Source organism: Cricetulus griseus, chromosome X (assembly GCF_003668045.3).
Source record: "Cricetulus griseus strain 17A/GY chromosome X, alternate assembly CriGri-PICRH-1.0, whole genome shotgun sequence".
In the NCBI taxonomy this organism is placed as follows: Eukaryota; Metazoa; Chordata; class Mammalia; order Rodentia; family Cricetidae; genus Cricetulus; species Cricetulus griseus.
The window spans coordinates 36,800,197-37,376,912 of NC_048604.1; the positions used below are offsets into that span (position 1 = coordinate 36,800,197).

Consider the following 576,716-nt stretch of genomic DNA (forward strand, 5'->3'; position numbering starts at 1 on the left):
CAGAGTTGCTTAAGAAACAGCTTACTCTTGAGCCAAATTAGGTGACAATATTTAGATGCCTAATTCTCCTGGGCTCTGGCATTTTGTATTGCCCCTAATTCTAGATTAATTTCCATCTTGCATAAAAAGACACAGGGAAAAATGTTAAAGGGGATGTCTTGGATATTTAGTTATAGAAATGTTCAGATCTGTTTCATGAAAAAATATTGGTGTGGAGCCAGCGAGTAGGGAAACCATACTCCCTCTCCCTCTCTCGTTTGCTCCACCATATCCCTCCCTCAACCGCTCTTCTGTTCATTTCTTAGATCCTTAACTAACCACAATAAGGATTGGCACAGGGGTGGAGACAGACTGTATCAATTTTTGGTTAAATGGCAAACAGCACACTGGGCATGAGACCTGTTGAATGAGATGATGGTAGTGTTCAAATTTTGCGAACATGAAATCAACAACAAAAATTTTAAAAATCATATCCCTCAAACTGTGTCTCAATGAAAATCTCAGGAAAGGGGAATCAGGGCCTCGAGTTGGATTCAGCATACTTATTTTACAGGGAGCTGAGCATGCCACTAACACTTCTTGGTTGGCCTTTCACAGCAAACAGTTATTTGCTCTGCTTTTCACCCGACACTGCTTGGCAGAATGTCGACACTGCACTGTTGCTAGAAATCAGGCTTCTAGCAGCTGCCATGGAATCAAACTCCGTTCACCTCCCTTCTCTCTGCTCTTGGCCAAATGTTCCTTGCTCGGTCACAAAGTGACCATTATGTCCCAGCATCCTATTAGGTGCCCTTTCATTCCTACTTGATGCCTAAGTCCTCATCGCTATCATAGAAGTGCCTATTAGGAATATGTCTGCAGCGTAGCTCACTACAACTTTGCCAACATTTGAACATTTTCGTTCTCCATGTCCTCTCTCCAGTAATGTCCATGTCAGTGGTGCCCCCGCCCCAACCCCGGGACAGAGGAGTTAGAAACCTATCAGACCCATTTCCTGAAAGTTCTATTTCTCCTTGAAACAGAAAGGCCTTTCAAATGTGGCTTTCTGGGTTTTCCAATTTGCTGGTGGGTGGATCTGGAGTGGGCATCCCATCTGCACATCTGGCAGGGACGCCTTCCAGATTTTCCTCGTGACTCAGGATCAGTTTCTGAGTGCTGGGCGGGGCAAAAGCTCCTGAAGTTGCTGTGAGGGACCTCCCCCATGTGAGCAGAGCTTGGTACAGCCCAAATAGTTTTCAGGTTAAGAAAGCCAGAATCTTTGTTCAGCTGCACTGGCTGAACAGACTTAGCGGGGTTACCTGGCTAAGAGCAGCAGCAGCAGCAGCAGCAGCAGCAGCAGCAGCAGCAGCAGCAGCAGCAGCACAGCACCAGAGCTCCTGAGACAACTCAGGTGAGTAGAGTGAGTGTCCACAAATTTAGTTTGAAATTTTATTTTCTGAAATGTAGCATCTAAGAGACTCAAAGGAACTTCAGATTTATAGTTAATCAAACTTTGCCTCTGTTCATGTCAGGGTTTGTCTGGACTGAATGTGTGCACTTATGTGCGTGTGTGTACATTAATAGCAGTTTTGAAACTTCTAAAAAGAAATGAAATTTTAGAGGGCGGGATGCAGTGATTCTGGTGGTGTAGCAGTAGGACGTTTCTGGGAGCTAGCTGATCAATTTTTCTGTGTCTGTGCTGTCTGTAAACACTTGGTAAACAAGGACAAACCTGTGAGAAGAGTGCAAAGAGAGAAGCTGGATGGCTAGCAGTTTCCACTGACCCAGAATTATAGGTGAAGCATTGAAACTCAGGCACAGTCTTAGAGCCTCACTGTGTCCACAGTCTGTAATCTTTTGAAATGGAGTGCACAGACCACGGGCTGCTACACAATGAAGGAGTGGGAGCCGAAGCTATCTTAACTCCCTGTCTGCACAGTCGGGAGACCTTCCTGCCCTGGTGACAGGTTGATCTTGGCTATTCTATTATCAGCCCCTGGGCCTGGTTTGGTTTCCCTGATTCTATCTTTGGTTTGAATTTTGAATCGCAGTCAAGTTTCCATCCCCCACGAGACCCCACTACACTGTTGTTGGGGCTTAACTGGGCTACTTGACCAGGGCTGGTTTTAGGCATGGGCAGGAAAAGGGAGCTGCCACACATTGCAATGGAAACAGTGGGTGTCAGGGTTTAGGATTTGAAGTTTGGTGTAAAGCACATCGGCCAATTCGGCCAATTCTACTGTTCTGCCTGTCACAGCAAAATGCGTCCTGGTTTGTATTACTGTTTTTTTGTTTTTTTGTTTTTTTGTTTTCAAATTCAGCAAATGCTTCATTTGTTAATCTTTGTTGTGAAATTATGGGCTCTTTATGGTCTTAATGAATAAACAAAAATTTGGGGGTTGTTAGTTAACTCTCTCTTTCCCTGGGTATTTCTCTGTGCGTGTGTGAGGATTCACGTGTGTCCTCATGCGTGCTCGTGCCTGAGTGCACGAACACATGCACATACACTCATGTTCATGCATATGAACTCGTGCGCATGGGTGTGCACAAATGTGTGTGAAGACTTTGAATTTGAACAGCATTCTTTATCCATCGTTAGAGTTTCCAGTGGTCCAGGGAACAGTTTAAATATTTACATGGCCAGGAATAGGTTAAAAAGCAGGCTTTCTATATCCTTGCAAGTTTTCAGTCCCTAAATTAAAAGCAGAAAACAACCCCTTTGTGACCCCAAAATAGTTACTTTGATTAGCCTTGATTTGAAATCATATTACCTTCTGACAGCTTGCAATTTAAAAACAAGACTCCTACATGCATTCTTGTAAAAAGAGGACAATGAGAATGTTCAAAAGAAATGTCTTGCTTGTAGCTTTGTGCCTGCATGCTGCCTTCCTATCACAGTTCTTTCTTGTTTCAAAATAGAATCTTGGTGAAAGAGTCAGTGGGTTCTAGTTTTAGTGCCAGCTCTGTTACCATGTAACCCTGGTAAAGTCGCTTCACTTTACAGTGAAAAAAGAAGTTGTGCTAACTGGTTTCTGAGAGTCCTTCCAGAAAAACATTCTATAAAAATCAGAATTAGATTCTCAAAGGACTGTAAAATTAGACTTTTAGGATAAGCTTAGTCAGCCAAGAGAGCAAGTCAGTCAAAACTGGGAGGAGGAATAGGCAGTCAAGGATGGCAGAGGGGCCATTTTATATAGGTCTTTTAAATGTCAATGTGTGTCTTATTTTAAGCATATGATCATATTTCCTGTTTCTAAGAAATGAGATTTAATTTGCTAAAATTAAACATTCCCCAATACAACTGCTATATGTTAACTTATTTTTAACAATCTAAAAGTACACTCACATACTTTATTTCATTAGCTCTTCTCAGTAACCCCCTGAGGTGTGCAGGGCAGCCATCATATTCTTGTTGTGCCTAAGGTGAAACTGAGGGCGAAAGACCTTGTCTACAATAAGTGGGGGGCATTGGGGATTTGATTGTGAATCTCCTGACTATGAACAATTTTTTTATGATTTGGATTTTCTTTTTTTGAACACAGTCTTCTATCTGGACAGAGTAAATACATCCTATGGAAAGCAGTAGAATTGATCAGGAGAGCTTTAAGGCTACTTTCAGATCCGGGCATGTCTGGCCAGAACGTCGAATCTCAACAGCCACATCTAAGTTGCCTGGCAGACATGTGAGCACAGACGTAAGATAAGCTTCTACTTATGCAGACGATGAAAACACTGTTCTCTGTGTAGCATGTGGATGCTGGATTTTTATTCTTCCCACCAAAGCCCAGTGAATGTCCCCCATCACCTTCAGTAGTGGGGATAAGATTATGTATAGAGTAGGGCAGAGTTAGGTCTCCTCTACTCAGTTGCACCCCTATTTTGCTTTCCCTATAATTTTTGCAGACTAAAGGGGTAAAGGTAGTCAGAAACAGTATCATGAAAGCCATACTTTCTTGACCTATGCCCCTTTAGTGTGCTGTCTATCTCACCTACTCACTGGAATGGAAAGTAATTTGTGATCACAGATCTGAATCCCTTCTATCGATTTTGTTTTAGAAATAATACGGTGTGTGTTCTAGGTCCGGTCCATGGTTTAAAAAGCAAATGAATTTACATTAATAATTTGCCTGCCTTCTCAATGCTTCAAGTCCAATGAGAAGCAAAAGCTCTCTCTCCTAGCTGCAGCCATGAGTTCCACGTGGCAGGCTCCCTCCATTTTCCCCTGGCAATTTCCAACTTCCCACATACCCAGTCTGCCCCTATCCATTGTCTTGATAGACACAGTGTCCCTCATGTTCTTTCTTATACAGAAGGTCCAAATTCTAATAATTCTGCCTAAAACGGCAACCTCAATGATAAGCCTGTCGTTTGATCTCCCTAGCCACTTGTCCTCAGGCCACACAGTCGCTCTTCAGAATTGTTCATACTCCGGAGGGTATCTTGAGATTTGGGGGTTATATTAAAATCCCTAGCTTTTATCTTTGTCTATCACCTTTCCTTAGTATGTGATCTTTAATTTAACGACCATCTCCTGCATACCAACACCCGGTGCAGAGTAAGAGTAAGAAAGAGACATTCCTGTCGCCACACACCTCTGCTCTGACAGAGAAAATTGTTCATAATTATACCAGCCAATACATTTCTGGGTTTTCACATTTTCTGAGAGCTAGCTAATGAGCCCTTGGATGTAAAGGGTTTGGATACTCACATGTTCATTAAACCATGAAAATAAAGAACCTTTTCAATATCCACTATGGCAATAAATTCTAGGCAGAATGCCTCAAAGTTGGGCATCATGTTTGCTTTGGAGGATTTCCTCATTTGAGCTAAACGATCTTTTCTCTGAAAAAAAAATGCAGTGACCAAAAGGCGAAGTGTGGTATAATGGAAAACCATACAACAGCTCTGGCATTTCACAGACTGGCGTTTGAATCTGTCTTGCCGGATTCTAGCTGCTGTTTCTCTGAGTTCCCATTTCTGAGAGTACAAAATGAAGGGCACAGGCCATCTCTTACAAATCATGGCCGCTGCAAAGTAAGAGCATGCTAGCTAAATCAGACAATGCATATTTCAAGTAATTTGTCACACAAATATTGTTTTTCTACTTAAGACTGTTATCCATTCGACAAATATTGCCTGTATAATGCTGAGTTGCTGAATGAGGTCCCCAGCAACAAGAGGATTTTAATGTATATTACACAACCACGGGGCACTTCCTCATTCAAAATTGGTTAACACTAATAGTCTCAGTAGTTACAGCTATAGATTAAGAGAGAAGGATACATGTCTCTAGTTTCATGATAGAAATATTGACTCACAAAGAGATCAAGGTCATAGAGCAAATGAACACAGTTGTCTTGTTTAGTCAGGAATGAGGGTCAATTCTACTGTGTAAGTCCAGCAGGATTTAGGACTACCAATGTTTCGTAATGAGTGTTCAAATAAATAATTCTCCATGAGTCTCTGAAATGCAAGCATCTCCATGAAAAACGCATTCATTCTCCCAAGGTTTGACCCACCAATGCCAGCTCTACCTTCCACACTATGATACATCACCTTCATCATAGTGTGGTTTATTGTTGGGTTGGTTTCAGTTTAGGTGTGTGTGTGTGTGTGTGTGTGTGTGTGTGTGTGTGTGTGTGTGTGTGTAAGAGAGAGGGGGGAGTAAAAACATTTTTTTGGAGCCAGTTCTCTCCTTCTATGGTGTAGTTCTTGGGGATTGAACTCAGGTCACCAGGCTTGGCAGCAAGTACCCTTCCCTGATGAGCTGTCTTGCCAGCCATATTTTGTTGTCTTTAAATCAAACCTAATTTTGTTGAAGTGATGCTGCTTCTGTGTTTAGAAAGGCTTTCTTTGTAACAAATTCCTCTTGCAAGCCTTTGTGAACCTTACTATTTGACCGATTAGCAAAGGAGACTTTGTGAGAGCACGTGGCTTTCCTGGGCAGGAAATACCCATTTATCCAGAATGTTCAGACACTAGGAGGTTCTGGCAAACTAAATGTCCTAATTGCCTCAGACTGTCCCACATTTACAGCCCCCAGCTTCTGGCAATCCACCAAACCTTCTAGGGAAAGCAAAAGGCTCAGGGATAGTTGCTGTAACTTTGAACACACATGAAAATCACAGCTCGTTTGTAATAGGCTCTGAAAAGGAGCCCGGGCAAACACTCAGGTTGGCTCTGATGCTTAACTGAGAATTATTACTGATGCCACCCATGCTTTCAAATACAAGGAAACACACTAATATCTGAAACAAGAGAACAGGCTTCAATCTGATTAGCAGAAAGCATGCTGGTGTTTTGTAACATTTCCACAATCCTTAATTCGAAAAACAAAGCACAATAAATAAGGCTACAGAATAATTGTGGTTATGTTCAGAACCTTAATATTTGGATTAAGAAAAAGGGCACATTCCTTACACATATCTTGCAAATAGCGTTGCCATAAAGTAACATTGAGAAGTTAGATTTACAGATTTTTGGTTTTCAATTGGGGGAAATCATTAGGCAGGATACTACAATACTAAAGGGTGTGCAAAGAACTGAAAGAAAGGTATTGTTGATATTATTACTCTTAGAAAATAATAAATGTCACAGTGAAGCATGGAAGATGGCTTAGTGAGAACTGTGCTCACCCTGAAAGCACGGGGAGTGTCATTTGAATCCCCTGGGCACACAAAAAGTTGACTGCAGAGTATACATGTGGAATCCCAGTGTGCTAATGCAACCAATAGGGGGGTTGCTTTTAGTTTTTGTTTTTGAAATTTTCACCCCTTTCTTTTAGAACTCTGAACCATAGGTTTTTGTTTTAATTGTCCTGGGCTCATAAAATCATTGGAATAAAGATTTAAAGCAGCTGACAAAAATTTCACAACATTTTTTTCATTTACTACTAAATGTCAGAGGAAAATTGTTCTGCTCATTACAAATCTATCCTTGAGAATCAAATAACAACATGGAAAGATCTATTATTACTACAAAGCTATTTAAAATTAAATTTGCCTTTTAAATTATCTTCATACTATTGTTAAGGATATTTCAGTGCAGTCTGTCAGACTTTGTGTAAAAACCACTATATTAATTTTTAGTTAGGTGGAGTTTTCTTTTACTATTTGTTTTCAAAGAAAAGCACCAATAGTGTATTATATTGCTGTGGGATAAAACCTATGGTCTGTCAAATTAGTGTAATTGAATTTCAGAGTTTGCCTTTTGATTTTGGAGTCTGCAAATGATTGTATACTTTGAAGGGAAGAAAAGACCATATAATCTTTCTATCTTTTTATGTGTGTTTGGAGGCCATCTGCTGAGCTGTTTCTTACATTAGCCTTCTTGGCCAATAGCAAAAGAGACAAGCTCTTTAAATGATAAAATGAAAGTAGTTGTGTAAAAGGAGTTGTTAGGATTCAAAGAGCCTGTTTCTCCCCTCTGCACTGGCTTTATCGTCAAATTAGAACCGAACTTTTCTGAGCTGTTCCATGTCAGTATAAATGGAAAATTACCTTTTACATTATAATGATTTATGCTTAGTTGGCAATCTTGACATCTGTTACTTATTTTCCCAGTGAGACTGTTACAGTACATGTTGTCCTATTTGGCAGATAAACAAACTGAGGTCTTCAAATGTTTAGGTGCTTGCCCAGGGTCCAATATTTATCTGAACTTTAACTCTTCTTTTCTTGAACATAGTGCCTTTGCTTCAGTCTGAAGGCTCTGGGAGGAAGTCACTGCAACCACTGCCATTTGTGAAATTTCAGGTAATCCCTGAAAGACCTGAGAAGTTCCTCCAAAGTAATTTTTTTGTCATTCTACATGTAGTTGGATAACATGGGTCCTCCTATGAAGATCTTCAAAAACCAGAAATACCAAGAACTGAAGCAGGAATGTATCAAAGATGGCCGGCTTTTCTGTGACCCCACCTTCCTGCCAGAGAATGATTCTCTGTTTTTCAACCGGCTGCTTCCCGGAAAGGTTGTGTGGAAACGTCCCCAGGTAACTCATTTTTCTGTCTCCTTGCTCTCCTTCTATTCAAAACTCCACCTAACCCACTATTTCATTTACATTGGCCTACTGTTTTTTTTTTATCTAATCTTCTTTCTGCCTGTCTTTCACCATTGTGCTCTCTTTCTCTCTGTTGAGTTATGATTAACAATATATATATGCAACTATATATATATATATATATATATATATATATATATATGATGTTTTCATATGCCTACACGATTTAAAACAACTAACATATATGAATTGACATATCCATTACCTCACACAAAGACAGCTTTAAAGTAGGCTTTAGCTTGAAGAGACTAAAAATTTAGTTGATTAGTCATCTAAAAAATGCAACAACAGAAAGGAAAAATACACTAGGCTTATATCTTTTGAGTAAACATTACAATACAGGAAGAAACCATACTCTTGTCTCTTCAGTTAGCTGACTGTCATACCACCTTAAGTATAATCTCATATAAATGATGCCAATATCTTCTTAGACAGTGAGCACAAATTAAATAGTTTCTATGTAGAGAAGACAGACCTTGGATTTCGGGAGGGAGCCTTTTGAACTGTTTATTAGATCTTATCTACTGTCTCATTCCAGTATTAGACAATGGAATTTACATATAACTGCAGCCTTTCAACACCCATTAATATTAACTACTAATAGTTATTATGGTTCTCAACAGAACATCTATATGCTGTGTCTCACAGGAGGGTTCAACAACTCTTCATGAGCTGTATATGAACTAGAGTTCAATGTATGCTAAAATACAGTGATGGAGTCTGGAAAGTAATTAGGAACTTTGCTTTATCAAGAGGCCATAACTGGACAGAAGGACAATCTATTGGAGATCCTTTGGAATGATCAGGTGTATGGGCCATAGAGAGATCTCATAAAGTACAAATTCTTGGACATGAGGACTCCTTTTGTAAAGAGATGTCTTTTTATGTATGGTTCTGAAGCACCCGAGTTACCAATTTAACATTTGTTCTCTTTAAGGAATCAACAGTCATTTTGTTGTTGTTGTAATTTCTACCAAATTAAACTCGTAAAAGGAATTCTAAGAGTTACTTTAGTTCATATACATTGCCACCAGGTGGTGCCAAGATACATTGGTTTCTATAAGTCTTTCTCTTTCTGTTATACTTGAAGAAAGGGACAGGCTAGCTGAAGCCTTGAAGTCCCTTCTTTAATATTATGCTGTTATGAAGAATCAAAGGCTTTAAACCCAGATGTCCTCGTGTGTTGACTCATAAAGAATGATACCTATTACAAGTATAAGACTGGAGCTTGGAAATTTAACTCAGCAATAAAGCCGAGTTCAATACCTTGTATTAAAATTAAAAATAAAAGAAATTATAAGGCCTGGAGAAATCTACATTTCTAAGCCACTAAGTTGTTGGCATCTTTGCAGATAACCTTGCTTGCCTGCAATAAAAATCTGAGAAATAAGATTAGAATGCATTAGAGGGTATTTATTAGAAATCCAAAGATGTAAGATTTCTTACTCCTTAAAAATGTTTGGAGAGACAGACAGACAGACAGACAGACAGACAGACAGACAGACAGACGCACGCACGCACGCACGCACGCACGCACGCACACACACACACACACACAGAGAGAGAGAGAGAGACAGAGACAGAGACAGAGACAGAGACACAGAGAGAGACAGAGAAAGAGAGACAGAGAGACAGAGAGACAGAGGGGGGGTCTTGTCAGGCAACCAAACATATGAATGGATGGTGATAACAAGTGGCAAAAGTAGCTGAAAAGGAAGCAGGGAATAGAGAGAAGTATATTGGGTGGATTGTAGTCAGTAAAGTATAATTTGAAGATGCAGGAGAGACATTATTGATGGGGGTAAAGTCTTAGAGGAGATGGAAAGAGATCTTGTGGGTGGCAAAATTGGAAGCCAGCACGAAGCCATTTCCCAGATGTGAATCAAGTAGACAGCATTTCCTGTGTTGGCATGTCTTTAGATGTATTTTCTCCCCTCAGTCTTGGCTCAGTTCTTTGTAATTTGTCTTCTTTGCCCAATTTCTGTAGACCTAATCCTAGATGAATTTGCTGGAAAGAGGGAAAAAACTTAATAATTATGGCAACTTCTATTTTTTCTCTAAGGCAAACAATACTTTTTTCTAGAGAAAGTTTCAATGGTAATGGAATGTGTGTGTGTGTGTGTGTGTGTGTGTGTGTGTGTGTGTAGGTAAGTAGGTAGGTGGAATGAACACAAGAAAAGGGGCAAAAGGAATTTGCATTCATGACATACCTAGTATGAACTGGATTCTATGTTGGAGCACTCTATACATTATTTCCCTTCATCCCTGTTGACCATGGTGTAGCAAGGTAGGTATGCTACAATTTCTTTTATGTAATTAACTTCCCTTGTTTAAAAAAAATAAAAAAGGGAGCTGGACATTGTGGCACTTGACTTTAACTCCAACATTCATAAGGCAGAGGCAGGTAGATCTCTGAGTTTGGGGCCAGCCTGGTCTACAGATCAATTTCTAGGACAGCCAGAACTACACAGAGAAACCCTGTCTTGAAAACTAAAAGCAAATAAATAAAATAACAGGGGTCAGCAACCTGTCTCATTGGGTAAAAATACTCAATGTCAAGCTTGTAGACCTGAGTTTGATCCCTGGAGCCTACATGGTGGAAGGAGAGAACCAACTCCCACAAGTAGTCAACTGACCTCCAGAAGCATGACATACATGTGCCCACACTACATACACACACCAAAAGTAAATAAATGTAGGGGGATGGAGATATGGCTTAGTGGTCAAAAACACTGCCTGTTCTTCTGAAGGACCTGGGTTCAACTCCAAGCACCCACGTCGCAGCTCACAGCTGTCTGTTACTCCAGTTCCAGGGGACCAGAAAAACACCCATGGCAAAACACCAATGTACATAAAATAAAAATAATAAATAAATGTAAAAGCAAAACAAGACTGAAAACCATAGATATTTTGCCTTTCATATTAATGAAGAAACTACGTCTCTAACAAGACCTAAGGACCCAACCATTGGCAAGCTAAGATTTGATTCAGGAGTTGACTTCAAAGCCCACATAAATTCTCTTTCCTATCATAATACTGTTTGGGCCTCTTTTGACAAACACACACTTAGGCAGCTTCTTTTCTTACAGTGCTCACATTCATCCTCTTGCGTCGATGCTGGTTGTCCACAAATGGATTCATGTTCTCTGAACGTGATGTGAGAACATTGTAAATAAATCCAAAAGCAGAGACAGTTCAGAGCCTTCCCCAGCACCTGCTCAATCCCTTGTGCAGCACACCACCATGGCCTGGGACAAGGCATCCACATGGTGGTTAAGACAGTAGACATTGAGCTACTAAAGACTTAACTAGTATCATGATGCTGGAAACATGATAAGTTATTTTATAGTATATAATTAAGAAGCTACATAGAGTTGTTGAAGAAGGGTAGATCCAGTCTTACAATGATCCAGTGTCCCCAGCTTTTCTCCTAGCTTTCTGGGTACACAGTATTTTCCATGTGCTCTTTAACTTTCTTTTTCTCCCGAGAACACAACTTATAGTCCTAACAATTTATGACCACTAAGTTTCCGTGCAGGTAGAAATTTTAATCTCAATTTGCTTGCCAAATTCTCACAGAAATCTTTTCTCCAGTTCTCTCCAGCCACTCTGGCTTTTTTCCTGACTGACTCATACCCACCTACAATAGTGTCCAGGGTCAGACACATCTAATCCCTGACTTCAATGGAGCAAAGCCTCATGGGAATTTGTACAGCCAACAGGGCAAGAAGAAAGGGCTCCTGCACAAGATCTTCTGTCAACTCTCATGGTCAATTTCTAAGTTCTGCCTCTACTTCCAATGACTTTTGTTCAGTATTCCTTTATGGAGTACTCTAACCAGTGGCCATTTTGTTACATTGTTTGGATGAAATAGGAAAGTGAAGAAGTTCCAGGTTAAAATTATGGTGAGAAGAATGGCAGGGGAAAACTTACAAAGGAAAACACACCAAGAAGAATATAAAGGCTTGGGTAAAATATAGCAAGTGAGGGAATAACAATGAAAGCAATACTTTTCTGTTCTAATGGAATTCCCATACACTGGTGGACTGTGACACTTTGGTACAGTAATTTGGACTTAGATGGCTCATGATTTTCTCTGGTCCCCAAAGATCATGTATTTCTACAGAGTGATTTTTTTTTTTTTGCGACAGGGTTTCTCTGTGAAACAGTCCTGGTTACCCTGTAACTCACTCTGTAGACCATGCTCACCTTGAACTCCCAGGGATCCGCCTGCCCCTGCCTCCCAAGTGCTGTGATTAAAGGCGTGCACCACCAACACCTGGCTCAGAAAGCGATTTTAAAGTGTTTTCTATTGTTCACATAATCGGATAAAGTTAAATAGACTTATGTTCTTTCACCAAATGCTATGTTAATTTTAAATTCTCAATTTCAAATAGTTTTCATTTTTATTGAAAGTACAATTTATGCCACGTGGAATTTCCATGCTTGAAGTGCACAATGTGACCATTTTTGGTAGATTTAGAGAGTTGTGCAAATGTTACCACAACCCAGTGGTACAACAGCTGTATCAATAGATTAAGATCCCTATGTTCTACTAAACTGAACAGGGGAAATCCCATGAGGCCTTGACCCTACACAAATGATTAAAGGCAACTGGGGAAAACTGGGAATGGGAGAACTAGCTTTCCCCCAGAGAGCCCTGAAAGCATACATAGAAGTAACATTATACAGACTGAACAGGTTATTTTGGCATGCAATAACAATTAACAATAAAAACTGACGCCAGACATTTGAAAGAGAGTGGGGACAGGTAGATGGGAAGGTTTGAAGGGAGCAAAGGGAAGGGATAGATGATACAGTTGCATTATAATCTGAAAAATGAGAAAAATAAAAATAAAAGATCTCCACATTCATTCCCAGTGAGTTACCCCTTGCTCACCAGCTACCACTATTCTATATTCATTTTATCCAAATTTGCCTCTTGTAGACTTACCCACAAAAATGTAGTCTCAATGATATATAGATACTTTTACTTAGCATCTTTACAAATGTTATCCATGTTGTAACATGTATCTCATTGGTTCTTATTGCCTAATAATAGTCCATTAAACAGATATAAATCTTCCAAATAAAGAAGTTTTGTGTCTGTAGCTAGAGTCTTATATCAGAGTCTGAAGGCTCAAATATAGTATCATTGTGTAATGTTTTGGTTGTTTAGGCTGGATATTGAAGTTGAGCTAGGTTCCATACTGAGTTCTCCTTGGAAGGAAGAGAATGCTGTACTCATGATAAAATTTTTGTACGGAAATAAACATTTCCAGCAAGTGAAGCTAGATCATTGAGAGAGCATGCAACATTGGTCTGTGGGCCCAGGTCTACCTATAAACTCCCCATCTGGAGATGGTTCAAATTTCTTAGGATAAGATAATGGTTACTCAGGATAGCTCACACAGCCCCCAAGTCCTGAGTGGATATTTTATGCCAGTTACACTCTAACCCTTCTGGGAATGGTTAATCATGAAGTACCTATTGTACGGCTAGCCACAACCCTATCTGCTCTCCCCGCTAAACTGCATGCAGTGCTTTTGAAATTGCTTCCACTCTTCCTGGATGCTGGTTATATAGTGAATATTTTATTTCACTGTGTTTCCTTGTGTTTTACTTTGAATCTCAATGCTTGCTGCCATCAAATGTTACTTGCATAAATAATTGCTAAAGGTCTGCACGTAATTGTTCCAAATAGAGTGATCTATGCAGGTCTACATATCTCACAATTGTAATTCCCATCCCTCCAGAGGTTTCTGGGAATACAGATGAGGCGAGAAAAATTGAGACATCCATCAATGCTCGGCCAAGAGAATATATTTCCTAGAAGAGATGAACTTCTTCACAGAATATTTATCTTGGGGTGATAGCATTTGGGAAATACTCCAGCTTTTCTTATGTTCAATTTCATGGTATTATTTATTCTCTACCTAAGAAATTATTTTGCTTTGCCAAACAGCTCAGTTCAAGAATCATTTCAAGTGTGCCAGCACATCTGGAGCCATTAGGAACACAGAATCCCCTGCATTTCCTCAATATTCTCTAGCCACTCAGATATTATGGATATCTGAGCTGTGATCTCTCCCTGAACCACTCCCTACTTTTGCCACGCCAACATAGCTCACGCTGAAATGTCCTATCTATGCTCTGCATCTCAACTTGAAGTTACAGAAAATTATCTACAACCTACCTTCTTTAACCTCAACAGGAAGACATCCAGTGTTTCCCAAACTAAAGTAAAAATCACTTAAGAGCCACTTCATTATTTTTCAGTTATTGATGAAAAGTTCTTAAAGCTGTTAGATTTGGCTCATTCTTCTTATCCGTTCTAACTCCTTGGCTGTATTCTAGTCTTGTAATGTTTCACATAAGAGGTACAAGATACAACTTTAGAAAGACTTGTTTCCTGTCTTCCACATCATGGTACTTGCATGTAGTACAAGACTGATTCATACTTTGTCACTTAAATTCTAGAAATCAATGCCTATTGGCAACATATTTTTTCTAGAACCAGGAGCTGAGCCAATCTTGGAGAAAAAAATGGAGTGTTGAGCAGAGAGTATACATGGATATCTATGGGGGAGCTGCACAACACAATATTATTCCATTACACAGAATCGTCGATGAGCTTAAAGATAAAGGGATGGGTCAGCCGAAGTCTTGAGGTCCCTTTGCTAATATTATGCTTTTATGAAGACTCAAAAGCTTTAAACCTAGATGTCCTTGTGACTAGTTAGATAACTTTAGAGCTGCCCTTATCTGATAACCCTGTTTCTTTATCTGTAATATAAGAAGTTGACTAGATAGATCCTAATATTCCTCATGTTTTTTTAATATTTCATGACTGTTAATGTGTTTTAAAACCCACTGTTAGGTATTCTATATTAAAATCTGAAGTAAAATAAGGTTGCAACACATGCTATTAATAATAACTACATGCAATTTATACAAAGAGGATACTAATCACCCAGTTCCTCATTTTGAATCTGTTTATACGTCTTTTTGCTCCCTTATGTGAGTAGAAGTTTACACATTAAAATTATTGACTTTGGTGTAGGCTCCTGCTTATCTAAATTGAACAGATTGCAAAATAACTCCAACCCCCAGTAACATTACACAAAACCAGCAACTAATTTGCCTTAAGATATATAAAACACATTTTCCACCTATCAATACTCACTTGGTTACTTTCTATTCCAGGAAACAATCCTATGTTTCATTTGTATTCAAGAAATTATTGCATAACTTCACATCTTGCTCCAAATAAAGTGCCAATGTCTGACTGGTGGAGAAACAATGGGGCTTCTTAATTTCATCTTAGAAAAGCAGAGAAAACAAAGAGAAGAAGACTCTCATGGGGCCTACCTCCTCCAACATACCTGATCTGTGTTCAGTAAATGAAATTTTTAAAAAAGCAGCTGAAATTCATAAACTATTTAGTACGACAGAAGTAGTTTCCTAAGATAAAATGTGGTGATAAGACACCAGACATGCATTTTAAACAAAAGAAGGCCGGAAAACGCAAAGCTGATAATCCACCTAACCCTTTGCTTTTGGCAGGTTGAAGCCCAATTAATCTTCCCTGACCAGAATGTCTGTTTCTTTCCAGAACTATTTGGGATTTTAATAGATATTTAGAATGCTTCATTCTGTAGACCAGACTCTTCATCAAAGAGAATTATATCCACTAAAAATTAGGCATTATACACCAGAAAAAAATAGTTATTTCTATTTAATAATTGTAAAGGGTGTGGGTCAAGATTTTCCTTCCATTTGCAACGGGGATTTATTTCAGTATGGTATGCAGAATGTCAAGTTATCATCCAACAGCCCTGTCCATGAAACTGTTTCCATTTCTCAAGAGTTAATTGGGATTTGATGTCTTCAAACTCTGAAAGTACTGATGCTCTGAGCCACACCATGCCTACAATTATATGATGTCATGTACAGTGCTATGACTTTGCTCATGCCCATCACTCTATCTAATGTGCATCAATGTTTCTCCTTTGTCCCTTGACCTATCAGTATTCAGCTAAAGTATTCAATCACTTACTACTGTGTCTATTCTATCACTAGATGAACTTTGGGGAATCTTTCTTTCTAGGCACTGATTATACTTTGAAAGTAGCTCCACTGTGTTTTTGTCACGTTTTGTTGTAGTTGCATTATTTGGCTTTCATTTTTCCTACCATAGTGGAAATGATCCAGCTAATGATATACTGAAGTAAAAACATATGTGTATTCCCCTAGCAAATACTGCCCCCAATCTCTGGCCAGATACTTTTGCAATATACACCATGGGGACAGTGTCTGTTGAAGTGGTCCTGTGAATGACTTAACACCTGCTGTTAATGCTGCTATCATTTATATTTATACAAAGGTAGGGGCTGGGAAAGCTGGTTGTCATGGAAACTGCTATTGGCTTTGCTTTGTTTTAGAAAAGGGCTTCCTATATGGTCTCCTAACTCATTTTTCCTAGAGAGGGAAATGCATTAATGTTCACCTCTGTCAACCTTGTCTCTTAAAGGTAATTGCCTTTCCAAGCATGGATACTTCAGATAAAATAGCATCCTGACAAAATGAGATCAGAATGCAATGTGCTAATTCTCAGTTCTAGTCTTCCAGTGTTCGTTGCTGTGATAAAAATGCCTCCAAAGCCCAATGACAAAGACCTTTCAGAAGCACGGGCCATCCTATCTCATTCCATTCTCTCCTTCCATTTCTTCAGTTATTCACCATATGGTCGTTTTCTGTGTACAGGCTATCCACTGCTTTGTGTTTTACCACAAATCTCTCTAACCATCTCTTTATCCCATCTATAAAAATCCTAGCACTTAACCTTATCTCTTCTATAGACTCTTCTGCTTAAGTCAGCTTCAAGTGATCCTTAAAAACCTCCTCCCCAAATCCTGCATAACGAATTACTGTATCCCCAGGACATTTCTGATGACCCCCATTTGATTGTGGGCAACATCAGTAACCACCAGCTGATCCAGGGGAGACTGGGGAACAAGTCAATGATCCCTGCATTTTCCTGTTTGGCTGTTCAGGAGTCACACTGGACAAAGGTATTATCTGTTCTTTGAGCTCTTAGATTATTTTCACTTATTGAATAATGTGGCAGAAAGCCAGAAGTATTAGGGTCGCTTATTTTTGTTAATAAGAATTTTCACAAATACAGACAAGCTGAATTTTACAGTGAAAAATCTATATACACTAGATTCTAACATTGACATTTTGCTGGACTTACTTTGCTGCATATACTATTCGCTCTTTTGTCGTCATTTGTAGTGTTTTGTCATTGTAGTGTTTTCACATTGCATTCTTCATACCTATTTTTCTGAAGTGAGTAGGAGCCAGGAGGTCATTAGCACATATATGCATAACAGAAAAAGTGAGAAAGACAGAAAAGGACCCTTGAAAGGTTTCTAATAAATTATTAATAGTAAAAAATTCCTTTAATAGTCAGATAAAATTCGAAACAACAAAGAATATTTGATTTTGGACAATAAGCATTTTCCTAATAAAAACATTTGAAATATTTATGTATAATTGTTATAATAGAATTCCAAAAACGTGATTTTATTATTGACATGACTAAAATCTATGTTATGTAGAGTAAGTCTACATGAAGCTCTAGAAATGGCAAATGAGAGTAAGTACTCTGTTTTTTATTGCTTTTAATTTTTAAGATATTTAAAATTTTATTGCTCATTTGCCTGTGTGAGTATATATGTGCATGTATGTGTGTGGAAGGGAAAAGTCCCGTGTGGACTGACAGAGGCTAGAAGAGGGCATTTAGTATCTTCCTCTTGCAATCTCAACCTATTTACTTTGAGGCAGGGACTATCCCTGAAGCCAGAACTCATGTTTTCTCAACTAATCTAGAAACTATAATGTCCCCCAAATCCTCCTGGCTCTCCCCTCTGAGGAGCTGGAATCACACACATTTGCAGGGATAGCTGAATTGTTACTTGGGTGTGGGGATCCAAACTCCAGGAGTAGTGATTGTGGCGTAAATGTTCTCAATCTGTGAACCATCTCTCTGATCCTGATATTATTTTTAAATGCCTTATTCATGTTTTTAAACATTTGATCATGAATCTATGTGGACACTCTATCACGTAGTTTATTGATTATCTATGGGGACATTTCCAACTGTCTCTCCTGTATCCTATGTATTCAGAGCAAGAATGGGAGGTATGGTAATATCACACACAATAACACTGATGTGTAGAAACAAAAGTTGTAGACAAAATGCCATACCCTAGGCTTTGGAAAGCTTCCATTTATTACATGATTTTCCTAGGACTTCGTTACAACCTCTATATATGGATACAGCCTTGTGAATAATACTTGACTAAATGTTCTAAACCTTTCCAGACAATCCCTAGCCATAAGGATCAGGAATGGGATCCTCAAAAGCCAGAAAAATATGCTGGAATATTTCGCTTCCGTTTCTGGCATTTTGGAGAATGGACCGAGGTGGTGATTGATGACTTGCTGCCCACCATCAATGGAGATCTGGTCTTTTCATTCTCCACCTCCATGAATGAGTTTTGGAATGCTCTACTGGAAAAAGCTTATGCAAAGTAAGAAAGGGTTTGATTAGTCTGTGGTGATGATGCTACATGGAGAAAGAAAGATCATATTTGTCTTTGGGAATGCATTCTCTCCCACTCAATCCTAGAGTTAAAATTGGGCTGCATCTGACTAAGATTTCAGATATTTCTTCAGCCCTGCCTCTCAGAACTCATGGAGAGCAGATGAATCAACTGCTCTTGTTTCTGTTAAATCCTAGGTCTCCATTCAGGTTGTTAATCTGAAGTTCACAAGGAATTCTCATCTTCTTTTAACCTTTCCTGTCATCTGCCTGTAGGAAGAAGTTTCTACATAGATTAGCATTTATCAACATAGCCTAAGCCAGTAAAGTTTTAATTGTAATCTCAAAGTATTTCACATTTCATATTCAGAGAAAATCCAGCTGGTAAAGGCTGAGCAGTGATTGTTTTAATTTTTAGGAACATGATGCCCTTGACTTGAATAAATAATTTTGCCATGATAACTCTGTATACTTGCTTCCAGGCTGCTAGGCTGTTATGAGGCCTTGGATGGTTTGACCGTCACTGATATCATCATGGACTTCACGGGCACATTGGCTGAAATTGTAGACATGCAGAAAGGAAGATACACTGATCTTGTTGAGGAGAAGTACAAGCTGTTCGGAGAACTGTACAAAACATTCACCAAAGGAGGTCTGATTTGCTGCTCCATTGAGGTTTGTGTTCCCCCCAAACAACCACTTTATGCTCACTCCTGGCAATAAAGATAAAATTTCGCAGGGCATATTATACTTAACCCAGAGATTCACAAAAAGAACCATTAGTGGAACTCAGAAAGCTAACATAGGTATGAAGTACTGACTTGGAGAGCAAGCTACATTAAATTTTTTATACCTTTGAAAGCCAGTCATTCCACTGAGGGCCAAGGCCAAGTTGATGCAAATAGCTTCTGGTAAATTATTATTCTTCTCTTGGCTCCTGGATGTTGAAGTTATAGCTGTTCCTTCAAAGAATGAATCTGTTCTACCGTATTTTTAATCAGAGTTCATATCAATGCAGGAAAGCGATTATTTGGAATTTGAACTTTTAAAGTAAATTGTTATGTTACATTATTTTCTTTCTTTCAATTACTTTTGTAATAGATTAGATATCAGGGTCAGATTTCCGTCTGATTAGGGAGAACTTTATTCAGTCATGCTGAGATGAACCAACCAAGGGAGAAGGGGATCCAGGATTTGGGTCTCCCAATTCCTATGCCCTTATGTGTCTTTCTTTGCTACTAGTCTCCCAGCCAGGAGGAACAAGAAGTTGAAACAGACTGGGGTCTACTGAAGGGTCATACCTACACCATGACTGATATTCGCAAGCTCCGCCTTGGAGAAAGACTTGTGGAAGTCTTCAGTGCTGAGAAGCTGTATATGGTTCGCCTGAGGAACCCATTGGGAAGACAAGAATGGAGTGGGCCCTGGAGTGAAATGTGAGTGACTTTTCATTTTAATCACTACACCTCCAAATATCTGAGGTCTCCCAAACCTATCTCTTTAGATTGTTAGTAGGCTGTAAAATAAGAGAGGCATCTCTGAGATCTAGTCATGTATGTGGTCTGCAATCTAGCCAGAGATAAAAATAAAGCAGGCCTAATCCTCATGTACTATCTTATTTCGACAACCTGGCAAGCATAATGACTTCTCCATTTATTCTTTATTTGATTTTAGTTCTGAAGAGTGGCAGCAACTGACTGTAACAGATCGAAAGAACCTGGGGCTTGTCATGTCTGATGATGGAGAGTTTTGGTGAGAAGTCTACCTGCAACAAAGGGTCTCTTACTAGAATCTGGGTCTCTTACTAGAAATACATACTAAGTTCAATCTTATTTCTTTCTCCGTTCCTTCCATTTAGGATGAGTCTGGAAGATTTTTGCCACAACTTTCACAAACTGAATGTCTGCCGCAATGTGAACAACCCTGTTTTTGGCCGCAAGGAGCTAGAATCAGTGGTGGGATGTTGGACTGTGGATGATGATCCTCTGATGAACCGATCAGGAGGTTGCTACAACAACCGTGATACTTTCCTGCAGAATCCTCAGGTTAGAGTCAGTTATTGTCCATTACCTCCAAGCTATCCAGCCAATAAGAATTCAGATCTCTCTTTGGTCCTCTCTGGAGTATTCATTTAGCATTCACCTCTTCAAATCTCTTGTGTAATATTCATCAACCACAACCCCCAGGGATTGACTCAGATTCTCATAAGACCCAGAAGACAAGGTCTCTTTGCAAAGACTTACCTTGACAACATTTTCAAATCTGAGTCAGTTTCTCCATCTGCCTCCACCTGTTCTGAGTATTACAGTTTATAACTTGTGCTTTCTGGTGATGGTCTCACACAGCAGAGAGAAAATCTGCTTCCAGATGCTATCTCAGTTCTTCTTCCTTTGTCTTTACTGTCCAATTGTTACACACACACACACACACACACACACACACACACACACACACACCATTATAACTTGTTTTTTGACTTTTGAGAATGAGGTAGTTTTTCCCTCAGGATTGAAATTACTGCCCTGTCAGTTTCTCCTTCTATCTATCTACCACCACAACCCTATTGTCAGTGACATTATAGGTGGTCAGGCTAGGTACATCCTAAGAAAACAACAGCAAAACTCCCACAAGCATCCCGAGCCTGAATTTATAATGGTCCATATGAAGATGTGCTAAAGCATAGCAGACATAACTCTAGCTATGCTGCTGCTTCACTGCCCATGGACATATGCCTCTTCTTCCTACAGATCTTATTACCTGGGCATTTTGGAGAACACTGAGACTGAGAAAACTGGTTAACTTAACTCATATTCTTTGCCATTTCCATCTTAATAGCCCCTACAGAACTTCATGATTGTAACCCATCCCCAACATCACTCCCACTTAGAACCCTAGAGAAGTTTCAGGTATTAGGTAACTGTACCAAATTGGGGGAATGGCTTATCTGTATGTATGTACACAAGATTGACCTTTGGGGCCCTTGTCTGGGTTGCTCACATGTCTGGATTGGCTTTAAATTTAACTGCTAAAGTCATGACTAGCTTATTGACTACACATGCCACCAAGGCCTAGACAGCCCACCAAGTATTCTTCTGATAGACAATAGAAGAGCTAGGTGCAATTCACTAATTAAGGAAATCTGTTGCACATTATTTCTTATATACCTTCTTTCTGGTACAACTTAACTAAAGTACTCTTCAAAACCCTCACCTAACATGGGAGTAGTTCCCTGGAGAAGTATGAATATGAATACCTTCTGTCTTTACAAACTCTAGAATGTTTCTTATGTAGCTTTAAACACAGGGGTATAATAATGGGAAGAAATTAATAACTTATCAGGAATATATATATGTGTGTGTGTGTGTGTGTGTGTGTGTGTGTGTGTGTGTGTGTGTATTAAAACTTACTCTCTTTGGCACCAAAAACCTTAAAATGGAGTTGCCTCTCAGTACATCTCCTAGATGCCACAGAGAGAAGCAAGTGTAATGACTTTTACTTAGTAGTGAATTAATTTTCCATGATATCATTGTCTGGTCAATTGTAAAGCCCAGAAATGAACTCGAGACTCTGCTTCCCATTATAGATTTTTATTCCCTAAAATTTAGGTTAGTTTATCTTAAATTGGAGTGCTAATTTATCTCTTTGATGGCCCCCTTTCCTCAGTACATCTTCACCGTGCCTGAGGATGGCCATAAGGTCATAATGTCGCTGCAGCAGAAGGACCTACGCACTTACCGCCGAATGGGAAGACCTGACAATTACATCATCGGTTTTGAGCTCTTCAAGGTAAGAACAGCATTTAGAGCAGAAAGAATGAGAGCACTCAGAGTATACATTAGGAAGGTTTAGAGTTCAAAAAATTAGGTAGGGAAGAAGACAGCAGAAACAGGACATTCTAATATAAAAGCTCTGATGTTAACAGAATGGAAAACTTCAACTTCTTTGCTTCTAGGTGGAGATGAACCGCAGGTTCCGCCTTCACCACCTGTATATCCAAGAGCGTGCCGGGACTTCCACCTATATTGACACCCGTACTGTGTTTCTGAGCAAGTATCTGAAGAAGGGCAACTATGTGCTTGTTCCAACCATGTTCCAGCACGGCCGCACCAGTGAATTTCTACTGAGAGTCTTCTCTGAAGTGCCTGTCCAGCTCAGGTTCAGTTTTATTGTGATGCTCTTCAAACCCTTGTTCTCTTTTCTTCTGAGCCTAACCATTTCACCCATTTTCCTCCATGCATACAGTCTATGAGACAATATTCTCAAGTCTGACCTCACTAACTGAAATGAAAGTGATCAAAATATTTCCCAGAGTAGAGTTATGGAAATTCTCCAATGCAGTTATGAGATTTAGAGTTCTGATCTGGCATTTAACGAGAAGGGATCTGTCACTTAAGATCTGCCTCTTGCAATTTATCTTCAGCTCTCTGATTGGTTCTTTTTTTTTTTTTTGAGTCACTGGGCTCCTCTCTTTCTTGTTCTCAGTGTTGGGTAGCTTAAGCTACACTTTACTCCAGCTGAACCCACTTACATCTTTAAGTGCCAGTCATACAAACCAGAGAAAAGAAAACCATCCTCATAAAAATAAAGCCATGCCTGGGGAGAAATGCAACATGTCACCCAGCTTCTTACGTGAACAACAATGAAATCTATTTAGGCAGGTCCATTCATCATGAGGTGACACATTTTTGTTTGTGTTCTAGGGAGCTGACATTGGACATGCCCAAGATGTCTTGCTGGAACCTGGCACGTGGCTACCCAAAGGTTGTTACCCAGATCACTGTTCACAGTGCTGAGGGACTGGAGAAGAAGTACGCCAATGAAAGTAAGAACTGCAAGGGTGTCCAGGAAAGCAAACTGCTATTTCAGTTACTGCATATATGATTAGAAAACAATATGAGCAATTGTTATCTCCATTGGTATTTTCAGTCCAGAGATTTCAACCATGGTTGAGAATGGAATGTAAACATTATTGGGAAATGTCTACCTAGCAGTTACTTTTCTATTCCTATATGATATGGGAAAGGAAAGGGAAGAGAGAACACACACTGTGAGTTCTACATCATTATGGCGCTCCTGTTATGTGGAAATTTCCAGATTTGACATTGTGAAATCATAGCTTCTTGCCCCTCCAGGAAGAAAACTTTAATCACTGTGTTAAAAAAAATGCCACTCTGTTACAGCTGTAAATCCATATCTGATCATCAAGTGCGGAAAGGAAGAAGTCCGTTCCCCTGTCCAGAAGAATACTGTGCATGCCATTTTTGACACCCAGGCCATTTTCTACAGAAGGACCACTGACATTCCTATTATCATCCAGGTAAGACTGAACAAGAGATCTTGGAGAGTTGATTCCCTACCATATATTATATTCTTCTAAGTATCTCATACTTTCATGATGCAGAGCAAAGTCTCTCTGTTATGTACTCAGGAACACTTCTCATTAAACAAAACAACTATATTGATTGGGACATTATCTTCTCAATCAATGAGCTATCAGGAATAGATAAGAATGTCTCTTGATATACATGCTAGATAGATGTCACTAGATACATCAGTCTCATGGTTGGTTGTTGATCCTCACTGCCTTGATTTCTTTCTTCAGGTCTGGAACAGCAGAAAATTCTGTGATCAGTTCCTGGGGCAGGTTACTCTGGATGCTGACCCCAGCGACTGCCGTGATCTGAAATCTCTGTACCTGCGCAAGAAGGGTGGTCCCACTGCCAAAGTCAAGCAAGGCCACATCAGCTTCAAAGTTATCTCGAGCGATGATCTCACTGAGCTCTAAATACCCAATATCAGAGAATCCTGACACCTTTCCATCTTCTTATGTCAGGCACCAGGTCTTAGATAAGATTCACAATTACTGAAACTCCACATTTATTAACATTTCCTCTTTTCTGATGTTTCCCATACCTCCTGATCCAAGTAGCATCAGTAGCTACAGAACCTATATACCTCCAGCAGCTGGACAGGGGGAAGTGACAGTTCCATCTGGAGATCACATGTTTGCTGAGAAAAGATCCTTAGGGCTTCCCGGGGTGAGATTTAAATGGGACATTAACAAGAATCTAGATATCCTACATATGTCTTTGCTGTTTCCACTTGCCCAAAGTATCTTCCCTGTAGGGCATGTTGAGGAAGGAGGAGAGGCGACCAAGGCCAAGCTGGTCTAGCCTGACATCCCCTCTCCCGACTGACACCACAGATTTACCAGCAACACTTTACTAATAGCAAGAGCAGAGTTTGAGGGTCCCAACCATTACCACCACTACCACCGGAAAGAGTATTCCTGCCCTAACTCAAGTCACTCCCCCATAGTGTTTTACCTTCATGTTGAGGAAGCTTCTTAGGTGCTTAATCAAGTGCTGGAGTTCAATGAGGCTGAGAAAATGAGAAGGGCTTGAGCTTCAGCAAGGTGGAAGCCAGCTGTGTGCCACAAGTGGGGAAAGCGGAAGAAGCTGCAGTGGGAGACAAAGCCTCGGTCCCCCATCCATCCACACACACCTACACTCACACATGCGCATGTAGGTGCGCACAAACTACCATTCAGTCAGTCAGAGGGCAAAAGTAAGAACTAGTGAAATATCATGAATACCAAAAAAGATGAATGAATCCATTCAGTACTAGGACAGCCAGTTTGGGGTCCCTGACTACAATGTGAAACCTCTTGCTGCTGCTAGATTTACAAACAAGCCCATTGCCCTGTGCTTCCTAATATCATTGGTACTGAACAATCTATATGGGAACTTGAGACCCTCTCAGGCTTTTGCCTTTGTTGGGAAACTCCACGCTCCAGGGATTTGTTTTCAGTATGTCTAAAAAATTTCCTTGTGAATCAGTCATTCATTATATGTGCTTCCCTTCATTCTCATCTATCAGTATTCTGCCCTTACTCAAGGCCCAGCCTAAATTCCACCTCCTCCATGAAGTCCTTTCAAATTCTACTCCCAAACCCCACCTCCAACAATATTTCAGTGCTTCTGCAATGACGAAAAATAAACATAGTTGTAGTACTTAGTCTAGTTCAGCATGCATTCATTTAAAATACATTTTGTAGCTCTTTTTTTTAGCTTACTCATTTTCTATCACATTTTGCAGTCTTTGTAACTTCTACGGTGCCTTTGCCACATAGCCTTACACAAACAAAATCACAATAAAGTTCATATTCAAAAAATTGACTAGTCTTGCCTAATTAATGATACCAGAGGGATGGCAAGGGTGGTGGTCTAGGGAGACATGTTTCAGAGGTATTGGAAGCACAAATGGTAGGTGTTTGGGGAAGCTGTAGCCTAGGGGTAAGTCTGATGATTCAGTTCTAACCCAAATAACCCCTGCATGATGAGGAAAATTCCTAAATCTTAATTACGGCCCAGAGTTCAGTGAGGCAGTACTGTAAGAGCCTGAGATTAGCTGCACTTTCATGGCGCAGTTGTTTCAGTGGGTGCTTGGTAGAATTGTGAAGGGTCTTCTATTTTTCGGGTAGTAATTGGGGCTACAAACTATTGAAACCTCCCCAGAGCTAGACTCAAGACCAAAGCTGTCTAAGCTAGATCTTCCAAAGGAGGCTCTCCTAACAAGGAAAAATGTCAACCTTCTTCCTAAATCATTTTCAGAGTCCAATGGATGTGGAGCCTTTAACTTATTTGCTTGTACACTCAATCTGCCATCCACTCATCCTAGACCAGGCTAGAGAGGAAGTTCCTCTCATTTCCTTTAAGCTAAGCCTCTTGATTAGAAAGGATGTCTCACCAGGGGATGGATCTCTCTCAGCAGAACAACTCAGAAACACAGCCTTCCCTTTCACTCCTTACAGTGTTATCCCAGAACACATTACAGGTTTAAATATTGCATAATTTTATTAGAAATGGAGATAATGTAATCATTCTATATGGTCACCAGATGGCACTCTGATATTACAATTAAGCTCAAAGACACTACATTAAAAATTTATATTTTTTATTTTAGAAACAATCTCATTTTACATATTAATCCCCCATTCCCTCGCCCTCCCATCCTTCCAGGCTTCCCGAAGACACTCCCAACCCACCCCGTACCTACTCCCCAAGGATGGTGAGGCCCTCTACAGGGGGCCATCAAAGTCAATCACATCATTGGTGGGGGGGGTAGACCCTCTTTCAGACACCACACTTTTTAAGTATGAAAAATTTCCTCAAATTAAAAAGAGAGAAAACAATCCCTGTTGAGTATCTATTGTGTGTTTCATCCCATGATCAACTCTTTATACGTGAAATTTTATTTGAATGTTCATATAAAGCACCAGCATTCTTCCTTCTTTATGATAAAGATGGTAAAGAAAAGAGACATGAAAGAACATGCCCACAGTTGCTCAGCTAGAAAGCAACAGGTTAAGGAAAATAGCCCTTCATCCCTCTAACCTTGTTCCTTTGTTGTGCCAAATTCTGAACCCCAAAATTACCAAGAGACCCATTTCGATGCAAAAGCAATGGGTCTTTCTTGCTGTTGTTTAAAGAGGTAACCCCATTATCTTGGGCCTTTCATTCATTCACCACAGCATGTGGCTGGAGTAAGACCCCGAGAAACCAGGAGGCAGGGATCTTATAGGGCAGCATAAGGGGAGTGTCTAAGGGTTCTCAGGATTTGTGTGCCTCCAGGCTTGGATGGCCTGCCCTGTGTTGATTGGTCAATTGGTTGTTATGGCCTATAGGCCCTCCCAGGGTGGTTGCTATGCTCTGCACATCACTGTTATGCATTTGTCTGTAAAGCACACCCAGAGTCATAAAGCACAGCTCCGCCAGCTAACTTCTGATTTATTCCTTGCCATGAAGAGGGCCTCTGACCTCCTAGTGACCAGGACAGGAGGGGCAAGGTCAGGCAAACACATGTTATCCTGTCATGGTTGCTAAAAGAGGGGGCTGGTCCCTTCACCTTCTTAACTTAAAATAGGTTGCATGTCAGAAAATGATGATATAACACATTGCTACCAATGTATCATCAACTCTTCACCAAGAATGATACAAAAGACAGGTTAAATATTTTTCCCCAGAACCTTCATCCCAAATTGATACTTCAGGCATATTTATAAGGAGTAAGGGACTTGCAAATATGTTGTATAAAAGACATATTGGGATGAATTTATGCATCGCAGAATAATTATGCTGAGTGAAAGAAGCTGGACTGCTTGATTTCATTTATTCAGAATCTAGGAAAAGCAAGCTACTATGATGATAGATTAGCACATTATTAGTTTCATGGAAGCAAAGGAAGGGAAGAAAAAAGTATAGGCAGGCAGGCAGCCTGAGCAAACAAATTAAAGGCAGCTTGCTATAGAAATACTTTCCTGTGTTTATTGCAGCACTATTCACAATAGCATATCAAGTTATGCAATTAGCATCTTGATTGCTCTGCTGATTTCATGAGTATATGTAATTTTCTGGGTTCAACTGAATTTTATTGAAAATAGATGTTAATATAGTAAAGCTTCACAACCATTTCACACTTACTCAATAATCTTTTGACGTTCAGACGTGTATATTTAAGTACATTACAAACTCAAATGGGGCTGGAGAGATGGCTCAGCCAAGAAGAGTGCTTCCTGCTGTTCCAGAGGACCCTTGTTTGTATCCCAGAACCACACTGGATAGCTAACAACCACCTCTAAGTCTCTTGTTCTATAAGATCTAGTGCCCTTTTCTGGATTCTACTAGAATTACATACATATGGTGCACTTACACACATGCAGGTGAAATACACATACACATAAAATAGCAACGAATTTAAAAATAATTGCAATCTCAGCACTGGAGAGATGTCTCTGTGTGGGTGTGTTTCTTGTTTTATGTCGTTTTAAATTTTTTTTGTTTGTTTTTCAGAGAAAAAGGAATATATGGAGTTGGGTGGAGAAAGAGGTGGGGATTATCTGGGAGGAGTTAGGTGAGGGGAAACCATGATCAAAATATATTGCATAAACATTTTTTTCAATAAAAATCTTGAGCACTTCCTTCTCTTCCAGAGAACACAATAGGCTTTCCAGAACCAATTCAAGAGGGTCACAACTATCTGGAACTACAGTTCCACTAAATATGATGCTCTTTTCTGGCTTCCACAGACACCAATCCAACAGACATGAGAAAGACACACCCTGTGGTGGTTTGAATGAGAATGTTCCCTATAAGCTCATATATTTGAATGTTTGTGGTTGGTAGAACTCTTTGGGAAATATTAGGAGGTGTGACCTTCTTGGAAAACATGTGTCACTTGAGGTGGGCTTTGAGGTTTCAAAGGTATTAAAATTGGTCATTGGAACTATGCTGAGCTAAGATGGCCCTGCCACCTGCCCCCATTCCCCCATATTGTAGCAGGCGAGTTGGTCCTACCCCTCAGGGGAGAGCTTGTCCAGCACCTGGGAAAGACGGTTCCACCACTCACCGCAGGTGTAGCCTTCACTCACTACAGGTGTGCAGTTCACCTGGGCAGCATCCTGGAACTGACCCTGAAGTCAAAGATGCAAGTTAGTCAACCCCGAGGGCTTGAGAGCAGGAGAGCTGATCATACCCTCCTTGTCTGCAATGTGGTGATTGTGGGTGAGGGAAAACCCCCCCCCTCTGCCCCTTGCTACCTGTGTCAGGAAAAAGAGCTGGACACAGGGTCATAAGAACGAGAGAACTAGCCCTGCCCTACACTGGTTACAGCACACAGAAGAGCAGGCCCTGCACCTCACCTGGGCAGCACACTATAGCTGACCCTGTTGTCTGGTCTCAATGAGCCAGCCCTAAGGGAATGAGAGCAGGAGAGTTGACCCCTTCCCTTGTATGCCTCCTCCAATCAGGAGAGCAGGCCCTGCATCTTGCCTGGGCAGCACACTAGAGCTGGTGCTGTCTATCACTGAGAAAGACTGGGATCTGAGGACCTGAGATCAGGAGAATACCCCTCACCTCCTTGTTGTAGACTGCATTGGGTGAGCTAGCCAAGGCAGTGCTGGATAGGGACGATGAAGAAAAGCTAGTGAGCTGCTGAACCCAGCTACCACCCAGGCCCAGAACCTGGATAATGAATGAATAATAATGAATCTATAAAGTGTTAGAGCATGTGAAGGGGACAAACCTACAGATGTGAAACAGCAGGATCCCCATGACAAAGGACACCAAGATAATCAAGAGGAGCCCTAGTGAGAGCCTATTATCAGTGGTGCAGCAGAAACCAGAGGCCTCCAGCCAGCCAGACCAATGACTCTTGGCAATGAACACTTGCAAGTAAAGATGAGCAGACTGAAGGATAAACTGTGTGACTCAATGGGCCACACTACAGCTTCCCTGACAAGATTCTTCCTTTGCCTCTTTGTTTGTTTGTTCTTTTTTTTGTTTTTTTTTCTTTTAATTTTTTTGTAGGGGAGGTGGACAAGGGCAGAGGGCAGATTCAAGTGGACAGGGAGATAAGTGGGATCAGAATGCATGATGTGAAATCCACGAAGAGTCAATAAAAGCAAAACACTGTAGGAATACTATTCTACAGTAGTTCTTACTCTCTATCTGAAGCTAGAGGAGTACCTTTATTTTATTTGAGTGATTTAAAATATCTTAATCCCATCAGTTACAAACATTGAAATTGGAAAGAAGCTTTAAGTCCATTTACTAATATTTGTCCAAGAGAATTTAGAGAGGAAAACCTTACTTGTGCCTACTGTAGAATTTAGTTGTTAAAAGATATATTCTACAGAGTAATATTATTAGAACATGACTTTGTCTTCTCTCTTTTCAAAAAAAGGAATTCAGTTTTATAGGCTGTAGAACTAAAAGCTGTTTCTTGTTGTAAGTTTTATACATGTGTGTCACTGTAGTCCATGCTCACATGGAAGAACTCAAGGTATTTGAATGCTGTGTCTACTCAAGGAGACCCCAGAAGCACAGAAAGACAAAGTGGGAAATCTTAACCTGAAAAAGTTGGTTATGGTGACATGTAGGAATTAATGAGGAAGTCTCTGACAGCAAGGTGACCAGAAGCAGTAGATCTGGGGCTGAGGATGGGTATAATAGCCAGCCTGTGTCTGGTTATCATGACCTCTGAAATGTCAAAATGGAGGTACCATGTAGTTTATTGCTTTTATGGGTACACATCCTGTTGAGATGACTGTAGATCTTCATGTAATTGTAAGACTGAAAGGTCTCTCTCTCTCTTTCTCTCTCTTATTTCTCTTTAATGCTAATGTAGTCTTGCTTCTTATTTTCTGGGGGAATGCATATTTCTAAAAATTAAGATGTGGTGGTTTGAGTAAGAATGATCCCCACAGGCTCATGCTTGGCTACATATGAGCCTATGAATACATATGCTGGAATTGTTTGGGAAAAATTAGGAGGGTGGCATTTTTTAGAAGAGGTGTGTCACTGGAAGCAGGCTTTTAGCTTTCCAAGGCCCATACCATTCCCAGTTAGTTCTCTGCCTCATGCTTTTAGATCAAGATGCAAGCTCTTAGCTGCTGTTCCTGCACCATGCCTGCCTGCCTGTTGCCATGCTCCCCATCATGATGGTCATGTATTCCAATCCTCTGAAACTCTAAGTCAAACAATCCTTCATAAGTTGTCTTGGTTATGGTTGTTGTAATTTAAGAAAAGCAGCATGCTAGAGAAAGATGTATGTCACAGGGTTCAAGAAGTGGGATTTTTTATTAGGGAAAGTGATCATGGAAAGGGGAAATGGGAGAGTGGCCTCCAGATACAGAAGCAGCAGGAGAGAGGAAAGAGGGGCAGAGACAGATAGAGGGAGAGAAAGAAAGAGAGAAGGATGGGAGGTGGGCAGGGCCCTTTTAAAAGGGAACATAGTGAATATGCACAGGTGGTGCTCTTAGTAGCTGCAGATGAGGACATATCCTGTCAAAATGCCAAGGACAGGCCAGCACAGATGCCTGAATACTAACAATAGTGTCTTATCATAGCAATAGAAAAGTAACCAAGGACAGAAGTTTGTACTTTGAGTTGAGTATCACTGTGACAGTTCTGATCATGTGGGGGGTTTTATAGGAATATGGAAGACTTTGGACTAGAAAATTAGTTGAATACTATAAGCAGAGCTTAATGAGCCATCATAGTAGAAGTTTCAAAGACAGTAATCCCTAGAGCCATGTGAACTGTGGAGAATTCAAGAGGCCTTGGAGGGAAGCAAAAACTTTAATATCAACTAGAATAAAAGACATTTCTATGATATTTTGACAAAAAATCTGGCTGCTTCTGCCCTTGGTCTAAGAATATGCATGAGGCTAAGTTGAAAAGTAATGAATTGATTTCTTTGGTGGAGAATATTTCAACACAGCCCCAATATTGGCTCTGTGGCATGGTTAGTAATAATCACTCTTATGCAGGTCTATGGTAAGAAAAATGGGGTAAAAAATACAAAATGTACAGTTTGAAGAGAAAAAGAACACTAGAAAATTCAGTATTTGTGTCAAAGCTTTGCTGAAAGAGAAAGAGATTATTAACACAAGGTCTGATGCAAAATGGAATAAAGAGAAGAGTGTCCTCAAGCAAGACCCCACCCAGCTAACCTTCCAATTTGTGAAAGAGAAAAAGGCTTAAGGAATTTTCTTCTTCTAAAAAAACAACAATAAAGCAAAGCTGCTGAAAATACGATTAAAGGAGGCCAGAATCCACCCCAAGTGGGCAGTCAAAATTGGTAGTGTCCTACACGTTGTTCATGAAAGATACATAAGTAAAGGGATACTGAAATCTTCCTCCATGGTTAAGGAGAGTCACTGAGGTCAGGCAATGTGTGGAACAGGATAGGTACTACATGAAGTGCCTGAGATGGCAAGAGGCCCTGAGAGGCCATTGGGTGAAGCTGTGAAGACTTCAAGATGTTGGACATGCCAGATCCATGGGATATCTTCCAAGAAGAACTACAATATGGAGTGGAACCAGCTCAAATGATAAAATTGTGTTGTAATAAGCAAGGCTGGAAGGGCAGAGTCATCAAAGCCCTCTGACATCAGATATGGAATGATAAGATTTGGAGTTTTCCCTGCTGGATATTAGTCTTTTTTTTTTTTTTTGGTCTGGTATTTCCTCACTGTGCCACCATTGCTCCCCTTTTGGAATAGTAATTCATATTCTGTACCATCATTGTTGGAAATATGTAACTGGATGCAAGGAACAGAGAAATCAACCCCAAACTTACCAAGATATTCTCTCCAAGTTGGCTAGCTTGCACAGTGTCAGAAAGTCTGATTTCTGTGTGTAGGCTGCTGAGACAGAAGAGGACCAGTAGTTTTACTCAGTGCTGGACACTGCATGCCATAATACTGATCTGCTAGCAAAGTGGCCCGGCTGATGCTGTAGTCCTATAAAGGTCATGGGGGTGATGGGCTGCTTTCAGATTGGGTATGAGGTCTTTCCACTGAAGGGATTTCATGCCTTCAACTGTAATTCTGGTCAAAAGGAAATCATACACTATGTTATTGTTTTGCTAAATGGTCATGCTGTCGGTCTGCAATTCTAACCATTTATGTGTATAGCTATACAAGGCCAATTGAACTTCATGGAAGCAGAGGCTGAAAGAATGTAGGAACTGGAAGATACAGAATAAAGCTGTGAAATGCCGATTTCTCTATGATATGGTTATTGCCCATAAACTCACAGAATATGTGGTTCCCTGCACAAGACCTGAATAAAATCAAGCCAGTCAAAATTCCATCCTCGATCAGGAAGCTCCCCCGCAAGGTCCCCCCTATATTGGAAGAGCTACTGGCAGTTGATGGCTGCTAAGAAAGGGAGAGTCACTCTCCTTTGCTCACGCCTCAGTAGATAGCCACACACCCACGTGTTTATGGGTCAGCACTAATTGGATGGGAGGGGGTTAACAATGAAAACAAAAACTAAAAAAAGATGTTGATATAAAATATGAGAAGGAGCTGAAGAGGTGGCTCAGCAGTTAATGGTGCTTTCTGTTCTTGCAGAGGACTAGAGTCCAGTTCCCAGCACCTACACCAGGAGTCTCACAGCTGCCTGGAACTCTGTTTCCAGGAGATCCTATGCCCTTACCTGGCCCTCACAGGCACCGACACACATCTACACATAATGTAGACACATATACACATGAATAAAGTAAATCTTTGAAAAAGATAAATAAGAGAAATCAGAACATCATGAACGTGGCATTATATGTTCAAAAATTTCCAAACAGAAAGATGATCAAAATCCAAGTGTTTGTTACATGTAAATTCTTGTGGTGATTTTCCTTCATCTACCTTTGGGATCTAGCAGGTTTTTGCCCTGTATTGAACATACACATTTACTTCTCTGAACTAGTCCATGTAAAAGCCAGATAGAGAATCTGAGTCACTGGAAGATTCTGTGGGGCATCATCTCCTGTATTGGTAAAACCCTGGCCATTTTATCACCTCTCTACCTGTAAAGGAGTGATACCCTCCAAAATGTGAAAAAGGCAAAGTGACCAATGAAATCAGGGTGGGATGGCAGAGTGACAGAAGAAAGAAACAACATACCATTGATGTTTGTCATTTTATTTGCAATACTTTAGGTCCAAGTTTCAAACTGCAATATTTTTACACTCAAGACACAGTCATGCACAATCCATATTTCAAATTTCTATTGCTTCAACCACAATTTAAAATAAAAATATCAGAAATTAAAATCCTCAAAAAGATCAGCTGCTGAGGGCAGAGGGATGGTGTCATGCCATCAGCAAGTCTACAAAAGAAATAACTTACTGAAAACCCAAACAAACATAAGACCATAAATACCATTAATCCAAAATTACAGAAGAATTTCACTACACAATGGGTTTACAAATAACACATTTTGACAAAAGTAATGCACAGCCAAATGAGATGCAACTCTGATAAATGGTGAAAATGAAGATCCTCCTCAATTTATTTTATTTGGATGTTATGAGTTCAATCCCAGTAGACATCAGTATCCATGTGATCTTGTTCCTACTGTCAGATGCACTGAGATTTTTAAACTCAACCTATTAATGGTGAAAGATTTTACCATCACTAATGAATATAGTATATGCGGGTCCAAAAAGCACACCACACACAAAGCACACACATTGAACTTGAATTTCACACTTAGGGCTGGTTGGCACTCTGCTGTAGGCAGACAGTAGGGACCATCCACCAAACTAACTTCTAGCTTACCTTCTTTTCAATAGCATGCTCATATAACTAGCCAATTGCTGTGGGAGTTTCCACGAGAAATGTTTTATTTAATCCCAATAGCTAAAAGCATGCAATTGCTTTTCTGTTGCTCTTTTTGCAACTTGTAAGTACATAGGTCCACTCTATGGTCTTAGCCATTAAAATGCTTGGGTTCTGCCATCCGGTGCCATTTCTATTTTCATGCTCTAAGGCCTATAACTGCTTCCTAGGAAGAGAGGCCCAAGTACAGTTTCATTCTATGAAACGTGACAGTGAATTTCTGTTCTAGTAGCAAATGCTAGCCACAGCTTAATGGAAACCAGACTTTACATACAGTGTATAGAAAATGAAAAACTGGGAACATTCAGTGGAAAAAAAGACACTGAAATAAAACAAAACCATTGTGAAGAAGTTGGAAGGTTTCCATGAGTTTGATCAACATTCTGTGGTGCTGTTAACTTCATTTACTTGAGTTTTTCCATCTTACATACTTCTATGTAACTGCAACATAAAAGATCCAGGCTTAAGTTTGTGATATTTGCCATCGCTTTGGCAGGTTAAATGTGCAAGGCAAACTGTTACCTCACACAATGTTAGAGCTTTTGGAAAGACCCTGAAGGACATTTAATTCAATACCCTTATTTTATAGATGAATAAATAGAAAGGTTAAGTAACTTGCTCAAGGTCACACAGCAAGTTGGGCAAATAGCCGGTGTTAACATCTATGTCTCTTTCCTGGGCAGGGTTACTTCTACTACTTCTGAATCATTCTCTAACATTGTTGTCAGTTTTTTTCCTAGGTTGTGAATCAGGTGAACACAGTGTTTGCCTTACTGTTGGTATTACAGGACTGCATTCACCTGATGGCAGCTTCAGTGGAGATTCTGATGGCACTCATTAGATTTTGTAAGTTCACCTTTCAAGTTCAATGATTAAGTGGCAATAAATGCTACAAGTTGATAGTGTATTTATAGTCAGAGGTGTGCACATGATGATTTCTTGATTCCCACATTTGCAGATTCAGTTAGATACTGTTTAATGATACAGACATTCCCATGCATGAGAAGTTGGGTTGGATAGATTTGGTCACTAAAGGAGTGTGAAGCAGAAAAGGAGTGATAAAACTGAAAGCTAAACAAACCAAAATTATAATAGAAATATGTCTCTTATGAAAAAGTCTTTCATAAGAGAAACATTTCCCTTATTCCCAAGGCCCTATTTATTCTCTTTCCAATCCACATGCAAATATATGTTCAGTATTGTGTGTTAAGGTTATTCCAAATCCCAGGCCCATTAGACTGTCGGTTTACAAATGCTGAATTTCAGGTTTCTTCTTCCAAGACTGGGAGATGTTTATACCACACGCCATTCATTTGTTCAAGTTAATATTAACTGCAATAAGCTCAGAAAATGACAAGATCCAATCAGGATGGCAAGGTTAAGACTTCCATATGTACCGTGAATAGCTAAGTAAAAGTCAGTGAGAATTCTGGGGGTAGGGTCTGCTTTTGATTGACACTCTATAACATACATTATTGAAGTTCTCACCTAAAATTTCTTCAGTGAGTTAAAAGGAGTTTCTTCTCTTTTGGTAGTTGGTCTCTTTTTCTCTTAAAAAACCACAATCGCTGACTACAAGCTATAATTGTGCAGCCCAAAAGTACAAGGAGACCATCCCAAGCCAAAACTAATAGGACTGGAACTGAATGCTGACAGGCAATCCTAAATATTTCTCTGAAGAATTTCAAAGTTAGGTTTAATCGTCTATGGTAATTTCTATGGAAATCAATGGGATTTGCCTATGACCATTTAAAGAAGAATTTTTCCAGAATGATAGATCTTGTTGTGCAAGGAAATGGTGGGGACCAGCTATTTTGTCTTTCTGCTCTTCCAAATTTGACATTGGAAACCTTTTAAGACAATCCAGAAGGGTGGCACCTCAAACAAATATGTTCAAAGGGGCTAATCAAGTTGTCAGCTCTCCAATTTAAGGCAAACAAAATAGAGAATGGATGCCATACCAAAGCTGAGGGCAGCTTGTTTGATAGCAGAAGAATACATTTGGAGTTCTAGCAGTGACATCTCCTTAGCTTTGACTTAGATAATAGTCTCATAAGAAAGCATGTGCCATACCTGAGCATGTGCCAACCTCAGTACCTAGGCAAGTATAAAGCCTACAGAATAATTGTAACTAGGAAATATCTGTGCCCTGCATGCTCTGGGCTCTGGCCAGAAAGCATCTGCTCCTGGCATCTCTTCTATGTTTCTATAGTTCTCTTTCTGTTGTTTATTTATTTAAATTAATAATATAATACTACCAAAAAAGAAAATTTCTGAAAGAAAAACAATTTTACATAATCCCACCACCCTAACACAACCAATTTCAACTATCTGTGTTCCCAGGCTTTATCCAGATGCACACTTCTTTTTACATAGATGTTGTCCCTGTTTGTGTTATTTAAAAGTGACTTCATAGACTCTCTGAGAACTTGCAGCCTCATTAGAAATAAATGACCCATTGAGGAAATGAATATAATTATTTACATGATCTTTGAGGTGAGAAATATCCATTATAGACAAACATCTCAAACTATCAAAAACAGTTATACAGAAAACAGGAAGCAATTTATATTTTTTTTAAAGCAATGGAATGTGCTTCACAGGAGAGATAGATGTGGACTAGGTGATTAAACTCAAACACTGTAGGTGCAATTCACAAGCCTGAAAGAAACCTGAATAACACAATTAAAGAATAAATACTTGAGTTAAATCTTTTCATGTGACTTGGCCATCCAGTAGCCAAAATGGAGCATGGACGCACAAATATTTACAATGATACATAGACAAGATCATCAAGTACGAAGTCATTTCCCAACATGGTGACTGATTAAGAGGGATTGTGTAATCCCCAAATCCTCATAGGATTATGACAACGAACTGGATCATTGCTACAATAGTAATGTTCTATTCTTTCTTAAATAAATAATCTTTACTGTGCTTCTCACCCTTCCCTGACTTTCCCACTGCCCTATTCCTTTCTCAGGCTTTTGAATCAACATTCAAACAAGTGCCCAAAAATGTCTCAGGGCACACTAGCAACATTAAAGATCTGGATAGACTCACCTGTATTGAGATGAGCTCAAAAGAAAATCAAGGAAAGGTAATAAACTATTAACCATCTGGAGGACAAGTTGTTCAAGTATCCCACATATGGATCCTTCATCATCATTTTGGCATGAGAAACAGTTCCTTTCTAATACTTATTAGAAATATATGTAACTCTTCAACACAGGAAAAGACTTTAGAAGCTCCTCTAATTTGAGCATGTACATAGATATAATTTTGTACAAGTAATGCCTACTGGAACAGATTATTAAAACTTACTACAAAGTGATGGTAAATAGATATCTGGCCCCTCACTGTTAATATGCTGAATGGAGAGCATAAAGAGCAGCCATTTCTCTGCCAACAGTGATCTGAAGGATCACTGCTCCAGGGTCTTCTAAATAACAACAACAACAGCAACAACAACAACAACAACAACAACAATAAACAGCAACAATAATAACAACAAAGGCCTTTACAACATGCAAAGGATGTTAATTGATGTCTTGGACTTCCCAACCAGGGCTTGGGCTCTCTCAATTAACAGAGCATAGCTATCAATTGAATTCTATTTTCATCCCAGGTATTTTGTGATATTCCCTGGCACTACAAGTGGGAAAAATCCTTAATTTTAAAATAAGGTAATGTAAAAATTAAGGTTCTTCCTCTCTCACTAGAGAGGCATGGCATTTAAAATTTTAGGCCCAGATACCTCTTTGCAAAATAAACATGAAATTAATATAATCATTTGATTTTCTTTTCACATTTGTCTTTTATTCCATGGTGGATATTTTCTGGGAAGGGCCAAACCCCACCCTAATTTTATAATGTAGGAAAATAGGAAATCCACCAGTGGTATCTTCTCAACATAAACATATGTACTATATGATCAGCAGAATCTCTAGAGAAAGTGCTTTCATTTGAAGGAATGGGTAGATGGATAAATGGACAGATGTACCTCACGGAGGAGAAAGGCATATGCCATTGATCTCTTTCCCCTCTTGCTGAATGTAGGTAAACTCTATTCAGATTATCTATCTCTACAAATTAAGAAATGTTATATAGCATAGGTTGCTGGCTTTTCAAAGGCTTCGAGAAGCATCTTTCTAGAATTCATAAAACTGTCTATACGCTCAGAGGAGAAGCATATCCGTTTCTATGCAGACACCTTCTAGATGTTTTTCTACACTCAGAAGATTAAAAAATATCAACTAATGAATTTTAATAAATATATATATATATAATTAAACAATAGTAGAATTTTGGAATTTTCCTTGAGCCACAAAAGGAATTCCATTGGACTGATAGTTCTTGGGATATATGAATACAGATTAAAATTATTTTCTCAGTTAGCTTTCAACATCTTTATGAACAAGCTTTAAAAGGACAAAAGCCCAAGTAACTAAATAAGAACACACCATATCCTGAAAAAGAGATTGGAGATATGCAGGGAATACATATCAAGTATTTAGAGCCATGTTGACTGGGATGCTGCTTTCACTGACTTCCCGTATCTTACAGAGTCCAATACTTCACTACATCTCTCATCTCTTCATCTTTAAAACATTCCTAAGTGTTACAAATTGTCAAAATGAATAATTTTTATCATGAAGAATGTCAGCTAATGGATCTATTTCCTCATAATGTGCCTATTGTACAATGCTTATGTTACAGGAACACAAGAGAGGATTAAATTCACTAATATCTTTGCTTATTTATTGTCCAACAAGGAGTCCTGCATTTTCCTTTTGGCTCTCAGAGAAAGTCCCATCTTTGTGTAAGTAAGGTTTCTCCTATCAGGATATCCTGGTTTTAGGGCCTGGACTCACCCAGAAGTGCTGCCACAATTTCAGTGTGTGTCCTTTTTCTGTTAACACAGAGGCCAACAAGCTGCTTTGCATGACAATTCAGCTACTACATAAGCACTCTCATGAAATGTGACAGGGTCTCACAATTAGAGCTCTGTTTAGACAACTTTGAAAAGCCCATCCTGAACACTCATATTCCTCTCTGCTTTTGGAAAATGTCTTAAAGGAAACCTTTCCAATACAAATGCAGAAAAATAGGTACACAAACCAAGCCACCACTACAGAAGAATAAAAAATTGCGACTCTATTAGGGCATGGACGTCCACAGCTTCACACAGCACTTGTTCTATTTTTTTTTCATTTTTGTTTGTTTTTGTTTTGTTTTTTTTCTTTGCTTTTTTTCTTTCTTTTTAAAAAACCATTTTGACATCTTTTATTTTTTTCTGGACATCTAATGACAATGCAAGTGAAAAAACATCACATTGGGTAAGGAGTTTTGAAAGAGGTTCGAATGCAAGAGGGACTACTTTCTAACTTAAAAACAAACACAACACTATGAAGAGGGAGTGTGCATCTTTGAGAAATCTTTTTCTTCAAAGTAAATGCACAAAATGAGGGGATTCACTACTGGCTCTTTCGCTTCACGGTGGAAGTGACCACTTTACGGCCACTTCAACATTGCTGCCCTGGGTGGGCTGCGGTTCAGGCTTACAAATAAATTACATAGTCTGAGGGAGTAGGAAAAAAGGCTTATAAGAAGTTTCTATTCACTTTAAAGGTAAAGAACCCCCACCCCATTTGACTGTCTTTTCTTCCATGTTTCCTGAAGCAGAGTTTTATTTCAGTCTTACTCATCAGGGATACGGTGAGGGGTAAGGCTCGCAGTTCTAACGGCTACTGTTCTTAATTGCTTCTTTTGCAGCGATAATCAGAGGAGTGAGGCTGGAGAGAGGCTTGGCTAATTTTAAAAATGGATGCTGAAAAAGGAAGGAAGAAAAGAGGAATTATTAGAATTCTCCCTTCCAGCTAGGGCAGCAGTTCTCATTCTTCCTAATTCTGCAGCCCTTTAATACATGTCATGGTGACCCCAATCATAAAACTACTTCGCTGCTACTTCAAAACTTTAATTTTGCTCCTGTTATGAACCATAATGTAAATATCATATATGTGACCCCAAAGGGGTCATGACCCACAGGTTGAAAAGCACTGCATAGGTGTAACTTTACATTTTCAAACCACCCTTTTACATTTAAACCTGTTTTTAACACTCATTGAGACACTATTTAATTTTTTAAAAATCCCTGCCAGCTTTTGTCCAGAATTTTTCTTTTTTGGTCTTTTGATGCTGTGAAATCCTATGGAAACACTTGGCACAGCTAGAAACTCTTCATTATGAAGCTTGGAAATTTTCACTCAGTAATGGCCAGACTCTCTACATTTCTTAAACTGATGAATGGTGTTGGAGCTGCTCTCAGACTTGAAACCTTACCTTCAACTGAACATCAAAATCAATTTTACTCTGAAACCCTTGGCTCCCTAGCTGCCAAACCCAATAGCTGTGCCTCCACCACTTCTTTTGGCTCATCTGCAAGAGTCGATGCAAGCAAATCTCCTTTCTTTCTTTCAAACATTTGTTTCTTTGCAAACCTGTGACATTCTACTACCTCGGGCCTTTCCCAGGCACATGCCTTTCCCTGGGGTACTTTCTGACTCTCCTCTTTCTATCCTTACTTCCCCTTCCTACCTCTTACTCACTGTAACTAGCTCTCATTAGCTTCTTTTGCTACTTAATTTCTTTCTTTTTTTTTTGTTTTTGTTTTTCGAGAAAGGGTTTCTCTGTGTAGCTTTGGAGCCTATCCTGGCACTCACTCTGGAGACCAGGCTGGCCTCGAACTCACAGAGTTCTCTGCCTGTCTCTGCCTCACGAGTGTTGGGATTAAAGGCTTGCGCCACCAACACCCGGCCAACTACTTAATTTCTTATAGATCTCATTTTCATCACAATTTCAACCCATCATCAGTTTTATAAAAGAATTCCTATATAATTTTCCCTGATGGTTTCCCTGCCCTTATTTCCTCTAGGGAAGTGGTCCCCAGCCTTCCTTTTAATAGACTTCTTGATGTTGTGGTGACCCCCAACCATAGAATTATTTTTGATGCTATTTCATAATTGAAATTTTGCTTCTGTTATGAATCATAGCATAGATATCTGATATGCAGGATATCTGATGTGCTACCCAAAGGCGTCACAACCCACATGTTGAGAACCACTGCTCTAGAATGTTTGTTGGTCATTTTTAATTCAACATTTTGAAAGGTATAAGAAAATCTCCACAACAGAATCCTTTTGTATGACATAATCTACAGGAGCTTTGGAGTCAAAACAATGAAAGATAACCGATTCTATGCTCTATTTATCTGTGCAGTTACATGAAGAATCCTATATCTTGGGCATCCTCAGAAAACGGTGTGAGAGATGTCAGCACAGGCTATGTGCTAACAGGCTTGGAAAGAAGTGGAAGATTTACAAGCTCATGTTGTGTACCTGTGATTTGAGGATTAATGAGAAGATTAGCAAAATGTCATTATGGCTTTGATATTTTACAATACTATGATGATCTGGAAAATGCTCACAGTTAGCAGAAAAGGGATGATGCAATGGTGCCACCTTTCCAGTTCCTATAAATAAGGTAAGCAGCAGGGCTCAAGAACATTTCCCCCCAGACATGAGTCCTTGTCTCTAGAAGAATATTAGAAGCAATTGGAACAGAATTTTTCATGCAAGGAAGTAGGCAAGAATACGGTGAGTCTATGGTTAGCATTCTTCATACCAATATTGCACCTTTTGTTTGATGGTCTTATAGATTCAACGTCACTGAGAGAACAAGCATTTGTTGTTCTTAGATGCCACACGTCTTGAAGGAATGGTCCCTTTCACGGAACCTGTTTGTGTAATCCTGGGCATGTGCTGCTTTGTGAAATAAATATATCTTTTAAAAGTTTACATTAGTTTTCACTTTGTGTATGGTGGAAAATTGGGCAATCCTAGGCTCAAATTAGAGCTCTTTTGCCATTTAAGATTTGTGTGAGCCTCTATTCCCACATTTGCAAAATAGGCCAACAACTACCACACATAGTTATAAGAACTGAATGAGAATATATATATATATATATATTATATATATATATATATATATATATATATAGAGAGAGAGAGAGAGAGAGAGAGAGAGAGAGAGAGAGAGAGCGAGCTTGGGAGATGACAGGGCCCAACAATTATCCTATAAATTGATCCTGAGAGCCATTAAAAGGACAAATGTTTATAAAGGCACTCTCCACTGGATGGTATGCACTCAGTGAAGCTGGCATGTACCATTTGGCATCATAAGCAAAAGGGCTTTGACCAGTAAAGCATTAGAGTGGCAAATGTCATGGAAATAATTGCATAGTTATGTAGAAAATTACCTCTGGCCAAGAGAACATGTTTAGAAGAAATTCAGCAATACCAGAAAGTCACATTTTTTTTCCTTGCACAATAAGATTTCAGGAAGAACAAAAGAAAATTATGGATTAAAATACAAATTCTTCTGAAAAAATGCAAAGCAATATGATCAAGCAACCATATAGTAAACACATACATTTACTGATGTGCCCATGGTCTAAAATTGAATGACAATATGCTAACTCTCACTTCATGTCTTTCAACAGAGATCTCTTACTGTCTCACATTGACATGGAAAAGATCAACATAGTAACTCTTCCTTTGAAATTGCCCTATTTTATTTTCACCTGCAGAAGCTCCTTGGCAGATCCTCGTCTATCCACATCCATCTCAAGACAGCGATTTAAGAAGTCACGGAATACAGCTGACAGTCTCTCGGGATTCTGGAGTTCTGGTGTTCCATTAGTGGCTATCAGATATAAGGCCTATAAAGAAAAAAATATTCGAATCTATTCAGCATGTACATAGTAAAATCATGGGTACAAGTAAACTTCCTTCTTATTTATACTATAGGTCTTTAAAGGTCCTTTTTAGAGAATAACATGGGCATGGTTTCTGTTGGAAGGTAAGACTGAGCATAGGTTGTATTGATTTATAGCTTAAGAGCTTACTATGAACCTGGTTGGTTATTGATCTGATTCTCCTTCACAAACAGTACTAGTTGTTATTGTTGTAGTAGAAGTTCATCACGCTGATGCACCTTAAGAACTATTGCTAGACTATGAAAGAAGACATAAGAGATAAAAATAATGTCCTTTCTAGAAAATTTATGAAACTGAAGGAGATAAAATAAGCCAGACCCAGAGGGACAACTATCATATTTTCTTTCATAAATGAAAACTAGATTTCCTATGACATGAAAATAGAAGAGGAACTATTGAGGAAAAGGAAGTGGATGAGTAATGAGGGTCAGGCTAGATGAATGGGGGTCAGAATTATCCAAGGACACGCTAGCACATGAATCAAAATGCTTTTCTGAAAGCTATCACTCTGTATAATGAACATGCCCTATAAAATTGCAAAGATTAAGAAAAAAGTGAAGACAAACCAACTTGTTAAAAGTAGCTCTCTCTGGCATTCTAATTACTGACAACTTGATTTCAAAAATGTATTAGAGTATATTTTTCAACTTTCAAACTTTTCTACAATGGACACAATACTGATTATTATTATTATTACTATTATTATTATTATTGTTATTAACCCCCTACCCAGAAACATTACTTATAATGTATTTAAAAGATGTGACATCCAATCCTCATCTAGTGTACTTTGGCCTCTTAGGATTAAATGTGCTTTTCATCAAACACTGCCCTTGGAGGAAAACAAAAACCTCATACTATTTCTTTTTCAATTATCGTTTTTCATTTTATTTGCAATAGTATTATTTCTACCTAATTTCCACTGCAAAATACCACACATTCAGTTATGTTATGGACTAAACTGGCCAGGGAACCTAACCACTATGTATAAGGCTGTTTCTATGGGAAAATGCATTTGAGGTTCCAAACAATTAACTTAAAAATGAACTTTTGGAACACATCCCGTGTGTAAGCTGGGGGCTGTCTTCAAAGAAGAAAAAAAGAAAATTGCTACCCACTGCCTTGTTAATGAGATACAAATACAGTTGTAGCCAACACAACAATGACAACAAAGATTTTACCAGGAAAACCAAGTCTTAGATGAAGAAGACTGGGGAAAATAAATCTTGGCATGAGTGATCATATGCCACTTTTAGACAGTAACTGGATATTCAAGGAAAATGAGCTGACTATTAGAAACCAGACTAGAGACTTTGTGGCTAATTAGTTGCTTCTAGTGTAAGCAAGAAAGCACAGGGTCATTCCTGGGTTCTTCTGCCTCACACCACCAACCTCACAACTTTCAACGGTGCTTCTATTAGGTTCTACCAATGCAACATTTAGCTATGGCTTTCACAGTCATCCACTTCCTTCTATCACCATCATCTTTGCCTAAGATCAGGACTTCTCTCAGACAGCTTTAGTACTGTCCTCATGTTCCTTATTCAGACCTTTTTGTTCTTAAGCCCACCCCCTTCAACAATTATATCTCCTCACATGTTTCAACTTGTTACTCATTCATCTGCTTAAATCTTTTAGTGGCCACCTATTGTCCAAAGATATGGGTTTCGAATAGTGTTGCCCCAGATTCCTTCCCAAGAGAATTTGAGAGAGAAAGGAGAAGGTGGAGAGAATAGAAATTTTAGGATCCTATGTTTACATGTATGATGATTCAGCCAAATGTGTTTTGCTTTTCTTCCTATTTATCATTCCAAACAACTCTTCATTGGAAACAGAGGATCAATATACTTGTTTCCAAACCACTGCTCGGCAAGGAACAGTAAGTATAGGCATGGCATAAGGTATGACTTGCTTTCTTCTTCCTTTGTCAGCTTCCCTCTGTTCTATTCTCACACTGGAGACTTTCTCTTTCCTCTCCCACCCATACACGCTAGCCAAAGCTCATGTGTTAGTCACAAACATTTGTTGTTTAATCCTGAATAGAAAATAACTCTCAGTATCCTTGCCTGCTTTCTTCATCTCCTTCTAGTATATGGGTATATGGGTACTAACACAAATGTTATCTCCTCTTCAGTCTTTAGCACTCTCTCAGGTAGAAGCAGTATCCAACCACTCCAGTTTTCAGAAAATTGCTTTGTGTTTTAGCATCGCAAATCTTGGGTCCTTCAATCTGAAGTAATCAGGATAGTTGCCCTTCTCCTCTTTTGAGCTTCCAGAGTCCATAAGTCTATTTTTACAATGAATTTGGTTGTACTTTTTATTAACAGACAGATCTGTCATTCCTCCTGGACTATGAGCCCAAGGAAAACAGAAACTATATACACCATCCATGTTCATCTCTGAATTTTATAGTCATTTTTGATGAAAATAGATATTTTAAAGGATGTACTGTTATATAATAAAAGCCAAAGTTTTTTTTTAATTTATTTGCTCTGGGAATATAACAAATTGAGACAAAATATTAAAGTTAAGAACATAAAGTACTTTGTTAAATTATAAGAAGATAAGCAAAGAATGAAAAACACAATTTTTGACTTGACAAAGCCTGACATGTGATCATGTTGACTATCACTACTCCCTAGGGGAGAAATAAGAAAGTTCTATGAGTAATGCATACAAGGACATACTATCAAAGGGATGGATATCTGGATTAGGCTAAGCATAATGCTTTTGATTTAGACAAACGCAGAGATGAAAGGGAGATAAAAAGTATTCCCAGGAACTTGAAAAAATTGTGTCGAGAAACTTCACAGTTTCAAAAAATTGTCTTCCCTTCCTGGCACTGAACAGGGAAATTCCTCATACTAGAGCATATTAGATCTTTAAATAGGCTATATTTTTCCTAAGGTGAGGCAAACTAGGGACATGAATTATATACTGCATTTATATTAGAAATATAATTGGTAAAATTAAAATGGTAGCTTTTTCACTGTATAAACATAACTAAAATTTTGTAGTATTGTGGACATACCTATGATAATTATATCTTTATAGTTCAATAACATACAACCATTGAAGTTTTCACTACCCCTAGTGTGCAACTGAATTTACCCAAGTACTAAGAGAAAACCAGTGTATCTAATTGGAGGAATAATTGAATTTACCTTATTGGCAATTTCCTCAGTTGAGATAGATCAAAGCCCTCACTGTGGACGTTACCACATTTCTCCAAAGAAGTCTCAAGACAATCCATATGTAACCCATAAATTTCCATTAAGTCAATGCTGAAATAGGACTATTTAATTAAAAAGCTTTAGTTTGTGACTTCAATTCATTACAGCAGTTTATAAAGTTTACATTGCCATTGAAAAACAAACCAGGAGACTTTCATGGAAATATGCTTACAAGTATAAGAAATCTCAGCACCAATATAATGAAACATTTTACAAAGAGGATAGGGTGTGGTTGAGAAACCTTTTGGAAGATGAGCATTTGGGATTCATTGTCCATTTTCCCATGGAAATTATGTTATACATATTGAGTGGGTTCCCAAACAAGTCTATAAAAAATCTACTGAATGTACAATATCATTGAACAATAAGAGTGAGAAGATTAATTCATCTATATGTCAATTTCAGTATACATATGATCATAGCAAGCATGAATACATAAAATTGATTACTATTAGCTCATAGATCCTCAACTGACAGGCAAAGAAATTGTCCTGTGGGGTTAAAAATAACAACTTGCCCAGTGTCACACTACTAATAATGGAGAAATCAATATTTGAATTCAGGGAATATATATTTAACTGCTCTTAACTGCTGCCATGACACCTTCTCTCGCCTTTTTCAGTCTCTGAGAAGAGACAGACAAGGGAAATCAAGAAATGAGGCATACTTCACTCTGTTTTTCCCCGTACACAGGAAATTGGTCCTTCTGTGGTCAATCACTATCTTCTAGTTTGGAAATGCAGAACAAACGATAAGTACATAGCTGGAAGAAGAGTGAGGTGTGTGTGTGTGTGTGTGTGTGTGTGTGTGTGTGTGTGTGTGTGTGTGTGTGTGTCTGTGTGTCTGTGTGTCTGTGTGTGTGTGTGTGTGTTTGTTTGTTTGTGTGTGTGTGTGTGTGTGTGTAATGGGATTTGTATAGTCAGCTTGTATTCTTATTCTGGCTGGTGCCTGCAACCTCCTGCTGTCCCGATTCCTTTCTCATTTTAGAATTTTCTATTCAGTGCTTTATGAGCAAGATTTGGAAATGGGTAAGTTGGGTAAGTTGCCATGCTATGATTTAGTTTACTCATGACCTGGGATTTAAGAGGTTAAATGCCAGAGCATATTGCCACTTTGGTGTATTTATGGATTTTGTGAGAGACTCTGACATTCCTTGTTTTTCCAAAAGGGTTAGTAGAATCCAGCCTGCAAAAAGAAACCACTATATATACACACTACTGTATGTCATACTTTGTTTCATCTTCACACTACAGTGTGATACAGCATTGTAGTCTAATTTACATCTATATTGTCTTACATACAAATTCTCACCTGTCCCCCAATTATGAGGGGCTGTTGTTTTGCTGCTTAATCCTTAAGGAGCCATTTAAAATGAATTTAGGGATCTAGCCCCTTACAGGTTGATAATAAAAGATAATTAGGTAGTATTGACTGATTAGGTGCCAGACTAGCTTTGGAATACTTTTTTTTTTTCCAAGCAGAAAGCATTGGTCAATGCCATAAAATAAATACCAGATGACTTTGACAGCCCATGTGCTCATTTGAATCTCTTGTTAAGAAACACATTGCAGGCAACTTGCACTCATGAGGCGACACTACATGACCTTAGCAATACTCAAGTTTTGGAACTACAGGGCATTTGAAAGCGGGAGTTAGGATAGCAATACAGATTTTAAAAGAAGAGGAGGAAAGGAGAATGGCTCAGGAAGTTAAGGAGTGTGAGAAGCTGTGAGAACTAGAGGGAACAGAAGAAAGAAAGGCAAGGGCAGGTTCCGAGGGACAATAGGAGGGAAGGTAGTTGGTAGAATGATGAGAGGGAAATAAAGATAAAGGCCAGAAAATAGATGATGTCAAAGAAACCTGTATCCTAGGCTTCATTCTGCTATTGCTCCATTTCTCTGGTCCTGAAATACTAGGGAGATGGAAATGCTGATTACTTTTATTTGATCAGTGCATGGAAATACCCCACTCTACCCCATTATTATGTACAATTATTGCTTGTTAACCAAGAAATTTAAAAGTTGAAATGAAACTAAAATGAGAAATAAATATCACTGACTACAGTTAATACTCAACACCACATCTCTCATTTCATTAGCTCATGCCCAATTTCTGGATCAAGATATATTTAAATTTATATATTTATTTGTGTATAATTTTATCCCTGTAAGAGCTGTATCATGGCAGTGTTCTTTCTTATTAATGTCAGTGTGAAGTTACCAAGTCTCACATACAGCATGCTTCACACCATTATCTGACTTTTTTTTCTTGGTAATATGGTATGGGAGTGGAATGGTCTTTACATTCTAGAGGGCAAATTTGGTCTGGAGGTGATGAGATAGGAGTGTCTGGGATGCTTTCTGAAGATCACTTCTCTGAAAGCACACTTAAAGGCAACACTACAGTCTTCCTGGAAGGGCCAGGCAAAGCTGTAGCTCCCCTAAACCCAAAGCACACAGAATCCAAAACACAGAACCATAAAGTGTGTCTTTGTTTAAGTGAATCTCATTTGATACAGAAATCGAATTAAAGAGGTAATAGTTCAGTGGAAACAAGAGCCCCATTAGGTGTCTTATCTGTCTTGTTCGATTCAAAAGCCTGAGGAACTCCATTCGATTCTAGGCCTTTGTAGTTCACACTGGGAAGGCAACAGTTTGCTCAAATTATAATCATCTACAGCAAGAAGGAAATAGAGGCCCAGCAAGAAGTAACCTATACAAGGTAATGGATTCCTGATTGATAGGCCTTGGAACAGAATTCACTCTTTGACTCATATAATCAATAAAGTTGGTAGAGACACTGGAAAGCTCTTTTGTTAGTTGTTTCTGATTCATCAGCATCTCCTTGATCAGGAGTGCTAGTGAATTTTGCCATTTGAGGGTGAAGTAATTCCTTCTTTCCGTCATCAAAAGGAAAGAAAAGACATGGAAGAAATGTAAGAGGCATGGTGAGGTCCGCTTAGTTCTTAGAATAAGATTTAAACCAGAGGTTCTCAACCTGGGGGTCAAGACCCCTTTGGGGATCACATAGCAGATATCCTGTGTATCAGATGAATTGTAACAGCAGCAAAATTGCAGTTATGAAGTAGCAACAAAATAATTTTAGTTGGGGTTCACCACAACATGAGCAACTGTATGAAAAGGTCGAAGCATTAGGAAGGTTGACAACCACTGATTTAAACTCTGGCTTTGTCTGGTATAGACTGCCTTGATGAAAATAACATGGTATGCAGAGAGGCTCAGCTAAGAGTTTCCAAGTATCTTTTTATCAGAATGGAAATAGTTTTCTAAAATGATATTGTGACCAAGTTAGAAAGGCCATAAATCAAAACAAAAGCAAAAGTCAGAAGTAATCTTCAATTTCAGGAAAACCCTGATTTTCTTGGTGAATTCATATTTCAAAAGCTGTAAGATAAATCATATGAGTGGATATTTCAGTGGGCAAATGTACAACCACAACCCAAGATTTGTTTTCTTACAATGATCTTTGATTTTGACGGACTTGATTCCTTAGCCAATGGCATGGTTCTTATTAGAGGAATAGGCATATGTGTCCCTGGTCTATACCCAAACCATCTTTGCCTGTAAGTATTCTGAGGAATGATAAGAAAAATCACAGGATATGGGAATCTTTTTGGGCCAACAATGGTTTCTTGATCACCACATTTTAAAACATTCCCTTTTACTTGCCTGGTTAGTTTCTTGGATTTTAGTTTGCTATGGAATCAGTTTCTCCCTTGGCTTTCTTCTGGGTCATAATTCACCAGTTTGAACTGTCTGCTTCTATATAATCTAAATGAAACTTGCAGCTTTTATATGGCCAAGTCCCACTTTCCTTTGCCGAATTCTCGACAAGCAATGATTCTTAAGGGCTTTCTATCTTTTGACAGGCAATATTTTTTCTTATTAAAAAGAAATGCTGTTACTATTTTATAATTATTTTACTTGTAGTTATCCCAACTCTCCCCTCCTTTTAGGCATAGGTTAAGCCTTCAAAGGAAAAGGAGTGTCAACAACCCATCAATAAAGTTAGCTGTTCCACAGTGGCTTATGGAAAAAGAAGGGAATGCTCCCAGCTCTCCCTGAAATACATTCAAAACAATATTGACTGAGTGCTAGCAAAGTCTGCTTGCTTCTCTGGTGTTCAGGAAGTTTATGTCTGACTTTAATTCCAAATGAGCACGCACCATCAAACCCAGACATTCCAATCCACAGCACAGGTTCCAGTGGTTGGAGGGAAGAAGATGCAGTTTGGCCCTTAACTGCTGTTGTTCAGTAGCTAGGGCTTCTCTCTTCTTGCATAATAACCTTGAGACATACACTCTCTGATTGTAAGAGAGAGGTAAGAAATCTGACATTTATGTTGTACTTTAAGTGCCAGTAAAGAGGATGGCAGTAAGCCTCTTAACGTGCCTGCAGGCCTTTATTTGGATTGCTACCCTCACAGCCATAGAGGTAATGCACTCAATCACATGTACTCACACTCATGGATATATTATGCTCCAGTATATGCCAGACCCTCAGCTGATAGCTAATTTTAAAGATAAACTCCATTATTGGAAGAAAAATGGATTAAAAAGTCATATCATGGAGATGCATACTTAGTTAACATTGGTCCTTTTTGATAATGATTGTGTTAATTTGGTATAACCCAGAATCACCTGGGAAGAACATCTCAATGAGGGTTTGTCTAGATTTGGTTGACCTAAGTGCATGTCTGTGGGCATATTCTTTATTCCATTAATTTATCCGTGAAGACCTGCCCACTGTATTATAGAAGAAAGCTAGCTGAGAACTAGCATATAGTTAGTAATTCACTATTCTTTTCTCTTGACTGTAGATATATTGTAACTGGATGCTTCAAATTTCCACTATCTGTTGACTTCCCCATAATGGTAGACTGTAACCTGAAATTAGGGACTTAAACATTTTCTCCCTTAAAGTGTTTTTGTCAGGGTATTTTTATCACAGCAACCGAAAGGAAATTAAGACATATAGTATTACAGGACTGCTAAGTCTGAAAGTGAGGAAAAGAGAACAAAATTTCAACTAGGCTTTGATGCTCTTGGTTATGATTTCTTAAAGGAAATGGATAAGGATGTGCAGAATAAGTATGTGTTTCCCTGGTTAAACAACTACTCAAACAGGGATGAAGAACTTGTCATTGTAAACAGTGCTCTATTAAGGTCTTGCCATATTGCTTTGCTTTTGGCCTAGTCCTAGTTTCCACCTTTTCCTAGGGTATGGAATCCAGTGTCATTGGCTCTTAAACTCCACAGAGGACTCCATTGTAAAACAAGGAGCAGAACAAGTAGGATGTGTGGTTCACATCTACCATGGACTGCTTTTAGCCCTGGTAGCAATAAGTGCAGTCCAGTGGTTCAAAGTTTGATAGAGCCCCACTGATGCTTAAAATAAAGGCATAAAGCAAACACTTTAAAGGGGGTGGAAAATTACACATAAAACAGGATTATTAAAGGTTCTGTATGGACTTCAAGAGGGCATCACTGAGGCAGTTCATAAGTACCAAAATCCATCACAGCTTGATAAGAACTAACCTACTATGTGTAAGTGTAAATGTGATTTTTTTTTTAAAGAAAGGTACTTTGTGCTCATAAGGAAAAAAGTCAAGATTTGGTTTGGCAGAAATACTATCTTCTTATAATCAGGTCTTTATGGTCACAAGTCTTAACAAAACATATCATCCATTAGCAGAAAAGGCGGTGGTATCAACAAAAGATAAATATTTGATTTGCATATTCACAGAGAAAGTCAGACTTGTTTTAAGCCCCAGTTACTTTGGCAAACAGAAGGAATGAGGGACTTAATTATTGGTGGCTGCATAAAATTGCCTATGGGTCACAAAACACCATGTCCAAGGCCAATTACATCAAGTGTAGACTTAAGGCACTGGGCATATGGGGGTGGGCAATAAGAAGGCTGCCTCCTCTCTGCCTCTAGAAGATTTACCACCACCATAACATCAGTACACCTAATAACACTCTGAGCTTTTAAAAGCATTTTATGAGCAAATTGGGTCAATTCATTTACATTTAAAAAATCTCAATCCTTTTACTACTGGTCAAAAGAAGTAGTAATTTTTTGTATCAAATATATATCAGCAATCAATATTTACAGTTTGTTCAGTTGAATCAAGCACAACAAAAACACAAGCCACAGTGAAATTCAAGCAACTTTGTAATGCACAGCCAGAGCCTTCACTTTCGCCTTGTTCTGCTCAATGTTACCTATTTATGGTAATTACATTGAATTGTGCAGAAGCCTCCACTCCATGAGAGTCAGGCAAAAGGATACAAGTTCTCTAGGGAATAGTGAATCCATTAAATGAATGAGTAAAAAGAGCTTTGAGTATCTCTTCTCCCTTTCCTTTCTTTTCTGTTCATCTTCATGAATTTCCACATACATTTTCTACAATGAGCTAAACATGGGGCTAGATAATTTACATACATTATTCAGCTAGTTTTCATGTAGACTCAGCAAGATGGATATTATCCCTATTCACAGAAAGGAAACAGGTTTAGAAAGTGATTTTTCAAAATGTCCCAGAGCTTTTAGGTTACATCGTCAGGACATATTTAGGTCCACCGGACTATTTAATTGGTTTTTTTTCTGTCCACACAGTGCATGCCTCTCTTTATGGTACCATGTTATCTTCTTTTTACTCCGTTTACTTCCACCTGTTTCAAAGCCTACAAATGGTGAACTGGTGGTAGACTGGGATAATTTTCAAGGAAGAATTGAGTGCTTTTTCATACATCTCCTAAAGTTGCATGATTTTCTAATTCCCAACACTGTGTCTGGTCACTAGAATCCAAGAAAAAGTGGACTCCCTATAGTGTCACACTGTGTCTTTCTGCCTGCAATCTTCTCATGGGTTCAGTGAATATACTTTTCCAGTCCCAAATAAGGCCAACTAGGCCACGAAAACACAGGGATAGAACAGTAAAACGCAAAGCTTAAAAGTATTTCTGGTGTCTAGAAGAAAAGAGCTTCAGATTCAGGCTAACTCAGTATGGACTGGCTGATTAGTTAGCCAGAGGCCAATCACATAAAAAGGATAAGGCACAAAGTTAGAGTCAATCTTCATCAGTGGAATTCAACAAGGTGGTCTTTCTGATGGGTCTTTTTTGTCATAGTCTTAATGTAGGCTTCCTGAACTTTTTGGCTTATTATTCTTCAAGTACTTGCCTTGATAGAAGCTTATGGATTTTAAGAGACAAGCTATTAATTATGAGTTGTGTTCTCAGGCTAGAAGATGCCTATGGAGATTAAAACTTGTTTCCTTTTTTCTAGTAATTAGCAGTCTACCTAAAGAGAGATCAACTATGACTAGGGAACAGAAGAGAACAATAAATGCATTACTGAGACCACTGCCTTACAGAGCCATTTATTTAATCCTTAAGTTCTGCAGGTTGTAAATTACTCAGCAGAAGGCAGAAAGCAAAATAGCTGTAATCCGTTTAGTACCTCTAAACTTCGAAGACTTAGAGGAAGAAATCCATAGAAACAACAGACCCAATGTGTTCTTTCACTGCTGTTTCTTAATGGGCAAAGGTAGTTAAAGAATAAGGAAAAGCCTTTGTAATTATCCTGATGCGCTGTTCCACAGGTCAGGGGTGGACTTGATTAAACACATGAAGGGCTGACCTACAAATGGTGGGAAAATGCCCCTTCTTTTCCACTCAGCCCTGTAAGCAGCTAATCAATGCATACATCTCACTTCCAGATTGTTTTGTGAGACGAGTGTAACAGCCTGTGGCATTCATTAGGGCATTCACTCATATCTGTTGTTTCCTAATTAGTGTAAGGCGAGTACCAGCGCCTAAGTACCAGGGTGGAATCAAAAGAAGGGAGAATTAGAGAAGGCCTCTTTCTCTATATTTGAAGCATGACTCCCAATTACCAAAGTTTCAACTGCAAAAACAATCAGACATTTGCTTTACAGATTTCTTTGCATGTATAGAAAGCCACGTGCATTAGGCTTGAATATAGATTTTGCCAACATAATGAGAATACACTTAACTGATGACTAAGGGCAATGGGTTTTGTATACCAATGACAAAACATATTAGAGTATTCATTAGAATGACACAGACCAATGACACAATGACATTGGAACTGGTGCTATGCCTGAGTTTTAAGAGTTGATTTAAATTTGTGTCTACTTCTGTTTAGCAATAACCTCATGTTCTTTATGCATATGGAATATGGCTTCTGGTTTCCTGTGAAGTTATATATAACCCAATGGCTTCTGATTCAGTTCCACACTAAGTGCTTCATTTTTATTTCTCTCACTTACCCTCCCGATTACTACATATCTCTGAATAAAGCTAGTGGGGCTAGGATATGAGATGGAAGTTTATTATTATTATTATTATTATTATTATTATTATTTTCAGAGGAAACTGGGCCATTTGATGATTAAACCTCCAATTATGTAGTAGAAAACTGAGTTCTCTAACCCAAATGACTTTCATTCATTTTCTATTTGACAGTCTTCTAATTTAGTTTGTGATTTCATGAGGCTGGTGCTATGTCTATTTCTGTTTCATTCAATGCCAACCAAGCTGTTCTTGCCCAATGAATCATTACTGATAATAAAGAAAAAAATCCAACTTTAAAATGATAACTTCTGGAAATGCATTCTTTTACTTTTTTAAAGTAATTGTGAAACAAGGGTTTCCTAGGAAGATCATTTTACCACAGCAAATGATAAAAATGTGTTTTCTTCCCACATCCTTTTTTCATCCATTCTACAATTTTATAGTAGGAAGCTGTATATTAAATAATATTAAAGGTTCTTGTTAGAGGAACTGAGAACTAGTCACTTCAAGCTCAGAGCAATTTATACACCATAACTCAGTTTCTCTGTGTTACTTGTTCCAAGAAAGTTCGAGTTCTGAACAGTTTTTGGGGGAATCATTAAATGGTATTTTCTCTCTCTCCTGACCCCTTTTGGAGGGAATAGGAAGTACCTGAATTTTCCTGACTTACCCTGAGTGGATTTTCATTAAGGTACGGGGGTTCACCTTCCACCATTTCAATGGCCATGATTCCCAGAGACCAGATATCAACTTTTGGACCATAAGCTTTTCGAGTTACCACCTCAGGTGCCATCCAATAGGGAGTTCCCACCATAGTGCTTCGTTTACTTTGCTCAGGAGTGATTTGAGCACAGAACCCAAAATCAGCTGTAGAGAAGAAAAGTCTATTAAAATGAACCCAAAGAATTTTCCTGCAATAGCTTATTTTCCCATGTGGTTGAACCTTCCTTTAATGTTAAAATGAGTGCTTGCAATTGCCTTGCTCACATCCTCATCATTGCATGATCTCTCAGCTAATACTGATTTTAAAGGTGTCTATAACAATTGACAAATGTTATGCCATTTTTAGTAGACTTCCATTATCATTCCTTCCTAATACTTTCTCATATACTTACAGAATTTTTCCATTTATCAATTAGTTATTTGCCATCCATCCATTCTGGATGCTACTAGACATTCTGAAATATTAATGCCAAAAAATCTGCTCACACTCTATAGGAACAAACTATCTGACAGGTTCTTTAATTCAAATTAAGCTCTAGCTACTTTCAAATAAATCATGTTCAGTAGTCATTATCTTCTCAAGATAGACAGTAGGGCAGTGTTAATTCTCTCATACTTTCTTAAATATCTGAATCAAAATACCTACTCAATTTAACAGAACCATCCATCCCGAGGAGAATATTGTCACTCTTTATGTCTCTATGGATCACTTGGTTTGAGTGCAAGAAATCCAAAGCTTGGAGGCACTATTGAATCAGAAAAAAAGGTTCTAATTATATCACAAATAATTTTTTTAAAATTCTATATCTCATTTCCAGGCAAAATTTTAAAGGTTGTGATTTGATATTGTTAAATGAAACAGATTACGGAATGCTTTAATACCATTTTCAAACCAAATTACTATTTATATCAGTGATGATATTTAACCTTATGTATTTAGGGCTCCCATGCCACACTATGGACTAAATGAAGAAAATAATGCAACAATCAGTTGTTATTGCAGTCCACTTGACCAGTTAGCATAATCATGCTTGGTCTAGGTTTCTAGGTGATATGGATTCACTTTGGTCTTTTACAGATGTTGTAAACCTCAGTGTGCACGGCGAAGTTTGACTCAGTAGATCTAACATGGGAAACAAGAATAATTTCCTTGTGCTATTTCTGATGGACAGGTTTGAAGACAGCTCCCAGTTATAAAGTAACTAAAGGTACTTGTTTGGAAATACCTTTGTCTGGTAATACTAAAAGATACAAAACAGGCTCAGGTGGAATATCCTACTAAGTGAAAGATTAGCTGATACCATTTAGCTTGGTTGCACTATCACTGGTTTTCAAGATTCCATTTCACTTTGTAGAAAATTTCATAATGAGACCCCATTGGAGAGTATATGTTATAAAAACAATATTGATAAATATAACAGAATAAAACATCACCAAATTGACTAGAAACTAAAGGCAGTAATTCTTATCTCTCTTTATAAATGACAGATCCACAGGCTCACTAGAGGGCTATAAGGAATATTCATGGAATACTGTGGGGTAAGGGAAGACTGTATTGAAATTCATTTTAGAGCCTGTGAGATGTGTCAACGGGCCATAAGACTTACTGCTAAGCTTTACAACCTGAGTTCAATTCCCAGGACACACTTGATGGAAGTGGAGAACTGATTCCCAAAATTTGTCTTCTAATATCCATATGCACACAAAGTACACACACACACACACACACACACACACACACTACCACCACCACCACCACCACCACCACCACAGCCACCACCACCACCACCACCACACCACACAGAACCCAAATAAATAAATATTTTAAAAATAAAAAAATAGCTTTCTAGAAAATAATGGGCATATAATGTAGTCTGTTATCTTATGGGACTCATATTGAACATGCAGAACACAATATTTATCTTGTAAAATTCCCACAAATCAGAAAGGAATTCCATATGAACACAACAATTGGCCATGTTCCCTGACACTACTGTGTGAGAGCTTAAATGCAACAACTCCTGTATGGCATACTAGAGCTTAAAAGAGCCACCAGAAAGCAACTAATGTAAATAAGGGTCTGACACAGGCAATTCAAGGACATGACATTGAGTTATAGTTTAATCACATTTTCCATTCTTATAGTAGAGGGAATATGCTATTGTTATTTTAATGCTCAAAATATTATGAATAATTGGAAAGAAAGCATTGACAAATTCTATGTTTCTCACAAGCAAGAAATATTTTCTATTCTTACCTCTCTACAGACAGCTGCTATCTGTCCTTCATCCATACAGGTCTCTGTGACCACATCAGTCAAAGAGCCACCAGCCAAGTATTCCATGACTACCCACAGCTCATCACCCACTAAGTAGCTATAATAAGAAAAGAAAAATACTTTGATTTTGAACTAAGGAGGTGGAGACTTTAATATTCTGATGCCTTATTTGTGATGAAAGTCGATAGTGTTGCACCCATTATCTTTGGGTGATTATAGAGGAGAAATTTCCAGTGCTCAAATATAGGAACTAAGGCCACTGGATAGCCTCTCAATTCAGGAAAAGAGCAGGATATTATGCAAATCAATTAGCAGTATCTTCTTATAGGGAAAGGTAACCCCTGTGACTCCCTCCTGCCTTAATACCCATGCCACTAAGCCTGGTATGGTGGCACACATCTGTAATTCCACTTATTTGGGAAGATAAAGTATGCTGACTAGGCATTCAAGGTTGGCCTTAGATATGTGTAAGTTCTATCCTGAGCTTCAGAGATATTAAGAAAAAAAACTACCTTACTATGAAGCAAGACTTTCTATTCTGTGCTGCTTAAACTAAAGTACTTTTGGGATCAATTTGGGACATTTCTTAAAATTCAAATTTCACATCTTCTATTTTCATTAGTTATGGACAAAAGCCTAGAAACAAGCCCCTTTAACAGTATGAATGCAAGTTTTACAAACTTACTAATGTACAAATCAAATTCATGTCATACTGTTGCATAATTGACATATGGGACACTGTGAGAAATACTGATTAAAACTTGAAAATTCAGTGGTCCTCACAGCTCTCATTTCCCTACCATATCAATGTCTATTGGCCTAACATGGACAGCAAGCCCTTAAGCTCATGAACATTGAGATCTAGCTTTATTTCCTTTGCATCACATCAGAGAACTCAGCACAGTGATGCTAAGCAAACAAGTACTGAAACTGGAAGAGACAGATGTTATCCACAAGAGGAGACTTAGCACGGTCTTTAAGTGCCCATTTGTAACACTCTTAATACCACTGATGAAAGAGACATTAATTACCTGCTTTAGGAAAAAGGTTTAAGATTAAAGTCTCAATTCCCTCGACCTTACAGTCAGTTAATCATAAAGCACCCATTAAAACAGGGCTATTGTTGTCTGCTTTCTTTACTCAGCCTCCTAGGGACCATACTGGCTCCAAACAGACACTTGATGAAATGCTTAAAACACCACTGATTTCTCCTATATGTAGTAGGCCAGTTCCTGCCAACACAGAGCATCCATCCTCAAAAGGAAATCACACAAACTAGTTATGTTTAGAACCAAGTCCATAAAAATGTATTTTCAAGGGTTTGATGGGTAGACAAAGATTTACTCTATTACTTTGTACCATTTCAGAAATATTTGCATATGATTATCAAAGTAATAAATGCCAATAAATAATCTGACAAGAAAATAACATCTTAGAAAGAAAACACATAATGAATAAGAGAAAATACTTACCTATCTAAATAGTTTACAATATTGGGGTTCTTATTTTCCCTCATGACAAGAATTTCATTAATAATTAATTCCTTTTTGGGTTGTTGTTGAAGGTTCATTTGCTTTATGGCCACCTGAATCATGATTAAAATATAAGAACAATTTATTATTATTAAAATATACATGAGTGTAACTACTTAAATTCATTATCTATTTTTTTTCTGTTCTATAAATATGCACCCTTTCTTTGGTCAGTCACTACTACCCATTTTAGATGTTTTGCACACAAACAAATTTAAACTCCCATTGTAACCTGGAGCTATGCACTAGACATACATGCCATCAGCAAGAAACTTTTTAAACACAAAGGAAAAATAATGAAGACCAAATGGTAGCACCTACCTCTTGTCCTGTTGCAATGTCTAGTGCTGTGTAAACAGTACCTGACGCCCTGGAAAAGTGAAAATTACTCAATGAATAAGCAATCAAGGTGTTACCCCTATACTTTCCTGTGTGAAAATGTGATTAATTTTCAGGAGAGTTAAGTTAGCAAGATCTTGATTCAGTGATGAAGCAACACAGGTGCAGCTTCTTAACAATTACTGTGGTAAAAACACTTAATTTTAGTTCTACTGTCTCAGCAAATTTATAAGGTCACATTATCAAAACAAGTGCCTTATATAGTAATTATATCTGAAACAATCACAATGAATCCTTTGTGGTGGACTAGAACCTCCCATTAGACTTTCTGGCACCAGTTATTGGGCTCTGCACTACACATTTATGAATTTACCTACCATACAGGCCTTGCTTTTCTCCGGGAAGTCCTGCAATAATGGCAATATTCCTTATATGTTAAAACTACCAACATTTCAGGACTCTGATCAACCTGAAGTAGAATAGATCATCTTTTGCTTAGGCAACTGTAACTCAACCATTATTTTTAGCATATGGGCAGAGTAGCTATTTTATGTATCTCTAAGCCTTCATTTAATGCATCAGTCACTTTCAGTTTTCTGTCAGTGCTGTGCCTACACAAAGGAATAAAACTGTGGCTCTATCTTTATTTTCCTTTTGCTCAATACTCAGCAATTTCTGTGACTTTTCACTTCTGTGAAATACCTTTTTTTGAAAAAAAAAAAAAGCATCATTCCGCCTGGTGGTGGCGGCGGTTGCACACACCTTTAATCCCCCCGCACTCAGGAGGCAGAGGCAGGAAGATTTCTGTGAGTTCAAGACCAGCCTGGTCCACAAGAGCAAGTTCCAGGACAGCCTCAAAATCGACAGGGAAACCCTGTCTCGAAAAACCAACCAAACAAAAAGCATCATTCCTTGAGTCTTTGTAATATTTATGCTTCTCTTTTAACTTTAAAAATGTATTGTCTGGTTGAATTTCCAGTATCTTTCTGTGATCACACCTGTTTCCTCATGGTCTTCCTACCATCATCTCCAGACGAGGAAGTATCTACTTAATTTGGGGCAAGTTAAACAGCTAGGATAGAAATCTGTTCAATGATTCATTTATTAGGCAATATAATGCTTTAAGGTTTAGGTTTTGAATTTAGGGATTCTCTCTCTCTCTCTCTCTCTCTCTCTCTCTCTCTCTCTCTCTCTGTGTGTGTGTGTGTGTGTGTGTGTGTGTGTGTGTGTGTGTGTGTGTGTGTGTGTGTGTGTCTGTTTAGTGGTCTGTCTTTCTTGTCCCTATGCAACCCAGGATGGCCTTGCTGTGATCTTTTTACCTCAGCCTCCCAAATGCTTGAGTTACAGTCATGAGCCATAACTCCAGGATCAGGAATTGGTTTCTTATGTCAGGCATTTTTTTATGACTCTTCTCCCCGGATGAGCCAAAATATTTCTCAAAAGCCTAGGATGCTTATATTACCTGTGCCCAGAAAAGGAAATGGATGGTGTAGGGGAAGAAATATTTGACTAGTTGCAGAAATTTAAGATCTCCTCACCATCCCAAGCTGTTCGACATTGGGCTAGAAATTTCCCAGTGATCCCAGACTCAGTAAGCATGTATTGAATATACTCTGTGTATCAGACACAGTGCTGAGAACTTTATATACTTGATTTTATGTGATCCTTCCCATTTTATCTATACCACTCTCTTGTCATAAGTCAGAAGCCTGAGAGTCAAAAAGGTTGAGGAACCTTCCCAGGCTATCCAATTATCCAATTTATAAATCACATTCTGGTTAGCTTTAAAATTAGTTTTTGGAATTAGGCTAAATAATACACTTAATCTCTAGGTGTTACCTGAAAAAGCACTTGGAAATTCTCAAAATGATTTATGCATATATATATATATATATATATATATGTATTAGATCCTACATTCAGAGCTTATAGTTGATGCCCCATAAATTTTTGTTGAATGAACATATTAATAAAATTCTTAAGCAAATATTCAATTACAACAAGATCTTTCCTTTCAATAAAGAAAGTATTTCTCCCAATTGAATCTTCATGAGACACTTCCTTCTCAGAATAAGTGATCAGACATTCCTGAGTTTGGGGCCAGTGTGTGATTTATCCTCTTGAACTCAGAGTTAGGTTGAGTTCAGAGGAATTGATTGTCTCAACCTGATACATATTTCCACAGCAATAAGCCCCAAGGAGATCTTTAAATCTAATTCCAAACTATGTTTCTTAAAATCTTTAATTGGTTTATCTTCAGATGTTTAAAATACTTGCATACCTTCAGATGCAGAAGAATGACAGTATCTGTAAAAATGAGACAATAGCAAATGGCAAAACCTAAGAAAACATTTAGCCCTGAGTCCAGATCAGTGTTGAAGATTAGTATGGTCACTACTGCTATTAGTTCTTATTGCTTCTGTAGCTATTCCACTTTACAGCAAAGAAATAACTCATATACTGATCATTGGTTGCCCTCTCTTAATGTGCCATCCCTAAGAAATTTACTAGCATATATTTACTTTTCAATAGCATGGTTTTAAGGGTGTTCTGTTTGAACAATTGGTAGAGAAGTTTTAACCCTCTATCTCCCTCGAAAAATGGTTTTGTAGCTTTCTTTTTTTCTCCTTAAGGCTAGAACACATTAAATGAAAATCATATGTAGGAACTTACAATACATAAAACAAGGAAGATGGGAGCTGGTCTACTAGAAGCTAAGGTGACAAAAGCCTAGCCCACATGGGGACTTTCCTTTTATTCTCCATGTGTATTCCTCCAACCATTGAAACCCATTTCTACTGATCTAGGGAATAAAACTCTGATTGACTGCAAGAGCAAGAGGGATTAGTGTTTACTGTCTTTTGAGATTTACCTTTAAGTCCTTTGTTTTCTTTCTTTTCTGCTTTGTTCCTACATTTCCTTCAGCATTTTATTGTCTTAAACTTGCTAGAGCCCTAATCCTAAAACCCCCAAATCCTAGGATTTACAACAAACATTGGCATAGGCTCACAATAAATTTAAATAAATTTAATTTACACAAATTTAAATAAAGACCCTGAAATTCTAGAGCATGGGTTAGTACCTAAAAATGAATCTTTCCCCTTCGTTTGCCCTTCTCTCACTTTCCTGGATATATCCAATTGTTTGGTGGGGAGACATTTTTTCCCTTCCTCCTTACTTTTGTTGTCTTAAAATGGGTTCATGCCAACACCCCCTCACCAAACATAGTATTAGGTAGATAACCTTACTGCACTGAGCAGTAAGGCACTGCTTTGACCAACTTCTCTCCGGAAACTTCAACTAAAAATGCACAAATTCAGATATTGATGATGCACTCCATGTCAGCATACCTAACATTTGACTGAACCCCAAGTCTGCTGTATTTTTACACTTCAAGAATTGAAGGTTGATTTCTGACTCAATTACATGGGAGCTTTTTGTTTGTTTGTTGTTTTGTTTTCTCCAAGAGATCTCAATATCTCCAAGATTCACTGATTAAATCCCATTCGTTTTCCATTGCTGGGGTGAGAATAGCATTCCTCAAGCTTATTATCCAAATCTCTGCTGGTTCACATATTACCACTTTCTAGTTATGTGACTCTCTGTAATTTACCTTTGAAGGTGGATTAAATGTATGCTAGGCTTAAAAGGCATACACCCCTGGTACATAGTAACTGTCAAGTAGCTATTAATAATTATTATTTTGCTGATTGTTCTCTAATATAGCAGCTAACTTCTCAACTGCAGTCTACAGATGACTAGGAAACTCTTTACACATCTGGGAGTTTTCAAGATATCTAACGTTTCAAAATTAATAGAAATTCAATTTTTACCCAAGATAGAGGTGATTGAAATATCATATTTATTTTCTTTCTTGGTCAGCTTATCATAATGTGACTTGAATATCTTTGACTGATTTAATTTCCTAAATACGTGAAATGTATAATTATTTTTACCTAATAAAGTATACGAATCACCATTAATAAGTACAGTTCATGGTCAAGATTACATAGCCTAGTTCATAGAAACAAATAACTAAGTTATTTATTTGTAGGTGATTTATGTTGTAAAGCTCAACAGTCCTCTTCTTGTAATATTTGAAGCCCACAGGAAACTAGGAAACAATCTTTATGCTAATCACATGGCACAGAGATTCCAAAAAGATGAGCCTTGCAAATTGCTTGAGTATATTAAAATGTCTCAGTACATACGCTTACACAATACAATTTTATTTCATCTTAATTTTAAAACTCTATCATCTATTGGCATTTTAGGATGTAATGATGACAGGAACTCAACCGATAAATATGGGGCACAAAATTCCTTATTCTCTGACATACGTTTGGCATGCTTAAGTGAACCACATTGCCAATTTGATTTTTTGCCAACAACTTAAATTGATTCTATTATCCCTCTATTCTCATTTTATTGAAGATATAATGTTGTAAGGAGAATACTTATTGTGAGAATTTTATTCATTAAAATTTTCAGTTCCTCAGATGGTACAAGAAAATTATATATTAGTAGAACTGAATGGAAGACCAGATCATCCAGTTTAATCTCCTCATTACAGATGAGAACGCTGAAGCCCCAAGAGTGGGAAGGATATGCCGAATAGGAAACAACTAAGTAACAAAGTTCTCCTAACTGTTAAGTAAAGCTCTTTTAATCCTCCAGTATGGTTAAAAAAAAAAAAACCATTAAAATAGCCGGGCGTTGGTAGTGCATGCCTTTAATCCCAGCACTTGGGAGGCAGAGGCAGGTGTATCTCTGTGAGTTGGAGGCCAGCCTTATCTCCAGAGCGAGTGACAGAATAGGCTCCAAAGCTACACAGAGAAACCCTGTCTCAAAAAACAAAACAAAACCATTAAACTAACAGATTGCTCAGCCATGGGGCTTCATCAGCTACACTGTGATGAAAACTACTGCTGGCTGTCAGCTTTGCACCAGACACTTTATGCATAGGCTCTCCTTGATGTGGCCAAGTGCACTGTCCTCAAATGGAAACACCAGCATCTAGCTGGAAGGGTCTAAAAAAAATAACCCAAAACTCACAATTTCTCCCTTTTCCTCACAAGTCAGTTTAATTATCACCATTCTCCACCAGATTTTGATGTTTCCTACTAAGAGCCAATTACTAAGAGCCAATGTCCACCAATGCTGTAAATGGTTGCCAGGGCAACAACATGGTAAAATTAATAGTTGAGATAAATCACTTTGATGTCAGCATAGACATAGATTAGGGATAGGAGGGCAAGAAAGTAAGGCTAGGAGAAACTTTGCAGACTGCATAAAGAGAAAAGGGCAATAGGAAGCAATGAGGTGCATGGTGAGCCTGGTGGGAATGAGTGATGAGGCCTGAGGGATAGGTGCTACTCCTTTTTAATGTTTTACAGGGTTAAGTATGGTGCTAATGAAGTCGCACTCAGGATCATAATCCTCATTTATGATGATTATTTTTTATATCTCCTCTTACTTTTCCTGCTACTGTTTGTAGAAATCTCTTTATCATTTATTGATACATTCTCTCTGCCCCCTCGCTGGAAACAAATGATCTCTTTTAGTGCCCACTCTGGGCAACTCTATTTGCCTCATTTTAGAAATGAGTAAACTGGAACCGGGCAATGGTTAATAGTTTGCCATGGTATACAACTAATAGCTGAGTTTTAAAATACATCGGTTTGTTTGATGCTATCACTCAGTTTTTCAACTACATCTTTTGTGTGTGTCATTTATTTATGAAGATGGCATAATGAAACTCATTAATGTGCATGCTAACATGGCTGAGATCAAAATGGAACTTTTTTGAATATTTAAGAGAGTTACTATTTAATAGAGCCCTATATAGAAATTGTTTTACTATAGAAGTGCACTTGACATAAAGTCACTCAAATGTTTGTTTGACACTGTCACACATGCCCTTGTTGTGTTGAAATATGAGAGTACATGTAAAACATAATCATCTTGAATGGGTATAAAATTGCTGACTGGGACTTCAATATCAATTAGGAATGGTGAAGAATACTGTATGCAATATGTTAAGAGGTTTGCCTTAGTGTTTTCTATCACAAATTTATTTCTCAACTATGGGTATCTACGGTAAAAAATAAAATAGTGTAAATTATGTAAGTCATCACCTGATGACCTAAATACATAGAATGCAGTTAGAGCCAGGTGGTACAAGGTTTAATTGGTAAGATTATAAAATTCAACAGGGAATTTTCTATTGTTTAGCTAGGACATAGCTTTCCTCCTTCTGTTTTTAAAGAGAGCTGTAACACACTGTGGGTGTGAGGCCAGAAATCTCAGTGGGTTATAGTTCAGTGATAATGAGGCCACAGTTACAAAGCTTAATCCCTGGGAATGCCAGATAACTCTCAGTTACTCCCTTCAACATTAAGTCAAAGCAGCTGTGTCACAGAGTTTTCCATTAGTTTCAAGAGAGCCTGGACAGGAAAAGGGGGCAGGTGGTTTAATTCATGCTCATTACTATGGAAAAAGAAAACAAGTTAATGTGTAAACTCTGCTAATGGTGCTTGATTGAGTGGCATCATCTTTCTGTACCTGGGACAGCGTAGAACACAGGGCATTTAAGAGCATTAAGTAAAACAAAGGGCATCTTCCATTGGTCTATAAACATTATTCTTTACAAATGCTAATGTATGTCCAATTGTCTACACCACAAAACCCATTATAGAGCTTAGACTATCTATTCAGTGCTTCATAGCAGTCTTCTAACTTGTGTGCTCCAAAATAGACCCTAGGAGGAAGCAAATACTTTTTGGGTGGTTGATCTAATCCAAAGAATAACACACTAGACAGCACTTCTGCTCCTACTCTGATGAGGACAACAACAAAAAACAAGGCAGAGGGTTTATTCTCGGCACTTATCCCTGATTTCTAAGCAGTATACTGTTTTTTTGGTTATCTAAACCAAGCAGCAATTCATAGTACCCTTTGAGAAATAAGGGCAGCATGGAGGGGGCAAATTAGAATAAAGTTAACCTAAAAATTAAATGAATTCTTCCTCAGAAATAAGCTAGAACTATTTGTCTTCAATATGGGAGCTTTACCCAAGAGTATATTTCACCTTGTTGAATAGTAGGGGAAAATCTGAAAAATACATAATGTAACATATTTACTTTTAGAAGTTTATGACAAATTTAGAAGGGCCAGTATTAGGTGCTTGATTACACACAAACTGGTAATAGAGCATTTTTGTAATACTTAATTAGTTATATTGTCATTCAGTTTGGTTATATCATTGACAAATATCCAGAAGTTGCATAAAATTCCTTTGGCCATATGTATATCTTTATGAATAGGAGTAAAATTATCTATAAAAGCTGTTCTCACTGCCACTTTCCATCAAACCTGGATGCATAGCTGAGCTCATTCATGGAGAGATACGGCAGTATATAGATATTTGACATTGGCAAACAAATTCTTCAGCATAGACTAATTCTGTCCCACACTATCATTTTAAATTTATATAATATCTATAAATATTATATATTTCGTATGTATTTTTAAAATCACTATGGAGATGAGTTTTGTCAGTTGTACTATACTGCTAAATGAAGGAATACATGCAAATAGGCACACTTAGGAACTACTGTTGGACTCTGAAATGGAACTATCTTCATAGAGGGTAAGTTATCCCAATATGCTTGCATAAAGGTGAAATGATTTATTCACAAAGATAATTACTGATAATTATATAGACCATGCTGTTCTCAGAGATCCTCCTGTTTCTGCATCCTGACTGCTGAGATTAAAGTTGTTTGCCACTGTGCCCAACGCAGAACCTGCTTCTTAATTATAGCTCTACATTAAACATAGTGAATGCTCAACCCTACTTCACTAAATTTAAGTATTTGCTAAACTGGATCTAAAACCGGTTTAGATCTGTGATGCTTCTTTACAAAACAAGCCAATCTATTACTAATATTGAGCAAAGACACTATTTGAATTGAAAGAAAAGGTGATCAGTTTTCCAGTGCACTCCCATTTGAGGAGAATCCTTGAAGTTAATTTGGACATATTTGTGAGACATCAGTGAAGCAGCTGCCAGCATTACTAAGTTCCAGCCTTCGTCATACTACTACAGACCTCCAGCGATGGCTGTTGACTGAAGAGAAATATGTGATTCAGTTGTCTTACTGGACTCCTTATCCCATCAATGTCCTTTTATATATCTACCATAGAGTGAAAGTACCTTGACACTGTTCACAAGTTAATGACAATTTCAGGAATATCTAGCTCTCTTTCTTCCTTCCTTCCTCCTCCTCTCGTTCTATTTTCCTCTCCCTTTCTCTACATATCTGATCAAAATGTCTAGATTTGGTGGCCAACTATAGAAGATTTTTTTCACAGAAAAGTTTGTGAAATCCTGTCATTTTTAAAGCTTAGGCTCACAGTTATGGCTCCAATAATCAGACATGAAATTCTGAGTTTGATTTATGGTAAATGGAACCTAATTCTATGGCCCTAAGCCTGAATGTTGGGATGGCAGACTCCCATACTGGAAAAATGTAGTTTTCCAAGTCAACGATGGTGATTAATGAAGAGGTTTTTCTCAAATTCAGCTCTGAAGAGTGAGTTCTTGTGCTCCCTGAAGCCAAAAATCAAACACGGGGGTTGATTGTTTCTAGCACTATATGATTAGTGACAGGATTTTGAAAGTCACCATAACAATAGGTAAAGCAAAACAATAAAAACAAAGACTTAATGAAAAGAAACTAAAACCACTCTGTCTTGGAAGTAGAGACTAGATTGCTTAGCTCAAGGCAATAATTTATGGAAAAATCAGTTGTGAGTCATTACAGTAAAAACAAAGTTAATATAAGTGGGTTTTTATCTAGAGAAAGTATTTTGTTCATGCACGCAAAATCTCAACAGTGGGCAATAACCCATTAAAAACAAAAGAATAACTAAATTTAAATAAATATAATAAAATAAATTATAAAATCCCAATAAATAAACTTAAGCCCTTACATTATATCCTAAAAGCTATTGTTAAAGCAAGCTTTGATTTTAGTTTTTAAAACCCCTTTTATATTATGATTATTTGTGTTGTGTGTGTATGTGTGAAAATTGTCAGTGAAAAGTAAAGCCAACATGCATGAAAAAGATAGATGTGCAGCACACACCAGAGGAGCAACAGAGCAAGGCATTATGAAAAATAAAGAGATGAAGATGCACTGAGAAAATGAGTGATAAAAAAACAAAAAGGCATGAATATAAAGGAGAGCTAGATAGACACTTTCTTTTCTCTTCTTCATTTCTTTCTTTCCTTCTTTCTTTCTTTCTTTTCTTGTTTTTCGAGACAGGGTTTCTCTGTGGCTTTGGAGGCTGTCCTGAAACTAGAACTTGTAGACCAAGCTGGCCTCGAACTCACAGAGATCCACCTGCCTCGGCCTCCTGAGTGCTGGGATTAAAGGCGTACACCACCACTGCCTAGCTGACAACATTTTCATCAGTCCAACAGATATTTACTGATGCAAAAAGAGTCCCAGAGAGATGGGACCAGCAGACATGTAATCTTTAAGCTTTGCTGTTATTCATAACTGTACAAAAAAATCTGAGGACCCACTAAGTACAGAGTATGTGTCACCATGCCATGCTTAGCAGCATGCTGGACTCTGAAGAAGACAAAGGAAGAAAGAAAATGAACTTCCTAATCTCTAAGAACTTACTATGGTTGAACTCTCAGTTGGCACCATCATTTTTAAGAATCATGCACTCTTTGGGAATTGAAAACAGATGTTTCTGCTGCAGCAAATAAGACTTATGTATGATTTTTTTGGTTTTCTTTTCATCCCCCTCTTCTTCATCTTTTTCTTTTGTGACAGGGTCTCATGTAGCCCAGGCTAGTGTCAAGCTTGCTATGTAGCTGAAGGTGACTTTGAACACCTGTCTTACCTTTACCTCCTGAGTGCTAAATTAGAGGTGTGCCTCTGTGTCTGGACTTTCCCCCCTTTAATTTTAGAGAACACATACTTTATAAAGGTATTTATCTATCGCTTTCCTTTTTTACATTTAGAAGTCCAGGTATGATTAGCAGTCACAAGAGGAAATCTATTTAGTGAGGGTTTTTAATATTAGCTAGGATATTTGAAAGCATTTCATAAGCGTTTTTGTGTGTTTTGCTTTTGTTTATTTCATTTTTAGATTCAATGTTATTTTCGTTCAGCTGTATCTTAGTGTGATCAAACAATCAAAATCAAACTGTACCTTCCATCCTCACCGCTCAGAACACAGTTATGCAACAAAGTGCTTTATTAAAATTATAATTTAAAAAGTGTTTTCCATTAGAAATACACTGTGAATTGTTAACAAAAATCAAAACTGGAAAAAATGAGATTCCATAAAACCAAACGCAAAACTGCAAAAACTAAATACAGTGAAGTGAAAACTTAAGAATGCACAGAATGGAAGAAAGTACATGAGATATATCAATCTTAGAAGGATCTAGAATATATAAGGAACTGTAGAACATCAATAGCAAGAAAGAAAAAAGAATGGAAGGAAGGAAGGAAGGAAGGAAGGAAGGAAGGAAGGAAGGAAGGAAGGAAGGAAGGAAGAGAGTCCCAAATCCCACTTACAAATAGCAAATAGCTCTAAACAGAAAAATTTCAAAAACTGACATATGCCCAAAGGGACATGAAAAATGCTAATATCATAAATTATCAGGGAAATTAAAATCAAAACCACAATGAAATATCGTCTCATCAGAAGAATGGCTAATACCAAGAGACAAAAGGTAACAAACGCAGGTTACAGTGTGGAGAAAGGGGAACTGTGGTACAATGTTAGTGAGAATTTAAACTGATATACACATTGTACATTTTGATCCTGGAATTTCACTGCTGGGTACATATTCATAGGAAATCAAATCAGAATGTCTAAATGACATGATTACTGCAGTGTAGTACACAATAGCCAAGAAGTGGAATCAAAGGGAGTCTGTCTATCAGCTCATGAACTGCTAAAGAGATATTGGTACATATACTATATTGGTTCCTGTTCATGTCTTGTTGACATAGGCTAGAGTCATTTGGGAAGACCTCAATTGAGAAAATGCCCCCACCCAATGGGCATTTAGGCAAACCTGTGGACATTTTCTTCATTAGTGATTGATGTGGGAGGACCCAGCCCATTGTGGGTAGAGCCACCGCTGCAAATGTAGTTTTGGGGTGTATAAGAAAGCAGGCTGAGCAAGCCAGGCTAAGCACACCAGTATACAGCACCCCTCCATGGCCTCTGCCTCAGTTCCTGCCTCCAGGTTCTTATCTTGGGACTCTGCACTAACTCCCCTCAGTGATAGACTCTTACCTGGAAGTGTTAAGATTAAACAAACCTTTTCCTTCCTACATTGATTTTGGTCATGGTGTTTTATCACAATAATATAAGCCTAAGACATATACATGATGAAATACTACTCAAGGAACACAATAGATGACATATTGTCATTTGGGACAATGTGGATATAACTGGATTTCATTATGTTGAGTGAAATATGCCAAGTACAAAAAAACAAGCACCATGTAATTGCATCTTTATGTAAAAGATAAAAAAAAAAGTGGTCTAATTGAAGTTGAGAGCCAAATGCTGGATACCCAAGGCTGGGTATAGTAGGGGAGAAGGAAGAGTGAAAGAAGATAGGTCAACAGATAAGGGTTCACTACGAAGTTTCTGTGTGTTATTAAAAAGTAGACTAGGAGCAGGGCAGTGGTGGTGCACACCTTTAATCTCAGCACATGGAAAGCAAAGACAGGCAGATCGCTGTGAGTTCAAGGCCAGCTTAGTCTACAGAGCAAGTTCCAGGACAGGCTTCAAAGCTTCACAGAGTAACCCTGTCTTGAAAACCAAAAAACAAAAATTGCTAATGTAATGTACATTTTTAAAGTTAAAAAGTTCATTTGAATGTTTTTACCATAAAGAAGAAATATATACATGAGATCATTATGTTTACTCTGACTTGAACATCATGCAACAAATTTTAAAATTCTATGTTACTATAATATGTGCATGATGTGTGTGTGCACATGCATGCTTGCATGTGTCATGGTGCATGTTTTGAGATCCAATGACAACTTTTTGGAGTAAGTTCCACCCTTCCACTGTGGATTCCGGCAATCAAGCTTAGGTGGTCATGGCAAGGGCTTTTACCTACTGAGCCAGGTAGCCTGAGATACCACAGAGGTGTACCATAAATACTTGAATGAAAGCATCATATCACTGTCCACATGTACAATTATTATGTGTCAATTAAACAATCAACTTTTAGAAACGTAAAAGGATATAATATAAGCCATATTTTAAATATCTGGAATTACATTAAAAGTTCCAGAAAACAGAAGTCTGTTTTACAAATATATTTCATTTAGACCAGTGGCTCTCCACCTTCCGAATGCTGTGACCCTTCAATACAGTGTCTCATGTTGTGGTGACCCCAACCATAAAATTATTTGTGATGTTATTTCATAGCTGTAACTTTGCTACTGTTATGACTTGTAATATAAATATCTGATATGCAGGACATCTGACATGTGGCACCTGTTAAAGCGCCATTGAACCCCCAAGGAGTCATGACTCACAGGTTGAGAACAACTGATTTAGATGAATGCATGCTAAGTATTATCCCAATAGGCAATCAATAGACAACTTGTCTATGAGATATTTTATAGTATTTTTGATAAGAAGGACTTAACTTTATGTGTGTATTTTATACTTGCAGCATATTCCAATTTGGAGTACCAACACTGCAAGTGCTCATCAGCCAAGCAAGCTAAGCCAAATGTAGCTACCATGAGGAAGAATGAATATCTGTGGTGCTGTTGTCCACAACAGTGCATATCCCATCCAGCAAAAATAATTAAATTATGTATGGGTGTGTACATTTGTGCACATGAGTGCAGGTACCCATGGAGGTCAGAAAAGTCTTTGGATCCCCTCAGGCTGCAACTACTGGTGGTTGTGAGACACCTGACATAGACACTGAGAACTGAACTCGGTCCTTTGTGTACACACTCTACCACAGCTGCATCTCTGCAGAGCTCACCCTCCCCCATTTTTAACTAAATCCATCAGAATAAAATCTAAAAGCCAGCTTTTCTGTGTTCCTATAGTATAGAATATTGTCATTTTGCACTTGTCTTGTGTTTTTTCTTCTTGGACAGGAAGAAAGTTAGTTGAAGTTTATATATGGACATGAGAAAGTACATCTCTCATTAGACATCATTGCATCCCCAGGACCTCTGATTTAGTTGCACACTGAGGAGCCCTAGTGAATGATTCAAAATTGTTTCCTCATTCTTTGCTGATATTAGGATCATCTAAGGAATTTTTGTAAGATTATCATTCCTGGAGCCTGAATCATGTAATGGTGAGTTGGGCCTAGAAATTTACATCTTTAACAAGCACATTAGGGGAAAATGATGAACTTGCTCTCATTTCAGGACTATTGATTTATTTTTGTCAATACTCTGACAATCATCCCTGTCCAACCCGGGACCACTTAGTAAGGACTTTCTCATACTCATTCTGCTACTGTTCAGTTTGATTAAAAAGCAGAATGGAATCCACACATGCGTTTGGATGTAAGGTGACAATATGAGCGCTTTCACACAACCTAGATCTTCCTCTAACTAACTCTACTGCTTTTCTAGATAAATCAGCGGGATTGTGCACATGACACAGCTACCAAAATATCCTTGTAAAGCTATTAGTTCCATGGTAATGAAGAGTCCAGTAGCATGTGTTCCTGTGTTAGTCACCAAGCAATCTACCAGCAGGAAAATCTAATATTGAGAATACAAAACACAAGTACAATACAGAAAACAGGGGGTATGAATTGGTGTGACTTCTGAGATGTTAGTGAATGTTAATGTACATTGTTGGAGTTCATCTTGGTATTTCAAATAAAAATCACTTACCCTTGACCAATTTTTTCAAATCTTGTGTACTTTTTCTTTGGGTCCCCAACACTCACAATGCTTCCTGAGGGGGATGGGGAGAGAGAAAGAAAGATTGAAACTGATTGACTTGCTTTAAACAGTAAACGTGATATCATCAAAAGTCAATAACGTTCACGATTAATGTGGAAAATGTGCTTAATTTGTTTTAAAATCACTGAAATATATTAAACTGGTGATAATATTTCATATTGCATATATTAAAAACTTTTCATATCTGGGAAGCAAAAAATGGACTGGAAACAACCCAGCATTTACAAAATTTTCTCATAAAATAAATATTGTAGATTAGGAGATTAAAATACCTAAAAATCATACCTATAATTTAGCAAAGCAATTTTCTGAATTAGAATAAAGAGAAGAATTCCACTACATTCAGTTCTGTAAGATGAGTACCTATATCAAGTAAATAGTGTTCCTTGGTTCCATGATAATGGGATGGTATATAGGTATGGGTCTAATGCTCCAAACATTTGACCAGGATTACTGACATATGATTTAAACATCATAAAACTCACTCATTTAAGCTGGGCATTGGTAGCGCATGCCTTTAATCCCAGCACTCGGGAGGCAGAGGCAGGTGGGTCTCTGTGAGTTCGAGGCCAGCCCGGTCTCCGGAGCGAGTGCCAGGAGAGGATCCAAAGCTACACAGAGAAACCCTGTCTCGAAAAACAAAAAACAAAAACCTCACCCACTTAAAGTATGTAGTTCAATTGCTTTGTGTGTGTGTAGTCTATGCATGTGTATATACTCATGTCATGTTCATGGACATGTGTGTGCTTGTATAGAGGCCACAAGTTCACATCAGGTGTCTTCCTTTATGGTCCTCCACCTGGTTTTCTGACATAGAGTTTCTCTCTGAGCCCAGGGCACACTGTTTTGGCAAGACTAGCAGGCCACTTTCCGTTTCTGCCTCCTGAGCACTGGGGTTACATGCATGCACTGCACACCCATAGTGTTAGGTGTGTGCTGGAGATTTGAACTCAGGGGCAGCAACGACTTCTGTGAGTGAGCCGTAACTCTCACCACTCAATGTTTTTCAAAAATGTATTTCAAATTTGTACAAATCTCACCATAATATCGTTTTCTGAATTAATCATTCTTGGCGGTAGAGTGTTGACTCTGTATTTATAGCACTTACAAGCATGAGGACCAGAGTCATATCCCCAAGAACACGCATAATTTGTCAGTTGGACACCCATAAATCCACTGCTTAGAAGACAGAGATGGGATCCTGAAGGAAGCAGCTAGCCAGAATACCCGTACCAGGAAGCTCTGGGTTTAATTGAGAGACCATGCCTTGGTGACTAAGGTGAAAAGTGACCAATTAAATTCCCAGTGTCAACCTAGAGCTTCCACATGCACCCGCACGCCTGTGCACCTGCACAGACATATGTGTTCATACTCGTGTGAACACACACGTACAGACACAGCACATAGACATCAGCAGATAACAACAATTAAGCAGTCCAGAAAGAAAGATTGGACATATTACTTCTTTGTTGTTTGAAAGCAGAGTTGGGATGTAGTGTGGGTATTTTAATACAGGCTAACAAATGGAGGTTCATAACAAAAGAGGGGTGCTGCTCAGAAACAAATGTCAGCTTCTCTAAAAGAGGGACATACTTCTTTGTCTTTATGATAACTGTGTGCAAGGTTTGATTGGGATTTGGAAGCTTAAGATCTTCCGTGGGTTCCTAAGAAGGCTAAATGATAGGCACTTGATATGACCAAACTCTAGATGGCAGGGCTGCAGGAAGGGAGGAGATCTTCACTGTATGAGCACGCTTATCTATCCCTAACTAATCTTGCCAAAGTTACTCCTCACTACAGGACCAAGCCCAGATTCCTTAGTGAACACAGTAGGCCATTCATCATCCAGCTGCAGCTGGTTTTTACCTAACCAGGTTAAGTAGCAATTAGTCTTCTCCTGCCTTTTCCCTTGCTGCTTTAAATCTTAGGAGTAGTCTCACCATCTGGGGAATAATGCTTTGCATATTCCTGGCTAGTCTCCTTTCTATCTAAGTCACAATTTCCTAATTATCACCTACATGTAACCTCACATCATTCTCTCCAAAGTCTTCTAGGATCACTGTAATGAAGCTGACATAGTTTTTCTTTGTTTTTCCAGGCTAGGTCTCTCAGTGTAGCCTTGGCTGTTCTGGAACTTCCTGTGTAGACCAGGTTCGTCTTGAACTTAGAGAGATCCATCTGCCTCTGCCTCTTGAGTGCTGGGATTAAAGGCATGTGCCACCACTGAGAAACAGACATATTTTTATTTTCATTTTTTATGAGTATGAATGCATGTGTGTGTGTCTGTGAGTGTGCATGAGTGCATGATAGAGAGAGAGAGAGAGAGAGAGAGAGAGAGAGAGAGAGAGAGAGAGAGAGAATGGTACTATATGTGCAAGGAAGGTACTCCAGGAAGCCAGAGGAGGGCATTGGATCTCCTGCACTGGGAGTTTCAGGTGTTTTAAGCCACTTGATATGCATGCTGGGAATAAAACTCTGGACCTCTGGAAGAATCATAGATTTATTTTTTAACTGAAGAGCGATCCGTCTTAACTCAGCTTCTTTATTCTAATTGCAGGTTCTAGGTGTGTACCTTCAAGTCTTTACATGCATTGTTTCATGGCATTGGGCTAAGATCACGTAAAGCCTTTGCATGCTATACTCCACCTGCAGCATTCTTCCCATGTTTTTCCCATAGCAAGCTCTCTGCTTTAAAGGTTATCACAGATTTCACTTCTTCTAGAAAGCCTTCCATGATCCCTTTGAATAAAGTTAGTAACTTCCCTTTTCTCTCTTTAGTACTCCCTTTCACTCTCCTTAATGTGTCACTTCGGCATCACCTTTTAGGCTGTTTGAATGACAGGAGCCTAGTCCTATTCTCCTGTATATCTCACATGTCTCCTTATACCGTACAAGCTATAAAAAAATATCCAGTACTCAGTAAATGCTTGTGGAATTTAACACAAGTAAAATTAGGCATTTCCTTTTGAAAAAATCCAGAGTTCAAGAAAGGTTGACGAATATATTTTATTTTATTCAAGTTACATCTCTAGAATGCCACCAACTTAGTGATATTCAAGTTGCTATTTTACTTTTCAAATTGTCTAATGGATTTCCACATCACTAAATCCTCCTTTTTCCAAGTCAGTTATTAATGTAATGGCTAAGTGCCTTGGATCTGTTTTCCTCTTTTGATGAAATTATGATTTTAAAGTCACTTGAAACCAGAGTCTTATGAAATGGTTTAACTTTTCTAAGAAAGTTTTGCTGTGAAGTTGCTGAGCAAACTGTTTTCCATAGGCTGATCAAAAAGCAAATAAGCTTCAGCTAAAACCACTTTCTGAATTGCAACCAATTCCAACTGGCAGGGTTCAGTTAATGAGGCTTTATGGTAGTAAATTATTCAACCATTATTTCCATGGTATGTGATGTTTAAAAAAAAAAAACTGGAAATGAATTTTTTCCTAAGGATCACTAGGAGACAACCATTTTGATGAGACTGTGCTTCAGAATTTAACTGCTGGCCAATTAAAATGGCGTCCCCACACCCTCTGCCCGTCACTAGACAGTGTGTGCTGCCATCTACTGACGGTAGGCAAGCGTGCATTCAAGAGGCTTTCTGTTACAATTCCAGTCACAAAACAAGCTTTTCAAGTGTAGGTCCATTACAATTTGTTTTTATGGATCACAACAAGGAAAAAGAAAACTATGGGGGCACAGTTGAGCAAAGAATAGATTAGTAAATAAAATCAAGTGGAGAAGAACATGATAGAAATATCAGAGCCACTTCATACCAATTAAGAAGCAAACCACTAATTTTAAAGTGGAACATTAAAAAGAAAACCCACTATATTCTAGTATTTGAAGATGGGGTTCATGTTGTGGTTTCAAAAGAAAACACTGGCCAATCAATACATTTTCTGTCATATTAAGCTAAGCTGCATTCCTGTCATTAAGAGGTTATCCCTTGAGCATGAAGGAGGGTTGTGTGTGTGTGTGTGTGTGTGTGTGTGTGTGTGTGTGTGTGTGTGTGTGTGTTTGTGTGTCTGTGTGTCTCTCTGTGTGTGTGTTTATTCTTGAGGAAGAGCTTAATAATTCTCTAAATTAATTATGATAGTCTCAGATAATGAGCTAGGAAAAAGAACTTGGAGCATACAATGCTAGGGAAGGGAGGGCAGTGGTTGTGGGGCTTAAAATAGGGAGGTTAAAGAGAAATGTCCTGAACTGCACAATTGTGCTGACTGTCTGTGCCTTCTGAAAACTTCACTCGCATGCAGGGGTTTCTTTATTTTCCACAAGACCCAGACAGACCACAACGAGCAAGCCAGACCTAAGTATCTGTCTGGGTAAAAGTGAAAGATGATCTGTCTATTTCAGCTCTTAATGATTCCTTGGTCTGGCCTCTAGCATCAGTATCTGAATGGAAGATGAATTGACTGGTAGTTCTGTGGTTTGGCTTGCACAGTTCCTAGCAATCACATTCTTGAGGTTGACGATGAGGATGATTAAGTAGAAGCTGTCATTTCTCCCTCATTCTTGAAGGGTTCACTCTGGTGTAGGTGGCAGGTCTTGCCTACACTCCTCTGCCTCCTTTCTCCCTTTATTTTGTCTCTCAGCACAGTCTCCTCTATTCCTTCCTCAAGATTCATTTACACCTTTTATTCTAAGAACTCCCATGGCTTCTGTACACTTAAGAGACTGTCCTGAGTTATAATCATCTTATCTTAGTGGAAGACCGTTTCCATTCTCCAATGATTGCGCAATAGTACTAAAATAAGTTAAAAGTAATTATTGTGATGCATATAATACGCAATCAAATGTATTTATAAGCCCTCAAAAATGCTCTCATTCTATTGGGACCATGATGGGAAGTTCAGAGAAGGTACGAGACTTCCCAAGGGATATAGGATATAGGTTTGTGTATATGGTTCTGACTTTGTTACAATCATTTCAAAGCTTGTACTTTTGTATGACCACATTAAAGGTTTGTACTCTTAATAAAACAATGAGCATTTGTTGACTTCCCCACTGAGAGCCAGATACATTTGCTGAGGTTTTCATTGGCATAATGCTATGAAGCTGGTATTACTATTATTATCCCAACGTTTTGGATGAAGAAATAGAGGACCAGCAAAATTAAATAACTGGCTGAAATAGAAATAGCTGGCATCAGCAGGTCTGTGATTGAATCAAGGCCTGTCTGACCCCAACACCTGTCCTCTTATAATGCATCCTACAGAGAAACTTTAAAAATGCACTTTGAGTCTTATGCCCATTTCATAGGTAAGAGACTGAGACCAGGCATGGTTAAATGACTTGTTTCTTGTTGCAAGTGTGTAAACCCACTGAGGGGGCACAGAGAAGATGAAGCAGGGGCGGTGCGTTCTGAATTTGAGGTATCTGCTTCCTAAGAAGGCTTTTTCCATTTCTCTGTCAGTTTTCCTTGGCAAGATTCTTAAGCATAAAGGAAAGGCAGCAGACAGACATAGCAGGCATGCTTGCTAGAGGGAAAATGATTGTCTCTGGGCCCCCATAAAAAAGTATGAAGTCCAACAGAGAAAAACATTCACTTAATTTTTTTTTACATTTTTTTGCCTTAAAACTTAATTCTCATTAACATAGTTAAGTCCATTCTTTCCCCTGTTTGTCCTGTTGTTCCTCAATGCAGAAGAAAATAAATAAGCTAGAAAGGCCCCAGCCTGAGCACTGTCATAATCTGTAAGCAAAACTGTAGCTCAGAAAGGTAGTGTCTATTTCTCAGCTGACTTAAGAAATGTATAAATCCATGTTCGTGACAATGAATGTGCTGAGGTTTGAAAGAGACACCAGAGAACAGTCATTTTTACTAATGCCCAATGTCAGATTTTGAAAGTCAAATACAAGCTCTTTCACAGTTCGTGTTATATATACAAAACAAAGGAAGAAAGTATAGTGATTATCTGAGTCCTGGAACTTCATTTTCCTGGTGGTTCTTTTTCGCTCCCCTTTCCATTTTATGCACGAGTGGTTGGGTTGTGCAAAACCAAAGTGGCTAATGGCAAAAGTGCATACAGATGTGAGGTCAGACTCTGACTGTACCACTCATTATTCTGGTGACTTGGTCACTTAAGCTTTTGAAAGCTTTTATTCAATATTCTGTAAAATGAAGACATCAAAGTCTACCATAAATGACTGTAGAGAAAATTAACCTCAATAATGTATGGAAAGTGGCCACTCACAAAGTGTTCCTCATGCAAGAATTATTATAGCTGTTATTATAGCAAATAGTGGGCACTGGCACTAGAAGCATGTTTAATCAAGTATAGCAAAGTCAGTTTGCTATATGGTAGCAATTCTAGTTCTGAGTGATTACTGATAGCTTCACCTGCAACCTTAACCTTCCCAAACATCCCTACTTCAAATGACAGTGGTGCTGCATATGAAATATTTTGAATGCAATAGGCACAAAATAATTATTCAGTCCCAATGACAACTTTGCTGTGAAGGGGAAGAGAGAGAATGTCATAAACATTGTACAATTTTTACAAGCATTCCTAGCTGTTATTATTATTATCATCTAGATGACAGTAGTTCTATCTAAATTGGGAAACTAAAAACTTAAGGTATCTCCTAGGTGGCAAATTCTTCTATTGCCACATCTACAGTGCCTCCCTGTGGCCAAGAAATGCATTTTTTCTCTTTGTTCAGTGACAAAAGTGTGAAAAGTGATAGCCCTTTTATTCTTAATGCATCATGTTATTAAGGTGTATCATACAAAGGAAAATGAATAAGGCACCAGTAAGGGTCACACTGGGAGCTCTGATTATTAATATCTAGCCATTCTGTGTGAATTTAATATATACAATTCATAGAGCCTTGACATTTTTGGGGGTGGGGGTTAGAGACAGGGTTTCTCGGTGTAGCTTTGGAACCTATCCTGGCACTCACTAGAACCTTGACATTTTTTAAGGGAGAACCTATCTCATAATCTTGAATCTTGAGTGTTTCATAAATGTATGAGAAAATGCCTGTGTGCACCAGTGACACCTTGGAAGTGACTGCTACCATCGGGTGGTTCCACCTCCCTCCCCACATAAAAGAGAATGCTAATTTATCTGCAAGTATTCATGTAGTCTCTTAGACTTGAAGGTTGATTTTTTAAAATAATTGTCCTTCAGATGGGAACCATCTGGTACGGTCCTAAAATATATTAATCAGAGTACCTGAATTCCTTTGGGGAACGCAAAATAAAACTTACTAGCTTAATATAGTTTGTGAAGTTTACATCTTCGTTGTGCATTCTAAGTGAAAATGCTTAGTTTTTCTCTTGGACTAGGAGTATGGGGGACAGACTAACCTGACTGATATGCATAGTAAGTCCTCAACATTTTATTTCATGACTTAAGGGATTCTGGAGTCTGACAAGCAGATTCAGACATCTAAAGGATCAATTCTCCTTCTAGTCACTGTATAAGAAGTACTTTCTGAAGGAAAAATACTCACTTAGCTTCTCTAGGATCTCCTCATCTGTCATCTTGGATTTTTTCCTTTGCCGATCTGTGTTCCTGTACAAAGTACTGGAATTGGCATTCTCAGCAGAAGGTGGAGTGACTTCTTTGTTTGGTGCTGCTGGTGATGCAATAGATTCAACCACAGAACGAGTGTAGATCTGAAAGGCAAACACCCCCGCCCCCCAATTCCACAATTAATAAAGTAGGTAAGGAAAGGCATGGCAGAAAGGCACTGTCACTTCACTGTTGTTAAACAATGTTAAGGACCGTCACATACTCTAAAAGCTCCCAAGTCCCTATCCATGATCTTGCTGCCTCTCCCCTAGTAATTCTTCCAGTCTGGTTCATATGGATTTCTTTCCTTATTTCCACCTCTGCAGGTTTATGAATTTGCAGCTGTGTGGTTTTTTTTTATTAGCAAGTCATTGATGTGACAATCTTATAACTTCAAATTGTGACCCTACAAACTGGGCACTTTTATTAGTGTTGCTTTTGGATTGTGCAATATACACATATATAACAACAATGATTATAGGAGAAGAGGTTGTGTGTTTGAGAGGGAGTGAGGGTTCGTAGGAGGAGTTGGAGGTGCAAGAGGGGAGTATAGAAATGACGTAAATATAGTACTTATATACAAGTGCTTATGAGTTGCCCAACATAGCTGCTGAGAACTCGGGTTCTCTGGGAGGTCAGTAAGCACTGGTGCCTGCTGAGTCATTGCTCTAACCCTCAGGCTCATATCATATACTTTAGCTGTGGGAACACAAGAGACGCACAAGAGGTGCTGATGAACAACATTCTAAGAATTATAACTGAAATCTTCATGTGTATGTATATATGTACATGCTTGTTTGTGTACATGCACACACACATGCATGCATGCACACGTGTAGCATTTGCATGTGAATGCCAGTTGATGTCGCTCAATTGCTGTCTGACTCATTTTCAGAGACAGGGTGTCTTGATAAACCTGAAGATGGCTAGACAGACTTGCAACCAATTCCCGGGGATCACCTTGCCTCTGTCTTCCCAATATTGGGATTTTAAGCACATGCTGCGGAGACTGAAGGCTGGAACTCATGTCCTCAAGCTTGTGCAGCGAGCACTTGACCAACTCAGGTGTCTTCTCAGCCACAAAAATGGCATCTTGTTTTTAATTCTTTGACTTGTTCTGAGTGAGCCGCAGTCTTCCTACATAGCACAGGCTGGTCTAGAACTTTGGATCCTATTCCCCTCAGCCTCTTAAATAATGGGATTAAAGACAGGTGCTACAAAGCCTGTTCCAAAAGGCATCTTTTTGAGTCATTGAAAAATAGTCAGTGATGTTTTCTTGCTTAAGTAGGAGTGTCACTAATAACGCTAAATAGATCTAATATTCACATGTTCTGCCCATGTTGTAACCTTATAGGTTTGTTTATCTGTATGCTCAAACCTCATTTAAAAACTCATTGTATGTATTCATTGTCCATGGCACCACACTCTCTAAGGGAATTTTCAGCGTATGTCCTCCCACACCTACCCTTCCCTTTTGCAATTCTCCTCCCTCCCATCACTCCACTTTGTTCTCCTAGATCAGTGATTCTCAACCTTCCTAATGCTGGGATGCTTGATTACAGTTCTTCATGTTGTGGTGACCCCCAACCATAACATTATTTTCATTCCTACTTCATAACTGCGATTTTGCTACTGTTAGGAATTGTAATGTTATGCAGGATATCTGATATGCAACCTCTCACACAGGGGGCCGTGATCCATGTGTTGAGAAGCAATCACTGCCCTAAATAGTTTGACTTTTCCATTCAGGACATATGCAAGTGTGGATCTATTATTTTATGAATCTATATAAAACCAGGAAACCATGATAAGTGAGAGGAAACATACCATATTTGCCTCTCTGACTTACTGATTTTGTATGCTCTGGTCTTGGTGCAATGACAGGTGGGGGCTCGTTGTCATCTTCTTCCTCTTCCTCTTCTTCGTCTTCTTCTTCAGATACAGGGGGAGCCAAAGGAGGCTCAGAAGCTGTTTTTGTATTCTTAGAACAGAAAAAGTTTAAAGGCAAGGAATTAATTTTTCCTTATTTTTCTTTAGAAACATGAAAACAGAGATGAGAGGCTTAACCCTGTACCTATAGGATGGAACGAAAACTTTGACAAGTGAGTACAATGATCTCACATTAGTAGCCAATGCCAGTACACACCAGAGATGTTAATGTCATGGTAGAATGGACCAGGAAGTCTATATTATTACTTCTATTTTTCATGATTCATTTAGTATTTTAAAGTTTACTGCTCTTAAAATCAATGACTACATTCAATAACTGACATTAATAGTTTGTATATGTACTGACTAGATTCCCAGAATGACAGTTTGTCACATTTTAGAAGGCTACATTCTGATAGCATACCGAACATGACCATGAGGATAAATATAGCTCTGCAAATAGTAAGAGCAAAGAAGCCAAGAAATATTTTTCTTTGTTAAGCATCACCCAGTAATAGACACTAACATCTGTGTACCTTGTACTCATATCAATAATTGTTCAAAATCAAGCAACAAAACAGGATACTGGTGATTTGCAATGACGTACAAAATATTTTGATCATTCATGTTAACACCATGGGAAAATGGTTGCAAACTTGAACTTTGAAAGAAGTAAGGTCATGGTTTTCAAAGTGTAATTACTACCTCTTCAGTAGCAGCACATCTAGAGGTTTGCTAAAAATGCAAATTCTCAGAAATTTCCACCCAAATCTATCAATCAGAATCTTGGGCACTTGAAATATATATTACAACAAGACTTACAGGTAATCTTGACACAGGTTCACATAAACCATGGTATAGGTTTGGTATATGACAGATACCAGACACATGGGTACTGAATACACAAAACATAGCCAGTCTGAATTGGTATATATTGTAACAGTATAGTACATCCCAGATTCTATATACTTGATATGAAAAATGTAAATTATTTTGCTGATGCCTTAATGATTTTACACTAATGTGTTAAATGACAGCATTTAAAATTTTTGTTTGCTTAGAATGCATAGTGTGTGTGTGTGTGTGTGTGTGTGTGTGTGTGTGTGTGTGTGTGTGTGTGTGTAGGCCAGAGGTCCAAGTCATCTGTCTTCCTCAATATCCTTTGAGATAAACCTCCATCTTGAGAAGTCTTGTTAAGACGAGATGTTCTAATGGGAGTTACATTCTTTCCTACTGGAAAACTCCTTAAACTCAGGAAATAAACAAAGGTTTCAGGGAATTTCTGAAGCCAAACACGTACATTAGTCTCTTTCCTCAAGCATATATAAACAGTAAGGACTGCTGAGAGACATTCTCAGACAAGCTGTGCTGCCTAGAAGAGGCTCAGATCAGCTGAGCCACCTGGAAGAAGCAGAGAGCAGCCAAACTGTCTAGAAACAACAAAACTAGCCAAGCTGCCTGAATAGGCTCAGACCAACTTTACCATCTGTTGAGCTGCCTGCAGGCTGTGCAGTGTGCTCCAGGTTTCCACCCTTTCACGAGCTGTCACCCATGTCAGGGTAGGCTTCAGTGATGCCTCTGTTTCTGAGTGATTTCTGCTCCTATAAGTAATCCCTCACTTACATCCCTGTAAGTAACCCCAACAAAACTCATTGGTTCATCAAGGTAGACGTTGTTGTACCCCTTCTTTGGTCTCTCATTGCTTCCCTATCCGGGGTGAGCAAATATTTTTCCCCTCAGGAATTAATACACAACACATTCTCTAGCTTATTGTTGGAACAGAGTCTCTTAACTGAACCTAAACAGAGCTTGTGAGCTAGGCTAGAATGACTGACCAGCAAGACAACAGAACCTGCCTGACTCTTACAGGTCTTTTGTATATATATATTATGGTTTCCATTTTGTGTTTTTAAGGAACTTCTCTTTGTGTGAAGGTGTATGTCTCTGTGTCAATTTGTTTCTAGTGCTTTTTCTTTAGCTTCTTTTCTCTTCTGTTTTTTTTTTTGCCCTATTCTTGTTTGGTTGTTTTCCTTTTATCTTATGATAGCTTATTTTACTGTTACTCTTAGATGCCTGTTTGTTTTCTAATGAAAGAGAGAAAGAAGGTGTTTGAATTTGGATGGGAAAGGAAGTGGTGAGGACCTGGGGGGGAGGGAAACCATAATCAGAATATATTGCATGAAAACAATCTATTTTCAATAAAAGAAAAACAAGGTTAACAATGTTGCAGATTTTAGAATTTTATTCTAGACTCCTATTGGAAGTACAGCCCCTGAAGCTGCATGTTATCAGAATTCCTAGGCAACTCTGATGTACACTCAAGCCAAAGAGTCACTGATCTAGATGATCAAAAGGAACCAACCAGTATTACAAATCCAAACTGAGAAATCTTTCAAGTATACACCCAGGTTCTTGAGGCACTAATTGTGGCCTGTTGTGAGTATTGCTTTTGCCTTCTATTTGGAATAGAAGCTCAGGATTATAAATATATCATTTCATTAGAACAGTGTTATCAAAACAAACTATGAGAGCCAAAAATTGGCTGCAAATTAAAGGTGAGGTTCCTGAAAAATATTTGAAATACTTCTATGTAAAACATTGATATTTGGCTTTAGCGAGTGACTTCTTTGGTAAAGTGTGTGCTATGAAAGCACGGGAATCTGAGATTAGGTCCCCACCACCCATGTAAAAAGGAAGGCATGGCAGCTCAAGCCTGTAATCACAGCATTGGGGAGTCAGAAATAGGTAGATATCTGAAACTCACTGGCCAGCCAGTATAGCTGAAACAAGCATCTATAGATTCAATGAGAGACTGTCTCAAAAAGTAAGGTGGGCCTTGTGTCATTATATTTGCCTGGCATGGACCTCTTGCCTCTACACACATGTGTACACGTATATATTAATATGTTTACAACCATACACCACAGACACTCATACAAAAAAAGGTGCACAACAAAGTACATGAGACTATAGGAAATGTCACTGGATTCAATACCCAATGCATACTAATCAGTTCAAAATCTAGAGAAGACAATGGTGCTTATATTTTATTTTCTACCCAGGCTATTAAAGGATGCCAAAACCTTGTGACCAACTGAGCCTGTATGTACAGTATTCGGCTCCAGTTCAATTATTCAGATCCCATTTCATAATCAAGTATATACACAATGCACACTGTGAAGTGTACACTTTCTCTAGAGCCATAATAAAAGCACAAAGTACAATTTTTCATTCCTAAGTGAAAATGTACTGTTGGAGTTGAACTTCATTGAATTTAAGGGTATAATTCAGTTCATTCATTAACAGGAATTTTATCCTAAGCATGCAGCTTACTTAATCAATTACTACTATTAGACTTATCAGCCTTTCAAAGTCAAATTGTCCAATAGGAAACTCAAGACCTTTCAAAAAGAGATCTGCTTCTTTCTCAAAATAATAGCCTAGTCTGTTTATCTACACATATATTATTTTAAACATATAGTCAATCTTAAGATTTATATTAGCATATACAAGATAAGGTTTCATTTTAACATTTTCACACATGCGTGTCATGCACACCCAATATTTGATTGTTCTTACCTTCTCCTCCCTCTAGCCTTTCCCCTCCTAAACAGTCTTCTATGTACATTCATACCTTTTTAAATCCAGATTTTACATATGAGAAGAGCACGTGATATTTGTATTTTGTTCCTCATCCTTTCCTTCCATGTTCAAATAATAGAATTAAAAGTTAGTGCTCATTCCTATTGGCACTAACTCACTTTGAGCCCTCATTATTGCTGGTCTGGAAGCACACATTTTTTCTATAACTATTTACCCTTCATCTATAGACTCTTACTTTCTGTTCTTAATTAATGTTGGACATTTGCTATTAAATTACTCTTCATTAAAGCATAAGCTTTAATCACCTAACTGAACTGCTTCAAAACACTTGAAGGACTTCCCGTCGCATACTGAAAAAGCTAGAGTACTTAAATTCCATGTAAGGACCTCTGTGGTTTGGCCCCAATGTATCGTTCAAGGATAAGCTCTGTGATTCATTTTCTTGGATAATCATGATTCAGAACCACATCCATTGCTCTGTTCATCAACATGATCTTTCTCCTGCTTTTCTTTTTGTTTAAAATGCCCACCACCATCTTCATAGACCCAACCCGTATAACCCATATATGCTCTTCAAGATCTCATTAAAAGGCCACTTTTTTTTTCTTTTGGTTTTTCAAGACATGGTTTCTCTGTATAGCTTTGGAGCCTATCCTGGCATTTGCTCTGGAGGCCAGGCTGGCCTCGAACTCACAGAGATCCACCTGCCTCTGCCTCCCGAGTGCTGGGATAAAAGGCGCGTGCCACCAACGCCTGGCTCAAAATGCCACTTTTTATATGATATATTTTCTAAGTCAACATGCATCAAATCTTCATCAAATTAGAGTCAATTAATGGGTTATTAAACTTCAAAAAGAAGGGGACATGAAATTAAGGATGTATGAAAGTGGGAGTGAATCTTGGAAGAGTTAAATAGAGGACATGGATGTATGATCAAAATAATTGTATGAAATTCTCAAAGAATTATTAACAATATTTTAAGAGATCCATGTCTTTACCACAAATATAAGACTAAATCAATTGAGGTGAAGAAGGTGTTGAATGTAGGCTGGTTCCATTATTTCCTATTTTCCAGTTTCTTTTCTGTTTTTGCCATTTTCATTGTGACCCAGGAAGCTATCATGCCAAAGAAGGAAATGACTGATCGGATGTAAGAGACACATTTTGTTCTGACTGACAGAGTATGAGCAAGACACAAATACACACATGCAAGTTTCTTATGTAGAGAGAATGAATTTTTTACTGGTGTTACCATCTACAAACAATAATAATAATAGTAGTAGCTTATATTTAATACAGAGCATATGCTGCATAGTATAGTATAATATATTCATTATCATATGTAATAGTCACACAAGTACTTGGAGGCAAATACTGTTATCATTCCCATTTAATGCTGAGTAAAGAGAAGCTCAGAGGAAAGAAAGGCCCTGAAAGCTAAATTATTTTCACAAATACACACAGCTGATAAGTAGAGGAATAAGATTAAACACTATGCTCAAATCCTCACCTCTTTTCCATTTCCTTCTTTTTGTTCTGTTTTTTGTTTGTTTGGTGTTTGGTGAGTGTGTGTGTGTGTGTGTGTGTGTGTGTGTGTGTGTGTGTGTGAAGATTGAACCAAGGACTTACATATTTTAAACACATATACAACCACTAGTAACATGCCTACCCCCTCCTCATTTTATTTTTAAGTGTCCATGAAGTATCTAGAACATAAAATTACCATTTCAAGCAATTTAGTGTACATATTTAGATAGCGTTAAGAACAGTCACATTATTGCATACTCAATCAACAACTTTTCATCTCCAAAAATTAAAACTTTGTGCACATTAGAAAATTCTGCATTCTCTTTGGCCCCGGATCTTGGCAATCATCTTACTTTTGTCCAGTGCAAATGTAACTTCTCTGTATAATTCCTATGATTTTTTGGAATCATGCAATATTTGTCTCCTTGTTACTGTTAATTTAGGTCCACATTGTATCACGTTCAATTTTTTTCTATCATATTGCTGAATAATAATCAAATGTCTGTTTTAAATACATGCTTTTTACTTGACCTGTCTGGATATTTGTGTGAGTTTCCCCTTTTGTCTATCATGGACACAGCTGCTATGAGCACAGGCAAACAAAGAGTCTCTTCAAGGCCTTGCTTTCTACTCTAAATATATACATAGGAGGAGAATAGCTTAATTATATGGCACTTTTATTTTTAATCTTTGAGAAATTGTCATGCTATTTCAAAGCTTTGCCCTTTGCCATTAATTATCTGTTGTTGTCATACTGGCTGCCTAAGGGGACATCAAACAGGCCAGCATTTACTCTCTATAAAAAACAAAATAAGCTTGGTTATCTACAACTGAGTAAATGGTTAGATTAAGTGAATATTGCAAGTAGGTTTTTAAGTGTTTGATAAAGAGAAATTGTCATTAATATGATTATTTTTCAAGACTCTCAATGTGAGATATCAAAAAATACCTTCCCACATAAAGACAACTATACATGAATTTGTTCATTTTATGTTTTATGTCTGTGGGCAATTTGCCTGTGTGTATATCTGCGTACTGTGTATGGGGAGTGGATGAAATCCTCAAAGAATGTATATTGTTGACATAAGCATGCCCATGCTAAGAACCCCAATGCCTCAGATCTATGAGAATAGCAAGGCTGTCTCCTAGAGCAAGTATGGTTGTTGACAGCATGTGCAGAAAGTTATTTGCAATAGCTTCCTCCCTGTGGATGACTGCAGCCTGAGACCGGTCCCCTACAGAGACCTCCTACCCATGTTAGCTAACCTGCCGCCTTGTTCAGCCGTATATAATAAACTTGACTCACATTCAACTGTATATAATAAACAGAGTGGGCTACTGATGCATCTCTATCAAAGCACACAGTCCCCTGGACCCCGCTTTTTTGAACATATTTTTCTTTTCTTCATCCCTCATTGTCCCAATTAGGTTAATCACAAAGCCATGCAGATCGGGGCACATGTGTGTGCCTGGTACCTGCAGAGGTCAGAGGAAGGTGTCAGATTCTGTAGCATTGGAGTTACAGATGGTTGAGAACCACAATGTGGGTGCTGGGACTCAAACCCAGGTCCTCTGGAAGAGCAGCCAATACTCTTAACCACCAAGCCATCTCATCATCCCTTACACATGAGTTTTAATAGGAACTTTATTTGTAATATGTAAGAACTGGACATAGTCTGGAAAGACTTGAGTGAATAGCTGGACAGGGACACCTCAGAATACTGCATCAATACAAGTTGTAAATTATTGATACAGACAAAAACATGGATGAATCTTAGAAGAAATATGAATGAAAAAACTAATTATAGAAGTTTACATCCTGTATAATTTCACTTGCATGAAATGTGTATAAAGATGAAACCTTTAAAAGCAAACACCATATTAGTGTCTGGTTGAGGCTACAGTATGAATTGCTTATGATGGAAAGCACTCTACAGGGCTACTAGATGTGTTAGACACCTTGATTTTCTAATGTCTGATCCAAGTTACCTTGGTTATGAGGTTTCATATCATTTCAATAACATTTACTATTTTTCCTCAATCTGAGTGAACCAGAAATAATGAGGACTAAACATAGGCATTTGTGACAACCCCATAAGGGATTGCTGAAAGACCTCCGATCCATATTTCCCTCTGAAAGAGGAAAGTGTAAACTAAGGGTTTGGCAAGGTCGCTATTAGTATGTGTACACACATGACTGCCTAGGATTGGAATAGAACTTAGAAGACTATATGCTTGATCTGACTTTTCCAAAACAGGTTGTGATACATAGTGAATATTTTGATTATGAGAATTATAGTTCCTTTGAAGTTTTAGCTGGAAGTACAATGATAGCGTAGTATTTCCACAAATATCACAATGTAGTCAAATATTTTCCTATAAAATAATTTTTGCAAAACCTGTGAGTTCTGTGCAACTTGTGATAACAAATGGTATATAGCTTTAGAATAGAAAACTGATTATAGTGGTAATATCAGCGGTGTATGAATTTACTAAAATCTGTGGTACCTTTTATACTAGATAAAATAGGTATGTGTAGACACATACTAGACACTAAAAGAGATAAAATAGGTATTCATGTTTCTAAGTCATGCCTTTAAAACTACTTTTAAAATTTATGTTTAATAGTTGGACATATAAAACCAAATAAAGCAATTATATTGTTAGGTCTTAAGTTACAATGATCATAAAAACCAATTTTTAATTTTTCTCTTACCGACTGATGTGCTGCTATATATCCATGGGCACTTTTATCTGAAAAGTCAGAAGAAAGAAGTCACCTTTGTTTCATAATTCCTACCTGAAAAACTGCTTGTCTTTGATGAGAAGGAAATTTCAGTATCAAATCTATGACAAATGTCCCGTTTCTCTCTTTAAAATGGCTCATTTAGGCCAAATCACATTTTCAGCAAGTCACTTACAAAAGATTTTAAATTGATTCAGCTTTTCTTAATCTTTATTTATTCTTTTCATTTTACAAACCAACCCCAGCCCCCCTCCCTCCCCTTCTCTGGAAGCCATCCCCACTGAACATCTCCACACACTCCTCAGAGGTGGTAAGGCATCCCTGGGGGAGTCAACAAAGTCTGGCATACTAAGTTGAGGCAGGACCAATCTTAATGAAGGCCTCATTTCATCTGTAGTAATGATATAGTATTTCATCTTTGCTCTAGATGCTAAATGATTTGCACGACAGAACCAACACAGATGACTTTTCTCCAAAATAAAGTGATAAATAAAAATAAAGATGATAAATGACAAATAAAATATTACATATAAAATGATAAGTGAAATGTGTACATAAAAGCTAATGAAATCATAATTTGGGATTAACATGGGTATGTATACACCAGCAAATGTAGTCACAATTTGGTATTAACAATGGTATTTCAGTCTCTACAAATAGTAATGGGGATGGTTTCTTTTTTCCCCCCAGTTGCGGGACCCAATGATAAATAATACCCTGACAAGCACAAAAGTTGTTCTGCATTGTCATGGAACAGATCAATTACTCTAAGGAATGGAATAAATTTCTAGATATCATTGTTAATCTGTATACTCTTACTTCATAATCATATTCAAGTCTAATCCTAAATGACTGTCTAGATTCACACTAGTGAAGAATTAGCACTGTGATTGTCTATTCAAGCTAACCATCACTGCTCCACTGAACAATGTTCTTATTTGTACTATAACAACATTCAACTAAAACAAAGCTTCTAGAGCGTCAAATTCCCACCCCATGTGATGGTGGACTTACACTGAAGCCATTAGCAGAAATTACTGAAGCTGATCTCAATATTCTATAGATAGGTTGGCCTCTTCATGAGGCTCTGAGAACTGGGATTTATTCTTTACACTTTGATTCCATAGAATTTCCCTTACCTCCTGATGTAAAGCTCATGTATTTCTGGTTGTTGACGGTTTCTTTGGAGTCATAGAATTTGAGAACATCGAGAACAGCTTGTGGGTTCTTCTTCTGTTCTAGTTTTGTTATATTGGAGGTTTGGAGTAATCGTGCCCATTGCTCGGGAATTCCCTGTGGACAAGCAAAGGAAAGAATGGTTGCTCAGAACATCCATCAGGAGCATCTGGATGTTCCAGTAAAGCTCTTCACCAAGAAGCCCATGCTACCTGTAGGGTTACACTTGGGAAACTGAAGTTACATTCTAGGTTTAACGTTAGTAACTTAATAATGCAATCATTCTCTTCTTTATTCAAAACACATAGGTAAAACCAGGATCCAACTTAAAAAGGGTGGGTGAGAGTATGATTGTGATAAAAAACAAAAAGCACATGGAAATCACCTCCATATTGACTCTGCTCATCCATGAAATGATGTTTACAGCTTAGCTTATTTTTTTTCTGGTGACTCAGGGCAGACATAGCAAGACTTCTCTAAATTTGTGCACATTATAGTATAGTGCAGATCAATGGTTTTTTGTTTTTGTTTTAAATGACTGCAGCTCTTTTGGGGTGTGTTTTAACCAGAATATCCTTTCAAATAAAAGGAAAGTCTTACCCTTGGTCAGTTTCTACTTTCTGTATACAAAATGTAATTTAGGGGTTCTAGGGATTTATTATAAGGTCAAATTGGGAGGAGAAAAACTAGAGTTGTGGAGGAGCAACGACCACTGAAACACTAAACAGTAACATTTACGCTGCTTTGGTTATTTTTCGTGCAGCTTTCTCCAGGGCACGCCTTCCTCCTCTCCTCCCCCTCTTTCTTCATCCCTACTTCATTCATTGGCCACATAGAAGCTGGGGACTGTAAAACCATACCAAAGTTTTGTGAGAATTTGTAATGGATATATGAAGCATTTAGAACACAGAGGGGGAATATTCAGAAATCTAACCAAGGAGAATTATTTAAAATTACAGAGAGGTTAACTTTACACCGAGCATTCAGTACTCTTTCCTGCATGTTCATCCCGCAGATGTCCCCATTTTATAATTATCCAACCTCCAAGAACAGCTTGGAGAAACGGATACACTATCGCTGAAGTGCATCCAGGCACAATTTATTATGACTTTGTCCCATGAAGTCTCGGCAAAACAATGTGTGACGTGGGCCTCCAGAGTTTGGGAATGACAACAAAAAAGTGAGATAAGCCAAGCAACAACTCTACTGCACACACATGAACCTGCTACTGCAGTGCTATGACATCTCAAAGAAGCACTTTGATGCAAGCTTCTTTTGGGCCTGTGACGCACCTCTGGGAGCTTCCCTGGGCACATCTGTGAGCCATAGAGATCTGGCTGTAATGGACGTAAATAAAGAAAGAAAAGAAAGTTAAAACAGAATGTGGGACAACTTAGAAGGTGGGAAGAGATGAAACCAATGGGTCGGAATGGGGGTTTCCCTTTTAAAGTGGGGCAGTTATGGAAATAGGGAGGCATTCACTAAACCAGGGACAGGAGAGGCTACAGGACAACGGATTTAAGAGAACAGAGAAAACAATAGTGTTCCAAAGTTTGGATATATAATTCCACTTTGGGCTAGATGCTTCCTCTATAAATAATAAGAATTACCATTAAATGATCAGGGAAATTACTATAAAGAAGCAACAAAGATTTGGTGGGACAAAGTATGACATTATGGAAGGCTTTAATAATCATTTGTAAGTTGCTTTTATAATTGGTCATCAAAGATAGCCAATGGTCATAGGATAGACTTCAAAATTTCAGTTCCCAATTCTGGTTAACGAAATTTCCATTTCACATGGGACATACCTATGTGGCTAAAATTCAAAGGATGGCTATATAACAATATTGAGCTTTTTAAATTGACATTACTCTTCTGTATTTTTTGGCTAAAGTCGTGGGTGACTCAGAGAAAAGGAGACTAAAGCCATCCCTACATAGCCACCGTGCTTAGGTTTAATACACACATATCAGGGAAAGGGAAAACATTTCATTTCAAATCTTGCATGAATAATTTTCACTTAATGATATAGTTCCCAAACCCCACTTCCCACAAATAAGATCAGATATAAATGAACAGATTTGTCTAATTTATGATATCTCAAATGCTGAAGAAACATGCTTTGACCCAACTGCTGTGATTTGGGATATATGTCTTTGATCCCTGACATTTATGGTTACTCCAAGCACAGTGAAACAACACTTTTACATGCATTCATCACGCAGTTTGATGCTAAAGCCTTAAGCCAAAAATTGGAACTCAGGAGCCCATGCATGATCCCAGTTCTGATTCTAAGTGCAATTAATAGCATTTGGTTAATACTGTAATGGCCAAAGGAGTTATTAAGTGTTACAAATCCAGGTATGCATTGCACATAACCACTAAAGCAGACTTCACTGGCATGATCATTACCATAATCATTAAGAGTATTTGTAGGTATTATATATTCCTATGGTACGTCTAAACTTTTTGTAATAAATAGTTGTGTGATCATCACTAGACAGCAGAAAAAATGCTGTCAATTGAAGAAGTTCCTCCAGATAACTCTACTTACCACATGACTACACTGCTGACATATTTTCTCTTTTCTAAGATGAGACAAACCAGTTCATCAATGAGACCTGATTACTGTAATTTGAGCATAAGCCACAATGGCACATAATCAGAGAGTCATCTCATTACTCCAAATTGAGGAACTAATCTTAAAAGTTCAACAACTAATGGAGACCTAAGAGTCTGAGCATCAGAAGCAGGAGCACATGTCGGTGCCTGCATATATAAAATAACAAGTAGTTGTACATCAAGCTGGGAGTGTCCAGTGTAGCCCAGGAGAATGGCAGCATGATATAACAGGCCAAGCATTTATCTTATCATAAGAAATGATAATTTATATCACTCATACCATTTTTCCCTCTGATTGACTTGAAGCGACCGTCACAGGTCTAGAGGTCTGGAAAGGGGAGTTCTGAAGTATTTGGGACAAAAATGGCAATATAATGGGTAAGGACTTGTAATAATTTAATAACCCAAATCTCACCTCCCATCCTAATTTTAGCTTTAGGGTCCAAGTACATGCCCAGGTATACAAAGTTATATGAGCCAATTAGCCATTAGGGTAATCACCAAGCAACATATCAAACTAGTGTTCAATTATTCAAAAGAGCAGGCACTTGTAAAACAACTGATCTACAGTTCAGCAAATTGCTCAAATTCAACATCTACAACCACAATAATCAAATTTCACAATCTGATTTCCCCCAACAGACAAATTGACTAATGGTACTGATGGCAATTAAGACCCAATTCTAAATCCTACCAATAGAAGTTTTAAAGACTTATTAACTTTGGTGGTTTAAAAGTTAAATGTACTAGCATATTAATTGTAAATCATAGGTTAAGATAATAAAGAAGGTAAAAATTTATGATCATTTAAAAATGTATGTACAAGTAGCTGCAAGATCATCAAGATGAAAACAAAGTACTTCAAATTACCAAATTTGCTATGTATCAGTCTACAAGGTCAATAAATTTCTATTAGTTGACTTAAACAGCTATTCCATTTCAAATGAATTTTATAAGCGGATGTTGTTTGGTTGGGTTGCATTAGGGCTAGAAAGGCTGTTTATCATATATTCCACCTCACTCCTCTTGGATTTGGTCCACTGGGTTCTAATTCAGACCACAACAGAAATGGCTGATGCTGCAGTCAGCAAGATGGTGGTGATTCAGTTTACCTTTATTTCCATTCAGAACCCAGAAAGACTAAAGAAAGGACTAAAGATGGGGAAACCATGGCAAAAGATGTCAAACAGGCAGAAAGAAATAAAAATGTGGAAGTGAACCAGAATGCTAAATGAGAAAATATTCAGAATAGAACCCAAAAAGAAGAACAAGAAAACATGGAATAAGAGGAACAAAACTCAGAGAAGTTTCAAAAGAAGAGAAGCATAGAGGGAGAGAAAAAATGAAGCACTTAAAATAAAAGAGAAAAATTATTAGACAAAACTATAAAGTTGAGGGTTTTTCCTGTTTCAAATATCAGAAAATTAGTTAGAGACTCTTTGGATGCTTTTAAACACTCAATGGTCGGATTATAAGAACAACTTTTATTCAAGTGACAAAGATGGCGGTGACAGTGTTGATAATTAGTTTTTAGTTTTGAAATGTAGCCAATGAAATAAAAGCTGGGCTCAAACTAAATGGCACTTAAGTACTGTCTTTGATTAAAATAACACAATGCATTAAATTGTATCTGTCTCAGTTTTAAAAAGTAACTATCTCAGTATCAGCAGTCATGTTAGTTCTGTGCATTTTTCTGCTTTCTACTGAGAACATAGAAATAATCAGGCTGCACCAATGTATGAAGTCAAGATATTTCCTCTGTTTCTATTTCATTCTTGCACTACTAATTCCAGAATTGAACAAATAAAGTAATTTGGCTGTCAATAAAGCAATATAGTTTAGTTCTCCAAATCAAATTGACTTGCTTCTTTCCCCCTCCTTAACCATATGACACAGACCATTCATTGACCATTATGCTATAAGTTGGGGAATTTGACTCTTCAATGTGTATATTTTTGTATTTAGCCAAACAAACATTATTACAATTTTATCGAAGTTTTAATTTTCTAAATTCATTTGAAGCTCTTTTATTGTTTCAGAATGCACATATTGATTGAGTTCCTTACTAGTGTAGAAAAATTAGCTGAAATATTGGGTCATATTTCTGGCAACATTTCTCTCCTCACCCATCTAATGAAGGGGTACCATATAATTTCTTTAGAGGAATGATTTGGCATATAACTGAGAGTTTGTTATACATGAGCATTGTAATTATCCAAAAAGGGAATACATCTAGACCTATGTCATATCCAGGTAATTCATGTGGAAATTTTTATAGATGATTCATACATAATGAATATGAAATAATATAACTAACTACTAGTGCATATGTGATATACAATTATTAATATTTCTTCCTGAAACATGGGGCTTGTGGTTTTGAATGTCTACAAAATATACCTATTAATAACCTTAAAAATAATCTATGTTCTTAAAGTAAAAGGTGTGAAGAGGCAAGTTTTACAGAGACTTTTGGTAGTGTAGTTAGCCGAACTGTGTAATTCAGGACCCACCATAAAGCCTGAATTATTCAGATGAACTGCCTTCATTGGCCAAGCTGCATAAATTATTATTTGATTAGCTATACATGATTAACGAACAGGCTCAGGCAGGGTCTCTTACTATAGCAACATTTCCTGTGTCTTGGCAAATATTTTCAAGTAAGTTGAAAATCACAGGGTGATCAGACACTTTTTAAAAGATGGACAGAATAATTTTGTCAATATTATTTCCCACTTTCTATGTATGATTATCCAGGAAAAGTCCATCTCCAGTCTAACATTTTGGAATACGGCAATTCTTACTTGAAACCTATTTTCGTAAAGGAAATAGGTTTTTCTCATGGCTTACAAAGCAAAATAAGGAGCTTACTTACAGTGAATTCCCCGGTGACTGCATCAAACCCCACATGAATCGTATGTTCAAAGTCTGAAGGAAGAGAGATCTCTGGGCGTTCTTTCTCTTTCTTCTTATTGGCTAAAGACAAAATGTTAACATGTATTTATTTGAGGTATAGTTTTGGCTTATATAAGTATAAGTAGGCTCATCAAAACAATCATAAAATAGAGACAGCTGACTGGTTTAAGATTCAGGGCAGGAGGGTGAAAAAATTAAGATTCAGTATTTTCAAGAACATACATGCTGTGTAACTTAACCTCAGTGAAGACGTCATTGCTTATAGTAATGATAATATCCTTGCTCAAAAGTGACTTGAGACCTCTCAGTTGTTAGTACAAATTACTCTGCAGGTTTGCATACCATAGTGGCTATTTATACTTGGTCAACTATGACTTTTACTTCTTCAGAGGAGCAAATGGGACAGTTTCCCCTTGCCCTTGTCTCACTGAAATAACTCCTGTGAACTTTTTCTTCATTTTCCTCTTTTCTGACTGACCATCATTCCTGGATATGGCTAACCATGTTCCTCTTCATTTCCTTGACAATGTTGTCTGATTTTCTTCTTCACACAATAACCATTATTTATTTGAGTATTGTTGTGTTTGTTGGTTTATCTTCCCTAGTGCAGTCTTTGCCCTTCTGCAGTTTTTCTTTATACAAAGTCTCTTCTCCTAGACCGACCTCACTCTTAGACACAAACCTATGTCAAGCAATTCCCTAATCTGGCAGACAGAGGTGGATGAAGCTTTTATATTATCAAATGCTTTACACACTTTGAAAAAAAGACTTTTATATATAAGCAAAAAAGAATAGAAAATTATAAATACACAAGTCATAGTTTATCAAGGCTCCTCAGTATTTTGGAAGTGTCCCACTTGGATGCAGAAGCCTGTTGAAGTAGCTTCATTTATGTCATAGAAACCAACTCTTGATATCCTCTATACCCTAAGTTCCACTTGAAAAATCTGAAGAAATTATAGAACATCTACCAATCAAAATGTAGTAAAGCTATATACACAATTTTGCATTTACTTGCAGAAGTTCATAATCTACCTAGATTCCAGTTTATGCTCCTATATTTTTATATCAACCTTCATCTATGGCTTCTTTGCCAGTAAATATTGTCCTCGCTTCTCTACTGGCTGCACATTTATGACATACTGTCTTAGATTTAAATCCAAAGAAGAAAATCTCTGTATAGACTTTACTCAAACTCTAGAAAGTTGCTTGATAGCCAGTCTTTTGCCTTCTTTTGAGGTGAAGTGCAAAAAGCAAGAAACACAAACTTGTTCCTCCCCTGATTTCCTATCTCAGGGAAGTAATACTGCTATCCACTAAGATTAAAGGAGGAGCATGGTCTTAGACACCTCTTTGGGGAGAAATGGAGCAAATAAGAGGTTATACTATCCATTACCAATAGATTATTGAAAGAAATTATTCTAAAATATACAAAATTAAGAAATACATCATATTATGATTTGTTTTATATTTATCTTAGCTTATTTTACTTTATTGTTATTCCTTACATAGCTGTTTGTTTTTTAAGAGAGACAGAAAATGGGCAGATCCAGGTTGGGGGAGCAGGAAAGAACTGAGAGGAGGAAGAGAAACCATAGTCATAATACATTGTATAAAAATGAATTTTCAATAAAAGAAAAATTAAAATAAAAAGAAACTGTATATTCAGATCATAATGTTCCCACTAAACTAATAAGTAATCTTACATGGCCCAGATAACAAAACCAACAATTTGGGAGTCATCTTAGATTTTAACTCTATTTCTACATGATTTGTCTAGCTTCTGAAATTTCTTGAATCTATTTTCTTTTATTTTCAGAAGTCACTATGTTTGTCCAAGGCATCAGTATTTCCCTCCTAGCCCATTGCTTCCAATTTTCTCTGCTCTGACTCCTTTGTATACCCGATCTTAGTATTCTGTATTCTTTCTGGAGCTAAAGCTCATATGATTAAAGGGGGAAAACCTCTTTTACTTTACACCTATTCATTAAATGCTCTAATCATTTCTTGCTACAGGTTCTTAAGTTTCTCTGTAAATCATTGTTATGAGGGATGCATATTAAAAATGAGGTGCTTTAGCCCTACCCTAGATGTATGGATTGCAAATTATCTGATGATGGTGTGTGCATCCTCAGATATCCTAGTGGAAGCTGTTTCTTCTTCTTTATCCCAGTTCTTTCTACCTGCCAGAATGAGGAAGTTATACTTTATTCCGATTTATTCCAAACAGTTTATTTCAAGTTGTTTATTTGAGGTCAGCTTTTCTGCACTTGCCTACAAGTTACTCTCCTTTAGAGGTGATTGCCACTTTCTCCTTCCTATTCATGCCTCTGGGTCCTTTGAAGACCTTGGCTTTCAGTCTTCCTTTCTAATTTCTACACTAGAATTATCCTGAAACAAAAAAAGTGGGTAACTTCTTCATGCCTTTTCCTTAGGGGGATCCTTAACCTTCCTCAGATCTGATCAGTGTTATTACCCTTTCATTTTTTCAATCCACTCCCTCCTTCATCTTTTAAAGGAATGGTTCTCAATCAGGCTTCACCAGAATACCATGGAAAATCATAAAATTTCAATGTCTGATGCCTACTTAGAACTGACTCTCAGGTTTTCTGGAGGTAATACCTGGACAAATGATTTTGCAAACCCCAGAGTCAATGTATAACTAGGATTGAGAACCCCAAGTACTTCAGGTGCTTTCATTATCCAGAATGAGCTTTTCTCTGAAATATTCAGTCCTGTTTTCTCATGCTCTAAATCCAGACTCCTATCCTTTTAACCTTCTAATTCTCACAAGTCCTTACTCCTATGTCATTTCTACACTGATATCAACAAAATCTCCATTAACTGGCTCATTCTATTTTAAAGCAATTTGAACATCTCCCTGGCCTACATTCTATGGTATGTCGTGTAAATAGCTCCTACTCTACAGTCCTAGGAACTCTCACTCCATGAATTCCTCTAGCAATTGTCAGACAACGCTCCACCTGACATAATGCAACCCCCAAATCCGTCTACTTCTATACTAATGTTGCTGAGTATTGCTAGCTGGAAGGATTACATGGCAATGTGGATTCTTTTATTATTAAGGTCACACACCTAGTTAGCACACTATCGATTCTTAAAAGATTCTTTTCCTTCTTCCTTTTTATTGTTTCACTCTCTACTGGAACTTTCATTTAGGCTTAAAAGACATGCTGAGATCTCTCTCTCCATTCAAGAAAAATGTGCTTCATTCTCCTCATATCCATGACTCACTGCTGTAATCACTCACCTCTTCCTTATGTGGGTTAAATTTCTACAAAAATCAATTTATACTTTATCTCTCACTTCCCCAACAACTGTAATATTTCCCTCAAGACATGCATTAATCTCTTTCTTCCCCAAGTGCCACTTTTCAGCCCTTAAACCACTCTCTGTCTTCTCAATAAGAGCCAACATCAGTGATCTAATACATCTTGAAACTCCTCTACGTAGTTCTTTCCTAGAATCCACTTCTGTATTTCTGGTCTTTCCTTTTGAGACTTACTAAGAGTTGTTTCCTGTTGGTTAATTAGGTCACCTCATCAACACACTCTCCCTTGAGTAATCTCTTCAACATGCATTCTTTATTTCAGCATCTAGACTATCCACACTCTATAGGTGCTTTCAGCTTTACCTGACCATAATCCCAACCCCAGTGTAGATAACTGGCTATTGGACATCTCAGGTTGCTTGCCTCCCTGGCTCCTTATGGCAAATATTTCTGAGCCAACATGAAACTATATTTCCTTGGTTTCCTACCTCACCATTCTCCAGCTCCTCTTCTTGTAACCTGAGTCGTTCTCCACTTCTCTTAGTTCTCCTTTCTAAATACTGCATCTGTATTTCTTAGCTTATTTCTAATGATACTGGTGCTAAGTTAGTCATTTCTTATCTGCATTGTTTCTCCATAGGTTTGTAACCCCATCCCTCCCTCTCTCATCCTTCATACTAGCTAGTCTGAACTTCTTGTAGTTATATGCATGAAAAGTCAAGAAGCAGTGCTTGGTGCCTACTAATTTTGTAACGCTGCTTTTGGTACTAGAAATGTCACTCACTCCATATGTGGCTAGCTATACTCTTCATATACTTTATATAATTTCCATCTTAAGCTTCACCTCAGTTTAGTGCTCATCTCATTAAGGAAGCCTTCCCTAAATGCTTTCCTCTTCAGTCTTTAACATATTTCCCTTTCTAGTACATGCTTCTGTTTCTACTCACCATAGTAAATTCTCATTGACTAACTTGCCTCTTATGGAGCCATGAGTTTCTTAGAGGCAGAGATTGGGATTTAGACCTTCTTTGCCCCCAGAAAACTACAAAAAATCAATGTTTTATAACAAATAAAATGAGTGAACAAATGAATGAATGGATAGATGGCCTTCATTACATGAAATGACCCTATTATGGAGTCAGGCCACGATTATTTGCTGTTTGTTTATGGGTGAGGAAACAATGTCCTAAGTCTACTAAGAAGGCCAGGGAAGTGAAGGTTACATTCTAGAGTTATTTTTGTTGTTGAATTTGTTGATGGTGTCAGTGATGTTTCCCCATTGGAGGAAATAACTCCATATTCATTCAGGCACACCTCTAGTCAGATGTCACTTTGGTGTCAAAGGCATACAGGGTCAACATAGTTGGGCAGAATTCATGGTACAGAGTAACAACTGGTCATCTTCAGGTGAAATCCCTCAATAATGCTGTTTACGTAGTGTAATTTGTTTTAGAAAATGTCACATGAGTCTTACTTCTTTTAGGAGGTCCACTTGTCATCTTCCCCTAAAATTCCAGAGAGTTATGTTTTTGCTTCTCATTAGCTGTCATAAGGTTACTTCCAGAATTACTTTTTAGAGTACTCTAACTCCTTGAAAATAGATCATGCAGGTAAATAAAAGGAATGGTAGACGGCAGACATAAAGAAAGTTTCTCTATATAAATTTATCCTAAAAGTACACATACAAAAATCATGTTAGAAACAATGGAAAATATGCAACCTGTTCCAGTATATGTAGCATAATTTGAAAGGCAACACTTAAAGCTGCATTAATGAAGAAAGACTAAAACATAATGTAAGCACAAAATACAGAAATAATTTTTCCAAGAACAGTAAACAAATAGATTGGATAGTTCTCTGAGGTAAGCATTTCATTATTCTGGTAATATGGAATAACTCTCAGGTTCTTTTCATTTTCTTTGAATCAGGTCAGTTAGGAAGTATGCATTAAATTAGGGATCAATGCAGGGATAGCTTGTGCTAGATGATTCATTAAGGATTAAGAAATACTCTAAACTTGCAAATTAACTGGGAGAATGATCTTAACAAAAAAAGGAACAATATTACCAGACTAGAGAATACTAGAAAGTACATTGGAATAATAGAGAATAAATGTTCTAGTATAAATGTACACCACAAGGAAAATATAGATATATGTGGTGGACAGTCTGTGTATACTAGAGGTAGGACCCAAGAAATGCTCCACATATACCAGATAGATAAACAGTCTATGAGGTACAGGAAGTAGGAAACTCAGCAGAAGCAAAAGGTAAGAATGTGTATAGCAAACAGATGTAAATGAGAAATCAACAGTAAACACAGAGGGAATGGTCTTGAAAATCAAGAATGACGGATGAATGTGGCGATAATGGTAAAGAATGTGTGAGAAAGGTCTGTGAGCATGTGGATGAGATAATGAAGTTTTTCTGAAGATAAGGTAGCTCTGTGCTGTTCAGATACCCTGGTAGCACCAGGCTTCACTCAGACTGAGAAGGAACAGTGGGTGTGCAGTAGAGAAATGAAAGGACCCACATATTTCTTCATCTTTGGTTCTAAGGTCTATTACTGGGCATTTCCCTCTCTCCCTCCGTTTCCTTTAAACTGTATATACATTCATACATGTATTAGTTTTGCAATTGGAAAAATTACCTGGGGATAAGGAGCACAACTATTTTCTGGGTGAAAGGCACAAGCAGTTCAAACCAGCTCTACATTCTCCCTATTTCTGAACTGACACAACAGATTACATTTGTTCTCAAAGTCAGAATACAACTCAGATCTGTGGATTGGCCTCATGCTCTGATTAAAATAACAGAGATCAAATAAAGCAATTTATTAGGCCACTTTAATTGGCATTCCTGTGGATTGGAACTTTGCTGGGAAATGACTTTATCCTACAATCCCTGGCTTGACAGTAGAATCCCTCCTTATCTCTTCTGGTGTGTATTAGTGAAGCCAAATAACTTGTTCATGAGGCAGAGCCACTTTCAGCATGGGAAGTGGGCATGACTCCGTCAGAGACCCACCATACAAAGAAGCCTATTTTATAATATCCCTACTTTTTTTTGCAATATCCCCACTTTTATTCTGGAAAAGCCATGATGGAGAGACATAATAATTATTCTTAAAGTGTTATACACATTCTATGGATGATAACATTTATTTTTCCTACCAGGCAACCCTTAGTGGGCTGCTCATTCTTGATCTACATGAGAGATGCTTTCTGTGATTTGTGGATTGTCTATAAAATACTGCCTTGTGGTTTATGAGGTTTCAAATACTTTAGTATTTAGTTAACTACCAGGGTTGTGAATTAAATATGGGATTATTGCTTTTTTATTCCATTTTACTAACATTTTGTCCCATTCTCGGATTCACAATCACACAGCACAGTGTGCACGGTGCTATCACTCTCAAGTAGACAGCTTTCTGAAGCCCTTTTGTACTTGATTAAGTGTGAGGATCCCAGAATAGTTATTCCTAGGGCAACAATAGCCCTACAGGTAGGTGGTGTCAAAAAAGCAGGCAATCTTTGTGAAAGCAATAGTCGCAGAGCGACTGATTTCTGCCAAGGGTCTATTCCCTAACACACCTGTTCTATATACAAATATTCTCTTTGGAGGGGACCCACAGGTATTTCTTACCTCCTAAATTTGTGACATGTAAACCTTTCCTAATTGTCTAGTTTTCTCATGTGGGAGCCTGGAATTTTATTTTTTTTAACCATTGAAAATATTTTAAATACTATGAGGCAATGGCAATGGAAAACCAGGCATAAAACACCACTTTACTTTTGTCTCAAATATTTGAAGAAACTGATAGTGAAGGGCAGGTTAAAAAAAAAGTTAAAAATTAAAATGTTTCCACAGAACCATTTCTTGCTTAGACCTAGAATCTTGGATAAGTTCCTCACTGATTTGAAGTATAAAAGCAAGGTTCTAATGTCTCTACAGGAGAAGGCCTCTTTGTGTGTCTCAAACCAAGATGTAAAATTGTAAAGCTCCTCTTCCAGGACCCAGGATACTTCTTATTTTGTTCTTCTAGTCCAAGTGTAGCCAGCACCTTACCTATCTGGTCTAGGATGGCTCATCCTTATATCCTCATTTCACCCTGCTAGAGGGAACTTCTCTTTTAATAAAATCATGTGGAAATTGTAAAAAAAAAAAGAAAAAAGAAAAAAAAAGCAAGGTTCTCATCAAGTGAGGAAGAGGGATAGCTTAGAATGAGTGTAAGAGAAGAAACAATGGGCATTCCTTCTGTTCTATTTTAATAAATTTAACTAATATTCTAATTTATGAGCATCAAACATTACTACTGTAATAAGAAATAGTTTTAAAGTCTTCAAAAGAACATAAAAATGATACTTTCAAACAAACAAAATCTAGATGCTTCTCGCTAGTAAGGTGGGCCAAGGGGAAGAAAAACTTACTAGCAAAGAAATGTCCAAGGTCATCATTGCTAATTCACCTAGGTTTCTCCTTTTATTTCTTTTTTTTTAAATCCACTTTTGCATATTCCACTGGGTAAAGCATATTTTCAAAACAAGTTTAATTACCTACATTTGTTTGGGCAAGTAATCATTAATCTAAGGCTTGTGGGTTTTGGTGCTAGGTCTGTCAAACTTTAAGTAGTGGGTCAACTTTGTGGGAGTCATTTAATGTTTCTGAAATGGCTTCTTATATAAAGTAGCTTCCAGAAAAGCCTCACTGCCATCACAGGAGGGTTGAGGAACATGACTTTAAACAGTATGTAGTTAGGAAGGTACAGTGTGAAATGTCCATTCTCCTGCCCTGTGGGAACTTGCTAAAGTAATTCATAGTATCTAATTAGCCTATTTGAATTTTCTTTATTTCCTTCTGCCTGGTCTTTGATGATTATAAAGACAGTATGTACAGATAAAACCACAAAGTTGTATCTGATTCTGCAAGGGTAGCTAGAAGCTTAAATCATGAGCTGGATGCTACATGGAGATGATCAGATGAAGACAAGGAAATGACAGTCCCATGTGAGGCATGTAGTCAGTCCCTTTGACACATGTAGACATTCATAACTTTCTCTGTTTTCATCTTCCAAAATACTCAAAAATATTTATCTTTATGGGAAATAATTAGGAAGTTGCCTTTCATCTCTTGCTAGGCAATGTGTACTTGTTCCATTCTCTTTTATATTCAGTTCAAAGATGCACCAGTTTCAATGGGTAATATTTGAAAAACATAAGGCAAAAATGAGGCAGTGAATTAGGGAGACACTCCTGTCCAAGTGGACAATTATGTAAGGTACAGGTCTGAAGGGGGAACACACCTCATTTGCTTTAAGAAAGAACCTTCATAACCCTTGACTAATAGCAACTTTTGTATCCTTCTATACTTCATTTTAGTGTTTGACACAACACTTTTCTATCTTTCCCTCTCTTCCTACCTATCCCACGTTCTTCCTTTTATCCTTTCCTCTCAAATATCACGTCTTCTTACTAAATTGTATACACCTCCCAATCCTGTATTTCATACCTATCTTCAATTTGACTGTCTGGTGGTTTTAGAGGGCAACCATATTTTTGTGAACTTTTCCTGTTTATTAGCCTTGAAGTGAGAACACAGGCTTCAGTAGATAAGGAGAGTGCATCCTTGTTCCACCTTCTTTCCATTTCAGGAAAGGACTTCCAGGCCAGGCGTTGGTGGCACACGCCTTTAATCCCAGCACTCAGGAGGCAGAGGCAGACAGATCTCTGTGAATTCGAGGCCAGCCTGGTCTCCAGAGCGAGTGCCAGGATAGGCTCCAAAGCTCCACAGAGAAACCCTGTCTCGAAAAACCAAAAAAAAAAAAAAAAAAAAGAAAGAAAGAAAAGAAAAGAAAAAAAGAAAGGACTTCCAGAGTTTAGGAGTAGATAAGAGACTCTCTTCATGGGACATAGCACTAATCTCAGAGGGCAAGAAAAAAACTACACCCTTCAGGTTTCTCAAAGGGCAGGCCAGTGATCTACGAACAGGACTCCCCATGGAACTATATGGCTATTTTTAGAGAATCAATAGGAATGCAAACACTATTCTGAGAGCATCAGTCTCTGCCACCTGGATTTCTGATAGCAAGCCGTACCTCTCCACTAATTGCCACTCCTACATATTATTGGTGAAATAAGTCCAAGGGCCTTTAGCTTTACCAAAGAAAGATCGCATACTGTTACCACACTAAGTATATTTTATTGGGTATTAGATGGATAGTAGTAATGTGAATTAACCAAAACATTTGATTAACAAGACTGTTAAGGATAGCTGAGCACTTTCTTGTTGCACCACAATGCTCCAGGCTGCGTAGGGTATAGAGAAGACAGCGTATTCCATGGATTAGAATAGCAACACATTTTCAATACAGTAACAAGTACTATGTAGCACTTGAATAACTCATTCACATACACTGATATATCAAGTCAAAGCCTCGCTTCTCTAAAGCAAGCCATTTGGAAGCCTGTGAAATACACATAGCAAATGATAACCTAACTCACAAAACACCCAAATCAGATGTTAGCACATCTCTAGTTGTCAGGAATATCATGGAACTATTATCTGCTGCATGGCAATTGAAAGCTAACTTTTCCTGAGATTCATAAACATTTTAAAGCACACTGAAACTTCTTAATAAAAATGAATGCCACCATGGACTTCTGAAGAGAACAGCACAGATTACAACTCAGTCTCTTTGTTCCATTGTAAGGAAGGTTAATGAAGTATAATAAGAACTGTTTTTGGCTTCCATTCTTTGCTATGTGGTCCTCAACAGTGTATTTAAATGCTTTAAGCTTATAGTGTTATAGTGTTATGGCAGCAAAAGGGGGCTAGAACAAGGAATGCATATGCATGGGCCTGAATCACAGACTGGCACCCGGTAAGCAGTCAGTAAATGAGTTATCATTTTCTATATGTCACTATTTTATTTCTACCCAACCATTTCCTCCAACCCCTCCAAGCAAAGGGGCTATCACATCAATCCCTAGATCACTAAGTCACAAATCTCTCCAGATTTCCACATGAACAAAATACATATGAACTGTGTTCTCTAAAGACACAACCCATCATACAGCACTACACATCCTCCAAAACATACCTAAGACTCAAGAGCAGTACAAGACATAAAACACAGCAGTACATGAGAAACAGATGGCACACAGAATAGGTAAACTCCAAGTGCAGCCTCACTTGCTTCTTTATGATATCTTCTTCCAGCTTTCACTCCTTAAAATGGATTTCTTTTGGGAGCACTATGTCATTGCTGCATATATTTGCTTTCTCCTTACAGGTTTATTTATAATTATGTATTCCTTAATGAATTTATTTATTCATCCATTTACTCATTCACTACCTTATTCCAAAATGAATGCCAGCTGACACACAAGAATACAGAAAATGCAAGATGAAACCACATACTCATAACAGATAAGGATGTAAAGGGGGGAAAACAAAAATAGAGTTAAGAGCATAAAATGAAGCCTGGAACACAGTGGATACAAAGTTCGTATTCATACCAAGACATCTCATTATACCTGCTATGCATGAACCACACATTTGGCTCCAAGCTTTCTAGGAGTCAACGAGAGAAAAACATAATCTGTTCCCCCACCCCCATGCATAGAAAATAAAACCAAACCACTTATCTACTATAACCTTTTCCTGGTCTACATCCTTCAAATTTGCTATAGTAGAATATCATACAATGGTGCCAAACTGTGCCTCCTACATCGTCTTAACACCAAGACCCAGTTCCTAGAACAGTTTCCAGCAACAACAGGTCCTCAACCTTGAAATAAAATCTACACCATAGTTTTCTTCTACACATCTCTTGTTCCATTTGGTCAATGAAATATAGCTATTAAAGAGACTGTTTAAAAAACAACCAACCAACAGATGTTCTCTATACAAACAGAAATTTTCAAATTTCAAATTTCCCAAGATGGCAACCAAATCAACTAATTTCAATTAAGTAGTGATGCAAATGTTATTTATAATGGAAAAAATTAAGGAATATCCCAGATATCCAAAAAGAAAAAAAAGGAGAAATGGTTAAATTAAGCATGATATCATCATGCATTGACATATTATATGCTATTAAAATTATATGTATAAAGACTTTTAAATGGAGGTGAATATTCTTTGGGAAAATGGTAAGTAAAAAAGCAGCATACAAAGCTTTATACAGTATTATATTAACTACAGAAAAATATAAACAAGTAATACACACACACACACACACACACACACACACACACACAAAGAATCTGGAAAGAAATCCACCAACATGTTAACATAATTTCTGGGATTTGTGATTATGAATGATTATTCATTTTCTAAATGCTTATTATTATTTTACAAGATGACATTGATGAATAATTTTATGATATGATGGGGAAAAGAGTGTCTATGAGGGAAAGTATTACCTCAGTTACCTTTTCAGTATACAAGAATAAGAAATTTTTCTTTTCTTTTAAAGTGTTCTGTATAGATTCTATATAGACTCCACTCATGGCAAAAGCTGCTTTAAAAAGGTATAAATTCAACAACCTAGTTTCTTAGTTGAGGAAATTGTTAAATGCCACAAACAGACTAATAGCTCACAATTTCCTGGCAGTAGTTAATTTATATTTGTAGCACTCGTGTAATTACAATTGACAGGTTATCACAAAGATTTGGTAAGGCATGGCAAATCCTACCATCCTCATTTAACAGATGGTAAAAATTCAGGCCCAAAGTCACAATCACTGTCGGAGCCCTACATGAATCCAAGCCTCCAGGACACATGATCAATGCTCTTTGTGTTAATTCAAAACTGACCGTGATGTTACTCAAAAGGCCATCAAGAAGCAGGGACAAAGAAACAATATTCTCTGCTCACCCATAAGGGTCAGTTTTTTAGCTGAGGAAATTTTGGTGATAGGAGAGAGAAAGACATGGACATTAGAAATGAGGTCACAAATGAACTTTTCAAATATCTCATAAATATTTTGGATGCAATAATAATAATAATAGACTAAATAAAAAGAATAACAGTTGCTTCCATCACTTAATATATAAAAAAATGAAAGTTCTACATAGTTTATTTAGATTCCTGAGATGATTTTCAGGGATGATAAGAACACTATGAGAGAGATAGTGAAGCAGAGATAGTGAAGCAATGCACAGTGGTGAGCTGTTTAGTTCAGATCACTGATGCAAGTGTTCTCAGTGTCCTTGAAATCCCATCTGGAAGCTCTATCAAAAGCATGAATATAAGAATCATTATTTAATGACTTTATCCCCCTGGGAAGATGACATTTGTCATATCTTTTGGAAAGAAACCCAACCAAATTAGATAATGAGTCTAATAAACTTAGTCCAGCTTTGCAGACAACTTATCAGCTACTCAATAAGGGTGTTTAATTAAGTACCACTACCTTGGTGATTTAGGACTTTTTCCACATTAATTTCTCATTACAGTATTAAAAAAGAACACTTGAAGCACTTCTTTGTAAGTGCAATGAAATAATCCAAACTTTCTCTGAAGGTAGCTTGTTAGATGTCTGGTAATTCTAGTAAATGTAACTGATGGCTTAAAAGTTTGACTTTCTGGTGATTCTTCACAATACCTCTTTATAGAACTCTTCGAAGTCATCTCAAGTTTTAAACAGGTAATTTTTGATATGTAAAGATTCCAATGTTCATTAGTTTCCTTGTAATGTCTTACTCTTGTTCTAAAAATAATGGTTCACCTTCCTTATAACTTTGTCTTCCAGTCTCAAAAACTCTTAATTATCTCATTGTCCCTTATGATAGTCACCTCTGGCATACAAGAACCTCCCTGAAGAGCATCCTATAAAATATCCTATCACATATTAGTCTGAACAAGTTCATATTCAAAGTTCGTTACATAAAAAGTTCATCATTCATAGGCTCTTCTTGATCCAAAATTTTACTGCCTTCAAGAGGAGGTGCTGAAAGATGTTTCACTACCTCTTGTCAAATCTTCTGGGTTGCACTATACCAGGCTTTGGCAAACTATCTAGTGCCTCTTTCATTAAGGATACTGCATTAGTAATGGTTTAAGAATCCCTCACTCTAGCATCTTCAGAACCTTTGTGAGACTTTCAACTGTTAAATGACATATAATTACTACATCTTCCTGAATGGTTTGACCATACATTAATAAACAAGGTGAAAGTCAAAATGTGGCCAATATTAAAGATTTAGCCTAGAACACATATATATTGGCAAATGGATGTTAAGCACCAAATGGATGCTAAAAATCAACAGGACTTTTGAACTAAAGTTTTCTTTCAAGCACTCTTAAATTTCTCTAAGAAAGCACTGTTCAAACAATTTCTGAATAAGAGCCGAAGTCATCCAGGCTCTTCTGTTTGCATGCCAGTTCAAGAAACATTTGGCTCAGATTCTTTTCCCCTGAGAAGATTTGGGCATACTTTTCTGGAGAACAGCAGTGGTTTCACTATGAGGTCATTTGAACTATTGACACGAAACAGAAATGTCAACCTCTCCGATTTTGCTGAACTCGTGCTCTTCAAAAGGACAAATAGGACTTTTCAAAGACATTAAAAGCATGCACATCCAAGCACCCAAGAATTGTGCAGAGCTGTCCTTTATTCACCCACTGTCTGCAAATATAGCAGATGTAGTATAAGGATTCTATCTTCGGCAATGCTATCACCAATGAATTGTTCTCTAGTTAGTGACACACTGTCAAGTCTCACACCACCCTTTACTTTCAGAAAATAGTTTTCAAGGTCCACTTAAGTACTGGCAAACATGCTTTTAGAATCCCCCCCTTGTAAGGTCACAGACCCCTTGTGAGAAAGGTGTTTCATTATTCTTTCACCTCTCTTCAATCTTTAGGTCATGAGGGGAAAACATCTTAGTCACTGAAAATAATTTCAGCTCTTGTGATACAACCTGTAAGTTCATTAACAGTATACAAACACCCCCAAACTACTTCTTTTAGTAGACACAGACTAATAATGACTTTTCTTTTTCAAAGACATTAACTTTCTTTCCCTTTTGGCGAATATCATTGATCTTATGCTTACTTTACTGACATCCTGTTCAATAGTTACATGGGCAGGAGCCATGTTTCAGCTTTACGACAAATAATACCTTATAAGCTACTTACTAAAGCATACAGAGAACCAAGTGTCACAAAGTGGTAGCATACACCATTTAAGCAACACACTGTATTATGAATGTCACATGGGTAAATGATAATATATTGTGACTTTCATGCACATGGAACTGATCGTGTAGGTGATAACTGGTAGAGAAATAGAGGGAACAAAGGACTTGTCCTTCCTACCTGTGACTCAGTCAGACAACATTGTGGTAACTTGGACTTATTCCTGTATAGTTAACTCAAAATCTTCAGTTACTGAAAAGATATACAGAAGTAAACATACCTATACACTCAAATATCAAAAATAGACATCTTAGAGTTAGGAAGGAATTGTTTTAAATCTACCCTAAATTTTCAGAAAGCAAGTTGTTGTTTTTACAGTCAGTATCATACTCTTGTTATAGTTTCCCTTCATTTAAATCTATAAATCTAGTTTATATGAGAAGCAAACACAGCATGTATATTTTCCGTTATCCCATAGGTAGTCCATCAAACATGATCCTCTGACAAATGGCAACCTCTGAAGTTGTAGATGTAAAGGTCAAGCAAGCCCTGAACAACCAATGCTCCAGAAGCAACTACCCAAGAAAGAAAGTGCAAAGGAAAGAATAAACTGGCCCCTTTTGAATGCCAGGGCACTGATACTTTACTTTTATCCCCTCCTCCTGGGAAGATAGAGCGAAGCCTGGCTTTCTTATTCTTCTCTTCAGGAGCCATGGGGAGTGGTTTGGAGCTGTGGTTGAGTGCTGAAGAATCACGGTTGTTACTGTTCATTCTCAGTGGGGGAGCTGGGGGTTTTTCTTCATTCTCCAAGCTGTCAGACATTTTCAGTTGCAGCTGATTTCACAGCTCCTAAAGGAAAGCAGTAGCAAAGAGGAGGTGAGGGAGGCAAGTGTGGTACACAAGGGGACTCGAGCATCCCGGAAATAGATAGCATTGCTCTCTCATTCATTCGCTCAGATTTCCTGTGCATTTTGAGAGGTTTCTCTTCTGGAGAGAAGAAATTTGCCTCTCCAAAGACTAACAAGACAATTTATCAAAGTTGAGGTAAATGTGGTTATTAGTGACTTTCAATATGCACACACAAATGTGCAAGCTTCCATGATTTTCCCACGGTGAAATTCTACTTTCGATTGTCCATACACAATCTCTAAATGAACAGTTTACAGTCTTTTTCTTTAAAAATGCTATGCTGATGATCATAATGGTCAAGTGGCATAAACTCTTTAGTCTTTTAAACTGACACAGAATTAGATATGGATTGTCAATTGACAACCATGATTTATTAGCTGCTTTAACACTGGCACGCCTTGGTGTCTGCTTCTTACTTCTGTGTATCTGATTTGCACAGTGATTTCTGCTGTTTTGATTATTTAAAAATAGACAATACTTTCTATAAATGACAGTTTTGGGAAAGTTGGTGTATACTCTCCTGGAAGACAATGCCCATCTTTTCCCAAACAAACAACTAAAAATGGCAGGCAGACTGTCATTATGACCAAAGGCAGAGCTCTAGCTCCACAAGGAGACATCATAATTTTATTCTCTGTCATATTTCATGTCCCAGGAAGGTACTTTGGTTGTAAAATCTAGTCTTGGTTTTAGAAATTTATTATTTACTATGAATTTCACTTACTTGGGTACTTATGCCAAAATCTGAGCATATTCATGCTTCATCCAACTCAGAGGATGAAGTGGAAAAAGTATGGCATCTCCAGGGAAATGTTTATGTCCAAGTGTACTCTTATTCTAATTCTAGTGCTCCACTTATAGGATTTAACCCTCACAGGCACAAGTTGGGTCCTAAAAGTGCCTTTGGAATGAATTTATGGTTTGAATATAAGAAAAAAAATCAAACACAGCTACAGTGTAATCACTATAAATTTATCTAGTATTATTTACCACTATTTTAGGAATGTATTAACTCTCCAAATACAACTTACCAGGTCACTCTATGAAAAGGACATTTGCTGTAAGTGAGCTTAAGTACAGAAATAACAAAGGGTATCCTCATTAACTGTTGCAATAAGAAATGGCCTGTCTCTAGGCAGAGGTGGCACACACCTTAACCTCCAGCACTCGGGAGGCAGAGGCAGAGGCAGAGGCAGAGGCAGAGGCAGAGGCAGAGGCAGAGGCAGAGGCAGAGGCAGAGGCAGGAGGCAGCAGAGGCAGAGGCAGAGCAGAGGCAGAGCAGAGAGAGGCAGAGCAGAGGCAGAGGCAGAGGCAGAGGCAGAGGCAGAGGCAGAGGCAGAATCTCTGAGATTGAGGCCAGCCTGGTCTTCAGAGTGAGTTCCAGGACAGCCAGAGTGGTTACACAGAGAAACCCTGTCTCAAAAAACAAGAAAAAAACAAAAACAAATAAATGATTTACCATCATTTCTTTCAGTTTTAGTGGTTACAGTATTTTTATTGTTTTTAACAAAGACTTCTGAATTATATCATATGAAGAGAATTTAAATTTTTACTGTTTTATGAAATCCTGTTCTTAGAAAAATGAATGCAATTGAAAAATAACAAAATAAATGAAATTAGCCAGACTACAAAAGAAGAGTATTATGTTTTCTCTCACATGCAAAATACAGAATAAATAAAATATAATAAAGTAGAAGAGAGATTTAGGACAAGGAAGAGGACCAGAAAGAGGGATGAAAGAAGACAAGAAAGGGGTAAATATGGTCAAAGTGCATTATGTACACGTATTAAATATCATAGTGAAATTATTTTGTATAGTAATATATGGCAATAAAATCTTAAATTAGTTTCCCTATGCTCTAAATTCAGTCAGTATATACAGTCCGTGAAGCCCCACTCTCTTCCTGAGGACTTTTGCCAATTACAGGATGTTGGGGGAAGGACTAGAATTTTCACCAGTGGTATAAACACTTCTAAGTTGTGCTTGCTCTTGTAAATAACTGGCCCCTCACACCCCAGAAAGAGACTTTAATTAAAACCAGTGAGCTACAGGCCAAAAGAAAACATGAAACTAGGCAGACTGGTTGAGAAGAAGCATTTCATCTGGAGCTGGAGAGGAAGGAGAAAGAAGGGATTAATGAGTGGAAAATAACTCAAATTTATTATGTGAATGTAAGAAATGATCAAACAACAGGAAAGGAATAGGTATTGAATAATATCTTTTTTTCCTGCTGGATGCCTGTCAGTTCCAAGTTATTGGTCTGATTATCATTTGCACAGATGTGTTTCATTTTGCTTTGCCAAGCCTTGCATTATCTTAATGAATTAAGACCAATTTTGTATATTTTCAGTAGTCATTATGGTGAAAGCGCCTGGTAATAAATGTCCTGTCATCACCACAAACAACCTAATAAGCCTCATATGTCCTGTATAAGTGAAACTATAGCATGAGGTACAATGAAAAAAATCTAATTATGATGTCAAGGTGAAATAGATGCACACAAGCTAATGGAACTAGTAATTATTGTAACACACGTGTGAAAACAGGGCTAATGAACTACATTCTCTTTTGCATTTAGACCTTTGGTCCTTCTAAATTTACTCTTCTCCAGAAAAGATTGACTTCACCAGTGGCATTATATTTTACTGGCCCACCTCACAGTTTCCTTATAGCCACTGGGAAGAATTTGATTTGAGACTATTCTGAGCTCCATACTAATGTCTAAATGTGAAGTTATCATTACAAAAATCTCAGATTTGCAACATCTAGCTTGATTTAAAAAAAAGCTAAATATGAAAGTTACTGGGCAGGACCTGAGTATTTAAATAGCAATACCAAGAGAAATTTCTGGAAAGTTGTGTCCCACATAGATAAAGAGCTACAATTTTCCAGATGGCACACATTTTCTGATGACATATTACTTAACTTGATATGACAGAAGCCAGAGACAAGCATGTCCTCTTTAGAACAAATCTGATCTTGCATAACAAGGCAAGAGTCTAGGACAACAAGGGTTCTAGGGCAACTACGTAATTTAAAATACTGTGCTCCTTTGTTCTTAAGAAATAGGTGTGGCTTCCACACCTATTTACACATTCCTAATTACACTATGTAAACAAGGAAGCATGCACTGTTTCTTTTTGGGCTACCTGATGACCCTGATGCTATCTGGCCAGGTCTTTTTTTGGGGGGGTTGAGTATTAAGGACTACTTGTGATACAGAACTCAAGCAAAACTCTTCTATGCTGTCTTAAAAACCTTCAGCTCAAATTTCAAAAACATTGACACAGTGTGATGTCCCAGGCACTCTGCAGACAACTGAGTTTCTGTGGACAACTTTCTATTCCTCAACAAACTGTAGTGGTTTTAGATTCATTAGCCTCATGGGGGTTCATCAGAAGGAGTGGAATAACCCTTTATGGAGATGAATGAACATGAGACTGAAAAATGGACATCCAGTTCCACACTGGGAATATAAAGCATGATCTAAATACTCTTCATTTGTGCAAACTTCACAGATTTTAATTTTCTTTGAATTATCTTGATACTACTTCAACTCTTTGTCAAGTTTTATAAAGTACAAACAAAAATTATCATCTTGATATGGTTAACCCACCTTCAAAGTAAGTGCTTCAATTTGCAAACAGTGGGAAGGGGAGGCATTCACAAGGAAGTCTTGCTGTTAATGTATTTTTCCCAAGTGAGAGCTGTCTTGTACTCTTCCATAAATGAAGAAAGAGGGAATCTTATTATGTTACGATTGTAAAGAATACCAATTTACTAAGTCAGGTCCTCTTCTGAGAGAGCTTTCTACAAAGGACACTATTAATGAATGGATCACTGCTTCAATCTGCCTATGATGTCATTATTTCCAAGATCTTAAAAGAGACTATTTTGTTTGGGATGGCTGTAGGCTCCATTTCAAGTATTATACAAAAGCACTATTATTCTCTAGGAGCCCAATAAAAACACTGTTTAGTCTTGAGTTAACTGTTGTTTTTCACTTCTACAACAGAAACTTCCAAGTAAGTGGCACTTTAGATCTAGCCACAGGCCATTCGTTTCACTTTTAGATACTGGTCCTTAGCATTGTGGAAAACTAGCTAACACTAGTTTACAAACAACCACAATTTATATCTGTTCATAACTTGATTACATAGCTACTACATTTTTCACAAAGTATTCAAATTTTCGTTTGGATGCTACGTATTTTTGAGCCAGCCCTTGGGAGTTAGTGCTGACATAGGCTCTGCAATTGCAATTGGAATGCATTTATTATAAAAATATTTTATTTTGCTATGACCAAGGATCTTTAACAGCCTATTTTAAAACTACTAGGATACAATTGTTTTTCCTGTCTTTTCCTCTCTCCTTTCAGTCTAATCCACAGTGTGAGGGTATGTGTACATGGGTGACTAAATGAATACGCATAGCTCCTTACTGACTTGCCTCTTGACAAAGAACCTTGCTGCAAAGCATTTTGGGAGGAAAAATGAAGCAGGGAAACTATAGATGTAACAATTAGAAATTTTCAACCACTCTCACTATTTTCTCATTTTTCCAACATGCATTCTCCTGATACGCAGTACCAGAATAAACTCTCAGGAGGCTAGAAAAGAAAGCCATCAACTTGCACAGATCTAAAAGTCAAGGTCAAAGAACAGTAATCAACTGTATACTAGAAAACATGATCAAAATTCATACTGTGACATGTATGCTGAACTGGATGCAGCCATTAATTAGAGGTGCTGTATAGCAAGTATATGGAGGAGGAAATGCCAGAAATTCTGGTCCTACAAATTACATGACATAAACAAATGAATTAAATATTTTAAACAGATATCATGAGAGACATATATAGAAATAAACAAATGTCTGTGTACTTTCAAAACTGATGGAATTATTTACTTGCATATTTTTGTCAACAAAACAAATATATTGTCTGCCTTTCAACCAAAAGCACAGCCTAGCAGATGCACAGCCACAATCAAATGAAAGCCCCCAAATCAGCAGCAACACAAGGCTATTATTAGACATTGATGATCACACAAACATTGTGTGAAATTCTATGTGTATGAAACTAGAGGATACACCACAAGACTGGGATGGAGCCTAGAGGAAATACCCAGGGTAAACCATAATGTTTCTGATATATATATCAGAATCATAATGTTTCATATATATATATATATATATATATATATATATATATATATATATATGAAAATAGAATAGAATAATGTTAACGAAACTGTGATGACAGAGTTATAATACTCATTTGACACAAGGACATATGAAAGAATATGGACTTTAGGATTGCAGAGACATAGTAGGCTTGCAGCAAAATCCTATTAAAACATGAGTTCTGGAAGCTCTTTGGTGGGGGAGGTTCCATGTAAAAAGAATTAGTGCTATAGATCGTGTATTAAAATTTTAATGACACCCTTTAGACTTCAAAGTATTGAATAAGTATAGATTTAAAGTCATCATATATCTCTTTAGATAACTGTATCAGTACAGAGCCATATTTTGTAAATGGGATTGCTGCCTTTATTGAAATGGTATATACACTACTTGTGCTTTTGTGATAGGAAAGGGGATTCAAGAATTAACACTTGTTGTCTTTTTTCTATTCTCCCTTGTACCTGAAACACACACTTTCAAGATGGCCATGCAAATGTTTAAAGCATATCCTGTAATGGGAAACAAAGCACATCTTGGTAACTAGCCTAGGCCAACATCAAAACCACACTATATGGCATGCATTATTAGCAAATGAACTTACCTAGTTCAAAAATCATGACTGACAATGTGAGAAAATATAGTAGATGATTTATAAGTTGTCTCCTTCTTCCCCACCACCAAAAGAAAACAAGAAAGAAAGAAAAAGAAGGAAAAGTCATGTAGCCTTTCATAAAGGTACAAAATCTTATGAAAAAAAGTATTATATATTACTTTGTATTTCTATAGCAACTTGTATCTGAATATTTCTAGATATGTTTCAGACATTAATCCCTATGTTATGTCAAACATATATTTTATAGTAAAGACAATGAGCCAAATCGAAGTCTCTAAGATAATCTGGGATCATACTGATACTCAGACTAAGTGAACAAGGTAGCGCTCATCCATTAACCATAGGCAACTACATAGGCCTAACAGGATTTTTATCATCTTTGTCTCAAGCTGCATGGGGCCATTATGCATGCCATTCTCTCTCAGTAGATCATAAGCTCCATGAGGGTAGGAGCCCCTCTCTCATAAATGCATGCTTTCATATTACCTAGTACCATGTATTGTTCCCAACAAGCATTGTATTTGAGATGACTAAGTGGAGCACTATACATTCTAGGCATTAGTTTCAGCTTTGAGTAGGTTTTCATAATGTTACATAAGTATGCATTGCTACTTATAGCAAGTCTGAACAAAGAAGCCTACTTGCAAATACTAGCACTGGTCTAACTGCAAAGCAGATGGGCATCATTCAAAAGGCAACTAGCATCTGGTTAACATCATCTCATTTTTAAAATATACAAGTTTGTAATTTCTAAAAAGCTTCCATGCTCTGCTCTGGTTTGGGTCTCACATCAACACAGTGAAGAAGGTATTACCATCCCCATGCCCTTCATGAAGAATGTACAGAGTGCAGGTTAAGTGACAAAATAAGTTAAAGTACCAAGTCTAGGATACCTTAAACTCCTAAACTCTTGGCAATTCCCTTTTAACAGCACACTACAACAGTATGATATATATCCAAGTAAGCAGAAAGATGCACACCCTTCTCTTATACACGCTTTATACCTCTTCATATAGCAAGAGAAAAAGTATAGCCTTTTCATAGCAACTCACTTCAGGCTGGTACTTACTGATTTCATTTGCTTCTCCCATCCAAAGGCCCAAAGCTATTCAGTTTATTGCTAGAACTCCAAAAGGTTTTGTTGACTGATTGTACCAGTTCTTAGATGGCCTTGTTTTGGAGCTTGTCTCTTCAGGGAGCACTCACCAAGAGAACTCTGCTATCAGAGACAGGGGTGTGCTGTTTCAGAGAGCCTCGCCAGGGAGATACCATTACAGTGGATAATGGAGGGAAGCCATTTGTAAGATCATTTGATCAGGAGGAGCTGAGCTACTTGTTAGGCAGGAGATTTGCAAAAGCAGCCGGACAAGCAAGGGAGGCACTAGCTCCTTTTACAGCCGTCTAGTTTCAATGTGAGATTATGCAAGAGATAGCTCACTGATGACATACATACAAGCACACTCACATAGAAAACATTCATGTTCTCTTTCATTCACACACGCAAATGAGTTCAGCTGTACAGTAGTCCTGTTCCCTGCTAACATTCTTATGACAGACTTCCATTGTTTTCATCAGGAACCTGGCATTGAGGCCAAGAAATCAGCAGATTATAGTTACAGATCTCAGTGTCAGGCTGTTAAAAAGGAAATCAGTAGGTATACCTCCAGCATCTGGACCTCATATCTGCATAGATTACAAGGGACAAAATGTTGTTTTTCAAATGACTTCTTAAGCCTCTAAATAAATGCAGCACCATTCTTTATTATTTATTATATATGCTGCATGAGCTAATGCCAAGAAAGCACTAATGATTGTCTGGTGTGTATTTATATTTACAGACTAATGCATCATTACACACTTCATCTTTTTATTGCCAGTGCCAACATACCTCAGATAAAGTAAGAAACATGAAGTACAAAGGCAGAGATATTTTTAAGCAAGAAAGAAGAGAAATAATTACACCAAAGGATACCTCAAAGGAATAGGTGGGGAAAATAAATGGAAAGCAAAATTCAGTAATAAAACATTTCCGGGTTCTCAAATAGAAAATGTAATATCCTTGGAAACATTCAGATGGAACAAATTAGATGCAGACTAATAGCCCTAGGGAGCAGGGTGTGGTGAGTCAATGTCTTGGGTCTCCAACTTTCTAGCTGCTCCCTTTTACTATGCATGGATTATAATTATCCACCACAGTGAAACATCAACACATTTTCTTAAATTTAAGCTCAGAATTTCAATTGCTTAATTTCCTAGGGCTTTTTTGCATAACATTGAAATGCCTGGGTGCTGCATATCAACCTGTGACTCACAGCTCATTATCTTAGCTCCTTCTTGTGCTCCTAGTTTCCCAGAATGGCTGGCTCTGTGTAAGGTAGATGTCCAAGCATGTCTGAAGAGAGCTATATTGCAGCAGTTGAGGTCTGCTATTATTTCTAAACCAAGAACTCAGATCAACTTAGCAAGCCTATATTTCAGCCAAGTGATTTCCTATCAAATTTGGGGGTAAATGAGTTTGAGCTATCTGTTGGAGCCCACTCCCTATGGTGGGATACTATGCTCAGCCTTAATGCATGGGAGAGGGGTCTGCTCCTGCCCTACCTATTGTGCCAGACTATGTTGACTCCTCATGGGAGCCCTTATCTGTGAAGAGGAGTGGATTGGGGCTGGGCCAGGGTGGGGAAGTGAGGGACAGGCAGGGGGGGAGAGGGAACTGTAGTTAGAATGTAAAATGAAATTTAAAAGAATAAATATGTTTTAACAAGACTTTGAGCTAGCACAAAATATAGCAAGTCTACCCCTTAGCTTTCTGTGTTTTAGTCAAATTTTAAATATCCATCCACAATTTTAAAAGGATAAGCATGTGTTCCAGAGTCTTATTTGAGAGATATTAGAAAATATGAAATAATATCTATTAAAAAAAGGTTCCCTCTGGAGAGATGGTTCAGTAGTTAAGCACACTTGCTGTTCTTGTAGAGGACTGGGGTTCAGTGTCCACTATTCATATGACAGTTGACAATCATCCATAACTCCAGTTCTAGGGAATTCATCAGACAAAACACAGATACAAATAAAATAAATCTAAAATGAAAACATTTTTTTAAAAAATTTCCCTAAAATACTGGAAGAAGAATGGGAGGTGACAAAACTTAATTTTCATTTATCTCACTTCAAAAATAGTCATACATAAACATCTACTTGGCCACCGCCCTGCTTAGAAATTCCTAATCTTTGCTGCCCTCTCTCAAACTATCACCACCAATGACAAGTGTCTTATTTTTTTTTCAAAAATTGGCCAAGCCTGGCATAGTGGTGCACTCATGCAATCCCAGCAACTGAGAATAATGGGTAACAAGAGTTCAAGACCAGCCAACACTACATAAGACCCTGTCTCAAAACTACAAAAACAACACAAACAAACAAAATAGGCCATGGGTTTCAGAAAGCATCATAAGCCATGCAAAATAATTATTTAGAAACAAAGATCCTAACCTGAATGGGAACTTTACAATTGATACTGTTGGGCTCTCTACAGCCTTCCCACAGCTAACATAGGCTCTTCAGTGGCAAATTGTGAGATCAAACAAGGTCCTTGGTCTCCTTGCTCTCCGTCTCTCTACTACTTAATTACAGAAGCCACTGTCCACTTATAGAAGATATGACTTGTGCTGGGTTCCTGTTAGAGCAGATCCTTCCTGCTGCACATAATCATCTTTCTTTCCCCAGTGTCCACACACATACCAAGAGGACACTGCTATGTACTTTTCTATGGCCCCAACAAGGCCAGGCCTGTCACTCATCTCAAAGGAAAAAGAAATGGCATTTGGTGGGGAAAATTGCAGATGAAAGAGAAACAGAGTTTAGAGTGAAGAACCAGAGTCAGTAGGCTGAGGAGAAACCATCGAGGAGTTTCCAAATTAGTCCTTTGGAAACATCAGCTATGGCTTGCAATATATAATGACAAGTGTATTGGGGATAAGGAGAAGGAATCTGGTGCTTCATAATAAATATACAAATCTCCATGAAATGATGTTCATCTTAGAATAGCCCAACTCCTTTGAAAGTGAACCTAGCAACTTCTCTATGGCATATCACTCAAAATGTTGCAAACAACCACTAGATAGATAGATAGATAGATAGGCTTATGTCCTTGAGCAGATCACCTAGGAATGCCCCATACCTTTGTCTGCACAGCTTAATAAGGATCTATAAGTTATGCTGATGCATACAGGGAAAGAGAGAATCTTAAACCATTGCCTTTAACAGTAAAACACACCAGTTAGTGCTTTATTTTTGTTACTCTGAGGTTGACTTTCATTTCAGGAAAACTTTGGACAAAAACAGACTTACTACCCTTTGAGGAGCTAAATATTATGACTTTGCTTTTAAGGACTGACCCCTAAGCAACCCATCTGTATAGACTCTAATCCATTTAACAAATCTTTATAAGTACTGTGTTCCAGGTATCATGCCAGGTGATAAGCATAAACATACAAATAAGTGGTCCAAAGTGAAGTTGGTAGTCTCAACAATGGCTGCATATTATCCTTAAACACATACAAGCTGTATAGATAGCAATATAACTACGAAGAAAATAATAGCATATAGATATTAGATATTGAATTTAAAAGCCACAGTCCCCACATATACCCCCATTCATGTCACCAACATTCACATGTCTATGGTATGGCATTGGATATAGGGAGAATATAGAGATGGATCAAGACCAGTCCTTGTCTTCAAGGAAAACAGACAGTAGGAACACAGTGTAATACAATCCAGGTAGGCATAAGATGCTTCAGAAGGATAAAAAAGGGAGCATGGTTAATATCCCCAAAGGAGTCAAGGGGATGGATAGTGTATGATGAGTGTGTAAGTGTTCACCAGAATTTGAAAAGTGGGAATCAACATGTACATGAGTACATTAGCTTATATTTTCTCTGCCTTGTGTCCTTGTTTCTACTGATTTGAAGGATGCTAGTGCTGCATGAGGAAAAAAAAAGAGATATTAAACTGTGTAGACGGCAGTATTTGTAAGTCTAAGAGTCAAGACTCTGGTTCCCGATCAGCTACAAAAGAAGAGGCCAATAAGGTCTGACACAAAACCTTTCAGTGCTGAATACATATATATGAGCAGGGCAGGCATCTGGGAAATGTTATTAACAATACTTAGAAAAATAAACTATTCCTTTGTGTTACTTTTAAAATTTAAGTTATGCTGTCTTGTGTGGCTTTCATTGTGAGGTTGCTTTTTAGTTAGTAGATCTTTTTATGAGCCTGAAAAAAATTATCTCTAAGGAGAGAAAACAGATTGATTGCATCTCTATTTCCGGATTATTCTACAATGCTTAGGAAATCATTAAATATTCACAAATCTATTCATTCATTCAGCATTTCCACCATGTCTGTTCTATGCCCAGACACACAGAGAATACTGAAGAAGAAGAAGAAAAGGAGAAAATGGTTAGCTAAAACTCCCTAGATGAGCAAGGAATAGCATTGGCCCTTGAAGAGACATAAAAGGGCAATTATGACAGTTTACTTCAAAGATGAAAACAGGCTGATATTGAAGGAGAAAGGGTGAGGTTGAAGAAAGAAGCTTTACAGAGGAAGTATATTTGAACTGAATTAGGGAGAGCAAGTAACCAGATCAAAGGAAAGACATGTTCCAGGCACAACAAACAGTATGTGTTAATGTCCAGGGGAGATCAGAGAAAGAAGAGGACACGTAATGTAGAGAGAAATTAAGAAAGGTCTCATATGTCTATTTGGTTTGACCTCTTTCTGCCTACACAAAGATGTTTCAAGTAGTGGAATAACACAATTAGCTTGCAGTTTAAAACCAATACACAGGTGACAATGTGGCAGATATCTAATTGAAGGCAGGACTTTTATTTCCAAGTAGTAAAAATGATAAGCCAGGGGATAAGAAACACAGGTAACACTGAAAAAGGAAGGGAAGAGATACGAGATTCCAGCAGAGAAGAGCACCGATTCTGAAAATTGACAGATGATAGTAGTGATGCCAGGCCTGGTGGGATATAAATATTAAAAATTGTTTAAAAAATAAGTCACAGACTTTTTTGTATCCCCATGCCACCAACATCCTGGTGCCCAAATGGAATCTGAACAGATATGTATTGCCATTCCAGGAGGTACACAAAAGAACATGGGAGGCCTCCTTGCTTTATAGCCATGAGGTTATGTTGATGAGTCCAACTAGAACTGTGTTGCAACTTTCAGATTTGTGAAATGAGAATAATAAACTAGCTTAGATGGTGGGAAATGAAATATTGAATTTGGTATGATGATAACACATGCAATTACACTAGTGTTTCTCTGCATGGCAGCCACTGGACTATCAGCAATAACTGTACTCTAAAGAATAACAAATTGTTCTCAAATTTTTTGGTCAGTAGGATATCAATCACTTTTAATGAGTTTTAAAGAAAATGCATGTAAATTTTTACATAGGCTCTTCCAAAAAATACAAAAATTCTAGAAAGACACAAACAGATCTCAAATACACAATGATAGGAGGACAAAAACAGTGACACATTGGAAATCTCAGTAAAAGTGAATCTAGAAATGTCTATGGAGAGCAAGACAAATGTTTAAGCGTCTTGCTCTTGAAATCACAAGTAAGAACAAGTTGAAGCAACTACAATTCAAGATAGAAAAAAAAGATATCTTTAGCTACATGTCTTCTTAGTAGAGATAACATTAAAACAATAACAATGGAAGCTTAGTTGTGACACACTGGTTTGGCTTGTGTAATTAAAGCAAGAGCAGCTGGACATATGGACTCAAAATTTTATCTTGGAGGACATTAATATGAAGATATGTTTAACTGCCCGGAAAGTGAATAGAGTAAAAGAAAAATGAAGACCTCTGGGAAACAACAATGTTGAGGATCTGGAAGAAGGAGAGGAGCCAGGGATCACAAAGAAAAGAAGTCACAAAGGTGAATTGTATGAGGCCATAGAAACTAAGATGAGAATGCTTGAAGTGGAATGTATTGATCATGATGCAAAGTTATAGACAGGCCGGAAATGTTCCTTCTGTCCCCGAGCTTTTCTATGTAGTCAACCTAACTTGCTCTCTTGTTATTTTCACATTAGAAGCAAAATGCCCAAGTACTATCACAGGTCTATGGATACACTTAGATATATTTTGAGAATTCTAACACTACAGTCTGTTGAAACTGGAACAACATGAAAGAAAGCTCATATTATACCTCAGGAAGTATTCTTCTTGGTGGTAGATATTACCAATGTAGCTATTAATACTCTGCCGGGTTCTGAAGCATACTCTAATGAAGTCACATTGATTGCAGTCTTGGCATTGTGCTGGGCATTGTGTAAGGTACACAGTAGGTTTCAGGTAACAGATAAACCATGGTTCACATTTAGATATTTTTTCCATATGAAGGAATAGCTTCTGTTCAAGTAGTTCCCATTTAGTTACTATAGCCCCATAATATTTTTCTACGTGAAAATGCAAATATTCATTCTGGCCTGGAGCCTGCTCAGCCTACACTGCTGGTGGTTATCTGTGTATCGATTGGCTCCTCTGCCAATCGATGGATTTATATGGAAAGGGGAACTACTTCATCAGAAGCGTGTGAAGACTTCATATTCTACATGTGGACTGTGCTTTTAAATAATCAAAGACATCCTACTAATAAACTGTTTACCATCACTGCTGCATAATTCCCAAGCTATAAATATAATTATCATTTCCTGAGATCTTATCATATCCTAGGTATTCTGCTAAAAGTTGCTCACATACAAGTTCACTTAACTTGTTTCTATGAGGCTTTAGCATTATTTCTATCTCAAAAATGAAGAAATTGACATTCAGAAACATTAACTCACTCGTCAAAGGTCCTAGATCTAGCAAACTAAGGACAGAGACTTTACAGCCTCCTGTGTGACTCTGAAGCCTATGTTCTGGTTTTTATTTTGTGTTCTCTTTTACATGCACTGGAGGTTCAACCCGGGGGTTCATGAATGCTAAGCAAGCACCCTACCATTGAGTTATGTCTCAATTCTGTATGTTCTTGTTTATACCTCTTAGCCACATAAAGTTTCAAATGGTTTGGTTATTCTCAGCTAACCACTCACTTTGCTTGGTCATGAATGTCCTTACAGTTTCAAATTAAGTAAACTGTGCTTCCACTGTGGTATTTGAGACCAAACCTTAGAAAAGAGCCAATCTGTTATGCATAAAGGAGATATTCAACATTAGAGTCAGGAGCAGAAGTGTGCTGACTGTCGTCCCTACCAGCATTAAGGGTTCTTCTACATTCCCTCGTCACTTTCGGTAACAGCTAATGAAGGCTCCATTATTGAGGGCTTGACAGATTGCTAGGAAGCATTTATATCACTATATCATATGCACATGAACAAGAAACACTGATGAAATGGCATGATAAACATGCCCTAGTGATACAGGAATTGAGGAAACTAAAGGGTAGTCATGTTTGTTCAATTGTCTCCTTGAGTAGGCATAACACTGACAGCTAGCTTTTCACTAAACTCACATAAAAGATTCAAACTGTGTCAAGTAAGCCCTGTGAACAGTCCGGCTGCAAAGGCTTTGGCTCCACACCATTTTCTACTGTCTGGGAGCTCTCTCCCTTTGATGGTGCCTCTCGCAGGCAGTGAAGAGATAATAATAGGATCCACCACCTGTATGTTTACTATTGGGCAGACATCAAACTGTTTCCTTAATATATCTCATTTCATCCGCATAAGAAATCCATTTTACAGATAAAGACACTGAGTCTTAGGAGGGGAGTTAGTACTCAAACTAGGTCACACAGCTAGAAATTGGCTAAACAAGGGTCCACATGCTTGTCTTACTCCTGAGTTGGTGCTCCTAATGCCTTTATCATATATATAGAAACTGATTTTGAGGTATAAACTATCCTGCACATCCTGCAGAGTCAATCTTCTTACTTAGTATTTTTCATTAGATTGATGTGAATCCAGGCTGGTGGATAGTTTTCTTCCTTAAAACTTCAGCTCATTCCATAAATTATATAAATTGCCTACGATGAGTTTCAGGTACCAACAATAAACTATCAAATATAAAATTGCCAGACTGTTTCTCAAAAGCTGTCTCCAATGGAGGCGGTGGCTTAATCTTGATTAAGTGCAATGTTCCCATTAAGGCTTGTAGCTCTTTCTCTAACTTAGGCTCAGTGACACAGTACTCTGTTACACAATCTTTGGGAAAGATGGCACAGCCCAGTGTTGAGCAAGATGTCTATGAGAAAGTTTACTTTGGCAAGTGGCTTCTTTGACTCCTTCCTTCAGTTCCCAACCATTTGTGGGCCTTTAAGTCCTTTGAACCTGAAGACCACTAGATGATACAATAAAAATACCTCTGATGTCAAGCTTCAAGACTGTTGTCTTTTTATGACTGTTCCATAGACTTTATCTTTTCCCACATAAAGAAAAAAATAACTCAAAGGCACAGTATGTGTCTTTCACCCATTTGAATTTCTCTCTGGGCCTGACACCATGGAGACCCAGAAGATCCTCTGATCTGGTATACATGCCATCAGAATTCTAAGATGAGGAAGATGGAGAGGCTAGATCTGTACTGACAACATGCTACTGCCTACCTTCTCCCTTTAGATCTTCAATTGGGTCACAAAAGTAGTTCCTCTAGGCCTAGCCTTCTGCCAGAGTAGGGATTTAAAAAAATACTATGATGGAGTTACTGCTATCAAAGCCATTGATAGCTTGAATAATGTTCCTGAATGAAGGTTTTTCTTTATGGTATGCTACAGAGATATTATTTCACACTCACTTGTGTTCTACATCATATCAAGTAGTGATACAGACGTTACTTCACACTCACTTGTGATCCAGAGAAACTCCAGTGGAGGAAGCCAGGCACCAGAAAGATTACTGCAGAGTGCTCATATGGTTTAAATCTCTAGATCCAAGTGCAGATTGCACTCACTCCACTCCTGGGCTTGTGCTTCTTTTGACTCTCTTGTAGGAAAAGCTGCAGTCTGTCTGGAGTGCAAGGGACTGCCATCAGCTTATCTTTACCTACGCCTACAGAGAAATCTCCTCTGGGGACTTGTTAGGAACAGCTGTTGAAATTTCTGTGGTGTCTACGTATGTGTGAGCACACTCTCAGTAGAAAATGTATTTTACCATCCAGCTAGCTCTTAACCTTTTCTTTCCTTCCTTCCTTTCTTACTTTCTTTCATAAAGCAGAGGTCAAGTTTATTTAAACTATTTTAAACATACATTTTAGGCATGGGGTTAACTGGAAGAACTACTCCCAAGTGTGGGTATGGGCTTCAAAACAGAAAATGACCTTCTTTCACTGTGTTGAATGTCAGGTTCTAGGTGAACAGAGTATCAATGTGTGTGTGTAGATTTGAGATGCCTACATGGGGAAGATCTGCCCACTCCACGTGTATAACCAACAAGCAATCTCATGTCATAAACGTGAAACCGTAGACATGCTATTATCCATGGCACAGCCTTAAGGAAATAGATTCTGCTCTTGCCCTCCCCTGGGGAGAGAAATAAGATAACTTAAAGCATGAACTTCTGGTAAATAATCACACCATATAAACCTCACCACAGTTACATGGGATTAGCTAATGTTCTCTTAGGGTATACATCCACGAGAAACTGCAACTACAAAAATGTCAGTTTGTGAACACATATAAGACTTTCAGAAAAAATTATATGGAGTTTTATGTGAGTGTGGGTCACTACCAGTATAATGTGAACCAGTCTATGTGGATAGATATGAGTCAATGTGCTTATCCTACAGAGGGAGTGAAGGTCAGTGCCAATATGAAGATGTACATTGTCAACGTACCAATGTAAGAAGCTAAAGGTATGGCGTAATTTACAGAAGAATATGTGACTTCTCAGGCATATGGGTAAATATGAGTAACTGTTCAATCAATGTAAGTGAGAATGAGGTAGGATGAATAAATGAATGAGTGTAAATGTCAGTAACTGTCATGGGTGGTGTTAGCAACCTCTTGTGTGAGTATATGTATGCATCTCTGTGAATCGACTACTGCAATATCAATTGTGGCAAATAGCAACAAAACGCATATTAGTGGCTAAAAACACAGTTCATGTTACTATATTACGCTGGCATAAATGTGTGTAATAATGTGAGTGAGGGTGTACCCATTTGAGACTAGTAGAGTGGGAATGTATACAAATATCAGTAATATGGTAAGTATGGCAGTGATGTGTTAACATGTGTGATGGTCTGAATTAGGATTGGTTTGTAAGAGGATAAATATGTAAGAATGTAAAGGAGGGTTATTATGTGTCCATAAGAATGAATGGGAATGTATAATTTGGTGGTTCTGAAAGTGAGTGTGAAGACTTGAAAATACAAGAGTATAAGTATGTGAACATGACTGCATTAAGTTTGGCTGTACTTATGAATTGTGTATGTGCATGTATTTGTCCATAAGTGATTGTGTAAAAGGAAAGGTGATGACACCAAGTGAAAATAGCTGTAAATGTGTATATAATTGTATTTCAGACCATGTGTCTGAAGGTATAGTATTGAGTTGGATGACTAGATGTCAGTGTAAAGAATGAGTGCAATAGTGTCAATGTGTGTCAAAATATCTGCCTCCGTGTATAAGTATGTTTCTCTATGAAATGATGAAGGAAGGAGGACAGTTTCAATTCTGTGCATGTAAATGAAAGTATAACTATTGAGAAATAAAAGGAGCTTGGGATAAAGATATCCTTTATTAGAAAAACACCAGCCAAACGCAAGTCAGAGTGTGTCAGGGGCAGCAAGGCAGGCAGGCCAGAGAGAAGGGGTTCCCGTGTGCCTTGCAGCCCCTTAAAACCCTATCACGCATCATCCTGACCTCACCTTGACCACGCCCTAATGGGTGTGGTCAGGCACACCTGTAGCCAGCTTCTAGCAAGCATGACTTACACTGTCCCCTACATGTAACTATCAGCATAATAGTGCAGGAGAGTGTAATAGCTCAAAAAATATACCAGGCTGGGCAGGTAAGATATTGTTCATAGTGCTGTCATCTATACGCATGAATAATATGAGTATGTGTGTACACCTGTGTGTCACTGAGTTGCATGTGACTGTGAGGAAACTGATGTGTTGTACATGTCCGTGACTATGCAAAGAAGTTTGAGTTGGGCAAAGGGAAAGTTAGGGTATGCCTGGAAAAGGAGTGTTTGATTATACAGGCATGTTGGTGAGTAAGGGTGACTATGTCCTCTATAATGTAAATAAACATAAAAGTGTGTGAAAATGTTAAGAAAGAGTACAAAAGCCTGAGTGGGTGAGGAGAGCATTCGAGTTGGGAATAAAGTGCATGTTGCACCACAATGAAAATACGAAATATGAGTATGGTGGTACAGCTGTGTGGAGGTTTATAATATGATTATATGTGAGAGTGAGGGCAAGCCTGGGGGAGAAATGAGACTGGGTGTATACTGCATAATGCTGGAGTCTATGAAACTCCTCAGGAAATGCTCCCCAAATGGCAATGGAGTTCTAGTTCTAGACACATTACTGAGCCCCTCTCAACCTCCATACTGGCATTGATAAAAATAACTAACTGGAACTGATGCCACTTGTAGATTCAGAAACAGAAGTATGAACTAGTTGACAAAACACCTACTTTGTGGTGTTAATATTGGAGCAAATGGTAACATCTATCTGAAGTGCCTAGCTCAGAGTTGGTACCAGTAGATAATAAATAAAATGTATTATTGTAGCTGTCACAGAAAACCCAAGAGAGATCCCCAGGCACACTTCTTATTTTCCTCAGTTCTAGTTACCTTCTGTCAGTCAAAGTCTATAGAGGATCTCGGACCAGACCATCTCCAGAAAGTTGAATGCATCAGTATCGGCAAGGCTGTAATTTCATACCTCCAATTCGACAGCCGAAACTCTGGTGCTTCCCTTTCACAGGAAGGCATCACACAAACACCTGCTGCAGAGATGCACTTTTGCCATCCTCCAGGCTCTAGGTATTCTCAGAGTGAAAGAGAATTGGGTTGCATATTCTTTGTCTTGTTGAAATTCTTTGGTGGGGGCAGGTGGTGGTGTTGACTTGGGCAATGTGAGAGATGCCTAAGCAATTGACAAAGAAGCAGACAGTGAACCAGACAGACAGAGAGACCCAGGGACAAGAAGTCATAAATAGGCAGCAAGGCTACAGCGTATAGTTTAGAGGGTAGATGGAAAAGGCAACAGAGAAAGCTACTCCGACTGTCTGAGAGGCAGACAGAGAGAAGGGCAGAGGACAGGCAGGCGCAAAGGAAGAGAGACAGACCCAATGTGCAAAGATGCTGGTCACTCATAAAGCACAGTAAAGACCTATAAGACTAAAGGCCTGCCCTTGATAGTCATCTAGTTTATCTGATCAAAGAAATACTTCCGGAAAATCTTCAAAAACGATTTATGATGAGAGAAAAGCAATGCTGCTACAGACTTATGCTGGAGAGCTGGGGGAGGGAGTACGCCTTTGCTGCCTTGTTAGGTGGGAAGGTAGAGAGAAGGTTCCACAAGATTTTCGCTGAGCCTGCCAGTCCCAGAAGCAAGGAAGAGTGGGTTGGGAATACATTTGAATATGAAGACAAAGTTAAGATTATGGGGCAGTGGAAACCACAGGAACTGATTGGAGGATTTGTGACATGTGGCTGAAATGCCTCTTAGATATCATGAAAGAAGAAAAAGGAATGACAGCTTGATGGGAAGCAGTTTCGGTGTTGCATTGATGCTCTTAGATGGTGCTTGACATTTGCAAAAGGACTTGGCAATGGCTGTTATGTTGTTTCTCCTCCCCACTTCAAAATGTAGGTCAAGGCTGTCATTTCAATATTAGAGATGGAGGAACCAAGAGACAATGGATAGCTATAACAGACTGAGCACCCCAGAAAGTAGAACTATTAGGCCCTGAGGCCTAACTGGTGGGGCCTGGGCTCGGGTGAGAAGGCAACATTTATCTTGATTTCAAATACCCCTGACTCCACGCCCTGAAATCCTGTACTCACACCATATAGCCACCACTGAAGGAGCTCAACACAGGTCAACACTCTCAACACAGCTCAACACTCTCATGAGCGTTGCTCATGAGAGGGGCTAGGCTGGCTTCAGCTCCAAGTGACTCAGTGCTGTGCACACCAGCTGCCACAAGACACAAGCTGCTCTTTTGGGGGAGCCTGCTGAGAAAAATATTGTGGGGGAGATGGAACCCTTTCTACACCTGCTACTACACCCTCATCCTCCCCCATATGTATTACACACACACACACACACACACACACACACACACACACACACACACTAGAGTGGGATATTTCAGAATATCGTTTAAGAAGCCTAGTATATCAATGAGGTAAAAACATATTTTTATGTAGGATTTTGGAAAGGGTATTGAACTGGGAGTCAGGAGATAGGGGTACCAATTAATAATCAATGCTTGCCAACTCATCACTCTGGAGCTACCCACTTGGTATCTGCTCACGTAGTAATTTTGGACAAGTATTACAAGGGCTAAGTCAAATAAGATGCATGTGAAGAATCTACACAACTTTCAGAATTATTCACGGGTCAATTTGAATACTAACCAGAGATGACACAGTCTGGTGTATAGTAGTCAATAGAGGTAATGGCCTCTAAGAATATCTGAGCTTCCTAGCAAACTATCACTATTATTCAGTACTTTCTTCTCTCAATTTCCAAGTCTCTACCTTTATTTCACCTCCTTTGACCACCAACCTCTTTCTTTGGGTAGGTATCTGGGGAAGAGAGTCTCTTAGGCAAGAACACTCTAGGCTTCCTTTTGCCTCACAGTTGTGGAGGTTCTAAAGCTCGGACCTTAACTGAACCTACCAGCTGGCCTTAGCCAAAGAAATGTTTTCCACAGCTTTGGCAAATTTACCAAGGTGGATACACACAATTTGTTATATTTTGATGACAATTTACCTTTTTTTGCCTCACAGAGGTTTCTATATCTAGTTGTGATGGAAACAGGTTCTCTCTCTTGACTTCTCCTTCTCATCTCATGATGGAGAAGGAATACATAACCATGGTGCCTTGCATGCTAGGCAGTCCCTCTCCCATCCAGATCTACCTTCTTCCGGAGACAAGGTCCCTTTAACCTCTTCACTTTCTGCATTTTCCCACATTCATTTGAGTCTCCCCAGGGAAAGGCTGATTTTCCCTTTGTAGAACTCCAAGCTCTACAACCTCTACCTACTTCTTCCCAACACCTCATCCCCACAACCATATTGACCCTGCAAGGAAAGCCATAACCATATGCTAATTCAAATAGAGCATGACCCAGGCTAGCACCCAGTTACTAGATGACAACTAAATACAAAGTTCTAACCCAAAGAAATAGACTGATGGATATTTGCACAAAAAGCAAAATTGAAGTCTTGGGAAGCCAAGAAAAAGTTCCATGAGCTCTAATTGCATCTCTTAAGCAAAAAGGATAATGTCACATCCTGGGTCTGCCTCTCCCTCTGGTACAGATTCTAGACCACAAGTGTCCCCTAACATGTGTAGCATCCATGTGGTTTTCCCCCAGGAATACCCCTAGTAGCTTTCCAAAGCCCTCCCACTGCATCACTGAGTGACACCGCCTCCTCTCTCTGAAAAAACTCACTTTGCAAGAAGGTGAAATGAGGTTGGGAGGTAAGAGCTGTCAGAACTCCAGAAGGGACAAAGTGTGAGGAGGGTCAGATGTGGCCTATTCCTAATGATGAGGATTTACTGCGGAAACAGCATCTCTCTCTCTCTCTCTCTCTCTCTCTCTCTCTCTCTCTCTCTCTCTCTCTCTCTCTCTGTGTGTGTGTGTGTGTGTGTGTGTGTGTGTGTGTGTGTGTGTGAATGCACCAACCTGTACTAACCAAAACTCCTCATGTTTCTAAGCTTTCCTTCAGTGTACTTCGCTTTCTCCACATTCCCTCATTTGGAACATCAAATAATAACTTCATGGTAGTTTGCCTTGAACCTACCAGTTGTGTAGCTTGAACCAGTGCAGAAGCAACTGGCAGGTCACCAGGGGGCAACACCCCTTGACCACTAGGGTCTATTTTGAGTATAGCACATTTTGTATATGAGCAAAATCTGGGCATGTATATCTGTGCTGTTCCATGCACTCTGTTATATATGCATATGTTGTGTTATATCTATACTATCCTGTATTTGTCCTGAACCTGCACTGTGTTATGTGTGCAGTGCTGTGCTTATATCATGTCATCTATGTTTATCCTGTCAGTATGTGATTACATATGCACTGTTTTTATGTAATGTGTTACATATTATAGCATCTCTACCATGCATGTTACATGCATGTACATATGCCACATGTCTAATTTGTAGTATGTAGCATGTGTATCTGTGCCACACATCTGTACTGAGTGGTGAGTGTTGCATAGCTGTATTATACTGTGAATTTATATATCCCTTGCCTTCTGCCTGTCCCCTTGCTGGAAGCTGGGAGGTATGGATGCATATATTTTAGACATACTTAACTTCTCTTCCCTTGCTTCATTTCAGTCCCCCCCACCATAGAATCTCTGTCTAAGCACTAACACTATCACCTTAGGATGGAGATCAAAGGAAGTTGTGAAAGTTGTACTCTCTTCCCCAGAAACATTCATGGCAAATGTCTTATGCAGCATTGCATATTTCTGGGGAAAGCTCGTAGGTCCTTCTTCAGGCTCAAAGAAGATACAGCACAAGGGAGAAGAGAGTGATGCTCCTCTCCCTAAACAAGCTCACACTGGAGAAAAATTCTATGAAGGAAGCTGCACCTCCCTGAGTTTCTCCTTCCGCCTTGATAGAATGAGTGTGCCTTCTTTGCGTGCCAGGCCTGTAAGAGCTGTTTCAGAGTACTGGCATCCAGGCAACGGGAAGCAGAGAAATGTGTCTCAAGTATAGTCGCTAGGGGGCGATATTGTGCTGTCAGACGCAGTGGTCTGTTTAGGGTGCAGAAATCCAAAGAATTCACAGGGCTCTCTCTCTCATAGAGATAAGGAAAAGAAGCTGCCGCCTGCCAAGCCACCCCTCCGTTTTTTATTTATCTTTATCTTCATCACAATCCCTTTCTTTTTGGGAACTGCATTAGGGAGTTAAAATAGTAGTGAGTCCCAGTGCCCCTCTCTATGATCTATCTATGCAAACTACCACACAAGAGTTTTTCTGGGGATTAGTAATAGGTAACCCAGAAAATACAGAATTGGACTTCTCCTTTTCCTCATGTTTCCCATTCACGTGAAATAAAAGTGAAGTCATGCTGCAAAAAGATGAAATGTGTGGCTGTCTCTTTTACATTGATTGGCTTTCCCTAAACTGGAGAGGTTACAAATTGGAAAGTGATATAGACAGGCTATTTTCTTTTGTTGCAGGAGGGCTGTACTTTAGTGGCTGGCTATCTTAACTACCAAGTATAAAAAGGGTCCAGTTCCTAGTGTTCCCAGCAGATTAGAGAACACCTAGTCGAACTCCATTATTTGAAGGTCAAGGAAACAGGCCCTGAGTACCACATGCAGTCAGCCAAGAACACCTGATTTCTGATTTCCAAGGTTCATGCTATCCCCGATTCCACCCTGCCCACCCCGCAAAACATTTTTCTCTGAATCCAACCCTCTTCTACCCCACAGAAAACCTTGTCTCCCCTTCAGCTCTGCGAGCTTCTGAACCAACCACCTCATGATCCAGCCTGTCTATGAAAATATGTTTGAGATGACTCTTTTCCCCACGAGTAAATTGTTAATTTCTTCTCAGCTTTCAAGGTCCACTTCCCCTCTTTTGCTTCCCACCCCGAGTCCCATCTGTAGCTGCACCATTTTACCCCCTGGTTGCATCCCCTGGGCGCAGCACAGATTGTCCCAACGTGCAGATAATTGACCGAATGTGCAAATCAGACACGGATCTATTGCATTGATTAACATTTCCAATTAAACTCCCGGTTAGGCTGTGGGTATTAGTGACTCAAGTAATCACAAGTAAATGCGTGTACCTTCCCACGCTGCAGAGCGCGGTAGGCAGCGCCACATTTCTGGGAAGAAATGGGAACACATTGACCTGGAGGTTCATTTAGTTGTCTGGCACTGCTAAATCAGATTGTAAATGTATGGCTGTTAGTTGATCCTAAGCTCTGGCTTCACACCTGAAATGGAGGACTTGGGTCTTCCACATCGCTACGGTTACTTTTCTGCCCCCTGCTGGCAAAGCTATTTAGTGAGAATTTGGCCTGGAAGTCTGCCCTGGCCCTGCAAAGGGAACTGCCTAGCTTCTGACAGGTATAGGTGTGCATGAGGGTGGGTGGGGGAGGCTCAGCTAAGACTTAAACTGTGCTCCAGAGGCCTGGAATGCCACACTTACCTTCCAGGGCAAAGTTTTTCTGTTGTCCTTGGTGGACACAAAGTCCCAGCAACATCGCCCCCCCACCCCCGAAAGGATTTTTTTTCTCAAACCTGGGCCTAATTCACCTATATAAAAGCAGTCAGACTCCAGTCTCAGATTATAGCTCCCCTGCTTTTCTTTCCAGCCTTCATCCCCTGTCCCTTTATCCAAAAGCAAAGAGCTTTTTCGAGACTGCTGCTCATCAAGTTTCTTCTCAGCCCTTTGGTTAAAGTTACTGGTTCCTAAAAATGGCTTATGCAGTTGGGAATGCTAGTGATTCCCTTAACTGCTAGAAGCCCCCTAGAATCCTTGATTGAGTCACTGCTGAGTTGATACCAAAACTTTTCTTTTGCCAGGTCACCAGAGTGACTGGGGCTCTTGAGCTCCTAGCAAGATCCTCATTTTTCTTCACCTTCTACAGTTCTCCCCTACCTACTCCCTGAGCTCCTGCCTGTTCAGTCTGATCTCTTATGTGTTAGTTATCCTCTTTGACCTGGTTCTTACTCTTGACTTCACCACAGCAGGATCTCTGCCAGCAACCCCCTTTCATTCTGCAGTCATTCCCCATTTCCTTAGTCTGTCAAACCTACTACCCAGTCTTTTCCAAACCCGGAGCAAACTTGTCTGCCCTGTGCATCACTGCCACCTTTGAACAGGGAAAAACAGAACACAACCAACCAACCAACATAAACCCCGCAACCTGTAAGAATGATCAGCTACAGGAATGTCCATGGGGTGTTGTCGCCCATTGCTTCTACTCTTATTCCAGTGTTCACCTGGCTGTTGGGAGGCTTCAAAACCATGCCTCTTCACATTCTGAGGTCTCTCTGGATCCTGGATTAGCAGCAGTCAGCTTTAACCCAGTATACCACCCAAACTTTTTTTCATGTTGTGCATTGCATGGACACAGAGGAGTATGAAATTTGTATCCCTAAAAGGAGGGCTACTTGGCTCTTTTCCCAGGTCCCAGACTATTAATCATCCATTGCCTCCATTACCACAGTGAACACCTTTACCCAAAGGTGCCCCTGATTGGAAGCTGAAGTGTCAAAATCACACATCCTGCCCAATTATAATTTTACAAATGGCCCAGTGAAGACCACACTGACCTTTTATACCTGGCTCATCCCAGAACAGGGCCACTGTGCTGTCACCAACAGGAATGGACCTCCTTCTGTTCCAACACCTCAGACAACCGTATAGTTGGCCTGGATTTGAGTCTGCAAAACCATGGGGTGGGGGGGGAGCAAAACTAACATGGCTAAGGGCTTCTCTTTTTTTTTTTCAAAAAAATAATATTGCAACCACCCCATCATGCTTCCCAAAACCAAACCACTCACCCTTTTCTCCTTTGCTTCTACAGCCCATACAGCCCAGAAACCTCAAGTCTATAATCTGGAATTGGATTCTGGAAGGTGGAACCAAAAAGCAAGCAAACAAACAAACAAAACCCAATGGAGACCCTGGTTCCCTCCTCGAGAGAACCATTTACAACCCCCAAACCCTCACCCTGCCCTTAATCACCACTTAAGGAAAGGAAAACCCTGCAGAGCCTGAATTTTGGAATGTTCTGTTCACTCAGAAGTATGCCAGTCATAGTGCCAGGTCACAAACTGAGGGCAGTGTCTCCTGGGAGCCAAAGAGCACTGGGAAGGGAGGAAGCAGTAAACCCAATGACCCTATTCCCCAGACAAAGACAGGGGCCAACAGGGGGACGCCAGGCTTTTCTAAGGACCTTATTGAATCCATTCAGTCCCCGCAGAAGAAGAAGAAGAAAAAAAAAAAAAGAGTCCTCTTGTCATTACCATCCTCCATGTGAAAAGGGGAGGGGGAATAAAGAAAATAATTAAAAGAAAGGAAGGCTTCTTTTTTAAGAAAATTGGTACTTTTCTGTTTCAGTTGGGTTGTTCTGATGCAGACTTGGCCAGACTGCGGCCACACCCCCTCCCCTTCTCTAGAGGGCTGCTGTCAACACTCTGGCTGGGGGTTGGGGGGAGATGGTAGGAGACTTACACTCTGACATAGCTTTCAGGGCGGATTTTGCCCCAGGCGGCCCAAGCCCCAATAAGCTAGTCATAGGCTTGGCCAAGGGAAGAAGCCCAGGTCCTTTAGGACCAGCCCGGACACACCCACTCATCTGCCTAGGCAAACCCCATCAAGCGCTGTGCGCTGTGTCCCAAGGCTTGGGCAAGGGAGCCACGTAGGAGAGTCAAAGCTGGGGCGTAGCAGGAGCAGGAAGGGGACACAGCAAGGAACATCTGCACAGCAGCATCCCCAACCCTGAGCTAGCCCGGTACAGTACAGAAGTCGCGGGATTTACCTGCCAAGGGTCCAGCCACCCTGCCAAGACCTTTCCAGTACCTCCAAGCACGCCAACACTTGGGCTGGGGAGCTGCAGCCCAGCGGCCACAGCCGCAGCCCCGGACCCAGCCGGCTCCCACCACGGCTCTTCTCTCGCCCAGTGCGCTCACTCCCAGAGGAGAAAAGCTGCAGGCCCCAGCGTAAGACCCCAGACTGTTTGTGGGCACAGCTGCCTGCCTGCTACAGAGCCCCTCCGCTCAGCAACCGCTCCCTAGCTCTTCTTTGCTATGACGTCACCTGGGCTCTGCACCGTACCTAGGCCAATCAGATGGTGAGCATAAAAGTAAAATCGCCCTGAGTGGGCTACTGGGGACCAATCTTTTGTTTCCAGGCAGGAAGCGCCCTAGGAGGGGGGAGAAAGTGGAGGGAGGAGAAAGGAGAGGGAAAGAAGATGGAAACTTCTACACTGTCGGGATTGTCAAAAGAGGAAGGTGGAGCCATGGAGAAAGAGGCACCAGGCAGGAGTGGGAGGGGACATTTCATGCATCTTTCTTGCTTGCCACCCTTAAGAACACTAGGCTTTGAGACATGTTTTCAGGCCAAGGAATTCATCTACAGGAGCAAGCTTTCTTGAGGAAATGGTTTGGATTTGGGACACCACCTGTCAGCCTAGCAGGTTACATGGAAAACTAAGAGCGGGAGATGTGGTGGTGGAATTAAGAAAGGTAGCAATTTAGAGGGAGAAAACAATCTTCGGCACATGAGACATGCATTTCAAAACAGGTAGCATTATACGAAAGAAATTACTTTACTTCCAGTTGAATGCATTGATTTCACACAGATCCCTCGTTCATCTTTTCCATAAAACCTTTAATGATTTCTCTCATCTTTACCAGAAGGTTCACATTTTGACAAGTGTCCTAAGCCATTTAAAGTCTACGTTCACAAACCATCACTTCCTACTCCCAAAGCCATCCTTCTTAGAATTTTGGCAGATTATATAAATTATGTCAAATCTCTGCAATGAGACAATAGGCTGCACAACACACTGAGTGTTTGAAATATAATGATGTAAAAATATGCCTCCCAACAAAAGGAAAGCAAAGGAAGCAAGGATAATATTTTAATGATTAGGCTAAAATAGTGGGGCTATAGGCGATTTTCTTCTCTACTTCTAAACTTTTAAAAATAAAGATAAATGTATCCTTGCAAAATGGATGACCAGAATGAATAATAACTATTTCCGCTGTCCCTACGATTTAATTTTCTCAACACAGCATAAGAAACAACACATATTTCCTTACAATGACAATACAATGCATTTTGACACTAAGACTGATTTCATGCTTTTCCAGATCCTCTGAGGAAGAGTCACACAAAAGATCGCTGGATTAACCAGAGATAACCCTTCAGATACCTGGAAAGGGGTGTGTGTGTGTGTGTGTGTGTGTGTGTGTGTGTGTGTGTGTGTGTGTGTGCCCGCTCGAGCGTGGGGGGGTGGGTGGTGGTTGGGGGGTATTGATTCATTTTGACTAACATCAAGCACTGAAAGAACAATGACAAACCTATGACAAAACAAGGAAGAGGATGACAGAGACTGAGTAAACTGCATAATCTAGACCATTCTTAGGGATGACTTTGCAACATTTTCCTTCAATAAAATGCATATTACTACATGTAGAAGTATTATGTGGAGGCTAGAGAAAGTAGTAGAGCAAGAATTTGGATCAACATCTGAGTACAAAGTCCGTGGGTTTTCTAATAGGCTGAAGTGCATGCTTAATAAAAATTAAACATGACATTCATGGCCATGAAAATATGCACTGGCTTTATAAAGAAAAACTACACAAGGTAAGTGTCGTTTAAAAATAAGGTATTTTAAAGTAGCCTTTAAAACACATCCTGGTGGTTGCTTTCTAATGCAACACGAACTCTCTTCCCTGTTCTTGATTAATAGGTTGAAATCAGGATGATTCTGCTTACAATGACTTTACAGATATCTTTTTAATTAACTTTGGGGTTAAAAAACTAACTACATCACATTGATTTTTTTTGTACATAATGGTGCAAGTAATCTAAAAAATACTAATCTAAATGTCATTTGCTTAATGGTAACATATCTTATTTGTAAATTACATCTATTTGAGTTATTTTAAACCCAAATACTTAAAAAACGGAAGCATAGCTGGATTTTCCTGGTAAGGATTCAACTATGGTTTCTGGGGTATTGATTTCAATTGTAATTAAAAGGCATTTGATTTCACTCTAATCCCCACATATACCTCCCTATAACTCAGAGCTATTTATACAGTCACTTCACATGGTTATTTAAATGTTTCATGTGTGTATTTCTTCTCTCCTCAATGATTACAGAGACTAAGGGTGTGTGTGTGTGTGTGTGTGTGTGTGTGTGTGTGTGTGTGTGTGTGTGTGTGTGCGCGCGCGCGCGCGCGCGCGCGTGCGTGCATGCGTGCGTGCGTGTGTGTTGGGAAGTGGAGGGCAAAATCCTATTAAGTACTTGACAAATTGAAGCATAGTAATGTGATTCAAATGAGACTCTAAACCCAGCACAAAAGACTTGGATCCCGGTGTGAAAAGGTGATAACTTGTGTTATTCTTGATAAAGATAGTCTTTATTACCAGTGTGATTTCTTCTCCAAGAATATAGAGCAAGGAAAGGACTCTAAACTGTACAAGCTTAGTATTTCATCTGTGTGTAATGTTTTCCACCCGAACTCCACTTCTCCTCCCTTCCTTAGAAGCACCCTCGTTTAAGGATATAACCTTAATAACCCCTTGGAATGTGTATCATATTTCTCAGATTACAAACCTCCTTTGTATCTCACCATTTAATCACCACAATAACCACAACAGTTAACCTCAGCAAACATTATGATCTGAATTTCATAGAATGGACAGTAAAATTCCAGGGCCTGCAAGCCACCAGTGCACTACATCATAGCAATGGCCATACAAACCTACTCTGACTTCTAGGTCCTTTATATCACACTGTAAGGCAATTTGAGAGTTGGAGATAGGGGCATGGAGTGTTTCCTTTATATGCGAATGGAAATGGTCTCCATATTTTATGGGAACACCTAACATTTTTTGGACATGGTGGTACCAAAAGTGATGTGTAATCAGCAAAGATCAATGTCCCTCAAATTTTAAGTTTGTAATTTGTGGTTGTCTGTTGGGTCCTACCAACCAAAGGAGGTCAATGATTCACGTGACAAGAGAGATATCTGAAATGGGGCGATCAAAGACATGGTGAACTGAACCTGTCCTGAACACAGACTGGGTGCAAGAAAACAACAATTTGTAGTCTATAAGGAAGATACAGCCAGCATGCTTTCCACTCCTGCCTTAAGTACCGCAGCCAGAAATTGTTCCTAGCAGTGGACGCTGAGCCTTTGCAGCTCTTGGTGTTCACATTCTTTTCAGGAGCAAGTGCACTTTTCAAACTTTTATTGTTTTATATGTGTATGGGTGTTTTGACTGCATGTGTGGTTATGCATCCCTTGCATGCCTGATGCCAATAGAAGCCAGAAGAGGACATCGAATATCCTGGGACTGGAGTTGCAGACAGTTGTGAGCTTCCATGTGGGTGCTGGGAATCAAGCCCAGGTCCTCTGAAAAGGCACTCAATGCTCTTAATCTCTGGCCCCTAGATGTACTTCTGTTTCTTTTGTATTGGGGTAGGGGGGTTAAGATAGGGTTTTTCTGTGTGGTCGTGGCTGCCATGGAACTCCCTCTATAGACAAAGCTAGCCTTGAACTCACAGAGATCCACCTGAGTGCCTCCCCAGTGCTAGGATTAAGGGCATGTGCCACCAGTGCCAGGCTTTTTGGCTTTTCTTTCTTTCTTTCTTTCTTTCTTTCTTCCTTCCTTCCTTCCTTCCTTCCTTCCTTTCTTCTTCTTCTTCTTCTTCTTCTTCTTCTTCTTCTTCTTCTTCTTCTTCTTCTTCTTCCTCCTCCTCCTCCTCCTCCTCCTCCTCCTCCTTCTTTTTCTTCTTCTTCCTCTTCTTCTTCCCCATTCCTCCTCCTCCTCTTCTCCTTCTTCTTTAGGAAGGTTTAGATGCACTTCTATAAACTACCCTCCTACCTGAACTTGTTCAGCAACTTGTGCCCAGGCATTAGCTAGGATCAGTGCCCAGTCCACCTCCACTCAGTGTCTGGGTAGTACTATATGCTGTAGTCACTGAGACTAACCCTCCTCCTGCTTTCCTCCTGCTCCCATTATTAGCAGCTGAAGTTCTCCTGCAGCAGGGTGTTTTGTGGGTTGCATGCAAGGTAAATACAGGGAGTTCAGACATGTGTAGAAGTGTGTCTGGAAAACCAGAGAGTGTGTGCTAGAGAGATTCCTATGACTAAGAACTCACCATCTTCTTGAGACCAGAGTTGAAACACAGAACTCTGGAAAACCAAACAACCCCTTGAACAAGATTTTAATTTCCCCAGGTTTTGGTTTTCTCCTTTGTCAAACTCACTTTGCATATCTCTGAAGTGTTGTATGAATGCAAGTGGCTAATGACACCAAAGCAAACCTAATGGATTTCAGAAACACACACCTCCTTAATCAATTTGATGAGGCTGCACTTACATGTGAATCCTAAATATGCATTTGGGAACACAAGGTCTGTCCTAACCTTCGTTCTCTATAATTAGCCCACACTAGGGGCCTGCTTTGCAGAACCTGAGAGGATTCAGAAGTCCATTGCCTTGTCCTCCTGCCTTTGTGAGGGAAGTGGAGGAAAAGCAGACTATTAAATCCAGGTGGCCTGGAGTGAATTCATAAGAGAAGTAGGAAGTTGCTCTCCTTTGACTTGGTTTTAATTACCTCTGCCTCCACTATAGTCCTACATATCAAACCACATTAATTAATTGAGCCAATGCTCTGTTTGACTTTTCTCCCAAAAGAATCACATTGTACATTCCTTTCCCTCCCACTCCCAATCGCTGCACTTGGAGAACCTAAATCAAATTGCAGAGTGAAAATTGAATTTGAAAAACTTGGGTTGTGTTGTTGTTTGCTAGGGATTTGTGGTGTATGTATGTGGACTTGCTTGCATGCTCACCTGGGAGACAGCAGAGATAGAGGAAGGGAAAGTAGAGGAGGAAGTGGGAAGGAGGGGGAAAGTCAGAGGAAGGGGAGAGGGAGATAAAAGAGAGTGGGAGAAAGGAGAGAGAGAGAGAGAGAGAGAGAGAGAGAGAGAGAGAGAGAGAGAGAGAGAGAGAGAGAGGAAGGGGAGGAGGGAGGGAGAAGGAGAGAGAAAATAATCTAGAGGACAAAGAATCAATAAAAAATAGAAAACCAAAAAAAAAATTCTTTTTGGACCAGCCGGACTATGATGTCATGTTTTCTCAGCTTACCTGTGATTGGCTGCTCAGTTCAGCATCTGCTGAGAGCTAAAGGCTGATTATTTGCCAGAGATACAGACCTTTCAGGGAAGCTTTGAATCATTTCTGGTTGTCGTGACAACCTGGGCAGTGTCTGCTCCTGATAAACACATAATAAGGTTATCAGGAACAGAAGTGCCCCCATCCTCACACCCAATCATCTGAAATGATGAGCAGTGGAACATTTCTCTCCAGAGGTGAAGGAGAAAACTCATCAATAGGCAAATCGGTAACTACTCGCCCAGATAAAGTATGCCACCCAAATGCAGGAGGCAATGTACTCTTTAAGCAGTTCCTTGACTATCACTGCCAGTTCCCTCCAGAATCTACATTTGTTGTAAAACAGAGTCATGAGAAACAAGTGGTGAAGAAGGGAAGCATGTCTGCAAGTTTGCATTAAAGACAAACAGAGGGAAAAGTGAGCAGAATGCCAAATTCATTAGGGATAGGCACATTGTCTTCAAAGGGTGCCATCAATCATGGACATAGCACAGGGTCCTAGATGGAAGGACATTGCCAAAACTGGTCACCAAAACTGTATGCAAAAGGAGCTCAGTGTTGGTGGTGGTATGTATGTTACATTTAGGCTCCAGATAACCCTCTGTTACATTTAGGCTCCAGATAATTTAGAAAGAGAAAAATCAGTTGCACTTTTTGTGATTTATCACTCATTCCTGGGAGACATTTACTGAATACCTACTGAGCACAATAAGGCATATATATAGCTAGGTGCTACAAAGGTTATACAAATGAACTAAACTTGGGCCATCACATTAGGGGATTTGGAATCCAGTTTGAGAAAGAAGATACATATTTAAGTAGGAAATTGCTAACAATTTTACCTGAAAGGCAAACCTGCAGCTCCTGATTCCAGTGAGCAGAAATTCATATCTACACTGTCATATTCCAGGCCCAGCTCATCTTGCCTTATGCTCAAGTGGTGGCCTGACCAAGCTATTCTGTTCCCTCAGATTTTCTGACATTCATACCCCATGTCTTTCCTTCTACTCTTCCCTCCCCTCCTTGTCTGGTAATCTGTAATTCATATTGTGAGACTATGCTCAAGTGACAATGAACAAACTGCTCCCATATCTATAAGCCTTTAGAGATCTATTCCCTGCTTGCTAGTCATGGTACACTTACAACTCTACTGCTTGCAAGAGGTAAATCCAGGGACCTATGTAAAAGAACACTGGTATAACCAGTTTCAGACTATTTGTGGAAGCACAGGAAGCCAGACTACTTTGGAAAAATGCTTTTATTTACTTAGATAGGGTCTTGTGTGGCCCAGTCTGATCTCAAGCTCTGTATGCATCTGAGGATATCCTTAGATTTCGGATTCTCTTGCCTCCACCTCCCCAGTGGTGGGATTCTAGTTGTATGCAGTGCTGGGAATGGAATTCAGAGCACTGAGTTTAACAAACAAGCACTCTAGCAACTGAGCTGTACCCTGAGCTCCAAGAGGTGCCATTTAGATAACTGTCAGAACCATCCTAGGTTTTTATGGCTTGATTAAATATTTGAAATAGTGTAGGGATCACAGGAAATTACAGAAAAGTGCCAGAGCTCCCATGTATCCTTGACCACATGTTCTCTGACATTTTTTTTTGTTTATAGGATATTTAAAATGTAGAAATCGATGTTGGTCTAACACTAATAACTCAAACACTAACCTTACTCAGATTTCATCATTGTCTCCATTTCCTCCTATGTGTTTTTACCAAATCATTTTGATAATGTCAAGTATTTTGTCAACTCATCTGGCAATCAATAAATCAATTCATGGGTTATATGAATATCAATGTGTCTCTCAGGCCCAGCTTTGAACAGGGCAAAAACCTGAAATAGTATGAGTCTGTCTAGGATTGAAAAGATAAAAAAATTAGCATGGATTAAGAATATATAGTTCTGCCATTAATCACACAAAGCCAGCTGTAACTACATGGAAAACTCGATTTCTCCCAAGGCTACCTAGCACTTGTGAAATGTCACAGGGTTCCTCCTCCTCCCTTAGGTGACTACTACCTTCCTACTAGAGATCCCAGACTTGCTTTGTTATTGATATTTATGACTGAGGATGCTCAATGACTAAGTCATACAAGAAATCTGGTTTTTTTCCAGCTATAGTCTTGTCTTTGGTAGTTTAGGGCTAATAAAGCTTCAACAAAGCAAACTGAAATGGCAACCAAACTAGGGCAATTAGACTTACCAGAAGTTGGCTGTATTTCCTTGAATGTACCTAGAAGCACACAGTGTAACTAAAACTGTGTGGTTTATGTAGCAGACCCCCTAATAGATTCTCAGTGCACTGACATGGGCTTGTCCTCTTCCTGCTGGATATGGGGACAAAAGTCTGGAGAGCACTGTTGCATAAAATTTCAGCTTGCCGGTTCTGTAATTAAATTGCTACATTCAAATTCCAGTTTCATTGTGTTATAACTTTAAGACCCTGGACAACATATTTGGCGCCATTGAACTTTTCCTCATCTGTGAAATATAATCCTCCTTCTTAGGGTAATTGGAAAGATTAACATAAATGCTTATAAAGAAGAAAGGTGTTACCGGCACTGGTTCTCAACCTCATTGCGCAGGAGAAATTACCTTTATAAAATGCTGCTGCCTGGGCCCTATTACTAAACGTTCTCATTTAATTTGATGGCATATATCTGAGCATCTGGGCTTTTAAAAATCCCCTCAGGTTCTAATCTTCTCAGATTCTAATGTGCAGCAAAATTTGGGAACCATTACATTAGGGATTTCATTGCTTAAGGATGATTGATCTTTCCTCTAAGAGGTTCATGGGTAATCTCTCCCTATCTCCCTTTTGGTGTATCTGACTTTTACAGGGCCACGAAGTAGAATAGGGGAATTTTCTCAAGAGACAGGCATTTAAATTCCTCCCTCTCTGTGATTTCACTAGCTTTTTCTTTACTGTATCTATCGTATAGCTTGCTGAACTTTAAAGCTCATACCACATGTGATGGCAACACACATGAATAATGGGGTAAAATCAGAGTTGTAGTCATCTTTCATTTCCCTCTTCCTAAACATAACTCAGTCCCTCTTCAAATCAAGTGATCTCAAATGTGAATTTTAAAATAAAGTTAATAATACCCAGGCAGCATTGGCTGACCATCACAGATGTGTTTAATGGATGGCGACTTCAATGTGCTGGTGTTTTACATAATTAAGCACCTGTTGTACCTCATGTTCAATCCTTATTTTGCTACAAAGCAGGAACTTAGAGCCAAATGTCTTTCTCTGGTGTTCCCTTTATGGGATCGATTGTGGAGGAGGGGTATTCAAACCCTTTGCATCCCCCAGCTCTTTTGATCATTCAAATGCATACATTGTCTAGTCAGTAAACACTAAATGGTAAGCAACTGGTGACTTTTAAGAATTAGATAGGAATTTCAAAGATATACATGGTGACTTTTTTTCAAAGTAGCTCACCACATCCCTGAGATCTGTACATTCCTTGTACATTCCTGCTGCTAATATGGGAAATTTACCAGATTCTTACTTCCTAGGCTAAAGTTTACTGCCAAAAAGGGAATAAGGCCCGTTGCTAGGCAAATTAATATTATATACATAGAAAAGTGACAGCCTGCTAGGGGAGTATGCTAACATACGGTTTTTAAGCGCCACTCTAAGTGCACTTTGCATTCAAATGACCAATATGCTAATTACAGCCCTTATCTGTTTGTTCTGGGTCTTAAGAGTCTCAGCAGCTCAATGCACAGACTGCAGCCAGCAGTTTGACTGCAGCTTTTTAGAAATAATAACATGGCATTTCTCTCAGCATATTTTCAAATTCAAGCTTCTTACAAATCAAGATTGGCCTTTCCCCTTTTCAGGGAATTAGTGAGGCTTAACAGTGTTCACTCTGGTGCAGTGCCGCCCCCCCCCATACCCCTGTGAACAAAGGCTCTTCCTCTGACTGGAGCGCAGCCTGTTGGGGCAGATTTCCATGGTAATTTGCGGGTCTCTTTTGAAAGATGTGGGGCGTCTTTGTAAATGAGATTGGTGGATGGCAGGGGGTAGAAAGGGTGTACTTTCTCACTAATCTTAGGATTGTCTTTGACCCTTTTTAATTTTCACCACCCTTGTAGGCTAGAAAGCACTCCTAGCACAGCTTTGTCCAATTGAAAGCACACGCTCCCTAATTCAGTTCTTAGGAGAAAGGCACAGAAAGCATTCTCCCTACCCCCAGTTAAAATGATCAGAAGAAACTTAGTAAGAGTAGAGGCACTAAGTGTTTGTCACTCCTTGCTTGCTCTATTAAAATTTGCCTCAAGGGGTGGGGCACCTCTGAAAGTATACCATTCTACACTCCACATAGCTTTCAAATTCCTTCCGTTCTCAACAAGGATGACACTGAAGAACATGCTAATCTGAATGAGGAAAAGCCTACTAGGCCTCAATCTTACACAACTCTAGGGGCAACTGAGGAGAGCTAGGAGCAGGAGAGGTTGCCCTCCTCAGAAAAGAGCACCAATTGGTTTGTCTAGTGCCAAATGGTCAGCCCTGAAAACATGATACAAGTAATGTTATATGGACTCAACAGGTTATATTTGGGAATATATAAGGGTATATAAATACGTATATGCATGCAATGACAATTGATGAAAAGAAGAGACCACAAATTTGAAGCAGAGCTGGGAGGGGGTGTGGGGGAGATTTTGTAGGGAGGAAAGGGATGGGAGAAACTGTAAATAAATGACAATCTCAAAAATAAAACTTTTGTCCTTTCCCTTCTTTGATTATTTTTTAGTAAAATCTAAACTACCTAGACTTGTTTTTAAAAAACTACTTCAGTATATTCCACATTTTAGGAATCTATCTCCTTCCTCTCCCTCCTTGCCTGCACCCCGGCTAACAGCATCATTCTATTCTTTCTACTGCTTATAAAACTAACACAATACACTTATTCCCTTAAAAAATGAGACTGGTCTTACTAACCATATGTGATCTTTCCTTCCAATGTTCTATTTTTCCTTCCAGAGACATCTTTCAGATACCAAAAGCCCCAGTGAATCACCACCCACTCCTGGGTCTGGGAGGGAGACAACCTGATTGACATTGTTTTGGACACAGTCTTAGAGCTTCATTTCTTGCTTTCTTCTGATATCTCCTTGTTTGCAGAGGATCCTCCTGGAATGGGCAATGACGCTTGGATCCAAGAATGAGCTGTGTAGATTGAAAATGTAGGAGTGACTGCAGGCATTTGGGAAGAACATGGAAAAGATTGCTTGGTGAAGACAAGTGGCAAATGATGCGACTGAAGATCCTTGGCATTTGGGTATGAAGGCACACGCTTATAGACCCAGATAGGCAGAACAGAAAGATAGAAAACTACATTGGACATAGCAGTCCCTCACTCTAGAGTTGGTAAAGTCCCTCACCAGCTAAGAATCTAAAAATCAAGAATTCCTACCCAATTAGCATTTGCTGTAAGATTGCCAACAGATAAGAGTTACCGTTTGTGTGTGTGTGTGTGTGTGTGTGTGTGTGTGTGTGTGTGTGTGTGTGTGTGTGTGTGTGTATTTTATGATAAATAGTAATGAACTAGACTGGAGGCCTAAAGTGTGGCTTTACTCCTTTCCCAGATATTTTCTGGGAATCTCACATACGAGAATTAATTGCCATTATAATCAAGATAGCCCAACTCTACATCTCTATACTTTTACCTTATTATTAGTTGTAATTTTGTCAGGTACAGTCTAAGGACTATCTCTGATCTCATGTAAAGTCTTTAGTGACCCTTTTTATGTAAGTAATAACTTGAAAAACCGCCCAAATCCTATATGTGACTATTTTAAAGAGGATGAAATATGACTTCCCTTTGAGAAACCCATACACAGACTTTGGTATGACCTATTTTGCCTATGTACCTCTCTTAAACTTTCTGTGGAGAAGCCAAGGATCTAGTTCTGTCTGAGTCAAATTTCCTAAATGATTAAGGGAACTTCTTAGGCTGCTGGAGCAATAGAGTGGATCTGTACCTCCATCTCTACTGTTACTGACATCAACACTGAAGAGGTGGAGGCACAAAGATTGGAGGTTTGAGGCCAGCCTGGGGTACTTAGTGAACTCCAGTCTCAACAAAGAAAAACCCAACCAAACAAAAGAGTTCTGCCCTCTCCTGAAGGTTGGTTTCCAGGCACAACAGAGCCAGGGTCCTCAGTCACTTACAACACGTTTCAGGTTTCAAAGTCTGACTTCCTTGTTTAATCCATGTGTACAGAAGAATTTTCTTCAACTCCAACAAGCTTAAAACAAGCTAAGGCTTTTAATTAAACAGAAATATTAAGGTGCCTCACAGAGATGACGACCCTCAGTTTTTGGTTAATTGTAATTTTACCATATTAGTAGTCTGGGCCAGTCTTTGTTTCAGAGCATCTGTCTTTGCTGCCCTGAATTTTGATACCTTCCCATTTAGAAGGCTGGAGGAGACAGTGGGGACAGGGAACAATCTCATAGCAATTTTAGCTCAATCCTCAGATATCTGATTAAAACAGACTGGCTGAAATGAAAAACTGTTTTTCAGCCTGGGGACTTTGATAAGCTATGATATAGTGCTTTCTTTTTAAAACAGCATTGCTATTTTAAAATAATTATATTTTCATGGTTAGCATTAGTGCATATTAACTGGATAAATAGTAGATTTCATTACATTTTCATACATGTACATAAGGGCCTTTGATAATATCACCCTCTAATTATAAACAAACATTTGTCATTCTCCCCTTCCCACTGGTCCCTTTTCTACTTCCTTCAAGTCTGACTGTTTTGAAAATAACATCCAAGAATAATGCAGACAGATCAGATGCTACTGATACTAAATGTCAAATACATTTTCTTCTATGGAGACTCTTCTTGGAACATTTGGGTGAATGGTGTTTCTATATTGGCCAATTCAGAGAAATGAACTTGGCCAATTACTTTATAGGTCATTTGAAAAACTCACAAAGAAAGGGGAAATATTTTTTCAAATAATTCTTCGGACCAAAAGACATAAAGAAAGTACATAACAAAATGCAAGATACCTCATACTCTCTTGACTTCACAAAAGGATATAGTTCTAAAATTTCTGAATGAAAAGGACAAATTACAGAAAAGTATAGAGACTGGAGGACTCACTTGTCAACACAAGATAGTCTGAATGTAAGACATCCATAAGCTTGACACCGAGCTTATCAGTTGCTGTACTGAACTAGAAAACAATTGGATGTCATTTAAATTGGGGTTTCTATTGCTCTGATGAGACACCATGACTATGGTAACTCTTATGAAAGAAAATACTTAATTGAGGTGGTTGCTTACAGTTTCAGAAATTTAGTCCATTGTCACCATGATGGGGAGTATGGTGGCATGAAGGTAGACAAGGTGCTGAAGGAGCTGAGAGATGTACAACTTGATTCACATGCAACAGGAAGTGAACTCTCTACCACACTGGGTATACCTTGACCATATATGAGACCTCAAAGCCTGCCCCCACTGTAACACATTTCCTCCAATAAGGCCACACCTACTCCAGCGTGTCTACAGTTCCTAATAGTGCCACTCCCTATGGGAATCATTTTCTTTCAAACACCCACAGATGCCATCCATCCACATCACAAAGAGGAAGGCAGACCACAAGAAAGCAACCTGGGGGAGAAACAACATCACATGAATAATTTGAACTGGGGTACAACACAAAAATCAATAAGGGCAGAAGATGAAGAGGCTATATAGTGCATATCTGAAGTTGCCTCACAATTGGGAATGAACATTTACAGCCCATGCTTATTGTCATTTAATTTAACAGTTCATGACTTCCCTTTAAGAGTACATAGGTAAGAAAATTCATTAGCTCCAGTGACTCAATAATATTTCAAGTACATTAGGTTATATGTGATAGAGTGGCATGCCATTAAGCTGGCTTTCCTGAAACAGGCCCCGCTCTTAACCCTTCAGATGCTTATAAATACAGCTAATTCTGGAAACAGTGGAAATAGGCTTGCAAGAAATATAGGACAGACATTATACTGTATTATAGCCCACGCTGGACATTTCATGTGCATATTTGAATGCACTAACCAGCTATTCCACTGGCACGTTTTGAATTTGCTGAATATACTCTCAAAATGCAAGCTGAAAATGGTGGCACACATTCGAAATTCTAGCACTTAGCAGACAGTGGCAGGAGGACTGTCAGTTTGAGACTAGGATAGACTATATGTTGAGACCCTATCTCAACAAACAAATATTCATAAGCTAATTTAAAATATAATTTAAAAAGAGTTTAAATGGGGGGGGTGCCCTCCATGGGTAGATACCACTGCTTCCAGAACCCATAGGTTATTAATTGAAAATCTCAGTGCCGTAATGAGTTGCCATTCTATGAGTTGTTCATCATGGAGGCTCTAGAGGCCTCCAAAATAATACAAGCCATTGCCATTCTTCCTAGGTGCTCAGAAGCACTAGACAGTAAGACCCTACTACTGAAGTAATCGTACACTTGGGTTATAGGACATAGAGAAATCAAACAGGAACTCAACTAGAAGCTTCTATCCCATTGGTCAACTTTCATAGGGCTGGAAGGCGCTATTCAGTCTGCTGGGGCAGGGGAAGTCATCAATAGTTTGATTAGCTGTGAAATCTGAAAGCTGCAAAACCAACCTTTCAGGCGAGATGTGTCCACCACAGCAACAGTAGGATGACAACATGGGAATAACCAACTACTTTCTGACTGGATTTGAGGCAAAGGAGAGAATGTTTCATGGGAAAGAATTTGCTCCTGCTGGGCGGTGGTGGCGCACGCCTTTAATCCCAGCACTCAGGAGGCAGAGGCAGGCGGATCTCTGTTAGTTCCAGGACAGCCTCCAAAGCTACAGGGAAACCCTATCTCGAAAAAACAAAAACAAAAACAAAATAGAATTTGCTCCTGATACTATAAACCTAGTAAAAAAAAAAGTTCGTGGCTGAAGAGTCCATAAGACCTGGTGAGAAGTCCGCTATTGCTTTGCTTAATAGACAGGCTGTCAAAACTGTTTTCTAATATTTATCTTTCTACCCGCAAATTAGTGCTGATCTTAGCTGTGGTCAAAGAAGTTTCTGTGAACAATAAGCAATGGTCAAAAACAGAGATTCAGAACTGGTCAAAATGCTGAGAATAAGTGACCTTTGTGGGTACTGAATGGGACAACTAGGTGACCTGCTACAATACTCAAGGAATATTACAGAAGAAAGGGCAGAAGGAATGTAGAAGTTGGAGGATGGGAAGAAGTGCCGAAAAGGTGTCTTTTGGACATAGCAAGGCCATTATACTCATGAACTCATTGCAGCTGTCATTACCTGTAAAATATATACACAAAGTGGGGCATGTCAACATTCTAATGTACAAGGGGGGAGCTCATAAGTCCCCACTACTTCCTGAGGAGCTGAAAACATTGTATCATGGAAGAGGGAGCTTATGATGCCCACTACTCCCTGAGGAACTGTTGGCAGTAATGGTTGCTAATGGACGAGGGGTAATTTTCAGCAGTGGTGTAGCCACTGGCAAGTTGTCCATGCTCCATTGGGTAATTTGTTTACTTACTATTGAGTTGCTTGAGTTTCTTATAAATATATTGGAAGTTAAACCTTGATCAGATGTAAATTTGCAAATATTTTCTTCTTTTCTATATGTATTTTCTTCACTTTATTGTTGTCCAGAAGTTTTATTTTATTTTACTATTAGTTTGATATAATTTCATTTCCCTACTTTTGTTAATGTTGCTTAAAAAAACTCATTCCTCAGTCTATGTCATACAGCATTTTCCCTATGTTTGCTTCTGGTACTTTTACTGTTTTAAGTTTGATCTTTAAGACTTTAATCTACTTTATCTTGATTTTCATATAAGACAAAATATGACTATGTAATGCAATATTTTAGTCACTATTCTATTGCTGTGAAGAGATACCATGACCAGAGTAACTCTAATAAGAGAAAGCACTCAAATGGAAGTCTGTGTACAGTTTCAGAGGTTTAGCCCATTATCATTATGGCAGGGAGCATGGCAGCATGCAGGCATTGGGATTTTAAAACTTCAAAATGACTTACTTCTTCCAACAAGGCCACACCTCTTAATCCTTTCAAGCAGTTCCATTCCCTAGTGACTAAGCATTCAAATATATGAGCCTTGGGGTCATTCTTATACAAACAAACACATCTTTGCATGTAGATATCCTGTTTCCCCAGCATCATTTAAGAAGAGATGTCCTTTCCACATAGTATGTTATTGGAATCTATTGGCATTAGAAATTAATGGACCTTAAACATGTTTATTGATTTCTTGGCTTCATAGTGCTATGCTGTTTTAATTATGTAGCTTCATAGAATGTTTTAAAATCAGGTAACATGGTGTCTCTATCTCTGTTATTTCTAATCAAGAATTCTTTGATTGTTTCGTGTTTTGGTTACATCCAAATTTTAGAACCCCTCCCATTTTTTTTAAATAACTTTGGGAACTTGACAGGAGTGAAATGTCAAATTCCCAAAGTTATTTTTTTTTTAGTATTGATAATCTACTACCAGCAGACTAACCTCATTGAATATGTGAAATGCATTTGGTGTTGTGAACATTTAACTAGTACCTATCCTTCTAATCAATCAAAATGGAAAATTCTTGGTCAGAGATTTTATTTCTTTTTCAATCTTTTTAATCATTATTGCTTTGTTCATATTTCCCTCTTTGTGATTAGCATTGATAGGTTTTATATGCCTAGACATGTGTTCATTTCTTCTAGCTTACCCAATTTCCTGACATATAAGGGTACATCTTTTAAATTTTTTTCATTTTGCATACCAACCTCAGTCCCCCCTTCCTCCCCTTCTCTCATTCTGCCAACTCCCCCCATCCCATCCCCATCCACTCCTTAGAGGGTATAAGACCTCCCTTGGGAAGTCAAAAAAAGTCTTGCGTATCAAGTTGAGGCAGGACCAGGCCCCTCCCCCTGCATCAAGGCTGAGCAAGCTATCTCACCATAGGGAAGGTCTCTAAAAAGCCAATTCATGAACCAGGGATAGGTCCTGGTCATAAGGATACATCTTAAGATCCTTTGTATTTCTGTGATGCCAGTTTTAATTTCTATTCTTTAATTTCTGAGTTTTAGTTAATATCCTCTTTTTTTTCCCTAGTGTAACTAAAAGTTTGTTCATCTTCTTTACTATTTTGAATGTTTTGCTTCTTCTTTATGAGTTTTCTACATTATGATCATATTCATTACCCAACCCCTCCCAGATTCTTACCCCACCTACCCAATGGTACGTCATTTCTCAATCTAAAAACAAAACTCAGAAGAGATGTCTCATTGGGTTATAGTACTGCTATGCAAGTGTAGGACCTGAGTTTAGATCCTAGCAACCATGCTAAAAAATAAAAAGCTACCTGTGCCAATATGTGCACCAGTAGCACCAGCAAAGCAGAGGAAGACACCAGGGGATCAATGGTGCTCGCTGGTTGCCGACCTAGCTCAAGGATCAGTGACAGGCCTTCTTAAAGAGATGAGATAGGCAGTGATAGACCAGGACAACTAACATCATCCTATGGCCTCCACACATGATCCATGCACACAGACCCATGCTCACACACCACACATGTACAACACAGTCATGTAATAGGCACACACATATTTTATTAAGAAATAAAAATTAAAAGATCAATTTGTGTTATTATTCCCATTGTTTTTGTGTATTTCTGCTACTCTGTTATTTGATTTTTGTGCATTGTGCTTAGTTTGTTCTTTTTCTGTTTTACTGAGGTATGATGTTAGATTGTCTATCAGAGATCTTCTTTTATGATGTATGCATTATTGCTATAAGGTTCCCTCTCTGAACTTCTTTTGTATGTATGTAATAAATTTGGGCATGTTGTATGTTTACTTTCATTTGATGAAGCTCATATTTGCAATGAAAGTTTCCACTCCAGGACCAATCAAATCAGCACCTCTGCTTAAAGGAAAATGGAAGCTAGTTCTGGGTGTAAGAACTAAACGTTGCTTTCCCTACTGGTGGTTTTGGTAAAAGGCACTGATGGGTCCAACTCATAACACTGGGCATGCCCATTTCAATTTTTTGCCACACTTTGTCATCTGGGCACTGAAACTGAACCTGGAAAACATGTACAATAATGTTCTGCCTTAACACTTTTTCATCCCCACAGCTTTGTCTCTCTGACCTTGTCTTCCTTCTAATAGAGACTTTTGCCACCCAAATACCATCTCACAGAAGCAGATTTGCAGTGTGAGTAGTGGTGGTTCTTGCCATGGTAGTGGTGATCTTACAAATAAACTAGGGTAGTAACTTCTTACAATGTTGGAGTTTCAATTGACATTGGACATGAAATTTCCTACACATATGTGTATGTTCAGGTACACATATACATTCCATTGGCAATAATTACAAATTCCAGAAAGTTCTGTAAGTCAGTCTTTCATCCACTTCCTGTCAAACATCATGAAAAAGCCTGTCGTAGATGAACATAAGACACATAGTATAAGTCCTCATATATTTTGTTTTAGAAATATTGATGTGAGCCGGGCATTGGTGGCGCTCGCCTTTAATCCCAGCACTCGGGAGGCAGAGGCAGGCAGATCTCTGTGAGTTCGAGGCCAGCCTGGTCTCCAGAGCGAATGACAGGATAGGCTCCAAAGCTACACAGAGAAGCCCTGTCTCGAAAAACCAAAAAAAAAAAAAAAAAAAAAAAAAAAAAGAAAGAAATATTGATTGATTGATGGCTAAATACTGTTTCTAATCCCACAGAAATTATTATACAATCTGCCGCATTTGTAAAATTCTTTTATAAATCCAAATTATAAAACTTATTTAGACCTTAAGGCTTTTGGATAAGAGCCTAGGAAATGATTTTTTACTCCAATTTTATGGATAAGAAAAACTAACTTTTGGAGATATTCAGAGGCTTAGCCAAGGCCAGAGAGCTAGAAAGTGGTGCTATCTGGAGCAGAATAAAGGTCTTTTCAGATGAGATTGGGCACATTTGAGGTGGCATGGCTATAGACATAAAAGGCTTTCTGACTTCAAATTCCCTGAAGTTGGGATGGTTGATCTTGATTTTTCAAATTGACAGAATTTAGAAGGGTTTAAGAGATACACCTTTGGGCATGTCTGTGAGGGCATTTCCAGAGAGGATTTTGTGTCTTCGAATTGGCTGCCCAAAAGGAAAGAGATCTAAGGTAAAAGCAGTGTGTGCCTGTCTTTCTTCACCTCTTCCTAAAGAAGTCCATCTGTCATGGTTGCTCTCCTCCATTTTCTCTAGACTCCAGTTTTTTTGGGGGAGCTTCTAATATGCAGTCAGTGACTCTCAAGGGGACATCAGGCTTTTGGAATCATACTGAGAATGCTAAGCCATCCGGCTTCATGGACTTAGCAGCAACCAGGCTTCCTGCCTTCCTGGGCTATAGATATAGCCATTGTTGGACTACCCAACTACCCAGCTCTACTATGTAAATCAATCTAGAGATTCCCTTTTAATAACATGTATACATTCTGTTGATTCTGTTCCTCTAGATGATTCTAGCTAATACATAATTTCTAGTATATAAATTTGGCTGCATAAGTATACAGGAGGAGGGTTCAAAGGCAGGTGGTGGCATGAAAAGTTGAGACCACATAATCAGACCGTGTCTAGATATCCCCCCTTATTAATATATATCCATTTCTTATTTAGATGCCTTGCTGATACCACTTGTCACAATTCTCCATTTAGAAACAAATTTTTGGAGGGAGGGATCATGTTTTAGTCCTGCTTTTAGAAAACTAGCAAAGAGCTAATGGGAAAATTCAGAGATGAACTATTTTTCTAAGGGTTCATGGTATTTACACTCTACAGTATTTCTAGGACATGTGTACCTCAATCCGAAAATCTGAAGAGCATTAACCATCCCTGTATGTAAGACATCTTCAAAATCATCTTTAATATCCACCTAAATGATATAAACATACAATAGGCTGCATTATTAGATTGGACTACTTACAGATTCTAAAGTCTAATATGCAAGCACCATTACTAAGAAAGTCATCTGATGACTACATTTGTTCATGAAGTACTGTTTCAAAGAATATTTAATGCAGACATCAAAGAGTCAGGAAAATGACAGGCTGCATGTGAGAGAACCACATGCAGCTCCAAAGGCTTGTGAAAGTATCACTTCATTAAAAGGATACAACAATTCTCAACAGGCAAGCAGGAGTGAGTCAGATCCACCCTCAATTATGGGTGTTGCAGGTGAAAATTCTTCCCACCAGGGGCACAGCATGTAACAGTGTGGTTGTGCTCTTTTGAGAATACTCTGAGATCAAAGCAGTAGCCAAGACAGAATGCAAAAGAGTGGTGTAACTATGAACAGGCATAGAGTCAGGTGTGGTATTTTCACATTAAACTGGAAGAACAGCACTTTTATCTGTAAACCTCAATTGTTTCATCTATAAAATGGGGATATAAATAGCATTCCCAGTAAAAGGAATAGCTAACTACTATATAGCATCATGTTCTTTCATGTCTTAGATAAATGACTCATTTGAGATTTTTATTTTTAAAGACAGGTATCTGTATATATGCATTGTGTGGGTTTGTGCACATGACTGCTGCTGCCCACAAAGGCCAACAGACAATGTCCAACTCCCCTGGACCTTGACTCACAAGAAGTTGTAAGCCACTTATAGGTACTAGGGATCTTTGTAAGAGTAGTATATGCTCAAAACCACTGAGCCATCATTCCAGTCCTTTAGGACTCACTTGAAAGAGTTGCTTGAGAGCTATAGTGAACACTGTTAATTTTAAAAATATTTTTATAGTGAACATTGTAAGTATGCAAAGTCTGTAACATTAGATACTCTTCGGTTTTAAAAAAAATCTTTCCTTTTCATTCCTTCCCCAAATTCTACTGAATTGGAAATTTTTCCTGTTGCAAAGTTATTTCTGTAGCAAGTGCAACTCAGTTTCAGAAAGATTGGATGTCTCCATTTGAAGCATGCCGTAGTCTAGATACATGATCCCAACCATTGGAAGTTAGAAACAGTACAAGTGCACACACAATTCAGGATCAGCCTGCTTTGCCCATATACACGATCACAATGAGCTATGTGAAGATAGGGGCTTTCACAGCAGCTCTGGGTTATTGCAACCACCTTGGAATCTCAGCAGAGGGTCTGTTTCTTTGTTTGGGAATTCATCGGAAATGAAATCATATTGTAATGGCTCCCACAGGCAGAAAATTGACCATAAAAAGGAAAGGGCTAACTGATCATCAAATACACTGCATAGGAATATCTGGCAGAGATGTTAAAGGACCTCAGTATTAGGTGCCATTTTATTTGGCACTGTCATTAGTGACACAGAAAATGAGGAGAAGACAGTCATATTCAGTCTACAGGAGTCCAGTAAAAGGTTGTCAAGGAATCAGGACAATTAAACACAATGGATGCAAGCAAATGAAACATGGTTCTGCATCTCTAGTTAGGGGGTAGTAGCAGCCCTATTCATTTGTGAAACAAATTAAAAGCCACCATTATCAGGGTGTACAAGGCAGCGATGGAGGACTGGCAGAGAAGTTGGAAGAGGTAGATAATATAAAAGGAATAAGATGGCAGCTGCACTCCAAAGTTGAGTGAACAGGGCTCTGAGTTTTAAGGCAGTGACAGTGCATTCCTATATATGAGGTATAAAGGGAGATGAAACACTCATCTAAACTGCTGAGCTGGACATGTATGTATCTTGTCTCTTTTCTTATTTTGCTAAGAAATATGAGTAATGTATCAGATTATAAACTCTTTCGTTATGGAGACAGTGTGTTTGAAGAGGAGGAAGGTAAAAGCATTGCCTGTCAGATTAATTAATCAGAAATCCTAGCCTCTATGGACTAGATGGATGATATGACCCTTTCAGTGTGCACTGATTATTTGTTTTTAAATCTAGAAAATTACTGAAGATTCTCCTACCTCAATCACATATGACAAATGAACTATCACCATAAACAAACAGCTAGGTCTCTGAAAGCTAGCCAGATATTTTAAGACTAAATAGTGCCTATGATGCCTGGCAAACAGGGCTGAAAGAGCAAGTGTCCTCTTCCCACCCCAGGTGAAGGCTGTGTAAGGGAGGGCTGCTTTGCTGTAAGCAAGCCAGCTGACCTTTTCACACTGACATTTTGCTTCACTTCCCTCATTTTCAAGCGTCCACTTTTAGGTGGTACAGAATACAAAACTCCAGTCTCCTTCAATTCAATAAACAGGCTGACGTGCCCCCCCCCCCGCCACACACACACATGCAGGATGGACGCTTAGCATTTGTACTGACTGAGAATACAAACATGGAAATCAGCCATGCAGGACTCAAATACCATTTAGAAATCAGCAATGAAAAGATAGCCAACTGTGCCACTCCCCATTCACACAGGCCTATCCTGATAGACATTTATAAATTTAAAACATAAATACCCTTCTGAAGAACTCTTGAGCTGAAGACACATATATATTAATATGATAATGGGAGTTGTACATATCAAAATCTTTTAGATGCAGGCAAAGTCATAATCAGCAAAAAACCATATGGCTTTGAATTCATTTATTATGAAATAAAAGTAAATGCAAAATAAATTAACTAAGCTATCTATTCCAGAAGTTATAAATAGTGCAATAAATCAAACCCAGGTGAAGTGTAGGGCAAAGATTAATAATGATAAAAGCAGAAAATGGAGAAATAGAAAACAAATGAATTAGAGTTGATGCATAAAGCTAAAATTGTTTTAAAAAGTAAAAACTCAAGTAAGTGCTAATAAGAAGACAGAAGGTACAGTAAATATCTTCAGGAAGACAAACAGTTGTAACAATAGGTACCAATGTGATTTTAGAAATAAGAGAAGGGAGGACACTTGGCTTTGTGAGCAAAGCCCCTGCTACACAAGCCTGACAATCCAAGTTTGGTTCCCTAGATACATGATAGGAAAATAGCTCTTTCATACTAACAACAGAAACTTTTAAACCCTGTGAGACTGTGAGCAAATTGTTTAACCACTCAGCCTCATTTTTCCCCATAATTTAGACAGATGAGTTTAATAGTAATATAGTTTAATTTGTTGGAAGGACTAAATTATGCAATACACAATCTGTTTAGCAGTATTCTCTCTGAAATACTATGTAGCCAGCAAACAGCAATAATTAAACATTATTACCATTGTTTAAAAGTGGTCTGATTTTCCTTCTAACAGTTCTAATGAAAGAGCTATGACTCCCATGTCATCTTTTGTCTAAAATTAAGAAAATGTTCCTACATTGTGAGGAGATAGACTGGTCAAAGTAGGGTTACGTTAGAGACAAAATTATATGTAGCATGTAATGTTTCCTCATTAAGCAATCAAGGAACTGATGTTGAGAACAGGAAACAGATAAGCAGAGCTCTAGGCACATGGCTAGGAAATGTGGTAGTTAAGAGTACTGCCAAATTGTGCTCATTTTCTCCCAGGTAAAATCCAGGGAAGACAGACAAATTGCAGATGTGTTCAGGAATTCAAGAGGCATTCTTAGGATTCATCAGGTAATTTGTCATTCTCTATGTGCCTCAGTGTTGAGGGGTCTACAGCTTCTTTTTATGTGTTAGGAGTTACTACATTTACAAGAAGTACCTACACTTTCCTTCAAGAAGAGATGACAGAAAAAATATTAATAATTTAATAATAAAAAAAAGAAACAAAAAAAGAAGAGATGACAGGAACAGAAACTGAAGGCTACTGAAGGTCTTTCTGAGAAATCATGCTTCTCTTTAGTTAGATTCAAGTCATTTAGTGGGTGTATGCTTGCAAGTCACCTGAGACAAATATATACAAGATCGCAAAAAGTATCTCTACCCTCTCATTCTCTAAGGCTTCTGATATATATCAGATATTTTTTATGAACCCTTAACTTATCTGGACCTTTGGCTAAATGTTTTATGTATGTCTGTATTAATCATGACAATGAAGTTTGATATAATTAATGAATTTTATTTTTACTTTGTAGACAGAAAGTTGACACATAAATTAAATGATGCAGCTCAGCTTATGCATGAAGAAAGAGAGTGATACTATAATTTAACCTTGTGGGAACTGATGCTTTCTCAGTAACTGTAATGAAACTGAGGAACACATCATTCCATTCTTCCTCTTAATTATTCCCCAAAATGCAGCACCAGATCTATTTGAAGACCTTACCTGTTAAGTATTTGCTTTCCACTAAAAGTTTTTCCATGCTAGAGTAAGAAACAAGAACTTTCTTCAAGTAGCAAAGTGTATAACTGCCATATGGAACTATAAACAGCAAAGCACAGAAAGAGAAAATCCAATCGACCCTAGCCAGTGGCTCCCATGATGAGGATGGCAATCTCAATGGAATGAATTTTCTCTCCCAAAGTAGCAGGTAAAATAAGATAATTTTATGAACAATGGCAGTGAGTTGAAGGTGAAACAAATTACACTTGCTCTTCTTCTGTTCTCAAATCACATGTTAAACAAAGGCAGGGAACAAAGTCCATAGAAGGACTCTGCCCCTCTCTTATTCTTCTGTGTCAAGAAGCCCAGTCTTACTTCTGCAGGTGGGATTTGGGCATTATGCAAAGAGCTCTTGAGAAAATTGTTTGTTTCTAGATCTCATGGATGTCTGGCTTCGGTCATGGGGTTCCATCTTCTCACAATTCAATTCAACTGAAATTTCTAGCTCTGTGTTATTTCCAAATGAGTATGAAATCTGGTCCTCCGATTGGAGGCATAATCAGTACACCATATTTTGAAGACTTAACAAACATTGTTTTGGAGTTAGGAATGTCATCTCAATACACCTATCTATTAGAAACAGAGAACAAAATACTTTAATGTTGATTATTTCAAAACACATTCATCAAGATGAAATAGAAGAAAAAGGTGATTATTAATAGCTACTACATATGGGAAAAGGAGAGAAAGAAATTAGACTTAAAGAAAAACTATTCAAAACCCATAGTTCACCAAAAATTTCAAAAGTGACTGGATATAAATCTCATATATCAATGATAATAAATTTCTATACATTATCACAATCAATTCAAAAGTACAGTTGAAAAATATCACTTACAATACCAAGAAAAACCTCTGAAAATGGTAATAGCCTTTACTAAAAATGATAAAATTTTGTGACGAAAACTATAATTTACTGAACAGCATAAGAAAGAACCTGTTTATGGGCGGAAGACTCATTATAGTGAGGCTATAAATTCTCACAGAAGTAATCTTACAAGATGAACATAATGAGATTCTGAATCTCAAGAGATATTTCATGAGATTTGACAAGCTGATTCTAAAATTTTAGAGAAAAATGAATGTGTAAGCATAGCCAAGATCACTTAAAAAATAGATAACACATTTTCCTCACAGATATAAAAGCATATTGTACATATGAGTAATTAAGTGTATTTTTATAAGACTAGATTAAAATAAATCAATGGAGTGTTACAAAAAGTTTGAGCATGTGTATTTAAGAATTTAGTGTATAGTTGGCATCTCAAATCAATGAGAACCTTGATGTTTTAACATACTGTATGTAACAAATTGGTGATCCACTTAAATGTGTAAGTGAATATGATAGGGAAAGGGTGGTAATAGTTTTAGAATAATACAAACTAAAAAGATGCCATAAAATGCTATGTTGATCAAGCTGACTAAAGAACTAGAAAATATGAATAGACTTTCATAAAGAGATTGGATTAATAATTAAAACACCTCCTAAGAAAAAGGACAAGGATGCTTCAGTGATTTAGTCTGCAGGGTGTTTAAAGAATACACACTAACCATTAATTAACTACCAAACCTGAAGAGAGATCCTTTCTTTCTCTTCTTCCCCCACTCCGTTCCTTCTTTTTCTTTTCTTCTTTATTTTTTTAACCAGGTGGTTTTTTTTTTAAGCCAGCTTGAGCTTGAACTGGTTTACAGTTGAGAACAATCTTGAACTTGTGTTGCTCCAGCCTCTATCTTTCCAGTACTAAGTTACAGCCATTCACCCCCAACCCTGGTTTCTTCTAATTCTTTAAGGAAAATATTACAATGATACTAAAGCCAGATAAAGATACCACTGAAAGGAAACCTATTTACTAGGGCCCCTGATAAGTGCAAATATAAAAAATTGTCAAGAAATTTGAGAAGCTTATAAAATGGATTATTAAGTATGCACACATGCTATTAATATCAGGAATACAAGATTATTTAAACACACAAGGTTAAATCAATTTACCTTCTAGAATTTTATCATTGTTAGTAGAGTAAAAAGAAAAACCCCACATGATCATCTCAACAGATACAGAAAAGGATATCCAACAATATTCCCACATACATTTATGATTAGAAGGTGTTCAAAAACTAGAAATGGCAGGAAACTGTCCCACCTTTGAAAAACCCAAAGCTAACATAATGACGAGTGACAGAATGAATTCCCTTAAGTTCCAAAACAAAACCTGAGTGTCTGATCTCATCATTCATTTTTAGTTTAGTAGTGGAGGTTCTATCCAGGGCAATGGGGCAGAAGAACAAAGCACATCCATATTGAAAAGGAAGTAGTGCTACTTCGTCTATATTGATAGATGACACAATTTTACATATAGAGCACTCCCCAAAAGAACACTAAAAATTAGTGTGAAAAGAAAGCAAATTCAGAAAGATTGTAGGATACACGATTAATATAAAAACAACCATATTTCTGTAATTGGTAATAAATACTAAAATACTGAAATTTGAAAATAATTTCCATTTAAAATAGTATGAAAAGAATAAATTAGTTAAGAATGACTGAAGCCAAGAGGAATGAAAGCATTGCACACAGAAATGAGAACAGCAAAACATTGTTTAAAAGATTTTTAAAAGAATGAGTGAGGAAAGAAGTCCATTTTCATGAAGTAGATTTGATACTAAGATACATCACACTCTAAATTAATTAAACTATACATCTAATTTAGTCCCTCGCAAAATTATAAACAACTAAAAGAAAAGCAAACAAATGAGGTTTCACAAAACCTTTAAAATAAAAAACCTCTTCTGTGCCAGAGGATATTATAAAGAAAATTAAATCATAGCCCACAGAATAGAAGAAAATATTTGTAAATCATATACTAAGGAAGAATTTAGGTTAAAATAGCTAAGTAACACATAGAAGTCATTATAAAATGATAGCGTAGCCTAAAACTAGCAAAATACCTGAAAAATTTCAAGGGTGATGATATATACAAATACTCACATTGCTCATGAAAATGTTCATCATCATACTCCTGTGGGAAACTTTATCAGTAATTTTAATTCATTTAATAACTTTATTTAATTCATTAAATGTAATTTATTAAAGTCATTCTAATTTCATGTGAGAAAGTGGTAAATGGAACATTATAGTGCAGAACATTGTGGTGAACCAAGAGAGTACTTTGGAGGTTACCTACCATAATTTTGTGGGCCATTTCCCTCTCCCTGCCTCCAGAGATTCCTTAGCAGAACCTCAAACAGTTCAGACTTTGGAATCATAGAAGAGTAAAGTGAGCAACTTCTGATGGAGGATTTCAAACAATCTTGATGTATGTATGACAATGAGAGAGAAGTAGAGTGAACATCAAACATAAAAACACTCCCTTGGAAAATTTTTATAGGTCTAAATGTTTAATTGTTTGTTTGTTGTTTGTTCATTTCTTTGTTTGGCGTGTGTGTGTGTGTGTGTGTGTGTGTGTGTGTGTGTGTGTGTGTGTATGCGTTCCACAGCACATATGTGGAGGTCAGAGCAACTTTTGGGACTTGGTTCTCTCCTTCTACCAATAATGTTCTTGGGATCAAACTCAGGTTATCAGGCTTGGCACCAGGTGCCTTTGCTTCCCGGGACATCTTGGAGCCCTGGAAAAATAAGTTTTGAGCAGTGTTTGCAAAAGCTGTGATGCTAATTGAATGGTTCCTGATAATGTGAATGGTGCACCCACTACAGGAAATATCAGTTACACTCTTAGATATAAGCTCAAAGTAGTGAAAACGTATGTCCCCACAAAAACTTCACAGACATTACTTATAGAAACTAAAAAGTGGAAGCAACTAAAATGTTTATCAACAGACACTTAAATGACAAAATTTAGTATATCCATACAGGGTTCTTTCTAGTATCCATAAAATGAATAAAACAAAATACCAACTTATAACATAGGCAAAAATCTGAGAATGCTATAGCTAAGCAAAAGAAGGAATAAAGAACATACATATATGGTTTTTCACTTGATTCAGGTTGGAAGATCCATTTAGAAGACTGAAGAATAAGGATCATGAGTTTAGGCTAGCATGAGGTAAAATACACAGTAAAAATTTGTCTCAAACAAAATAAAACAAAATATATCACTGTACTGTTAAATTTTAAACTATGAATTCCTTTGATACTTCAATTACATCTTTATAAAATATTCAATTAGTTAAACTTGACTGAATCTTGGTTGTCAAAATAAAACATTAAAATGACATTTTGTGACATCTGGGGAAATTTTAAAGTGAAGTGGATATTAAATTGTATAAGAATAAGGAAATTACTGTTAATTTTATACATGTGATAAGATATTGTATGAAGATAAATTGTGTTTATATATTATAATGTCATTACTTTTAGGAGTGCTTGATAAAGTATTTAAGGGTCAAGATTCATGACATTAGCCTAGAGATATAGCTCATAGAATAATGTGTGTTTAACATGCATGAAGCATTGGGTTCCATCCCCAATACTACAAAATTGAGTCATAATAATTACAGTTTTTATGAAATGGTTCAGCAACTAAAATAGATGAATAGAAAATGGATGGATGAATGGATGGGCTGATATAGATATAGATAGACATATAAGAGGCAGATAGATCATGGGTAGATAGATTGATAGATAATACAAGCATGGAAAACAGTATTTTAGAGCTAGAGATGAATGATGTAGCTATTCATAAATTATTGTTTTAGGGTTTGAATATTTTCACAATTAAAGACTAAAACTAATTAGGAAGTTCTGTACATTTCTATACTTTAGTGGTCTTTGGATTTGGAAAACTACTTAGGAATGTGATTTTGCAATGTTTATTAAAATAAAAGAAGGGGAATTTTATTATGATCCAGCATTTCTTACTATTTGTATATATACTAGAAAATTCAATTACATAAACGAAGGTTTTCACAAACAGTATAAGAACAGAATTGTGGAAACAACCTTTATGTTTATTAAAATTAAGGGAATGGGCACATAAATTGAAATTATCCATAATGTATCATGGCATGCAGAAATTCCCATGCATGTAGGAGAAAATGCAGGCATGACCTGGTGGCCAGCCTACTTGGTACACTGCATTTCTAAATGGGAAGCAAGGCACACGATGCTCCTGAGAATTCCCAGAAGGCAGAACACTGAATTCTGAAGTAGTTGAGTAGTCGCCACATGGCTGGCTGATGAGTCCATACTCTCCATGTCTCATTTAACGGGCATCTTCTGCATAGAGACCCTGGTGGTGTGAGCGTTCACTGTCTGATCTAAGGTAATGTGCCAACCTGTCACCCTCCATAGTCTTCCAGTATATAAGTAGTAGCTCACATACAACAAAGCAGGTGCTGGACCCTGAAACCATCTCTTGGTTTATCTCTAGGCCTTTACTAACCCATTGGCATTGTAGTCTTGTAGAGGGATTCTCTGGTAATGACAGCAATGCATGAACTACATAAGAACTTAAAGAAAATGTCTACAGAAAAAGAAAATTGCAGAATATGTAGCATTTCAGCATAAATCTAAGAGAAAATACTAGTCTGTGTAGGCTTCTATACATATATGTAAATATAGAGGACAAATTATTAAAATAAACAATATAAGTTATAAAACATACCAAATGTATGACTGAAAACTTGACGGAGGAGAAGGAGGATTTATTGTGACTAGAGCATACAGGAACAGAAACCAATAGATGACACATAATGAAAGGAGAAACCGAGGAGTAGAAAAAGGTTCAAAAGACATAAACTACAATGAGTTATGTTTATTTAAATATCTGATTAAAGCTTGAAACCAAAGTTACATATTCAGAAATTTTTAAATCAGCATTTTTTCTAATATGATACCTCCATTGCTAACTAGAGAAAGGGGCTTTTGTTCTGCAATCCAATCTGGTTCCTCAGTCCGCTCTGGTTCTGGGAAAAAACTCCGCCTATAGCAAACAAAATTGCTGGCAGAGGTTAGGCAGTACTTTAGAAGTTGCCTAATTCTCAGCCGGGCGTTGGTGGCGCACGCCTTTAATCCCAGCACTCGGGAGGCAGAGGCAGGTGGATCTCTGTGAGTTCAAGGCCAGCCTGGTCTCCAGAGCGAGTGCCAGGATAGGCCCCAAAGCTACACAGAGAAACCCTGTCTGGAAAAAAACAAAACAAACAAACAAACAGAAGTTGCCTAATTCTCATCTGGCCTAAAGGTGACTAGGAAAACATCAAAGTTACAGTAATTAAACGGTACAGCAGTGAGTGAGCTAAGACAGAGTGGAAATAATGATGTGAAAAAATGGGAGAAAAGAGGAGGGAAATAAAGAAGACAGATACCGAATAAAGAAGTTACTGGGAAGGGATATAAGGAAAGGTAATGGGAGTGGGGGTGGAGATGAATGTGAGGAATGGTACAATACACCATTGATCCATTTTCAGGTTGTCTTATGAAATAGATGGTGCTTCAGGGGCTCTTGGTCATCTTATCATTTCCCTCAAGACTCTATTTAGAATTTTCAGTGTCTTGATTCCAGTACCCTGGGTCAGCTATGTTTGTTTCAGGGTGTGAGAAGTGGCTTTATGTAATTGTCAAGCAACTTTGATGGTTGATGTGAACTCTGGCCTAGTCGGGGATCAAGTCATGCTACATAAACAACAGGTGTGGTCCTTATTATCCCATGTGATCTCATGGGTCTGTCAATTCTAGAGATTTTTGTTGCTGTTGAGTGAGAGGGGTTTTTATATCTGATTCTTATTAGAAGGTTGCTTGAATTATTGTACATAGTATTAGGGAGTTTGCCCTTAAGTCTTGCCTAATGTTCTGGACTGGCACTACATCCCAGCTAGAACTGGATCTATTTATAGCTCCTCTCATCTGGGAAGAACTGGTATTGACTCTATGAATGCCATGACCTTGTAAGTTATTTCTTCGTGTTGGGGTAATATGTATTGATCAGATCATAGGATGTCAAGGATATTAGGCAGTGTTTGTAAATGCAGAGAAGGCATGCTGGTTAATTTCCAATGCCAAGTTGACTGGATTTAGAATCACCTGTGAGGCATAACTCAGATTGTTTCTTTGAGGGCATTTCCAGAGAGGTTTATTGGCAGAGGACAGGCTCACTCTAGAGGTAGTTCTACCCCTTGGGTTGGGGTACTTGTGTAAAAAAAAAAAAGGAAGAGAAAGCAAAAGGAATATCAGCATTCATGATTCACTATCTCTGCTTCTTGCCTGTGGACATAATGTGACCAATACCTCATGTTCCCATCACCATGCCTTCAACTGTGTGATAGACTATACCCAACTCTATCTTAGATGTAGCATCAGTCCCTAGTGTGAGACACCCCCCCCTGCAATTTCTGAACAGTCCACATTAGGACATTCTTTCTCCACCAAAATATCAAGAATTGACAGATCCTTGAAATCATCCAGAACAATAATAACTGGAGCAATACCATACTTGCTCTTCATGTGGTATGAGCTGATCCCTAACCAGAGTCTACATTAATCATCATATCTGACAAAGCAGGTACACAAAGCAAGCTCTTAAAGTCAGAAGCAAATACAAGCATATTTTTTTCATTAAGTTATTTCTTGTTGTGTAATATTTTGATTGTTTTCTGACAAATAAAGCTTGCTTGGAGTCAGAAGGCAGAGCTAACCATAGAGATTTGGAGGACTGTAGAGAGGAGACTGGAAGGAGTAACGCAGGGCAGAGAGAGGATCACAGCCTTTTTGGACAGAGAAACGGAAGAGACCGGAAACAATTGGCACCTGCTCTCTGTTCTCTAATCTTTCAGGTTCTTACCCCAATATTTGACTCCTAATTTTTATTGATAAATATTAGTTAGATCAATGCTTTAGTTTCTGTCGAGTGTTTTGGCACAGCATTGAGGAAAGCGGCCAATAGGAAGGCACAGTTGTAACCTGCCATATGCTATGCAGTGCTTGGTAAATACCAGTAGTAAAGTTGCCTCAAGACAAAGTCTATGTAAGTGCAGAGTGTGGTAGTGGACACAGGGGTATTTCACAATGTGTACCAAGTGATGGAGCTCATCCTGGCTTGATAGACATTTACCTAGTATCAGGCACATTTAGGCAATCATTCTTGGAAAGCTGTATGTTTGGTATAGTGGTTACAGAAGAGGATGATACATGAAATATTTAGCAAGTGATGTTGCGTGGGCACTTACCCATCAATGCAAACATTGGAACAAGATTCTGGAGCAGGCATTATTTCCTCAGTGTTCGATTATGAGGTGTTCCAGGGATTTGCCAAGGGTAGGGGATCAGATTTAAGGCTGAAGATTTATGGCAGATATTGGGAGGAGGATAGTGTTTTACTTTTCTGTATATTGCTGTGATAAAACACCATGATCAAAAGGAACTTGAGGAAGGGAGGGTTTATTTGGTTGACAGGTTAAAATCCCTTAATAAAGGAAGCCAAGGCAGGAACCTAGAGGCAGGAACTAAAGCAGAGGCCATGGCTTACTGGTTTGCTTCCCATGTTTTTCTCAGCCTGCTTTCTAATACCATCCAGAAAAATCTGCCCAGAGGTAGCACTGTCCTCACTGACCTAGGCCCTCCTACATCAATCATTAATCAAGAAAATATCCTACAGTCTTGTCTACAGGCCAATCTGGCAGAGGCAGTTTCTCAGCTGAGGTTTCACTCCCCAGATAGCTCTTGCTCATGTCAAGTTGACAAACAGCTACTCAGAACAGGTCACATGGGAGACGGGTCAGGATGCTGGCTCTTTCTCAACAGGCAGACACCTATTTAGGATTTTAACATTTGATCACACCAGTGACTAGATGAATATTCTTTGTTGTAGGATTACTATACTAAACAAGAGTTGACTAAAGGTGTGAAAAATCTTGGATAGCAGCAGATGACTGTCTTTGGCATGTGGAGAAACAAAGAGGGAAGGGCCAAAATAGGACCCTTACAAAGATTTTGATCTTCTCTCTCCTCTTTCTAATTCCAAATCATACAAACATTTTAAAGGTTAATTTTGTTCTTTGGCAATCACACACACACACACACACACACACACACACACACACACACACACACACACACACAAACACCCACACACAAATGCTTTTTTATTGTTCTTCCCTACATTCTCTCATCTCCCTCCCTCTCCTATCCACCACCCTTCCCCAATAATTTCTTTCCTACCTTTATGTCTTTTTGTTTTTTTCTTTTGTCCTAGACTTGACCAGAGCCATTTGTGTAGAAGCCAAAAATTTCCATGTGGTTATCTGATTGGGTTAAGATTTCATTAAACTAGGACTTAGAGAAAAGAACAAAAAGAAGAAATGTACTTATGACAGCACATTTGATTGAGGTTAGAAAATCATCACATCTCTATCATACTCAGCAGTGGTATGACCCAGGAAAACAGAATCACCAATCTGAACCTCAATTTTATTATGTATGAAGCACTGATAACCATAATTGAACCTTGCCGAGGGAATCATCCTGAGAATTAATGGAATTGTGAGATAATCGGCATACGATGTTTAAGACAGTGTGAAGGGCTCAGTAAATATTAGTTGTCATTATTAACACAGTGAGGTAGAGGGACTAAGAAAGAAAATTTGAGTATTATCCTATATTATCTAATAATATGGTACTTGGTTGCTTTGTGCTGTCTATCTGAGTACCTTGCATTTCAGTGTTTGCCCTAAGTGACTTACTCACCTGCATTCCATTATCCATATTTTGTTCATAACATTTTAGCATTTGGCCTGTTATTTTATTCTAAGAGCATTTTAATTTAATTTTCATTTCCCTTCCTCTGTAATTTTTGGAGATAATGGGAGAAGCTGAGAGAGGAGCTGCCATGCGTGAATACAGGCTGTGAATTAGGCTATTTAACAAGACAGGTTAAGGCAGAGACAGGAGTAGGTGGGTGCTGCTTTCAGAGTCCCCTTCCAAGGCAAGTGGAAACATCGTCACTAGCAACAGACCTGTTCATCTCCCAGCTTTCTCTTCTTTGTTTTTAGTGACCTAGGAGGTGCTGAGAATAAGTGAACTTGGTATCTGTGTGTTTTGTGGAAAGGCAACCACTGTCTTGAACTGGAGAGCTCAACTATAGTTCCAATTTAGTATTTGGTTACCAATAAGAGTATTTTCTGACTAGTGGTGGTAGTGACACTGGATGTAGGTAGAAGAATCAGGAGGTTAAGGCCAGTCTCAACTGTAGGGAGACACTGTAACCACGCCTCCTAAGGGCTGGCTACAGGTGTGCCCAACCACGCCCGGTAATACTCAGCTGTATAGCACGTTTTAAGACAGCCTGGTTTATATGAGACTGTGTCTCCAAAACAAACAAAACCACACAAGTGCTTGCATACACATGCGCACATGAGCACGCGCGCGCGCGTGAGTGCGTACACACACACACACACACACACACACACACACACACACACACACACTTCATAAAAGCCTACTGCTGTCACACTAAGCAGAGACCAGCCAGGAAATAGGAATCCAAGTTGTTTAGAGGCACAGATTGTGGCAAATCAGTGACCGAGAGTAGGAATGAATGATATTTTCTTATCATTTTTGGCTGAAGTGGAAAACAACTCAAAATTAGATGTAAAGTAAAAGAAAACAAAAAAGCAAATGAAACTGGTCACTGTGAAGCTTTAGAGTCTGCCTAGACTGTGTTACAAGTTAAATTCTTCCAGAAAATGCTAGAAAAAGCTTCCCCTAGTCTGCACATATTTATTGTACATATACTATTCTTAAGACTTTATTACAAACCCTAAGGATGCAGATGTGAACAAGTTTTAAATAAGTTACTGCTCCAATAGGATATTCACTTTCGCTTTTTGCAGCGGAAGTGGAATGTTCTCAAAATCCATTTTGAGATTGCATTTTCTAATTCAGATAGTGAAAGTTCCCCCCAAATACTCTGTTCTCTCTAGATCAAACCCAAGGCTCATAACTAAGCTCTAGTTGATCTCTTGGGGCACCTGAGATCAGTGAACCACTTGCCATTTTGTCCATAGTCTATTTCATAGCAACCCATTCCATCCTATCTCAGCCATCTGTTTTACCTTATGGTAGCCAGACATAGACATAGGACAAATGTACCCATGAACTGAAGCCAAGAAATGCCATGTCCTCATTAAGAACCCTATTGTATAGTCACCATACAAGCCCTGACACTGGTTGATTCCCATTTGCCAATAGAATATAAACAATCAGGCCTTGATGGGCTCCTGGCTCCCACCAGTCCAGGATGAAGGCCAGCATGGAGGACGAGGCCTTGCTTTCTGCCAAAGAGAGAGGATGGAGTAGCAGAATGCGGTAGCTGCCAAGGCTGCCTTCTGAGCAGAAGAGCTACATCTAGAGATCTGAGGGTCTCGCTCAGCTCTGCCACATACTCAGAGACGAGCTCTTTCCCTGGGAGAGTACTCACTGGCAGTGAGTACAAGTTGAAATGGCAGTATGTCAACTGACAACATTAAGGAATAAATCAGCTTTACAAACAGCTTTGGATGTCTGGGTGAAACTGTTGATGCAGTTGCTGCCGACTTCATTCAAGTTTCAGAATGTGCATTTGTGTTGGGAAAGTGAAGATGAAGGACCTTATCGATAGGCTTTCCTCATCTCCTCAAAGAAGGCAAAGCTGCTGAGAGGCATTCTAGTTGCCTATCTCGACACTGTCCCTGTGGGTAGTGAAAGGCATGTTTTCAGAGGTCAGTAGCAAGGAGAATCCAAATGCTTTCCCAGAGCCCAGGCTCAGGGCCATCTGAATGGGAAAAGATTCACATGGTTACTCAAGCGAGGGTGTGAACTGTGAGGGAGAGGCTGAGGAAATGGGAGATTATTGTAATCCCTTCTTTCTAGTATTTTCTGCGAGCTAACGGAGATAGTAAGTAAACTCCTTCACATAAGGATTATCTATTATTGCCTTCAAGTGGTTTGTAGTCCTCACAGAATCCTATTCCTGTTGCTTTGAACTCCCATCCTTGTGCTGATGATATCCCTAATCTCTAGCCCCTGTCCTTCCTGCAAACTTCTAGACCCAAACAAAAACTGCCAGATCAACATGCCAGGGAATGAACAAAATTCTGCACGTTCTATACCAAACCTGCCAATCGCCCTTCCCACCCACTACTGTTTCTTCTCAGAAACCTCTTTATTTTAATGGCAAGAAAATATAGAACCATTTGTCTCTTTCTTTCTTTCCAATAGGTTCTAGTTAGCAACTTGAACTAAAGTACTGTTTCTTTAGTTTGTTGCATTTTGATGAATGAAAAGATAATTACTTAGCACATTATTGATTTGTGTTGCCAGTTCTGATACTTTGTAATAGAAATGGTGACCTGGGAAGAGTCTTCCATTGTTTGCAGGATTAAGTACCTTTAGTTGAAATCTTGGTATGATTAGTCTAATATTGATTGTTTTCTCCTTCATTTTGCTTCTGACTGCCACCAATTTAATTAAATGCTTTAGTGCCTGTTGTCTGTATTTCTGCAGTAAATCACTCTGCTAACAATTAATTTGCTCAACATTCGTTCAATGCATATTTATTGTGTGCCTACCACATATAGGACACTGTTTCAGGCTCCGCAAACACAGTTGTCAATCCTGCTCTAATGAAGCTTACTTTCTAGTTGTATGTGTGTTGGAAAAGAAAGTGAATAGTTCAAGAACAAGATAATTTAATGGATATCAGTACTATGAATATAAAGTAAGTGAATATTTTAAAAAGAAAATGATAACAAGGAAAGAAGACTATTTTAGAAAAGCCCTTCCAGAAGAAGTGGCATCTATGCTAAGACCTATGACAAAAAGTCTGTCATGTGGAAAGATCTAGGACTAGAACTGATGAAGAGGCCCTAATTGACTTAGTACCAGAAGAGAGACAACAGAGAGGTTAGGCTATGGTGACTATGAATGGTGTGGTACATGACAAGCAGGAAGAGACACAAAGACCAGATCCTGTAGAACCATTGTAAACCATCAAAAGTAGTTTAGCTTTTATTTAAAATGCAACAGAAAGTTTTGTGTGAAATACATGAGTAGTAGTTTATGATTTATGGCTTAAAGTGTCATTCTGGAGACAATGTGAATTCGTTGCAAGTTTTTCAGTTAGTGATAGTCATGATAGTAATTAGTAATAATATATAAGGACAAAACGGGAGCAGGCAAACAACTTAAATGACTGTTGCCTACACGATTACCCACTTCCATTTTTGATCTTTTAGACTATTTTCAAGCCATGGAAGTGGTTGAAAGCACTAAGAGGCAGTCAGTCCTGATAAAGATCAGAGGACACAGGTGCTCCAATATTTAGAGATTAGCTATAGAATAGTCAGTCAAACTGAAATCCCAGGCACATGGAGTTCAGAAAATGAAAAGAGTATTTAAGGAGAAGAAGGGAGAAATAAAAATATTGTACAAGTCCATGGAGGTCACTAAAGATCTTGACAAGAATAGTTACTATACTATTCCTAGAGAAAGCTTTCTATTTCTACTTGAGAATAGGGTAAGCAAAGAAAGGAAAAATAATTGATTATAACCTGTTTTCCCTAAAGGGATTCTGGCAGGCAAAGAAGGTTTTTGTTTGTATATATTTATTTAAATGAACAAGCAACCATTGTCTATCTCAGGCAGGAAAAAAAAAAGACTTTTTTTTTTTGCAAGAATGGTGCCCTTCAGGTGTCCAGAGAAGACTGTGTTTCTTATGCCCTGTTGTCACAGCATCCTCCAAGAGGTTTGCTACTGCAATTTGTCTGTTCAAAAATTCCCCATGGTTCTTGCACTCCTTAGTAAATAATCTCAACTTTGTAGCTCAAGATTTTCGCCTAATTCTAATCAATCTTTCTAGCTCTGTTATGTCTCAGCAAGACCCTTTGTATACACAGAATGAAAGGCAGCGCATGGCACTCACCGTTTATCCTTGGTGCATGTCCTCAGCTCAGAGCCTAAACTGGTACCGTTTGCTCTAAATTGTCATGCTTAGATGCCTTCGATGATGCCGTCAGCAAGTAATAATTCCTCCATTTTCTATTTACTACAGCACTTTGCAATTTGCACAGCTTGTACAAAAACTGCCAGCATTGGCATGTAGCTAGGCCTCTCAGGTTATAAAGAATACATGGAGACTGTTATTAATCATCTTAAAATCAGTTTGCAAAGTATTATATTTCATAAACATTTTGTACCCTTCCACTCCTGGTAGCTTCTTTTTCTACTTTGTCACATGTATTCTATTACCGCTACTCTCTTCCTTAATTCCTTTCCCCCCTTTTCTAGTTGAATGACCCACACCCACACTCACACTCACACTCACACGTACACATCTGCAAACATCAAGAATTAGGATCTTCACAGGGTGAATATGTAGTATTTGTTTTTCTGAGTCTGTGTTTCTTCACTTAATGTAATAACTTTGATATTCACCCAGCCTATAACTCTATCTTTACAATATCAAAATGTAAGTTTTAGTGTGTACCTTATGTCTCCCACTAGATGGTCAAGACTCTAAGGTCAGGGACTGAATATTAGTCTTCTGTGTAACTCAAACATGACATAAAATTAGATCAATAAATACAGAGTAGTGTAATAACTCCACCTCTTCCTCTGTACACAAGTATGTCTCTTTTAATACAGGACTCATGCTTGTAAAAAGTTACCAAACATCAGAGCTCATCAGCTTTAACAAGGCCCCTCTCCTATCTACTAGAGAAAAAGGACTACTAAAATTCCAACCGCCTTTCTTGGATGGGGACCATGTGACATGCATGTTCTGGGGTCAAGATACATGTTATGCCCTAGGGTATACATGTATCCATGTACATGGACTTATAGTATTCACTATATCCTGATGCATTAAAAATTATTAGTGTGGAAAGAGTGATTATGAGAAGAGATGGGACCACTCAGCATCTAATGCATTATTGTGTTCCCATGCTTTTCTTAACATTTCTACATATTATATAATCTTTCTTTAGAAAAAGCTCAAGAACCATGACTTTCAATATCCTCATTGCACAGCTGTGGAAACTCATGCACACAGAGAATAAATGACTTGCCCAAGGTCATATACAAGCAGTAAGCTGCCAAGATGAGATATAAGATCCCACAGCCCATTTGCATGCTGATTCTTAAGCAACACTCTAATTGCCTTGCATGATAATGCATGAAATTTTATACTTTTATAAGCACATTAATCTTTATCATTTATATAACAGATACATGTGATAACCAAACAAATGCTATCTGGACATTTTACAAGGGAGTAAACTGAAGAAGAGTGACTTGTTTAAATTAATAAGCTTGTTTGATCACAAACTTCTTATTATTATGAAATAATCCAGGCCCATGTCATCTTTTTCCACTTAGATGAAAAACAAGTCAGCTTCCCACCTTTCAAAGCTGATTGCCTTCTTTGACTAAGAGCAAATGAATATAGACATGAAAAGTGCCCAGGAGTATACAGCCATTAGTAGACAATCAGCAGACAACCCATTTTGCCTCAGATCCTATGCAGCTCTCTCTCTCTGCACCCCATCCACCAAGGCTTCCCTCTGGCCCCCAAGTTGAGCAGGGCAGCCAGGGCAGCCCTTGTTAACAATAATAGATGAGGTTACAGAGTGAAATTTAGATTAGTAAGTGAGAAGGCTATATTGGAAAGACATAGCAGTGTGGAAGTGGCAAAGACAAAAGCTTAGAGACAGGGTCAAATAGAGGTGACTAATGTTGAGAAGCATACTCCTACTAAAGCTCTAGAGCAGCAATTTCAATGCAATTGAGAATTGCCTACTACCCTACTGTCTAGATGGGCCCTGGCCCATCTGTACAGTAGTCAGGGTAGAATGATAGCAGCCATGAACACTTCCTTAACATGCTGAAAGCAGAAAGTTCCTAGAAAAAGGTAAGTATTGCTCATTAAAACTCAGTACCTCTAGGACAGAATATTCAGGTAAGCATCAGTTGCTGGCAAAACATATGGATTTTACTTAACAGACTAGATCCAATTTCTGTTTAGTGACTCCAATTTTCTAACTCCATTCCTTCCTAGCCTTTCCTGTTACCTTCCCTTGCACCAACTGGGAAAAACAAACCTCAGGCAGTGGGTACAATTACTGAATATAGGGAGAAGGCAAGCTTAGTGGCCATCTTAAATGAAAAAGAAACACAAGTGAAATGAAACTAGCATGCTAAACTATCCACAATGCTTCCCAAGTATGGACAGAAGCACAATGCTCAAAATGGCAGAAAACAGAAGGGTTTTTTCATATAATCCTAGCAACCTGAAAGGACCTGACCATAACATAGTGGAAAGTGTTAGTGGGGTTCTGCCTTTCAGTGGTGTCAAACTACCTTAGTGCTTATTAGTGTAACACTGATGTTCAAGATAATTTTATGTACATTTTCCCACTTCTTTCCCCTGCTTGCATCTTTCCAGACACCTGTTCCTGGTTATACCTGTAGCATCTGTTAAGGATCCTTGGTAAGAAGCTAATAATATCTAATCTCTAAGACATAAGCCATGTTTATTGGGCAGGAAAGGGAAGATAGAAAAGTCTGGGGATATCTGTGGCTAGGTTATCTGTCCACTTCATGTCCCTCATAGACGCGGCACACACCACTGCAAAGTTTCATGCTGTATGATATAGCCAGACTATTCTACCGCCCATCTTTCTGAGTCTCCTAAGCCAGGCCCCTGTAAAAGTCTGAAATTCAGTCACAATGATCCAGGTTACATAGGTAACTACAAATCGGTTGGATTTTCCTTTTCTTTCTTTTTTTCTGAGGTTTTGTTCCACTAACCTGCTTATACACATTCAAAGATCAAATTATGGTAGTCACAGATGACAGCGCAGATGGGAAAATTAGCAATCATGTGGAAAAACACTCCAGGACTCTGGTATTTTCATTCTCCAACACTGTACCTGAGGGACAGCTACCACAGAGTGGAAGGCAGGAGTTGATAGCAGAGGAGAATCTGTTCTCAGGCAGTGACAGTCAGGCCACTGCAGTAGTCAAAAGGTACCTGTGTTTCCAGGACTACATGCAGGGATTGACCAGAGCACACAGACAGAAAGGAAAGAGGGTGGGGTGTCATGAAAGTGACATCACAGCTTTGAAAAATCTTCCCATTCTCTTTTCAAGGGTTTGTTGCACAAATGGTGGGGGGAAAGACGAACAAATGGAGGAGAACTTCTCTTTGGGACAATAAAGTGCAAAATGGTGACAGATGGGTTGGGGAGGTAGCTTAGTAATTAGAGCACTTGCCATGCAATCATAAGGACTGGGGTTTAGACCCTGAGAATCTACATAAGTGCTGCTCAGGCATGACAGTCCACGTATAATTCCAATGCTCAGAAGGGGAAAGCAGGAGATCCCCAGAGCTAGCTCATTAGATATACTCACCATATATGAAAGTTCCGGGTTCAGCAAGAGACCATGCCTTGATTATTCGGTGGACAGCAATCAAGGGAGATTCCACACAAAATCCTCAGGCCTATATACACACAAACATACACAAACTGTACAGATGTGCATGATGGGCACATAGTCAAGCATATACTCACACATGTGAACACACACATACACACACACACACACACACACACACACACACACACACACACACACACACCCCTATACATATTAGGAAAGAAGGTGAAAGAAAACCTAAAGGTGACCAAAGACCACCTTCAGCAGACATATATGGCAGCACAGTGAATGATCATGACACTCTGTTTTTTGCTTATGTTTGGTAATATGTGACACTTTGTAGAAGCCTAAGATATCTTTCAAGCTCTGAGACTAATTGACTGTATGGCTTTGTGCAAGTGAATTCAAGAACTTTGCTCATCAGCTAGGAGCCTTGAATTCCAACTTCCTATTTCAAAACAGGACGACAAAATTATATTGCTATACCTGGAGTTTATTAGAATAGTTGAGATTGTCTAAAATTGCAAAAGTGTACATAAAAATGTAAAATCAATATAGAACTTTCTAGAAATATAGGAAGCATCAGAGGTCAAAAATGAAGTGACAATAGGAACACTGAGAGTTGAACGCACACAGAGATAGCTGCCTTTGCACTAGGAATGTTTTCTAGTGCTAGCCCATTTGACCTCCATGGTGAAAGGCTTGTGGGTTAAGGGAACAGAAAAAACCTAGAAAGAATCAGTGGTGAGAAACCAGGTAGAACACATTCCCCACAGTATTCTAGGCTTCCGGTTGTATTTGAAGGATGAGTGAACCTCATCAACCACATAGACTTGTGTCCTGTGTTTAAACAGTTCAAGAAAATTCATCATAAGCATGTAAGGTGGTTCTGTTAACAGCAATACCATAGCAAAGTGATCAAAGAAAAGACATGTTTGTTCTTCCCCCACCCTCTGTGTGTGTGTGTGTGTGTGTGTGTGTGTGTGTGTGTGTGTGTGTGTGACCAGTCTCTCTGAATACCGGGAACTATGGTACAATCCAAGATACTCCTATTACACCTATAAGTAGTTTTTAAATACAGAATCCAGCAAACAAAGACACAAGATGAAAGAAATAAATCATTAGCTACATTATGAAAAGGAAAATAACAGAAACTGACCCTCAGAAACTTCTAGTATTGGAACTATCAGAGACCAATTACAAAATTATACTTGCTATATTCAGAAAGTGGAGTCATAATATCTAAACTTTCATATTTTCTATGGTGAGGGTAGAGAGCAGGATTGATTTTAAGACTGTCATAATCTGTTTTCATCCTTTGAAAAATTATCTGTATTTAATAACTACATAGCAATAGGGTACAGTGTGATGATTATATACATGTATAAAATGTGTACTTATCAAACAAGGGCAATGGTTATTTTTGTGTTTGAAACTCTCTTTTTCAGTTGTTTTGAGATATATAATAATAATAGATTTTAATTCTTGAAAATGCATTGATCACCAGTCTCATTTCCTTGTGAATGGAGTGTGGGCTGGTTGGTGTAGCTACTCATATTAGCCTCAAAAGTAATCATGATTGACATAAAAAGTCAGATAGACAACTAAAATGAAATAAAATAAGTGAAATATTTTCTCTGTGGTCCAATTTTCTAAGACCTGGGAAGTGAGAGGCCAAGAGCGCCAGCATAGGAATAATCAGAGGCATAATCAGAGCTTGGACAAGGACTAGAGCTGCCACAATAGCGGTGGCAGGCTGGATGTTATTGTACTTCACCATCCAGTGACTTTACTTTTGCAAAATTAGTACTAAATTATTCAGTGTATGTTTGCCACACATGGTCTTTCTCTATGTCTTGTTCCAGGGTTAGGAAACAGTACAAGAGAATAAGTATAGCCAGAAGAGCTGGCCAGCTTCCTGGCTATGCAATACCTGTGCAGTGGGTCAATGTCCTACATTCAGAATAACCCTCTGCTTGGTTTAATACTCTGCTCTCACTAATTTGAGAGTCCTCCATTTGTGTTATTTACTGATAAAAATGATGCAGCTCATCCAGATAGCTGGAGGGGTAAGCAGACAGCAGCAAAGGGTGAAAATAAGGTCAATAGCCACTCACTGAGTTTTGCCAAGCTAATGGCTCATGAAGATTCCAAGCCCAAGAATAAATGAAGATGCAGGGACATTATATGAGACTCATGAATAGAAGTGGTGACAGATGTTCCAGGGCATGAATCAAAACTAGTTGAGGATGATTGTAATAATGTCATACATCTATCTATTCACTACAACCCATATACCAGGCATTAGGGTAAGCTCTTTACATATATTGTCTAATTCCTTGAGAGCATGGCCTATATTGGGTGTGGTGGGAGCAGGAAAAAGTCATCTTTTGGGGAGAGGCCTACTCTCTAGATATGTAGAGCCATATAAGGACCAGTAATACAACTGGAAATGTGTTATGTGTTGCAGTGCCGTCTTCATGACCAATCTGAGCAATGCTTCAATTTGAGTTCATAGAAGAGGTTTCAGTTGAGTTGAGGTGGTCAAAGAAAGTTTCTTGAAGAAAGTGGCATGTAGTATGGGTTTTAAAAGTACAGTAAGTCCCCAAAGCATGGGTTAAGATTTTTGGATCTCAAGGAAAGAGAATGGTATGGAAATAGAAACACCTGTAAGATGAAAAGAGTCAGAAAGTTCTTACTGAAGTAACCAGTACACAGTGGGAGAAATGTGGGAGAAATGGCCAGAGCTTTGGGAAAGGAGAATGTGGAAGAGTCTCCAATGTCAGAAGGTAGATTGGTAGTGGGGGAAGTAGCGTTTAGGGCAGATGAATATGCTCTACGATAAAGAGGTATTTGAGGAAGCTAACCCTGGTTAACAAGACAGTGGGCACTGAATGAAGGGAGTGACTCTGACCTCTCCAAGGAATGCTAAAAGTATGTCTCTAGAGGCAAATGACCTAATTGTTCCCCATATGCTCTCTGAAGACTGCCTCTTAAGGCTAATATCCAAAAAGGCAATCCTGTGAAAGCAATCCTCTTTCCCCGAGTCCTCTTTTCTTCTCAGCCCTTCACAGCAATAGACTGTCTGGACCCTCGATCCTGCCTCAGTGCCTACACAAACACTAATAAGTGCCAAAAATGTTGTCATGGAAACCACTGCTTCATCTCTCTCTGAGTGCTCTGCAGCCCTGAGGCTTCTTGCTTTGGGAAGCTTTTAGCAAATATTTGAAGAAAGTGGCGAATTCGTCAGCCAGAAGTAGACATGTAGAACTGACTGGTAAGGTGGGGGATGGAAGACAGAGGACCAGCACAAGAGCTGCTGAAGAACACACTCAACTGGGGGAACAACTTGAAAAAAATGACTGTCTTTTAAAGCCATGGTGACTCTAGTTACTAGGGTGCCCTTTTCCCCATCTAATACCATTGGGTTAGATGCCTATAGCCTGAGAGTGTCAATTCCACAAGTCCCCATAACTTCCAACTACTGGAGACTACTTCGGTCATTGCAGACTCCTCTCTGATCCAGTTTAGAGGTATAAAGGCTAGCTGAATCACAATAGGGCTGAGTTACAGAGAGAAAAAACATCACAATAACTAGAAAAAATGTTTGTTTACTCTGTGTAGAGCACTCTTCCAGGCATGTCACCAGGGTTTCCTCATTGTTCTTGGACTATTCTGCATGATTGCTCCTCTGAGTCATAAGAAGCTAAGCAGGTTACCCAGATACCCAGGGAATAGGTGGGAGAATGAAACATGGTTTGTCATTTGTTCTGAAATACTCTTTCATATTGCTTTCCCTCTTTTCTCTTAATAATAATATAATTGTGAAATATAATGAGCATTGAAAAGTACAGAAATACATGTACATATTTTAAGTAGTTATATGTTTCTGTTTCTAGTAATTAATTTATAATGAAGATGGTAATTGTGATTAAGACTGTTAATATTTTCTGAGCACTTAGCTTTTGCCTGAGAATGTTAAGTACTTCACCTACATTCTATCTTATATAATTTCCCCAAACACCCTTAGAATCAGGGACACTTATTTTCATTCCCAATTCAGTTAGAAGAAAAAGCTTGGCATAGTTAAGTAATTTACCCATTAGCATATGACCACATAAACAGGAACTCAGCTCTCCAATTCCAAGGCCATACTTGCAGTTGCTCAGCCACATTCTTTCTAGTCCTAATTCAAGTCTTGTAGTGTGTGAAAACCTCTAGAAGATAGTATTTTGTTATTTCACTTTTCTTAGGGATGCCAAATGCCTCAGGTGGTACTTTGGTCCTAGGCCTTCTCTGACATATATGGACTGTCCCTGGATACTCAGGGTAAACAGGTGTACCCCTAAGATGGTGGGGGACAGCCCCGATAGTTGACAGGTTCCAGAGAGGATGCAAGGTGTAGGTGAGGGAATTCTGACTATTTCCCTATGTGCTTAGATTTGTCTTGCCTTCCTGGCTTGTAAAGCTCTGTTTAGGACTAGGAATAGTGACACCCCATCTCCAATCATCCAAGAAGCTACTTCTGCGTGGGCTCCAGTAGTCTAGCCTGGTTCCCTGAGCAAGAAATCATTTATGCCCTAGTTCTCTCACCGCCCTTTGTATGCATGGTCTATTAAAACATCAGCCTGGTCTGTTGAGCTTAAAGTAATGCCAGCACTTTCTCTCATAGACCATTGCTGAGCAACCTCACCTGGAGGCAGTTCTGGTCTTTATCAAAAGTGACAGGTGGTAGAGAATGGATGAATGGATGCTGTTTGCTGACTAAGAGGCTAAAGTTAAGTGGCAGATGCAGGTAAGGGTAGGTGAGATATAAATCTGACAAATGATAGCATCTGTTTTATGGCATAATTCCTTTTTATTTAATAACAACAGAAACCTCACATATGGTGACAATATGAATCAGTAAGTGACATCTAACACATTAATGAAACAGTTTCACCAAAAGCCATGTGTCAATCATGTCTGTCCAGTAGCTGATGAGTAAATCTGGCTTTCAAAGTAACAGCTGCTTTTGGAACAAGAAATATTTGACTTTTACAGCCCTGAATTTTGTAGATGGATGTAAAAATCCCATCAAAGATTCTAAGATGAAAGTGAGAATGGCACAGCAGATCCAATATAAAGTTCCACCTTAACCTAGGTTCTCCACAAAGTTGATCTGGCTACCACTTATTTGTGATCAGGAAGCAATGGCAAAGTCTATCATGTCTAAGCTTTTGTTGATTCTGGAATATATGAAATACCACCAACTTCTGATGATGTCCTAGGAATGAAAGAGAACTTACTACCCCTTAAAAGCAATATATATATATATATATATATATATATATATATATATATTGAGAAATTCTTACATTGTGATTTATATAAGTCTTGTAGTCATCATAGCAGATAACAGTCTATTCCATCTTCATAGTAACACCCTAATATTGCTAGTGTTATTACTTTCCAGTTACAAACAAGGAAGCTGAGGGCAAAAAAGGCTAAAATACTAGCCTCAGATTGCACAGCTAGTAAATGTAAAAGTCAGGATTCTTGCCTGGGCAATGTGGATGCCAACTACATGCACTTAGCCACTCCAATATGAAAGGTTCATTTACTGAGCTGAAACCAGCCTGTTTCCTTGCAGCTTGCACCTTACTTATCTTTGCTCTTCTTTTTCCTGGAGTCCCATTGGTGATGGTGTACTTAATCTCAGCAAGACCTCTTCTTTTCCCCATCCTTTTAAAGTTAGCACACAAAATAATGGACTTCTATTTTTAAATCTATATGACAGGTGTACGTGTGTTTATAGATGAGTGGTGTTCATGTCAGTGAAAGCTGGCGTGTATATAACCTTTGTGCCAATGTCTGGTACAAGTTTGAGTATATCTCCTCTGCTTCCACCTTATTAAGACAGAGTCTCTTCTTTGCCACAGATTATACCAGGCTAGAGTGCTTCTAGGGATTCCCCTGGCTCCCATCCCATGGTAGATCTGGGATTATAGACACGAGCTACCATGTCCATGTTCATGTGGGTTCTGGACTGCACAGTGGAATTCTCTAAGTCATTTTCCCAACCCAAACTAGTACATTTTATTATGGCACATTATACATATGTCTTTATATTTTGTTCATATTCATCTCTCTCTACTTGGTCTTCTCTAGAAAGATCCTCTCCTCCTCCTCACATAATTACTCTTTCTGTCAGTATTTTCTATGATTGATGCTTAATTTAAGGCAGTGTAGGATGCTGAGGTCCTTTCTTCTGTAACAATGGTGGGGCTATGATGGGGGAGATCCTTCTGTGTATATGTTTGTCTTATTGGTTGATAAATAAATTATTGTTGGCCAATAGGAAAACATGATAGATGGGACTAGGAGTAGAAGAGAATTCTGGGAAATGTAGTAAAGAGTCTTGGGATCCAAGAAGGAAGTGACATAGCAGGCAGACTCAGAAGATAAGCAGGAAATCTCTCTCTTGCTCTTCCTCTTCCTCCTGCTCTCTGCTCTGGAACCACCATATGATTCTGGGAAGAGGACGCCAGTGGAAGATATCTTTGATAAGTCTTGTAAAATATATAGATTTATGATAATTAAGACTGAGCTAGCATATAAGAAATCCTAGTCAATTGGCCAGCAACATTGTAAACTAATATAAGACTCTGTGTGTTATTCTGAACAACCACATGGCGGTGGGGCTCGGGCAGATGGAGTAAAGACTTATCATTGCAGGGCTAGTACTCCATCCCAGGTGAACAGAAGATGGTAGGGCAGTTATTATCATGATCAGACCCACAGAAGGAAAAGATTCTTTCTAAGTTACAGGGTAAGTCGATGATAAAAGATGAATTGCTATTTATGTGTTGGAACCTTACATGTAATGCATTCTATACTGTAGTTCCTGATGATCCCTCCTGACCTTGCTTCCTTCATTATCTATTATTACTACTCTTGATAATAACTATAGATAGCTTCCATGAGTGCTTGCTTGTTCTGTGGCTGATATTTGGAAACATTCTGTCACTTAATGAGCAAAAGCTATAAAGAATTTCTAAATGAGGAACTAAAAATGGCTATGAAATTTGTAAAAAAAATAATTTCACCTAATAATAAAATATGTAAAGCTGATACAATGGTTAGATACAAATATTGCCCAGCTGAAAATTAAGAGCATCGTTTGAAAATCATAACACCCAATGCTTTCAGGGCATTGAGGTAGGTTGTCTCATGTATATTTACTATAAATTTAATGAAGTTTTGATAAACAATTTTGGTGGCAAGCATAATGGGCCTAAAACATGTCTGCATCACTTAGCCTACAATGGCTGATTACCTTGACCTCATGTAAGAAAGAAACTTGGACTAGGTCATAAGACTAAGTAAATACAGTTATCCCTTGACTTTGGACAGTTGAAGACATCTTCACATATATCTGGGAGTCTCAAATGGACAGAACTCCATGTTCAACACTCTAACTTCTAGCAAACTCCTGGTACTATGCATGTACTCAAGAAGAAGCTCCCTAGAGATTGATAAACTATGAAATGTGGCCACACACAGGGAAACAAGCTCTATGGTTTGTATCTTACAGATCATTGTGCCACATGTGCTCCAATGACTGACTTTTTGGCTTTGTAGAAATTATTGACTCTCCTGACCTGTAAACATGGGCCAGTGTTATCACTTCTCAAAATGATCTTAGGATTGAACTAAAGGCTCTGCCATCTTCAAACTGTGTGGTCTTGGGAAAGCTATTTAAACTTTCTCTTCAAACCTTAATTTTCTCACCAATTTTATTCTTCTCTCCAGCGCTAAGGCAATGATGGAATGAGATGCTACATGGGAAGAATAGTAACATGGCCTTTAGCATAGACAAGTAATAGTAATTGAGAGGGACAAAAATATAATACCTTGTACTTTCACAGCATTTAAAATCTATTTTTAAAGCACTTTATTTCTATTCCTTTTCTCTTTCTAGGAAAGCCTGAAAACACCCAGCTAATAATGTCTCACAGCCGTGACCACAGCCTTTGCCTGCTGGCATACCACAACATTTATACTCACTCTCATTCCAGGCACCATTCAGTCCCCAGCATGGTGTCAGCTACCCATAGTAAAGAACAACAGGTGGTTCAGAAAAACCCAGCCAACTGATTATAACTCTCTGTGGGCATCACAGTGGCTATTAAGTGGTGAATCAACCAAAGCTTAAAAATTTGGGTGAGTCCCTATAGAGTGTAACAACTGAAATAAGAGGCAGAACCCTTGGCCCATATAGACCACAACTACTTTCATTAACATAACATCTATGCAGGTGTCAGGATGTGATCCAAACACAGAAGAACGTCTCCAAAAGGCTATGTAGTCAAGAGGGTGCAGATAGTTATATTTCTATTGAAAAGATTAGAAATTGAGGCCATGCTGGTTGGTTTTTGTCAATAAAACACAAACCTAGACATACCTGGAAAGTGGGAGTATTAATTTAGAAAATGTCTTCATAAGGCATGCCTATAGGCAAGTCTGGGGGGGGTATTGCCTTAATAAATGATTGATGTAGGAATGCCTATGTCATTGTATATGATACCACCCCTGGGTGGGTGATTCTGGGTGATATAAAAAAACAGGCTGTGGAAGCCATGGAGAGCAAGCCACTCAAGTTTTCTTCCATGGCTGCTTCTTCAGTTACTGATTCCAGGTTCCTGCCTTGAGCTTCTGGCTGAACTTCCCTCAACAAAAGGGTGACTTGGGATATGTAAGCCAAATAAGCCATTTTTTCCCAAGTTGCTTTTAGTCATGGTTTTTAATCACTCAATAGAAACCTAACTAGGATAGAGGTTTACAGGAGGAAAGGTTTGCCACAAATCCTATAGTTAGCAGCAGAGGGGAAATTAGGATCTAGGTCTCTTTTTATTAGTCAAGAGTTCTTCTCAATATAACTTAAGTCCAAGTATAGCTGTCAAGATCTTTTTCAGGTGGATGAAACATCTCAGATAGGATACAGAGATTTTCAATGAGACAAAACTACCTGACTCATGACAGCAACCTTGCCCTTTGAGCCCATTTTAGTCTACTTGCCTTTACTTAAGAAATGACCTGAGAAATAAAACAGCAACAACTATGAAGTAATAATGGAGCTGTCTAAAGAAACATCAGCCCAAGACGTTTATGTAAAAGCTAGATTTTATTCATTGTCAGAAAAGGAGTGGAGACATGATAACAATGTGTTCATTGAAGCAATCAGCTGCAGCTTCTTGGTTATGGAAGGTGATCTCTGTTTGTTCTCTGGATCATTTTAAAAAATTCTCTGGGCCTTTTTCCATTTTTAGTTTCTTTCTTTTCCTCCATTCCCCTTCTCTCTCCTTTCTCTTTGGGCATAGTTTAGCCCTCCAAGTATATAACTATGACCATCTCTGAGCATATAAATTATCCATCAATTTCCTTTTCTAGCTGCCATCCTCATGGAGAATGAAATAGAAAAATAAATGAAATATAATATGGTAAATTAAAAGTTTCTCATGTACAAAAACTTGTGTGCTTGTGTGTCAAGTAGTGGAAAGAAAAAATAAAAGTTAGAAAATTTAGGGGGGACCACACTGATGGCATAACAACACTAGAATGGTCTAAAATAGACTGGAATTTTTTCAACAGTGTACAAGATAATGTCCCTTCATATAGTAACAACAAAATTGACACATCATTGTGTGCTAGTCTGCTAAAGGTTTGATAGCATTAATTTATTCATTCCTCATTATTTTGTTAGGCATGTCTTATCATTATTATTTTACAAGTGTTCAAAGGGCTACTTGACATGATCTATACTAACTGTCTTAGGATCACAGCATTAATGAACCTACGCATCCAGATCCAGATCCTAAGCCTGAAATGTTAGTCTCCATTCTGAATGGATGCAAGGAAATGGAGAAAAGAAAAGAGATTTACTAGAAGTTCCTCGGATTGCCATTACATAGTCTCTTTTTGGTGCCTCCTTTTTAGTAGCTATCATAGTACTCATCTAGAATAAAAGAAAGAAAAAGTGGAGAAAATTGTTCAAGCTTCCACTACTAGATTTCTGATCCCCAGAAGATCTCTTTTTCTTTAAATTATTTAAGATTGACAGCCTCTGGTACAGTTTCTGGGAATCCCTCCTCTGATTTTTCATGGCTACAGATTTTGAGAGGAACCTGGGGGTTTGCTTCCATGGACTAGACTATGGCAAAAGAAATAGGAAGACAATTTGGTGATAGTTTTACAAAAAGCCTTAAATGCTTCTTGTTGGTATTCTTTTTAGCTTGAATACCAATTCTATGGACCCCTGACAGAAAACAAACTCAGTGGTATCATTGAAAGTTTCTTGTCTCATAATGTCATGTCAAGTCCTTTTATTTTATCTTACTTATTTATATGTTTTTTCTCTCTTTTTACCCAACAGATCCTTTGCATAAATATTATAGCTTCCAATTTGGAGTTTTTACGGGATTCCTGAGTGTTAAACAAGTAGGCCTCTGTATCTATATCTGTTTCTTGTATCTTTTTCCTGGGCTCTTTTCCTTCGGTCTGTCTTGTCCTATTCTGATGTGTTAGTTTTTGCTTTCTTATTTTATTTTATTATTGCCCCTTAGAAACCTGTTTTCTAGTGAGATACAGAAAGGGGGTAGATGCAGATTGGAGGGAGAAGTAGAGGGAGGGGAAACTGTAATCAGGAAATATTATGTGAGAAAAATCAATTTTCAATAAAATGAAAGAAAAAAAAAGTGGGCCTTTCCCCAGAACAGTCTGAAGTGAGTACTTCCTGACTCCTAGACTGGAGTCTTGTGAGAGTTGCACCAGTGGAAGGTTCTGTTGAGCTGAGCCAGGATTGTTGACTCACAGCAGCTGTGAGATCATACCTATACTCTTGTAAACCACTAACTTTGGGGGTGATTAGTTACTCGGCAATAGAAAGGAATGCAAGGGCCATATGACCCGTTGCTGCCAAGCCTTACAAGCTGAGTTTAATCCCTTGATCCACTTTGGGAAAGGACAGAACCCATTTCATTCTGGCAGATTGTGTTCAACTCTGGCACACCACCTCCCAAGAGAGAGAGAGAGAGAGAGAGAGAGAGAGAGAGAGAGAGAGAGAGAGAGAGAGAGAGAATACATAAATAGCATTTAAAATAAAAAGAAAGGGGTGCAGTATGATTCAAGCCTTTGCTGATCTGGTACATGGTACAGCTCTCGTGAGGACTGAAAGGATAGATTAGGTGAGTTTTTAAAATTCTAATGCAATCTGTGCATCTCAGCATCACTTCTTTTTCTTCTTTTTCTGCTTCAGTGTTTACTTTGCCCTACAGGTCTGGCAGCCATGGTCTAAGGTGCCCCAAGAATTTCTTGTGATCTCTTATCTGCATTTGCTCTTCAGTCCAGCATTGCTCAGTTCTCAGCTTGTGTCAGCTTTTCCTCACTATCTGCTTGAAGACCCCTTCAAATATTCCTTAGGAATTCTCGTGTAGCTCCAGCCACCACATAAGTAGTTCATCTACATACTAATGACTGGTCCAACTACAGTGCTTGCTATTCTGGAATTTCTGAGTAAGTGTGGGCTGAAGCAAGTGAGGGGTTTTGACAGGCTCCTTTAAAGCAATTAGCCAAGTAGGAATCACTCTCAACTTTCAAATGGCTAATTTGGTGTCAGGGAAACTTTTCTAAGAAGTGTGGGTGGCAGACACCCCAGAATCTTCTGGTTACTAGCTAAGGCAAAGGGGAGTTGCATTCCCACAGGCTGAGAAAAGGCTTACTAAGGGTGTCTACCAGAAGGCCTCCTCTGTCAGCCTGGCTGTCCCTACAAACCAAAAGTAAGTCAGGGGAAATGCTTACCTCTCCTGCTGGGAGAGTGCACTCTGTAGGACATTGCAGATCTATACACTGCCTATGAAGCAAGGGACCCTTGAACTTGCTCCTTAGGTCCCTTGGGATGTTTTCCTTGTTATTGCCTGCATATGTTATTCCGTTTTTGTTTGTTTGTTTTATTTTGAGTTTTTCTTCCTTTCTTTCATTCATTTTTTTAAAAAAATAGAGAGTCTCAATATGTAGCCCTGGTTGGCCTGGAAGAAACTATGTGGACCAAACTGGCCTTGAATTCACAGGTTTACCTTCATGCGCTACCTTCAGCATGCTGGAATTAAAGGCATGAGCCATCACTCCAGCCCTTGAATATGTTTTGCATTTGTAGGAATAGGGGGGCAGTCAAACATATTTAGGAATGTGTATCTATCCCACCCCCCACACACATGTCTCCAAGTAACATCTCTCCAATTTCAGTGAGAGGGTAGGAAAGATAGGTGTACATTTCTCCACACATCACAGATGCCTTTACAGTAAAAGGTGGGTGTGAAGTTTTGGCTCAACACAGATCTTTGTGGTACCAATGTATAAAGGCTACAGACAGGAAGAGTGGATGTATTTGGCCTCTGTGTATACAGAAGGAGGATATGAATCTTTTGAGTTCTACCACACTCTCACTATATAAAATTGGGAAGTTCTGAGACCAGCACATTGAGAAACCTGGTGATAATAAATCAAGTCACAGTGGGGCTTGTATGTATGTACAGCACGTCTCAAGTTCTCAGTATGAGTCATTTGATGACGTGTGTGCACTTGCACAAGTGTACTTTCATTCGGGTTAGTAATGAGGGCAAGAAGACAAGAGCATGGGCATGGGAGACAAACAGACAATGAGCCCATGAAGAGCCCTTTAAGAAGAGGACAAGGAGGATGATCTGGCTCATTAAGAACCCACCTCATTAGGGCCTGAGTTACTAGGGAGCTGAACCAAATTACTTCATTTCCTTGACAATCGAGCCAATTCCCCCCTTTTCCTTTCACTTCAGTAATCAGCAGAAAGGGAAATGGAGCGAAATTGCCCCTGTCAGATGAAATTTACATGTCTTCCATGCCTCTTTCTTTTCTAACAAGTGTCTGTAAGTGCCTGCTGAGTCTGCACTCAGCATCCAGTCTTCCCTTTGTTTTTCATTATCTTCATTTGCTATACACAAGTAATTGTTCACAGGGCCGTCCTGGGAAAAAGAATGGTTAAATGCAACACTATAGTTCTCCTAACCTCAATTTCTGGCCATGTCCACAAACAACAGGAGCAAGAGCTAAAGGAGGACTCTAAGTAGATTATCTTGCACCAAGAAGTCTGGTGCCCTAAAGAGCCAGGCTTGGCTAAAAATCCAGAGTTGTTCACATAATGTTCCTTTTTTTGCATGTAGTTACACAAATGCAAACCTAGACTTAATGGTCTTCAGAAGCACTGATCTAAATGTTTACAAGCCTGGGAATGTTTCTGAAAGAGAGTTGCCAACACAGCAACCAAACAGAAATGTTTTGGTTAGTTTCTAGGATGAGCAATTACATGAAAACAAATTTAGGGCAGGGTCTGTTAACCACTTTAATGGTACAGACCCCTAGTGAACTCTGTTGAAGCCCCTACGTGCCTCTCAAAACAATGTGTTTGTTTGTGTATTTGTAGTGTGTGCATACTTGTGCACATGTGTGATGTGGCAGCAGGGTGAGGCAGCAGGTCATGACCTATGTCTAAAAGTCAGAAGACACCTTTGTGGAACCAGCTTTCTCCTTCTGCCTTTACATGGCTTCTGAAGACTGAATTATCATCACTGTGTTTGTCTAGCAAGCAACTTCACCTCCTGAACCCCCTTGAGGGCTCCAAATTGTGTGTGTTTTTTTAAACAAATAAAATGATACATGTAAGGTTAAAAGAAAAGCAGCAATATTGAAATGTCTTAATCAAAACATTAATGATATAATAATATATGTGCTTTATTATCACATTAAGCAAGTAAGAACAGCAGATTTCATAACCGCCATAATTTTGAAATAGTAGTTACAAATACATATAGTTAAAGACACCAATGATTTCTATTAATGACGAAGCCAAAATTATTACTAACACTGCTGTAATCTGTTGGTTCATAATTGAAGAAGTTTTTTCAGTTAGAGGCTAAAATAAACATAAACATATGTGTTTGTTGCTCTATCCATCACAGATGGCCTGAATTCAATTCACGATCATTTTGCTGTTGTCTCCCTTTTGTGTTGTTGTTGAGTCAGGGTCCCAGTGTAGCCCAGGTTATCTCACAATCCTCCTGCCTCCACCTTTCAAGAGCCTGGGTCACAGTCATGTGACACCATACTTGACAATCTATATGTCTTTATCTGGGTAAATATTCTTGCATTTGCGAGAAAAGGATAGAGTAAAAGCTGAAATTGAGGTTGTAACCCTTGAATAAGAGAATATTCGAACAACTACTTGTATGTCAAATCAGGGTAGTAAAGATGAAGACATCAACTATAAGGGAAGCAAAAAGAAACAAATCTTCAATCAAAACACATGAAAGGAAAAGCTGCTCCCACCAATTATGGGGAAATCAGAACTAATTTAGTCATTCACATACAGTCACCACAATAACAAAGTATGATGATGGTTCAGCATCAGCCAAAAATGATTATGATTTGTGTAAGGATTCAGGCATTATGCTGGCCTGCTGCCTGTCACCTGGTAGAATGTGTTCAGACAGTACTCTGTTCAGCCCAGGGGTCCATAGCTGCTACTTCTGTCCGCAAGTGCAAAGGACCCTTTAAAGAGAAAACCCCTGCCCACTACCTCCCTCTTTCCCACTGTTCCTCTGACTCCCTCTTCTCTACTGTCCTGTCTCTGGATCTGTGTCTCTTTACCTCTTTGTTTGTTTGTTTGTTTGTTTGTTTGTTTGTTTGTTTTTTCGAGACAGGATTTCTCTGTGTAGCTTTGGAGCCTATCCTGGCACTCGCTCTGGAGATCAGGCTGGCCTCGAAACTCACAGAGATCTGCCTGCCTCTGCCTCCTGAGTGCTTTTTACCTCTTTTCTTACCTCCCCCTCAATAAAACTTTTGCTAAGAGTCATGTCTACAGGTCTCGGTTTCCCATCAACCTGCTGTCTATCACCTTGGGACCTGGGACCTGCCACATGAGGTCCCAACGCATTATGCAAATTCTTAGCAATTTGTTGTTCTTCCACTTTCCATTTACAAGTTGTTCTTGCTAAAAAAAAGACCCATTTTTCTTGAGTTAGATTCCAGGGATTCTTATAGCAACTCTCATATATAAGAAGCATTTTCTGATCCTCTCAGGTTGTTCACCATGCCTTGCTCTAAACTCCTCTAACCTTTTCTACCTACTTCCAGTTCAGTAGTTATCCTGGCTCCCTGTTCTATATACCTATTATTCACAATAGATTGGGAGCTCCCCATGCATAGGAGCAATGCAGACAAATGTCTCGCATTAGGCATCCAATATTTGTGCATTGTGTGTATAGGCTAAGGAGTAAGATATTTTAATTAACATATGCTAATTGTACAAAAGGATGGGTCTCAATAACATTTTCATGCATATACATAAACAGGTACTTCAACATGGGTCTGCCTCCTTTTCCTAGTCTTTTTATTTTCATGTTATTGTTCTTTTGTAAATTTAGATTCTGCATATGAAAGAAAACAGGACATACTTGTTTATCTTTACAGGTTTGGTGAGAAGTTTTGCTTTCCACTAAGGAGCTACTTCAACCAACTCTGTTGGACCACAATATTCAATCACACTTGCACTACAGTTTTCTTAGAATAAGAATGAAAGTTGGTTCCTTTTGTGGACTGTTTATCAGTTGCCCAAATGGCAAAACAGTGGAGGGTATAGGTGACTACAAACTGACTTAAGAACCTGGGAAGGGAAATTAGATGAGATCTACAGAATAAGCTGAGGGTGGGGGATGGTAAGGGGGATGGGAGGGGATGAGAACAGGAGGAAAATAGATGGCTGAGTGGGGGGAGGAGTGAAGTGGAAGAGCAATGAAAGAGATATCTTAATAGGCAGAGCCACTATGGGCTTATCAAACCTGGTGCTACGGTTTCTCCTAAGAATCCACAAGGAGGACACCAGCTAAGCCTGCTAGCAGTAGTAGAAAGGCTGCCTGAACTGGCCTACTCCTGTAATCAGATTGGTGAATACCCCAACTATCAGCATAGAGCCTTCATCCAGTAAGTGATGGAACCAGACACAAAGATCCATAACCAAGTACTAGGACGAGCTCCAAGAATCCAGTCAAAGAGAGGGAGAAGGGAATACATAAGCAAGAGAAGTCAAGATCATGATGGAGAAATCTACAGACACAGCTGAACCAAAGTCATGGAAACTCATGAACTCTAGACCTACAACTGAGGAGACTCCAGAAGACTGAATTAGGCCCTCCATATGTGGGAGACACTTGTGAAGCTTGAACTATCTGAGGGGTCCCTGGCAGTAGGACCACGATACAAACCTGGTACTTGAGTTAGCATGTTGGAGCCCATTTCCTATGGTGGGATGTCATGCTCAGTGGCAGGGTACCATAATAAAATCCCATCTTGTTGGAGCCCACTCCCTATGGTGGGATGCCATGTTCAGCCTTAATGTATGGGAGAGGGACTTGGCCCAGGCCGACCTATTGTGCCAGACTATGTTGACTCCTAACTTGTGAGGAGTGGACTGGGGGTGGGCTAGGGATGAGGTGAGGGGTGTGGAAGGCGGTGAGGGAGGCTGGAGGAGGGGTGGGAGAACTGTGGTAGGAATGTAAAAAGAAATAAAAAGAAAAAATGGCAAAAAGAAGTAGCTAAACAAGGCAGTGGTGGCTCATGCCTTGAATTCCAGCACTCAGGAGGCATCGGCAGGCTGATCTCTGAGGCTGAGGCCAGTCTGGTCTACAGAGTTAGTTCCAGGACAGTCAGGGCTATACAGAGAAACCCTGTCTTGAAAAAGTAGTAGCTTAAACTTTCACAGTGAAAATGAATATCATTCGAATTTATCAACAGTAAAGTAAAGTATGTCATTTGTACCACTGTTGGGAATATTTTAAGCCTAATGGAAGTAACGAAAAATGATCAAGAAATGCTTCATGCTGGTTTCAGGAAGCTATACCTTAACTTCAAACATGATAAGGAAATGAGCAGATCTCTGTGTGTATGTGTTTCTCTAATTTTTCTCAGTTTAGTTATCCACATTCTCATCCACCTATCCATCCATTTATCATCTTTCCAGCCATGTTTCATCCAGAATTTATTCATCTATTCTTCCTATGATCCAATATTCCTTCATCCGTCTGATACCCATTTGTCTATGTAGCCACTATAATTGTCAAATGAAGTAGTATGGGAAATAATGAATAGTATGGGAAATGCTCTTAAGCAATTTTCAAATTGAACTAAGTTAATTCTTCTCACAGATTTTCTACATCTTTTCTTTTTCAGTCTTTTAAAAGATGTGGGGGAATTGACAAGGATTATTTAGGGAAGATGTGACAAAAGGAACTTTCTCCTGAACCTTTGCCTCCTGTGCAACTTGATGCTTCACTGGCTCCAAATCCTGAGGGGATTCAGGAGAAGGCATTCTATAGGCAATGAAGAATAGGAAAAGCATCTGAGTGTGGAAGAGGTTATAGCACCATTAAGCCAGTCCTCTAGGCAAGCACAGCTGGACAGCTGAGAAGAAACTGTGACTCAATCCCTCAAATTAGCATTAGTACACGATGGGAGGGAGAATAGAATTAATGCTGCTGAGTACAGCCCCGTTGCTACATCTCCACCAGAGAACTGCAGTTTTCCTTCTGAACCTAAAGGATGGCCTTCACTAACTGCTTCTTGGATCATGTGTATCCCATGTTCTTGAGGCTACAGGGAAGTAAAACTATACATATTAAAAGGGAGCTTCTTCCAGAAATATTCTGGAGTCTTGGTGTACTACCTTATAACTAAGCTCAATTATCCTGTAGGCATCACTTTTCTTCTTCTTCTTCTTCTTCTTCTTCTTCTTCTTCTTCTTCTTCTTCTTCTTCTTCTTCTTCTTCTTCTTCTTCTTCTCCTCCTCCTCCTCCTCCACTTCCTCCTTCTCCTTCTTTCTCCCCTTCTCCTTCTTTTCCTCCTCTACCTCCTCTTCTTTCTCTTCTTTGTTCTTCTCTTCTTCTTCTTCTTCTTCTTCTTCTTCTTCTTCTTCTTCTTCTTCTTCTTCTTCTTCTTTTTCTTCTTCTTCTTCCTCCTCCTCCTCCTCCTCCTCCTCCTCCTCCTCCTCCTCCTCCTCCTCCATACAGCCAGAAGGGTTCCTGTTTCATTGTTCATTTTGAAGCAAAAGTTCTAGGACTCTTCAAGTTAATTCCAGATTTTGAAAGTCTTTTAAAACAGACAATATATTCCATGACTTATATAAAGGCCAGAGAACCTTTGACTTTTACTTATCCAAATTCTGGCATCTGGGCAGGGTTCAGATAAATTCCTGCATCTGAAGACCTTTCACTGCCTTCTACAAGCCATCACACGTCTTATTTCATTTGAGGACCTATGGCATAGGATGTGTCTCTGCTATTCAGTTGCCAAACTTATAAAAGCCTGTCATTTCTAAGGCTTTGACATGAAAATTTTTTGCCTTCTGAATACTGTGAATAATGTGGCAGTGAACATGGATACATAAATATCTTTTCAAGTTCATACTTCTAATTTAGCATGTTATCTACACAGGAGTCCAACTGCTGGATGATCTGAGACTTCTATTTTTAAATTTTTAATTGTTGTTTCAAAATACTGAGCCAGAGTACACAAGGATTTCTTGCTCCTAACCATAGTTTGTTATCTATTGACCAATGTATATAAATGCAAATAATTTTTGTGTGATTTCATACTCCATAACTTGGATGAATAATTATTTCTTAGGCATTTTGCAACTTTTGTGCTTTGAACATAAAAAGATTAAGCTGTGTGTAAACTGAGTTATTTTTTTTACTTATACTCTTAAAATGTGTTGAAGTAGTTTATCTCTGTTTCTGTTTTCTTGAGTATTTTTATTATCATTAAATAATGTTGACTTGAGATGGTCTTATGACTTTATGCCTTTGTTCTAATAACATAGCTAGCTATCTCAGCCAGGGTTATTACGGCTGAGATATAGCACCATTGCCAAAGCAAATTATGGAAGAAAGTGTTTATTTGGCTTATACTTCCACATCATACTCTATCACTGAAGGAAGTCAGGGCAGAAACTCAAAGAGGGCAGGAACCTGGAGGCAGGAGCTGATACCGAGGCCATGGAGGGGAGCTACTTATTGGCTTGCTCATCATAGCTTGCTCACGCTGCTTTCTTACAGGACCCAGGACAACCACCCCAGGGGTTGCATCACCCATATCTGGCTGGGCCCTCCCACATAAATCTTTAATTAAGAAAATGTCCTACAGACTTGACTGCTATCTGATCTTATGGAGGCATTCTCTCAAATGAGGTTCCCTCCTCTCCTATGACTATAGTTTGTGTCAAGTTGACATAAAATTAGCCAACTATATCATATTAATTGATTTTCTATGTTCACTACCCTCACATTCCAAGAAGGAATTCCCTTCTGAATATAGAATATAATCTGTTTATACACTATTTAATTCTGTTTGCTAATAATCTGTTGAGGACAGCTGCATCAACAGTCACAAGAGACATTGGTCTGTGTTCTCTTGCAGTGTCTTTGTTTGATATCAGGGCACACATTGAGTGAACTAAGATGTGTCTTCTACAATTTTTAAAAGTAATTTGATGATTACTGTTAATTTTATAGAAATCATAAAAATAGGATGATATTATTTACAGGAAAATAAATGGACTTAGAAATTCTCATATTAAATAAAATCTACAAATTCACAAACAAAATAATATATGTTTTCCCTCACACATGTAATTTATAGGGAAATGAAAATAAAATGCTATTATTTTAGAAATGGAAAGAGAATTGGGCAAGAGGGTGTAAGAAGAAGCAACATGGAAAGTGAATAGGATCAAAGGGGAAGACATGAATTATGAAATGTTATAATGAAACCAATTACTTTATATAACTAGAACATTATAATAAAAATAAGGGTGAATTTTTTTAGTTGAAGATGCTGGGTCCTGAGTTTTTCTTCATTGGTGCATTTAGGTTGCTGTTCCAACCCTCTTCACAGGTACAGCTCTATGAGGATTTTTCCAATGCTTCATGACTCAATATTGAAAGGTTATATATCTCAAGGAATTTTTCCATTTCATTTAGATTATCTAAATTGGCATGCAGTTGTCTGTTGTACTTTCTCACCTTCACTTTTATTTCTGCAACATTGTTAGTAATGTTCCTTTTCATTTCTGACTTTAGCTTTGTGAAGTATATTTCTTATTTAGTCAGTGTAGCTAAAAAGTTAAATTGTGTTGACCTTTTCAAAGGTTCAACTCTTGGTTTAATTTTCTCTATCTTTTTATTTTTTATTTCATCTCTGTTTTAATATTTCTTGTTTTTCTTCTGCTAGCTTTGAGTCCAATTATCTCTCTTTTGTTTAATTTCATAAGAGAAAAATTTAGGTTTTGACTTAAGAGTATCTTTCTTGTTTAATGTAAGCTTCTCTGCTAATAATATTTTTAACACTGCTTTTACTGAATTTCACAAGTTCTGCTATGTCATATAAGTACCACGCACTAACTGATTGTGCCACTGGAACTACAAAGTTTTGCTATGTCATGTTTTCATTTATGTCAAAATATTTTCTGGTTTCCCTTGTGACTTCTTCCAGATAAAAACAGGGGCCACTATGTTTGTTGGGTTTACACTGTTTAGCTCTGTGAACCTACAAAGGAACACCAATTTTAAAATAAAGTATCAAGTTAGAAAATCATGTTATCTCTAACATTTCCAAGAGCAAACAATTTCTTCATTTCATGATCATTCCCACTTCCTTCTAATCCCCTCTTATCTTAGGGTTTCCATTTCTATGAAGATACAACATGACCACAATAACTCTTATAAAGGAAAAACATTTTTTTAAAAAAATTAATTTTATTTAAATTAGAAACAAGCTCGTTTTACATGTCAATCCCAGTTCCCTCTCACTCCCATCCTCCCCTGTTCCCCACTGACCCCCCCATCCTATCCCCTATCCACTCCCCAGGGAGGGTGAAGCCTTCCATGGGGTGTCATCAAAGTCTGTCACATCATTTGGGGCAGGGCCTAGGCCCTCCCCAGTGTATCTAGGTTAAGAGTATTGCACTAGGGATAAATACTGGTTCTACTGCCAGAGGCCCCATAGATTGGCCAGTCTTCCTAACTGACACCCATGTTCAGGGGGCCTAGTTCAGTCCTATGCTCATTTCCCAGTTATCAGACTGGGGTCCATGAACTCCCGCTTGGTCAGGTCAGCTGTTTCTGTAGGTTTTCCCAACATGGTCTTGACCCCTGTGCTCATCACTTCTCGCTCTCTACAACTGGATTCCAGGAATTCAGCTCAGTGTTTAGCTGTGGGTGTCTGCTTCTGCTTCCATCAGCTACTGGGTGAAGGCTCTAGGATAGCATATAAGGTAGTCATCAATCTCAATATAGGGGAAGGGCATTTAAGGTAGCCTCTCCACTATTTCTTAGATTCTTAGCTGGGGGTCATCCTTGTGGGATCCTGATTCTCAACCAAGCTTCAGAGCAAGCAGCCCCTTTCCCCTCCCACGCTTCCATCATCTCCCTGTTTTTCTTGGCAGGGACTTTTCGGCAACAGCACCTACACTGGCACTTACACTTTCAGGCCCCTTCTTAGTTGAGAACATTGAGATGACAGTACAAGTGAGGAACAGAAGTGAAGCATTGTGGAGGGAACAGTCCCTGGAGGATATAGTGCTTGAAGCATTTGCTTGTGTCTACATGGCTGGTTAAACCCTAGCTGATCCCAGCACTGCCATTCACTTACAGAACTTTCCCCCCCTTTGGGTCACAAATTGATTTTTTAAATTTTGTTTATTAGTTCAAGTTAGGGAACAAGCTTGTTTCACATGTAAGTCCCTTCTCCCTCTCCCTCCCCTCACCCCTATCCCTCCTCCCCCACCCCCAACCTACCCCCACCCCATCCACCCACCACTCCCCAGGCAGGGTAGGGCCCTCAACGGCGGATCTGCAAAGTCCACCAAATCTTCCTGTGCTGGGCCTGGGCCCTTCCCCATGTATCCAGGGCCAGAGTGTAACCCTTCAATTGGGATGGGCTCTCAAAGTCCCTTCTTACACCAGGGAAAAATACCAATCCACTACCAGAGGCTCCCTGGAGTGCAAAGGCCTCCTTATTGACATCCACATTCAGGGGTCTGGATCAGTCTTGTACTGGCCTCCCAGAAGGAAAAACATTTAATAGGGGTGTCTTACATTATCACCATGGTCTGCATGCAGACAGTATGGTACTGGAAAAAGAGCTGAGAGTCCTACATCTTCAACCATAGGCAATAGGAAGTAGTCTAAGACATTGGGCATAGCTTGAGCATAGAAGACCTCAAAGCCCACCATAGTGACACACTTCCTCTAATAAAGCCACAACTCCTAATAGCGCCACGCTCATTGGAGCCAATTACATTCAACCTACTACATCCCTCTTCTTCCATTTCTTGATTTCTCCTTCCTTTCTTTCTTTATCATACAACTGTATAGTGAAGAATTGCTATGGATGAAGAACTGATGATGGACAGGTAAGATGAATAATGAACAGACACCATGAAAGAATTTAACAGTGGTCACATTGCTGATGCAACGTTCTATGTGGAATAATGGTTGCTGTTGAAGATAATGCAAACATCTAATTTTCCTCCTGGTCACAAAATCAATTTACATCTTGGAACTTCTCCCTTTGTACTCAAGAACACAAGCACACACACACACACACACACACACACACACACACACCATCCTCACACACAAATACATACACTTTTCAATAAGCAAACTATTCAAGTTCATCCCTCGGGTTTTCATGTCCCTATTCAGATATTCTAGCACCATTCTCCACAAGGTAGCTCATGCACTAGCAATGGTATAAGCTAATATTACCCAATGCCTGACATAATTTTCCAAGCTGAAATCACAGGATATATACTTCCTGGTGGACTTGGGTTTTACATTCAATCCTGCAATCCATTTCTGTCTTTTAGAGCATTCGGAATGGCTATCCTTTAAGTTCTCATTTAACGGAAGAATTTTTCTAAGCTATTTATGGCTAGTAATGGGCTGACAGGATTCGATGGCTTTAGCCAGCCAAAATTTTTGAGAATTTTTGAGGTTTCTAACAGAGGAGAGGATGGCACAACAGAGAACATAAGAGAAATTACAGTATATCTCTAGTCTTAGAAAACTTGCAATCTCATTTGGGAGAAAGAACATAAGCATATTAAAACAATGCTAAAGATCAAAAATTAGTGAGACTAACTCAAACGTTGATGTGCACCAAAGGGAAAATCAAAATCTAAAAGGCAGCCTATAGAATAAGAGAAAATATTTGCAAATTATATGTCTAAGAGGGATACTATTGCAGCCAAGATACAGAAAGAAGGACCTGGGTCCTCCCCCAAATGATGTGTCTCCCTGGGGGGGTTGGGGGGTTGGTGGGAAGCATGGGAGGTCGAGGGAATGGGGGGATGTATATGTAAATAAGAGTGCTTCTAAAATAAAAAATTCAAAAAGAAGTTAATATGTATAATATGTAAATAACTCCCATAACTCAAAAATATCAAAATAAACAATTCTGACTTAAATTCTCACTTGAACAAAGGATATGAATAGAAATTTCTGTGATGAAGATAAGAAATTTTCCTAAAATGTACAGCAGATGAAAATAGTCAAAAAATCAAAATAGTCAAATCTCAAAACAGTATAAGCCAGGAACCAGGAACCTGTGAAACAAGGGAACTAGAGTGTAAAACAAGGAAATCACAAGGGTCTTATGAAGTAAAGCTTTGAATGGTGACTGTAGGTCAGATAGGAAAAAAGAAGAGGTTTGGGCATTTCAGGCTTGGGGCATGGCATAGACGAAAGGGAGTGGGGAGTGGCACCACTGTATAAGACAGAAAACCAAACTCCTGAAGAAAAGGGTCAATGGGATGGGAAAAGCCAGGTTAAGATAATCTTGAATGCCAAACTAAGGGAATTTATGAAAAGCTCTTCAGGCTTTGCCATAAGCCTAACAATTGTTCCAGGAGTAATGAAGTGAGAAGGTAGGAAGACTTTGGTCTCTTTATCTCAACTTGGGTCTGGCTACTTTTGTGTAGCCTGTTTATTTATTTTCTGATTTCTATTTTAGGTTCTTAAGCACCTTATATTTTGTTTGCTCATTGGAAGCCAAAAATTAATGAACAAAGGGAGCCAGAAAAATCTGTAATTTTCACTTGGAACATGATATGACTAGAACATCCTTTTAGAAATACATCTTCCACTTGGGTGGTGGTGGCAAACACCTCTAATCCCAGCACTCAGGAGACAAAGGTAGGCGTGTCTCTGTGAGTTCGAGGCCAGCCTGGTCTACAGAGAGAGTTCCAAGGGCAGGCTCCAAAGTTACAGAGAATCCCTGTCTTGAAAAAACTTATCTTTCAAGATAAATAGGGTGGAATAAAGGACAGAAAGGAGAGAGAAAAGTAAAGAGATCTTCAGGAACCTTGCTTCAGCTGTTTAAAGTTGCAAGGCCTGTGGCAGAAGAATAGTTTGAGAAATGTCAGATGTTTTAAAAACTTCAAAAGATATGCATAGAACATAATCAATATCTAGCATGTGACAAGTAGATATTCTTAGCAAGAAGGAATTGAGGGGTTACTTCTCTAAAGAGGACTTTTCACCTGATGGAGAAAATGAGTAGGTTCACAGAAACCATTATAAAATGTTTTGACGCAGTCAATGTTGAATGAGTTGCATTTACTATTCTGGAAAAGAAAACAAATCGATACCTTCATTTTCGACAGCAGGTCAGACAAAATAAAAGGCTACATTTTCAGAGCTACTCAGAGAGCAGTTACGACATTTTCCTATCTGGCAACAAGAAATTCCCTTGGAGACATCTTGGGGAGAAATCGAGAAAAAGTAGAGAGGAGAAACACTCCTGTAGGCTTTTCCACTCATGCACATCAATAGCTGTTTAGATTACATGCCAACACATTTCAATCTCTAGAGCACCTAGCACATTACTGGTGCTCAGCTGGTGCTAAATCAGCTGTGGAAAGGTGCATGGATCCAGATGCCTGGAGTAAAAGAGAAATTGGGCCAAGTGAGACCCAAGCAAAAATACTTAATAAGAAATGGAACTGGTTGGAATTTCATGTCATACTGTCTTCACCAATGAGGGGGGAAAGCCCGCTGGATAATGAATTCCAAACTCAAAACAAATAAGAAGAAAAATTCTTATCATACAAGGCTGATATAAGAATACATGTTCATTTGTTTATGTATGTGTATATGTGTACATGGAGGTCAAGGGTTTATATTAGGTATCTACCTTGATTACTGCACTTTAGCTTTCAATTTATCATCATCATCATCATCATCATTACTATTATTATTATTATTATTATTATTATTATTATTGTGGACAATGTGCACATGTACTACAGCACACATGTGGAGATCTGAGGTAGTTACCTTTCCTGCTGAGTCATCTCACTAACCCTCTACCTTATCTTTTGAAACAGAGTCTTTCAATGAACTGGCAGTTCACAGATTTGGCTAGACTGTTTGGACAGTAAACTCTAGGGATCCTTCTGTCCCTACCTCCCCAGTGCTGGGAACAAAAGCCCTCAATGCCACATCCATCATGTTGTGTGATAAGCCCTTATCTCTCCAGGTCCCCGAAAGAAATTTTGTAACAAATATTCGTGTCCCTGTTGTGTCTTTGATATTTATTTAATCATACTAGTCACCAAGAGTTTTGCAAAATAAATTCCTTTAGTAAAGCACATTGTGTTCCTTGTTTTGGGTTAACTTGTTGCTTACCTCTCACTTCCTATTGCATTGTTCAATAATTGACAAATGGTTAAACAAATCCTAGTATAGTCATATTATAGACTAATGTATATCTGTTTAAAAGAATAAACCAGAACTCCATCTATGTGTATGCTGGCAAGTGAGTGATACACTGCTTAGCATCAGAAGCATACATACCCTATCCTGTCCTAGAAGAAATTGCAGTGTCCCCCCTATGGATCTATCTGATGTATGCCTATATATATTCATATGTACATAGAGAAGGTCATGAGAATTTCAAAGCTAGGTTGTTAATATTGTTTATTTTGCAAAGGAGGAGGAATGGAGGAAGGCATTAATTACTTTTAATGCCTATGCATTATTCTACTAGTGGCAGTGAAGATATAGAACACATAACTTCTGAAAATATTTCGTTTTTTAAAAGAACTTTACATGGACCCAGAGTCCTGATCTTCTCCAGTGATTCCTGGTCTTTGATGCTTCCTTCTCACTTATGTGTTTGCTAAAGGTACAAGTTATTCCTTACTTAGAGACTCCTGTCTGTGTGGCTGCTAAATCATTTGCACACCGGGGAGGTGAATGTTGTAGGAACAGAAAGGCCTTTAACTGAGCTTCAGGTCCACCCATTCCCAACATTTCTGGGAAACAGAAATAGTCTGCATAGGAAGTCAGGCCATGACTCAAGCATAAATCTTTCCTGTGCAAATAGAGGCAGCTGTGTTTCAAAATCTTGCCCATATTTCAAGGAATCAATAAATTTCAAGCCCTGCATGGTTGAAGAATGTCAGCCTCCCAAAACATCTGCCCCCCACCCACCCACTGTAGTCTCTTTGTCCCTCTGCATGTAGTCCACTCACAAATAGCCCCCCTCATATGAACACACGCTGCGAGGCAGAGACTGTGCAAGGCGCTTTCAGATGCATCAACCTTGGCTTAATCTGCACTGCAACATTTGTAATAGATAGGAGGTGATTTTTGTTGTTTTTGTTTCAAAAGATGGAAGCAGCTGGAGGTTTCTTTTAAGGCATACTTTGTTTCCTGGGCTCTCTAATATCCGGAAGGCTGCAAGTTTCCTAGAGCTATCTAAGTTGTAACCTTAATGATGCAGATAGGGACTTCAAAGAAGCTAGCTGGTACTAAAAGGTTAGCACAGCCACGGAGAGGAGAAATGGCAAAGACTGGCCTAGTGTTTGATTTAGGCAGCAGAGTGCACAGTTTCCTAAGTCTGTAGGAAAGTAGCCTTGGGTCTAGTTTCTCAGCATGCAACTGGTTGGCTCACACAATCCTAGTAAACCATTATTCATATCATACTTTGCTACAACACTTTACATTTTTGCAAAATCTTTCTCTGCATGTTTTCATTTCTCCTGCTTATAAATCTGAGGGAGGCGTATCAGGAAAATTGCCTTAATTATTCCATTTGAAGAAACTGCTTCTAAGAGGGAAAGAGTTTTTTGCAAAGTCACCACACTTATAGACTAGAGCTAAAAGCTGGGTTATGAGCTGAGTGAGCTATGGTCTGTGTATATTTTCCTGTTCTATTATCTGCAGTGGGAATATTAGGACAAAGTATTACTCAGTAGTGTAAAAAGCCATGGTTTTCCAGCACTTAAGAGGCAGAGGCAGGCAGATCATAGTAAGTTCAAAGTCAGCATGGTCTAGATAGAGAGTTCCAGACCAGACACAGCTATATAATTAGACTAGGTCTCAAAAATACCAAAAAGTATGGTTTACTCATTTGCTCATTAGATGGCTTTGAACATATCAGTTATCTGCTCCTGTCACTTAGCTTATCCTCTATAAAAAGTGTTTACTAACAATACCCACTTTCTGCAGCCATTGCTATGGAGGCCATGATGCTTCTATAGCTCACATGTGGTATTTTGAATGATGCTCAACACACAGAAAATGTCCAGTACATATAAGCTATTTTTATTAAACCCTTTTATAGTAGCTCTTGCTCATAGATACAAATATTCAGTAGATTGCTCTTAGGGCACGGAGCTTACCAAGGTTATTTTGCAGTACTGTAGGTGTTTTAATGTAGAGCAAATTTCTCAAAACCTCTATGAGTCCAAAGACGGAAAACATAACAAGAAGCACTATTATTATTTGAGGCTATAATTGGCACCTCAGTCTTTTAGGTTGTCTTTTGTCCTTGGGACCACTAGAAGGTAGATGCTACTGTGATGCATCTTTCTTTCTTTTTTTCTTAGTAGTTTTCTTTTTTTTAAGACCTTACATATTTAATATAGTGCATTACCACTGTACAAATGGAAAAAAATTAAGTTCAACATTTCTAGACCAATATGGCTGTTAATTTCTGTACAATGCCAACCCAACACGGTAAACTGGGATACTTTTTTCCAAAGTTGACAGCACAGCTAAAGTTTCCAAAAATTCAAATTATATATATATAATATTATATATATCATTAATAACAGTATGTTATGCATCAGTAGCAGCAGCAGCTTTTCCAGGTTCTGCAGTCATTTGAACAAAATTATGGAGACATCCAACACTCTCCATTTAAAACAAAACAAAACAAAAAAACAACAAAAAAAGTAAAAAACAAAATCCCAGAAAACAGCACAGTTCTGCTACTCTTGTGGTACCAGGCACCATTTTTTTAAAATTAGTCTCTCAGTGATGCATCTTTCTTAAGTATGCTGAGTATATCAGAGCAGGATGAATTTCAGTGAATCCCAACCTGCATTCTGCCAGTGCAATCATTGGAGCCAGCACCTTTCCATAGTATGTAGTGTGTGCGTGCGTGCGTGTGTGTGTGTGTGTGTGTGTGTGTGTGTGTGTGTGTGTGTGTGTGTGTGTGCATTCTGCCAGTGCAATCATTGGAGCCAGCACCTTTCCATAGTGTGTGCATGTGTGCATGTGTGTGTGTGTGTGTGTGTGTGTGTGTGTGTGTATGTGTGTGTGTGTTATTCCTGAACCCCGAAGAAGGGTAAAGGAAATAGAGAGAATCTGGGGTCTGGATAAAGATGGTTCGGAGGGGAAGAAATCTGGAACAGTGAAATGATGAGAAGCAAATGAGGCCTCACTTTGCTCTGGACATACCTAGAATAAAGGGGTAATCAATTCAGAAGTATTAGAGGCTGTACTGGATAACTCTTATGTCAATTTCACACAAACTAGAGTCATTTTGGAAGAAGGAAGCTCAATTAAGAAACTATCTCTGCAAGGCTGGCCTGTGGTTAAGCCTGTGGTGCACATTCTTGATTGATCTTGGATGTTGGCAATCCCAAACTATTGTGACACATGTTACTGTGAGCTGGTGGCCCTAAGTTCTATAGCAAAGCAGGCTGAACAAGCCATGGAATGCAAGCCAGTAAGTAGCACCCCTCCATGGCCTCTGCATCAGCTCCTGTTTTCAGGTTCTACCATCTTTTAGTTCCTGATCTGACTTCTCTCAGCAATGGAGTTTGGCATGAGAGTTGAAAGTGGACATAAACACAATCCCTCTCCTCCCTAGGTTGTTTAGGATCATGGTGTTTTGACACAGCAGTAGAAATCCTAACTAAGACAGAGGCTTTGACACTGAAAATGTATTAAGGCCACATGATCATCCATTTTAATGTGGCTAATTTTCAGCTATAAGAGTTTTACTTCAAAGACAAGCAAATAAAAAAACTCAAGGGCTCATAGTCCTGTGGAAATTTTCACACAGCATGCTAGTTCTGATTGGGAATTTAAAGTGTCTTCACAGGCAATGCATATCTATTTTTGTCCCTTCTGTAGTATGTTCTCTCCATTCATGCTTCCAGCTTGAGTGGGAGTGGAGGTGTGTGCAAGTGTATGCATACTGTTTCATGAAAGCTCACAGAGTAGCTCCCATGATGCTTGACTCCAAGATTTTGTCACCTAAAATCAACACGCGGCCATTATGAAGTTCCCACTTAGTGGTAAACTCTAATCCCTATAGCAAATTCCCTAGTAGGAATTATTATGTCCCCCAGACGAGGGGATAGAAATCCAGAGAAATTAAAGAAGTTGATACTAAATCTCCAAGCAAAGGAGAGATGCTAAAACTAGTAATCTAGGCTGGGAAGCTGCTGATGACTGTACTTGAAGCAAACCTGCCTCCTGTGTTGAACATTTGCTTCTACCAGGTCCCATGGAGACCCCTGAAATGGTAAAGTATGTGACCTCTGCCCTTAGGGAAATGACAATGCAAATTGGGGAAGGTCTACTGGAAGAGGCTAAAAGGAACAGCTAGGCTGCTAAGTAAAGCTGATTTAAAAAAAAATAAAAAAGGAATCCAGAGGAAAACTGCTAATAATAATAACAAGGAAATTAGGTTAATTCATGTTGGATGAGACTATTTCCATGTGTTTGGCATGAGTTTAACAATTATCTGACCTCATTTATTGCTTACAGAAATTCTGTAAGCTATACATTATTAGTACAAGCCTCATTTGAAAGTAAAAGTACCAAGGCACAGAGAGTTAAACCAATATAATACATTCAGGTTTGCATTATTGGCAGGAAGAGGTAGACTGGATTTGAACTTCTTTGGGTCTATACATAGAAAAACTTAGCAAATACCTATCAAATGAATACCCATCTTCTACTTGCTAAGCACTTTGTACTGGCTCTATGTCATTTAATAAACCCTATGAATTTAGTATCATGATGTTCTCCATTCTGTAGATGAAATACAGTTCATTGATGTTAAAGGAACCTTTCCAAATTAACGCAACTACTAAGAGGTAAAGCTGAGACACAAACTCATTGCTGGCTAACTCAAAGGCATTTCTCCTTTGTCTTCTAGAAACTTTCCTTGGAATTGCATACTCAGAAAAGCCCAGCTCCCTCCTATGCATCCATGTTAGTTGCCCTTGATTAGGATGTAAACAATGGGAGGGGCATAAATAATAGGCTAGCCTCAAGTTCAATGAATGGAAATTATAAACACAGCATATAGGCAGAGGGGGAAGAACGTACCACAGGAGAAGTATAGGGAAGCTATCTGGAAAATTCTAGTGGAGGCAGGGCCTGTTCTCCATATGCTCCCACTACAAGAAAGGCATTTTCACTCCCTTACCACATAGACAAGAAACCCAAAGCATGCCACAGCCAGCACGAAATGAAACTCTGGTTTTGAATTTTATTTCTAATGAGTCCCCACCTAGAAGAAGCAGCCTGCATCCTAACACTTCATCAGAATTATGCTGCTTCCTGTAAAACTTTTAGCTGGTTTCTAAATGGCAGCAGTTAGGAAGAACTGGTTTCCTAGGACCTCAGCCTGCTTTTGATGAGATCCTTTCCCATTTGCTGCAAGCTTGTTGCGTTTGGGTACTCTGTTCTGTTCAGTGGATCAGGTGATTCTCAGGGAGTTGTCATGGCGAACTGGTCAAAATTGTAGTTCTGTATAGTCATCCTTCTAACTCAATGCTCATATCTTTATGGGCAGCTTCAAAATATGTGTTGACTGACTGACTGACTGACTTGCTGACTGTTCTAGGTGAAGGTAACCCAGTAGAACGGCTTTGCTGCTTCAAGGATGGCCTGTAAAACAGTGACATTGACTTCACCCTAGAAGTCTACCACAAATGCAGTATCTAACCTGGGACTATAGTTCAGCAGGAGGGTGCTTGCCTAGCATAAGCAAAGCCTGGATTGGAAATCCAGTATGGGAATAAAGATAAAAGAAAAGAAAGAAAAAGAAATGCAGAATGCTAGGCTTTGAAAATTGTTGATCATACTCCAGGGAGCTTTGGGCAACACAATGGCAGAAGCACTGGAGAAGGGCAGTGACTCAGAAAGGCTTTCCCTTTCTCTCATCGCCAGCCAGTCCCTATCCCTTCTGCTTTCCCAAGGGTGCCAAACAATTCTAATGGCTTCCAAATTTGGTTGTACCTTATTGAATCTGGAGATCTTTTTTTTTAAAGATTTTTTTTTATTTGGAAAAAACTAAGCTAACAGAAGAATCCTAAATATAGTACAAAAACTCTGTTTGTCTTTCACACAGATTCACTCACTGTTAGCATTTTCTGTATTTTCTTGATTCCACTCTCTCTGCACTTCTGTGTAGTTTTCCTTCCTAATCCAAATGAGTTGGTTGCAGAAACCATCCCTTCCCTCCTAAATATGTAAGCACATATTTACTTAGAACATCTTACATAACTAAAGCACAGCTTACCATGTTCAGGAATTCTTTAATTTATCACAGTAATATTTTCTAATACATAGTTCTTGTCAAATTTTAGTTGGTTTGGTGATGTCCCTTGTGGGGATTTTGTTCTGATCAAAGAAGCTTGCAATAAGTACTAATGTGTTGCAAGCCCATGCCAACTAAGACATAAACTGTTATTCCATGAAACATTATCTCACCTAGTCCCATCTACTTGCTTAAATATAGTAGGTAACATTAGTGAGTTTTCTATTGTGGTGATAAAATACTAAAACCAAGGCAACTTATAGAAGAAAAGACTTATTTGGCTTTTGGCTGCAAAGGAATATGGTTCTATTGCAGCAAGGAAGTGTAACAGGAAGCAGGAGACATGCCAGCTGGAAGAGAAGTTAAGGTCTCACATCTTAAACCTCTTAGAAGAGAGAGCAAACTAGAAATGGTGTGAGTTTTCAAACTCTCAGTGCCCACCTCCACTGACATATCACCTCCAATAAGTCTATACTTGTAGGATCCCCTAAACAGTGCTGCCAACTGAAAGCCAAGTATTCAAATGCCGGACATTATAAGGAACACACTATTCAAATAAACAAACAGGGTTTTGTTCTGTTTGTAGCAAAATTGTGTGTGTGTGTGTGTGTGTGTGTGTGTGTGTGTGCGCGCGCGCGCGTGTTTGTGTGTGTGTGTGTGTGTGTGTGTGTGTGTGTGTGTGTGTGTGTGTGTGTACACATCCATTTATTCAGTGATAGGCACCTTGTCCAACTCTGTATCTTGGTTATTATAAATACTGCTGCAATAGACATGGGTGTATACATGTCTCTGTGATAAGCTAACTTAGCTTCCTTTCGCTATATGTTCAGTAGTGGTATAGCTGGACCATATGGCAGTTCTATTTTCAGGTTTTTTTAAAGGAACCCCCACAGTGTTTTCTGTAATGGCTGTACTAATTTACATTTCCACCAACATCGTATAAGAGTTTCCTTTGCTCTGCATCCTCACCGACATTTGTGATTTTCTATCTTTAAAGGAAGGACAGAATTTCTGAGGGAAGGGGGTGTGCATGTGGATCTTAATGCTCTCCAGTAGGCTATAATGCATAGCTCAGGATGAGAATGAACTGATTTGGCACTGTAGACTTTTTCTGGGAACTCTATGGATCACACAGGCAGGAACTACTATCAGCAGGTAAGCCCCAAGGATAATTTGCCTAGACCCCTATGTCCCCTTTAGTCTGAGCTCTAACATCGCTAATTTCCTCTGAAGTTTCCTCGGCCTTTCCTAATTGCCTTCTGATTCTACCTGTCTCCTGGAAACCAAACACCCACATTTTCCCAACCCACTGTTTTCCTCACAGCTGCTTAGCAATTCTCTTTAAGAAATGTAAATGTGATGTATGATCTGTCTTGAGTTATCCAAGAAGCTGACCCTAACTATTTGACTGCATCACCTAGAATTACCAAAGATTAGAGCAAATGGTGGGGGGAAGAACACCAAGGATCCAGCAAATTAAGTAAGGCAAGGGTCAAATTTCTCTTTGGGCTTGCTGCAAAGTTTCTCCAGCATTGGACAAGTCCATTTTCATAAGGAGACTGTTCCCAAATGACCTTGGCTTAGACTACAAACTGCCGAGGTGAGCAGATATAGCAGTCTTGGGCTGCACTGGACAAGAAGGTAATATACAGATGGGGATCGATTCAAATAACAGCCAGCTAATCCCAGGAGCCAGCAGGATTTTGCATTACTGGAAAGAATTTGGGTCAATTTAACTGGTTAGACTAACTATACCCAGCTATGTGTTCTGTTTTCAGCCCCTAGAGGATAAAGGGGAAGCCTGGTAGGTCTTAGAGGGAATGGGCACAGAAGTTGTGATATCTAGTCTGAAAAATATACAACTGTTTCTCAAGTATCATACCAGCATTGCAGCCACTACCCTGTGTACTCTCTCCGACCCAAACATCTGTTTTATGGCAGGCAAAGACAGCAGGCTTTCTTGGAATGGGTTCTGTTATCAGGGTATATACATTCAGATATGTAGGTGTTTGTAATCTCTGGAAGCAAGGAGAAAGCAGAAAGGAGACCTCTTGGTTGCAAAATTGCTTCATTATGTTGGGCACATCAGCTTGCTTTGAGTATGTATTGATATTCTTTAATATTCCAGAGAACCAGCTTCCTAAAATGAATTGCTTCAACAGATGCAACTTTGCAGTTAGCCAATGACAAAATATTTGTGAGCAGTTAGTGTCATTCCTCCTCCCAGAAACTCAATAATGTGCCAAATGAGATCATTCCCTCTGGCCCAAGACTTGAGACCTCTCTGAATTGTGTACATCCTGATTAGGAACTAAAGAATACTCTAGTTATCATCAAAGTCAAAATGGAGGGCACTTATATTCCTAGACAGGCATTAGAAAATACCTTAATTAGGAGCCAGTGTGCATTGCTATTAGAATCTCTAATCATCTCTTTCATTGGAGGACTCCCTGTATTATTACAGATTTAGTGTCTGCCAGTGAGACAAAATGTGCTTCAATTTAGCAGGTGTGTGTAAATCGCACATGCCCCAAATTTCTTACCTAAAGGCCAGCTTCAGAACATATTTTCAGATTATCTGTCCTTTCTCAGAACTTAACTTAGGCTAACTAAGGTCTGTCTTTCATATTAGAACTATCAAATTGCTTGGTATTCTCTCCAACTGGTCATTTTCACTATCCTCTTATTAAATTGCTCATATGCATACATTTGAGACTCAGCAAATCTAAAATCAGTATTGCATAGGTTATTCTCTCTTCCTCTCTCTCTCTCTCTCTCTCTCTCTCTCTCTCTCTCTCTCTCTCTCTCTCTCTCTCTCTCCCTCCCTCCCTCCCTCCCTTTCTGTCACTGACATAGCTAAAATATAGTATCTTCTAAACTTGTTCTGTCTGCTATGAATCAACTCTAATCATTTCTCCAACGACACATAACCTTCAGAATAAAAGCACCAAATCTTTAGTGTAACACTTAATGCCCACTCCACACTCTAGGGCCAAAGTTGATCTCTACAACTTCATGTCCCACTCCCACGGTTCCAAGAAAAGCATCCCATTTGCTGTAACATATGAAGCTTTACATGTGCTAGAGTGTGTGCTGTGTGCTGTGTGACAGACCTGCATCAGCTAGATCATGTCACTATGTCCTTTACTCTGTCTCACAACCAAGTGAAATGTGCTATGTAACTCCCAAGTGCCAGGTAGGAAAACAGAGACCAAATGATGTTAAATAGCTTACTTCAAGCCAATTTTCCAGGAAATTTATGGAGGCGGCCTCATCTGAAGTTCCATAGCTTCGCCTCAGAATATGTCCCCCTAACTTCACCTGCCAGAAAAATTCGTATGAGCTTTCCCCCCCCTGCATTTTCATGCCTCCATATTTTGGGTCGTGATATTCTCTTCTCCAGGGGTAACAGTACTTACTATTTTTCAATTCCTACTTCCAGACATTCCACCTATCTCAACTGGCACCTCCTCCATGAAAGCTTTCCTGATCCCATAGTAAAAACTCGTTCCTCTTGCCTTTGTGTTCTCTAAGCATTGGCTGTAGTAAAATTACGCTAGCTTCTCATTACTAGAGCAACTTCTATATACATTTCCTCTTATTCTCTACCACTCCTACTCTGTCTAACAGGATCCTGAGCACACCATGACAGTAGCCTTTTATTAATAAAGTCATGAGAGTGCCACTTGGGTGTGTGTAGCCAGGGAAGTGGCAGAGATGACTGTGGAGTAGGTTATCTGTAGTCTCCTAAACTATTCAGAGTTCCAGGCTGCAGTATCTTTACCATCAGGACCTAAAGCCTCCACAGAGTATTTAGCATGCCTCAGGGAGGCTGCTGAGCTTGCAAAGCTACATTGTCTGATGCAGGTACAGATTAACAAGAACTGATGACACGCTTGCTCCCAGTCTCTGTATACTTATCCATCAGTGTCATGTGCATTTGAAGGTGACATTACTCTGCTGGTCTAGATCAAGGCTGTGCAGTCCTTTTTCCAATTCCTTCTCCATGAGACAATCTATGCTTTGTGCTGGGTCTGAGAGTTGATGAGCCATGTGCATATTGATGTCTGCAGCGTTCAGAGCTCTGCTTGTCAGTCTAGACAGTGCTTTCTAAAAGTAAATGTACATCACAGTCACCTAGAGAGTGTGCCGAAGCACATATTACTGGGTCTGGTAGTGTGTCTCAGGTGTGACTTTAATCTGCAGGTCTCTGGGCCATGCTGAGAAGGACTACTCCAGGCAATAGATTCACTCATGAAGAGTTTTTTTTTTTCTCACTGCCTACTGCTGATGGAAAAAGGGGATCTTATAGAGGTGGTGGAGAAGGATAAGCCAAGCCTTGAACTGCGAGTCTGTGTTGAGTCCAGAGAAGTGGGTGACCTAGACAAGTCTCTCATTGTCTCCCAGCCACATAAATGGGGTAAAGTTGGTGATTACGACTCTGGATATATCTACAAATTAGAACTAATTGATTTTTCCTGTCCCTGGACCAATCTTTCATGTTGGAAAATCATACATGTCCTTAGCACTTCCTCAGGAGTGCACATACACACCCTTGACCAAGAGTTATTCAAGCTGGAGTTGCCTCACTAGCTTAGGTGTCACAATCCATAGTCACTTCAGTGCATACAGACCAGATAGAATAATCGGTGCCATCTGTCTTTGAGACTCTGTCTTTCCAGGATGTGTGTGCCCTGTATGGTTACCCTGTTTAAAATATACTCCAAATGCATACGTAAAGATACGGAATCCTAGAACCTAGATGGAAGCAATGCCACACACCTGTAAGCTCAGAACTATTAAGATGAAAATAGGAAGACTGAGAGACTTTGAGTCTTGTCTGTGCTACATAATGAAAGCTTTCCTAAAACAAAAGCAAAATAGAATACAAGAGCTTATCTCCCATGTATAATCCTAGATTTTATAACCACATTCTTGATGAGTTAGTAACATCTTTGAATATCACTCAACATTGTAATAGAGAAAATGATATCTACTTGATGGGTTTTTGGATAACTAAATAAGACAATATACACATACACAAGCCATTTGCCAAAGTGTCTAGTACATATAAATTATTCAAAAACAGTAACAGTAGCAATTGTCTCCAAAAGTGGAATAAGGGTTGCCTGTATAACACTACATGAGTTAGAAAACACTGTATATTAATCCAATTTTTACACATCCAGATAGCACATAGCAATAACAGGAATACTTTTCACAAGGCCACCCACTTAATCTAACCCAGTATTTATGCCATTGTAAAGGCAAGGTAAGCACTCTCGTGGATTAGTTGAGGTGTTCTTCAGATGGGCTGCATGGTGCGTAGAAAGAAAAGGCCCCAAGAGAATCCAGAGTATATGCTTTACCTTTTGTAAGGTTTCTCTTCAGGCTGAAAATAAACCATCTATGCAATATCATTGTGTGCATGCTGTACAAATACGTTCATTACCAGGCCCCAGACATTCAGTGATGCTAACTGAATAACTCAAGGAATTTTGATAATAAATATAAGACAAGCACACACAAAACTGTTCTGAATTTTTCATGAATTCATCCTATTAGTCCAAGAAGAAATCAGCTCAATTCTTTATCTGCTGATTACAGTTTACACAATTTTGTACACTGCAGAATCAAGATGATGTCACATGCTGAGGTTCCAGTGGCACATTCATCAGTAATTACAGCTCAATGCTTGGAGAGAAATAAAGCACAGGAGACTCAGAAATTTGCTATGGTGCTTAATAATGATCTATTTACTCACCACAAATTGGACAGGGATTCAACACTTCAACCATTTCACTTCCCTGCTCTTTCTTTCCTTTCATATTTCTGTCAATTGTGACTGCTGGAAATAGAGGACAACATGGGGCTTTCTATTTTGGGTTCCTTTCTTGACTTCCCTGATCTTTCCCTGTGGCTGTTAGCTTTAGTTTACCTTAACAACAAGAAAGAGGCAAACTGACATTTTTCACTCTGCCCTGGCCATATTGGGCTTCCCACTGTTCCTAATATAGACCAATATGCCACACCCTTAGGTCATTTACATTTGCCTCCTATCCACTGTGATGCTCTACCTCCTGAATTTTGCTCCTGGGTTTTTAAAAATTTTTATTCAGACATCCCATTCCCAGCTGGGAAGTGGTGAAGAAACCAATAAATAATTACTTTGCCTATTTTTCCCATCTGTGAAATGTTGATACTATTATCCCAGGGGTTTTCTAAGGATTGGGAGCAGTAATACTTTTGAGGAGCTTTGGGAAGTAGCTGAAATAGCTGATATTACTATTATGCCTGCACTTGTGCTTTACAGAATTACATCCTGTTTTGTTGTATATTCAAAACAACCACTTAGAGGAAGAGGGAAATATTCTCATTGATTGATAAAGAAATTGAAGCTTTTCAAAGTGGCTGCACGAGTTGGCACTCCCACCAGCAGTGGGGGAGTGCCCCCTTTCTCCACATCCTCTCCAGCATAAGCTATCATTGGTAATTTTGATTTTAGCCATTCTGACAGGAGTAAGATAGTAAGGAGTAAGAGTTGTTTTGATTTGCATTTCCCTGATGGCTAAGGATGTTGAGCACTTTCTTATGTCTTTCACCATTTTAGATTCCTCCATTGAGAATTCTCTATTTAGTTCTGTACCCCACATTTTAATTGGATTAGTTGGTGTTTTGGTGACTAGCGTCTTGAGTTCTTTGTATATTTTGGAAATCAGCCCTCTGTAAGATGTGGGGTTGGTGAATATCTTTTCCCATTCTGTGGGCTGCTGTTTTGTTTTGCTGACTGTGTCCTTTGCCTTACAGAAGCTTCTCGGTTTCAGTAGGTCCCATTTATTAATTGTCGATCTCAGTGTCTGAGCTACTGGTGTGATGTTCAGGAAGTGGTCTCCTGTACCGATACCACCTACAAATGGGAATCAGTCTACCAGAAGATCCAGCAATTCCACTCTTAGGCATAGACCCTAAAGATGCACATTCATACAGCAAGGACATCTGCTCAACCATGTGCATAGCAGCATTATTTGTAATAGCCAGAAACTGGAAGCAACCTAGATATCCCTCAACTGAAAAATGGATGGAGAAAATGTGGTACATTTACACAATGGAGTACTACTCAGCAGAAAAAAAACAATGGACTCTTGAAATTCACAGGCAAATGGATGGAACTAGAAGAAACCATCCTGAGTGAGGTAACCCAGTCACAAAAAGATAAACATGGTATGTACCCACTCATATATGGATTTTAGACATAGAGCAAAGGAGTACCAGCCTACAATCCACACCGCCAGAGAAGCTAGGAAATAAGGACACTAAGAGAGACATGCATGGTCCCCCAGAGAAGCGGAAAGGGACAAGATACCCTGAGCTAATTGGGAGCATGGGGAAGAGGAGATGGAGCTAGAATAAAGAGAAGGGGAGAACAGGAGGGGAGAGGAGGACATGAGAGAGCAGGATGATTTAATCAGGGGAAGAATTGAGGAGAGCAAGAAAAGATATACTACAATAGAGGGAGCCATTATAGGTTTAAAGAGAATTCTGGCACTAGGGAAATGTCCAGAGATCTAGAGTTTTACTCCAACTAACAATGTAAGCAGTGGTTGAGAGGCTCCCTTAAATGCCCTTCCCCGATAATGAGATTGATGACTACCTTATACACCATCCTAGAGCCTTCATCCAGTAGCTAATAGAAGCAGAGGCAGACACCCACAGCTAAACACTGAGATGAACTCTGGAATCCAGTTGCAGAGAGGGAGAAATGATGAGCAAAGTGGTCAGAACCAGACTGGAGAAACTCACAGGGACAGCTGACCTGGACAAGGGGCTGCTCATGGACCCACAGACTGATATCTGGGAAACCAGCATAGGACTGTTCCAGACTCCCTGAGCAAAAATGTCAGTTTGTAGGTCTGGGCAATCTATGGGGCCTCTGGTAGTGGATCAGTATTTATGCCTAGTATACAAATGGACTTTGGGAGCCCTCTCCACATGGAGTGATACTCTCTCAGCCAAGACACATGGGGGATGGTCTAGGCCCTGCTCCAAATGATATGACAGATATTTTTTGAAGATCCCCATGGAAGACCTCGCCCTCCCTGGGGAGGAGAAAGGGGTTGGGATAGGGGGTGGGGCAGAGGAGGAGGGGAGGGAGAGGGAACTGGGATTGACATGTAAAGAAGCTTGTTTCTAATAAAAAAGAAAAAATAAATTGAAGCTTTTGAAAAGTGAAAAGTTTTATTATACTCCCCACCTAAAAGTTTCACCTGGAGTGAAACTTTGGTTACTGGTTTGCTGAGTCAGTGCATTGCTGTTTCTCTACTGTCTTAGACACAGTATGTTCTCATCCATGCCATCAAGTTGACAAATGGGAATTGGGGTCCATACTGACCTCTGAGCGTTATATTACTTTTGTTGCTGGACAGGATCTGGGATGCAGTAAACTTCCTTTGATCTTACAAAACAAGTGAGAGGAAGAAAATACAAAGATAGACTGGAACACCCTCCTGGAACAACACTGGCACCAACAATTACAAGATACTCTTACCTTTTTCAAGTACAGCAACCCAGGGTAATTGTTTAGAAAAGGAAATGCTTTTTCCAAGAGAAGTGGTAAATAATCAAGCCAGCCTATCATGTTCAGCTAAAGCAGCACCCAGTTGCTGCTATGGAATCAAGTCCACAGAGAGCAAAGAGGGAAAAGATGAGAGAAGGCTGGAGGGGTGGGGCAAAGTATAGATTATGCAGCACATTGATGGCCCAGAAAGTAAATTGGATTTTATTTGAAGTGTGACATCAAGTTTCTAAGCAGAAGGATATTTTCTAATTTACATCTTTAGAAGCGATCAATGCTATTACAGGAAATCATGTAGAGTGTGATTCTGTAGTGAAACAAACCGGGCTTGAATTTCAAGTCAATTCCTTTGTAGATTGAGTGACTTTCCTTTATTCATTGAAAATAATGATAGGACCAAACACACAGGCAGGGTTTTGGGGTCCCTATGGAGAGCAGTATAACTATGTATACAAAATACTTAGCTTAGTGCCTGGCCCACAGGAGGTACTCAATCCATGTCAGTTGCAATTATTACTTGAATTGCTATAGTAATAGAAGTACTATTTTAGTATTATAGTTATAACATTAGAAAAATACACAGGACATGATCCAAAAATCAGAAGCTAGATTAATGCTGATTGAAATGAATTTTTAGAGATGATTCATTGATTATTATAAGGGAAATTGGTGGACAACTTTATGTCTCCAATTTCTGCCCAATAACTGTGGGCTTTCTTTGTCTTTTCTTTTAAGCTTGTGACATGATATGCTGCTGGCTATGTCTTAGCATAGAGATGCATCCAAGTATGGAACAAGATGGTGGGTTCTATGGTAGAAAAAAAGAAAAGAAGCCTTCTTTCTGTTCCCTGTGTCACAAAATCCCAAGAGGCCCATTCATTCTTAAGTTAGTGAGCATCCCCTCTATACCAGCTGTGCAGGGAACCATTCCATCTTTCCAGAAATAACTGAGTCATAGGCACTATGGGACAGCCTCATTGAGCCCACTTGTCACCTTACACTGTTAAAGACTGTGGTAATCGCTGTAACATTACAGCGATTAAGATGAAGCAAGTGCCAAGGCTTCCAGTGACAGCATGGCCATGGCTTTTTACTTTGCAGTCTTTGACTTAGCTGTTATTTGGTCAGGGTTATGTGATGAAGCTACCCTCCAGCAAGCAGAGACAGACTGGGATGCCAATTTGGCAAGTGACTCACACATGCCCTGCACTACACACAAACAAAACCCAGAAAATTATGATGACACGAAGAGATTTCTCTTGGGCAGATTCCTGACCTCACCCAGTTCTTAAAGTCCAACAGCCTATTATTCCCAGGAATGGAATAAAACACACTCTGCTTTCTTGACAAAGAGAGTTTTGTGATGCCAATCAATCCTCATGCTACCTTGGTCTGCAACAATTTTGGTACCACAATAGTATAACAACAATGGCTGAAATGAAAGGCAATTAGCAACCCAACTCATCTGATACTATTCTTACACAAGGATTTGCCATCTACTTTCATGTAGTCATTTCTTCATCCTTGATTATTTACTCACTTAAAAACCATGTATTGAGTGCTTAACGTGTTAAGATGCCATGGAATGTATCTGAGGTGTAGAACTTGTTCCCCTCTTTTAAAAGCTTAAATTATTACATAAACAGCTGGATCTCATAGATTATTATGTATCCCACAAATAGTTAATAAAATCATCATTAGAACAGCCATCCAATTTGCTATCTCTACACTAATTGAGGTTGTTGTGGTTTGAATGTGAAATGCTCCCCATAGAATTGTGTGCTTGCATACTTGGTCTCTTGCTCGTGGCACTATTTGGGAAGGTTGCAGAACCTTTAGGAAGTTGTTCACTGTAGGTGGGCTTTGAGGTTTTATTGCTTGATCCCATTTCCTGTTGATTCTCTCTTTCCTGATTTCAGATGCAATGTGACCAGCCTCCATGAACTTCTTTCACTTCATCTTCCCCAACCATGATATCTATAAGCCAAAATTAAACCATTCTTCCCTTGGGTTGCTACTTGTTGGGTATGTGGTCATGCCAATGAGAAAAGTAAGTAGTACAGAAAGCTGGTACTGTGAAGTAGGTACTTTACTGTGATAAACCTGACCAAGTAGTTCATAGACCAGTGGACATCATCTGTAAGGTGAAAATGTAAGAGTTTGAAATGTAGGCTAGACAAGTCCTAGAGCTGTCTGTGTAAGTAGAGTTTAGTGTGTGACTTTGGTAGTACTCTAAAAAAATCAAGAAAAGAAGACAGAAGAAGCATGTCTCATGATATTTTGGACACTGAGAGCCCATTCTGGTTTCATTTGGCCCTTGTTCTAAAAAACCTGAGTGACAATGAACTTAATGTCAATGACAAAATGATGTCATTTGTGGAAGATATTTCAAATCAGGATAGCATTCAGGCTGCAATATGTTTATTTTCTGCAGTGAAACTGAATAGCAAATGAAGTAAAAGGATTCAATGCAATGTTCATTCAGGCAAGGGAAAGAGCAGAAGAAAGTTTAAAGCTGAATAAAAAGTTGTAATAGTTAAAGATGTTAGTCCCATAAAAGAGAAATCCTTACTCTGCACTAGGGCAATAAGAAAGATGCTCTAAGGGCAAGATCCCAAGCATCATACCTCCAACTTGTGAGAGTATATTCCAAAGGATACTGTCTGAACTGAGAAGTGACAGAAGACTTCTTTGTTCAAAAACAACTGCTTAAGAAAGTGATTTTAAAGATTCACCCATCAAGACATACAGAGACTGCCAAATATAGCTGTGGTCCAAGGGTACTAAACAATATCCCAATCTGGCAGCATAGCTTGACAGCATCGTCCACATGTTACTAATTTTTCAGACATAAAAAATGCAAGATTGGTTAGGTTGTGGAGTTTCATCCCACAGTTCCAGAGAGCTTGGTCAGGCAACATGTGGCAGAGTTGGAAACCTTACAAGGGGCCTCTGAAAGCCCATTTCATGAAATATTTTATTAGACTTACTCATTTTATTTCTTGTATATTTTTCATATATATATATATGTGTGTGTGTGTGTGTGTGTGTGTGTGTGTGTGTGTGTGTGTGTGTATGTGTGTGTGCCACATGTATACTTGGTACCCAAATAAGTCATAAGAGGGCATCAGATCTCCTGCAATTAGAGTTACAGATAGTGGTAAATAACTATGTGGCAGCTAGTAATAAAACCCTGGTCCTATGGAAGAGCAACAAGTAATCTTAACTGCTGAGCCATCTCCCAGGGCCTTGCAGCAGGCTTTGAAAATGAAGCCTAAGTTGTAATACAGACTCCAAGATGTTGGTTACTAGAACCAGTTGCATACATGGAATGCAGCCAGTTCAAAATGGAGACTATGTGTGTGTACTGCAGGCAATAGGTTTAGAAGGGCAAGACTACCTAAGACCTTTGGAAGCAAAAAGGTTCCATCATGAGCACCATATGCAAGACAAGGGGTTGTTAAATTTCGTGTTTGCCTTGTTGGACTTCAGTCTTGCTTTTGGTTGACTTTCCTATTTATGTCTTCATTGCTCCTCTTTATTTAAAAATGAAATTTTTCCATATAATATATTCTGATTATGGCTTCCCTGCACCAAACTCCTCCCATTTCCTCTCCATTTCCCCACAGATCAAAATCCACGCCCTTTCTTTCTCTCTGTCTACAATCAGGCATCTGAAAGTGATAATGAAACAAAATAAGAAAAAATAAAAACAAATAAACTAGGCTAGGACAAAAGAAACAAACAAATGAAAAAAAGAGCCAAAGAAAAAGCACAAGAAACGCATACAGACGCTGAGATACACACATTCACATGCATAGAAAACCCCTAAAGACGAAATTGGATGACACCATATATGAGAAAAATAACTATTAAGAAAAAATGCCTAGACAATGTATTATAAAACAAATTCCTTCAAGAGTTTGTTTTGCATTGGCCATCTATAGCTGGGCATGTGGCCTGCCCTTAAGTGTGCTTTATATAGCCTGTGAGACTCCGTTGGAGAAAACTAATTCCTCCTTTGCCAATGGTTGTCAGTTAGCCATACCTTTGGAATGGGGGCTGGTGTCTACTTTCCTTCTCACTACTGGAACCCTATCTGGCTTAGACCTGTGCAAGTCCTGTGCATGATCCCATAATATCTGTGAATTCATATGTGCATCAGTTCTCCTGTGGTTAAAAGGCGTTATTTCCATGGTGTCTTCCATTGTCTTACAATCTTTCTGCCTTCTCTTCCACAAAGTTTCCTGAGCCCTGAAGGGAGGGATTTACTGGAGACATTCCATTTAATACTAAGTGTTCCAATGTCTCTCGTGCTTTGCACATTGCCCAGCTGTGGAGTCTCTATTTATTCATATCTACTGCAGAAGGAAGTTTCTCTGGTGATGGCTAAGAAAGATATTGATCTATGAGTATAGCAGAATGTCATTAGAAGTCATTGTATTGTGTTATTTTGTGAGAACAGTAGCATTTTGTTTTCCACTAAGTCCCGGCCTATATACTTTCAGGTTCTTGACTACCCAGACAGTGTCAGGGATGGGTTCCATTTCATGACATGGGCCTTAATTTCAATCAGCTAGTGGTTCAATCAGCTAGTTACTCCCATAATTTCTGTGCCACTATTGCACTAGTATATCTAGCATGCATATCACCCTAGTAGATTGCCGGGTTTGTAACTCTGTTGGTGTTTAACTTTCTCCTTTGGCAGTGTGAAGAATAACTTCCAGTACCATAAAAAGCAGTCAGTAGTGGTGAAGGCTTTTGGCAGGCACCAGCTAAACTTCTCCGTGTTCAATGGATTATATATACATTGTCTGCAGCTTTGGAATGAAAATTTTTACTCCATGGTATTATAGATTAGAAATGTGTAACTTGGCTTTTGATTTTATAGGGCTCACAGTTAAGAAACTGTCCTGAATCTTAGATAATTTAGGGCTTGATAGAGACTTTTGGAAATTTTAAACTTGGAATGAATGTATTTTGTTTCATGAGAAAGCTTATAGAGTCCAGGAGTAGATGCTGTGGTTCACAGGCTTATGTGTATGAATACTTGGGCCCCAAGTGGTATCACCATTTTGTAAGGTTGCAGAGCCTTTGGGAGGTGGAGACTTGCTGGAAGAAATGGGTCACTGGGCTAGGCATAAAAGTTACATAGTCTAACCCAACTTCTTATTTACTCTCTGATTCTTGATTTCAGATGCAAAGTCACCAGCTGCCTGTGGCTCCTTCTCCACAATGATGAACTGTAACATACCCTCAAATGGTAAGCCAATATAAACCCTCATTCCTTTAAGTTGGTTCTTTTCAGGTATTTGGTTCTAGAAAAGTGACCAATAAAATTATACATATACCATTGTCTCAAAATCATTTCCTTCCTTTATCTCTTGACCTCACTGTAATCCCTGTTCAGAACAAATTTACCAGTGTCCCCCATGTTACAAAATGCAATGTTTAATCCTTAGCCCTTGTCAAAGCTGTGGTGTCTTCAATGTTGTTAGTTCAGTTAGTGGCCACTCTGTCTTCCTTGAATTACCTTCTTCTCCATTGGTTTTCTTCCTTCTTCTCTTGTTTCTTCCCATTTTCCTTATTGGGATGTATACTTTGTCTCATGCTCAATGTAGTATTATCACAAATTATGGATACTATATCTCTCAGAATATGTTCAGTCTCACCATTTATCATTGGCTTTCAGATTACTCATTTTGGAAAGGGAGGAAGCCATGATTAAGTGAAGTCCTGAGTAGATGTACATTTTCAAATGGGCATAGCCTGTCAAAGACCCCAAGAATTCAGACCCAATGGGCACAGCCATTACTCATATGGGCTAGGCTCAAGAGGGGTAGGCAAAACTCTTCCCAGGGATCCAAGTATGAAAGTTTATAAATGATTGATCTGTGTGTAAAGACTAGCAACTGCAGCTTCTTTATCCTGGATATTTACAACCTAGATCCCTAGCCTACAGAGACCATCTACAGAGGTGTCCTACTGAGACAGCTAAAACTTCCTGCCCTGTGATATTCTAATAAACATGTTGAGGTTCCAAGTGAATTAAGTGATATCAGAAGTCTACCTATTCCCAGCTTTGCTGTATGTAAGTGTCCCTGTCCTGTCTTCCTTCCTTTGCTACCCCAACATTCTAGGACCCAAGACACACAGGCTACAGCAACTCCTAATGTAACATCATTACAAATTTACTACAATGCACAATCATCTCTTACCTACATTAGCTTTACAGATGGTTCCATCCTACTTTGATCTGTATATTCTCAACACAGAAGACACAGTGAGCCAATTGAAATCCATTTTATTATGCTACTGTGCTAGCTAGTGTTTTGTCAACTTGACACAAGCTAGAGTCATTTAGGAAGAGGGAACCTCAATTTAGAAGATGTTTCTGCAAGACTGGCCCCCTGGAAGAATAGAGGAGAGCAAGACAAGTGATATCATAATTGAGGGAGCCAGTATAGGTATAACGAGAAATCAGGCACTAGGGAAATGTCCAGAGATCTACAAGGATGACACCAACTAACAATCTAAGCAATAGTGGAGAGACTACCTTAAATGCCCTTCCATGATAATGAGATTGATGACTACCTTATTTGCCATCCTAGAGCTTTCATCCAGTAGATGATGGAAGCAGAGGCATACACCCACAGGTAAACACTGAGCTGAACTTTGGAATCCAGTTGCAGAGAGGGAGGAATGATGAGCAGAGGAGTCAAGACCACACTGGGAAAACCCACAGAAACAGTAGACCTGAGCAAATGGAGGGGGTTCTCATGAACACAAGACTGATAGCTGGGAAACAAGTATAGGACTGATCCAGACTCCCTGAATGTGGGTGTCAGTTTGGAGGTCTGGTTAATCTATGGGCCCTCTGGTAGAGGATCAGTATTTATCCCTAGTATACAAATGGACTTTGGGAGCCCTCTCCACATGGAGTGATACTCTCTCAGCCTAGACACACATGGGAGGGTCTAGGACCTGCTCCAAATGATATGACAGAGTTTGAAGATCCCACATGGAAGGCCTCACCCTCTCTGGGGATCAGAAAGGGGATGGGATATGGGGTTAGTGGGGGGGCAGGGGAAGAGAGAGGGGAGAGGGAACTGGGATTAACATGTAAAACAAGCTTGTTTCTAATTTAAATTAAAAAACCTGGAAAAAAAGATTGGACCCTGGGCAAACATTTGGGCCATTTTATTGGATAATGATGACCATGGATGAGCCAGGCTCATTATGAACCAAGTCAATAAGGGTAGTGCTAACACTGGTCAGGTGTTCCAGGATGGTATAAGAGAGCATGCTGAGAAAGCCATTAAGAATATGTCAGTATTACCACTCTTCCACAGTCATTGCTTTCAGTTCCTGCCTCTAGGTTCCTGCCCCTTGAGTTCCTGCTCCAGTATCATTTCTATGATGGACTACAAGGTATAAGATTAAATAAATCCTTTCCACAAGATTTTTGTGGTCATGGTATTTAATCACAGCAATACAAACATAACAAAGATAGCTATTTTCTGTCGTATATCACCTCTTAGTAAATGCCAAGATGTTAAATCAACCTTAAAAACCCCAGTTATCTCAGCATCACTCCAGTTCTCTGAATTTGTTCCCCACTTTGCTTATCATTGTTCTCAAATGCAGTTATACGACTTCTGTAATATTCTTTTATGTATATCAGGTAGGCTCCAACATCAGGACCCATACACATTTAAAATGTTCTATGTCCAGATAGATACAAATGTAGATTTTTCTTTTCCTTAAGGTCTTTTACTCAAGAGTCTCCTGCCTAGGCAACTGACTATATTTTTTTATTTTGCAGTTTTTTATGTAAATTAGAAACAAGCTACTTTTACATGTAAATCCCAGTTCCCTCCCCCTCCCCTGCCCCCACCCCCATACTAACCCCTTTCTACTCCCCAGGGAGGGAAAGGCCTTTCATGGGGGATCTTCAAAGTCTGTCATACTATTTGGAGCAGGGCCTAGACCCTCCCCTCTCTGTTCAGGCTGACAAACTATACCTTTATTTGGAATGGGCGCACAAAGTCCATTCGTATACTAGGGATAAATACTGATCTACTACCAGAGGCCCCATTGATTGCCCAGGACTCCTAACTGACACCCACGTTCATGGGGTCTGGATCAGTCCAATGCTTGTTTCCCAGCTAACAGTCTGTGTTCCATGAGATCCCCCTTGATCAGGTCAGCTGTTTCTGTGGGTTTCTGCAGCCTATTCTTGACCCTTTTTGCTCATCATTCATCCCTCTCTGCAACTGGATTCCAGAGTTCTGCTCAGTGTTCAGATGTGGATCTCTGCTTCTTCTTCCATCAGTTACTGAATGAAGGATCTGGGATGGCATATAAGGTCGACATCAATGCCAATATAAGGGAATGGGCACTTAAGGCAGCCCCTCCACTATTGCGTAGATTCTTAGAAGGGGTAATCCTTGTAGATCTCTGGACATTTCCCTAGTGCCAGATTTCTCTTTAAACCTATAATGGCTCCCTCTACTATTGTATCTCTTGTCTTCCTCTCCTCTATTCTTCCCGCAACTCAATCTTCCTGCTCCCTTATGTAGTCTTCTCCCCTTCTCTTTCTCCTAACTCCCTCTCCCCTCCCTCGTGCTCCCAATTAGCTCAGAAGATCTGGTCTCTTTCCCCTTCTCCAGGGGACCATGTATGTCTCTCTTAGGGTCTTCCTTGTTTACTAGCTTCTCTAGGGGTGTGGATTGTACGCTGGTGATCCTTTGCTCTATGTCTAAAATCCATATGTGAGTGAGTACATACCATGTTTGTCTTTTTGTGACTGGGTTACCTCACTCAGAATGGTTTCTTCCAGTTCCATCCATTTGCCTGTGAATTTCAAGATTCCACTGGTTTTTTCCCCCTGAGTAGTACTCCATTGTGTAAATGTACCACATTTACTCCATCCATTCTTCATTTGAGGGGCATCAAGGTTGCTTACAGGTTCTGGCAATTACAAATCATGCTGCTGTGAACATCGTTGAACAGATGTCCTTGTTGTATGAGTGTGCATCTTCTGGGTATATGCCTAAGAGTGGAACTGCTGGATCTTGTGGTAGACTGATTCACATTTTCCTGAGGAACTGCCATACAGATTTCCAAAATGGCTGCACGAGTTGGCACTTCCACCACCAGTGGAGGAGTCCTCCCCTTTCTCCACATCCTCTCCAGAACAGTCATTGGTGTTTTTGATTTTAGACATTCTGAAAGACGCAAGATGGTATCTCAGACTAGTTTTGACTTTCATTTACCTGTGAGCTAAAGATATTGAGCACTTTCCTAAGTGTCTTTCAGCCATTTTAGATTCCTCTACTGAGAATTCTATATTTAGTTCTGTACCCCACTTTTAATTGGATTATTTGGTGTTTTGATGACTAGCTTCTTGAGTTCTTTGTATATTTTGGAAATCAACCTTCTGTCAGATTGGGGTTGGTTAATATTTTTTCCCATTCTGTGGGTTGCCATTTTGTCTTGTTGACTGAGTCCTTTGCCTTACACAAGCTTCTCAGTTTCAGGAGGTCTCATTTACTAAGTGTTGATCTCAGTGTCTGTGCTACTGATGTTATGTTCAGGACGCTGTCTCCTGTAACAATTCATTTGAGGGTACCTCCTACTTTCTCTTCTAAGAAGTTCAGTGTGGCTGCATTTATGTTGAGGTCTTTGATCCATTTGGACTTCAATTTTGTGCATGGTGATAGATATGGATCTATCTGCAGTCTTCTACATGCCAGCATCCAGTTATGCCAGCACCATTTGTTGAAGATGCTTTCTTTTTTCCATTGTATAATTTTAGCTTCTTTGTCAAAAATCAGGTGTTCGTAGGTGTGTGGGTTAATATCAGGGATTTCTATTTGATTCCATTCATCTATCTGTCTATATTTGTGCCAATACCAAGCTGTTTTCAGGACTATGGCTCTGTAATAGAGATTGAAGTGAGGCCTCGGGAAGTTCCTTTATTGTACAGGGTTGTTTTGGCTATTCTGGGTCATTTGTTTTTCCATATAAAGTTGAGTATTGTTTTTTCAAGTTTTGGGAAGAATTGTGCTGGGATTTTGATGAGGATTGCATTGAATCCGTAGATTATTTTTGGCAAGATTGTCATTTTTAGTATGTTGATCCTACCTATCCAAGAGCATTGTCTTCTTTAATTTCTTTCTTTAAAGACTCAAACTTCTGGTTATACAGGGCTTTTACTTGTTTGCTTAGTATTACCCCAAGATATTTTATATTGTTTGTGGCTGTTGTAAAGGGTGATGTTTCTCTGATTTCTTTCTCAGCCCAATTATTTTCTGTATATAGTAGGGCTACTGATGTTTTTGAGTTAATCTTGTATTCTGCCCACTTTGCTAAAGGTGTTTATCAGCTGTATGAGTTCCCTGGTAGAGTTTTTCAGGTCACTTATGTAAACTATCATATCATCTACAAATAGTGAAAGTTTGACTTCTTCTTTTCCAATTTGAATCCCCTTGATCTCCTTTTGTTATTTTATTGCTCTAGCTAGAACTCCAAGGGCAATATTGAAGAGATATGGACAGAGTGGACAGCCTTCTCTTGTTCCTGATTTTAGAGAAATAGCGTTGAGTTTTTCCCCATTTAGTTTTATTGTGGCTGTTGGTTTGCTGTATACACATTTTGTTATGTTTATGTATGTTCTTGTTATCCCTGATCTCTCTGAGACCTTTATCATGAAGGGGTGTTGGATTTTGTCAAAGGATTTTTCACTCTAGCAAAATGATCATATGGCTTTTCCTTTGCAGGTTTTACATGGTGGATTACATTGCTGGATTTTCATACGTTAAACCAACCCTGCATCCCTGTGATGAAGCCTACTTGATCATGCTGGATGATTTTTTCTGATGTGTTCTTGGATTCTATTTGCCAGCATTTTATTGAGTATTTTTGTATCAATGTTCATGAGGGATATTGCTCTGTAGTTCTCTTTCTTAGTTGTGTCTTTGTGTGGCTTGGGTACCAAGGTAATTGTAGCCTCGTAAAAAGAGTTTAGCAATGACCCTTCTGCTTCTTTTGTGTGGAACTCTTTGAGGAATATTGGTATTAGCTGTTCTTTGAATTTCTGGTAGAATTCTGCAGTGACACCATCTGGCCCTGGGTTCTTATTAGTTGGGAGACTTTTGATGACTACTTCTATTTCACTAGGGGTTATAGGTCACTTAAATTGTTTATCTGTTCTTGATTTAATTTTGGTAAGTGATATCTATCCAGAAAATTGTCCATTTCTTTTAAATTTTCAAATTTTTTGGAATACAGGTTTTCAAAGTATGACCTGAATATTTTCTAGATTTTCTCAGTGTCCGTTGTTATGTCCCCCTTTTCATTTCTGATTTTGTTAATTTGCATGTTCTCTCCACGTTTTGGTTAGTTTGGATAAAGGTTTGTCTATCTTGTTGATTTTCTCTAAGAACTGATTTTTTGTTACATTGATTCTTTGTATTGTTTGCCTACTTTCTACTTTATTGATTTCAGCCCTCAATTTGATTATTTCCTGGCATCTACTCCTTTGGGATGAGATTGCGTCTTTGGGTTCTAGATCTTTCAGTTGTTTTATTATTTCTCTAGTGTAACTATTCTCCAGTTTCTTCATGTGGGTACTTAGTGCTATGAACTTTCCCCTAAGCACAGCTTTCAAAGTGTCCCATTAAGTTTAGGTATGTTGTGTCTTCATTCTCATTAAATTCTAGGAAGTCTTTAGGAATTCTTTAGGAAGTCTTTAGGAAGTCTCTAGGAATTCTTTTTTTATTTCTTCCTTGACCCAGGAATGGTGCAGTTGCGAATTGTTCAATTGCCATGAGTTGGTAGTTTTTCTGCCATTTGTGTTGTTGAATTCTAACTTTAAAGCATGGTGGTATGATAAGACACAGGGGGTTATCTAATCTTTTGTATCTATTGAGGTTTGCTCTCTTGCCAAGTATGTGGTCAATTTTACATAAGGTTTCATTTGGCGCTGAGAAGAAGGTATATTCTTTTGTGTTTGGATGGAATGTTCTATACATGTCTGTTAATCCCAACTGGGTAATAACTTCTGTTAATTCCTTTGATTCTTTGTAAAGTTCCTGCCTGGTGGTCCAGTCTAGTGATGAGATTTGAAATCTCCCACTATATGTGTTTGAGGTTTTATGTGTGAATTGAGTTTTAGTAATGTTTCTTTTACAAACATGGATGCCTTTGTATTTGGGGCATAGATGTTCAGAATTGAGAATTCATCTTGATGGATTTCTCTGCAATAAATATGAAATGACCTTCTTCATCTCTTTTGATTGATTTTAAAGTCTAATTTGTTAGATATTAGGATTGCTACACCCGCTTGTTTCTTGGGTCCATTTGATTGGAAAATCTTTTCCCAATCCTCAACTCTGATGTACTGTCTGTCTTTGAAGTTGAGGTGTGTATTTTGTATGCAACAGAAGGTTGTATTCTGTCTTTTTATACATTCTGTTACCCTGTGTCTTTTTAAAGGCAATCAAGACCATTAATATTGAGGGATATTAATTGTTAATTCTTGATTGTTTTGTGTTTGGTGGTGGTGGTGCTATTGTGTGTGGATTTCTACCCCTCTTTTCTTTTGGCTCTTGATAAAGTGGGATTACCTATTGCCTATGTTTTTGTGGGTGTAGTTAACTTCCTTGGGTTGGAGTTTTCCTTCCAGAACTTTCTATAGGGCTGGATTAGTGGATGTGTATTGTTTAAATCTGGTTTTGTAGTGGAATATCTTCTTTTGTCCATTTATAGTGATTGAAAGCTTTGCTAGGTATAAGAGTCTGGGCTGGCATCCATGGCCTTTTAGTGTTGGTAGAATATCTATCCAGGTCCTTCTGGCTTTCGGAGTTTCCATGGAGAGGTCAGGTGTAATTCTGACAGGTTTGCTTTATGTGTTACTTGGCCTTTTTCCTTTGTTGCTCCTAATATTCTTTCTGTATTCTGTATGTTTGGTGTTTTGATTATTATGTGATGAGGGGACTTCTTTTTTATTTCTTTATTTTAATTAGAAAGAAGATTATTTTACATGTTAACTCCAGGTCCCTATCCCTCCCCTTCTCCCCTAGCCCCCAACTAACATCCAACCTATCCCATACCCTATCCGCTCCCCATGCAGGGTGAGGCCTTCCATAGGGGGTCTTCAAAAGTCTGTCATATCTTTGGGATAAGGCCTAGGCGAACCTCTTTGTGTCTAGGCTCAGGGAGTATCACTCCATGTAGGATGGGCTCCCAGAGTCCATTCCTATGCTAGGGATAAGTACTGATCCACTACAAGGGGCCCCATAGATTTCCAAGGTCTCCTCACTGATACCCACATTCAGGGGATCTAGATCAGTCCCATGCTGGTTTCCCAGCTATCAGTCTGGGGACCAAGAGCTTTGTGGTCCACCATATTTGGTGTTCTGTAAGCTTCTTGTACTTTCATTGACACGTCTTTCTGTAGTTTGGGAAAGTTTTCTTCTATGATTTTGTTGAATATGTTTTCTGCACCTTTGAGCTTGATTTCTTCACCTTCTTCTATACCTATTATTCTTAGGTTTCGTCTTTTCATGGTGTCCCATATTTCCTGAATATTTTGTGTTAGGGATTTGTTGGACTTAAGATTTTCTTTGGTCGATGAATCTATTTCTCCTAGTGTATCTTCAACACCTGAGATTCTCTTTTCCATCTCTTGTATTCTGTTGTTTATGCTTGCATCTGTAGTTCCTGATTGTTTACCCAGCTTTTATATTTCCAGCATTCCCTCAGACTGTGTTTTTTATATTGTCTCTATTTCAGCTTTCAAACCTTGCACTGTTTGAATTGATTCTTGCCATTTTGGGTTTGTCTTTTCCTCCATTTCTTGAATTTTTTCTTTGTTTTTTTTTTCTTCCAATTCTTTAGGGGATTTTCTCATTTCTTTTTTTAGGGTCTCTATCATCTTCATAAACTTGTTTTTATGGTTGTTCTCTTCTGTTTCATCTGTGTTGGATGTTCAGGTCTTGCTGGTTTGGAGTCCCTAGACTCTGGTCGCGTCATATTGATTTTTCTGTTGTTGGCTGTGTTCTTATACTGTCGTCTTCCCATCCCTTCTTCCATTGGGTGCTGGTGGGTCTCTACCTCTCCTGGTTGGTACGGGTCCAAGGTTCTCTTCCAGTGGGTGCAAGCAGGTCCAAAACTCTGATGGCTCTCCTCTTCCTGTGGGTGGAGGCGGGACTAGCACTGCAACATCGGCAGATTCTGGATGACCTGGTTTGCCAGGACAGGTTCCCCCTCTCACAGTCTCCAGGCCTCAGGAGGCTCCAAGCAGGGCACTGGAAGGGACTCTAAACTTTTACCTCTCCAACAAAATTATCTTGTCTCTGTTTTCTCTTTTATTTTTATTCTCAGAATTTATAATCTAACATACTATATGCTTTAGTTAATTCAAGATGGTATAGCAAAACACCATAGACTAGACATCTTAAATATAAGTACATTTATCAGTATTTTCAAAGGTATAAAATCCAAGATCAAGATGCAGACAAATTAGAGTTCAGTTTGAAATCTTTGCTCTTGTCTTATATGCAGCAGTCATGCCTTCATGGTTCATATGTGTGCCCTTTCCCTGACCAGTGAAAGGGGAGAGAGAAACCTCTCTAGTGTAAGCAGTTTTTGGAAGGGAACTAATCCCATCAGACCAATGCCCCATTCTCAATGCCTCATGTAAACATCATTATTTTCCCCAAATCCCATCTCTAAGTTCCATCCCGTTTTGGCTTTGGATTTCAACCTATGTATTTGTAGGAAGACACAAACATTCAATATACAACATTACATACCTTTTCCATAGCATGCCTTACTGATTCAGTGAGTAACATCACATACACAGTACTAAATGCCTGATTGTTCTTGCTTATTATTTGCCTTCCTTATTGGAATTGATGTTTTATAAAGTTTGGGAATTGTATTCACTTGTGTTCACTATTTTAATCCCTGTGTTTTCAGTAATACTTGGCAAGGGTATGGACTCAATAAATATTTACTGATTAAGTGGATGAAATAAACAAATTAATTGTAGCTTGGTGTAAGCAGTAAGCAGCAAAGAAACAGACTGATTGACCAGAATGGAGGCCATCAACCTTGGCTGGTTGTTCAAATCACAGTAGGAAGTATTTGCAAATACAGATGCCTAGAATTCAACCTCCAAAAATATGCCTTACTTGGTCTACAAGAGGCCTGGCCACTGTTTTATTTTGATGTTCTCTAAGTGATTCTCCATGAGAAGCTGAGAACCAATGAGTTTGCAACTAACTGGAAACATGAGAACCTACTGAAAATAAAATGCACAGGCAAGACTTAATGTTACTCTGAGATGTTATCTTTTATATGGAAACTTGAAAGGAAAAATAAAGCAAGGCCAATTTGGTTTCAGTTCCCGGTGGAGGGTCAGAATAAGAGTGAAAGCACTGGAGTACAATTGAATTTGGTGTGTTCTCAGAACAGAAGGTTACTGTGGGTGGTACAAAGCAGGGAAAAAGAGTTGTACAAGATGAGATTATAAAGGTACACAGGAACTACATTATGCCAGGGTCAGTAAACCGCGCAAACTAAAAGATATCTTACTTCATGAGATGAGAGCTGTGAGATTTTTGAGGATGATGTGATCTGATTTACTGTGTTGCATAAAGGCATCAGTAAATACAGAAAGAACCCAAGTGGCTATTTTGGTAGTCTAAGAGCTAAAGGCTAAAGATGCTCCTTTTTGTCTAGATGGCAGAAGTCTGAGAGTGGCATACAAATCCACTCCACTCAGGTAAAGTCACATAGATGGTCAGTAGTTCCAGAAAATTTCAACATTTCAGAGCACAGCTAATTCTGTGATCAGTGGCTTCAGAGGTTGAAATCTGCATGCTCAGACTTGGCTAGGCATTCATTGTTGATCAGGTAGCAGGAAAGGAGTTATCTACCTAGCAAATAATCTAATGAGAGACTTTTTAGGTAACAGCAGCATTTCCTCGTACAAAGAAGTCCTGTAATTTGCAGTATTGACACTTTTCTGCTTTCTGGGAGATTAAGACATGAACATCTACAGAAGTGACAGATGAGAAAACAAGTATCCAAAAGGAGATATGAACAAAAAATCAGTAACTACTATCTTTTGTTTGACACTCACCTTATGCTGAGCACTGTTATGGGCTTTGCACATGTTTCCATTTAGTCTCCATCACTACTCAATGGTGTAGGGAATATGACATCCCATGTCGATGATTGCAATAATAGAGGCTAGCTGTCACTTGACTGCTTAGTATCAGCCAATCATTTAAAAAGGTGTTTTGACATATATTACTTAGGTAAATGTTCATTCTACACATTCTAAACTAGGGCCAGACAAGATAAATGATTTATCCCAAGTCACAGAACTAGGCAGCTGCAGTTCAGATATGATCTTAGAGTTACAATTCACAGCAGATGGCTCCTACCTTGTCAACAAGATACATGTACATAGTGAACAGGCCATGGCAGAATACACACTTGGAGATAAGAAAGAAAGGGATCATGAGGGACCTAGAAAATCACCCCATTTGGTTGGAGTTGAGGGTGTATAATGAGGAATAATGGTTCACGGGCAAGGCAGTTCTGCCCCTGAGTGCTTTTAATCACATCACTTGTGTCAGTTAGGACCTGCAGCCTCCTATCAAAATTATTTGTCATTTAGATCTTCATCATGAAGTGCTTGACATTTTAAAGCCTCTGTCTCTCAACACTTATCAGAGAAGTTTCTTCTTAAAGCAGGTGGTGATGAATACAGGACAGAATAAGGGATTTGGAATGCTCAGCCCAAATATGACATCTGTAGTAAACCCTACTCTCAAAGCTCAGGGTAAGTTAGTAGAAGAGAGGCCAGAATGATTGTAAGAGGCAGAGGTGGTAGATCACTTCAAGAAAACAGTATTTTTCTTAACACAACCTGGCAGATGCACATATGAAAGCATGATCAAGACTAGCATAAACTCAAGCCAAACAAAATCCCAACATGGAGTAGGGAAAATAGGCATGAATTCCCATCCATAGCTGCAGAGCTATTGCCATTTGATGACTTCTGGGAGAGAGGGAGAGTCAGTTTTCTTTAATAGTGTGTCCTCTAGTATATTGACCATGCTCCAGACTCAGACACCCCAAAGTAGTTGGCCAGCACAAACCAGACTTGATGGTTTTTTTTTTAATGAGAAAGACAGAGAAAGAGAACATGAGGTTGGGTGGGTAGGGAGGTAAGGGTTGATCTGGGAGAAATAAATTTCATCAAAATACATTGTGTATCATTCTCAATGAAGCAATAAAAATATCAAAAAGATTCATAACCCCACACCAAGTTACAACACAGTATACACTGTCCAACTCAAACCCCGATGAATAATAAGTTGGCTCATGACAAATCAGTAACCTGATAGCTGTTCAATCTTACTTTTCTTTCTTAGGTAGAAATGGCTCTTGAGGAATTAGGACACTGACAAAATATTTGAAAAAGACAAGAGGATGAAGAATCCCAGCAGTGTTCATCAAGTCAACAAAGAAAGTTCATCTCACCATAGTATGTGTAACAAGATTACCTGCCAGTGATCTAAATGCCTATCAATATGAGGTTGGTGAGACAAAATATGAAACAGCCTCAAACAATAACACTCTATTTTGGAAATAAAGTAAAACTGTGTGTTCTGATAAGGAAAGATGTTTCCAAAGTATCTTAAGGGGCTGGGGAAACATAGAGCTGTTTAGATATTCATCAAACTAGCTGAATATATCTATTAGAGTACCGGAATGATAATGGACTTTCACTTTCAGTGTATGCTATCGTCCTTTATAACAAACCCACAATACCTTTATAATTAGAAAACTACTTGCATTTCCAGTGTGCAAGCCAAACCAGAAAAACTCCATCTTAGATTATCCTTATCCGTCTTATCTTTTGTAACACTGTCTGTGTTCATAAGTTGGATTCAGTAGTGCATTTGTTAAGTTTCTCCTATAACTTTTCCATGAATGAACTGAGATAAAACAATGATGTCTTAACCAGACTATAATGTAGCCCAATGGAGTGGCAATTGATTAAAGAATTTTACCCACAGCATAGGTGGCAGCCAGTAGAAAGGTCTCCAGAGAAGGAGCACGGGGCTTTTCCAACTTCATTAATAATTTAAATGATATATAAAATGTACTTACCACGTCTGAAGATGACTCAAAGCTGGCAGAGTATCAAATACGTTGCAGAACAAAATTGAGATTCAGTGTGAACTCAGATGGGCTGGGATACTGGGCTAAAATTAAAAAAGGTGAAATTTAAATAAGATAAAGAAAAATGACTGAGACAAAAACCTTAAAAATCCATTTTGTGAGCCTGGAAGAAAGAACAGTGTTTCAGAAGCAGCTCATACACAAACTGACCAAGCAACCAAAAAAGGTTTAAGGTTTGACTTAACCCACAAACATAATTTGAGCCAACAGCTTAATGAAGGTAGCATATTTAGCTGATAAAGCGCCAGAGTACCATTTTAGGTTATAGTAATTAAAGTACCATTTCTAGATTCAAAACATGATTGTTGTCCTGAAGCTTCCAACATTCCTCCCTAGGAGCATTCAATTCTAAACAGCACATTTTAGAGGGTTACTGGAAAGATAAAAAACCTCCCAAGAAGAGACAGATGAGGGGGGGGGGGACAAAACACCAGACTGTAGCAGGAAAAGGTCTGAAAAACATGTGAGCCCTATGAAGCAGGATGGTTATGTATGGGGCACTCACTTCCCTACTGCTTCTGTGTCAAAGATATGCCCTATTCTTGGTTTACTTGGGCAAAAAGATCACTACCACCCGGTGGTGGCAAGAAGGCAGGTTGCACAATAAGCCTGACAGAAAGCTTTTCTGACCTTGAGAAGGTCTTGCTGGAGGCTGGGCAGGCTGAGAAGGCAAGAGGGTTCAAGTCCTGGCTTCATGAACCGATGCCAGCGGCAGAATTGTCCTAATGAGCTCTCTTTCAGCTCCAAAGGACTACATTTCTTTTCCAGAATCACTGTGGCATTATTCCTTTCTGTGTGCCCACTACTATACAATGAACCCACATTCTGCAGTTTGCAGAGTTTTAAGGGCAGCATTGTAGGACTTGCTAGACTGCTATCTCATTTATTATTGTTCCAGGCCAACAGAGGGGTAGGATCTTGCTGCTTAGGGGAGCGGCAGATGACTGAGATATATCAACTCAAGTTCCTACTTGACAGAGCTTCTTCAGTTCTTTATACTTCCCTGCAAATAACAGTCATCACATTAACTAAAAATCCCTAAAACATCCAGTCTCAGTGACCTGTCTAATCTCCTGTCCCATCACCCTTCCCTCCTTTAAATTCACTCCTGCAACACAGACTTCTAGGTTCGTTATGAAATGGCAAGCATGAGTCTAACTTGGGGACTGAGTTCTTGCTGTTCTTTCTGCTTACACCATTTTCCCTTGAGGTGCCTACATGGCTCACTCTATCATCTCCTTCAAGGCTCAACTCAGATCACCTACTCAGTGAGACTGTTTTAAAACCACTCTTTTAAAATCTGTATTGTGCAGGTTTCTACATTCAACAATTCCCACCACTTTATATCTTTAATATAATGCAATATGCTTTTTTGATAGTTTATTTTGGTTTCCTCCCTCTTTTGGACTGTAAGTTGTTTACATGTGGACATGCAGTTCTCATGTCTGATGTGTGGGGGGAGGGGGCTACTCAGCTTCAAGCACACTGGCAAGCACACAGTATGGGCCCAATAAATGTCTCATAGAATGCTTCCAAATCCATAGGTTTTTTTTTTTCTGATCTGGTTATCTCAACAACAAAAATCATGTGGTGGTAAAAACATAAAATTTCAGTTAAATAAAAAAAATTCACTTTTACAACTGTTTTCCAAACTGAATACAAGAAATGTAATACTGAGTAGGAAGATTGGCGATGCTTTTATGTATTTTTCTCTATTTCCTTGATTTGTCATGTAACTATGTCACATTACTGATTAATTGATGATAATTATAGTAGCTAATATCAGTTGAGTGCTAACAATGTACTAGCATTGTGATAAACATTTTACTTGATTAAGATATTTACATCCTATGATAGTCCTTTGAAGTTGGCACTACTAAAATTCCGATCTTAAAGATCAGAAAACTGAAAAACAGGGAAGGAGGTATCAAGTTCTGACCATGGTCACACAATTAACATCAGACAAATTTCAAGGTGCATGTTATTAACCCTGTTATCAAGGTAAGATGGAAAATTGATGATGATGATGATGATGATGATGATGATGATGATGGTGATGATGATAAAAATAAAACTAGTGTTACTAGTCTTAATTATGCATCAGGGGCTATGCTGATTATCACAACCATCTCTCTTGGAATAACCCCAAGACATATGCTTCTATTATGTGACAATTTTCAGTCTTAAACTACCTGTATTGTATTCATCTACTCACAGCCCCACTTAGCATCTGCCTTGGCTTCATGGAACTCATACTTTGATTCTTTTTCTACTGTGAGTAGACCATCAAGGAAGCTGGAAAAGCTGTCATAACCTTTTAGTGCTACTTGAACTTTCCACATCTTGAAGAGTAGGCCTCCAGAACATTTCAGACCTTGGTCCTTGTATTGTCCCATCTGAGAATATACTTCTTGTTTGCTTGCTTCTCCAATTTCCCTGTCAATCTAATTGTGTCCCAAAGTATAGTTTCAATGCAGTTTTCTCTGGGAATCCCTCTTTGGCCTTTCTCTCTCTCTCTCTCTCTCTCTCTCTCTCTCTCTCTCTCTCTCTCTCTCTCTCTCTGTGTGTGTGTGTCTGTCTGTCTGTCTGTCTGTCTGTCTGTCTGTCTGTGCAGTTCACACACTACAATCACTTCCAGCTTTGTAGAGCTGGGTTTCTTTCCATTCATCTAGAATATAGGTCAAGAAAGGATCTGAGTCCTGTGCTCCTCAGAATGTCCTCAGTTTGCATGTAAACAGTAGATCCTCAGTAATTATTGTGTTGACTGAGTCATAATTCTATGCTCTCATAGTGAAGGCATGGCACTCTCATATTATTTCACCTTAGCCTCACAACAGACCTGAGACATAAGAGAAATAGGTCTGATTTTACTCATGTTGATAATTAATGGAGTAGGGAGACAGGGAGGTTCAATAAGTTTTCTAAGGTCACATATTTGACAAGCGAGACTAGCTTCTGGGACATGGCACCCTAGAGTCTTTATACTAGACCACACTGATTCTACAGAAGGATGCTGCTAGTGCAAGCAATGCTAATAGTCTTCCTATAAAGACCTTGTCTTGATTCAATCACTGGAGCAAAGGCAATAAAGAATGTCAATAGTCAATCTCCTCAGTGAAGAAGGGGAAGGAGGTAAACTCATTCACTCTGGTGAGAAGTGCCTGGGGCTTATCAGCTGAAAGGTAATGATTCTGTTATAGTCTGTGTGGTGAGTACTGGTGACTGGATATTGTCTTTTACACATGGAAACTATTTCAACCTCCAGTAGAAAGGAGACAACCTAGCAGACTATGGTGAATGTAAAAGCACTAAGATGCTGGAAACCTGGGTTCAAGATCCAATTCTGCTACAAACTACAGATATGACTATGAAGAAGGCTCCTAACCTGCCTGATGCTGTACTTCTGCCTTAAAGGACTCCAAATTGCAAGGCCACTTATAGCTTGGATGTTTCATAAGTTTAAGACACATACATCTATGAACATAATTTTACGATACATTGGATCATACTTAAACTACAGACAGATTTCTTTGGTGTTGTGGAAAATATTTTCAAATTCTTAATAAACATGGGAAGGTGAAATGACTTTTGCACCAATATCCAAATGTCAATGTTCTCTAGAAAAAATAACATCTGCTTTTAAAAATGGGAGTATGCAACCTATGGATGATACTACATGCCAGTAATCCCAGCACTTGGGAGGCTGCAGCAGAAGATGAGGAATTCAAGACTAACTTATACTATTATTGATAATTGTCTCAAAGCCGGGGTTACTAAACCAAAGCAAACAGGAAGACTTCAAATAGTCTTTGATTTTTAAACTTCCTAGAGAAAAGATCTGAACACATAAGGTTTACTCATCTGTTTACTGCTTTAAAAAGTACAGTTAGTTAGTGTAAAAAATACCACAGGGAAAATAGAAAGCCAGGTAGGAAATGGTATGTTTGAGGACCCTGCAAGGCCAACAGTTATATAGATGGTGTACAGAGGGGCTTCAATGATTAAATGACCATATTATCATAAGTTCTCTGTGATTAGAAATTAATATTGATTGCTCCTTTTATGTGAACTTCATGTATGAAAAGTTAGTGACATAATGTCTTTCACATACCAAGTGCACACTGCCAAAATAAACGATGTATGCTGATGTGAATCAAACAGATCCTTAAGGCTGAGAAGATGACTCAGTTGGTAAAAGACTTGCAGCACAAGCATGAGGAACTGAGTTCAGATCCCCAGCACCTATGTAAAAAGCTGGTTGTGGTGTAGACCTATAACAGGAATGCTGAGGAGGCAAAGACAAGAGGATTCTTGAGGCTGGTCAGCTGGGCTTGCCAAATCAGTGAACTCCAGTTTCAGTGAGAGAGAGTGTCTCAAAAAATAATGTGGAGAATGCTAGAGGAAGATATCCAACATCAAACTCTGGCTTCCACATGTGTGCATGCACACCTGCTCATAATATATGCACGAACATGTAAACACATATACCACATACACATGTGATTAACAAACAGAATTTCATCTAGTTATTTGATTTCACAAAGGTGGAGAAAAAATAAATATCAATGCCTAGAAGAGAGATAAGAGATGAGCGTGCACAAGAGCTGTTTAGACATATGTTTGACAAAGTTCTCCAAAATCCTTGCTAATGAAAAACAACTGAACACCCCCAATAAAGCCAGCTGCATTTCCTATGCAATGGGGTCAATATAATTAGCCTGATACCCATAGCCAAACCCATAACTTGCCCTTACATGTTAGGCCAGAGCCATTACACGGTATTAGAACTCAATTCTAATTAAACAGTAGCCAACTCTGTTGACCCAAGAACAACACAGCGAAGATAGCAAGGGAAGAGAAACGAATCATATTGTATTCTCTTACTAGTTATTTCTAATCTAGTTTAGGACTTGACAGACTATTTCCCTGGATGCCAGTTTATCCAAATGAGACATAAGTATTTCAAACATTTTTGGCAATGATCCACAGTACAGTAAAATGTTCCTTCATGAAAGACATATAATACACACATATGCATATATATATATATCGATATATACACATAAACTACACATTAATGAACTATGTATAATGATCACGTATATGGAATAACCATTTCATGAAGCAAAATTCTTCTTTACTGTGTACAGTGCACACGTATTTCCTTCCACTTTTGTTGGTAGTTTTAGTGCTCCTTATTACTCATGAAGTTGATTTCCTGGTGAGTAACAATCTCATGTAAAAATGCTGCTACTGACCAACAGTTGCCAAATCTGTCCCACATTTCAACCTATTGAGGTCTGTATTAAATGCATCTTGTTGACAAGGGCATGCTACAATGAAACCCAGAGACGACTCACACCTGACAATCAATCTACCATTGACTTGATTCTCCATTTCCAACACATATTCTTGTACTCCTTTCCAAAACAATGGAACCAACCAGAATTTCTTCACATACAACATTTCATGAATCTACACACACACACACACACACACACACACACACACACACACACACACACACACACACACACACACTTTTAAAATCAAGAATCAGCTGTAAACTGCCATAAATACCAGTTCTCAGAAACAGAGGCAATGACATCAAAGGCAATCACTGTTATGTTAGTTTTGCCAGCATAAGAGCTTTCCATTCATTATTTAACCGGTCTTCATGACAACCCATTTCACAGATGAGGAAAATGAGTCTTAGAGCACTTCAGTTATTTCCTGGAAGGGACAGAAAGGAAAGATCAGACAGGGGCAGGACTGTGATTTTTTTCCCATGATTGGGTTATGTTTCTATTGTTTTTTTCCATACTGCCTCCTCTCATATCGCTGCCAAGAACATATTCAGAGGCTTCAGATCTTCCCAGAGTGGTCTATACTATTCTGGATTCACACTCAAATTGCTTAATTATCCAAGGTGAAGATCAGCTATAAAACAACTATGCTTGTCTATGCCATTCATTGAGCATTTTTGTTTATATGGAATATGTGCGTCTATAACTATACCTTTCAGTTACACAGTAAATGTGAAGGAACAAAAAGCAGGCTCAATGAACAGAAACAGCTTACCCCAGTCCCCACAGTAAGTTTCAGCTAAGCTGCCACACTGTGACTTCTTTCTGGCAGGGCCTAACGCTGCACTTGGGTGGGCTTTCTCAAGAGCTCCTAGCTTCTCCTTATTCTAAGACTAGCTCCCTTTAAGGCAGAAGAGATGGCTTCCTTTCTGCCTTCCTTCACAGAAAATTTATTTTACTCCACCAATTTCAGAAATGCATGAGTTCTTCTTCTACACTGCCTGAGGGACAGGATGCCCCGACCTCAAGGAGGCTGTGCCGAGGACTGGCAGCATTTCTATTTCTGCCCTGCAATTTGTAAAAAAAAACTCTGCACTATGCTTTAAAGAAAAAAATCATAGATTTCTTGATAAAGGGGAAAGGCTCCATCCCTCCCACAGAGGCAAAATGCCACCAGCCACCAGAAAAGCACCCCATGGAAGTCTCCTTGGAGCAAAATGCTTCGAGCCCACAGGGGAACTGCATGGTTGATTGGATGGCAGAAAGGAGTTGGAGGACCTCAGCTGAGGTCCTCCCTCCACTGAGAATATCTCCTCTGTTTTTGCCACATAGAGGGGTATTTTTTACAGTGTGTATGTGATTATGTCACAGATCACTAGTTATTTATTAAGCACTGTGTCAATTCTAACATTCTTCTGCATCCCTTCATCTTGACTATGTCGATCTTTTTCTTTTTCCCTTTATTAGTCCTCCAGGCAAACCTCCCATCCACCCACCAGCACACACACACACAGAGAGAGAGAGAGAGAGAGAGAGAGAGAGAGAGAGAGAGAGAGAGAGAGAGAGAGAGGGGGGAGGGAGGGAGGGAGAGAGAGAGAGAGAGACTTGATAAAAATAAAAACACAAGTTCTTTCTCTTAGCTGCAGCATTCCTATCTATAAAGTGAATAAGCTGAGTCAGAATGTCTGCTGTTAGGGCAATTCACTGCTTCTAGGATTCTGTTCAAATACACAGATAAAGACCCAAGCATTGGTCATGAAATGGCATTTCCGGTACAGTTCATTAGCAGTAAGCTAATTTCAAAGTGCGTGTGCATGTGTGTGCATGAGTGCATATGTGCATCTGTGTGCATGTGTGCATTCATGCATGCGTGTGCGTCTGTGTCTGTGTCTGTGTCTGTTTCTGTGTATATCAGGGTGGGGGTGGGGTAAAGACAGGGTCTCTAGCCAGTGTTGGCCTCCAAATCCAACTGTAACCAAGGATGATCTTGAACTTCTAATTCTGCTTCGGCCTCCCAAGTACTGGTATTACAGGCTTGTGCTACCAAGTCCAGTTTGTTTGGTGCTGGGGGTGAAACCCAATGGCTTATGCATTGTACACAAGCACTATTCTAACTGAGTTACATCTCCATCCCCAAACACTTGTGTTTTGTTGTTGAGGGGAGATGAGTTGTTGGCTAATAGGGAAATATTTTTGCCCAGGTGCATTCTGACATCTTCACGAAGACCTTCTCTGCCTTTTCCCATCATTGGTGCAATTTTCATTCTCTTTCTTGGCAGGCAGGGCCATAAATCCCTGCTAGACAGTTACCTCTTCTCTGTGTGTCAATTTCTCTCTCCATGTGAAGGTGGCGAGTGCAATTCAGCCTTGTAATAACCGAAGTTTCAACCCTACAGAGTTCAAGCTAGTGCCATTCTCACCTCAGTAGAAGCATTCCATTTGACATCAGGGAAATCCGAAGGGGTGTTAAATTTGCTGTGTGGCTGCAACTCCCTTTCTATTTAAGAAGACTGGCTCAAGATTTGATGCTTTTATAGATTTTAAAATCATGATTGTACAGAATATCTCAGGTTTTTAATCTGTATTGCCAATCACCCAAGTGGCTCCTTCCCAGCGGCGTTGCTAACGAGATCAGTGTTTGCTTTTGCTTGCCTACGTAGCACATGCCCCTGTTTCATCTGCTTCCCACTGCTTGGTTCAAGAGAATGAGATGGATGTGGAGGGTTGGGGATGCTTCCAGGATGTTTTGGGGAAAAAAAGAAGACATGAAAGGAAATGAAATATAGTCTCTTTCTTCTGCAATACTTCAGAATGAGTCATATTAACCTGCCTGTGTCTGAATTCAAGTCTCCTGGGACTGAATGTGCTCACAGTCAAATAGTAATGATTTTAGGAGATATCACAAGACGTCACTATGGACACTAAGTGAGTAAGGAGCCTGGAGCAATTCTCAGTATTTGCGAATATCTCAATAACTGCTGATTATGCTGATCATGGTTCTTCCTGGAGAAAATGGTCTTTGGTTTTCTATTTCAAATGTCTATATTCTGGTTATCTCTTTTTACCAAGGGATCTTTTGCACAGTAGACACAGGGCTGAGATTACATACATCTTAAAGTCCATAGTAGGGAAGGGATTGATCAAAACTGTCTGTTTTCATGTTTATGAACTTACTCAATAAATATTTATTGGGAAACCATTGCATGTCAGGCACCATATTAGGTGATGAGAACATAATGGTGGCCAAAGGCCTTAATTAATACAGCCAGCCCTCTAGAAGTGGGAGCCAGATGAGAGGAAGACAAATAGTCAAGAAATATAATAAACCAGACACAGATGAACTTAGTGACATTAAGAGATAAAACATGTGGCTAGAGTTAGAGAACACAGTGAGAGGGACAGTAAAATGAGATGAATCCACAGAGGAAGGCAGAGAACATTCTAGCTTTCTAGTGTGTCCTTATCCTAAGACTACTGGAATACAAATTGGATTTGAGACAAGGAATCAATATATTCAATGTCTCAAATGTTTGTTAAAGTCTGGTGATTGTTTTTTGGAGTTGAGTTGCCCAAAAGACTGTTATACTGTGACATGAAGATGCTCCCTCCTCCAACTGAAAACAGCAGTGTTAAGGTAGGTAGCATCATATAGTCAGTGCTAAATCACATTTAAGTTCTGCCTTAGCGTATTCATCCAAATGATGGCAGACAGCAGTCTGGACCATGCACAGTCTGGACCAGTGCATTTCTTGTCACTGGAATACATGTATCATCAAAGCATTTTGCACCCCATTCTTTTACTACCTCCTCAGAAGGAGTTAACTGTGGATAAAGCAACTGTAGATGGAAGGGACAGCACTGCATTATTGTAGAGCAATTGCCAATGTAAAAAGAAGTGACTCAGGGCTGAGGCAGGACCCCTGCATGTTCCCGTGAGTATGTATATTTGCATGGACTTTGCCAAGTCTGTTCAAGGTGATACACATAGGACACTTTTATGTAGAAGCAGAATTCCTTCTGCAGTTCTCAGACTTAGAGCCATGAAATTCAGAATGCCTGTACCCATCTGCACAATATTATGTAAGTTAGTATGTGTCTGCGATATAAATGGCACACCCATAGCTATGGTGCACTGATCCATTACAAGCTGAAAGCAAGAGTAGAAGTAATCAGAAGGCCACTGCACTGGCCCAAGAAAAAGATGGCAGTGGCTCATACTGGGTTATAGCCAAGGAAGTGTCAAGAAGTAGCCAAAATAGGGATCTGTGTTGAAGTTAAGTCAACAGGATTGCCTGGGGTCTAGGAGGTGATGAGAAAGGGAATAAAAGAAACTGAGGAGAACAACTGGGAGTTTGGGCCAAGAAAAGAGGTGAGCAGAATGCATTTGTAGAAAATCCTTCACAAGTCCTGCTATGAGCAAGGAATGGCATAAGTTGTCCATGTAAGTAGGCAGCTAAGCAATCTCCGGGTCATCAGTGCCTTCTCCTTAAGAAAGCTACTGCTCACTGGGGAGCTCAAAGTCTCTATCCAGGAAGGCTTGGAAAAATTAGTAATCCTTGATAATTAGATAATTGTCTTTGCCTCAGAAGGCTTTTTCCTGTTCCTATTTGTCCCAAGGTAAAAAAAAAAAAAATGATTTCAGCTTGTTCCTACCTGTTTCTCCAGGTTTCTTATCTATAGCATCCTGATATCTCTCCCTCTTTCAGTTTCTCACCATTTCAGAATACCAAAGTCCTCCTCTGTAGGGAATGTACCTTCATTCAAGGACAAGGATGTTCCATGGACCAGTTCCAAGCAGCCCAGAACTCCATGACTTCACCAAATCCCTCTCCTTCATAAAAGAAAAAAAAAAGGTACTTGGGGCAAGAAGCAGAGCCAAGTAAGCTGAGAAAATGAGCCAAGTGCTGAGAAATTAAAGAAAGTAATGCTGACGAAGGCGGAAAAAGAATTAATCAGGATCTCTTAAGGTCATCATGATCTCTATGATTGCATTAGCATGTAGTAGAAGAAGTCTACAGATTGATTAATACTTCCGCAGAAGAGAACAAATAGAAGCTGGCAGTGTGGTTATCGAGAGCTGCATCTTCTTTAGAGAGAACCTATGCTGGCAGGTGACAGGCACTCCTTACTCGTGGGCCAGACACATTTCCTGCAATTCACTACTTCGTGAGATAGAGATCATGTGGGCAAGGCCCTTAGCACCTTTAACAAATTTAAATCTGCCTTCTGTGCATGGTACACCTGAGTCATTTTAGATCATGAATTTCATCACCTCCAGATGTCTTGGGACAAGCTTTAGAGGAGATATCGCTTCTGGCAATCCACACAAGCCTGTTTGGAGCCTGTCCTTGCCCCATGTGCCCTGGCTGTGACTCACACTTCCTGTTACTCCTTCCACTTTCCTATTCTCCTGCCTGTATTGCCAGAGGAGGAAAGCAATTATCCTTTCCAATGATGCCTTACAGACTTTTCCTCTATATGTCAAAGATGCCATGCTTTGGTAGCCTTGTCTCTTCTCTGCTAGCCAGAGAGAGAAACAGAGATATATAGAGACAGAGAGACAGATACTGAAACAGAGAGACAGAGATATACTCAGAGACACACATAGACAGGACTGTCCAGACAGGACTGTCTCTTGCAGACAAACACAGGAAAAGAAATACCAATTAAAATGAAATTCCAGTGTCTTCAGTTCCACCTACGTACCAGTGAATAGTGTAAGTGCTTTATATTGGTGCTGTGTCGAGTGAGATCACCATTTCACAGCTTAAAGAAACAGAGCTCTGAGAGATTTAGGTACTTGATCAAGAACACAAAGCTAGAAGTGATGGAAACCAGTCTTTGAACCCAAATATATTTGACTTCAGTGCAACTGCCTACAACTAGCTGTGTATACCTCATAAAACAGGAAGCATCCTTCTATTTCCAATAACTTTCTTCCCTGTAGATAGAGGAACACTATCTCTAAAAATGTGGAGATGCCTGTCAGAACACTGACTCCAGCACTGAGCTCCATTTTTCTTTCTACTGAATGGCACATTTGTATTCATGTGCTTTATTCACTTGCCTTACACACCATAAACTTATTTGGGGTTCCAACCAGTTTGCTCTTGATTTGCCTCTTTCTGCCAGCACCAGGCCAGTTTCTAGTCTCCCAATTCAGCACCATCCCTAACTCCTCTCTCTCTAACCACCAAGGTAGGGTGTTTTCCTCTTTATAGTGTCTCTTAAATTGATCCATTCCACCATTTCAAACATTTTCTAACGTCTTTTGACTTAAACACTACACAAATTAACTGTCCAACAGTTGTCATGGGTCAGACATCCCAGGCTACACTTCTCATCAGAAGGTTTATTAGTAAGTATAAAATGCTGTCTAAGCAAACATAGCATGTACTTACTTCTAAAGGGATATTAGATGGAAATCAAAGGATAACTAGGCTACAATCCTCAACCCCAGCCGGGCGTTGGTGGCACACACACATTTAATCCCAGCACTCAGGAGGCAGAGGCAGGCAGATCTCTGTGAGTTCCAGGTCAGTCTGGTCTCCAGAGCAAGTGCCAGGATAGGCTGCAAAGCTACACAGAGAAACCCTGTCTCGAAAAACAAAACAAAACAAAACCCTCAACCCCAGAGAAGCTAGGTAACAAACAGGACCCTAAGAGGAACATGTGGATCTCCCTGGAAAGAGGAAGTAGATGGGATGTCCTGGGTAAAGTGAGGGTTGGGGAGTAGAGGAGGGAATTGGGGGATGGGAGCATGAGAGATCAGGATGGCTGAGCAGCAGCAGGTCAGACTGAGTGGGAGAGTGATGGGGAAGATATCTTGATAGAGGGCCATTTTGAGGTTAGTAGAAACCTGGTGCTAGGGAGGCTTCCCAACCCACAAGGATGACCCCAGCTAAGACTTCTAGCAATGGTGTAAAGGGTGCCTGAACTGCCTTTCCCTTGTAATTGGATTGGTATCTGCCTTAGTTGTCATAGAGCCTTCATCCTGTACCTGATGCAAGCAGTTGCAGAGTTCCTCACCAAGCATCAGCCTGAGCTCCAGGAGTCCAGAAGAGAAGGTGGAGAGATTGCATGAGCAAGGAGGATCAGTCAAGATCATAATAGGGAAACCCAAAGAGACAGCAGACGTGAGCTTGTGGGAGCTCATGGACTCTGGATGGACAGCCAGGGAGCTGGCATGGCACGAGATAGGCCCTCTGCATCTGGGTGACAATTGTATAGCTTGGTCTTTTGTGGGGCCCCTAGCAGTGGGACCAGGACCAATTCCTGATGCATAAGCTGGCTCTTTAAAACCTATTCCCTATGGTGGGTTGCCTCACCCAGCCTTGATGTAGTGGGGAGGAGCTTGGTCCTGCCTCAGTTTGATGTGCCATGCTTCCTTGATTCCTATGAGAAGCCTTATCCCATCTAAGGGGAAACAGAGGTGGAATAGATGGGAGGCCAGGGAGGAGGTGAGGGAGGGATCAAGGGGAGAAGAGGGTAGGGAAACTGTAGTTGGTATGTTAAAAAAATGATGAAAAAAAATGTTGTCAAAACCGTTCCATAATCCTTCACTCCAATTCTCTAAATCTCAACATTTTATGACATTTCTTTCAGTCTTTCTCTCTACCTAAACATATTGTTACATAGGCAATATATAGTCTTCTAAACCATTTGAGAGTAAGATGAAGGTCATCTTCCTTTATCCCTAGATACTTTGCATAACACATATGAAGCTATTTTTGTTCATTGCCAGAAGACTGATCAGAATCAATAAAAATATTCATATCATATTTTGTGTAATATAAATGCATCTTCCAAATTTAATTAATTAACCCCAAAATAAAAAAAATATTCAGTATAGGAGTCAAGCATAAACCAATCCTGTAGTTGAGTTTGAATGTTACTTAAGTCCTCTTTTAAAAGTGGAAGTGTTCTTAGTTTTTCTTATCTTTCATGGCCTTGACATTTTCAAAGCGTACACTATCCTCTGATTCCAGATATAATTTTCAATGTCACAGTAGACAGAAAAGCAGAAAATTGTCTGACTTCCTATCTTCAGAGTTACAGAATTTGAAAGAACCTAAATTTTGGATTATTCTACTGAATCTCAAACACCTCGAAAAATTCCCATCATATCACTGACTAAACATGATTAAATTAATTCACATTTTACACTTAATTCTAACTATGACTATCCAATGACAATTACAATTGCATAATCACCCCTAGTCTGAGTATGAGTGGACCCTAGCAAAAATATGAGGAATACATTTAATTTCATATTACAATATATGAAAAACTACCCATTTCAGAAATATAGAAATTAAGCATTTGCATCTATCTTCTGGGCAGGGATGTGAGCTTTAGTTTTAAATAAAGAAAATTTGGGACAAGGGATGAGGTAGTTCATAATCAGGCAACCTCACAAGAGTGAATTTCTAGTACCAGGCATGACTTCCTTCCTGTTGAGCAGGATTTAAGTTCAATTAGACATTTATTCTCAATATATGGGTGCAACTATTGCACTTTTAGGGATATCTTGCCATTCTGGTCATTGTTGCTCATGGGCCTCACAGCTGGGTAGGACTTATGGTTCCTTCCCTTCCTTACCAGCTTGCACAGCACCTTCTGCTTCCATAAAAAGCCAGACTTCAGGAAAGAGTCTTTCAGTTCAGATCCAGCTCAATTCTTCCAAGTCCTGTGGCCAAAATATGAGGTACCTTAAGCAATAAGGACTTACCTTCAACCTCTGGGAGGTGTCCAAGGGGAACAGCATTAGCTTAATATTATTTTGGGAGTCTCTTAGGATATACTACCTAATAACTCAGAAGGAAGTTATGTTGAGGTACACCAATAAAATTACTGGCCCATGGAAATAATGGATCATTGCTTTGAAATAAGTTTGTTTTTAGAAGGTATAATAATGGCAATGACACAAAGGATGTTTCATCAGTATCAAAATCAAACGACTTGTGTCAGGAAGGAAAATATACAGCAGGTATTGCCTACTATCAAACTTCAACCATCACCTTAGATGGCTGTTGGAATTTTAATGGTGCTCATTTTATATATAAATTCAATGTAAATTTGTCTTGTTTTATAGAAGTAAACATCATCATGAATTTATCCCGCTTTTGTATTTGTACCCAGAGGTTAAGAACATAATGAAATAATATATGAAGACTGAAAAATTAATGTCATAATTACATAATGTATGAGCCCTGAAAAAAAGTTAATGAACAATCTAGCAATATTAACAAAGACAGAAAAGACACAAATGACCAATATATGAATGAAAATATCAGTGCAGGCCCTGCAAACAGTATAAGACCAATAAGAAAGTGGTACTAACAATCCCACACTTACCAGTTTTATAATATAGCAGAGACAGACATTCCACAAAATGTAGCAACTACTATGATTCAACAAGTATGGACTAGATCATCTAATAGACCCATACCTTTTAAGGAATGGAACTTTTATTTTACATTTCCCTTCCAAGATTTCCAATGCTAGAAGTTGTTATTTGTTTGTTTGTTTTGAGATTTGGTCTTGCTACACAGCCCAGAATGGGCCTCTTGTCTAGCCCCTCCCCTCGAGTACTGGAATTACAGGTGTGTGCCACCACCCTAGTCTGCCTGGGGTTTTCCATGAAGAATTCTATCAAGAATTTTGAAGAATAATCTATGCTAATTTACTAAAACATTTTTCAAATGTGATTGGGAAAACACTTTCTACAATTCTTATGAAGCTAGTATTACACCAAAATCAAATAATGATGATACAAAGAGCATAGAAGAAAAGAAAGAAGGGTAGAAGGAAACAAATTACAAAGCAATATCCTTCCAGGTGGTGGTGTCATACACCTTTAATCCCAGCACTCAAAAGGCAGAGGCAGGCAGATCTCTGTGAGTTCTAGGCCAGCCTGGTCTATCGTGAGTTCCAGGACAGCCTCCAAAGCAATACAAAGAAACCTTGTCTCGAAACAACAACAACAACAACAAAATGAATTGTACACCATAACCAACTAAGATTTATTCCATGGACACAAAGGAAGCTAAATATGTCAAAAACAGTTTTTACAACCCACCATGTGAAAAGGTTAAATTTTTAAAAATAACTTAACAATTTGTGTAAGAAAACATTTGAAAAAATTATTCATGATAAGACAAAAAAGAAAATGCTTTCCTTTAAGGAAGGTAGGAATAGAGGGCTTCCTTGACTTAAATAAAAATTGAACTAGCAAAAAACGTATAGCCCTCGATAACAACAAGAAAATTAGTTGGCACATGGAACCTAACTGAAAATAAAGCAGTATTATGTAGCTTGACCAATTGGGATTTATTCCAGGAAATCAAAGTTGGTTTAATATGTGAAATTGTATTAACATAATATACCATTTCAGTAGAATGGAGACAAAACCATGTGGTTATCTCAATAGCCAAAAATAAAAAGCCATAAAAAAATCTGATGCCATACCAGTGCTTCACGAGAAAACATTCAATGAGCTTGGGCATAATGGGATTTCCTTGGCATTGCTGTGCTGGTTAGGTTTGGTCAACTTGATAAATATTAGAGTCATTTGAGAAGAGGGAACCTTAATTAAGAGATGATCCCATCACGCTGGAATGTTACTGTGAGTATGGAGGCATTTTCTTGATTAATGGTTGATATAGGAGGGTCAGCCAATTGTGGGAAGTGTCACCCCTGGGCAGATGGCCCTGAGTTGTATAAAACTCTAGCTGAGTGAGCCACAGATAGCTATCCAGTAAATAGCATTCCTGTGTAGTTCCTGTCTTGGCTACTTCCCTGTTTCCCTCAACTGTGATCAAGAAGGGAAGTCAAATAAACTGATCATGCAACAGAGACCTAACTGAAACAATTGTCAACAAGTCCCAATAGTCAACATAGGTTGAAATGCCCTAAGTGAAAAAATGAATTTAAATACACCTAGCCTAGCAAACATCATAGGTAGATGACACACAGAACTGCAGAAGATATGTTCCTTCTGCTGTGGCTTCATGGCTGACTGGAATCTCTGACTCACTTCAATAGTGCTGCTCAGCATCATGAGAAATTATCACACTGTGTTTTGCCAGCTCAAGGAAAGGTGAAAACTCAAAATAGAAAGTACATTTTGTGCTGAATGTTTATTACTCTTCTACAGTCATAATGCCAACTGTAAGACATAGTTAAAAGCCATTTGTACTTAATAGTCCAAGACTGAAAGCTTTGCTACCTTGGCTAATTCTGTTCAACATTGTATTGGGAATTCTATCCATGGCAATTAAACAAGACAATGAAGTATAAGTGAAGAAAAATAAAACTAAAGATTATTTCCATTTATAGTAGACAAAAGTAATAAAACCATTAGGGATAAATGTAACTGTAAGTGCCAAACATATAATCAGAATAGGGGGCCATGGGGGAGAAGGGTAGTCTTCCAAGGAAGGAGAAAGGGAATACAGTGTTATAAGGAATAAAGGAGAAATTAGAGCAGAAAGGTTAAATGGGGAGAGAGATAGGAGTGCTGGGAGGGAACATGGGGAGGGACAACTAACACTAAAGCTCTTTAGAAAAGTTATATGGAAACTTACTACTATAGCAACTTCCTAAAATATATACATATAAAAAAGAAGTTTAAATGGAGTTACCATATAATAGGGGAAACAATAATTCAACTAAATATCACAGACCATAAACTCCCCCAAATACCACAGGTTATTTCAAATACTCTACCTCCCCACAACTTGACATTAAGACCCTATTTCTGAAGGCACTGCATACTTATTGAGTTATTACTCAACTAGTAGCTTCTTGCCTACTGACTAAAATTCATAGTACTGGAGGATACTATACACACTACTGGAGGACAAAAGTAGTTATCAATCTCATCCCGCTAAGAATCCTGTGAGCTATAATAGAGACCTGACAGCAAGATATACCCACTGGTACAATAGAGGCAGAAATGCTATAGGAGTAACCAACCACTTTTAAAATTCAACTTAAGTCCCTTTCCATGAAATGGAATCCATATCTGATCTTGCTCAAAGAACCAAAAATCTCACATTAGGGTCATTAGCCCTTAAAGGAAACCCCCTTAAAGGAAACCTACTACTATTAATCTACTAAATTATCATAACATTATAAAATGACAACTAGTAACAGATTGCTGCACCCATTGCTATCTGTGATCTGCTACAAGAGATTTTTCTAATTGCAGATAGCAATTAGCACAGAGACCCAGAATCGGACAATGTACAGAATATGGGAGACTTTAGAGTACTCATCCCTAAATGAGATATCGTTATCATTCTCCATCCTCAAGGCTCAGGGGTCTAAGTGAAAAGGAGGCAGAATGATTTTTTAAGTGCCAGATGTAGTGAATGACTTCAAGGAAACAGCATTTTCCAGATACAACAGGACTGACACACATAAAAGCTTAGAGACTGTGAGAGCATGCACATGAACTGCACAAGTTCAAGCCAGACAAAATCCCAGCATGGTGAAGGGGAAGTGGACATAATGACCTAACCCTATTTGCAATAAGTGGCTTCTAGAGAGGGGGAGTCAGTTTTCTTCAATGTAGTGTCTTTATCAAACACACCCCAGAGTGGGCCTCAGGCTCAAAAGTAGTTAGCCAACACAAATTAGATTTCATGTTTTTTTTAAATGCTTTTGTGATTTATTTGGTTTGTTTTTAAGATACTGCTATAATATGATGTTAGGTGGCTAGGGAAGGGGAGGATCAAAGAGGAGTTGGTAGAAAGGAAAGAATATGACCAAAGTATATTGCATGAAAAAATTAAGAACTACCGAATCAGAACAGTTGAGATATTGTTGAGATAAATGAAAGAAGATCTAAATACACAAAAGGAATCCTATGTCCTCTCCATTCATCTGTGGATGCAATAATAATCCTACTAATGTTCTAGTTATATATTTGTAGAAATTGAAAGACACTCCTAAAATTTATGTTAGTCCAAGGAAATTGTAACTGTTAAAAGAATCTCTTGAAAAGAACAACAAAGTTAGAATGCAAATATTTCCTAATTTTGAAATGTACTTAAATTATAACACTCATGATATTCTAATATTGGTTTTAAAATTGCATGCAGAACAATAGGATTGAATTAAAATTGAACCTGCATGTTTATGGTCATTTGATCTTTGGCAAGTGTGTCAAGAGTAAAAATGGTCTTTTGCAAACATTGTCTGGGACAAGTACACATCCACATGAAATAGAATTAAATGGACACATCCACATGAAATAGAATTAAATGGAACTCACATAAAACTAATAAAAATCATATGATGTAGATATAAAATATATAATATAAAATTCTCAGAGGAAAATAGGTATGATTGTTTGTGACATTGAATTAATGAATAGTTCCTTAGAGTGACACTAAAAGCATGAGGAAGGAATGAAAATAATAGATAAATTATAGGACATTAATAAAACAAACTTGCATTACAGGAAACCATCAAGAAAATTAAAAGCCCACAGAAAGGGAGAAATATTTTCTAATTGTGCATGGAATATATTTTTTTTCTTAAAACACAGTTAAAGGAAAACGTGACCTATTAAATGCAAACAAACCAAACAAATGGATGGGCAAAATGCAAATGTATATTTAATGGTATAGGGCTCATCAACAAAACAGAAATGAAATACTGATGTACAATGCAGTGTGGATATACTTTTAAAAACATGTGGTTGGAGAGATTGCTCAGTGGTTAAAAGCACATATTGTTCCTGCAGAGATCCTGAGTTTATTCCCAGGACAAACATGGTGGCTCACAAAACATATTCAGGGGTCAAGCATACCCACTATATAAATACATACATGCAGGCAAAGCACACCTAGAACAAATCATTTTTAAAGATGTGTTTATTATGTATACAATGCTCTGTATATATGCCTGCCGTGTAGAAGAGGCCACAAGATCTCATTACAGATGGTTGTGAGCCACCATGTGGTTGCTGAGAATTGAACTCAGGACCCCCGGAAGAGTAGCCAGTGCTCTTAACTGTTGAGACATCACTTCAGCCTCAAACAAATAATTTTTATAAAGTGAAAAAAACAAACCAAAACCATTTTGTTAACACAAATGAGGCTGTCACAGTTAACTATACACTACACAGTTACATTTGTATAAAATGACCAAAATAAGAAATTCTGTGGAAATAGAATGGAACATTTTGATTGTCTCAGACTGGAGGAGATTGAAAATTGGATGGTAATGCCTAAGGGCTGCTGTTTCTTTTGACCATAATGAAAAGGTTCTAAAGTTGATTGTGGTGATGGATACAAAATTCTGTCAATATACCAAAAGTGAAGGAATTTTAAATAGATAAATTATATGAAACATGGGTTGCTGCTAATACAAGAAATAAAACCATGTCTATTTATAGAGGCATGATCATCTACATAAATTGTATCAAGGATGAGGAGCATGGTGGTGCACTCCTTTAGTCACAGCACCCATTAGGCAGAGGCAAGTGGATAATCTATATGATTTGCAGGCCAGCCAAAGCTACATAATAAGATATTATCTTTTTTAAAAATCAAGTAACACATGGAGGATTAGTGGTGATACAGCTTAGTAATAGAGAACTTGCCTAGCATGCTTAGGACCCTGGATTTAACCTCAGTGAAAGAAAGGAAGACAGGAGGGAAAGGAAGGAGGGATAGAGGGGTAGAGGAAGGGAAAGAGGAGAAATGGAGGGGGAGGAAGTGAGGAGGGAGGGAAGGAAGGTAGGAAAGGAGGGAGGGAGGGAGGGAGGAGGGAGGAGGAGGGAGGGGTAGAGGAAGGGAAAGAGGAGAAATGGAGGGGCCTGGGATAGAGGGGTAGAGGAAGGGAAAGAGGAGAAATGGAGGGGGAGGAAGTGAGGAGGAGGGAGGGAGGTAGGAAAGGAGGGAGGAAGGAGGGAGGGAGGGAGGGAGGAGGGAGGGAGGGAGGGAGGGACTTTGATGGGATAAGGCTAAAAAGTTTGCAGGATTCAAACACCCCTTCATGATAAAGGTCCTGGAGAGATGAGGGATAACAGGAACACACCTGAACATAATAAAAGCCATATACAGTAAACCAACACCAAACGTCAAACTAAATGGACAAAAACTCAACTCAATTCCTCTAAAATCAGAAACAAGACAAGGCTGTCCACTCTCTCCATATCTCTCCAATATTGTACTGTAAGTTCTACCTAGAATAATAAGACAACAAAAGGAGACCAAGGGGATACAAATTGGAAAGGAAGAAGTCAAATTTCACTATTTGCAGATGATATGATAGTTTACATAAGTGACCTGCAAAACGCTACACGGGAACACCTAAACCTAATAAACAGCTTCAGCAAAGTAGCAGGATACAAGATTAACTAAAAAAAAAAAAATCAGTAGTCCTATTACATACAGACAACAAATAGGCTGAGAAAGAAATCAGAGAAACATCACCCTTTACAATAGCCACAAACAACATAAAATATCTGGGGTAATGCTAACCAAACAAGTAAAAGAACTGCATAATAAGAACTTTGAGTCTTTAAAGAAAGAAATTAAAGAAGATACCAGAAAATGAAAATATCCCCCATGCTTTTGGATAGGTAGGATCAACATACTAAAAAATGGCAATCTTACCAAAAATAATCTACAGATTCAATGCAATCCCCATCAAAATCCCAGCACAATTCTTCACAGACCTTGAAAGAAAAATACTCAACTTTATACGGAAAATCAAAAGACACAGGATAGCCAAAACAACCCTGTAAAATAAAGTAACTTCCTGAGGCATCACCATCCCTGACTTCAATCTCTATTATAGAGCTATAGTCCTGAAAACAGCCTGGTATTGGCACAAAAATAGACAGGTAGACCAATGGAATCAAATAGAAAAGCCTGTTATTAACCCACACACCTACGGACACCTGATTTTTGACAAAGAAGTTAAAATTATACAATAGAAAAACAACATCTTCAACAAATAGTGCTGGCATAACTGGATGCTGGCATGTAGAAGACTGCAGATAGATCCACGTCTATAGCCATGCCCAAAACTTAAGTCCAAATTGATCAAAGACCTCAACATAAATCCAGCCACACTGAATCTCTTAGAAGTGAAAGTGGGAGGCACCCTTGAACAAATTGGTACAGGACACCACTTCCTGAAAATAACACCAGTAGCACAGGCACTGAGATCAATAATTAATAAATGGGACCTCCTGAAACTGAGAAGCTTCTGAAAGGCAAAGGACACAGTCAACAAGACAAAACAGCAGCCCACAGAATGGGAAAAAATATTCACCAACCCCACATCTGACAGAGGGCTGATGTAAAAACTTTACAAAGAACTCAAGAAGTTAGTTTTCAAAACACTTAATAATCCAATTAAAAAGTGGGGTACAGCACTAAATAGAGAATTCTCAATAGAGGAATCTAAAATGGCTGATAGACACTTACTAAAGTGCTCAAAATCCTTAGCCATCAGGGAAATGCAAATCAAAACTAGTCTGAGATAGCATCTTACTCCTGTCAAAATAGCTAAAATAAAAAACACCAATGACAGTTTATGCTGGAGAGGGTGTGGAAAAGGGGGAACACTTCTTCACTGCTGGTGGGAGTGCCAACTCACACAGCCACTTTGGAAATCAGTACAGAGATTCCTCAGGAAAATGGGAATCAGTCTATCACAAGATCCAGCAATTCCACTCATAGGCATATACTCAAAAGAAGCACATTCGTACAACAAGGACATATGTTCAACCATGTTCATAGCAGCACTATTTGTAATAGCCAGAACCTGGAAGCAACCTAGATGCCCCTCAACTGAAGAATGGATAGAGAAAATGTGGTACATTTACACAATAGAGTACTACTCTGAGAGGAAAAAAGGGAATTTTGAAATTCACAGTCAAATGGATGGAAATAGAAGAAACCATCCTGAGTGAGGTAACCCAGTCACAAAAAGACAAGCATGGCATGTACTCACTCATATATGGATATTAGACATAGAGAAAAGGATTACCAGCCTATACTCCACACCACCAGAGAAGCTAGTAAACAAGGAAGACCCTAAAGAGACATACACGGTCCCCTGAAGAAGGGGAAAGGGACAAGATTTCTTGAGCAAATTGGGAGCATGGGGCAAGGGGAGAGGGAGCTTGGAGAGTGAAAAGGGAAGAAGAGGATGGGAGAGGAGGACATGAGGGAGCAGGAAGGATGATTGGGGGGGGGATATAGGAGAGCAAAGTAAGAGATACCATACTAGAGGGAACCATTATAGGTATAAAGAGAAATCTGTCACTATTTAAATGTTCATGTATCTACAAGGATGACCCCAACTAACAATCTAAGCAATAGTGGAGAGGCTACCTTTAATGCCCTTCCTTGATAATGAGATTGATGACAACCTTATACGCCATCCTAGAGCCTTTATCTAGATGCTGATGGAAGTAGAAGCAGACACCCACAGCTAAACACACTGAACTGAGCTGGTATCCAGTTGCAGAGAGGGAAGAGTGATGAGCAAAGGGGTCAAGACCAGGCTGGTGAAACCAACAGAAACACCTGACCTGAACAAGGCAGAGCTTATGGACCCTAGACTAATAGCTGGGAAACCAGTGTAGGCCTGATCCAGATCCCCTGAATGTGGGCATCAGTGAGGAGGCCTCAGAAATCTATGGGACCTGTGGTAGTAGATCAGTATTTATCCCTAGCATAGGAATGGACTTTGCGAGCCCATTCCACATAGAGGGATACTCTCTCAGCCTAGACACAGAGGGGCGGGCCTAGGCCCTTCTACAAAGGATAAGACAGACTCTGAAGATCCCCCATTGACGTCCTCACTCTCCCTGGGGAACAGAAAGGGGATAGGATAGGGAGTTAGTGGGAGGCAGGGGAGGAGGGGAGGGAGAGGGAACTGGGATTGACATGTAAAACAATCTTGTTTCTTATTTAAATAAACAATGGAAAAAAGTTTGCAAGATTCAATGTAATCATAAAAAACTGTATTTCCACATACTGTTAATGAACAGGTTAAGAAAACAAAGTTAAAACTATGATAACATTTATAATAACTAAAAATCAATAAACTTACTTAGAAAACTAAAAAATTGCATGTAGACTAAAAACTAGAGGACAATGGTGAAAGAAATCAAAGACATAATTAAAATTCAATATAGCATAAGGATCATCATTTCTTCCAAAATAGACACATGTAAAACTTCAGTTTTTATTGATTAAATCCTAACAAGACCTCTATGCATGTTAGCAATATTTTCTACAATGTATTTGGAAAGAAAAATAAGCTGTGTTTAGCTAAAAGAATCCCTCCTCCTTCTGCATTTACCTCCTTCCCCCTCCCTAAAGAGCTCTCTTTCCCATTTCCCAAGGTAATAATCTTGTCATAAATGTTTATAAATATTTCATCTTTGTTTACTATTTGCATTCTCATAATAAGTCCTTTCATAAATCAAAGTTTACAATTTTTGTGTGGTCCAACTTGTCATATTTTTTCTGGTTTCACACCTAAGTTCTCTTACCTCCTGTGCTAAGGATTAAACACAGCCTCACATGTTTAATCCTAGGCAAAAATTGTATCATAAATGTATATCCTATAATTCTATAGTACATATAATTCTATAACATACTGTGTGTTAATTTTTGCATGAACTGTGAGCTTTCACTCTGGGTTTTAAGGAAAAGGAAGCCATGGTAGGTTGTTCAAGTGTAAATCCCTAAGTCCATGCACATGTCAGCAGTCCTAATTGGACTTAATAGATTATGAAGAAGACAAAACTGAAGTTGGGAGAAGAGTGTTGGTATCTGATAGAGTTGAGGGTGAGATGGGCTTGGATGTGACTGTGTTTCAGTATATACACATAGAGAATTCTTCAATATATATTTTTTAAATCAGAGCAAAAACAAAGTAAAGACGTAAGAACAATATGGTGATCAATGAGATGAAATAGTCGTCATTAATTTAAATTAAAATGTAATTACATTGTTCCCCCCTTTTCCTTTCTCCCTACAACTCTACCTACATATCTCCTCATTCCATCTCTAAATCATGGCTTCCTTTTCCTTAAAATTTATTGTTATACAAATGTATAAAATACATTATATCTTATAATATATAATAATTATAAAGTAAATTATATATTTGACTTTGAAGGGAAAATAATTTAAAATGGTCCCCTTCATTCTTTTTTCTATAGTTGCCTATACATATATATTTCAAAACAATTCAGCACTAATTATTTTGTGGCTTTCTTACCTAACTGTATATTATAGACATTCTTTACAAAAAATATTACTCTAAAACAGCAGTCTCTATCTATTTAAGATTATACTTCAGTAGACTATATTTTCCTTCCTCTCCTGTCTCCCTCTCCTCACTCTTCATCCCCACTTTCTCATCTTTTTCTCCTTCCATTCTTTGGCATATTAAGACAAGTACATTGACAAGGATAAAGACTTTGAGGGGAAGCAGGGATCTAGAAAATGGCTATAAAGCGATAAAGAGAAAATTTGGCAACTAAGGATGAAAAGCTGCTTCTTGGCATCAAATACGGTCTGCTAAGCCAAGTGCCAAAATGAATTGCCCCACCCTCCTTTATGTATATGAATGGAACTTGAGCCTTAGGGCCAACAAAGATCCTTATTCTGTCCATTGTGGAGATTCCAGCTGTGGAAAAACCATTTCACATTTAAACACATACAGCCACCTATTTGGCCACTCATTGAAAGTATGAAGCTAGATCCATTTCATGAATCGTAATTACCCTCACTTCTCAAGGAGTCCCAAGATTAATGGACATAACCTGAGTTGGTAAAGTAATATATAGTGACTAAGGAGGAAATAAGCCACTGCAGTAGATGACTTGGAGTCATTTTCCTGCTCTGCCACTCACTAGCTGCATGGCTTAGAAAGCTGCTTAACCTCCTTGGCTCTTAGTTTCTAGACCATGGGGATAAAGAGCATGGTATGATGAATGTCTATAATCACAGCCACATTGGGAGGCTGAGGCAGAAAGACTGTCAAGTTCAGAAACAGCTTGGGCAACTCATTGAGATACATAGTGAATGGGGATAATAGGAGTTCCTCTTTTAGAGGATCATTTTAAGGATGTCACAAATAAAACTGTGCAATGTGCTTACAAAGACTCACTCCTTGGTGTTTGCTTTCATTACTATAAAAGACAAAACTTCTTCGTAGTTATGAAAGAAGTACTGGCATCTTTTATCAAGGCAAGGTACAAAACTAAGGCTTGGAGAAAGCAAACCCTGTGGTACAGGGATCCTATTAAGACCTTGACTCAAGCTGCTTCTCGGTAGAGCCAAACTTCTCAAGCACAGAACTAAAAAGGGTTATGCCATTTCTAACTCCAAGCTGGTTTTCATATTCTCAAAGCCTGGTGCTGAGCTTCAGCAGAGGAAGGAATAGCTAGCTGGTCTTCCCCTGGCTTTGACCACTGGCACACATCTCAGGCTAAGAAGAAACACGCCATGATCCTGAGAAGAGTTTTGAGATATTTCAATAGGTTTTCCATCTTCTGCTCGGAGACTCTACGATAAAAGTCACAAGCTTTCTGACTTTGACCTGTGCCAGAACTGCTTATGTGGGTCTGATTGTCCTCTGTCCTATTTCAAATGCAAACCCATCTCTTAGGCCCGCATAGCCTTCAGAGCCATCAGCCTCACTCTGGCCAGAAGAGACAGCTGTCTGGAGGCTGGCCCCTTTGTTCCGGAGAAGCTGGTAAATCATCAGTAATCCCTGATTCACAGTGATAATCAGCTCCCTGTCTGAACAGTCAGGGCTGTGCAAAATAACAAGTGGGGCCGCACCTGTTCTGAGGGTCTGGCACTCATAAAGCAAGCTGCTATGAATGGCCCAAGGCCCCACACAAGCAGCAGCTGCGGTCTGGAATCAGGGCATTGTTAACATAAGAATGGGTCTCAGTCATGCCAGCCAGTCAGCCTGCTAGCCAGCCAGCCAACCAGCCAGCTAGCCAGTCAGCTAGCTCTCTTCCTCCCTCCTCCCCATCTTGCCTGGAACACCAAATGGGCCACCCTCATTGTAGGCAGACTAGCTTTACCGGTTTCTTTCTTACCGGTGCATTAATCAATATTTTATTTGTTGGCGAAAGAGCAGGCTTTTTTCTTCAGACAGTGTCCAAGTGGAGGAAGAATCACTATTCTCCCTGTTTGCACTCTAAGGCAAGTACCTATGACATACAATTCCAGGAGAAATGATGCATAGAGACTACAAAGCAAATAGTGACATGCTGTATGCATGCAAAGTAGCCCATGAGGCTCTTCGCTTGGGCAAATGTAAGCTAGGATATAGAAAAGCCTCTGCCAACTTGCCTATCTTGGACACACTATACCAGCAGAACTTAGAACTTAGAAGAAACGCAGCTGCTGAACTCAGAGACACTGAATCGCCTATCTGAGTTTAGTAAGGTCTTTGGGTGATTTGTGTGCACATTAACATTTGAGAAGTACTAGGCAAGAAAACAAAGCAGTGGATTTCACCCCTTCTCCTACTTGTAAGTACTATGCTTTCAAACAATAAAAAGCACTGGAATCTAAGTTCTACCCACTACTAGCAGAATGACCAAAATCAAGTCACATACTCTCTTTAAATCTGCTCTCTCATTTGTAAAGGAGCAACAACAATATTAATTATATGTAGGTATAGTAAAAAGACAAAAAATAAGAATGTGTATGAATGTGACTAGTGCACTGTTTGATGTAGGATTATGTCTCGATAATAGTTCTCTTGCTGGTTTTAGTTTTAAGACAAGGTACAACTATGTAGCTCATGCTGGCCAGAAACTTGCTGGGTAGCACAGTCTGGCCTTGAATTCATAATCCTCCTGTCTTAGCCTCCTAAAAGCTGATGCTACAGATGTGTGCTTCCAGGCCGGCCAAATTATTCTTATTATTAATTCACTATATTATTATTTATTATTACTATTAATATTACCACCCTGTTAACCTCAGAGGATTCAGACCCTGACTTGTTTCATTTGTATGTAGATCAAGAAGCTTTGTGTTGCTTCTTTTGCTGCAGTATGAACTCAAGGCAGAAGAATACTTGACATTTCAACACATTTTTGTTATGAACTTGGCCAAAACTATTTCCTTCAAGTGTAGAGTCAGTTGAGTCTCTTCTGCAACCATAGATCCCCAAATAACCTGTCTTACCAGATCTCTTTTTTATTTCTTAAACTGGTTGACAGTGTCATGCATATACAAAAAATTATTTTTGTCATTTTCACAAACACATACCATTAGCCACTGTCATTCTCTTCCCCTTCATTCTGACTACCTTCTGGCATTAACTTCTGATTCTAAGACTCAGGAGTGAAAGGGAACTGAGAGATCATTTGGGCTAAGAGCATCCTCGTACTGTTCAGACAAGTTGCCCAAAGTCATGTTGTAGACTTGCAAGACAACCAGCATGAGAACCTGATAGAAATCTGAATCCCATCTCCAGTCTTGGACTCCATAACAGTTTTTATTTAAGACAGAGAGTTTATTGAAGGAAAGATGGCACCAGAGGATCAGGTCAAGCTCAGGTGTGACCACAGAATTCATTCATGAGCAAACTTTTCAAAGCTAGAAAAAGCAGTCTCTTGATTATTGGTAAGAGTGTGCATATTTCTTGAATGCAATGGAAAAGACTGCAGTCTAAGCTCCATCACAATTGGGAGGAGTAAATGAAGGCCATGAGCTGCTCTCAAAACTAGAAGCACACAGTGGGGCTTGTGGCTCCAGGACGGGACAGGATCTCCTTGGCTTCACTCAGTTCTGAAAGAGATAACTGAAATTTATTTCCCTAAGTAAGCATGGAGCAAACTTCTTTGATCACAGGGTCATTCTAGAGCTTTAAACGTGACTCTTTCCAAGACCTACACAGGAGCCAAAAAGCCCAAACCCCAGCATTTATGGACATCGATGATCTCCTGGCTCTGCCCCTTACTAAGGAGCTATTGGCAGCGGATGGTTGCTAGTGAGGATCACTTTTTAAAAGGATGTATGTAGCCAAGCAGTGGTGGCACACATCTTTAATCCCAGCACTCGGGAGGCAGAGGCAGAGGCAGGCAGATCTCTGTGAGTTGAAGACCAGCGTGGTCTACAAGAGCTAGTTCCAGGACAGCCTCCAAAGCCACAGAGAAACCCTGTCTCGAAAAAAAAAAAAAAAAAAAAGGATGTATGTACTGGCAGGTTTCCAATGATGGAATGGGTTGTTACTCCACAGCCATGTGCATATGGGCATCACGAACTAGACTTAGTAAGTTATCAAAAGGAAACTACAAGAAGTTAGAAGGGAGCATGTTGGGGGGCAGATAGTGAAGAAGCAGGGTTGGGGGATGCTGAGTAATGTATTTCCATACATGGAAGTATGAAATTCTCAAAAATAAAATAGAAAAAATGTAAATATTTTCAAAGACTCTTCAGTCACATATTAAAATACTAGCGATAGGTTAAGTAGAAAAAAGTTATGGAATGGTGTGCAGCTTGACATGTGAAGCTGAACAAGGACCATGCCTGCATAAAGAGCATGGGTGTTCTCTGGACAGTGTCCCTTATTGTACGTCTATGGCAGGCACTAGAAACCCTGTATGTCAGAGGAAAGAATGTCAGAAAACACTAACAGAAAGATACATCAGGCTGAGAGAGACGAATCAAGGTGTTATCAAACAAAGGATTAGACAAAGGACCTACGAACACTTCACACTCTTTACATCTCTAATAAACAGGAACCTTGTTAGAGTTTGTTTTGAGACTCAACTCAGAGGCATTCAACCTTGTCTTCTGGCTGTAGAATTCTGAGTCTAATAGAAAAGTTTCTCAGATGCTCAGAGAGCAGTAAATAGATTGAGGTTTTGCTGGTGAGATGAGGGATTTTACCTTGTTGTATGGTCTATTACTCATCCAACTCTATTTCAGAGAAAAATAGGACTCCATGAAGTACCAAATGAAATCCATTGTCACAAGTCTCAGGGGTCAATAATGGCAATGTGAGAAGCTAAGTAATATGGCAAATTTGTCTGATAGAAAGATTATGCAAGTTCAGAAGCATGATTTGTTGACGGAGTTTCTTTCCTGCCTAGTTGTCAGGTTTTACATGGAAAATTCTTGCCCCATATTTGGGTACCATTTTATTGATGGAGTTTCTGTTCTGCCTGGTTCCACAGCCATTTAGCCCCTAATAAACACACGGAAACTTATATTAATTATAAACTGATAGGCCAATGGCTTAGACTTCTTATTGTCTAGCTCTCTCTTAATTATTAACCCATAACTACTAATCTATGTATTTCTGCATGGTCTTATCTTACCAGAGAATGTCAGGGCCTTCTGCAGCTACATGGTGTCTCTCTCATGACCTCTTTCTGTGTCCTCTCCCCAGAATTCTCCTCCCCTGGTAGCCATAAAACCTCTGCTAGCCATAAAACCTGAAAAAAGCTTTAAATGGCTTCTAAATGCACAAAAAACGGAGCTGCACTGGGCTTCTTCGTCTCACAGTCTCATGCAGACCATGGTGCAGAGACTCTGTGGCATTCTGGCTTGAACACAGCATGGCAGTGTTCATGTTGATTCATGCTGAGGTACACAGCGGCCACACATGTCTCCAAGCCACACAGCATGCTGCATGGCAGATTCAGCTTTTACTCATCCAGACAAAAAAAGTTTATGGGTAGTGGGCTACAGCTTGATGGTGGCATAGACCAGAGTTGGGGCAGTGAGTGTGGTGGCTTCCAGAGCCTCAGGCTACTGAATCCAGGATTTGACCAGGTTTCTGGGTTTTCTCAGGATTCCCTTGGGATTGATAGGGCCCCGAAAACAGCAGGAAGGAGTTTGGAGAGAACTACACCCAAATTCCCAAATATTGTTTATAAATCCTTGTTTTCATTTAAATGAGGTTGATTATAAATTATTAATGATTAGAGTCAATGTCCTTCTAAAGAAAAAAGTGGAATATGATATAGAAATGAATAATTATATTGATATGGATTTTGATTTATTAACACAAATTTAAGGTTAATTTTGTTATAGATATATTTCTATCCTTGTTTATATACTGTGTTTATACAGCTCATTTAAAAATGTACTGTATAACTAAATACAGATTATAGATAGTCGCCTATAATAGCTAAAACTTGTTAGTTAGATTTTTCTAGATATACAGAGATATATTTCAAATGATAAATATTCTTCAAACCTTTCAAAGATCTACAGAATATGGCATTTAAAATGGTTTAGGGTTTTTCATGACAGTGAGACACAACTACTCCTGGTAACGCCAATTACTTCAGAGAGAAAGATGGGAATTGAAGAAACTCTGGAGTTTGCAGTTGACATGGCAAGACTAGCCATTTGGGACTGCTTAACTGTATGCTGTCCAAACTGGACATACAGGACACACAGGAAAGTGACTGCTGAATTTGCCAAAACAAGATGGGTCAGTCCTTCAGAGTTCCTGCTTCATGGAAGAGTCTGCTAGATATTCTGCAGAACACAGAGAAAAATTACTGATAAACTGCCAATACAGGTGGGACAGTTTCAAATTTCCTGCTTCATTGAGAAGATTTCACAGGTAGATCCGTTTGGGACTATAATCAATACCTTTCTCATTGATATGAACAAAATACCTGAGAGAAACTACTTAAAAGAGGAGAGGTATATTTTGGCTCCTGGCTTCGGAGATGTTAATATATCATGGCATGGAAGGTGTAGCAGAGAAGGAGGATCACATCAAGGTGTCCAGGAAGCAGAGACCAGAAATAGGAAGGAATCTAGGCAAGAGTGTAGTCTGCAAAGATATGTCTCTGGTGAACTATGTTCTCTAACCAGAAAGGAGGTTTCACCATCTCACAATAAGATTTTGCAAAGATTTGAATGAGAAATGTTCCCCATAGGCTCAAGTATTTCAAGACTTGGTCCTCAGTTGCTGGTACTGTTTGGCGAGTTTAGTAGGCATTCAGCCTGCTGATGGAATCATATCACTGGCAGTTGGCTTTGATAATTTACGACCACACGCCACTACCAGTTGACTCTATGTGCTTCATGTTCACATTTGAAGACATGATTGCTCAGTTTCCTACTCTAGCAGTCATGCCTCCCACTTGCTGCCATGCCTCCCTGCCATAATGCCTCTTATCCTCTTAAGCCAAATTATAAATTCTTTCTTCCTAAAGATGCTTTTGCTTACGGTGTTTATCACAGAAACAAAAAGTCAACTAATACATTATTCAAGTTTGAATTTGTCAATGGACCGGACCATTCATTAGGGTAGATTGATTTCTACATCCAGTCAAGTTGACAGAACTAATCAGCACAGGGCAATGAGGAAATGCAAGAATTGGGACAGGTGATCAAGATTGTGTAGAAATGAAGATGAGTGGAGATTTACAAAGGTCAATGAATTTTCAAATAGAAGTCAGACCTTGTCTCATTCTCTACCCACAAACTTCCCCATGGCTCACCATGTCACTCATTCAGAAGAGAAATTACAAAACTTATAAGTTCCTACAAATACCAATAAGACTTGTCCCCATGTTACCTCCCACACTTTATCTCCTACCTCTTCTTCAGCTAGATTTGCCTCCTCTTGTTCTTCCTCAAGACATCTATACATGCTTTTCTCTCTGTAACTGTCCCACAAAGATGTTTGCATGGGTCACTCAGTGAATGAGTGACCATGGATACCCCTTTTAGAATTCCTTCACTCATAATTAAAGTTGACCTCTTTTCTTGGAATTTCATACTTCATCTGCTGCTGCTCCTAGGGCTGGTGTTTCCGTGGCTAAGCTGGGACTCAGTATGCTATAGAGATCCTCCTTTCCTAGCTCTCTTGGAGCTCCGGTTACAGGTGTTTTCCAGGGACAACTGGTTCGTGACTTGGGTGCTAGGATTGAAACTCCTGCATTTACATCTGTGGAGCAAGAGCTCTTAACCTTGAGCTCTTCCTGAGCCACTTCCCCACCCCTGCTTCTTGCAGGCAGGAATTTTTGCCCATCTCTCCATTTCTATATACTTAGTTCCTAAAACAGTAACAAGTACAAAGACATTTGTAAAAGGTAATGAAGTATTCCTAAATCTAGGCTGTCAGACAAATTATTCAGAGGCACCAAAGTCATCCAGAATAAAAGCAGATGTGATGTCAGAGAAGAAGATGATAAACAAAGTCTGAGAAAGGGTTAGAGAAGGGGAAACACAGAACTGACAAGCAGGAGGACAATACAGATAGCATGTTCCCCAGGGTACCATTTATTCATTTAATATTGCTTTCAAAACAAATTAAGACAATAACTCACACTTGTTTAATTTTCTTATCTTATGGTTTCTTTCTTCTTACTTCTTTGAGTACAATGCACACCAAAGTCTTGTAAATAGTACTAGACATCTACCCTTAGCTCTATGGAATATGTAACTCAGCAAAAATGATTCACCTAAATAAATCTTAATAAAGTTTCAGGAAATGTATACATAGATTGAGATAAGTAGGCATCAGTCGTGTGAAAACTAAACTTCATTAACATCCTGTGGATTATCTACTAAAAAGTACATAGGCTAACTAGTCTGTTGTGGTGGCCTTTGCCTGTAATACCAGCAACTATGAGGTAGAGGCAAGGGGATCAGAAGTTCAAAGTCATTTACTGACTACCTAGTTAATTCAAGGCCAGCCTGGGATATCTGAGACCTTGTCTTAAATAAGCAAAAACAAACAAATGAAAAAAGCAAGCAAACTCTGACACAAAGATCCCCAGGTGATGTCAGCAGGTAGCTAACCTGTCGCATGCTGATACAGCTTGTGGGCCAGGGGAGTTGGTTGATGTGCAGGATAAGTCTCAAAAGACAAAGCTAGAACTCTAGGGAGATAAGAAGGAGGGTGAAAAGAAAGCGCAAACATGCATAGGGATGAAACAGAGACATCTTAAAATTCTGTGGTCAACCCTTTAAAAGGAAATCATCTGGGTGAAGTTATGCCAGAGGTAAAACCAACTAAAAAGGTACTAATTCCTACGAAGGCCACCCATTTACAAATGTGTAGAAAATAAGTTATAGTCAGTATCCAAGAGGATGGAATTTGAGATTACTAGTGCCTCCAGATTCTTCTTGGTGATCTTGGAAAAGAGAAGGTGAGGTCAGCTATTTGATTTCCATGGCTGTTGGCTATGTGTGTCACAAATGATAGGCAGCAAATCAGACTTAGTGGAATACAATGAAATTGGTTAGGCACAATGATGACACTGCTTATGGATGACACTCCAAACAATTAGGAGAAGCTAAGTCTCTGTGGTATCCAGAATATTTCCAGTAGATGCAGAGCAATGTTTCTCTAGGAAGAGGGTTGGCGTTACCAGACTAGGAGCAGGCTCCCTATAATGTGAACATACAAACAAGGAACTAATAGCAACTCTTCATCCTACTGAGAGGCTAAATCTATACGCCCCTGACCCCATTCCATAACTTATCACTCTCTACTGCCTCTGGTGGAATGCTGGAGCACAAAAGAAAACCCAAATCATCAACTTTAACAAGTAACCTCAGAAGGTTGCTAGTACTAGGCATGACACCTCTGTAGAATAATCTCTCATCCAGTACGTCCTTGAAGTTGTCCCTAAAATGAACCTACATCCTGGGCAGGTATTAGGAACATGCTAAGTGTTACAGAATATGGACTTGTGGATCTTTGCGTTTTCATAGGGACTGTTACTGTTCCTTTTTACTGACCCTTATCTCAGTGTCTATAACTGTGTGAAGTACCTGGGGTTCCTCAAAGTAACTGAATTTATCAGGGACAAGCTGGGTTGTACCCAGTGAGTTGGCTACACCTGTCTTTAATTCATGGGCTGACCTTTAAAGCAAGATATAACAAAATGTGATTCATGAGACATGTGCATAAAAATTCTCTAGTATATTCATAAAATGCAAATTTCCAGACTCCCACCTCAGACCTGAAGGATCGTACAATTCTCCGTAGAACCTTTGAAAGAACTACATAAAAGAAACTGGAGTACTTTTTAAATATTTCACTTTGTCTTGTTTGAGCATGGTAGCCCAGCCATATTATGTGATGTTATGACTTCAAATAAAACTCCATAGCACACTATTTGGGGTACATGTTCCTGGAAGTCACATAGTCAACCCAGGGTCACAAAACCAGGCATCTGCCTGACTATCTCAGGCAACTAAGGCTACTTCTACCTTTTTGCTATGCCCAGTCTTGGCTACCCTACACATTTCTATGAGACAATTCTGCAACCACACAGCCTTTACTACACTGTAGAAGAATGTCTGCAAACCAAAGTTAAGTATTACTTGTGCATCAAGAACATGGTAATAATTTTTCAAAGCCAATTAACAATTAAATGAAACTCAAAGGCTGTTTCAAAGCACACATGTCTTTGAGTGTCATATCTGATTTACTAATAAATTAAATCCAATGATATATCCAAAGATTTACCAAGAAAAATATTTGAAAGGACCTCTTTTCCCTATTTAATGGCATTTGATATACCAATCTCAGGCACTTTGTAGTATATATAGATGAGTAAAACATAATCAATGTCCCTCAAAAGTTTAAATCCTCCATAACATGACAACAAGTACATTCATATTAACTACCTTGATCAAAGTCAGGTAGCATGATACAGATGGTAAATGAGCACTACAGGCTAAATGCCACACAGGATACATTCCTATATCCACAACTGCTACCACTACTTATCAAGTTACTCAAGTGAGAAGTCTTCAGAGACTCTACTCTACCCTCATCCCCCGAACCTAGTCCATTAGAAAGTCATTTTTGTTCTAACTTAAAAGTATATCCTGAATCTCCTCATTTGTCCTCACAGCTACTTTAACCCAGGTTTAAGCCACCACTACATCTTTCTTGACTATTATCGTGACTTTCTATCTTAGCCTAGTTATCTCCTTGCAATTCTTCCACCCTGTTTTATATACCATCCCAAGTGATATGTTTTAAATGTAAATTGCTTTTTCTTATTCTTCGGTTAAATACTTAGTGCCTTTCCATTATGTTCAATATAGAGAGCCCATTAATGTGGCCAGAAAGACTCTGTATGGTGTCTTGCCAAAATGAACGTCTTTTTCTCCCTGGGTAACTGTCAATTTTGGTCATATAAATACTGCAAGGTCCTACTTTAAGACATCTGGACACATTGTTTCCTCTGTGTGGAACACTCCCTCTTTGTATGCATTCGTATTTTAGAACACAGCTTACACATCCTTTCCCCCAGGAAGTCATTTCTTTTATGCTACCCCCAATCTCTATTAGGTTTCCCTTGTTATTGCCTTTCAAACTGTTTTGTTTTTTGCTTCACAGCTTATTGTAATTTATAAAAAATTGAATTAATTTACCCTGTCTGTCTCTTTTACTAGAATATGAGCTTCATAAGGATAGCCTGGGTCTATTCTCCCTCTATCATATTGTATGCACCTAAAACAGTGCTTAAATATAACAGATCATCAACATCTATCCAGGGAATAAATGGTTAAATTTACAAAGGAGTAGTACTATATGTCAGCCGTTATTACTGTTATATATACCATTAAAAAGTACCAGCATTATAAGATTAAACAGTTCAGGCAAAAATAAAGTCATATAGAAACATTGAGTAATGCAAGAAGCAGAATTTTCATGAAACAGTTGCTTTGAGAGCACCTAGATACAAAGATTAACACATGATAAAATGGTCTACAGTGTGGTACATAGCTGGTGGTGAATAGGACAGGTTTCTTGATCACCAAGAAGCAGATGATGCTCTAGAAGGTGGCACTCTTTAAGGCAGGTCCTGTCACCAGGGCTCAATTCCCAGCTCTATTGATCAGGTAGGAATTGTCACTATGGCAGCATGTAGTTGCAGAACTCCATGTATCACTTGGGGAGGAGACAAAGGGCTCTTCAGCCTGTTGTCTTGGAGGAATGCCAGAAGGGAATAAATACATGGCTGGCAGGGCTGGCAGAGGAGGCGTGGTAATAAGGAGGGGAACTGACATAACTTTGTGTGGTGTGGGGCCAGTGTCCCGAGGGAATTGTTAAGCAACTCTTCTTGTCCCCACTTTGTCACCATGTGAACTATTTTTAGGTTCAGAGAATCAGCTGTTCTGTACAAGTAGCCTGATGGACATTGTGCAATGCTCCTGTAGGAAGCCCTCTCCATCTCAGATACTCCTTCATGCAAAGAAGCTATCTCTCATGCTGACCTCAGACAGTAGAGACCTCATAGGCATCAACAGTCTCAGCTAGGGTGGGTTGAAAGGCAAGAGCCAAGGAACCTAGAGAAGCATAATGATAGCAATAGAAAGAATAATGACAGCAACACCTAGAATAACATTTTAATGTTCCTGGAAGTATCATAAGATTTTCGCAGGAATCATCACTTATTCCTCAAAAGAACCTTGACCCTAAATATCATCATTGTCCCCATTGCTTGGGTGAAGAAACAAAGGTTTAAAGAGGCTAAGGGAATTTTCAGAAGGTGTGAAGACTCAAATCTCTCCATGGAACTTCAAGAACCCTTAATAAGAATAAGACTGATTGTGACAAATGGCAGTGCAAGTACCCTCGATGGGAGCATGTAAATTATCTCTGATGCCTTACCACAATTCCATGAAGAGGAAGTACTTGTGTTATGCATTCCTTTTCACAGAATTGAGACAACTAGGTGATTAAGAAATATTTCAAGGGACAGGAATATAACTTAGTGGCAGAGCTCTAGCCTGGCATGCACAAGACTTTGGATTGGCTCTTATGTCTAGCACTGCAAAACAAACAAGAAAAAGAAACACCCTAAGATCACATAATTAATGGGAGATAGATTTAGAGGTACCTTGTATTGCATTTTTCCTCAAAGAAAATGCTTTGCCAGAGAAAACCTAAATATATCACATTCAGATATGTGTTTTACTTAAGGCTTTGTGATAATTTGAATAGGAATAGCTTCTGTAAGTAAGTTCATATATTTGAATGATTGGTCATTAAGGCGTGGTTCTACTTGACAGGGATTAGGAGATGTGACCTTGTTAGAGGGTGTGTGACACTGGGGGTGGGCTCTGGTGTTTCAAATGCTCAGCCAGCCCAGTGTCTCCTTGTTGCCTGCCAATTCAGATGTACAACTCTCAAACTCTCAGCTCCTCTAGCACCATATCTGCCTGCATGCCGCCACGCTTCCCACCATGATGAGAATGAACTAAGCCTCTGAAACGGTAAGCCTGCCCCAATTAAAAGTTTTCCTTGGTAAGAGTTGCTCTGGTCATCGTGCCTTATCACAGCAATAAAACATTGAGTAAGACAGGCTTTTTACTTAATGATGGTCCCGAAATGATAAATATTCAGTAGAAACCAGATGTTGGATCTAGCAATATGAAATCTAACACTCTTGCAATATTGGACAGCATCAAGTTCTTTCTACACAGACATGTGAATGCAAGAGAGCACTGGTCTATAAGGTGTCCTGCATTGCTAGTGACTTGGGATGTACGAGATCTTCAATACTTTCCTGCTAAACACTTCTATTAGATGATCTTGATTTGGGTATATGTAAGGCTAAGCTATAATACTTAGTATGTTATTTTTTACATACATTATTTTTAACGTGTGTGTGTGTGTGTGTGTGTGTGTGTGTGTGTGTGTGTGTGTGTACGTGTTTTTGTTATGTGCCTTTGTGGAGGTCAGAGGACAATTTGCAGGAGTTAGTTCTCTCCTATCATGTGAGTTCTGGTGATTGAACTCAGGTCATCAGACTTGGCTGCAAGCACCTTTCTATAGTAAGCCATCTTGATAGCCCCAAGTTTTTCTTTTTGTTTTTGTTTTTAATAGAAATTTCCAGTATTTTCTGAAAATATTTATTACGTATTTGGAGATCTGACATGAGCATGCCACAGTGCACATGTAAATGCCAGAGGGCATCTTTCAAGGATCCCTTCTTGCCTTCCATTTTGATGAGGCAAGCCCTTTCTTGCTGTTTTTGCTGCTGCAATACATACTCCATAACTGGTCTGTGAGCTTCCAAGCAATATTCATGTCTCTGCCTCCAATGATACCATAGTAGTAGTAGGATTGCTGATGAATGCCACCAAATCTAGATTTTTTTCTCAAGGTTCTGGGATCAAACTGAAGTCCCCAAACTTGCTCAGGTGTCACTTTTACCCACTGAGCCATCCACATGGCCCAACAGAGTATCTGTATTTTGAACCACATTCCTTTCACAGCAGTCTGTATTTAATGATTTGACTGCTCCAATATCTCCAGGAGGAAGGGAGACTCGGGATCATGACAGATGGAAGAACAAGCCTAGAGAAGCAGAGTGACTTGTCAGCATTAAACACTGAGCAAACTACTGACCTTGTTACAAGAAAGACCCTGGTTCCTTGATTTCTATTGACTATCATGATTGAAAATGGCAATAAAGATGACAGACACTGCAGAAAACAGCTGCAAGTAGTCTCCTGAGGACTCAAAATCGAAGGGGATTTTTAGAGAAATAATACCTAGCACAAAATATTGCCAGAAAGAGTCAAGAAAAAGAAAACAAATGGTATGTGTTTATGCCTCAAAATTATTTTTCTATATGCATTTTTACTTTTCTTTCTTGAGATTATAATATAATTACATTTCTTTCTTCCCTTTTCTCCCTCCAAACCCTCTCATATATTCAAGAATCCAGGCTAGTAAGATGATTGTCATGTTGTTTCTGGGCCATTCTTCTAGCTCTCTCCCTTCAATCCAATTGTCTGTCAATTTAAAACATTCAGGAATTCACTCTCAACTTCCCTGAGGTCCTCTAGACCCTTGCCACCAGCTTTGTGATGGGTGTGGAAGGAAAAAAAATTCTATTTCCCTTTCTATGATTTGGGAAACTAAAAAGAATCACAGACACCTCAAGAATGGGCCTTCCAGGGTCAATAGTGTATTCAATTATCAGATCTCAAGTCTCAAAACAAGCCTTGAAGGCCCATCCTTACAATGATATATAAAAATAGCCCTGGAAACATTATGCTCCCATTCAAAAGAATTCCTTTCCTTTCTTTCCTTTTCTTTAAAGTTATTTCTGGGTCCAGAATAGAGACAACCTATTGCTTCATGCATTTCCTTTTGGTATAGCATAACTGTATTACCAGTGGGATCTTTGATAGCAGAATAGTCTTGACTATTGAGGCCCCAGAACCACACAAATAGATTCATAGAGCTACTCCTCATCTGAGAGAATGCGTGCAAGTCACTCAACTACCCTGGGTCTCATTTTCTGCCTCTGTGAAATGAAAATGCTAATAATATTGACTGCAGAGTACTGTGGATGGACTTGTGTGAGACATGCAGAATAGTGCAGTACTTGACATACAAAAATGCTCAATAAATGGGAGCTATACATAAAAGGAAGACTATCTCTGAAAGTTAGCCTGCAGAAAGAATTCCCCTAGTTCTAGCTTTCCCTACAGTAAGAACAAAGGCTAAAAGCTGAGACACAAGGTACTATCTAGGTAAGCCAAATGGATATGTGCTGATGCTGACTTCTTTCCTTCTCATATCTTGAGGGCAGCATGGTGTTGAAACAGTCCCCATAGCAGAAGGAAACCAAACTAGTGATGTGACCAGGGAGTCATTGAAAATGGGGAAAGACATTTCAAGTATCTGGAGGCTGAAGACGCTAAGGACTGGAAATCTAGGCTGCTGAGATCTCATGGAACAGAAGAGATGCATTTCAACACAGTGAGTTTAATAATTGCAAGAGGAACCAAAGTTGAGGTGTTAAAGGACATGGAAACTAAGAAAGAGAAGCAGAGGAGAGTTCCAGGTCTAGATGTAGAGCTCTGGCTACATCGTGTGCACCTACCTCCACCCTGAAATGTAACTTGTTCATGTCAGTGAGTAAGCAGTCAGTTTGTTCATCCAAAGTTGACATGATGACAAAGAACATTCTGCTCACCATTCACCTCTGAGAAACCCAGCCTGGGGAATTAGCTGCAACACAGACTCCTCCACCTTTGGAAAATGTTTTTATTCCCTCTGGCCAGAAAGCCCCAGAGAATCTCCCTCCTGAAAGTTCCCTTAGGGCAGGGTCCCAGCCTGCTCCACAATCACCTATTAAGTTAGTTTCCAAGTAGACTCTTTAGTCTAGGCCTGGAGTTCACATTCAGTGATGGAGGTGGATCTTCCTAGATAGTTTTCAAAAGTGCCCCCTAAGTGATTTTATCCCATGGCTGCCTTTCATTTTGGAGATAAAAGTATTCCATATAAACTCAGGGAAAGACAATAAAGATGATATATTTCTAACTGTTGCACACATTTTATATGTGAGGCATTTGAGTCTCAGAGACATTTACAAAATTGTTTGAAATCATACCAGTAATTACTAACAAAAATGAATACTGAAACTCAGGTCTTCTGCCTCCCAGTTCACCATAAGCTCCATTTCGGGTGTGTCTTTACTTTGAATTTCTTTCTTTCATTCTATTAAACATGTAAACAAATGTTTATTCCCAATTTTATTCAGAATTTTTAAAATGTTAGCTTCAAAAAATAATTCAGTAGGGAAAAATAGAAAATACCAAGTAACCAAGTATAATGTTAAAAAGAAAAGAAAAGTCAGATATCATGGTGTGTGCTTATAATCTCAGCACTCAGGAGGCTGAGAGGATCACAAAACAATCCAGCTGGAGGTAAGTTACCGTGACCATATAAAAAAACAAATAAACAAAATGCAAAACAAAAATCAGGGGGGCAGAGTGGATAAAACACTTGCCACCCAGAATGAAGACTTGAGTTTAGTTCAATAGAACCCATATGATCACAGTATTAGATACCTGTAATCCTTCCACCCCAATGGTGAGATGGAAAGCAGATAGATAATTCTTTAGAAGGACACAGGCCACTAGCATGGCATACATGAAGTAGTAAGTAATCTTGTCTAAAAAAAATTAGGGTGGAAGGGAGAAGACAGACACTGTAAGGAGAGACCCTGGATACCTGTACCTGTACCACGCCTGGAGGCATAGGTTTGTATCCCACTTCTGACACCAGTTGATAAAGAATACAGACGTACACAAGATATGGTTATTGATGGTATATTATAAATGATAACAATAAGAACAACTCACACGTGTAGCCGATAACCAGATTGGCTCTCCAAGCAGCCCCCTCCCAGATGCCTCACAGACATGACCTGAACCCTGAGAGAGAGCAAGTGCCTCCTCTCCTTGCCCTTTATCCTACCCCTCTACGTGCCTATGACCTCGCCTAAAGGGGTGTGGTCAGTGAAACAGGTATCCAGTGTCTCTCCCTACAAGACACCTGAGGTTATCCTGTGACCTCCACACATATGCCAGGGCACATGGACATACACACATGCACACACAGAGACATGCATACCATGCACAAATATGAAATATGAAAAGGTAAAAAGATAAAGATTTTGTTGGAAAATAAGATGCTCTTTACTCTTGCAATCAGCACAAATATATCATGTGATTTATCTGCAAAACCATAGCTGTATTTTTTTGTGTGTGCTGAAATCTTAAAGCATTCAGCATTGACAAAGAAGCAACCCAGCTTGAAATCAGGACATTCATTAGCTTAACAACTGAAGCAATTTTTAAGGCAACAAAGATTAATAATGAGAACATCTGCCCATAAGCTCCCCTCTGAACTTTTTCTACTCTAGTCCAATCTATTTGAAGAGAAAATAAATGTATTAAATAAGATGTAAATCCATTTGCCAAATATCAAGATTTTGAAGTGAGAAACCACAATTCATAATTGTCAATAACTCAAGTAACCCAATCACTCCTTTGAGGGTAATAACACACCAATTTTCCAGCAGCTTGGAAAGATTGCAGGATGGATCTGTGTTAATGCCACAATAGGGAAAGTGAATGATGGATAACTGCAAAGGGCATCCATAGGTCTATCAAATTAGAAGCTTTGGTGTAAGGGCACTTATTACTCTCCAGAGGAGAAAGGTTGGCAAATTGTTAGGTAACAAGTGTTAGTGGGCACTGTCAGAGCCTTTCAAGGTAATGCCCATCTCATACTGCTTCTCCTTTTCTGACACATTCACCATCTATAGAACAAGTAAGCAAAAGCTGCCACAGCTTTCATGCTCTCCCATAGCTCTGTCACAACCAAAAGATGCTAATGCTGCCTCCATGCTCTTCAGACAAAGGACATCCTTAATTCATTCAAATGATCATTCTGATTTCCAGTTTCTTTGAAATCACAAACCCTTCCCCTCACCTAAAGCTAAGAGCAGAATCTCTTTGACCAAATCTGAATGCTGGAAGAGAAGAGACGTGAGCAGATGAAACAAGGCCAGACCAGTTGAGAGAGAAAGCCACACCTGTGCCTCCTTGCTACTATTCCCTTTGCAGAGAGTGACATCACTGTTTATTTCTCTTTGAATACTTCTCATGGGAAAGCCTTAAATTTGCCTCTTTGCAGCAAGCCCAGATGGACAGCTGATGATTAACACGGAACATTCAACATCTAGAAAGTTCTAGAATCAATCTTATTAATCTCAAAGGGCAGTGGAGATACAACAATTACATTTCACCAAGTTTTTGTTTGTTAATTTGGCTTTAAATTTTTCTTAGTTTACTGTTTGGGAATTTCATACAATGTATTTTGACCATATTCTTTACCCTCTCCCAACTCCTCCCAGATCCTTCTTCACCTCTCCAACTACTCCTGAACACGGGGCCTGCCATGGTATGTGATTTTGTCACTTTCTTTGGAGAAAACTTAGTTTTCCTTTCCCAGTAGCTATCATTTACAAATAGCTTTTTGGCCAGGGGTAGGACTTTGTGTCCACTTCACCCCTTTCCAGGTCTGGTTTGAGCTTGTGCTGGTCTTGTGTCTGCTGACACATATTTCTTAATAAATTCAGTCTGTTGCTGGGTGGTGTTTTGGTCCCTGCCAGCAGAGACCAAAAGGCCATCTATTTCACAGTGACTTTACAGGGATATAATTTGGAAAGTGCTTTCAACACAGCTCTAGTTAGAAATATATTTAAAGGCATGTTTGATTAAATAACTAAACATGAATACATATATATATATATATATATATATATATATATATATATATATATATTCAGTGTGTTGTTAATAATTCTTGCTTGTCTTGTTTCATGGGGTCTAGCATTTGATTAAGAACCCAAGCCTGAATTTTTGATGATATGATTCTTGACAGTCTGACTATACACCAGAGCAGAACCCAACTCCAAGATGCATATATCATGAAGCATAGTCTACTAATATTCAACAGCATAAAAAATGGAAATAGTGTAAAACTTCATCATAAAAGTTTGGATTAAAGAAATTATGTCATAATTGTATAATGGAATACTATTCAGTTTTTAGAAAGATTGAAGTATCTAGCTGCATACTGACAAGAAAGGACCCAAACACAATTTAATGGAAATCTTGTGGGGGTATATATATTTTTTCATAAAAATGGACACAAGATATCCATAATAGATTGTTAACTTGGCAGGGAATCAGTGTTTAAGAAGCAACTAACTTTCTATTTTGTATTTCTCCTTTTGTAATATGCATTGTACATGAAGGTATAAGGGTGACTACTTAGAAGGAGGAAGAAGACAGAAAGAGGTGGGAAGGAGACTTGTAAGGGTAAAAGATGAGGATAAGCAAACTACAGTTCTCGGTCTACATTATATTATATACATAGATCCAGAGAGTCAGGCAATGCCACTCTCCTACAAGATCCAGTGCCTTTTCTCCTCCACCTCAGAAGATGCCCTTTCAAGGGCACAGTGCTCCAGCTTCTGATACAATTTAGCTTTTCTGACTGAAAATAATTTCATACAATGTATTTTGATCATGGTACCCTCTCCCCCCCCAGATTCTTCTCGATACTCCTTATCTCTCCACACCCACTCAACTCCTCTCCTTCTCTCTCTCTCTCTCTCTCTCTCTCTCTCTCTCTCTCTCTCTCTCTCTCTCTTTCTCTTCTCTTCTCTCTTCTCTCTCTCTCTCTCTCACACACACACATACACACACACACACACACACACACACACACACACACACACACACACAAATAAGCAAACAAAACAAACCATAATCTGAAAAAAGTAGAATACAAGAAACACAAAACACAACCATAAAAACTCAAAATTGGAAAACATAGTACCAGCAAAAGACAAATAAGAATAAAAATTATGCAAACAAAGTACTATGAGACAAGTCTGCAGAAATCCCATTGAGGTCATTTTGTGTTGGTCATCTTCTGTTGGGCTTGGGGCTTGCCCTTAAGTGTGGTTGGGATGTTCATACCTGAGCACTGCATCTATACCTCTTCCACCCTCCCTTCCGCAACTTCTCCCATGTCCTCCTTTTCCCTCCAAAAGTCATGATTTTTTTCTTTAATGGTTATTGTTACATGTAGATAAACACACACAAGTATGTACATGTATTCAGGGCTGAGTATTTGGTATAAGATGACCCATGTAAGAGCTCATCTTTGGAAGAAATTGATTCTACCTCTCTCAACAGCAGTTGACCACCTACAGGCATTCATCTAGGAATGGGACATTGTAGAATTTCTCTTGTTAGCATGCCAATTGATATTACCATTATGCTGTGTTTGTTCAGGTAACCATATTGTTGAAATTTCATGGATACATTTCTCCTGTCAACTCTAGGGGACACTATCAGGTGCCCTGGGCCTCTGGTTCTTATAGTCCTTATGTCCCTCATTCTTTAGGGGTTTTCTTCTCTGAATTCTCAGTGGGTGATTCAAACATCCCAGTTTCTATGCCTTGGTAGTTATTAATTATTGTAATTATTATTAATTATTGTAAGACCCCTATGAAATCTAATGAACACCCAATTTTCACACTTCTAGTTGGCTGCTTGGCTTGGTGTGTCAGAAGCAATGGAGGATAGAGCAAACTCTGATCTTCTGGGGTTTGATAGATGCCTGTCCTTCTGCCAATCCTGCTTTATGAGAGACCACCAAGCTCAGGCATGGATGTTATTCTCAAGTTTCATTGAACAAACCAACCCAAACTCTCTTGAGCTACATGAGAAGGCAGTTCACTGGGCTTGCAGGATGGCCCACTCTCAATGGGTAAAGGTGTTTGCCACCAAACCTGACAATAAGAGTTCAATCTCCAGGACCCACAAGGTAGAAGGAGAGAACCAACTCCTGCAAGTTGGTCTTTGACCTCCACATGTGCGCCCAGCCTACCACCAAATAAATGCAGAAAAACATTTTTTATCTGTTACTAAGACTTATGTCCCATGGTAGCTATGTTACCTTGGGCAATTCACTTCACTTGTCTTGTCCTCATTTCGTTATCCAAACACAAAACTCCCACAAATATCCCATCCCACGATTCTCTCTTTCTGCTCTAGTATTTCTACTATGTGTCTCAGAACACAAGATATCTATACTCTCACTTTCCAGCATCACATTGTCTTAGAGTCAGAAGGAATTCCTTTATGTATGTCTAACAGGAATCCTTCCTATTGCAACTGCAGTTTGCTGCTTTCATATGGAGAAGAACTAACCAATCATTGCACAGAAAAGTCTAAAATCAATGCCTCTAACACTTCCAAATCAGGTTCAATCTCAAGCCCAGTTTACTATGGTGATAATTAATTCTTAAGAGGTCCTTTCTCCATTGAAGGAAGTTTGTAAAGAACAGAGACGATGGGGGAGTTCACAACAGCAAGGCAATCAGGAAAGATCAATGATCATGTGCATACTATTTTGTTTGTGTTTAAATTTCCTTAAAGATGACCTCAGTCTTGGCAAAATTAACTTCTGAAATAGATATTCAAGAGGTCTGTTTTGCAAACGAAACTCCAACCCTGATGCAAACTTGAGTCACTGGAGAAGAGCCCTGAAGACATGAGCTCTCAGAAATGACCCTTTCAAACTGTTTCTGAATGATAATTAGTATGAAGAATAAAAGCAACTTTCGAAACAAATTTAATTCCCACCTCCACTGTTCTCTGGTCAGCGGGGTGTGCTCAGATTGATGGAGTTTTCCTGAATCTGTACTAATGGCAACTGCAGATCAGGAAATTAAAGGGCACAGTGAAATTTTCAGGATGTCAAAGGAAATAAGCTCAGAGAACTGAGTCAGCCGAGGTTGAATGAGGCTAGGTCCTCACAGAGCAGAGAACGCAGGGCAGCTGCCCCAAATGCAGAAGATAAACAGGATTTTGGACCTGAATAATCAGGATGATTACCTTAATTCTTCACTGTCCCTTCATAATAACCTTGTGTTCCCATACAGACTTTCTTCTAAGGAGCTCAAAACACTTGTGAAGATATTATCTTAGTTGTCATCACATCGTCACAGTCAGTGAGAGTACTGATTATTATCAGCTTCATTTTGCAGGTGGAGGAGGGAAGAGAGTCTGAGAATGAGAAAGCCAGTCATCCGGCTTATCTTTCATCCAAGTTTACCCAGAAAGGTACCACCTGCTTCTAAACTAAGCAAAAGATTCTATTTGACCAGCCATGTCCCCAAACACTCTTATGACCAGTCTAACAAATGGGACGCTGGTTTTTATAGGCAAACACATAAGAAATGCTTGCTACATGTGCTCTTTTCCTGGAGAGTCACAATATGCATTAGCCTAGTAGAGGCTTTTAGAAGCTTTGCAATGAACAAACCTGTGCTCTTTAAACAACAATTTCCCCGACTTTAACTACAAAACTCTATCTTCTTTCTCCCTCTCTCTCTATCTGACTTAGGGACATTCTGCCTTGTTTGGAACTCACATCTAGAAGCATTAGGTTAGTACTTGCATCGATCCGAGTCTCAGCACAGCAGCAGCTCAGCTCCACACCAACCCAAGATAATAGGCTCTGGGGTACATTCTTTTCTTTTTAGAGATACTGTCTGATACATTCTGCTATCCACGGCTAATGAGCAAAGAACCTTCATGTGACCAAAGGACCCCAAGGCCACTATTATTACTGCAGGGCATTGGCCAAATGAGCAAAGAAGCTAATTCTACTCCCACCCACCTCTGCTTCTATTTCTTTCAAACAGAACCCAGGGCCACTCAGAGGCCTCATTTAAAGGAGGGGGCATCCATGATGCCAAGCCCTATCATCAGTGTTCACACTCTTCACCAGCATAATCTTGGGCCATCAGGTACTTTGAGTGGAAGTCATCAACCTCCAGGCTGTCCTATTCATCAACCTATGCAATCAGCACCAACACAGTAAAATAGGAGACTTCAAATGAGCTTCTGGTGTATCTTAATTGCATAAGTATTAGAGTAGTCATTATATATCCATTTCAAAACCAATATAGAGCACAGAAATCTTGTGCTACCGTTAATTACCAGTGACACTACTAAAAGTACCTAAAATGTAAAAATTCCTGAATATTCTGCCCTGGTTACTTTCATATGAGTCAAATGACATGGATTTGATATTTATTGCTATAATTTTCATATTTTTCTTGGTGTTTATTAAACATTTACAGCATGAAGGGAAATTCCTGCATTGAAATTGGTAACTTGTTGCATAAGAATGTAATGCAGGTATATCTGTCTTTATCCATTGGCTATGTAAAAAATGTTGTGGAAATGCATTTTTGGTAAAACAAAAAACAAACAAACAAAAAAACCCAAGTTTACTCCAATGGCCAGAGAGGGACTGCTTTTTTTAAGAGTATCTGGTTAGGAACTCTCTTATAAAATGACAAATTCTACAGCCTGAATGATTCCCATTAGGTTCATTTGCATTGCAAGTCCATATATATATATATATATATATGTATATATGTCAGATTTGCTTTAAGCAAAACCTGGTTATATTAATAAATGAGGCAGACATTTCTTAAAATGGGGATACATTTCGATCCTCATCAATTTGCAATACTGGCTCCTTTCAAATTCATCATTAATCATCATTCTAATCCACACAGACTCATTCTGGGATTGCAGAGAATTTGGCAATAATACTTCAGATTCCCTGCAGTCTTATTTAACTATAACCTTGCCTTTGCACATGCTTCTCATTGAGCTTAGGATGCCATTCTCCACTTAGCCACCTGGTGAATTAATTCCACAAGACTTGCTTGACTCAAATGTCACTTTCCCAGTGAAGCTTGCCTTGATCATAACCCCCACCCCCAGCCTGACACCCCCCCCCAGAGCTTCCACAGTACCCTGCCCATCCCTTGTCATACTGTTTCCAAGCTCTAGCTTGCATAACAGCCTACACTCCCTCAGAACCGATCTGATGTTTTATTCATTTCCATATTTCCAGTACCTAACATTACTACTGACACATGGCAGGTGTGCAATAAATGTTGGTCGTTTGACTGATTGCAATCCTTAACGGCTTGTTTTGGAGACTTGAAAAGCAATGTGTTATCAGAAGCAAAAGCAAAAAAAAAATGTTGAAGGAAAGTTAAGGAGTTTTGTTCATCTTTACTGATTTTTCTGTGATTAAAAACAAAATGGCTACATGCTTTATCAAATATGAGCCTGTAGAGCAAATTCACAATTAATAAGTTCACTGGATGTGTTCCTTTTTCTCTAAACATGCAATTATGTCCTAACACATAACAAACTTCCTTGCTGTAAAGACGACTTGAGGATCCACTAATTACAGGAGGTGGGGAGGCACTGCAAGGTTCACTGGAAGAGCCTTTGAATCTCATTGGCTGAGAGAAAAAACCTGCTAAGAAAGTTAGGAATCTTCTGTGGGTGGGGTGGGGGACCAAATCAAGATGTCCACCAAGGTCTGGTTAACCTAGGTGGAAATTTCAAATCCACAGAGTACCAAGCAACTGCCCCAGCTTGGGGGCGGGGGGGTCCCATCACTTTGAAGTCAACATCACCCTTCCAATGTGGGCAAAACAGGTTGGACTTGATCAGCCTGCCTGCATGTTGCTGCAGTCTGGCTTGGCATGGGATGAGACCCAAGGACATGTAATGGCCAAGAGTAGCCCAGCGCCATGGCGCAGAACACACATAGACACACACACACACTGTGTGTGTGTGTATGTGTGTGTGTGTGTGTGTGTGTGTGTGTGTGAGAGAGAGAGAGAGAGAGAGAGAGAGAGAGGAGAGAGAGAGAGAGAGAGAGAGAGAGAGAGAGAGAGAGTCAAATGCACCAGTCCAACTCACACGAAATTCCACACAAAATCTCCAGCACGTCCCTGGCACACAGTACTGCATTCCTGTATGCCCAGTCACACACAGGGAGTGCCCCCTCACATTCTCTTACTTCCCTAGTATGCAGGAGCCCACACCCCACACCACTAGCAGACAGCAGCCTAGCCAGGATCTGGAAACTACTAAGGACCGGTTTTGTCCTGTGTAACAAAGCCTCAGGCCCCCAGGTGCCCAGCTGGATCCACTCCATCCATCTCTCCCCACCCCCATCCCTCAGCTCCCAGAACAAGAGAAAGCTCAGCTTTGGGAAGTGGATGCTGGAAGTGGGGACGCAGAGAAAGAGCTTTAGGGATGGGCGGGAGCAGGAGTCCGAGTAGCTTCAGTACTCTCTCGCCATGAACCAAGAGGGAAGAAATGGCAAAGGGACAGAGGTGTCTTTCTATCCTATCTCCCCCCACAATCTATTCATACAGCAACACAGAAAACTGGGAAATAATCTCCCCTTCCCTCTGCCCGCAGCTCCTCCCAGTGGCTCTGGGAGCCACCGGTGTTTCAGCAACCCGCAACAAAGCGCCCCCAGCACAGACCTGTTCCAACCTCTTTCGTGGCAGGAGAAGGGAAGCTGCTGCCGAGGGTTCTGCCTTTAGCTGCTGGGCAGGAGGAGCCGGGGATGGGGGGGGGGAGGAGCAGGAATTGGAGGAGGAAGAAGGATGAGAGGGGATAGGCGATCACAGCAGCAGCAGTGGCTGTGGAAGGAGGAGGAGGAAGAAAAGGAGGAGGCTGCTTCAGTGGCAGCTGCTGAGGATGCTCTGGCTAGAGGCAGGGCTGGGTGTGCGGTCTGTGGGCTCACGTGCACCCCATGGCCCAGGGATGCGCGCGCGCGCACGCGCGCGTCTGGGTGTGTGAGAGCATCTGGGTCTATTTTGACTGTGATTATTCCAATTTCGACCTGGTCTGGAACTTGCGGTTCCTGCAATCAGGCGGAAGTGAAACCCTTTAAGTCTTCCAAGCCTGACTGTTGGGCCTGGGGAGTGGAGAGGGGGTGTGGGGAAATCCCCTTCTTTTAGCCTTTTTCTTTTTTGTCTAATCACTGGTAGCTTGAATCTGCACCTACTTCTGAAAATCCTATACCCAAAGAGAAAAGAACCTAAAGAAAGTCACAATCACATGGCTGATTGGATCACAGGGCTGGCCATTTGGACAACTCAGAAGATAATTTTTGTCTTCACAAGGGTTAACTCATGAATTGGATTGCCCAAAACTTTATGGACATTGTACATTTTCTCCTTTCGTTCCATTGCTGTATCTCTATGCTGGTAACCAAAGTTCCATATGATCAACCCTGTTTTTAGATCTCTCTCCTCATCAGGGTTATCTAGGCCCCTGGCTTCTTTGATATATGAATGTCTGTTACAGAATCTTCATATTGTTTTTCCCCTGATAATGAGAGGGGTGTTGATTATTACAAGCTCAGCTTTAGATCAGTGTAGTTCTGTGTGCATCTCTAAAGCTAAGAAAACAGTTGTGAAAGGCACAATTTTCTTTTGTGATTCGATATTTGATGAAGTCCTTTGTTAGAGCCTTGGCTTTAACTCACTTCTCCAATGTTTTTGAGTGTTTTGCCTAATGATTTACACTCAGAAAGTACTCTGGGATTTATAAGTTCCCTGCAATAACATCCCTGTGACCCATTCAGCGAGGATACCATCATTCCCATCTTATAAACAACAAATTAAATTCACCAAGATTAAGTTGATTTGTCTAACATTACATGCTGATAGATGGGAGATCCAGAATAAGGTTCTCTGTTTTATACTGTTAAGCCAAAGTTTCTTTTAAAATTATATTTCAAAAAGAAAGTTAAGAGTCCGAAGAGGTCACTCAACAGTTAAGAACTAAAATTGCTCTTTTAAAAAATGCCTTTATTGGCTCTTTAAAAAATAGTGTATTTTATGTGCATAGGTGTGGAGGTGTCAGATCCCCTGGAACTGAAGTTACAGACAGTTGTGAGGTGTTATGTGGGTGCTGGGAATTGAACAGTGTCCTCTGGAAGAGCAGCCAGTGCTCTTAACTACTGAGCAATTTCTCTGCCCCCGCCCCCCAAAAATTGTTCTTACCGAGAACCCAAGTTTGTTTCCCAGAACTCATGTTGGGAGGCTCACAACTACGTGTAACAGCTCCAGGGAATTCAACATCTCCTTTTGGTCTCCACAGACACCTGTACTCAGGTATACATCCCCCCACATAGATACACATGAATTCACATAATAAAAATCAAATCTTTTTATTTAAGGAAATTTAAAAATCATTGGTGTGGTAAAGAAAGTCAATACTAAGTATAGTAAGATTTTCGAAAAAGCATTTCAGTTAAATTGACACATTGCCACACACATGCTAATGGATTGAACAGAGTTAAAATATCTGAGGCCTCAATCTCCAATTCACAGACACAGTCATCCCTTTGATTTTGCTACTAGTGGTATAAACATAATTTGAAATGACTCTACAGAAAGTACAATAGGAAAATGGTCCACTTGGGTTTCCAGGGGCAATAAGCTTATAAGTGGTTGCCCACCAAGCTAGATCTGTCTCCTCCCTAGGCCACAAAAATGAATGATTGTTTGCCACCAAAAAGAAGAAATCTGTATCCTACATAGAAGTCCAAGCAGTCCCATTTCTGGAGCCAGGCAACTTGAGCAATGCAGAGTGACCCAGAGCAATGATACACTTCTCATCTGGGTCTAGAAGTATAACAGTAAAATATAGTGACACAAAGCTAAATAACATAGTTGTCATTATTACAGAAAAGAGAAACAGTGATTTCGTTAATGAGACTCTATTAAAAACAGACAACTTTATTGTTGTTTTTTAGCTTTATTTTTTAAATTTTAGTTTGCATTCTAACCACAGTTCTCCCTCCCACCCCTCCTTTTGCATCCCCTGGCCTCTCCCCTTAGCTCACCCTCCATCCACTCCACCCACAGGGTAAGGGCTCCTATGGGGGTTGGCAAAGCCTGGCCCATTAAGTAGAGGCAGGACCAAGCCCCTGCCCCTGCATTATTGTTGTTTTAAGACAAGTTCTCACTATGTAGTCCGGGCTGGCTAGGAACTTACTTAATGTGGAAGCTTAGCCTCAAACTCAGAGAGATCTGCTTGCCCGTGCCTGTCAAACACCATGTCTAGCCCCAGCAGACGTCTTTTATTATCAGTACTGAGGGAAGAATCCTTTGCTTTTCTTTAGGATAGCATCAAGTGTTGACGACATGAGATACACATGGAAAACAACTACAGATGATGGCATCTTTGCAGTTTTGAAGACCAACATGGAACTGAGATCAGGACCAGAAGAGGATAACAAAAACAAAACCCGGAGGATTTGGGAGTGGATTGGTATGTATATTCTTTCTACGCAGGGCCACTATGACTATTTGGGAGGACCTACATGACAAAGACTTTAAAAAATGTAATAGTTTATTCAAAGAAGTACCTTGGTGCTTCTAAACAAATTCTCATTTATCAAAAAGCAAATAAAGAACTCCTTTCAGAATCAGTCAGAAATACGTGAATATGATGCTCCTCCAGGGACTCCCTGTTTAAGTCTGGTACCAAACAGACTATTCTTATTTGAGCCTTGCCAAGGACAGAGAGATTAAGTCATAACAATGCTAAGAGCCAAACTGTAAAATAATTGGGAAGAAAGTGGTATCTGTCTTTGCCATCCTTCCAGTCTTTCTGGGTTTACCCTTAGTAACCTACTGAAAACTTTGGGACATCAACATCTATCCGAACCAGGTAAGGGAGGCATGAATAGTTCATTCACAGCTACTTACCTGTATATGATTCTTTTCCTCAAAAAGACCAGCAATAAGAGACAAAGTAAATTCAACGAAATGAGTCACAATAAAAGTTCTGACCTTGTGTGAGAAGAGAGTAGATATACCTTGACCTTCATATTCTAGTCAGTGTGATACTCTGTATGAATAAAAGGAAACCTTTGGATTCTAATTCACCGCTTAACACAAATGCAGACTAGTAAGAGTGTGGATTATTATGTTCAGCCTGACCCCTTTACTTAGTTCATGATCAAACGAGGGCTCATAAAGGTTCAGACTGTTTCCCAAGAGCACAGTTCTCCCAAGAACAAGAGCCATGACTTGAATAGCAAGTGAAGAGCGCTTTTCCTTACAAGGTGCTACTCTATCATCAACTGCTTAGAAACTGATAATGGACTCTTTCTCAAGTGCACAAGCATAACCAAAAGAATGAGATTAGAAGCAAGATAGGAAGGCATACAGGAAGTTTTCCCTAGCAGTTTCTTCTAAAGGACATTTCAACACTGATCAATATGAAGAACCATCTATGTGATGCCAGGAACCTAAAACTGGACATGATACTAAGAGTATGACAGTAAAAATGGAAGGGTCACTCCTTGAATCTTGCACTGAAAAACAAATCCGTACAAAGATCAGATTATGATGAACCCCTACTCAACATAAATTAGAAAACAAAATCTCAGTGCCACCACAAGTTTCTATTGTTTAGGTTCTATTAATGAAGGTGTCATTTTACCTTAAAACACAGATAATTTAAAATAATCTGATTGTTTAAAATAGAATATAATACATATAAGTAGCATTATACAGACTGAAAAGGTTGTATTTGCATATTTAGAAATTAAGTAGTTCTCTCTCTCTCTCTCTCTCTCTCTCTCTCAGTGTGTGTGTGTGTGTGTGTGTGTGTGTGTGTGTACAGCAACAATAAATGAAAAAAGAGCCCATGAATTTGAAAGAGAGAAAAAGGATTATATGAGTGAGCTTGGAGGGAGAAAGGGAAGGGGAAAATGATGCAATTATACTGTAATCAAAAAATAGAAATTATTTTAAAAATAGAATAAAAAACCCAAATGGACTTAAAATTGCTTTCATTTGTCTTAACTGTATGATTTTTTTGGTTTCCTTTCTTTCTTTCTTTCTTCCTTTCTTTCTTTTTGGTTATTTAAGAGAGGATTTCTCTGTGTGACCCTAGCCAACCTGAAACTTTCTCTGTAGAGAGGCTGGCCTCAACCTCAGGGATTCTCCTGCCTCTGCCTTCTGAGTGCCAAGATGTGTGTGACACCACTGCCTGGCTTAACTTCATGATTTGTATTAAGGCAATAGTTATGTAATATCTAGAAGTTCACTTAGATTTATTAACTTGTCTTCCTACTTCTGGATATGTTTGAAAATTTTCAAATATATATGGTAATAAACATGTAGTCCCTGTCTTCTAAGAACTACAAGGGCATGTTTGTAATTACACATATTTGTGAGGTGGAGACAGGAGGATCACTACACTTCAAAACTAGCCCACACAGTGACTTCTAGCCCAACATGGACTACAAAAAGAGCTAAGGATTCAGCTTAATGGTAGAACAACTGTCTGCATGTCCAGTGCCCTGGAATTCCAGCTACAGCACTGCAATAAAATATTCTCTCTCTTCCTCCCCCTCTCTTAGAAAGAAAGAACTGGAAGGAACTCAGTATTTGATTACTAGTTGATTTCAAATAATGCTTGTGTACATTAATTCATGCAGTTTCTATGAATGGGTTTTAATGTGTCAACTTTAAAAAACTATAGGTGTGGACCTTGGTTAGAGGGCTGCAATAGCCAAGACAAAAACAACAAATGCTAGCAAGAAGGCAGAGATAGAAAAGCTCTAATACGCTGAGGTTGGGAGTGTAAATTATACAGCAAGCATGGAAAACAGTATGGATGCTTCTCAAAAACCTAAAGATAGAACTACCATATGATCCAGCATTCCCGCTACTGGGTTTACATCCAAAGGAAATGAAGTCATTGTGCCAAAGAGGCATCTGCACTCCCATGTTTATTGCAGCACTATTCACAATAGCCAAGATAGGGAATCAACCTAGTGCCCGCCAATGTATGAATGGATAAATTAAATGTAGTATGCATACACAATAGAGTATTACTCAAACATAAAAAATTAATTCCTGTCATATACATAAATGTGGGGGGAACTGGAGGGTACCCTGTTAGATGAAATAATCCAAGAGACAGAATGACAGATACCACTCACATGTAGAAATTAAGCAATTTGATTTTGCAGAAGTAGAGAAGAGAAAATATTTGTCAAAAGATGAGTAGAATACAGAAATAGGAAGTATATAGAATATTTGTCACTATATAAAAAATGTCTTTAGATAGGAAGGAAAAGTTCTAGTATCCTGTGTCATGATTATTGTTAACAGTACTACATTGTTGATTCCAAAATTGCTAGAAGAATTTTTAATGTTCCCAAGAAAAAGAAGTCAAAAAATTTGAGATAAGTGAGTTTGCAAGATCACATATTTTTATTATATTGCATGTAATATAATGCACATTGTACACCATAATCTGTATAATTACATTATGTAAATACAAATACTTCACATCTAACATTTTTGTTAATGTTGAAAATGTTCCCTAGACAATGTCCTAAATTTGATGATTGGGGAAATATACAAATGCCATTATTGTTTTCCCTTCATGATTAAATGAGTGGCTTTTCTAAGTAAGACTTTTGCTTTTTTTTCCAGAATCCAACTTCTTGGTAAACAAAATGAAGCAATTATAATTTCCAAATCTATTTCTCTTTGTGAAATTTGGAATAATGAGCGGATTGCAAAAAGAATGTTTTTGGAAGTCATACATGATAAGTATTGGTGCTGTGAGTCTTCTCTTTGAAAGTTAAATTATTAAGGAAATATAAAACTATTTCAGACTTTTTATAGTATACATGATAACACAACACAAGTGATCAACAAAGTCATCGATATACACTATAATATTCCAAATAGGTGGAGTAAAATGGAATAAAAAGTATAAGCAAAGAAAAAAACCCTCAAAAAACACAGGGACGTGAGGCCTAAAAGGGGACAGAATTTTTTAAAAGGCACAGAAAAATCACAAATTCAAATATAACTGTGATTTCTACAAAAATAAATGCACAAAATTCTTCAATTGACATGTTTAGCAGGGTCAGAATAAATAAAACGATACCCAGTTGTAAACTATTTAGAACGAAAACGTGTAAATCCCTACCTTTATTTTATCTCATTGTAAAACCACAGTACATTGGTGCTTGAAAGATGGCTTTTTGTTTAAGGAACTGGCTTCCAGAGAATAAGGGTTCCATTCCCAGCACTAACTTGGTGATTCACAACTATATGGAACTCCAGTCCTAAAGGATCTACCGCCCCCTCTTCTGGCCACCATGAGCATTGCACACATTGTTCACTGAAAATATATGCAGGCAAAACACACGTACACATAAAAATAAATTGATTTGTATTCTAAGCAATAGTGAAGAGGGTGCCTGAATTGGCTTTTTCTGTAATCAGATTGCTGTCTACTTTAATTGTCATCATAGAGCCATCATCCAGTAACTGATGGAAGCAGATGCAAAGATCCACAGCTAAGCACTGGGCTAAGCTCCCCGAGTCCAGTCAAAGAGAGGGAGGAGTGATAACATGAGCAAAGGGGTCAAGACCATGATGAGAAAAGCCACAGAAAGAGATGACCCGAGCTAGTGGGAGCTTACTGACTCTGGACTGACAGCTGGGGAACCTGCATAGGACCAGACTAGGCCCTCTGAATGTGGGTGACAGCTGTATGGTTTGGGCAACTTATGGGGTCAAATGGCAACAGAACCAGGATTTATCCCAGTGTTTGAACTGGCTTTTTGGAGCCCACTCCCTATGGGGGGATACCTTGCTTAGCCTAGATACAGGGGAATGGACTTTGCTGACTACCCATGGGATGCCTCACCATCTCTGAGGAATAGATGGGGGGTGGTGTGGGCAAAAGGTGGGGAGAGTGGGAAGACGGGAGGGAGGAGGAACTGGGATTGGTATGTAAAATAAAAGATTGTTTAAAATATTTAATAAAGCACTGTATACCAAATAAATAATGAATAAATAAATAAGGTGAACAAGGGAAAGATCAACTATACATAAAGAACTACAGGCAAATAAAGAATTCCAATAGTGGGAGAAATAGAAAAATTCATGGAAGTAACATTATATAGGCTATGCAGGTTATATTTAGGAATATATATGTGGAAACAAATGTGCATGTAAAAATAATAAAAAGGTCATGAATTTGAAAGAGAGAAAGGAGGTGTATGTGGGAGGATTCGGAGGGAGGAAAGGGAAGGGAGAAATTGTATAATTATACAGTAATCTCAAAAACAAGACAAATAATCAAAAATTATAATGGGACTGGAGAGATGATTCAGTGGGTAAAGGCACTTGGTGCCAAGTCTGATGACCTGAGTTCCATTCTAGAATTCACATGGTGTAAGGAGAGAACTGACTCCCATCAGTTTTTCTCGGATACACCCAAACAGAAAGAAATAAAATGTAAAAATAAGATTACCAATTTTTAAAAGGAAAACAAACTACAACTAAGTCATAAATCACACTAAAATATGACTGTAAGAAATCCACATACATGGAAACTTGAAACAACATTTAGAAGACTGCTAGGTAAATATCATAAAGAAAATTCTGTATGTTCACAATTAAAAGACAGCACTATTATTATTATTATTATTATTATTATTATTATTATTATTATTATTATTATTAGTCAAAACTCAAGGGTTGAACTTTAGTGAAATTTAGAGGAAATTCCAGAATCCATTAACAAAGTATTTAATTTAGCAAATGAAAGAAAGATTGTTAGAACAATCGATCCCCAAGAGAACAGAAATACTGAAATAATAAATATATAAAAGGGTGTTTGAAATATAGAAAAAATGTGGATCATTAGCAAAGCCAAAAGAAGTTACTTTTCTTTTCTTTTCTTTTCTTTTTTTAAGTTATTTTGTGTTCCTGTCAGAGGGCATTCTTGCCAAGTACTAAGTGCAGTCTGGGGTGGAGGGAGGGTGGGGAGAGACAACTTATAGGATCTGGTTCTTTCTTTCCTCCTTGTGGATCTTTAGGATCAAACCAGACCCAGGCTTGATAGCAAGTACCTTTATACATTGAGGCACCTCCCAGACCCTTTAAAATATTACATTAATTTTTATTTATTTTTATTGGTGGAAACTATTTATTTAATTTAGAAACAATTTTATTTTACATATCAATCCCAGTTCCCTCTCCCTCCCATCCTCCCATGTGCCCCTCTGACCCCCCATCCCTCCCTCCATCCCAAAAGAAGTTTCTTTGACATTACTAACTCATACTTCTAGCAAGGTTAATCATTTGGAGTGGGAGGAAAACAGGAAATACAAATGTGCACTTTCAAATTTTACAATCAAGTTATTACAGATGCTACACAGATTTAAGACATAAAGTGAGGTCACATATAGAGTTCAATATACAGGAAAACTTGGATCTCAGACTGGAGACATTGTTTAAGAACATAATTTGTAAACCTGACTTCAAAAGTAACGATTTCAAAAAGTCCTCTAAACATTCTCTAACAAGGCAGTGAATCAGAACGCAAAATTGTTCCTCTAGAGGAATGCCATGTTCAGAATACTATCATGGTTGTACACACCAAAGAAAATTTCAGTCTCTTATTATCCTAATTTCCCCCATAGAAAAGGAAAAGAGTAATACTCCTCAAGTTATTTTGATAACCAAACATGACCAGACCATATCACCAAGGAATATTTTATGTGTCACTCTTGGTGGTAGATGTAAAAATTTATAGACAAAACATTAGTAAACTAAATTCAGCAAGGTACAAAAAAAGCCATAATGAATATTTACCAACTTGGGTTTCTTTGAGGAATACAAGATTACTTTGAATAATTATTTAATGCAATTTTGTTTTTAAGAAATTAAAGAAGAAAATAAAAACATTAATCATATATAAAATACATCCAACATAATATAACACTCATTCATTTAATCAAATAGAATTTCAGCTAGCTAGGACTAATGGCTATCTTCTGATACCTGATAAAGGATGTCATACCAGTAACTACAGCAATCATTATTACAGTAGAAAATTGGAAATTCTTCCATTTAAGATTAGAGACTAGGTCTGGACAGATGACTCAGCAGTTAAGAGCGGGTTGTTTCTCTTCCAGAGAATCTACCTGGATTTGGTTCTCAGCACTTAACTGGCAACTAGTAACTGTCTGTAACCCCAGTTCCCAGGATCAGATGTTCTCTTCTGACTTCTGTGGGAACTGCATGCAAAATGATGTACAGACATGCACGAAATCACAACACCCACAAATACAACATAAAAATAAAATTAGAAACCAAAGATGCCCCCAAGAATGACTACTCTAAAACATAGTAGTGAATATTCTAGCCAGTGCCATGAGACAAAGATAAAGGAGTAGAAAAAAGAAGCAAAGATAACAGCCTGATTGATACACTTGATTCCTGTACATTGACTCTAAATGGGGCAACATTGTTCTGTTAATTCTGCTACCTTTTTTGTAGATATAATCACATTTAATGCAAAAACAATTCTGTGCATAAATCCTGTTTTATTTCCTTGCTTAATTACACTTTCCAAAATTCCACACTGGTAGAGTGTTGAACAGAAGAGCAGATATTCTTGCTTTTTACCTGACCTAATAGAAAACAATTGAATCTTTCATAATTGCATATGGCATCTGCTTTATGTTTGTTAGGTGCTCTTTATGGGAGGTTTGCTGTGTGTTTTTTAAATATATGATGGGTGTTCATTTTTGTCAAATGCTCTTCTTCATCTCCTGAAATCATAGCATTTTTCTTCTAGTTTGTTAATATGGTGAATTGCATTTATTTTTAAATGCTCAACCAACTCTTCAGCCCTGGAATAAATCCCACTTGGCAATGATATTTATACTTTTAGTATATTGTTGGATTTGATTCGCAAGCATTTTGTTTAGACATTTTTCCATCAATATTCATGAAAAACAGTAGTTGATGTTTTTGTTGTTGTTATTGTTTTATCCTTTTTCTGATTTTGGTATCAGGGTAATGCTATTCTCATAAAATGAATTGGGAAATATTTCTTCATTCTGTTTTCTTAAAGAAAATTTGTACTAGATTTGATAGATATTCTTTCTTTAATTCTTTAGTAGGATTTGCTAATGAAGTCATCTGGATTTAAAGATATATTTGCAGGAAGTTTTGCTGCAAGCTCAATTTGTTTAGTAGGTATATAGTTGTCCTTCTTGAAGGAGCTTTGATAATTTCTTTGTCAAGGTTTTGTCCAATATGTTGGCACAAAGTTATTTATGATAATTAATTCACTCTGAATAACAGTAGAATATGGAGTTCTGTGTCTCTTCTTGATATTAGTAATTTTTGTTCTTGTATTATTTCCTTATCACTCGGGGATAGAGGTTTATCAATTTCATCTTCTCAAGGACTCCAATTTTGGTTTTACTGCTGTCCTGTTTCCTGTGCTATCTGTGTGCACATTTGCCTCCATCTTTTCTTTGGCTTGTCTTTTCCAGTTTTTTTAAAAGATATTTCTAATTGACTTCCAGCTACATACTACAAATTCTAATGTGTGATTTCAGTTGGCTGAAAATATTTCCTCATTTCCATTATGAGGTTTTTTTAAATTTCTACTCAAAGATTGCTTAGAATTATGTTCTTTAGTATTCAAGCATTTAGGAAATACTCTGTTACCTCTATTTCCTTCATTCTCTCTCTCTCTCACTTCTGTATAATAAAAATTTGAGATTATAATTTAATTATAACATTTCTCCCTTCCTTTTCCTCTAAACCCTCCCATATATACCTCCTCACTCTCCTTCAAATTCATGGACTCTTTTTTAAACATATATATATATATATATATATATATATATATATATATATCCATATATCCTTTTTGATGTGTACATGTTACCTAAATGCATGTTTTCAGTGCTGACCATTTGGCACTAGACAACCAATTGGTATGATTTTCTCTAGTGAAGGCCATGTCTACCATTCCCAGTTTTCCTCAGCTGCCTATGGTTCTCTGTATAGGGTTGAAGCATCATGGATTATTTTCCCATCCAGTTTGGCATCTCACTATTTTGTACTCATATTGATGAGAATTTATTGATGCAGCTTCTGATACTACAAGTCACAATCTCATGGAAATCTTCCTTTCCAAGAGACTCCCAAAACATACAGACCATTGCTCTTGCCCTTGATTATGTCCCAGAGCTGGAAGGTAACTATATCTAAAGACACCATGTACCTCTTATTCAGGTCAGCTATTTCTGTGGGTTTCTCCAGCCTGGTCTTGACCCCTTTGCTCATCACTCCTCCCTCTCTGCAACTGGATTCCAGATTTCAGCTCAGTGTTTAGCTGTGGGTGTCTGCTTCTGCTTCTATCAGCTACTGGATGAAGGCTCTATGATGGCATAAGGTAGTCATCAATCTCATTATCGGGGAAGCTCATTTAAGGTAGCCTCTCCACTATTGCTTAGTTAGTTGGTGTCATCCTTGTAGATTCCTGGACATTTCCCTAGTGCCAGATTTCTCTGAAGGCTTTTTGTAAAAAGAAAACTTTACAGCTTGCACAAGATCAGAGTCACAGATGTCTACCAAGGTTATTAGGACATGCATGCTAATTCTTCACTTGCCAGTCTACTAACAATAGATCTGTGTCTTAAGGTTTTCATCGGGCACTGTGCCCTCCCCTGTCTGGTCATGGTTTTGTTCTTATGGCCTTGGACCCTTCTGTTGTCATGGTAAATGGCTCAGCTTCTTATTGCTTCCTCTAGGAATGTGCTTTTGACTAATGAGAGAAATTTCTTAATCTCTTCAAGGCTCCTGAAGGAGAAGAGTTTTTAGAATAGAGGAAGAAGCTAGAAGAAAGAACATGGAGAAGTTAGAAGTAGGACAGGATTATTAGAGTGGAAACAGAATAATAAAGAGCACAGGAAATAAAGAGCATGACCCTCAGATTGTGTGTGAATTTACTATAGAAATCTTTTAGTCCTTCCTTGTCTTCTGAGAAGCATTTCACCTTTAGAACTGTAGATAGGGGCTGGAGCGGGTATTTTTTTTTTTCAGTTTGCCAAGCTGTAACTATTTATTAACCGACCAGATTACAAAAATACCATGGGCAACAACTTAGTTCATACATCTAATAAGCCTGTTTATCTGGTCTTCCCTGTTGCCAGTATTGTCACCTTGCACAAAATGAGTTGTCTTTTTCTTCATTCCACTTCGTGGAGATCATTTAAAGGGCCACAAGAAGTTATTTGCTTTCTTAAAGCGTTTTCCAACTGTATAGATCTCATGAATTAGATCCTCCATGCAGATGATGCCGTAATTACCAAGAGATCAAGCAATCAAGGAATTGTCTGTCAAGGCAATTCTCTTCTTACTGATTTTGCCATAGACCTGCTTGTAGATGAGCTCGTTTAATGACTTCAGGTTGGGGTATCCCCATGCAATGTATGGTTCCACAATCCTCAGCATGTTAATTGAAGCCTTGTTGAGCTTAACAAAGCTGCCATTGAAGATCTGACAAAGACAGAGCAGCTGTAACACCTTGCAGACTTCGGGTTTACACCATTGATACCTCGGATTCGGATAACAAATGCCAGCTTGGGTTCTACAGGCACATAGAAGTTTCCAGCTTTCGTCGCCATCCTTCACTTTTTCTTAAGGGTTTCTGGCACAGCAGGAACCTTCTTTTTCTTCTCCAGCACAGCCTCCATGGTTCCAGTCAGAAAAAAGAGAGAGGTATCATTTTTAAAATGTTTTTATTAGTTCAAATTAGGGACAAGCTTGCATCACATGTCAATCCCTTCTCCCTCTCCCTCCCCTCCCCCAACCCCTCACCTGCCCCCCACAGCATCAACCCTCCACTCCCCAGGCAGGGTAGGGCGCTCAACAGGGGCTCCCCCAAAGTCCACCACATCATCCTGGGCCGGGCCTAGGCCCTCCCCCCAGTGTCCAGGCCCAGAGTGCATCCCTTCCCGTGGGGTGGGCTCTCAAAGTCCCTTCTTAAACCAGAGAAAAATACTAATTCACTACCAGGGGCCCCCTAGAGTACAGAGGCCTGGAGAGGTATCTTGTTTTAATTGTTCCGTTTTTATTTAAATTAGAAAAATCTTATTTTACATATCAATCCCAGTTCCCTCTCTCTCCCATCCTCCCATCCACCCATGCCCCAGTAATACCCCCTTCCCATATCACTTCTGCTCCCCAGGGAGGGTGAGGCCTTCCATGGGGAGGTCATCAAAGGCTGTCATATCATTTGGAGCAGGGCCTAGGCTGAGAGAGTTTCCCTCTACGGAGAATGGGCTCCCAAAGTCCATTCATACACTAAGGATAAATACTGTTCCACTATCAGAAGCCCCATAGACTGCCCACGTCTGCTGACACCCACGTTCTGCTTCTGCTTCCATCAGCTACTGGATGAAGGCTCTAGGATGGCATATAAGGTAGTCATCAATCTCATTATCAGGGAAGGGCATTTAAGGTAGCCTCTCCACTATTGCTTCGATTGTTAGTTGGTGTCATTCTTGTAGATCCCTGGACATTTCCCTAGTACCAGATTTCTCTTTAAACCTATAATGGCTCCCTACATTAAGGTATTTCTTTTCTTGCTCTCCTCTATTGTTCCCACATCTCAATCATCCTGCTCCCTTGGCTAGTTAGGATATAGAGAAGGGGAGAAGAGGAGGGAGGAGGAGGACCTTAGGGAAGAGCAGGTGTCTTAGCCCTTACAAGGCAACAACTCTGTGACTGAGCTATACCAGTAGGATTAGACCATTTACTTTTTGGTGTGCTATTAAAATTATTTTAAGACATGTGTACCTATGCATCCTAGGCTTCTCTTGAATTAATACTCCTTCTACTTCAGCCCTCCCAGCACTTACATTGTAGGCATATGCTTCTGTACCCAGAGTCACTTACTTTTAAAAGTGATTACCGATGTGGTCAGCTATTAATGTATCATGCTGCCATTTGTCTCACCTGGTCTTTCTTTGTTTTTCCTTTCCTATTTTCTACTTTTCTTTAAATTGTGTAAGTTTATGATCACATTTCTCTCCTTTGTTGACCTACTAACTGTAACTTTTATTTTGCTATTCTAAAAGCTGTTTCAAGATTATTTAAACTATTTATGTGATTAAATACTATGTTCAAGTTAATTTGTGTCATCTCATACATAATGTAGAAACCTAGCAACAGTATAATTCCATACTTTTCCCCCATTCTTCATGTTAAAGCTGCCATAAATTTTACTTTTACATATTTATAAACCTCATAATTCACTGCTATGCTTATTTAAAGCATCAGTTGTCTTTTATGAGATTTAAGTAATATGAAAGATGTATTTACAAGGATATTATAGCATTTGGTTCTCCTCAGTCCCTTATGTATATCCGTATTTCCATGTGGTGTCATTTTAATTCTACTGAACAGTCAAACTTCAACATTGCTTGTAGTGCAAGATTGCTTCTAGTAAGTTCCTAAAGTTTTATATATCTCTTTAAAGGATATTTTCTTTGACATTAAAGAAATTTTGTGTTATGTGTCTTCTCCCTTGCACAGCTTCTGATATGATATCTACTGTTCACAACCTGGTTTTTATCTTTAGGGTTTTTCCTTGATCACTGGTTTTGATGAATTTTATAAGATGCAGTTTGGTATTGTTTTCTTTTGCTGTTGTTTTTGTTTGTTTGTTTTGAGGTAGGGTTTCACTGTGTAGACTGGATTTCTTGGAACTTTCTCTATAGACCAGCCTGGCCTTGAATTTACAGAGATCCACCTACCTCTGTCTCCAGAGTGCTGGCATTAAAGTTGTGTGCCACCACCACCTAGCTGATATTATTTTTTTGTGTTTGGATTTCCTAGGCTTCTTTAATTTGTACGTTTATAATTTTCATCAGATTTGGAAGTTTCACAGTGGTTGAACCCCATTTATTTTGGTTTTACACATCCTTTTAAAAATTAATTTTATCTACTACAAGATGCCCCATAGATTTCGGAGGCCTCCTCACTGACACCCACATTCATGGGGTCTGGATCAGTTCAATGCTAGTTTCCCAGATATCAGTCTGGAGATCAAGAGCTCCCCCTTGTTCAGGTTAGCTGTTTCTGTCTTGACCCCTTTGCTCAGCACTCCTCTTTCTCTGAAACTAGTTTCCAGTTCAGTTCAGTGTTTAGCTGTGGGTATCTACTTCTACGTCAATCAGCTGCTGGACAAAGACTCTAGGATGGCATATAAGTTAATCATCAATCTCATTATCAGGGGAGGGCATTTAAAGTAGCCTCTCTGCTGTTGCTTGGATTGTCAGTTGATGTCATCCTTGTTGATCTCTGGACATTTCCCCATTGCCTGATTTCTCTATAAAACTATAATGCCCCCCTCTCTGATGGTATCTCTTATTTTGCTCTCCTCTATTCTTCCCCCTACACAAACTTCCTGCTCCATTCCACATAGAGGGATACTCCCTGTGCCTAGACACATGGGAGGGGGGCTAGGCCCTATCCTAAAGGATATGAAACACTCTGAAGACCCCCTATGAAAGGCCTCACCATCCTTGGGGAGCAGAAATGGTATGGTATAGGTAGGGGGTTAGTGGGGTCAGGGGAAGGGGGAGGGAGAGGGACCTGGGATTGACATGTAAAACAATCTTGTTTCTAATTTAAATAAAAAAATGGAGAAAAAAATAATTTTATTTTATCTCATGTGCATTTGTGTTTTGCCTGCATGTATGTCTGTGTGAAGGTGTCAGATACCCTAGAACTGGAGTTAACGGGCAGTTTCTAGCTGTCATGTGAGTGCTTAAAATCCATCCTGGATCCTCTGGAAGAATAGCCAGTGCTCTTAACCATTGCACCATCACTCCAGCCCCACTATGTGTCCTTTTTTTGATATGACACTATTTTTTTTATTTTTTTTTTTAGTTCAAATTAGGAACAAGCTTGCTTCACGTGTCAATCCCTTCTTCCTCCTCTCCCCCAACCTCCCACCAAGCCAGTACCTGCCTCCAAACCCATCCACCCTCAACTACCCAAGCAGGGTAGGGCCATCGACGGGGCTCCTCAAGTCCACCACATCATCCTGGGCCGAGCCTATGCCCTTCCCCATGTGTCCAGGCCAAGAGTGCATTCCTTCATGTGGGATGGACTCTCAAAGTCCCTTCCCAGGGAAAAATACTAATCCACTACCAGGGGACCAGTAGAGTGTGGAGGCCTCCTCATTGACATCCATGTTCAGGGGTCTGATTCAGACCTGTGCTGGCCTCCCAGACAGCAGTCTGTGGTCCATGTGCTCCCCCTTGTTCAGGCCAGCTGATTCTGTGGGTTTCACCAGCCTGGTACCATTCCTCCCTCTCTGCAACTAGGTTCCAGAGTTCAGTTCAGTGTATATCTGTGGATATTTGCCTCTGCTTCCATCAGTCACTGGATGAGGGCTCTAGGATGGCATAAAAAGTAGTCATCAGTCTCATTATAGGGGAAGGGAATTTAGGTTATCCTCTACACCATTGCCTAGATTGTCAGTTCATGTCATCCTTGTAGATCTCTGGAAATCTCCCTAGTGCCAGAACTCTCCTCGGACCTATAATGGCTCCCTCTGATATGGTATCTCTCATCCTGCTTTCCTCTATTCTTCACCCAAATCAACATTTCTGGTCTTCCATTTCCTCCTCTCCCCTCCTCTTCTCCTCTTATTTTGGCAGCTCCCTGTCCCCTACCCTCATGCTCCCAATTAGTTCAGGAGATCATGCCCCTTCCCATTCTCTGGGGTCCATGCATTTTTCTCTTAGAGTCCTTCTTGTTTCCTAGTTTCTTTGGTGAAGAGGATTGTAAGCTGGTAATACTTTGATCTATGTCTAAAATTCATATATGAATGAGTACATACCATGTTTGTCTTTTTGTGGCTGGGTTACCTCACTCAGGATGGTTTCTTCTAGTTCCATCCATTTGCCTGCAAATTTCAAGATTCCATTGGGTTTTTTTTTTCTGCTCAGTAGTACTCCATTGTATAAATGTACCACATTTTCTCTATCCATTCTTCAGTTAAGGGGCATCTAGGTTGCTTCCAGGTTCTGGCTATTACAAACAATGCTGCTATGAACATGGTTGAACATATGTCCTTGTTGTATGAATGTGCATTATTTGGTATATGCCCAAGAGAGGAATGGCTGGATCTTGAGGTAGACTGATTCCCATTTTTCTGAGCAACCGCCATACTGATTTCCAAAGTGCTCTTACAAGTTTGCATTCCCACCAGCAATGGAGGAGTGTTCATTTTTCTCCACATCCTCTCCAGCATAGATTGTCATTGGTGTTTTTGATTTTAGCCATTCTGGTCGGTGTAAGATGGTATCTCAGAGTTGTTTTGAGTTGCATTTCTCTGATGGCTAAGGATTTTGAGCACTTTCTTAAGTCTCTTTCAGCCATTTCAGATTCCTCTGTTGAGAATTCTCTATTTAGTTCTGCACCCCACTTTTTAATTTCATTGTTTGGTGTTTTGGTGGCTAGCTTCTTCAGTTCCTTGTATATTTTGGAAATCAGCCCTCTGTCCAATGTGGGGTTGGTGAAGATCTTTTCCCATTCTGTAGGATGCTGTTTTGTCTTACTGACTGTGTCCTTTGCCTTACAGAAGCTTCTGAGTTTCAGGAAGTCCCATTTATTAATTGCAGATCTCAATGTCTGTGCTACTGATGTAATGTTCAGGAAGCAGTCTCCTGTGCCAATTCGTTCAAGGGTATCTCCCACTTTGACTTCTAGAAGATTCAGTGTGGCTGGATTTATGTTGAGATCTTTGATCCATTTGCACTTAGGTTTTGTGCATGGTGACAGATATGGATCTATCTGCAATCTTCTGCATGTCCAAATCCAGTTGCGCCAGCACCATTTGTTGAAGATACTATCTTTTTTCCATTGTATAGATTTAGCATCTTTGTCAAAAATAAGGTGTTCGTAGGTGTGTGGGTTAATATCAGGGTTTTCAATTTGATTCCATTGGTCTATCTGTCTATTTTTGTGCCAATACCAAGCTGTTTTCAGAACTATGGCTCTATAATAGAGCTTGAAGTCAGGGATGGTGATGCCTCCAGAAGATCTTTTATTGTACAGAGTTGTTTTGGCTATCCTGTTTTTTTTTTCATATAAAGTTGAGTATTGTTCTTTCAAGGTCTGTGTGAAACTGTGTTGGAATTTTGATGGGGATTGCGTTGAATCTGCAGATTACTTTTGGCAAGATTACCATTTGAACTATGTTGATTCTACCTATCCAAGAGCATGGGAAATCTTTCCATTTTCTGGTATCTTCTTTAATTTCCTTCTTTAAAGACTCAAGGTTCTTATTGTACAGGTCTTTCACTTTTTTTGGTTAGTGTTACCCCAAGTTATTTTATGTTGCTTGTGGATATTGTGAAGGGTGATGTTTCTCTGATTTCATTCTCATTGGATTTATCATCTATATATAGTATGGCTACTGATTTTTTTATTTAATTTTGTATCCTGCTACTTTGCTGAAGTTGTTTATCAGCTGTAGAAGCTCCCTGGTAGAGTTTTTCTTTCGGTCACTTATGTAGATGATCATATCATCTGCAAATAGTTAAAGTTTGACTTCTTCCTTTCCAATTTGTATTCCCTTGATCTCCTTTTGTTGTCTTATTGCTCTAGCTAGAACTTCAAGTACAATATTGAAGAGATATGTAGAGAGTGAACAGCCTTGTCTTGTTCCTGATTTTAGAGGAATCTCCTTGAGTTTGTCTCCATTTAGTTTGAAGTTGGCTGCTGGTTTGCTGTATATTGCTTTTATCATGCTTAGACATATTCCTGTTATTCCTGTTCTCTCCAAGATCTTTATCATGAAGGGATGTTGGATTTTGTCAAAGGCTTTTTCAGCGTCTAGTGAGATGATCACGTGGTTTTTCTTTTGCAGTTTGTTTATATGGTGGATTACATTGATGGGTTTTCGTATGTTGAACCATCCTTGCATCCCTGGGATGAAGCCTACTTGATCATAGTGGATGATTTTTCTGATGTCTTCTTGGATTCGATTGGCCAATATTTTGTTGAGTATTTTTGCATCGATGTTCATAAGGGATATTGGTCTGTAGTTCTCTTTTTTAGTTGTATCTTTGTGTGGCTTGGGTATCAAAGTGATTGTAGCCTCATAAAAAGACTTTGGCACTGTCCCTTCTGCTTCTATTGTGTGGAACAATTTGAGGAGTACTGGTATTAGCTCTTGTTTGAATTTCTGGTAGAATTCTGCAGTGAAGCCATCTGGCCCCAGGCTTTTTTTGGTTGGGAGGCTTTTGATGACTGCTTCTATGTCATTGGCGGTTATAGGTTGATTTAAACTGCTTATTTGTTCTTGGTTTAATTTTGGTAAGTGATATCTATCCAGAAAATTATCCATTTCCTTTAGATTTTCAAATTTTGTCGAATATAGGTTTTCAAAGTATGACCTGATGATTCTCTGGATTTCCTCAGTGTCCGTTGTTATATCTCCCTTTTCATTTCTGATTTTTTTAATTAGCAGGCTCTCTCTCTCTGCCTTTTGGTTAGTTTGGCTAGAGGTTTGTCTATCTTGTTGATCTTCTCAAAGAACCAACTCTTTGTTTCATTGATTCTTTGTAATGTTTTCCTAGTTTCTACTTTATTTCAGCCCTCAGTGAGTTTGCTTTGTGTTGTTCTAAAGCTTTGAGTTGTTCTTTCAATTCTCTAGTGTGACTTTTCTCCAGTTTCCTCATGTGGGCACTTTGTGGTATGAACTTTCCTCTTAGCACTGCTTTCAGAGTATCCCATAGGTTTGGGTATGTTGTGTCTACATTCTCATTAAATTCTAGGAAGTCTTTAATTTCACTTTTTATTTCTTCCCCGACCCAGGAATGATGGAATTGGGTGTTATTCAATTTCCATGAGTTTGTAGGTTTTCTGCAAAGATACAGGGGGTTATTTCAATTTTTTGTATCTGTGGAGGTTTGCTATGTTGCCAAGTGTGTGGTCAATTTTAGAGAATTGTGGCGCTGAGAAGAAGGTATATTCTTTTGTGTTTGGATGGAATGTTTTATAGATGTCTGTTAATCCCAATTGGGTCATAACTTCTGTTAGATCCTTTGTTTCTTTGTTAACTTTCTGTCAGGCTGTCCTGTCTAATGGTGTAAGGGGGGTGTTGAAGTCTCCTGCTATAAGTATGTGTGATTTTATGTGTGGTTTGAGCTTTAGTAATGTTTCTTTTACAAATGTGGGTGCCTTCGTATTTGGGGCATAGATGTTCAGGATTGAGACTTCATCTTGATGGACTTTTCCTGTGATGAGTATGAAATGCCCTTCTTCATCTCTTTTGATTGATTTTAGTTTAAAGTCTAATTTGTTAGATATTAGGATTGCTACACCAGCTTGCTTCTTGGGTCCATTTGTTTGGAAAATCTTTTCCCAACCCTTTACTCTGAGGTAATGCCTGTCTCTGGAGTTGAGGTGTGTTTCTTGTATACAGCAGATGGATGGATTCTGTCTTCTTTTCCATTCTGTTAACCTGTATCATTTTATAGGCAGGTTAAGACCATTGACATTGAGCGATATTAATGTCCATTGATTGTTGGTTCTTGTTTGTTTTGGATTTGTTGGTGGTGGTGTCATTGTGTGTGGATATCGCCCTCCTGTTTCTCTTCGTGTTTGGTAAAGTTGGATTATCTATTACCTATGTTTTTGTGAGTGTAGTTATCTTCGTTGGGTTGGAATTTTCCCTCTAGGACTTTCTGTAGTGCTGGATTTGTGGATATGTATTGTTTAAATCTGGTTTTGTCATGGAATATCTTTTTTCCATCTGTAGTGATTGAAAGCTTTGCTGGGTACAGTAGTCTGGGTTGGCATCCATGTTCCCTTAGTATTTGTAGGACATCTATCCAGGTCCTTCTGGTTTTCAAAGTTTCCATTGAGAAGTCAGGTGTGATTTTGATAGGTCTGCCTTTATATGTTACTTGACCTTTTTTCCTTTGCTGCTCTTAATATTTTCTCTTTATTCTGTAAGTTTGATGTTTTGATTATTATGTGGCGAGGGAAGTTCTTTTTGTGGTCCAGTCTATTTGGTGTTCTGTAAGCTTCTTGTACTTTCATAGGCATATCCTTCTGTAGGTTGGGGAAGTTTTCTTCTATGATTCTGTTGAATATGTTTTCTGTACCTTTGAGCTGTATTTCTTCACTTTCTTCTATACCTATTATTCTTAGATTCAGCCTTTTCACGGTGTCCCATATTTCCTGGATATTTTGTGATAGACATTTGTTGGACTTGAGATTTTCCTTGGTCAATGACTGTATATCCTCTAGCGAGTCTTCAGCAACTGAGATTCTCTCTTCCATCTCTTGTATTCTATTGGTTATACTCACATCTTTAGAACCTGATCGTTTATCCAGCCTTTGTATTTCCATCATCCTCTCATTCTGTGTTTTCTTTATTGTTTCTATTTCAGCTTTCATGCCTTGAACTGTTTCCAGTGCTTCCTTCACTTGTTTGGTTGTTTTTTTCTTTAGATTCTTTAAGAGAATTATTTGTGTCTTAAATTTTTGTTTGTTTTTTCTTCTATTTAAGAGATTTTCTTGTTTCCTCCTTAAGGGTCTCGAACATCTTCATGAAGTAGATTTTTAGGTCTGTCTCTTTTTGTTCCTCTGTGTTGTGCTTTTCAGATCTTGCTGGTTGGAGTCCCTAGATTCTGCTGGTGTCATATTGGTCTTTCTGTTGAGTGTGTTCTTATTCTGTCTTCTTCCCATCTCTTCTTCCAGTGGGTGCAGGTGGGGTCTCTCTATCTCCTCTTGTCACCCGATGGTGTGTGTTGGCCAAGACTTCAATGTCTGCAAATATGCATTGTCTTTCCTCTCCTGGTAGTCTCCTCACTCACAAGAGTGTGGGGCAGCAGAGGGGGAAGGGAGAGAGAGGTATTTCCAGACTCAAGGAGGTCCTTCCTGTCTGAGGGCGTCCACTCTATGCAGGCAGGACCACTCTCTGCAGCAGCAGGCCCAGAGAGATCCTGGGGTGATGGGGACCATGGGCAGGAGTAGGGCTCAGGACTATGTGTCTTTTTTTAAGGACTCCAGTTACTAATATTTGTCTTTATAAAAATTGTCTCACAGAACACTAATGCACTTTTCACCATGATGTTTTCTTTCTTCTGATTTATTTTAGCTTTTATTGTTACACGTTTCTGCTTATGTTTCACAATATATAGTCACCTATAAATCCTAGTTAGTGTATGTTAAGTCTCAAATATTATCATACTTATATGTAAATCTTTAGTTATTTTAAAAATATTTTTCTTGGTTTCATTAGATTTCTGAAAGTGTGAAACAAAATTAAAGAAAATGCTTTACTATTTTTTACATGCTAATAACTGTTATGGGTTTATTTTAATTGGTGTATTTTTGCTTTCATTGGGTGCTTGTAATATTACATTATATAAGTGTACCATTAAATATCAGTAGAAATTCTGCATTCTAAGATTTCTGGTATTTTGCTAAATTAATTAAGGCTTCAATAATATTGCTTTTTCTTCCTGAACATTTTAAATTTTGATTCTTATAATCAAGTATTAAAAGAGTACAACCAATATTACTACCATGTTTGGACATGGGTCTTTGCAGATAATTAGGATTAGATAAAGCCATTGTGAAGGCTTCCCCACATTAGAAGATGAAAAGGGACCATAAGACACAACAGTTTTAGGCTCTTTGCTTCTTTCCTTGGAATTTTTTGTGTGCAGGAAGAGTGTTACCTGAAGTGGTCTTTTGACCTTAAGCCAAAACTTTGAGCCAAATTAGTTTTGTGTAACGTTATTACATTTAAATGCTTATTTTTATTTAATTGAAATATGTGTGCATCAATTTCATTTTATAACATGGTGTGTGACACTTTGAATTTTTTTAAATTTAATTAAAAATATGTATGTATGTGTATGCATGCCTGTTATGGCACACATGTAGAAATCAGAGGACAGCTGTGGATAAATGAGTCTCTTCTTCCTCCTTTACCGGTTCTTCCTCCTTTATATGAGTTTTGGGGATTAAACTTTGGTCATCAGGTTTGACAGCAAGCACCTTCACGCACTACTCCGTCTTGCCAGCTTGACATTGATCGTGCTTACTAACAGAAAACAGGTTAATACAGACACAAGATATTCATACCTCTGTGCAAAACATAGCAAAAGGAAAAACTTCTGAAGTCAAGGCACTGTGTTAGAGATTATATACAGTTCATAAAATTTTTACCACATTCTAGACATAAGCTAACAACCTCTGTACCCAGCCAATCCAGAACTTTGTGGGGGAAAACACTAGAGCTCCCAGGGTGAAAGAGAGCTTGTCTATAGGTCCTGTCTATAGGGGTTTTTTAACATTTCTTAATCAGCCAGACACACCTTCAAGTCACAAAAACTTCTCTAGCAGATGTCAGTGGCACATCCCAAACTTTAAACCTAACAAGGACAAACTTTTCTGGACTCACCACTAAACTGGTAATCTTCATCCTACCTGTGTAGAAATACTTATGTGCCAATAGATAAGGGCTCAGGTATCCCATGTCACTATGTTACTATGTTCCACGTTACTGTGAATCTGAACAAAAAGAAAACAACAATTATAGAAAGCAATTAATATAGAACATAGTATGTCCTGATGCAGGTGTGTGTGTGTGTGTGTGTGTGTGTGTGTGTGTGTGTGTGTGTGTGTGTGTGTGTGTGTCTTCATTGCCTCTCTGTCTTAAGGACCCACTTAGTGCAGAAAATATGACTGCTCATTTTGATTTATTCTGTCTTCATTGACATACTGAATGCATATTTGAAATCAGGAATATTTATATGTGAGTTCTGTGTTCACTATTTTATTTATTTACATGACTTTGAACAACTCATTTAAGGTCTCCAAGCCTCAATTTCACCGGGAGTGAAATAAAAACAGCAATAATTCTTCATAGAGTTGTTACTAAGTCTTTGATACATCTAAAGCATGCAACACAAATCGTGGCATATCATAAGCTCTTACCATGTTAAGTCTTGCTATAACAATGTGTAAGATGCCATAGTAGATTCATATTCTGCTTATCTACTTTGCTGTATTTCCTATTTGGTTGTGAGCAGAGGCATGAAGATAAATGCTTAATAATTGGCTTCCCTCAGAAAGGCAAAAGGGCCCTCACTGTAGTGTTTATTGACTTATATGAAATAAATGCTGTGACGATGGGAGAATTCTAGTTGTCAATACAATGTTACTGAAGCAGAGTTGGGAAGAAATATTACTGGAAGTACTTGAAGGCATAGTCCTGTTTTTAATCACAGACTTTCATCACTAAAGGGACATATTTCAAGTTAAGTGGGATGATTGGTCACTCAAGGCTGATTCTATTTATTCAAATAGCAATTGCAAGGCTGATTGTATTTATTCAAATACTAAATCTATTCCTTAGTATAGTGCTTAGAAATAAATATGGATGAATCCAGGTGCAATTGTGTACCCTTGTATTCCCAGCACTTGGGAGATGGAGGAAGGGGGAATTCAAAGTCATTAGCAGCTGCATAGGAAGTTTAAGGCAAGCCTGAGCTGTCTGAGGCCCTGTTTCAAAACAAAACCAACCAGCAAAACATAAAACAAATTGAATTGTCACTAGACTTTTTTAGATACTGGGGAAACTTACTGTTGTAACTCATGTCTAGTGGTGCAGATCATGAACTGGAGCTTTGGAGACCAGGTATGCCACTCAAGTTAGTTATGTAAATTATTGGGCTTCTCTAATCCACAATGTCCCATGTACATAATCTCCAATAGTTGAAGTACTCATCTCCTATCATTGCAGCAAAGGTTAAATGATGTAAGGAATGGCAAAATGCCTAGGAAATTTACTGGTTCAGAGTAAATTACCAATTAACAAATAGCTCCAACTCAACCTTTACTGTTGGGCATTGATTTTGCTTTCCTTGTTAATTTTAGCTCATTTTACTTTTATTTTTAAAGGTCAATAACAAATATCCAGATTGGGTATTGGAGAGGGACAGCAAGTGGGAAGACCTTAGGGTTTCTATCGCTGTGAAGAGACAACATGACCATGGCATCTCTTATAAAGGAAAACATACATGGGGCTGGTTTACAGGTTCAGAGGTTTAGTCCATTATCTTCATAGCAGGAAGCATGGATGCACGCAGGCAGAATGGTGCTGGATAAGGAGCTGAGAGTTCTACATCTGGATCCCCAGGCAGCAGGAAGAGGCAGTGGCTTGAGCATCTGAGACCTCACCCCCTAGTGACACACTTCCTCCAACAAAGCCACACCCACGCCAGCAAGGTCATACCTCCTAATAGTGCCACTCCTTGTGAGTCTATGGGGGTCATTTTTTTCAAACCACCATAACCCTTGATGGGATTTGTTCTGGGTGTCTAAATCCCATTAGGGTTTTACAAATGGGGCAACACCCAGGGTCATGTGACCACCCAGATTCAGGGATATCTGTGGGCACAAGTGGCTCCTATCACATAATTCTCCAAGCAGCTGCCAAGTGTTTTTTTTTTTTTTTTTGAGAAAATAGGTCTTAAAAGGGTCAACAACTTAAATTTTAAAAAAACTGCATCTCATATTAAAAGTTCAAAAGTGAACACAGACTGAATACTTGTGTGAATATAGAAACCCAGGAATACAGAAGAAAAGAGAAATGGAGAAGGAAACTGAAAAGCAACCAAAAGTCTACTTCTTCCCTAACTCTCAGTTTTGCTAAGTACTGTCATGTTGACACAAATACAGAGTTTTCTTTTTTCTTTCATTTCATTTTTTTTGTAAGAAAAAATTTTCCAAAGAAGAAAAGAAAAAAACTCAACTTTCCAGAGTTAGTAGACTGTGCTTTTGAATTAAGATCAGCCATGTGACTCATCTCCAAAATGGGGAACATCTGGAAGTCAGGTTGCCACCCTTTCTTTGCTACAATAACTGTCAATCAGGGAGATCCTGCCCTGGAGGATCAGGAATGCCTCAGCCAAAGCAAGTGTGTTTGTATCTTTGATTAAGTGAAGAGAGAGAAAGACCTGTTTGAGAAAGTGATATGGAGTTCCAGATAACCTCTCCTGTCTGTTTCTGCCATGAAAATAATGTTATTCACTGTAAAAATGACGTATTATGAAATGTTGACAAACTTGGCAAATCAATAACAGCAGCAAACATCTCTCTAGTGGCTGATTATGCTGGGAATTGCATATATTGTTTTTCAACCAACCCAGGAGATCTTATCTCTATTTTAGAGAAAGAACGTGAAGCTTTACAGGGGTTAATGGATCCTATACCAAAGCATATAGCTGAAAGAGCTGATCAGACCCTAGATTCTAGACATAGTGCTACTCTGTTTTGACTCCTTACCACACAAACACCAGGAGCTCTTTTCTACATGCGTTCAGGAGCCTGATCCTTCCCTTCATATTTTGTGTTCTCCTGGAAACAGGAAAAAAAACCTTAACATTCCTCAGCTTCTTTCCAGATTATCTTAAATGGCTAAAAATAAAACTGGGAAAGTCCCAGCAGCCACACTTTTGGCAACGGGATAGTCAGGGCCACCACAGATAGATATGCATTTGTTGAATTCCATAAATGTACCCAGCCAAGTTGGAACAAGGGCAAGTTTAATTTGAAACAAAAACAAACAAAAACCTTCCTTCACTTGCCAGGCTAGTGAAAGAGGCTCCTTTTCTGAGTTCCCTAAGTAGGCAAGTGGATTACGGGTTAACTGGGAGATGGAAATAGCCTGTTCTCAAGCTGCAATGCACTGTCAAACAGGGGCAGGGTGTGGAAAGTCTGCCTTGGAAAACAGAATGCTTGTAACCTCACCTTCTTCTGAATAGCATCTTTATGACCTTCTTAGTTCTGTACTCCAATGTTCAAGCCATGAACAATGTGATCATTTTTCTCTAGATCAGACTCTACACTAGCATACATGGCATAGATATGTGAATTTGGCAGTTCCGATCATTCATATATACATCACATGTTGGTTGAAAGCAATAATATGTACACTCCCAATTCACTGTGTCACTACCAGAGGCAAGATATGAAATCAATAAAAATATCAATAGATGAACAGATAAATAAAATGAGAGATGACTATATACTAGAATATTATTCAGTCTTTAAAAAGAACATGGTGAATAAAACTGGAGGACTTTATGCTAAGTAATGTAAGCCAAAGAAAGATAATTACTGCATGATCTCAGTTATATATACAATCTTAACATATTTGAACTCAAAGAAGTAGGAGTTAAAGTACTCATGATAGGAGCCTAGAGAGGACATGAGTGAAGGTATTGGGACTTACTTGCAAAAAATGGCCAATATTTTATTTAGACAAAAGAAGTGATGACTTTTAAATTCTCTTTCACATATATTTATTTCAATATAACTAAGCAAATTTCAAAAGCTTAATCAGAAAATAAGGCATTGGCTAAGCCCATCTACTCTAACTCACAAACCAACAAGCAAGGTGATGGATATGTTAATTACCTTGACTCAAGATTCAATTATTACAGTCTATATACACATCAAAATGTCACATTCTACCCTGTGAATGTATATGACAAGCCCATCTCTCCCAATCAACAGAAGTCTCTTCCTTGTTGAGCTCTGAGAACACATAATGTATCTAAGGTTTTGAAATATAATTATGGACATAATCTACCAGTTAATAACAAAGCTACTGAGAACAAGGCTGGTCATGTTGTCTATTTTAGACTTTACAACACCTGATCCTAACAATAATGTGTAGGAGCTCATCAATAGCAACCTGTATGAACTGCATTTACATGAGGGGATTGGCAAAATGGGAGCTATTTGCGCCCAGGAAGGATACTGCATTCACAGTCAGAAACATCTTGCTTATACCTAATCCCTCCCCAACTCTCTTCAGTCCCTTCATACAACTTAAGTGCCTCCACATCATAAGCAAAATAATTTTAATTTATAGGTACATTCTCTCTGGGAATCACAGACTGCTATTTGACCCTCCTCTGTCAAACTGTCTTTTTTTGTTCGCTTTGCAGCCCAGGGATGAGTGATTGGCATTCTGCTAATATTCAAAGAAGCTTCAGCCTGCTAGGGCCTGTGTAACGCAACTACTTTTGCATATGCTCACTGAAGCAAGAACACAGGCTGCTGTCTATAAAATAGAAGAATACCACAGGGAAATGATTACTCCTGAGACTGAAGAAGTTCATATCTTGAAACACCATTCTCAGGCACCAAGGAAATCTATATTAATCAGTTGAAATGGAAGGCCATTTTATTTCCGAGCTGCACTGTAGTCAATAGTTGGAATGATTTATAACAATAAATTCTGATAAGCACTAAATTAGGTTCTGAAAGGTTGGAGGATGATGGGATATGTAGTCTTATGGGCTGAAAAAGAACCACATGGTATCTTGAGTAGTTTAACAAATCGCTGAGAAGAGGAAAAGAAATTCTTTCTCCTATTGGATTAAAACACTGAAGCATATTGTACATATTATGAATATGTTTTCTTAGCCATTTTTCAGGGCAGGATTTCTCTGTATATATAGCACTGGCTGTCCTGGAACTCCCTTTGTAAACCAGGCTTCCCTTGAACACAGATCACCTGCATCTACCTCCCAAGTGCTGGGATTAAAGGTGTGTACCACCACAGCCACTGAGTTTATCATATTCATTTTAAGTGTCTAGTTAAGTCCTATTAAGCCCATTGACATTGCACAACTAATCTCTAGAAAACTCTTCCTCTTATAAACTGTTAACCCATTAAAGAGCTACCCACTCTCCTCATCTTCCAGTCCCTGGACACACCATCCTACTTTCTATTGTCTTTCTCTATAGATTTTATACTATGCAGAACATATCACATATAAAAAGAGTTAATATATTTCTTGGGAATCTTTATCAACATGATAAACACTGTTTCTTAATTTTAGATGTAATGTCCAAATTTGAGTCAGAGAAACCTTCTCCTTGACCTACTCATTGCCCCTAACAGATGCTGCCCTAAAAATTTCTCTTTCTGTGTTGCTAATAATTCTTAATGTGTTATCCAATATCCTCTATTCTCTTTTTCTACATTCATATGCTAAGACTATGGAATTTGAATATTCTAGACTAGATCATTTTTCTATGGAGTATACCAAGTTAAACTTGGCATCACATTTGGAGATCTCCTGGGTACTGTAGACTCACTATGGCTAGAGCAGCCCTCAAAATCCCTGTTACCTAATTCTGCTTCATTGTGGCTTATGATAGTGAATGTTCTACCATCCATACTACTGCTCAGTTAAGAAAGGTAGGACCATGCTTAACTATTACACCTATACTAGCCATAGCATTTATTCAGTCATCAAGGGATGTTAATTCTATCTTCTAAGCATCTTGTGTATAGCCCAGCTCAAAGATCGATGGCACAGGGGAAGTATAATCCACCCTGCATTTGAGTTGGTAGAGAAGACTCACAGTGAAGAGGTCTTAGCTAAACAGTGGAAAATGAGTAGGAATATGCCAGAAAACTCAGTGACTGGATCATTTCAGACAGGAGGCAGAACAGTCCTTGTAAATGGACATAGAGGAAAATAGAGATGGGGACAAGCAAAGTTCATTTGTATTGAGACATAGTGGAAACATTGAGAAATGTAAGTAGAAAGTTGAGCACCACATGTTTCTTTCTCCCTTTCTTACAGTTCTCTCTGTGGTAAGGTGATTTTTTTCTTGAGTTTTGACACCTTGGTTATGATTTTTAGTATGTTTGATTTTCTTTCATAATGTCATGTTTTCTGATTTGACATTTCTCACCTGAGATAAGACAAAGAAGAGGCAAAGTAATGAGAAAGTTGGGCAGCAAAGTATAAGATAGGCTATGAAACATCCTTTAGGATTGGGTAGTTACAAATGCAGATTACTTGATAACCTTGATGACTGTTATATTGCTATAATTTCAAAACATTTGTTATAATCAAATGATGAGTCTGTAAGCCTCATAGCAGGTACCCTTTCATGCTTTCATGCTTCTAATCTTTCCTTTGATTAGAAAAAGACTTTTGAGATCATAGAATCATAACAGTCATCATAAAGATAGGGAACCAGCCAGGTGTTAGTGCAGGCCTTTAATCCCAGCACTTGGGAGGCAGAGGCAGGCAGATCTCTGCAAGTTTGAGGCCAGCTTTGTCTACACAGATAGTTCTAGGACAGCCATGGCTACACAAACAAACGTTGTCTTGAAAAAAAGATCCCCCCAAGGAAATAAAAATACAAGTAAAACTACACCTGAACTCCATTCCTCTCTAATTGACGTTTTCATGTCCCATTTCACATATTTTTATATTGCCAACTGTATTAGTCATGATTACTATTGCTCTGGTGAAACACGATGGCCAAATGCAACTTGAAGAGCAAAGAATTTATTTGTTTACACTTCCACATCACCATTCATTATCAAAGGAAGTCAGAACAGGAACTCAAATAGGACAGGAACCTGGAGGCAGGAGCTGATAGAGAAACCATGAAGGAGTGCTGCTTACTGGCTTGCTCCTCTTGGCTTTTCCAGCCTACTTTGTTATAGAACTTAGGACCATCAGCCCAGGGGTGGTCCCACTCACAATGGGCTGGGCCCACTCCTATCAGTCAATAATTAAGAAAATGCTCCACAAGCTTGCTAACAGCATTATCTTACAAAAGTGTTTTCTCGGACAAGGTTCCCTCGTCTCAGATGCCTATACTTGGTGTCAAGTTGACCTAAAACTCAACATGATGTGTCAGATTTTGTTGACTCCCTATGGGAAGCCTCACTTTCTCTGAGGAGTGGAGGGGGAAGGGTAGGGAGAAGGTGGAGGAATTGGGAAGAGGGGAGGGAGGGGGAACTGGGATTGGTATGCAAAATTTTAAAAAAAATGATTGTGTTAAAAAATAAAAATCTATAAAATACTAGCCAGTATACCTATGCCTTATCATATTAAATCATTGTTTTTAATCATGTCATACTTAACATATAAATGATTTATATTCCCTGTTCACAATAGGATGACTCCTGTATTTGTCTGATAGTTACTCTTACCAACATATTTTGCAGCATCAGTTATTTCCTGTCTTATTTGTATGTAGTATTTTTCTTTGAGGTTGAAGAATACCCTTCAGCATTTCTTTTAGTGCAGATCTAGTGGTTATAAATTCCCTCAACTTTTTATGTCTGGGAATGTACTTATTGCTTCTTCATTTTAAAAATCATAATTTTGAAGAGATGTGGGTGTCAACCCTGTCCCTCCTGGTCTCTACGGTTTCTGCTGAGAAGTCTGTGGTCAGGAAAATTGGAATAGAGTTATATGTTGTCTCTGTTCTCTTGCTGCTTTTATAACCCTCCTTTTTTTTTACTTTGGGGAACTTGATTATAATATTTTGTGCCATAGACTTGGCTAACTTGAGTCTAACTGGAGACCTTAAGCCTTTCCATGCATGTGTGCTTGTGTGCTGTTTTAGTTTGGGGAAAATTTCCATGACTATCTCTTTGAAAAAGGTTTCCACTCCTGTGGCATTCTCATATTTCTCTTGAACTCCAGCAGTTAGAATATTTGCTCTGTTGATGGTGTTCCAAATTTCCATAATCTTTCTTCAATCCTCTTTGTCCTCTTATATTTTTCTGCCATCTGTGTTCTCAAATAGTCTGTCATCAAGTTCAGTGATTCTTGTTTAATCTATTCAGTTATGCCTTTATGTTTTTTTTTTCATTTCACTTAGTGTACTTTTTGAACTCACAGGTTTCTGTTGATTTTTTAAAATTAACTTCAATATCTCAGTTCAATTTTTAAATAAAAAACGCCTAGTTTTTCTGTCTTAAAACTTATTGAATTTCCCTAAAATAACCATTTTAAACTCTCTATCAGGTATTTTGCTTACTTCATTAGCATTGTGGTTTATTTCTGCCTTATTTTGTCTATTAGGTGACACCATGGTTCCTTGAAAAGCCTTGTGCTTTTACATCTGGCTTTATGCTTTTTTACCTGTCCTTTCAAAACACTTTTTTTTCTTTTTTTACATTATTATTATTATTATTATTATTATTATTATTATTATTATTATTATTATTAATTCAAGTTAGGGAACAGGCTTGTTTCACATGTAAGTCCCCTCTCCCTCTCCCTCCCCTCACCCCCATTCCTTCTCCCCCACCTCCAACCTACCCCCCACTCCATCCACCCACCACTCCCCAGGCAGGGTAGGGCCCCCAACCGGGGCTCCACAAAGTTCACCAAATCTTCCTGTGCTGGGCCTAGGCCCCTCCCCGTGTGTCCAGAGACAGAGCGCATCCCTTCAAGTGGGATGGGCTCTCAAAGTCCCACACACACACCAGGGCAAAACGCCACTTAACAGTAATCATTTCCACTGTTTCAGCATTAGATCATGCCTTAAATTTAGGTTTTATAAACCTGCAATGGGTGCCTTGTAGTTTTTTTTTTTTTTCAATACTATGAAGTGATCTAAGTCAATTTGTTAAAAATCTGCACTTCTTTACTGCTCAGGCCAAAAGAAGGAGTGCTTTTAAAGATTATTCAGTCCCTACAAGGGGCTACTTGGGGCTAGGGTCAGAGCACAGGTTTCATTTCCACAGTACCTAGCCTGTGGTCAAGCATTGCAGTTTTCAGTTCAGCAGTGGCCCTTAAGATGGAAAGACTAACCTTGGGATCCAAAAACTTGGCAGATGCCTCCCTTTTGTTTCCCAAAGTAAAATAGAGTTTTCCCTTTGTTGTGTTGCCTAAAGTCTAGCAGGAGATTGAAGTGACCAATTATGTGACCTTCAACATGGTAAAACTATCACATCCCAGAGCCCATCATGTGCTGAGGCCAGTGAGGTACAGTGGAAAGACTAAGATCCATGCTATTATCCTGCCTGCTACCTTAGTACATAAGTAGCCCAAGACTAGTGCAGCAAGCTACAGTTTATGCTGATTAAAAAGAAGTATATATGCCTCCATCTAAAAGTAGCTCCAGAAACCCCACCCTAGGGTACTGGCCCTGGGCAATCAACTTTGAGGATCCCTCCAATGTTCAATTTTTCCAACCCAGCAGGTAGTTCCAAGCCAAATTCTTATGCTGTCATGCCTGTCTTATTCCCTCATAAATCGAGTCATTGGCTGTACGTTGTTGCCCAAGATCAAGGAATCGATGAGGGAGGCAGTACGTTGACCCCCTTGATTAATTCAGTTTCAGAGTCTAAGACTACAGGAAACAATAGATGTTTGTGTCTATACAAGCAAACTACTTGGATCTTCCTTTCTCACTTAATGATAGAGGCCAGAACACAGTTAGATGTGTGTGTGTGTGTGTGTGTGTGTGTGTGTGTGTGTGTGTGTGTGTGATCACTATGGTACAGACCATGAAACATCAGTGTGGGATGATGCCCATGCTGCATCTTAGGAAGCAAGAAACAAGTATGATAGCTCCAGACCCATGACTCCACAGCTAAGTAGACTTCAGAAAACACTGTTGGCAAGAGCTTCAGGAATGGCTGGTGGAGAACACATTTAGTTTCTGTGGCAACACTATGGGCTACAGTAAGGTAACATTGATGGTAAAGGTTGCTTCAGTTCTCCTGCTTTCTTTTCCTCCACTGGGAATGGTCATGACTAAGGAAATTCAGTCTATGGGATGGGCTGAAACACAGAAAATGGTTCCTGTTGTTTTTTTTTAATTTATTTTTTATTTTATGTACATTGATGTTTTGCCTGCATATATGTCTGTGTGAGTGTCTCAGATACCCTGGAAATGGAGTTACAAAGAGTTGTGAGCTGCCATGTGGGTGCTGAGAGTGGAACCTGGGTCCTCTTGAAAGGCAACCAGTGCTCTTAACCACTGAGTCATCTCTCCAGTCCTCCTCCTGTTGTTTTTAATGCAGTTCTTGTTTGTTTGCATTCTAGTGGATGGCTTCAGCTTGTTCATTATAGTCTCCAATTCTTTCAGAGCTCTCTTGGCAAGTGGGGAGTTGCTTTGTGGAGGATGTGCTCTTGACCTCATAGTCAACTGTCTTGCTGACATCACACCTAAGGGATAATTCCAGTGGTAAAAAAGCTTTATTTAAGCAGCCTTTGACACAGTACCTCAGAGATGCCTAGGTCACCAAAAATTTTTCCAGCCCCACAGACCTGTTATCACTTGACCTGTCACTAGAAGTGTATGTTTATTCCTCTGCCTCGGAAGGTTTTGTACAAAGCTCTACTTGTTTGTATTCAGCTATAAGCATCTACAAATGAATCATAATCTGTGCTACACCTCTCAAGTAAAATTGTTGCATTTGTTTATCGACCTATTTATAGTAACATGTACAAATGCAGAACAACAACAAAAAAGCCTGTAGGTTTCCCATCTGGTTTGTCTATGGTAAGTGCACGTGCATACACACACACACAAGATGGATGCTGCCCATTTTCAACCCCAAATGTGTTGCTTCTTCTGCTTGTGCCTCATTGAGGACAAAAGTATCTCATTTTGATGACAAAAATATTCTATTTCCTTATTTTCATATTGAACATTCTCTGTTTCATTTTAGTCATCACTCAGCAATGACATAGGGCCAGCACAAACAGAATGTGTTACAGTAAATATAATTGCTCACTCTACTGTCATTTCTTTTAAAAAGCCTTTTATATACCTATCTTAGTGTATTGCTGCTATTGAGGCTCAGAATTTAGTCTAGGTTTTTAATGTCTGCCACCAGCTAATTGTACTTCTCCTTTGTTGCTTTCTGAGTATTTTTATAGTCAGGAAGCTGTTGCTACTAGCTCACAATAGTTAAATTCTTGCATCTCCTTTCAACTCTGTATCCAGAAATGCCATTTTGGTTGTTTGAAGTCATCTGTGATAGAAATATTTACCCCATGAAAATTGCTAGATATTGCACATTTTGGCTCCTTCCTCCTACCTTGTGCAGCCAGTTGTTACACAGTGACGACAAAACCCTTGCTTGTACCTTACCATCCCATCATTAATGATTTTTATTTGGCTTTCTAGCTAGGCACAGATATTCTTCTTGTCTAAACTAACATTTATTGAAGAATCTGCTTCAGGAAACTCCTTTGATCCTAAATATCACATCAAGGGGCAAAGGTATCCTAGCTCCATGACATCCATTGGCATAAAGATCTACCTCTGATCAAAACCACAGCAAGCTTTCTGATGTAACTTCAGGGACAGAGTATCAAGCAACCTTTAATATCCACTTGGTCCCTGGGGACTCTTGTTTGCATTTCACAAGGGAGTGCTGTGATAGTGGTGTGTATGTGTAGATAATCTATCAAATGACAGCCCAGCATCGGAACTGCGGAGTGTCAGTATGCAACCCAAAGATGCTGAAAACTCTCAGCTTTTTAGAACAACAGCATATCACAGTGATAGACCCAGTTTCCAGGACTGCAGGGAAAGTTGGGAGCATGGTCATGCTGTACTTATGTATTACACACTACTTTATTGTTTTGCATGTGTTAAACAATTTAATCATCACATTGGCATTGAAATGTATACTTTTATATACCCTCTTTAAGACTGTCGTAAGTCATAAAATGTTAAGCAACCTGCTTAAATCCACACAGCCATTAGGGAGCAGAATGAAGATGTTGACTCACACAGTTTACCTAGAGCTCCTAAGTACTATATTATATTGCTTAACAACACAAAAATGTGGACAAGTCTGCCGTGACATAATATAGAGCCAGCGGGTATTCAGCAGCTCCATTTGGGAGTATCTTTTCTAATCCCTGATTTTCTGTTCTAGTAGTGATTTTCCATAGCAGCATAACTCTGAGATGATCTCAAAGATACATATGCCAAGCCCCTCAGAAATGTAAAACTGGTAGGCCCTAGAATAGAAACCATTAAGCATCCCCTGTATTTTCCACTGCCGTTGTCAACACTCCACCTCCAACTCACACTAAAATCAGTTGCTGCATGTATGTATCCAAATCCTAAGAAAGTAGCTGTGATATTTTCTAGGAGTGCTGGCCTGGTCGTGTACTGGAGCTGGCTTCTACTGGCTCATGAAAGTCAATGGCTAGCATTTTCAGAATGTTGTGTGTTGGTTGTGAAACATGACCATCATTAAACAGTAAGTGCTGGAGACTTTCAGTTAAAAATTTCATAAGAACAAAAGAAAATGCTTAGCATTTATGACCTTAATATAATATTTCACTATGTTTTGTTACTGTCTATCTTGTTGAGGTTATTTATGGCCACTGTGTATATGTAATAGAAAACAATATAAACTAGTATAAACTTTACTAGTGAAACTTCAAAGCCCTTCTAACTCTGTGATAATTGATGCCATGTTGACAGCTTGAAGCATGATGTTTTAAACTTTGTTGGGAAGAGTTATAACATTAAAGTCAGATATCATTATAAAGTAGAGGCAGTTCTTTGGATAAGTTGATGAATAAACACTTACCATAGCATCGTCCCTTACACTCTGGCCTACAGTGGCACTTTCCTCCCCACCAGGAATACATTCAGCCTAACATGAAGCACAAAGGAACATGTGCTGTCAAGTATGAACTCAATCTATGAATAGGTTCTTACCTGCAGATCAAGGTTTCAAAGCTGTCACCTCCCCAATACAAAGCTTCACTGATCTGCTACAACACAGTAATGCTTTCAAATCACAAATGTCTACTTGCTTCCTCCCATATGACAGTTACTGTTTTTTTCTTCTATGGACTGTTGTTCATTTTTTTCTCAGATGTGTATGAGTGTGGTATGTGTGTGTGTGTGTGTGTGTGTGTGTGTGTGTGTGTGTGTGTGTGTGTGTGTGATGATGTATGAATGTGTGGGTATCCAAGTGTGACAGCTGTGTGCATGTAGAAGCCAGAGGATGTCATCAGGTGTCTTGCTTTATCATTCTTCACCTTATTCCCTTGAGACAGGGTTTCTCATCAAATCCAGAGAGGCATGCAACCAGGAAGCTTCAGCTATCCTCTGTCTTTGCTCTCTATAGTGCTGAGATTCCAGGTACTGTAAATGTGCTACCATGCCTGGCATTTTATGTGGCTTCTGGCATCTTAACTTGGTTCCTAATGCTTGCATAGCAAGCTTTTAGTCACTGAACCATCCTCCTGGTCCCAGGCACTGTTTTAGATGCTAGTGATGTTCTTCTCACCAAAAGAAACTAACACTCACACCTTTGTGGAGTTTTTGATCCAGTTGGAGAAGAACACGCACAAAGATGTGACATTTTCTGTAGTCATATGACAGGCATTACATAGGGGACAGCTACTTTAGATTAGATGATGAAGAGAGGCTGCTATGGGGCTGGTCAGTTGGTGAAGGCTCGTGTGCTGCCAAATCTGATGACATGAGTGTGGTCCTAGGGACCCACGTGGTGGTGGGACAAGTGAACTAATTCCAGAATGATGTACTCTGACTCCACATATACATTATGGCATACATGTACCACCACCACCCTACACATGCATACAGAAACAATTGTAAGTTTAAAAGAAAGGCATGAGGTTAAGTCAATGTGACGGACAAACAACAACAACAAAAGGCATCCACAAGATAATCAGGGGGAAATTTTCAAGCAGGAAGAACAGCAGACATGAGAGGCTTTTGAGGAAGCATGCTTACTTCTATCCTAGAAGTTAAGAGAGTAGGTTATATATTCAGCACACATGGGTTTGTAACTGGCCCACCATCTGCTCTGTGACCCCAGACAATTCATTTCAATTCTTTGTTCTGTAGGGTTTTTTTTAAATCTTTAAGATACTCAGAAAAAAACATCACAAGCAATCATGGATCTTAATGAGTGCAAAGTGCCTAGTACACAGTACATAGTAAAAATGCCAGCTATCAATAATAGTGATAGTAATAGTAATAGTATTGACCCTAATGATGGCGAGTACTTGTGAACTGAGTCAGCAATTATGGAGACAAGCCATTATGCTATAAATGGAAGAAAAAGTTGAGAAGCTAATGCTTTACAATGCTATAGCATCCATTATATGCTATCAACTCCTCCTCCAGGCCTTCAGCCTTTTCTGGATAGAAGTTCTTCAAGCATCTGTCCTCTAGAAAATTGAGGTTTTCATTTTTGACAAATGACAAAGCTACCCAGTGCTTCATGTGTCTCCTTAATACTAAAGCACATAGAACACTCATGGCCTAGCATAAGAAGCTTTCTGACCGCATACAGGGAAACTGCCTTTACAAGGAGATCTGTCTAGTATATCACCCTAGACTGTAGGGCTTAACATGTTTACTCCACCTCTGAGTTCAAGAGTAAGACATCATTGGCTACAGTGGTTCATTGAATTCTTTTGAGGAGATTCTAGGTTTCTTCCTAACTTAGAAAAATGAAGACTTCTATCTTTCCTTGAATGCTAATGAGCTCAGCATGATCACTGTACCTGCTTATGCTGATTTCCCATCTCTGCTGAAAACTCTGTGAGGCATCATTATGCAATTGAATCTCTAGGGGCCTACAATTGTATTTGGTTGCTGGAAAGTGACAAATACAAATTGCGCCTTGGCCAAGGAAAATTTATTATAATTCTATTTTGCCTGAGCCATATCTTGAATATATTCTAGTGTTTAGTGGAATGGAAGAGAGCACAGCATTTGACAGCTGTCCCAGCAAATGTGCACAGAGCATGGGCTTTGTAGTCAGGGTACTTTTGTTCAGATTCCAGCTCTTGCAGTTACTACCTATATGATCTTTAGGTAAATTAATATCCTTTCTGTGTTGCAGCCGTCTTACCTATAGAATAGGAATTAGAATATCATCAGGGATGTAGTAAAGGATTAATTAATGTTACAATTAAATAATTTAATGATCAACATCTTATGTGACCTCCTGCATGGATCATCTATCTTTTAAAATCCAGATTGCATATTATTTTGTCTGCTGGTGTGCCTCCCAAAATAAATCAAAGAAAATTATGGTCTGGAATGGCCACAACTATCTGTCCTGGCATCACCCTTGGATGTATACTGAAATGTGTGCACTTCAAATCACAGAGACAGCATTATTGAATTTATTAAAAATTACAAAAATATAACTTCCCAGGAGTTTCTCCTTGGGTCAAGTATGTGCATCAATCTGTCAGGTTCATCATATTTAGATGAACCTTTGTTTTCCTTTGTCTCACCATGAATTCTATTTTTTAACTTGTATTGATTTTTTGTAGATTTCACATCATGCATTTTAATTCCACCCATCTCCCTGTACCCCTGCATCCACCCTGTGCCCCTGTAACCTCCCCACAAAACAAAATTTAAAAGAAAAACCAAAGCCAAAACCAAACCAACCAAACAAAGCAAAACAAAAACAAAAATAAAGGAGAAGAGTCTCATCACAGAAGCTGTAGTGTGGCCTGGCGAGTCACACAGTTCACCCTGTAGTTCTTTCATCTTTACTTGCAAATGTTCTTAATTGTAGACTTTTTCTTTTGGTTTTTCGAGACAGGGTTTCTCTATGTAGCTTTGGAGCCTATCCTGGCACTGGCTCTGGAGACCAGGTTGGCCTCGAACTCACAGAGATCTGCCTGCCTCTGCCTCCCGAGTGTTGGGATTAAAGGCGTGCGCCACCAACGCCCAGAAAAATTGTAGACTTTATCATCAATATGGGTTTCTCTACTCTCAGACCATAGCTGTGATCATAAAACTACTCAACTCTGTTCCAATTCTCATACTAGTAAGCTATGTAGTAATAAAAAATTAATTCTTTAGCATCATGATACATGACAGGCCGTTACTGTCACAGCAGAGTGCTCAATTGAACTGTGCTAGATTCTAACAGAAGCCTATTCTGGATGTCATCTAAGTCTTTGTTTGACAAAGAAAAGTTAATGGCTTTCAGAGGTCCCTTAGAGCAGCGGTTCTCAACCTTCTAATGCTGCGACCCCTTAATACAGTTCCTCATGTTGTAGTGACCCCCAACCATAAAATTATTTTTGTTGTTATTACATAACTGTAATTTTGCTACTGTTATGAATCACAATGTAAATATCATATATGCTACCCAAATGATCACGACCCACTGGTTGAGAACCATTTGCTTTGCAATATATTGTAATTGCCTCAAGGATCCCAGGTTTTTGATGGCAGGATACCTTGACCCCTGAATTCCACAGAAACTGAGGTAGAGTCTCTGATTATTAGGTTCCAGGCCCATTTGGCATGTCCATAGGATATCATCACAAGAGAGCTACTGATAAACTGATAAGTATCCTTGCATAAGTTTATATCTTTAAAAAAACTTCATGAACTACTTATTATCATGACCACCATTTTATCAGAGAGAAACATGAGGCTCACTATGCTTAAGTGCCTTGTTGGAATTATACTGATAGAGACACAGAGCTAGGATTCTATATAGATTCAACTGATGTCAGAAAGCATCCTTCAAACAAATTCTATCCTTGCCATGTGTGCTCAACTTGGGCTTCAGTAGAGAAAGTGAGTCAGTTAGAACATAGCCAATCTTAATACTCTGCCTGCCAACATTGATGGCCTTGTCAGAGCAGTTTATGGAGTTCAATTCACTGAATACCAAAGCTAAACCCTGAAGAAGCAAAGCCCCCCCCAGGGGGGCGGAGTATCTCCAGAATGCCCCTTGCTTCTGCCTTGCTTCCTCCTGCTTGCTGCTGCCGTGTTCCTGCTGCATTTGGCATGATGTGATTACTACATGAAAGGATCCCACTGCATTTAGTATAGTGTGGTTGTTTCTTGGGAAAATCCCACTCCTCACTGGGTAATTTACTTACAGATCACAATGAAGATGATTTTTATAAGTGCAATGATGACTAGTTAGACCTATGATTTAATTGGACTTTCTGAATTAGCCTAAAAGATACAGGTGGTTAAGATAGTAAAAATGATTAGGGAAAAGGGTTAGGTTATTCTGCCAATTGCTCCAATTAGATAGAAAAAAAGCAAAAATAGGCTAAAAGTTGTCTTCTCCTTTGTTACATGTGAGATTTACAAAAGATGAAAAATAAGAACAAGGAAGTTGTGTACCTTATTAGATCCATGAATTCCGCCCGTGGAAAAACAAGCTGATGACTACAGAAAACGATTATGACCCTTCACCCAAGGTTAGGCCTGAGTTGTAACTTATAGAATTAATCACAGGACCCTGCGTGCACCTTGAAAAAACAAAGTTGTAAAAGGAAATTAAATGGCCCTATTGTGCGTTAAGGAAAATAGATGATTAGCTGACCATTTATTTAAAGGTTCTCTAGAGTAGAATTAAGAATAGAAATCTGTTACACTAAAATGCCAAACAGCTGCCTACCAGTACAACAGGAACTGGCTGAAATGTACTCAGTTTGTTTGCAATTTTGTTAATCCGTGGTGTAAGAGTCATTGTTTGGGGTGAAGAAAAATGTTTAATCACTTGTGGGTTTCTAAGAAAAACATGTAACTTGTGATCTTAGCGTGCTTCCTTCTTATGTAGACATTTTAACTTATTTTTGGAAAATATGCAACTTATGGTTGTGATACAATATCTTCTTGCCTAGAAATCTTTGTATTGCAAGGCATAAAAGGGATGAGAAGACAGAAGGAAAGATATAGAAGGGAAAACACCAGGAAAGAAGTAGAAGGCAAACACCTGGGAAGAAGAAAAGAGAAAAAGAGCAGGGTAAAAGAACAGAACAGGGAAAGAACAGAGTAGGGAGAACAACCAACACAGAGAAAAATAAAGAATTAAGCTTTGGCCCTCAGATAAAGTTCCCATGTGTCTGTGCATCTGTTCCAGTAGCTCACCTAGTCCTCATCTGCTCTCTAGTTTCCCTGACCTGCAGAGAACCTGATGGGGGATCACGCCCCTCAGCAGCATACCCTAAATGTGGCTAGCATGATTGTATTCAAGGCCGTAGACACTTGTACACAGGCTGTAACTGAAGTCCCGAACAACAACAAAAATATCTTGTTTAGGGTTGCCTTGCTCCTACCTTTGCAAACTTCCTGTTTTGACACCTTTTTTGTTATCCCTGTATTTGGGTTCAGTTTGCATCCACGTTCATTTCGGTTTAATGAACTAGATGCACCAGAAATGACTTCTAGCTACTTGGCTAAAGCTAAACGTGGTGGTGACACTATTAGTGGCCTGGCATCTAATTTAAGCATGTGAAACAGTACACACACACACACACACACACACACACACACACACACACACACACACACACACACACACACACACACACACACACACACTCAATGGTGCTACAGTCTGCCTTTCAGGAATTACTAGAACCATTGTGTAGCTTCCTACTGATTCCCACTAATACTGAGAACTTCTGTATGTAGGGAAGTTTGTCTGTCTGTATCTTCTGCATGCATGCAGAACATGGCTGCCAACTCTACCATCTGTGAGCATCCGGCTGCTGTGTGAGAATGTAGAAATGATCAGTGCTCCCTGATGAACAAACTCAGGTACATCTGAATATGGAGTAACACAGCAATGGATATTTTTCCATTAGGCAATCTATAAACGATGTGGTTAAAGTCTTGCTGCAATGCAAAATTAGATCATGCCACTCTGCTTACATCTTTCAAGAGCTCACCATTGCCTAGAGGGAAGTGTTCAAATGAGTTAGCACAGCTTCCCAGATCTGTCATGGCAGTGGCTTCCAAATGTTTTTCACTAAGAGCAACAGCAAAAGAAAACAAAACAAGCCATTTTACCTACTGTCCACCGTTTCTTTTGCTTATCTGTTGGTTTGTTTGTTGTTGTTGCCAGACATCCACAACTTTTACTTTGGAAAAAGTATATTCCTTCATAGTACATGTAAATAAATTCATTCAAACAACCCAGGATCTTGACAGCTCTCTAGGCACCTTCTTTAATATGTGTGTTAAGTAAGTATATAGGCTCTGAAATCAGACTGAACCAGACTTTGAACTCTAGTTCTTCAACTTGTTGCCTAAGATTTCTTTTTTCTACACAGTACTTGAACACCAAGTCATTTTTTCTACCCACAAAATCAAGGTAATAATAGAGTTGTCCAGGATTATGTAATGTGTATAAAAGTGTTTAACATGGTTTGGGGCATATAATACATATTCAATAAAGGGTAGCTATTAGTATAATTACTATTATTACTGGTATGATGATTATGGTAGTGATGGTGAGTCAAGGGAGTCATCAGATCTTCCACCTTCACTGAAAACAGTCCAATGTTACATAGTCTATTTTTTGGGAACAAGCCTTTATTTTTGTTCCTTAGGAAAGCTCCATGTTTACTGTGCATTCTGACTCTATGCTTGTGCCTTCGACACTTCTACAGTGATTTTCCTCTTCCTCCATAGGAAAAGCACACTTGATTCTGTCCCGGACACATTTAACACACAGAATCACCATAGGCCCTGCTGGCCTGCTTTTTGTTGGCTTTGTTTTGTTTCATTTTGGACTATTTCATAGGGCTTTAGTTCTCATAATATGAACCCCTCAAGGTCAGACTGTGTGCACACCACATGTAGATTTAATGCTTTCCTTTTCATGCACGCATCACAATTTGCTTGTCCATGTATCTGTTGAGGGACCCTGAGTTACTTCTACTGTTTGGAATAGTGCTGCTATAACTATTTGTGAACAGGCATGTGTCAGATTCCCAGTCTTAAATTCATTTTGTTACATAACCTAGCAGTAAAATTTATGTGTCACATGATAAATCTGTGTTTATCTTATTGAAGAATCACCAAATTGTTTTCCATCATGGCTGCGCTTGCAGGCAATATAATAAGCATTCCAATTTTCCCACAGTTGAGTACCAATGCTTTTGTTCTACTACTACTATTAGAGCTACTTTTATTATTGCCATCTAGTGATTGTGAAGTCATATCACTTCATGATTTTGATTTGCATCACAATAATGAGCAATGACATTAAACATCTTTTTATGTGCTTGACCATTTGTGTGTCATTGGAGAAATCAAATTTTCTGAGTCTCTTATCTAATTGGGGTACTCGCCTTTTTACTGTTGAAATCCAATAATTATTTCAACACGTTCAAGTTACAAGCCCTTTGTCAATATGTTGTTTTCAATACTTTCTCCCATTCTATGGCATTTCCATCACCTTTGCTGGCAGTGTTTCCAATGTACAAGTTTTAAACTTTATATAGTTCCCTTTATCTATTTCTTCTCATATCTTTTGCTATGACTATTTTAACTAAGAAACTATTTCTAAATGCAATGGCAACATATATCTCTGTGTCTCTAAAAATTGTATAGCTTTAGAGCTTACATGTAGATCTTTGAACTGTTTTGAGTTATATGAAGTTTCAGAGTATAGTTTTTGGCATCTTTGACAAAAGTAAGTGGCTGAAATTATTTGTACTCAGGCTCTCACATTTGGGTCTTCAACTATTCGCCACTGGTCTACATGTCTGTTTTTGTGCCAATTCTATATTGTTTTTGTTGTGTGGCTCTGTTGAGTCAATGTTCATATGTGATAAGAGATAAGGACCCACTTTTATTATTTTGGGTGTGGATTTCCAGTTGTTGTAGCCCAGTATGTGGGAAGATTGATTTTCCCCTAAGTGATTGGGTATGTTCATAAACAAAATTAATGCATCATATATATATATATATATATATATATATTATATATACATATATATATCAGTTCTACTACATTGATCTATATGTCTATCCTTATATAAGTACATTAATACTATGTTTTTAAAATTATTAATTTATTCTTTGAAAATCTCATACATCTACACAACATATTTTGACCATATACACCCATCACTACCTCCCTCTAACTCCTTCTAGTTCCCCCAATTCCAACTCCCTTTCAACTTCAAGTCCTCTTTTTGTATATTAATGATCCTTGAGTCCAGTTGGTTCTATCCATATGGCCATGTGGCCCACCAATGAGCATGGACAACCATCATATTCTTAAAGAAAAGTGACCCTCCTTACCTCAACAGCTACCCACTACTAACTGCTGCCCTCATTGTTGTAACTTGTAGTTAATTATGAAATTGAGAGCTATAACTTTCTTGTATTCAATATTCTTCTTTTTCATGATTCTTATCTAATTGAGATCTATTGAAGTTCCAAGTGAATTTGAGGGTGAATTGCTACATTTCTGACAAAAAGACAATTGGGATTTTGATAGGTATTACAGTGGATTAGTATACAACTTTCATCATCATTGCCATTTCCACAATATTAAGTCTCCCCTTATATGGAAATGGTATATCTCCTCATATGTTTCAACCTTCTTTTATTTCATTCCTCAATATATCACATTTGTCAGCATCAAGACTTTCTGTTCTTCAGTTAAATGCATTTTTTAAATTTATTTGAAAATAGATTCTTCTCTCATACAACATATCCCAACCACAGTTTCCCCTCCCTCATGGCCAGTTCCTCCTCTCTCTCCCTCATATCCACTTCCCCTCCATTTCTTCTTCAGAAAATAGCAGGCCTCCAAGAGGCAATAGCCAAACAGAACAAAGCAAGATAGGATAGGATAAGTCAAAGGTTCTTTTATGGAGTCTTGACAAGTACATACTGTGATGCTTATTCTTCATTGTCAAGTATAATGGATTTGAGAACACCTGTGACACATGCCTCTATGTATGTTTTTGAGACAGTGTCCAGAGTGGCTTGAATACAGATGGAAAACCTACCCTGAACATGGGTAGCATCCTTTCATTGGATGGAGCTCTGTATTGAATAAAAAGTGAAAAGAGCAAAAGCCAGATAAACACCATTTAGTCTCTCTGCTTCATGCTTACATATGCAACATAACTAGAAGGTGTATGCTCCACCACCATACCTTCTCTGTCTTGGAAATTGTATTTCCTCAAGCCAAGATCCAAGGAAACCTTTCCTTCCTTCAGCCTTATAAATTTCTTCCCCAAAAATAAGAAAAATAGCTAATATGTTTTATCATTCAGATGGTTTTGTAAATGAAGTTGTTTCCCTAACTTCCTTTATGAATTCTGCATAGAAATTCAATACTTTTTAAAAAGAATCTCAAAGCCTAACCTTTTCTAGGACTCCATTGATTTTAATATTGCTATCTTTGAGCTCATGAATGTTAAAAAATTAACAAATGAAAAACAGCCTAAAAGAATCTTTCAGCTAATTTGAATATATTAGAAGGCCCATTAGACTTTGTAATATGTACTCATCCTGCTCAGAAACAAATAAGAAATGTCTTAGTTCACTCGCCTTTCTATAACAAAATGCCCTAGGTCGAATGGCTTATAAATAACAGAGATATGTTTTCCAGTGTTCTAGTGTCTGAGAAGACCATGGGTCTAGTGAGGTTCATCACTGTTGACTCTATTACCTCACACAGAAGGAGGAGAAAGATAGATCTCTGACTTTTCTTTTATAAGTGAAGCAACACTGATCGTGAGAACACTGCTATCATGACATTGTTACCTCTCAAATAACACATTACCTAATGCCAATATACTAATTAACCATTAGGTTTAATATATGTATGGGGGTTCTAACATGCAGAAAATCACAAGTATACTATACCACTACCTGGAAAGAATATTGTCTAGACACATGGCATAATCAACTATCACTCTTAATAACTATGGGAATCACATAAGTAAAACATCCCCCCAAACCTAATTCCTATGCCAGAATTTACTCAAAGTGTCCCCATGATGTCAGGAGCCAAGTGATTACATGTCTGCCTCACTGAACTTGCACTAGCCAAAGCCAATCTACTCCCTTCCAGCCATTCTTTAGTTTGTTTGTTTGTTTGTTTGTTTGTTTTTTCTTTTTATTAGAAACAAAATTATTTTACATGTCAATCCCAGGTCCCTCTCCCTCCTCTCCTACCCTGCCCCCACCAACTAACACCCTAACTATCACATACCCTTTCTGCTCCCCAGTGGGGGTGAGGCCTTCCATAAGGGGTCTTCAAAGTCTGTCATATTCTTTTGGATAAGTCATGGGCCCACCCCTTGTGTCTAGGCTCAGGGAGTATCCCTCCATGTGGGATTGGCTCCTAAAATCCATTCCTATGGTAGCGATAAGTACTGATCCACTACAAGAGGCCCCATAGATTTCCGAGGTCTTCTCACTGACACCCACATTCATGGGGTCTGGATCAGTCCCATACTGGTTCCCCAGCTATCAGTCTGGGGACCAAGAGCTCTTCCATGTTCAGGTCAGCTGTTTCTGTGGGTTTCACCAGCCTGGTAAGGACCCCATTGCTCATCAGTCCTCCTTCTCTGCAACTGGATTTCAGTTGAGTTCAAGGTTTAGCTCTGGGTGTCTGCTTCTACTTCCACCAGCTGCTGGATGAAGGCTTTGCAGTGGCATATGAATTAGTCATCAATCTCATTATCAGGAGAGGGCATTTAAGGTAGCCTCTCCTCTGTTGCTTAGATTGTTAGTTGGTGTCATCTTTGTAGCTTTCCAGACATTTCCCTAGTGCCTGATTTCTCTGTAAACTTATAATGTCTCCCTCAGCCATTCTTTATAATTTCTTGGAAATTAGAAACGGTTCAATACGTACTTCCCCACAATGATTATGTAGGTGTTTTCTGTATCCTATTTTTTATTCACCCCATTACACTGACAAATTTCATCTGATCCTGAACAAAGCAGAACAAATGGCTTTTGTACCTCAAAGAGAGCCATTCTACTTCACAACGATTTTGTCACTTCTATCCTGTCATGTACTTCTCCAAGACTGCTTACTTTCTGATGCTCTGTTTTCAAACCACAGAAGCCTAGAACTTAAGTCATAAAAATACCTCGCACTGGATGACTCCTATTTACTTTCAGCATGTACTTGGGACCACCAACTATACCACCAAGTTGTGTTTTGATTTTGGAGTGATTCTTCCATTTGACCAGTTCACAGCCTAATGACTACATACAGCACAGCAACCAGAATTTAGAACAGGATATGTCAACTGATAAACTATTAATATTGTAACCAGAAAACTTTCAGACATTCCCAAATGTTCCTGGGTGGATAAGCTCACTCCTGGCTGAGAAGCACTGTATTAGATGAAAACTCATTCTGCTACATCCATTAAAACACAACTAATCTATGTTCCTCAAGTCTTCAAGCCCTCAAGTCATTTCTGTCTCCCTTACAACACACCTTATTTCTGAGAAACAACATTTCTCTTGCTAGTCCCGCACTCGCTTGAGCCAGATGATTTTTTAAATATAAATTTGGGTTGACTACAAACAAACAAATGAACAAACTTCTGCCTTGTAATGCATTCACAGAAGAAATAATGTTTGATAGTGAAAACAGTGAGGATAAATATCCAAATGGATCATCATCTAACACATAGTACTCCTTAATGATGACTCATGTGCTGACTAGCTTTATGTCAACTTGACACAAGCCACAGTTACCTAAGAAGAGGGAAGCACAATTATGATAGTAAGATTGGCCTGTAGACAAGTCTATGGGGGGGTATTGTCTTGAAAAATAATTGATACAGGGGATGGAGCTGGTGATCCTGCTTGCTATAAGAAAGCAAGCCAAACAAACCATGAGGAGCAAGCCAGTAACGACACTCCTCTATAATAATCAGCTCCTGCCTCCTAGTTCCTGCCCTGTCAGAAAAACTGCCCTGAATTCCCTGGATGATGGGCTACAATATTGCAAGCTGAAATAAGCCCTTTCCTCCTCAAGTTGCTTTTGGTCATGGTATTTTATCATTGTGATAGAAATCCAAACTAAGATAACTCTACACCCATTTGTCATAGAATCTATAATGTTATTATTTGGGATTCCAAAGCAGCAGGTATTGTCACTTGAAAGAACTTTTGTTTCAAGCAGACCTCCTTCAACATATCCAGCCTGCCTTGCCTTACTGTTAACATCACAACAGGGGGTCAATAACCTTAGAAGAATAAAGTGAGTTTACCAGGCAAATAGTAGTGTGGTAAATAAGACCTCTATGAATTGGCATATGGTTATTGTAAAGACTGAAGAAATGGTTAAAGAATGAAGAAAATAGTGGCCTGGATTTGTGTGTGGCTTGTCACTATAGTTTGTATCCACATTCTAACTCCTGGAATGCATTCAGATACTTTAGACCATTTTACCCAGAAAATTGTCCAGTAAACAGTGGCTCCTTTCACCTTGAACAGGACCCTATAAAGGAGTGCTGTTCTTTAAGTAGCAGTACTTTCCACTGCTACCTGCTTGTCTTTGTCAGTGGCCCTGAACATTAACTGAATGCAAGCCAATTCATTTAGGTTTTAAGCTGGTTTTCACCTGATTCAATCTCACACAATGACCTCCACTGTCATATTTGCATCTTCTATCCAGTGCCACTATATTTCCTTTGACAATCATGGTCAGTCCTCAGTGGAATTTTTTGTTTTGTTTTGTTTTGTTTTGTTGTTTGTATTTCCTTGTTCTTTAACATGCCAAGTTATTCTTTCCTCTAGGTTTTTGGACTCGCTGCCCTCTATACGTGATGCTCTTTCCTCTGCACTACTTCTAATTTCTCTTGCTTCTTGCAGTATTTCCTTAAAGAATGCTTAGTCAAAGAGTTTGTTCCCAGTCCAATAATTTCAAACACTAGTCCATTTCAGTGTGTTTGCTCCACTATGATCCCTCATAGTGCCTGGTACCTTTTCTCTTTCGTGTTTATGACATTCATTGGGGGATGTTTTGTATGCTTGCTTTCTCTTTCACTATACTGAAGTTGTTGAAGATGAAGACAGTGCAAATTTTTCCATCATTATATAACATTCTCAGAGTTCAGGACAGTGTCTGACATGTGATATGCACTCAAAAAGTATCTATCGAATAAGTGTGTACAAATTAAAGTGTTTGCCTGTGAGACAGATTAAATTAACTTGAAGATTTAATTTGGAAAAAAAACCAGTTGTCAATCAGTACTTAATTTGATTCCAACACCTTTTCCATGGCTAATTTGATCTAAGATGGTTAAACTTTTAGATGAAGCACAAATTGGATCGTGTCATTACCTTGTTTAAAGCCCTTCAATAGATTGCTATGGACTATAGGAAAATGTTCAAAAGTGCTGGCAGGGTTGTAAGGGCCCTCTGTGACAGAACATTTAAACTTTGTTTCGACAACAACCTTTAGATCAAAATATACTTTAGATTGTAACTCATACTTACCTGCCCAAATGTGGCTGTTAATAGCTGAAATTAAGTTAAAGTTTCATGAAAGACTTCTCACTTTTACTGCATGCAGTACACCACAATTTGTTTTTTTAATCTATTGAAATTTCATACATATATACGATGTGTTTTAATCAAATCCAAATTCTTTACCCTCAAATTACCCCATTATCTCTCACTAATATTTCCCCTCCCAAGTTCACAGGCTTTTATTTTTAAACCCAATGATTTAGTGTTACCTGTGTATGCCTAAGTGTAGGGCTCTCTACTACAACACTGGAAGTCCCTTGAAGGTCACATCCTTGATGAAAACTGAGCCTCTCTCTCTCTCTCTCTCTGTCTCTCTCTCTCTCTCTCTCTCTCTCTCCTAGCTGCCATTAGTTGCCAATAGTTCTTGACCTAAGATGAGACTTCATGAACACTTCCACCATCCATATTGGGATTTTGGCTGTCTTGTACATGCAGTCTGAGCTGCTATGAGTTCATTTGTTCAAAGGTTTTATCGCGTCGAGCAAATTCTGTTTTGATGCAGACGTTCAATACCCCAGGCTCTTATAATCTTTCTTCTTACTCTTCTACAATGATCCCTAAGTCCAGAGGTGAGACTGCATAATATAAATGTCCCATTTATATCTAGGCACTCACTCCAGCTTCTTATTCTCTGTATATTGACCAGTAGTGGGTCTCTGTATTGATTGTCATCTATTTCAAAGTAGAAATTCTCTGATGAGGGTTGAGACGCACTAATATATAAGTATAAAGATATGAATACAGTGGGAAGTTTGTTACCATTTAGCAAAATAATAATATTAGACTCTCCCCTTAGGTTTATGACCCATCCAGCCATGCATACCCCAGTTGAAAGTACTAGACATGAGTTTGGTCTTGTGGAATGGGCATTAAACCCCAATCAGAAAATGGTCAATTATTCCCCTAACAATTATATTGCTATTGCATCAGTGGGTTTGTCTTTTCAGGCCAGAAATTATTGTAGCTCACAAGTTTCGCATCTGAGTAATATTGTTGATGACTACCCCCCCAATAGCATGCATAGAACCTTCCAGCACTGTGAATGCCACATAGATAGTATGGATAAAGCTTCCATGCCAGTAACACCTTGATTTCCCCATCTCCTATGACTCAAGTATTATGTGCTATCTTCAGCAACAGAGTTTTGTCCTCAAATTTTGGAAGGTAACTAAGAGCAATGGCACAGCTTGTAATATTTATGGGGGCATATAGGGTCGCACTGACCAACAATTTATAAAGAGGTAAACTATAAGTGGCAGTGCAGCTATTATTTGATAGTCTATATTGTCTGGACAAGTCATTGTCCCTCTGTTATAGGGTAACTCCATTTAAACTCCTTTTATGTGTGTATATGCATATAGTGAGGAGCCTTCTATGCTAGTTGGTTTCCATACGGCATTTTCAAAGTTCTATTAGTTATCCTTCACTATATTCCCTCTTCTAACATGTCCTTTCTGTTCCTTTATTCCCTCTTCCCCTTTATTTATTCCTATTGGAGTCCATAACATTTAATAAAATGTCTATCATAGCTCACCAAATTGATATTTCCAACATGGTAATAGGTTCTAAGACACAGTTTCGGGTAAAAAAACAACACTGCTTTATCCTCCAGCTCTAGTTCCTATAACAATAGTGACTTTCTTGGAGTTCCCATTATAGTGGATGACTTCTCACCAACAACATTGCTCCTACCACCTGTAGAGCACCTACTTGAATTTCAAGACTCACTTCAGCACTCATTGTTGCCACCTGGCCTCTCCAAAAGGCGCTAAGCAACTCCATCTTCTAAGCCTGCTCCATCCTACCAGACAACACCTTGTGACAAGATATTTTGTAAGAGTCCTTACTGTAATATACAGTAAGTGCTTGCTCATCTAGTTCTTATTCAGTACCAAGTGAAGGCACAGATACACGGAACATCAGAAGGCTCTTGGCTCCTTTGTGTCTAGCAGAAGCAGTCAGTGGCTCTTAGGATCATTGCACATCTTTATTTTCAGTTCTGTTTTTTAAGCACTCATGAAAGGAGAAGTCTTGGTTTGAATTCCAATGGAAAGTCTTAATGTCCATTATTGGAGTGGAAAGGAATAATATACATTTGCCACTGGATTTAGTATTCTTTCCCAGATGAGCAGTGGCTGACAGGAACACAAACCAAATTCAGGCAGTGGTATCCTAAGGGCTTGGATTAGATGTTACAGTTGGCTTAAGTTTCCTGACATTCAACATGTTTTCTTGGTTTTGGTTTCAACTATTACCCTTTGCAATTAAAGTAGATACCTGGCATCTTGGGTTTGTCTTTCCTTGATTAATAATTTGAAATCCTTACTTGGGGGTGGGAGTTGTGTGTTTGTGTGTCCTTTTTTCTTTTTCGAGACAGGGTTACTGGAACTCATTCTGTAAACAAGCCTGCCCTTGAACTCACAGAGATCCACCTGCCTCTGCTTCCCAAGTGCTGGGATTAAAGATTTACTTTGGGATCTTTATGTTCTTATGTTTTATCAGATTTATCCTTTGAACCAAAATGCCACTGTCTTTGTGAGTTCAGCAGTACACACTTGCAATTGATCATCACAGTGAGCCTTGTGAACTGTTTCCACTCTCTCGGAAAGAAGAGTAGAGTAGGGAGGGTTATAGGATTCTCAATGGAGTATGAAGCCACTTCTCTCAACCAGTTGCGGGAAATTTGGTTTCCTGTGACTTCAAGGACAGGCTTGTTTGCACATAACCTTGGGGAAGAGCTAGAAATAAATATTCAGAGAAGAACTACAGAGAGGGCTCTATCCATGCAGCTGTGGAAAAATCATCCTCCATTCTGGGTGCAGATCTTCCACTGCAGCTACATTAGGGTCACTCATTCTCCTGTTTGTAGCTGCTCACACATAGTAAGTAAACCTAATGCATTCATTGCTTCCCTAGGGAGAACTTTGGTGGAATTGAACTTTGATTTGCTATTTGGTTTTTATGATGAAGGGATAGACTTTACCTAGTCCCTCTTTGGAAGAGGGATACTCCCATGTCACATCTTGGCATTTGATGGATGGCAGTGGGGAAGGAGTCGGGGGGGGGGGGTCTACAACTTTTCTAAGATATTATATTCCCCATCTCTAAAGTATTAGAAACACTTCTAAAGTATTAGAAACACTGCAAATCACTGACTAATATTCTCTGAATGCTTGAAGATACTCTATGAATGAGGGGTACTGCTTACTGGCTTCTCCTGGCTTGTTCAGCCTGCTTTCTTATAAAAGCCAGAACCACCAGCTCAAGGAATGGCACCACCCACCATGGGCTGGGCCCTCCCCCTTGATCACTAAATGATAAAATGCTTTACAGTTGGAACTCATGGAGGCATTTCCTCAAGTGATAGTCCTCCCTCTTTGATGACTCTAGTGTGTGTCAAGTTGACACAAAAGCAGTCAGTACATGCACCTCCCTCCCCCCCACATGATTACAAAGAAACTATATCTTTCATAAAAGTGTTACTCTTCTAAATTAACCTTAATGTCAAAACATTTTTTGATCTGGTAATAAGGAAACACACACTCCATGGTATAACAAAATGAGCCCACCCCTAAAAGAAGTAAAACAAATGTACATGAGATGTTAAATCTTTTGTTACTCTTGTTTTCATGAAACATGTTTTCCAAGTATGGAGGCTGTTGTATAATACCACCTTTAAGCTTCAAAACACAGTTAAGAGAAACCATCCCTTTCAGCATAGGTGTGGGTGAGTCAGCCCCAAAGTTGTGAGCATGAGAGGGTTGCCCCATTTCACATCTGGCAGAGCTACCCAGGCCTAAACCCAAGGATATGACTTGACCTGCCCCATCATCCACCTTGTCTACAGCCTGCTGGAGGACGTGAAGAGGCCCACAGACCCAAAGCTGCAGATTCTCCACAACACAGGGCAAAAACTGAATACCTATGAGAAACCTAGCAAGGACCTGGCATTGATATGTAGTAGAAACCAAAGGTCTCAAACCAGACCAATGACTCTTTGCAATGGACACTTGCAAGTAAAGATAAATAGACAAAGAGTTTCCCAGCACGACTCACTGTGTCACACTGCAGCTTCCAGGATGAGAGTTTAAATGTTTTTCTTCTTAAAATTTTCTTTTATTTCCCCCCTTTTTTTCTTTTAAATTATGTTTTATTTGTGAGGTGTGCAGAGGCAAAGGGCTGATACAAGGAGCAGGGAAATGAATGGGACCAAGATACATGATGTAAAAAACACATGGAAGAAATAAATAAATAAAAATTTAAAAAAGCAAAATGTTAAAGTTGACAGTTCTTTCTGGCTGTTGCTCAAGTGTCATTTGCAAAGTGAGATCTTTACTGTCTATCTTCTTTTTCCTTCCTCCTCTCAAAATGTATCATGTCCCCTCATCTCTGCTTTAATATTTCCCCTATGGTACCTGCAATTAGTACATATCATTACGTACTCTATGAATTGATTTAGTCATTTTCTGACTGTTCTATAAGAACAAAGATTTTTGTGCATTTTGCTCAATTCAATACTGCATACCTAGTACCTAGACTGTATCTGTCCCATAAAATTGATTCAATAAATACTTGAATGGATTAAATAATGAATGGACGATCAGAGGAATGAATGGACCATTCACAGTGTGAGCTTTACAGTCAAATAAACTTAGTCTCTAATCTCAGCTTTGCCACTTACCAACAGGGTGACCCTGAGAAAGCTCCCCTGAGCCTCAATTTGCTGTATGACTCACAGGGTGATGTAAGAATTTTAATGAGATAATCTGTATAAAGTGTTCAGCACAGTTCTTGGCATATAGAAAGCATAAGTGACACATAAAATAATAATTATAAAGCTCTTTGTAAACGTGCCTATTTGACAATATAAAAGATGGCCTCCTCCGCTGTGTCCTGACTGAGGTAGCCGAACAAGGCATGCTCAGAATTAATGGTGCAAGATTTCCGACTCCAGGATAAGATAACAGAGTTTCCTAAGGGTAATGAGATATTATTTGGGGGATGGTGTCTGTTTATCTTATCCCCCAAATGATCTTTCTCTTTTAAGAAGAGATGAGGCTTTCTCTGATTTCAAATGTCTGGTGTCTGTTTGCCTCCACCCAATCCTTAAACACCTGTCTGGTTCGTTCGTGATTGTTGGAGACAAACATGTTTACTGTTGACTAAGTGGCAACCCTACTACAAGAGGATACCTGAAAGAGAAAGGATGCCGGTTCAGGACATCCTATGTGTGTAAACATGCTGCAGTTTTTTGCAGAAGTCAGCAGTAACTGCCTTCTACATCCAGCTGCAGCTAATGGGAACACAGAAACATGATGTAGCTCCTAATGGATGTGAGTTGAGAGTATTAAGGCCCTAACACAGTGGACCACAAACTTGAGCCTTCATCTGCATCAAATGGAAATCTTGTAAAACCACAAACTGTATCCCCAGAATTTCTGATTCAGTAGGTCTGGGATTGAGCCAAGAATGTACAATTCTAAAATGTTCCAAGGTAATGCTGATGCTGTGGAGGATTTGGGAGGGAAAATTTTAAGAACCACTGCTCTAGCCGTACCGCAAAATTATCTGTAAGTCCAAGAATCTGATTTTGTAAGCCTGGGGACTAGCCAAGGAATCTGCACTTTTCATTATATCATATCTCATCATATCATATAATTTCATATTGCATTATATTTTGTAGGCTGTGGGACTAAACCCTGGCTCTCACACATGCCAAGTGAGCACACTACCCCTAGCCAGCCAGATTACACAGACTGCCTTGAAATTGCAATCATCTTGCCTCAATTTACTGAGTAGCAGGGATTGACATTGTAATTGAGCATCTCATGTAATCCTAATGCAAATGTTCTACAGACTCTTTTCACATTTTAATGAATTGTATACTAGTCACTTTTACATTAGAGAAAAAAGTACCTGATACAGGCTGCTTGTGAAATACAGAGATGAAGTTGTACAAGATTGAGCAGCTTCATAAGTATGTCAGATACAAAAAATAGTATTTCATAATCACAAGGAGTCTCACAATCGAGAATACCTGAGATTGATGTGGGTAGCTGGTTATAGATACAGATCTCTGAACCCAACCTCCAGACGTTCTGCAGACCTGGCTGCAGCCCAGGAATCTGCCTTTCCAAGCAACCCCTCTTGGAGATTCTGAGGCAGTTGGCTCACTGTTCACAATTTTCAATATATTAGCTTGGACATCTGAACAGATCAATGCTGTTTGTGAGCCACAAAATGGTCATTATCAGAATCCTTATTAATGTGACGTATGAATTTCCTTGTAGCCTGTACCCAGTTGTCTTCAGCCCAGGTCACTACTTTCCTGAGAAGAGTGCTACACCTCAGGTGGTTCAGAGTTGGATTTTCTAAGTAAAGGAGCCAATCCTTGTCCTTTGTCCATTCACTAGAAGCTACAAAGTGATCGTGGTGACCCACAATGAGGGAAGAATTCTAAGATTCCTTGAATCTTGTAATTCACACATGATAAAAGCAGAATTCAAGTTGGAAAAATGTACAGCATTAGCTGTAGCTACTTCTCTTGCACTTCCTACCTTCAAAAGGAGACCAATGAGAAATATCATGAATGTCTCTCCAGATGTTTTCTTTCCAACTACTGATCTTAGAGGATGTGCTCAAAATCTACTTGTTTTCTAATCACAAAAAGAATTATAATTAGTACTAAATACTTGCTATAAACATGCCATTAGTCACTCTGCAGTACTATCTCATTTAATCCACATAGCAGCCCAGCAAAGCCGGATTCTTATTTTTATAGGTAAGTAGACTGAGGCTCAGAGAGGGTTAAGTAATCAGTCCAAAGTCACCTCGGCAATGTATGACACAGGAACTAAATGCCTCTGAGTATTCATCTTTGTCATCTAGCTCTGTTTCATGGTAGCACACAATGACAATTTATATGAAATTTGAACTATGTGGCTGGCATTGCCCTAAGGATTTTACTTGTATTACTTTCTTTTATTTCTTACAACCAGTAGAGTTGGGTGTTATTTTTATCTTCATTTTAGAGGAAAGGAAGCACAGAGAGGTTAAACAACTTGCCCAAGGCCATACAGCAGGTAAGGAGCAGAGTTAGGATGTAATAACGTTAGGTAGTGTGATTTCGGTGCCTTCTTGCTTACTATCAGTGTCATCTGGCTCCCTCAGGCAGAATGAAGCCACAAATCGGAATCCAAAATCCTCAAATCTTCCAACAGTTGAATTCACACAGAAACACTGTCCAAGTTCCCTGTTTCAAACACACCCTGTCACGGCGTCTTTGACATCCCCTCGATGCTTTCCCCTAGACTCCTTTACCCTGAATTGTTGTCCCTGTGCATGACAGAGACACGCACTGTCTGGTCCACATTAGCAAATCACAGTCATCACTCACTCATCATAATTAGCCTATAGACTGCCATATTCCACCTTCTGCTGTGTTGTAGCCCTCTGGCCTTTCAATCCTGTGATTGATCTGTAGACTGTCTAGACATTGAACTAGAGTCTGAGACAAAGACTCACATCCCTCTCACCTTTTTCCATTGGAAATGGACTTTGACAGCTGGCCTATTTTTGTGGTCTAGGGTTATTTCTCAGTAAGAATGCTCCACTTCTCTTTTAGACCTTCTGGACCAAACCTCAGTCTCACCTGCTTTCCCTACTCCTAGGTGGCCTAGCCTCATGTCTCAAACCCTATACAGCAGATAGGGAGTCAAATAGGTTGCTTCCAGCTCATGCTTCCCAAGGTCAGATATTCTTTGAATGGTGTTCATTCTAGGGCTAAGTTACCACTTTGTGAGTGAGAATGCTTCTGTACAGTTCTCAAATGATTTCCAGCTCGCCTCTGTGCCACCCTCTGGAGGAAAGAGGAAGTGATCTCACAAAGATGAATCTGAAAGCTGTAGCAGTTTTTTGGCACCAACTTCAGCACTCTCTTATAAGATCCTGAATGTGGTGGGGTAGGGAACTGCTCTTGTAGCTGATGGTTACTCTTCAAGTGTGTTCTGTAGGTTTCTCAGCCGGTCTCTTCAAGAGTCTACCCTGCAGAGAGCCAAAGCTGCAATCTCCAGCTTCAACCTCCTGCTAGAAGGGCCCTGCAGGCAGGAACTCGCTAGCATGATCTCCACAGAGTCAGTTCATCCACATCCACAGCAGGAGCCTGAGACTTGACTGCAGAAATCTCAGCTTCATCTTCACTCACTTGTAACTTACTTACATTCAACTCAGTGCAGTATTTTCTGCAACAATGAACTCAGCAGCAAAAATCTATGATAATATATATATATATATATATATAATTTAAATTAGAAACAATCTCATTTTACATATCAATCCCAGTTCCCTCTCTCTCCCATTCTCCCATATCCCCCACCAACCCCCCCATCTACTCCCCAGGGAGCGTGAGGCCTACCATGAGGGATCATTAAAATCTGTGAAGTCATTTGGGGCAGGGCCTAGGACCTCCCCTGTGTATCTAGGCTAAGAGAGTATCCCTCCATGGGAAATGGGCTCTAGGGATGCATCCTGGTTCCACTGCCAGAGGCCCCAGAGACTGCCCAGTGCTCCTAACTGACACCCATGGTGAGGGGGCCTGGTTTGGTCCTATGTTGGTTCCCCAGCTGTCAGACTAGGGTCCATGAGTTCCCACTTGCTCAGGTCAGCTGTTTCTGTGGTGTTTCCCGGCATGGTCTTGACCCCTTTGTTCGTCACTCCTCCCTCTCTATGATGAGATTTACAGTGCATCCTTGTCATCAATGGAAGTCTCAGATTTTTGCTTATAATTACAACTGCTTTATAAAGTCCTCACATACCATTTATGCTCACCACTGAGTCCAAATTAGAATAGAAGAGACCTGTCATTAAATGTTTTTTCTTAAATTATTTATTTATATTTAGTTAGTTAGTTATTTTTACATCCCAACTGCAGTTTCCCTTCCCTCCCCTTCTCCCAGTAGCCCACCCATCTCTTTCCCCCATCCACCCCTCCTCTGTTTCTCGTCAGTAAAGGGTCAAGGAAGCACAAAGGCTGACTGCAGATCTTCATCTCCCCTTCTTCTCCTCCAAACACATGCCCCCAATCTCATCTACAGCTCTGTAACAGTCTTCACTAACACCTGCTGCAGTCTTCACTAACAAACCTGCCTCCATGGATCACACAGATCTTTCCTTCCAAACTTCCTCCCCCCACTCATGGCCTTATCCCATCCCCCAACTCAACAAGCATTCCCTGGGAACCAGCCAGCCAAGCCTGCCAGGCAATGAGGTAGCCAAATTCATGAAAACCAAACAACTCATGACTGAATGAAAAATGGGCTAAGAAAATTAAAACAGGGCAGTGGTAGTGCACACTTTTAATCCCAGCATTTAGGAGGCAGAGGAAGGTTGAACTCTGTGAGTTCCAGTTACACAAAGAAACCCTGTCCTTAAAAACCAGAAGAGGAAGAGAAAGTAAAATTAGAAGTAATGGTGGTAGTAGTAGTAGTAGTAGTAGTAGTAGTAGTAGTAGTAGTAGAAGAAGAAGAAGAAGAAGAAGAAGAAGAAGAAGAAGAAGAAGAAGAAGAAGAAGAAGAAGAAATTAAAGACTTTCTAGAATTGAATAAAAATAAATACAGAACACATCTAAACTTATGGAACACAATAAAAGCAGTTCTAAGATGCAAGTTCATAGCACTAAGTGCCTGCATAAAATAAATGGATAGATCCCACACTAGCTACTTGAAAGCTCTAGAACAAAAAGAAGAAATCACACCCAAAAGGAGTAGTCAGCAAGAAATAATCAAACTCAAGTTTGAAATCAATAAAACAGAAACAAATTAACACAAATAAAAGACAATACAAAATTCAATGAAACAGCCAGGCATTGGTGGTGTACGCCCTTAATCCCAGCACTTTCGAGGAAGAGGCAGGCAGATCTCTGTGAGTTCAAGGCCAGCCTGGTCTACAGAGCGAGTTCTAGGACAGGCTCTAAAGCAATACAGAGAAACCCTGTCTCAAAAAAAATCAAAAACAAAAAAATCAATGAAACAAAGAGTTGATTGTTTGAGAAAATCAATAAAATTGACAAACCCTCATTCAAACTAACTAAAAGGTGAGGAAAGAATATCCAAAGTAACAAAAATAGAGATGAAAAGGGACATGGAAATCCAGAGAATCATAAGGACATATTTTTAAAAACCTGTACTCCACCAAATTGGAAAATCTAAAAGAAATGGATAATTTTCTCAATACATACCACCTGCCAAGTTAAGTCGAGATCAGATATGTAATTAAGAAGACTTATAACCCCTAGTGAAATAAAAGCAGTAATAAAAAGTAGATATGCTAGCATAACGGCAGTGCAGAACTTATGGGTGTTTCCAACCAATGACTGATCCAACTTGAGGCCCCTGCTACAAGGGGGAGTCCATGCCTGACACTGCCTGGATGGCCAGTAACCAGAGGTTGGATAGCCCAGTGATGTACGATATAACTAAACAAGACTAGCAAAAAAAATTCTAATGATATTCTGCTGTACTTGTAGAAGACCAGAGCCTAGCCTAATACAATCACCATCAGAGAGGCTTCATCCCTACAACTGATGGGAGCAGATACAGAGACGCATAGCCAAACATTAGGTGGAGCTCAGGAAATCCCTCAGAAGATGGGAAGGAAGGATGATAGGAGACAAAGAAATCAAAGACACCAGGAGAACATGGCCCACAGAATCAACTAACCTGGGCTCATAGGGCCTCACAGAAACTGAACTAAAAATCAGGGAGCTTTTATGGTTGTGTAGCTTATTGTTCTTGTGGAACTCCCAACAGTGGGAGTGGAGGCAGCTGTCTTTTACTCTTCTGCCTGCTCTTGGAATCCATTTCCTTCTTCTGGGTTGCCTTGACCAGCCATGACATGAGGGTATGTGCATAGTTTTATTGTCACTTGCTATGCTGTGTTCAGTTGATATCCCTGGAGGGATGCTCACTTCTGAAAGGAAATGGAGGGAGAGGAGATCTGGGGGAGAAAGGAAGTACAGGGGAGGGATAGGGATGATTGGAGGGAAGGGAAACTTCAGTTAGGATGTAATTTATGAGAAAGAAATAATAACAAAAAACAAACAAAAGTCTACCAAGCAAAAACAAAAGTCTAGGGCCAGAAAGGTTTAGTGCATAATTCTACTAGCCTTTCAAAGAAGAGTTAATGTCAATATTGCTCAAATCATTCCGAAAAAAAAAAAGAAACCATAGTTACTTGATACCCAACCACATAAAGACCCAACAAAGAAACAGAATTACAGACCAAATTTCCTTATGAACACAGATGCAAAAATTCTCAGTAAAATAGTTGCAAATCAAATATAAGAAAACATCGAAAAGATCATCTACCATGGTCAAGTAAGCTCCATCCCAGAGATGCAGGGATAGTTTAACATACATAAATCAACAAAAATAATTGACCATGTAAAGAAACTGAAAGACAAGACCCACATGATCATCTCAATGGATCTCAACTGAAGACCTAGACATAAATTCACATACCTATTGACAGCAGATTTCTTTTCTTTATTTTTATAATTGTAATTAGACCATTTTTAAATTAGAAACAACTTCTTTTACATGTCAATCCCAGTTCCCTCTCTCTCCCCTCCTCCTCTGCCCCCCATCGGCCCCCTATCCCAACCCCTTTCTGCTCCCCAGGGAGGGTAAGGCCTCCCATGGGGGATCTACAAAGTCTGTCATATCATTTGGAGCAGGGCCTAGACTCTCTCCAGTGTCTAGGGCTAAGAGAGTATCCCTCTATGTGAAGAGGGCTCCCAAAGTCCATTCGTGTACTAGGGATAAATACTGTTCCATTAGCAGAGGCCCCATAGATTGCCCAGGCCTCCAAACTGACGTCCTTGTTCATGGGGACTGAAACAGTCTTGCTGGTTTCCCAACTATCAGTCTTATGTCCATGAGTTCCCCCTTGCTCAGATCAGCTGTTTCTGTGGGTTTCTCCAGCCTGGTCTCGACCCCTTTGCTCATCACTCCTCCCTCTCTGCAACTGGATTCCAGAGTTCAGTTCAGTGTTTAACTGTGGATGTCTGCCTCTGCTTCCACCAGCTACTGGATGAAGGCCCTAGTATAAGTTAGTCATCAATCTCATCAGAGAAGGGCATTTAAGGTGGGCGATCTGTCACCCCATTGATGGGCAGCGTTGATTTGCTGATCTGACTGGCTAGGCGGGTGTCCCCTTCCTCCCTCACCATTCCATGTGCCTCCCTCCCGAAGCTACATACTTGCTCGGTCAAAGAGGAAGATCTTCCCTGAATAGAGGAGGACAGGTCTTCGGCCAAGGTTATATGAGTAGCTGCGTTCCCCTGCTAGAACCTCCAAACAGCTCTCAAGACAACAGATTTCTTAAAACAATGCTAGAATAACAGACTGGAAAGACAGCATCTTCAAGAAATGCTGCTGCTCAAACTGCATCTGCATGTAGAAGAATCCAAGTAGAATCCTACTTATCACCCTGCACAAAACTCAACTCAAAATGGATCAAATATCTCAACATAAAACCAGATACATTGAACCTGATAGAAGAGAAAGTGGGGGAGTGACTTGAACTAATTGGCACAAGAAATAACTTTCTGAACAGAACACTATTAGTAAGGCACTAAAATAAACAATTAATAAATGGGACCTCATAAACCTGAAATCTTCTTCATGGCAAAGGACACCATCATTTGGACTAAAGGGAACCTACCAAATGGGGAAAATTTATCAGCTATACATCTGATAGAGGGCTAATATCCAGAATATAGAAGGAACTCACAAAACTAGATAACCCAGTTTAAAAATCAGGTGCAGATCTAAACAAGGGATTCTCAGAAGAGGTCAAATGACTTAGAAACTCTTATGAACTCACAGAGACTGAGGCAGCATGCACAGGGCCTCCACAGGTTTGTACCAAATGCTGTCCTAGAGCTTTCAAAAAGAGAAGTGGACACACGCCCACATTGCTAAAGCAGAGCTATAATCTCCAATCGATAACTACTTGCAAGTAAAATTTAGTTTCATTCAAGGAGTCTCAACAGTGAAACAAGCTATTATTTTCTTTTCCTCTTTCTTTCTTTCTTTCTTTCTTTCTTTCTTTCTTTCTTTCTTTCTTTCTTTTGGTTTGGGTTTTCAAGGCAGGGTTTCCCTGTGTGTAGCCCTGTCCTGTACTGGAATTCACTCTGTAGACCAGACTGGCCTCAAACTCACAGAGATCCATCTGCCTTTGTCTCCCGAGTGCTAAGATTAAAGGTGTGTGCCACCACTACCCGGCAGAAACAAACTATTTTTAAGAGCAGGATGCATGGCCAGTACTAGATAGCCAACAATGGCATCATAATGTCATGCCATGGATTTTTTTAGCATATTTTTCATTTTTATCTTATTTTTATTATTATATGTAATAATTTATTACATATAATTATATACACATGCACACATATTTATAATTATATATATACACTCATACACACATAATTCTTAACTATAATTAAGCTACTGTTATGATCATAATACAAATATATGATATGCAGATGGTCTATAAATATATAAATATATATGTACATATATATATATATATTTACCCTACCTTTATACTTTTGTGTATTTTGTGTATATGTTATGGCTTCCAGTTTAGTGTTTCTAAGGGGTACCCGAGTGTGTGAACAAGTGTGTCTCTGTGTCTATATCTGCCTCTTCTGGCTATTCTTGGGCTCTTTCCATCTGTTTGTTTTGTCCTATTCACATTATTAGTTTTTGTTCTGTGCTACATTATATTATATAATTCTCTTTTAGAAGCCAATTTTGTTTTCTAATGAGAGACAGAACAGGAGGAGTGGTTAGGAGTAACCAGGAGAAGTAGAAGAAGGGGAAACTGTAGTCAGGATACATTATGTGAGGGGGGGAAGTATTTTATTTTATTTATTTTTTATTTATTTATTTATTATTAGTTCAAATTAGGAACAAGCTTGTTTCACATGTCGATCCCTTCTCCCTCTCCCTCTCCCTCCCCTCACCCCCATCCCTCCTCGCCTACCCCGACCTACCCCCTACCCCATCCACCCTCCACTCCCGAGGCAGGGTAGAGCCCTCAATGGGGGCTCCCCAAAGACCACCACATCATCCTGGGCTGGGCCTGGGCCCTTCCCCATGTGTCCAGGGCAAGAGTGCATCCCTTCACATGGGATGGGCTCTCAAAGTCCCTTCTTACACCAGGGAACAATACTGATCCACTACCAGGGGCCCCCTAGAGTGCAAAGGCCTCCTCATTGACATCCATGTTCAGGGGTCTGGATCAGTCCTGTACTGGCCTCCCAGACAGCATCTGGGGTCGATGTGTTCTTCCTTGTTCAGGCCAGCTGACCCTGGGGGGGGGAAGTATTTTAAATAAAAGGGAAAGAGTCTTCTTGTCAAATGTATGATAAAGAATCACGTATATTGCTGGACCATAAATTTGGCTTTCCCATTTAGACAACAGATATTGGGAATTTTGCTCAGTTGTACAGTAGCTTGTTAGCATATGCAAGGCCCTATATCCCATCACCCATACCATGAAAAATGAAAATAGAATATTTGGAGAAATCCCTAGTTGCTAAAACTACAAGCAGAGCAGCAAAGATGCTTGGGTATGAAGCATTTCATTAGATTGTGTTAGGAGCCAAATCTCAGGGCTTGGCATGAGATCCTAGGCCATGCTTGGAAAGTTAACCTTTACATAGCAGCTCCTTAGAACCTCCACTCAAGAAAAGAAACAACTTGACCCAGTGCTCCACCCACAGGCTCAGTCACCTAGGCAACCCCTTCCTGGACCTTTCACTCATGAACTCTTTACCCTGCCAAACATCCTCTTTGTAGCTGCCTATACCAACACCTGGTGCACAAACAACCCATTCTGCCCCTCCCCATCTCCTGGCTATATAAGCTAGCCTGAGAAAAGTAAAGTTTGCCGCTTGATCAGAATCCTGTCTTGTGGTCGTTCTTTCTGTGTCTCTTGTCCCCATTCTCTATCCCTGACTCTCTTGCCCCAGGTTGACGTCCTGCAGGTCAGGACAAGATTGCAAAGGTAAGAAGCATCTTCCCAAAGACATAGTTGTATAGCTGCATTTCCCCTGCTAATAGCCATGTAACTGCCTCATCTCTGGATGTAAAGGGACTTTTCTCCCCTTCATTACACAAGTGCAGTTCTGGATGTAAACCACACACACACACACACACACACACACACACACACACACACACACACACACACTGCCCCCGAAATGAAAGGAATTACAGCAGGCTAAAAAGTCAATCTTCCGAGTACAGCATGGGCCGCTAGATGGCACAATTGTATGAGCTGGTGGCTGGGAGGGGGACTCTGCTGAAACCCAGAATATAGCAAATTCAGAATTTGCAGCATAGTTGTCAAGGCCCAATGAGGACTTTCAAGGTCCATTATGCACTGAAAAGACCCTAATATCCTTTTCTGTGTGTAATTCAAAATTCAAGTAAAAATAAACTAAGTAATTTTTCCCAAATGACAATAGCTTCCCCAACCCCCTCCTGATTGCAAAATCTGGCTAAGGTCTTTGACGTTGAACTCTCCCCATGATGCTAATTTCCTGAGGCTGTAAATGTGAACTGACTCTGCATAACAAGGAGTCCCATGCCTCTTGTTATTAAGGGTAGGATCAGGCTAGATGCTGCTCTAGACCTTGAGTGAGTCCCAGAACTTACTCCTACTGAGTCACAGTATATTGAACACTGTCAGAAATAGCAGTGAAATAGTGTGAAAATAGCAGATGACTATATCCAGGCTCCTAGTAACTCTATAGATCTTGCTTCAGTCAATTCACATGGCTCCAACCAAAATGTACCTCATCCAGTGACTGAGAAACCTAGACATCATTGGTATATAACTAAACTCCATACATGGCACTACACAAACAGTCTTGCCAGGAACTCTGTTGTCCAGGAACTCTATCTCCCAGCTTCAGCATGCTTTTTGGCTGCTCAAGGTCCCTGGCCTTTTATGGTACCACAAAACAATACTACTTATATCTACTCCCTAGAGGTACAGCAGCAGCATACACATCCGTTTTTCCAGGACTTGACTCTGCAAACATTCTTGTATGATTTTATGTCAAACCCTCTCCACAATAGAAATCTGGTACTCACTATTAAATCAAGAAATCTATGTCTGTCTGATAAAGCTTTATGAGCAGATAGAGCCCTCCCTATTTCTGATCACTGTTAGTCTTAAATGAATCATAGTGGAACCCATGGTGGTGTAAACTTAGACTTCCAGACTTCTTCCATATAAATACATCCAAAAGAGTAATCAAATACTCTGGTATCTGGCCTGCACTTCATAATTCCTGCATCTGATAATGGCTTACACTTTGCACAATACTTCAGCCATTCAAAGAGCTATCACGGGGCTTTCTGTGGCACGGATGCCTTGTTACTGCTTTTGTACTCAACAGAGTCCTTTGCTCAGGTGTCCCTGGTACATAAGTATTTAAAACTGACAGTTCCTTGGCCTCGTTTTCACTGAGCCCATTTGTGGAAAGCCGTTCCCCGAGGAATGGACTCATCAGAATCCTTAAGTATAACCAGCAATTCCTGCCTTCTACTGGGCACTTGATTAGTTTTCTCTGCTTTGCATTCTTCCAAAGTCTAGGACATCAAGGGGACTTCAGTTGGGATTAAGAATGCACCAAAAAGAGTCATGTGCATCTGCCAGGCAAACCTGAGAAAAACCACACTTAGGAGGGTGGGAGTCAGAGGAGGGTAGCAGGGATGTTACAGAGTTCACTCGAGCTAGCAGGATGTTCCTACTGTACATACCATGAAGAGTGGCCATGCTGGACCTATACTTTGCAAGGCTTCGGAATAATCTACTGCCTTACATCTCATGTTTAGCCCCATTGTAAATCCTTAAACATACTCAAGTACTTTTAGAGGTTACTATATACCAAACATCATTCTAAGCCTTTTCTGTATAATTGATTTAATCCTTAAAAGAATGATCTGACATAAGCACTACTCTTTAATTTCCTCTAAAGATGATAAAATGGGAAGCACAGAGAAATAATGTAACCCACCCAAGATAAAAGAGTTGACAAAAGTGATGAAGTTTGAATTCAGACCCAAGAAAGCCTGATTCCATAGCTTGTAAGCTTTATTCTATACTTTAGACTGCTTTGTCTCTGTAAGATGACAGTAAATCCTAGCCCACCATTCTGCCTTGGATTTCATTTGCCCCTTCCTATTCTGAAGAAGCAGCCTGACTGTCATCAACCAAACCAACAAGATTTGGAGAGAATGAGCCTTTGCCCCCAGCTGCAATTGACCTCTGAAGCAGATACAAGTACAGAACAAAGATTGCAAAGTCCTGAGATGGACACAGGGTTGGTGGGGACTGAGTAGAGAAAATCAATACAAAAGAAACTGCAAAGGTGCCATCAGAGGATTGTAAGGCATGAGGAAGAAGAGGCAGCTTTAGAACTTGTTAGATGGGGGCTGCCACCTAGTGTGGTGCAGGAACAGAGGGAAGAGCAGGGTGGTGGGGAAGCCAGTATAAGCACCCTCACCTGCCAGGTTTGGGTGGGCATAGCATTTTACATGTAGTCTCCAGTGTCATTTGCCATGGCCACCATGTGAAGTAGCAGATGGCATTGTCATCTCGCAGATAAGCGGAGTGTGAGACATAGCCACTGTCTCAAGACCCCACAGTGAGCAGTAGAGTCAGAGTTCGTATCCAGGTCTTCATGAGTGCCCGTCAGCTGGATGGAAAACACAACATAAAGTAACAGCTCATTTGCCTCTTTCATTGCTCAGCCTTCTATTTTGATTGTGGTTGTAGTTTGTCTCCATTATTTCTGATGTGCTGCCTTTTCAGAGCTTGGTTTAGGCCCTGACACCAGCTCATTCTGGTTATCACTCCTAACCCTTCTCCATTTTTCAATACTTAACCTCCATATACCCCACCTGAACTCACTCTCTCCCCGTACTGGGCACCCCTACATACCTTACCGGACTCAAATACAAAGACATACTCAGGTTTTGAAGTCCCTTGCCATATCTCCCGACTGCTTAGACTCCACCCTTGTGTTACTCTCTTCTAGGCAAAAATGAATAGCAGTGTCCACTCTCAGATGTTATGTTTCTAAGCCCCAGATTTGATGATTCTGCATTCATGAGGGTATCTATAAGGCAGAGATGGGTTTCACAATATAGGGGCGCACTCAGATATATCCCCTCAGTATACTATATTGTGCCACATGGTGAAGAATGCCTTCTATTCTAACCAGCTTTTGAAGCTACCTCCACCAGTTACTCACTCGGTTAAACAAATCTGTTAATAAGACTTTGTCCAGAACATAATGCTACTTTATGTATAAACATTAAGTATTTTGTACTGTTTTAGTACACACTGAAATTTCCAGGAATACAACTGCTGTGTAAATTGAAGGAAATTTGGGCTTTGTTATGTTCAGAATTCTCTGAAGAGTTGTTTAACATTTGTGAAGATCATGTTGCCAACAGCAACACTGCGCATGGCAAGTGAGTCAGTCATGTGACTCCCTCTCCTGTCTCTGCTTTACAGTGCTTGTGTTTGTGGTGTGTATACATGGTGCATGTTTCTGCCTGACCAATGAGATCTTCTAGTATGACGGGACTAGAATCTTCAGAAAATCACAATCTGTTACAAGAATTTCCTTTTATTTCTGCCTTACATTAAAAATTAAGCACTGTTTTCTCACATGTATGTGAATGCATACACACATGTGGAAATACATAAAAATCATGAATTCAGCTGGAAAGAAGAATTAAATCATGACATTTTCAGAGAGGTTGATCCAATTGGATATCGTCACATTATCCAAAGTGAGCCAGACTCAAAACTCAAAATCACTAATATGTTTCACCTCAGATGTGGAATATATATAATAAACAATAAATAAAGGTTTTAAGAAGGGAGGAGAAAAAGGTCTAAAGAGAGATGAGAGGAGATCAAAGAGGGGAAGATAAAATATAGAATGAAATATAGATTGTGTGTGTGTGTGTGTGTGAGAGAGAGAGAGAGAGAGAGAGAGAGAGAGAGAGACTGTAAAGAAGGGAACCAAGAAACCATGATATATAAGTATGAAAATTTAATAATGAAACCCATTTTTCATTATTTTGAGCACTGACTAAAAGTAATCACAAAATTAAAGAAACTAATGTATAAAACTAAGTTGACATACACTGCACACAGAATGTTATGTATGTGGTATATGCAATTGTTTGTTCATTGAGTTTTCTTGTTTTCTGTCAGGACAGTAATGGGGGAGCGGCTAAGTGCTTGTGAAAACTGTGAGCATTTACTTATGTGTCCTTTGCTGTTTGGAGTTATTTCTGTATCTATCTCAATCCTCATAAAACCAGAATGGAAAGGGTATTGTTTCCAAGATTATCTTTACAGAAGAGGAAGCAAAGGCAGGAGTAACTAATTTACCCAAAGTTACATAGTGAGTGATAGAGCAGAAATCAGAACTCAAATCTATCTGGCTCCAAATACAGTTCACGGTTGGCTGGTGGCAATGTGGTAGGTTATCTGTAGTAATCCTGATGATATTAGAAGAAGCTTGGTATATTCTGAAGTAAATTTCTTGGGATTCCAACAAAACATATCAATAATTCCAGGATGACTAAAAATTGTCAAGCATACAGTCAAATATGTTTGTTTAACACCAAACAGCCAGTCAATTACTTGTGTCAAATTTAATGATGCCTTATTCTTTAATGGGTTCTTGTGTCCAATTATATTGTATAATGGCTGAAAGCAGATATGTGTCGGCCATACTTCCATTTGGAAAAATAGGGCATGTTGCCTGACAATAAATGTGACAATGAAATCAAATAGGTTCCATCTGGTCTATTCTTGAAAAACCTCCCCTTGCCAACCAGCAACTAGCTACAGCAGTAGGGCATGGTGACTAACAAATGAGACAGCCAACCCTTTATTGTTCTCATTTAACAGGATCTATCAAGTGGAAATTCATCTCACACACCTGCCTTCTTTAGACAAATTGGCCATTCATCGTTTTGTAAGAAGAGCTGCATTCTCCAGCACCTCTGAATTCCATCACTAGATGGCAGTGTTCTCCAAGCTTCTAATAGCTTGGAAGGCTACTTTTTAATGTTACTTCCTTTTTTTTCAGGAGTCATAGGTCAAATTAAGCACTTTTCCTACCAGCAAAAGAATGTCCAGATGTTTTCCACGCTGCTTCAGGGTGTCTTTGTCAATATCTTGGCATTTTGACAATAACCTCGAACTTGTTCAAGGACATCTGGGTCTCCCCAGTTTAGTACAAATACTGTGCATACATATCATGCTGCAAACTGTGAGCAAGGTCCAACACATATAGTGATAAATCTGCACAGATGTGAAACTTAAGGAAAACAAGTACCTTTAAAGATACTGACCCATAAACAAAAGAAGTTATGACCATACCGTAAGCACTGTGATTAGGCGAGTACTGGCTAGGGTACCCATCTCGATACAGGGATTCAGACATCTTTCTGGAGACCATGCACTAAAATCTGAGTCTTAAAGAGTGGGCATGTTTCTAAGGTAGGTAGAAAAACAGATGTAGCAGAAAAGCGTAGTGTAGTGCAATGTGCTGGGGACCTAGGCAGCAGATGTTAATGCACAATAATAATATTAAAAAAAACAGTATGCAGTGCAGGAATGGGTAGGGTTCAAGTCAGGGATGCAATATCAATATTGAAACCAGGAGTGAATCCTTGAAGCCATATCTTCCTCCCAAATATTTCTTGAGACAAGAACGGTCCTTGCCTTGCCTGAAGAAGGAGTGACCCCTTACCTTCCTCACCACCATAGAGTACACTTCATCATAGCATTGGCCATCATTCATTGAGTCTCTCCTAAGTACAGAGCAGGGTGCTAAAATACCTTTAATAGCAGCAAGGACTGTATGCAGTCAGCACTGTACTGTCATCATTATCTTCAGTTTTCAGAGGAGGAAATCTAAGTTCAGAAAGTGTAAATGACACTTGTTCACAATGGCTGACAAATGACAGAGCTGGGATTTGGCAAAAGCAGAGGAATGAAGAAGGGTTTAATTGACTGGGCCAATAGGCATGGAGTTGACAGTGAGGGCCAAGACTTTGTGAAGGAAGTAAGACCTAAAGAATGTTTAGTAATAATATTGATAATAGTAATGAAAATACTTAACTTTTTGTAACATATGATTTGTGCTAGACTGTGCTGTTTGAGTAAGTATTACCTCACACAGTCCGCACAACAATCCTGTGCAGAATGAATAATTATCATTTCTATTTTGTGGACTAGTACACTGAGGAACTGAGTGGTTTCAGTTTTGCCCCAAAACACATGGCTTGTAAGTGCTGATGATGGATTTAAAAGCAAGAATAAGGGCATTTGGCACAGAAGAACTGAATAGCAAGGAGGCGGGGCATGAAAGAGCATGGAAGACTGAGAATCACAGCAAGTGGGGATCGCTGGGTGGTGAGATGGGGATGGCTGGGACTTAAGGATTGTGAGACTGGAGACATGCACAAGAACTACATTGTGAAGGGCTTATGGTACCCTATGGTCAGTTGAATCACAGGCGGATTTTAAGCAGAGCAGACCTAATCCTCTCAGCATGGTGATTGCATGCCTCTCTATTTTAGAGATTTTGTTTTTATTTTAATGTGTGTGTGTGTGTGTGTGTGTGTGTGTGTGTGTGTGTGTGTGTGTGTGTGTGTGTGTTATGTCTGTGGGCATCCCCAGAGGCCATGAGAGATGTTAATGTAGAAACTTATCGTTACCCGTTGGGTGAGCACCAGTGGCACATGAGACAGAGAGGGTAATGAGGGGTGAATATGATGAAATGCATTATATGTGTGTATGAAAATGTAATAATAAAAGCTATTCTTGTACAATTGATACGCACTAATTAAGTAGTAAAATTCTAAAAACCAAACAAGCCCAACTAGGACTCACCAATCTGGAAAAGGAAAACGACCTTTGCTCTCCATCCCATTATGGGGCCAGCAAACTATGCTGAAAGCAGGTGCGGACTGAGAGCAGGAAACGCAGAATCTCTTGTGGTGAAGCTTTGTTCTATTTTATTTGCTTGCCACACAGGGGCACTCAACTCATTTCCTGTGTCATTATTTCTAAAGACATAAAGCCTGACATTTTCATTAAGACTTACCATATCTATGTCATAAAATTAAATTCCGAGAGAGAGAAACAACCTGATGGCAATAAAAATGCAACCCAAGACTGGAGCATTATGGGAAACTCACAAACATGTGTCATATGCTTGCGTGAGTAAAAATATCACTCTCTTTTTCCTAAGTTCCCGGGCAGCATAACCCAGTCAAATAGTCATAGAAGATCTAGTTATATCCCCCAAGGGCCTAAATCACTTAATTTTCCCTTCAGACTTCAAGAGTTTCCAAGAAAATCATTCAACCATTATTGCACTGAGTGATAAAAAACGTGCTTGTGCCTTTATAATACAGGGTGGATGGATCAGGACTTGGTGATTTTTGAGGTTTAAATGCATGCTCAACAGTGTTAATTATAGGGAGGAGGCCACTTTATTTTATTAAAGACAGTCTAAACATGTCTGCTTAGAATCTCTGTATGACAAGGTTGTTTCCTGCCAAGAGAGTTCTACCAGGAAAAAAAAATGTGAGACAAGTAAAATAAATAAGCATGAAGCAATGAATGCTAGAAAAAGTAATTTCAATGGAGGCGGAAAGGAGAACATGAAGTCTAGTGAAGCATGCCATAATCCCTCAGGCCCAACTTTATTAAGTCTCAACTATTAAACCAAATTAACAATATGAATTGTTCTGTGCAATGGCTGAACACATCCATTCTGGAATTAGGCTACGCAAGTTTAAATATTGACTATTCTTCGTCCTCATGCCCTCCTTAACTTTAGTCAATTGCCCTCATCGTGCTTCCCATATTCTTTATGGTTATTAACTGGCTCCTACTAGATTATTAGTTCTATGAATAAGGCAAAAGTTCATGTAGTAGGTTCTACATAAACATGTTTTTGAGTTGAATAGAGTTGTTAGCTTCCTGATCATGGATAATTTGCCTTTATGTCTCAGGTTTTCCCATGTGTTAACTGAAGACCACTGTTAAGACTCAATGTGATTTTGGGAAAGCATCTTTCGAAAATTTTAGTGCCCAACACCTTCAAAATACTGGCTATTATTATAAGGGAAAATACCTGTCTAGAAAGCATACTGAAACAGGTAACTCAATAGGCTAGAGCCCTTTCTTGAAAAGTGACATTGTATTTGCATTAAAAAATGATCTGAAGTAAATCTAGCAAGAGTGTTAGAGTATGAATTATTGATCATGAATGCTTTGGCTAGTTTTATATTTTTCTCTGTATTTTTGCATGTCAGTGTTTTTAAAACATGTTCCATTTTTTAAATAAACTTTCCTATGGATGACTAGGTGAGTCTCTGCACCTCCCCTACCATGCTTGTTAAATCTAGAAAGGCAAGCTTGTAATCCTTGGGATGTTGGCAGGTGAGTTCTAAGGCTGGATCACAAACAAACAAATAAGCAAAAACCAAACCAAACCAAACCAAACCAACAACAACAAAACATCCACTACTTTCTGTTTGCTCTTTGCTTGCTGGAATACTCATGCTTGGAACTCTGGGCATCATGTAAGCCATTTGACTGCTCCAAAGCAGTGCAGTTCATTAACTTGGTCCTGTAGAAAGGCTATATGTAGGCATTTGGTTTGACACTTTGAGATTTTGGATTCTCTTAGCCAAAGCACTTGACATGTGACTGAATAAGGCTTCAGGCAATCCCAGCCATCCCCCACCCAACCATCGTAACCACCAGCCTTCAAGTATTCCTAGCCAAAGCTCAACACCATGGGGCAGAAGGAACTCTTTCCACTGTCTCTTCTGAACTCCTGACATGAGGAACCCATGAACAAATTGAAATCACAGTGCTTTGTTTGAAATTTTTCATAATTTAAAGAAAGACCATTCTAAGGAACATCTCCCTGCCCTCACTCTGCCACCCTCAATTCAGGTTTAGGTTACTTGAAAAAGATCCAGAGTGTGCCTCAAGAGTAAGTGGCTGCATCATGATGTCATTTAATGGGCACTGAGTCTCCAAAACACATCACTCCCTTTTTAGGCGAAGATGTGCTTGAACCCACTAAAATCTAAAAATTCCCCCAAAGGCATAGAGACAGGAAAGGAATGGGGACACAGAAGCAGTTTTTGCGGCCTGGGCATCCTAGTCATTGGGGCTTTTGCTGTATCCTCTGAAGCTCTCTCACCAAATGAATTTTTAATGTAAAATAAAACAACAGCAGGGAGCTATTCATCATATTACTTTAAATTTTCAACTCATCAGTAAGCCCACTACCTTTCCTGAACTGTGAATTATTTGTTGATAAACTTGGCAACCATCTTGTGACTACCACAATTATATTGTAGAACATTGCCATCTGTATTGGAACATTTCAATTAGAAATAGGCTATAGATTAGTGATTCGTGGTCATCAGCTAATTCTTTAATTAGTAAAACAGCCTCTATTATATAAAGAAAACCCATGGCATTATTCAGCTGCCAAACATGACTCCAAACATGTGCAATAGTTGGAAAATACTTCACCCATTAACACTTTCTGAGCAGATAGAAATAAATTAATTCCTTGTCATTTTAAGTAGTTAAAGTATAATTTTGTTCTATGTAAGCATTGAAAATATATCACAAATTGAATAGCCTGTTTGGATTTAAAATATATGTATGTAGGAAGTCTCAATACCCCCAAATTGCTCCCATGTGTTTTGATCTTTGAAAAGTCCTGGATGTCATTAAAAACTAGCATTTTAGCTGGGCATGGGGGCATGGTCGTACACGCCTTTTATCTCAAGCTTGGGAGACAGAGGCAGGTGGATCTTTCTGAGTTCAAGGCCAGCCTGGTCTACATACTAAACTCCAGGACAGCTGGGGCTACACAGTGAAACCATGTCTCAAAAAAAAAAAAAAACCTAACATTTTGAGGATTAAGGGAGCGAAGTGATATAGGAGGGACAGAGTTTAATGCAGGAGTTGTCGTTAAAGTCCTTTCTTAACTTGAGGTCCAGGGAATGCTTAATTTTTTTAAAAGACCCCTGGGAGGAGAATTCGGGGGTCCAGGAACAACAACAGAAACAAACCATGGAGTCCGTGAAACCTCTCATGCGGTCTACTCATCTTTCTAATTTTTGCAGAAAAGGGGGATGCAAGACGCTGAATTGGGTTGAGATAGCCTTTCCAGGATGTGAATATCCTAGTGCAAAACTGAACTCCCCTCTTTGAATCCAGGCAGGCTAGCAGCATACAAGGCTATCACTCTATTGCACAACACCTGTCTCAGGACAGTAAAGGGTATGTGTCAGACTGTACATCACCCCCTTGTCTGAAGTACAAAATCTCCCAAATGCCCTGACCAGCAGAGGGCTCTACATGACCTGCAATGGAGACTACTCAGAAGGGCCTCACCAAGAGATGACCCCAGGGCTACCACTGCTGCTGTTGTTGCTGCCGCCATGACCACTTTACGTTGAGGAAGAGGAGGAGAAGGAGCAGGAGGAAGAAGAGCAGGAAGAGGAGGAGCAGGAGGAGGAGGAAGAGGAGGTAGAGCAGGAGGAAGAGGAGGGGGAGGAGAAGGAAGAGGCAGAACACCTTTCAGTGGAAGACAGCTCTCCAAGGCAGGTTGGTCAGTGATTTCTCAACCTTCTTATGCTGTGAACCTTTAATACAGTTCCTCATGTTGTGGTGACCCCAACAATAAAATTATTTCCTTGCTACCTCATAAATGGAAATTTTCTACGATTATGAATAGTAATGTAAATATCTGATATGTGACCCCTCCCAATGGGATTGAGACTCACAGGTTGAGAATTTTTGTCTTAGGTAGCTTAGTGATGTCCTGCACTGCCTACCTCGGCCTCTCCTAGAGCCCCACAAATATTGATCAGTAGGGTTAACGTCTTTTACGTGCCAGCCTTTCATTCTCATCCGTGTTCTGACACTTTTTTCTTTTCTTCCCTCCATCAATGTTTCTGAATCCATCTTTCTTGTTTCTTCAAATCATTTTTCTCTTTTTGTACTAGATTTCCCCTTTCACCTCTTGGAATTCTTATCATCTCCTCCTCACTTCTATTCTTTATTGTCCATTATTTGATCTTTTGTTCCTTTCTCACTTAAAAAAACTCACTTTCCCATCTCATAGTCTTTCTTGTCTCTGATCACGTAGTTCTGGTTTCTTCCATTTCGTTGTACTAACTCAGCATGGACACCACTCTTTAACCATGGCTTACACACTGGTAACTTGTGAGGCAAATTTGGTTCACAGCTTTCTTTGGCAGATTTATTCTTACTTAACTGTTAATTTTAAACAACCAGGAGATTTCTTTTTAAAAATTCTGAATGTCAAGCTTTACTTGAAAATACAGTTTCTTGTAACTCCATCGGGCAGAACTCAGCTAGGCTACCATGATGACAAGGTAGACACTCTTCAGTGAGCCACAAACTCACCAAGAATCATTCCCTGACAACATTAGTTTACCTGGTTACCCCCTCTCCAGCCTCTGCTTGCCTTCTCCTGGCTTTTGCTGTGATGGGCCAGCCAGTGCTGAAGTCCCTAGTTTCTGAAGTCATTTTCCAGCAGTAATCTCTCTTTAGGAAATCTCTCAAATTGTATAAACATCACCTTATTTTCCTCATCTATAATGACAACCATTTAATACCTATTTCATGAATTTGAGATATCAAAGGATATAATGCTTGTAGTATGATTAGCACACAATCTAGCAAACAGTGGGCCATTGGTAAATGGAACTTCTTGTCTTTCTGCTCTTATTTACATCTTCCAAACTGATATTCAATTTCTTATCTTCTATCTTCCTTCAGTTTTTCACCTCTTTATTCACTTCAGGTATATGTATATGTTTATACTTTCTAATTACATTTTTCTGCTCTTATTTTCTTTATGATTAACTTTATCAGATTTAGAATCACCTAGGATACTGGTAAGAAAAGCCTGTGGGTATGTCTGTGAGATCATTTTGAGAGAGAATTTAACTGAGTGAAGAAAATCCATCCTGAATTTAGGTGGCTCCATCTTACCAGATGGGGACCTAGAAAAAATAAAACAGAAAAAAGGAGAAAGTCATTAGAGTATGCTTCCTGGCTGTGCTGGCTTGAATGAAAATGCCCCCATAGGCTCTTAGAGAATGGCACTATTAGGAGGTGTGGCCTTGTTGTAGTAGGTGTGGCTTTGTTGGAGGAAGTGTCTCGTTGGGGGCAGGCTTTGAGGTCTCAGAAGCTCAAGCCTGCCTAGTGTTTCAGTCACTTCCCGATGCCTGCAGATCCAGATGTAGAACTCTCAGGTACCTCTCCAGCACCATGTCTGTCTGTCACATATGGTATTTGCAAAATTTCTGATCCATGCTGTGAGAGAGATGATAATCTCACAGGAAAATGCAAAGGGTCAAAAAACAGTGTGTCCTGCTGGAAACCAATTATTCCCAATCACGACTTTGAGTGATGAGTGAATATGGTTGCTTTTTGCATTGCAACCACCCTCACCGTCCTGACTATGAAGTAAATTACATATTTCCTTACCCTGTTTTATTATCTCATAATTAGCTGTTGTCATTTAACTTAAGACTATATAGAAGACTCAGAACTAGGGCAAAGAGTTGAATTGGGAGAGGAAGAGGAATTGGGATGAAGATGGAGTTTGGTATTCTGAGGACAGCCTCAAGGTTTCATAGTACAACCTGTGTTGATTTTGTTATTTTACAAGACATCAATTTAGGCCATGGAGTAACAGACTAATATTACAGATAAACAATTCATAGTTCTTTACACAAGATTATATATTAAGTCTCCACTGCATGAAATGAAATGATCTGGCAGCTACTTTATCCGTAGACACGAGCAATCAGGAACATCTAGGTTATCCACTAATAAATGTGTGGACTGCATAACTGCTAACTCCCCACCTTATCCCATGCTATTTCTAGCATAGTTTTAGTTATCATATGAGAACCTTGTCTTGGGAATTATCAAACAAGAAATGAAGGAATTTAGAAGACACAGTGTGTGTGTGAGGAGCCATAAAACTGAGGATTTCTATGAGGCTGTAAAATCAAAGAAGCACTGAGCCAAGAGAAGCATTAAATAGGTAGAAGAGCTAAAAGCTGTTTATGTTTCTAGAGGGATCAATAAAAGACAACTGATTCCTCTTCTCTACAATCTACAAACAAGGGTTTGCTCAATGAAACCAACGTTAAATAAAAATGACACAAGAAAAATGAACTACATTTGTCCATAGTTCCCCTTTAAAAATCACTACTTTAAGAAACTGTAAAATGTAGTGACAAGGTTATGCTTTAATTACAGGTGGGGTGAATTCAGCTTTAATAACAATTGCATCTTTTGCCAGAGTAAAGGAGAATTCATCTTCATGCTTCACATTCCAAGCCCATAACTTGGTAAGGTAGAGGAAGGTGAAGCTTCAGAACAGGAATCTTGGCTCCTGAGAAGGGCCATGCACAATGAGAAGGGCCACGCACTGAAGGCTTTTTTTAATTCTGTACTGAGTCCTTGTAATCTGGAGCTTGGCCAAACTAATGGGTCACAGTTCCACACAATTCAGGTTTGGAAATGACATTTAAAAGGTCATTTTGCAGAAGGGAATAGAAGTCAGAAAGTGACTTGTTTAAGGTTTCAATACTCCCTTGTGTACCATGGAATTATGTCTTCATAGACCCAACAGAAGTCGTGTGTGTGTGTGTGTGTGTGTGTGTGTGTGTGTGTGTGTGTGTGTGTGTGTATGTTAAAAGACACTGAATTCATGTAAGCTTTTGAACACATAGCTTCAGTTGCTTCCCTCTTCTAATCATGCAGCTGATTGGGAGTTGTGGCTCAGTGAATCAGGGTATCATCATACTAATATGTTATTAGTAGCCCAGAGTGGGGTTATGTGGCATCAAAATTCACAATTTTAAATGTAGTTTCCACTTAGGGCATAGTGCTTCAACAAAGCTAAAAATGTGTTGTTACTCAAGCTATCATAAGTTAGAGACCATCTGAAACCAAAATAAATATTTGATGTGCTGGTTTGAATTGACCAGATCAGTGGTTCTCAACACTAGCTACCAGAATGACATAAGTACTGGACATTGAATAATTAGAATGAGATCTAGCTGAAAACTAAAGCTTTGTCCTACTAGTCTAGAGATTAACTAATTACTTAACAGATTTGGGGAAAATAAGGAGTTCTGAGTTTGGAGAGACAAGGTGTCTAGGGTACTCAACTCTTATAAAGTTTATCAATTTCATTAAACTCTCTCAAGACTTTCACATCTAATATGGGCAATTGAGTGCATCCTGACTGAACTATCTACCTTGCTTTGCCTATGCACTAGACTCTTTTTGAGATCCTTTTAAAATATCAATATCTAGGTAATTATAATATGCATCCATAAATGAAAACCTCTGAGACCAAAGTTTTGAGATTGGGAGAACTACTTCCTTTCAAAGCCAGCCCATAATTGTCATTCAGGAACACAATTAGATTAAAGACCACTGTTGAACTCTGATAAAGTCCCAATAAAACTTTTAGGCTTGATTTTGCTTTCTAAATAAGCCTTTCCTACAGCTATGCAGTAGTAACTCACTGTTATTTTTAATTTGCTGTTATTTAAAGTCTAATCATGTTTACTGCATAGCCATGTGATTATTGGCTATTCACCTCTCTCTCTCTCTCTCTCTCTCTCTCTCTCTCTCTCTCTCTCTCTCTGTGTGTGTGTGTGTGTGTGTGTGTGTGTGTACACGTGAGCTTCTGCGCACGTACACATGCACGCATGCATATGTGTGGTTCTGGACAAGTCCCAGCGTGTCGTCTATGTTAGTCAAGCATGCTATTGCTGATCTACATTATCAGCACATATTCATAGGTCTTCTGTGATGAGTCTCTTCAACATATGCTCATTTCAGACTGTTTATTATTAATCATTTATATTACATACAAGATCTTACCAAATTTATTATTATGTGTTACTCTGGTTTGAAGAAAAAAAAAGCCTTTCTAACTTCCAAAGTGATAGTATTGGAAGGTGATTGGGTTATGGGGATGCAATCTTTGTCAATGGGATCATGTGCATGTAAAAGTGGCTCAAGAAGGCTTGTTCATGTTTTCTATCACTTAAGGACACAGGGGAAACACACTGTGTCTGAACCAGGAAGTAAGCCAGCAGACTTCATCAGATGGCTGGTACCGGTTTGCTGAATTTTATGTTTACAGTTTTGTAAATAGAACTCACTTTTTAATAGTATATACAATTGTTTGCTAGTATAATAAATCTAACTGATTTATGTTAGCATTGTAACATGTCACTTTGTTAAATCTATTTATTAGTTTGATAAATTGTTTTCAAATTTTAATATCTTTGTGTGAGTATATGTCCATACATGGGCTCAAGTGTGTGTGTACTCGTGGTATCTGCAAATATGTATGTGCAGATAATGTTACATGCAGAGGCCAAGGAAGGAGCATGGTTTCAGACATGCATTTGATTCTACCAAACTTTATATTTTTGTGCTGGGGTACAAATACAGGTCTGCATACTTGCTGCTGAGCCATCTCTGCAGAAACTCCTTAGAATTTTATACTTAAATGGTTATACCATCTGCAGATAAACGTGATTTAATTTTAATTCTCCCTTTCTGAGATGTATGCCTTTTATCATCTTTGTATGCTTTATTATGATATGTCAGACCTTCCAAAAATCCTCATTTAAACATTAAACACTATATCAATGTATATTGGATTATATGTGCATTTTTTCTCGATTTTCCTTGTCAGATTCATGAAGTTCCCATATATTATTAATTTGCTTCTAAATTTAATCATCAAAGAATGTTAATTATGTCAAATGTTTCTTTTGCATATATTCATATAATTATAATTTTTCATTTTATAGTCTTAGGATATACTTTTCTTGGTACTGGATTGTTATTCTATTAATGTATTGTTAAAGTTCTACTTACTAATACTGTATTAAGCATATTTATGCCTGCACTCATGGAAGACTCTTGTCTCTCATTTCTGTTCCTCCATTATCTTGCCAGATTTTGATGTTGGAGTTACATTAAGTTCATAGAATGCTATGAAATTTGTCTACCCTTTTGTCTTTTGCCTGAATGTATAAAGTTCATGTTGTATGTTACTTAAATGTTTGATAAACATTATCAATAAAACAATCTTGTGCCAGAAGTTTTCAGGAGAGATGTATACTAGTATATTTTATTTCCTGAATAGAGGTTTGGATTGTTTTTTTAAATTATTCGTGTGTGTGTGTGTGTGTGTGTGTGTGTGTGTGTGTGTGTGTGTGTGTGTGTGTGTGTGTGTAGAGTGAACAATGAAGTCAGAGACAGTGTTGGATCCCCTGGAACTGGAATTCCAGATGTTTGTGAGCTGTTTGATGTGAATACTGGGAACTGAACTCTGGTCCTATGCAATAGCAGCACACATTCTTAATCTCCTCAGCCAACTCTCTATCCCCTTGTATAACTTTTGATATTGTATTTCAGAGTCATTTTTCCAGTTCACCAAATACACTGAATTTCTTAGCTGCAAGTTCAGTTCCTTGTTGATATACTTTTAATATTTGCACTTTAATATAATATACATAAATTATGCTTTTCTTTCCCTTTTTGTTTTTGTTTTTTCGAGACAGGGTTTCTCTGTATTGCTTTGAAGCCTGCCCTGGAACTCACTTTGTAGACCAGGCTGGCTTCGAACTCACAGAAATCCACCTGTCTCCGCCTCTCGAGAACTGGGATTAAAGGCTTGCTTTGTCTTGATCATTTTTGTTAAGACGATATAGTTTCATTGATTTTTAATGAAACATTTCTGACTTTATCAATTTTCTGATTTTTAATATAATTCATTGTTTCTCATCTAATATTTTAAATACTCTATTTTGTTTCCCAATATTTTTCCTTCAGACATCTTTTTGACAATTTTAAGTTAATTTTACTAAGGTCAGAGAACTGCATGTGTTGATTATTAAAATGGCACAAACAGAATGTCTTGTGACGATAGAGTTATGGTCTTACAAGTCTGAAGTCTGGAAACTTGAGCACAGAATGTTCCTTTAATCATCCTTCCTCTGACACCTTTGGGGACACCCTTTTCTCATTTCTTTTGAGTTCCTGGTAGCTTCTTGGCAATGCTCAGTGTTCCTTTGCTTGCAACATTTGGGGCTCTGCTTTCATCATCACATAATGTTGCCCTCATTACATGTCTATGCATCTCCTCCTGCCATATTGATTGAAGGCCAACTTTCCTCCAATATAACATCTTCTCTCCTTACCTGGTCACTCTGATGATCTGGCTACAAATAAAATCATATTCAGAGGTACTGCCAGTTAGTATTCCAACACATCTCTTTGGGGCTCAAAATTCTCCCAACAATATCAATCTTTTAAAATTGTATTGAAACTGAAAATAAAGTTTCCCTTACATAATCCATCTTGCTGAATGTATCATGGGCACTTGAAAAATTATATTCTAAAGCTTAAGGATATAGTGCCTTAGAGATATCAATTGGGATATTGTGAATAATGATGTTGCTTGGGTGATATTTGACTCAAATAATATTTTTGTCTATTATTCAGTTACTGAGAAAGGAATGTTTAAATATTCACCTATGATTATCATTTTAGGGATAACATCAAAATCTCAGGAACATTGAAAAAGAGGGGACAAAAAGATTGTGAGGACTAAAGGACCAGGATATAACTTATATGTCTCCTATCCTTTGCTTCTTTACGTTCTGGGAACCTCTTCTCCTTTTCTAGTATCTACAATTGACCCAAACTATTCTTTTGGTACTTGGTTCAGAAAAATCACCAGTTTTCTATCAGATAATTAACTGGTTCTATGACTAAGACTAAAGGCCTGCCTCCCAGGAATGAAACTTTTAAAAAAGGAAATTCACCATTTGCACTCATTACTTTCTATATCATGACCATGAATGCAATATGGCTGGCTGCTTCAAGCTCCTGCTGCCTTGACTTCATTGCCATGAAGGACTGTAACTTGAAGTGTGACCTAAAATAAATCCTTTCTCCATGAAATTTCTTTTGCATCACACAATCAAGAAAAGTAACCAAGAAATATACTATCTCAATTGTTGGCAATTAGAACAACAGTTAACTACTCTCAATTACATATTTCTGTGTCAACTTATAATTGGCTTTAAGTTATGATAATAGGTCTAATCTCACCTTGTTCCTCATGTTCTTTGGACTACAAGCAGCCAAGGACATACATTTTTCATGTTTAAGGTAAAAGTACCAGAAAACAAAATGAACTATACAAGCATATTTTAGGTTTTTGTTTTCACCACTTCCAGCAATATTTTATTAACTGAAGCAAGGTTTATGGCCAAGACCAATATAAATGAAATAATATAAAACAATTTGCTCTTGCAGCATAGAAAAAGAGAAAAGATGATAAAATTCATAGACAAAATAAATATAATATTCCTGATCTTATTTCTACTTTTGTCCATTAGAATGGAATTTGCCAAAGCCATGCTTTGTCTACTATTAAAATTTCAAGTATGAAAAATGGTACCACACACAAATGGGTACAAAATAATTCTTTTTTGAAAATATGCATGATTGAAATACTGATGGAATTACTTTGTCCCTTCTTTCTGTAATAGCATCTATTTCAAATTCAGTCAGTGACAGTGTGGTAGGACTTGAATGTGGTTTCCTGAGGAGATACTAGTGAATGCACATTCTCAGTGTGAAAGGTGAGAGGGCAGAGACCTCAAGACTCAGTGGCTCTCTTTGAATCATTAGAAGTGACTGTAGTTTGAGAGAACATGGCCTGTTGCTCTACTAGGTATGCAGCCTTCTACATACAAAGCAAAGACAATGACAGACAGCCTGCTGAACGTGTGTGACTCAAATAAAAATAAAATAAAATAAATAGCTGTGGTCATGGTGTGGAGTCAATGAATGAGAAACAGAATCTTTTTTTATCTTCAAGCAAAAATTCTCTATGTCATATCTCATCTCTGCCAGATCCTGTACTAAGATAGTTAGCTGCTTCGCAGGAAAGTGGTTAGAACAATTTTCTTTAAAATATTGATAATTGATAAAGGCATATTATTTTAACCACTTTACCATTACGTGGGTAGCCCTAAATCTTAAGCAGAAAATAGGTGAGAATGAAGCTACGTGGGGACAAATGACTTCTTTATAATAACATTTTTATACACACACACACACACACACACACACACACACACACACACACACTCACACACCAATGTCTAGGACCTAGCCACAAGATGCTGATTGAATTGTTCTAGGGATTAGGAGTTTTCAAAAAGAGAAGTTCCTCAAGCAATTCTAGCATGTAGCACAGCTTGAGACCCACCACTTAGTGCTCAGTTATCACCACAAACTAATAAGGCCATGATGGATGAGAGCACTGCAAAATTTCTCTACGCTAGATCTTCCTTAATCACATAATAACATATTGTTATCTCTCCCATCTTTAAACCAAAAACCTCTACTTCTCCCTCTAGGGATGGTTTTCTTTTTTCTTTTTCTTTTTATAGAATAACTCCTGGAAAGGGTGGCCTGTTTCTACCCACTGATTTCTTTTCCCCGCCCCCCACTGTTCTGAATACATTCTAATAAGGTTTCAGATTCCACCACTCCTCCAAATCTGCTTCTCTGAAGATTATCAGAAATATTCACTTGGTAAAATGCAAAAAAAAAATTTAACAGCTTTCAGTTGAGCCCTTGGCATACTTTCCCACGGCTGGTCATTCCCTTCTGCCTCCTTCACTTGATTTCTAAGATGCTACTCTTGCTTTTCGACTTCACACCTCAGCAGCCATTTTTTCTTGAGTTCCCTTTGCTGGCTTTGCCTTGCCTTTCTGACTTCTAAGTGTTAAAATTCCCAAAGCTTTGTAACACTTGTTTCTTAGAGATGTCTTAACAGTATACACTATCAATGCATTATGATTCCAACTATATATTTGACACACTTTGAAGAGATAAATAAGAGATAAATAAAGAGATAAATAAAATTGACCCATCTAATAATTACCACTGTAGACTTTCTCATCTCTGTATATGGCAACATTATTTTTCTTTAGCTAAAGTCCAAAATTTTGATGCTATCACTTATATCCAACATATTAGAAAATGATGTTGTCAAGTCTATACTAAAATTGCACTGATAATGTGAGCCCATCTTAGTACAACCACTGTGCCACCTGGGTCCTAGCCAGCATCTTGTCTTATGTGGAATAATCTAGTATCCTTCTAAATGATATGCTGATTGCATCTTGGTCCATATTCAGTCTGTTCTCAATATAGAAACCAGAGTCATTATATCACAAGACAAATCACACAATATTTTTGCTGAACTTTGCTCAAAAGTTCATCATGTCCCTCGATTAAAATAGGCATCAAAGGATTTATCTTGGTCTCTACAATGTCATTTCTCTACCAAAATCTTCCTTTATCCTTCCTAGTTTCTCAGGTCTCCTTGCGGTTGCCAAACAGGGTCACACCTAAGAATCTTTTGACTTGTTCCTTTTGCTTGAAACAACAAACTGTTGCTTGATATTTACATGGATTAATCCTTTGGTCACTTCAAATGGTTCCTTCTCAGTGAAGTAAGTCATTCTGTCTAAGAATTTCAAACTCTATCCACAGCTTGATCATTTAAACTATCTTGTCTCCATTTCTGCTTAACCTAACCTACTTGTAACAAGGTTTACACTTTATTCATCTTGTCTCTTATCTATTACTTCCACTATTATGAAAAAGTATATTCCCAGGAGACATTTTTTTCTGTTCTTTTTCTAATTTGTTAATCAATGTTTCTTGGAGCCTATAACAATGCTTGCCACCTAGCTTCTGCCCAAATGGATATTTGTTTAAATAATGAATACATGGATCTCCAACTGCCTGACTGAAGACCTACTGTACCATGCCTACGCACCCCACCACAAGTGCTCTCCACATAGGAACCTCAGACTTTCTGCTGATAACTCTACCCACTCTATTACTGGAGTACCTCAAGTCTTACCCTCCTACTGGCCCCTCCTATTCAGATAATTTGATTATTTTCTCTTATTGTTTTCAATATCCTTTCTTTGTTCTATACATGTAATTTTTTTACTGCTATATGATGTGGGGAGCTTCTTTTCTCCTGTCTAGTCAGTGTTATATATGTTTTTTGCACTTTGATAGTCAGATCTTTCTTTAGATTAGGGAAATTTTCTTCTATGATTTTATTGAAAATATTTTCTGTCCCCTTGACCTGGATTTTGTTTCCTTCTTTCATGCTTATTTTTCATAGTTTTAGTCTTTTTATGATGTCTCAGAGTTCCTGCATATTCTGACTGTAATTTGTTTGTTTTTTGTGTTTGTTTTTAGATCTTTTTTGAATGAATAATCTATTTCCTCCACTTTTTCTTCAAGAACCAATACTTTGTCTCTTCCACTTGTTCCAAGTCTCATATAAAGGTAAGCCCATCAAAATAAAAGCTGATTTTTCAACTGAAATTCGAAAACTGAAGGGCTTCTTCCAATGGTATTTATACAAGTCATAAAGACCACATACCTCAGTACACCAAAGGTGTCAGTTGTAATGAAAAGGCAAAAGGAAAACTTCCCAGGATAAAACCAGCTTTAAGGAATTTATGATGACTAACCCAGACCTATATAAGATACTAAAAGAAATAGTTAAGTGTTAATAGAAAATTTAGCATAGCCAAGAGTGTACAAGGAATAAAGAATTCCAGAGCAAATAATCAAAAGAAGTCTAAGAAAATACCACAAAACAACAAAATAACATGAATTAATATACAATGATCAGTAATAACCTTTAATATTAACAATCTCAGTACCCAAAGAAAAGACACAGATTAACAAATTGGATTTGAAATAGAATTCATCTTTTTGTTGCTTCCAAGAAATACACATTATCATCAGTAGACTCCAACTTCTTGGATAAAAGGATAGAAATAGAGGTTCCAAGCAGATGAAACTAAGAAACAAGCAGGCATAGCTATTATACCAAAAGTATTCAGAAAATATGAGGCACATTTTATACTCATTAAAGAAAAAAATCAAGAAGATACTGCAATCTGAAACGCATTTAAACACCGCAGCATTCAATTTTATAAAAGAATATAATTGTATAGAAAATCATAGGTTAACCACAGCACTAAAATGATGGGTGACTTCAATATCCCATTCTCCCCAATTGTCAGATCACCTCAGAAAGCTGAACAGAGAAACTCTGGAATTAAATGTCATCATAAACCAAATGGGACAAACAGGTATCTAGAGAGCATTGTCCCTAAACACTGAAAACCACATTTTTTTTCTCAGCAGCCCATGTGAATTTATTAAATATGGACAGCATATTAAGAAAAGAAGTAAGTCTGCACAAATAAAATAAAATTGAAAAAGAATCCTACATTCTATCTTACCATAATGGAATAAAGTCATTTATCAGTAGCAATTATGGCCATTAAACAAAATCATGGAAAATAAATAGATAATACACTGCAGAGTGATAACTGGGTGAAGAAGGAAATAAAGCTAGAAATTTTGAATTCCTAGAATTGAATAAAAATGAAAACACGACATGCCAAAAATCTCTGGAATACCATAAGGGTAGTTCTGACAGGAAGGTTTATAACAATTCAAATTAATAATTTAATGGTGCATCTGAATGCCTAGGAAAAATAGGAGCAAAAGGCATTCAAAACAGTCAATGGGAAGAGATACTCAAAATCAGGGCTAAGACTAAGAAAACAAACAAAAAGAAAAATTGCAAAGAATCAATGAAACAAAGAATTGACTCTTTGAAACAACAAACATGGTTGAAAAACTTTAGCTGAATTAAGTCAAAGAATGAAAGAGGAACTCAAATTAATAAAACTAGAATGAAAAGAGAGACATAAAACAGACACTGAGGAAATTGAGAGAATGTTTAGGTCATACTTCAAAAATCCACATTTACCAAACATAGTAGTCAGGCCTTTGATTCCAGCACTTGAGAGGCAGAGGCAGGCAGATCTCTGAGTTGGCGGTCAGCCTGGTCTACAAAACTGTAGGGAGCCGTCCCTGCATTCTCCATTACAATGATGGTGCCTGCAGGCACTGAATGTAAATTATTTCGCAGGCGCTGGGTAATTATCCATTTCCTTGATCTTTGCCTATCCCGTGGCTCATATGGCCTGAGGAGCTGAAGCCATTCATAGGGTGACACGTCCCAGGCGGGGATGCCAGCCTTTATTAGGGGACGGGATTCTTGGCTTGGGGTCTCCACTCTGGTAAGCTTATGCTCTCTCTCTCTCTCAAGACGCATTAAAGCTTTCCTGCAGAAGGATCCTGTGTGATTCTTGCCGGCGAGAATATAGCGCGGGACACAAAACAAGTTCCAGGACAGCCAAAACTACATAGAGAAACCCTGACTCAATCCCCCTCTACCCCAATCTATATTTTACAAAACAGATCTAAAATAAATGGATGAATATACATACATATATATACATGCATTCATGCACACATATGTATAAATATACATACATACATACATACATACACACACACACACACACACACACACACATATATATATATATATATATATGTTCTTCCAATGTTAAATCAAGATGAAGTAAATAATTTAAATGAACCCATAATGTCCAATGAGGAAGAAATAGCAATGAAAAATCCCCACATAAACCTTCCAAGGCCAGTTGAATTCAGTGCAGAATTATATCAGACCTTCAAAGAATTTATGTCAACACTCTTGAATTTACTAATAGAAATTAGTAGAAAAGGAAGTAACACTTTCACTATCTTTTACGAACATAGATGCAATTTTTCAATAAAGTATTCGCAGAATTAATTGAAGAACACAGCAAAAAAAGATTATTCACCATGATCAAGTTGTTTTCATCCCAGAGTTGATGAGACGATTTAACAAAGATAAATTAACAAACTTAACAAACGTAATTCACCACATAAATAGACTCAGGGACAGAAACCACATAATCATCCCATTAGATACAGAAAAAGGCCTTTGACAAAATGAAACATACCTAGGGAAGAACATATTTTAACATAACAGCAACATAAAGAAAATCTTCAGACAATGTCATGCTAAATAAAGAATTGCAAAACATTTCACTAAAAGTAGGAACAAGGCAAGAATGTTCAACTGTCCTTACTTTGTTTGTTTGGTTTGGTTTGGTTTGGTTTGATTTTTTTTGAGACAAGGTTTCTCTGTGCAGCTCTGAAGGCTGTCCTGGAACTAGCTCTTGTAGCCCAGCCTGGTCTCGAACTCACAGAGATCCACCTGCCTCTGCCTCCCAAGAGCTGGAATTAAAGGCATGTGTCACCACCGCCCAGCTATCTATCCTTATTTGTAATGGATATGGTTCGATACTTAAAATTCCTTAAAGTCACCATTAGAAAACTAATAAAGCTGATAAATCCTTTCAGCAAAGTAGCAAGATACAAAACACAAAAAAATCAGTAACTTTCCTATATACAAGTAACAAAGGTACTGAAAAGAAAATCAGAGAAAGAACCCCACTAATAATATTCTCAAAATACCATGAAGTCAATCTAACCAAGGAAGTGAAAGACATGTATGATTAAATCCCTAATATAACTCTAAGAAAAGAAATTGAAGGAGGTATCAGAAGATGGAAAGACATCTCTCATGTTCATGGATTGGTAGAATTACTATTGTGAAAATGGCCAGCCTGTCAAAAGCAATATCCATACTCAGTGCAATCCCCATCAAATTTCCAATGCAACCCTTCACAGGCATTGAAAGAATAATCATGAATTTCATTTTTAAAAGACCCAGTATACACAAAATAACCCTGATAAAAAACAAAAAAAGTAACAACAACATCTAAAAAATCTTCTGGAGGTATCACCACCTCATATTTCAAGTTATAATAAGCTCTAGTAATAAAAACAGGATGGTGTATGAACTCACAGAGACTGTGGCAGCAGGCACAGAGCCTATACAAGTCTAAGTCAAATATGGTCCTGGAGTTGAGAGAAGTCCCCATCGTTAACCCACAAGTATCCAACTGATCATTGTTCATAAATGAAAAATTAGTTTTCTCTAATGGAGCCTCACTGGATATACAAACCTCATTTAAGGGCAGGCCCCATGGACAGCAGCATATGGCCAACACAAAACAAACTTAAAGGTACTTTTTGAGTTTTTGTTTTTAACATGACATGTCTTTTGCTTGTATATCATCATTTCTATTGTTTCTGATTTTGTTTTTATCCCTTTTCTGTGTGTGTGTGTTTGTGTTTGTGTGTGTGTGTGTGTGTGTGTGTGTGTGTGTGTTTGTGTATGTGTGTGTGTGTGTTTGTGTGTGTGTGTGTGTCAGAGTCTGTACATGTTTCTTGCGCTTCTCCTTTGTTTTTTCTGTTTGGTTTTCTCTTTTGCCCTATTCTGGTTTGTTTGTTTTTATTTTATTTTGTAATTGTTGTCACTATTTTAGATGCCTATTTGTATTCTAATGATAGTGAGAAAGAAAGGGTAGAGATTTGGGTTAGTGAGTAAGTAGGAGGTATCTGGGAGGAGTTGGAGGAAGGGAAACCGAGAATATAATGTATCAAAAGGTATATTTTCAATAAGAACTAACAATTTTCACAATAAATATATTCTTTGCCTACTCAAAAAAGAACAGCATGGTGTTGGCTGGCATCAAAACAGTCACATTGATTAAAGGAATAGAACTGAGGACATATATGCTCCTACAGCCATCTGGATTTTGAGAAGGAAGTCAATATCACACTTTGGGGAAAAAAAGCACATAAGCACATTCATCAAGTGGTGCTGGTCAAACACTATAACTACATATAGAAGGATAGAACTTGATTTTCATTTCTTAAACTGTACAAAACTCAACTCCATATGCATCAAGAATCTTGACATAAGATCTGATACCTTGAATTTGACAGATAAAAAAGTAGGGAATACTTTTGATTCATAATCATAAGAAAGGACTTTCTGAGTAGGATTCCAGTAGTGAAGGCATCAAGACCAACAATTGATGAAAGGTACCTCATGAAGCTACTTATAGCAAAAGATGTAATTATTCTATAGAAGGGGCAGCGTAAAGAATGAGAAAAAGTCTTTTGAATCTATACATCTGACAAGGGGTTATTATCTTCATACAAAGAACTAAAAAATCTAGATATCAAGAAAACAAGCAACTTAATTAAAACATGAGTCATAAAGGGACTAGAAAGACAACACAACAGATAATAGTATTTGTTGATCTTGCAGAGGACCTGGGTTTCCAGGGGATCCAGGACTTCTATGGACACATTTGTGCAGTGCATACATATTTGTAGGCAAAACACCAATACACACAAAATCAAGTAATCTAAAAATGTATAAATATATGCATGTTTGTAACAATAATAAAGACAAAGAGGCTATCAACTTGGAAGTAAGTTAGGTGGTAGGGCCTGGAGGGAAGAAAGAGAGGAGGAGAAAGTGATGCAATTCTATTTCAATTCAAAACATATTTAAGAAAAATTACAAAAATCAAATGAGACACTGAACTAAACAAATGATAAAACACAAATGGCTGAGAAGCTTTTTTAATGTTAAATATCCATAGCCATCAGGGAATTTCAAATCAAAACTACTTTGAGATTTCATTTTATCCCAGCCAGGATGACTAAGATCTAAAAAAACAAATGGTCAAAAGAATACTGGCATGAATGTGGAGAAAGGAGAACACTTATTCACTGCTGGTGAGAGTGCAAACTGGTGCGTTCACTATGGAAATTACTGTAGAGAAGTAATTCTCTACAGGTGGGCGGGACCTGTTTGTGTTAAATAAAAGATGTCCTGCATATCAGATATTTACATTACAATTCACAACAGAAGCAAATTCCAGTCATGAAGTAGGGAAAAATAATTTTATGATTGGGGGTCACCACAACATGAAGAAAAGAAGGCTGAGAACCACTGTCTAGACCACCAACATGAGGAACTGTATTAAAGGGTCACAGCATTAGGAAGGGTGAGAACCACTGTCTAGACCATCAACATGAGGAACTGTATTAAAGGGTCACAGCATTAGGAATGTTGAGAACCACTGTCTAGATCATCAACATGAGGAACTGTATTGAAGGGTCACAGCATTAGGAAGGGTGAGAACCACTGTCTAGATCATCAACATGAGGAACTGTATTAAAAGGTCACAGAATTAGGAAGGGTGAGAACCACTGTGTAGACCATCAACATGAGGAACTGTATTAAAGGGTCACAGCATTGGGAAGGGTGAGAACCACTGTGTAGACCATCAACATGAGGAACTGTATTAAAGGGTCACAGCATTAGGAAGGTTGAGAACCACTGTCTAGACTACCCACATGAGAAACTGTATTAAAGAGCACAGCATTAGGAAAGTTGAGAAACACGGCTAGAGTCTCTCCAAAAAGTCGTAAATGGGTCTACAACATGGCCCTACTATAGGCACATCCAAAGGACTCTATATCCTATTATAGAGATACTTTCACATCCATGCTTATTATGTTTTATAAAAACCAGGAAATAGAAAGAGCCTAGAAGTTCATCAGCTGATGAATAGATAATGAAAATGTGGTACATTGACACAATAGTATACTATACAGCTGGTAAGAAAAATGAAATCATGAAATTCACAGATGGAGCTATAAACAATCATTCTAAATGAGGTAAGCCAGACTCTAAAGAAAATGTATATTTTCTCTCATTTGTAGATGCTAGCTTTGAATTTTCAGTTACGTGTGTTTCATTTAGACTACGCATAGAAATTAGGAAACTGGTAAGGGGCCATGGTAGAAGGGAAGGTATATAGAACACAGAGGTTTGAAGGAGAAAGGAAAATAATGAAACAGAGAGGGTATAATGAGAAGGAAGGTGAGTGTGCAAGGTACATAAGGTAATATGGGAAGGGATGACTAATACTAAAGATTTTTTTGAAAAAGTCATATGAAAACCTGCTACTGTAGGAGCTTCCTAAAACAAATTCATATATATATATATATATATATATATATATAATATATATATATATATATATATATGATCTTGTCCATCCTGCGGTCTGCACGCAGGCCAACTTGGCCCCTGAGGACCAAGAAACCCTGAATCTGCAGAGATTGCTGGGCTACTCCTACCCCACTCAGGGCAGAGGTGAGCTGCTTTGGCCCCTGCCTTGGGCCCAACTTCTGCCTGGCCACTCTGGGCACTCCCGTCCTGGGATCTGCAAGCAGGTTGACTCGCCCCTGAGGACCAAGAAACCCAGAGTCTGCTGACATCTCTGTGCTAGTCCAACTCCCACCCAATTGGAGAGAAAGTGCCTTAGAACTGCCTGCACCCATCTTGAGACCCATCAGAGCATTGGACCCTCTTGCACCCACTGGAAGAGAACCTTGGACCCATACATACCAGGAGAGAAACAGATACCACGTGCACCCACTGGAAGAAGAGATGGGATGACAACAATATAAGAACACACCCAACAACAAAAAAAGGAATATGACCCCACCAGAGTCTAGGGACTCTACACCAACAAGTCATGAACATCCCAAAACAGATGAAGCAGAAGAGAGCAACCATAAAAACAACTTCATGTAGATGATAGAGACCCTAAGAGAGGAAATGAGAAAATCCTTCAGAGAAATGGAAGAAAAGACAAACCAAAAGATGCAAGAAATCAAGAAAAGCCAAGGAAATACAATTAAACAGCTGAAGGAAACAGTTCAAGACCTGAAAACTGAAATAGAGACAATAAAGAAAACACAAACTGAAGGAATGCTGAAAGTGGAAAAGTTGAGTAAACAATCAACCACAGATGCAAGCATAACCAACAGAATACAAGAGATGGAAGACAGAATCTCAGACACGTAAGATAAACTAGAGGAAATAAATTCATCAAGCAAAGAAAACCTTAAGCACAACAAATCCTTAACACAAAATACCCAGGAAATATGAGACACAGTGAAAAGACCAAACCTAAGGATAATAGATATAGAAGAAGATGCAGAAACCCAGTTCAAAGGTGCAGAGAACATATTCAGCAAAATCACAGAAGAAAACTTTCCCAACAGAAAGAAAGACATACCAATGAAAGTATAAGAAGCCTACAGAACACCAAATAGAGTGGACCACAAAAGCAAGTCCCCTCGTCACATAATAATTAAAACACCAAACGTAGAGAATAAAGAAAGAATATTAAGAGCAGCAAAGGAAAAAGGCCAAGTAACATATAAAGGCAAACCTATCAGAATTACACTGGAATTCTCCATGGAAATTCTGAAAGCCACAAGGACCTGGCTTTCAACTCTAAGAGAACACGGATGCCAGCCCAGACTACTATACCCAGCAAAGCTTTCAATCACTGTAAATGGAGAAAACAAGATATTCCACAACAAAACCATATGTAAACAATATGTAACCACTAATCCAGCTCTACAAAAAGTACTGGAAGGAAAACTCCAATCTGAGGAAATTAACTACACTCATCAATTCACTGGACCACCAGACAGAAACTTATCAAAGAGACAAAGGAACTAACAGAAGTTATGACCCAATTGGGATTAACAGACATCTATAGAACATTCCATCCAAACACAAAATAATATACCTCCTTTTCAGCATCACATGGAACCTTCTCTAAAATCCACCATATATACAGCAACATAGCAAACCTCAACAGGTACAAAAAATGGAATAACCCCCCTGCGTCTTATCAGACCACCATGCTTTAAAATCAGAATTCAACACCAACACGAACTACAGAAAACCTACCAACTCATGGAAATTGAACAACATGCAATTGCACATACCTGGGTCAAGGAAGAAATAAAGAAAGAAATTAAAGACTTCCTAGAATTCCATGAAAAGAAGACACAACATACCCAAACTTATGGGACAATTTGAAAGCAGTACTAAGAGGGAAGTTCATAGCTCTATGTGATCATATGAAGAATCTAGAGGATAGTCACACCAGAGAGTTGACATCACAACTGAAATCTCTAGAACAAATGGAAGCAAATTCACCCCTGAGGAGTAGGCGCTAGGAAATAATCAAACTGAGGGCAGAAATCAATAAAGTTGTAACAAAGAAAACAATTCAAAGAATCAATGTAAGAGTTGGTTCTTTGAGAAAATCAACAAGATAGACAAACCTTTATCCAAACTAACCAAAAGGCAGAGAGAGGACATGCAAATTAACAAAATCAGAAATGAAAAGGGGGACATAACAACAGACACTGAGGAAATCCAGAGAATCTTCAGGTCATACTTTGAAAACCTATACTCCACAAAATTGAAAGGAAATGGACAATTTTCTGGACAGATATCACTTACCAAAATTGAATCAAGAACAGAAAGCAACTTAAACAGACCTATAACCTCTAAAAAAATATAAGTAGTCATCAAAAGTCTCCCAACCCTCCCCCCCAAAAAAGAACCACCCAGGGCCATATGGTTTCAGTACAGAATTATACCAGAAACTCAAAGAAGAGCTAATATCAATATGCCTCAAATAGTTCAACACAATAGAAGCAGAAGGTTCATTGCCAAACTCTTTGTAGGAGGCTACAATTACCTTGGTACCCAAGCCACACAAAGACACAACTAAGAAAGAAAACTACAGACCAATATCCCTCATGAACATTGATGCAAAAATACTGAATAAAATACTGGCAAACCGATTCTAAGAATATAGCAGAAAAATCATCCAACATGATCAAGTAGGCTTCATCCCGGGATAGAGGGTTGGTTCAACAGACAAAAATCCATCAATGTAATCCACCATTTAAACAAACTGAAAAAGAAAAACCACATGATCATCTCACTAGAGGCTGAAAAAGCCTTTGACAAAATCCAACATCCCTTCATGATAAAGATCCTGAAGAGATCAGGGATAACAAGAACATACCTGAACATAATAAAAACAATATACAGTAAACCAACAGCCAACATCAACTAAATGGAGGGAAACTCAAAGCTATTCCTCTAAAATCAGGAACAAGAGAAGGCTGTCCACTCTCTCGATATCTCTTCAATATTGTCCTTGAAGTTCTAGCTAGAGTAATAAGACAACAAAAGGAGATCAAGGAGATACAAATTGGAAAGGAAGAAGTCAAGCTTTCACTGTTTGCAGATGATAAGATAGTCTACATAAGTGACCTGAAAAACTCTACCAGGGAACTCCTACAGCTGATAAACACCTTCAGCAAAGTGACAGGATGCAAGATTAACTCAAAAAAAATCAGTAGCCCTACTTACTATATATGGATGATAAATGTGCTGAGAAAGAAATCAGATAAACATCACCCTTTATAATTGCCAAAAACAACATAAAATACCTTGGGCTAATGCTAACCAAAAAAGTGAAAGACCTGTATCATAAGAATTTGAGTCTTTAAAGAAAGAAATTAAAGAAGATACCAGAAAATAGAAGGATCTCCCATGTTCTTGGATAGGCAGGATCAACATAATAAAAATGGCAATCTTGCCAAAAACAATCTACAGATTCAATACAATCACCATCAAAATCCCAGCACAATTCTTCATAGACCTTGGAAAAACAATTCTCAACTTTATATGGAAAAACATAAGACCCAATATAGCTAAAACAACCCTGTACAATAAAAGAACTTCTGGAGGCCTCACCATCCCCAATTTCAAGCTCTATTATAAAGTCATAGTCCTGAAAACAGCTTGGTATTGGCACAAAAATAGACAAGTAGACCAATGGGATAAAGTTGAAAACCCTGATATTAACCCACACACCTATGAACACCTGATTTTTGACAAAGAAGCTAAAGCTACACAATATAATGAAGAAAGCATCTTCAACAAATGGTGCTGTCATAACTGGATGATGGCATGTAGAAAACTGCAGATAGATCCATGTCTATTGCCATGCACAAAACTTAAGTCCAAATGGATCAAAGACCTCAAAATAAATCCAGCCACACTAAAGTTATTAGAAGAGAAAATAGGAAATACCCTGAATGAATTGATACAGAAGATCACTTCCTGAACATTATACCAGTAGCACAGACACTGAGATCAACAATAAATGAGACCCCCTGAAACTGAGAAGCTTCTGTAAGGCAAAGGACATAGTGGACAAGACAAAATGACAGCCCACAGATTGGGAAAAGATATTCACCAACCCCACATCCAACAGAGGGCTGATATCCAAAACTTACAAAGAACTCAAGAAGCTAGTCTCCAAAACACCAAATAATCCAATTAAAAAGTGGGGTACAGAACTGAATACACAATTCTCAATAGAGGAATCTAAAATGGCTGAAAGACACATAAGAAAGTGTTCAACTTCCTTAGCCATCAGGGAAATGCAAATCAAAACAACTCTGAGATACCACCTTACACCTGTGTGAATGGCTAAAATAAAAAACACCAATGACAGTTTATGCTGGAGAGGATGGGGAGAAGGGGGAATACTCCTCCACTGCTGGTGGGAGTGCCAACTTGTACAGCCACTTTGGAAATCAGTATGGGGATTCCTCAGAAAAATGGGAATCAGTCTTCCACAAGATCCAGTAATTCCACTCTTAGGCATATACCCAAAAAAAGCACATTCATACAACAAGGACATCTGTACAATGATGTTCATTGCCCCACTATTTGTAATAGCCAGAACCTGGAAGCAATCTAGATGCCCCTCAGCTGAAAAATGGATAGAGAAATTGTGGTACATTTATACTATGGATTACTGCTCAGCAGAAAAAAAAATGGAATCTTGAAATTCACAGGCAAATGGAAGGAACTAGAAGAATCCATTCTGAGTGAGGTAACCCAATCACAAAAAGACAAAAATGGTATGTACTCACCCATATGTGGATTTTAGACATAGCGTAAAGGATTACCAGCCTACAATCCACACTGCCAGAGAAGCTAGTAAACAAGGAGTAACCTAAGAGAGACAAACATGGTCCCGTGGAGAAGGGGAGAGGGACAAGAGCAAATGGTCTCTGAGCAAATTGGGAGCATGGGGGTTAGGCATATGGCACTAGGAGAATGAGAAGGAGAGAAGAAGAGGGGTGAGGAGGACATGATGGGCCAGGGAGGTTGAGTTGGGCAAAGACCAGAAGAGAGCAAGATAAAAGATACTGTAATAGAAGGAGACATTATAGGTTTACAGAGAAATCAGGCACTAGGGAAATGTCTGGAGAGCTACAAAGATGATGCCAACTAACAATCTAAGCAGCAGGAGAGGCTACCTTAAATATACTCCCCTGATAATGAGATTGATGACTAACTTATATGCCATCTATAGCCTTCATCCAGCAGCTGGTGGAAGTAGAAGCAGACACCCACATCTAAACCTTGAACTTAACTGGAATCCAGTTGCAGAGAAGGAGGACTGATGAGCAAAGTGGTCCAGGCCAAGCTGGTGAAACCCACAGAAACAGCTGACCTGAACAAGGGAGAGCTCTTAGTCCCCAGACTGATAGCTGGGAAACCAACATGGGACTGATCCAGACCCCCTGAATGTGGGTGTCAGTGAGGAGACCTTGGAAATCTATGGGGCCCCTTGTAGTGGATCTGTACTTATCTCTAGCATAGGAATGGACTTTGGGAACCCATCCCACATGGAGGGATACTCTCTGAGCCTAGACACAAGGGAGTGGGTTTAGGCCCTATCCCAAAGGATATGACAGACTCTGAAGACTCCCTATGGAAGGCCTCACCCTCCCTGGGGAGCAGAAAGGATATGGGATAGGTAGGGTGTTAGTTGAGGGGGGCAGTGGAGGAGGGGAGGGAGAGGGAACTGGGATTTACATGTAAATTAATCTTTCTAATTCAAATAATTTTTTAAAAAAAATCTTAAATGGACCTAATCCTGTAATGGAAAGATCATGCCCCTACCATAGAGCACAGACTGATAAATAAAAATTCCAGTGCCAAGAATTAGTTACTTTTTGGAGTCTTTCAGTGAAATCCCATAGACGCTTAAAATATTACAGGCTACTCCCACTGTTCTGTTCTTCATGGACCCCAGGCTAGGTGGAAAGACCCTATTACCAAAGACACCACATGCTGATGTCACAGAGCATGGAAAACCCAAACTGGTACTGACCTGGAAGCTTCTTCCCCACTATCTAGCTTTCATACTGTGAAAGATGCTATGCAGGCTACCGGAGTAGAAAAGTGATCATCAGTCTTACCTGGCTGTGAACGCGGCATGCTCCTGTAATGAATGGCTTGGAAATCTGAGAAAGAACATGTGATTGTTTATTCTTAACACTATTCCTAACTGAATGAACTAGCCGAAAATTAATTGCTCATGCTCTTTTGGATAACATACTTATCACAATTGTCTAAAGCACTCGTGCAAAACAGTACCAGTCCGCATTTACAGAACTGCATGACTTTTGGCAATCTACTAAAACTTCCTGGGCCAGTTTCCTAATGGAACAAGTGAACTTTAAGTGAGGCTGCCTGAAAAATGCATCAAAGCCTCTTTTTCAAGTACAAAAAAAGCAAAATAGACAAAGTAGTAGCTTACAAACTCACTAGGAAGGTGAACCTTAACTCAGAAGGTGAGATTAAATAAATTTCTATACTGTCTAGAATTAGCTAGGCCAACTGATTACAGAATGTCAGGTTCTTTGAGTTACTAATTGAACCTTGAAAGGGTCTGTTTTCACCAGAATTTCCTCATGATTCAGTCTCCTTGATTTTTTAATATCCAGCTGTTACAAAAATATGAAAACTGATATAAGGCCGCTTATGAAACTTGTTGTGACATTCAAAATGCAATATTATTTAATCAGTACAATAAAGGTCACTGAGAATCTTTTGTTCAGTTGCATAGTCATAACGTTTAATTTACTTTTTTGCTTCTTAGCCAATTTTCTCTTTCTCTGATGACTTCTTTTAGACAATGGCAATTCATTAGCCTCAGAAGGTCACAACTAATTCCTCATTGCAAAACAAAGAACTTTAAAAAGGTAGAAGTACTGTGATTGAGATAAATAATGTCAAACTTAAGCTTTGCAACTACTACTTCAACTAAGCTCTATTAAAAAGTATAATTAGGCATTGAACTTGCATTTACTTATGATGTAGTTAAAGAAATCTTTTGATCTAAGAATGAATTATGAAATGATTAGTGAAATCAAACTAATTAATGAATACAGAATAGCCCTTTATATAATTTTGTGAGAGTGTTTGAGGTTACTCTGATATGAAATTACTCTTTCCAAATTTTAAGTATAAAATGCATTATTATTCACTATAGTAACTGTAGTGTATACCTTGTTAGACCACCAGACTGATAATTAAAACTTGTGCCATTTGACTAAATTTTCCCATTTGTCAATTATGGCAACTTGAATGACTAGACAAAACAGTTCTTGATAGAAATATTATCCTACTTTGTTTTGAACATAACCACATCTTATTTTTATTAATGTATATCTTTTAAATGAATACTTCCTTGTCCTCTTTTTAAAATTAATTTTTATTTAAATTAAAAACAATCTTATTCTGCATACCAATACCAGTTCCCTCTCCCTTCCATTCTCCCATTCTCCTCACCATCCCCCCATGCTACTCCTCCTCAGGGAGAGTGAGGTCTCCCATGGGAGATCATCAAAGTCTGTCACATCATTTGGGGCAGGACCTAGGCCCTTCCCCATGTATCTAGGCTGAAAGAGTATTCTTACATACGGAATTAGCTCCCAAAGCCCATGACTGCACTAGGGAAAAATACTGGTTCCACTTCCAGAGGCCCCATAGACTGCCCAAATCTCCCAGCTGACACCCATTTTCCGGGGCCCTGGTTCAGTATTATGCAGATTCCCTAGTTGTCTGTCTGGGGTCTGTGAGCTTCCACTTGCTCAGGTCATCTGTTTCTGTGGGTTTCCCCAGCATGGTCTTGACTCCTTTGCTCATTACTCCTCCCTCTCTAAAACAGGATTCCAGGATTTTGGCTCAGTGTTTAGCTGTGGGTGTCTGCTTCTGCTTCTATCAGCTACTGGATGAAGGCTCTATGATGGCATAAGGTAGTCATCAATCTCATTATCAGGGAAGAACATTTAAAGTAGCCTCTCCACTATAGCTTAGATTCTTAGTTGGTGTCATCCTTGTAGATCCCTGGACATTTCCCTAGTGCCAGATTTCTCTTTAAACCTATAATGGCTCCCTATATTATGGTATCTCTTTCTTTTCTCTCCTCTGTTCTTCTCCAAACTTGACCTTTCTGATCCTTCATGTTATTCTCCCCCTCCCCTTCTCCTCTCCTCTTTTTCCTACCTATCTCCCCCTCCCCTGTGCTCCCAATTTACTCAGGAGAACTTGTCCCTTTCCTTTCTGGAAGAGGGGTCCATGCATGTCTCCTTGTTTCCTAGCTTCTCTGGGGTCATGGATTGTAGGCTGGTAATCCTTTGCTCTATGTCTAAAATTTATATATGAGCGAGTACATACCATGTTTCTCTTTTTGTGACTGGGTTTCCTCACTCAGGATGGTTTCTTCTAGTTCCATTCATTTGCCTGTGAATTTCAAGATGTCATTGTTTTTACCATTGAGTAGTACTCCATTGTGTAAATGTACCACATTTTCTTTATCCATTCTTCAGTTGAGGGGCATCTAGGTTGCTTCCAGGTTCTGGCTAATACAAACAATGCTGCTATGAACATGATTGAACAGATGTCCTTGTGGTATGAATGTGCATCTTTTGGGTATATGCCTAAGAGTGAAAATGCTAGATCTCTTTTGAAAATAACTTCTTTGTTGACTCTAGGAGTTTCACATCATGCACCCCAATTCCATTCACCACCTAGTCCCCCTACCCTCCCCTCATCCCTGTCATTACCCCCCCACATAAGGAATCAAATCAAATTAAGCAAGCAAGTGCACAAAAGCAAAAAGCAAAAACAAAACAAAAAGACCTAAAAACAAATACAAAACAAGAACTACAACAACAGAAAAATCTATTTGCTTATCCTTTCCTGCTTCTCTAACACCTTTTCATTTGTCCTGGTGGCAATGGGGGTTTCATTGTGCCATATAGTATACCTCTTTGTCCCATAAGTTTTACTGGTAAATGTTCATTGCAATGAGTCACTGGTCTGGTTTAAAGCCTCTGGCTTCTGGTATACTACCATCAAGACTTGTGGTAGCTACAGGATATACTAGAGGAGTTCTTTGTCCTCTTTTGATGAAGGCAAACTTCATGTATACTGTGAATTTGCTCTTTCAGAGAACTCCTTGAGATGAATAAGTAAGTAAAACTCTGTTCCCATTTTGTAGGAAACTGGTAGAGAGCTATTTATTTAATAAAATTTTTTGAAGGTCACATAGATGCATAATGATAGTTAAGACTAGAAGACAAGTTTACTAACTTGTAATCCAGAAGTATGTTTATAAGTCATTTTACTTCTTTAAGCTGTAACTGCCTTATATATTTTCCTGAGCTTGCTCATTATAGTGATACTCATTTGAAAAGCTTTCCCAATGAAACTATCAATAAATATTTGACATTTAAAAATATTTTACTTTTTGAAAATTTCATATATTTACACATTGTGTTTTGATCATATTTGCCCCCATTTATCCTCTAACTCCTTTCAGATCCCCCCACAACCACTAATTACCTTCATGTCACTTAGTGCTGCCAACGTGCATATGGGCATGAAGTCATTTATTGGAGCACGGACAATCCACCAGGGGCCACGTCTTTGAATTAAACTGACTATCACTTCCTCAGATGATGTAAATTAACAATAGAGCCTCAGCTAGAGATTGGACTCCATGAGCACATCTCCAATCCATGCTGGAATTTTGACTGGCAACCATAGTCACTGTAAGTTAATATGTGAAATAGCCCTTCCATGGCTGCAAAACACTGTTTCATAGCAGTCCACCCAATCCTTTTGCTCCTACTTCCATGATGATACTTGCTTTGGGGTAACAGAGTATACTAGAGATGTTCCATTAAGGCACTCCATAGTCACTTATTCTTTATATTTTGATCAACTCTGAGTCTCTGTATTAACCATTATCCATTGCAAAAATAATGTCCTCATGAGTGTTGACAGCTCTACTAATTAATGGATATAAAGGTACATATTTAGAAGATAGTTTGGTACTGTGTCTATTTAGCAAAGAAATAGAATAGAATTGGGTTCTCTCTTGAGGTCTGTCTTAGTCAACTATGGATTCTTAGGTCCATTTTAATATACAGACATGAGTACTGTCCTGTTCAGTAAGCCTTAGATCCAATCATATAGGGAATGTTTATCACCATAGCATTCACACCACTATTTCATCAATGGGTAAAAGTTCCAATGTCAGTTGTTATTGAATCTCACATGGTTCACTGACGGGTAATAGTGTCAATGATTTTTCTCCCCCAGAAACCTGAATAGCATCTTTCTTTGCAAATTAAAACTACTTTGAGTTTTCTTCTTGCCCCAGCACAAGTGGCAAAGACGAAGAAAAAAACACATGATGGTGAGATTGTGTGGAAAGAGGAGCCCTTATTCATAGTTGATAGGAGTGAAACTCTGTAGCCACTATGGAATTCAGTGTGGTGTTTCAGGAAGATAGTAGAAGAGTCACCATATAATTCAGCTGTACCACGCCTAGGTATACCCAAAGGATTCTGTATTCTATACAGAGATACTAGCTCATCTTCATCCACTGCTTCTCCATCCACAATAGCTAGGAAATAGAACCAGCTTAGGTTTTCATCAAATGATGAGTAGATAAAGAAATGCACAGTATCTAACCACATTGGAATTTTTATTCAGTTATAAAGAAAAATTAAATTATGAAACTTACAGGTAAGTTAATGTCACTTGAAGTCTTCCCACTTATTTAGATTACTCAGATTCATAAAGACAAACAGCATATGTTCTCTCTCATATTAGGATCTCAGCTTCAAAACTTTGGATTTGTGTGTATAAATCAGAGTTCCTGTAGAAGCTAGGAAACTATAAAAAGGCTAAAATGGCTAGATAACTAGAAATGTGCCATTGGCAGTATTAAAAGTTTAATGTAGGGTTGATAGTAGAGCACAGGTGAGATTAAGGGTTGTGGTTTAAGTTAGGAAGGGAATATGTCAGGGTGGCAGGGAGATAGCTAACATTTAAGATGTTTGGGGGAAAAGTATACTAAAATCCATTGTTTTAGAAACTTCCTAATATATGGATACCATATAAAGAAACCATAGGTTTCTATGGTGGCAGTTCTTAGCTACTTCCTTTTGAGTTGTTGGTCAAGGGGTTTCCACTGACTTCCCCAAAATAATACAGACTATTGCCATTGCTATTGGTTACCCTCCAGAATTTGATGGTAACACCCTATTGCAGAATACACTACATACTTAAGTCACACAGTATATGGGAAAACAATTTGTTACTGAACTGGAAGATTCAAGGACCATCTTAAATAACAACTGATTTTTATTTCTATCATCCCACAATTTTCCTTTTATATTATCCTTCCATCATGTATTCATAAAGAAATTACCAAATTCTATAGTAATGATATGCTTAGTATTTAAAGAGTCTTCTCTCATTTGTAATTTGTTGACTCTACATTTAACATGTGATTTTCTAAATTCATTGGTGTAATATGAATAGAATCCCAAAATACAGAAAGAATACCAGTGGGAAAAGTTGAATAAAAGCTAGAGCTTAATCATGTACCAATATTAATCTCTTAATTTGGACATATGTGCTAATATACCATATAATATATGATTAGTGAAGATAGGTTGAAGTGTATATGATAACTTATTGCTTTTATATACTTCCTATAAATATAAGGCTACATTTACAGCCTTTCAAATAACTCTAATATTAATCTAAACTAAAGGTTTATTAAAATATAATGAAGTCCATCCAGTTTTGAACTCTGGTTTTTCCATTCGGACTGTATTGGAGGAGGCCTGGTAGTGAATCAAGAAAAAATGCTTTCCTCAAGTAATTGTCTTTTTTGCAATAATAGATATTTTTGTTTATTATCTGCATTTTGGTTGCTCTCACAATTCAATATGCGTACATGATTGCAACACAGATTCCAAATAGTGATAGAGAAGTCATTGTTGAACAATTTACAAAATTATGTTAAAATAAGATATATATGCACAGTTATTATAGGCAAGTACATTTAAAATCTACTCTCAATCTCATGTATGTTTTGTGTCTTATTTTATTTCAAAAGCCATATATAACTAAATACACATATATGTATATATGTGCATATTTAATATATTATGCATATATATGCCATACATATCTATATATGTATGCATATGTATAAAATATATGTTTGTGTGTATTCTTAATGGACCCTTTGGTGTTTCAGAGACCCTGGGGTAGAGGCTGATAAAGTGTGTACATCTGAATACTCTTAAATAAGACTAACTTGACATCGTCACTTTAAATTGTGAAGATTACCAATTTTCCACAGTTACTTGAACATTAACAGACTATATATTGCTTTATGGCTACAAGACATCTTTTCTTTGGAAGCATGTTTCTGATATAAATACCTTACCTCATTTCACTTTTGTGTTCAAGATTCTCTCTCTCTCTCTCTCTCTCTCTCTCTCTCTCTCTCTCTCTCTCTCTCTCCTCCTCCCTCCCTCCCTCTTCTCTCTCTCTCTCTCTTCTCTCTCTCTCCTCTCTCTCTCTCTCTTCTCCCTCTGTGTGTGTGTGTGTGTGTGTGTGTGTGTGTGTGTGTGTTATACCTGTGCATATGTGTGTGCACCACTGCCTCAAATCTTTTTTTACTTGAAACAAATATCAAAGTAATCCACTTGCAAGTATATGGCATCATTTGGATTTTTTTTACTTAATTTTGGGAAACTAGCTGTTTGATTAGGAGGCTAACTGCCCACTTAAAGAAAAATTAAAACAGTACCATCTACACCACTCTCACCCCATGAAGCTCTTTGATATTTTCCCCCAATCAGCATTTATAAGCTGTAGACTGTGGAACTGAAAAGAAAAAAGATCCTCAAAGCAAACTGAATCTTTAACTAATTTTTGTACACCATGTAAACTTTCTTTCCTTTTATAAACATATTTCACACCCCGAATCTCCAGGGAAAATTATTTGTTTCTAGTATTTTATCTCTAAGTAACACTTGTCAGTATCATGGTGTGCTTCATAGTGACAGAAGAAAGGAAATGTGTAAATGAATCTAGATTCCAATTGCATTAGCACTAATGATAGTGTAACTTTAGCAGAGTCAATGTTCTTTGGTATTTGGAGAAGTAATCTTAAACATGACTGAAGGTTACCAACTGTGTGGGTGTGCCAGGACATTATTTCTTCACTTTTCCTAGCCCACCTATGCTGTTTTTCACAGGAGTAAGAAAAATGCACTATTTCATGTAAGGTATTTTTAGTACAAGGCAATGCTTCTGCAAAGCCAGTATTTTGAGATGCTCTTTAAGTACATGGGCTTAATGGCAGGGATACATCTCCATACTCCTATTCCTTAAAACTGATCTTTTGGACCAATGTTAGGGTAACATTAATTTAAAGCCCTTGAGTTTGAATCTGAATCTGAATATTTTTTAATGTCTCACTCTTTTAATTTATATGGCTGTGTATGAGTACAGAGCTACAGGAGGCCAGGGGCATCAGATATCCTGAAGCTGGAGTTACAGGCAGTTGTGAGTTGCTTGAAATGGAAGCTGGGAACCAAACTCGGGTCCTCTGAAAGAATAGAAATTGCTCTTAACTGCTGAGCCATCTTACTAACCAAATATGTATAATTTTGAAATATTTAACCATTTTTCACTTTCATTGCAGTTGCTTTCTCTGTGTTGAATCTACACATTCAGGTAGATTCAACAAAGAGCATTTATAACCTCAGAGTAGAGCCATCACCCCATAAATATTTTGAGAAAGAAATGAGTCAATTGCTGAATTTTCAAGTTCAAATATAATTAACCTAAATGTTCATTATTGTGAGCCTTGATAAGTAAGCTATAATATACCTCTATGGTATATAATGATGGACTGGATATAGCTGTCAAAATGACTAAATTAGTCATAAGCAATAGCATTGAGGAGTTAGTGGTATGATGTTATATAAAAGAAATAAATCCCTAAAAGGTAATACATGACACCCTTTAACAGTAAAAAGTCATGAGTCAAAAAAATACTATTTGTTATAGAGCCATAGTTCTGTGGCTCTTGGTATTGGCACAAAAATAGACAGATAGACCAATGGAATTGAATCAAAAACCCTGATATTAACACGCACACCTAAAAACACCTTATTTTTGACAAAGATGCTAAATCTATACAATGGAAAAAAAGATAGCATCTTCAACAAATGGTTCTAACATAACTGAAATCAGATATGCAGAAGATTGCAGGTAGCTCCCCATCTGTCACCATGCAAAAAACTTAAGTGCAAATGGATCAAAGATCTCAACATAAATCCAGCCACACTGAATCCTCTAGAAGAGAAAGTGGGAGATGCTCTTGAAGGAGTTGGCACAGGAGACCACTTCCTGAACATTACACCAGTAGCACAGACATTGAGATCTGCAATTAATAAATGGGACCTCCTGAAACTGAGAAGTTCTGTAAGAAAAAGAACACAGTCAGTAAGACAAAACGACAGCCCATGGAATGGGAAAAGATCTTCACCAACCCCACATTGGACAGAGGGCTGATTTCCAAAATATACAAGGAACTCAAGAAGGTAGCCACCAAAACACCAAACAATGAAAATAAAAAGTGGGGTGCAGAACTAAATAGAGAATTCTCAACAGAGGAATCTGAAATGGCTGAAAGACACTTAAGAAAGTGCTCAAAATCCTTGGCCATTAGAGAAATGCAACTCAAAACAACTCTGAGATACCATCTTACACCGACCAGAATGGCTAAAATCAAAACACCAATGACAATCTATGCTGTGGACAAAAAGAAACACTACTCCATTGCTGGTGGGAATGCAAACTTGTAAGAGCACTTTGGAAATCAGTATGGCGGTTGCTCAGAAAAATGGAAATCAGTCTACCTCAAGATCCAGCAATTCCTTTCTTGGGCATATACCCAAATAATGCATGTTCATGCAACAAGGACATATGTTCAACCATGTTCATAGCAGTACTGTTTGTAATAGCCAGAACCTGGAAGCAACCTAGATGCCCCTCAACTGAAGAATGGATAGAGAAAATGTGGTACATTTATACAATGGAGTACTACTCAGCAGAAAAAAACAATGGAATCTTGAAATTTGCAGGCAAATGGATAGAACTAGAGGAAACCATCCTGAGTGAGGAAACCCAGTCACAAAAAGACAAACATGGTATGTACTCGCTCATATGTGAATTTTAGACGTAGAGCAAAGGATTACCAGACTACAATCCACACTGCCAGAGAAGCTAGTAAACAAGGAGGAACCTAAGAGAGACATACATGGTCCCCTGTAGAAGGGGAAAGGGTCAAGATCTCCTGAGCAAATTGGGAGCATGGGGGAGGGGACAGGGCACTAGGAGAATGAGAAGGGGAGAAGAGGAGGAGTGAGGAGGACATAATAGGGCAGGGAGGTTGAGTTGGGAGAAGCACAGAAGAGAGCAAGATAAGAGATACTATAATAGATGGAGCCATTATAGGTTTATAGAGAAATCAGGCACTTGGGAAATTCCTGGAGATCTACAAAGATGATGCCAACTAACAATCTAAGCAACAGAGGAGAGGCTACCTTAAATACACTCCCCTGATAATGAGACGGATGACTGTCTTATATGCCATACTAAAGCCTTCATCCAGCAGCTGGTGGAAATAGAAGCAGACACCCACAACTAATCACTGAACTGAACTGGAATCCAGTTGCAGAGGACGAGTGATGAGCAAAGGGGTCCAGACCAGGCTGGTGAAACCCACAGAAACAGCTGGCCTGAACAATGCGGAGCTCCTGGTCCCCAGACTGATAGCTGGGATACCAGCATAGGACTGATCCAGACCCCAGGAACGTGGGTTTCAGTGAGGAGACCTCGGAAATCTACGGGACCTCCTGTAGTAGATCAGTACTTATCCCTAGCATAGTTCTGGATTTTGGGAGCCCATTCCACTCCCTGAGCCAAGACACATGGAGGTGGGCCTAGGCCCTATCCCAAAGGATACGATAGAATCTGATGACACCCTATGGAAGGCCTCACCTTCCCTGGGGAGCAGAAAGGATATGTGATAAGTATGGTTTTAGTTGGGGAGTGGTACAGGAGGAGGGGAGAGAGAGGGAACTGGGATTGACAAGTAAAACAATCTTGTTTCTAATTCAAATAAAAAATATGAAAAAAATGCCCATTGGTGCAATTGTGGCATAAATAATATGGAGGTAACCAACTGTTTTCTAATTGCATTTAGGGTCTGCTCCATAGGTGGATACACATTCCTGGTAGTGTAATCTGGCCAAGATCCCGATGGGGAACTCATGGACCCTAGGAATGAAACTACTACTATTATTCTGCTAAATGGACATAGTACCAAACTTTCCTCTAAATTTGTGTCTCTATAATCACAGATTAATAAAGCTCTCAGATCTCTTCAGAAACATTTCTCTGTGCAGAAACTCACACATGGTCAAAGTACATAGAATAAGTGTCCAAGAAATGCTTATCCACAAGTTGGACATCTCTGTCATACCACTCTCAGCAAGGCTCAGGGAACTTTGTAGAAAGGGGCGGGTGAGAAATGTCCTAAGAGCCAGAGATCAGAGAGGACCAGAGCCAAACACTATCTTCTGGATACCATTGTATTCATGAATTCACAGAAATAGTGATTGCCTGCATAAGACTTACAGAAGACCAAGTCAGCTAACATTCCAACATGAATATTAACTCAAGGGCACACACCACAAGCTGAGGAGCTGTTGACAGTTGATTGCTTCTGGGGAACAGAGAGTCAGTTTGCTTTAAGGGTGTGCCCCAAAGAGGTTGACCAGGCTCCAGTAGATGCCCCTCCACCACCACCACATGATTAAATGGTAGCACAAATTGGACTCAGTATATTATAAAAGAATAAAGGACATAAAGAAGGGGGGTAAGGGAATAAGGGGTGAATCTGGGAGAAGTTACAGGAAGACTGGGGGTGAATGCGATAAAAATATATCTTGTTCATGTTTGAAATTATTGAAGAATTAATAAAAAAAGCACTTTAAAAAGAAAAGTATTTTCAATCAAATTGGTTTTGTAGTGGACCATTTAACCAGATCTACAGTCAGTCGCTCAGATAGCCAGAAACAGCTGAGACATTAATATTTAACCATGAACAACCAGCAGGATTCTTCTGCAGAGCTAAATACAGTCAAATTTTGTTATTTTTCTAAATATTATTGGCTTGGCTGTCTCTGCTTGAGAACAGTTTCCAAAGGTCATGAATATAACCAGACAGTCCTCTTCTAATCCAAACTCAAAAGACAGGAGATGGGTCCATTTACTCATTTTAGGAGTTGATGTATAGATTTTGGCCCCCTGCCTATTCGATTTATTAGACTGTAAAACACAATGATAGAGAGATGAAGAGAAATAAGTATGGTAGATGTGGTTCTGGTAAGCTAGGACTCTGGTGATGAGGATCCAGGGGCTCACCGTTAGGTAGAATGTAGAGAAGGAAAAAAGAGGCTGATAATGCATGCTAAGGCATTTATAGACACATGGTTTGCAAACTTTAACATGCAGAGACATAAGATGTGGGGAATAGAGAGGGATAAAAAGTGCAGGTTTGACATTCAGACACATGACTTGTGTTGTCTTGGTTATAGCTTTTACTATCTGAGTGATTTTCTTTATAATAGATATGATGGCAGTACTAGTACCTACACAATAGGGTTGTTTAGGTCTGAATAAAGGAATGCATACATTAAAGTACATAACTTTATTCCTGACACCCAGTACCTGTTCTAGTTCCTATTGCTATGATAAAACACTTACCAAAAACAACTTAGGAGAGGGAAGGGTTTATTTCATTTTATAACTCTAGGACACAATGCCTCACTGAAGAAAGTCAAGGTAGGAATCTCTAGGCAAGAACTAAAAGAATGTGGCATCCTGGCTTGCTTTCTGTGATCTTCTTGGCTTGCTTTCTTATGCATCTCAGGACCATCTGCCCACAGTGGGTTAGACCCTCCCAAACTAATTGAAAACATCCCCACAGACAAGGTCATAGATCAATTTGATTGAGACAATTTCTCAATTGAGGTCCCCTCTTTCCAGATGATTCTAGCTCATGTCAAGTTGACAAAAAGTGACTCGAACAGTGCCTAGTACATTAAATTAACATTTTGATGGTGAATAATAAATGCCACTCTAGAAAGTCCAGAAGTTAGATTCCTAAGGTCATTTAACTCAGTTGTTTTTTGGTTGTAAGGTGAAGAAGGCTAGAGTCTGACTCGTGAAAGATACAATTGGCGAATGGCAGCACCAGCACTAGACTGGTCCAGGTCTTCTGAATCCCATTCTAAGCTTTGCCCACCCCAGGTCAATACATACGTACGTACATACATACATAATACATACACACATTTAAGTCCTTATACCACTAATTCCCAGATTCTGGGGACTACCATAAGGCTTGGAGTGGTTCTTACCAGGGTAGATTCCCATTCTTAAGAGCCAGCCTATATTTATGGGTGATCATAGCAGAAAAGATATGCTTCAAGATTTGCCAAAGGTAGAGCTGTACCAGAGGATAATAATGTGAAGCACTACCTCTGGATGTACTTAGAGTTTTTGGCCTAGGACTGACAAAGAGAACCACCAGTTGCTGGGATCAGCTCTCTTTAGAAACCCATGTGGTATGTAACTGGGCAGGTAACTGAGAAGGAACTTGAGACTTCTACCCGATGACTCATCATAATTTGCAACAAGTCATTGCTTCCATGTTTCAGAACTCTTCTTGTTGCCACTGTCTCACTTTCCAGGGCTGAGATTTGCAAAATAATTAAAACTTTTAAGGATTAATGTATTTTAGTGCTTTGGGATGAGATGTCATTTTGACCTACAAGTCTATGTAGTATCCATCCAAATAGGAACTGAAGGGAAAAAAATCTGGTATCTGGGGGACACCACACTGTTTTTATAACACACACACACACACACACACACACACACACACACACACCATTACTTTCAATTTTTTTGCCAAAGAATCATTCTCTCTCTTCTTGTCCCATGAGATAAGGTAGCCTAAGAAACCACAAAAGTATTGGATCTCCACAATGACTCTCCAAAGGCATATTTAGCCAGTGTTGTTTTGAAAAAAAAAAGTAGAGCTTGTCAAATGGGCTGCATAAAGATGATAATTAAATTAAATGAAATTAATCCCAAGTACTACTATTATATGATTAGCTGATTACATAGGTAGCTAAGACCCACTAACTACCATTTTCCCCGCTGTCCTCAGAAAGGACATTTTTGTTCTCAATGAATGTGGCAAGAGCAGCTGAGTCCTGTCCAGAGAAGGGACTCTTCTTCACATACTCTGAAAAATCAGGAGTCAGAGTGGAGTCTCTGGGGTATGCCCTCTGGCCTGATGGCTGCACTCCTGAATGCTCCTTGCTGTGCTGTGCCACAATTAATCAAGCTTTCTAGGTTTTAGTTAATTTCAGGACCCCAATAAATTGGTTTGTACTGGCATTACTCCAATCCTGATAATTTCACAGCCGTATGCTTGGAAACTGCTTTAAGTTTGCACAGGACTTAGCAAGCAGGGAGCTGGGGGAGAAAGCATAAAAGGGACTCTTGTTTGGCTTAAGTTCCCTTAATATTGGAGAAAGCTGAACTCTAAGTGACAGAAAAACATGGTTTAGCAATGGACTTTGTAGCTAGGGGGTGGGTTTCTCTGTGTTCCTTTCACTTCCCCTCCCCCTTTGACTCATGGTGGATTTGAAAACAATAAAATTAAATAAACCCAAACCTTTACTTTGACATTTCTCTTTGTCTCATTGTTCTCCAGTTTTCTGTCTCTGATTTCACAAGAGTCCCTTGAGGAGTAAGCCTGGAGCCCATAATCTAGTAAAAGGTTCATTTGGGTTTAGGCTATTTCTTGTTAAAGATGCGATGTTCTGAGTTTCTTTTTCATTTCTCAGTTTAAGGAAGCTTTTATGACTTAAGAGGCTATCAAGAAAATTCAAAGACAGTAAAAAAAAAAAAAGTCTCCGGTGAGAATAGAAATTTGGGCTGACTATCTAAATAAGTGGATATAGAAATAATCTCAAAAACAAAGAGGCTTGCACGTTTTTAGACATACAAATGTGGATCTGGCTTTTGGGTACCAAAATGTTGCACAGCCAGAGAAAGAGACTGGGAGGTCCCAATATGCTGACTGAATGCACACCTGCTGTGTGATTTTTACAGCTGAGCTAGAGCTTGTAGAGCTATAAGAATTCAATTCCTGCCCTTTGCAGATAGGAAAACTGAGGCCCATAGGAAGCAGGAATCTGGCATATTGCCAGTCAAGGCAGAGTCGGGTACTAAAGCTAAGACTCCTAAATTGCAGCTGGAGGATCCTTCATGGTTTTGATGATACTATTTTTGTGACGCAAACATTTGTATTTTCTCTAATATGAGAAAAAATAAGAAAAAAAGACCTGGATGCTTGCTTGCAGGGCTTGTGTGAGAATGACTGTGTCGATTTTCCTGGAAATAAAAAAAAAAAAACCCTGAGTGGAGCCAGGCGTTGGTGACATCCGCCTTTAATCCCAGCACTCGGGAGGCAGAGGCAGGCGGAGCTCTGTGAGTTCGAGGCCAGCCTGGTCTCCAGAGCGAGTGCCAGGATAGGCTCCAAAGCTACACAGAGAAACCCTGTCTCGAAAAACAAAAAAAAAAAAAAAAAAAAACCTGGATGTGCAGACTTTCTGCTAAGTTTTTGACTATCCCAACAGAAAAAAAAAAAAAGCTGCATATGAGTGTTTGACTGTGTCGACACAATTGTGAACTGTGTTGACAGTTGATGCAGTCAAAAATATTATTCATGTTGGTATTTTGGCAATGCAGAAAGACTGAATCTTTTTCTTTGTAACTCCTTTGGAAGAAATAGTAAGAAAGTCAGGCTGATAGTCAGAAACCTGGCTTAGAGGCCTGATTGTTCCACTGTCCCACCCACATCTGAGCCTAAGTTTCTTCTTTTGTAAATTAATCAGATTTAAGTTAAGTTTTCATCTTGTAGGATACTACTCCATACAATTACGCATTTTCTTCTATGAGATAGGAGGAGCTGACTGTCCCACTTGAGGACTTTGTTATCTGTATATGGTGTCAATAGACTCACACTTCTAGTGTGAGAAGATATTCCTGAATATGAGTCGCAGCCTATGTTCATTTCATTATCGTCCTCGCTTCTAAACAGGCAGCTCTCTGTTGATTCCAGTTCCATCCTTTAATTTTTCTTCTTGGATGAAAGGGGGTCTAGTGGTCAGTGAGAAGAACTCAGTAGTCAGTGGTCCTGTACTTTGTATCCTGGCCTCATCAAGCTAGTGCCAACCACTCCTCAGCCCACACCTTCCTTGAAGATCATCCATGCCCAATGGCTGCATAATTGGCCTGTGGGCTTCTATAAAAAGAGGTAGCGAACAAGGCAACAGTGTGGATGTAATGATAGGTTCCATGTAAGGGGCTGGATCAGATTTTTTGGATACTTTCTGAATCCTAGCCTGTGAATAACATCTTCTAGCTTATGTTCTTCACCATGCCAATAGCTGGCTGAATCCTTCTGAGCAGATTCCAGCCAGAGGAGCTCTTACAAGCTCTCTCCAGCTTGTAAAGGGACTGTACACAAGTTTTACCAACTTCATACCAAGTGACAACATGTTGACATGTTGTTAGTTGGAAATTGGCTGTTCTGGGACTATTTACACACAGAAATTGGAAATTGCTATAAATTAAAGCTTTTATTTTTCCCTAGAGAGCCAGATTTTCATTATTACTGCACACCAGGTTTCAGACTGAAATGCCTCCAGGGTCTAGAAAGGTAGCAGCAGTGAGTAAAAGAAGCCAGAGCTTAAGCAATGAGACGTAGCTTGGTATGGTGGGGACTACCAGTTACTGAGCTTGCGTGCTCTCTGAACTCAGCCACCTCTAGTCTATTTTAGCCCGTGTCATCATGTAGGGATGCTAGCCCCATGTCACTAGCAATTCTAAGTTTTCAAAAGAAACTAGAAGCAACGCTTTTGTGTGAAATCTCCCAATAATGAAAACAAAATATTGTTCAGATTTCATTCAAATTTGGGAGAAATAATCTGAAACACCCTTTTCTACCTTGACAACAGAAAGAGCAGGTTATTGGGATATGAGAAGATCCAGGTGGTTTCTCCCAAGTCTATTCCGATTTATGGCTTGTTTTGTAGTTCACTTGCCATCAAAATGGAGAAGGCCCCAAAGAGCTGCAAATCTGCATCTAGCATTTAATGGTATTCTCTGGGAACCAGGACAACACCTGATGCTGATGTGCCTGTGTGCAAGGACAGCATGATTTTCCTTCACTGTTCCACTGAAGGCATGTTGCCATTCTCCTCTTTAACTCATTCTAAGACTTGAAGAACATGGTTGAAAACTGAGCTAATTATTGGTTTTTCTCTTCCTGCTCTTTATCCCCACCCTCTTCTAAGGACAAGGAAACTGGATTGAGTAGTTAATAAATGACTTTACTCACTGTCAAATAGCCCTCACATTTAGATTAAGTGAATGGAGGCAGGAAGGGGAGACTGAGGGTGGAAACAAGTACAATGCCCCTATGATACGTTAGCTGCTGCCTATGATAGACCATTGAATAGCAATAGCAGCATCCCATTTTTACATATAAGGAAACAGAGTGAGAAAGTTTATACAACTTTTTAAAAGTCCAAGTCAAGTTACAATTGATTCTCGATCCTTGGTTCTTTGCACTGTATCATGTAACTCCCCCAAGAAAGCTAGAAGCTGTGGTTAAGGCAAGATTGTCATTTTGTTGGTCCTAATTGAACAAAAAAACACTGGATAATTAAGCAATCTCTGGGAATAAAAATGAATACTGTGGAAAGTTCATGATAGCTCTAAGTAACTGTGGGTAACTTGGAATCCTATAGTAAGCTATCATCTAAGCAAATGAAATCTGGAAAAAGTGATTAAATACTCTGTAGCAATAGAGTTTCTGGAGAGTTTCTTCCTATACTGCATTTGACTAGACACAGCAGGACACTTGCACATATCTTATCTCTAGCTTGTTTTTGTAGCACCCTGGTATAAAAAAATCTGTAAAAAAAACTTGTTGAAATTTTGTGATCAATGACAAATGTTGGTTAGAACTGATTATTTTATGTTCTGCCCATGTGACCCACTCGTTGCAACTGTGGGCACACTATTACACTGGAGCAAGGAAATCACTATTTGATCTTTAGATATTTATGGGAATATTGTACAGTATGATGTGTTTGTTTTGATTGAAGAAATCAATATGTTTCCCATATTTTCTATAAGCAAAACTTTTCTTTTGCAGTGGTCTTTATTATAAATCTGAGGATGTGGTCTTTTGGATAAATAATCATTTTTTAAAAATCCCACAAAAGGAAAATCCTTTCTATAAAAATATTGTTCACATATAATCCAAAGTACAAATAAAATTTAGTTTGAGCCATTTTTGCTTAGCTATGGACAACTGAAAGACATTAATGGAAATTTGACAACAGGACTAAAATTACCACATTGAACCTATCCCACCCAATGACTGATTCTAGGCTTAAGGATTCATTTTGGTATGGATAGCATGCTCCAGGCCCTGGGTTCAATATCCAGCACAAAACAACCAAAATAACAAAAAAAATCACGTGTTGTTATTTAGTTCTGTTTCCAAGATGCTATTAGTTATTTTGCCTATTTAGTTTGCTGGTTTTTGCAAAATTCTAGGAAACAGAGTGGTGATAACAGTAACCGTCAGTTAGGTTATTCTGCAAAAATAGTTACTTCCAAATCTCAGAAGCTTAACACAGAGAGCGTCCTTTGTCACTCACTCTGAATAGCTGAAATGCACCTGCCTGGAGCTTTGCCTATCTTAGTCATTCAAACATTGGAAGCCTCATTTGAATATATGAACCAATTGATTATCACTGTGGCAGGGAGGAGGGAATTAGGCAAATCATGCATTCTTAAATCTTACACCCAGAAATAATGATGTATTACTTATAGTGACCAAAGCAAATATGATGGGTATGTCCTTCTGCAAAAAAGGAAGAGAAGTAAAAGTCTCATATTAACCTTAAAGGAAGAAAGCTCAAAATCTTGGCAGAACTGCACTAAAGAAAATCAATTTTTTCAGCCCTTATTATAAATGGCTGGCAGAAATAAAATACAGCACAGACCAAAATTTCAGTATTAAACAAAAATGCACACAACTAAAAAAAGCTAAGCACTACAGCTTAGTTGTAGTAAATGGTCTGTGAATAAAGTATCTGACTAATTCATATTCTGGGCTAAACCTATACTATAATACACCCACATATATGTCTGTGTGTCCAGCCAGTTATAGGAAGTTAAATCAGCAGTCTGAACTTTCTGTGTTCCAATGGGGTAAGAAGTGTTTAAAAAGAGAGAAATTGAAGCTGGAGAAATGGCTTGGTGGTCAAGAAAACTTGCTCTTCTTGCAAAGGACCCAACACCCACATGGTATCTCATCCTTCTCTAACACCAGTTCCATGGGATCTGACAGCATCTTTTGATCTCCACAGGCACCAGGCATAAATACAGTATACAGATATACAAGCAGGCCAAACACTCAAATGCATAAAATAAATACATCTAAAAATCTGACATTGGTGTCATCAGAACATTGCTCAGTATTTATTAATTATTCGGTAATATACACAGTTGCACTTTGTCTTTATTTTTGAACTTTTAATTTAGTTATACTTCTCCCTTCCCTTTCCTCCCTCCAAATCCTGCCATATACCTTACCTTACTCTCCTTCAAATTCATGGCCTCTTTTATCATCAACTGTTATTTCATGCATATATGAATTTGCATATTCATATGAATTCCTAAATTGAACCCATTGAACCCATATAATGTTATTGTATGTATGCTCTCTATGCTGGCTATTTAGCACTGGACAACTCATTTTGGGTCTCTTCCCTAGGAAGGACCACCCCCGTCCTGTTCACAGCTTTCTTCAGTTGCCTGTAGTTCTTGGTTTAGGCTTGAGGCCTCCTGGGCTCTTCCCTGTTCAGTTTGTCATACTCATCAGTATCATGTTTGTTTTGCTCCCATATGGGCAGTCTTGTTGTGTACAGTTTCTGATTCAACTGGGAAACACATTTTCAGAGCAAACTCCCTGATCATGTGGCTCTTACAATCATTCCACTTCTTCTTTGCAACATTCCCTGAGCCTAAAGTGAATGAGTATTTTGTATTTTTGAAATGAGTATATATTCTGAAAGAGGTAATATAGATTAGCACATCCCTTTTTAAAACAAATATTTATTTATTTATTTTACATCCCAACCACAATTTCTCCTTCCTCCTCTCTTCCCATTCCTTCCCTCCACCTCCCCTCTCTTCCCCCTTAATCCACCCCTCCTCTGTTTTCCTCCAGAAAGGAGCAGGCCTCACATAGGCATCAACAAAGCATGGCATATCAAAGCTGCCATAAGATCAAACACCTCCCCTGGTATTCAGGCTGGGCAAGGTGAGAAACAGGTTCCCAAGAGGCAGCTAAAGAAATAGGGACAGCCCCTGATCCCATTGCCAGAAATCCCACAAATAGACAAAGCTACACAACTGTCACTTTTATGCAGAGGAGCTTACCTGGGGCTATCCTTGTGGACTCCTGGAAGTTTCCCTTGTATCCGGTTTCTACCTGAACTATAAATCCCCCCTTTCCAGTCACATCTCTCAGCAGTCTCCCCCTCCACCTACCTCCAACCCTCAAGTTCAAATGCCCACCCACCCCCAATCCAACTTGGAGATCTCCTCTATTTCCTCTTCCCTGTGAGATCAGTGCACTGCCCCCACTTTGTTCTTTAGCCTCTCTAGGTCTGTGAATTGTAGACTGGTTATCCTTTGTTTTAAAGGTAATATCTACTTATGAGTGAGTACATACCATTTTTGTCTTTCTGGGATGGTTTTTTCTAACTCCATCTATTTGCCTTCAAATTTTCTGATGTTATTGGATTTAACAGTTGAGTAATACTACATAGTGTAAATTTACCACATTTTCGTTATCTGTTTCTTGGTTGAGGGACATCTAGGTTGTTTCCAGGTCTGGCTATTACAAATAAAGCTGCTATGAACATAGTTGATTAAGTGTCCTTGTGGTACAATTTAGCATACTTTAGGTATATAGCTAAGAGTGGTATCACTGGGTCTTAAGGCAAATTGATTCCCAATTTTATGAGAATATTGATATTCTGCCATATTTATTTCCAAAGCTCTGTATAAGTTGGCACTCCCACCAGCAGTGGAGGAGTGTTCCATGTGCTGCACATCTTCTCCAGCATAAATTGTCATTTGTAGATTAACTCATCTTACTAATTGCATTTATGAATACTAGTGATAAACACATGGAAACTGAGCTTAAAGCACAATCATATTCATAATTCTTTAAGGAAAATTATATACATATATGTCTCTAGCAAGATATTTATACAAGATTTATGCTGAAATGTGCAAGGCACTATGAATGAAGAAAAAGGAGACCAGCATAATTCCTTACTACATTCTAAACCTTATCCTTACACCCACAGTTAAGTGTAGCTACCACACCTCATGAAAGAAGTCTCTTTTTACAGCAAATGAAGACCATTACAAAAACCTGCAAGCTGGACATAATGCAAATATCAATAGATTATGAGGACCTTAGACCCAATGGACACATCTGCATCACAGCTGCTGCATCTATGACACAGGAAATCTTGGAAGAAGAGGCAGAAAGATAGCAAAAACCAGAATACCAGGAAATCTACCTCTCTTAGAAGTGACTACATAAACAAGAACCAAACAGTGACATTATCAATGATCTTGCTAACATAGTAGAAAATTTCATTGGGCCCACCCTTAGAAAAAGAACTACAGATAACTAACAACTTCTGGAGGGAAAATTAGCCTCTCCCAGGGGTGAACCCCCATTATCAGTTGTCCAATACAGAGTGGCAAGGCTTGAACCCATATACACACAAGATAAAAAATGGACTCAGCAAGATATATATATATATATATATATATATATATATATGTTGTGTGTGTGTGTGTGTGTGTGTGTGTGTGTGTGTGTGTGTGTGTGTATGTATGTATGTATATGTAACAACAATGAATGAAAAGGAACTATCAACTTGAAGGTAGGGAGACAAGACACAGAGGGGTTTGAATGAGGGTAGCTGGGAAGGGGTGGAGGGAGGAAAGGGAGGGAGAGATATAATTCTGTTTCAATTTAAAACATATTTCTAAACAACTAAATATTTTTGGTTGCGAGCCTAGCCTTTAATGGCTGAGCCATCTTTCCAGCTCAAGATGTAAAGCAAAGAAAAAACAGACTACAATCCACAGCTCTAGAGAAGCTAGATGACAAGGAGGACCCTAAAAAGGACACATGGATCACCCTGGGAAGGGAAATTAGATGAGATCTACTTGGGTCAACTTGGGGAGGGGTAGTAAAGGAAAGGGAATGAGAACAGGAGGGAACAGGATGATCAAGGTGAAGAGGGATGCGGTGGAAGAGCAAGGAAAGTGATATCTTAATAGAGGGAGCCACTATGGGGTTAGAGAGAAACCTGGTACCAGGGTAACTCCCAAGAATCCACAAGAATGACCCCAGATAAGAGAAGAGGATCCCCAAACTGGCATACTCCTGTAATCAGATTGGTGAATACCCCAACTACCATCATGGAGCCTTCATCCAGTAATTGATGGAACCATGTGCAGAGATCCACAGCCAAGAACTAGGCCTAGCTCTGGTAATCCAGGCAAAGAGAGGGAGGAGAGAACACATGAGCAAGGGAGGTCAAGATTATAATGGAGAAATCTACAGAGACAGCTGAACCAAACTTGTGGAAACCCATGTTCTTTAGACCTACAACTGTGGAGACTGCAGGGGACTGAACTAGGCCCTCCAATAATCAAGGCTGGTAGAAGGATAGACACATAGACCAATGGTGTTCACAGAGAAATCAGAAGTAGTCCAACACAGTGTCTATAATCAATGTTTGGCCAAAGTGTAAAGGCAGTTTTATACACAAAAGATAGCAGAGCACTTAAATACCCATAGGCAAAGAGCAGTTAAATATCCATAGGCAAAAGAAAAGTATACCTCAAATTCACATTTTGTGTTTGAATCAATATAAAATAGATAATAAACTTAAATACAAATCTTGAAACTGTTAACAATTTCAGAACAAACGTATAGGAGAAAATTCCTGAGATCCAGAACTAGACACTTTTACTATCCATTGCTACAAAACATGATCCATAAAAATAAATTTTGGGGTTTGCTAGGTGGGTAAAGCACTTGTCAAACAAACAGCAAGTAGCAAGCATAAGGACCAGAGTTCAAATCCCTGGAACTCACATAAGTGCAGTGGCAGCTCCATGTAAGTCCAATGTTTGGAAGGTGGAAACAGGAGTCCCAGCTGCAAGCTGGCCAGGTAGACTAGTTGTGTGGATTAGTTCTGGGTTCACTCAAGAGACCTCTCAATGAACAAGATAGAGAGCGATTAAGGGAGACTCCTGACATCACCATCAGGACCCCATACACACAAATGCACCCACACACATGTGGACAAACATATACATGAAAACACACACACACATATGTACATATATGCATACCACACATACACGTCCTTATAAGAAACCCATTTTATCTGTAAAAGCCCGTGAAAAGAGAATGAAAGATACACTAGCTACTAGGAGAAAATATTTACAGAGATACAGACATCAAATAAACACATGGCAAGATGATAAATAGCATTAGAGCCAACTTTCATACTACATAGTTATGATTCTAGCGTTTTGGAAATTAAAGCAAGAAGAGCATAAGTTTGAAGTCAGGCTGAGATACAAAAGGGGGTTTAATTTTTTGTTCGTTTTTTTGTTTTGTTTTGATTGATTTTTCGAGACAGGGTTTCTCTGTAGCTTTGGTCCTGGAACTTGCTCTGTAAACCAGGCTGGCCTCGAACTCACAGAGATCAATTTTCCTCTACCTTCCAAGTGCTGGGCTTAAAGGTGTTCCCAGAGGAGTTAAATCTTAAAGAAAAAAATCATTAGATATTAGGGAAATATAATTAAAACAAAAATTAATGTAAGTGCAAATCTACTAGAATAAATAAAATAATAGCAGCAGTACATGCTGGCAGAAATGCACATAAGCTATATCTCACACACATTGGCAATGTGCATATTTTTAAAAAAGTATAGTTGCTCTAAAAAGAATTAGGAATTACTTATACAATTATATGTGCAGCTGCCGAACAAACAAGAATATCACTATTGGCTATTTATTCTAGAGAAATGTAATATTGTTTATGCAAAAATTGTAGACAAATACTTGTAGCAACCCTTTTGTAATAGCACAAATTTAGAATCATCCCTTCAATGAGTGATCACACAGATATAACTGTATCATAGAATATTGCTCAACAATAAAAAGATCAGGCTACTAATAGGTAGAAAAACTTGGATTTGCTTCTAGAAGATCATCTTGGGGGAAAATCTTTTTTTTTTCTTTCAGATTTTTTTATTTGAATTAGAAACAAAATTGTTTTACATGTCAATCCCAGTTCCCTTCTCCCTCCCACCCTTCCCTACCACTGCCCCCCCCCAACTAAAACCCTACTTATCACATATCTTTTCTGTTTCCCCTGGATGGTGAGGCCTTCCATAGGGTGTCACCAGAGTCTATCATATCCTTTGGGATAGGGCCTCGGCCCACCCCGTGTGTCTTGGCTCAGGGGGTATTCCTCTATGTGGAATGGGCTCCCAAAGTCCACACCTATGCTAGGGATGAGTACTGAACTACTACAGGAGGTCCTGTAGAGAAAATCTACTTTCAAAAGATTACATACTGTATGATCCCATGTAACATTCTTCAGTGATAAAAATATTGGTAAAAATATTGGCATGAAGAACTGTTTTGCCAGATAGGTGACAGAGTGAAAACAATGGGTGTGACTAAAAATAATAACACAATCATTATGGTGATCTATATCTTAACTGTGGTGGTTGATATTAATCTACAGATGTAAAATATCATAGACCAGGTAAATAACTATGTTTAAAATGATGAAAACAGAGTAAGGTAAGGGGATGTCAAAATGCCAATTTTTGGCCGTGATGATATAGTACAGTTATGCAAGATATTTAGTTTGAGGGAAAAGTAGGTGATTCTGGATCCTTCTGAATAATTTCTTACAGCTGAAAATGAATCAACAATCTTATAGAAAACAAAAAGTCTACAAGGAATATGAGATTCTTTGTGATCCCATTTCCATTTACTAAATAGAGACCATAAGGCATGTAGAAAGTCATAAGCGTAAGTTGGAAAAGAACTGGTAGGAAGGCTACAGTTTGATGCACCTCAAGTACAGCTGCAATTCAAGAATTAAGACCAGAACTAAAAGAAGGACCACAACATTTATACTAATAAAGAATCACTCAAGGAATTACAGCAGCCACATTTACTGTTGCCAAAAAATGTATAAATGATCTTGAGTGGATTCAATAGAACTAATTAAGCAGAACCAATTGACAATGATAACTTGCTTTAAGCCACTAAGTGTGGGGATGTTTTATTATGCAGTAATCTAGATACTATAACAACCAGCAGGGGTGAGTGGTTTTAGCCAGCTAGATGAGATTTTAAATCCCAGTGAGTCATATTTATTTCAAATGCTAGGCTCCATGATTGTCCCTGTTTCTTAAAACCCATTTTCCTGAATACTTCTGTAAACATGTTAGAAGGGATGCCTAGAGTTGGAGCACTCACACAAAGGAAATTGAACAACCAGTTGTAATCCTTGAAGAACTCTGCTTAGCAATACAGAATATCAGCACATTAAACGGCACAGAAACAGCTATAAGGCAACAAATCTCCAAGTTCAAACTAATTTACTACAGTCAAATTGAACGCATGTGGCAATGTATGGCTATAGACGTATGGCTACAGAATGGAGCTAGACATTTTAAGCCCCCAAGGCAACATCTCAGAAAGGGCGGCTCTCTTTTGTTAACAATGAAATAAACATCCCCAGCAATGCCAGGCCTGGTTGAATGATATTAATGCTTAAGTAGGTAGAAAAAAGAGGGTCCCTTCCAAGGACAATTCTTGTTTCAATTTTCATTTGTTTCTTGGGTTTTTGTTTGTTTGTTTGCTTGCTTGTTTGCTTTTGGCTTGCTTTTAGCTAACCACAATTTCATTGAACATCAATTTTATTTCCATCTGTAGACTGGAGACCATGGAGTGCAGTGAGTTAAGAATCAGGATAGATGAATTAGAATCTCAAATATGTCATTTACTAGCTGTGTGACCTTGGATACATCCACTGCTAGTACCAGTTTCCATCTCTGTGAATGAAGAAGTTGATCTGAATGGCACAGGAGATCCACAGTACCTCATAATTGAGGCCACTGATCATTTCGACTATAAGCAAAGTGTGAGGGTTTTAAATACTAATATTGATGTAGTGCCATAAAGTGGATCACAGACATTTCAAATAGCAGTATTATTCAATTCATGTCCAAAACACTCTTCAGCTCTCCTCTAAATAGGGGCACTTAAAGTACAAATGGGTTCTGTCTGTCAAGAATGTGCTTCCGTGAGTTTTCTAGGATTCTGATGAATCTCTAAACTGTATTCCTTCACATAAATACACATCAGGAGTAGTGTGTCTAGGAGCTCCAAGAAACATTACTCAGGGTGCTGTTGTGATTTTTCAGTCAGGCCCTTAGTCCAACATAAAATCTGCAGGACTGCTAAAACAGTGGTGGTGATGAGCCACTTCAAGTATTTTTTCCCCTTTAAAAATATTTAACAGTGGTCCGTCCCTCCCTGTACTAGCCAGGGATTGGGAGATCCATCTCTTCATGGCCCGATGTGAGATTTCTGAGTCCATTCCCCTCCCTTACGCCTTATCCTCATCACCCCCATAAAAACACCAAGTTTTGTCACTTGACATAGTGAACATAGGAGAAATGGCCAGAAATGATACGATGTGTCTTAGGGCGTAATTTGTGAGGTCGGTTCGACTTGCACACAGACCTCAGACTAGGTGCAGAGGGAAAGGTCCTTGTCCTGCTTGAGAGAAGCTTCAGGACATCCAGGCAGGGGAGCCATGGATAGTCAGAGTTAGGGTCTTCAAGACATTCACCAGAGGTGGGGTGCTCCTCGGAGCATCCAATGCAGAAAAGGAGGATGGGCTGCAGAAGATGTGCGGTCCCTTTAAGACCCCAACGCTCTACTAGCCAAAGGAGGGGTGTGTGGTGGGGGCGCTGCGTGATGGGAAAGTGCCGGCTGAACCTCACACTTTCTCCCCGTTTTGTAACTTTCAGGTCTGGGGTGTAGGAATAAAGCCCGGTGCTGGGACTAAGAAGGAGTGAGTGCTTACAGCGGCTGGGCTGCTCGCTGGAGGACTTCCCGCCAGCGCCAGGCTGCCAGGCCAAGTGGGGAGCGGACAAGCAGGCGGGCAGGTGGCCCCGGGCCGCCGCGCCCGCGTCTTGGCTCTGCCCCCTGGAGCCAAGCGAGCCTCAGCTCCCTCGTGGTGCGCCTTGGCTCTGCCCCCTGGAGCCAAGCGAGCCTCAGCTCCCTCGTGGTGCGAGGGCGGTGATGTTTTTCCTCCCACCCACTTTTGAGTCCCCCCTCCCCCTTCGCGCGCACTCAAGCTCTCGCCACAACCTGCAAGCCCCAGACCTCGGAGGAGCGCCCCAGGGAACTCAGAGCGTGTGCAAGCGTGGCAGAAGGAGGAGGCCAGTGCCCAGGTCAGTAAGCAGTGCCCTGCTGCCTTTCCCCCCACCCCTGCCTCGCTTGCCAATCTTTTCACAGGTGGGGTGCATTCTGTTTGCTGGAACTGCCCCTAAACGTTCCCACCGGGCACCTTGAACTGTGGGACTTGCCATCCCAACCAGTTCTATGGTCCAGCTGATGGAATAAAGGTAGAACCCATGAGACAGAATGGGAACTGAGGATTTGAACCCACAACTTGCCTCTCCCAGTTTGGCCTGCATTTCTACTTGCTCTGGTACTTCTTAGACTTTCAAAGGCAATACAGGCACTCCCTGCCAAGGTACCTACAGGTTTTGTGCTTTGCTTTATGACTATGTGTGTTCAGGAAAGAGCCGCTTTTGCTCCTTTAGTGAAGTGCTGTAGACTGGTTCACAATAAGCTAAAGAGACAGGGTGGGTGGAGGAGAGGCTCCTGTCTCTTCTGGCCATACCCCCCCCTTTCCTTCTTCTTTTTTCAGGCCCAGATCTCTGGGATCAGAGTTTGAAACAGTAGGCTCAGGAAACCAAGTAGGATTGCTAGGTTTCAGGGCCTGGAAACCTGCCTTCCAGCCCTGCCACTGACTCAACCCTGATTTCCTCCTTTCTCCACTGCACACCCCTAAGTTTAAGATATAACTGTATGGAAGAAAATGCAATAGTAGATCAGAAAGTGTTTTATAACCCCAAACGAGGTGTTCTTAGTCATAATTAGTGATGAAGGCTCTGCCCCTGAAAAGAGGTAACTTGGTCTCAAACTCTCCTCTATTTTGGTACCCCCCCAGGAGTTAACTGAGCTTTTGTTGTTGGGTGGTAGTATGGCAAGGGGGATTTCAGCTGACGGACAAGGACCAGAGTCTCCAGTTTCTTTCTTATTGTTTGTCAGAAAGAATATTGGTACCCAAGGGGATGTCCCACAGATGATATTCACTGAAATTACTAGGTCAGTCAAGCTTCCCCCTGAGTATTAAAGAGACAATGTCAGGTGGGAAGAGCTGCCTTGGCTTTTCCTTAGTGATGTCTCTGTGTCTGTTCTACTCAGGAGACCTGTTTTGAGAGTGGGCCCAGATGGTCTTGCAGTTACAGCTGAGCAAGAAGCAACTGGTCTCTTTACTTGATGAAAAAAGAGCAATGTGAACACTAGTTTCCTAAAGGTACCTGAAGCCAGCCTTTCCTCGGGTATCTGAAACATTTCTCCATCTCTTAGAAAGCCCACCCCATCCTCACCCCCACGATTATTTGCAGGGTTTTGTTTTCTTTGTTCCTTTCTTCTTGGGTCCTGGATGCTCTGCCCCCACCCTAACATGGCAGTAGTTACATTTCTAAGTAACCTGTAGAAGAGCCAGTGCAAGTTCGATAGCACAGCAGTCTGTGTGAAGTAGAGAGTTAATGCAGAAATAACTCCAGTTAACTGGGTCAAAGTATAATTTGAAAAATTAGGGACACTTTGGCTCTTTGCAGAAATAAGAATCGGATGATTCCTGAGTGATGCTTGTGTTTCTTGCTGTAGTCTCAGCGAATGTCTTCTACAACCCCAGCCCCAAAATTGAAAGGTAAAGGAATAAAGAGAAGTAGAATAATGAAGAGCCCTGGGGAGGGAACCCGTCTCAGTTCATATTTCTCCACAAAATACAAAGGCAAGGCTTTCAGGATCTTGTAAATCACAAGTGAATATTTATAAAACGATTCATTTTCTGATGTGCTCCATCACCTCCTGGGAGGCCACATAGATGACAGGAATGCCAAAAGAGATTAATTGCTCTCTAGTCACCAACTTTCCTGTTTGCTCATAACATTAGTTGGGACCCAAGAAAAGCAAAAATTCTAAGGGCCATTTTCTTGCCAGCTTGAGTTATGAAGCAATGCTACTGTTCACCAAATCGCCCAACCATTGTACAAGAAAAACAACCCCGTTGATTCTTGCATGGGGAGACTCAAAAGCCATGCCTTCAGAAGTACCCCCTGAGAGCCATATATGATTGTGATAAATTAGATTTCAACAGTTAAAAATCTTTGTCTTTTGGAGGCTCAGAGGAAAAAAGGCTTATTAAAGTAGGCTCAGAAAGAACTCCGTTGAGGTAGGTGGCTGTGTTAAACTGTTAATGAAAATGCTTTGTTTCAAAGGGATCTAGTTGCTCTCAACGTACAGGGATGTTTTGAATGACTGAAAATGGATTGGAGGCCCAGGGAACAGATGAAAAACATCAGAATTGAGGCTTCTGCCAGGCTAAGGATGCACCCTAGGAGAATCTGAACCTTTCGTAATGTGCTAGGCGATCTGAGAAAGAAAACAGATGGGTGGTACAGATCAGCCTGCTAGCACAAATAATTCTGTGGGATCACTTTGCTCTCAGGTGTGTATGGATTCATAATCTGCAACATTTTTTTACAAATTATCCCTGTGTAGCCCTACTGGCCTTGAACTTGAAGTGATCCTCACGCCTCTGCCTGCTGGGATTGCAAGCGTGCACCTCGAGGCTGGGCCGAAACAATGGTTTTTTTTTTTAATGATCAGGGCACTTTCATAGCATTTAAAGTAAAATTGTGACATCCACTTTAGTGCCCAAAGAGATTCAGTTCTCCAAAGTGAGCATCTTGCACTTCTTTCCTTCCAATATGTAGTTTATGTTCATTATTTACATTGGATTCTCTGAAAACACCAGCATGTTTAAGTTCCTATTCAAGATTAACTCCTGATTGGATGCAATGCTTCTAGAATATTTAAATATTTTCCAATCTTCTGTTGGAAGAATTTTATAAACTCTGAAGTCCATGGAAAATAGTCGTGACAGGATGCAAGCAAATTTTCTGTGTTTTAAGGCTTCAAAAGCTTAAAATTTCAATCCTGCCCACCCATGCCTATTTTTAAAGAATTGTGGTTGCTTTAACAGCCTCTTGCGTGGTGGGACAAATTGAATGAATCACTGTTGAAATTTGCTTGTTTTCTTTTAAAATTACCCATTTTACATTTCCTTTCCCAATGGACTTCATGGGGAGGAATATGTCTGAACTGTTCTAAGCAGTGAAACTTCTCAGATGCTGAATTGCATCCATTATCAGATTACATCTACCTTTTCCAACATCAGCATTTATAGTGAGGATTCTTTTAGACATTATAGAAGATACAAGGTTAACACTGATCAAAGAAGGACCCTTAAAGGATTCATGATAATATTAGTCTGAAGCTAAGACTACTAAGCTTGCATTTCAGACATCATTGCAGTCAAATGCTCTCTCTCTCTCTCTTTCTCCTTGTACAGGATTTGCCAAAATAGCCTTTTTTTTCTTATAAACTCCAATTTCCCGATTTTCTACTCACACCCACCAACAATAAAATGTTCTGAGAAATCAATTTTAATTTCTTTAGAAAAAAATCCAAATTTTTTTTATTTGACAGTGACTTGCTTGTAAGGACTTAGCCTCAGTGTTGAACAGGAATATGTACTCAACTTAGGTGAATTTCCTCTCATAATCTTTACAAGACAAAAGAGGCAAATCCTTTGTCTTCTACAAACAATGCCTATACTACGGTACATTCTTTGGTATTTTTTCTAGCAAGTTAAAAACCTAAGTATTACTCATGTTCATCAGTTCCAAGAGATCTGTTTTTATTACTTCTTTCTGCTTTCTTCTCAACAGGTTTAGTCAATCACTCCTCGGAGTCTCTGAATTGCATTTTGCAGTAGCTCAAAGAAGAAGAACGTGGAAAATGGGAGGCATGAAATATATAGTCTCCTTGGTTTTGTTCTTTATTTTCCTAGAAGGAAGCAAAACAGAGCAAGTGAAACGTAAGTGTCTTGCATTTTTTAAAAAAAATCTCAAACTCATCGTGTCATTGAACCTGTGGTTATAATCTGTAAGATTATGATTAGCTCTATGAGAGGAAAGTAACTGTTACTGATTTATGCATGAATTGATAAAAGAATGAGAGCTTAGAATCAGGCCAATTAAACTTGAGACTGTTTTTCTGATTATCATATAGTTTTCATCTCAAAGAACACATGACACATTTTCATTTTCCTGTTTGCAACTGTACAAATATCATTCCATTTTACGTAACTCTAGAAATATCTGACAGATGAGCTGGATTTTTTCCCATTTTCAGCCTCTTCAGTGAAGGTTTTAGTTTATGAAAAAGAGTAAAACAAAAAGGCAAAGAAAGGCAGGCCTTGCATATCCCTAATATTGAAAATCAATGAAGGAACTGGATTCAGACCTAGTGATGAAATTTAGCTTCCAAGAACTGTTAGGAAATTAGATGTCATTTTGTGAAAGAAATGTCCACACAAACCCAGGGAGTAGTTCTAGAAAATCAATGATCCATATGGGCTAACATATTAGAGAAAACAGAGGGTGGCAAGAGGACTGTGTGTGTGTGAAGTGTAATTAACCTCCCCCCCCCTTTGCTGCTTCTATTTGCATCTGTTTTTATTACAAGCTCTCTGCTGCATTTAAACAGTGTAGGCCTCAATTTCTTTTGGCCACTTGCAGACACTTCTGAGGTGAACGCTTGCACTAAATTTGAGGAGGCAACAGGGCTTTGATTCCGTTTTAGAGCTACATTGAAAAAAAAAAAGAAGCACAAAGTGGAATTGGTCCAACGGGGGCATATTCTGTGCTCCACTGAACTTATTCATCAGAAATAACTGTAAAATGTTCTTGGTAGAAGCTGTAGCAGCATCTGAATCCTGTCACAAATATTTATCTCTTCTATCCATAGAATTAAATATGGGAGGCAGAAGACTTATTGACATGGAGGGCAGAACCAAGCCTATCCCATAATTAAGAGTGTTTCTGTCCCACAATGATTTTCCCTGCAAGCAGTCTTCTTCCTGGGAGAAGAAGTTCATTCGATAAGGAACTTCAGCGTCAGTGATCTGTAGTGATATCTAGCAGGACTGAGGCATAAATGGAAGACAAGTGGGGGGCAGACTCTGATCAGCCTCTCCCCTTGTCTTTCTCATTACCTACTTTCCCTTCCATCACAGAGTAGTCTGTATCAGAATATACTCTTCTTATTTAAGTGCACGTGATAGAAATGTTGTCTGTTACTTCTTAAATCAGTTCACAACCAGTGGGGATTAAAAATTCCTGGTCTCTTAGAAAGATGTTTCCCCATTGCTGATGGCCACATGGGGAATATTATAACTAACTCTCAATAGACCATCTCTTCTTGGAGGTCGTCCATACTTACAAAGCATTGAGGAATATTATCCATAAAACTTAGAGCTTTGTTGACAAAGCAAAGAATGATGATTTATGAGCTCTAAACTCATACTCTCAAATCTTTCCTTGTACCTATTATTTCCCAACCAATTTTAATATGTGGTCGGTGTCAAAGTAATTATGTAACAGATGGCCAACGGCACTGGTTTTGATCTAATAATTCAGGTTATAGTTAGATGGTGAGGCCACCATCATGGTCATTCTTACTGACATATTTCATCTGGCCACATCCAAATAAAGGATATTCAAAATATAATCTTTACTAAAGAGAAATCTCATAGCATATGCTTCATGTATGTTGCCCTCACACATGCATGTGTTCATGTAGATATTTATGTTGATGCCCTAACAATGCCAAGTTAGAAGCAGAAGCAGTGGAAATAGCAATTCGATTTAAAAAGTTCCATAAATGGGTCTGGAGAGATGGCTCAGAGGTTAAGAGCACCAGCTATTCCAGAGGTCCTGAGTTCAATTCCCAGCAACCACATGGTGGCTCACAACCATCCGTTATGAGATCTGGTGCCCTCTTCTGGTGTGCAGATATACATGGAAGCAGAATGCTGTATACATAATAAATAAATAAAATCTTTTTTAAAAACAGTTCCATAAATGATCCGAGTCCTCTTAAAAATTCAAGTTTTGAAATTATGGTGGCCTTATAAATTTTTGTCTTAAATTATAGCTCAGAAATATAAATATATACATGATAACCTTCCAGGTCATATCAAAACATTTCTTAACAACGTCTTGTCTTTCTAATGCCTACAGCGTTTGCAATTGCATGTATGTTCCATTGTTTAACTAACCAGCCACTATTTGTAGGTATATATGTTGCTTCTAGTTTTTGACATTACAGATTAAGGGCATTAGTGAAACTCTTTAGATGCTAATGGACGTATTTGTGAGGAATTTTTAGTCAAATGCTATTTTCAGTTTTCATCTTGTTAACTGCTGTCAAAATTGCTCTTCATTACGTTGCTGCTACCTGTGTGTGAATGCCCATTTATAATTCCTTTATCAAAAGTGTTATGATCTTTATACTGAAGGATCATCCTAATTATAGAAATTATATTTAATTTTTACCTCAATATTTCGCTATTCTTATGTGATCTTTTCAATAACATTTTGGTTTAATTAGACTTCTTAATTACTTGTTTTTCTTTTGAGCTTATTTATGCATAAAATATTTCTTTTTGTTGTTGGAAATATTGCTTGTGCAAGTTGCATTTGTTTATCAATTTTAAAATTCTGTGTGGTCAGATCTATATTCCTTTCCTCTGTGGCTACTGAATTTCCCGGAAGGGTTTTCCCACCATATATTATTGTATTTTCTCTGGAGTTTATCCATAGGTCTCTGTTCCATGTGAAACTTAGACGCATATATGGGATGCAATAGAGAATTAACTTTTTAAGCCTCTGGGTGGTAGGTTTGTAAGACCTGTTTATGATCTTTTTATATTATCTAGTCCTGAATTTCTACAAGTGGAAATTTCTATTTTTTAAATGGAAAATGTTCTTCAAAGTAAAGAGACATATTTTTACATTTTACTGTCTAGTACAGGAGAAAGGAAGGCATAGGGATACATGAAAAAGAGTGTTATTTTTAAATTTTATAGAGCTGAGAAAATGTACAAATATAGAAGTGTTAAAACTTTTCATCTGTTCATACTGTCTGTCTCCGTTTTACTTGAGGAAGCGTCAGTTTTCCACTTTTCAGTTGCTGGTTAGAATACACTCTTTTAAGTACAGGAGCATGTTTGCTCTCCTATCTGGAACGGCCAGGAGAGGATGCATGTGAGGTGCCCTTATGGTGAAAGATCTTCTCTCAATTGCTGGGGAAACACGAAGAATTTTAGGAAACATTCTTTGTATGCAGAAAACTCTTTTCACAAGGAGTGGTGAAGGCCTATGTTGCCCCTTGCTGCTAGCTAATTAGCCATAGTTGTAGTCACTTTCACAAGCAGGAAGACAGCTAAGGACACCAGGAAATACTGATAGTGCACTGCAATGCATGAATGAACCATTTGTTGCTTATGTAAAAGTTTGCTACTGTCCAGCATCAGCAAAGTTTGAGGTCTTTAGCCAGGAAAAGATCTTTCTATAACTCCATTATGCTCTGTTGTTAAAGTTGTAGTCAATGAGGCCAGGAAGTTCTTTTGAAGTTCAAAGGAGCGTAACATTCACAGCATAATATTCATGCAAATATGGGACAAATGGGCTGACAAGTTTGCCCCCTTTGGCAGCTCTAACGTAGGTAATGAAGTATTGATCAAAGTGAACTTGAAGAACTGAGTTGTGAAGAATATTTCATTATATGTTTCTAATGAACCAGACTATACTAAGTCTGGCAGAGTTTCTGGAGACAAAAATGTGTCACATGGATCCATTCCTGTTCTATAAAAGTAAACTGGATCTCTGAGAGACCAGATTCTCACTCATTTTTCTCCTCCAAGCTAAAGCGTACAAACATTTGTGTTGATCTTAAATAAAGTGGGACTTTAGAATTCTCAGGAAAGGCAAGCCATCAGCGTAGTAAGAGAAGGAAGAAGATTAGCAAGTTGGAGATATACAATTTGTATCTCTGGCGAAAGCCAGAAAGAGAAGCACAAGTTTTCTAGGACCACCACAACATTTCACACAATTATTAAATATTAAGAAGAAGCAATGGAGAGAGTATGCTTATTAAAATTCATGTAGATGGAAGGCAAAGAAAGAAAGGGTAAGTTTGTCAGGAATGGTACATGTGTCTGTAATTTTAGCACGAGGGAGGCTGGGGTAAAGTGGGTTAAAGCTAACCTGGGCTAACATAGTGAGCACTTGCTTAACCGTCAGTTACACAGCTTAATTTTTTTCAAAGTAAATTCTGAATTTTTTTTTAAATATGGGAGCATGGTCACTTTGGGATTAGCCTAGATTCAACTCTTCATTTTATGGCTGTCTTACATACTTGGGGAAAATTACTGTAGAGATCTTTAGTTTTCCTATCAACATAATGGAAAAATAGCGATCCCCATTGGATTATCTTTTTCCAATTTCTGTGAGACAATACCTGAGGGAAGAGGCAAGATTAGGGAAGGAAGCCTTTACTTGGGCTCACAGTTGGGTAGGGTCTATCCTGGCAAGGAGAGTACGGCTGCAGGAATGAGAGGCAGTTGGTCATATTGTATCTGTGGTCTGCAAGTACAGCGAGATGAACGCTGCTACTCAGCACCCTTTCTCCTGTTCAGTCAGATAGGGACTGGAGCCTATGGAATGATGCTGCTCTTAGTTAGGATAGTTCTTCCCAAGTCAGTTAAACTAATCTAAAAACACTCATCACAGGTATTCCCAGAGATTGGTTTCCATAATATTTCTAAATCCCATCAAGCTGATGATCAAGATCAACCATCAGGGCCACCAGAATCATTTGCATATTGGTTGGAACAAGATTAGCTTTTAATAAATGGTACCCATTGCAGAAACATTTTTAAAAGCCGAATTATGTGGCCCGCTAAATTTTGAGATGGAAATTGAAACAAAATAGGATCAACTGACTTGGTGCAAAGACAGATTGTTGTGAATGCCTGCCAGAGTCAGAACTAAAGCACAGATCTCCAAATATAATATTCTCTTCACTATACCAATTTGGCCCTGGAAATTCTTTGAAGAAGCCAGTTCATTTTCTTGAACTTAAGCCCAGTCTTTTACATGTGGCAGCAACTTAATATATAAGTGAAGATCTAAGTGAATGAATAAAGACCTTTGTAACTATATTTCCTTAAAATAGGCAATGTGCTCTTCGGGATGTAAAGAACCAAAGGCTGGGGATAGAATTCAGAGGTAAAGTGATTACCCAGCAGGTACAAGGCCCTGGGTTCATCTCCAATACCACTACAGTAACAACAACAACAACAAAAAGACTGAGGCTGGGGCTGGGAGTCACACAATGAGGAAGACTGTTTGCTGAATAAGATTGGTGACTTCAGTTTGAATCCTTAGTAACCCATGTAAAAACCCCTGTATGGTCATGTGTGTCTGTAACCACAGCAATGTAGAGACAAGGATAGCATGCTGAGACTTGATGGCCATCAGCCTAATTCCAGATTCAATAAAAGACTTTGTCAAAGGAACATGGCAGAGAGTTATAGAACAAGACACACAGTATCTTTCTCTGACCTCCATATATAGGCATGATTGTGCACTCACACATGCATACACACATGCACACACACACACACACACACACACACACACACACACACCTATATCATATATACTCATACACACATATAGACACAAAAATAAAATTTCAATCCTCAAAAGACAGACTAAGACAAAAATTATTCAATAACTTAAACAAGCCAAAGGAAAATTCTGAGAGAGGTTAAAAATATGTTCCTGGGAAGAATTCTGATGCTCTGGACAGAGAATTAAAAATCAGAATAGGTTCTGTGGGGATGAGACTAGAGAAACCATGACTTTGGATTTGTGTATTTTGCATAAACCACCTGGACTTTTAATCATATCACAAAGTCACTCTGAAGAGAATTTTATTCATTTAAAATTTATAGCCTGGCTACTTCCAAAAACATTGGATATGGGTTAGAGATGAAAGACTGGGTAGAAAGTAATGGTTTTTAAAGATGAAATAAAATACAGGCCATCTAAAGAAGAAAAAGTAGATACAGTTAGGATGCTGTTAGGTAGACTGTAGCATCTTTACTCTAAATTTAGCTTGTACCTTCTGAATTTAAAAGAGAGAGAAAGAAACTTCAGGTTGGTTGACAAGTAGCAGTAGCATCTGTAGAGTATTCCTATTTCCCACCTACCACTTAAGCTGTGTTGATCATGAGACACTCAAATAAAACATATTCACTGTGGTACAAAGAGAACAGCTGTAAGCTGGATCTCGTAAGATAAAGAGGAACTCTTTGACATTTCTTTATTAATCATCTCTCTTAGACTGGGTTTTCATTGCTGCGAACCATGACCATCACAACTCTTATAAAGGAAACATTTAATGGGGGGGGTGACTCACTTACAGTTTCAGAGGTTTGGTCCATTATCATCATGATGGGGAGCATAGTGGTGAGCAAGCAAATGTGGTACTGGAGCTGAGAGTGCTACATTTTTGCAGGAAACAGGAAGTCAACCTACTGTCACACTGAGAAAATCTTGAGCAAAAGAGGCCTCAAAGCCCGCCCCACAGTGACACACTTCCTTCAACAAGTACACACCTCTTAATAGTGCCACTCCCTTTGGAGGCCATTTTCTTTCAAATTATCACACTATCTTTAAAGGATTAGGGCAGAAATTAAGTAATAATGAAATAAATACTTTTCATAAATGATGAGAAAATGTGGTCTGTGTACTTTAACATTTAGTAACATTGGTTAATTTGTTTATGGTATGTTGAAATTATTAAGTAACGTATGTTTAACATATCTACTAGACTAATAACTCTGGGATATACAAAGAAACTTTTACATTAACATGGTTGTTTTCTAATTTAAGAATAGATGCTCATTGATAGACATGCAGAAAATGTATACATGTAAGAAAAACAATTGCAATTTCAAGATCTGTGGATAATTATAGGTACTTAGTATAACTACTTATAGAGTCTTTTTCTATGCTCAGAAATACATATATATTAAATAAAACACTGTCTTGAAACCAATTTGAATCAGTGTTTCTTATGACAATTCACAGTTGTTATCTCTAAAATATACCAACACTGAATATATATTCTCATGCTGTCCAAAATGAAAGTTGGCTACTTGATGTTTGCACAATAGATAAATTTGGTTCTACTGTGAAACATTCAAGAGTCCAATTTGTACTCTTGATCAAACAGAAAATATTCCCAGTCAAACGGAAGGTCTCCTTAAGCTAAAACTTGTGAAGCTGAGGTGCTGATAGGGAGGATTTTTCTTTTAAACAAGAACTTGGATTTTTGCCCACAGTCCTATGCCATATGACATGGAACACATTTTTTTTAGCCAGAAAAAAATTCAGGTCAGGTTTCACCAGCCAAGTAGCCTTTCTGTAAAAGGATCTCCCCATGGCCTCATAGAAAGACTAATGAGAATACCATCCACTCTCTGTTATCCATGCTAATAAGAGATAGAAGGACATGATGAATTGAAATTTCATGGCGTATCTCCAGTTCTCATCTTACCCAATGGTGTTACCTTCCTCCTGTGTCAACCATCTTTGAACTACAGACTTTTTTATTCCTGTTGTGTCTGAGTACCTATTAGTGGAAAACTGAAGTAGCCACAAAGCAAATAATGAGAGGTCCATGATATCTGTATAATACCTTACGTGGGTATGGTGTTTTATTTTCATTTGGTTGGTTGGTCTCTCTCTCTCTCTCTCTCTCTCTCTCTCTCTCTCTCTCTCTCTCTCTCTCTCTCTCTCTCTCTCTCTCCTCTCTCTCTCTCTCTCTCTCTCTCTCTCTCGTGTGTGTGTGTGTGTGTGTGTTGTGTGTGTGTGTGTGTGTGTAGACAATTGAATTACTTTAGGGCAAATGCTCCAGCAAATTGTTTCTAGATGAGGGAATCAGCCATAACAACAGAATGAAAAATTTGACTTCTTCTTACATTTCCCTTTTCACTATTTTTTTACAACTGGTAACAAAGTCCTTTTGAAGTCCTGAGGGAATGGGACAGAATCTTCAACTCTAAAACCTCATACTAGGGAAATAAAAACAAGTTGTATAACTACTGTATGTTGCCCTTCCTACATTGTACTTCAAGATTGATAAATGGACAGAGGGAAAGTACTTAATGTGTTTCTTTCCCCATCACTATTCTAGGAGCTTTTTAAAGAAATTAATAATTAAAAAGGAATTTGTTTACTTGGTGTGTCAACTTCACATAACTCATAGCAAAGCTTCATTTCTCCCTTTCCACTGACCATAAGTGTTATAGTAGAATAAATATTATTGTAATACTGACATAGTGATGTGTCTACACTAAGAGCTGTTATCAAAAACAGTTCATGGGAATGTCTTCTTGGTTTTGGACTAGTGATAGAGTTCTTGACCCTTTGACTTAATCTTGGGAAAGGGGAAGAGCACTGATGGCACAGATGTGCATCTTTGTGGCTGTTTACATTTTGTATTGTTCCTGTTAACAGGAGCTACCAAAGTAGCAGGAATTTCTACTTCTAATTAGTGCCAGCTGAGCTGTTTGAAAAACTGGCTATAATGATGCAGGTTGAAGGTCCATTTCACATCTTAGTTGAATACCTTCGGGACTCTCAGATACTGATACTAGTAAGTCATACGTTCTCCAGCTGATCTCTCTCAGCTATTGGCAATGGATTGTTGACTTTTCTTCTTCATCTCTTGTAGAGATTAGGGTAACATCCTTGTTTCAACAAAATCCGCTCCTTTGTGCTTCTTCCAAGATGATATACTGGGATTTTAGGTGTGGTTGATTATACATTGTAGCTCATTAAATTCTTTCCTGGGTGGTGTCAAATTTTTTAAAGTCCAAACTTATAAGCATATGTTGAAGTTGAATTTATCCTAGTTCCTGAAAAGTGATAATTGTTCTGTGTGCTCTTGGTGAAACATTTATGGTTGCGAAAACCACTCCATTTTGAGTAATGTTAAAATACTTGTTAATGATTCATGTTTAATTTTATTATATGCTTGAAAAATATCAACATCATTAATTAATGGAACATTGTTTAACTGCACCAGTATTACTATTTGCCCCTTGCCTGCCTCTGGTTCCTGTCTTTTTCTTCAATAAGGATCTCTTGGCCATATTAGCTAAATATTATATCACTGACATGAGACCAATGTATGTGGTATAGGGCCATTATATTTGCATTAAAATTGGTTTTCTATCAGCAGTGGTGTTTTGAGTAAAGTTTTTGCATTCCCTGATTGTGTGGTTTGGAAGACAGTGGGATAGTAGTGTGACTTCAATAAGATGTTAGAATATGATGTAATGATTTTCTAGGAGTCTTAGCTGGGGTCATCCTTGTGGATTCCTGGGAATTTCCCTAGCACCAGGTTTCTCCTTAACCCCATAATAGAGGGCACCAACTTGATATTTTAAATAAGTGGATCTGATAGCAACTCTACAGTGAACTAATCCATGCAAGAGAAGAATAAAATACATAGCATACAGGATCTATTTTTATGTACTCCATGGATTTACCTTAAAATAGATTCTAAGTTCCTTCAATTCAAGTATAGTAGCCCCCAGTACATATAACTTTGTCAAACTAATATTTCTACTTAAAGGAGTCATATTCATAAGCTTGTTTTCAAATATACCAGATATTTCTGAAACACTGAAATATGTTTTATATATAGAATGCAAATCACTTGGCTATCTGTCAGAGTGAATATAAATCTATTAACAAAATAATCACTTTCTTGTCACTAACAAGAAGGTAGGGAAAGTTGTCTCATATAGACACTGGTGTTGGAAAAATTCATAACCATTCATCAATAGCTAAAGGTTACTATGGGATTACTAAGCTATTTCTAAGCTGTGTTTCTAGACTTGCCTGAAATCACACATGCTCTGCTTAAAAACTATTTTTTTTTTAGTTTCCTGTGTTCTTTTAGTGCAAACATGTTTGTGAATACCCATTCTTACTCAGGAAATATAGCTTAATGCAAATTGTTAAGGAAAATGGCAATACCATAGAATTGGAAGCAGAAATGATTGTTGAAAATCAATACATATTAAGCTTTACTGCGAATTTAAATGAATACTGGTTTCATTATTCGCTATAGAATGTCCAATATTTTAAGCAGCTAAAATATTCACTGTTGGTCATTCTCACCCACTGATAATGAGTAACTTAGCTTTTCTGGGAGAAAGTTTGACAATATAGAACAAGAATTTAAAAATATGCAAAATTTTTGACCCCCCGCAAAAATATACTTCTTAGCAGTTGCATTAAGAAAACAGCCAGTGTAGGAATGTTTTCATGAGAATATTTTCTGTTTTACATTATTTTTGTTATTTTTAAAACAATTTTTATTTTACATACAACCCCAGTTCCCTCTCCCTCCCATCCTTCCACTCACCCCACCCCATCCCCTCCCCACCCCACCCCAATCCACTCCTCAGATAGGATGAAGTGTTCCATGGGGACTCATCAAAATCTGTCACATCATTTGGGGCAGAAACAAAGCCCCATGTATCAAGGCTGAGCAAGGTACCCCTCCATAGGGAATGGGCTCCAAAAAGCCAGTTCATTCACTCGAGATAAAGTAGAAATGGCAGCAATATAATTGGCCAAATAGAGAATTGGTCAATTTAAATTTAAACTATATAGCAATATAGAATAGTGTTCCTAGACAGTTGGCCTGAACAAGGGAGAGCGCATCGACCCCAGATGCTGTCGGGGAGGCCAGTACAAGACTGATCCAGACCCCTGAACATGGATGTCAATAAGGAGGCCTCTGCACTCCAGGGAGCTTCTGGTGGTGGATTAATATCTTTCCCTGGTGCAAGAAGGGACTTTGAGAGCCCATCCCATGTGAAGGGATACACTCTGGCCCTGGACACATGGGGAAGGGCCCAGGCCCAGCATAGGAAGATTTGGTGGACTTTGCAGAGCCCCTGTTGAGGGCCCTACCCTGCCTGGGGAGTGGTGGGTGGATGGGGTGGGGGGTAGGTTGGGGGTGGGGGAGGAGGGATGGGGTGAGGGGAGGGAGAGGGAGAAGGGACTTACATGTGAAACAAGCTTGTTCCCTAACTGGAACTAATAAATACATTTAAATAATAATAATAATAATAATAATAATAATAACAATAATAATATATAAAAACAAGGAAAAAAGGATTATTTTCCTAGGCACAGAGTATGGGAGACTATTTACTACAATAGCAATATTCTCATCATGGTATGTCAATTCTGAAATAGAATTTCCATATACATGATGTCTGGACAAAAAAGTAGGAGTTTCTAGTTTCTTGCCTAATATGCAAAGGGCTTCAAATTTTTCAATTCTACTATGTAAGAAAGTACCCAAATGAATCGTAAACTAATGATTCCTGTTAGATTCAGTAAGATGATAGAATGAAAAGTATATAGATTGGGATGGAGGAAACAAAATCACATGAATGTCCATGTAGAAACTTACAAAGTACCAAGATTAGTGTATAAAACTCAATTGCTTTCCTACATACTAGCAATGAACAAGAGGAATTTGAACTAAACACATGCATTGCTGCTTATCTTACATTCTTAAAAATTATATATATATATATATATATAATATATATATATATAATCAACAATGCATCTAATATAAACTGTAAGACTTCAATGAAATAAAAACCAAAATACCAAAATAAATAATTGGGGAGATAATCCATGCTTGTGGGTAGAAATACTAAAGTTTGTTAGTGTTGGTTTTTCATAATTTAATCTGTAGGTCAATAGCCGTCAAAATTGTAACAAATCTTTTTGGGGGAGTTCTCAAGTTTGTACAAAAAGATGAAAGATACAAAACAGCAAAAAATTCTGAGAAATAACAATAACAATGTCACTGATAAAACTTAACTTCAAAACTTGTTGTATATGCTGGAACAATGAAGACCATGACGCTGGCCAAAGAAAAATAAATAGATCAATAGAACACAACAGGAAGTCTAGAAATAGACATGCATAAACATTGTCAGGAAACTTTCAACAAAGAAGGAAAGTTGTAAATGAAATGGGGTGGATAGATAGTTTTTTTGATAAGTGGTGCTTGAACAACCAAACACCTTTATCCCCAAGTAAATAAATTAATGAATTGAGTCATATTTCTTGCATATTTCACAAAAGCTTCAGCATGTATCACTAAACAAAGTCTAGATGGTTGTGTGGCTTTGGCAATGACATTTTAAATAAAACATCAAAGGTACAAATCGTGAAACAACTGATACACTAGACTTTGTCAGAATTAAAGACTTTTGCTTCTATAAAAGACATAGAAGCAACAAACAGTACATTCTAAAATGGAAAGCACCATTCTCAGGAGAGTGCACTGGGTAAATGCACCAAAGGTTTAAGGATGAAATTACATGAGTTCTCTATGGTGAGTTCCAGAAGAAAAAAGCAGAAGGAGCACTGACTAACTCATTCCATGATCGCAGTATTTCTGTAGTAACAAAAAGTAGACAAAGACATTGAGAGAAAATAGTAGGCCAACAGCTCCTGTTAATATAAGTGCAAGAATCTAAACTTTTGGTTAATTGAGGAACTGGAGAGATGAATCAGTAGTTAAAACTTTTTCTGCTTTTGCAGAGAACTGGAGTTTTGTTCCCCTCACCCACTTGCAGTAACTTAGAACTATCTGTAATTCCAGGTCCATGGGACATGGCTCTCTCTTTTAAGCTCTGTGGGTGCCCACATGTACACACACACACACACACACACACACACACACACACACACACACCCCACTAAAATAAATAAATTAATCTTTCAAATAATTACTAAATTGAACCCAACAAAGTATGAAATTAATGATTTGACACAAACAAACAAACAAGTGGGATTTATTGCAGGTACATTAGTGAGTTCCAACATTTAAAAATCAGTTAAGGTATTCTATCATTTCAACAGGCTAAAGAAAATAAACATGATTTTATCAAAAGATGGAAAGAAAGAATTTCATAAAATCTAAAACTATCTCGAATTCTATGGGTAGAGGGGAACTTATTCGTCTTGACAAGGACAGTCAGAATCATACTTAACGTACAGACACTGGATGCTTTCCCACTGAGGTCAGAAATAAGGAAATATGCACTCTCATTTTTAAATTTACCTTTAACTAGAAGTCCTAGATAATGGATAAATCATATATGTAGACTGAAAGAAGTAGCACTATCTTTGTTCACAGATGACACAATTATTCAGATAAAAATCCCCCAAAGTCTGGAGAGATGATTCAGTGATTAAGAGCACTCACTGTTCTTGCCGAAGACCCAAACTTTGTTCCCAGCACTCACGCCAGGTGGCTTACTACTTCCTATTCACTCCAACTTTGGGAGATCCAATGCCCTTTTCTGACCTCTACAAGCACTTACAACACACACACACACACACACACACACACACACACACACACACACACACACACACACACACACGTATATAAAAATAAAAATAAGTACTTAATAAAAACCCAAAGAAATAACAATGGTGCAAAAGCTTCTGTAACAATAACAAGGTTGAAAGATAAAAATTTAATATACAAAATTAAATTCATTTTCTAAATATTATCATCAATAAACACATAAAATTAAACTTTAAAAACTTAAGTGCCATTTACATTAGTATCAAATGAAAGAAATGCATAGGTATTGGTATAACAAAGTGTGTGCAAGATTTTATGAGAAAAGCTACAAACACTGATGTAATAAATGAGCTAAACAAATGTATTTTATGTTTATGGGTAGAAAAACACATAGTTGACCTGAGTTGTTTCCCTACACAATTTCAAGGCTGATGTAAAACTACGGTAATGAATGTAGTGTGCTTGGGGATGGAATGGAGAAATGGGTAGAGATATCATAATACAGAGCCAATAAATAGACCAGTACATATGTAACTGACTGAATTGTTTTCACTAGAGAAATAGAGAGAATTCATCAGAAGAAAGGCTACCTTTTCATGAAATAAATGCATCAGCCTTCTATCTTATACAGCCCAGGACTACCTGCTGAGGACGAGCACTTACCACAGTGGGCTGGGCACTTCCACAACAATCAGCAATCAACAAAATGTCTCACCAACTTGCCTACAGCCCAGTCTGATGGGGAAATATTCTCAAATGAGGCTTCCTTTTCTCAGATGAATATAGTTTGCGTCAATTATAAAAACCTAGCCAACACAATTGCCTCCTTGTCAACTTGCCATACAAACACATCACTATTAAACTATAAGCTTTCCTTTCTGTTTATCCCCCAAATGCCATGTTAATAACATAATATAAAATAATAAATAATAAATTAATAAATAAATATAAATAAATAAATTTAAAAGCCCCATACCCCTTAAAATATCTCAATACTTAAATGCTTAAAGTTTCTTTAAAATATTCAGAGTCTCTCTAAAAGTTCTAACTCTCAAATTTGGGCTCCTGTAAAAATCACAAATAAGTTACATACTTTTTTTTTTACAACAAGATGGAAGAAGTAGGGCACAGTCACAATCAAATCAAAGGAAAACCAAACTTCAATCATCTAAAAATTCAGTTCTTGATTTGTAAGTCCCACTCAAGCTTTTGAGTTCCAAAAGGTCTGAGAAGCTTCATTTCTCCAGCTCTACTATCTGTGCACACATAATTCATCTCATAGGCTGAGGCTGGCTCTAGTTCACAGTTGTTGCTCTTCTTGGCAGTTGTTCCATTGCACTGACACATACACTATGCTAGAGTCCCCACTGCAACTGAGGCTCGCTCCTTCCTTCTTTCCTTCCTTCCTTCCTTCGTTACAGACTCTCTACATAGCCTTGTCTGGCTTCGAACTCACGAAGCTTCTGCCTTCCAACCTAGCAGTTTTTAATTTGACTAAGTCTTATTTTATAGTATATCATGTATGGATTATGGGATTGACTTGTCTCAAGCAAGTCTTTTGCTAGATAACAAAGATATTCTCCTATGCATTCTTCTAAATACTTCAATTTATTAAATTTTACATTGAAATATATGACCTACCCTTCTTTCATTTTTATTAGCTTTTATTAGTTACACAAACTATTAGGTTTCATAATATGTCATACATATGTAAAATATACTTTGATAATTTGTAATTCCTTATTATCATATCTGCTTCCCCCTCACTGTTCCAACTTCTCTACCTCCAAGCCTTCTTTTCTACTTTCACATATTATCTCTTTTATTTTTCTTTAATTATTATTGTTTTATGTGTATGTATATACACACATATAAGCACAACCAGTTGAGTCAATATCTGTTGTTCATATGTATACATTTTTAGGGCTGACCACTCGATATTGTATAACCACTTAGGGCAGCAGTTCTCAAACTGTGGGTTGAGTCATCTTTGGAGGACAAATGACCCTTTCACAGGGGTCACCTAAGACTATTGGAAAACACAGATCTTTCCATTATTATTCATAACAGTAGCAAAATTACAGTTAGCAATGAAAATAATTTTATGGTTGGGGAATCATAACATGAGAAATTGTATTAAAGTATCAAAGCATTAGGGAAGTTGAAAACCACTGACTTAGGGGCATCATCCCTAAGGAAGACTGATTTTCCCTCCTTAGTAGTAGTCCTTCATCTAGGGGTGTAGTCCTTTGAAATTTCTAGTATCAATGCTTTGGGCCAACCTGTGTTGTCATTGTGCAAGCCATTTTGTTAAGATTTGATAGGTGTAACCCCTCTGTCATGTCTAGAAGATCCTATTTTTGCAACAGTTATCCTGGTCCTCCATCAAGGTCATAGACACTTTCTGGTACCTTTTTTATGATATGCTTTGAGTTTAGGATATGTTCACCCCATGGTTAGTTGGTTCTCATGATTTTAACCAGTTATGGCTTTTTGTAGCAGTCTCCATCTTCTGAGGAAAAAAGAAGCTTCCTTAATGAGGGGTTAGAGCTACACTTCGTAGTAGGTGTAAGTACTGAGAATGAAATTAGTGTATGCTGGTTTAGGAAAGTGGCAATAGTGGGTTCTCCTCTGGGTCCCATGGCCTCACCAATTAATTGGCTGGGTTTACAGCACCAGACATTATTTCCTTCCCATTGAGCAGGCTTAAGTCCAATTAGACAGCTGCTGGTTACTGCGAATATGTAAATGTTCATGTGGTTGGGATTTATAAGCATCACAACTGGGTATGAATATATTGATTGCTTTTCTCCCTTGGCAGCTTGTGACACTATGAGTGCTAATCCTCAGAGAGGAAGCTTCTAGGTCAACTCCAGCTCAGTTTCTCCCAGTCCTGTGTTTGAACTGTATGTTATCTTTAGCAATATGGACTTGACCTTCAGATTTTTGAGAGGGAACCAAGGGCAAATAAATGACAGTAACTGTTTTGCTTTGGGAGTGTCTTGGACTCTCTTACGAACAATTCAAAAGGAGGTTTCTCATACCTGGCACTAGGGTTTTTCTTATAGAGACCATGGTTCTATGTAAGTTCTTTATGTATTCTGGATATTAATCCCCCATCAGATATGTATCTGGCCAAGATCCTCTCTCATTCTGTGGGTTTCCTCTTCACTCAATTCATGGCTCCCTTTGTTGTAAAGAAGCGTTTTTATTAGGTCCCACTTGTCAAGTGTTGTCCTTCATTCTTGGGCAAATGGAGCCCTAATGGCAAAATCCTTTCCTGCACCTACATCATGTAGGGTAGTGCCAATGCTTTCCTCTAACAGTTACCGTATTTCAGGTTGCACATTAAGGTTTTTGCTCCATTTGTAGTTAATTTTTATGCAGGGTACTAGATACAGGTCGAATTTTGTTCTTCAGAACATGGACCCTCCAAATTTTCCAGCACCATTTGTTGAAGATTGTTGTCTTTTCTCTAGTATGTGGTTTTGACATCTTTGCTATGACCTACGTTGAGATCGCATTTCCTCCTCGTCTAATTCCTCCTCATTCATACCCACCTGTCTGGAGACAGGGTTTGCTATATTGCCTATACTAGCCTTAAACTCAGCATCCTCCTGCTAAGCCTTCCAACTGCCGGGATTATAGGCACGATCCACCATGCCTGCTTTTTAAATTCATTTTTATTATTTTTATTTAAATTAAAAATAATCTTATTTAACATACCCATCCCAGTTCCCTCTTCTTCCCATCCTCTCACTCCCCCCACCATCTCCCCATTCCACCCTCCATTCACTCCTCAGAGAGGTTGAGGCCACTGATAGGGGATCATCAAAGTCTGTCACATCATTTTTATATGTGGTATTAGAAATAGGAAAAGACTGACTTTAAATATTATGCAAGACTATTTAATTCCACAGTATTTGTTGAATTTGTTGAAATCACTATTTCTTTATTGAATGGATTTTTCTGTAACTTTTTGCTGATACCACATAGCTTGAAAACTGTAATTTTATTTTAAATCTCTAATATCTTTCTTCTTCAAAATTGTTTTGGTTCTTCTACTTCCTTTTACTTCCAGTATAAATTCATTAATAGACTCCCATCTTTACTTAAAATAAAATTCTGATAGTACTTTTTTTAAGACAGGGTATTACTATGTAGCCCTAGCTAGTGTAGAACTTACTATGTAGACCAGGCTGGCCTTGAACTGCCAGAGATTCATCTACCTCTGCATGGAATCTGTTATTTACTTTGGGGACAATGGAGACCTTAAAAATCTTTGTCTTCCAATCTACAAATACTATAAATTTGTCTGACCATTAAGCCTTCATTGCTTTTCTTTCAGCAATGTATTATAGTTGTCTTCGTGCAAACCATGCATATGTTTAAGGTTCATCTTTTGAAAGGAGCTGTTTAAATACTCTATGTACTAATTGTAACTCATTTGCCTTCTTCTATTTCTGAGACAGGATGTTACTTTGTAGTAGACGCTGGAAGTGAACTCACTTCAATCCTGCATTGTTTCTCATGTGTGATGCTTACAGGCATGAGCTGCTGCCATCCCCAGTCAAACTTCAATTTCCCTTTATTATAGAACATGTAAATATGGTTGGTCTTGAATCTTGAAGGCTTGCTAAATTCTCTTACCATTCATAATAACATTGTAATAGATTGGTGTGTTTTCTTTAGAGAAAATAATGACATCTGTAAATACTTTACTTTTTGCTGTGTAGTACATAAAACGTTTTGGACCTGCTTTCTCTGGCTAACATTGGAAAAACAGGCATCATCATATAATTCTCACTACTGGGGAAAAATAATTCAGTCTTTTGCCATGGAGGAAGTTTATCATCTACAGATTTTTTTGCTTTTGTTTTCAGATGCCATGTATGAGGATAAGAAGATTTTCTTCCCAGTTTGCTATGAGTTTCAGCCATAGCTGAATGTAGCATTTTGTCAGATTCAGGTTCTAAATCTTTTTCAACAATGATAAGCCCTACCTTTGGTTTGTAAACACAGTGAATTACATCAATGAACTGTGAATGAGGAAGTATCCTTCAATTTCCAACATAAGCCCCATTTGCCATGGGATCCATAATTGGTTAATATTGATAATTATATTTGTCCTCTGGTAGCATACATACCTGCCAGCACCATAAATGCTAGTCAACAGGGTGATGCTTATAGTTGGGAATCAGCTTGATTTTTCTGTGTTGGATTACGTAAGTGTGTGGTGTCTTCAGCAACAGGGCATTACTATCAGGTTGTGGTGAGTAACCAGTAGCCTTAGCAATAGCCTTAGTAAAGACTGTGAGGGTCTATGGGCCCACTTTGACAGGTGGCATGTGAGTTTGAAGCCAGCCTGCTCTCAGAGCAAGTGCCAGGATAGGCTCCAAAGCTACACAAAGAAACCATGTCTCAAAAAAATAGTTTTAAGGTCTGGAGAGATGACTCAGTGGTTAAGAACACTTGTTTTTACAGAGGACCCATATTCAGTTCACAGCCCCAACATGGCAGATCACAGACATCTCTACCTCCAGTTCCAGGGGACTCAACATCCTCTTCTGGCTTCCATGAGCACTGGCATGCATGTAGTGAACAGAAAAGCATGTAGACAAGACACACATGCACATACAATAAAAGCAAACAAATTTGTCTATCTAAATTTTATTTTAAAATTGTTAAATGTATTATTTGATGGGTATGGGTATTTTGCCTGCATGTATGCCTTGTACCACATGTGTACCTGTTGCCTGCAGAGGCCGAAAAAGGGTATCAGATTGCTTAGAAATGGAGCTATGGATGGTTTGAACTGCCACGTTGGGACTGTGAATTGAATCCAGGTTCTCTAGAATAGGCAGTAGTCTTATCTGCAAAGGTATGTCTCCAGCCCTGTAAAATAAGTTCATTCCAAAGAAGAAAAGAATATTATTTGAACTAACTGAAAGGTTGTTTATGCTTAAGAAAATATGTATGTTGACAGAAACAGCTGACCTGAATATCAGGGCGCTCTTGGTCCCCAGACTGATAGCTGGGGTACCAGCATGGGACTGATCCAGACCCCAGGAACATGGATTTCAATGAGGAGACCTCGGAAATCTACCAGACCTTCTGTAGAAGTTCAGAACTTATCCCTAGCACAGGTGTGGACTTTGGGAGCCCATCCCACAAAAAGGGATACTCCCTGAGCCAAGACACACAGGGGTGGGCCAAGGCCCTATCCCAAAAGATACGATAGACTCTAATGACACCCTATGGAAGGCCTCACCCTCCAGGTGGAGCAGAAAGGATATGTGATAGGTAGGTTTGTAGTTGGGGGGGGGTGGTAGGGGAAGAGGGGAGGAAGAGGGAACTGGAATTGACGTGTAAAACAATCTTATTTCTAATTCAAATAAAAAACATCTGCAAAAAAGAAAATCTGTATGTTGAATGGAAACAAAGTGTTCATTGTTTTATCTCTGGAAAGGAAATTTTAAAAGCCAGTGATATGTTTTTTATCTTGCTATTATAACAGATCATTAACTGATATTCTTGAATTCCACTGTCAGATCAACCTGGGTTTGAATGTGATCTCAGCTACTAACTAGTTATATGTCTCTTGATTGTCTTTATCCATATAGTAAGACTAATACTAATATCTAATTTATGAGTTATTATAAAGATTCAGGAAGGAAAATACTGAAAACATTGAGCCAGAAGTAGGCACTCTGTAAATGCAATGACTCTTCCTTTGATGTACATAGTAAAATTGATGCAAGATTTGTCTTTAGATTTTGGGACTTGGCCTGTATTTTCTGACAGCTTTGTTCTCCCCCTTTCCCCCTTTTAAACAGATTCAGAAACATATTGTGTGTTTCAAGACAAGAAGTATAGAGTGGGTGAGAAATGGCATCCCTACCTGGAACCTTATGGACTGGTTTACTGTGTGAACTGCATCTGCACAGAGGTATAATGCTTTATGGCATAGGATTTCCCACTCCATTCCTTAGCACACAGGGGGGTTATCAATGCTCATTTGGCAGGGAACCTAGGTGATTAAAAACCTAGAAGATATTAGTAAACTCGCAGGTGTCATGGCACATGTCTATTATCTCAGCACACACGAAGTACAGGCAGGAGAATGAGTAGAATGAGCATTCTTGGTTACAGAGAAAATTTGAGATTCACTTTAGAGAGAGCTGGGGAAAAGAATGGGGACGAGATTGCAAGAAATATCTCACCTGCTTCTTTCCCCTGTTAAAATTTGGTTTGTTTTTTTCTTAAAATCTCTGAATATTTACTATAAATAAATTTCTGTAGCCTTTTGGACTAAGTATAGGGGACATAATTGGAGAAGATAAAAGAATAATATAGTAGGAAAAATAATCGACCCTCTAGATGACAGTAGAAGCAACCCCTATTGTGGCAATAAATAATGTCTCCAGACATGTTTATTTGCCTTGATGAAAACCACATCATTAATCCATTTGGGGAGGAAAGCCTCATCAAAATCTTTAAAAAACTGAGAATGCTGCATGCATAGAATGAACAAGGGCTGCATGGAACGCCTGTCATGTGCCAAGCTAGAGCAGGCACAGTCACACACAGGCCTGCTCTTTTGCCATTTGAACAGAACTTCCGGCTTTTCAAATTTTTACCATGTATAAAACACCCTCCGGGTATTATAATCACAGTTTTATTCAGGGTTTATGGAGTTTTAGCTTCAAGGTAGACAGTTTTTTTCAGACTCTAAAGTAGGCAACCTGTGGTACATGGTATGTTGGATATTTTACCAATGCCTGGCATGGTGGAGCAAGCCTGTGGATCCCCTCACTCAGGAGGCTGAATCAGGAGGATCAGGAGTTTGAGTCTACCTGTCTCAAAAAAAAAAAGACATAATGATATTACCCATGTTATATGTTGTAGTAAGGATTAAATTCACTAATTCATCTAAAACAATGTCTGAGTAAGAAGTGTTAACTGCTGTAGTCATCATTATCCTTCTGGTTATCAGTGCTCTTATTGATCTCTGGAGTCTAGAAGAGAATTCAGTATACAACATTAATGATGGAGTTTTCTTCTCAACCAGAACTATGCTTTCTCATGTGCTTCTGAGCTCATCTCTGTATGCTACTACCCGACTCTGAGGAGTGTGGTGCATTAAGAGCCTCTCTGCTGTTTCCAAATGAAACATTACAAGACTTTATTCTAGAAAGCGCATGAGAAGAAAAAAAGAGTTGTGGTAAGGTGACTCCAGACTGGATAAAAGAAGCCTGCCTCTTTAAATGACTAGGGCTTGCATTAAACAGAGCATCTGGGGGCTGATTAACTGCCTGGTATGGCATTATTTTGTCAGATTCTTGACTCAGTACATTGGAGATGGACAGCTAGCCCTTGGGGGCCGAGGCTTTGAAGTCCACAAGGCAGTGAAAATGTTAACATGATCCCGATGCCAACAGCTTACACACTAGGCATACTCTTTCTCTGTGCACTTTACCACCCTTTACCCTGTAACAACCTGATAGATGCAAGTCGCCCTTCATTTAGATGAATTATGGATGGGAAATGTAAATGTAAAACGTATTTCCAATGCTTGCTTTGTTCTGGCAATGACTGAGAGCTGTCAGAGTTGGGATCATGTATCTCTTAAGTCATACAGGAACCAGGTTGCCTCATCCAGACACACTAGCTGATCAGCTCAATTTCTAGTTCTAGCTTGTTCTCAGAAACAAATGTTGGCTGAAAAGGGAAATGAGGAGAGGAGTCACGCAGCCTACTGAATCAAGGCAGTTAGTTTTGTAGAGGCCAAGGACTCACATGCTAGGGATGTCTCTGTGCCAGGGCTGAGAAGCAGCTCTCAAGGGACCTATTACTCACCACCCCTTCTCTTCCATGGCATCAGGCAGGTGGTTATGAAATCAGAATAGACTCTTGAAAAGGCCATGCAGCTAGAATTGGGAAGGGTAGAACTAACACAGAGCCAGGCCAGAGGAAGACTCCCATACTTAATGGGAGGCTTTGAAAACCGGGACTGTGTTGAACCCAGTCTCAGAAAAAGTATGCTGATATGCTTCCAATCAACCCAGCAGAGGTGGTAAGAGTGAGAAAAGGAGGTTTATTTTAAAAGAAGGATGATTGCACTCCGATTCTTGGGAATGCATTATTCACTGTCTGGGTGAGTCCCTTCATGACTGTTTCCCAAACTGGCAGAATCCCAGTGACCTTTGAAAGACATTTCTTCTTCTCTTTTTCTGCCATCTCTTTCAGAATGGGAATGTGCTTTGTAGCCGAGTCAGATGTCCAAGTCTTCATTGCCTCTCACCCGTGCATATTCCTCATCTGTGTTGCCCCCGTTGCCCAGGTAATCCAGTTTGCCTCTGTTTCTCCAAGCTGTGTGTCTCTGTTTTCCCTCTTCACCTAACCTGGCTAATCTTTCTAAACTCATCCAGAAAGGAAACTTCCAGTCAGAAATAACAATAGAACACCTTTAGACAACTTAAGCTGGCCCCCTAAATACACATTGTAGCCCAAATGGGACACATTCTGGGTTCTAATATGTTATTGGGTACCCAGTAACAGATTTTTCATTGGGCTTTTAATCATTTGAAAGGGAATAAAATGGGAAAAAGGAATTATAGCTATAAACAGCCTCTTTCTGCCATGGTCAGTGGGTAACAGGGGGGTTGTATCATTGTGGCACGTGTCCTATACAATTAGTGCTGGAATTGCATCCAAGCATAGCTTCAAAATGATGAAGAGCTGTTCATAAATCAAAGGAACTGAACCAGTAAGGTTTATAACAGTATAAAGCTGCCTGCCTGCTGAACAGTCACCTCCTCCACACTGCACAGTTATTAGGTACACACTGTTAAGAGTAAGTCTGGGGAGAGCCAACTAGAGACTTTTTCTCAAGGTTGTTAGGAAGGCTACTTTCATGGTGTGTGCTAAGGGAATTTTTCTGAGGTATAAACCCTCTCCATTACACTTTATTCTGAAATGAATTGGGCCTAGTTCTTGCACCATGGGGAAATTCAAAGAATGCCTGTCAGCAATGGCATTCCAAGGGACACTTATCTAACAGTCTTGAGATCCGCAAAGTCAAGACCTTACTACCCTCTAGGTTACACTGCAAAACAGAAGAATTGTTGAGGTCCAGGTTACTGATTGAACTTTTGGAAGTAAGAGAACTCTTCAAACTTAATTGCAGGATTTCAGTTTACTGTGTGCTGCTTTATTGATATTACTTTATAAAGTATGCTCTTCTGTCCTAGTAGGTACAGTCCAACAAACATAATCATTCTTTTTCCCAGGTGACAAAATATTACACACAAATCTATCACTTTGAATGCCATTGATGATAGAATAAGCTTCAAGAGATGAGGAATTGACCAATCGGGAAGTTACTTTACAGAGTTCCTACATGGGCTTCCTGTTTTTTGAATGTGTTCATTTGCTTCTGTTTGAGCTGGATTGAAAGGGTATAATACACAAGATGCTCTTGTAAATGAGAGAGTAGAATTTCTAATTAAATGGCTATTCTGGAGGTCTTTTCTTTAATCTACCAGATAGCCTACTAAATCATTGTAAAAATCTCTCTAAGAAGTCTCACGGGCTGGAGAGATGGCTCAGAGGTTAACAGCACTGGTTGCTCTTCCAGAGGTCCTGAGTTCAAATCCCAGCAACCACATGGTGGCTCACAACCATCTGTTACGAGATCTGGTGCCCTCTTCTGGTGTGCAGACATACATGGAAGCAACATGTTGTATGCAAAATAAATAAATAAAATCTTAAAATAAGAAGTCTCACAAAGTGGCTTAATGTAATAGGAACTTAACTGAAGCACAACTTCTTAAATTGTGGCTCATTGGTAGAACACAATTATTGACAAAAAATGGAAAGTAGAGGCTAGCAGCTATTCTAAGAGAAAGGAGAAGGGTTAAGAGAATTGAGATAAAAAAATCACCAGAGAGAAAAGGTACCCAGAAACAAGCTTTGTTTTTCCTTTCCTTGTTCTTGCAGTTTACTTCTGAGAAAGTTAGTATTTCTTCTTCATTGTGCAAGCTATTTCTGTGAGTAGTTGTGCCAAATTTCTGTAATCCTTACATGCAAAATATCTGATGTTTTTCTTGAATGATAGTTTGACTGGGTATAAAATTTTAGGCACCTGCTCATTTTCCCTCAGCACTTTGAAGTTATTTATACATGGATTCCTGTCTTCTTTTGTTTGTGGACAAAAAAATTGAACGATTTGATTTTACTTCTGTTTTAGAGCCTTTTATTTCCTTCATCTAGAAAGGTTTTCTCTTTTACTTTGATGAACATACTAAAATGTGTTTATTTATAACTTAGTTTACTTTAGCCTGTTTGGTATGATTGCTTTTTGGTGTTTTGTTTTTGAGACAGGGTCTCTCTACATCACCCTGGCCATCCTGCAAATCACTATGTAGATCATAGAGATCCACCTGCCTCTGACTCCCTAGTACCAGGATTAAAGGTGTGCATGTCCAGTGGTATGGTTGGTTTTTAGCCTAAGTACTTATAAATCTATTTGTCAGTTATCATTTTGTAAAAGTTATCATTTCCCCTACATCAGTGTTTCTCAACCTTCCTAGTAGTCTGACCTTTTAATGCAGTTCCTCATGTTGTAGTGACTCCAAAGCATAAAGTTATTTCATTGCTACTTCATAACTATAATTTTGCTACTGTCATGAATCATAATGCAAAAATATGACATGCAGGATATCTGATATGTGACCCTTGTGGGTGAGGGTTGCAACCCAAAGGTTCAGAAACATTTCATTATCTTAGTTTCTTGTTGTTGAATCTCTCTGTGTATATCCCACAATGGCCTTCCTAGTCCTCCTGTCTCAGCCTCCACAGTGCTATAAAGTCTCTTTCATGTGTATTTTTGCACCTCATTTAATTTGTCCTCTGTGTCTCCTGATGTCTCCCTTGCCTTTTTATTTCACATATTTCCCACAGTGATACTTCATCAATTCCATTGTATAGTTTATAAATTCCTTTCAGATGTACTATTTAGAGAATCTGTTAAGTTTTATTTATCTTATCTTCAATAACTGTATTTTCTTTCAAGTTTTCAAATTTTTATTTATTTATTTATTTTGGTTTTTCAAGACAGTGTTTCTCTGTGTAGCTTTGGAGCCTATCCTGGCACTCGCTCTGGAGACCAGGTTGGCCTTGAACTCACAGAGATCTGCCTGCCTCTGCCTCTCCAGTGCTGGGATTAAAAGCTTGTGATACCAACACCCAGCTCAAATTTTATTTTTAAATATTGACATGTTATTTTGTAAACCTGTTATAATTTCTTGGGATTTACTCTTTTTTGTTTTGTTGTTTTAAGTATTTGAAATTTTCTCTAGGTTGAAATATTTATTGTTTTTTCAGATATGAATTCTGACTTTTTGCAGTTTCTTGATAGCTTGTCTTAGTTCCAAATTTTTCTTTTTCTAGATATTGTTTAAAAGCTTATTCTCCATGAGATTTTTATCTTGAATGAGCCCTTTACTCATTCACAAGTTATTCTTCAGGCCTTTTGACATTTTTCTTGCCTTGACATTTTATTTCTACTTTTGTTTTAATTTGGAGTACTATTCCTTCATAATGTTCTTGAAGTAAGACCTCAACTACAACTGGCAACCTTGGATAATCAGTTTATTTGGAGGAACAACACAGTGTGGGTAGAATTATGCTGGAGCCATTTTAGATGTAAGACATGGGACCCTGGTCCCTAGCCATGCTAGTCACATTTATATTTTTATGACAATTAATGTTAGAAAACTCATATTAACTGAAAAGAAAAAGACTTATTTTGGCTCACCTTTTTAGAGGTTTCAGTCCAGGGTCATTTGACTGTGTTGCTTTTGGACTTATGAATCCTAGCATGATGGGAAGTAGTGAGTGAAATAATTTGCTTATGCAGAATCAGGCAGGCAATCAGGCAGGGAGAAAGAGGATAGACAGAGATGAGGGTTTCAATATTTCCGTCAAGGAAATGTCCCCATACCAAGATCTATCTTCTTTCCACTAGGCCCCACATCTTAATAGTGCAACATATTGGCACCTAAGCCGTCAACATTAGGTGTTACGGGACATTACAGATGCAAACCATAACACAGCATCACAAAGAAGCCATGTGCAGACTATAATTCCGTGTTTGGCTGTGTAGCCAAACCCATCTGTATGTTGTCCCACCAGCCAGCTGACCATTTAATTTGGCACTAAATCATTACTGTACTCTTCTACATATTCCACAAAATATTTCACTTTATTCCTGAGGGGTTTTTTTCTTACTTTTAAAATTTTCATTTTTTTTCTTTTAGCTTTGTAGCATCATAGTTCTTCATGTGGAAAAGAACCAAGGGATTTTTCATGTGTTCTCTTTGCCATATTGAACCAGAGTGCAAGTAGTTACCTTTTTCTTTCTATTAAAACAAAACAAAAGCAAGTGGTTTAAATCATAGTGGACAAGAGGGGGTTTGATAAAAGGAAGAGTTTTGCTATGCAGTTTTTGATCTCTTTACTGAATATTTCTAGAAATAAACAGTACCCATTCATGTGAGATAGAGTGTCATAATCCTGTTTTGAGACAGGACAGTAAATTTGATAACACCTCTATACTCTTTCCACTTCAGTGTTTATTAGGCATGAAGAAACTCATGCCTTCAGGGCCACAGAAATTTTTGATCAAAGAAAAGGCACTACAATTGGAACTACCATATAACCCAGTGCTTATATTCTGTACCAGGGGTATATACACATACATTTTCATTGTTGCTCTATTCACAGTATCTAAAAAACAGAATTAGCTTAGACATTTGCCCACAAATGAAAGAATAATAAAAAAGTAGTACATACCTATAATGGAATTTTAGTCGGCCATAAAGGAAAACAAAATTATAGAGTATACAGGGCGCTCAATGGAACTCGAAGTCTGGGGACTCAGAAAATTAAATGTAATATGTCTTCTTTTATATGTGTGTCCTAGCTTCTAATATTTTTATATCTACATGAGTGTGAGTAAATATAAATGCAAGAAAACTAGAAATGATCCTATGAAGGGGAAAATATGCTTTTAGGGAGAACAGTGGGAAGGGTAATATAGCACATGTGATAAGAAAAGAAAAGGGGAAATACTGCTGGGGACAAATGATGCAAGCACGGAGGGAAAACAGAGAGTGGAGAGGAGTTAAGATGGAGGTGGTCCAAACAAAACCATGTGTGAAAATGACACAGGGAAAACTGTTACATTGTATGTTAACTTTAAAAAGAAAATCATATATAATCTATATTTATTGATGGAGAAAGACAGAGGAGGAGAGAGAATAAGATTGAAAAAGTTCCATAGAGTGAAAACATATAAACACTATTTCTAAAACAGTGATTTTTCTATAATGGCCAACAAACAGCACTGGGAGGATCCATGTAAGTAATGACAACTTTAATGGAAGGGTTCTAAGTGTCATGCTCAGAAAAGATAAAGAGACTCTGTATTCCCACTTGTTTCTTTGTAAACCCTTTCCCCTCAAATTTCCTAAGGGTCTTACCTATGTTTGAAGCTGTGTCCTGCAGTTCCTTCAAAGTATAGAAATCTGAGTATGCAGAATACTTTTCGAGAATTGCCAACAAAAATACACACATTGGCACAAAGAGTAAATGAGGGGTGTTTTCTTCATTTGGTCACACACACTGTCATCTGCTGGGCCTGAAGAAGCTGGTGCTACACAGAAGCTGGAACATTCTTCCAAGGAAAGTCTAAACTGCCAGGGGTCATGGATGGTCTCTAAGCAGAACTGTATGTGGCTCTTGAGACGTCTGTAGCAATGAAATACCCTATCTTCTCTTTTAGGGTAAAGAAGTAGTAAAGAAAGAATAGGAAAATGATGAGACTTCTTTGTATTTGTCTTTATATATAATTTTGCCACTCAGAGAAAAATTTTCTACATACCAAGATCCTAAACTATGATTTTTATCTGAGATTCTTAATGTTTATTCCATGAGAGTTTGCTATTCAGAATTAATAAGTTTGTGTTCCATTGGAGGTGTTCCAGCATTCCTAGGTTATTAAAGGGCTGTTACAAAATGGCCAAAATAGCTGATTTGATCTGGTTACCAGCGACCTAATCCACAATGTTTTCTTTCTGCTAGGTGTGAAGACATTTGGCTCTTTGGCATGATTTTATTAGTGATAGGGACATAGTGGTTTTTCCTCCCTCATCCCAGTCTTTTTAATTTCTGTTGGAGTAAGAAAACATCTTCCCCAGTGATGCACTGTATTCTCTTAAGGGAAAAATTGGAAGCTCTATGTCATTTCTCTTTTACCTGAGTTGAGAGTGAGCTTGCAAACATGGGCATTTATGCACTGAGGTAATAGGTGAATTTCTGAAAACCCTCACTTTCTGCCAAATCATGCATTGAAAAGTGACAGGGCTTTCAAGAAAAACCAAGATTGGAGAAAACAACTCATGACCTGTGAAATCTATAGCTGGAATACTAACAAAACAGTATGCTAATAAAACACTAGTGGACCTTAAAGGGCTTCTTACATTTGCAATAAAGGGATATTACAAAAATAGAGGCTTCGCCTTTTAAAACAGTTACAGTGTCTTACACTGAATATAAGGAAGGTCTGAGTTATGAACAAGAGAAAAACCCACATAATTATAAGCACTTTAAAAAAGAATGTGCCCCCAAATCTGATCCAAGAGAAATGTAGGATGGATGGAGTAAGATGCGTTATTATACCTCTTCATTGTCCATTGAGTGCAACCGAGTCGGTGCTATTAATATTTGGCTACAAGATTTTGTGTGGCATGTGTTTTTAGTTCTTTTGGTTAGATAACTAGTAGTGGAACTTCTAGATCATTTCTAAATCATACTAGAATGTTATGGGATTCCTACCCAGTTCCCCAGCCACCTTAGAGCTCCCAAATAACACACCAGACACTATATTAATTATGAAACTATTGGCCAATATCTGGGGCTTCTTATTGTCTAGCTCTGACTTAATTTCTAACCCATTTCTTTCAATCTAAGTATTTCCATGTGGTCTACTCTTACCGGAGAAATGTCCGGAGACATGTTATTCCTCTTGTATCCTACATGGTGAGTCACTGTGCCTACACCTCCCAGAATCCTCCTTGTCTCCTAGTCTTGCATATCTTGCTTTCCTATTGGCCAATAGTGTTTTATTCATCAACCAATGAGAGAAACATGTACAGAACACTTCCCCCATCATCTCCTCTTTTCTGTCTAAATAAAAGAAAGGTTTTAGCTTTAACATAGTCAAATTATATACAACAAAATAGTTATTAAGAACTATAATTACAATATTTAGTCCAATAACAGCAAGATTTAAAGAAAATATTTTATCTATCCTATCTTTGTGAGTCTAAAGTGTTATGTGTAACTTATCATTTATCATAACTAAGGAAAACTATAACCATGACTATCTGTCTTTAAACTCCATCAAAGACCACAGAAGGATAATATATAAACTCTAGAATTTACAGAGACAATTACCAGCCTGGTTAGTCACCCGAAGTTCTTCAGTAATGTTCCATCTTCGGCCCATAGGCCATAAAGTGTCTGTCAGACTCCTCAGCAAAGTAGGAAACTTTAAACTGCCCGCCTGTATTGGCAGTTTGTCAGTCACTTTTCTCTATGTCCTGTAAGATTTCTGGCAGACTCTTCCATAAAGCAGGAACTCTGCAGCAATGTCCATCTTGTTTCAGCAGTCAGTTGGCTCCTGCATGTCCATTTTATACAGCATAAAGTCAAACAGTCCAGACAAGAGCAGTTTCTTGCACAAATGGCTAGTCTTGCCATATTGGAAGCAAACTCCATAACGAGTTTATGTCCGTCTTCCCTTGTGACACAGTTGGTGTTGTCAGGATCAGTTGTCTCATTGTTAAGAAAAAACACTAAACCATTTCAAATGCCATATTCTGTAGGTCTTTGAAGAATGCCTATCCAATTGAAATATATGTCTATATATCTAGAAACCATAAGTAACCTAACTTTAAGTTTTGACTATTATAGATAACTATCTATAATCTGTATTTAATTATACATTACAGTTTTAAATGAACTATACAAGCACAATACATAAGCAAGAGGAGATACGTACATATCACAAAATTGACCTTAAATTTATATCAATAGGCTATGGCCATAGCACCCTGAACACACCCAATCTCCTCTGTTCTCAGAAGCTAAGAAGGGTTGGACCTGGGAATACTGGGTGCTGTAGGCTTTAAAAAAAATTGTATCGCCGGGCGGTGGTGCTGCATGCCTTTAATCCCAGCACTCAGGAGGCAGAGGCAGGCGGATCTCTGTGAGTTCAAGACCAGCCTGGTCTACAAGAGCTAGTTCCAGGACAGGCTCCAAAGTCACAGAGAAACCCTGTCTCGAAAAAACAAAAAAAAAAAAAATTGTATCAATAAATGAAAATCCATTCCAATACAAAGTATTCATTTCTATAACATAATCTCCCTTTTACCTTTAAAAAGAGATTGGTTGTGATCATTAACCATTTATAACCAACCCCATTTAAATGAAAACAAACATTTATAAATAATATTTGGGAATGTGGGCATTATTCTCTCCAAACCACTTTCTGCTGATTGAGGGCACTGTTTATACAATGGGGATCATGGCAAAACACAGAAACCTGGCCAGTTGTTTTTGTAATCTGTAAGGCTGTGTCCTCTCAGCTGTTTTAGATGTTGGAGCACCTGGGACAACTGTTTCAGGGGGTCTTGCTTCCTCAAACCATATTATGCTGGAAGGAATCCACAGCTTTATATTTTCTGTTGAAACACATGCAAAAACTCTTTTTCTATGTAACCTGTCCTTATACTTAAATTTAGAAGTCAAAGCATTTTTAAAATATATAAGTTGGATTAATTCAGTAGCGTTTATGATCAAATGTATTTTAGAAGTTGTCCCTCCTTCCTCACCAATCAAAAAATTCAAAGATAACAAAATAATATACAGTATCCAGGCTCTCTGTGTATTTTCCATTTTATGGGGCTTATTTATTTGTTTTTACAGGGTTACTCTGCTTATTTTTTGTCTTCCCTGGAATTTACTCTGTACACCAGGCTCATCTTGAAATCACAGAGATTAGATTGACTCTGCCTCCTGAGTGCTGGGATTAAAGGCATGTGCCACCATACCCAGATACTCTATTTTTTTGTCTTCTAAGCCTACATATATTTTTTCTTTATCAGTTCATCAGCTACTGTCCATTTTGGTTGATTTCACTATTTGGCTGTTGTGAATTATGGTGCTATTAATATTTGGCTACAAGATTTTGTGTGGCATGTGTTTTTAGTTCTTTTGGTTAGATAACTAATAGTGAAACTTCTAGATCATTTCTAAATCATACTAGAATCTTCAAATTTCCAGGCTGCTTTGGTTTTTTGTTTTGTTTATTTTAATTATGTTGTGTGTGGTATGTATTCATGTATATATGCATGTTTGCATGCGAGAGGGAGTGTGTGTGGGTATATCTGTGTTTCTACACACAAAGGCCCAATGTTGAAGTTGAATGACTTCCTTAATCACTCCCCACCATATGTACTGAGGCAGGATCACTCAGTGAATGCAAAAGTCACTGGTTTGACTCATCTGGCTATCCAGCTTGCTCCAGGTATCCCCTTCATCTAGTTCCCTGTTCTGGGATTATAGCTGGTCCAGCACCCCTGCCTTCCTTTGTATATGAATTGTGAGGATCTGAAGTCTTGTCCTTATGCTTATGTGGCAAGCACTTTACCCACTGAGCCATCTCTTCTGCAACTCCCTCCATCTCCTTTAGTCTCGCCTCTGTCTGTCTGTCTGTCTGTCTGTCTGTCTGTCTGTCTGTCTGTCTGTCTGTCTGTCTTTCTCTGTCTCTCCTGCTTTTTATTGTTGCCATTACCTATTTCTGTTCATCATTCCTTTCTTCTTACTTCCTGTTTTATTTTTTGGATGCTGCATTCACCTACCTTTTTATTTTATTGAAAAAGTTGATGACCTTTAAACAGCCAATTACTTTTTATCCTTTTTCTCTAGTAGATAACTACTGTAGTTGTGGTATGAAACATGATCAACTCAGGGAAATTTCTTTCCTTTTTTAATTTAATTAGAAAGATGATTATTTTAAGTATTAATCCCAGGTCCCTCTTCCTCCCCTCCTCCTTTGCCCCCCTCAACTAACACCCTACCTATCCCATACCCTATCTGCTCCCCAGGGATGGTGAGGTCTTCCATATGGGGTCTTCAGAGTCTGTCATATCTTTTGGGATACGGCCTAAGCCAACCCCCTTGTGTCTAGGCTCAGGGAGTATCCTTCCATGTGGGATAGGCTCCCAGAGTCCACTCCTATGCTAGGGATAAGTACTAATCCACTACAAGGGGCCTCATAGATTTCCAAGGTCTCCTCACTGACACCCACATTTGGGGGTCTGGATCAGTCCCATGCTGGTTTCCCAACTATCAGTCTGAGGACCAAGAACTCCCCCTTGTTCAGGCCAGCTGTATCTGTGGGTTTCACCAGCCTGGTCTGGACCCCTTTGCTCATCAGTTCTCTTTCTCTGCAACTGGATTTCAGTTCTTTCTTCCTTCTTTCCTTTCTTTCTTTCTTTCTTTCTTTCTTTCTTTCTTCCTTCCTTCCTTCTTATCTGATTTGTATTTTCATTACAAATTTCTCCCTTCCATTTCCTTCTTCCAAACACTCCCATATACTGCTCTCCACTCTCCTTTAAATTTATGACTTCTCTTTTCTTTAGTTGGTATTGCATGCATATATGTGTTTGTATATACGTATGTATTCACATACATAACTTGTTAAGTCCGTACAATGTTACTTGCATTTTTACAAGGCTGACCATGTAGTGGTACTGGACCACCAATTGTTATGCTCCTCATTTGGGAGGGCCATCTCTCCTGCTGCCAGCTTTACTCAGTCACCTGTGGTTAATTGTGTATGGTTGAAGTTTTGGGGATGTTTCCCCCTGTACAGACTGGCATGTTAATTTGTGAATTCCTTCTACAGATCAAGTGGGTCAGTCATGTTGGTGAGACTCTGTGGGAATAGCTTCTGCAGAAGTTTAGCATGTAGTGAGTAGGAGGGGTTGACATGGTAGGAGGAAGATAAGAAAGGGTGGAGGAGTATAATCAGAATTCATTCAGTATAAATTTATTAAATTGTCAAGAAATAATTTATTTTTTAAATTTTCACACATTTAAAACAAAACAAAATTATTGCTAGACCTGGTAGCTCATTTTTATAATATCAGCACTTGGGAAGCTGAGACAGGAAAATTGTGAGCTTAAGCCCAGCTTGGGGCACATAATGAGTCCCTATGCCAACAAGCAAAACAACTTTTCCTGTGTGAAATCCAGGGTTAATTCCTTGTCATCTCCAAACAGCCACTGACATTTTGGTGGGCACAGTGGCACACACCTTCAATCTCAGAACTTGGGAGAATGTCTTAGTTAGGGTTTCTATTGCTGTGAAGATACACAAGGACCATGGAAACTCTAATAATGGAAAACATTCAATTGAGAATGGCTTACATTTCAGAGATTTAGACTGTTATCATGATGAGAAACATTGCAGAATACAGGCAGAGATGGTTCTGGAGAAGGAGCTGAGAATTCTACATCTGGGTTGGTGGAGCAGCAGAAAGAGAGAATGAGGCACATTGGGCCTGGCCTGAGCATTTGAGAACTCAAAACCCACCCTCAATACACACTTTCTCCAACAAGGCCATACCTACATTAACAAGGCCACATTTCCCAATAGTGCCACCACACCCTATAGGGGACATTTTCTTTCAAACCACCACAGAAGCAGAGACAGGCAGATCTCTGAGCTGGAGGCAATCCTGGTTTACATAGTGAATTTCAGGCCAGCAGGAGCTACATAATAGAACCATGTCTCATAAAAAAGAAAGAAACAAATAAAACCCCAAACACTTGGTTTGGGATCCAGAGCTACTCAGAAGTATAAAGATTCTGTACTGTTGGCCTCTGGCTAATAGTTTATTTTACTTTATCACTATTACTCTATCATTAATATCAATTTTATTGCTCCTATACATATTTGTAGAGATTGTCAAAGGACATGTCTACCATTGATCACTAGACCCTCTGTCTACACTGACAGCTCTCTTAGACCCCTTTAATTATCTATGAACTTTATTTACATCATTTTTCTCATATTTCTGGTACGTAGACACTTTCTAAAATATGCAGTGTTTTAACTTTTTTCAAGAAAGTGTCACTTGCCACTTTGCTTCAGGGTAGCCATGTGAATTGTTTGATTTCGCATATAAGAGCAAGGCTTTTAGGACCATCGCGGCCTTCTGTAATGATAGAACACAGAGCTCTTCAGCAGATATTAGCTAGCCCATCACAAATGTGGAAAAGGCAGCAGCTACTTCAAAATAATTCTTCCACGTGTTTTCCCTATTCTAAAAATTGTTAGTGCTGGAGAAATGGCTTAGTAGTTGAGAGCACTTGCTGCTTGTCCCAAGGAGCTGAGTTCAGTTCCCAGTACTCCTACAAGGCAGCTTACAGCTATCTGTAACTCTAGCTCCAGGAGATCCAATTCCTCTGGTCTCCATGTACTAAATTTCTGTGCTAAAATTCCTGTACTAAAATTCCCATGCCCAAATATAAAAAGAGCACTGTGACACGAACACACATAAGAAATACTTTTTAAAAGAAACCTTCATTGTTATAATGATGTTTCTGAATCTGGATGTTTCACAAAGTTTCCTCTAAGAAACATGGCTTTGTGGGGTGGTAATAGAATTTATTAGAGAAAATATTGGTATGATAAAGTGTATTTGGGAGCTTCAGGATTAGAGTTAGTCCATTTTCAACGCAGGACTTCTCAGAATATTAGTATATTAATATGTATTATACATCAGCTATATGGGTAGGTTGCAGTGTTTCCCAACCTTGGTTAGCTATAGGACTCATCATTTTGTAAAGTACTTTGTAGGATTAGTGTTCTTAGATATATATTTTAGAAAGTGTTGCTGGGCATTGGTGGTGCACGCCTTTAATCCCAGCACTCGGGAGGCAGAGACAGGTGGATCTCTGTGAGTTCGAGGCCAGCCTGGTCTCCAGAGAGAGTGCCAGGATAGGCTCCAAAGCTACACAGAGAAACCTTGTCTCGAAAAACCAAAAAGAAAAGAAAAGAAAAGAAAGTGTTAATTTATGTCACTCAATTACTGCAAGCTATATATGTTATAGCAATAATATGTTGGGGGCTGAAGATGAAGTTCAGTTTTTAGACTATTTGCCTAACCTGCATAGAGCACCGAGTTTGATGTCCAGTATCATATAAAACTGGGTGAGGTACCACATGCTTGTAATCTCAGCAGGAGGCAGGAGGATCAGAAGCTCAAGGTCATCCTCAGCCTGATACATGAGACACTGGTTGAAAGAAATAGTAGCTCTTTTTCTGTTTGTTTTAAATAATTCATTTAAATTTATTTTCTGTGCATTGGTTGAAGGTTTCAGATCCCTTGGAACTACAGGCAGTTGTGAGGTGCCATGTGTGTGCTGGGAAATGAATCCCGGGTCCTCTGGAAGAGCAGCCAGTACCCCTAACCACTGTGCCTTCTCTCTGGTCCCTGTTTGTTTGTTTCTTTGGGATAAGGCTTCACTCCTGTACCCTATTTCTGTACCTTGGAATTCACTGTGTAGCCAATTGGCTTCAAACTCATGGCAGGTCTCCCTCCATCACATGTGTACTGAGATCAAATGCATGAGCTACCATGACCAATTTTATATAGAGTACCTTGGTGTGGAAGTGTGCCTTAGCATAGCAGGCTATTTTTCCACAAATCTTTAAATAAGTACTCGTTCTAGTCTAGCATACTTAAGGGCAACCTTAGGGAATAGGATAAAATGTTGATTTCCAGGCCCCATTCTAAAAATTCTGATCTAGCTGCGTTGTTAGTTTCATACATTTAACCCAGATACTCTATTAATTTCATCGCTGGGATTTGGAAAAGGCAGTAAAGTAATTGCCTCCAAGGGAGACTCTGGGAAAGAAGCTCAGGAGAACACAGTAAGACTGTACTGGAGAGAGGATCCTGTGGATCTTCAAAAGGCTGTGGGCACCATGACAACATTTTGCCTTGTAGCATTTCCCTACGACTTAGCCTGCAGCAGCGTACATACAGTGTACCATGTGGCCTACCTTCCCCTGCTTTCCTGGCACTTCCACCCAAAGTCGTCCTTTCTGCCATCATGCTCTTCAGAAGCACTGGTGGTCATCTCCAGAAATCAAGACCCTCCGTGGGGAGCTCCCCTTCCTACCCCACCCATTTTCATGATTTGTTGTTGGCCAGAAATGAATGGCATTTCTCAGAATTAGCCCAGGAATTTCTGCTGATAAACAAATGAAACTCTCAAAGGGAAAAGCAATCAACAGAGTTTGAAACAAAATCAGTGTTTTCAACTTGGTTTGAAATAAGAGTCACATCTAGGGTATTTTAAGGAACAGATTAGTGAAACGTCCTTAAGTCGGTTTTCATCCTAGTTTCAGGCCTAACTCTTCAAGTAGGGCCTGTCTTCTACTGCCGTATGCAGAAGAGGTGGTTAGTACATTGATTTCCTGTGCTCTGTGCTCCCAAGTCCTGTAAAGCCAGCACATCAGTCTCGCTCTTCCCCATTTCCCTGCCAAGTTCTGACACCTAAGGTTGTCACCATTTCAGTGTCATTATTTTCAGGTAAACCTAGATTCCTGACTTTTTAATTCATCTGTCATGTCTGTGATATACGCATGTGTTCATGTAAGTACAAGCATGCAAATGTGTACTCATGTATGTATATGCATATTTGTGTGTGTGTAGGCCAGAGGTTGATGTCAGGTGTCTTCCTCCACCCCTGCCCACCTTCCTTTTGCGACTGAAGGAAGAGCCTTAATGAGTCTGTCTCTCCCTTTACCCCGGAGCCAGCGTGGCAGAGCACTGGACCTCTACTTAACAACAGAGAGTTCTCTATTCATGGCAGAGGACATAGTAGTTTCTGGGATATTTTGCCAGCTCTCAGCTTTTACTTTGGGGTTAATTTAAAACCAATATGTTCTCAAAGTAACCAAATATCCTTGCTATCTGTTGCCCAGAGCCAAAGGGTTTCAGTTCAGTTTTGGATACAAAATAACTATAAGCTAAAAGGGTTGCCAGATTATTTGCAGCCACTAAGATAAATAACAGTCTTCATTAGAATGATTTTCTGATTTTTGTATTTAGACTTTGACACTGTCAGCTATTCCCTAAAAGTGAATTTTTTTTATACTGGCAGGCATAGGGTGTCAGTGATTGATATCCGTTACAAAATACAACTCCTCCTGTATTTGGCCATCCAAGTATTCTGTTTTGTAAATGGCTTTGATGTGTTTATTGTCTCTTGTCTTTGCCACATGCACACTAAGGCCCAGAGGATGAGAAGGGATTAGGCCATATCTGTGTGTCTGCTTACAGAGTGCTTTGAGGAGTTGTCTCCTCTCAGAATTGAACAGAGAGTGTAATGTATCTGTGCACATCCTCTAAGACAAGCCTTTCAATGCAGGTTGTCCACCAGAAGGGCGTGTGCCGCCTCCACATCTGGAAGGCTTGGGATTGCAGGTATATGCCACCATGCCTGACTTTCCTTTTCACACCAATGGGAGAGAAGTGACAGTTCAAAAGCAAAGATAAGGAAAATGTTGGTCTACTTCCTTCCTAACTAACTTCCTTCCTGTTTATTCTCTTTTTAGTTTTAAAGTTTTGATTACTTTATTCCTTTCTCCTCTGTTATGTAAAACATACACGGAATACAACCAATCAGTTAGGCCATTTTAGATTTACAATTCTGTGTCATTCAAAAACATTGACCTTCTTATATAAGCATCATCAGCATTAATGCTTATCCAGAATTATTTTCCTTTTCCCAAACTGAAACTCTGCATACATTAAACACGATTGTCGCACTTACTCTTCTCTAAGCTTCTGATGAATTCCAATTAGTGTTCTGTCTCTGTGAATTTTAATATTTTAAGTACCTCACATAAGTGAAATTAGGCATTCATATGATCTTTTGTCATTGATCTATCTCATGTAACATAGTCTTTAAAGTTCATCCATGATGGCTGGTCTCTACTTTCCTCCCCTTCCCTCCCCTCCCCTCCCCTCCCCTATCCTCTTCTCGCATCCTCTTCCTTTCCCCTCTCCCCCTGTCTTCTCTCCTATCCTATCTTCTCTTCTTCTCTACTCCTTTCTTTCTTTCTGGCACTTGGAGTTAGAATTCAGAGTCTGGATGTATATACCATGTAGTTTGACAAATAAGCTGCACCCATTTCTAATTGAGAAAGTGTGTTGTAAAGAAATTTGGGAAGAGATAGTAACAAAACTCAGAAAAAAAGAAATCATGAGATTATCAAGGACTCTTGGAAGAATCTAGCAAATGTTGTTTTTTCAGAATATATTCCCTGTGAGATAAAGATGATTCCAAAAACAACAGGGACTCTGATAAAGACAACCATGACAAGTAGCAGCTAGCATTAATGGCTATGAAATACTGAATTTTAAGAAGCACAAATCCCATATTTCCACTTATGAGAGACTGTCAGGCAGACTTCTGTTACAAACTGATTAATTAGCACAAGTTTGTCATCTTCTCTGGGGACATCCACGGTCCTAGAAATACGCCCTTGTTTCCCTTTATCTGGAGGAATATATTTCTGAAAACTCTTTCTCTGCCATTGCTTTCTGAGGGAAACCATGTCTAGAGCCATTCAATATGATTTTTATTATAAAAAGATAATTAAAGGATTAGATTATCAAGCCAATGAGGCAATGTTGAAGGAAAACTGTAATTACTGAGCTTGCTGAAAGAAATACCAAGGGGACTTCAACAGCTTCAGAAAGATTAATGACTTTTGCTGTCTGTCTCCAAAAGGGGAACGTGGGCAGAAATGAGCTTCAGCAAGAGAAAGTCCCAAGGAAGTATTTCCAGGCTTGAGTAGGGACGCAGACACAATCTGAAACTCAGTATATTGCAGACCAATCTTTATATTGAGTACAAGCAAGATATGCATGGGTGTCACAATAGCTAGTATGGTAACAGACCCCATATATAGGGAAAGTTCTGACTGGGGCTGACATGGCAATTACTGCATCTGCCTGGTGACTCTCTGGAGAATTGGTATAAAATCATCCATGCAGCTGTACATTTGCGTGTTCACTATACATGTCATATTACTCAGGATATTGCATATTTCAGTTACATGGAGATTTCATTTATTTAGAATGGTGTGATCGGAGACAGAGATGATCAATAGATGCTGACATTTGGGAACCCAGCATCGTGTATGTGCATATGCTTTTCTGTGTCACAGAGTGTGTGACTTTGTTTTTCCTGCTGTTTAATTTGCTTTGTCCCTCTCCTCTTCTTTCTTCTTCCTCCCATTCTCCTTCCTCACCTCCTTTTCCGTGCTTATCCCTCTCCTACTCTTACTCTCCCTTCCTTCCCTCCACAGCAGTTAAAGCAGGGCAGGCCCAAAGTCTACAGATGCACAGCAGGACATGTTTTCTAAGTGGACTTTTGAATACATAAGAAGGTATTTGGCTGCAATTGGAACCATGGCTTCCAAGGTACATCCGGGCCACAGTATGTTGCTGATATCTGGATGATGGCATCTAGTTCGAGGCTAGGCCTAGGTTAGTGATTCAGAGGGAGTCTTTTGGCTTCCAGAAATTCAAGTTGAGTAAGACCCCTTTTAAGAGAGAGGGAAGCTGAGCTCTAGTAAGGATCAGGCTCCCTCCCCCAGTGTAAAGCTGGATTGTGTTGTTATGAGGGAAAGGATAATAACCAGATAAAAGGCAAGGGTCCAGACCTGGTCTCTCCACAGTTGACTCTGAGAATTTTACAGAGTGAGTTAGCCTCTTTGTATCCATTTGGTCAAATTGTAAAATATGTGGTAATTCTTACTACAACTGAGCCTTGTATTGACAGGAAAAAAAGGGAAGATGCTATGGGGCATTGTTTTGAAAAATGCTAGTAGCCCTAGTGTATTTGTTACCTTTCTGTCATTGAAACAAAATACATGACAAGGAACTTTGGGGAGGAAACATTCATCTTGGCTGTCAGTTTCAAAAAGATGTTGTGGACCACTGAAGACAAAGGTTAGACATACAGAGTGGTGGAAAGGCATGGGACATTGTGAAGGTAGGAGCATAGAGTAGCTGCCTATTCCATAGCATAAACCAAGGGGTGGGGAACCAGATCAGAGCCTGAATCAGATAATACCTTCAAATTCCTGTCCCTGTAGGCCCTGCCTGTGTCTCAAAGGTTCTGCAGCCTTTCAAAATACTACTAGTTAGACAGTAAATATTCAATACATGGGTCTATGGAAGACCTTCCAGACTCAAAGTATAACGAGCACATATAAGCAAGATAACATTACATCACTGAGAGGAAAAAGGAGTTTAAAGCCGGGGACCCAATACTGTACGTGAACATGTCTCCAGATGGAAAAATGAGAACCTTGACATTCGGTACTTGATATCCTAGACACTGATGATAGCAGCACCAGAAACAGACACTGCCCATGCGTCTCCAGCTCCAGGAGAATGATGTGTGAGGTTGCAGGGAGATGGGTGACAGGTTTCATGATAGTCAAGGAGAAGGCACAGAATCAGTGTCATCCTGAGTCTGGCCTTTCTAATGATGAGGTCCCTTCAGTGAGTATACATCACCATAATGCTGACTTTGCAAAGCTGTACAACATTTTGCAGACACCTGGGGTGATATTGAGAACATACTCAGGGGCAAGGTGAGAATCTCTGTACTTACTTGAAGTCCTGAATGAATAGAGTGCTTTAACTTGGCTAGGCTGGACTCCTCCACTAACTAGCTCATTAAAATTAAAACATTCTTTTGGAGGGGGAGCTAGAGTTTTGTAGCTGAATATTTTTCTCTGTCTTGTCTTGTCCCACTGGACTGATTTCTCTCCTTGTCCACTGGTCCCCAGAGCCTCTTATAAAATAATTACTCCCAGACTTAATATTAATTACAAACCATTTGACCTACTAGTTCAGGCTTATGATTAACAACTTAAATCAACCCATTTCTATTTCTCTTATACCTCACATCTTGCTTCTCCTGCATCTGCTGGCATCTCCCAGACTCCCAACTTCTTTTTCCCTGTATCTTTGCTTGAATTTCCCACCTGGATTTATTCTGCCTGGCTATTGGCCAAATCAGCTTCTTTATTAACCAATGGCAACAAAACATATTCACAGCATACAGAAGGGCATCCCTCATCAGGGTTTCTCTGTGTAACAGCCCTAGCCTAGCTGTCCTACAACTAGCTCTGTAGACCAGGCTGGCCTCAAATTCATAGAGATCGGCCTGCTTCTGCCTCCTGAGTGCTGTGATTAATGTGGTGTGCCACCACTGACTGGAAAATTAAAACATTCTTTGCTCTGAGCTCTTGTGCACTGATCAGGCTACCATAGGTTACCATAATTTATGTCCACTGGCTAGGATTGCTTTGTCCCCTCCTTTTTTCACTAATTCATACTCTTCCAGTAGAATAACCTGACTCTTCGGGGAGGGTCTCAGAGCTCGGTTTGCTACACTGCTACTTCCAAGCCAAGGAGGATTGATCTCTGCTTCCCTTGGATGCTTTGAAAATCCCTTGGTTGTCACAGTTATGTCATAGGGAATATCGTACACATTTAGCAGGCTCAAGCTAGGGGCAGATATTAAGGATTCTACAATGAATAAGATCACAGTGCATAGCCGGACGTTGGTGGCACACGCCTTTAATCCCAGCACTCGGGAGGCAAAGGCAGGCGGACCTCTGTGAGTTCGAGGCTAGCCTGGTCTCCAGAGTGAGTGCCAGGATAGGCTCCAAAGCTACACAAAGAAACCCTGTCTCGAAATACCAAAAAAAAAAAAAAAATCAAAGTGCAGGAAAGAAGTGTCCTGTACAAATTCCACTGCTGATCCTGTTGAGAAGCACCAGATTGGACAGCATCCTTAGCCACAGAGAACAGTCTCCTCCTTATAAGAATTCAATTGTCTGAATACTTCCTTCTTTCGTTCATCTACCCTCACTGATTAATTTTACAAACATTCAAAGAGTATAAGACTTACACAAAGTCTCAGACATGTTTCAGAGTTCCTGTTTCAAGAAGCTTACAGTCTAGTGGGATCCAAAGGCATAAACAAACAGTATTATTAAAAGAGAATATGATGAGTGCTATGATAGAGGTGAGAACAAGTTATATATAGGCAGAAAAAAGTTGAAGCGTGACAATATTTTAGAGTCAGGGGCAGGCAAAGCCTCAGAGAGGAAGTGACATGCAAAGTTGATTCTGGCAGGGCTTTGAGATAAGGTTCTGAGGAGAGCATATGCAAAGGCATATGTGTTACATGTGACCAGCTAAGCATAGTTCATGCATGAAAAGAGGAGGCTAGAAAGGTCAAGTGGATAGAAGCCAATCCTGGGGAACTTAGCTGTTCTACGGTAGCACTATTATTTTGTAGTGCTAGTCAAATGCAAGGTAGGGAGTCGATAGATTGCTTTTAGTAATTCCAAATATCTTATAATTCCCCTCTTATCTTGAAGCTCTGCCCATCCCTATCTCTCTCCAGATAGTCACTAACTCCTGATGAGAACAAGCCTAGTTACTCTTTCTGAAATATTTTGCCATTTATTGGTAGAATTTTTGATGGTGAACCTCAGTAAGAATTCAATAGTAATAGAATAATAGAATATTCCATATGACTTTGGAGAGGACACTGAGGATAGGGAGAATATATACCACCTTTATTGTATACATGCTTGATGTGATTATAAGAGGCTGTGTGTCTGAGAGAGAGACAGAGACAGAGAGACAGAGAGAGAGAGAGAGAGTGTGTGTAGTGCCATAATCATTCCCTCAGCAGACTGTTGTGAGGGTTACTAGAAGTAATGTATAAGGGGCTTAGCACAGATGTTATCTGGCCAGTAATATGCCTTCATAAATTTAAGTATTGTTGTTGTGTTGTTGTTGTTTCAGGCCATGGGGCTAGAGTTCAGTATGGAGAAGTGGAAACATGTGCTGGCCAAAATGAGGATTTTGTGCTAAGAGTTACTGACTGTGTCTAGTTAGTTTCAAATATGTTGTCTGATTACCCCTGAATGGCCTGACCTCAGAAGGGAATTTTAATAACATAAGACTTGGGCCAGGGCGAGTCTACATCCACCCTGAGGGCTAGTAAGACTTGCTGCTGTGGGGTACCTGAGGGCTTGAGTACATGCTACTAAGGAGTGTCTCTAGTATTAAAGGAGATATTTGCTATCAGCCTTTTATACATGACAATGGATGTCTTCTGACATTACCCCCACTTATAGATGGTTACTTAAGATGATGCTTCAATAAACCATGGTCTTCAGTATTTACGGGGAGCCCTTCTGTTATGACCAGATGTCTCTGTCTTTAACGCTGAGGTTAGGTAGTTAGTTTCCCCACATTCACACACACCCACTCAGGATCAGACCCAGGGCTGTTCAGCTGGTTCCGATTGCAGCCCCAAAGACATCAGTTCATGATAAATGGCCCCTGCAGCATGGGGCTAATACAGACTGGACCACAACAATTCTAGCACATGTGGCAGGTAGAAAGCTTTTGTCTTCTGGATCTAAGCCAGCCTGGGCCACATTACACAAGTTCAAAGTTAGTCTGAGCTATATAAGAAGCTATGTCAAAAAATAATAATACTGAAGACACAGCCTAGTAATAAAATCTAGTGTGTGATGAGCTCTGAGTTTTGTCTCTAGTACCACAAGAAATGCATAACGCATACACAGGTAGATATTTTTAAAGTGCCCATCTGTATTGAACTCTAGGTCAGCAAATTTCTTGTTGTATGGGAATACAAATCGGAAGGCCCACAACAGTTAGGTCAGACCCAAGGATACATTAGAAAGAAATTAAGTTGGGAAGGGCTTGATAAAAGAACAAAGTTCTGAAACTGAGGAAGGGAAGAGCAGAGGGAAGGAAAAAATAACCTGCGAAGGACAGGATGCATAAGATCATCCAGCTGCCCCCAAACTGAACTTACAATATTTTCTGTGTTCTCTTTGGAAGAGGGTTTGGCTTGTCCAGCATTCAATGGAAACTTGTTGATTGACACCAAGTTGGGCACAAGTTCAATATGAGTGTGCCTTTAAGCTATTTATTTGATTTTTAAAAATTGCATCCTTTGTAGTAAGACTGTTTAGCTTCTACTGGCGCCCTGGGGCAGTAAGTTTAGATTGTTAAAATAGCAGCCATTAACACTCTCTGTGTTATGACACTGTCCTCCCTGCCCCCTCTTCAGACTCTGGGCTGGAGAGTGTTTGACAAAAGTTAAAGTCTCCTCTCTTCACACAGAGACTCCTCAGAGGCAGGGCTGCTTTTCCCTAGCCCTAACCCCTACATACCTTCAAGTCTGCCCACCCCCTGCCCCACACACGATTCTCATGTACACTCAGGAGTATGCACACCCCTCACACTCACTCCCCACCCCACCCCCCACACAAGGGACCCTGGGGAGCCCGTGTGCTTGGTTTGTTTTCCTTTGTTTGGCTTGTTTTGATTTTAAATCAGTTTTCAGGATGGCACCAGAATTTTTTCTTGTCTATTAAATGTGCTGTGGAGGGAGTATGTAAGGACTTTTTTCTTAGTGCTGGTCAGGCTTATTTCTCTAAACTAGTAAGTATAATGTTGATCCTATTGATCAGTCAAACTGGTCTTTATAGACTTTGCATACAATGCCTCTTGAGCAAATAGCCCAGGCAGCTTCTAAAAGATTTATGAATTCCTGGATTATCTAGATTATTCATAGGTCTACTTAAAAGGGAATTTTTCATGAGAGGACTGGATGGCCCTGGCTCTCCTAAAGGCCCTTGGGGAAAGATCAAAAGAACAGAGACAAAGGGGACAGTGTGGAAACTGCTCAGCTCCCTGAACAAGGCAATAATCGAGACCAGACACACAGATCCAACCACCATCTCAGACAATCAGTACTGGTCACAGCTGAGCCACCACCTAGGCCCAGGAAGCACAAAAGGGAAGTTCTGTGTTCTATGGATAACTTTGGTATGCTGTCTCCACTGGCACTTTCTAGTGGAACTCTGTGCAATAGTAGATACATCCCATTACAGTAGCCAGAAATATATGTGACCATTGGACACTTGATATGCTATGAGACAACTGTGAGGCTAAGAAACTGCATTTAAATTGTATTTAATGGTAATTAGCTTAACTGTAAGCTGATATAAATGGCTAGTGACTGCTGTCCTGCATGACACCACTCTATCTTATTCATTGGTTGCTTTTATCCTGCATTAAATTTACTTTTATACCTTCTATCCATTTACCACTATCTTAAAAGCAGGTACTGAATGTTCTATGAACACAGAAAATCATACCTTGGAGGGTTGTTTTCTTCAGCCCTCTCTCTCCTCTCCACACTTGACCAATCCAATCATTTAAGAAAGACTGTAACTTGCCTGAAGCCACAGTGCTGTATAGGAACATTCAAGTAGCCTGGTACACAAGTCTGCTGGTTTCCTGGGCTGTGCTTCAACCACATCTCCCTTTCGGACAAGGTTTTTCAAAGTGAATACACTCTTTGCCTCCATTGCCTTCACAGCTCACAACTGAGATCCATCCCTTAGCATTTGGATCTGTTGGAGGCCAAATCTGTCTTTACCTCCTTGTGTGCTAAGATACAAAGTAGACTCTGGACAAAGGTTTGTAGAGTGAGTTAATTCTCAAAGGCCATCATGTAACCTGTCATCTTTTATGTTGTATTTTGCAGGAAACTGGTTGTGTTTCAGTGCTTTGAGTCTTCCAGAGCTCACGCTGTCTCAGGCCAGGGAGACATGTACTCTTTGCATGTGGCCATGGCCCATGTAGGTGTTCAGATGAAAGAGTGTTGGGAAGCTGGCTGGCAGGCTGCCACAAAGGCTAGACCCTCTGTATTCTGGATTACCTTGATTTGCTGAACTAATTGTTTCTTTCTGGTAATCAGGGACAAGGCAAAACTCCCTCTCTCCTTTACCTTTCTAGAATAACCTAGAATTTAATGTGTCCAGGGTAAAATTTGGAGGAATTTTTCTTTCTGGTCACTTTAGAAAATGATATGAAGTACTGAGTCCAAACTAAGCCCGGAATCCAGTGCTAAAAATGAGGAGAATTCAGTGTATAGGTGGATGTATCCTCTTATAATTCCTGTCCTGTCTGTTTTCCACCCCAGTCCTTTGCCCTTAACCCCGAGCCAACCAATGGTAACTCGGCGCTGACTGAATTGAAGCAAAACCTGTTACCAGCCACCAAAGGTCAAGTTGCAGCCAGGCAGTCCTGCCAAGAGCCAGGCCCAAACAAGGAGGCAAATAGTTTGTGCCCCATCTGTGGTGCATGGTCTGCTCATTTTTTGGTACCACCTAATGAAGAAGTGATCTGGTCCTGAGATAGAAGGCTTCCAGAGACCCACCCAGTCCTAAAATTCTGAAGCCTAAGTATAGGCATTGGATGCCAAGGACACTGGAGAAAGTCTCTGAGCATGTAGAACACCAAGCCAATTGGAGTGCCTGCTAAGCCAGCCCAGGATTCCTAGCATTCCAGCCACACCATATCCACCCCCACCCCCGGAGGGCAGCCAGTGGCCACAGCAGAGCCTAGATCCAGCAGGCTGAGACCCACAACAGACCCTCCAATAGCCGGTTTCCTCACTAATGGCCTGCCTGTTTGCCTTGTGCTGAGTTCAGGGATGTGGACAATTGTAACACCCAGTTTAGCCTAAGAGTCTGACTTACCATGGACTCTCTGGGCAGTGAATCATTTTGAATAAGCGCTTAAGCATCTTTCCACTGAGTCATCCTGAGGACTGTCAGGTTCACTAATCCTGACAGATACTGTGTATATCCTTTGTTCAGATTCTGTCCCCATGCTGATACTGGGAACTGGATATAAACAGCAGAACAATGTGCTTGTTGGAAATCATTTGCATTAGGACTTCCATTGCTTGCCTCTCTCCATAAATGCCTGAAACACAAAGAAAAATCTTACCAATACCAACTCTTGGTCTGTGTGTTCTTTTGGCAACACAACTACCGAGAATATGTCCTCTTTACTTTGAGCAGCACTGCATATTCAATTTGTTTTCCAGATCCTCCATGGATCTGTTTTCATTTGGCTTCTTCTAGGCCAGGGCTGGCATTTTCTTTTTCCTGTAAATATTTTAGCATTTGCAGGCACCTCTTGCTATAACACATCCTTTGCAGTGTGAAAGCTGCCATAGATGGTATGCAAATGATGGCTGTGGCTGCCTTCCAATAAAACTTGATTTACAAAGACAAGTGCTGGGTCCATTTAGGTCACCCCTCTGTTCTAGACATAAAATAACCTAAACTGGTAGGTGAAACCTAGTTTCCCATGCTAGAATGCCTTTGAGGACAATTTTGAAGATCGGGCAGTTTTCATTCTCCTTTTGGGAAGGAGACAGACATTGTAGGAATAGTTTCTTCCCATTTTGACTATCAAAGTTCATTTTCCAAAGGTGGTAGACACATTGCGAAGACTAGGATTGGTTAAAAGAGGATGCATTAACAACATGGAAATTTCAGAACTTAAAACACTTAAAGGTGTCCATCTCAGGTTAATATGTCATTCTTACCATGGACACTGGCTGGCAGAGTCTTCCCATCAAAGATTTAGTCCCAGTGGTATGCGAGGGGAACATAATAAAATTAGTAACTGGTGCCGTGATTCTTAAGTAATTTTTGGTTTTGCCTTGGAATAACAAATGACTTTTGCTTGTGTGTCACTGGTGGGAGGAAGTCACCTATTCTCAGGACCTGATTCTCAGGGACAGGGAAATGCAAGGCTATCATATTCCTGGGCAAGGAAGTGCTGTTCAATGGCCCTAACATCATCTGCTCCAAGAACTACTTCCTAGCATTCTTCTTGATATCTTTTCTTGCCTACCTTTTTGATTGGCCTGATTGTCTCTTTTGCCTAAACCCTACCTGGCTTTCCTCATTCATAATAGCCATTGAGATCAACACTTGAGAATGCATCTTAGGGGTTCAAATATTGGTACACTAAGCAATACTTAAAATCTTGTGTAGTCCAGCCATGAATATGAAGTCAGGCCGCTGATCCAGGTCCTACATGCCATTGGATCCAAGCATTGATTGCCATTGGGCAGCAAGCCTGAGAACAATTAGACCTCCCATGTCTCTGGTTTTGATTTCACTTTTATTTACTTTTAGTGGAAATTTGAATCAGAGAATGAATTCTAAGCACAATGACTTTGGGCAGTTCTTGCTTTTAGTGCTATGGAGAACAGTTGTCAAGATGGAAGAGATACAGAAAGTAAAAGATAGCATAGGTGATGGTGATTGCTGCATTATTGAACTAAAGTGATAGCTTTGGAGGAGGAGACTATAGGAGAAAATACAAACTGGGCAGGGTAAGCTAATGGTTCTACCCATCTCAAATGCTCCATGACTATAAGTACAAGGGTAGCAGTGGAGCTCTGACTCTGATACCTGTGATTATCTAAAGATCCTGGGCCATTTTCTTTAGTACTCTCACCTTTCTAAGACCTCAAAGGCCTCGGCTGGATCTTTGGCATATGGCCCTCAGTCTGGGAGAAAACAGCAAGAAAAGTATGCAGGGCATTTGATAGGTCAGTCTTCTAAGGCACTTGGGTCATTTTCCACCAGGTTTCATTGACAGCATTCACAAGTCTCCTAACTTGAAAGAAGTCTATGAAATGTAGTGTATGTAACTGGGTCTCCAAATGAATTTGAAGAGCATGGGATGTCTGGCACAAGGGGTGTTCTTTATAGGAGGAGTTCACACTGACTGAGTCTTAGACTGAAGCCTTGAACAACGTACTGTCAATATTGAAATGTTTAGCACTCAGGGTACTACTTGGTGATGTCGGAAACTACTCTGGCCTTTGGAAGCTTTTGTAGATAAAGAAATGTGGCAAATTTAGTTCGTCTTATCTCACATTTTTTGCCTCTGTGCTTCATATGAACTGTGAACCCATACCTAAGGCCACCTACATTCTCATGGACACAGGAGCTTGAGATGTGAGTCGGAGGGAGAGAACTGTGAAGATGCCATTCAGTGATGAAATGATAGCAAGCCCAGGAAACTTACTCTGAATATTGAACCACTCAAAAGTCATTCTTATAAAATAAGGGGTTGGGGCTAGAGAGATGGCTCAGTGGTTAAGAGAACTGACTACTTTTCCAGAAGACCTGAGATTGATTCCCGACACACATGTCAAGCAGCTCACAACTCTATATAAGTCCTGCTCCAGGAGATCTGATGCTCTCCTCTGACCACTATGCATACATGTGAACATACCCACATAGAAATGCATACATGCATATATACAAAAATAAATAATGAAATAAATTATTTAAGTAAAAGGCAGCCATGAAAACAGGGACAGTGTGACTAATCTTACTCTTTTTTGTCCTGGCTACCAGGAAATTGAGAGTCCAGTAGCACAAACTACAATTTCAGTTATCCTCTTGGTAAGAATTTTTGGCAGTTACTTTTTGGTTTTCTATTTTTGTGTCTAATTACTTTTCATGGTAAATACTATTTGTTGCAGAAAGGAGAAAGTATAGGTGCAATTTCTTGTTTCATCTAATGTTAGGTTTGAAGACTGGCATTTATATAAAAGATTTTCTGTGTTCACTGTGACTTCCTGGGTAGTTGGTTTTACATGATGTAGTTTTAGAAGATTGTATGTGAAAAACACTCAAGGAAGTGTCCCATGCCATTAAGAGTGTCTAGTACTTTGGTGTCTATCTCTGTTATAATAAGAAAGTTCTCCTTCTGTACTTTGAATATTTAAAGTTTGGATACAAACAAAAATGGCTCATTTTAGTCAAGGATTCCTCATCCATTCGGAGGACAGACAACTCCCTATTGTTTGGGCCAGTCCTTTTCCAGTACAGAATCTTTACCACTTTCCCTAGCTTCTACCTACCAAATGTGAAGAGCACCTTCCCCACTCATGGCAGTCAAAGCTATTTCCAGCCATAGCCACAAATCCCTGAAGGAAATACCTTTCCAAGCTGAACCTTAACATGAAACAGAGTTATCTTATAGAAGTTGATCTCTAGTGCTAAGGGATGCATGTTTGCTTTCTTTTGAAAATTATTTTCATTTTTTAGAATATATATCTTTTTATTCCTTCACAATTTTCGTACATGTATGCAATGTATCTTCATCATATCAACCCGAATCCTCCCTCTCACTATACCAGGGACACCTAAAAATGTCACTCTCCCAACTTCATATCCATTGTTTATTTGTAATAACCCACTGAATCCAATTAGTATTGCCTGCTTGTGCAAATGTGTGGGACCATCTACCTGAGCATAGGAGACCCACAATTGGCCACATTCCTGAAGAAAACTGATTCTCCCTCCCTCAGTAGCCATAATTTTCAGTATCTCTGTAGGTAGGGATGAAGCTGGGAGCCTACTCTGGAATTCAGTGCCTTTTACCATGTCTCCAAGAAATGGGAGTTAGAGCCAAAGGTTCTGGATGGTAGAAGATTGGTGATTAGCACATACATACACACACACACACACATATATATATATATATGTATGTATAAATATATATTAGAAAAACTCACTATTTAGATGAAAATAGTGATTACCTTGACCTTCTTATCCTTGTTCCTTTACTTTCCAAATGTTAAGATTACATGTGTGTATCATAATGTCCAGTTTATGCAGTGCTGGAGATCAAACTCAGGGCCTTGTTCATGCTAGGCAAGCACTGTTATATCTCCAGTCCCGACCACTATGATTTGCAGACCTCCCATGTGTCTACCTGTGAAAGATAGCAGTTTTCTTTCCAGAGGAGACGCTGAAAAGAACTTTTGAAAATCATTTGAGTGGCTATGTTATTTTATCCTGATTTTACTTTTAGATAATACAACCTCTGTCTCAAAAGTTCATAGAACTTAGACTCACAGACCTTGCTTTCATTTCGGAGTTGACCAATTCCTGGTTTTATCTCAGCAAGAGATAACAACACTACCTACCTGAATGGGTGGACAACAAAGCTAATGAATATCAAATTGAAGTCACAAACACAGAGCCTGTCCATCACCATCATTAATTTGTAAAGATTAATTGTGAGCACTGATGTGATTGTTATAATTGCTGGAATCTCAAACTTCAAACTCTTTTCTTTTCCTCCACTATTTGCATGTGTTGCACTCATAACAGCGAGTCACTATTTGTAGTGATTTTCAATCAAGCATAATATGATTGGGGAATTTGAATTCATTCTGACCAGATAACTCTTCTTCTTGCTCTCCTTTTAAGAATTACTGATGTAAAACAAAGACCAAACCGTATTGCCTTTCTAGCTGGGCAAATCAAGTGGTAGCCACACAGTTTGTTTGCTTAATTAAGATCTGACCCCCGCAGTAACCTCGCCTTCCACTAACTTCATGTTGGCATGAGGATATGGGGCAGCACAAGAGCATCTTGCTCCCAAATATAACTCCCACTTTTAAAGTGGAAATTTTCATTAATCTTTTTGTTTGTTTGTTCGGTTAGTTGTTTGGTTGTTTTTACCTTTGACATCTCTGTTTCCCAAAGAGAAGACACTGTTCCATGGCGGTCAGTATTTGAGTTCTTTTGCATCTAGGATTTCTTAACACCATTCTTTCACCTCTGTATTGTCTACTGTTACTTAAATTATTCCCCCTACAGTCTGACTTTGCTTTCCATCCTTAAGGAATTTCATATGAGGAAAACCATGATACTTTCTCTTTTATGCTGCTATTTCTAGTACATGGGAGATGGGCCCCTCTTTTGGCATCTAGAAGGAGAGGCACTACATCCTCCTAACAGTGTTCTCCTAGATCCTGCAGCCTGCAGCCTGCAGCCTGCAGCCTTCTCCTGCCACCTCTTTCTCTGCAAATTCTGTCAACAGTCTCCAGGGGCTGCTTTCTGAAGGCTGATGCTCACAGTTTACCAAACACAACAAAATGCATGTTTAGGGATAAGTTTTCTTGATTAATTTCGGGTGCTGTGCTGACTGTATTTTTTTTTCTTCTTTTAGTTTAGGCTAGCAATAAGCTCTTTCAACCATCTTCAGACAGGTACTGCTTCCAACTTTATTTTCTGTCTTCCAGTCATTCCAGAACACTTTCTCAACAATACAAACTCACACCAGATCACTTTGTTGCTTAAATCACTTCACTGGCTTCTTGTCATGTACACAAAAACTATAGACTGCTGGACTTGACATCTTAGTATCTCCAGGTGCCTGATGCCTGATGCCTGATGTCATTGCACTATCATTGCAAGTACCAATCTGTGCTTTTAATCATTAACACTCTACAGAATTTCATAGTCAGGGAGGGGGGGGTCTCTTTTTTTGGATGATTTCATGGTAGAAATAAAAAGGTCGGGGAAAGGAAAAGACATAGTAGCTGCTTAAAGCCCATGCTAGGTCTTAGCTGAAACATGTAACTAAGCATGAGAAGTGGGATCTTAAATTCACTAGTTAATAGTATACAGGAAATGACAAATATCAAGATTCTCATAATGAATAGCCGTTAGACGTGATATGCAGTGGTACTTCCCAAAGGGTGTTCCTTGGATGCCCTGAGCCCAGGAGTTCAGAGAAAATGCTCAGTTGTTTTCATACATGTTCCTTCACTGTGCGACTTCTGAGATCCTTTGATATGATGAGAGAGACATGGGGGTGCCTACATTATAAATTTTTCCCCAACTTTATTTGATAGCCAGAAACTTGTTTTCACAGAACATCTTGTGGACTAGTGGTGCTCTGCAGAGCAGCCTTGGGAAACGTTGCTGTAGGCAATACAAAGGAATGCCTGACCAAACTCCCCACGGTCTCATCCAGATGCCTCACATTGTTTCTGTAAGTGCTGCTTGAGTGTAGTGACTAATTTGTCCATTTCAAAGGGGCATTGGCCTTCAAAAACTCCCGGTTCCCAACGGATTAGAACTAACGGAGTAATAGTAGAACTCATTTAGGGAATTTATTTGGGGGAAAGAGAAAGGCAGAGAGTGACACATGTTACCACAAACCTGTCATTAACAATTACAAATCATGCATAACAGTTTTAACATTTTCGTTGCTACTGCTAATCCGTTAGGATACCCCTTGAGAATTAGAAAATATAAAAACCCATAGCTTAGAAGCAAAGGAATAATCCACAGCTATCAAATCCACAGTAGAAGGGGTTGGTGATTTAGCCTACATATTATAAGTGCAGATGAACATTTGAGATTGAAGAATTGGCCTCTGAAAACAAATTTGTGTCATTTCTGCTTTAGTTGTTGGACTAGACTTCTGAGAACTCCTCCAGCCCTTGTGTTTTATGGTGCTAGGTAAAAATAAAAGTCCCAACTTTCAATCCTTGTTTTGGCACGAAAGATCAGTGTCCCCTTTGCATCTTGAGGCCTTACTTCCATGTGTCGAAGCAAAAGGGATTTCCGGTACCCTCTTGGAGGAAAGCCTAGGAGATTTGTGTAATGAGATTAGAATAGTTCATGAGCTGAATAATGCGGCTGATGAGAAAGCTGTCAGATGAAAGTGGAAGAAATCTGGGCAGGGAACAATGTAGAGGTTCCCTCTGAAGATTGGACTATGAGGAGGCTCCATGAATAAATGCCCTCAGCCCACAGAAAGCTACTCTCAGATGTGCATCCCTGTGGATGCAGAGAATGCAATCCAAATTTTGTATAGAGATGTGGTACTACTGAAGTACCCAAGCTTTCTTTTTCATCAGTGAGAGCACCCCTTTTGCATCGTGGAATAATTAGAATCTTGAAAAATCTGTTGACCATTTTCCCAGAAGGATGTATATTCTCATATACTCAAAATTTTGTAACTCTCTTCATAATCACTTTTGGAAGTCATAATTCACCCCATCAATCTGAGATTTAAATAAAGAGCCATTTGGTACCTGGATGTGAAAAATTTATATCTTAATAGAATTAATAACAGGAAGCCGGGCAGTGGTGGCAATGCCTTTAATCCCAGCAGGCAGGCAGATCTCTGTGAGTTCAAGGCCAGTCTGGTCTACAAATCGAGTTCCAAGGCAGGCAAAGTTACACAGAAAAACCCTGTCTCAAAAAAACCAAAAAAAATAGTAATAGGCTCTGAATATTCACACACACACACACACACACACACACACACACACACACACACACACACACACACACATTTCTCTTCTTTTACATTGTTCCCTGTTTCAGTTTTGAAGCCATCAGGAGATAGAGAAAGAGAAGACATGGGTTTGTTCCCTTTGTAGTTATTGATTACTTTGAAAATAATACAGGTGCGGCCCATTAGGTCACATGTAGAGACACATGCTGAGAATCTTAATGACCTGAATTCCATCCCCAGAGACTTTAAATTGTCCTCTGGCTTCTACATACACAATATTGTATGCACCACAATATACCTGATGTGCTGTGCTATGCATTAGCAAGAGACAGATAATTAGAGTTGCTGCAAGACATCAGAATGCATTTAGTAGACCCTAAGGGCTGAGGAGGATATGAATAAGCAAAGGGTAATCTGTGGGGGTGTTTGGTTCTAGCATGAGTCAGGACAGAATTGGCAAGGGGCATAAGGGAGCAGGAACCAACCAGCGAAGCATTCTTCAGCTCTGTGGCATATCCTCAGGGAAAGGACAGTTCTGATATGTGTCATGCCCCTGGCTGGGTCACGCTGTGATCATGCTCCTCCACCTGCACAGCTTTGGCTTTGGGTAATTGTCCAAAGGTCAACTGATGACTAGCACGACAAGGCTGGCACTGCTACCTCACAGGCAGCAAATCACCAGCAGAGGGGCCCCTGACAAGCTGATGGAACTTGTATGGAGTATAGTAATATCTTGACTATGTGTGGCTTACTAGAACAGACACAGTCCCAAATCTATTTACGTTTAGAGGGAGTGCCGTCATTAAATTGGAGGGAATTGTAGTCAATGGGATGTTTCATATAGTTTATTGCACCCCAGGACTTTTCTTAGATAGACAGATAGACAGATAGATAGATAGATAGATAGATAGATAGATAGATAGATAGATAGATAGATAGATAGATGTCCTTGTGCATAGTATAAACCCTGCAATGTAAAAACAAACAAAAACAACTTCTGGAAACAAATTCACATATACAGTTACACAAAGTGTTTAGAAAACAGAACCCAGAGAGGCAAAGCTACAGCAGCCTCATCACTTAGTCCCAAAACCAAACGAAGAACACACAAGATGCTGCCAAAGCCCAAATCTGTGCCCAGTCTGAAAACACCTCTTGCTTCCATCCTTCCCAGCCTTCTGCCTGACAAGAAGGGCATATCAGGCAGGGTCAGCTACTGCCTGACAGCAGCTGAAACACGAACAGGAATGGGATGAAAAACAACATGCAGATGGAGTCCGGATGAGGAGGGGAGAACTGGGATTTAAGCAGGGTGTGAGCTTTCAGCGCCCTCTTCCACTCTCTTCTCTCCAGCTGCAGCCGCGGAGGACTGTTTCCTCTCACTCGGCACCTTCTTGCTTGGGACAGAGTGTTGTGTCTGTCTGTTCAGCTGAAGAGTGATCTGCTGAATCTGCTACAAGAATTTCCTGGCCTGGGACCCCCACTGGGGGTTGGGTCCAGGGTGGGAGCTGAGAGGCCACTTGTCTTGCTGAAGGTGTGCACACGGGGTCTTTTTAAACATTCCATACAGGAACATCTTCCCTGCATCAGGCTCTGTGTTTAACTCAGATGTTTATCAGTTGAACTCCATTTCCCAAAGTGAAAATTGGGGACACTGGGTAAAACTACGACACATGATTGACTATGCTCTGTCCTTGGCATTCTGATCTTCAGGCAAGCTTTATTTGTTAGATTACAAACAAAATATCGCTACAGTCTATACCACGGTAGGAACAGAGCTAGGCTACAAAGGACTGGCTTTGTAGGATGGAATTTTGAACACTTGGAAGAGACCCAAATGGCCATCTTATGCAACCCACAGCCTTCAAATACGATTTTTAGAAACATGGTCTTCAAGGTAATCTTTGAATGAAAACTAGATTTGTATCATTGAAGAACTTGAATTCATATGAAACTTCATGCATATAGGATTATATATCAATGTATAGCTAAGTGTGCACACATGTCTTATTATGCCACATAAAACTATCTCTCCCCAACATATAATTCTTTCATAACTATTGTGACTTTCTTGTGTAGCTTTCCATGTTTTCTTAAGAAAAATACAAGTGAACATATACTCTTTAAAGTATATTCTCTTGTACGTAAAATATAATATGAAGGTCATAAGAATTCATACCTTGCTTTTATAGCCTCTTCTGTCAAGTCTTTATTGCATTTCCATATTCCCTCTCCATCCTGACCTCTTGCCCTCTGAAGTGGCCTGAAGATTTTCTGATACTGTATCAGTGAAATGTCACAAAAGCATAAAGAAGTTATATTCAAAGTCACCCAAGAAATATAAAGTAGGAGCAAGTGCAATGGCAACAGAAAGGGTGTCCTGGCTCTTGAAAGTAGCATCTGACCCTCGGAAGCCCTATATAGCTTTGTGCTCTTTTCATGACATGCTCAATTTGCATGTCTCCTCACCTCCATGCTGCTTTTTCTAACTAGCCAAGAATTTCTCCGCTAAGAGAGTGGCAGCTTGATGGTGAAGAGAATAAGGAAGAGAGAAACCAGGGAGTTCAGAGAAGGATAGCACCAAGCAGGAAAAGAATGATGTGCAAAAGGATGTGGGATGGGAACACAGAGTTTTTGGTACAATTTTCCTGGTACTCTGAAGAGGAAAAAAAAAAGAATAAACAGACTATTCCGCAGTTATTACTACTAAGATATTAGTGGCAGCGCTGTTGTGTAGGAGACTGACTTTTCCTAGGAAGATGCCGTGCACACACATCTACTCACCTCAGAAAGAGAACCCACAACAGACCACAGTTAACAATTGCATCAAAGTTCAACTTGGTCAACCAGTGAGTTTTCATTGGGGTTACTAACAGGAGTATGGGTTAGGAGTTACTTATAGGAGCAGAGGTGACTTGAAGGCATTTGTTAAATGATTGATAGATAGATAGATAGATAGATAGATAGATAGATACATACATACATACATACATACATACATACATACATACATACATACATAGATAGATACATAGATAGATACATAGATAGATACATAGATACATAGATAATTAAATCCCTCCCAAATGGTGACAACTCACTAAAGCCACATTCTTGGAGCTCTCTGCACAACTTGCAGACAACTCAACAGATCTAAAAGTCCTTTCTCTGCCACTATCTAGCCAGAGTCTCTTCCTGCAGCAGTTGTTTACTGTTTTTATAAAGAAGGTCAGGGTCTTCCAGAATTTTCTAAGTGTCAGCCTTCCCAGACGTGTGACAACCTCCTGAGTCTTAACTCCTTCTGGAAGAGGTATTTTGATTCCCAGGAAAGTTTGTTGGATTGTAAAATCTAATTGACAGTTGGCAATCACTTAGGCAGTAGGATGAATCTCTAATAGTATTTTAGAGTTTGATAAGAGCAAAAGAAGTAATAAATATTTAGGGTAAGGAAGTGTTCTCTAAGCCGGTCAGAAATCATAGTTCTGTTTATTTATAAGGTCATCATCATGTAAGGAGAGGGAAACAGCTTCTTTCCCAGTTCTTCTGTAATGCTGTCTCAATGCTGGTCTGATTTCTTCATGGTGTCTCTCTTCCACTACTTTTCATAGTATTTTGTGGGAAAATAAGTAGAAACAGGGGACATGGGGAGACTAGAAGCTATGCAGCTGGGATACTTTTGTTATAGTATTCTCCTGAGGGGTATTGGAGCCAGCTTGGGTTTACACCGATTTCCTGCCAATTTTCAGCTAGGAGCACTGAATATGTTCCAAGGATAGTTGGTTCAAAGCCCAGCCACCTCAGAAAATCTGGGAAGAGAGAGGATAGAGACTTGGGTGGCTTTTCTTGCTTGTGTGGTTGGGAAGCAAGCTGTGTTGGCTGTATAAAGATTCAGGGAGATTTGAGACGAGTACCCCATTCTTAGATAGAAAAATTAAGCCGAAGCAAGGGTAAGTAGTTTGTGCAAAGTTATAGGAAGTTGATACTAGGGTTACCATAATTATTCATAGATACTATTCCACAATCTTGGTACCCATTTGTAATAAAAGCACACACTGGAAGGCAGAAGAACTGTTTCTGTGTCTACTCTCCTACTTAGCAGCTTTGTAACATGGGTCTTTTCAGGTTATCTGTGGCTTCATTTTCATAATTTTCTTCCCTAAACCATTAAGAATGTTGGAAGAGTAAAATGAGTGAAGATACCGAGAGAGTTGCATAAGAAATGGTAGACAAGAATTTCTCTCATTTTCTTTTATTGCTATTTGCCTCTGTCTTCTGCTCTCTCCCCATATTCTGGTGAGTAGATTAGTAGTCTCCAGTGCCACATTGCTCTGAAGACTGCAGCAAGGAGGACTCTACAGGTCATGTGTCCAGTGGAAAACCTCTCCCTGCAGTTGCCCTGCCATTGATGTCTTAGTGGAAGGCCCAGTTTAAGAATCAATCCACATTATTTTGAGACTAAATATTTCTGAAGTTTTTTGTGTGTGTTCCAAAGATCTGCCAGCTTCTGAGAGAGCCACGGCAAATATTGTTTTGTAGGTCACTGTACATTTTCTTTACCACAAAATGCTGAGATTTAGAATAATTAGAGCCCAGGGGGCAAATGGCCCTGATCCTGTCCTTTCTCCAAAGAGTTCCACTGATTTGTGCCAGCTGCAGTTGTCTGTTTATATACACACATGGGCAGGGCCAGGGACTCATGACCCAGACAAAAAATAAAATTATTATGGAATAAATCTGTCTTAAGGATATATTTCTAAGGCAAAATGCAGGAACTATTCTTACAGACTATAAGGGTTATGGATAAGTAATTAACATCCAAGGGAATAACAGTCAAAGTCATATCAACTTATACAGAAAAGTAGAAAACCGAATTTTAGCCAAATCATTGAAGTAAAAATTTCTGGGTATTTTTGCACATAGAATTGTAATAAGACACCATAGCTCTCATGACCTTTCGGTTTAGGCTTAGGTTTTAATTAAATGATCCTTTTCTTGCTACAGGTTTGAAGTGATTGGCACTTTTCTTGATAGTAGATAGGAAGGAATTTCAGAAGCAGGTGTCAGTCCATATCCTAGTGCTTCCAATTACAAGTTAAATGACCTTGGACAGATAAATTAATTTTGTGGTACTGCACATCAAACTTGGAGCCAAGCACTCTACCACTGACCTATACTCCAAAGTCTGGTCATTATATTTCTTAATTCTTGATTTCTTCATTTGTAAAATTGCATTATCATATATACATCAGAATGCTATTGGTAAACACCAATGAAATAATGTACTTAAAAACACCATGTACACAGTGTATACTTAGGACTCAGTAAATTTTGACTGTTGTTATATTATGATGGTGATGATGATGAAAGATACTGTTATGATAAACCTTTGTCATTTGTACTGTATCTTATGAATAATGTCAGTTAGTTGTTTTTTTAAGATTTTATTTATTTATTATGTATACAACATTCTGCTTCCATGTATATCTACACACCAGAAGAGGGCACCAGATCTCATAACAGATGGTTGTGAGCCACCATTTGGTTTCTGGGAATTGAACTCAGGACCTCTGGAAGAGCAGTCAGTGCTCTTAACCTCTGAGCCATCACTCCAGCCCCATCAGTTAGTATTTAGCAGTTATAGTGACATATAATTTATCCACATAAAATGAACTCTTACTCATTATATATTTTACAATAAAATTGCCCCACTCCCAAAGCCTCTCCTTAAAGAAGCCCATTGCTTCTCTGATTTCACCTCTTCCACCATCATGTGGCAAACATATTCCACATGTCAATAATTAGGTCAAACTTGGAACATAATCATTACTATTTTTGTGTGCACTGGTGTGTGTGTGTGTGTGTAGGAGAGAGAGACAGAGATACAGGAAACAGACAGACAGAGATGAACAGAGATGAAGAGCATGCATACCCATACAGTACAGAATATACTAAAGGAAACCCAGTTGAAGGGGGATGTCTTCTGTACGCATGTTTCTCTTATTGGTTGATGAATAAAACACTGTTGGCCAATAGCAAGACAGGCAGGACTAGGAGACAAGAGGGATTCTTGGAAGTGTAGTAAGGAGAAGGTGTCATGTGATCTTGGGAGGAGAGGACACATGAGTCTGGCGTTCTCAGTAAGAGAAGACTTTGTACAAATACATATCTTAGTAGTTATGTGTTAATACTTAAGACAGAAATAGCCAATAAGAAGCCCAAGATACTGGCCAACAACATTATAACTAATAGAGCCTCTGTGTGTTATTTGGGGCTGATGCGGCACTGGGACCAGGCTGGCAGGAATGTCATCCTAACACCCAAAGATAAAGCTTTCAACCAGGTTGTGGTGGCGCACTCCTTTAATCCCGGCACTCAGGAGGCAGAGGCAGGCGGATCTCTGTGAATTTAAAGCCAGCCTGGTCTACAAAGCCAGAGCTACACAGAGAAACCCTGTTTCAAAAAACAAAACAACATCCAGAGATCATTTTCTTAAAGTAAATTCACTGAGTAAACTAACTTTTCTTCTATATGGCAACTGTATTCTAGACTCTGAAGTGGAAATACACAAAAGGGATTCAGTTTCAAAAACAATTCATACACAGGTGTAAACGGGCTAATAGGAGGATGTCATGATTTGCTTCTCCTTTTCACCATTTACTAGTTTTGTTACTTCAGGGAAGTCAGTCTCATGATTTGTGCCTCTCCAATAAAAAGTGAAATGAAAAATCTAACCCACTTTATTCAACATCACTTTTAATAACACATATGTAGCCTCTTTGTAAACTGTTTTCTAGGTGACCATAGTCACACATTCCAGCAATATTCAAGTTCCAGGTTGTGTGCTTTAGACATCAGGTTCCTTGAGAGGTCCAGAGCACTGGCTAGAATTATTGCACAATACTTTGTGGAAAAAAGCAATGAGAGTTGAACCTATATAGTCAAGGCCTTCAACAGGTAGAAAATAGTAGAAGAGGAAGGCTGCCTTGGTGGAGGAATTAACTATAAATAACAACAAGAGAGACCAGAGGAAACATATGATAAGCTATACAAAAATGTCTATATACAAATGGATGACAAACTATGTAAAACATGGAGAGGGTTACTGTTTCCAGGGTAGACTAGATAATAGATGGTTTCTCTGAAGGTCTAAAAGAAGACTACATAGTGGTAGTATGGACTCCTTTTTATGTAAGTCATTATTTTATTCATACTGGACCAACTATTAGCTCAATCAAGGCAAGGCCTTGTCCTGGTGTCTCTAATGCTTATGATAGTGCTTGGCGTAGAAGAAGTGCTCACTAATTCTTAAGAAAATATAACCATAGATGGTTGGCTGTAATTCCTCTGTGGCTGACTGTTTTAATAATACCTAGGTTTTCTAACCTAGGAGCAAGGATTGTGTTTTAATTCCCTCTGTGTAGTACAGCCCCATCTGCTGTTGGGAATTATGAAATTCTTTGCAACCGTGCCAATACTTGATGTGTTTTGTTTTGTTTTTTTCTCCTCCACTCTGTTCCAGAAGATTCCTTACCTCCAGTGAACAATAAGGTGACCAGCAAGTCATGTGAGTACAATGGAACCACTTACCAACATGGAGAACTGTTTATGGCTGAAGGGCTCTTTCAGAACCGGCAACCCAATCAGTGCACCCAGTGTAGTTGCTCGGTAAGACCCTGTGTCTTAATGCCCCTGCTGGTCACTCCCCAGATCGGAAAGTAGCTGCCTCTGTCCTTGTGTTTTCAGTGAAGCCGAGAATATAAGGTGTTTGAATGAAGATAAGGTGTATTTATCTAAAGCCTCCCCACCTCTCCAAATTACCTCATCTTCATCAAGTTTGAGCAATTGTAAAAGAGCTAAAAGTCAGATGTATCCAAGGCTTACAGCCGTAAGAGTGCTGAAATAGTCAAAGATAGGCTATTTGACTTAATCAGCACCTACTTTTCCTAAATAGTTACACCACCTAACCCTTCACCTGAAGGATTCATAGTTATTGAATTGTTGGTAATGCCATAGGTAGAAGAACACTTAGCATTGTTCTAGGGTTACTTGATGCAATCTGAAGAAAACAAACAAACAAACAAACAAACACGGGACATCTGTTTGTCCCTGTCCTATTCCTAAGCACTCCCATCACTGGTCCACATCCCTATTCCTTTCATCTTATTACTTATAGGTAGTCAATTTCCAGTTTCCTACAGTGAGAAATTATGTTAATGCTGCTCACAACAATTCCCGTGGCATTATTCATCACTATATACTTTATAAAGTATAGAAACTGTATCTTTACCTAATTGTGTAATCCAGAGATTGTTAGAACAATAAAATAGTATAAAATAGATATTTAGAATGAAGCATGAGGGGATTAATCAATGGCTTCTCAGAGAGAAAAAAGATAGTGGCTTCTTGGTTGAAGGAGGCATCAGTTTTCTTAAGGGTGTGGCTCCTGGTAGGTAGCTCATTTTCCAGTGAATGGCCCCTCAAGCCCAAGAGTATATGAGTGATACAAATAGACTCAATGTTTTACAAAAAAAAGTACAAGGCATTGGGAGGGGATGAGGATGGTGGTGAATCTGGGAGGTGTTAAGGGAGGAATAAGGTAAGAATGTGATCAAAATACATTATAGGTGTGCTTGAAATCCTCAAAGAATAGTAAAATATTATGTTTTAAGAAGATGAAGCATTGAGAGGGTGGGGCTAGAGGATTGTCACAAGTTTGAGAACAAGCCAAGCTACACAGCAAGACCTTGCCTCAAAAATTACAGCAAACAATAAAACAATAAAAAAATGAAACTGGAAGGAACGTAGAAACATCTTTACTAACTGACTGGGGCAATAAACACTGGAGTACTAAGGATGATGATAGAATCGCTTCCAGTTGGGATTTGTAGTAAAAATACTATATCTCAGTAACCTGGAAGAATTTTATTGGGACATTATTTCTCTAATGGCCTTTCAAGCCTTAGTAGGATGTGTATCCAAGAACAAAGCACAAAGTTTAAGAGATAACATTTAAAAAGTAGAATTCTAGGAAATGGAAATTATTTGAATACTAGATAGAACTTCCAAGTAAAGTGGCTCCTCTCCCTTGCCTCACATGGATGTGATTTAGCTGTGAAATTAAAATCACCTGGTATAATTTCATTCCCCCCCCCAAGATAGCTATCTTTTGGGTTTTGAAAGAAGATGCTACTGAATGTTGTGAATAGTGGCTATGTCACAAATTCTCATTCCCATCCACTCCCAACAGCTAGATGTTATAAGGACCAAAGGATATAGTAAAATTAAGAGAGAGGAACAAAGTTTGGATGCTGGTGGCGGCCCTCCCAGAATGCTGTCTGTTTTCTTGGGCCTGGAAACCTGACAAAGACTACTCTCTCTTTGTGGAGTTCATCTCTCTCTTGAAGAAATAGGAAATGAAATAAAGCATAAGAAAATGGATGATGAACCTAAAACTAGCTGTAAGAGAGCAGTGTCATGTTTTGAGTCCCAGTTGTATCCCAGGTACTGAGGTAATCCCTGACAAATACTTATCTCACATCAGCCTGGAACTGATTCTGGTTTTCCTTGGCAGGAAGGGAATGTGTACTGTGGTCTCAAGACTTGCCCTAAACTGACCTGTGCCTTCCCAGTATCTGTTCCAGATTCTTGCTGCCGAGTATGCAGAGGTAAGTGTCCTGTATCCCAAGAATCTGAGGATTGCCATCCAGAGTAGCAGAATTTAGGAACGAGCAAAATACCTGTCCCATCTCTGAAGGTTGTGGTAGTCTTAGTTAAAGAAAAATGGTCTCAAATTATATACTAAAAGGACTTGTCACCTCAAACCTGTCTTGTCTTCTTTAGCTCCTATTTTGGTTTTACGGTGGTACCAGATTTTCTTCCTAGGCTCCTGGGCTCGTACTTAGTCACCTTTAACTTGGTCTTGTTTGCCTCTTCTCAAATTACCAAATCTATCAGCAGTCTTTTCTAGTCCTTCCCATTGGCAATATTAATAATTTCTTTTTTAGCTACCTACAATCAATGAATATATCAAGCATCTCCAGTATGTTAAACTAAACTAAACCATGCCCAAATCTGTGTATATAATATATGCATATGGGACTTGATAGATTATTTATCATTTTTATGTGACTTACAAAAAGGAACCCCATACTTAGGATACTCTATTGTCATTTTCCAGAAAGTCCTTATATATTTATACCTCCAGCTGAGGCACACTTCAGCAGGACACAACCTACACAGCCATAGCAAAGATAAGTTTTTTGCCCTTCTAGAACTCATATTTCACCAGAATAGACAAAAATATGCATGCAAATATCTAAATATAGACAATATAAATATTATTAAAGCAATAAATAAAATATGACTTTAAAAAATCTTAAGTTCAAGCTTGAATGTAAGGAAGGCACTGCATAGAGAATCTTGAAATTCAAATCTGAAAGATGAAAAGGAGCGATCCATGCAAAGAACCTGGGGAAGAGAATTCCAGACAGAGATGAAAAATAGTTTTAAGGCCCTAGGAAAGGAAGTGCTTGAAGCATTCCAAGAGTCTGAGGAGCAGTGTGGTTGGAATAAGGTAACTGTGGTTGAAACTGGCAAGTGATGAGATGAGGCTGAAGGGATGAGCAGAAGTTAGAACATGCAAGACTGTGAGAGGCTATGGAAAAGGAATTTGGATTTCAGTATTTTTAATGCCCTTGAAAACCAGTGGAAATTTGTGAGCAAGAGCACTGCAGTGGTTCCATTGAAAAGAGTTCACTGGCTTTGTCATCCAGGTTGTATTAAAAGGAGGTAATAATATGGGAGAGGAGGCCCAAGAAGTTGATAGAGTGACAGCTCCAGCATGGGAGGATGGGGCTTGGCCTTGGGATCACAGTGCAAAGAAGTTGCCCTAAGTACAACCTATGGGATCATAATGTTTCAGTTTAGCCCCAGCCTGGCTATTTTCTAGCTGAATGACCACCCTAAACCTATCTAACAGTCTCAATGATAAGGAAAATCATTATGAGTTTTAAGTGGAAATCAGTAATGAAAAGTAGACAAATGTGATATGTACCTACCACGTTGTTTTTCAGCTATGGATGTATATGGGAACTGTCATGGTGGACTCACTCCCAGACTATTCTAATGTGTAGCCAAAGTTAAGAAGCACTGAATTAGAAGCAATTTTATGGCATTACCTTGTAGAAGTCAGGTAGATGGTCCCTATTTATTATTTCCATCTTACTCTTTCAAAAGGGTGGCCTGAACTATGCTGTACCTCCATTCAAAAGTCTTTATCCTCACATATGTCATACTTAGCAATAGTTCAGACATGATTCTAAGCACCACTCCTGGCTTCTCTTGCCTTTCTTTGTACATTTCCCCTCTCCTCTCACTCTCTGTTACTGTCTTATGAGGACCGTGTTCATTCATATCTTGACTACACCTACAGTGACCTTGGAGTAGAGCCCAATAGTCAGTATTTAAACTGAACTGTCATTCTTTCTGCAGCAAAATGGTGGTGCATGGACCAGCACTTTAAGAAAACACCCAAAAATCACTGAGGACAGCCATCAGTGGTGGTTTGCTATCTGTATTGTGCAAAGAAACTGAACTTGCTGAAAAATCTGAAACCAGTATATATGCATATAAATGTAATCAACTTTAATCTCCGATTTGTTGACCATCTAATTGTTCTGCTACCAGTGTATAATCATTCCTTTTAATATCCTACTTGCCCAGCCCTTATACATTAGTATGGATTCAATTACAGCCTAATTAGATTTTTGTTTCAATAAGGGCATGCATCTTTCCCTACCTGTTTCTCACAGTGCATGCGTGCCTGTGTGTGTGTGTGTGTGTGTGTGTGTGTGTGTGTGTGTGTGTGTGTGTGTGTGTGTGTGTGTGTGTGTGTGTGTGTGTGCCAGAGTGCTGTTATTACATTTTCCAGAATAATAGAAAATGAGATAGCATGTCCCTCTCCTTTATTTTGACCTTTGTTCCAGCTTAATTTTAATATGGTCCAAAGTCCAAAAGTCCATTCTGCACAGAGATGTATATGGGGTTGCTAATATAACCATCTGGTCATTCTAATCCAGTTATCAGGGCAAGATTATTTTGTTTGGAAAGAGGGATATGGGAAATATAAACTGGACAACAATTAGTAAAAGAAAGGACATTGTAAGATGGAGTATTATTACACCGAAGAAGCTATATGCTGCAGAAAACAGGCTCTCAAGACAAAAGGACATGGATTTGACATTGCAGACCACCTCACTGTCCCTTAGACAAGCTACTTAACCACCCAGAGCCTGGGTTGTCTCAGCTGTAACAATGAAGGATGTGATGGTATCCACCACCCACAGTGGTTGTAAAGATTAACTGTGATGGCATAGAGTGCTCGGATAAGGCCTCATACAGAGTGATTGCTTAAGAAGTGGCAATTATCCTGAAGTTAAGTACAACGGAGCCTTCTCGTGTCTGATAGATTTGCCTTTTATTTATTTAATCTCCACAGACAGAGCTTTATTTCTAGTCCTTCTTGTGGGAACAGATCCTGGTACTGACTGTCTTCAATTCTCTTGTCACAATTTAAATTTTCCCTTTTAGCGAGTCCTCAGAAGCAGCAGATGAAAGCTCATTATTACTGATCATGTATTGTCCCTTCATATGCTTGACAATTCATTAAATTCTTCTTTTGGCATCTCTAGTCTAAATGCACCGCTTCTTTCATCTTTCTTTATAAAGACTAAATCCCCCACTTTTATAAAAATTGTTTTTTCTGTGCCTCCAATTTCTTTACATCTTTCAGTTGTATATAATGTGCTTGAAATGTCTTTGAAGTTCCCATTTCTGAAGCACCTAGTTATTTTTTCTGTTGAAATGATGTTTGTACAAAGGTGTATCTTGTAGAAGCATATTACTCACACGGCAGGGAACCCAGACACTTCTTCCCTATGCTGACCACCCTAACTGCAGGCCAAATACTGAAGAAAAAAAACAACAACCTTTTGAGTGCTGAACTTGCAAACCTTCGTATAAAGGGCCCCATTGAACCAGCCTGTCTGCACTGTCACCAAACACTAATTCTCGCCTTTCTCCCTGGGTCAGACAGCAATTCTAGACTCAGATTGAATCTCAGCCCCAGCCTCAGTTGTTTAGACATGTCTGTGAGGCTGGGACAGTCAGGAGAGTGTTGGCAGGGTGCGTGTCATTGCTGGCACTTCAGCAAACCTCATCTGGACTGGAAGCATAGTGCAAACAGCCGCTAGAACTGTAAGGGAAACTTTATCAGAAGAAAACATCTCTTCAGAGATTCTACTACTGCCATATATGGGGCAGACAGATCTCAAACTAAACCCACACGCAGCTTTCCCCCCACCATTTATCATTTCGGCTTCCCGACTCCTGCCTATGTTGCCAAGTCAAAGGGGAAGGCTATGTACTTGGACTGTGGTCAAGGGAGGAGAATTTGGGGGTAAGCTGCTGAATGTATTCAAAGTCAATCAAGTATTTTATAAATTGAGTGGATATGTCGCACTTAACGTGTGCACCTTCAGTGCATAAATGCTTATGTGTAGAGTGACCCACTGGATCCTCAGAACAGTAGTGGGAACTATTTTCATTCCTATTATTCAGCTAGGAAGTAGAGACAGAGATTCTAAGTGCTCTGCCCCGGAGTAACAGAAGAGGCAGAATCAGAAGTTGAGCCTACTTGTTCTGATTCCAAAGTTAACTCTTGTGATACTTTATAAACTTACTTGCATCATAATATGCTAAATGTTTGTCTTTCCTAGAAAAATAAGATGACCTAAAGAGCAATTTCCAAGACCATTTTTGTCCACCATCTTATCTTCAGCACTGAGTGAGTAGGTTATGGCCTCACAGAGAAGAATAGGCATCTTAAGATGATTTGCCTCTACCGTGTGCAGTATATATTCCTTTTTTACTGTCTTGCATCAGGAGACATTCTTGTCACAGTCCTGTAAATATGCCTTAAAAGTTAGTGAAGCAATTTGGAGCTCTGGGGTCAGAGTCACAGGGCTGGCTGGCTTCCTTCCTTCCTTCCTTCCTTCCTTCCTTCCTTCCTTCCTTCCTTCCTTCCTTCCTTCCTCCTTTCCTTCCTTTCCTTCTTTCTTTCTTTGTTTCTTTCTTTCTTTCTTTCTTTCTTTCTTTTTTTCTGCCTTTTACTCCCTTGAATTCTCTCACAAGTCATTTAATTTCCAGTCATGCCATATGCCACCAAGGACAGGTGTCATAAAAGTCAGTAACGGAAAGGAGGGAACATCCTATCTGGAAAGTAGGACAGAAATCCCTGGAATGTCCCCCCACCCCATCAACTGCTATGATTGTCAGGTTACTTTGTCCTCCTCAGGGTGAGAAGAAAGGGGAACCAAAGTATGGGAGAAAACTGGTCCTATAGTCTCTGAATCTCTGAATTTCTGACGCTACCATCAAGCTAACATGCCCATCCATGCTGTTTGCACTGTTTGTTGTACATTGTATGTGGTCCCAATACTTTAATTCTTTTTGTTTGGGTGAGTGAGTGAAAGTAACTTGAAACAGAATGTCCTCATATATCCCAAGTTAGCTTCACATTTGTGACCCTCCTGTCTCAGCCTCCCTAATGCTGAGATTATAGGTTTGTGCCACCACACCCAGCTCTTTGGAGAACTTAGATTATTTTTAAATTCTTTAAAACAATCTGGTCCTTCCTTTACCTGCAACTCATCATCATTTCTTTGACATGAACATACAACCAGACCCTGTAGCCCAGAATATGCCATTTCCCTTGTGTTATATCTCTCTTCAAGTTTTTCCATCACAAACTTTAAATGCCACCTCCCTTTCACCTATTAGAATGCAATCCATTTTTCTGAGCTCACAGCTGAGACTGAAATTTTTAAAGATAGTTTATAATTTATTACATGATAGTTTCATAGATGTGTACAATAAATTTTGTTTGTATTCACCCCATATTACCCTCTCCTATCCCCATCCCCACTCCTTCTGAAACCCTCCTTCCCTACAATTCTCCCTCCCTATCCGTTACTGAAGAATTATTAGCAGTTAACAAAACTCCATTTCTAATAGTTCTGAGTAATGTATCTATCTTATTGACTTCCTTATTTAACTTATTAAGGTCTTAGTCTGGTTCATACATGTCTTGGTCTATTTTGTGTTGATACAACAAAATGCCTCAGACTAGGTCATTTGTAAAGTAAAGAGACTTATCTCAGAGTTCTAGAGGCTGGAAGTTTGAGATTGTGCCACCCTGTAAGGGCCACATGCTTCTCCATCCATGAAAAAAATGTGGTATGGAAAACTGGTAGTTTCACAAGCAAGGAAGAGTTCAAAGAAGCTGAGCTGCTTTTTCCCACTCTCACTAGAGATCCAGTCTCCAAAGAAAGATGCGAGCCACTCTAACGCCACACCTTCCAACACCATCACAACCAAATTTGTATATAACGTTTGACAAGGACAAAGCACATCTAAACTATAGCAATAGAATTTAACATTTCAAAATATTCTAATACTTTTCTTGTGTTGGTCATTGTTCTTTTTAAATTTTTTATTATTTTAATTTCTCATATTTAGATATCTATCCCCCCATTCCCTCACCCTCCCCTCCTCCCATGTTCTCCATCCAACCCACCCCCAACTCCTCTCCAGGAATAGTGAGGCCCTCTACCAAGGACCTTCAAAGCTTGTCATATTGTTTGGGGGAGGGTCTAGACCCTCCTTGCTGTATCTGGACTGCAATAGTATCCCTCAATAGGGAATGGGCTCCCAAAGTCCATTTGTGCTCTAGAGATAAAGACTGGCTCTGCTGTTAGAGGTCGCATAGACTGTCTTGGGCTCCTAGCTGGTAACCACAATCAGGGGGTTTTGTTTAGTGTTGGTCATTGTTCTGTGTGTCTTGTATTCTTAGCTGGGTACCTCTGTAAGTAAAGGACCATCTTTTCTTATCCTGTTTCCCCTAGCACAGAATTAGCCATATATCTTTCTGGCAGGTTTCATAAAACCTAAGACAGACACAATTATAAAATGCTCTTTACATGGTTTCATATTCAGGTCTGGCTAGGAGACAAGTGAGGTAGTTAATCTCACAGCTTGTTCAGGCCAAGATAATTGATGCAATATGCATGTCCACCTAGCGTTCTTTCATCTCAAATGAGAAGCTGAAGTCTCTTTTCATTAGACTGAGAATTTCTGTTGTTTCAAGGATACCAAAACTGGGAAGAGCTGCTTAAAAGTAACTTTCCTGTGTCCGAGAATACTGCTATTTTATTTAAGTTACTTTTTAAAATAATTACTTATTTATATAAATTTTTGTCTCCATATATATTTGGGCACCATATGTGTGCCTAGTAAACACAGTGGCCAGAAGAGGGCATCAGTTCCCCTGGAACTGGAGTTACAGATGGTTGTGAGCTACCATGTGGGTGCTGGGAATCAAACCTGGGTCCTCTAGAAGAGCAGCCAGTGATCTTAACCACTGAACCATCTCTGTAGCCCCTTACTTAAGGTTCTTGAAATGTTATTCCAAAAAGCAGCAAAATTACACCTTAGAAGCCACATTGGCCAGATCTAATGATCATCAGGGAAGTAATGTATGTGTGATATTCCATTTTTTCCTAAACACTATAAAAATCTAGAAAGTTTTTCAGTTTTAGAAACGAAGGAAAAGCCAGGTGTGATGGCACATGCCTTTAATCCCAGCACTTGAGAGGCAGAAGCAGGCGGATCTCTGTGAGTTTGAGGCCAGCTTGGTCTATATCATGAGTTCCAGGACAGCCAGGGCTACATAGTGAGACCCTGATTCGAAAAACCAAACGGAAGTAGATGACAATGCCTTAACCGTATGCGTGTTGTTAGGCCCAAGGGCCTCTTCCGTCCTTGTCAAGGAGAGTGCTAACCATCTCTCCTTGGTAACAATATATCCAAATATAGAGCCTCACAAATCAATCTTGGGTTGTTTCTAATTTGACCCACATTTTCAGCAGAACACTATGTACTCCTGGTCAGGATGGCAGGAAGGAAATATTCCTGATAGAAAACATGGCTTCAAAAGCAAAATCTGCACTGTAGATGTAGCTCAGTGGTAGAACATTTGCCTGGTGTATGGGCGTCTCTAAGGTCTGTCTCCAGCACCGGAGTTGTTTTAAGCTAATGTCAATTTTATATAACTGAAACTTTATACCTGTTCTTCACTAGGAGCTTTCCATTTCTCCTTCAAAAGTGAATGAGTTACAGAGATCCATTAAATATTAAATCTATAGTTAGCAACCATGGTTCATCCAGATTTAAAAGGGAATAGTCCATCTCAAATATTTGTATTAAAAGTTTTCATTTCGTATGTTCTCATCTACACTTGAAAACATTGAAATACCATATTTTCAAAAGATACGTAAAAGTCTGACCACTGTTAGCAATATCTTTTTAAAAGTGCATCACTTGTGGTCAGGAATACGGAACCATCTTAGAGATTTTCCAGTGATGCTTGCTTTTTTTCCTCCCTAACTAGAACCGTCCTCCTTCCCTGGAAACTTCCTAGGTTGTTTTGGTTTTCTCTCCATTGTTTGTTCTCAAAATTTATCTATACATGGTGGTGAACTGTCTCAGTACACCCACCCATTGGACATCATGTTCCTTTTTGGAATGTATCTTATTTCTAGCATATTGCTTTCTTTAGACAGTGGATGGGACACCACTGACTTTCATACAGAATTTAAATTAGTAGTCAAGTGTCCTAATTGGCCATCCGGGATATCCTGTCAGGGTCAATAGCATCCCATTCTTTTGGGGAGTTGTAGATTTTTTTTCTCTGATTGTGTGAGTCTGTTTATAAAAATAAAGAATTCCCAGTGCAACATTTCACAGCAATTATTTCCTTATGGGTGGTTAAAGCCACTTTTTCTTTAGCCTATTTTAGTGCAACTAGGAATCTTGTAGCTGTTCAGAAGCTCAACGTTGAATGTGCCCATTGGTGACATTAGAATAGTCTCCATGAGCCTAGACTTCACAGTTTATAGGAATCAATCTTAATTCTTCATTACCAACATAAACAAATGGTAAAGAATCACGAGAAAGAATAGCAAAGCCAAGCAGAGGCATCTTATCTGAATATTACCCACATTTTAACCCTAAGACTTTTCAAAGTGTCTCTCCACAGCACAGGTTATATGGACAGTGTGTATAATCTCCTAGCGTTCTCTCTCTCTCTCTCTCTCTCTCTCTCTCTCTCTCTCTCTCTCATACACACACACACACACAGAGAGAGAGAGAGAGAGAGAGAGAGAGAGAGAGAGAGATTCACTTTCTGATTTCTTTTGGCTTTTAAAAGTAAATGCATGATCCCTATTTATACCAAGGATCCCACTCTTGAGATAAGCCAAAGTCAAAGGACTGCTCACAGAAATAAAGAAAAAAGACCTTACTTCTTTACATTTCCAAGGTGACCAAGCCATAAACATTGGTAGACCTTGTAGCTTCCCTTCTTTAGCTTGCATGCTTTCTTTTTTAACTTTCTGATATTGCAGCACAGCATTCTAATTGGGTACTTGAGTGCTTGGAATTTTAACACTCTATGGCTATGAAATTTGAGGTGCTTTCCAATGAAGCAGATATATACCCTCTTAACAAAATGAGAAAAGGGGTTTTAAGTAATATAAAAAAACCTTATTTCCTAAAAACATGAAAGTAAGAGAGATCTGGCATAAATACGAAAGAGCCTAAGCAAGCTTAGAAAATATGAGCTCCTCCTCTCACGTATATGTGTCTTGTGTTTCTATGTCTGTGTGTCTCTGTGTGTATATGTTCATGTCCAGAATAATATTTTTTATTACTTCAAATTAGGAACAGGGTTGTTTCACATATCAATCCCTTCTCCCTCTCCCTCCCCACACCTCTCCTACCCCCTCACCTGCCCCCCACCCCATCCACCTTCCACTTCCCAGGCAGGGTGGGGCCCTCCACAGGGGCTCCGCAAACATCATCCTGGGCTGGGCCTAGGCCCTCCCCCATGTGTCCAGGCCAAGAGTTCATCCCTTCACGTGGGATGGGCTCTCAAAGTCCCTTCTTACACCAGGGAAAAATACTAATCCACCACCAGGGGCCCCCTAGGGTGCAGAGGCCTCCTCATTGACATCCATGTTCAGGGGTCTGGATCAGTCCTGTGCTGGCCTCCCAGACAGCATCTGGGGTCGATGAGCTCCCCCTTGTTCAGGCCAGCTGTTTCTGTGGGTTTCACCAGCCTGGTACTGCATGTCCAGAATCTTGACATCTGATGATTCAGAAACAAAATGTTCCTCTTTCTATTTGAGGCTGTAAATTAGCTCCTTACTAGGCTCTGCTTGCTTATTTAATCTAAGCTCTTTCTTCTGCTAAATACCTACATATCTGTAGAAGTTCCTGGGGCTTTCTTTTTCCCCCACTGTGTGTCAGCTGTTTTTGAGGAGAAGGAGGAAAAAGCAATGGAGAGAAAGGACTAGAGGAAGGTCAATAGACAATGCTTACGTGGTAATTTCTATGTGCTAGGCATTGTTCCAAGCATTTGATATATGCACTAACTCATTTATTCTTCAAAAGCCAATAAGGTAGGCATTATTGCATCTGTTTTAATAATAAGGAAAATGACACACAGTGAGGTTGATAGATTTGTTCACAGTCACACATGCAGAAAGAGGAAAAGCTAGGATTTGCAGTCAGACTCTGCAGTTCACTCTGCTCTTTTAGCCATTTAATCTATGCTGCCTTTCAACCTGGGAAAATCAAGCATTTTTGAGAACTCTTGTAATCTCTGTGGCTACTGGAAAATACAGCCTTTGTGATGACTCTGCTTCTAGGGACTAGAGGTGAGACTCTGAGAAGCCATGGCCCGGTTTTTAATGATGAGTTTGGATCTATTAGCCACATCACCATTGAAAGACTAGACTATTGGTATCCACACCAGGCATTTACTGGTTGCTTTTTACCCTGTGCCTTCTGAAACACAGCCTCAAATGGGTTTATGCTCACAATGCACTTTAATAAAAGTATTGTTCATTTTTCTGGGTAATTGCCTCACACGTGGCAGGTGGAGATCTCACAATGACTTTCTCTGTGCTTGATCTTCCATTTTCCCTCAAAAACTCTTTCATTGTTTGCAGTGGTTCTGCTGGTTTCAACTCATTTCTTTGAAAATATGGTGCTACCAACCCCCACCCCGATGATTCACATCTTTTTAAAATGATGATTAGAGTGACTATATAATTTGCCCCCTAAACCAGACATTTCAGAAATCAAGAGATGAAGTCGTAATAATTGTTCCTGGCAGATAAAAGGAGGAAGACAATAAAATTAGGTTATCCTAGCTAAATTGGGCCTTATGGCCACTGTATTTCTGCTGTCTTATGCTGTTCAGAAGTGACTACACACTGGCATACTTTTCTGTTGGGAATCTATCTTCGTGGGTATATCAGAATCTCCTTGTACTCAAAATCTTTTTGAGAGAGCAGAATTTGCTTCTTCTCAAGCAAACCAGAGATTAATGGAAGTTGTGGAAGTTATAAACAATCTGAATTTCAGCCTAGCTTTTGACCATTTTTCAAATACTTGTTCTCCATTTCTCCCATTACCAGAAAGCCAAGCCATTCCCGCCCCATAGGGTACCACTCAGAGTATAATTGAGATTTGAATGAACAACACATGTGGCTTTTAAGGTTAAATGAATATTGTTTGACATACAGTACACTAGAGTTGTTTTTCATTTTCGTCTAAAAAATTGGTTAAAATTACATCTTGTTGCTTCTCAGAATTAGCTAGAATCCATCTGTCTCCATTAGAATCACTGTTCTTTTTTTCAAAGCCGCAGTTGAAAGAAAAAAGTTTCATATCACTCCAGACAAATTTCCAGTGCATCGGGAAAATGAAACAGTTTTTAGGGTATTGGTGCCTATTTTCCTCATGATATAATAGCTAAGATTATAAATGGATATGCAGTATCTATTTTTAGCTATTAAAACAGGCACTACCTGGGTCTAGAGAGCTACTTTTAAACATACAAAATATGAGTATCTAAAATGATTATTTCAGTATGTCGATGATGACTTCAGTTAAAGAGGTTAACTGAAGTGTTGAAATCTTTAGCAGCTATTTACTAAAGTGTTCAAACTTGGGTAATGTCATTCTGATGACTTTCAAATCTCAAAGGTGACAAATACTAATAGTCCCTAGTATATGTAGTATAAATTATTCATACATTATGTAATTATATATTATATTAATAATATATATAATGCATACAGTAAACAGTCTCTCTCCCCTTTCTTTCTCTTCCCCTGTACTCACACTCTCTCTCTCACTCTCTCTCTCTCTCTCTGTATACTCAGAAATAATAGCTCTAGTAACTTTTTAAGTTGTTAAGATACTTCATTTTATGCATATGTATCTGTCTGCAAGTCCTCAGATTTGCAAATACAAGGCTGTGGCACATTCATCTGACTGTGTGTTACAGGATATCAATCTTCTGCTGCCATGATTGACACTGTCTTACCTCATTTGCATTGCCATCTTAAGTTTCTACCTATTGGTGATTGCATCCTTCTGTAATGCTTCTGCTGTTTGACTGGACTCTAAGTATTTAAAGGCTCTTTAACGAGGAATCTGTTCAAAACTCCAGTACCTACCTATAGTAAACTGAACTTCTATGATATCTAGGCTAAGACAACACTTGTTTGCTACTATCAGTCAGTGAATGTAATGAAGAGAACTGCTCTGTGATTCTTCTTTGGTAATTTCTTCTCTCTCTTCAGCTACTCAGATCTGGCTTGGGGCTGTATCGTGTAGCTTTATTACATTTCATTTTACCATTCACTGGTAAATCCCTTTCTAGTTTCTAATCGTCCTTCTGGTCTACTTTCATTTGGCTCAGACCCACCACTGCCAACTAAAACAGGGCACACAAATCTCAGTTTATCCCTACTCAGTCACTGTCAAGGGCACTGAACACCTCTCTAAATTCTCAGGTTGACTATCACTTTATACTGTTTTCTTCTCTGCTTTATTCCCCTATGATCACATCTACCATCAGTCTTAACACTTGCTTTTGCTCTGCAGCATGGCCTATCACCTGTTACTATAGATGCCTCCTGGTTGGATTCTGAGGTTTTAGTGGTCCTCAGCTGGGCTACACTCTGCTACCAGAAGACCCTTGCTTGGGTATCATTTGTACTATAGGACTCTGTACCTAAAAATTAATAATGGGATGAAATATGAAGTCTTCAACCTGCTTTTGATGATTTATAACCCCTCTTAACCTCCTCCTCCCCCTCACCCCTTCTCTCCAGTTACCAGCCCCATATTTTCCCAATCTAAAATTCCTATTCAAACAATACCTGATTTCTTAGTGCTTACTTCCTTGTGGCTTGCTATTTTCAAAGTGCTGCTTCTTTGCAAATGTCACTCGTTTCCGCTGAGGTACTCTGTCCACACCAGCAGTGTCCCTGTAAGCATATACTTCTAAAATAAAAACTCTAAATAAATATTTTATTCTAAAATAAAATAAAAATGAAAAATAAATTTTCACTTAAAATGCTTTCCTCATGATTCATCTTCCCAACTCAATATGGCTTAAGCATATATACTCCATTTGTTTTGTTGTTTTTTTTTTCTGGTTGCTGGCCTTCGTATGTTTTTAACTGCATCTTAAACTGATATTCAGTCACTTCCAAATTCAATGCAAACATCTTGAGGGCATAGGGCCCAGCATGATTTGTCTCACTTGCCATAGTATCAATATTTCCACTTATGCAGAATTCAACACTTGTTATTTGACTCCTCAACATTGTGTCCTGTCACAGCCAACTCTCACTGTAGACAGTCAGAGTTTCCAATAGGTCTTCATGTAGTCTTTGCCTATCATCTGCAGCCACACAGGAAGAAAACTGTTCTTCCAGCCACACACAATTTGGTATTTTCACTGCAGTTTAATTCAGTTATATATTAAGCCACTGATAGGTACCCAGCAAGATACCAGCTGTTCCAGCCCAGCTATCTTAAAATTTCTGTATGCATCCAACTCTATTGAAGAGCTCATCAAAACCTAAACTATTGGCCCTTATCCAATAGTTTCCAATTCAGTTGGTCTCCGGGAGGATCCAAAATTTGAGTGTCTAACAAATTCCCAGATGATGACAAGGACCACACTTTGGAAAGTAGTGACCAAGAAGCTACAAAGATGGTGTAAGGCATAACCCCTCATTTTAAGAAATTTAAAGTTTGTCAACAAAGGACCAAGAAACATTTAACAGTGGAAAATATTCATAATGCTTTGTTATCCATTCATGCAGCAGATGCTGAATGCATACTATGTGCCCATTGCTATTGTTCATGCTATTATTACATTAATGACCAGGATAGACCAAAATCTTGATTTTCATGGTAGAATTATAATGGGAGATAACAGAAAATGAACAAAATATTAAAATATAAGGTACTTGTAAGTACTCAGAAGAAAAACAGAGGAAAAGATACCCAGGGTTATCATTGGTTTTCAGGTTCCACCATTTGATGGTGATACAGTCACAAATAACAAGGAGTAAACCATGCTTTCATAGGATGGACATGAATACTCAGGAATCTGGGGACCTGTGATTTGGGTGTTAATTTCAATGAGCATTGTTTAACTATTAATAGCTACTTCTACTTTCTGAGCTTTGGTTGCTCCATCTGTTCCATGTAACACTTGCACAAAATTATGTCTGAAATTCTCTACCTTTCAAACAGTGTAGGATACTAAGTCCTTCAGGCAATCTAAATCAAGAAAATGAGCTAGACACTGTAGATCAAGCCATAATCCTAGAATGTGCTAGACTAAGGCAGGAGGCTATCAAGTTAATTTTCAAGCTTTTTCAAGTCCTGAAAAATTACATAAATTTCCCCAATAGTGCTTTCATGTACCTAAACTAATTAAAATGTTACTATTTAGTTCCAAGGTTTTGAAAGCTTGAGACATGAATTATAAAAGAAAAATTATTTCTATTTTTCCTTGTTCTATGTTGTCCCATTTAATAGCTAGTTGTTGTTTAGCATAATATAATATATATGTATATGTACATATTATGTGCACACATGTACATGCTTGTACAGTCATAGGTAACCAAAGCTTCTTGAAAATTAACCAATTTATTTTTATTTTTGATCAATTGATGAATACCCATATCTTTTGTGTGCTTATGTGCACTGATATCTTTCTTGCACAATTAAAGACTGTCTGGGGATCAGAGAATGGAGCTTGCCACTCTAGCTAACCATAGAGGTCTAGAGGTCTGTACAAACAGGCAGAAAGTGATATAGCTGGACAGAAACTGCCACTAGCTAACCATAGAGGTCTGGAGGTCTGTACAGACAGGTAGGAAGTGATGTAGTGGGGCAGTAATAGTATGTAAGCAAGGACAAACAGGAAATCGCTCTCTTCTCTGTGGAGATGCTTAGGAGGTAAGGTGTTCTGTGGCTTGCCCCTTCTCTCTGATGTCTCAGCATTTCCCTCTATATCTGACACCTGCCTTTTATTATCTAGACCAATTGAGTACTCCATTTACACTTATGTTTCCCAAAACCTTTAACATAAAATCTTTCTCTTAGAAGCAGTTACTCTGATTTGGGTGTGGTGATGCACACCTGTAATGTCAACTTAGGACAGAAAGAAGGACAGTGAGCTCCAGAACAAACTGGGCTACGTAGTGAGTTCCAGTTTAGCCACAACTACATAGAAAGACTCTGTCATAAGACAAAGCAGCAGCTATTCTGGAAGACTTCAGTAATAGTGGATTTACTGTTCAAACAGTGGATCATATAGACCTACAGCAGTGGTTCTTGACCTTCCTAATGCTGTGACTAACAGTTCTTCATGTTGTGGTGACCCCCCCACCAGCCATAAAATTATTCTTGTTGTTGCTTCATAACTGTAATTTTGCAACTGTTAAAATCGTAACATAGAGTTTTTCTGAAGGTCTTAGGCAACCCCTGTGAAGGGGTCATTCAATACCCCAAAAGGGGTCGTGACCCACAGGTTGAGAACTACTGATCTAGACAAAGTTGTGTCAGATCAAAATTACAGACAGTGCTATGCTGTTTTATTACTAGAGCTCTGTAATACAGCCTGAAATGTGGTGTGGGAATCCCCTTAAGCATTATTCTTTTTACTTCAGATTGCTTTGGATTCCATACGAATTTTAGAATTTTTCTGATCTACATACCTGTGTATATATGTTTATGGGTTTGTGTGTGTGTGTGTGTGTGTGTGTGTGTGTGTGTGTGTGTGTGTGTGTGTGTGTAACAACAGTAACTAAAGAAGAGATCATAAATGAAAGTGAATGATGAGGGACATGGGAGAAATTGGAAGGGTAGGGAGGAGTGGAACTAACTATAGTAAATAGAGCACTCATATATGAATTTATAAAACTGTAAAAGAGACAGCATCTTGGCTATTTCTTGCATAAATACTCTAACCATAGCGAGTTTAGCTTTTACTTTTAAATCAATTCATAGCTTCTCAGAGACATAATTGTGAACTTAAGTCTTGACCAATGAAAACTTTAAAATTCATTGTTTAAGGATAGTATAAACACATGTTAAATACGATCTGTAAAATACTTTACTGTCACTAGAATAAAATAAGCGAGAGTGATGATGACTATTATTAAGGTAAAAAGCTATTATTTTCCCTTTTATATTCCAAATTCTGGACAGTGTTAGTTACCAGTTGATCTATTTAGAAGCTGATAACTTTCTTGTGACTTGTTTTGAATCATGAGACCCACCCAGAGAAATCGTTCAGTGCTATTTCTTAAAGGGTAGCCACAAGAGCTAAAATGCCTTGAGAATTTTAGAAACATGGTTCCAAAAATGTGGCTGGGTCAAAAGGGTGATATTTTTCCCTTCTATGTATGTTTGATTCTTTCTTTATTTCTTTTTAATAAACAGGGGATGGAGAATTGTCATGGGAACATTCTGATGGTGATATCTTCCGGCAACCTGCCAACAGAGAAGCAGTAAGTGTGAAGAGCTCCAAGATTTCCACACTCTACAGCAGCAAGCCAAGCTTTTTCCCCCATGGAAAAAGTCTCCATCAAATCCAAAAATGGACCCATTTCTAACATCATATTTTTCTCCTTCCTCAGAAAAACCAAACTATGACATCTAAATATTTATCATCTCTAATTAGTGCAAGAACATGAACAAAAAGCAACCATAGCCTTTTGTCTAGATCAGAAGTCGGTACTCTTTTTAGATGACCTGACAAATCTGTATGTTCTGTCTAAGGAAGACAGTCGCCACCCCTCTTCTCAACAGTGAATGTTTCTATGTGATTTTAACATAGTTCACTCCATCCTTTTAGTTAGATTCCTTATAAACCTGAGATCTCTTGGTCATGCAGTTGAAAGAAAAAGAAATTTTGGGCCAGATTCTCCTCCTTTTACCCTATTTCTGTTGCTAGCATAAATCTTAGAATAAGTCTAACAAATAAGACTCTCTCTCTCTGTCTTTCTCTCTGTCTCTCTCTCTCTCTCTCTCTCTCTCTCTCTCTCTCTCTCTTTCTCCCCACATACACACACTATATATATATATATATATATTAAATGTACAATATATTAACAAAATAGAACATCTCTAAATATGAATGTCTAAGAGTTATTCTTCAAACATCTTAACATTTGAAAAGGCTTATAAAAGCGTTTCAAAGTACAAAGGTGTTTGTCATTTCACACAAACAGGGGAAATGACAAAATGCACCTGCTGAATAAGAACTATTTTTAAAATGTCATTGCAGCGTTGTTTTCATAAGTTTAACAAATTAGCATAAATATTTATCAATATAGACTTGGCTCTATATGCTCAATCATTGGGTTACTTGAAGTTATTAATAAAAACATAATACGGGTTGACAGATGGCTCAGCAGGCACTTGGCTGCCAAGCTTGAGTCCTGTCTCCAGGACCAACATGGTGAAAGGCGAGAACCAGCTCAAATTTTTCTCTGACCTCCATGCACAGCCATAGCATTGTACATGTATGATCACACACACACACACACACACACACACACACACACACACACACACACACACGCATGCACACATACAATAAAAATAAATAAATAATTTAAAAAGCAAAATTGTATCTAAATATAGCAAAACAGAAAGAAAAACCTCAAAACAAAATAAAACAAATGTAAAATGTGTGTGTGCTTTTATAAATGTATAAATGAGAACTATCTGAAAGGTCCTATATCAGCATGATAAAAATAGTAATTGAGGGATATAAGTAGACATGAGGTAAAGTAGACTTTGACTTCTTAACTTAATCTTCTGTGCAACTTCATGTTTTTCCATGGTATGAATTAATTTAATAATAAATAAAATTACATGATTTTGTCAAACCTTAGAATCTGGAAATAAGTAAGGGGACTAGGTAATTATAGAGCAGGCTATTTTCATAAATAGAGATGGCATGATGACAGAGTTCACAGACTTTGCTATTGAATGACAGATGCAAGCATCACCATGTCACTTAGGTAGGCTAGGATTCACTGTCACAGAGGCTAGTTCTGACTTGCACAACCCATCTTGCCAACACCATACCAAAAGTTTCAGCAGTGGTAGTACATGGTTTCAGTTTGCATTAGTACTTGGCAGTATTGCTTTCTGAGCACTGCTGCTTCAGAATTAGTGTAGAATTGTGGACAAGCTGAAAAACAACACCGGGCCCCTCACAAAAACAGCATTTAATTCACAAGAGAGATTGAATTCTCACAATCAGGGAAATTTTTTCTCCATTCCACTCTGTCTAATTTAGAGCGAAATTCTGTACAGATCTTAACAAGACATGGTAGCAGTCTTAGTTTTCCTTGCTGTGAGTTTCCTCTTTTCCTCAACCCAGTTTTTTTTGTTTTGGTAAGAAGTGGCTGTCAGCTAGATGTCATTCAAAACTTCAGCCCCAGTCACCTTATGCTGTTCGGCTTCCAAAATAAACATGGAGACCACTCCAGTGGGCTTGCTGGTAGATACCTTTCATTTGTTTTCCTTCTTTTTCTTCCTTTTATGCTCTTTAGAAGCCCCATATCAGCCTCATTATTCCTCCTAAACTTCCATAAGAGATGACTTAATCTAGGATTGTAGCAAGAAGAGCAAACATTTGGGACTGGTAGACCACAATGGCCAGATGGTTCCACTTTATTATAAGTAAATGTTTTCCTTTGTTCTAAGGTGGATTGATACTGTGGCATATGATTTGAATAATACACAACATTTATAGTAATGGAAAAGTGTGTACCTGGCCCATGGTAGGTACCCAATAAATAAGCATAGATTGACTGAAGGGGTATGTAATGTATAATGAAATATATGTGAGGATGGACTCTGAGTTTCATTCGCAATCCCTTTAAATGACATTAGATTTACCATTAGGATGGCAAAAAAGCTTGGTATATGCCTTAATTGGGGTTACTATTGCTTTGATGAAACACCATGACCGGAGAAACTTGGGAAGGAAAGGGTTTAGGTTACACTTCAATAGCATTGCTCACCATCATAGGAAGTCAGGACAGGAACTTTAACAGGGCAGGAACCTGGAAGCAGGAGCTGGTGCAGAGGCTATGGAGGAGTGCCTCTCACTGATTTGCTCCCCGTGGCTGGATCAGCCTGCTTTCTTATAGAACCCAGGACCACCAGCCCAGGGATGGCACCACCCACAATGTGCTGGGCCCTCTCCCATCAATGATTAATTAATAAAATACCCTACAGGCTTGCCTACTGCCTAATCTCACTGAGACATTTTCTTGGTTGAGACTCCCTCCTCTCGGATGACACTAGTTTGTGTAAAGTTGACATAAAACTATCCAGGACAGCATAGAAATAACATGAAACAGATCAAAATCTACTTGTAAGTCACATTGTCAGAAAACAATGTCAGAATGCCTACTCTAGCTGTATAAAATTTTACTGAAAGGTGTATACTTTGGGGCTCTTTAATTCCAGTATAAAATCTTCCTAAATTTGAATTTTTCCTAAATTTGAATTTTTATAATAAAGCCAGTTAAAAATTGTTTGTAATTAGATTGGCCTAACAGTTCTTCTAGATAGGGACTGTAGACTAGTAGTGACTAAGGTATAATCATTTTGTGTCTGTGTGAATTATAATACTATCTGAAGACACATTTGGAACCAAAATTTCTTTTTCTCTTCAGATAACTATAGTTTACTTACAATTATAAGAGAATACAGAGAGATCCTATATGTCCACTGCCCAGTTTCCTTCAATGGTAATATCCCACAAATCCACAGTAAAACATTTGAACCAAAAATGATCTCTGAAGATTCTTTTGAGACCCTAATGTTTTCCATTTCTACCAATAAAATCATTACCCCTTTTTAGAGATTTGATTTACATTTTTAATTATCTGTATGAATGTATGTGGTAAGAGGTGTGCATATGAATGCAGTACCCATAGAGGCCAGGATAAGGTATCAGATCTAGACCTGGGGTTACAGACATTTGTGAACCACCACACATGGATATTGGGAACCAAAATCAGATTCTCTGCAAGAGCAATATCTGTTGTTAGCCACTGAGCCACGCCCCCATCATCCTTTCTTTAAAAATTCACTACTATGTAAAATTTTATCAGTGCCATGTAGTATTTCAATAATGTATACACTGTGTAATGTTAAAATCATGTTGAACATATCCATCGCCTCATTTATAATTTGTGTGTGGTGAAAGCTTTCAATATTCTTCTTGATGTGCTCAATATGTACTTCATTATTGTTATATATAATCAGTAGTATGACAGATCTTTTTGCTGCTGTCTAATTAAAACTTAGTGCTCACCTTTGCTCCATCCCTACCCCCTCACTACTTTTGCATTACACCACATTCTACATTTGATCAACTGTCTAGATTCTTATATGAGTGAAACCATGCAAATCCCTCATCTTTTAAACAAACCAAGGAAAGGAGTTTATGGGGAGCTTCTGCAACAGAGGGGCTTTCTCCCAATGGAAAAAGAATTGTTTCAAACCCACCTCAAACGTTGAACAGAGTTTTCAAACCTTCAAATTTGTATGTCAGAAATGCCAAAATTACATTTCAAGCAAACCTTTTTTTCTTTGTCTTTCTTCTCCACTCAGACGGCCTTTATACAACTAATTTTCAAGATAAGCTCTGAATTCACTTGCAATTCTACAGTCTTAAAGCCTTTTCTTCTATACTCAAATTTATGAAGTAGATTGACCCCTGAATTTTTTTTTTAAATTTATTTATTCTAGTTAGGGAACAAGCTTGTTTCACATGTAAGTCCCTTCTCCCTCTCCCTCCCCTCACTCCCATCCCTCCTCCCCCACCCCCAACCTACCCCCACTCCATCCACCCACCACTCCCCAGGCAGGGTAAGGCCCTCAACGGGGGCTCTGCAAAGTCCACCAAATCTTCCTGTGCTGGTCCAGGGCCCTTCCCCATGTGTCCAGTGCCAGAGTGTAACCCTTCACATGGGATGGGCTCTCAAAGTCTCTTCTTGCACCAGGGAAAAATACTAATCCACCACCAGAGGCTCCCTGGACTGCAGAGGCCTCCTTATTGACATCCATGTTCAGGGGTCTGGATCAGTCTTGTACTGGCCTCCCCGACAGCATCTGGGGTTGATGTGCTCTCCCTTGTTCAGGCCAACTGTTCCTGTGGGTTTCTCCAACCTGGTACAGACCCCTTTGCTCTTCATTCCTCCCTCTCTTCAACTAAATTCCCGATTTCAGCTCAGTGTATATCTGTGGATGTCTGTCTCTACTTCCATCAGCCACTGGGTGAGGGCTCTAGGATGGCATAAAGAGAAGTCATCAATCTCATTTTAGGGCAAGGGCTTTTAGGTTATCCTCTCCACCATTGCCTGGATTGTCAGATCGTGTCATCCTTGTCGGTATCTGGAGATCTCCCTGGTTCCAGATTTCTTCTCGGACATATAGTGGCTCCCTCTGACATGGTATCTCTCATCCTGCTCTCTTTCCTCTATTCTTCCCCCAACTCAGTATTTCTACCCCTCCATTTCCTCTCCTCTACTCCTCTTCTCTTGCTCTTATTGTAGCGGCTCCTTCCCCCCTACCCTCATGCTCCCAATTAGTTCAGGAGTTCATGTCACTTCCATTCCTGAGGACCATTTATCCCTTAGAGTCCTTCATGTTTCCTAGTTTCTTTGGTGAAGAGGATTATAGGCTGGTAATCCTTTGCTCTATGTCTAAAGTTCATATATGAGTGAGTGCATACCATGTTTGTCTCTTTTTGTGACTGAGGTTTTTTTTAATTGATCGGAAGAAGAACTCCAAAACAGCCACTATACAGACTCAGCAGGTTATATATAGGAATAAATGAGTATACACACATATTTTTGCATGCAGTGACAATTAATGAAAAAAGGCCATAAATTAGACAAGGATCAAAGAAGAGCATATGGTGAGGGATGAGGGAAAGAAAGAGGAGAAAAGGTACAATTATAATCTCAAACTATATAAAAAGTAAAAACCATTTACACACCCATCACCTCCCAATCTCTTGCCCTACAGAAACCCCTTATGTCTCTGCATAGTATATAACATTCCGGAAGCCCAAGCCTCACCTAAGACCAGTTACATCAGAATCTCTGGGAGTGACAACCTGTTCTTGGCATTTTTAACATCTTGGGTATCCCTCATATGTAATCAAGGTAGATTTCTGTTTGTATATGCTGTTGTAAACACTACAGCTAAAAGATCTTTTAACTGGAATAACTTTTAGCCAAAAATTTGCTGACCACTCTTCCTACTCTTTCTACTTCTTTTCTCCTTTCTTTTCCATTTCTGTTCTAAATACCACTCCATCACCCAAGCCTCAACCTTGTTATTCTGAATAAATTCCCTCTCCTCTCTGTTCTCAGCTTCTCTACCTGCAAGACAATAACTGACATGATGTATTAGTCACTTCTCTTTATGCTGTGACAAACAGCTGACAGAAGATACTTGGTAAGAAAGACTATTTGGCACACAGTTTCAGGAGATATCAGCCCATCGTGGCAGAGGAGGCGTGGTGGCAGGAGTGGATCAATTTGTAGTAGCAGGAGCAGTCATTGCAGCTCCTCACATGGTGTGGCTGGACCAAGATGTAGAGAACAAGACTGGATCAGGGGAAAAGTGTAATTTTCAAAGGTGCACGTCAAGTGACACAGCTCAATCAGATAGATTTCACATATCAAAGGCTCCATAACCCGCAGAGCCAACCAAGGGCCAAAGAGACAAGACTGTGGAGACATTTCAGACTTGAATAAATGTGTGGGGCCAAGCAGTCTACAAAAGGTCCTCTGCTAAAAATCTCTGATGCTTCTGTTTTTGTTCTTTGTTTCAAACCATTGCCCACACTACTCCTCAGTGCTAAGACCAGTTTTGCATTTTGTGCTTACCATTGTGAATTAGTGAACTTAATGTACTTGCAACTTTTCCAAGGTTACTGACCCTCTTTAGTTGTATTGCTATTGAACACCTTTCTTTCAGCAGCAATGGGACACCCACCATGCAAACTTTCTTCTCCTTGTTACTTTGGCAAAATGTTGTCAAACAACAGAAAGGAAAGAAAAATCTGTAACTGCCTTTGTGGAATGCAACCGATTATGGCAGAAAGAGGCATATAAACCATTGTGGGAATGAGAAATATTTGCCCTGAGACTCCCATCCATGCTCATGGTAACAAATTGAAGCAAATTCTTGTTTGTGCGAATTGTTATGACCATGTGCCAGAGTGGACTGTTAGATACGGAGAATGACGTTTTATGTCAGGAGTCAAAAAGAGTCCATTTATTCCAATTTCTGTTCACTTTTTCCTTCTCCCAAAGCAATTTCTTTCAAAAGCTGTGCTTATAATGCATAGCAATGTAAATCGCTGTTACAGTAAGTTGGGTCCAGGATACCCTAAGTATCTCAGTTTGTCAGCTTTCTCCATCAGTGAGTTTAAGGATCTTCCTCTTTAACTGCCTGTGAAATCTTTTCATGGGCTTTCTCTTAGAAAGTGCCCCTAAAATGGTGCATATTAATGCACTAACCCTTAAGATTCCATTCTTATTCAAGCCATCCCTTTCTGTCTGCTCCGGGGAACAAGACAGAGAAGAAGAGTTGAGCTCATCATTGCCTTAACTCTTTATGAAAGAATAATGGTTGCTTTATTAGTATCACAAGAGTGGGGAAGTACTTTTATTCACCTAACAGCTATGGATGAGTACATTCTAGATATTAGACATAGAACTTATACTGTTGTGTGTCAGTGAAGTGCTCTGCTGTGTGATCTTCTATCATTTTGCCTGTACTCACACTCTCAGTATACATACTTGAGACCCTATTTGACCCCCCACCTTTTCCTCTTCTCCAGTTCACTAACACATAACAGGGTTTTAGTGCTTTGAGACAAGCTCTTGATTAAGTCACTTCTCTACTTTAAAAAAATCCCTCAAAGGCTTCCATACTCCCACCTCTATCATTTACCAAATAAAGTATTTACCCCTTAGCTTGTCATTTAAAGTCCTCCATGATCTGGCTCCAACCCCCATTTGGAATGTTATCCTTCAACTGTTCCCTTTTAAGGACTCTATGTTCTTTGCTACACCTTCTCAATTTGGAAACTTCTGCCTGGAATATTCCCCACAAACTGCCTATTAAAAAAAAAAGAAGAAGTCTACCCTCTGTTCATGACCCAGGTCACAAACCCTCCCCGACAAGCATCTCTCCTCGTAATTTAAACACCACTTTGGACTTTTCTTGTGACCTGTTACCTTTTGCCTTCTGTTGAAGACTAGCTCTTAAACTTGGAAATATGAGTCTCTTAGCAGGAAGGCGCTTTAGCCTTTGGGGCTGTTTTGTTCCTCACGAGTTTCTCTGGGAATCTGGTCCAATCTACAAGGAGAGAGGAAAACCCCAGCAAATTTCCAGTACTGCTTTCTCACAGGCACATCCTTACCTTTGTTGACATAGGAAGACATACAGTTAAGATAGGAGTTCATCACTAAAAATCAAAGTCATTGAATTACTGCTGATGTATATAACTCAATTCTTGATATCTCATTGTTGATATTTGTTTTGGACTGATTTTTTTCCTTGTTATTTATAGAGACATTCTTACCTCCGTTCTCCCTATGATCCTCCACCAAGCAGACAAGCTGGGGGTCCTCCTCGATTTCCTGGGGGGAGAAGTCACCGGGGAGCTCTTATGGATTCCCAGCAAGCATCAGGAACCATCGTACAGATTGTCATCAATAACAAGCACAAACATGGACAAGGTAAAGGGCATCCTCCTCAGCATGCCTGATCTTTAGAGACCGAGCCTGGGATGGGACCGTTTATCCCATAAACAGTGTATACTCACATGTGCATCACTAAATGTGATCGTCAAAGTGGGTATGAACAAGTGAGAGGGCTTGTAGGACTTTCCACAAATGCACTCAGAATAGTATACACAAGTACCCTTATTATGAAGCAACTTCTAGCACTTTCTCTGTTGCCTTGTGAACTGGAGGTCATTTGGGGAAATCCACTGATCTTTAATAAGCAGGGCACCCAACATTCAAAGGTACTTGGTGCCAAATACTTCTAAAGCTCTTCTCAATAGTTAAGTATTAAATAGCCTTCCTCCTGGGACTCTTGTTAAATATTCCTGGCTCCAGTCTTGGAGATTTTGATTCAGCATGTAGCAAATGAGGAGATCATCCTTCCATTTGAGTGAGCCAGTGAGAAATCCAGAAACCACCTGGCTGAAAACCAGGACCACTGAGCAGGTTAACACTGTAGTCCACTCAACCATGAGTCTTGTTGCATGAGCGTCCATATATGTTCATTGGTACACTTTTCTTTCCTCTGGCCTCCACTGCCCCAACTCCAGTAGCAGAGGTGGGAAGACGAAAAAAGCATAATGTTGACTGGTGCTTAGTATATTGGGTATCCTATCAATCAGTTCTCTGGAATAAAGGCTCAACTGGTTCCTTTTTACATAACCACAAGCATGTTTTGTTTCCTTTAGAAAGAAAATAAATCAAAAGGCAATTCTTTGAATAGGATAAAAGTAAATTATTAAACCAAATGAAGAATAACATTGGTGAAAAACAATCCATTACAAAGAACTCCTAGGATAAATCTCAACAGAGCTGGTCAAGCCAAAGCTAGTTCATCACATCTGTAACTAGTTACATGTAAAATTCAGATTATACATAAAAACATCAATTTAAAAATCTACAGGCTTACGAGAAAACTCTAAATGCAATTTAATAAAACTGTGGTTATTAAAATAGTTAGAAATATGTATTATTGATCTGTGTTTGATTTGAAATTTATGACTTTTAAGTTCCAAAGCTTTCTGATACAACTTTATGAAAGGAAGAAGAGTTAGGTAAAGATACAGTTGGATTTTTCAATCCTAAATTACCCCCAATAGATTACATTTGCTTTGGAAGCATTGCAAAGCCTTAAAAAATGATTGAGGACAAAAAAGACTTGAAAGCCCCAAATACAATAATTTCCCTAAGAACTCTTCTCTTTTCACAGTAGAGGCTCACCCCTTCACTGCCTCACTGCCCTACAAAAGCCCTAGCTGCTTCATATTTCTTCATCTGCCACGTTTATCTGGATACATCCCTTCTCTCTTGACCTTTCTGTAAGAGTTCACTGAAGAATCTCTTGTCTTCACCTTAACGCCCAAACCCCAGCTGAATGATTCAAAACCATCTTTTGGAATTTTGTTGGTGGGAGGAGGCTCCCTTCCCTTCTAAGTGCTACATTTTATTCCACTGCAGAGTGTGGGATTCTGCCTAGTCTGGACTGTTCCCATAATCAAAATGTTTAGAAGGAAGATGACGCTTAGCTTGGGTAGTACTGCCTGCCTTGTTTTCCCTGAGTATGGATCACCCTTATGATCTCTCTCCATAGTGACAGGGTCCCCTGTGCAATATACGCTCAGATCGTTGTTAAAAATCACAGAAGAAAAGCAACAAGAGTCCTACATTTTAAACTTAAATCCTGCCAAAATGTTCTTAGAGCCAGCTCTGTACCCACTTGTTCAAAATGGTCTAGAAAACAGTGTTACAGAGTTGAGAGAAAAAAGGGTAGGCAAGAGAGAAACACATCCTGCCTAATTTCTATGGTTCTGTTCATAGCCCAGAGCCTCATGCTTTAGGTATCTATTGAGACTCTCTGTGCACTGGGATCTTCTCCAGGTTAGGTTCTTGGAAATCTTTACACAGACTGACCTGTTAGAGGGCCCAGTACTCAAGCAGTTCTTGAAAAAGACAGCCAACATCTTTCATATTCTTTAATGTGACCCAGTGGACTTGATGAGAAAGAAATAGCCTAATGATTCATCCTGAGTCTGTGTTGCAGCCAAATCAGTCAATTCCTAGAAACGCCCCAAGTGGGAATATGTCTCCCCCCAGCCCTGTCCAAAGAGATACACCCTACCCTAGAGATAATGTTGATTAAGATGCCGACAGGTCTCCTTGGGTATGATGAGGTGATGGAAATAATGAAAGCCACACCCAAATCCATTTATGGCTTGAAATATCCACAGTCTCTGCCTTTCAGAAATGGAGAACATTGATTGTCATACCTCTCCTTTTACAGCACTACCTGTCCATTTATTTCCCTGGAACCTAGCTCCATGCTGTATAGTAGTAGCCTAATAGGTTTGAGGCTGGCATATCTGGAAGGATGTTCTGTGTCCCTTTTTCTTCATAAGTTCCCTCTGCCTGTAATCCCGATGTATGCTCTTTCAAGATATCTCAGAAAACAGAGGCAATGACTATTCTTCTCCTTCAACAACTGTCTGAGGGACAAAAGATACCTATCTGTAAGGCAACGCATTCATTTGATTTTCTGTAGCCACATCCCTATAGCAGTTACCAATGGGAAACTGAAAAAAAAATACCTGAAGATTAGAGGCACTGTTTGGAGATAGCTTATCACTCAAATAGTGCTATGCTCAAAGACTACCTCTGTAAACGCAAGTTCTTGCTATGACAGAACAAATGGTGTTTGATATGTTAAATAATTCATGGATGGTAGTCTAAGCCTAGTAATTCACCTTCACTCTCTACTCCTGTGTTCTCCTTCAGTGTGTGTTTCCAATGGAAAGACCTATTCTCATGGAGAGTCCTGGCACCCAAATCTACGGGCATTTGGCATTGTGGAATGTGTGCTATGCACTTGTAATGTCACCAAGCAAGAATGTAAGAAAATCCACTGCCCCAATCGATACCCCTGCAAGTATCCTCAAAAAATAGATGGAAAGTGCTGCAAGGTGTGTCCAGGTAAAAAGGCAAAAGGTGCGTTGGCTGGAGGCCCTGCCTTTGGTTGAATGGGATTCAGAGTCCTGTTTGATTTTCTTTGTGCATCAGAAACATAAATGACCTGCCATATAATTCTAATGATAATAGTTCTAGCAAGAATGAACCTCATTCTTTCCTCTTCTGAGAGTGATGGTTGCTTTGAAGGAATTAACTACTCAGAAATATTCTGGAGAGTTTCTTGTGTCTACAACTTCACACACATGCCAAATTGCTTAACTTGTTCTTGTTTTTCTAAACTAGGGAGTTTATGTTATCACTGTTTAGAAAAATAGCCACACCTTACACTTCTTAAATCAATAACTCACTTACAGCCATAATCCAGTACTCTTTTCAGATGAGTTGATGCCTGAGTTACAGTTGATGAAGGTTAGGTTCTGATCCAAATCTAAGGTCATTATGTGACCTTGAAAATATACCAGATCCATATATATCTGTTAGCCTTGTTAGCCCCATGTGAAAAATTAAAGCAGTTTATCACTGTGCTCCATTTTTATATTTTTATTTGCATTTTATGTTTTAATTTTGAGACATAGTAACTGTATATATTTATGAGGTACAGTATGATAATTCAAGACATACATACAATGTACAACTATCAAATCAGGGTAATTGTCATTCCATCTTCTATAATGTATATTCCTAGACTCTTGTATTCATTTTCAAATTTATCATAAATTGGTTTTGCTATGGTAACCTTACTGTGCTATAGAAGAATAGAAATCATTAATTCTAATGGTGTTTTAGTGTCTATTATCAAACCTCTATCTCCCCTTCACTATCTTCCACCACTAAACTAATATAATTATATTATTTCTCTTTTAAAGACAAGAACAGTGAAATGAATAAATTGGCTTTCCCAAAGTCATGAAACTAATGGCTAATACAGTCAAGGCCTTAAACCCAGGTCACTTCCAGCCCACTGTCTTTTATACTTGAAAATGTTGCTGATCTTTTTTTAAAAACAAATTTTTCAAATGGTGGTTTTTAATACATGAACTAGATTTTAAAACAACTATGTCATCTATAGTGTTGGCATTGAACCTTTGGTCTGCTATAGCTATTCTGTGTGACCTACAACAAGCCCCTTAAACCTTCTGAGCCTCCATATGTTTTTCTTCAAAATGATATGGTTAAAGCAAGTGACTTCCTATATCTACCCCCATCCCAGAATTCCACCATCAATTAGCCATTCCCAGGTACATTAATTCACCACTTCTTAGGCCTTCTGTAAAGAATTTATGTAAACACAAGTGACAAATGATTTTTAAAATGGACGTGGATACATCATTTATCCCTTCCATTAAACAGTCGCTCCTGCCTTGCAGGCAAACATGCATTCAGTGTAAGTACATGAGAATCTTTCTTTACACTATCTGTGATCCCTGAAATTGTGTGCACATTTGAATCCCCACGGAGCTTCTAAAAGTACCCATGGCCCATCTCCAGAGATTATGATTTAATTGATTTGAATTATGGCCTGGCCTTGGGACTCTTATAAGTGCCTCAGACCCCTTTGATATGTAGAAAAGTTTAAGAACAGTCGGTGCATGCTCACAGTGGTTCATGCTCTTGCTTTTCAAAATGTGATTGGTGCTCCAGCAGGATATAGGAGCTAATTGTAAATGCTGATTCTCAGGCCTCCACCTGCCCTGCATCCAAATCTGCAGTAAAGATTCTCAAGTGAGTCTACTTGAAGTATGCATATTAAAGCTTGAGAAGTAATGTTGTAAGGTAAATATAATGCCCTTCATCTTGCATGGTGATAGGGACAGGATGTGATTACAAAGATCTGGCCAATAGTAGACATCAGAATACTAAAATTCAGGAGGAAGTGTGCTTATTAGGAGTAGGCTGGAAGCATATTCTAGGAATGATGTGTATATTGGGGCCACCCAAACATGGAGACTTAAAGGCTGGGGTCTCATTTGATCCACAAATCATAATGTCAGTTACAATCCCCCAACACATTTTTCTCTTTGGTCAAAGGTCTAACATTTACACTTAAAGGGTAAAACTTAGGCAAAAATTAGTAGTTACCTAAATACTGAAGATCAAGTTTTCTGTTTTGATTCTTTGATTTTCAGACAGAATCTCGTTTCACACTGTTCTTAGGATTTTATTCATACAGGTGATTCCAAATAAAAGGAAAAAATGGGACACAAAGCATGCATTTCTTTAAAAAGAATTTCCCTCTCAGGTTGATGGTAGTTTGAAAGCATCCAGATAAGCAACTCCACCTCTGGGCTTACTCTGAGAAAGTAAATAGAAATACATAAAGGTAGAGAAGCTAGTCTTTTCTGGTGCAGTGTTATTTGTAATAGTGAAACATTGACAACAATCAGAAAATTCACTCATAAGGGAATGGCTAAATTACATGTATTATACTTAATTTTTGTGTTAAGAAAAAGGTTGTGTGTGCTTAGATTTTTTTAAAGCCTGGAAGGGACTATGACAGAATGTTTACATAGATTATCTTTGGATAACTGACTTAGCAAGTATTCCTATTTTCTTCTTTCACTTATATTTTCTAAATTTTCAATAGTAAACATGTACTACTTTTATCATTTGAAAACATAATAAAAGTTGTTGTTTAAAAAAAAAACTACTGGCCAGAATCCCAATTGTCAATATATTGAAGAACCTGACTGACTGAATCAGTTTCCCTGAATGAGCTATTTTTACTGTTTTCATGGTGATCAGACATGTTGAGATAGTATATCCATTGGGCATCGTGCAAAGAGACAGTTGCAATCACATTCTGTGTACTTTTCTCTCTGTGAGCCAGAACTGGGTGTGTGCATTTTAAATCACTCTTAGGGGTTATATTGCCCAAGAGTCAATGTCTTCATGGCCCAGGGTGCCTGTTCCACATATTCAGCACATGTAAAGCATTAAGTATGTTCTGAAATCAACCTAAAAATGCATGTTAAGTACCTTCTGCATGCAAACACAGACACTGAAGAATGAGAGATGGACAGGCAAAGGCTACTTACTACCTGGTTCTTGCATTGTAGTGAAGAGGAAGCACAGTAAAACCAAATCAAGAATATAATTTTAGCGTGTGATGGGGACTGTGAATGGAAAAGGAGCAAGATTAGGAGATGGTGAATAGTGCATGAAACACTTTCAAAACAGTAGTCATTGGGATGTGATGTTTGAAGAGACTCCTGGGTGACATGAAAGCATCCACAAACAGGAACATCAGACCATCAGTGACTTCTTAAAATAATGGTGCATGACCTAGAGGAAAATAGACAAAGCAGTGAAAGAAATAAATAAGGGAAAGTAGGGAAGAAATAAATAAGTTCACTGGTTATCAAGTCAAAAATTTCATTACAACAAGAAAGAGCAGGCTCCATCATTAACGAACACAGGCCATGGTAAATGATGTAAATTCCACTTCCCTCTTGTTACTGCTCTGCTAGCGTCCAGCCTTACATTACATGTCAGTGTCCACCAATGAACTGACTAAGACACACACCTACAGATTCCCCAGCTCACCTCTCATACCTCTGGTACTGCTCTAATACCTAGAAATCCTCACACACTTCTTTTGGATTTGGCCATTAAATGTCCCTGTTATGGTTTAAAAAGCTTCCCAAGATGAGATAACACATCTTTATCTGTCATCATCACCTCCCAAAGTAATAGTGTCTAAGTTTCTTGGTTCTAGAGGTCACAGGATAATTTTCTCATGGGGAATGGACATGGCCCAAAATTACTTCAATTATGGCATGGTTCACTGAAAGGAAATGAGAGTAATGAGAGTAGATGAGCATGGAGGTGACGTGCCTTGAGATGGAAAGTGTAAGATGTTACTGAATACATCCATTTAAGAACAAAATTTGTTTTAGTGTCTTCCAGTTTCAACTAGGGCTGAGTCACTAATGGGGTTTTGTTGTTTGTGGATTTCTTCAGTTGTGTAAGTTCAGATTTTAAGAGGGTTTGGTGCTTCTGAATGCCTCTTTAGGGTACTGAGAAAACTTTGAGTACATGACAGGTACTTCTAGTGCCATCACAGGCTGGTTTTCATATGTCAGTTACATTCATAGCCAACATTAAGCTACTGAACAAAGTTTACCAAAGTCTGCTCTCCTTGTAAAGGTGACAATTGAATTCATAGAAGTCCCTGTACACTCCATGACCTCCTTGTTTGGATTTGAAAACTGTGAGCACACAACATTTAATTGCCTAACATCACCAAAAAAGACTGGCCTGCCAAGTAATAAAATGTTTAAAATGAAAGGCAAAGGGAGAAAAGAAGTTTGATTCTAGGATAATCCACAAAATGAGTGATCCAACTTGGAACTGTCAAGAGATGATGGTGGTTTTGTCCTCACCGTGCCAAATGGTGGGAGGCAGAGGTAGAGAGGAAACTTAATCAGGTCCAAGAGAGACATACAATAGCAATTTGATTACAATGTCCAGTCCAATATATCTGATTGGACAGCAGTGAGTCTCTCATCAGTATGAGCCACAGATTACCCAAACATTCAACCCTCGGTGTATTTATCCCTGATGGCTCAGATATTCTTATAGATAGCTTCTCCATAGTCTTAAAGTTTTCAGTGTATGTAAGGATTCACTTCAGTATATCTTATTAGAGTTATATACTTTGAATACATACCTAAAGGGGGATGCTGATTATAAAGCCATCAAAGGAAAAACTCACCAATAATCTTTTTATCACCAACAATAAGGAGAATTTTTTTTGGTATGGAGCCTTGGCAAAGGGAGTGTGGTACGAAATGCCAAGTAATTATGGGGCTGGTACCTTTGTTCCCAGGAGCTGAATTTCAATGGTCAGCTATACATAAATTCACAGACAGAGAATCTAGCCAATTTGTGTGTGTGTGTGTGTGTGTGTGTGTGTGTGTGTGTGTGTGTGTGTGTGTGTGTGTGTCCCAACTGTTCATTTGGCATAGCATACACATGACTAATCTGACATCTAGATTTTGGCACTGGTGCTGATCCGGTATTATCATTCCTCTTCCAAACAAATCAAAGAGCATTCAGAAATGTCAAGCCAATTTGGATGGATCCGTTGGGCAAGTATATGCACATAAATGAATGTCATGAGTGTTTTCTAAGTATACTGAAATGATGTCAGAAAAGCTAACCAAAAGCCCTCTGTCAACCTGTCTCCTAGGCCTCTCTTAGCAACACTGAGATGAACAGAACACACTTCTACCCTAGTATGGAAAAATCAGTGTTCCCTTAAGTACCTAAGAGATTTATACATGGCTATATTCTTCTTCTTCTTCTTCTTCTTCTTCTTCTTCTTCTTCTTCTTCTTCTTCTTCTTCTTCTTCTTCTTCTTCTTCTTCTTCTTCTTCTTCTTCTTCTTCTTCTTCTTCTTCTTCTTCATCAAAGCCCATGTCTCCATTACTGTTGTAGGGAGATCCAGTTCAGTTTGTGGGTGTGCCCTACAGAGCCACTAATTCTGTCATCATATGGACTCATGAGAGCTTAGATGTGTCTTGGTGATTTGGTGGCTGCTAGAGGGGTACCCTGAGCTGAATTTTGTAAGGCAAATCTGGGAATGTTGTCTCTGTTGATTGTGTACTTCTGCTGTGTCAGCTGTTCTAAACAGTGAGATGGCTAAAATCAGAAGTTCACTTCTAGTTTTCAAAAACCATGCCAAAACTCTACTTGCTTCCTGGTTCCAGAAGAACCTCCAAGCCAAAACTTTGACAGCAAAGGTTACTTTTGTGGAGAAGAAACCATGCCTGTTTATGAGTCTGTGTTCATGGAGGATGGAGAGACTACGAGAAAAATAGCACTGGAGACTGAGAGACCACCTCAAGTAGAGGTCCACGTTTGGACCATTCGAAAGGGTGAGCAAAACAGCATTACCTTTGTGTTTGTAAGTAGAGCGGAGAGGGGACAACTCAACCTAGTTTTATTTCAGCAAGGTCCTGTGTTCGGGTCAGAAGTTACCCCTTTGATTATAAACTGTGGGTGTCTGATATGCATGTTGTGTTTGCAGATTAACACAGTCTGTGCTACAGATTAAATGTTAACTCTTGAGATCCCCAAGGTTGTCATTTGTCTTGTTTTGGTTTGAATTTTATATCAAACACCTAAGCCCTACCACAAGAGTCTGATTTGTTCATCTGAGCCAGGCATGTGAATCAATCAGTGTTTCCATAAATTCTTAAAGTGGTTCTAAACTATGGCCTATGTTGTAAACTAAGAAACTGCAGTTTCCCTTTGCAATGTGAAGCTCAAGAAACAGGAAATCCCATTCTTCAGTGTGAAGCTATGTCTCTGGAATTATACCATACACTCTGGATTAAGATCAGTTTATAACATCCTTCCTACTTTTAAGATTATGGTCTTGGGCTAAGGAGATGACTCACTAGATAAAGAAGTTTGGTGGCAAGCCTGATGACTTCAGTTCAGTCCCTGGGACCCACATGGTGGAAGGGGAGAACTGAATCTCACAACCCCAAGTAAATTGTCCTCTTGCCCTCAAATGTCTGCTGCAGTACAACAAGTGCCCCTTCCCCCGATGCACTTCTGTGAAGAAGACACACATAAGTGTGAAGAAGATGATAGTCTTTCTCAAAATAATCCCTGTCATGATATCCAGTTGCTTCCCTGATTTTCCACAGCAGCCACCACAACCAGCAATGTTCTATTCAATACTCAGTGTGCTCCTACATCTATTCATATCATGCTGTGTGGACAAGACTAGTGATGATCTAGTATGGTCAGGTTTTCCAGGAATCCAAGTGTAGGGATAAGATTTCATTTGGACAATAAAATCTATCCTTTTGAACCTACCTCTTGTCCAAGATTTAAGGGTATTTACATATTCAGGTATGGTAGCATCTATCTTGGGAGGCAGAAGCAGGTGTATCTCTGTGAGTTCAAGGGCAGCCTTATCTACATAGTGAGTTCTAAGCCAGACAGGGCTACACAGTTAAGATCCTGTCTCAAAATAGCAACAAGAATAACCAGGGTGCAAACATGTATTGCTTCAGCACCATGCACAGAAGTGTACTAATGGGCTGCTAGCTAATCCTACCCAGAGATGAGAATTCAGTATGCCTTGGATATTGTATAAATATTGTGTGATTAAGGCAGAATCTTGTGATGCTAACACAAGTAGTACTTTGGATCATGCTTTCAGGAATACTGCTATAGTTGCTTATAGCATCTTTTCTCTCTTCGTTTCTCCAACAACCTCGATTTTTCTAAAGAATGCCCCCCCATTAGGAAGTATCGTGTGATGCACATGTGCTTTTCAGTCATGCTTGTTTTGGCTTTTTATTTAGGGGTGTCGTTTTCCATCTTTAATTCTATAGTGCGTATGTTTACTAGTCACCTGGGACTAAGAACTGGCCCATTGATTTCTCAAGCAATGAACTCAACCATGTGTCCTTCAGCCCCACTAAAGTATATGGATGACTTGCAATTTTCTAGCAGAATATATCAATAGCCTTCTTTCTATTCACACTAAAGCTTTTATTGAGGTTTATACTTCCTGGACACAGCAAAACCTTTCTTCCCTGTTGACCTCTGGGTTTTAGGGAGCTGGTAACATGTTGCTCCTTAACTACTTGGCAGTTTTCAGTTATTTACCTGCCTCTGATTTAAAAAAAATCTGTTTAGGCAAGGTGGAAACTGTGGGCCAATGCATAAGAACCCTACCTCCGTTTTTTGGTTTTGTTTTAAGAGAAGCCTGCAAGAATTGTGAATATTTCCCCAAGGAAAATTTGCACTTCTGTGTGAATTCAGGAATAGGGGTAGCTTCTCTACACAAATAATATGCCTGTAATCTTACTACTGGTTTTCATTGTTTAGCCAGGAGGGCAGCCTAGTGGTTTGGCAGGAACTAGTCCATCCAAATTATGGCCAAAAGCAGAATTCTAATACTGCCTCTGGCCACAGAAGTTCCAACAAGTACTCATGCTTTTCTTAGGAGGGGATTCCATGGTCAGAAGTATTACCTCCCTTATCTCCAGTCCTTGGAGAAGCTAAAGGGAGGCCAGTGAGCCAAGGAAACAAATGGAGTCAATTAAAGTCTTTGAGCCCTCCAAGTTCCTGGTTAAGTACATTACACAGCCCAGCTCAATACCCCTAAGCCCCAGTAATGAGATTAAATGCTCAGCCTAGGCAGAAAAGGGGTCTGTGCTTCCAGAAAGAGACACAAAATGTTTCATCACCTGTTCCACTTTGCACTTGACCCTAGGCATTCTCCAGCACTTCCACATTGAGAAGATCTCCAAGAGGATGTTTGGGGAGCTCCATCATTTCAAGCTGGTGACTCGGACCACCTTGAGTAAGTGGGAACTCATTTTACTCTTCGCTGGAAATCACCTCCAGCTTTTAAATATAGCGTTGCCACACTTGAAGTCCCTCTGTATTCTCAATGAACATAAAGAATGCTCTATTTCAACATTAGGGAATGCTCACTTTCTCTTTTGGGCGACTAACAGCAAATAGGGTGTGTGAGTGCAAACTGGAAAAACTTGGGCCCCTACAAGCATCTGCATAGAGATCTTGTAGGGCAGCGTTAGGGGAGTGTCTAGGGGTATGCACAGGCTCTATGATGGATACAAACTGTAAAGTGGTCCATATATATGCTATTTCAGGTCTTAAAGGTTTCTTAAATGTCCTTAATGAAACTGATAAACCAAGACACGAGAGGGTTGAAGGAAGCTTCACAAGATTTCAGGTGGAGTATAATTGTAGAGTCTTCACATCTGGATGGCTGTGTTCTCTGGGAATAAAGAAGAGGACAGAAATATGGAGTGCCTACCACTAGGTGACAGGGTAGTGGAGGCACACGCCTTTAATCCCAGCACTTGGGAGGCAGAGGCAGGAGGATCTCTGTGAGATTGAGGCCAGCCTAGTCTACAGAAAGAATTCCAGGACAGGTTCCAAAGCTATACAGAGAAATCCTGTCTCGAAAAACAAAAAGCAAGCAAACAAGAAAAAAAGAAAGGAAACAAAACTACCACTAGGTGCTCGTGTTTCTTCAAAAGCATCCAGGCATCCATGCAGAATTGCAACTCTCCCACTTTCTACACTAGATGGAGCTTAGGGACTAGATATGGCAGGACACTGGGGTAGGGATGGGTGGGGAGCACTTCTAATGGAATAAAAGGCACCAGATTTCTATCCACAGGGAATTTTTAGTGGGCGAGACAGAACACGAACAGGCCTTCAGTGTGAATGAGAAGAGCTGTGAGGAGTTAAATACCTAAGTGCTCAGGGGAATCTGCAAAGAACAATAAGTTGAGAGCCAGGTGGGCTTAGTCGAGGAAGGCTTCGGGGAGGAGGTGCTTTTTAAAAGAAGAGGGTGTGACTGGGCAACAGGTCAAGAAATCAGTCCAGGGTGAGGGTGCAGCCTAAGAGAAGATTCAGGCAGGAGCAGACAAGAAATGTGGGTGGGGGTGAGGAATGATCACCAAGGCCACATAGGGTGCAATGCAGATGAAAAGAGTTGGTATGAAGTAGTCAAAAGGCTTAGAAGAAGCCCATGAAAAGTGTGCGTGCAAAGCAAGTAACATTGGGAGTCGCTACACAATACAGGCAGCACAGTGATGGCAAAGCAGTGCTCTGAGCTTTTAAATAGATTCACCTAGGTGAATCCAGACTATGAAGTGAGATTTGACTTCCAGCCGAAAGCACAGCAGTGGGAATTAGTAAGCAGGTAAATGGGGTATTCTGGCTCTTAGAAAGAGGGTCTTGCTCTGAGGAGCAGGGTGTGCCATTAATGCCAGAGCTGTTGAGAATCTGAATTAGGAAGTTCTCACACAATACTGTCTGTGAGACAAGGGAGGATATGTCACCATGAGAGACATTTCTATGCTAAGTCAACAAATAGATGTGTGGGGGCATTAGTATAGAGCGACTCCAGTATTAATAACTTCGAAGGTTGGGTGGGTAGTAATGACATTGAAGGGACCAGCTCCCCATTTCGGCAGCCATGACAGTAACAAGTGCTTGCCATGACCTTGCCTTGGTCACTAAGAGGTCAGATGCCTGCCTCGTGGCAAGGAACCAATCAGAAGTTAGCTAGCGGTGTTACGCTTTAAGGCTCTGGGTGTGATTTACGGACAAGTGCACAGCAATGACACGCAGAGCATAGCAACCACCCAGGGAGGGCCTATGGGCCGTAACAACCAGTTGACCAATCAACACAGGGCAAGCCCTCCAAGCCTGGAGCCACACCAATCCTGAGCCTGTGCATACCCCTAGACACTCCCCTTACGCTGCCCTACAAGATCTCTATGCAGATGCTTCGAACTGTCTTTTCTAGCCATCCGCCATGGTGGGTGGATGAAAGACCCGAGCTAACATGAGGTTAGCTCATTAAGCAACAATAAAGCCTCGTGCTGTTTGCATCAAGCTTTCGACTCCACCTGGTGATTGGGGTGGCCATCGTCCTGGGCTGAGATCCTGGAGGCCTGAGCTTCCGGGGTCTTACACCATTTGCCAATTAAAACCTGAAGAATAAGCAAGCAGGTGTCGGTGAAAAAAGGTCTGCTTGGAAAGTACTTTGATCAGGATGCCTGAGAATCAGCTAGAAACAGTGTTGGTAAGGTATTTTGTATGTGTTTTGAAAGATTGATAGGAAGTAAAATGAACAGTATGAGAATCTGAATGCAGGACTTGAAGAATCCCTACAAGAGAGTCAAGAATAAAGGAGACAGATATTAAGGTCCAGAGATCAATTACTGGCTCATCATAGAACACATTTTAGTTCATTGTTTTTGTTTGAATTAGAAACAAGGTTGTTTTACATGTCACTCCCAGTTCCCACTCCCTCCCCTCCTCCCCACCCCCCCCCAACTAAAACCCTACCTATCACATAGCCTTTCGGCTCCCCAGGGAGGGTGAGGCCTTCCATAGGGTGTCATCAGAGTCTATCATCTCCTTTGGGATAGGGCCTAGGCCCACCCCCGTGTGTCTTGGCTCAGGGAGTATCCCTCTATGTGGAACAGGCTCCCAAAGTCCACACCTATGCTAGGGATAAATTTTGATCTACTACAGGAGGTCCCATAGATTTCCGTGGTCTCCTCATTGAAACCCATGTTCCTGGGGTCTGGATCAGTCCCATGCTGGTTTCCCAGCTATCAGTCTGGGGACGAAGAGTTCCCCATTGTTCAGGTCAGGTGTTTCTGTGGGTTTCACCAGCCTGGTCTGGACCCCTTTGCTCTTCACTCGTCCTTCTCTGCAACTGGATTCCAGTTCAGTTCAGTGGGTGTCTGCTTGTACTTCCACCAGCTGCTGTAGTTCATGTTTTGAGCAAGACAGTATACCAGGCTCCAGAGGACTTTGGAACTGGTTTAGACATACTCTGTGCCCAAAGTAGTTAAGACTGGGGACAGGTAATGGAATTAGATATTGTGTTCCCCAAACATTGTACAGCTGAAAGCAGTGGATAGTGACATGATCCAATGGAATAACCTGGGGACAGCGAAATAAGTCCAACTCCGTCACGTAATGTGCTTCAATAGCCTGATACATCATACAGCTTTGGTAAATATTATGTCCCTTTTTTCTATTTTCATGCTGAGGCATAGAGAACAGAGGAAAATGATGGATTTCAGGCAGAGAGAAGCAGGGAGTTCAGGTCTCAAGGGGAGGGCATTATGTTCTCATGTGAGTAGAGAAACCAAAGAAGTTCAAACAGGTTTAGGGTGAAAAGGAGTTTCCTGACTTTGCTCTCAGAGATTCCCAGACTTCAACACCATGAACATAGGCATAAAAAGAAATGTGAGGGGCTGTTGGGAGTCAATAAGCAATGGAAGGAAAACATCCAAGTTAAGAGAGTGGAAAGGGTTGTGAACCAGTGTGAGAATAGATCACGATAAGCAGCCATAAGACAGCATCTCAGGGTAATGATGATGCATAAGGACAGCACGTGGATCCAGGTGAAAAATAAAGATGAGCAGTTGTTGACAAAGAAAATGAGGAATAGAGAAAATAGTGCTAAACAATCAAGTAACCCAAACCATTATATGGGGCCCTAAGAGAGCAAGCTGTGCTCCAGTGATGCAGTAGGTATTGCTATCCTCAGGCCAACTGTGGAGTATTTTGAAAATGCTAAATACACTATAAAAATTTCAAACACTGGATATGGAGCTGGTTCAGTGGTTGAGAGTGCATACTACTCTTCAGAAGATTTGGGTTCAGTTCCCAGTACCCATGTCAGGTAGTCCACGACTTCCTGTAACGTCAGATTCAGGAGGGTCTGATACTACTGACCTCTGTGGGTACCTGCATTCATATGTATATATCCACTCAAACACATTAAGGTCAAATTAATCCTTTCATAAAAGTTTTCTAAACATAGGGTTTAGGATTTACTCATGAGAGACTAGGACAGCATGTGGATCCAGGAGAAAAATAAAGATGAGCAGTTGTGCATCTCATTTGGGGAAGCTTCCAGATGATACGTATTGAAGTAAAAACTCCATGTCTTGTTTTCTGTCTCTACCCTCAGAAAAATATTTTTGTTTTTGAGGGGGTGCTTTTTTGCTGAAACCCTCTGCCATTCATATTTCGAATACCCTGAGGGGTCTACAAGGAGGTGGAAAAGAATAAAGGACATTGGTTGTATCCCTAATTAGTGCAGCTCTAATCTTACACACTCCTGACCATTCTGTGTTTCCCTTTTAGACCAGTGGAAGATCTTCACTGAAGGAGAAGCTCGGCTCAGCCAGATGTGTTCAAGTCGGGTGTGCAGAACAGAACTGGAAGATTTGGTCCAGGTTTTGTACCTGGAGAGACCTGAAAAGGGCCACTGTTAGACAAAACAGCTAGGATTGCATAGTGTCAATCAAGGAAACCCAAGCTGCAGCTGGACTGCCGGCTTACTTTGCTTAAGTCAACATCGCTCTAAAACCCCAAAGTCAAATTATCCACGCCAGCCACAACATACCTTGTTCCTCTATGTGCAGTGGTGTGCCAGCCCTCAAACCTCTCCTCTAAAGAGAATCGAGGTGTCTGTAATGGTTTCTGGAGGGAGAAGGGATAGAACATCCTGGTGCAGCTTTAGTTTCTCTGAGAATCACTAAAGTTACTTACATGAAGGAAAGAGAAGGAAATTGTTCCGTTTAAGTTGGGTCACATAAAGCAATCATTTGTATGAAATGCTTTTTAAATGCTCCAGTGTCTTCCATTCTCTTAAAAAAAACTTATTCCATGGGTGGAGGCATAGGTTATTCAGTTGTAGAGCACATGCCTAGCATAAATGTAGCCTTGGGTTCTACTCTCAGTACTCAAAAGAAAATTCCATTCTCATATATCATATACACATGCACAAACAGACACACACACTGCACATGAAACTGCCCCTATTTCTGACTCCTGAATACTGTTGGGGTTGTTGGCACCCAGAAAAACAAATTCAAAATGTATGGAGAAGATTCTGCCCTCAAAGCTGTAAGGCAGTTTTGAAAGTCGTCAACCATAGTGGTAGAGTGAAGAACGCCAAGAACTCTCATTAAGGGCCTTCTTCACTGTGAAGTGCTAAATTTATTTTGGCTAATATTACCACTTCTTTCTTTACCTGAACCTATGGAGCCTCCATTAGGAAGGTAGAATTTGGCGAAATTGTCACAAACTAAATTCATACTAATCTATTCATGACTGTAGAAGAACACACCTGATAAAAATAAAATAGCCCATCCTTTTTGTTGTTGTTTTCACAGCTATACAACTCACTAGTTTATAAGCTAACGCTCACTAACTTCTTGAGGCACTAGTCACCTAGTCAGACACTTTGGTTTGAATTATTCTAAAAGCCTGTGTAAGGGCAATCTTACTTCTCTGATTACAGGAGTGGAAATTTGACTTTCTAAAGAGTCCCGGTCCTTGAAAGCTTCTGAACATTGGTTCTTCTATCAAGACAGGGTTGCTATTCACTCAGGGGACTGAGAATCCTGAAAAAATTCTTTCTCCTAAACCTTCCTACTAGCCTTGCCTCATCCACAAGCATATGTTGCATCTGGAATTTTGGACAAGGCTGCTCCTGAGATTTTATTTGCAGCCCAATGCAACAGCATAAATTATCCTTTCTGAGACTTGGCTTTAGGAGCCATCTTTGTGGAAAGACTATAAATACTTCCCAGCAAGGAGCATAGGCCCACTTTCTGGATTTGAGGAGCATGCTCTGAGGAGCATGAATGAGCTCAAATGAGTACTAAGAAATATGAGGATCTAGAAACCCCATAGTTCCCACACTAGGCAAGAGAATATGATAGGAAAAAATGTGCAAAAGGTCTGGTCTTTTGGGGAACCTAGCAGAGAAGAGGCAGACTCCACAAAAGAGACACCAGGCTTTGGGGCTAGGGCTTCATGAGACAAATTTCTTGCCAGCCAGTCACACACATTCTCCTCAGAAGAGGGACACATGACACACGGGGCTGCAAAACCACAAAACATTATTGACCATGTGATGGGGGCAGTGTTAGTCTGCTATTGCCTCCCTCTAGGGGAAACAATATTTCCAGAACGTGGAGATCAGTAACCAGATCCTGAAGGAACGTGGGGATTCCCCCGCTAGATGATTCACCCCAAAGTCTTCCCACCCAGGTGTTCTCTGAAAGCTTAGCCTCAAGGGAACACCTCAAGAGATCCCCTAGATAGACTCCTGCCTCCAGGTGCAGGGACACACCTTTGTAAAGTCCTGTGGGAAGCTGTTCTAAGCCAATGTAGAAATCCTCCAGCGTTTTGGTGTTGGGTAGACTGTAGGGTATAGAGGAAAGAGGACAAACTGCCTGTAGTTAGTAGAGAGGAATGGATATGGTTCTTTTGTGTATTTATTTGTATCATAAACACTTGGGACAGCAAAGACTATAAGCACCACTTTGCAGTTTTATGCATTTTCTAGTTAGCTCGTGTAAACAAATATAAGTAACATAACAGTATTACCCTTTCACTTTTCTCACAGGACATGTACCCAAATATGGTACTTATTTATGTAGTCACTGTGTTTCTGGATTTTTAAATTAATAAAATTTTAATTTAAAAAGGTTATGTATGAGAAAGTCATATGATTGACACTCCAGTCAAGACTGCATTCAAATGGGTAAAAGATGATGGGTGGGCCTAGTGGTTTCACAACCAGTGTGACATTCTTGTCATGCTACTATCAAGTAGTTAGCACTGTTGACTTACCAGTAAGGGTGTCTGGATTCTCTTTTTTCCTCCATTTTTTATTTAAATTAGAAACAAGATTGTTTTACATGTTAATCCCAGGTCCCTCTCCCTCCCTTCCTCCCCTGCTCCCCCCAACTAACACCCTACCTATCCCATACCCTTTCTGCTCCCCAGGGAGGGTGAGGCCTTCCATAGTGGGTCTTCAGAGTCTGTCATATCCTTTGGGATATGGCCTAGGCCCTCCCCCAAGTGTGTAGGCTCAGGGAGTATCCCTCTATGTGGAATGGGCTCCCAAAATCCACTCCTATACTAGAGATAATTACTGATCTACTACAAGAGGCCCCATGGATTTCTGAGGCCTCCTCACTGACACCCATGTTCTTGGGGTCTGGATCAGTCTCATGCTGGTTTCCCAGATATAAGTCTGGGGACCAAGAGCTCCCCCTTGTTCAGGTCAGCTGTTTCTGTGGGTTTCACCAGCCTGGTCTTGGGGTGTCTGGATTCTTAAGCCAGCTCTGTAATTACTGTATCTGTCAGTCTTCCCAATTAGAAAATGTGATAATGATGATACTATTGTCTTTTGTCTGAAATATTGCAGTAAGGTTTAATGTAGTCAGTACCTATAAAATAATTAGTCTAGTGGTCTAGTGTCCATTGAGTTTTCCTTGATGACCATGGTTATTCAAGGTGGGCAGGGCACTTAGAATGATCACTGATGTTTTCTTCCTCTTATGCCACTGACTTAAGAGGACTTTCAAGAGGACCTCATTTTGACCTGCTGTTCACAAAACTTTTATACAAAGTTTGTTTAGGATTCTTTGAAAGGATTTTGTTACATGTGTTGATCCAGACTAAATTCCCTCAAATCCTCAATGCTAGCTAGCTAAATATAGGCTATCCAGTAGTCAGAATATTAAAGGATTTTAGGACAAATGTCCAAAGTGCCAATCACTGCTGAGATGTCCAGTGATATGGCAGAAACGATGTTCTGATGTTGGTAACATGGGAGAAGAGAAGTGTTGATGTTACTGGAGCAAAGGCCTAGTTGGGGTGAATTGTCAGAGGTAAGTGGAGGGGTGCTGTGAGGAAGTAGAGCTAGAAGCTCGAGAGAACTCACTGTAGAAACTCCTTGTAAGAATGGGAAAAGACAGAATGAAGAAAACATCTACAGAAAGAAAAGGGTCGGGTCTGGAGAGATGGCTCAGAGGTTAAGAGTGCCAACTGCTCTTCCAGAGGTCCTGAGTTCAATTCCCAGCAACCACATTGTGGCTCACAACCATCCATTATGAGATCTGGTGCCCTCTTCTGGTGTGCAGATATACATGGAAGCAGAATGTTGTATACATAATAAATAAATAAATAAAATCTTTAAAAGAATTCTAAAAAAAAAGAAAGGGGTCAAAGTCATGTTGTCTTACATGGGGGGCAGTATTTGTCCATATCATAACACAGAGGGGAGAGACTATAGAAAGGACAACATTAAAGACCATGGGTAATAAGGGAATTAGTCTGTTCCATGCAGGGCAGTGAGAAGTCATATCACACGCTGCTCTCGGACTCACAACTCTTGACCCACAACCTGTGTGAACATTTAGCTTTGGATGCTGACCATTTTTATCAAGGTCCAACTATACCTTTATTATTTCACTCCCCTTATACTCAGCTTCCTTTCTTTTGGAATGAAACACTATGCATCTAAATATCACCCTACTTCCACTGAGGAAAGTGTAAATAAGTCAAACTAGATCTCTGTGGCTCCATCTTGCATTATCCCCTTTCTGTGATTTACTCACACCCAAGTCTCTCCAAGTCCTTCAAGTTTGTGCTCCTATATGTAGACAAAGTTTGTAGACACTTGCTGTCAACTCCTCTTGAAGGATTTTTACCTCTCCTACTCCTTCCACCATGGCTCCTAGGAAGCAGCAAATATCACCTCATACGGGTTTACACAGAAGACCTGCCTGATCCTACACATTGCCCATAATTTTATACCTTTCTTGCTCTTGCTCTTTTTTAAGAGACTTTTTAATATTTATGTGTATGTGTATTTTGCCTGCATTTATGACTGCATACCATGTACATGTCTGGTGCCTGTGAAGGTCAGAATACAGTGTCAGATCTCCTGGGACTGGAGTTACAGATTATCTTGATTATCCATATATATGCTGGGAATCAAACCCATGTCCACTACAAGAGCTGAGCCATCTTTCCTGCCCTTTGCTTTGACTCTTTTTTTTCCTTCCACAATATACTTTATGCTTTGACTCTTGAAGGAGCATAGAATATGCCTCTCAAAGCTGTGTCATTTTGGCATAAGGATTATTTTGAGCTAAAGACAATTAAGAATCAATAGCTGCAGAATTTTTTTTCTATTCTGCCTATAACTACTTGAAAGTAAGAAATAAATTTCCCTTTGAGGAAGGTAACATTTCCTCCATTCCAAGGTCAGAAGAGTGAATAATCCCTTAGAGTAAGAAATCAACATCAAGGAGAATGTGCATGAACAATCAGTTCATACTAAAATAGCTTTTAGCATCCATTTATTTCTCCCTGACTCGTTGCCTAATCTCTCCCCCAGAATTTATCATCCATTTAAATTCAAGCTCTCATTCCTGTGTTAAGACAGTACATAAGCCCCCTGAATCTAACCACCTTTTAGAGATTCATTTATTTCTGTGAATATGTGTATACACATAATTAACTAAAATTTGTGTGTCTTGTGTTACTGCATTTTTATTGATTTAATTCATTGGTTCACAGTCATAAGAGCAAAGAAGTCAAAGAAATAGTGTTTCCTCTCCAATAGTTCTCTATGATAGCATTGCTAGGAAAAAATATCCATCCTCTCTCTGTCTTATACACAAATATCTTCTCAGCCACCACTGTTGCCAGCTCTGTATTGCTGGTAAGGTTTCTGCTTGTACAGTTACCACCACAGTGACAGTGCTCAGAATTTGCTGTCTTCCTCAGCCTCACTGTTTCCTTGAACAAATAGAGAGCTCCCCTTTCCTTTGCACCTATGATGCTAGTTTGTCACCTTACATTGAAGTAAACAAATCATTCATGAATGTGTGTCACTGTGTGTACCAACAGAGATCTTCTTGTGCCTTAGAGTATCATAAAGGTCTTCATGGGGAAAAGGTGTTTTATGTTCTGTTTTTCAATCCAGTTTTCAGACCCCAATTGTCAGTGTGCAAAGTCTGTAGTGAGTGAATGCTTCCATGTTTACATCCCCTTTGGATCACATGTACTGTTTTTACTTCCCACCAAAACCATCTTTTATAAATTGACTTCAAGAGTCTACCCTACCAACCTACCAAACATAGGTAGACACATTTGATGCCTCCAAATGGGAGAGGAGCTCCTAGAATTCAGGACATGAGTCAGCACATAATTCCCCAACACTCCATACACATTTTCAGTTTTCCATCATTGTGTATTCTCTTCCATCTCATTTGCATGGCATGATATGATACTTATTCTTAAAGGCCCAGTATATTCGTCTCCAATCTGTGGAGCCATGACAGCTTCCCTCATAATTTCCCGTTATTTCCCCCATTCTCCCTAAGTACTGTATCCTCCAACAACAAGAGGCTACTACTCTATGTTACAAGAACTTAGCATATTTTAGTGCTTCTATTCTTTCACCCACAATGCCAATCCCTGGTGTCTCTACCTAATGAATTCATCTTTCAAGATGCCCAGTGCTCATCTTGAGACCTTGTTGCAGGCACAGTTAGTAGCTCCCTCCCCTATGTACATAGGAAATAACAATCAGAATACATCCTGTAGCCATTATAATAATCAGTTGATGTGTATGCTTGTTCATTTTATGCTGCCCATAGTTCTAGTAGGTATCATTATTGACCCAATTTTAGAGGTGAGAAGGACATTGGGAGCATTTCCATTTTATATGCTATTAAAAGCCATATGATGCACCATAGTATTTTTGTCACTAATGTACTGACTACATATACAATGTTGGACTCACAACTTAAAATTTCCTGTCATCTACTGATATCATAGCTATTGTAACATGGTAATGGAATACATTACTCACACACTTGTGGTAATATTGGTGCAAAAAATTAGTACAATGCCAGTTTAAAAAACTATGCTCAATGTATAATCCTTGCCAGTGATGATTGATGACATTCCTAAGTTATGTATCTACTACACTATACTTTTATCATTATTTCAGGGTATGCTCCATCTACTTAGAAAAGAGTAGTTGAGACCTGAGGGTGGAGCTCAGTAGCAGAGTATGTATTTAGCATCCACAAGGCCATTGGTTCAATGATGAGCAAATGACAGAAAGAAGAGAAGGAGGAAGGGAAGGAAAGGATAGTCCGAAGGAAATAAAGAAAGAAAAAACAAAGTAAGTTCACTGTAAAACAGCCTTAGAAAGGTCATTCCAGAGGAATTCTTTAAAAAGGCAAAGCTATAGCAGGAGAAGACAGCTGCATGTGTGCTGTTGTCCCTGAAGCCCTTCAGTGTGCCAGAAAAGGTTAAAGGCAGCAATGTTGATGCTCTTGACCCTATGTAAGCCTAGAACATTGAATATATGTATCGATCTCACACTTTAACAGAGTCTAAAAAGTCAAATTATGGATGTTAAAAATAGAACAGGCCTCTAGAATAAAGACATCGTGGGTGTGTTCTAAGTGTTATTACAAAAGAGTCAAAAGCTAGAAAAAATGTAAAGTTAAAGGTCTTTTACTGTCTCAGTCAGGGAGATTTCCCCACCTCCAAGCTCCACTCATGGCAAGTGCCTTGACAAGTGAATCCCTTTCTGGAATATTTTGTTCTCTTATTAACTCCTTGACAATTTCCTACATGCATACAATGTATCATATCCACCCCAAGCCCTCCCTCCCATTCCAGTCTGAAACACTTTGACATGTTCCCTTCCCATCCTTGTGTCCTCTTCCCCCACTTCTCTCGGGACCCACTGAGTCCAATTACTGCTGCCTACTAGAATGACTGATTTTGTCTTGATTGTGTGTAGCTCTATTGAAGATAACCATAACTGCAGTAAATCTGTGTTTTAAATAGCCATGTTATGTCCAGAAGAGAGCCTATCCCAGCATTCCTCCACCATCTTCTCCATCTTACATTCTTTCTACCCCCTCCACCCACAACGTTCCTTGAGCTTTGTGGCCATTGATACAGGTGTCCCATAACAGTCATTTATTTTAAACACTTTGACAAGTTCATTTTTAATATTTTATACCATATTTTGAAAGTGCATTTTCTATATTTAGATTGATTTTGATACACCATCATAATCCAGTTGCCTACAGTGTTCAGTATAGTAGCATGCCATGCAGTCTAGGAAGATATATAGTTTAGATGTGAAATAGACTAGACCATCTAGGCTTATGTCAGTATGCTTCATGTTTGCATAACAATGGAATCACCTAACAACAAATTTCTCAGAATATACTCAGAGTCATTCAGCACCACATGACTGTGTATGTAAAAATGTGAAGTATTTGCCCAGCCACAGTCTTCCTAATTAGATTGAGGAACTCAGAGAAGATGGGGACCCAGTGCCCATCATTTCCAGACATTCAGCAAATAGTTGCCAAGTAAAGAGTCCATCTGATGAAATTCTTTCTACATTTGGAAAAAACAGCTCAGGGAATTTGTAAAAATGAAATCCTCCAGGACGTTTCCCCTGTAGCTGATTCTAAGGAAAACTAATAACGTGTGGTTTAATAAATACAAATGTCAAATGACTGGTTAGCTTTACAAAGTAACTTGTTCTAAGATGTCAGGCAAAACAACTGATAAATATGGGACTTATACATAGAATTTGATTTCTGAATCAGACGTTTCTGTGTTTGTGTTCTAAGACTCATGACAATACTCAACTCTGAGGGAGTCTTACTACAATTTCACTATTGTCAATGAAAAGAAATATTTGTAATTGAGACCCCTATAATGCATGGTGTAATGCTTTTATATCTCTGTATCTTTGCATATGTGTTTATAAATTGTGTCATAGTTTGAATATAAAACATCTCCCACCTGTTCATATGCTGAATTGCTGGTCCTAGCTAGTGTATGATTTGAGGGAAATGGTGGAAACATTAGAAGTTCAATTCAGAGGAAGGTGTTTGCTAGAGGTGTTTTGCTTAGAAATCATATCTTGCTATTGCCCCTTCCTAAATTTTCTATTTCCTGTTACCTGTGAACTACTTTACTTCACCACCTGCTTTGCACTATCATGTCCAGCAATGCCCACAACACTGGAACTAATCAGCCACAGTCTCAAATCACGTGCCCAATTTTTCTTCTCTTTTAAAGTTGTAGCAACAAGAGGGCATTTTCTTTTTTGCCACTAATGTTATTTTTATTTTTATAATCGTAATTAGACCAACTTAAAATTAGAAACAAGCTTCTTTTACATGTCAATCCCAGTTCCCTCTCCCTCGCCTCCTCCTCTGAGCCCCCCCCATCCCAACCCCTTTCTGCTCCCCAGGGAGGGTGAGGCCTTCCATGGGGGACCATCAAAGTCTGTCATATCATTTGGAGCAGAGCCTAGACCTTCCCCCATGTGTCTAGGCTGAGAGAGTATCCCTCTATGTGGAGTGGGCTCCCAAAGTCCATTCGTATACTAGGGGTAAATACTGATCCACTACCAGTGGCCCCATAGATTGCCCAGACCTCCAAACTGACATCTTTTTCAGGGGGTCTGGAATAGTCCTATGCTGGTTTCCCAGCTATCAGTCTGGGGTCCATGAGCAACCTCTTGTTCAGGTCAGCTGTTTCTATGGGTTTCTCCAGCCTGGTCTTGACCCCTTTGCTCATCACTCCTCCATCTCTGCAACTGGATTCCAGAGTTCAGCTCAGTGTTTAGCTGTGGGTGTCTACTTCTGCTTCCATCAGCCACTGGATGAAGGCTCTAGGATGGCATATAAGGTAGTCATCAATCTCATTATTGGAGAAGGACATTTAAGGTATCCTCTCCACTATTGCTTAGATTGTTAGTTGGGGTCAACCTTGTAGATCTCTGGACATTTCCCTAGGGTCAGAATTCTCTTTAAACATATAATGGCTCCCTCTATTATGGTACCTCTTTTCTTGCTTTCTTCTATTCTTCCTCTGACTAAATCTTCCTGCTCTCTCAAGTCCTCCTCACCCCTCCTTTTCTCCCCTTCTCTTTCAACTAGCTCCCTCTCCCCTCCCCCATTCTTCCAATTAGCTCAGAAGATCTTGTCCCTTTCCCCTTCTCTGGGGGACAGTGTATGGCTCTCTTAGGGTCCTCTTTGTTTCCTAGCTTCTCTGGTGGTGTGGATTGTAGGCTGGTACAAGAGGGCATTTTCATTCATCAGCTATGTGTGCCAGGCACTAGAAGTCTTATGGTGAACATGGTAGACACAATATCTATTCCCATAGAAGTGGTAGTCTACCTACTAGAAAAAACAAGACACAGAAGAAGTAATTGCAATGTGATAGGAAATGCAACAGAGAAAATCTAAGACACTATGACAACGGAATGACCATGGAAATTTATCTTTGTCATGGAGGTGACATGATATTTCACCAAAGGAAATGGCATTAGAAGTGAGACTTAATGTTTAAAAGTTGGAGTTTCACATATTATTTTGCTTGAAAAGACTCATCTCCTTTAAAAGGGATATTGAACTAAAATATTTATTCTTCAAATGATGCCTGTTACAATGTAGTTGGCATTAGTATGGAAATCTCTGTTCATGCTATAAACAATCCCTAAACAGAAATTCCACACAGAAAAATAAAGAGCAAAGACCTAAGGAGATGAAACACATGACAGGGACATTTTGAATGGGTGGGGGACAGCTTTCTGTTGGTTTAAATGACAATGATTGCCATAGGCTCACGTGTTTGAAACCTTGTTCGCTCATTGGTGGAACTCTTTGGGAAGGATTAGCAGGTGTGGCCTTGTTGGAAGAAGTGTGTCACTGGAGCAAGTTTTGAGGTTTCCAAAGACTCATGGAATTTTGAGATAGTTCTATTTCCTGCTTGTGGTTTGAGATGTAAGTCTCAGCCACTGCCACCATGATTTTGCCCCACTGTCACAATTCTAACTCTCTGGTAAGCCAAATTAAATGCTTTCTCTTATAAGTTGCCTTGGTCATGGTGTTTTATCAAAGAAATAGAAAAGTAACTAATACATTTCTGGTCCTGATAAAACAAATATCTAAGTGAAATAAACTTCAAGGAATCAAGGTTTATTTTGGCTCCTGGTTTTAGAGGTCTCACCCCTCATTGCTTGACCTAGTTGTTTTTATGTCTAAGTGGAAGGCATTATATCACTGTGGAAGGACATAGTGGGGCAAATCTTCTACTTCACAGAAGCCTCTCCTCCAAACCTCCTTCCAACAAGGCCACACCTGCTAATCCTTCCCAAAGAGTTCCACCAATGAGGGAACAAGATTTCAAACACGTGAGCCTATGGCAATCATTGTCATTTAAACCAACAGAAAGCTGTCCCCCACCCATTCAATACATCAGTCCATAATTGGATCAATCTGTCCATGAACTCAAAGCCTTCATTATCTGATCACCTCCCAAAGACCTCATCTCTGAACACTGCTACATTGGGGATGGGTTCAAGTCTATACAAAAGCATTTATATATATATATTGAAGAAATCTGAACTATTATCTTAAAGATGGCAATTCCAAGATGTTGGGGGAACCCTTTGGATATTAGTTGGGGGCAATGGTGGACCAAAGTAAGAACCATTTTATCAACTGCTATTTTCTAAAAATTGTTGGTAATGATGAAAGTCTAATTGATTTTAAGTTGGTTTCTATATTGTTTTAAAATTTATGAACAATGTTCCATAAATTGGCTGCACCTAGTTGGAGCACTTCCTCCCCCACTCCCATATGCCACTAGGTGGCAGTCAGACAGAGGTTGCAGAAAGGAAAAGTTTTTAACCTGTTTTTCAGAAACCTTTTGCTCTCCAATTCTAGCAAAATCAACTGTCTGGAGTACCTCTTTTGAAATGACCTCTTAGGATATGGCCTCTTAGAGTTCCGAGGAAAGTAGCCACTTATGGTTGTGAGGTCATGCCGGGCCGAAGGAAGAATCAAGGCTATCAGCTGGTTGTCAAGCAACTGAAAGCCCCCTTGTACAAGGACTGACTGATTGTTTCTTCAAATGTCTCTTTGCTGTGGCTAGTGATGACCCAGTCTGAGCGTGATTGGTCTCCTGAATCTGAAACAAAGGCATAATCACATGAGGTGGGATCAGAAAGTACCAGATATTAACCCCAGGCCACAGTCAGGGGGATGTCTGAAGCAAGATTTACAGGCTTTAGAAGGCTCTGCTACAATGCAATAAGGAAGGAGAAGGGAGTTCAGTGAAAAGGGAGAAAGTCACTGTGCATTTGAAGTAAGAACTATGTCCTATGGGGTGCCCTGGAGTTTCAGAAACTAAGTAAAAGCTCTGAGAATATTGAGACATTTTGGCAACTTTGGAAAAGGAACCCCTCCAGGAAAACGCAGACAATGCGGGTTGATTGGATGGCTTTAGATAGAAAATGGGACTCTGGGTTGATGAGATGAGGAGGGTTTGTAAGCAAGTGTAAAAGTAGAGGCTTCTCAAAAAGAAAAGAAAAAGAGAAACTTCAGAAAGAAAACCCTCAAAATGAAATCATGCCATCTCTAAACTAGAGCCTGCTACAGCTTTGGGTCCTGATAATATATTTGATAGTCCCTCTCTCTGCTTTTTATCTCCCATAGCTGTATTTCAGTACTCTCTTGTTTCCCATTGAGAATTTTCCAACACTGGTGAAAGCTGGAGAATATTTGGGGTTTGGCTTGAATAAACACATTCCACATACATAATAAGGTGGAATATATTTGACATGGGATCAGCCAAACAATAGCCCATGCATCAAAGTTCAAATATCATAAATGCAAAATAATCAGTGTCTCCATGCACACATGGCACTAAAGGAGAACTTTCCTATCCAGAGTAGGAGACATGGGAACACTTCCTATCGCACTGTTTGAGGATAGAATTAATGCCTTACTCTGAATAAAATTAGTTCATTCTATCTAATATGATAATAACTCTTAAGAAGTTGATGATTTATGAAATGGGGAGTTCATATCCTGTAATTTTTCTTAAATTCATTGTTTTCTATCTTCATAACTTCTTACAGAAATCAAAATTTTCTCTGAATATCTCCCAACAGTAATTGTATTTCCAGTCTCTGTTTAGAATGTTTTATGATTTATTAATCATAGCAATGCCCATATATGCTTGAGAAATTCTAGTAAATATATATGTGTAATATGCTTATTCAAAGCCAAAACAACACTTTATTCAGAGGTAGGTTTTTAGATCGTTTACAGTAAGTCTCTCATTTCCCCCAGGAAGTTTTGGCTCTGCATTAAGAACCTTTATCAAGAAATGATTGAAACAAGGGGTTTCATCTCTTTGAGAGTTTCATCTTAAAGATAATTCTTTGAGAGCTTGGTCATCTAGAGACCGTGCCATGTACTTCATAGATGCATTTTTTGTAGGAGGTCTGGGTAGAGCTGGTAAGAGCTAACAAAAGAAAAATGGAGAAACGCTCATGTTTTGGGAATCCTCCCAAAATGTTTATGTCTAGCAGAGACAAACTCAGAAATAGAGGATACTTACAAAACATTCAGTGTCTGACTTTTGTTATCAGCCATTGCCAAACAATAGGACATTCATCAAAGTTTGTCTCCTGTCACAAATGCTAAAATCTACTTAATTGTCATTATCATGAGGTAAATCTTATGGCTCATGAGTTATAACTCAATAAAATTATTTTTAATTAATGTCATCAGTTACATCAAGTTCAATACAGTTGTCATATTAGGTTCCCAGTATTGGGAACTGCTTGAACCTCCAATATCCGGGGCCTATGAATTCACACATTTCCCTGCTCTACAGAAGACTGCTTCCTAATGATGTCATCTGTTTATTGCAAAATCTGAAATAAAAGAGTGATGAGCACAGTATCCAAGTAGAACAGGGTGATTAAAACACCATCTCTGAAATCAGACTGCCGCAGTCCCTGTCCTTGCTGTGTGAAATTGGTAGGCCATTTCTTACTGTGTGAGCCTCATTATATTGTATTCATTGTTCCTGCCTCCTGACATTGCTTTGAAGAATAATGAGTTGATGGGCTCAATGTGTCTAGCATAATACCAAGGGGATTCAAATTCGAACCTAAAGCTGTTTGATAATATGAAAATATTATTTGTTAAATAATGATAGCTGGCAAAGGAATTAGAGGTAGGAGGGGTCTCACTTCTCTGCTATACTCCCCCTACTGGATTACAGTAAGAAAGGGGTTTAAATAAAATTCTGCCTCTAAGGCAGATTTTTTTCCCCACTCATTAGCAAAGTAGGCTGTCATAAAACATAGTCCATGGCTTCATAAAGCCTTAAAACTCTACATTTGAAAGTACTCTCAGCACATCTTATGAAAGATACAGCTGGCACATGGCTTCTTGTTGTGCAGTCCGAAATCTTGGCTGAAAATGGCACCCATTCAGGATAAACCCACTCTACTTAGTACAAAGTAAATATCTCAATTGGTTCTTAAGCCTTGTTGGCACAAAGATAGCAGTTGTTCATTTGTTTTCACTAATCCATGTATATTGACTACCTATATTTTAAAACAAGAGCCCATTTCTAGCATCAATAATAAAATGTCAGACTAGTTTCACCAACAAAAATATATTTGGCTAGGGCTGGAGACACAGGGCAGTGGTTAAGAGCACTGTCTGCTCTCTCAGAGGACTGAAGTTGGATTCTAAGAACCCACAGGGAGGCTCACAACTGTCTGTAACTCCAGTCACAGGGGATCTGATATCCTCTTCTGAGCTCAGAAGGCACTGTTTGCATGTAGTTCACAGATATATATTCAGACAAAAATACTATACACATAAAAATAAATAAATAAATAAATAAGTAAACTTTTGTGCGTGTATATGTTATATGTTTCTTATATTTCATATTGTATATATTCCAAAAACTCCTACTTATGAAATTCACAGTTCATGAATGAGACACAGAGAGTAGAATTCTTTATTATAACCACACTATAGTGTCCTGCTTTCTAATTCCTTTTCCTAACTACTGTGAAACACATATTTGATTGGCTTAGTCCATGTAAAATTGTTGTGAAATCGTGGGCATGGAGTTACTTATGGTATTCCTTTACTTTCTTTTTTCTATTTGTAGTCTGCTATGATAGCTCCCCCTTGCCTGCTGACATTGGGTGATTTGTACCATCCTTTTTCTGTACAGGTCTAATAAGCAAGAGGTTTGTCAATTATATTGATCTTTTCTAAGAAACAGCTTTTCGCTTCACTGATTTTCTTTTACATTTCTGGCTTTACTTTCATTAATTTTAGTTCTTATTATTTTATATTTCTCCCTTACTTCGACTTCAATTAGTTTTTTTCCAAGTTTTCTCAAAGTGGAACCTTAGTGATCTGAGGTTTTATTTCTAATGCATGTGTTAAATATTATAATTTCCTTTAAAAGAGAAAGGAAACCATAGAAAAGAGTGGAGAAAAAAAGAAAGGGTATAGATTACCAATGCACAATACACATATGCATGGAAATGCCACAGTTAAACCCTGTAATTTGTACAATTAATCTATGAGTAATCAATTGAAGGCTTCACTTAAGTAAAAATAAATATCATGAATCATTTTTAGACTATTATGTGGTATGCAACATCATTGTTTTTTGTCCAATGTATTTTGGTCATTATTAGCCCATCACTAATCTCATTCCAGATATATTCTCCTTTTCCTACACATTCAATTTTGTGTCCTCTTTCTTCCCTTTTTAAGAAACCCATCAACCACCAAGTAAAACCTGGAGTGGGATAGGTGGTCTTCCCCAGGAAAGAAAGAGAACACAATGGGTTGTTCAGTGCCAAGCAGTCAGCCCTGAAAACATTTAGACAAATTACATTATCTAGACTGGGCAGGTTATATTTAGGAATATATGTACATATATATGCAAATATGTGTTCATTAACAATGAAAAGGGAATCCATGAATTTGAAAGAGATAAGGAGAGGTATATGGGAGTATTTGGAGGGAGGAATGGAACAGGAGAAATTTTGTAATTGTACTATAATCTCTAAAATAAATAAAAATTTAAAAAGCAAGAAAAAGATCTTGATTCAAAAAAGAAATTTACCTATGGGATTGTAACTCCCATAACATATCTGAAATAAGCTTGATGAAAAGGAGTTATCAGTCCATGTGAGATTATGAGGTTATTTTTAGGTTGTATGATTTGGAGTTACAAAGGATTTGATCTACTGATTCACTGAATAAATGTTTGTTGGAGTGTATACATGTCAAGAATTTTGGCAGGTACTTGGGATGAGACAAAGTGGTAAGTTAAACCACATAGCACAATGGTTGAGAGAGCAGACTTTGAAACTAGATCTCTGAGTTTGAATTCTGGCTCAGTGGGCTTGGCTAAGTTTTTCTACCTTCTATGTCTCAAATTTCTCCATGTGTATAACAATCTTGTGACTATTAGAAATAGTTGAGTTAATATTTGTAAATGCGAGATTGTTTGACACATAGTAAAAACAAGTGCTTGTTAAACAATAAATACTTAGACCATCTATTCCTTCAGGAAACTCAGAATAGGGAAATTTACTTTAATAATAATTATAATATAATATGTAGTATAACAAACACAAGCAAATGTAAAATGCAGCAATGATCAGTGCTACAAAAGAGATCAATATTGTGCTTGGAATGTTTCTTTTATAAGAATTTGACCAGGGAATGCATCCCTAAGGAAGTGATATTCAAGCTAATGATAGTTTGGAATGTATTGGGCAAACACGTGTTCTGACAAGCATCATGATAAATGACATTTTGCTTCCTGTCTTTCTAACCTAGCACTCCATTTAATGAGAGCGTGGCCCAAGTCTCAACCTTCTGTATTCCTCATTATACCTGGGAAGTACGGGGATAACCCATATAAGTGTCAAGGACAAGTCTGGTGATATTTGTAGCAAGCAAGAACAGCTCTTCTGTAGGCCTTTTCTCCTCCTGTCAGGCTGCCTCAAATCTGGGGAGACCTTCACACACTGTACAAAGAATATTTGAGGGTGCTAAAATAATCTGTCTAGAAGGCAAGGGCACTGAAGAAAAGCAGCAGTTTGGATGATGACTGTAACTCTCTTTGTTAAGATTCTGGCTGCTGTATCATGTCAAAAGCATTTGCTCCACAGACTCAGCCTTGGGAATTGAGAGAACTGTGCTGAGAAGAGGACACCATGGGCTCAGGCTCCCTGTGCTTCCTCATGGTGTTCAGTTTTGAAACCCGCGATCCTCTGGAGGGGCATTTTTTACAAACCAAGGTCTCTATTTCATCACATGTGGCTAACGGATCGTAATCATCAGCCACCTGCAACGATTTTATTTCCAGGGTTCTTTCTCTTGTCAACTACAGATCAGGGGAAAAATGTATGAAAGCGGATATCTTTTTTCCTCTTTCAAAGTAGCAGCAGCTGGCAGCATTTGCAGAATGGAACTGCTGAAAACCTCGAACAATCCATTTCCAGGCACTTTCTGAGGGATATTTCCATTCCACATGGAGATGTGCACCAACCTACCCTCAAGTCTCACCCATTTTTCTTGGTGTCTTCCTATATTTTAACTGGTGTCTGCTGATTTGTGTGAAACAAAGTAAAAATTAACAATACATCAGTTGGAATAAGATTCATTGTTTGCAATCCTTGTCACACATCCAAGAATTTAATGAGAAAGATTATCATATATATCTTACTGGAGAGACTTGATTTAAGTAAGCTTTATTCTTCTTGCCTAATCTCTTGCTCTCTTGTGTACCTCTGAGATTAACTTCCTTGACAAGGAAGACTCTCTTAAGCAGACTCTCACTCTTCCCACAAATGCACATTTAACTACTACTTTCAAGGCTACAATACTATCCTCATTTATGTTAGACAAGGAAAAAGTTTTTTTTTTCTTTCAGTCTTCCAAACCAATTTTGAGACTGAGTGCCTGGCTTATTTTCATATACAAGGTCCATAAGTCTATGGATCACAGAATTACATATCTTCCCACAAGAGTCAGGATTCTTGGGAAGAGATAAAGTGGAAATGCCTGGTGGAAAGACAAACAATAGATGCTCACTCTGTGCAATTCTAATCTGTACAACCCTGTCAGGAGCAAAGATATTCAAAAGAGAGACTTGTCCCTGCTTGTGCGTCTGCCTTTGGCTATTGAGCTATTGACACAATGGATCCAAGGGATTAGGGTTTCCACAGGAGTCTCACGCTGAAGACAGAAAAGGATGGGGCTTTTCTGCCAGCCAGAAGAATCACTTGTCTCCCTGGAAAAAAAAGATTTGACAAACTGGCAAAAGCTTTTAGGGAGAACCCAGAGACAGAGATGTATCAGTAATATGTTAATGATAAGTGGGACCACGCCGTGACCAAGACTGTTTAATTAAACATACCACTTGATATTCAGTTATATGTTAAATTCCTGTCAGGACCCCGAAGATGGACTTGGGGTGTCACTGGACTAGATATACTATTCACATATTGTAGCTAAGGAAACGAAAGCCCAGATTAGGTAAGTCTGCATTGTTGCACTATGTTAGAGACAATTAACTGCAAATTTGTAGAAATGTACATTTTCTAATATCTCATGTATGAATATGCGTGTGCATAATTTTGTTCAATTTATTTTTTCAGTCTATAATCCATCCCCATTAGTATCTCTCTTCCCATCAATATAGTCTTCCTAATCTATTTACTGTATATTTTAATGTGCTTCCTTTAAATTGTATTTTGCTATTTTGTGTGAATGGATTCTTAATCTATGCATAACACATATGTCTCTTTCTGTTCCTTAGTTTTTTCATTCAAACATATTTTTACATTAGTATATAATGCTATGTTATATTTAATTTGTTGTGTCTAGATATTGCATTTATCTACCACATTTTATCTATCCAACATTTCAATCAAGGATTCCCATTGGGATTCTTTTTTCTACCACCATAAATAGCATGTCCATGAGTATTTTAATATATGTCTTACTTTGGTATTGTAGGACAAATGAATATATATACATTCATACATTCATACATACATACTAGAGAATAAGATTCTTGAGTCATATTTAGTGTGCTTAAAGTAAGTTACCCTAAACCCAGTGAGGCCTTTCTTGTATATTCATTCTTTAAACCCCTCCTTTTCTGCTTTAATTTCTCTACTTAGTTCGTATAATTGATAAATTGTACATTGAATTTATTATGGTTATTGCCTTGTGTTTGTCATGTCTTGTTCAGTTCCATGTAAAATACATCAACAGGGAGTTTTATCTATTTAGTTCACCCCTTATATCCCAAGCACCTAAAACAGAGCTTAGTAAACGGCATGGTCAATAAATATTCATTGTGTGAATGGAGAAATAAGTTTTTCTTTGGAATCACTGAAGCAGCCAGCTCTATACAGAACATGAATGTGTTAATGTCCCATATCCTCACCAACACTTAGCACTATCAGCTTATTAAGTCTTTTGCCTGTGTGTGAGTTTCTAAAGCATATATTTTTCTAGGTACTAAATGATTTTAAGCTTATCTTTAGAACTTATTTTTCTTTTTCAAATTGTGCTCTTGAAGATCTTCATTGCTAAAATTACAGTAAAGTACCAGTAAGATATTTAAGCAAATTCCCTGAGCTGTACATGCACATCTCTAGCTAAAATTGATCACCGTCAGAGTTTTCCAGAGTCTAAAATGAAAGCAAATTTTGATACCAAGTTTGGAACAGTGGTTCTCAACCTGTGGGCTGTGACACCCAGAAGGGCTGCATGTCAGATATCCTGTATATTATGTATTTACATTACAATTCATAACAGTAGCAAATTTACAGTTCAAAAATAGCAATGAAGTAAGTTTTTTGTTAGGAGATCACCACAACATGAAGAACTGCATTAAAGGTCAGTCATAGCATTAGGAAGGTTGAGAATCACTGATGTAGAACATGAGTTTCAATTCTACTGCCCAAATCATGTATCTTTTTGACTGCTGAAATCTCATTAACTGAACTTGTTAAGGAAGTCTAAGTTCCCTGGCATAAAACTGCCTCAGTCACAGTCTAAGCCTCCCTGTCCCCAGGTAGCATACTCAAGGAAATACACAGGACAGAATTGGTTCAAAAATAATACTGAAGCTTTGAATGTTTCTTCTCCTTTTCTAGGTCTATTATAGAACTCTCTTACCCCACACAGAGAAGCAGACCTTATCTTCATCATCTCCTCTTGTCTAGGCATGTGGGTGTGCCAAAACATGCAAACTATATAAATCTCCAAACTTTCCTCACTTTAATGAAAACCTTTATTAAGGAATGTGTTATCAGCCAGAAAATATTCTAGACAGTGAAAATGCAGTCCTTGGAGAACAATGTACAAATTTGGGGGTACAAAGACCCATGATATAAAAAATTATATTAAGACACTGTGACAAGATTCATGCTGAATGGAGCCATAGCATGACAAGGTGAGAATCCATGAAACTGGAAGCAGTTTCCTCACAAGCATACATGTCTGACCAAATAACAAAGACTGATGGTCTTCTAAATGCAGGAAACTCACTGTGAGTTAAAATGGGAGTAGAAAGGTGTCATGGTGATTAGTGCTTTTGACCAAATACCCTTTTTGCCATCTTTTAATTTTATCCTGTTAAGATCTTAGCATTTTCGAATACATTTTATGTAAAAGATTGGCAAATGGCTTGTGAGAAGAAATAATGCTTTCCATTTCCCGTTTAAGCACTTGATTTCCAGATGACATGTGGTCTTAAGCAATGCTTCAAATAGTGAAGTCCCCATTAGTCCTTTTTTTTTTCAGAATGAAGGTGTGACAGTAGAGCTTTCTGGCTAGGAATAGACAAGGTCATAAGCAAAAACCAAATAATTATTTTATACTTCTATGTTTGGTATTTATTCATTTGTCGCTACATCATAACCTAGCCAATCCTAAGTAATGAAAAAAGGAGCTGAAGAATAGCTGAGGGATGGGTTTGATAAAGCAGGTCAGGGTTTAATTATCACTACTTTCCTTGGGCATGCATAAAGCAGGACTAGTTGTTTGTTCTTCTTGTTGCTGCTACTGCTGTTTGTTGTTTCTTTAATCTCTGCTCTACAGACCCCGTGGTACCTCATGGACTGTTAGAAACAAACACGCAAGGATGAATGCCTCTGACCATCACTTCAAATGGGAACATTGCTGTTTTTATCTAACACACACACACACACACACACACACACACACACACACACACACACACACCCCTGCACTTGTGCATGCACCCACACTTATTTAAAATAACATTTATTTATAAAACTTTACTTTTAGCTACACAAGTGATTGAAAACCTCAGGTGAAGCATGATGCAATGTTATAGGAAGTTTTTTCAGGGCCAGGTGTTGGTGGTGCACGCCTTTAATCCCAGCACTCAGGAGGCAGAGGCAGCCGGATCTCTGTAAGTTCGAGGCCAGCCTGGTCTCCAGAGCGAATGCCAGGATAGGCTCCAAAGCGACACAGAGAAACCCTGTCTCAAAAAACCAAAAAAAAAAAAAAGAAAGAAAAGAAAGAAATTTTTTTCAGGACATTCTATGAAAATGGACCTTAAAGAGTCAAGGGGATCACTTGGGAAACTACTGCAGGAATCTACATGAAAAAAAAAAAGATGCTAGACAGTCCTGGGAGTGGCAGTGGGGATGGCAGGTGGACACTGTCTTAAACATTAGGAGCTCTATTTCAAACACGTGGGGAGATTTTAGGTATGAAGAGTGAGGGAGAATAAAGTGTTATTAATAAGGTTTCTACTCTGGAGAGAATGCTGGTGTCATTTAGAAAAACAAAGATAAGTGGCACAAGCAGAGAGGTGAGTTAAGAAAAGGGTTGATGAACTAAGATTTGAATATACAGATTTCCATCTATACTCAAAATGGCCAAGAATAGATCCCAGAGATCTAGGTTTTGTTTTTTTTTTAAAGTTCCATCACTTAGTGCTTATAAAATCTTGGCCAATTTACTTTGTAAAGTGGAGCCTTACTTTCCTCATCTGTAAAATGGAATAACAAAATATTGTTGGTCATTTGAAATCTAAAAGTTACGTGAGGAGATGTTTTGCAAAATGTATGACTATTTTCATGGGTGATGATATAGTTGTGGAGAGGAGAGGAGATTTTCCAGGGAACATTCAGGAATTACTTGGCTGGCAGAGATCACTCCACTCAGATTCTTGGTGACATCACTGCAACATTCCAAGCCCTGGGAAATTTATTCCTACAAATAAATTCCTTTGACTGGCTCAGTGTCGTGGTGATTTAGCTGACTTGGGCAAAGGCTAAGAGAATTGGGTGGAAGCTGCTTAATCCAAGGCAGTGGGAAATTGGGATGAGGCCAATGCAAACGTGGCAGGCTGAGAAACATTTTTGCAGACAGATAATACTTTTAAAGATTTTTTACTTTAATAAATTGTGTGTAGTATAAAATCTATGATTTTAACCATTTAGGCTCAGTGCTATTAAGTATGTTTCTGTGCTATCATCACCTCCATTCATCTCCAGATCATTTTCATCGCCACAAACTGAAGTACTCTACCGACCAAATAATAATAACTCACTACTTCCCCATTGCCAGTCCTGGCAATCCCTAGGAAAGGCAGAGCACAGAAAGCTGTTCAAGTCTCAACTTCCAATTCTTTGGATGTCTAGAAAGTATGATTTTTATTCATTTGAAAATTCTATGTGTAACTTTTTGAGGATTCAGTATACTACTTCCAAGACAGCTATACCATTACAACAGATGTATCTGTGATTGTTTTAATTGGATTATAGTTCTTTACATAGTCTCATCACTAGTTATTTATTAGACATATGATTAGAAAATATTTTCTCTCATTCAGTCATCTTAGGCCCCATAAATACTGTGGCCTTCAGACACATGGTTTTTACCTAGTATCTTCCAGTTACCATTCTCCCTCCCAATACAAACCACCCTTTTCCTATTCTGTCATGAAAGTTTTAAAATTTCATCACAAGAAATTCTATCTTATCTTTTTTTGTTTTTGTTTGTTTGTCTTTTGTTTTTGTTTTGTTTTATTTTTGAGACAGTTTCTTTGTGTAGCCTTAGCTGTCCTGGAACTTGCTCTGTAGATGAGACTGGCTCACAGAGATCTGCCTACCTCTGCCTCCTGAGTGCTAGCATTAAAGTCATGCACCACCACTGCCTGGCAAGAATTACTTCCTTTTTTAACTTTTTCCAGAATATTTTTTTTTATATTTTACAAAAGTAAGGGGTTTCAATAAGTAGTTATTTTAATTATTTGAAATGTTATGTTTGAAAATGACACAGCATGAGTTTATTATATTTCAACATAGAATCTAGAAAATTCCAGTAAGACATAAACTCATAAAGCTCTCATGAAATTCAAGATATTCCAAAATACAATGAGGTAATATAAAACTGATGCTATTTGTGCTTTAAAAACATGGCATTGCATTATCTAGCACCACTCTTGCTTTATTACGCTTAATTTATTTAATTTCTGCTTTATTTGCATAGTTAATAATTGTATCACTAAATCTTGAATCACATTTTAAGACACTATATTCCAGTGGTACAGATGCATTTGCAGAGTATTTAAACAAAATATACAGGATTAATTCCTTTACAAGTTAAAAATAATTACAGAAATTTAGATTACCTAACAAAAGGCTAGTTCTACATACGCAAGTTTTTTTTAACATAATTTCTTGATTCTTTGGGAATTTCATAACATATACCCCAACCCCACTCATTTTTCAGACCTTCCACATTTGCCCTCAACCCTTGCAACTTCCCCCACAAAGAAATTTAAAAATTAAAAAATAAATTTAAAAATCTCACCAACCCCTCGGGAGGACCTGCTCCTGTATCAACTGTAGCCTTCTCTCCTATCCATCAGCTGTCATGTCTGCAGTTCTGCTGTGAATGTACCATTCTGCTCCTCTCTTTCCCACCGCTCCATCACATATTCATTAGTTATAGTGGTGTTGGGAGCTGTGGTGTGTCATGAAGTATATCCTTTTGCCCAAACTACTTTACCTTTGATGTTTATTGCAATGAGTCATTTGTCTGGTTCAAGGCCTCTGGCTTCTGCTACACCATCAGTACTGGACCCTTACCAAAACTCTTCTCAGATATCCTAAAGAATTACTTTCTCAACACCTGTCTTTCACTTATCTTTACACTTATAGTGTTGTGCCCAGACTCAGAATCCCCCAAACCACCAAGAGACCAGATCCCATACAAAAGCAAAGAGTCTTTTTTAATTTATGAGTTAACTCAGGTTTTCTGTCAGTCAGACACAATGTGTGGAGTAGGAAGGACCCTGAGCAGCAATGGGGCAGGGCATATATGGGGGTAGACCAATAGGTGGGTCTGGGGGTCTGCTAATTGCATAGTAACAGTCTCAGGATTGGTGCAACTCTAGGATTGGGGGACCTGTCCTGAGTTAATTGGTCAGCTGAAGCTGAAGAAAGGTTGCTGGGCCTGGAAGCCATTCAAGGGCCATTGCTACCAACTGCATTCCACTATTATCAGTAAATCACATCCAAAACCCACAAGCTAACTTCTGATTTGTTCCTTACCACATGGAGGGTATCTAGCAGTTTCTTCAGTAATAAGGACATGGTGGGGGGAGGGGCTCAGCTCATCCTGTTGAGTCAGGGGCCTACATCTTGCTGGGTCTTTTCTACAGCCTGTCATGGCTGCTAAAGCAGGGGGCTGGGTGAGAGTCTGGGCCCTTCAATAGTAAATTTATAATTTGAGTATGATTGAAGAGTATATATATTCCTCAGTAAATAGCACAGGAGTAAATGGGGGAGCAGGAAAGTTGAGTTGTGGGAAGAATAGAGGAGATCAGGATGAGAGATATTATAATAGAGGGAGCCATTATAGATTTGAGGGGAGATCTGGCACTAGGGAGAATTCCAGAGATCTACAAGGATGACACCAACTAGCAATCTAAGCAATAGTGGAGAGGCTTCCTTAAACATCGTTCCCCAATAATGAGATTGATGACTACTTTATATACCATCCTAGAGCCTTCATCCAGTAGCTGATGGATGCAGAGGCAGACACCCACAGCTAAACACTGAACTGAACTCCTGGAATCCTGTGGCAGAGAGGGAGAAGTGATGAGCCAAAGGGTCAAGACCAGGCTGGAGAAACCCACAGAAACAGCTGACCTGAACAAGGGGGAACTCATGCACCCCAGACTAATGGCTGGGAGGCCAGCATGGGACTGATCCAGACCCTCCTGAATGTGGGTTTCAGTGAAGAGGCCTCAGCAATATATGGGACCTCTGGTAATAGACCAGTATTTATCCCTGGCATATCAATAGACTTTGGGAGCCCAGTCCATGTGGAGGGATGCTCCCTCAGCCTAGACACATTGGGGAGGGCCTAGGCCCTGCCCTGGATGATATGACAGACTTTTGTGGTTCCCCATGGAGGGCCTCACACTCGCTGGGTAGTGGTGGCGGATGGGGTAGGGGGTTAGTGGAGGGTGGGGAAGGAGGGGAGGGAGAGCTGGGATTGACATGTGAAGGAGGTTTGCTTATAATTTAAATAAAAATAAATTTTAAAAAATAATCAAGTCTTTTGTATACATACATCACTGATTTCTTAGTACTTAGCAAAATTCCTGACATGAAGTCAGGGTTCCATAAATATTCATTGACTGAAGCTATGAGTGAAAAATTCAAAGAAAGTGTTGTCATGAAAACTATGCTGCAACTCTCCACCAAAGTAGAAATATACATAAAGAAGTACCCATGGCTCTTTCTTTAACTCTTTGAAATGATTGCTATGTAGCAGAGGTCATTGTTCAAGCCTTTTATTGAAATGTTTATGTGCTTGGAATTTATCTTATATGGACTTTGGGCAGTGAACCTTCAAATATTTCTCATGGGCTTAAAATTCTGTTCTCAACAAGTGATAGAACAGGTTATACAATCACTATAATAATATTTTGTTACCATTTTATTAGTGCATGCTAATTATATAAATAAATGGATTCATTATGATACTTCATAAATGTATGTAACATATTTTGATCATACTTCTTAATAATGCTGAATAACAGAAATTATTACTCATCTAGACTTTTTCTAATCTGAAATCAGGAGAACGGCCAAAATGTCATCTTGATGTATTTTGAAGTCCTCAAGGTTCTAAGACATGAATGACTTTCCTAACCAGTATCCACAGCAAATGGCGATGATGAGATGATGAGCTTGTCATTAGAAGACCTCTGTTAATGTTAATTGTTAGTTCAATGGACTCCAGAAACACCAAGGAGATCGGCCTCCGGGCATGTCTATGAGGGATTATCTTAATTACACTAATTGAGACAGGAAGAGCCACAGACTATGGATGGCATCATTCTCTGGCTAGATTCCTAGACAGTACAGGTGGAGAAAGGGAACTGAGCAGAAACATGAATTCATGCATTCTGTGCTCCAAAATTGTGGATGCAATGTGACCAGCTTCCTCATGCATCTACTGTTGTGACTTCCTGACTATGGTGGACTAGACCATTGAGCTGGGGAGAATAAACTCTCCCATAAGTTGCTTTTTTCAAGGTATTTTATCACAGAAACAGGAAAAAACTAAGACACCCTCTGAGAGAGTCAAGGGAACTTAGTGCCTGTGGGGCATCTTATGAACATAGTCTGTATTTGAAATAGACCATGTCCAAAGGATAAGGCCAACTCTAAGATAAAAATGAGCAGGCCGACTCTTTGTGCCCATCTGGCCTACTTGTTCTTCTAGGAGCTTTTTAAAGAAAAGAACTGGTGAAAAGTCCACTTACTGCACCATAATTATCCCAGCTGATAAGAAGAACAAAGAGACCACTGTCTCCATGGAGTTGGCAGCCAGAGAGAGGGGGCTTTGAGCTGGATTTACTCCAGCAGCCCAAGGCTGCTGAAGGATTGGATCATTAAGTGTTTATAGCCTCATGGAGTTATTTTAAGCCCATTCCATCCCTCAGCGCTGGCCTCAACCTCAAGCTGACACAGATTATTTTACCCCCAAAAGTGGCTTGTGGTGAACAAAAGATAGACTTCTTCATTCAAGGAAGAGAAGTCTGAGCCTGGAAGATAGAGTTTCAGAGGAGAGGGTTTGCTGAACCTAATGAGCTGTCCATGCTGCCATCATGGCCATTGCTACCACAGCTAGCTAAATGTTTCAGGCAGCTCACTGTATACCATATGCTTACATGGAATCAAGACAAAATAAATACAGGCACTCTGCTTGATGCTCTGACAAAGGTAAAATGTACCAAGTAAGTACACAGAACCCAAATCTTTCTGATTGAGTGAAGGAGAGTAGAAAATGGGAAAGACAGAACCCCTCTAGGAGATAGCTGTTCACTACAGAAGCAAAGGAAAATCTAGTATGAAGTTTGAGCTGAGATATTCAACCAGAAAACACTATCACTTAGGCCCAGAACACTAGAATCTTGGATTTTCTTTAGCTGTTCCATTTTTAAGTGTGCAGGGCAAACAGTTATATTGAAAAAAAAGCATAATAACTATATCCATGGCTGCTCCTGGAGAATAGGGGACAGGCTTATGATGTGTATGCAAGTCAGGGGAGAGGTCACTGGGATTATAATATTTTAGCACAGAGCTGACAATATTGAGGGAAGCAGTTACACGATCAGTCATGGGAAGTGTGTTGCAGGCAGAAGGGAGATGCCATGATAAAGAAACTCATAGTAGACAACTACCAAAGAGGCTAGTGTGATAGAAATGATACAATAGATGGGGTGAGTTGGAAGGAGTTGAGATTGAAGGGGACCAGACAATACAGTGCCTAAGAACCTGAGTATTTGACATTTATTATTGGGGAGATAGAAAGCTATTGGAAGGTTTATCTGCAGACTTACATAGTGGCATTTATGTTTTTTTAATATTTACTTTTTGAGAATTTCATATGTGAGTACTGTACTTACATCATTTCCATCCCACACTTTCTCCTTCCTGACTCCTCTCATGTCCCAAATCCCTCTCAGTCTTGTGACCTCTTGTCAAATAATTACTGTTATGTATCTATTCTTGCTGCTACTTGAAGAACAAACTATATGAAAACAGAAGAAGTATAGGAGGGGTTGTAATCCAGGCAAGACAGTGTGATCATTTGTGTCAGGTAGTGCATAATAGAGAGATGCTCACTGATAAAATTCTTATACCCAAACTGCCCTTGTTGGTTGTGTATAGTGTAAAAAAATATTCAAAGTCAACAGGCCACTAAAACTTATTATGGAAATCTAACTTTGTCCTTTTGCTCATTCCTTACCCTTCCTCCATCCTCGCAGTCTCTTGCTTCTATGAGATAGAATTTAGGTTTCACATATATGAACACACACCATTTATATTTATTTAACTGCTTAATTTCACTTAGAATAGAAATCTCCAGTTCTATACATGATTTCACAGATGACAGAATTTCATCTTTTTATAGATAGAGAATATTCTTATGCATACCATAGTTTCTTTATCCTGTCTTTAGCTGTCTGTTAATTGACTTTTTGCTTTTATATTTTGACGGTTAGATGATATTCAAAGGGTAAAAAACTCAATTATACAGGATGAATAAGGATTAATTTTCCTTTTGAGACATTGGACAGTACAGCTTGGTGGATAGAGTAAATAATAGGTTTTACTTTTCAAAAATTATGAAGAAAGAAAATGTTCTCACTAGAAACACTATTTGAAGTGTTGTACATTTCAATTAATTATGTTTATTTGACATTGTATTGCTTATTCATAATGTTATTCAATCATATTTGTAGAGCTACAATTTGTCAATTTATAATTGAATTTTAAGTTAGGTGCTGGAGAGATTGCTTAGCAGTTAAGAGCATGTATTGCTCTTCCAGAGAACTAGAACTCAATTCCCAGCACCTACATGGTGGTTCAGAACCACCTGTACCTACAGGTTGGATGTAGCTAACATACTAATGATGGGGAAGTCCCTTCTGTGTATGTTTATATTATTGGTTGTTGAATAAAGTACTGTTGGCTAATAGGGAAGCAAGATAGATGGGACCAGGAGTCGAGGAGGATTCTAGGAAATGTAGTAAAGAGAAGTCTTGTGATCCAGGCAGAAAGTGACATAGCAGACAGACTCAGAATATAAGCAGGGACAAGCAGGAAATCGCTCTCTTCTTCCTCCTCCTCTCTTCTCGGTGGGGTCGCCATATGATTGCCAGCAAGAGAGGATGCATACAGCTGGTGTCCTCGATAAGATAAGTCTTTATAAAATATATAGATTAGTTGTTATGGTTGATAATTAAGACTGAGCTAGCGAGTAAGAAATCTTAGACATTGGCCAGCAGCATTGTACCTAATATAAGTCTCTGTGTATTATTTTGAGCTCCCACATGGCCGTGGGACTCGGGTGGCTGGCAGAAAGATTTATCGTTACATACTAACATATGTACACTTGCCAACATACAATTCAGAATAAAAATAAATCTTAAAAATAACTTCAAAAGCTAGAAGGTAAGAACAATTTTGAGACTTCTGAGTTAAAGAATTGGAAGAAACAAATTATTGGGATCTGAGGTGGGAATGGTATATGGAGAAGCAAATTTGAGACAAGGAGAAAAGCATCAGGATTAGATAGTTCATGTGTTTGTATTTCACTTGATCTGGAGGCATAGGAAAACAATACATGGAACATGGCATGGTTCATGGAGAAAAACAAATTGTTAGAACTCAAGAATAACTACAGAGACAACTGTTTGTGGGAAACCAAAGCATAGACCTTTCATGGCAACTATATCTTGTGATGCACTTAAAACCTAATTTCAAAATGGTATTACAAATGCACTTCTGGGTAACTATCTTTCAAATATGAATATAGTACTTCAGTACCAAAACCAACAGTTTCATTGGTGTTATTTTACTCTATAAAATTAATATTCCAACTTTATAACTCACTAAAAAGTTTTAAAGATGAAATACAAAATTATCAAATAAACATATTCTTTTCCATGTGTTTTATTTTTTAAAAAATGGCCACTACTGTAGAGCTGTATTTGTTCTTCTGTTTTTACCAACTTGTTCTTGTTCCTATCTCCCAGTCCCATGATTGTCTAAGCCAGATATGAGATATAATAAATTCCATACACCAGAAACTTTATGATCCAAGGTCAAGTTTTGAAGGTATGGCACTAAGTAGCCTGTGTATATAGACTTGTCACGAGCTGAGGGCTTATATAACTTTAAGCTCCAAATATGTAGTTAAGTCCTCATGAGTAACCACTGAAACTTGGTGAATTTCTATGGTTTATTAGTTACTTATCTCAGTGCTGTGACTAAATACCTGATAAAAAGAAATTTTAGGAAGAATGTATTTTGACTTGAAGTTCAGGGGTACAGCCCATCATATGAGGGAAATCATACAGGAGGAGCTTGAGGCAGCTGAACACATTGCATCCACAGTAAGGAAAGAGAGAGAGGCAAACAGTGGCACTCAGCTCACTTTCTCCTTTATATTCAATCTGGGACCCCAGCCCATGCAATAGTGACATTCACAGATAAGGTAGGTCATCCCACCTAAATCAATGCAACCTGGAAACTTCCTTACAGACAGGCCCAGAGGTTTGTTTCCATGGCGATTCTAAATTCCATCAGCTTGACAACCAAGATTAGTCATCACAGGCTGTTCTACTCGATAAATTTGATATGATGTGATTTTAGTTTATGAGAAATGTTAGATATATTGAAAAATATAGAGAAAAATATATTGCACATTTATATACTCCCAGGCTTAATAAATAAAATATTATAAGAACATTCAAATCTTTTTGAATTCTTTTCCCTTATTTAATTTTCTTCCCTAAGTAAGCTCCTTTTTTAGTTTTATTGAATATAAATGTATACACATGAATGTACCCCTAAACATTATACAATGTTGTTTCACATTTCTTACCCTTTGTATCAATAATAAAATATTAAATATGTTTGTAAGTTGGATCCATACCTGTACTTCAAGTTCATTCACTTGGAATATGATTTTAGTCTTCCAATATAAGAAGGTACCCACTTTTTAAATTCATTTTTCCCATTGATGAGTTTTTAGGCTCACTTAGTTTTCACTGTTGAAAATACTTTAAGGAACATCAGAATGTCAGATAGAAAATTTGAATGTTACTACATTTGCTGAGGTCCTTGACCCAGGCTCATGGAAGTCATAATCCATAGAAGAGTGACACATGTGATAAGACAAACTCTTCTCTTTGTATCTAAACTACCAAAGGGTCTTCAAAATTCACATCTTATTCTGGTTGAACAAACATTTTTTTTTTTAATTTTACCCAAACCAAAGAAGAATCTAGACTGTCAAAATGGAGTTTATCTTTCCTTGATCCTCTTAGTCTCTAAATGACGAATAAAAATACATTTTGGCTAATGACTTTCCCTGCTTGTTTAGTGGATCTTTATCCATGAGCGATGGCATGAAACTTAAGCAGTCACTAAGAATCAGGTTGCAGTTGCCATCATATCAAGTGTCATATGTATCAACACACCTCCACCTAATACAGTCAAAGCCAAGCTATCTTGCAGCCAGCCAGTCCCTGAGTTTCCAAGTTTTTATCCAGGAGTTTACTGTTAGAAAGTTGGGGAAGGAGCTTACAATGTAAAGGAGATCTCATATTGTAAGTCAATTAAAAAAATTGATGGTTTGACCCTTAATGTGGACTTGTTTTTCTTAGAATGTTTTCCAAGATTTTCTGTTTATACTATGCTTGTGCATCTCCTTTATAGGGCCACTTCTACAGACTGTCAATTTCTTGGGTCTTCCAGAAACAGAAAATAAAATTGAAGCATCACTGAATACCCCCATTTAATTCAAGTTAAAAAGCCTGTTCTAAGGGGTCTGGAGAGATGGCTGCTCTTCCAGAGGCTCTTCGTTCAATTTCCAGCTACAAGATGGTGGTTCACAACCATCCATAATGAGATCTTGTGCCCTCTTTTGGTCTGCAGGTGCACGTGCAGAGCATAGAATACATAATAAGTAAATAAATCTTAAAAAAAAAAACCTGTTCTAAATATATGGAAGTTCATATAGTGGTATAAAATTTGAGTCCAGTAAATCTTTGTGTGTTATGCTTTTATTTATTTTCAAGCTTTTATGATAAATTTTATAAAATTAAAAATACAAGCTAAGTTACAATAGTAAGTATTTCCTCTCTACGACTATTACATGCCCAGGAACCAGTTTGTGGCTCTGTTAGGCCACAAACAGTCGTTCTGCTTTGTAGCTACTCTAAAAACAATATAGTCTAAATTTTTCTTTCTTAGAACAAGTAGTTTACTACTGCAATATAATGTTTCTGAGAATAGACTTTAGGATATATATGTACACACACACACACACACACACACACACACACACACACATACACACACACACACGTGTATATACACACGTGTGTGTGCACGTATCCTGAAGCCTGGAATTCTAATCTACCTCAGAAACTCTTAATAAAATAAACTGCCTTTTCCCTTACATTCTTGATGCTTTATCTGGACATTTTTTAATCAAATGTAAAAACTTTGGAATGTCTGTTTCCAAATGTTTGCTTGTTTGTTTACAGTTAATCTTCATTGTCAACTTGACTGGATTTTGAATCACATAGAATACCCACTTATAAGCATTTGGATGAAGACTCTTACAAATACATTTAACTGAGGGAGGAAGACCTACTCTAACCATGAGTGAGGGATACCAGACTGAATAATGGGGAAAAGAAAAAACAAAGAGAAAACAGTAAGCAACTGTATCTCCCGCCTCCTCTCTCACTCTACTTCCTGACTGCCAACAAATCACTTGAAGTTCTTTCCTCAATGCTTCCCCCATTTTAATGGGCGGTGTTTTCTCAAACCACAAACCAAAATAAATCTTTCTTCCCTTGACTTGTTTTGTGAATCAGGCATTTTGTCATAGCAATGAAAAAGTAACTAATCTGGCATTTTTTTAAAAAAATAAAAAGTACAAATATGTTTTTGGATTATGAACAATAATTTCTATAGTATTTATTGCGAACATAAATGTAAAACAAATATACTAACTTTAAAAATCTTTTTAAAATCTTTTTAAATGCTTGTGTTTATCTTAGTATAGTTAAATATACATAAATAAAATAAAAATTTGTACTAACCCTATATCTCAGTAATATTTAGGATAAAGCTCTATCTTTTAAATAACAAGGATTATGTATATTTAAGGTTTATAATATGATGTTTTTAAATATTCATGCATTACATATGGTTAAATCAAACTAAAACATGCTCACACATGTTTTATGGCAAGACCACTTAGACTTTACTCAACAATTTTCAAATACTCAGTTCATTACTATTAACCATAGTCTCTTGAGAGGCAACTTCTTTTTAAGTAAGTCAATTTGATAACACAATCCTCAGTGAATGATAGAAGATGTGGCATATAGCAAAAACTGAAGATGGTATGCAAATGAAGAATACTCAGAAAACACTGGTTTAAGCAAATGTTTTCTTTACTTTGAAGAATTCTGAAGAATGGTCAAGGAATTCTACAATCAGTTTGAACATCATTTAAAGATATTGCTAAATAACTCGAATGTTTTATCTAAAGAAAATGAAACTAAAAATAAGACATGTACTCAATTCTGTTATGTATCTATTGTTGAAGTAGACAGAGGAAAGATCATGAGGCCTCAATCCTACACAAAGAACTACAGACAACTGAGGGATGCTGAGAGTGGGAGAAATAGTCTTCCCCAGGGAAGAGCAACCAACTGGTTATCTAGTATCAAATGGTCAGCCATGAAAACACTCATAAAAGTACTGTTATATGGACTGAGCAGATTACATTTAGGAACACACACACACACACACACACACACACACACACACACACATATATATAATGAAAAGGCCATTAATTTGAAAGAGTGCATGTAAAGGTATATGGGAGGACTTGGAGGGAAGAAATAGAAAAAGGAAATGTTATAATTATATTCTCAAAAATAAAAGAAAAAAGTATTATGTTGCATATGGCATATTTTAACACATTGAAGACCAACAGTGTACCATAATAGAGGGAGACATTATAGGTTTAAAGAGAAATCAGGCACTAGGGAAATGTCTGGAGATCTACAAAGATGACACCAGCTAACAATCTAAGCAACAGAGGAAAGGCTACCTTAATGCCCTCCCCTGATAATGAGATTGATGACTGACTTCTATGCCATCCTATAGCCTTCATCCAGCAGCTGGTGGAAGTAGAAGCAGACACCCACAACTGAACACTGAACTGAACTGAAATCCAGTTGCAGAGAAGAAGGACTGATGAGCAAAGGGGTCCAGACCAGGCTGGTGAAACCCACAGAAACAGCTGACCTGAACAAGGGAAAGCTCTTGGTCCCCAGACTGATAGCTGGGAAACCAACATGGGACTGATCCAGACCCCTGAATGTGGGTGTCAGTGAGGAGACCAGAGATCTATGGGGCCCCTTGTAGTAGATCAGTACTTATCCCTAGCATAGGAATGGACTTTGGGAGTCCACTCCACATAGAGGGATACTATCTCAGGCTAGACACACGGGGGAGGGCCTAGGCCCTATCCCAAAGGATATGACAGACTTTGAAGACCCCCTATGGGAGGCCTCACCCTCCCTGAGGAGCAGAAAGGGTATGGGATAGGTAGGGTTTTAGTTGAGGGAGGGGGGAGGGAAAAAAGACTTACAGTGTGTAAATTTGGGGTATTCATCATATTCATGCTCGTACAGAACTCAACATAAACTTCACTTGCCTTACATCTAAAGCAAACAATATATGACAACTCCACAGAATATTGTTGGACAGGGAGATAAAAATAGTGAATGCCGAGTGGCGGTGGAGCACACCTTTAATCCCAGCACTCAGCAGGCACAGGCAGGTGAATCCTGTGTGTTCGAGGCCAGCCTTGTCTACAGAGTGAGTTCTAGGACAGCCAGAGCTACATAGTGAGACCTTGTCTTCAAAATAATAATAATAATAATAATAATAATAATAATAATAATAATAATAATAACTAGTTGCACTGTTCGTCTGCTTGGGTCAGAATAGTCTTACTACCATGCAACAAAAACTAATTACAAAAATCAAATGATACAACCATTGTAACTGCTGATTGCAAAAGTTTGTGTTTATCAGGTCACATTTGTTACTTGCTCCTTACAAATAAATATCTATTTTAGTTATCAAATAAGTTGAACTATAAGCTGTTTACATTATTTTCTATATCAAGGTCCTATGTAGAGATGTTTTAAATAAGGCAGCTTTGTTAATTAACAGATCTGAAAACCAGAGGTAAGAAAGCAACAATTGATTTGCTCCATTGTTAAATACAATGCTGTATTTAAATTTTGTGTGTACTAAATGAGAGAAACATTCTGCTTCCCATTCTTTTTCTGTGTTGATCTGGATACAGCAACAACTGCAAAAGTTCAGTTGTAAAGTACAAAGCTATATTTTTCATTCATCCAGCAAGAGTCTCGTGTATTAGTTGAGACTCTGTCCCACATGATATTCACTCCAGAACCCAAGACAATAGACCAAAATCTAGTTGGAGTACTGCCACTATATAGAGATGAAAATAGGAATATGACATACTGGCTTTTCAGGTGCCTGAAAGCAACACACAGCATCTTTTTCCTATTTCATTTACCAAATTGTCTCGGGGCAATGCTAACATATCTAAAGAGGTAAAGAAATATACTCATCCTACAGGGTATAGTAGTGCAAGAATGGCCACATATTGTTAGGTAAACAGTTCTTCATCAGAAATGTTTCATTTATACCTTATTATGAAATGATGCTTGACTATAATTACTTTGTACTAGAGGTACAGTGTATGGAGGGTCCAAGGATTAGCATGGCTTGCTGAAGTACCCAAGTAAATAGCATCAAACTGAGATTTCAAACCTAGCCATCCTGATGCCAGATCTTGTGTTCTTCATCACCTTCCTTTGGTGTTTAGGTCAGACATCCAAAAAAAAAAAACTAACCAATACTGTTCTTCAGTCCTAGGCCACACCATGGATATTTTTAAAGACAGAATTTAGATTTTGACAATTTCATACATCTATACAATGTATTGTGATCATAGTCCCTCATTATCTTCTTTTATCCCCTCCTCCATTTCCCACCAAATCATCATCTCCCTCCACTTCCAGGACTTTTAAATTTTTTTGTTTTTTCACCATGAATATTTTAGGTCAACTATGATGTTATGCCAAAGACTACAATTCAGCAGGAGCCGTCAATATAATTCCATATCCCGGTCAATGTATTAATGGATGGTTTCAGACAACAGCTCTGGTCATCTTCAGAATAAAAAGCAAATTCAAGGTGGTAGTAGCAGTAGTACTTCAGTGAAGATCATTTTTTTCTTAGCAAATCTCTTTAGATTTGTAAAATCATTGCAAAACTTAGACGTATACACAGCATTCATTCTAATTTTCTTCTTCCAGTAGGCCAGAAATAATACACCAATTGCATGGCTTACCTCAGCTGTCATTCAGAGCATTCCCTAACTTGTATTCAGGAATAAGAGCACTGCACGAAAGAAGTTCATCAGGCACACTGACTAAGGGAAGGCCCATTGATGGGCCTTATGGCTAGAGGACCCCTCATGTTCAGAGCAATACCAACATTACAGCTCTGGTAGGAATTGAGATGAATTTTTAAACAGACACAGTGCCCTTTAGGACCAAAGTCAATTAGAAAACAATTTCTAATTGGGCTGCAGTTGAAGTTATCTAATGTGAAACTGAGGATCCCTAATAAACTAGACCAATGAATACCTGGCCACTGGCTGACCAAATTCATAGACAGATGTCTAGAGACTGGTTCTTCCAGATACAGCCTCAGCCACAACAGTAATCTTCTAATATATCCTACTCTGTGCCTCAATACTCAAGTATTTGCAATGTTTAGAGGGATTTAGCAGGTGAGTCAGGAAGTCAACTTTAAACAGACAATTTGTAGGGGGCCAGAGAAATGGCTCAGTGGTTATGAGCACCCACGTGACAACAGACAATTTGTAAGCTATACACACAATTGTGTGTATCCCTGTGTTTTAACAACTACTATGAACTCAATTTCTGTACTTATAAAACCAAAAACTTTACAAAGTCTTGGTAATTTATCCATGCAACAAGAAAGCAAAGGTTATGTCTACATTCTTCTATTTCTAGTACCCCACAAAATTCCTGACACATAGTTAGTATACCGGGAGTATTTTGAATGAATGGATGAATGAATGAATGAATGAATGAAAAGAAGTAATTCCTTCAACACTGCACACAAGTCACAAATGACTATACTTCTGTTTTGCCCTCATCTATTTCATCCATGATCATTCACACTAAGCTACCATCACTGAACTTTACCAAAGCTTGGATGGAGTGTTAGAAGCAGGAAAGGGATTGGTTATCCAATCTAATCCAGATTCTTCCTTCCCAAAGTTGCCTTTAAGAACGAAATAATGTCATGTAATCGTGGAGAAGGCAGGACTAGAGGAAAATGTTTTCCCACCATGTGCCTCATGTGTTTCCAAATACAATCTCCACAGGCCCCATTTTTTTCTAATGCAATTTGTGCTCTTCGTCTAAACAAGGCAGTCTTAAAAGGGCACCATTCTGTATTAAAGATTTTGGTCTTGATTTCCAGCCATCAATGGAATTAACCACATTTTGGCCTTGCAGAGGTTGCATTCCTGATTCTCTCTGCCATCTCACTTGTAAAGGCAGAGAGGGGAAGCAGGGTGCCAGGGAGAAGGCATCAGCTTGGCGTCTGTGGCATAACCACCAGGGAAATTTCATTCTTGGCAAATTCCACATGTCCTTCCTGTAGGCCCTGTGGCTGAGGCCCACAACCAGGGACAGAGGCCACACAGCTGTGCCCGCTTTGGCTCTTTCCCCTACTGTTGTCAAAAGACAGAAAGGTAGTGATATCCAAGGGAATAGAGACTTTGTTTTTCAAAATCACATTTCTAAGCACTCAGTGGATGAGGACATTTTCTCTATTTGCACTAGTTTCTGGCACACATGCTCTTCTGCCATTGCAAGGAAGTGGTTGAGCTGAGAACCATGACTGTTGTCTGGTCCTCCACTAAAGCTGTGGCTTGCAGTTATTTCTTAGCTATGGCATCATTTTTGTTTGCTTGCCTTTAATTTTATAAACTTCATTATTTTAAAAAGCATAAATAAATAAAAACTCAACACACCAGAATTAACCAGACCCAAAGTGTATACAACTCAGTGAACTTCTACACATTTCAAATAGGCATTCAGAGCAGAAGTTGTTTATCCAGTTTTCAAGACAGCATCCTCATATAACTCAGGATAGCCACAAACTTACTATGTACCAGAGGTTGCCGTTGAATTTCTGATCCACCTCTTTCTATCTCTCCTGTTCTGGGATTACAAGTGTATGCCAATAGGTCAAGTTTATGTGGTACTTCAGATTGAACCCAGGACATTGTGAGCATTGGGCAAGCACTCCACCAACTGAGTTATATTTCCACCCTATGAAATATTTTCTTTTAAAAATAAAGACAGACAGTATATGTGAGATGAAAATATAGTTGCTCTGAATAGAGTATGAGAGCAGGTCTTTGACAGAGCTGACTCTCTGCATCTAAAGAACACAAAGTCACTGCCCTTGATTATAAGATTCAAGACCAAGCCAAGAGGGGGAGTACATGCCTTTAATCTCAGCACTCAGGAGGCAGAAGCAGGCAAATCTCCGTGATTTCAAGGTCAGCTTGATCTATAGAGTAAGTTCCAGGACAGCCACGGATACAGAGAAACTCTGTCTTCAAAAAAGCAACAACAACAACAACAAAAATGATCCAACATCAAACTTTGTGGAACATGTCTAAATGACAGGCCTCTGCATCCCCTCACTGTGTTCCAAGCCTTGCCCATAAAAGAATTCCTACAGTCATGAATCCATTGAGTCACAGGTGCCAGCAGCTGATGGCAATTGTGAGTTCTTCTCCATGGCTGGCCTGTGTTCCCTTACATATGCATTTAAATGGATGGAATGCTTTGGGGCTAAATTTGTTAAGAGCCTGCAGTAGCTGCCATGTAAAGAAGAGCTCAGTGTGAATGACTCAGCAGGCAGCCAGGTCCACAGATTTGTAAGCCAGGCTGATTAATTTGTTCATCCATCACACAGCTATTTAGTGTATGCCATGTGTCTAGGTAGGTTCTAAGAGACAAAGGAGGCTTAAGTATAGACCTTGTTCTCAGGGCCTTATAGTCTAAGGCAGTGAACAGATAAAAAAACAAAACAAGAACATATATAAAATAATAGCTATAATCATTCTGAAACCACCTAATTGACATATCTTTAGTTACCTAAAGTCTTGATGCTGTTTCACCAGATCTGTAGGTTTTCTCTCAGGGAAGAGTAGATACTAACAAGTCACAGCTTAGCTTTGACTCATCTCATATTTCATGTTTAATCTCTCTGTGAGGCTTTGTTTAAACATGAAGTCCAAAGCTAAATAACACAAATGGCATAGCACATTAGAGCCTGTGCCTTTACAACCAAAATAAATCACAATCATTTCACATCAAATTAATATTGCTCTAGCTAGCTCCCGGTGTTATTTGTCACCCTTACTCCACTAGGAGTGCCACTAGACTTTCTCAAATTATACATCAGGGCAACACAAATGGCCTATTGTCACAAATTATTTTTGACACATGGCCTCTCTATGTATCCCTGGCTGTCCTAGAACTCACTATGTAGGTCAGTCTGGCTTTGAACTCATAGATATCCCCCAGCCTCTGCTTCCTGAATGCTGAGATTAAACACATGTGCTATTACACCTGCCACAAATTTTTATATTTTCAATTTTGATAACTATGCTTCAGCAAAACAGTTTCTTTTACCATTTACAGTCTTGTCTATTTAAAAACATTATTTTGAGAAGGAGTTCATGGGTACCTTCAAATCACTAAAGAGGACTATGATACCAAAAAATGCCTAAGCATCTTTGTTACACAATCATTTTAAGAGAGAGAGTTTATCAAGGAAGAAAAGAATTTTCAGATTTCAGAAATTTCCTTTTTATCACTGTTTCTCAATATCCAAGACAACTCCTTTCCCAGTGGCTACCCAATCCACAGATACTTCAGTCCTTTATACAAAATGTAGTGTTCATCTGCAGCCTACACGAACCTCTCTTGCTTTCCAAATCATCTTTATATTATTTACAGTATCTAAAACATTAAATGCTATCTGTGATACGATATAGATTAGGGATTAATGTCAAATATATATATATATATATATATATATTACAGAGGCAATCTTATAATAATTTATTAATTAATAGTATGTGCATGAGCATGTATGAGGGGGACCTTTGTGCCATGGCAGAGGGCAATTTTGTGGAGTCAGTTCTGTCCATCTACCTTACATGGATTCTAGGGATCAAATTTAGGTATACAAATTTACAGGCCAAATGCCTTTACCCACTGAGCCAACTTACAGGCTCCAATTTTAGAATATGTTGCCCTATTCTTGATTGAACCTGTAAAACTTTTAGATACAAAAGGCTAACAATATATTCAAAGAAAAAATATAGATAGTATTAGTCTTGGACATAAAGGAAATATTTGAGTACATTTGCCTTCCTAAAGATGAATTAAGAGCTTGTTTAGAGGTTCTAGCAGGGGAGCACACCTACTCATATACCCTTGACCAAAGACCGTCCTTCAGATGAATCAACCCTGGCGACCAATGGGGTGACAGATGTTGCAGCCAGATTGCCCTCACATCCCCTAAAGAATGAATTGTACTTCTTAGGTTGAGATCTTAAACTTTAGAATGAAGATAAGGACTGGGCAGATGGATGTCATAGGGTGAGATAGAAATCCCAAGTGCAGTGAATCATTTTTCTCACTTGGAACAGACTGTGAAGAAATGATGCCCATTAAGGAAGATCCACATTCATCTTGGTGTTGTAGCAATGTGGTATCTGGGTTGTAGGGTAGGGGAGGAAGAATGAGCATGATAGAACCTTCTATTTCTTTATCACCTATACCTGGCATACATACAATACAGAATTTGAAGGAGTACAAAGGACCTGTAAACCATCTGAAGCTTATCTCTATGTTGAAGAGGCTTCAAAAGTAAGTGACTGTACAGTCAGAAACAAATACCTAAGATCAGAGATTTGAGCAATAGGCACAACCCATGGAGTCCCTAACAGATCCGGGGGGAACACCTTCTAAGTCATTCTTCACAGAGATGGAGCAGAAAATTAAACATTCTCAACTCAATATTTACCCCCCAAAGGCAGATTCTCTTCATTGGTACAATGCATTACATGTCTCCACTCTCCCTTATACAGAAAGTTCAACAATTCCTGGGGTAGTTTAAATCAATTGTAGCAAACAGTTTTGCACATCTGTGTTGCTGGTTTACATTCCAGCCCTGCTGAACAGATTTTGATGCCAGTTCAGTAACAAGGAAGACAAAGGGAAAATTATTCAGTTCCATGAGGGAATGAGTAGTGAGATAGATGTCTCAGGAAATACTGCGCTGAGGACGAACACTTGAGCAATGCTTGCAAGATGAGCGGCATGCCCTTTGGAGATGTCAGATACTGCGCTCATTTAAAACCAAACTTCTTGGTTGAGCAATCAACAGTCTACTCCGTATGATGTGAAGGTCACCAGGAAAAACCTCTAACTCCAAAACATCACCGAGGCCACTGTCTTTTAGGAAGTATCATTTGTTATTAAATGTTTTTAGGACAGTTGGTTCTCAAACTATAAGTGTGCATATGAATAGCTTGTAAATCTTATTAATGTGTATATCCTCATCAAGTAGGTCTGAGTTGAAATCTGAGGCTGCATTTGTAATGACTTCCCAGGGGATATTGAGGTTACTGGTCCATAGACCACCCTATAAGTAGCAAGATATGAGAGTACACAAATATGCATTGCTAATGACCAATAACATTTCCTATGTAGTTAGCTTGTGGGAGCTATTGTGCAAAGGTTTCAACCACTGCCACCTCATTTGATATTCATGAAAATTTTATGTCCAAACTGAATTTCCACTAATCTGATTGAAAAATTCTTCAGATGTCTTAGTTACTATGCTATAGCTGTTAAGATAAGCCATGGCCACAGGAATTCGTATAAAAGAAAGCATTTAATTGGGGGATTGCTTGCATTTGCAGAGGTTTAGTCCATTATCATCATGGAGCATGGCAGCACACAGGCAGACAGGCACTGGAACAGTAGCTGAGAGCTATATCCTGATCCATAGGCAGAGAGAGCATCACTGCTCCTACTGTGGGCTTTTGAAACCTCCAAGTCTACCCCTAGTGACACACTTTCTCCAGAAAGCCATACCTCCTAATCCTTATCAAATAGTGTCATTCCCTGATGACTAAGCATTCAAACATATGGGCCAACCAGGGCCATTCTTATTCAAATCACTACATCAGCCATTTGCCAAAGGTCACTGATATGATGATGCTAGGATGGAACACAAGCTACCTTGTCCAGGAACAAACTATCTCTTAGGTGAACATTTTTTTATAGTAGCCAGTATGTCCAGCAGATACAAATACAACTTATTTGTTGAGCCTGGTTAAGAGACCCAAAGCCCATTTGGTCAGATACCACACTATATCTCCCTATATAATATCCAGTGTATCTCCCTATAGCAGTTACCAAAGCACCATCTCAGAGTCTTGCCATTCTACAGTACTCAGTTTAGGGTCTAATGCTGTAATATGTAACCGGAGTTTCTTGTCCCACCAGGTCCTACCACCCTTCAGCCCCAAATAAACTCATGGATGCTATATTAATTATAAAACTGTTGGATGATGGCTAGGGCTTCTTATTGGCTAGCTTTGTCTTAATTATTAAGCCTTTTCTATAAATCTATGTATTTCCATGTGGTGTTGGCTTATGGGAGAATGCCCGGATCTGTTACTCCTTTGGTGGCTACATGGCATCTCATCTCACTCTCTCTCCCTACCTTTCCCAGAATTCTCCTCATCTCCTAGTCCCACCTATCTTCCTGCCTCTATTGGCCAAACAGTGTTTTATTCATCAACCAATAAGAAAAACATATATACAGAAGGCTATCCCCCATCAGTAATAATGAGTTTCCTTTCTTGGGGTGAGCATGGGGGGATTAGTAGAGAGAACATTAAGGGGAAACTCAGCATCTGAATGGAGGTTCAGTAGAAGTTACTGGAAACAGAGCAGCAAGATGGATCTGGGAAGCCAGAAACAGCCACATAACTGTTTACTCACATTGTTTCCTGGCTTTTCTACCCTTTCCCCCAACTGGTTTGCACCCTTTGAAAGCACAAGCATCTAGTCCCATGACTTTATTTGTTTACCCTTTGGAACCTGAATCTCATCAGAAACTTTGTGACATGACTAGGTTGAAGGAGGATAAGGTAAGCATACAGGGAATTATTAGGCACTAACGACTCCGCTGGATTCTCTGAGAACCCAGGTGCCTAAGGAATAGGAAGTTCCAACTGATGATGCTTGTTCTTAATATAATCCTACCTGATTCGAACATTCTTGGTTCTCTTTTGCCAAGTGAACACAGATTAATGGCTTGTTTCTTGCCTTCTAAAATGGGGTGTAGAATGCTTTCGACTGCTTACCTGCCCTTGCCCATGTCTTCTATCACAGTCAGAAGACTCTCGTGTTCTTAGATTCAACAGATTCTGGGAAATGGCACTAGATAACTCCTTATGTATTTCCATGCATCTTGTTTCACTGCTCACTTCAATTCTAGGACTGTCTGGAATAGTGTTCCTCTCTCTTCCACTTGGCTTTTTATTCAAATGTTATCTCTCCAGCGCATTCTTCCCAAACTTCAATTAACTAGAGAAGCATCCCATGCTCCCTACCCTTTGTTTTCTTCATTGCACTTGTCACTGTCAGCCTTTCTGTATTTATTACCTTTCTGGGACAAATTATAATTTCTAGCTCACCACTGTTTCCTGCAGGACCTACAATCCTGTTTGGGTCATAGTGAATGCTCAATAAATATTTGTTCAGTGAATAGAGGATGAACAATCCAATTTCCACTAGCCACAGGCTTATTTATTAGAACTGTAGTGATTCTGTTTTCACAGGGAGGCACATAACATGAGCTGTGTGTTCCTTCGAACATGATATGAGCTCAATAATTAACCCAATGAAAAGGAAGTGGTTATGAGGAGAGAGTCTTGGCTTGATGATTTTTCTCAGTGTGAGGCCATCATGAACACCAATTCCAGGAAGATAGAATATCAAAACTAGGACCATTTAAAAAGCACCAAAGCATTTTTCTATTCTAAATGAACAATTGAAGTTTTTAAATTATATTTAAATTTTTTAATTATAGAGAAACGGTAAGAAAAAGAAAGATTGTGTTCATGATCCACACTAGAAAAAAAGACGTGATCTTTGTGTTTATGGAAGGGTCATCATGGATTACAAACAATGGTTGCAGGCAACTCTGGACTGGGCAGTCCCTAAGGGCACTTTTCACTAGAAAATTCTAAGCCTGCACACACATCCCATGCCATGTGATCTGGCTGTCCAATGTCCAACATCTCTTTCCAAAGGAGTGCCTCTCACGAAAGAAAATGCTGTTCAAATTGTTTTCCCCATCATAAAAAAAAACCATGGAAATTACCAAACCACAACGGAGCTGCAGTCAAAGCAGTCTTGAATAAGCACTGACGAGAAAAGAGTACCAGGAAACAAAGGCAAATGTTCCCTCTCCCTCCTTCCCCCATGCTCATCACATTCTATTTTTCAAGACAATGGCACTCATCCAGTGGGTGCTTAATTTATGCAAATCCACAGTAACTCTTAAGGTGGAACTGACACAGCAAGGGGCCACTGATGTTCTCATTAAAATTCTGTCCCCATGGCTGTGGAGATGTAAAGTGCCTCCTGTATAATCTGGCTTGTATCCATGAGTGGCCTCAGCAGTGACCTGGTGAGGAGGACCAGAGCTAGCAGGCTTTCACCTTTAAAGAGCACTATCTCAGGAGCTGGAGAAATTGGTAAAAAAAGCAGGAAAAGCACTGACTCCTCTTCCGGTTCCTAGCACCCACATGGCAGCTAACAACAGTCCCTAAGTCCAGTTCCTGGGGATCTGTCTAACATCCTCTTCTGGCCTCTGAAACCAGTGAATGACCATGATGCACAAGCATATATGCAGGCAAAAAAAAACAAAAACAAAAACATAACTAAAAATGAGTAAATCTAAAGATATTTTAGTCACTGCTTCAAAACACACAAATAATTTCCACTCATTGAGGGGAAAGGGAGTGGGGGATAAACTATCAACAGGTCAAAGCATTCAAATTACCAAAACTCAAGTTACTATAGAGCTATTCCTATGACAGACTATTCTCCAAGCATATGCATATACACATACTTTCTGAAACTAATGTACTTTCTTCACAGTGCTATAATGTAAAGCTACTTCCTTGTGAAGACACAGAGACCTACATTATCAATGCATGGTTTCAATTTTTCATTATATATGCATAGATATTGGTTCTTTGTTGCTGAGGTAAAACACTGACCAAACAATTTGGGGAGAAAGAATTTATTGCATTGTAAAGGGAAAAGTTCATCATCTAGGGCAGGCAGAACAGGCTAAGTGCCTGCAGGAATCTGGAGGTAGAAACTGAAGCTGAGACCATAGAACAAAGTTACTTACTGGCTTGCTTTCAGGATCACATTCAGCTACTGTTTTTATATCTCCTATGATCACCTGCCCAGGGGTGACACCAACAGCAGTGGACTAGATCTTCCCACACCAACAATCAACAAAATGCCACACAGACTTGCCTATAGGCCAAACTGATAGAGGCATTGCCTCAATTGAGGGTCTCTCCTCTAGGTTTGTATCAAGTTGACAAAAGCTAACCAGCACAGATAGAATGAACTTTTGTAACCAAATATGTACCTATTTATTTAGGATAATTATGGGAAAGTGTGGCTGATGTCCCAAAGGCTATGTAATGTACATTTTAAGATTCACATTACTGCTAGGTGTGGTGGCACACACTTCTAGTCCTTTCAGTCTAGTACTTGGAAGGCAGAGGCATGTGGTTCTCTATGAGTTCAAGATGAGCTTCATCTACATACCAAGTCCCAGGACAGCCAGAACTACATAGGGAGACCCTGTCTCAAAAATAAATAGATAGATGATAGATAGAACAAAAATATTTATATCGCCTTTTCTGTCACAGCAGTTACTATCATCACATATGATAGTAATAAGAATCACAATTTTATAAGCAATGAACACTACTGGGATCTTATTATATACCATACCTGTTTCAAATATTTCATTCATCTATATCTTACCCCAAGATAACTACTGGACCTTTGGCAATTTCTTTAACTGAAAGCTCCTCATGAGGTAGATATCTGGAGATGGGTTCAGATCCCAGGGTCCTGGGTATTTAGAGAAAGCTTTGTGTCATTCCCTCAACAAAGATGGGTTACCATACATGGGAAACCAGAACCCACTTTCATCAGTTGGCAATTCTTTCTGGGAATTGTTTGGTAGTGATGGATTTGAACTTTCTATTCTTCAGACAAATATACCTCTGATCATCTCTCATTAAAGAGAGACAACCTAGACTGTACTGTTTTACTTCTGGGCTATTGAGTACTATAGACAAGCATAAAAACATTGTGTGGAATGGATCTTTAATATCCAGAAGTTATGGGGTTTATACACAAGGAAGACAGAGTGATGTAACCTCTGCCTTTGGGATTGAGTGAATATTTGAGACTATGTCTGGAAAAGATACATCATTGTGATGTGATTTCCTAAGTCATGGAAAGAAATCCACACAGATGTCTATGTTGGAGCTGTGGTCAGGAATGGAACTCTCTTTAGGTGGTGGCTGTTCCCTATCGGGTTATTTGTTGCTAAAGGCCTGTGTTTAAGTCTTTCCTTCACTTCACATAATTGTATAATATAAACCCCTTTTCCTAGTGAACTGTGACTGTGAGAAAAGTAGCTCATAGATCTGGGATCTCCTTAATTATCCTTCTTGCTTTTAACTTATATAAATGTCTGTGGTGGTGCTTTTATGTAAAATGTAATAAAATTATTATATACAGTTTCTAGTAAATGTTAAACCAAAATATTTTATTCATACTATCTTGTTCAATCTCTACCATAATTCTGTGTGATAGGTACTATGACATCCATTTTAATGATGGGAAAATTGAGGTAGAGATATACTAAGTATCCAATTCAAGTTATATAAGTAGCTAGTGTCAGAGTTCAAAATAGAACTGAGAAAGCTAGTAGTCTTCAATGTCAATCCCAATATCATTTTTGTAAATTTGACAAAGTAAATACTCTTAAGCTTTATGCTCTAGTCCATAGCCTGAATTATAGTTATCACCTAATATTCTCCTGATGTGTCTTCTCTCAGACATCCCTTATTTTTCATATTTCAAAGACAGCACCTTAGCCATCAATTTCCTGGCCTGAAAAGACAAAATACCAAGCACAAAACTTTTAATTTTCAGGGAATTATGGGAGAGAATATGCTCAAAGTACAATACATACTTGTAAGGCATGATCTTGTAAAACCTCCCCAAAATAAGCAATCAAGCAGGAAGGAAAAAAGAAAGAGAGAGAGAGGGAGAGAGAGAGAGAGAGAGCTAGAGAGAGAGAGAGAGAGAGAGAGAGAGAGAGAGAGAGAGAGAGAGAGAGAGACCTTAAAAATCTTCTAATGGCCAGAAACCGCTTCAACTTCAGCACCAGTTCCAAGTATTGGTGAACTTTCTGGTTAAATACCACTCTTATTTAGAGAGGCATTGTATATGGCACAAAATCTCACCTGAACACCTCAGCTAAGTTTTCTTTTATTGTATGTTTACTGGTGTTTTGCCTGAATATATGTCTGTGTGAGGGTATCAGAAGCCCTGAAACTAGAATTATAAACAGTTGTGAGCTGCTACAGGAGTGCTGGAAATTGAATCTCAGTTCTCCCAACTGCTGAGCCATCTCTCCATCCCTCAAGTTTACTTTAGTTTTAATTACACGACCATGGGGGTGCATATGTACGTGAGTGCATATGCCTGTGGGGGCCAGAGGTGTTGGGTTCCCTGAAATTGGCATCACAGATGGTTGTGAGTGGCCATGTGAATGCTGGAAATTAAATCCAGGTCCTCTGGAAGAACAAACTACAAGTGCAAGTGCTCCTAGCAGCTGAGCTATATCTACAGCCCCACCCTCATTTTTTAATTGCAAATAGTTTCAAGCAAGTGTCACTGGGAATTTACAAGTATCAACAGACACTGTTGAAAGAGTAATGACTGTTTATGAGTACTGTTGTCCATTCCTATTTGACCACCAGGAAAGCAGTTTGATATTCAATTCTAAAAGAAAAAAAAAGTAGAACTAAACAGGCTTGAATTGAATTTGCATGTTACTTTCACAAGTATAAAGCCACCTGATATTACTAGGTCCCTTAGCCTTTCTATGACTATTCACTTCATTGATAAGTAGAAGTTGATAAAAATTACATAGAATTCACTAGCATTTTGTGAGATGACATGACAAAATGAGTGCAAAATACTTAGAATATAAGCTAGTATAACTAGGGCTCCACAATTAAGCATGTGTCAAGAATACAAGCTTTAGATTCACAACTCCTAGATTCAAATCTTAAACCTGACCATTTTAGTTGTATGGTCTGGGGAAATTTATTTCTCTGTGATTTGATTTCTTCATGTGCAGTGTGAGGTGTCTATGCCATACAGTATGTATGGAAATTCAATGTGTTAATTTATGTAACGCACTTAGAAGAGTACACCCAGCAAATCATTTTACACTACCTCAAATTCTGTTTCTTTTAAAATAACAAAAACAATACCTCCCTTAGAGGTATATTTTTTAGTTTAGAAAAGGCATGCTATGTGATACTGCAACAAAATTAGTGTCTTCCTTTTTCTTCTGCTTATTAGAGAAAAACCAGAATATTGAAGAATTCACTACTGATAGAGTGAAGTCTAAGACGGCAATAAACATGAACAGTGTCACTTTCCTAAGCATGAACTTATTGTCATTCGATATCTGTCTTCAATTATGGAAGTTGGCAATGAAATTTGAGCATGTTAAATGCCACAATTGGGAGGGCTCCTAGTAAAAGATCATCTAGTCCAAACTGTATGCTTGCTAGAGAATGCTACAACATTCATGGGCCATTTTGAATACTCCTTAATAAAAATGACTGGACAAGGAAATAGCTGGCAAGGTGGATGGCAGACATCTGGGGGACAGTCGGTGAGAAATTCCAGGAGTGATTCATTGTCTTCACTCCAGCAAAAGTGCCTTATGATGCTTGACAACTTAATCGCCATTCATATATTTATACAGGATGAGGCAAAGGTTGCTGTCAAACAGTCACTAGAGCAACAGGTGTTGTTGATCTTCAAACTTCTAAATATATTAGCCAACGAGGAATGGTTGCAGCATGGAAAGCTAGTCTGCACATCTATAGGCTCCTGTGTGCACTTTGATTTTAAGGATGAAATTTTAAGTGGTACATTAAATTTTGAGCCTCATTTCTTTGTAATAAAACAATCTTAAAACTTGGCTTCCTAGTGTTCCATGAGAATTGACAGACAAATGTCTTCATTTATTAAGATTCTGAATTGAGGAACACATTATTAGACAATGAAGAAAACGATAGGCTTGTTTGGTAAATATAGATAATTAATTTGCTACCTTGTATTCCACAGTTGATCCTGTCAACGATGATTAATGTGTCTATTCATTATATGAAGAAATTGTATGAAATGATTCTGTCATTGTTTTTCAAAATTCACAGAAGCATCAAGGGTGATATTGGTATCTACCAAAGGAAGTAACACTGAGAGTCAATAGAGCTTGGTGGTTAGAACATATACATTTTTCCACCCAGTCAATGTAAAAAGACTGGTGGAAGTAATCCACCATTCCATAATACATACATACACACACACACACACACACACACACGCACACACACCACAAATTTAAAGAATATATGTATACATATATATATGTAAAATTTTAAAATCAAGAAAGAAAATATTAAGGGACTAGAAACAAAGAAAGTACTCAAAACTGTACAACTGTACTTACAACTTGGAGACTTGGTTGAAAGACTTATCATTAGAAAATGGTGGCAGAAGTGGTTTTACGAACTTCTACATAAAAGCTTAACAAAACCTTTAAAAAGGATTTTAGAAGCAAAGGGACAGAGATAAGCATGACTTCTTGGTAGCAGCATTTTCTCTGGTGGTCTCTGTGTTGCTAGAGACAAGGAGAGACTCAAGTGGCTCCTTTAAGAGAGGTTTCCTGACTCAGCATAAGCGGAAAAAACTACGGGGCTCCTGTTTAAGAGACCCAGCTCCTCAGTCGGTAGAGCATGAGACTCCTAATCTCAGGGTCGTTGGTTCGTGCCCCACGCAGCTGGCAGTGGCAGTGACCACATCTCCAAGCCGGCATCCTGCTGCTTGATGGCAGCATAGACCAAGGCAGTGAGCACAGCTCTCAGTCTGTTGGTAAACATATTCCTGCCATCTTGGAAAGACAACAGCTAAAAAAGAGGCCACTTTAACTTTAGCAATGTTGTTTACCAGATAAAAGACCACGTGGCCAGAAAACGATAAAGATTTACAGTAAAGACAGATTCCAATGAAGAAAAACCTCTAAAGGTTTACAGTGTGTTTAAAAATATACTTAGGTTTTTGAGAGAAAAACAAACAAGATAAACTATTAAAAAAAAGAGGAAGGAAAAGAGTAGTCAGGCAGTGGTGGCACATGCCGGTAGGATTTGCTGAAGGAAGAAGAGGCAGGCAGATTTCCACAGAAAAAACCTGTCTCAGGAAAAAAGAAAAAAAAGGAAGTAAAAGAAATAGAATAATAAATAAGCCACATAAAGATGGAAAATACACAGAGAGTCTGGATACTATATGCTATATTGTTGTCTTTAAATTGTTTGATTGCCGAGGAAAGAGTTACAGGTGCTACAATACATTTGATTATCAATGCTGCTAAATTAATCCAACTTATATATTTTAAAAATGCTTTGACTTAAAAATTTAAGTCTAAGGACAGGCTACTTGGAAAAACAATTTCTGCTTGTGCTTTCACAGAAAATGTAAAGCTATGGATTCCTTCTTGACTAGTATGGTTTGATCAAGCAAGACCCCCTGAAGCAGTGGCCCAGCTGACCCTACATCCAAAACAGCAGAGATGATGCAGCCATAGATGACTACAGCCAGGACTTCTGTGTTTTATTATGATCCCCATGGTATAGACATCGCCCCCAACCAGCAGGAAGCAGTTTGGAATGAACAACACCCAAATTCCCAAATATTGTTCATAAATGTTTGTTTTCATTTAAATGGGGTTGGTTATAAATGGTAATGATCACAGTCAATCTCTTTTTAGAGGAAAAAGAGGAATAGGATTTTTAAATGAATATTTTGCATTGGTATGGATTTTCATTTATTGATACAACTTTAAGGTTAATTTTGTGATATGTATATGTCTCCTCTTGTTTAGGTATTGTGTTTATACTGATCTTTTAAAATGTAATGCATAATTAAATACAGATTATATAGTCACCTATAATAGTCAGAACTTATAATTAGGTTAGTTAGGTTTTCTAGATATACAGAGATGAATTTGAAATTGATAGATATTCTTCAAACCTTTCAAAGACCTACAGAACGCATAGCATTTAAATGGTTTAGGGTTTTTCATGGTAGTGAGACACAACTGCTTCTGGCACACCCATTACATCAGATAGGAGGATGGGCACTGAAAAAAACCTGTTATGGAGTTTGCTTTCAACATGACAAGATTAGCCATTTGGGCAAGAAACTGCTCTTGCCTGGACTGTTTGTTGCTGTATAAACTGTACATA

The 576,716-nt window shown here is 39.0% G+C and overlaps 3 protein-coding genes and 2 pseudogenes across 18 annotated transcripts; 2 read left to right on the forward strand and 3 right to left on the reverse strand.

Moving 5' to 3' along the window:
* The first annotated feature begins 7,803 nt into the window (after positions 1–7,803).
* Capn6 (calpain 6) lies at positions 7,804–25,802 on the forward strand. The gene is made up of 12 exons (XM_035450061.1): positions 7,804–7,968; positions 16,980–17,111; positions 18,427–18,635; positions 19,129–19,321; positions 19,889–20,082; positions 20,321–20,398; positions 20,505–20,691; positions 22,310–22,432; positions 22,599–22,801; positions 23,347–23,468; positions 23,827–23,963; positions 24,249–25,802. Exons 1-12 carry the CDS (start codon positions 7,804–7,806, stop codon positions 24,429–24,431), a joined length of 1,926 nt encoding a protein of 641 aa, XP_035305952.1. The 3' UTR covers positions 24,432–25,802.
* Positions 25,803–34,117: 8,315 nt separating this feature from the next.
* Positions 34,118–290,287, reverse strand: Pak3 (p21 (RAC1) activated kinase 3). 12 transcript variants are annotated; one of them, XM_035449832.1, is made up of 18 exons: positions 290,011–290,286; positions 253,875–253,962; positions 239,896–239,990; positions 181,116–181,206; positions 113,259–113,460; positions 98,134–98,234; positions 92,597–92,750; positions 91,428–91,465; positions 83,502–83,633; positions 81,591–81,756; positions 74,058–74,121; positions 60,100–60,148; positions 59,719–59,831; positions 58,226–58,343; positions 56,615–56,714; positions 55,916–56,112; positions 43,474–43,611; positions 34,118–40,662 (listed from the first exon to the last, which is right to left on the reverse strand). In XM_035449832.1, the coding sequence occupies exons 5-18, from the start codon at positions 113,431–113,433 to the stop codon at positions 40,573–40,575; spliced, it is 1,635 nt and encodes a 544-aa protein (XP_035305723.1). In that variant the 5' UTR covers positions 113,434–113,460; positions 181,116–181,206; positions 239,896–239,990; positions 253,875–253,962; positions 290,011–290,286; the 3' UTR covers positions 34,118–40,572. The 12 variants fall into 12 exon arrangements, with proteins under 12 accessions (XP_035305723.1, XP_035305725.1, XP_035305721.1 ...); XM_035449834.1 differs by lacking the exon at positions 253,875–253,962 and having other exon boundaries at positions 290,021–290,286; XM_035449830.1 differs by lacking the exons at positions 181,116–181,206; positions 253,875–253,962 and adding an exon at positions 150,505–150,622.
* An 11,554-nt stretch (positions 290,288–301,841) lies between these two features.
* LOC100774902 lies at positions 301,842–303,095 on the reverse strand (annotated as a pseudogene).
* Positions 303,096–366,135: 63,040 nt separating this feature from the next.
* Chrdl1 (chordin like 1) lies at positions 366,136–525,582 on the forward strand. 5 transcript variants are annotated; one of them, XM_027433625.2, is made up of 14 exons: positions 366,136–366,267; positions 377,050–377,139; positions 416,198–416,623; positions 420,263–420,411; positions 440,717–440,829; positions 443,130–443,223; positions 482,634–482,779; positions 484,686–484,779; positions 501,059–501,126; positions 509,244–509,412; positions 512,233–512,427; positions 518,136–518,303; positions 520,667–520,756; positions 525,109–525,582. In XM_027433625.2, exons 3-14 carry the CDS (start codon positions 416,472–416,474, stop codon positions 525,237–525,239), a joined length of 1,569 nt encoding a protein of 522 aa, XP_027289426.1. In that variant the 5' UTR covers positions 366,136–366,267; positions 377,050–377,139; positions 416,198–416,471; the 3' UTR covers positions 525,240–525,582. The 5 variants fall into 5 exon arrangements, with proteins under 5 accessions (XP_027289426.1, XP_035306013.1, XP_027289427.1 ...); XM_035450122.1 differs by having other exon boundaries at positions 366,137–366,267; positions 512,233–512,442; XM_027433626.2 differs by having other exon boundaries at positions 366,137–366,267; positions 482,637–482,779.
* Positions 491,921–492,034, reverse strand: LOC113837837 (annotated as a pseudogene).
* Positions 525,583–576,716: the final 51,134 nt, after the last annotated feature.

Excerpts from the sequence above, each read along its gene's own strand:
- Capn6 (XM_035450061.1), top strand. The coding sequence starts at position 7,804 with ATGGGTCCTCCTATGAAGATCTTCAAAAACCAGAAATACCAAGAACTG. Across the intron at positions 19,322-19,888 it reads TGATTTGCTGCTCCATTGAG|TCTCCCAGCCAGGAGGAACA; the intron begins GTTTGTGTTCCC and ends CTTTGCTACTAG. Across the intron at positions 22,433-22,598 it reads TCGGTTTTGAGCTCTTCAAG|GTGGAGATGAACCGCAGGTT; the intron begins GTAAGAACAGCA and ends CTTTGCTTCTAG.
- Chrdl1 (XM_035450122.1), top strand. The coding sequence starts at position 416,472 with ATGTTTTTCCTCCCACCCACTTTTGAGTCCCCCCTCCCCCTTCGCGCG. Across the intron at positions 484,780-501,058 it reads TTGCTGCCGAGTATGCAGAG|GGGATGGAGAATTGTCATGG; the intron begins GTAAGTGTCCTG and ends TTTAATAAACAG. Across the intron at positions 512,443-518,135 it reads TCCAGGTAAAAAGGCAAAAG|AAGAACCTCCAAGCCAAAAC; the intron begins GTGCGTTGGCTG and ends TCCTGGTTCCAG.
- Pak3 (XM_035449834.1), bottom strand. The coding sequence starts at position 113,433 with ATGTCTGACAGCTTGGAGAATGAAGAAAAACCCCCAGCTCCCCCACTG. Across the intron at positions 59,832-60,099 it reads ACATTGCAACAGGACAAGAG|GTGGCCATAAAGCAAATGAA; the intron begins GTAGGTGCTACC and ends ATCATGATTCAG. Across the intron at positions 56,715-58,225 it reads TAGCAGCTGTCTGTAGAGAG|TGCCTCCAAGCTTTGGATTT; the intron begins GTAAGAATAGAA and ends CTGATTCAATAG.